The 463,914-nt window shown below is 44.4% G+C and overlaps 5 protein-coding genes, 3 long non-coding RNA genes and 1 pseudogene across 23 annotated transcripts; 4 read left to right on the forward strand and 5 right to left on the reverse strand.

Annotated features, from left to right (window-relative positions):
- Window positions 1-10,399: 10,399 nt before the first annotated feature.
- Window positions 10,400-16,633, reverse strand: BSX (brain specific homeobox; the record flags this gene model as incomplete). The annotated part of the gene is made up of 3 exons (XM_081171487.1): window positions 16,316-16,633; window positions 12,502-12,698; window positions 10,400-10,684 (listed from the first exon to the last, which is right to left on the reverse strand). The coding sequence occupies exons 1-3, from the start codon at window positions 16,581-16,583 to the stop codon at window positions 10,400-10,402; spliced, it is 750 nt and encodes a 249-aa protein (XP_081027613.1). The 5' UTR covers window positions 16,584-16,633.
- Window positions 16,634-63,208: 46,575 nt separating this feature from the next.
- Window positions 63,209-69,869, reverse strand: HSPA8 (heat shock protein family A (Hsp70) member 8). The gene is made up of 9 exons (XM_081171566.1): window positions 69,718-69,869; window positions 67,708-67,917; window positions 66,655-66,860; window positions 66,412-66,564; window positions 65,756-66,311; window positions 65,241-65,443; window positions 64,610-64,808; window positions 64,150-64,382; window positions 63,209-63,579 (listed from the first exon to the last, which is right to left on the reverse strand). Exons 2-9 carry the CDS (start codon window positions 67,910-67,912, stop codon window positions 63,394-63,396), a joined length of 1,941 nt encoding a protein of 646 aa, XP_081027692.1. The 5' UTR covers window positions 67,913-67,917; window positions 69,718-69,869; the 3' UTR covers window positions 63,209-63,393.
- A 145-nt stretch (window positions 69,870-70,014) lies between these two features.
- Window positions 70,015-117,835, forward strand: LOC308574104. 6 transcript variants are annotated; one of them, XR_014002342.1, is made up of 6 exons: window positions 70,015-70,776; window positions 111,592-112,652; window positions 113,360-113,446; window positions 113,767-113,857; window positions 114,658-114,815; window positions 116,206-117,835. It is a non-coding gene; the product is annotated as an uncharacterized lncRNA (long non-coding RNA). The 6 variants fall into 6 exon arrangements; XR_014002343.1 differs by lacking the exon at window positions 113,767-113,857; XR_014002344.1 differs by lacking the exon at window positions 113,767-113,857 and having other exon boundaries at window positions 114,670-114,815.
- On the reverse strand, window positions 90,727-147,603 carry CLMP (CXADR like cell adhesion molecule). The gene is made up of 7 exons (XM_081171567.1): window positions 147,204-147,603; window positions 101,347-101,504; window positions 98,660-98,861; window positions 98,381-98,545; window positions 97,833-97,955; window positions 96,486-96,627; window positions 90,727-91,558 (listed from the first exon to the last, which is right to left on the reverse strand). Exons 1-7 carry the CDS (start codon window positions 147,229-147,231, stop codon window positions 91,264-91,266), a joined length of 1,113 nt encoding a protein of 370 aa, XP_081027693.1. The 5' UTR covers window positions 147,232-147,603; the 3' UTR covers window positions 90,727-91,263.
- A 13,160-nt stretch (window positions 147,604-160,763) lies between these two features.
- Window positions 160,764-165,160, forward strand: LOC308574951 (large ribosomal subunit protein eL31 pseudogene; annotated as a pseudogene). Its single transcript has 2 exons — window positions 160,764-160,883; window positions 164,710-165,160. The product of its transcript is annotated as a large ribosomal subunit protein eL31 pseudogene (transcript).
- Window positions 165,161-194,478: 29,318 nt separating this feature from the next.
- Window positions 194,479-198,499, forward strand: LOC308574034. The gene is made up of 3 exons (XR_014002315.1): window positions 194,479-195,680; window positions 196,104-196,214; window positions 196,998-198,499. It is a non-coding gene; the product is annotated as an uncharacterized lncRNA (long non-coding RNA).
- Window positions 198,500-204,503: 6,004 nt separating this feature from the next.
- Window positions 204,504-422,909, forward strand: GRAMD1B (GRAM domain containing 1B). 9 transcript variants are annotated; one of them, XM_081172500.1, is made up of 22 exons: window positions 204,504-204,870; window positions 269,798-270,642; window positions 296,749-296,826; window positions 360,191-360,401; window positions 370,747-370,767; window positions 374,693-374,716; window positions 388,507-388,591; window positions 396,197-396,300; window positions 396,419-396,514; window positions 397,820-397,900; window positions 399,192-399,307; window positions 400,227-400,386; window positions 402,065-402,251; window positions 403,580-403,723; window positions 406,034-406,152; window positions 407,168-407,310; window positions 408,701-408,804; window positions 410,488-410,691; window positions 411,918-412,008; window positions 416,527-416,634; window positions 417,377-417,494; window positions 419,219-422,909. In XM_081172500.1, the coding sequence occupies exons 2-22, from the start codon at window positions 270,299-270,301 to the stop codon at window positions 419,306-419,308; spliced, it is 2,628 nt and encodes an 875-aa protein (XP_081028626.1). In that variant the 5' UTR covers window positions 204,504-204,870; window positions 269,798-270,298; the 3' UTR covers window positions 419,309-422,909. The 9 variants fall into 9 exon arrangements, with proteins under 9 accessions (XP_081028626.1, XP_081028625.1, XP_081028628.1 ...); XM_081172499.1 differs by lacking the exon at window positions 204,504-204,870 and having other exon boundaries at window positions 269,609-270,642; XM_081172503.1 differs by lacking the exons at window positions 204,504-204,870; window positions 269,798-270,642 and adding an exon at window positions 294,821-294,947.
- A 2,421-nt stretch (window positions 422,910-425,330) lies between these two features.
- SCN3B (sodium voltage-gated channel beta subunit 3) lies at window positions 425,331-447,590 on the reverse strand. Of its 2 annotated transcripts, XM_081172776.1 has the most exons (7): window positions 447,189-447,590; window positions 434,748-436,531; window positions 432,248-432,411; window positions 431,013-431,238; window positions 428,263-428,401; window positions 427,360-427,463; window positions 425,331-426,847 (listed from the first exon to the last, which is right to left on the reverse strand). In XM_081172776.1, exons 2-6 carry the CDS (start codon window positions 434,803-434,805, stop codon window positions 427,397-427,399), a joined length of 654 nt encoding a protein of 217 aa, XP_081028902.1. In that variant the 5' UTR covers window positions 434,806-436,531; window positions 447,189-447,590; the 3' UTR covers window positions 425,331-426,847; window positions 427,360-427,396. The 2 variants fall into 2 exon arrangements, with proteins under 2 accessions (XP_081028902.1, XP_081028903.1); XM_081172777.1 differs by lacking the exon at window positions 434,748-436,531 and having other exon boundaries at window positions 425,331-426,844; window positions 427,359-427,463; window positions 447,189-447,571.
- Window positions 447,591-455,128: 7,538 nt separating this feature from the next.
- LOC308574705 lies at window positions 455,129-459,469 on the reverse strand. The gene is made up of 3 exons (XR_014002556.1): window positions 459,203-459,469; window positions 458,510-458,594; window positions 455,129-455,525 (listed from the first exon to the last, which is right to left on the reverse strand). It is a non-coding gene; the product is annotated as an uncharacterized lncRNA (long non-coding RNA).
- Between the last annotated feature and the right edge of the window lie 4,445 nt (window positions 459,470-463,914).

Genomic DNA, 463,914 nt, shown 5'->3' on the forward strand with positions numbered 1-463,914 from the left:
AGCCAGCGATCGACCACACATTCACTCCATAAGACGCACAGACATTTCCCCTTACTTTTTAGGAGGAAAAAAGTGCATCTTATGGAGCGAAAAATACGGTACAGCTTCTTCCCCTAGATTCCCTGCAGAGCTGCTTCTGCAGGGCACAAAGCGACATTGCAATGGTGTGCATGTGAGGTGGGCCTTTCTCAAAGAATTGCCTTCACCAGAAAAAAACACACCAAACCACGTGATCAGCCCTGCCCACATGTGCAGTCACACACTTGCTGTGACAATGTGGCATTGCACCATGCTGAAGTGGCCCACACTCAGTGGTGGAGTTCTCTTTCTTTCTGGGTCTACTCCAGTTTAGGCTCTGTCTCCCAGCTCCCCTCCTTTATATTCACTTAGGTGACAGGGAGATGCATGAGCACCCATGTCCAAATTTGCTATAATAATAATAATTTATTATTTATACCCCGCCCATCGGGCTGGGTTTCCCCAGCCACTCCCAACAGAACATTAAAAACACGATAAAAGATCAGACATAAAAAACTTCCCTGAACAGGGCTGCTTTCAGATGTCTTCTAAAGTCAGATAGTTGTTTGTTTCCTTGACATCTGGTGGGAGGGAGTTCCACAGGGCAGGCGCCACTACTGAGAAGGCCCTCTGCCTGGTTCAGCTCTCCCCCAGAGTGCCACTGAGGCAGCTGCCTCAGCAAGCCTCATTATAGCGCTGGCCCTGCCTTAGGTCTCCCAGATATTGCCTGCAATCCTGCAACAGAGTAACATTTCCATACTGCATAAGAACTGCTTATCTATAGATAATAATCATCCCACCCCAAAATGGTAACACTTTGAAGCATCTCTTAGTAGGGCCCAAAACTTGTTTCTCTGATTAGATGTGATAATCCCCCTAAATACAAAGCTTGAGAACCTATTTTTTAATGAAAGCTTCAGAGGGATATCAAAGAACTATTTACTCGCATCTAATATTTTAATTAGATTATATTCTCAATTTAACCCATTACACACACACACTGCTTTGATGAGCTGCACGCCTAGTGTTTGGCCCCAGATGCTGGAGGTAATGAATGCTGGACCTCTTTGATTTAATAAGCATTTCTGCCTTTCCAGTCTGACTCTCTTTGTATCTATTTTTTATTAGTATTATTATTTTTTTCCTGAGCCCATAGAATTTGGTTAATTGAAGGAGTCTCTTACCACCACACATTAAGGGCTCTAAATTAGCATTCCCTTTTCCGATTAGAAAATGCAAGCGGGCATTTTTGCTTTGATCCAAGGATTTAGCTGAAGTAGCCCATGCTCCCTTGAAAATGAGCTGATGGCCTTGTTATTAGGATAAAATGCAAATGAGGCCATGTGTTAGGAAATGCTTAATGTCTTAATTGATCACCTTCTGTACTGTCTGTGCCTTCCTTACATCTTCCACATCACCTGGAAATGAGGACGCCATTGAAAAAGGCAGGTACAACCTCAGCTTTTAGGGACATTCAAATTGTGCCCATTAAACCCCTAAATTGTACCCATTAATCCCCTAAACACACTCACAGCACTTTAACTTTTAACAATGCCCTGTCGCTTCTTTTAACAGTGAACTTGGGCAATCAATGAAGATATTTATACTTTCATTTTCAATTCCTTGAAGAACTCCATCTCAGTCTTAGGACATTTAGCTTATTCTCTTTGCAGAGTGGTATTTCAATTATTGTTGGCTGAGATAGTTGGAAAGGGGGAGAGAGCCATTGCTGGGTGGTGGAGCATAGAGTAGTCTATGCAAATAGTTTTCTGTGTCTCTAGGTAGAGCTGTCGGAAACCCTGGAAAGCTGCTGCCAGGCAGTGTTGACCTACTGAGCTGTATGGACCCAGGTGGTCTGACTTGGTGGTAGTTTCATTGTTGTGAATGTCCTCTAAAGGTTGAGTGGCTAAAACTTACCAAAGGGTCATTGAAAGTGCTGACTTCTCTTTTTTTAATCCTTTGAGGCCAGACATTTAGAGGCTGTTGCTTTTTTTTCTTTACAGCAGTGATTAAAAGACAGGGAGGCCTTGCAATACCTTTGCCAGTCAATGCATGTCTGTAATGTCTTCCTTGTATGGGGTTGCTTTGAAATTCCAGGAGTTCTTGGGAAGTAACCATGCCCCCAGCTTGAGAAAGATGCACAGTGCATGTAAGTCCCATGGTGATCAATGGGGCTTACTCTCTAGTAAGCATGCTTGGGCTCTAAGCCTCCAGGGTTTCTCAAACTTGGGTCTCCAGATGTTTTTGGACTACAGTTCCCAGCATCCCGGACCGCTGGTCCTGCTAAGCTAGGGATGATAGGAGTTGTGTTCCAACAACAGCTGGAGACCCAAGTTTGGGAAACAGTGCATTAGAGCAAGGGTAGGGAGTCTGTGGTCTTCCAGATGTTTCTGGATGCCAGCTCACATCATCACTGACCACTGGCTGTGCTGTCTGGGGCTGATGGGAGTTGGAGTATGGCAACATCTGGAGGGCCAAAGGTTCCCCACTGATCCCTGTATTACAGGAATATTAGTCAGGCTGGCATGAGAAAAACAAAATTAATAAGTAGAAGGTCACAGCACTGATCCCTGTCTTACAGGAATATTAGCCAGGCTGGCATGAGAAAAATAAAATTAATAAGTAAATGGTCGCAAGAAGAGGACAAGCAGAAGTGATTTAATTGAAATGCTAGCAAGTAAGGGGATATGTTTGTTTTTACTTAGGTTGTCAACCACTTTGAGGATTTTGATTTTTAAAGAGGGTTGTAAAATTAGAAATAAAGTGTTGTCTTTGTGTCAAGAGGTAGACTACTCTGGAATACAAATATTTTACCTTCCTAACCATGTTTAATGACTGTGTTTTTATTATATCCTAGACAACATGATCCCCCGTTTCGGAATGATAGCTTTTTGCTATCCTATCATTAGAATGAAATGTGGAGGGCGCGCAATTTAGCTTGTTATCCAAAAGAACAGGTCAGACTGCCCTTTTAAACTTCCAGATCAACAATATTTTCTTTCTGTGCAGTCAGGAAAAGGAGTTTCCCTTGGTTAAAAGGCACAGTCTTTATGGTTTAACCTTCAAGCTTGCATTAATCAGCAGACGTTGTTTTTCAAACTGTGCTCCAGAGAACCTTGAGGGGTTCCTCAGAAACAGATCTTGAGTAACTCAGTGAAATTATCCATCACAGCACACAAGCGACCATGTCAGACCAATGGAATAGCTGCAGAGAAATGCATATCATGTTCTACATTATGTACAGCACTTGACGGATGGAGTCAATGTGGAAATGCACCCACTGCTGTGTGTTCAAATGTACAATCACCAGTCCTCTTGTGGATCAAGCTTGAGGAGAGACATTTATGCATGTTTTCAGCAGAACCTGTCTGTACACAGCATCAGTTGGCTAGAACCAGTGATGCAATGAACTCACCGCAAGCCCTTTTTGAACGTTCATACCAGTGTGACTTTTTTTTGTACCAACAAGCAGTTTTTCAGCTTTTAGACAACATTGTTGTACTCTTATTAAGGATTAAGAGACCCGTGCATGTTTGATTGGATACAGATGCATTCAGTCCTTGGAAATATTTCTTTAAAGGCAGGCAGTTTGTCTGAAGCACAGGGACAAGTGCAGATCAGATGAACAAGATCTACATTCAAATGGCTGGCCAGTACATCTGTCAAATATAGGGCAAAGATGTGAGGGGGGGGGGAGATCCAGACTCAGAAGTGGGGGAAACCATAGAGTTAATCAAAACACTGGTTGTGTGCACATCGTACATTCAAACCACCTGACTTCCCCCAAAGAATCCTGGGAGTTGTAGTTTAAGGGTGCTGGGAATTGTACCCCTGTGAAGGGCAAACTAGAGTTCCCAGGATTCTTTAGGCAAACCCAAGTGCCATAAATGCATTATATATATGAAGCTTTAGGCTGCGATCCTAACTCTGCTTACCTGGGAGTAAGCCTCATTGAATTAGATAGGGCTTGTTTTCTGAGCAGACACGGTTATGGGTACAGCCCTAGTCATACTGTACTTGTTAGGGTTCCATTGATCTAAATGAGCCAAAGGATGACTAAGACTGGAACGAACCCACAATTCTAATTTGTGGGTCATTTGTATGTAGCCTCAGTTCAAACAGAGTTTTGGCCAGAACTGTTTATGAACTGAGTGTATGCACTAGGCTATCAGCAGTGTTCCTGCAGCATGTGACCGGGTGTGTGTGTCCCTGTGCAAACTGAGTTTGTTCCATGACGACAGAAAGCTTGAAATCCACCATCATTTATCTTTATAGCAAGTTCATCAGCCCATTTACAAGGGGGTTGAAATGAGGCTCAAATGAAAATTGGATTTCTGTCGAGGGGGTGGGTTGTTTCTCCTCAGAGAGAAAAGGGGTAGCCAATGTGTGATCACTTCACCACACAGCCGGAGCCCCCGGTCTTTCAGCATTTGGTTGCATCTAACAGTGTCAGCCTTGAGCCCATTTCAATAGGTACAAATCAAGAACTGTGCTCAGGGGTGAAGTGATTTGGAGAAGTGGGGCCTACCCTCAACCCATCTTAGTGGTATGAGATGTGATCCATGAGAGGCAGTCAAGTACAACATTCTTTGTAATGCTAGAGAAGACATGCAAGGAAATGTTTGGTCCAGCCAGTCAAAACTTCCTGTTCCTCTTGGCTGGTGCATCCTTCCTTTTGCGTGTGATAGAAGGTGGGTGTGACAAAACCTGTCCAGGTAACAAAAGGACGAGTCTCACAGCACACCTCCCTTTTTGACCTCCTCCTTCGTCTGACCAGCTTCTAGCTAGGACTGCTCTGCTAGCTCTCAGCTAGCAGAAACACTGGGATTATTCCCCCATATGGGGTAGATCCACATGTACATATTTGAAACTGCCTTCAGGATTCCAACTGTGAACTAATGTAAGTAAACTTCTTTTATTAACTTTGAATAAGATTGTTGCATCTTTATTCTTTTAAGAGGGATTCAAGGGAACTTACCAGGAACACACAATTCAATCTGAGACAGACTGAATTGTATAATAGTGAAAAGCTCACACGAGCCTGCAACCAGTTATCTGCTGTGCATGTAAAAGGGGAATGTAAACTCTGCTAAGTAAAGAAACTTGCTAGCGCAAGTTAGGAAGGATATTAATAAACAATATATCCTCTCCTGTGATCCTGAACATTCCCACAAGTGGACCCGCTAAAAGGACCTGTCAGTGGCACAGCACTATAAGCAGAAGTCTCTGACGCAAAGCCCAGCCCTGCTGTTTATGCAATACTTGCAAAATAAGTGCACACAAACATACACCACCTGTAATATGGGGACAAACGTACTGGCCTACCTTACAGGGTCATTTTAGAAATTCCTAAGATGTTGTATGTTTAACATCTTCTTGGGCGATCACTCGTAGCTGAGTAAGATTGTCTTCCACAAACACGGTCTTAACAGTGAGTCTGTAAGTGACTGTGGAGGCCAATTCTGGATCCACACATCCTTCCACAGTGGGGACAAAGTTTTCTGGGCAGGAGCTAATCACGGTGAGGGTTTACCAAGAGTGCCTTCCTCTTAGCACGTTTCTCCCTAGCGTCCTGAATTCAAGTGTCTTCAAAGTCCATAACACCTTTGATAAAGGCTGTTCTCCACTTGGAGTGCTCGCAGGCCAGTGTTTCCCAATTGTTGGTGTTTATACTACATTTTTTAAGATTTGCCTTAATCAGGTGCCTTCAGTGTATTGGTTTTGGTCTCTGCAAAACACTTCGTTCTAGCCACAGAATTTTGGCACGTAATTTTGTCAACATGGTTTTAAGAAGTGTAAGTGTTTTAAAATTGTCGTACTGATTTCATTTCATGTTTTCAAATGCTTATGTAACTTGTTTCTAATGTTTTTCCTTTTTATTGGAATTTTAATGACTATTTTAGACTGCTGTTCTAGAGTCAGTGGCATATAAATTTTGGAAAATAAATAAATACATAGTGCTTTGGGGACATTCCACTCTGATTCATTCAGAGTGTGTGATTTTAATCCCCTCTACCCCCACAAACATCCATCTATCTATGCATCCCTATGTTCCTTTGACTGAAGTAGGGCAGGCCCCCCCCCTCGCTGCCACTTCAAGTTATGTCCGTCAATTATAGGTAATCATGTGGGTTTAATTTGATTAGTTGATCAAGCTGCTGATTACATTTGCTTACACTTTCATATGAGTAAACACAGTAGTTCTGAATCAAGAAACATACAGTGGTACCTTGGGTTAAGTACTTAATGTATTCCGAAGGTCCGTTCTTAACCTGAAACTGTACTTAACCTGAAGCACCACTTTAGCTAATGGGGCCTCCTGCTGGAGCACGATTTCTGTTCTCATCCTGAAGCAAAGTTCTTAACCTGAAGCACTATTTCTGGGTTAGCGGAGTCTGTAACCTGAAGCGTATGTAACCCGAGGCACCACTGTACTTTGCTCGTTTTCAGATGGTACACATCTGTATTGCTGCAGGCACATAGGACTCTAGCTCCCATCAGCCTCAGCCAGCATGGCCAATGGGCAGAGTTGATGGTGGTTGTAGTCTAAGAACATACAGCAAGCCACAGGTCCCCCATAAAGGAAATATTCCCATCCTGGGTGTGAGAAGTGGCTGGTGCCTCTGCCAAGACGGTGCTGACTATCCTCTCTTTCCCCATGTATTGGTATTAAAATACATTTAAAAAATAAATAAATCTGGTCAATATATCAGGTCCCCATTTTAGTCAAGTAAGGTTGTACTCCTGTGCCCCTTTACAAGAGAGTGGGTCCCTTTGAACTCTGTGAGATTTAGTTCTGAATACTGTAGACATATATAGGATTACACGGTGAATGTTTGTAATCAATTGATTGGGTTGCAGTCCTTAAATGAGGAAAGGGGAATGCCCGGTTGAATTACTGACTTTGTCATAAGATTAGCATAGCTGTTAAAGTGACTGAGATGTTTCCTTCCTTCCTTCCTTCCTTCCTTCCTTCCTTCCTTCCAACTTTTCTCTTGTCCTTTCCTTCCAAAAGAGCAGGGTTATTTCTCTGGAACTATCTAACTATAGGTTTTTTTAAAGGCTGATTTGAATCAGCAGCACGAATCAGCAAAGGCAGGCTGCCTATTAGGTCTTGCAAATGGTTACACTACTCCTTTTGACGTGATACAAATATTTTGAGAAACACTACCCCACTTTTCTTTTAATTAAAAAACAAAACCCTTTCTTTTCTGAATGCCACATCTGCAAACTGATCCTTTGCCCAGAAGCAAGACCCAGTGATTTCAGTGGGGCATTCAGTCAAGTCTTGCATGATTCGACGGCAGCCTCAGAGCAGAAGGAGCCTGTGCATTTGCTCCCATTTCACTCTATGGGGTGAAGTAAGAGGAAATGGCCCGTTTTGCTGTGGCGGGAACAGTTCTGCAAGATCCTGGCGGGGAGCTAACTTTGAAGAGGACGGAGGGATAGGGAAAATAAACCCCATCCTTCCTTACACATAAACCCATTAAGGCTGTTGCAACCACTTACTTGGGAGTAAGATTGTCTCCTCGAATGTAGCACGAGGGTCTTACTTCGGAGTAAATATGCATGGCTGAATCTTTTGTCTGAGTTGGTTTCGTTACCGCAAGAGAGTCGCAAGATGACAATCACCCATTCTTCGAATGTTTATTTTGTTTCCCTACGTGCGATTTGTAAAAATTATATTTTTAGTAGTAGTATATTTTCGCTAATATTCTCCAAACCCACAAAAACGGGGGAAACATACATTATTTCAAGCATTTAACTTTTGTATACATGAGTGAACAAGTCCGATGTTGGCTGGGAAAACTCGAGAAAGGATCAGACCGTGGGGATGAAAAATCGGGACCTCGAAAGGCCAAAGGGACAAGGAAACAGTGGCGAGCGAAGCACAGGATCAAAGCTGTAATCTGGCCACAGGCTCCGAGGGGCGGGAAGTTTGGCTTTAGGGGTCCTTCCACACAGCAAAGTAGACAAGGGTTGTGTCTCTCTTCCAAACGCACCCCGAAATGCTCCCGTTCTGCAGAAGGCTTAGGCAAGATCTAAGTAAACTAGACCCGAAGGGAATTTTATTCCTACAGTGTAATTGAACGTGAAAATCCTTTCCTTGCAGGCAGCAGACATCCATCACCAGGGTCTTTTTTAAGGGTTTAATTCTAGCGAGGTTTTCTTTTCTAACATGGTATGAGGAATGTGTGGCTTGCTCAAATGGCGGTGGGAGAAAGCTTAGTGGAAGAGAATAAGCAGGAAATTAACTGGAATTTGGACACGGTTATAGGGGATAGCAAGATGAAATTAAGAGAAGGAGTGTCTCTCTGTCTCTCTCACACATACTTCCTTACTCTTGCCAATTGGTCAATTACGCGCGCCCCCCAAAAAAGTTTTCTTGGAAGGCGCTGCGCTCTGCTCTGTCCTTGCAACCAGGCTTCTTTTCTAACCACCCTAAAAGCTGTTTATTGGGGGGGGGGAGGCGTTTAATAAGGACAGGAAAACAACAATGTCATGCGCTTGAGAGCTTTTGCGTTACACAGGGTGAGTTTTCTTCTTCTTCAAGAGGTGAGATTCTTCTGAGAGGGCTCTCAGGCACTTTACAAAGAACAACAGGGTTTGTAGCTTCAGTCCTGCGCGCACTCATTGGGTGGGTAACATGGATGCCACAGGCCTTACTTCTGGACAATGAGCACGCACCGAATTGCGCGATTCTGTGCAGACTGGCCTGAAATCAGTAGGACTTACTTCTGAGTAGACATACCCACGACTGTCTGCTCTTTTAAGGACACGCATCTCCCGGCCGTCCTGTGCGTGTTTGCTCAGAAGTCCCTCCCGTTGAACTCAGCGGCGCTTCCTCCCAAGTAACAGTGTCCCAAGGAAGTGGGCATAGCACTGCAGTCTTTAAAGACCCGTCAGACTGTTGTTTTGCAACAGCAGAAGGCGAGAGGGTAGAATTTCCACACAGCCAGACGCTTAAATAGCTTGAGAATCTTTGCAGGTTCATCTGTCTTCCCCCTCTTTGGAACGGATTTTATTTATTGGCTTCTTCAAGCCATCAAACCTCCTGGATACTTTGGGAGGGTATTATTTTTCATTAGGATCTCAGAGCTGGAGAAGACCTCAGAGGTCATTTAGTCCAGCCTCCTTGCCCTTGCAGAATGTCCACAGCGACGACAACTTTCCAGAGGTCATCCAGCCTAGCAAAGTGCAAATCTTACCTTTTTTCAAGTAGGAAAACGCCTTACCTTTCTGTAGAGGTAACTTTCCCCGTCTCCACGCCTTTCAGTACAGCGTTTGAAGGCAAATGCCTAATTCTGACTTTTGTCTCTTAAAATTTCCAGTGCTAAATTTGTCCACATTTTTTTAAAAAAATCCATAGCTATATTTGTATTATAGCAATCTTTTTGAGAGCAGACGCCCAACTTTCTAGAGAAAATGACTTTTTAAAAAAATCCTATGTACAGCATGGTATAAATTTCAGACACAATCCCTTTATAATTAAGCACCCTAAGAGTCCATTTATCCCAAGGAGAAAGATCTAAGCGCGCGCTTTAACTCCCATTTTGAAACTAATGGGACTGCAAAGTGCTCCTAACTTTGCTTGGATCGTGGCCTTTACTTGCAGCGGTCTTACTAAGTTTGCAACCCTGTGTGCGCTCACTCGGGAGCAAGTCTTAGTGAAGGCGGAGAGGTTTACTTCTGAGCAAACAGGCGCCATAGGATCGGGCTGTTTGGGGATAGAATCTCAAGCATTCTGAGAATTAAATTTCCTAGAAATGATGTTTTTCACGCGTATTATTAAATGGCCTTACTGACGTTACCTTCTTTGCATCTTCCACATAACAGAGATCGAAGAGTTCATGGTTTATATTTGCATTCAGAGAAACTGCCATTCATTCCCCCGACTTCAATTTAATTTCTGCATTTACCGTAGGAATTGGGGGCGGGGGCGGGGACGGGGGCGGGGGATGGAATCCACTCAGCCCCGCGCGCAAAAATACAGCTGTTTAAAAATGCCATGGTCCAAATCCCTCCTCCAGCTGAGATCACCTGCATGGATCTGATCCGGATTCTGAGCCTCGCTCAGTTTCCTCCGCCCTGTTCCCACAACCTTTGCCTAACTCGACGGGGCGGGAAAATGTTGGTGGAGATTCCCAGTCCTAAAAAGGAGCAGGGAGGAGGAGGATGGATGAATGGGTCAGAGGGGTTCTCTCACATCTGTCCGGGGTTTGGTCTTCTCGGATCAGAGTCTGGGGTCAGATCCATCGGCCACCTGTCCTCAAGTGGACCCAGGAGTCTTTTAGCAGCGGACCGCCCATCCCACTCCTCCCCGCGTCAGGCCAGTCCCACCCCAACCCATCTTGGCTGAGTCCCGGAGTCCGAGCTCGCCCTAGATGAGGTGCTGGGGACCGCACAGCTCCGCCCCTTCGATTATGTCCACCTCGTCCTCGGTCTCCTCTAGCAGGAAGGGCGGCGGGTGGCCGCCCTTGCGGGGCTCGGCCGAGGAGGAGGCCGAAGAAGCACCGGGCGCCGTTTGGTCTGGCTGCGCCTGCTCCGGCTCGCTGCTGGCCCCCTGCTCTGCGCTGTCCTCCGCGCCGGGGGCCTTGGGGTCGTCCTGGCTCTTCCTCAGCTGCTTTTTGTGCTTCATCCGACGGTTCTGGAACCACGTTTTCACCTGCAAGGAGAAGCGGCGAGGTTGGCTCGGGCGCACGTCAGAAGGGAGAGATATTCGGAACTCCTTCCTCCCAAACGCCATCCCTGCGGAGTGGGTGGGATGGCACTGGAAAAGGGTGGAAGGGAGGGGACCGAATGGGAAAGGCACATTTGCCAAGTGGACAAACAAAAGTTCCCTTGTTTGAAAGAAAAGGAAAGCGGGGAAATGATGATCCGGATTCGGAACCGGTTTACATTTTCTAGGGCAAGTGGAAAGTCCGGGGAGGACTTGAAATGCCTCCGTGTGTCCACATCTGCCTTGCGAACACGTTGGACAACTATTTAGGAGCCCAGTTTTCTTTGGGTTTCTTAGACTGTTTCACGGGGATCCTAGCGCACACCTGCCATTAAACACAGCATGTGGCCGCTCCAAGGTTCACGGAAGCTTGCAAAGTGTTCTGCCCATAACTCCCGAGAAGAAGCGGGCGCCTTAGACAGGTGGGAAACTGAGTTTGTGTAAGGGGGGCTTGTTCAACACCCCGCAATGTCAGCTCATCCTTCTCTTACCCTTGCACACACAGACAGAGAGAGACATACACACGGGCGGGCGCGCGCGCGCGCGATTTCGCAATGGGGAGAGAAAAACTGCCCTCCCCATTCACCGTAGGTTTCAGATTGGCTTCAAGCCAGATGCCTCATTCTTTATTCGCAAATAAATTCAGCGGGGTTTTACTCCCAGGTAAAGCGTGCATGGAGTTGCGCAAGGGAAAGGAAACCTAAGGCTGCAATCCTACGTAGGCTTAATTTGCTAGTAAACCCTACTGGGATTCTTAAGGCTTACTTCCGAGTAAACATGCACAAGCTAGCTTCATTGCACGACTTTGTAGCAAAACTTCATCGGCTCATCTGCATGCCCCACTAGCTTCACCGTTGCCCTCCCATTATTGGCATGCAAACTGTAGGGTCCTCAGGGCAGGTCTTTTGAGCTTCTGTGTTAATTCTGGGTCACTTCACTTCACCACAGACTAAGCTCCATTTGCTCCTCGGAGTGGCAGATTTGAGAACCGACATCTCTCTGGTGAACTTATGGGAGGGCTGATTTATGATTTTAAATTCTGTCCCAATTGCATCATAATATTATTATTATTATTATTATTATTATTATTATTATTATTATTATTATTATTATTCCTGCATTGTAGGGGGTTGGACTAGATGACCCTCTGGATCCCTTCCAACTCTACAATATATTATTATTATTATTATTATTATTATTATTATTATTATTATTATTATTATTAATTCTTCTACTACTACCACCACTACTACTATTTTACTGTTCTGGTTTTACTGAAATATCATAAACTGCCCCGTGGGCCGGGGCTGTTACTCAAAGGACGAGAACTCAAATCAATTAAAAGTAATTCGACACGACCATTTTGCTTTACTGTTACTGTTTAAATTCGTTCTGTGCCGCCTGAATTCCTCCTTTCGCCTCCACCACACAGAAAGGCTCTCAACACACTGAGCCAGGACTTATGACAGCTGCAAGCAACATCCTGCGCATGTTTCCTGAGAAGTAAGCCCCCCGTGTCCTCCATGGGACCGACTCTCGAGTAAGGCCGTAGGCAGGAGGACCGCAGCCTCGGTCACCTGGCATCCCAAGGCTCTCGAGGGAGGGAGGAAAACGTTCCGGGGCTCACTCCCCTTTAAGACAGTTGCTTTCTCCTCCCCCCCATTGGGGGCCGGGGTCTTTTGTGGGGTGTCTGACTGCACCCAATCACCCACCCAACCACCCACCGCGCTTCGTTCCTCCGCATCCTTCCAGCCCGGCCCTACCTGGGTCTCAGAGAGGCTGAGCGCTGTGGCCAGTTCGACGCGCTCAGGAGTGGAAAGGTAGCGCTGGATCTCGAAGCGCTTCTCCAGGCCGGAGAGCTGCGAGTCCGAGAAGACGGTGCGGGCCTTCCGACGGCGGCAGTGCTTGCCCGGCAGCTCGGCGTGCGGGTGAGGCTGGAAGAGAGCGGGCACCGGCATCCCTGCAAGGAAGACACGAGCGGATCCGTGGCGGGCCTGCCAAGCGCCCCACCGACAACCCACAGCCCACCTTTAGGAGAGATCGATATATATGGATTCTTGCTTGGTGGGAGGGGGGAGATAAAGGTCCGTGGAGTCCCAGGCTAATGCTCTCTAAGAGGTCCAGGCACTGGGAGTGGAGGCGCCATGGTCTCCGCCAAACAGAGGTAGACTGCCCCTGCCCGCGGAAGCTCCATGTAGCCATCGCAGCGCCTATTCGCCGAGAGGCCTCAACAGTAAATCGACTGCAAACCACCGTGCGGCCTCCTTTCTGTGAACGCAGCCGGGGATGGGGAAGCCGCGGCCACAAAGGTAGCATTGCAACCGCCAGAGTAGGGTTGTTGTTGTTGTTGTTGTTGTTGTTGTTGTTGTTGTTGTTTTGCCATTCCCAACACCTAGCACCACCACACTGCCTCTTAGGAGTAACACTGAGCTCCCGAATTCTTATATTCCCCGCTTAATCTATGGACAGGGGCTATTTACCTATTATTTTCCCTATTCACTAAACTTCGTTTTAATACGTGTCATTTCCCACCCAGTCCTGGGCCTCATCTCCCTCCCACCCCCGCGCTCCACTTTCTTTGAATTCAGATCATGAGGCAGCCACCCGAAAGGGTAGAAAATCCTCTGCCGTTTGGCCCGGGTTAATTAAAACGGATTAAACGCGAGGTCTGCTTTTCTGTTCCCAAACCCTTCTTTTACGCACGTGAGTGAGCACAGTTCAAAATTGGGGCGGGTTTCCAAGAGAAACAAACGGTGGTTGAAGAGCCTCGGAGCACCTCATTCCGTGGTCTGGAGTGCTTGGAGTGTGGACGCTGCGGGGCGCTTTTTCAAGGAACTGGGAGGTGGTTTGTTCTTAGCTCAGCACCTGAGCCAGTTCCTGCGTCCCGGTCCAAAATCTCCCCCGTCGATCATGACAGAAGTGGGACGTTCTTCTTCCAGCCCCCCCCCTTCCCCCAGTTCCCTGGAAGACACAAAGCTCCCCTCCCCTTTCTTCCAGGGTAAAGGAACGAACAGTCTCTGCTAAAAGTCTACCGACAAAACAGCTCAGTGTAGTGGTGGCTTCAGAGGCAGAGCTAAAAGACTACAATCTCACACATTTACACGCTTTCGTAGATTGAAGTCAATAGGATCGACTTCTGAGTGGACAAGCAGAAGGTTGCGTTAGAAGCAAATTGCGTGCGTGTCCCTGCGAGGATCCTGCCAGCAGTCCTAACCCTCACCCCGCAAGCTAGAATTTGAACTCAGGACTTCTTCGCTGTCAGCGACTACATCAGTTGGGGTGGGGGGAGAGGATTACAGGAGGACTTTTCTTTAGCCATGGCAGAGCTCCTGTGACTTTGCTGCGTAACAGGCAGAAAATCTGACGGTGAACCTTTCCGCACCCCCAACACAGCGACGGGGAGAGCTTTTCCTGCTGAATTTCTGCCTTCCTAGAAAAATAAAGGGAGCCTGCAAGTCCGGAGGCCATTAAGGGCAGCATCAATCGCTTCCTCTGACATCTTTCATTGCTAAGGTTTCCTAGAGTTGATCTACCCTCCACCTAATCTCCCAAATGCAAATGTGACTCCAAATGGGTCATTAAGTATTTGTGACCAACTCCGCAGCTATTGCCCCTTTCCGCTTCCATCCTCGTTTTTCTCCTTTGTTTTCTGGCTTTTGAGACTCTGCAAAAGTTCTTCATTTAAAAAGAAACCCTCTGGGCGTGCGACTGTAATTCCACGTCCCAGAGTGGATGCATTGCGGACGACTCTTTTTACCGGGTGTCAGTTCACCCTGGTGGCCGGCAAAACAGGGTTATTTCCCTATCATCTTGCTGAGTCCTAAGGAGGATTTTATTTGATCACCTATCAGGTGGATCTGCGGGTGGGAGCAGAATGTGGAAGAGCGACCTTCTGCACCCGCCAGCCTGACTTCACATCTGATTAGGAATGCCAGCTTGGCCACGACCGTGGGTGCCCGGGGTCGTCGGTGCCCTGCAGCGTGCATGGCCCTGGCGCCAAAATTTGTTGGCGCGCGGCCCCTTCATGGGGAATTTTGTGGGTGCTCGGGCACCCAGGGCCGCAGGGAGTCGACACCTATGCATCTGATTACATTGCAGCCTTTAAAAACACGCGCTCACTGCGGCTCCTTATTTCTATATGCGATACTCTATACGGGTTACCTTCCCCGTTTTAAATCGTATAACCGTTAAGTGTCGTTTACATTCTGCATAGGCAAGCTGCAAGGTTCGTGTGTTTCCTTTCACGACTACTGTTTTCGTATTTCTAAGATGTTTTCCTTTATCGACTTAAAAAAAATTTTTTTGTTTGATTTTGCATTTTCATGACTGGAAAAACGGGATTGAATAAAACCACCTCAAGGAAACATTCTTGTGCGCTTGGCAACTCTTGAAAAGCTTCCCAGTCTTTTGGGTTGCAATCCTGTGCTATTTCAAGCAACGTTCCCTTATATTACTTATAATTTCTAATTAAATAAATTTGAAGGAAATAAATTTTAAGTTTTCGTCTGACATCTTGCCTTTTCTTCCCTTTCCTTTTCTATCCCTTTGTAAATATGTAAGTCTTATACATTCTAAAAGGTAACGGGTTTATGCTTTTTTTGTCAAAAAGACGGTTCCGTCTCTATTTTAAATCAATTAGCGTCCTGTTGTTAACAGATTCTAAATACTGGAGTCTAAATTGTGGGATGAATTCGGTTCGAAGATAAATCCAATATTCGTTTTCGTTTATAAACTGAGAATGATTCATGGTTAAATTATAATTTCAACCACTGGTCGCTCCACAAAATATTAATCTGTCTTCTCTTCCTCTTCAAGAGAAGCCCCTTTAAAAGCCTGAAGGAAAACAGCAACAGCGTGAGTTCATTTATTTATTTGTATTCAGTGAGAAAGAAGTTCCATACCGCGTTTTATTTTATAATTTCAGATTCAGTCGTGACATTGCTGAAAAGTTATTAAGGTTTGGCTTGATTTATTTTTGAGCATCGGAAGTCAGAAACCTTGGAAGTTAGAGACCAAGATGACTTTACTTCCAAGGGCTTCCGATTCTTTTAAGGACGAACTGAAACTCATATAGACCGAGGGGTTTTCGTGCCCGCGACGCAAGCGGAGGATCTCTGCGTCAAGGGGCTGATTCCCAAACTTCCAGCGCCCTTTCCCCGCTTCTTTGATTAAACCTCTCCTCTCTTTCATCAAAGAGAGCAGGGACGGAAGATGCCCTCGCTGCTCTGAATTTTTTTAAAGCCTCAACCCGCGTCTTGTCATTTTGTGCGTAAAGAAGAAAGTTTGGCAACCACCTGGATGAAATCGGATTTGGGGAGTTCTCGACTAAACCGTTCGCATCAGCAGCGCGGCTAGACTTGACTGGACAGCTTTGCCTTTTCTTGGACAGCAAAGCGGGCAGCTTCCTCTCCTTTTTAAAGCCTCCCCTCCCCGAAAAAAGCCCACCCACCAACAATAGCCAACCTGTGGCACCGGACACACACCGGCAAGAGTTTGGGTACCAGGCAACGCACACGACAGAGACTCGCGCGGTTCCTCAAGCCAAAGGCAGAGAGGCGACGGCGAAGGAGCGCTTACCCGAAGTGGTCAAGAAATAAGGGTGGTGATGATCCGGTTTATGGAGCGGGTGGTGCGGGTGAGGCGCCAGGATGGTCGGCGGGGGCATCAGGGGGTACCCATAGTCCAGCAGAGGGACCCGAGAGGCCAGGGGGCTGTGGAAGTGCTCGGGGGCCACTTCCCGAAGGGGCTTGGGCTTGTGGAGCAGGATGTCCTCGATGAAGAAGGAAGTTGGCCTGTGGGAAGACACCGAGTGGGCCACCGCGTGCGAGGTGAAATTGAGGTTCATCTCCCCGCTTCTGGAGACGCGGATTCGGGCTGGGGGGCGCCGAAGGAACTCCCTGGCTCTTGTCCTCTGTCTCTCCGGGTCTTTTTGTTGCTTTTGAAGCCAACCAGGAGTAGGGTTCTCTCTCCGTCGCCCTCTTCTTCTTCTTCTTCCTCCTCCTCCCTTCACGGTTTGGAGGGAGCCAAGAGAGAAGAGCAAGGTGGATCTTTCAAGGGCTTTCGGAAGCTGGGGGTGGGGGGAAGGGAGAGGATTTGCGCCTTTGAGGGCCGCTCCGAAGGGGGATCTCTAGCGAACCAATCGCGGGTTAGCAGGGCGGAGGGAAAAACCGGCTTTGCCCGATGTCACCCACAGGAGTGGCGAATGTAGGCGACGGGGGGGGAGACGCTGTCCGTGGTGCTGAAAAGAGCGCAGGCGAAGCTGCTTGCGGGGCAGTGAGCAGGAGCGCCAAGGGATGGCGTGGGAAGGGATTGGTGTCCACTTTGGGACAGGGGATACAGAGGGATAGGCCCCTCCTACCACCTGCGCCACCACAACTTCCCATGGAAAATGCAGGCACCGTGTACTTTCTAGACTGCCAGGAATGTTTTCTTCCTGGGTGCAACAAGAAGCCACAATTGGCCATAGCTGCCCCCTGCTGTGGCCACATCATGAGCACATGCACTGCAATCGAGGCATGTGTGATCATCATGCAAGACAACACATACTCTTTTTCTCAGACACAGAAGTACTTTCAGTGTCAAATTCAAAGTGGTTATTTGTGCATCCCTGGGCGACCGCGTGGCTCTGTGGTTTAGAGGGATGGCTTGGGAAAATAGGAGGTGGAATGATAGCTCAGCTGCAGAGCCTGAGGGGGGTGGCCCTACAATCTCCCAGTCTCAGTTCTCCATCTGTGAGAGCCAGAACCAACAAGTTGAGGACCGCAATATGCTTTGTACATTTTAAAAGTGAGCCTTGGAAAGTATGACACGAAGCAGTATATAGATGCTTGAAACAAATAAAGTGTGGTAGAAATGATCAGAAATCACAACTGAGAGAATCCTTCTGTGTGGAAAAGAAGTGCAGGTTGTCTGAGATACAGTTGCATGTTTGCATTGGCACAGAGAGGGATTATATGATGGTTTAAGTTAGGACAATGTCCCAAGCCACTAACAGCCCAATCCTATGCACATTTGCCCATGAATGCAATAGGACTTGCTTCCTACTAAGGATGCTTAAGAAGTGTTGGTAGCAGCAGAAGAGACCTGTTTGGCCAAAGTCAAATATTCCTAAGGCCTAAAACTGTGATCCCATGCATAGTTCCTCAGGAGCAAACCTTGCTAAATCCAGTGGGGATCACTTCTGACTTCACTTACCCAGAATCAGGTTCTATGTTCCATTGGTTTCAACAGGAGTAACCTAACTGCACCTTAATCTCCCAGAAAAAACCAAGAAGTCATACAAGTGGTGATGTATCTAACAACAGAAATGTCCAAATGGCATCTGATGGAAACTGGAAATGAGTTTAAAGGAGTGGCTTTCAGCTAATGATGTTCAAACAGCCTTTGACTGCATGCACATTTAGGAGGTCTTTAAGTCTTAACTTTGTTTCTCCACTTTATTCTGCACTAGTCAGGGCTCATCTGGAACACTGTATCCAGTTCCAGGTTCCAAAATGTAGAGAAACTGAGAATGGGTCAAAGGAAAGCATCGAAAATGCTCAGGGATATTGGGGATAGTGAGTGGGGAGGGAACCTAGAAGGAAAGGTTGAAGGAACTGGGTGTATTTAGCAAAGAGAAGATGATATCATGTGGGGACATGACAGCACTCTCAGAACACCTGAAGGGCTGCCACACAGAAGAGGGCAAAGATTGGTTCTCTGATGCCCTAGTGGGAAGGACTCAATCTATTGGGCTTAAGTTCTAAGTCAGTAAATTTTAAGAACATAAGAAGGACCTGCTGGATCAGGCCAATGGCACATCTAGTTCAGCATCCTGTTCTCCCAGTGACCTAACAGATCTCTGCGGGAAGCCTGCAAGCAGGACATCATGAGCACAAGAGAGCACTCTCCCCTCCTGTGGTTTCCATTAACTGGCATTCCGAAGCATCTTGCCTGTGACGGTGGAGGTAGAACATAGCTATCAAGGTTAGAAGCCACTGACATAGCCCTATCTCCTCCATGATGGAACCTTAGTAGAATCTTCTTGATGGTAAGAAGAATTTGACAATTGACAATGGAATCAATTCCCTTGGAGGGGGTGGGGCTGAGCTCTCCCTTGCATGGGTGTAGCCAGGATTTACGTTGGGGAGGTGGGACACCCACCTCTCATCATCCTCTGTCTGGCTCTGTCTACCACATTCAGAATGAAATGTCTCAAGAACAGTTGTTTTAAATCACTTTATTTTGACTCCAAGTCAAAATCTTCAGTTGTTTGAAAGCTAGGAAGATAATTTTTTAAAAAGCATCGGGGAGTACCTTTCATGTGGTTAACAAGTTTATTTTGCAAAATTATAAAGAACAATTTTTGCAAAATTATAAAGAACACACCTTTTCCCATCTTATTTTTTTTTTAAAAAAATCTAAGCTAAAACAAGTTTTCCTGGATTTGCTGGATGCACTTTTTTTCTGCATACTCAATAAGCATAGTCCATTGATAGCTTTTGAGCATTTCAGTTTCAAATATTCTGATTATTTCTACTTTTAGTTAAATATGTTTTATTTATTTGCTTGATTGTGGGGTCAGCTGCCCCCCTTGTGGCTACACCCATGCTCCCTTGCTGAAGGTTTTCTTTTTTAAAAATAATTTTTATTGGTTTTTCACCTTTTATGAATACATAACAGACACAGAAAAGGCAAAAAACAAAAACATGTATAATTTCAGAAAATCCTACTTTCTTAACCTTGTTCCTTAACTTCCCCCCACCCCCCTTCATGCATCCCCATTCCCATAATTATGTCAGCAAATTGGTATTTCTCCTCTTAACCATCTTAATATTACCTTTTTTATTAAAGAAAAAAAAAGTTTTTCTAAGTTGGACTCAGATTCCCTTCCGTCGATTTCCCATTTTGTCTTAGGTAAAAGTCAAATTAACTAAACCCAAAAGTCCTGAGTGTTTTTAACGTTCTATTCTTCCCTCCCTCCCATCCCCGGTTTTCGTCCCTTCCCCAATACATGTCCAAAATAACAGTTCTTAGCCTGGATTCCTCACGTCCGAGGCTTTCAAGTCTCTTTCAGTCCCTCTCCGCCGGTCTTGTTGGTAGTCCTTTATATTGGTCGTCGAATCTCGAAGGAGTTCTGTCCCCATCAAACCAGGTTCTCTTCCCACAAGGACATTTGAAAACAACTGCTGCAAAAGTTCCTCAAGCCATGCATCTTCAGAGTCAGTGTGGAGGCCCCAAACATATTTATTCTTTATTTTGAGTTCCTGTATTCCATATACTCCCGGGGCCTCCTCCTTCGTCTTTTGCATCTTTTGCAGATTTGTAGTGAATGTAATCCAAAAGTCTCCTTGCTTATATTCCACTGGTGTAAGCTTCTGGTTGGTACTTTCCATCTTTGCTTTCAGTTCTCCTTGTTTAGTCTCCTCCACTTCTTGAGTTATCATTTCCGATTCAGCTGCAGATTCTTTCTCATTCAGGTCCTCAATACATTCAGCAGAGCTGCTTGTTCCAGAAGTCAAGGTCATGAGTTGTTTATTCATAGCCAGACTCTGCTCTTGTAAGATTCCCACCAAATGAAACATTCTTTCGATTTCCACAAGTAACTTTCCATCCACAGCCATTGTAATGTCACAGAGTTCCCCCTAGAGGGAATCTGGTTACTTAATAATCTTTCTCCAATAATCCTCTGACTTGTTGTTATTACTTTGTTTCCAACAATTTTCTTCGTGGGTCGGGGGGCGCTTAAGGCACCCACGGAGTCTTCTAGTCCGCAGGCTTCAGCGCCTGCGGTTTTTAAGGGTCCCCGCGTCGCCGGCGCGGCAAGACCCGTCCTCAGTTGAGCCGATTCCCTCCGCAGCTCGGAGGGAATCCGCCATTTCCAGATCGCGCCAACCCGGAAGTCCTTGCTGAAGGTTTTCAAGCAGAGACCTGACGGTCATATTTTGGAGATGCTTACTTGAGAGACTGCCTTGCCCCTTATAAACCCAATAGATCACTGTGGTCTGTGGGAGAGTTTCTCCTATGAGTTCCAAAGATCTAAGAAGTCCGCTCCACAGTCACTCAGAGCAGGGCTTTAAGGACGGCTGCCCCTGTTCTGTAGGAAACCATTTCTGTCAAGATCCGACAAGCTACCTACACTTTCTAGAAACAATTGAAGTTTTCTTTTTGTTCTGACAGGATTTCCCAGCTGGATAAATGGGTCTTTACCATGAGTACCCCCATGTTCACATTTTAGTCTTGTTTTTAATGTACCATAATTTTCCATGTATAAGATGCCCCCGTGTATTTTGGGGGACACAAATTCCCAAATCCCCCCCCCTTCATTCACTATCTGTGTATAAGATGAGCCATGTTTTTAAACATTATTTTTGAGTAAAAATAACCTGGTCTTATACATGGAAAAGTACGCTTTTTGCTGTTTTTAACTGTTTTTAATTCTCTTGTGTATAAATCACCCTGAGATAGTGATTTAGCAGTCAGTCAGTCAGTCAGTCAGTCAGTCAATCAATCAATCAATCAATCAATCAATCAGTGGTGATTCTGATAACCACCATAATTTAAATCTCTTTGCACAGCAGCTCTGTGAGGTAGGCAAGACCAATATAATTTGCTTGGGGGCAGCATAACTAAGCAGGGAGGTAAACTTTGATGTCTACTCTGCTGTGCTCCATTAGTTCTACTGCCCTGATGTGTTCTAACAATGGTTGTGAGCAATAGGTGTTTTTTAAGCCAAAAATGTTCAGAGCAAAACAAGGAACTTGCAGCTGAAGCTTCCCTCCCCTCTTCTCCTTCCCCGCAAAGTTGAATTATTGCAGGGCCACCAATTTTTTCCCCATCACATCTTTCTTTCTGACTTCTTCCTTCTGCCCCTCCCAGACATTATCCTGTTGGGATTTTCCTCCAGCTCATTTGCCTTCTAATCTTATGTCTCACCCCTTATTACCTTCCCCTGCTTTTCCTCGCCTCTCCCTCTGCTTGTTATGTTGTTTTTTACCCCCTCCTTATCCGTAACATTCATTTCCCCAGAGTCAATTTGCTAAAATTAGGGTGATACACCACATCATAGCCGAGATAATTTCGGCTCGCATCTCAGAAAATTGCTCTAATTATTGATGTTAAATTTGGGGAAATTAAAAGAAGGCACTCCTCCTTCATCTCCTGATTTTAAGCTCTAATTTGTCAAAATCGAGTTGTCATCACAATTCCAGTCAGGGGCTGTTAATAGTCAAAATGTTTTAATAGAGCCAGAATTCTCGCAACCCATGCTATTAGATAATTAGGAGGGATGTTAGAAAGACAAGTGGTAATCCTTGGGCGCACAGACAGCAGCTCCATCTGATCTAGCAGGTAGAACAAATTAATTACCAGAATCAATTAGGCTGAAAAGTACAGTTCTCCAGGAAGTGTAAACCATGCCATACATATGGATGAGCTTGTAAATGGTAAATAAATGGCAAAACCCCGAAAATAATAGAAACGGCAATCATGATAGTTTAATGAACCTGCAACTCAGAGAACATGAGTTAATGTTACCCTAACTCCCACATGTTTGTCTGCTGGATAATGAAAATGGCCTCAGGAAGATAACGGCCACAGCATGTCTCGGTGTTCCAGAGATCACTTCATCACTCTGCTTTATTGGATTGTTAATGTTCCTTTTGCTGCAACGAAAACTAAAGAAAAACAAGAGGGCCCAGAAGCTTGTGCGGAAGTCAGTCTCCCCTGGTCCAACAAGTGAGAGCTGCTGTTTGTGGAAGATGATGCAGTAGAAAATCATCTGGTTTTGTGTGTCCTTCCTGGGATGCTCATCACAGCTCCACCGAACTGGCTAGGTGCATCTTTTCATTGTAGATGGGTTCACTGGTGGCTGGTGCCCATTGGAACAGGTAGAGCACAACCAGGGAGCCCAACACGAGGGAGAGACAGAGCAGAGCTGACAAATTCCTGTTACACACCCACCCGCTCCCTGCTGAGTTCCACAAGAGGAAACACTTGAGGCCAAAGAGGAGGAACCTGTTAGGCTTGGCTACTCCTTGGTCTGGTTGTAAGTCAGAAGACAGGCAGATGGGGGGTGGCTGAGGGCAGGCTGAGGTTGGTGGGGCAGTACCCCATTTGTCCTAATGGACTACCCTCCACTGAAAGGGGTTGCATATAGGTTTGTCTGCTGTTCAGCAGGTGAAGAAAACCCCACTGGGCATGTTCAAGTCATTTTGGAGGAAGGACTTGATATCTATCTGTAAAATAAATACAACAAAACACACCCTTTGGAGACACCTAAAGTAGCTCTTTTTGGATTTCAGCTCCAGAAGATATATTGGTCTTAGTCTCCAGGCCAAGTGTGGGGGAACTTTGGTACACCAGATGCTGCTTAACTACAGCTCCCATCATCCCCAGCCATTGGACATGCTTGCTGGGGTTGATGGGATTTCTGGTTCAGCAACATATGGAGGGTGAACAGTTCCCCTAGTCAAGGCATCCCCAAACTCAGCTTTGGGACTACAACTCCCATCATCCCTAGCTAACAGGACCAGTGGTCTGGGATGATGGGAATTGTAGTCCCAAAACATCTGGAGGGCCAGGTTTAGGGGTGCCTGCCCTAGTCAGACCTAGTTGTAATACTCCCCTTGGTTTTAATAGTAGTTGCCTCTTCCATGTTTATCATTGGGGCAATGGGTTCCTCTGTACACATATACAGACCTAGAACAATCTGTCCAGTTCTCAGACCACCTTTTGAGAAGGGTGTTTACAAACTGGAGCACGTACAGAGAACAGCCAGGCTGGTGAGGGGTCAGGAAACCAAGTCCCATGAAAAAGGATTGGGGGGGGGGAGTGTACATGTTTCACCTGGCAAAGAGAAGTTTAAGGGGAGACACGATGACAACCTTCAAGTATCTGAAGGGCTGACTAACAGAAAAGTGAGCAAACTTGTTCTCTGTTTCTCTAGAACTAATGAGCAGATATTGTGAGGAAGCAAATGTTGGCTAAACGATAAGAAGACCCTCCTAATGGTAACAGCTGTTTACATACATAGAAAGCTGCCTTAAACTGAGCCAGACCATTGGTCCACTGTCCTCTGCATGGACTGGAAGGAGCTGTCCAGGATTTCAGGCAGGGTTTTCTTCCAGCCCTACTTGGAGATGATGAGGTTGGACCTTACCTGGGACCTTCTGCATGCAAAGCAGATGCTCTTCCACCCAATGGGGAAGCTCCAACCCTCCCTCACTGTTTGTCAGTGGAGCAGACTATGTCAGGAGATGAAGGACCTCCAACGGAGGCATTTCAGGAGACAATGGACAGCCATCTTTGACAGGTGTGGTGGTTGTACTGAGCAGAGGTTGAATGAGATGAACTCTTAAGGTTCCCTTCCTGCTCTGGTATTATATGAATCCATGTATCAGTGAGTTTTATGACTATGGGTGATATCTCCTCTTGAGATATAAGAACTCACTTTGACTTAATATTATTTAATCGAGCACAACACCTTGCAATTGGATACAGTTACATTTAGTTAACCCTTCTTGGGAACAAAGAAGCTGACATAGATTTTTTTTTGGGGGGGTACATTTTACTGTCCTAAGGCAAATCCAATGCATCTTGGAGTAGTAAAATGTCCCAAATGACATGTGTGTTGTGTCCAAATAAGGCCACATATGTTTGCTTCTCTGATTCATTTTTTGTTTGTTTGACAAACCACATGGGATTTCCCCCCCACCCCAATATATTAACATTGATTGGGGCAAAAATCAATAGATTTCTTAGGGATTTTTGGTCACAGGTGCTTTAAGTGTACTGAAAGGAAATTATAAGTGGTAAGTAGCTGAAATCTGGGGACAGGGTTTAGTAGTGTGCAGGTGACAGTGTCCTAGACAGATTATGGGTTCTATCAAGTATAGAGCTAAGCTAACATCACTTAGCAGCATACTTTCTCTGCTGGTGAAATGTTTTGTGCCAATCAAACATTATTATGCAAGCGATGAATAAGCAGGTTACTGGTAACTTGTTGTGCAATTGATTCTGCATACTGTAACAACAACAACAACAACAATTTATACCCTGCCCATCTGGCTGGGTTTCCCCAGCCACTCTGGGCAGCTCCCAAAAGAATATTAAAAACACGATAAAACAGAATGAAATATCAAACATTAAAACAGAGTTGCCTTCAGATGTCTTCTAAAAGTTAGATAGTTGTTTATTTCCTTGACATCTGATGCAAGAGCCTTCCACAGGGCAGGTGCCACTACTGAGAAGGCCCTCTGCCTGGTTCCCTGTAACCTCACTTCTCACAATGAGGGAACTGCCAGAAGGTCCTCAGAGGGGGACCTCAGTGTCCTGGCTGAACAATGGGAGTGGAGACGCTGTTGCACTGGATTCCACAAACTGCACATTAAAACCCACTCACCTACTAGTGAAAGAGTCGCTGCACTAGTGGACAGAGAGTGTTGGATACAGCCATACATTATGGGTCTACTTCTGAGCAAATTCTGCAGTGAAAAGTGCCACCGATAAACCAGACGCACAAACTATAATGGATAATGGTTATAAAAAAGACCCTGCATGAATCCCCCCCCCTTATTTTTCAGAAAACAACAAACACCAGCAAACAACTTGGGTACCATCACAGTATCTAAGCCCATAAAATCCAAAAGTAAATACATTGCAGTACAATAGGATGAAGGCACCAATATTTTGAATATTACAAATGGTTAAGTATTTTATCCACCCAGCCATGCATAGAGAGTTGGTCTCATTTGGGGTGGAATTCTATAGGCATCTGTGCCCACATAACAAATAGGAGAGGAGTTCTTCCATGCTTTGCCCCTTCCTTGAAAAACTAGCTCCTCCATCACTTTAGGATTTGGGCTCAATGTGTTAGAAAGCCAACAGGCTAACAAGTGTTCTCTTAGGAGCAAACGGGGGAGGCAAATGAATTAATAGTGATGGAACAGGCTTACAAACCCAACTTATTAATGGAGCCAGCCATGGTAGGGAGAGAGAGCTAAGCGGCTTGCCTCCCCATTTCATCTAATGCAATTACTTCTCAGGGAGGGAGGGAGCTCCTCTTTTAGCTATCAGCGATATTTCTTTTTCAAAGAAGATTCGAAGATTAAAGAAATGGGACTTCAGCAAATCCTAGAGGGTTGCAGGAGAGAAGCTGGAGGGGAGGGGAGGGGAGGGGAGGGGGTGGGGCAGGAGAAAGCATGTACAGCAGAAGGACTAAGGTTAAAAGGAACAAGGCAGAGTGCTCAAAGATCAATCCCCTGTCCAGAAAAGGGGGAAAGGAAAGGAAGAGCTTCCTTTTTTGTAGCCTGGGAAGCAGAAAAGAGAAGGCACTGGGAGAACAGGAAAGAGCTTGTATCACAGGCCTGTTGATTTTTAAAGTAAGCCTTTGTAGCACTGTTGTGTCAATATCCCCCTCCCACCTGAGAATCACACTTTCCCTTTAAATAAGAATCATGTTTCTGGTCCTCCTTGTGAAGGTTAGTTCAAGAAGACAATAATAATATATGGGGAGATGCTCAGAACTTCTTTTTTCAGATTATAAAACACTCGCACACTGCTCTGTAGATCCTCCATCCAGGCAAGAAAGCAAGAAGTATCAGAGACTTTAAGGACACATTTCTCCCAGGCAAAAGCACTCAGCAAAGCAGGGGTGGGAAGGGGCATGTCCTAGGTCAAGGGGGTGTGGCTACTGTGGGGTGTGGCCAGGGGAGAATCCTAAGGGCCAGATAAGGGCACCCAGACCTGAGGTTCTCCATACCAGCCTTAAACCTGAGGATCCCCAGTCCTGTAATAAAGAAACTGGGATTTTTCAAATTGAAGTGATTCATTGACCTTTTGCTACTCACGCTCATGCAGAGCTCATTCTACCAGCTTGGCCAAAAGATCAGCTCCACCAGCCACCTCCTGCTTTTGAACTGCAGCAGCTGGTTTTTATAAGAACAGCTGTTCAAGAACCAGTGCCTGAGTTTGTTTTTCCCCTCTTCCCTCCCTGTCTCTTTCCCCTTGTGTGTCATGACCTTTTTTCTTTTCCTTTTTACGTTTGTTAGCCTTTGGGAAGGAACTGCCTTGTTTTACTTGATTGCATGCCAGGTACTCTGGGAGATTTTTTTAGCTGAAAAGTGGAGCACAAATGCTCTAAATCAGGCTTCCTCAAACTCTGCCCTCCAGATGTTTTCACCTACAACTCCCATGATCCTTAGCTAGCAGGACCGGTGTTCAGGGATGATGTGAACTGTAGTCTCAAAACATCTGGAGGGCTGAGTTTGAGGAAGCCTGCTCTAAATTAAATAAGTGATAAATAATGGAACCAATCTCTTCCTGTGCTTAGCTTATTTGGTGGTGATGGTGGAGAAGTTTGTTTCACATGCAGAGGGTTGGGAAATAGAGCCAGTTTGCTGTAGTGGCTAGAGCATTCAACTAGGACAGGCGTAGGCAAACTTGCCCCTCCAGATGTTTTGGGACTACAACTCCCATAATCCCTAGCTAACAGGACCAGTGATCAGGGATGATGGGAATTGTAGTCTCAAAACCCCTGGAGGGTTTGCCTATGCCTGGACTAGGACCTGTTTGCCTAGTTTGCCTAAGCCTGGACTAGGACCTGGGAGACCAGGGTTCAAATCCCCACTGGGTCATGAAGCTCACTTTGAGCCGGCCACTCACTCTTAGCCTGACTTACCTCACAGGGAGAGCCAGTGTGGTGTAGTGGTTAAGAGCGGTAGTCTCGTAATCTGATGAACCGGGTTCGCGTCTCCACTCCTCCACATGCAGCTACTGAGTGACCTTGGGCCAGTCACACTTCTTTGAAGTCTCTCAGCCCCACTCACCTCACAGAGTGTTTGTTGTGGGGGAGGAAGGGAAAGGAGAATGTTAGCCGCTTTGAGACTCCTGAAGGGGAGTGAAAGGCGGGATATCAAATCCAAATCCAAACAGGGTTGTTGTGAAGATATATTGAGGAGGTGGAGAACCACTGGCACCACCTTGAGCTTCTGGGAACAAAAATGGGATATAAGTGGAATCAGTAAGTCAATAAATAACTAAAAGTGTGTCAGGATCAGTGAAATAAGTGGTGGCACTTGCCTTTCCTGCTCAACTACACTAATTGTCCTTTGCCATTGATGCCACTTGGCCAATCCTTAATTATACTTTTCCTTTCCTTGGAGGGGGGCTAACGTCCACATTATCAGGAATATTGTCTGGTGGTGCTTCATGGAAAATCAGATGGTGAGGAAGGCAGAGCTCTTTCAAGGCTTTCTAAGAAAGGGAACTGTCCATACCAAATGCTTGCTGTTGCGGCAAGATCACCTGGCCACACTCACTGTGTCACACGTGCCCCATTGTTCACCCCAGACAGGATGCTGGTCGAGGCAGAATCTCAGAAGCTCAGATGTTTCCCTGGAATCCTGTTTTTCAATTAAGTTTCTTCTTCACTTGGTCACATACTAATTATCCAGGAGCAACCATGGTATGCATGTGGGTCTCAGTTGTACCCTGGAGACCAATGTAATTATTAAACCAAACCCCATCTGTGTGCACTGAGATCCTGGTTAATCCCCCCTTCTCTTATAGATCCATTCTATTGTTGCCATAGCCCATTAACTTGGTTAATTTTCCTTCATTCAGGTCATCTTGCCATCATCCCGCATCTTCATTCACATCTCGGGGCTTTTTGTTTGCACCCTCCCAGCTTCCATTCAGTGATGTACAGAATCATGTCATTGTTCGCAACTTCGGTAGCTGATTGCAACTCTTCTCCAGGTTTTCTCCAGCTTTTGTTCTCTGCTTTCATTCGGCATTGTGCCCTGCATCTGTGCTGAGATGGGTTACATGCTGGTGCAATGAAAGATATACATATTTTTTAAAGTCATTCATTGCAACTCCAAAGGTCTAAACCAGTGGATATCTACCTGCACTTTCTTTAGAATAGGGATGGGGAACATGTGGTCCTCCCAAAGCTTTTGGAGTACAAACTCTAACAATTGAACATGATGTCTGGGGCTGATGGGACCACAGGATCCTCATTCATACTTTAGAACAGGGGTGTCCAACAGGTCAATCACAATCTACCTGTTGATCACTGGATGTTCCTGGTTGATCTTCATCAATTGTGGGATGCTGATTCCCCCCCCCTTTTGGCTGATCGTCTCCCAAAAATAAACTCAACAACTCTGGTCAATCCAATGGGTAGATCACTGTCAGTTTAATTATAGCGGGAGTAGATCACAGTCTCTTGGAAGCTGGACACCCCTGCTTTAGAATATATGATCTGGGACCAGAATACCTGAAAGATTTTTCCAGCCCATATATACCCAGTTGATCACTGTGCTCTGCAGGTGGGTTCCTCCTGCAGATGATGATGATGATGATGATGATTTTATCATCATCATCATTTTATTTATACCCAGCCACTCTGGGCGGCTCCCAACAGAAAACTAAAAACAGAATGAAACTTCAAACATTAAAAAACTTCCCTAATCAGGGCTGCCTTCAGATGTCTTCTAAAAGTCAGATAGTTGTTTATTTCCTTGCCATCTGATGGGAGAGTGTTCCACAGGGCGGGTGCCACTACCAAGAAGGCCCTCTGCCTAGTTCCCTGTAACTTCGCTTCTCGCAGTGAGGGAACCGCTACAAGGCCCTTGGCGCTGGACCTCAGTGTCCGGGCAGAACGATGGGGGTGGAGACACTCCTTCAGGTATACAGGACAGAGGCCGTTTAGGGCTTTAAAGGTCATCACCAACACTTTGAATTGTGCTTGGAAACGTACTGGGAGCCAATGTAGGTCTTAAAGGACCGGTGTAATATGATGTTGGCGGCCACTTCCAGTCACCAGTCTGGTTGCCACATTCTGGATTAGTTGTAGTTTCCAGATCACCTTCAAAGGTAGCCTCACGTAGAGCGCACTTCAGTAGTCCAAGTGGGAGATAACTAGAGCATGCACCACACTGGTGAGACAGTCTGCAGGCAGGTAGGGTCTCAGCCTGCATACCAGATGGAGATACTGCCTTATCAGGACGTCTGGTACGCACAATATAGGATTTGGGTCTTTAGTGTTGTGGCACCTGCCCTTTGGAATCCTCCCTCCCATTACATCTTAGACAGGTGTCTTTTCTTTTGACTCTTTGGTTTCTACTTTGGAAGGAATATTTTCTGAGACCTTTTGTGGGTGCCATGAGAAGTACCAGATGGGCACATTGGCACCTGTGGGTGCTCTGTTGCTGACCTGTGCCTTAAAGACTGCTGTGGTCACTAACAACACCTGGTCACTAACAACACCTCTAACCTCATTCACAGCTGCTAGCTGCAGGGATCTTCTCTCTGCCTTCCAGCTGCACACTCTGACAGCACTCGATAGCCCCCTAGTGTCCCATGTCGCTCTTCCAGGCCTCATGCACACCATATGTTTAAAGCACAATGACACCGCTTCAAAGAGAGTTGTTAGGAGACCCTGTTTTCTCCCCTCCAAAAGAGGTTTAACAATCAATCCTTCATCACCAGGAACACTGAAAATGGGAGCTCTGACAGAGGAATTGGGGTCTCCTAGCAACTTTCAGCACCCTTAACAAACTACAGCTCCCAGAATTCTTTGGGGGAAGCCATGACTATTTAAAGTAAGAGCATGGTGCTTTAAATGAGCCAGAATGAGGAATTTGGGGTACAGGGGCTATATTAGGCCTTGGAAGTTTGAACCTGAAGTCTTTTGCACTGGCTCCAGATCTCCTCACCCATTATTAAAACAAAGTTTTATTTATCTTACAGAGCTGCAAAGCACAGGACCTGTGAGGCACTAAACACCCACTGTCCTAATTTGCTCAGAGACCCAACTATGCATTTATTAGCATATGCAAATGCTATGCAAATTTGTGCTGTGGTCTTGAGCCTCAAGTCCTTAAGGAACTGAACATTAGCCCAGGTTTTGATAAGATGTCTGTTTCTTGGGAAGGAGTGTCTGACGTTTTGTCTGTGCCAGAGTCATTGACCCTCCATTTTCTAATCTCTGCCTGGGTGACCCTAAGTCAGTAACTATCCCTCAGTTTAGCCTACCTTACAGGATTGTTGTCAATATAAAATGGAGACTAAATTAAGTGATTCATTCAACAGTTCATCATAAAGAGATCTAACAATAAGATACCAGGAGCAGAAAAAAGAGTGAAAGGTTAAATAATGCAACCACAAGATACTTTATATACCTTCAAGCCAGCAATACCTAGCAGTCCTCTGTGACTGCAGTGGAGCTGGCCATGGTACTGACCCAGGGCATAGTAGACAGACTCCCCCCAACCCAACAACTAGAATCCAAACATCTGAACCCCCTGAGGAACTACAGTACTGCAGCTTCCGCAGAGAGTCCTGCGATCTCCTGTCTGTGCTCATCAAAGATGCCAATGAACCCATCTGGAAACACCAGGAGGGTGATAAGGTGCAAGTGACCAGGAGAGATTGCTCCCTTTTTTTAAAGTTCTCTGCACCTCAAAGGTGGATAGGTGGAAGGAGAATCTGATAGGCTCAGCTGGATTTTGGAACTTGCTGGAGCAAGATGTTAGCCTTTGGGTCTCTGCTTGGTCCTATATGACTGGTCCACGGCAACTCCATCACAACCCAGATTGGGTGGGATGCTTCATGTGGGATGTAACATCACTGAAACAGTCAAATACAACATTTCCTGTTTGCCCAGAGTGGACACACAGGGGAATGTTGCTCCAGCCAGGAGGACTTCCTGTCACACCTGGTCTGGAGCATCCTCCCACTTTGTGTGACCAGGTAGATGGGCGTAACCCTAGCAGACCCTATAAAGGGGCTAGTTAGGCAGCCATCTTCCTCTCTTTTGCTGTCTGTTGGCTCTCAGCCAGCAGCACATGGGCTCATCCCTCACAGAGGATGAACCCACACTTTTCTCTGTAACTGTAACTACAAGCTAAAGCCTGCCTTCAGGAGCATACTGTGAACTGAATGTAAGTAAAACTTGTCATTCCTTTTAAAAGAAGACTGTTGTGTCATTATTGTTTCCAAGAGGGAACTAAAGGGGATTTACCAGGAACAATCCAATCTGGACAAGCCAGACTAGACTGCTTAATTGAAATGATTCTAACGAATCCATCCACTAGCTTCCAACAAGGGAATGTGTTCTGCTACTACCTCACTAGCATGAGTGAGGAAGTATAATATTTAATCAATATATCTTTCTCCTGCTATCCTCAACATTCCCACACTTCAGAGACCAAATATGATATTGGACAATGGCACACTGTTTGGGGGGAGACTTGCCAATTCACCACATCAGATAGTTTAAGTAGTACTGCTGTAGAAATTGGACTAGGACCTGGGAGACCAAGGTCCAAATTCCCACTTGCCAGGAAGTTTGCTGGGCGATGCTTGGGCCAGTCACAGTCTTACAGCCTGACCGACCTCACAGGGTTGTTGTGAGGATGAAAGGGAGGGGAGAACCATGCACACCACCCTGAGGTCCTTGGAGAAAGGTGAGGTTGAAATGTAATAATAAACAAAACAAAACTTTAAAAATCTTCCCTTACCAGTTCCACTTGTGGTCAGGACATGACATCAGAAGCTCTAGAAGTGCATTATAAGCCAATTGATTCCTTTCTAATCCTCAATGCAAAGAGTGGGGGACAAAAATCCTTTCTTTTCTTTCTGACATTTTTCTGTATCAGAGCATTGCCAAATCTTTAATCTACTTTGCACAACAAGTTCCTCTGCACTTCCCTCAAGTGATTAGCCATATTGGACCTGGCTATCTTCATAGGTTGCTGCTGGGGACTGCAATGCCTTTCAGGATCAGGAACCCAGTAAGTACCATATTTCTCGCTCTATAAGATGCACCAGACCAAAAGACACACCTAGTTTTTGGAGGAGGAAAGCAAGAAAAAAAATATTCTGAATTTCAGAAGCCAGAACAGCAAGAGGGATCGCTGCGCAGTGAAAGCAGCAATCCCTCTTGCTGTTCTGGCTTCTGGGATAGCTGCACAGCCTGCATTCGCTTCATAAGACGCACACACATTTCCCCTTACTTTTTAGGAGGGAAAAAGTGAGTCTTATAGAGAAAAAAATATGGTAATTAATAAGCCTCTGTGAATCTAGCAGACATTTTACATTCACATGTTGCAGGTTGGGGGAACATTCCCAAGGCATTTCAGCCATATCCACAACATGTAATGTGCAAATGTAACTCACATAAAACACATTTCCTAATCATTCCAATTCACTTCTTCAGGCACTCATTATGAGCATCGCATGAGCACTCAGAGCACTCATGAGGTTCTAGTTTGTGTGCAGAAGCAAACTCAGGCTTAGTAATATGCAATGTGTGAAAGAGCGATCGCTTTCAACCTTCGTGTCAACACAATAATTCAGGTCTTCTTACATTTCCACATATCTCCCCCCGTCACTGCTGCTCAATTTGTACTCTGAGTAAAAGAAACATTAGACGTTGTCCACAAACAGGGTGATGTAATAAATCAATGCACTCAAGATCTCAAAATGCTTTTCAAATGAGAGGAAGAAATTGAATTATCCTCCTCCCTCATATAATGGAAGAAATGAAAGCACACAGAGAGTTCAAGTGGTTTGACCAAGTTCACCAACAGCCAAGTATTTGCTCTATTACCGAAGTTTCTGGGTGTGATGTTAGAACTAGAGAGGACATGCTCTCTCTACTCCATCCACTGCCCAAACAACAACACCAAAAAGGTCCAGTTTCTTTTAAAATATAAGAAAAAATCCACAATCCCATCTCCTGCTAAAAAAAAGGGATTCAGAATGTTATCTCTGAATGACTTAAATTCCAAGTATTTTGATGAGTGGAACAACAAAACAGTTACCCATACAGTGGTACCTCGGGTTACATACGCTTCAGGTTACAGACTTTGCTAACCCAGAAATAGTACCTTGGGTTAAGAACGTTGCTTCAGGATGAGAACAGAAATTGTGCTCCGGCGGCGTGGCAGCAGCAGGAGGCCCCATTAGCTAAAGTGGTGCTTCAGGTTAAGAACAGTTTCAGGTTAAGAATGGACCTCCGGAATGAATTAAGTACTTAACCTGAGGTACCACTGTAATTCTATGCACACATTAGATATCCGTGCACAGTTATATCAAAGTTGGGACAGACTATCCCTTCTGTCACATTTACCCTGGGTTGCAGATATGCAACAGATAAGCCAATGGAACATCTGAAAGCCAGGGTGGTGTAATGGTTAGTGTTTTGGACTAAGACCTGGGAGACCAGGGTTCAGATCCCCACACAGCCATGAATCTCCCTAGGTGACCCTGGGCCAGCCACAGTCTCTCAGACCAACCTACCTCACAGGGTTGTTGTGAGGATAAAATGGGGAGGAAGAGAAGCACATAAGCCATGTTGAGCTCCTTGGAGGAAATGCAGTTTTAAAAACCCACAAAAAGGTAAAGGGACCCCTGACCATTAAGTCCAGTCGTGGACGACTCTGGGGTTGAGGCGCTCATCTCGCTTTACTGGCTGAGGGAGCCAGCGTTTGTCAGCAGACAGCTTCCGGGTCATGTGGCCAGCATGACTAAGCTGCTTCTGGCGAACCAGAGCAGCGCACAGAAATGCTATTTACCTTCCCACCAGAGTGGTACCTATTTATCTAAATGGTACTAAAAGGCTATGCAGGAAAACAAACCCAAATAAATAAGGAACCATGATGGGGTGAATGTGGAAGTCTTTTGACATGAGATAAGCAAAAGAAACTGCAAGGTGTATATATTAAGTCTGTGAAAATGAATAAATAAAAACCCATAAACAACTGCTTCATCCTGCCTACTCAACTGGCATGGGCTGAACTGTGGACTAAGACTGTGCCATTAGCATCTTTTCCCACATAGGAGACTTTCAAAAAACAGTTTATTCTATGGCATGATGGCTGGCTGTTCAAGACAGAGGAGGCAGAACTCCTACTGGGCATGCCCAGCCCCTTTGGATCATGGCTCTCCTCTCCTTTATGTGGTTTTTCAAGGGCATTAAACTGTTTTGCAATCTATCCATCATAATGCACAGTCACAAAGAACTGGTCAAGGCTTTATGCAATTTTAACCAATTTATTCCCCACCAAAATGGGAAAGGGATGCTCTTTTATCAGCAAACAAACAATTAAAGCTCACTTTGGTATCTGGTTTTCTCCATCTAGGCTGCACCAAGGCTACTTTTAAAAAGAAAAAGAGTGAGCTTTATTTTGAGGATCAAAGCAAAATATAGGTTCCATTAGCTGGACTTTTCTGTACCATGACCTTCAGAATGAAATGGGGGGGGGGCAGGCTACAGGAGGCATGTATTTTAGAAAGATCTAAGTAACCTGCATTACCCACATGGCTTTTTGTTTTTGTTTTTGTTTTTCAGATTGCTTCTTGACTGTTTCAACTTGCTCCATATCTGGGCACTCAGTTTTAAGCACTCCAGAAGTGGATGACAGGTCTTCGGGGTGGAAAGGCAGGTTTCTCCTCTGCATCAGGTAAATGGATCTTCAAATGCTGCTTTTAAACTGGAGATTACATTTGGCAAATGCCATTTTGTACATTTCCAAAGAGGAGGTACTCCAGATGGGGAGGAAGGCGGGAATATTACCTTGCATGACATTTAAAAAAATGGCCTCTGATCTAAGCCAATATCACTTCAACATACTCCATATGTTAAACTGAGAGACTCTCTCTGCCCAAGTCTCAGCAAACAATGAGATTGAAGCGTTTTTTTAAGAGAGTTGTAAAAGAAAAGGGGGAGGGAACTGTTGCTTGTCTTGATTTGGGGCAGTGACCCATGTTTGACCCAGGAGATGCATCACTAAAGCAGCCACAGGTGGGAAGTCACACCTTGAATAGGGAAGTGTCTTTGAGTTAACACTTTCCCCTCCAAAATTTCCCCAGATTGAAATGGCATCCTCTCAAAGGTTCTACTTAATGCCAGGGTCAGGTCGAGAAAGTGGACCCCCCCCAAAAAAACCCCCACTAATGGTTCTCCTCTGACACCAGCAGATCAGCCCCCAGCTGAAAGCTGCCTTGTTGGTCAGGTCATTGGTCCTAGTTCAGTGTCATCTACCCTGACTGGCAGTGGGTCTCTAAGGAGTCAGGCTGCGGTCTCATCCAGTCCTAACTGAAGATGCCAGGGGTTGAATCACGAGCCTTCTGCAAGCAAGGAACATGCTCTACCACTGAACTATGGTCCTTCCACGGGACATTGGAAGTTGCCATATAATGAGTCAGATCATTTAACTCAATGTGGTCCCCCCCCCCCCTCTGAAGGGTAGCCTAAAAACTCTATTGGAATACTAAATTAAAAGCCCTTTTACTGCTTTTGATTGATCGATTGGCTGAGCGAGTGTAAAAAGTAGAACCTGCGAAACATGTGTACCAAAGGATTTTTCACACAAAACTGATCTTGGATTTAATTCACACACTGGAACACGTTTCCCCTGCCAGGTTGAACATACAGGCCCACCTTGCCTGGATTTTATTTTTCTGCATGCGCACCTCCCAAAAACACAGCTCTGATTTAGAAATGCATATCGTATCGTCTCCAAATGAGCTTTGCCCATGTGCTCCTCAATAACTCCCCCCCTCCTTCCCAACCCGCACATTAAATTCATTTAGCCTAGTGCATTTTAATAGTCATTATTCATCTATTACCTTAATGAGCGTGTGGTGAAAGCATATTGCAGGGGTTGCTTCAACAAAAGAATACTAAATGTTACTGTGGCTCTTCAACTGCGCCCCCCACCCCAGCTCCCCGCCGGCTTCCAAATCAAGCAAACACAGAGGGGAAAGTGTGTGTGTGTGTGTGTGTGTGTGTGGAGAGAGAGAGAGAGAGAGAAGGAGGGAGAGAGAAAAGCAGCCAGCCCCAGAGGCGGATAAGGGCTTTATTTCGTGTGACAACACTACATTAAGAATAAAACCTTCCACTTAAACACTTAAATGAAAGCATCGAGAAACTAATTTATCATTTGTAGCCCCATGATTTAAGTAGGAGCAGCTTTAATTTCTTTCCCATTTCCCTCATATTCAGTGTCAGCCCACATTAGATTTCTCTGGCTCCAATCACAACACTTAAAGGCGCTTCCATTTTCCTTCTGATTAAATAATTGAAATTCCTCTCACTGCCTGCACTTTGCTGGCGCACAAATTTTGTGTAAAGATAAATACTCCTTCCCTTCCCCCTCCCTGCTTTCCACTTTCCTTCCATCTCCTCCCCCCACCCCCACCCCCGGCAACACACACTTTACCCATGTCTCTTTTTGGCTTAATCTTAAAAGCAGGCAAGGTTTCGCTTATTGATGGCCCATAAAATGGATCAGTACGCCATTCGCCTATTTCATGGAATAATGCGGCTCCCATTAAGTGATTGTTTGGGGGAATTAAGGGCGACCATCTTTTCTAATTTAGCTGTTGTGATTGGAAAGTGCAGGGGGGGGGGCGATCGCTGTGACTATCTAATGCAGTAGACAAGAGAGGACGCCTGAGTTTACTTACGCGCTGTTCAGCCCTTCCTTGCATCTGTCCATTAAGGCCCACAGCCTTCGTTCTGTTTTTATTTATTTCATATTTAAGTATTTATTCCAATCAGGGTAACAACTTTTTAATAACACCTCCAAATAACTGACCTCTGGCAGAATGCAAAGACCCTTTTGAGTGCATCAAAACAAAACGTCAATATGCATTTCCAGTAATGGACTGTGGAACACAAATGTTTCCTTCTAGCGTTAAGAGTTGCATGTGGCACTTTCTTCTGACACTTTTCAATCTACTCTGCTTCGCCCACAACACACATATCAGACTTAAAGGCTCTTCTGAGAGGACCTTGTTCCCTCCCCAGTAGTCCTCACCCTGGTGGGCAGTTCATTTTTCTGTTTAAACCCAAACCCACAAATCAATTGTGTTGATATTTATGGTCTCACTGAAGTCTATTATTATTATTCACCATTTCTACAGCACTTTTAACCATATTGTCCTTCCAAGTCTTATCTTGTTTCATCTTCCCAGTATACCTGAAGGAGCGTCTCCAGGGAATCTATTCAAAGACAATTATGAAAAATGCTGGGCTGAAGTGAAAAAAGATTTAGAAATTTGGTCAAATTTGAAGCTTTCACTGCTAGGCCGTATTGCTGCAATAAAAATGAATGTATTGCCTAGAATGTTGTTTCTGTTTCAAACATTGCAAATTTTGGACAAAATGGATTGCTTCAAGAAGTGGCAGAGAGATATCTCTAGATTTGTCTGGCAGGGCAAGAAGCCTAGAATAAAATTTAAAATACTAACTGATGCAAAGGAAAGAGGTGGATTTGCCCTGCCAGACCTTAAACTTTATTATGAATCAGCAGCTTTTTGCTGGCTGAAAGAATGGCTGCTTCTTGAAAACACAGACATTTTGGATTTAGAAGGTTTTAATAATGTATTTGGATGGCATGCATATTTGTGGTATGATAAGGTCAAAGCACACAAAGCATTTAAAAATCATATTGTTAGGAGAGTATTGTTTAATGTCTGGATAAGATATAAGGATCTATTGGAAAACAAAACCCCAAGGTGGCTGTCACCGATGGAAGCGAAAGCTCAGAAAAAGCTCAATATGGAGGCCAAATGGCCGAAATATTGGGAAATTCTGGAACAAGAGGGAGATAGACTGAAACTGCAGAGTTTTGAGAAACTAAAAAATAAAGTGCGAGACTGGCTTCATTATTATCAGATAATGGAGGCATACAATTTGGACAAGAAAATTGGCTTCCAGGTGGAAAAATCAAAATTAGAAACAGAACTGCTAGAACCCAAAACTAAGATTTTGTCAAAGATGTATAACTTGCTGTTGAAATGGAATACTCAGGATGAAATGGTGAAATCTGCTATGATTAAATGGGCAGGCACAAGATGTTGGACATAACATAATGATGGCTGACTGGGAACAGTTATGGACCACAGGTATGAAGTTTACGGCATGTAATGCCTTAAGAGAGAATATTATGAAAATGATATACAGGTGGTACATGACACCAGTCAAGCTTGCAAAAATCTATCATTTGCCAGATAATAAATGTTGGAAATGTAAAGAAACTGAAGGTACATTCTTTCACCTTTGGTGGACATGCCCAAGGATTAAGGCTTTCTGGGAGATGATCTATAATGAAATGAAAAAGGTATATAAATATACCTTCCTGAAGAAACCAGAGGCCTTTCTCCTGGGCATGGTCAGCCAATCGGTGCCAAAGAAGGACAGAACTTTTTTTATGTATGCTACAACAGCAGCAAGAATACTTATTGCAAAGTATTGGAAGACACAAGATTTACCCACTCTGGAAGAATGGCAGATGAAGGTGATGGACTATATGGAATTGGCGGAAATGACTGGCAGAATCCGAGACCAGGGAGAAGAGTCGGTGGAAGAAGATTGGAAGAAATTTAAAGACTATTTACAGAAATATTGCAAAATTAATGAATGTTAGAATGATGTCTGAATGAAGTTAAGTGGTTTTAGCAGCAATGTTATTAAGGTGTATGTAAAAATGGATTGTTAACAGATGAAAATCCAAAGTCATAATTTATTAAGTTAAAGGATTAAGATAAAAACAAAGAGGGAAAGGAATTGCTGAATTAATTAATAGAACTAGAATACAAAAAAGGGAGGTGTGAGGAGGTCAGGGAAGTAAGGAAATGAAATGTAAGGTACGGAAAGATTGATGTGTTTTTTAAAAAATGTTTATTATCTTTTTTCTGTATTTTGTATTTTTTTTATTTCTTTCTTTTATTTTTTCTCTTTTTATTTATGTAATCTTTTCTTTGAAATTTTAATAAACATCATATATATATATATAAAAGGAGTGTCTCCACCCCCATCATTCAGCCCGGACACTGAGGTCCAGCGCCAAAGGCCTTCTGGCGGTTCCCTCACTGCGAGAAGTGAGGTTACAGGGAGACAGACAGAGGGCCTTCTTGGTAGTGGTGCCCGCCCTGTGGAACGCCCTCCCACCAGATGTCAAAGAGAACAACAACTACCAGACCTTTAGAAGACATCTGAAGGCAGCCCTGTTTAGGGAAGCTTTTAATGTTTGATGGATTACTGTAGTATTTTGTTGGAAGCCACCCAGAGTGGCTGGGGAAGCCCAGCCAGATGGGCGGGGTATAAATATTATTATTATTATTATTATTATTATTATTATTATTATTATTATTATTATTATTGCAACTATGGCATAGAGACTTGAGCAGAAGACAAGAGATGGGACGGGTGCCAAATTTTGGCCTCGCACAGGGCACTGCTGAATTTTGAAAGACCAACGCCCACCCCTGACCACTTTCCCCCTCTTAGTTTCTTTTATTCAAACGTCTTCCGTTGTTTGTGCCTGCCATTTTAAAACCTGTCTTCTCTTTTGTGCCCTTTCCCCACCCTGACTTCATGCAAATCCAAGATTGTGAGGAGGCACTGAAGATCCATCAATGGGGGCTGTGCAGTGATAGGGGTGTGTGTGTGTGTGTGTGTGTGTGTGTGTGTGTGTGTGTGTGTGTGTGTGTGTGATATGGAAGCACAGTAAGGGGTGATTGTACTGCTTCACTTTCTATTAGTAATCAGCAAAGTCAGGGAATTATTTTCTTTCTCCTCTATCTTGGATTTGATTAAAAACATAAAAACAAAAATTAAGTGCAGTATTTCTGAGTCACAAATAATGCTAAATGAAAATATATCACTGCAATGAATGAATTCCAGTCAGAAATGCAGAATACAGCTCTAAATAATGCAATATTATAAAATGGCTTAATAACTAAGCAAGGTGATTGATCGATCCATATTCCAGGCATGCAAATATTTGGCAACTAAGTGATACAGAAAATCATCTCCTTAATTGCCCTATTAACATTCCTGCATCCAGTCTAGAAAATTGAAATGCTGAGTCACACTTTCACTCTTTTAAAAAGAAAACATATGATTTTTCAAACTAGAAGCAAATATTTTGCTAAGTTTATACAACCTTTCTTTTACAAAACATAATGACCAGCTTCTTCATGCAAATTAAACAATATTTTTCAAATCCCTGAGATATGTTTAACTGAAATGTAAATACTGCAGTCTGTTCAGTGCACCCAAGAGCTATCTGAACTTGCACAATTGACTCACGGAACTCACTGTCACAAGACCCAGCAACAATTTATAAGGCTTTCTGAACAGTATGAAATACAGTCAATGGAGGATATTAATGTCTATTACTGATAACAAATATCTCTGCAGAGACAGGGTGCCTCTAAGTTAGGAATGGAGAACCTTAGGACTGGGGACCAAATGCAGCTGTCCAAGCCTTTCTATCTCCCCAGGTCACCCCCCTCACTGGCTCTGCTTCAAAAATGTTGGAATGTTCATGGTGGGAGGAGATGATATATTGTTTATTAATATCCTTCCTAACTTGCGCTAGCAAGTTTCTTTACTTAGCAGAGTTTACATTCCCCTTTTTACATGCACAGCAGATAATTGATTGCAGGCTCGTGTGAGCCTCTGACTATTATACAATTCAGTCTGTCTCAGATTGAATTGTACATTCCTGGTAAGTTCCCTTGAATCCCTCTTAAAATAATAAAGACGCCACAATCTTATTCAAAGTCAATAAAATAACTTTACTTACATCAGTTCACAGATGGACCACTGAAGGCAGACTTCGTTACAAATATGTACATGTGGATCTACCCCATATGGGGGAATAATCCCAGTGCTTCTGCTAGCTGAGAGCTAGCAGAGCAGTCCTAGCTGGAAGCTGGTCAAACGAAGAAGGAAGCAAAAAAGAGAGAGGGGTGCTGCGTGACTCATCCTTTTGTAACCTGGACATTCAAAAGGAAGGATGCTCCAACCAGGAGGAACAGGTGCTTTTGACTGGCTGGACCAAACATTCCCTCGCATGTCTTCTCTAGCATTACAAGGAATGTTGTACTTGACTGCTCCCAGTGGAATACATCCCACAAATGTTTTTGGAATGTGCCCCTGAACTCTCAAGATGCCTCCTGCTTGCCTAGGAAGGTGATACAGAGGAGTGTGCTAGTGTGCATAGAAGGCAGCCTACTGTACTAAGATACATTTCACATTTGCTGTTCTACCTACTTTTGTCTCTGACCACTGCCACCACTGGCAAGTGGTCCTCAGAAGGTTACCTAGAAGGGAATGCACCCTCATTCTGAAACTCATTCTGAAGAGAGTTTCTAACTCAGGGCTCAGGGCTTTCTTGCGTTTTTAAGGTTTATTTCTTCCTGAATGTAGAGAAGTTTTAAAATTCTGGGAAATGATATATAATGAATTGAAAAAATGTTTAAAATGACATTTGTAAAAACAACAACCCAGAAGCATTTTTGTTAGGGGTTGTAGGACAAGACCTACCAAGATAAACAAAGAATTTATTTATGTATGCTACAACAGCTGCAAGAGTCTTGATAGCACAAGGATGGAAGAATGAGGAAACCCCAACGAAAGAACAGTGGCAAGAAAAATCGATGAGTTATGCAGAACTGGCTAAATTGACATACAAACTGTGGGACAAGGACAACTGTGACTTTAAGGAAGAAAGAGAACTTTTTACAAATTATCTAAAAAGACAACAAATTGAGCTGGACTCCTTGGCAGGTTTTGAATAAACATACACAAATTTATTGGTTGATAACATGATAGATGCAAGGATATGTATAATTTTATAACACGCAGAGAATAATATGTGCAGAGAAATCAGAGAGAGGAGCTGAGGGAAGTCCCTGGTTGGGGGAGGAGGGAGGGATGGAAGGGGGCGGGGAAAAGGGGGGAGAAATAATGTATGTGATTATATGATTTGATAATTTGTTATGTTGAAATTGCTTAATAAAAATATTTTATTATTTCTTCCTTGCTGGATAGCAGAAGATATTTGCATTTGGAGTCAGAAAGACTGTGGATTATTATTATTATTATTATTATTATTTTAAATAATAATAGATTTCTAAAACCAATGCCTATTAAATCATCATCTGGAGTGATCTCTACCCATTTTTGCATGTGGAGGAACAGACCTAGCTAGTGTTATCTTCCTATATAACACATACAGAGCCAAATTATGCGGGCGTCTTACTGAAACAGACAGATCATGGAAACATTATAAAGGAAAAGAAATGGTCAATATGTGACTAGTGGATCTATTTCTTTCTTTCTTTCTTTCTTTCTTTCTTTCTTTCTTTCTTTCTTTCTTTCTTTCTTTCCCACCCATCTGGCTGGGTTTCCCCAGCCACTCTGGGCAGCTTCCAACAAAACACTAAAATACAATAACCTATTAAACATTAAAAGCTTCCCTAAATATGAGAAGAAAAGAAGAATAGATTAGAAGCATTATGTATTCCGGGGGGAATTTCCGAATAGCAGAGCTTTGTCCTGGATCTTTCTTGTAAAAAGAAGTTTAGCAACTTTTGAGTTTGATTTTGTCTAAAAAAAGCTCAACAATTTTGGAGTGTCCTGGTTTTTACCTTTTGAAATATGGCAACCCTATGGTAGGAATCTATTTATTAACCACTGAAATATGTATTTTGTATAATTTAGGTTGCATCCAACTGAGTTCTATTTAGAGTAGAGCCACTGAAAATAACATATCCCAAATTAATCATGCCAATCAATTTCAATAAATTTGTTCTGAGTAGGACAGACATTGGATATGACACGTGATAATTTTGTGTGTGGAGTATTACTTGTATTTCTGAAAGAAAGTCATTTTTTATTATTTAAAAACCCCACATTTGCAGTCTGCTTGTTACTACGGAATCTCATTGGAGTGAGGACAAACTGTGGGAATATGCCCCAAATAAAGAGAGTATTGAGAGACACCCTCTTTCCCCCTTTTTGATGGAATTCACCCCAACAGGCAATGTTAACCTATTAAAAGTGCCAATGTTTGAATTAATTAGGCACTCATAATAAAACAGATGCCACTATTGTCAGAACAATGGAGCAAAAGTATTGGCTTAGGTGGCTCGTGGTTCAAACCAGGCTAAGCAGAATATGAGGTTAATTGAGTTCTTGCTGGTAATTTTTCACCCCTAAATGAACAAGAAAGAAGAGGATCAGAGGGTCTTGTCTGTTGCCGCTTACATGCAGGCCAAATGTTTCCAACCTTAGCAAATGAGCAGTCTAATCCGTGAGGATTTTAAGAAAGAAAGAAAGAAAGAAAGAAAGAAAGAAAGAAAGAAAGAAAGAAAGAAAGAAAGAAAGAAAGAAAGAAAGAAAGCTCAAAAATGTCATTGTCCAGAAACGTGACTGCTTCACGTCAGCAGCAGTTGGTTGCCACTAAACTCAAATCAAGCAACTTTTCTCGTTTCTTTTGCAAATACTGGGAACAAATGCTGATGTGGAGGGGTTTATCACAGCCAGGAGGTTGCTAGGCACTTGAAGGACTCAGGGACATAGGCCTGTGAAGAAAATCAGCATGACATTTGCATATGCTAATTTATATGTATTGATGTCTCTGGACAAATTCAGCTGGAGGGAGACTGGGATCTCATAGCCATGGTGCTCAGCAGTGTGCCTTGTGGGCAAAAAAAGACATACATACATACATACATACATACATACATACATACATACATATGGTTTTTTTAAGGTTTGTTTTAAGGAGATCAAAAGGGCAGGAAATTTCCTTCCACTTTCCTTCCACACAAACAGCTCTTCCAGGTATATGATGGGCTATGAAAGCTGTTTAACTACAGATAGGAAGCATAAGGATTAAAAAAAACCAACCCAAAATTCTGACTACAGCCGTACCTCGGGTTAAGAACTTAATTCATTCTGGAGGTCTGTTCTTAACCTGAAACTGTTCTTAACCTGAAGCACCACTTTAGCTAATGGGGCTTCCCGCTGCTGCTGCGCCGCTGGAGCACAATTTCTGTTCTCATCCTGAAGCAAAGTTCTTAACCCGAGGTAATATTTCTGGGTTAGCAGAGTCTGTAACCTGAAGCATATGTAACCTGAAGTGTATGTAACCTGAGGTACCACTGTATATACATTACTCTACAGGCAATAATAACTGTATCGCCACCTTCGATTCTTGGGTTCGGTGGGGAAAGATCCTACACTGAAAGGGTCCCTAGCCTAAGTTTCCACAATTTAGGTTAGCGATAGGTGGCTGGAAGTGACCAGGGTCTGAAGCAGACTCTCAAAGGTTACCTGATTGCAAGCACATTCAACATACAAATATTGAACTCTGGTACTGGGTGATGATGTTTGCATAGTCAAAATGGCACTATTTAGAAAGAAGAGGCAGATCTCAGCAATCTCAGGTTTCCAGAAGTAGAGAGAGAGAGAGAGAGAGAGAGAGAGAGAGAGAGAGAGAGAGAGCAGAAAACAGGGGAAATGAAGGGGTAAACTCTTCCCTCCCAACAGCCCAGTGTTTTTCCTAAGGATGCTGGAAAAAGCTGAGTGTCTGTTGGGAGATGGATAGGAAACCAGTTGGGAGGGGTAAATGGAGTGTCCTGGGAAAGGATGCAGGACCCTTGACTTTCAGCCACAGATTCAAGTTTTCTTTAGCCAACATGGGAGTTATGTGTGCACAGCTCAAAATAGCAGAAATGCTTTGAAATCATGGATGTGGTACGTGTTTGGCTCCATTGTGCACAATTGTACTGTAGCATTCACTGAGATGGAAACGTCATCAGAGGAGAACTTGGGGGGCTGGATGAGGGTGCAAGAGAATCAAACCATTTCACCCCTGTAGTTTAAGGTGTGTGCCCAGCGGTCTGTATGTCTCAGGCCTTTCACAGCTTAGCTAACACTTGCAACCACAATCAAAATAAAGCCATTCCAATCTTTTAAAAGCTTTTCTTTCTCTTTTTTCTTTTCTTTTTTCTTTGCAACTCACTAAAAATATCTGTTGCTGACAGATGCAAGCTATCAATAAGGAATTTAAAACTCAGTATGAAAAGTGGTAAGTGTGGAAGTCTTGATCAACATCTCAAATAGGATTTTACCCAGCAGGTACCGACTAGTTTGTGGTGGTAATTGTAAAGGGCATTTTACATGGGAATCAATTAAATGAAAATCTTTTAAACCCTTTTTAAAAGGGACTTTTTAAAGTTAACAGGTGATTTTAATTGGAACCAGGGGAGTTGCATTTTCCCCCCTCGTCTTCCTTTCTTTCTGAAACATTCAATATGGGGACAAAAATCAATACATTTCCATCAGCAGCTGAACTCCCAGCGTTTTCACGAGCCAAATGCTGAAACTTGACAAATACTATGAAGCGTGGTCCATTTTATGTTTAATTTTTTGGGTGACATGGTAAGTCATTAAATATAATTGATGCGAGAATGGTAGATCCCAGAAAGGTCCCTTAAGCAGTTTGAATACTGAGCAAGTTTCAGAGAGAGAGAGACAGAGACAGAGAGAAAGAGAAATAGACTGACTTTGAAGGCTAGTGGACTTTTGACTGGGGTCTTTGTTAGTCATCAGTGGCTCCAAAAAGCCCAAAGTTCCTTTTCCCAAGGCAGCAGCAAAACTGAGGCTTCTACCTGCTTCACTGCCTACATTCAAATCACCAAACTAATTAGATGGCTAGTAGCCACTAGCCACTGGATGCCATTAAGCAATCACCTTCAGCTAGCAAATTGTTGTTGTTGTTGTTGTTGTTGTTGTTGTTGTTGTTGTTGTTGTTGTAAACTTGCATGCCGCCCTTCATCTGAAGATGACAGGGCAGTTCACAACATAAAAACACAAAATGAGAACAAAAAATACATATGAAACAAAAACAAACCAGTAACTTCCTCTCCCACAAGCACATTTAAAAGGCCTGGTTATAGAGAAATGTTTTCACCTGGCACCTAAAGATATGCAATGCAGGCAGGGCTGTCTTAAGTATATGTGGTGCTGGGGTGCAAAGTTCCACCTGGCGCACACACCCCCCCCCCGGTTGCCCAGTCCCAGGCACGTAGGAGGGCGGAGCCGGCTGGCAGCCTCAGCGTCTCGCTGGCTCGGTCGCCCCCAAACTCATGGCACAGAGCCACCCTCAGCAGAAGAGCCTGCCGCAGCACTCCAACCGATATTCGGGCTCTTCCCCAGACTCAACTCTTGGGCCCCAGACTCTTTGCCTGGCACCCCTGAGAGTCCGGCGCCCAGGTTCCCTGCACCCCTAGTGCCTAGGGATAAGATGGCCCTGAATGCAGGCAATGCAATGCAGGCACTAGGCAAGCTTCTTGTGCTGGCCCCGGGGGGGGGGGAGGTACTAATACCGTAGCATAAGTTCAGTCCAGAGTCACTAGCAGGGTAGACAAACACTGGATGAGACACGAGGTCCGAAACAGGGAGCCAGGCAGGGGAACAGGAACACTGGTGGGTCAGCAGCGGGCAGCCGGGCGAGGAACAGGAACACCGGAGAGTCAGGAGCAGGAATCCGGGCGAGGAACAGGCACACTGGGAGTGCAGATCTAGGTCTGGGTAAAGCAGGTACTCCACAACGACGTTGCTCCCGCAACCTGGGCCCGGGCTGCCTGGCCTTTATCTTCTTCTAAGGCCGGGGGCAGTCCCGGCCCCCAGGAGCCCCGCCTCTCCTGGCCTTAAGGCGAGCACTCCTCCTGGGAGAAACCAGTTCCCTTCGCCTCTCTGCCCTAAGCCTCTGCAGTTCAGGAGAGGCCGAAGGGTTACTGGGCCCCGGGGGAGGCTCACCTGTGGCCACTGAGTCCTCCAGCACCTCTGGGGCCAGAATGGTTTCACCTGGTGCCTGCCCCTGAGGATCTGGCACAGGTGCAGGCTCCTCAGCATCTAGGCCTTGCCCCAGTTCAGCCGGCCCTGGAGGCGGGGACTCCTGTGCCCGCTGGGATTCCTCCGGTTCACTCTCAGACTTGGAATCCGAGGCCATCACACTTCTCTAGGGACAGCCATTCCACAAATGGGGAGCCATTCTTGTGTTGCCTCCCACTGAAACTCTCATGGAGGTGGCACACAAAGAAGGGCTTCAGGTGATGATTGCAGGGTCCGCATTGGTTCATATGTGGAGAGGTGGGCCTTGAAGTACTGCGGCCCCGAGTTTCTTAAGGCTTTATAGGTCAAAACCAGCACTTTGAATTGGGCCCAGAAACTAACTGGCAGCTAGTGTGCAACGTGCATTGGGTGGATGACATACTGGGCAGCCCTATAGTCATCATGGCAGCCATGAAGTCCTGAGCCACACCACAGCCAGTTGCCTTGGCATGGATGTTGCAGACCCTCCAAGTGTCCCTATTTTCCAGGGACGTCCCTGATTTAGAGAAGCCATCCCAGTTTCCAATTTGATCCCAGAATGACCCACTTTTCCTTAAGACGTCCCTTTTTTCATTGGAGAAATGTTGGAGGGTATGGAGTTATCTGACCCCCGGGCCATTTGAAGGCAATGCTGTATAGGGAAGGTTTTTTTCATGCTTAAGGTTTTATTATGTTTTTTATAAATATTGGTAGCCGCCCAGAGTGGCTGGGCAACCCAGTAAGATGTGTGGGGTATAAATAGTAAAATTAGCATTATAGAATGGGATGTCCCTATTTTCATCGGAGAAATGTGGGAGGATATGGATGTTGAAGTCTCCCAAAGCTTGCAGTCTGGGAGTCCTCAACACAGCCTCCAAGACCAGCTCTGTCAGCTCAGGCAATGAAACGGCTGGGCAGTGAGGTAGGCAGTAAACCAGCAGAAGCCCTGATTTGTCCCGATTGCCCAATGCCAGGAATACACACTCAGGACCCTCACTCAACTGGCCTGGGATAGAGAGGGGAGGAAGGGGGGGATTTTTTTCTTCTTCTATAGACCACAGCAACTTCTTCTCCCAGTGTCAGGGACTGGGCAGAGGAGGAATGGTGGAAAATGCCTTCCCAGCCTGACCCTTCCAGAGAAGAAAGAGACAGTTCAGAATTACAACAGGGGTTTGAGGGAGATCACAGCTCAGAGGCAGATGAGGGGAAAATAATGGGAAATAATAGGAGAGGAGGAGGAGAAAGAAGAAGAAGCAGCACCAGGGGGAAAACAGTTGACAGACACAGTGTCTTTAGAAAGCATTCCAGACCCCCTCTCCCAGAACCCGGCAAGCATTGAAAGTAGGAGAGCAAAGCACTCAAAGGCACTTTTCAGCGCCTGTAGCTGTTATACATGAGACTCACTCGCCCTAATTCCAAAGGCAGCATTTCCAAGCCTCTCTCTATGAATATTGAATAAAGAACAGTTGGTAAGAACTTTTCCTTGTCATATCCATTCCTGGTGCCCTGCCGTGGGGGTTGGATCCTCTGCTGCCTGACACCTGGACCCTCGTCTGTCCTGATGCTTTACTGAGTACCCAGGTGGGCACAGCTAGAGACCAACTCTGTCGTGCTTCCCCACCCAAGACTCAGTAATACAAACCCAATCAGCCTCCTCATCCATAAACAGATCATGGATGAGGGAGGTGTTACTCAGAGCCAACCTGGCATTTAGCAACAGCAGCCACAGACCTGGGGGCTGGCTGATAGGACAGCTGCAATCCCCCCAGTTGGAGGAGGGCCTGGCACATGACACAGTCACTAATGGCCTGTGCCATGTGCCCCTTTCCCTGCCTGCTCTTAGGATATAGCTCAGTTCCACCTTAAAAGGAACAAGCATGACTGTTGTATGTCACATGCCTGTTTACTTCCAGCACAGGCTTGCTGGGAACTTCCGTTTGTATATTGCTTTTGAAATATTGCTGTTTTGCTGGACACGAAGGGAAGCAGACATGTTTTTCCTTTGTTCCTGAACTATGCTGAATAAACGCCTGTAAATAATGCTTACACATGATTCTGTCCGCCACTTCTGTCGTGAGGATTTATTCACTCTGCTGATAAGAGCGTGCACAGCTTCTGAACGTTTCGGAGGTTCGTGTTGATGCTGTTCCAGGAACCGAAGTTTGCCCGGCTGCTGGCTGGTGGCTGGAGCCAGCTGGGGGGCTGCCAAATGCCCCCATCTCCTCAGACGCATCCCACCCCCACAGCAAATCTCTCCTTGCCCATTACCACTGTGATCGGGGTCCTCCCTGCTCAACCCATCTCCTCTCTTCCCTCTCTCAATCCCTGGCATATCTTACATCCCATACCAAGAGTAGGTTCAGCTGCCTCAACTTTTGTAGCTGAAGTCAGTCAGGCCAGGTGGGAAAAGGCCAGCAAGGCAGGAAGCAGGTCTTCTAGGACTCACAACCAGGATGGCCTCTGACCTCCTCAGCAGCATCAGCCCTTTTTATTTAGAAGTTATATGAGAGCCTCGAGAGTGAGTCATTTTGCCACATCATGGGAGCCTTCAGTGCACTTCTTATAATGTCAGTCATAAAAATAAGCCTTCAGTAATTCCATAGCTACCAAATTATGATCTTGACCTCTGTGCTGGTCTCCAGTAACTGGCTAAATGTCCAGGTGGGCCTTGCCTTTGGTCGATAGTGATAACACTGGAGGGGAACTGCCCTCTTATTGATTTTATGCATAGAGCCACTTGCCCAGTTGTTTAACAGGATTGATCAGCCTCGAGCATTTATTCGTTATCACTTCATTTAAGCAACATGAACAAAGGGTCTGGGAACCTATGCTGGTATCATCACTGAATCCCATGACTTGTGCAGAATCTTGAGGTCCTAATCTTTTTCTTTTTAAGAGCATGCTCCCAGGCCTCAAGACTGCTCAGGTAGGGGGAACCCTGTTAGGCTCTGCTGAGGGCTTTAAAATGGCACGTACCTTGAGATGAGGATTGTAGCAGTCATCTGGTTCATTCAGCACAGCTCCCTTTCAATAAATCCCCAGTAAATTCGATCTCTGGTCATCTGTCTTTATGTCGCATCAAATATTAACATTTTCTTGAGTTCCCACAGGTCCTCTCAGAGGTCAAGACAGGCCCAGGCTAGTTCCAACTTTAGAGGTCCCTAGCCAAAATTAGAGGTCCCTAATTAGAGGTCCCAAAATTAGAGGTCCCTAGCCAAAAGGGACGCGGGTGGCGCTGTGGGTAAAACCTCAGCGCCTAGGACTTGCCGATCACATGGTCGGCGGTTTGAATCCCCGCGGCGGGGTGCGCTCCCGCTGCTCGGTCCCAGCGGCTGCCAACCTAGCAGTTCGAAAGCACCCCCGGGTGCAAGTAGATAAATAGGGACCGCTTACCAGCGGGAAGGTAAACGGTGTTTCCGTGTGCGGCTCTGGCTCGCCAGAGTAGCTTCGTCACGCTGGCCACGTGACCCAGAAGTGTCTGCGGACAGCGCTGGCTCCCGGCCTCTAGAGTGAGATGAGCGCACAACCCTAGAGTCTGTCAAGACTGGCCCGTACGGGCAGGGGTACCTTTACCTTTAGCCAAAATTTTTAAAAATGGTGACACAAGAAAACAAAATATAGCACACACATACAAAAAGAAGGAGACAGAATTTGATTTTTGTTTAAACAAAAGCTTCTCTTGCCTTTTGTCTCTTACAAATCACATCTCTTACTTGCTTAAAACTGCAGGGCTAAGTTAAGAGCCTGCGTCACATTTTAGTCTGATGCACCTTAAAAACAGGTTGCGAAACCAAGGTTGCCAGGTCAAGAGCATCCCGAACTCTGATATTTCAGGGTGCAAGCCTGAGACTCAGGGGCAGCCCTGGTGGTATCACAGGGAAGTGAGCATGGAGACAAAAGTTATGTGGGAGAAGGGAGTGGAGGAGGGCAGAGCACCCCCACAGTGTCTAAGCTATGGTTTGCAGATGCCTCCTGCTGGGTTAAAGCTTGCAGCTCAGTTGGTTAGAGCATGGTGCTGATAATGCCAAGGTTGCAGGTTCGATCCTAATTGCAGAGGGTTGGACTAAATGATCCTCAGGGTCCCTTCCAACTCTACCATTCTATGACTTTATAAGCTGCACATTTATATACACTAAGCGTGTGTGTGTGTGTGTGTGTGTGTGTGTGTGTGTGTAAACAGACGCAGTGCACATTCACAACATGCATTTAAAGCACTATGATGCCACATTAGACATTCATGGCTTCACCCAAATAATCCTGGGAGCAGGGGTGGAGGAAGGGGGTTCAGTGGGTGCAGGCCACCCCGGGTATCACCACTGAGGGGGTGACAAAATGCCGGGCGGCACTCACCACGGGGCCTGCAGTGCGCCCGAGCCACACGTCTCTCCTGGGAGAGACACGGTGGTTTGGGTGCATGTAGAGTCTATGCTGCCAAACGGTTCGCCCGCTGCTCCCCCCCTCCCAGCTGTAGGGCAGCTGAGTGGGAGGAGGCAGGCAGATTCCAGAGGCCCTGCGGTGCACCCTGCCCCATGGGCGGCTCGCCCCGCCCTCGCCCCACCCCTATAGGTGGCTCACCCCACCCCAGGCGCCTGAGCAGCTTCATCCGCTGCTGCCTGGTAGGGTAGTTTGTGAATGGTGATGAGAGTTCTTAGGAAACCCCCATCCCTCATTCCCCAGAGCTACAATTCTCAGAGTGGTTTAACAATCAATCCCTCTTTCCAGGGAACTCTGGGAGAGCCAGTGTGGTGTAGTGGTTAACAACGGTAGACTCGTAATCTGGTGAACTGGGTTCACGTCTCCACTCCTCCACATGCAGCTGCTGGGTGACCTTGGGCTAGTCACACTTCTTTGAAGTCTCTCAGCTCCTCTCACCTCACAGAGTGTTTGTTGTGGGGGAGGAAGGAAAAGGAGATTCTTAGCCGCTTTGAGACTCCTTCGGGTAGTGATAAAGTGGGATATCAAATCCAAACTCTTCTTCTTCTTGTAGCACAGTGAAGGGAATGGGGGCCTCCTCACAACTCTAAGGACCCTTAATAAACTCCAGCTCCCCGCATTCTTTGGGGGAATCTATGACTGTTTAAAGTGGCACCGCAGTGCTTTAAATGTATGTTGTGAATGTGACCTTAGCAGCAACCATCTTAAAAGGGGGGGGGGTTGATGAGGTGAGGGGATTCGAGAGGAAACTGAGAAAACCCGAGAAGACTCTGTAACAACTGCATTGTGTATGTGCTTTCCCACTGAGCCACAGTCCCTCCCCCCTCCAGAAAGGTAGACTTTCCACACTTTGGGATTAATGCTAAAGCATCAAAACAGGAGCATGTGCAGACTTTGGCCTTTACCCTCGTTGCTCAGATGGGAGGCACAGCAAGCTGCCTGCCCCCTCCCCTCCCAAAACCAGGACCTCTGAGGCTGCATATTCAGCAAGGGAATCGCATTTCCATCTCTGGGATTGTGACATGCTTCTGCTGCACACTAAGTGATTAGGACTTTGCGCGTAAGAGTACAGCCCTATCAGAGTGTAAGTGCTTGGCGGGTTTCTGCGGGGTTTTATTTATTTATTTATTTATTCCTTCCCCCCCCTCCCCCCTCCTTTTCCTACGCCTTTGACAATCTCGACAAATAGGCTTTTAAATTAGGAAGTGATTTGGAATATAAGTGAGTGCATTTAAGCTGATAAGAGACGGAAAGATCCTAATGGCTGAAATATTTGTCGCCTCACAAATAAACGGAGTGTATCAGGAGCCACTAATATAACTAATTTTGACCATCTCCTTGGCTGCTCTGCGACAGAAAATGAGGTCAGCGTGGGTTGAGGCAACAGAAAATGAGCATCTGTTGGAAGGCAGTTGAGAATACTGATAAAGGAGTCTACTGAGCTGCATTACCTAGCCAGGGGAAAAAACTAGGAATCAGGTTGTTAAAATTAGGGGCTGAGCCTTCCTGAAGTGTCCGGGGTTTTAAAAACATAAAGGTGAAAATGAATACATTGGCTTCCAAACAAAGCTTGAATACAAATGCCGCCCGCGCCATCTGAACATGGGATGCTGTGCAGTGTTGATGTGATATAACCTGGGTGTTTGTGGACATGGAAAGTTTTCTGGATTCACTTGGGGGAGGGGGAATGAAGACTTAGTCCAGAATGTAAACGTGTTCATCATACATCATTATTGTGTATACGGATTGCTTCTTTGGCTCCATCCAAGGGCTGCCTTGGAAACAAACCAAGCTATTTCCTAAGGCCTAGTAGCTCTCCAGATTCTATATGCAAATAAAACTAAATTTGAGAGCCACCCCGTAATCAAAAGTGGTAGGTTCTTGTAACCCACCCTGTTGCTGTTGTAACCTGGCCTGGGACATAAAGGTAAAGGACAGGTAAATTAATAATAATAATAATAATAATAATAATAATAATAATAATAATAATAAATAATAGGTAGGGTGGAAGGCAGGGAGGCCAACTGTAAGTGATGCAGAAAATAAATAAAGCATTGTTTTGTCCCTACCTGCCTCCCTGCAGAGTTCTGCAAGGGCAAATCTGAGACTGAGGAGGAAGAAGCTGAGAGGCAGGATTATCCCCCTGGTTGTAAGAAGACAGGCATGTAGGTGGGAGCTAGCTGAAGGCAGAGAGAGGTTAGCAGGGCAGTGCCCCCCTTGCCCCAATGAAAACAGCCTTCACTGCATAGAGCCCAGGGACATGTTTGTCCCCTCATCTGCTGTTTGTGATAAGGAAGCCAGGAAGCTCTGTTTTGACTGGGAAATTATTATAAATAAGGCTGACTACATTTACAGGCTGCAGGGCTGGCCAGTGGCGTAGCGTGGGGGGTGCAGGGGGGGGGCCGGCCGCACCGGGCGCAACATCTGGGGGTTAGGGTTAGGGGGCGCAAATCCACGGGTTAGGGGGCGCAAATTACTTGCCTTGCCCCGGGTGCTGACAACCCACGCTACGCCACTGGGGCTGGCCCTGCTATTAGACAGAATGAGGCAATTGCCTTGAGCAGTATATGTAGGAAGTGGGGAATGGCAGTGAAGCGTTGAAGGGCAACACTGGGTGTGCCCCCTATATCCTCCTAACCCAGCTTGCTGCCCTTAGGAGTGGTGGAAGATGCAATACCATCTTCAGCCCTAAAGGAAGACCTGATCTGCTTCAGTGCATGGAATGGAAAGACACCATTTTGTCCTTTGCCTCAGGTGGAATAATGTCTTGGACTGGCCTTGACTGGTTTCATGACAAACAGCTTCTAGGACTTGGCAGGTAGCTTGTACTAAAGTCCTGGCAGGTGTGTGTTTGCTTGTTTGTTTTGAAAGGGTGTTGATTTCCCTGTTGTACATCTTAAGGGGCTCTCAGACTGCAGGCAGAGAACCTGAGGAGAAAGAGAAGGGACAAAGCAGGCAGAGAGCTGAGACACAGGAACATGAGGATAAGGTGGGTGACATGGGAGGTAACATGAGACAGGCTGTGGCCCACAAAAAAAAAAAAGAACAGGAAAGGAATGAGGCTGTGTTTGGAAGCAGGTCCAAGGGGCAGGTGTGTGGTGGCAAAAAGTGAATGGTCAGGCAGGAGAGCTTTGGAAGCCAGACCTTCCAAAGAGACAACTGTGTTGGGCTGGTGCAACAACATTTCTGTGCATAGGTTTCCATGGAGTAGATGTGCTGGTCTTCAGCTGGTGGGTCAGGACATGAAGGAGCATCACCACCCCCATCGTTCAACCTGGACACTAAGGTCCAGTGCCGAGGGCCTTCTGGCGGTTCCCTCACTGTGAGATGTGAAGCTACAGGGAACCAGGCAGAGGGCCTTCTTGGTAGTGGCACCCGCCCTTTGGAACACCCTCCTATCAGATGCCAAACAGATAAGCAACTCCTTGACTTTTAGAAGACATCTGAAGGCAGCCCTGTTCAGGGAAGCTTTTGATGTTTGATGCCTTACTGTGCTTTTAATATTTTGTTGGGAGCCGCCAAGAATGAGTGGGGCACGCAGTCAGATGGGAGGAAGGCTGATGATGATGATAATGTCATGGCCTGATCCAAAGTGGGTTGCAATAGGAGCACTACTGCCATGCAGATGTATGGTAAAGGATTAAGAGATCTTGGGTCCCCCCGATGCATGTTTGGGTTAAAAGTAGGTCCTTTGGGTTAAAAGTGAAAAGGTCAAAGATAATTGGAGTAAAGTAAGGATGCCCATGAGAAGACAAGACTCCCTGGAAAAGACCCTGGTGCTGGGAAAGATTGAGGGCACAAGGAGAAGGGGACAATGGAGGACAAGATGGTTGGACAGTGTTCTCGAAGCTACCAGCATGAGTTTGACCAAACCGCGGGAGGCAGTGGAAGACAGAAGTGCCTGGTGTGCTCTGGTCCATGGGGTCATGAAGAGTCGGACACGACTAAACGACTAAATAACAAAGGATTCCCAAACTGTGGTCCATGAGCTTCGTTCAGGTGGTGGTTCACAATGTGCCTGCATAAATACAATTAAAAATCACACAACATCTAGCACAGTGCATTGCAATCAGCACAACGGGCAGAGAAATTGTTAGGTGGACCACCAATACTGTCAGTAGTTTTCGAGGGGTCTGTGGGAGAAAAGGTTTGGGAACCACTGGACTAGAACCATTTCATCGAATGCATGCAGTGCTAGTCTCAGTGGGTTCACGTGCAATACAGACGCATAGACATAAATGAAAGTAAACAATGGGACCCAAAAGCCATAAGATACAAAAGGTACAGTATGTAGCACTTCAGCGGGAAACTCAGAACATAAACGAGAGAAGCACTGTGGCGATTCTCAAAAATGGTAATAAACAGATCTCTTTCTGGCATTGCAGCTGCAATTTTAACACCTGATAGTGGGAGAAAAAACCCTTGGCTCAACTGAGTCCTAAATGAATATTTTATTTATAAAAATATTTGTATACTGCTGTGTCCTAATATATATATCTCAAGGTGGTTTTCAGCAATAAAAGCATACAATATAAACCATTTAAAAATTAAAAACAGGCATCAATTAACCATTATAGAAAAGTTTTCTGCAGGCATTTTATTATTATTATTATTATTATTATTATTATTATTATTATTATTATTATTATTTTATTTATACCCCATTCATCTGGCCCCGCCACTCTGACCGGCTTACAGCATATATAAAAACATAGTAAAACATCAAACATTAAAAAGTTCCTGATACAGGGCTGCCTTCAGACGTCTTCTAAAAGTTATGTACTGTAGTTCTTTATCTCCTTGACATCTGAAGGGAGGGCTGTTCCACAGGGAGCGCGCAGAAGGCTCCCACTGAATCTCTATTGGTTGTACTTCTTATAGGCCAGAATTTTACACTGATACAGTGATGATGGGGAAACAGACTGGCATGATGATTCCAGTATGTTATTGGGTGTGATGGGAAGAGAATACAGCACTTTTGGTTTTGCTTTGGGCTGATCCCTGCAAAATATTATTTTTTTCTACTTTTTTAGGAGGGAACAAGATGCTTTGCAAGCATCTGACAGTTTCCTAAAACGAGATCCCCCTGAATTAGTGAGGAAACCTCAACTCCCTACGTTTCCTCAGCAGAGCTATGGAAGGGTTCATATTTGATAACCATTAAGCAGCTTAATGAAATAATTATAACTCAGGCTCCTGAGCCCCGAGCGATCGATAGCCATGAGCTCTGAAGCGGCCACACACTCTGAGCTCTGCCGTTTGCCCAGCGCTACCCAGCAGGCAGGCCATCGGCCTGCAAATGCAATTGATGCTAAAGTTGCATTAAAACATTCCCATCAAGGGCAATCGTAGATTAAAGGCTACCAAGGCACTGCGGTTTGCCGGTCAATATTCTTTATTTGCTGCATCAATCCACCCCAGCTCCAGCTTCCCCCCCCCTCCAAGTGCCTTGTCCCCTCCTGCACTCTATTAGCAGAAGTCAATTTGCTGTCAATGGGCAGCCGAGTCAAAGACACATTAATGCATGCTCACAAAAGCAGTGCACATGGCATTATCACTTCACTCGCTTTCAAATTACACTCTAACGCCAACTCCGGGTAGCTTGTGACTTGTTAGCACGATATGCGATTTGTTGCTACTAGGCGTAATATTTCATGCCTAAAGATTTCATCAGATATTTGATGACAGAAATAAACTGCCGCCCGCGGGGAAATCACTTTGAATAATAGAATTAGGTATTGTTGGGAAATCAATCAGGAAAAAGCGCAGACAAGGAAAGCGAGGAACATATTCCGCCCCCCTTTGCCTTCTTAGAACCCATTTGTCTGCTAATTAAAGGGCTTATTATTAATAAATCATACTTAAGCAGCAGAAATTCGAAAGCAACCTCTTCCCTCTCTCAAGAGCAGGGAAAAGTTGATCTGTCAGGGTCTTTTTTCCACCCTTTAAAGCAAGGAGGAAAATACAGTTAGTACAAACATCTCAACGCGAACAGCTAGCGAGCAATTTGCCTGGGTATCTCAGGGTTTTTCTTACAGGTGTCCAGTTTCATTTTAGAATCAATTACTTTATATACAGTACGTTTATATGCATTCTCCCATCGGCTGTTTTGCTTTCAAGAAATAGGTTGCCTCTTGGCCATGGATGGGGAGCTCTGAAGCATCCATTCTTCCACAGGTAAACCTTCTCCCTTTCCAGCAAGGCAGTCCACATCCCAGAGGACCTCATTTATACTGGATGAAGAAAAAAGGGAAAGGAAAGCATTTCACTGTGCATGGGAAATGATCCCAGCAGGCCTGGTGGTTCTTGCGCCATTTCACAGAGACCTGTATTTTGGGAACCAGCAAAGCAGAGTCAACCTTACTGAATATGTGTATATGTGTGTGTTGTGTTTTGCGTTGTCTGACTTCCATTCACAGCGAGTGGCTCGTCATAACTTTTCCCTCAACAGGCCCTCCTTAAGGAGTACTTACATATTCTTTTAATTTTCTGATTTGTATGCTGCATTTTCTTCTTTGTAGAAACACACACACTTCATCTGAACAAAGCCCATGTGATGTCGTGGTTATCAGGACAAAGGTGCATTAACAATCGGGACCAGAAGCCAGAGGAAGTGTGGGGTCATGGTGGTCAGAATGTTGGAACAGAACTGGAGATGTCTGAGTTCAAATTTGTGCGCGCACACACTACCTTTCAGAACTCAAAGTGTACTCGAGTGCGCTCAAGACTAGTGCACTTCAGCAGACTAGTTGCATCTCATGACGCAGGCACAAATAACAGCTCTTCCTTCCATTGAAGTGAAATGGGGAAGTCCTTTGAGATGCTGGTGGAGAAACGCAGCAATGGCGATAGCCCATTGGTTAGGATGTTTTCCCTGCCGGTGAAGGCAATCGAGTTATAGCTTGGTGGCTCTCCAAGGGCAGGGAGTTCCAGAGTTTAGGAATCACAGTAGAAAAAATATTTAACTGTGCTGCCTACCCCGCTCATTTCATATCAGTAAAAGGAAAAAAAGCAATACATAGCAAGGATTTTTCTTCTGATCTGATGGGGCAACAGGCTAGGTATTGACTGCATTAAGCATCTAATTCATTCCCCGATAAATGAGCAGCGGAAGGGTAGGGGCTGTAATTAGAAATTGTACGAGAAAGCTCCCAAGGGACATATTTTGCATTTGTCCCTAGGCATCATGGACAGTCCATTTTATTTAATTCATCTTTCTTCTAAGGAGCTCAAGGCAGGGTACATGATTATTCACCATGTCATTTATATCCTCCCAAATGTCTCCCGCTAGCAGCCATTACACCAGGGCTGCAAAACAGGGTGGAAGAGAAGCAACACAAAACCATCACCTACCCAGCTGGGAAGCCAGGCTCTTCCCTCTGTTAACTGACACCTGGCAACATAGCAGAGGAGGGAAGGGAAGGGAAGCAAGGTCACTGTATTGGCACAACTGAGGCACAACGGAGACAGGGCTATCAATGGCTAGAAGCCACAATGGCGATGTTGTGCCTCTGTTGTGGAAGCCATATATCTCTGAATACGTGTTGCAGAGAATCACAAGTGGGGAGAGCGCTGTTGCCCTCAAATCTTGCTTGTGGACTCCCCACAATTGTGAGGACTGAATGCAAGACTAGATGGGCCTTTGGCCAGATCCAGATGTGCTCTCCTTACATTGCTGGGTCTTCTTGCCTGTACAAGGCAACCTGCAATAAAACTGCAGTTCAGATTGCTCTGTTTAAGGTTTCATCCAGCCATGTCCTTCTCTGGGATTTTTTATTTCACCCTCTGCTCAACAAATTCCTGCATTATAGGGATTTGGTCTAGATGACCGTTTGGGTCCCTTGCAATTCTGCAATTCCATCAATGCAACCGTCTCAGTTTATTGGGCGTTTCCCTCAACTGAGGGTTTTCCCCTCAAAAGTTCTTTTGCACTTCTGCAAATTCCCCGCCCCCCAAAGTTTGTATGGTTGGTGGTGCTTTGACTGCAGAAGGATCTGCAATGGTGAAGGAGGTTGCTTTTAGCATATGTGATGACTGCCCATGCACATTAATTAGTCACCAGTCAGCCCAATCTAAGATGTTATTTTCCTCTTGCCTTTTGTCCTCTCCAGTTGGATGCTGTTGCGCCTGTAATCTAAAATTAATGGCCATAATCCTAATATAGGGATGGGAGGAAGGGGGGTGGAGAGAGAGAGACCTAGCGGCTGCTCCAAAGTGGTTGCAAAACACAAAAGGGAAGGAGCCAGGCTCAGTTTGCGCATTGTTCCAAGTTTCGTGAAGATTATGACGCAACTAAAGGGGCCTAAATAGCTTCAGATCAAACAGGCGGCTCGGTCCTCGAGGCGCCTGGCTGGGAATTATCCTCCTGAAAGGGGAACCAATGCAGAGATGGCCGAGACAGGAGTTAAAATCTATGAGACTTTCCAGTCAGATGTGATGAGATAACTTCTCGACCCTCCAATAAGCAAGGAATTAGCTTCCTGCCTTCTTTTAATCAGGCAGGAACTGAAGCTGATGATATAAAGACAGCCTCTCTCAGAGAAAGCTGGGGAGGGAGATAATCAGCTGGTTCTGGTGGAGGGCGTATGCACTGCGCCAGGCCTTTCCACACTTCATGCAGCAGCAAAGGCAGGGTGGTGTACTGGTTATAGTGCCAGACTTGGACCTGGAAGGGACGAAGGTTCAAATCCCATGAGCTTGGGAGGGGGGAAAATATATATATATATTCTGTTTATTTATTGTAGATATATTCCATCTTTTTCTCCAAGGAGCTCAAAGTGGTGTACGTAGTTTCCCTCATTTAATCTCCTGCAACACCCCTGTGAGGTAGGTTAGGCTGAAAGGCACTGATTGGCCCAGGATCACCCAGTGAGCTTCATGCCCCACTTCCAAATATGCTAAAATTTCCTTGTTGACCTTTCATCACTGCGGCAATTGCATTCAACCTTTTATAACGTCTCCTCTTAGAATCTGTGCAGGTGTCTTGATTTGGGATGCTCCCGCCAACTAGGGATGCATTGATTGGAGCACCTCACCCGAATATGCAAGTGATGAGAAAAATTCATGCTCTGAAGTGCAACTGCTGTGTGACTGTCTGCCATCCTCTCTTGACATTCGAACTCATCCAGTAACACCAAAAAACAAAGCTAGCTGAGCTCCACATCCCCAAGTAGCCAAACTCCAAATCCTCAACACACAGCTTTTATAAATTAGTGACTGCTGACATCTGGTGGACAGAACAAGAATTTTGGCTTTTAACTATACGGCCTCAAAAAAGGCCTAAAACCAGGCATGCCACTTCAGGTCACAAATTCTGGGAGCTCACTGGGCGATCAAGCAATTAAATGGGGCATCTATACAGCAGCTATGCATGTGACAGGTATGTATCCTGGCTTAAATAATTTTGGGAGTTCAAAAGCTTTATTAGTCTTGCTTTTATTACACTTATATCCCACCCTTTTCTCCGAGCTCCCCCATCCTCATTTAATCCCTGCAACAGCCCTGTTGTGGCTGATCCAAGGTCACTAAGTGAGCTTCATGGCCAAGTGGAGATTAGAACACTGGTGCCCCAGATCCTAGTATGACACACTAACCCAGGGTTTCCCAAACTTGGATCTCCAGTTGTTTTTGGACTACAATCCCCATCATCCCTGACTACCGGTTCTGCTAGCTAGGGATGATGGGAGTTGTGGTCCAACAGCAGCTGGAGACAAAGTTTGGGAAACACTGCTCTAACTAGTAGACAACACCGGCACTCAAAGATATTTGAAGACATGACACAGCTGCAAATTCTGAATCCCTCCCCCAAAACTAACACCAGCTTCCTCTAGGGAAGTGGGTCATAGCTCAGTGGGAAAGGACATGCTTCCATGCAGAATGTATGAGGTTCGGTTTCAATTAGATAGGAAGAGCTTTTGTCTGAAACCCTGGAGCAACACTGCTAGCCGGTGCTGACAATTCAGAGGTAAATTAACAGATTTAGACTGTTTAAAAGCAGCTGCTTTACTGGTCATAGCAGCACCTTTATCAACATGGATATTAAGGAAAACAGGACTTATATGGGGGCAAGAGGCTGCCCTGATCAAAGCCAAAGACTGCTATCCTAAAGCCACTTGGGAGTAGGCCCTACTGAGTTCAGTGGGATCTACATTAATCCTAACCATATACTCAGAAACTTTGTTGTCACAATAGAGAATTGGATACAGCAAACTTAAATTCATTAATACGCTCTACTAGAGTGCAAAGACCTTCCTTTGCTGTTCTAACTCCCCCTACAAAAACAGAGGGGGTACTTCACCAACCAGATCTTGCTCCAGTGTGTAAACATATGGGTGGCTGATTAACTGAACAACTAGCACTATTAAGTGTATTCGGTGGGGGGAATCATGCTAGAATACTTGTAGAATCTGAGTATAACTTCCTTTTGAATGTATCCAAGAACAGACCTTTCAATCTCATGAAACCCTTGCAACTTCCATTTTGTATGATGCTTCACTGTCACTTCTCTAAAATAAATATGGAGGACTGATTTTTAGGGGGCTGCCTTTCTATGGCTTCATCTAGGTTCAAATACTCTCCCTTATTGTGGGCCGTAGTTTCTCTTTTCCCCCATTAAACCTTGGGAAGGAAACAGATGCATACAAAACATTTTAGAAAGCAAATTTGCATTCAGGTGGGATTGCTGGTTTTAAGGTTCTGGCTAGTTAATACAGTATTTAGCCCTCTCTGGCAATGTATTTCATGTGTGTTTTGAAGCATGTTAAGTGTTAGGTTGCTATCCACTAAAGTACTTAAGATACATCACAAAAGATTTCTGTCACTTAACAGATACATTGTAATTTAGTGCTCAATTCCCCACTGCTGTGGATCTCATTTAGTAGCGTTAGAAACATACTGTATGGTAAATGTACAAAACCTCCATGTGGACTGTTGTGTAGCAATCCTATGCCTCCCAGCTGAGTGGATTAATAATGGGTAGGATGCTCCAGAAGTGTTTAAACCCCCACAGTATTACAAACCTGGGGAGAGGCTATAATAACCCATTTGTGGGAGCTTGCAGGGTTTTACGCAAAGCAAGTCTCCCCTCCTCCCTTGTCAAAAGGTGGTAAGAGGACAATTCTGCTAATATAGGAGCTATGCAAAAGCAGTGAATAGCCTTGAATTTTAAAAGTTCCAGCTTGCTTGCTGTGGAATAATTTGGCATTCTTCCAGGCATACAAATACAACCTTATAACAAGGATGCTGTGTAGTAGAAATCTGGAAACAGCACCAGGAAGATTAATGTAAAGTAGCTAAACGTGAATGCTGATGCCTTGCTCCTGGCATCACGAGTCTGCCTACTAAGGAAGCACCACAAGTAAATCTTTCATGTTGCCAATTAAATAAGTTTATTGGGACTCAAGTTGCATTTCTACTTTTATACAGTACTGGTAAAGTGCAGTGTTTGCCTTCCCCTCCCTGTGCACATGTTCAAAGTATCAAGAATGCCCTTTGTAATTTGAGTCCTTCAGTTCTGAAGGTGGTCCACAGAAATGTCCTCTCTAGAGCTTTAATCCACCTCCTCAATGGTTGGTCCAGAAGATGCTCCTCCAGAGGGGGGTGCTCCACCACCAGGGAAGCCACCAGGCATGCCTCCGGGCATCCCACCTGCACTCTGGTACAGCTTGGTTATGATGGGATTGCAAACTTTTTCCAGCTCCTTCTGTTGGTGCTCAAATTCTTCCTTCTCAGCAGTCTAAAAATATACATGAAGAAAGCATCCGTGTTAGTTGTTCCTCTGTACACTTGTATACAAAGGAAGGCTTGGCTAAACCCAGTTACCACTCAAACACTAGCACTCCTGAACTGCATCTTAAGATTTATACAAGCCATTCTAAGTGAACTTTTGCCTAGTTTTGTATGATGCATAAAGCGTCTTTACTGGGCAATTGGGGATTGCACCGCCCAACAGATGTATTACCAAGTGGTCGCTCAGACATCCAAGGAAGGTACTTGGAGCCAACATAGGTCTTTCAACCTCTGGTGGAAACTACGAATGGTTTTGGAAACTCTTTCATCATTGCGAACCACTGGCTACTACTCCACCTTTTTTTAGCGTCAAGGACAGACCCACTGTTCAAAGATTTGTAGTGCCCCTCTAGGCACTTGCTAGCTTTTTAAAGTGTAGGCTGCTTTCTTCCATACAGAACAGCTTTGTGGACAAGCAAAGTGCTTAAATGCTTTCTGCCAGTACTATTTGAAGTGTACTGCTTGAAGTGTAAAAAACCCTTCCTTTAGATATCTAGGTTGGGGTAGAGCTACAAACCTGGTTTTTATCCAGCCAGTTGATGATCTCATTACACTTGTCCATGATCTTCTGCTTGTCTTCATCACTAATTTTGCCTTGAAGTTTCTCATCTTCCACAGTAGCTTTCATATTGAAAGCATAGGATTCTAGGGAGTTCTTGGATGACACCTTGTCACGCTGCTTTTCATCTTCAGCCTTGTATTTCTCAGCTTCCTGGACCATGCGTTCGATGTCTTCCTTACTGAGGCGGCCTTTGAAGAATAAAATATTTTTTAAGTTTTATGTTTTGCCAGTCAAACCACTATTTGCTGCATAGTTGGTGTTTTTTTTTTTTTAAAAAAAGGTAAAGGGCCCCTGGTATCTGGATTACCACCTTATTCTCACCTGAAACCTGAACATTAGGCCAATTAGTTTTGGCTAATCTATACTGAGTTACCTACTTCCATTTCATAAGCTTCTTCGCATATCAGCAACTTACCTTTGTCATTTGTTATTGTGATCTTGTTCTCTTTGCCAGTGCTCTTATCCACGGCCGACACATTGAGGATACCATTGGCATCAATGTCAAATGTTACTTCAATTTGAGGTACGCCCCTTGGAGCTGGAGGGATGCCAGTTAATTCAAACTTGCCCAGCAAGTTATTGTCTTTTGTCATTGCTCTCTCGCCCTCGTAAACCTATAAAAGAATAGGAAGTGTCTATAATCAGCCTCTTTTACAAGTGCAAAGGCTCCATTTATAGGGTTAGAATGCATTTTAAAATAAATTTTCTTTAATAGGAAACTAAGCAGCTATGAGTAAGTTGGTCGCTCAGACATCCAAGGAAGGTACTTGGAGCCAACATAGGTCTTTCAACCTCTGGTGGAAACTACGAATGGTTTTGGAATCTCTTTCATCATTGCAACCAGACACCAGCTTGCTATCCTTACATAGCAGAGTAAATAATTCATGTGATGTCCTCCAGAAGTTGATACTCCCATAAACTAAAACCAACACTGTTAAATGCCAGGTTAGCCAGAATATCAGCACATCTGGAGGGCACCATATGGGTAGTCCTAGATTAAATGGCAGTATTTTTAGCTAAACTCCCATGGAACATTTTTACCATACCTGAATCAGCACACCTGGCTGGTTATCAGAGTATGTGGTGAAGGTCTGAGTCTGTTTTGTGGGGATTGTGGTGTTTCTTTTAATCAAGACCGTCATGACACCACCAGCTGTTTCAATACCCAACGACAGAGGAGTGACATCCAGCAACAGCAGGTCTTGCACGTTTTCAGACTTGTCCCCGGACAAGATTGCAGCTTGAACAGCTGTAAAGTGGAAAAAAGAGGTTATGCATAAACAAAAGTACACACTATGCCCCTTTACTACTCAAATAATTCTACTCGCTCAGACATCCAAGGAAGGTTTGGACCATCATTATCAGCTTCTGGTGGAAACCGCGAATGGATTTGGAACCAGTCATCAATGCAAGAAATCAAGTTTATAGGAAGGAATCTGGATTCTAGGCTTGCGTGTAAACACCTGCTTAATCTACAGGTATATTGCCCAAAATTTTGGTGTAACTGCAAGGAACGCATTGCTGATAAGCTTTCAGGCTATTACTACATCTTAGTACTGACCTGCACCATAAGCCACAGCTTCATCAGGGTTGATGCTCTTGTTCAGTTCCTTGCCGTTGAAGAAATCCTGAAGGAGTTTCTGGATCTTGGGGATGCGAGTGGAGCCACCAACAAGTACAATATCATGCACCTGAGATTTATCTAGCTTGGCATCCCGCAAGGCTTTCTCCACAGGGTCAAGAGTGCCACGGAACAAGTCAGCATTCAGCTCCTCAAAGCGAGCTCTGGTAATTGAGGTGTAGAAGTCAATACCCTCATACAGGGAATCTATTTCAATACTGGCCTGAGTGCTGGAGGAGAGAGTACGCTTCGCACGCTCACAGGCAGTGCGGAGCCTTCGAACAGCTCGCTTGTTTTCACTGATGTCCTTCTTGTGTTTGCGCTTGAATTCGGCAATGAAATGGTTGACCATTCTGTTGTCAAAGTCTTCCCCGCCCAAGTGGGTGTCACCTGCAGTTGACTTTACTTCAAAGATGCCATCCTCAATGGTGAGGATTGAGACATCAAAGGTGCCACCACCAAGGTCGAAGATCAACACGTTTCTCTCAGCACCGACCTAGGATACATGATAAAAAGTACACATTAGTGGAAATGAAGACAAATTAGTAATACCCAGATATTCCTCACCATGGACTGGGATGCCTTTTACCACTCACTTTTTTGTCCAAGCCATAAGCAATAGCAGCTGCAGTTGGCTCATTGATGATCCGGAGCACATTGAGACCTGCAATGGTTCCAGCATCTTTTGTAGCCTGGCGTTGGGAGTCATTAAAGTAAGCTGGGACTGTGACGACAGCATTTGTAACAGTCTGCAAAAGGTAAAAAGAAACATGTGTTAAAGTATGGAAACAATAAAGCATACAATTTGCAATCACAATGCTGTCATTTTAAAGCCTCACCTTTCCCAAGTACGCCTCTGCAATTTCCTTCATCTTAGTTAGCACCATGGAAGAAATCTCCTCTGGATAAAAGCTTTTTGCTTCTCCTTTGTATTCCACTTGGACTTTTGGTCTGCCAGCATCATTCACCACAGTGAAAGGCCAGTGCTTCATATCAGACTGGACAACAGCATCATCAAATCTACGGCCGATCAGACGCTTTGCATCTATAAAAAGATTTTAGTTACTGGTTAGTAATGCTTCACTGGTGACTTCCTGTGTCATTTTAATAATGGCACACTGCCCTTTCTAGTTTTCAGAAAAGTAGCTATTTTAAATTGAATGCAGCAAAAAAAGGGTCTTTCAGATTGAATTATATCAACTTTCAAAGAAGCATACGTGCACTGAGCAGAAAATGCTGCAGCTTAAAGGAAAAAAGGCTGAATTTATTGGTAATTGAATTTGTACACAAAATGTATACAAAATAAAATGTACATTTGTGTTATAAAATTATACATTCTACTAAAGGAGCATTTTATATCCCCACATATATAAGTGCATGTACTTATCTCTGCCTACTAAGAATTAAGTTAAACAGATCCATAAAAGCTGATGTTGCAACAAAACATGCTGGCCTTTAAGGTGCCACAAGGCTTATTTCCAATTTGAAGAGAGCACATACAAAGGTTATACAACTCAATAAAACACCAAATCTTCCCAGAGGTGGAGAAACTACCAAAACTCCAGGTGGACATACTAAGCCTTCTCCACAGCTCTCTGGTATTCTTGCCACTAATGCAGCTATTCGTATGGGGCATGTGGTAAGGTCAGGGAAGTGTCTCCCTTAAGGAAGTGGTTTTAAATATAACTCAAGAGTGGTGTTGAGAAACTTCAACCCTGCTGGCTTTTGAAATGGAAAAGTGAATTAGATGTGCCCTGCTACTAGAATACTTTGTTATTACGCAATTGTGTTATTACAGTATAGTTGCATGACAAAACACCTTAAGCAAGCCTTAATCTAAATGGCCATTGTGCAAGACAAATGCTTCCAGGGAGTCTTAATGTTATCCTTACCGAAGACAGTGTTGGTGGGGTTCATTGCCACCTGGTTCTTTGCAGCATCACCAATAAGCCTCTCTGTGTCAGTGAAGGCAACATAGCTGGGAGTGGTCCTGTTACCCTGGTCATTGGCAATGATTTCCACCTTGCCATGTTGGAAGACACCCACGCAGGAATAGGTGGTGCCAAGATCAATTCCAACAGATGGTCCCTTAGACATTGTAGCTGTGAACAAAGTAACATTTAGATATCAACAATTCATGCCTGTAATGTTTAAGCACGAGAAGCAACATATTCGAAGCAAAAACTGTCAGCCGATCCGCATTAAGAACGATCATTAAGAACCATTTAGTAAAACATTTATCCTAGAGCCAGCCTAGTGAAGTTTCAGAAATGCCCATGAAGACCATACACTTAAATCCCCATTTGGCCATAAAACTAACTAGATTAACTCTCTGAAACAATCTGGAATTTTTCCTTGCCTTGAAATCAAAGCATTACTTGTGCAGGACTAGGCCTCTTGCTTAGAACCCCACTGCCCAGATGTAAAATTATGGATGCTTGTATGCATTCAATTTTCATATTCCACGAGGCTCTCGGACCCGCAAATCTGAACCCTCGGAAACCCTTCTGTTCTAACGCCAATAGAATGGGGATTGAAGGCGGTGCAGCGACTTTGGAGAAGCCACCACATGGCCGAGGCGGAAGCGCCGACGTTCCAGCCACGAGGGGCACCGGAAGGATTAAATTACTTTTCCCGGCATGCCCTAAGAGCGTTCCACCCGCGCGGGAAGGAGGCGGGGCTTCGCGATGGATTCTGGGAACCTCCTCTTACCCCCCTCCCTCCGCAGCCTGCATTTGGAACACGAGGCCTCGCTGGATGGGAGGAGCGATACCAGACCACGTGCAAAGATGCCGGCCGGAACCGGCCGAGGGCGCTGCTGAGCACGTGGCGGGGAGGGGGAGAGGAGGAAGGAAAGAAGGGCGATTAGGTAAGCTTTCTGCACCACTAACCAAGAGAGACGACAGAAGAGATTCCTCCACACCACCCTAAAAAGGAACTGGACCTTTCGCCAGCAGTTACTTAAGAACTTCTGCTTTTAAAGCAAGACTCCAGTGATCTAAGGTCGAGGGAGGCAGCAATCCTGCCCCCCCCCGTGCCATCTGCGGCTCATTTCCTCGCCTCGATATTTCAAGGTCATCAACGACCGCCCCCATTTTCTAAGCCTTAGCGCCTGCGCTCCGTATCCTAAGAATTAAGACGCCCCCGCCGATTTCGTTAATCTGCCCCCATCCAAGTAAAACTGGATTAGCGGCCCACGATACATAAACGTGGGGGGGGGGGAGAAAGAGAAAGGTTGTTCCCGTTTATAACCGGGGTTGCCCCCACCTAATTTTCCCGCATTAAATCAACGGGCAATCCTATAGCCGGGTTTAACGGGGCATAGACTGAACATATGGGTAGCAGAATGGAGTCTGCCTTCATCCTTCCTTTTCACTCCCCCGTTCAAAGAAAAGGCCAATGCAGCTGCTTTATTAAAGGAGGGCGGCCCGCCCACGTGTACTTTAATCGCCTTAGCAGATTTAGCCTGGTTTTTCCAAAGGCGATCCAAACCATTATCCACCCTCCCCCCGCGCTCGTTTCCTCCTTTTCTTTGGTACGAAGCGTTTCGCCGAGCCTCTCCTTACATTTACTTCCTTTTATCGGTTTCCCTAAAGGAACACCGTTTCAGACGCCATTGTCACCCCCCTCCCCCCCCCGACTCAGGCAGAGACCCCTACGCTAGAGAAAGTGAGGGCGAAGAGAAATAGGCTTGAAAGACGTTTTGTAGAGCTGAAAGGAAATGGGACAAAAGGAATGGGAAGCCTGCGAAATGAAGGAGCGACACGGTTTTTTTCATTTAGCAAATTCTCTACTTTCCTCCACCCCAACCACAGAAGGAAAAGAAATCAATGAAGCAGATGCAATTAGCGCATATATAGGCACCCACTCTGCATTACTGCCCCCCCCTTCAAAGAAATTACCTGCTTCGGTTTCCTTCAAAAACCAGGAAACGAATAGCTTCTTCGAGTAGCTCTGGAGAAAAAGCGGCTTTCTCGGCCCAGCCACAAGTCATTATATACTACTGAAGAACCTTCCAGAAGGGCCACGCCTCTTTCCGGCCGACGGGCCAATCCCGCCGCGTCTGTCGCCCGCCTTCCCCGCCCACTTCAGCCAATGGCCGTAGAGGTATTGCGTGAGGCGTATGTGACGCAACAAAGGAAAGCGAAGGGGGCGGGCGAAACGGGTGAATCAACGGGTGCCGGCCGGCTTTCTCGCTCTCTTTCCTTATTCTGGTTCTAGAACTTTCATCGCTCCCCGCGCGGCAAGACAGTGTATGTGGGTGGGAGGGAGAGAAAATGTTCGAGCTCCACGACGTGGCCCTGGGCCAATGAAATTTCTCCCCCGGCCGCCTTTATTTGCATAACCGGAGAGCTGTTAGGCGTAGATAGGGCCTGTTCTTTTTCTGTCTTTTGTGTTCTGGGGTGGAGCCAGTCCCTCGCAGAATCGGGTCGCCCCCCCTCCCTCAATATTTATATAATATTCGACGCGAGGGATTGGGCGGAGAAATGAGACGGGGAGGGGGAAGGGGAGCCGGACTGAGTGCAGAGTGAAGATTCGGACGGGCGTGGGGAGTGACAAATGAGATGGGCGTACGGGAGGAAGGGGTGAGAAACTGGCCAATCGGGTCGCTGGTTACCTCAGAGCGGGAAGGCAGTGGGCGGGCCGAGAGCAGCCGCATTTTTGGAAGTGAAGGAGAGAGTTTGGCACAAAATGGCGGATTAGCGAGGCCCGTTTGCCGCAGGGCGCTGGCTGATGGCCAAGGCCGGGATCAGTTGGGGACGGGCGTTTCATGCTCGGGCGCCAAGGGGCGGACAATGCCGACCTATCTCGAGAGAAAGTAAATCGACTCAACACACTTAGGATTATTGTGGCTCTCCCCCCCCCCCCATTTTCATTTATTGCATTTATATCCCACCTTTTCCTCCAAGATGGAGCACGTGGTTCTTCCCCTCATTTAATCTCCGCAGCAACCCTGTGAGGTAGGTTAGGCCTAGAGGCAGTAACTGGCTTCTTTCCAAGGTCACATGCGGTGAGCTCCCAGGTCCTAGTCGTGACCTTTTTTATCAACTATGCCACACTGGTTGTGAAATGAGAGCGTTTCTGAAAGGCATTCTGAAGCCGGTACCCTTAACCTTTCTCCCTTTGCCGACCTGCTGTGCGAGGGAATTGCCTTACAGAATTCTGCACATGCTCAAGGGCACGTTGCACACACCCCTGTCATAACCTGAAAGCTGCATAAGAGCCATGGGGAAAGGCCAGGGCTGGCCCAAAAAATTTTGGTACCTAAGGCGAACCACAAAATGGTATCTGCCTACCCCTGTCCAGCCAGGGAAGAAAGGGTGAGTGAAGAACCACTATCTGGAAGGGCGGGGTGTTTGTGTGAATAAAATCTTCACTGGGTACAGGGCAGAGAAACCAACCAACCTGCCTGGTGGTTGAAGTGGGAATCAAAGGCAGTTCGGGGGGTGGAGGAAGGGGTCTGCTCTGAATCCCACCTGGAAGGTGCAGAGTCTAGAGGGGGATTTATTGAGATCATTGCAGACTTTGTGGCTGTTAGATTTCATTACTGTATTTTGTATGATTTACGTACCTGTTGATGGTTCAAGGGTCTGCATAAAAGGCGGATCTACACGGATCCTCATGGATCCTCCACTTTTTAAAAAATAATTCCAACAAATGCAGTGTCAAATCACACCTAGAAGGCACGCCTACAAACTGGACTATAAAAATCGTGGATCCAACACTTTGCCGCGCTGCAGTACCATAAAAACATGGATCCGAGGCACGGATCCTCATGAATTCATATGATTTTTATATTGAAACAAAATAAAAACACCATGCTACTGTAGACCACATCTTAGTCTGTAGGAGGAACCAAAAAAATCACGCATCCACTGTTTCGTGGTGCCGCAATGGCGCAAAAACATGGTTAAAAAACACGGATCCTCATGAATCCTCATGGTTTTTGCACTAGATCAGCCCAAACTCACTTTCAAATTACACATCATGTCCAGGGGCACAACATCCACCACAGAAATCACGGATCCATGGCTTCCTGGCCATACCATGGCCCAAAAAAGTGGTTTTCAAGAACAGATCCTCATGGATCCTCACACTTTCTGCATCGGGCCAACCCAAACTCACCGTCAAATCACACATCATAGCCAGGGGCACAACCTACACCACAAAAAACTCAGATCCACGCCTGCCTGACCACGCCCTGGCCCAAAAACGTGTTTCCGAAGCACGGATCCTCATGAATCCTTATGATTTTTGCACTAGATCAACCCAAAGTCACCATCAGATCAAACATCATGGCCATGGGCACAGCATCCACCACAAAAATCACGGATCCACGGCTTCCTGGCGAAACCGTGGCCCAAAAACGTGGTTTTCAAGAACGGATCTTCATGGATCCTCATGCTTTTTGCATCGGGCCACCCCAAACTCACCATCAAATCACACATCATGTCCAGGGGCACAGCCTGCACCACAAAAATCACGGATCCACGGCTTCCTGACCATACCGTGGCCCAAAAACGTGGTTTTGAAGCACGGATCCTCATGGGTCCTCATGCTTTTTGCATTGGGCCAACCCAAACTCACCGTCAAATCACACATCATGTCCAGGGGCACTGCCTGCACCACAAAAAACTTGGATCCACTGCTTCCTGGCAATGCCATGGCCCAAAAACGTGGTTTTGAAGCACGGATCCTCATGGATCCTCACGCTTTTTGCATTGGGCCACCCCAAACTCACCGTCAAATCACACATCATTCCCAGGGGCACAGCCTGCACCACAAAAAACTTGGATCCACTGCTTCCTGGCCACTCCATGGCCTAAAAATGTGGTTTTGAAGCACGGATCCTCATGGATCCTCACGCTTTTTGAATTGGGCCAACCCAAACTCACTGTCAAATCACACGTCATAGCCAGGAGCAGAGCCTGCACCATAAAAATTATGGCTCCACGGCTTCCTGGCAGCGCCATGGCCCAAAAAGGTAGTTTTGAAGCACGGATCCTCAAGGATCCTCACTCTTTTCGCATTGGGGCTCCCCAAACTCACCATCAAATCACACATCATAGCCACGGGCACAACTCACAAATCATGAGTTGCACTACAAAAATCACAAAAATCCCCTTACCTGCACTGTTAATGTCACCACTGCAATATTATTATTAGAGCCGATAGGAGAATATATGACTACCGTATTTTTCGCTCTATAGGACAACTTTTTACCCTCCAAAAATTAAGGGGAAATGTGTGTGCGTCCTATGGTGTGAATGCAGGCTCCTTGGCTTCAGCGATAGCAACACGAAGCCTCCGAAGCGCAGAGGGAGCGCTCCCTCCACGCTCCAGAGGCTACGCGTTGCTTTCGCTGAAGCCTGGAGAGCGAGAGGGGTCGGTGCGCACCGACCCTTCTCGCTGTCCAGGCTTCAGGGATAGCCGCCTGAAGCCTTTGGAGCACAGCGCAAGTTCCTGCTGATCTCCGAAGGCTTGTGGTAAGCCGCCTGAAGCCTGGAGAACGAGAGGGGTCGGTGCACACCGATCCCTCTTGCTCTCCAGGCTTTGCTTCTCTGGAGAGGCACTGCACAATGTTTCCTCTCTGCGCAGCGCCCCTTCAGTGAAGCTGGAGGAGAAATGGAAGGGGCTCCGTTTCTCATCCCGCTTCGCTGAAGGGGCGCTGAGCGGAGAGGGGGAGATTTTTTTTTCCCTTGTTCTCCCCCTCCTATGGTTCGGTGCGTCCTATAGAGTGAAAAATACGGTATATATTGTACCAAGATATGGTTCATCTTCAACAACAGATCAAATACATGCCAAAGTATTAAAGAGGAGAAAAAATATGAAACTGCTTACATACTGTCAACTAATATCCAGATTCAAGAAAGACTGTATGGCAAACATACAGTGAAAATCAGTGAAAAGATAGAATCTGAGTCCATCATAACAGAGTTCTACCTTCTGGGTAAAATTTATAAACTATTACTCAAATATGACACCAAGCCCGAACAAGCAAAACCTTATATGACAAAATGGATGCAAAAATTTTAAGAGCAGTTCACAGTAGAACAGTGAGAACAATTATGAATAAAGGAATAAAATTTACTGCAAATTAAGCCCTAAAACAAAATTGGTACAGTGGAACCTCGGGTTGCAGACATAACCCATGACTGAAGCACGTCCGCAACCCACAGCATTCGCATCCTGAAGCGCCACGTCTGCACAGGCACTGGTGCAATTTGGCGCTTCTGCGCATATGAAAGACCCAGTTCTCTGAGTGCATGTTCTGGAAGCTGGGCAATAGGGGCAGTACAGGATTCCTTTTGGTGTACTGACCTCCCCGCTGCACCAAGGATTCCCTGCCCGAGCTGCTTCAGGTCATCGCGGATGTTCTCCTGGAGATACCTAGTTTGGTTGTCCTAGGGGATTTTAACATCCATGCCAACATGACCTTACAAGGGGCTGCTTGGGACTTCGTGGAAAGCATGGCCTCCATGGGGCTGTCCCTGAATAAGTTTGGCCCAACTCATAGTCACGGACATGCCTTAGACCTAGTGTTCACCAATAGTGACATGGGTGATATGACACTAGGTAAAAGTGAAACAAAAGAAGTGCCATGGTCAGATCACTTCCTGGTGCAACTGGACTTCTCCGTGACCCTTCTCCTCTGCAGGGAGGTGGGACCAATGCGGATGGTCTGCCCCCGCCACTTAATGAATCCAAATGGTTTCCAGAGAGTGGTAGGGCATGCTTTATCCCATGTTGATGGCCTTTCAGCTGATTCCCTGATGGCCCGCTGGAATGTGGAGTTAACCAGGGCTATTGACTGTCTGGCTCCGAAGCGCCCTCTCCGATTGCATGGAGCCCGGACAGCCCCGTGGTTTTCTTTGGAGCTGCGGGTGAGGAAACAATCGCTGAGACGGCTCGAGTGCCAGTGGCAGAAAACTCATTCTGAATCAGACCGGACACAGGTTAGAGCTCAATGTCGAGCCTACCAAGTGGCGATAGCAATGGCGAAGAAGACTTTCTTCACCGCCTCTATAGCATCTACAGAAAATAGTAGCAGGAGACTCTTTCAGGTGGTTTGCAATTTAATGGAACCACCTTTACCACCGGGGCCTTGTAAAGACCCCAAGACCTCCTGCAACAATTTTTCAAATTTTTATGCAGATAAAGTTGCTCATATTCGGAAGGAGGTAGACACCACCATGGGAGCAGGGTCGGGGCGAGAGAGTGCTAGAGCCCTGTCTGGTCAAGTTGCATGGAATCAATTTCAATCTGTTACCCCCGAGAATGTGGACAGGCTGCTTGGATGCGTGAAACCAACCACCTGTCTCCTTGATCCTTGCCCATCCTGGCTAATAAAAGCAAGCCGGGAAGGGCTGGGCAATGGGCTCTGCGGGGTGGTGAATGCTTCCCTCTGTGAGGGGGCATTCCCAGACCAGCTGAAAGAGGCGGTCATTAAACCACTTCTTAAAAAAACATCTTCAGACCCGGCCAGTATGGCCAACTATCGCCCAGCCTCAAATCTTCCATTCTTGGGCAAGGTGGTGGGTGGGTGGTTGCTGAACAACTCCAGGCACGCCTGGAGGATGCAGACCATTTGGATCCCTTCCAGTCGGGATTCAGGTCTCCTCATGGGACTGAAACTGCCTTGGTCGCGACAATCGATCATAACATCCTTCTGGACCGTCTAGAGGAGCTGGGAGCTGAGGGCACTGTTATACAGTGGTTCTGCTCCTTCCTCCTGGGCTGTGTCCAGAAAGTTGTGGTGGGGGATGAGTGTTCAGACTTACTTGTGGGGTGCCTCGGGGTTCCGTCCTCCCCTCCATGCTTTTTAACATCTACAGGAAGCTGCTGGGAGAGATCATCAGGGGGTTTGGGCTTGGTGTCCATCAATATGCGGATGATACCCAACTCTACCTCTCTTTCAACTCAGAACCAGTGAAGGTGGTGAAGGTCCTGTGTGAGTGCTTGGAGGCGGTTGGAGGATGGATGGCAGCTAGTGGATTGAGGTTGAATCCTGACAATAATGAAGTTCTGTTCTTGGGGGACAGGGGGTGGGCTGGTGTGAAGGACTCCCTGGTCCAGAATGGGGTAACTGTGCCCCTGAAGGGCCAGGTGCACAGCCTGGGAGTCATTTTGGACTCACAGCTGTCCATGGACGCACAGGTCAATTCTGTATCCAGGGCAGCTGTCTACCAGCTCCATCTGGTACGCAGGCTGAGACCCTACCTGCCCGGAGACTGCCTCACTAGAGTGGTGCATGCTCTTGTTATCTTCCGCTTGGACTACTGCAATGTCCTCTACGTGGGGCTACCTTTGAAGGTGACCCAGAAACTACAACTAATCCAGAACGCAGCAGCTAGTCTGGTGACTGGGAGTGGCCACCAAGACCATATAACACATGTCCTGAAAGACTTACATTGGCTCCCAGTACATTTCTGAGCACAATTCAAAGTGTTGGTGCTGACCTTTAAAGCCCTAAACGGCCTTGATGCAGTATACCTGAAGGAGCATCTCCACGTCCATCATTCTGCCCAGACACTGATGTCCAGCACCAAGGGCCTTCTGGTGGTTCCCTCACTGTGAGAAGCAAAGTGACAAGGAACCAGGCAGAGGGCCTTCTTGGTTGTGGCGCCCACCCTGTGGAATGTCCTCCCATTAGATGTCAAAGAGATAAACAACTACCTGACATTTAGAAGACATCTGACGACAGCCCTGTTTAGGGACGTTTTTAATGTGTGACTTTTTAATGTATTTTTATTTCATTTTTTGGGAAGCCACCCAGAGTGGCTGGGGAAACCCAGCCAGATGGGTAGGGTACAAATATATTTGTAGTAGTAGTAGTAGTAGTAGTAGTAGTAGTAGTATTAGTACTTTGTAGGATTTGATAATCTTTATAGGTCTTTTAAATTTCTAATCTATCTATCTATCTATCTATCTATCCCCTCCCCCGTTTCCCTTTCTGTACTTCCTTATCCTTATAAAATTGAATATATATATATTTTTAAAATTTACGGCTCCACAGTTTTCTGGGTCGCCCCATATTCATTACCCAACCACCTATGCTGCTCATGGCCAGATCACTTTGGGGCACTGCCATGCTGTAAAAAGATTCTCATGAAGCACAGATCCCCATGGATCCTTAGGTTTTTTTATGTTTGGTCAGCCTGAAATACACTATCAAACCACACATGATGTATATGACCACAGAACGAACCACAAAAACCACAGAGCACAGCCAAGGAACAAACACTATATTAAATACTTTAATCCTCATGGATCGGCATGATTGTTAAATGGACTCCACCAAATTATATTGTAAGATCACACCAATGTCCATGGAATGACCGAAATACAAACGCTATCTGAAATGGTTCTGCATTAGCAAGAACATTGAAATAAAATGACATTCATATTCATAGCTTCCACTGTGAAGAACTGCACCTGGAAATTTTTGACACTGCTAAACCTCAAGAATGTCCAAGGCAGAGATTGTGATGATCTTACCTGTGAATGTAAATTATCAAACCAACTAGATGGAGACCACCAAAGTAACCATGAAAAACAATCACCTGTCTTGCGTCAATTCAGCTACAAATGGTTTTGGGACAAAAGTTGGTTGCTTTGCAGGGGTAGTAATTATAAATGGAGGTTTAACTGCAAGTTTTTTTGAGAACAGATTTTGTCAGTGCAAACTTTGAAATAGGGGGTTTCCAACGTGGTGCCCATGGGAATCATGTTGCCTGCTGACAGCTTTCCTGGAGTCCACCACGTGTTTTTAGAAAAAGAACAGGATTAGTGGTGAATTGTGCCCAGCATGACTTCAGATTGTTCATAGTACATTTGATTGACTACAGGGGCATATGAAGGGGCAGCGGGGTGATGGTGCCCCAGGGTGCCATGCTGGGGGGAGAGTGACAGTAAGGTCGCTGTACTGGCTGCCGCTCTTGCGGCAACTGTACAGGCAGCCCCTCTCGCAGCGACCGTATGGGCCATACGGGCAGCTGCTCTCGCGGCGACTGTACAGGCTGCTGCTCGCGTAGCGTCCGTACAGGCAGCTCCTCTCACGGCGGCCGTACAGGCTGTATGGGCAGCCGCTCTCCTGGCGACCATACGGGCAGCCATGCATGCACAGTCCGAACAGGACATCATCCAGGACTTGTTACCATATTATAGCTGCCACAAAATCTATCGGCATGCCACCAGAACCAGGGAAGCCTTGCCAGTCGCAGCTCACACAGTTGAAGTGAAATAAAAGACAGAAGAGTAGATCGGGAAGAAAGTTCCCCAGACTGCAGGAAAAGATAACAGTAGCTCCAGCAGCTGATTCAGTGCAGGCTGCTGAGGGGTTTGACTCCTTAAGATCACCAACTGACTATGAGACACCTGGAAAGCACTCAGCCTCAGATGACCTCCACTCCAAAAGGTGGGAAAGAGGATTTGACAGTGACCGATATTGATTATTTTGATAGCAGCCCCATATTCTCAACACAAAGTGAGAAGTGTTTGTACAAATCACTGATTTGTACATCAGTTCCCCCATGGCACAACTGTACCTTCCCCACACTCAGTCTACAAACCATGGGACTTTGGTTCAGTTGGCAACATCTGTGTGTATGACTATGACATAAACACACTGAAAGGATCAAACTGGATAAATGATCGCATAATAGATGCCTTTCTTGCCTCCAGGGTGATCATGGCCAAAGAGCTAGGTCACAATGGAACAATTTTCCCACTTACCGTACTTGCCACTTCATGCAGATATGTCAAAGATTGCCAGTGCAAGCTCTGAAGAACTGTTTGAGATTTGGAGTGCTAAAGAAAGATGTTTTGATTATTCCAGTAAATGACAGAGAAGTCCACTGGAAACTGATAGTAATCATTTTTAAAAGGAAGACCATGCTCTATCTAGATTCCAAACATGGATTGAACCACTCTGTGACTGATGCAATAACATCCTTCTTAGCATGTCTGTATGAGATGGATTCAAAATATCCCTATAGTTTTGCGGCTGATCATTTTTTGCACCAACTGATATACCCAGGCAAGGTACCGTAATTCCAGTGACTACAGTCCTTTCACATGTACCATTGCCCATCTGATTGCTTCTGCTGCCCAATTACAGTTCATACAAAAGGATATGGCTGCCATTAGACCCTGGATTGCAAAAGAAATAATACAGTACTGTGGGAAAACCTATTTTGAAGGACAAGACAAATATTTTCAAGTGGAAATTGATGCTGTTCCTCCCAAGAAGAGACAAATCTTGAACGAGAGTTACATTACTGTGTCTCGATCATGCCCAGAGGGATGGAAGGATACACTAACCTATTGCTCAGATATCCTTGTTTGAAGGCTGCTGGTCACTATGTTTCTTGAAGGAAGGGTGCAGGAGGCCCAGTGGTGACCTAACTATGGCTTACTGTGAAGGAAACTGCAAGGACTGGTACCACTGCTTTCGCATAGGCATTGATTCAAAAGATCTTCCAGAGGTTTTTGTGTGTCCAGACTGTCAATCCACTGTGGCCAAATAGATTTTGAAACTGCGAACTGTCATATTCCACAGGTTGGTATAATACAGCAAAATCCAAACATATAGTTTTCATCATCATGGCAGGGATGGTCCTTTTCCATAGAATTCTTATTTACGGAGTTAGTTTTTATATCCTGCTTTTCTCTACTTGAAGGAGTCTCAAAGTGGCTAAAAATCTCCTTTCCCTTCCACCCCCACAACAGACACCTTGTGAGGTAGGTGGGGCTGAGAGAGTTCAGAGAGAAGTGTGACTAGCCCAAGGTTACCCAGCGAACCCAGCTCACCAGATTAGAGTCCACCGCTCTTAACCACTACACCACAGAAACTTCTCTCTTAAAACTCTGGAGCAAGCTGTTCAGTTCAGCCTCATAGTGATACTGATTTGTGGAGGGAAGGTTGGTGATGAGCAAGATCTGTTCCCATTTCCCAACACAGAGACCATAGAGCAGTTTCTTTTGGGGGCTGAACCTGCAGAGTGTTTCTGTTCAGAATTTCCGTGGCAGAAATTGGCTAAGTGCCTTTATAAACATTCAGCTTCTCAAATTGGAGGTGGAGGGCAGAGAAGGTGCTAGTCCTTACCTCCCTCCTCCCAGCCTATCATTGCCCAATGGGCTGAATTTCAGGGCTTTTGCATGCAAAGGGCAAGCTTGTTCTTTACTTGTTTAGATCTTTAAACTTGGAAACAGATATTTGGCTCCATGACCACAATGACCAAAAGGGTCAGCTTCTAGAGGACTGGAAAGATCATGATTGTACTTCCCCTACCCTCAGCCCTAAACCCGTTGAGTATTTTTTGTTATGAGACTGAGTGTTTGGGGCTGATGCTGTAGCATTCTTGTCTGGGGGCTTGATGGAAAAACAGAAAAGTGACCCTCACCTAACTCTCCAATGCCCTTCAACAAGAATGCTGTAGGAAATATTGCTAAGCCCAAAGGGAGGCAAGAATTTGCTTCAGCTCACCTTGTTAATGGCAGAGCAAAAGCTATGCGTGTGTCATTCTCAACCAGTCTACTTTCAGGACTGATTTTAGAACCCTCTTATATCAGGCCACATGGTCACTGGAGGTGGCCCCATCATGCAAACATGACTATCCACACAGGGACCATCTATTTTTGTTTTTTTTCCTGATACTGGATTTTAAGTTACAGTTACCGGTACATCTTTTAAAACAGCTGTCAGTATATCACACTGTATTCCACTTGCCTTCCAAAGGAACACGTGGCTCTCCCCACATAGCGGGTTAGGTTGAGACTGCTGATCCAAAGTAATCAGTAATTTTTACGGTAATTACAATCCTGCTTTCCCTTGTACCAGCTTACCTTGACTTCAGTAAGGCCTTTGAAAAGGTCCCCCATGATATTATTGCAAAACAACTAGTAATATGTGGGCTAGACAAAGCTACTGTTAGGTGGATTTGTAATTGGTTGATGGGCTGAACCCAAAGAGTGCTCATCAGTGGCTCACCTTCATCCTGGAAAAAAATGACTACTGGGGTTCCACAAGGTTCTGTCCTGGGCCTGGTGCTATTCAATATTTTTATAAATGATTTGGATGATGGAATAGAGGGTGTGCTAATCAAATTTGCAAATGACTGCAAACTGGGAGGGGTTGCTAATACACCAGAGGACAGGGTCAGAATTCAAAATGACCTGAATAGCCTAGAGAGCTGGGCCAAAACCAACAATATGGAGTTCAATAGGGAGAAATGTAAGGTACTGCACCTGGATAGAAAAAATGAAATGCACAGGTGGGGGACACTTGGCTTGACAACAGTACCTGTGAAAGGGATCTGGGAGTCTTAGTCGACCACAAGCTGAATATGAGTCAACAGTGTGATGTGGCAGCTAAGAATGCCAATGCAATTCTGGGCTGCATCAATAGGAGTATAGTGTCTAGATCAAGTGAAGGAATGCTACCACACTATTCTGGTTGGTTGGTCAGACCACACCTGAAATACTGTGTCCAGTTGAAGAAGGATATTGTCAAGTTGGAGCATGTCCAGAGGAGGGTGACCAAAATGTAAAAGGTCTGGAATTCAAGCCCTATGAGGAGAGACTTAGGGAGCTGGATTTGTTTAATCTAGAGAAGAGAAGATTAAGGAGTGATATGATAGCCATGTTTAAATATTTGATGGGATGTCATGTTGAAGAGGGAGCAAGCTTGTTTTCTGCTGTTCTAGAGACTAGGATGCAGAATAATGGATTCAAACTATAGGAAAAGAGATTCCACCTGGGCGTGGTAATCCAGTCAGGGGAAAAGGGAGGCATACTATGTTTAGGGCACCGTTTCCAGCCCCTTCCCCTTTTCGGGGTGAGCATAGTGGATCCTAAAAAGGGCTGCTCAGTCATGGATACAGCTGCTGAGCTGCTCAACGGCCTCATTCCTTGAGTCAGAACGACTGACCGCCCATGTGTCGGTTTATGACTAGGGGCTTCACATTCCTACCACAGTAGACATTTAGTGATGGCCATGGGGGGAGGGTTTGGGGGGTTGGGTTGGGTTTTTGGAAGACGCCTGTGCGTGAATTTGTTTTATGTGTGTAGATTAGTGCACGCTGACCAACACACAGTCTTCGCAGTAGGGCTCTGTTCTGATGGCATGAGTAGTCACGACGAACTGGTGGATCCTATCTGCTGCAGCCTTCATCCGCCTTCAGAGCCGTTGTAACACACTGCTTGTTATCACCCGCCTGTTCTGCCGTTGAGGACTTCTTGGATCATTCTTTGTCTAACTCCTTCCCTGTTATGTACTAAGCTTGGATCCTAGAACAATAGGCAAGTAGGATCCTAGAATGCATAACTGATTGGCTTGCAGGAAAAGACCATTCAGGCTCCAGGAGGGAAGCAGAATCAGCTAGTCAGATGGGACTCATTGTGTAAATAATGTATATAAAAGCCTGAGGTTTGGGGGGGAATTCAATCACTGTTTTACAAGCTGCAATAAAGAGCATGAAATCACTACAGGACTCTGAGCATATTTAATTTTCTTTGACCTTACCACCTTGGGTGACCCTGCTGGGAGTACGAGATTCCCAATGGCTTCACTCACAAGGGTCATAGGAATGTGCAAGCCCACTCACCATGACAAGTGAGAGAACTGAGATAGATTGCACTGAGCCCTGGTTCTCATTAGACAAAGCGTTCCACCAAAAAGGCTCTGGCTCTGGTTGAGGACAGCTGGATATGTTTTGGGCCAGGGACCACCAGTAGGTTGCTGTTAGATGAGCGTCACACTCATGGGGGGTGTATTGGAAGATAATTCCCACAGATAAGAAAGGTCACAGACTGTTTAGGGCTTTAAAGATTAGCACCAAAACATTGAACCTGATTCGATACTCCACCTGGAGCCAATTCAGCTGATGAACAACCAACTGAATGTGGGCTCTCCACAAAGTCCAAGTAAGAACTCATGCATCTGCATTTTAGACCATTTGGAGTTTCTGGAGCAGTCTCAAGGGTAGCCCTGCATATCTATCTCTCTCACTCACTCTCTCTCTATCACATTTATACCCTGCACTCCCGGCTCAGGTGTACAGCAAGTTAAAGTAGTCTAGTCTGCAGGTGACTACTGCATGGATCACCATGGCTAGGTTGGAAAAGGACAGGTACGGTACCAATCTCCTAACCTGACATAGATTCAAAAATTCCAGTTTGGCTACATTTGTGACCAATGCCTCCATAGAGACAGAAGCATCCAGGATCACACCGGGACTCCTGATAGCGGCTACAGGTGACTATTCCGCCCCATTAAGAGCTGGGAGCTGGCAAACCAAACTGAAATTATACTGGCCCAGCCATTGGACGCCCATCTTTAATGGACAGAGATTCAGCCGACTCCGTTTCCTCCATCCCTGCACACCCACCTAAAAATTGGCCAATATATCCAGGGTAGCATCTGGCAGTAGATCCATGATGTTTGTGGTCAGATCTGTGGTTATGTACAAGATATTTGAATAAAGGGTGAATTTGGGGTTCCCCAATGCAAAAAGTGTGATGATCCATGAGGATCCGTGCTTCAAAACCACGTTTTTGAGCCATGGAGTGGCCAGGAAGCTGTGGATCCGTGTTTTTTGTGGTGCAGGCTGTGCCCATGGCCATGATGTGTGATTTGACGGTGAGTTTGGGTTGGCCAATGGAAAATGCGTGAGGATCCATAAGGATCCATGCTTTGAAATCACGTTTTTGGGCCACGGTATGGCCAGGAACCCGCGGATCCGAGTTTTTTGTGGTGCAAGCTGTGTCCCATGGCATGAAGTGTGATTTGACAGTAATTTAGGGGTGGCCCAGTGCAAAAAGTGTGAGGATCCACGAGGATCCGTGCTTCAAAACTACATTTTTGGGCTACGGTGTCGCCAGGAAGCCATGGATCCGTGACTTTTGTGGTGCAGGTTGTGCCCCTGGCCATGATATGTGATTTGATGGTGAGTTTGGGCTGATCTAGTGCAAAAAGTGTGAGGATCCATGAGGATCCGTGCTTCAAAACCACGTTTTTGGGCAGTGGTATAAACAGGGAGCTGTGGATCCTAGATTTCTTTGGTGCAAGTTGTATCCCTGGACATGATGTGTGATTTGACAGTGAGTTTGGGCTGGCCCAATGCAAAAAGTGTGAGGATCCATGAGGATCCGTGGTTCGGAACCACGTTTTTGGGCCACAGTATGGCCAGGAAGCCGTGGATCCATGATTTTTGTGGTGGATGCTGTGCCCCTGGCCATGAAGTTTGATCTGATGATGACTTTGGGCTGATCTTGTGCAAAAATCATGAAGATCCATGGGAATCCATGCTTCAAAACCACGTTTTTGGGCCACGGTATGGCCAGGCAGGCATGCATCCGAGTTTTTTGTGGTGGATGTTGTGCCCCTGGCCATGATATGTGATTTGACGGTGAGTTTGGGTTGGCCCAATGCAAAAGGAGCCAGGATCCATGAGGATCCGTGCTTCAAAACCACGTTTTTGGGCCACGGAGTGGCCAGGAAGCCGTGGATCCGAGTTTTTTGTGGTGTTAGCTGTGCCCCTGGGAATGATGTGTGATTTGACGGTGAGTTTGGGGTGGCCCAATGCAAAAAGCGTGAGGATCCATGAGGATCCGTGCTTCGGAACCACGTTTTTGGGCCATGGAGTGGCCAGGAAGCCGTGGATCCGAGTTTTCTGTGGTGCAGGCGCTGCCCCTGGACATGATGTGTGATTTGACAGTGAGTTTGGGTTGGCCCAATGCAAAAAGCGTGAGGATCCATGAGGATCCGTGCTTCAAAACCACGTTTTTGGGCCACGGTATGGCCAGGAAGCCGTGGATCCGTGATTTTTGTGGTGCAGGCTGTGCCCCTGGACATGATGTGTGATTTGATGGTGAGTTTGGGGTGGCCCAATGCAAAAAGCGTGAGGATCCATGAGGATCCGTGCTTCGGAACCACGTTTTTGGGACTTGGAGTGGCCAGGAAGCCGTGGATCCGAGTTTTCTGTGGTGCAGGCTCTGCCCCAGGACATGATGTGTGATTTGACGTTGAGTTTGGGTTGGCCCAATGCAAAAAGCGTGAGGATCCATGAGGATCCGTGCTTCAAAACCACGTTTTTGGGCCACGGTATGGTCAGTAAGCCGTGGATCCGTGATTTTTGTGGTGCAGGCTGTGCCTCTGGACATGATGTGTGATTTGACGGTGAGTTTGGGGTGGCCCGATGCAAAAAGCGTGAGGATCCATGAGGATCCGTGCTTCAAAACCACGTTTTTGGGCCTTGGAGTGGCCAGGAAGCCGTGGATCTCGGTTTTTGTGGTGCAGGCTGTGCCCCTTGGTATGATATGTGATTTGACAGTGGGTTTGGTTTGGCCCAATGCAAAAAGCGTGAGGATCCATGAGGATCCGTGCTTCAAAACCACGTTTTTGGGCCACGGTATGGCCAGGAAGCCGTGGATCCTATTTTTTTGTGGTGCAAGTTGTATCCCTGGCCATGATGTGTGATTTGATGGCGAGTTTCGGGTGGCCCAATGCAAAAAGCGTGCGGATCCATGAGGATCCGTGCTTCGGAACCACGTTTTTGGGCCATGGAGTGGCCAGGCAGCCGTGGATCCGAGTTTTTTGTGGTGCAGGCAGTGCCCCTGGACATGATGTGTGATTTGATGGTGAGTTTGGGGTGGCCCAATGCAAAAAGCGTGCGGATCCATGAGGATCCATGCTTCAGAACCACGTTTTTTGGCCTTGGAGTGGCCAGGAAGCCGTGGATCCGAGTTTTCTGTGGTGCAGGCTCTGCCCCTGGACATGATGTGTGATTTGACGTTGAGTTTGGGTTGGCCCAATGCAAAAAGCGTGAGGATCCATGAGGATCTGTGCTTCAAAACCACGTTTTTGGGCCACGGTATGGTCAGTAAGCCGTGGATCCATGATTTCTGTGGTGCAGGCTCTGCCCCTGGACATGATGTGTGATTTGACGTTGAGTTTGGGTTGGCCCAATGCAAAAAGCGTGAGGATCCATGAGGATCCGTGCTTCAAAACCACGTTTTTGGGCCACGGTATGGTCAGGAAGCCGTGGATCCGTGATTTTTGTGGTGCAGGCTGTGCCCCTGGACATGATGTGTGATTTGATGGTGAGTTTGGGGTGGCCCGATGCAAAAAGCGTGAGGATCCATGAAGATCCGTTCTTGAAAACCACGTTTTTGGGCCACGGTTTCGCCAGGAAGTCGTGGATCTGTGATTTTTGTGTTGCATGCTGTGCCCATGGCCATGATGTTTGATTTGATGGTGACTTTGGGCTGATCTAGTGCAAAAATCATGAGGATTCATGAGGATCCGTGCTTCGGAACCACGTTTTTGGGCCAGGGCGTGGCCAGGCAGGTGTGGATCCGAGTTTTTTGTGGTGTAGGCTGTGCCCCTTACTATGATATGTGATTTGACGGTGAGTTTGGGTTGGCCCGATGCAGAAAGCGTGTGGATCCATGAAGATCCGTTCTTGAAAACCACGTTTTTGGGCCACGGTTTCGCCAGGAAGCCGTGGATCTGTGATTTTTGTGGTGGATGCTGTGCCCATGGCCATGATCTTTGATCTGATGGTGACTTTGGGCTGATCTAGTGGAAAAATCATGAGGATCCATGAGGATCCGTGTTTTTTAACCATGTTTTTGCGCCCCTGCGCCCCCCCGAAACAGTGGATGCGTGATTTTTTTGATGCTTTCTACAGAGTAAGACATGGTCTACAATATCATGGTGGTTTTATTTAATTTGAATGAAAAAATCATATGAATTCATGAGGATCCGTGTAGATCCGCCTTTTACCTTTTTCCATGGTTCAACAACAACCCTCCAAAGGGTTTACCAAACAACAACAACCCCAAGCTGTTCCTCCCCCCCAGGTCTCTTCCGCCCCCCTCCTAGTTACCACACAGCCTGTTGGAGAGTAATGGAGAAGCTGAAAGTTTGCTTCCTGTTGTGTTCCATTTTTGTTGGCCTAATAAAGATCTTGTTTCTGATCCCCCCCTTTAATGTTTTTCCCTCTTAAAGGGGTTTGTATAATTTAAAACTGCCCGTGTACTAAAATCAGGTAACAGATTAGCTGAGCCCCTGTCAGCCTTGTTTGCAGTTAGCTCCACATCTCTCCTCAACAACTTGTGATGCTGAGATGGACGGTGGTTGGTTTCATTCTGCCACAGAGTTATGTATTTCAGGCTTTGGAAGCTCTTCTAATTTAGATGTCTGGTGACCAGCAGACAGTTGTACAAAAGGAAGCAAATGAATTATTCACGTTTTTTGATGGTTTAGTTCTGAGAAGGAATGCTTGGTTCTGGGATTAAAGGTGTAGGCCTAATGTGCAAGGGGAAGGGCTGAAGCTCAGTGGTAGAGCACATGCTTTTTTAGGAAATATTTTTTGGAAATATTGTCTGAAACAGTTGCCACAGTGTAAATAATGAGTTAGATGGATTTATAGTCTTGACATGGTTTAAGGCAGCAGTGTCCTATGTCCCCCGTGTAGAAAGTCCCATTTCACAGTGGAGTTTGTTTTTTAGTAATATGCATAAGATTGCTGGCAGATAGAAGCATGCTTACTGGGAAGTAAAACCCATTAAATTTAGTAGGATGCTGTTGAGTAAATGTATTTTTGATTGCATTGACCTGGTTTGCATGCCCCTTTAAATGGTTGTTAAAATAAACTTATGGATTAAATTTGAGTGTGCATTGTGCTAGTGCTTTTCCTTCCCCATTCCTGCTATGCTGCCAGGAAACAAAAAGTGGTCTGATTTAATTCAGACCCAGGCCCATAATTTCCTCTCCAAACGAACCACAAATAGTAATCTAGTTTTGTTCATATTAAAACCAGAATCTATTTTAACTGTGGTTTACAGTGGCATGTGAATTGGGCCATTGTAAACCATGGTTAATTCTGGCTCCAATTAATTCCTCACATGAAAGGAAATCCTTTTTTTGCCATCCTCTGCCTATTGATGTGGAAATTCCACTGCCTACCTTTTGGGTGAAAACTGAAACTTGTGTGCAATTTATTTCCCTATCAATCTCAATATTTTGGGGCACTTATTCCTACACAAATTTCTCTTTCCCCCAATTGTTACCTAATTAAGAATCTCTTTGGTTTGGGGCAAAATTAGTATGTCCTTGTATTAGTCTGTTAAAAGTTTTCTTTTTCAAGTAGGCTCTTGGAAGTTGAAGAAATTTCTCCCACCTCTAATCCTGATACTGATGAATCTGAGATTGTCAGAGGGAAGCTTTGTCCCTATCATCTTATGTCAAAATGTGCTTGCTACGGTTGTTGGTTCTGAAGGGTGACTAAACTACTGTGGATCGGATCTATTTATATCTTCAAATAAGGTCTTTTGGGATATGTTGCTAGAATGATTCCCCCCAGTGGAATTGTATGTTCATTGGTTATATAATCCATAGGGCATTCTAGTTATATGTGTATACAAAAGCTTGAAATTTCCATTTTGTTGTAGGATTTCTTGGAATTTATGTTTTTTCTGAAATAAGGCCTATTGATGCTCTAATACAATTTAGCCTAATTAGCACCGTACAAGTAACAGCAAGTATGAATAGCTTACTCTGTTTACATAGAAATGTGGCAGGCTTGCATCTCATGACCATTAGGTCCCACTGCATTTTGTAAAGTGGGATCAGCAAAAAAACATAGGTCACAAGAAAGCCATCAGACCCTTCATTGTTTATGTATAGTGTAGACTCCCAAGTCCTAGATTTCCTGCTAGCCAGGATATGGAAGCCTACTACTATCCCCTTCTCTAATCTCTTTCCTCTAAACACTTAGTAGGTAAGAGGAAGTTCCTCTCCTTTTCCCTCTCCTTGATGCAGTTTGAAATAATTAATTGGACCATAAAGTTAGTTAAATAACAAAATTGTGACACTTTTCCAGGTTTGGTTGAACTACAGCATTTATACTGCAGCCTCTTTTATTTAAAAACAACAACAAAACAACCTTACTAAATTGTTGATTCAAAGGAATCTATAATAAATGTTTGTTTCATTTTGTGTTGCTCATTCTGAGCACAAGTACACCAATAATAGCAGGTAGACGTAATCTCAGTTTACCAATTAAGAATTAAAACAAAACTAGAGAAGATTTATGCACCCACACTAAGTAGCAATTGGTATACAGAATAACAGTAAATACTTTAAATAGAATATTTTACAAAATAAAGTTTGGTTTCTCATAACATGAGCGTGATTTCCCTTATGAAATAGTGTTTAGTACCATGTCTACTTCAAAAGCCATTGCACTTAACATTCTCTTTAAATATGAAATATTTGATGATCTGAAAGAATATATTCCACCTTTATTTAGATCTTATCTCCCTTAATACCTGTGTAATTCACTTGGGTTAATTTTAACCTATAATGCCACTGACGATGTGCTAAACTAGTAGAATCCATAGTTTGTACTTCACCTTTAAAGAAATGGCAGGTGTTGGTTTGGAAATTTAATAGCATCTGAAGGCTCAAAGTACACACGTAACATATATTTACAACTTAGCCAATTTGAATACAATGATGTAGATTTTCCTTTGTAAATTAGAGTAATTTGTATGGGATAATTTAAATGGGTGTGGGGATTCAAGTTTGCAGTGGAAAATAATTTGGTGCCCTAGAGAGTGATCTGATTTAGCATGTTTATTTTACTTGTATTTAGTAAACAAAACTAAAAACTTTGAAATTGCCAAACTTGCCTAGTATTTTATTTGCAGTTAGCATTGCCTAGTATTTTATTTGCAGTCCACTCATTGTTACTACTGAGCTTCCTGAGTGGAAAAATTTCCAGAGGGAAAACAAAGTGTTGAAAAAAATCTGCCACATATCACTGTTTCAGTGTCCTCTTTTTTGTGATACAGACCATTAATCCATTTCTGTACTTGGGTCAGATCCTGAGTAAAGTGATCTAAATAGCTTCCTAGTTAAAAGTTTGAAAAGTGAAGTTTACAATAAATCATAAACAGTTGACCACCTTGCAATCTTCTCTATGGTGATTCAGATCAGTGCAGTGATAAAACTGTTCAGTGGTCCATAAAACTTATATTTTAATTTATTCATGTTAAGGATGTGCATAATATGAATTCAGTATGACCTGCAAACAGGAGTCATTGGCACTGTATTAGGTTTATTTTGAAGAAGGGGAAAGTAGGTTCCTTAGTTGGGGATAATAAACTTAAAGTACTACTCTATGAACGTTAGGAATACGTTCTTCAGCACAGTAGAATTCTGAATAAATGTGGGGTACTGTTAGGGCTGCATCCAGCTAGCTATACTTACAGTAGACCCATTGAAGTGAATTGACCTAAATAATTCATGTCCATTATTTTCAGTGGGACTACTCTGAGTAGGACTAATTGGATAGAACCATTAGTATTCCTAGATACCTGATTTTAATCATACTGGAACATGCTTCAAATATTTCCAAACATTTTGTTACAGAGACTCTCCAAGTAAAGGCCTTTCTCTCTTAGGAAGAAAATTCACCACTGATTTCCTTTGAGAAACCTTTATTGAAACCCCTTGTGTTGTATCTAACGTTAATGAATTGCCAATACAGTACATGATCCACTGGTACTTTCTAAGCAACCATTTGGGAATCATTCTTGTACTATGTCAGGCTAGTGGTTCCACTCTGAATGTGATAAAATGTCAGAATTTAGGCTTTAAAACAATCAGCTGCAGTATGAACATTTTAAATTAGCTTAGTTATAAATTTATATTTTCAGTAACAAATAGTATTAATGGAAGTGTTTTTGTACTTTGGAAAATTTGAGGAATTCTTAAAATCAGCTATGGACTTCTACAGTTCTGGTCGCATTGTGTAAACAAACTTTCATTGGCTTTTTCCTTTAAATTTTGAGTGTTTCTTTCACAAATATATTTACAACAAGATTTCCCAAACCATTAATTAGAAGTTTTACTCATCACACTTTCCATTTTATTCTGGCCTTTTTAAAAGCAACAACATAGTAACTTTGGCAATATTCATCCTAAAAATGGATGGTGTTATTTCCAGTACTGAGAAGAGAAGTACACTGTCCATCGTCCCCCCGACACACTTCAGTATTGCTTCTTGTATACATTTCATGAAAACTACCAAATAAATTTCCACTTCAGAGATCTATTGGGATTTTTTGTGTCTCTTTTTTATTTTTTAAAAAATGGTTCAAGACTCCAGCATTTGACACCTGCCACTTCAGTGTTCCCTTTTCTTCCTTTAAGAATTAATCACAAAAAGCATTAAAAATAATAATAAAAAAACCAGCATGAGTTCACTTTTCAAGGCTACCTGTAGCAGAGAATACTGAGTGATGAGTTTTATTATGTAGTGGTTGAGTGTGTGTGGTGGGGGAGCTCCCTTGGAAGGTAAACAATCTAATATAGTGCTGGTGGTTTGTGTGTGTGTGTTATGGGCATAGCTGGAGCCTGAATAGATGCAGAATAATCAAACTGACTGGAAAACCCGACTCTGAGCAGGCATCATGGTTGGTGTGGCTTCTGTTTTCATAAAGTTGGTGTGGTTTATTTTCTTTGGCTCAGTTTCCCTGCCATCTATCTCAACCTGGTTGTGTTGCGTTGGAGTAATATGAGGAGTGGCCTCTGTTGATAATGTCTGCTGGCTTCGGGAGGCACTGTTTGCTGTTGATCTTGTTGAGGAGGATCCAGAATGTGAACTTCTGGAGCCAGAAGAGGAAGAGCCAGGCTTGACTAATCGGGCTTTTGGTGCCTCTGCGTCTTCTCTGTAATCAAGAGATGGTATGATTAAATGTAGAAAATAATGAAGACCAGACATAGTCATTTCATTAATTTTAAGATGCTTTAGAAGTTCAACAAGGTTTCGAATTAAGTGCTGATCTTTTCACCTGTATTACATATGTATATCATTCACAATGCGTGAAAAGAATAAAAATGCTTACTTCCATGTTATCCAAATCATCCTAATACCATTCTAAATAATTCAGGGTTTAAATGCAAAATATAAATCCTAGAGGATTAAAAAAATGACCAGTTATCTACTGATAGGAAAGTTGCAGACGTTAGTTAGCAGGAATATTGTGTATTGCATTGTGGGTGGGGGCAGTCTCTGAAACCAAAGGCTCATATGGAGTGATATGCTGACATGAATCTAAACTCTAAACTAAGGCTTTTACAAAACCTATTCTATTAATTTGTATAATACAGTATAAGGATTACCACAGCAAGACTGGCTTGAATCCCTCCCCTTACACTATTGATTGTGTTGGTGTGAGGGGACACATTCTGCCTTCATGCAGCCAGGTATGACATACATGTCACTTCTGGCTCCATGCACTGTGAAGATAATTAAGAATATAAGAAGAACCTGCTGGATCAGGCAAATGAGCCATCTAGTCCTGTATCCTGTTCTCACAATGGCCAACCAGATGTTCTTTCAGGAATCCTTTGTAATTTTTCTGCTGTGATCGCTTAAATAAAACTCATTCGTGTTTCACACAGCTGTGATGTGTCATTACTGCATTGGGTCAATCCTATATTGTGCAACAACTGCCATGCCGTGCCCAAAAAACAAATCCAAAAGAACTACCACACTGAGTCAGATCAGTAATTAATTGAGTCCATAGTCATTTCCCAATAAGACCAACACTGGAAGTTTGGAATGAGGTTGAGCAGCAACACAACTGAACAATCTAGTCTCCTGAGTATTTGCTTCTAGCAGCCAAAAGTTTAGGGGTTCCTTAATGATGTGTTTGTATTCCCTATCTTAATCATAGAATTGTAGAGTTGGAAGGCACCCTGAGTACCATCTAGTCCAACCCCCTGCAGTGCAGGACTATGAAGCTGTCCTGACATTCGATTGAAAAAACACACAATTGCACTTCTAGGCTGCTGTTGCTAAAATAACACATTCTGTCATAGTCTGCTAAAACAGTTGCTTCTCAAGTTATCTGATGTGGTGGATTGGCAGCCCCGCACAGTGTGCCAAGAATTGACACCATATTTGGTCTCTAAAACATCCTACCCAACTTGGACCATGGTGGAAGCTGATGACTCGTGGACTGGCACATGTCCACGGACCACCATTTGAGTAAAGGTAAAGGGACCCCTGACCATTAGGTCCAGTCGTGACCGACTGGGGTTGCAGTGCTCATCTCGCTTTATTGGCCAAGGGAGCCAGCGTACAGCTTCCGGGTCATGTGGCCAGCATGACTAAGCCGCTTCTGGCGAACCAGAGCAGCGCACGGAAACGCCGTTTACCTTCCCACTGGAGCGGTACCGATTTATCTACTTGCACTTTGATGTGCTTTCGAACTGCTAGGTTGGTAGGAGCAGGGACCGAGCAACGGGAGCTCACACCGTCATGGGGATTCGAACCGCCAACCTTCTGATCGGCAAGTCCTAGGTTCTGTGGTTTAACCCACAGCGCCACCCATGTCCCTTACCACTTTGAGTAGCATTGCATTAAAATGTGATTGGGTAGAATTATTTTGTCTCTGGTTTGAAGCATCTTCTTGAAGTGCTTTAAAACATGGTTTAAAGTTTCAGGGTAATAAAACCTTTGAGAATTTTTCACCCTTGACCAAGGTTGCAGTTCTAGGGCAAAGTGCTGAGGCAGACTGTGTTAATAAGTCATTCCTTTGTGTGTGATCTAACCCATATTAATATAGAGGAGTCAGCTGATGAACCTGAACTACTTGTTGCAGCTTGAAAGTGGGTCACAGAGTGCTTTCAGGACTTAGGACACTCTGTACATAAGTTGGATAAATCTAGTGTGTGTTACATTCCTGATATACAATTCAGTTAACTAGAATTTGTTTTTTACATTTGTATCTCATCTCCCAAGTATGGTAACTAGGTAGGCTGTGCAAGTGTGAGTTGCCTGGGGTCATCCAAGTGAACTTCATAGGTGAATGGGTATTTGAGCCTGGGTTTCCCCACAGCCAAACCCAGTGCTGTAGAACTGTACTATACTATTTCCTGTATCTTGAGAGACGTTCCTCTCTCTCAATCATTAATGTTATTTTTGGTATATATTCCTGTCCTATATAAAATACTCAAGGTAGTTTGTGCACTTTATTGTATCCCATGGCTTCCAATTTCTTCCTGCATCATTCTTGTTGCCCTGTGTATAGAAAAGGGCAGTGAAGTGAAATAGATGCTAAGGTTGAAAGCAAGGGACAGGAAAAAGTCCAGGTAAGTGTCACATAGGCAAATACCTATAATCTGTACTAATGGTTTCTCTTACAAAATTCCAACCCTAATATACAATCGAAGAGATGCAGAGGTTTTTTTGAAAAAAAAATCTGTGAAAGAGCACAGATATCAGTTTAATGGCTGGATTATAAAGAAATTGGATATTGTGAGTCATGAGGGCTGGGCAGTCTTAAAGGATGACTGTTTCATTTTCTCTCCTAAGGGTGTAGGCTGAATCATGTAGTTCAGACTTGTTTTAAACATCCCACAAATAAAGTTAAGGAAAGTTCTGGTAAGGGTAATGTGCTAGAATAGAGAGAGCTACATACCGGTACACTAAGTTGTCATTTGTCAGTTCTTGAAAGTATGTGCTCTTTCAAGAATTCATATGAATTAGTACTTCACAATAGTGACAGAAATCATTGTTACACCTATTAAATAATAATATACAGCTTCAAACTAAAGTATCTAAAAAGATCACTTAAAACAATAAATATACAAAATACTATTACAAATTCAATTGACAAGCATAAGTATATAGCTGGGTGAATCTTGTATGGAATCAACGTGGTATCAGCTCTGGGAAATGGCAGATAAAAGCTCTATATATATAAAGAGAAGAAGAAGAAGAGTTTGGATTTGATATCCTGCTCTATCACTACCCTAAGGTGTCTCAAATCAGTTAACAATCTCCTTTCCCTTTCTCCCTCACAACAAACATTCTGGGAGGTGAGTGAGGCTGAGAGACTTCAGAGAAGTGTGACTAGCCCAAGGTCACCCAGCATCTGTATGTGGAGTCTGTATTTAAATGGGGGGGGGGACGATGAAAAGGAACTGTCTGTCACAAGGGAAATGCTTTGGCAAAGAATTTAGCTATTTCTGAAGAGGGAATAGATGTCAATAGACAATGACTTTAATCGTCAGCTGATTATGCCAAACTCCACCTCCATCTGCCACTATTTTGTGGCTGACTGCCCTGCACTACTGTTTTGTGACTGGTGAGTCTCAGTAATTTCCAGCCATCGCAAGTAACCTTAGGAATAGAAAGTTTGAGAACCTCTAGTCTACATGTTCATTAGCACTGACAAGTTAAAGTAACACACAAATGAGTATTTAATACCTCTTCAAAGGAACACAAGGTGCACAGTATTTTTGTTAAGGATCTCAGCATTCATGGGTTAATGAGAATGAATATTTTTGAAATAGCATGTAACTAACTTGTTCACAATTATCTCAAACTAAACTGCATTGTTGTCCATACGCTTTCCCTACTGCAGGAGTGGGAAACCTGTGGCCTTCCAGGTGTTTAATTAGACTCCAGTTACCATCAGTTCCAGCTGGCACGGCCAATGAATATGGATGATGGGAGTTGTCATCCAGCAACATCTGAAGAGACACAAGTCTCCCACAATAGAATAACACATATTTAGCCTTGAAACTTCAGTCTTGACTCATTTATTCACTCCACTTGCCCCAGGCTTGCACATTGTAATGCAGCTAGATTCATACTGCATTTCCCTTTTAAATAGGTAGGAACAAACTTTAATAGACAGTAATATAATTTATCTGTGCAATGACATAAATAAAAAACTGGGCAGGTGAGTGATATGATAGCCAGTCTTTTTCCCGGCCCACATGTCTTGTGCCTGATAACAAAAGACAGTGGCTGGTATACAGGCAGCAACCATTTTAAGTGTGTCCGATATGTGCGTGACTGCACACCTGATTCTCAATGAACCTAGAAGTGACCCAAAAAGTCACAAAATGGGGTGGAATGGGGTGTGTGCAGGCCTTTTCAGTGGTGTTTCAACTATATGCAATTTCACTTAAATGTGTGGCGCCTTTGGAACTTAAGCCTCTTGTAAATTGGGAGTTGCCTGTATGTATATAAAGCTGCCATTTTCTGCCTATGTTTAAGCTTCAGCAGAGTTGTCAAAGACTATTTTTCAATCTCATTTTGATGTTGTTTACATTTTTTCACTACATCCACATAATACCTGCCCCCTGAGGATAACATTTCATGTTTGAAGCAGACTTTAGTCCAGGAAGGCTTATCCTGTAATACTTTTGTAAATGTTTTAAGGACCATAAAACTATTCGCTTTTGTCAGATCATTAATCCAGTTGGTGTAGTACTATCTCTTGCTGCCTGTAGCAGCTCTCCAAGGTATTGGCAGAGATCTTTCCCAGCTCTGTTACTTGGGGGCCTTTTAAATTGGGGTGCCAGTGATTCAGTCTGGGATCCCGTGTAAATCATGTGCTTAGAATCATAGACTTGTACAGTTGGAAGGGGTTCTGAGGGTCATCTAGTCCACCCCCTGCAGCGGAGGAATCTCGACACATAGTCCCCCCCATCCTATTAGAAACTTCATCACTGAGTGATAACCTCCTCCTCCCCCGTCTACCAGTTCTGAGACCTTCTGTGACACAGGAAGGTAATGTTGTGTTAATTTGGTCCTTGGAGAGTTGTAAATAGAAATACTTTAGAGGCAATTACTTGATTTCATTTGGGGTCTCTTCTTCTTCATATTTCTTCTTCTCTTTTTTCTTGATTGTCAGCCACACTGCCAAGAGAACCAGGGCAGGGCCCCCCATTGCTCCACACACTGCTCCAGCAACTATGCCAAAATTTTGTGCATCTGTTGATTCATAAATGCATACAGTGTTACGTTTGCCAAAGAACAAAACATTTTGCCACAGTATGTTGTGTCTGTTTCAGTGAGTTTCCATGCAACTTAATCCTCTTGTATAGGAGTTCCTAAAGAAGTTCTAATACTGCGTCCGAAAGAAAAAATAACAGCATACTCAAATTGCTATAGTGATCTGCATAAACACTGTAGTCCAGGTTAAGCCCTTTTTACCTCTTCTCTGTTGAATGTCCCTTTATTTATATTTACATTTATTTTAGGAAAAATAAAGCCTCTGTCTACTTCTGCTTTAAAAAGGTGAAATTTAAGTCAGATCACTTTCACAAAGTGCTGTGAATGTTTTTAATTATTTTTATGTATTTGTATTACTGTTATTTTTTGTTGTAAATCACTTTGGGGGGTTTTGTTGTGAGAAGCAATTGATACATTTAATAAATTTAAAGTAACTATAACAAGACTGGCTGGTTGAAAAATTCCTTTTAGTGACTTCAAGTTTCCACCTTAAACATGCTCTCTGATACACATTCATTTAGTCTACAAATATTTTTAAATGTATCCATAATGTACATTTTATGTTTGTTACAGTAAATGTTATGAAATGTATAATATAGTATCCAAATGTATTATTGCTGTTTATTTATATTATTTATATTTTTGTTGCCTAATCTGTTGGATACTATATTATTTATATTATTTATATTTTTGTTGCCTAATCTGTTGTTGCTCACAGATTCTTTTAACCTTGGTGTGCCATTATTTTGGCATTGTGACCCATGTATAATGCTTGTCCAACCTCCTGCAATGCAGGAATCTCTTGCCCGACCTGAGATGCAAGACCTGAGATTAAGAGCCTCATGCTTGGCCAAAGGTGAGCAGAGGCCACCTGAGATTGATAAAGGAGAAAGAGGGGTGCAACTTCTAGACCCAATGGCTGACTGCAGGGTCTTGGTTACTGTGCCTTGGGAGCAAAGCTTCGTTGTGTAAACTGACAGCTATTGTGTGGAGAGAATGGGAGATGGAGAGTGATGAGGCCAAGATCTGAACAGTGGCCTTCTAGTTCTTCTACTTTTCTACAATGTTCACGAACTGTCTTTTTTTGGTACAACTGACATTTCTTGTGAATTTAATGTTTAATTTAATATTGGACTACTTTTCCATCCAACCTTAGAAACACTTGGGATTCCCTGTATACTTACACTGCACAGTCACTTTTACAACACAACTTTCCTGCCCTACTTCATTAGAGGCAGTACACTGGTATAACCCTGTTGCCATCCATGTGAGGTTCTTCAGCAGAAATTGTGCAGGATTCGAAAAATCTGGGGGGAAATCAAGATTTCATGAATTAGGACAAGGATACATTGTTTAGACCATGAAATTTGTTATGACAAATGTGTTGATGGCCGCCAACTTTGAGGCTTTACATTTTATTCTTTGCATTTTTTGTAATATTGTATATAGATTTTTCTTTTTTGTATTGATCGTGCAGATCTTACACTGTTTTATGTAAACCACTTTGGGATTTTGCATATTAATATATAAATATAATACCTAAATAAATAACGTAGAACCTTCTAGATCTCTTGCAGGGAGTAAAGGTACTCTATATGTCAAGACTTTCAGCTTTTTATACTTGTGGTGAGCAGAAGACCCAGAAACATTCCCTGCTTTTGATAGCTGCCATAATGAGCAGCCACAAGAGAACCTTTGCTTAAAGGTGGTTTTGGGACAACAGTGGACTTACTGATATGTGCCATGGCTGGCAGGGACCCAGCTTTTCCATCCTCTTCTATACGCTCCCATTTGTACATTATGGGTGCAGTGCCAGAGACAGTATTGCACTGTAAACTGATTTCTTTCCCTTCTATCATCTCTCCTTCTTTCCAGCATTTGGGTTTAGAAGGTTTTTCTGGGAATAGGAAAAAATATATCAGATTTCTACTCTTAATTGTAAGCCAGAATAACATGATACTCAATAGATAAACTAAGTGCTTATCTTGGAACAACTTCATAAGAGCCTTACCCAGAACCTTCAGGGTTATGTGGGTCCATTCATACTGCCCGGCATTTTTAACTTTGCATGTGTATTGGCCAGCGTCGCTTGGCTGCAGGAAAGAAATCTCCAAAGAGGCATCTCCAGTCCGGTTGTTGGAGGCAAATGAAACACGACCCTTTTGTTCATCATTAAAGTAAGTGTAGGTGTTGCTTCCTGCATAATTTATCACCTGAGAGGCAGAGAGAGTCCACTCATTAGTTACTTTGTTCTTCATTTCACCATTGCTAGTTTAATAAAAACAAAATCACTAGGATTTATTCTTATTCCAAGGGCTTTTCCACACTTGAACATTGTCCATCTGCTAATCCACTAGCATGACAACCTCTCGGGAGAGTTTTATTTCTGTCTTTCATAATTTGTCCTTGTAGTTAAGGGTTAACTTTCAACATTCTCTGAATGAAAATTGGACAAGAGTAACTTGTTCTAGATGTGTTGTCCTCAATGCTGTGATTCCTTCATTGCAGGGGGCTTCACTAGATGACCTTTGGACAATGCCTTTTTTCCTTCTGCAGCTATACTTCATAAGATTTACATTTTGTTTAAAATCATGCTTATGATTCATTTCCTTTAATTTGTGTCTGGGGAAGAATATGTATTTTTATACACAGTAACATTGTTACTTGAGACAAAAGTCTTCTGATTCAAGCTTTAGCCTAGGCTTTTAGAGGTACAAAATCGCCTTCTTGTATGACAACAGATGTGTTTAATCTTTTCACTTGAGATATTTATTTATACTCCATCTTTTTCCCTGACGGGATTCAAGGTGGCTTACAGATAAAAATAAGAACTGCTATAAATTTCTTTTAGAAAATCATTGTAAAAAACCAATTATAGAATTAAAACTATATACAGTATATATATAAAATATATTAAAACCACACAAATAATTACAAGAAAAACAGCATGGCACCAGCCCTTTCATTTAAACCAGTCAGTTCCCCAAAGCTTGTTGGAACCAGAAAGTCTTCACCTGCTGGCAAAGGGACAACAAGGAGGGCATTCCAGAGTCTGGGAGCAGCCACCAAGAAGGCTCACTCCTATGTCCCCACCAAGTGCCTGTAAGGGTGGCCTCTCCCGAAGATCACAAAAGCCAGGCAGGTTCATGTGAGGGAGTACAGTCTTTCAGATAGCTTGGACCTAAGCTGTGTAGGGCTTTATAGGTCATAAATGGACTGGTAGCCAGTGGAGCTGTTTTAACAAGGGAGTTGTATGTTCCCTATAACCAGCCCAAGTCAACAATCTGGCTGCAGCTCTTTGAACCAGTTTAAGTTTCTGAGCAGCTTTCGAAGGCAGCCCCACGTAGAGTGTTACACTACGTAATCCAAACATAACATAACTAAGGCATGTATATCCCTTTATGGAATAGCTTGGTGTTTCTTACAGTGTTGTTGGCATCCATCTGTCTCACAGTGTGACTAATGCTTAACAGAAAACATTTACAGCCAAAAAATATTTTCATGTCTAAGGCTGCAGTTGTATATACCCTTACCCTGGAGTAAGCCCACTCAAACTTAATGGGGCATACTACTTAGTTAGACATGTTCAAGACTGCACTCCAATTCTTCTAAAAGTTACCCTTTTCACCAGAAATCTGCCGTCCAATGTGGGAGCTCTTTTAAAATATAGAATGACTGGTTTGCCATGCAGGCTCCTTGTATGCTTTTAAAATGTGTAGTGCTTAGTAATCGATGGTAACTAGTTTTGCTATCTTGGTGTGACCAAAGGTGTGGCTGGTGTTTCCCAGTTTGCATTGTAACAAAAGCCTCTTCATAGGACTCTGAAATCTCATATTGTTCTGAGCCAACTTTATATATTAGCATACATGCAGGGACGAACAAAGGCTAACCGACACCCAGGGCGGGGCAAACCACCGGCTGCGCAAGCGTTGTGTCACTACGTACGACGCATGTGTGGCATTGCTACGTAGGGCGCATGTGCAGCGTCACTATGTACAGCGCATGCGTGTGACACCATGCATGCGTTGTACGTAGCAGTTTGCCGCCGGCGGTGCCCGAAAACCATACGGACGGTGAGATCCTCTGCTCACGGCTGCAGTGGCGGTGGAGGGATCCCACCACCGTCTGTAAGGTGCTTGGGCGGCGCCGGCAGCAAACCACAATGTACAGCACATGTGTGGCGTCGCTACATTCAGCGCATGCATTTGACACTGTGCATGCGTTGTACGTAGGAGTTTGCCACTGGCACCGCTCAAATGCTGTACGGACGATGATGGGATCCTCTGCTCGCGGCTGCAACTGCAAACAGAGGATCCTCCATATGTGGCTGTGGCAGCGCAATGGCTGCTTGCGCCGCTGCGCCCAGGGGTGGCGGGGCGAGCACCCCGCGGGGTGCCACCTTGTCACCCCCTCAGACATGGCACCCGGGGCGCACTGCCACACCTTGTGACACCACTGCATACATGAGGGCAGGGTTATTTTTCAAGAAAAAGAGGTGCCTGATCTCACCATGAACTTCTCCCCTGTTCTCTTAGAATGGCAATGACGCCCACCTGAGAGGTGCTGGATCTGAGCTCCAATGAGCTCCAGCTCATAAAATCCCTGGGTGAGGGCAAGGTTGTTTTATTCCTTTAATCCCAGAATCTATGTGGGGATAGTGTGAACTAAGGAACTTTGAATTTCAGGGGATAGACATACCACTTTTGGTTCAGCATCGGAATTCTTTAGCAGCCATTCTATGTCTAGGCTTGTTTGCCCCAGGCGGTACAGTCGATGGTGACAGGGCAGAGTAATGTTTGCTTCGGCCACTTTCTTAAATTCTATCTGAGCCAGTGACAGCCAAGTGGAACAGGATGCTGAAAGAGAAAGATCAAGTCAGATGCTTCCAGTAATCCTAGACCAATAAATTGCTGCTTTGGCATTTCATGTCATGTTCTAGTGAGAGTTGTGTTCTGTGGGGTAAGCTGCTTTGAATTGATCAAGAAGACCAGATATGAATATTTAAAGCAATATTATTCCTATTAACAAATGCAACCGAAATGGAGAGGGAGAGAGTGACTTGCCAAGATGATGAGGCTACACTGAGGTGGAATCTGAACACATCCATCACTCTGTCAAGAGGATCATAGTGACTTTTACGTATCATCTTTGTGTTGTCATGGGATGTTGGGCGTCTTGTTCTGTGTTGCAGATCAGTTGCTTGGTAGGCATGTCACAAGTGCAGCCTCACTAAAACAGAGTTTGGTTATCTCTTGCTTTACAAAATAGAAGTTAATTTGTATCTATTTCAGATTAGCTGGCTGGTAGATTATTGACTGGTTTACTGCTAATCTAGATACTGTTTACATGCTTTTCTTTTTGAAAAAATATTCTGATGCTGGCAAACACCAGTGGTAAAAACTGGTGTTGCCATGTGCACCAAACAGATGGTAAACATAGAATTATTTTAACTGTTGGAGTTGATAAAAGGAACATAGGAAGCTGCCTTATATAGAGTCAGACCTTGGTTGGTTGATTTCTGCACTGTCTACACCAGGCATGTCCAAAGTTCGGCCCAGGGGCCTAATCTGGCCCTCTGGTCAATTTAATTTGGATCCCCTAGCAGTTTATTTACTGGAGCAAAACCCAGTTTGGACATCCCTGGTCTACACCAACTAGCTGTGGTTTCAGGCAGGGGTGTTTATCCCTGCGCTGTGGCTCATAGTGTATAACAGTTGCTAAAATAGTGATAGGTTTGGTTGAGCCCAAAGGTATTTATAGTGAATGAGTGTATGAGTAGTGTATGATTTAAAGCAGCAATCAAAACACTGAACTCCCTTTTCTTGAATAGTGAGTTGATTTTCGGCTGTCTGAGTACTGTGAGTATTCATCAGAACAGTACTGGTTGTAGCTTCCCTCAAACTATATATTAAAAAAGTAGAGCTTGAACTACTGGTTTTTAGATTCACGCATTCTTGGCAGAAGCCCTGCCCAGAGCAAGGGATTTAATTTATGTGGGCTATGCGTAAAGAACCTGTAGCTGAATATAGGCAGGGCTAACCTGGCAGCGATTGTCCTGGAACTATTGGCAGCATTTCCACCCATATTGTGTTGTTGTGGATTGAGGGGCTGTGAAATGACATGGACGCCAATTCCCTCTCCTCAAACTCCATTCATTGAGCTATGCTACTTTGTAGTGCGATTAGGAACAAAATTTTATGACTTGTGATTGATAAAGCTTTTGCTTACAGTTTGTTAATAAGAAACATATTATTTTTAACTTAAAACCCTCCTAACAAAAGAAAACCAAGTACTGTACTGTAATCAATGGCAAAATTGTATACAGCTGACAATGCTATATTGATGCTTCCAGAGTTGACCGCTAGAGGGACTCTGATACGCATGTGAAATTTGGGCTGAGAATGTAATGTAGACAAAACAAATAGTTATGGAGTGTCTTTTTTTATCATGTGTGCTGTTTTTGAGATCCTTTTTTTTTTAATTAAAAAAGGGAGAGTAGACACCCCAGTGACAGCTTGTTTTAATTGTTTTTTTTTAATTGACCAGCTTTAGAGCAGCCAGAAAAGAGAAGCAACAGAAAACTAATAATAAAATGTCATCCCAGTTCAATTTATATTATTTTACTGTGAAATGTTGGTATGCTCATGATGAGTTAATTCATTTGTGCTTGTATTTCAAAAAGCTGTTTGGCTTTATCTAGTTTTTGGCTCTGCTGGTGTTATAAGAAAAAATACCTCTAATTCCCTTATGGGGTATCCAGAGCCTGTATGGAGTCCCTCAGGAGATTTCTATCGGTCAGAGAAAGCAGAGGCCAAGCAGAGTATATTGAAAGGAAAGCGGCTAGTAAGCCTGATCTTTATTAAAGGAAATAAACTGTTGCAACAGGGTCCCCACTCACCACACACAGGAGGGAGGAGAACCCCGAACAATGGTGCACAAGCCCCTATAAAGACTTTTGAAATTGCCCACCCTGTAGCCCAAGACCACCCACAAAACATCACACATACATCACAGAAGGAGGCAGTCTCCAGCAGAAATTTGAGGGTGTTGCTTCTCTCCTGTCTGCCATGATACCTGTTAATGCCTTACTTGATTGCATTTTCTGGGTTGCCTGGCCATTCCTTTGAGATGGTAAATGCTTTAGTTCCAGAATCTCTTACACATATTGATTGTTTGCTCAGCTTAACAGATACTTGCCAGACTGTATTTGAAAAGGGAGGTGTAAGCCCCTACAGTCCAAAGACAATTAGAAAGCTTTTCCCATTTCCTTCCTCCTTGCAGAGAAATATTTGAGGACAATTTGGGAGAGTCAAAATGGCTTCAGGGTTGTTCTCCTGCACTATTTTAGACACAAGGTTTATATACTTATGTATGTGTTTGCCTTGGACATTTATGAACATTTATTCTATATTTGAGACCTAAGAATTCTTATAACACTAGTTTGAGGAAACAGGAACAATGAGAGTGACACACACACACACACACACTCTTGCATTAAACTTTTCAGGATAAACCCCAGACTCCCAGGTATGCAGAAAATTTCTGCTGAATTCACTGTTTGCAAAGTAGCAACAAAGACCTTAGTCGTGTATAGACAATTTATTTTAATAAAAAACGGGGGGGGGGGGGTGACCCTTAGATACCTTAAGCCAATGACAGGGTGATAAGATTACATTCAAAATGTTCAGGCCTTGCGTGTTACCTTTTTTTCTTGTGACTGAAGTGTGTCAGAATGCACATTAGGATTACTTATTTGAAAATTAATTACTATGACTTAACACAGGAGTCGCTTAAGTGAGAATCTAATATTCTGGGATGAGAAAGAAGACTGTTGTTTTGAATGATCACAATCTTAGCAGCTTTTTCTATTCCCACCCCGAACATACTTGTACATTTTGCAAACTATGCTGGGTATATAGAAAATAGAAAGCGCACATAACTACACAGAATTTGTTCGTTGGCAGGCATCCTTTGTTTGTTTTTTCCAAAATACTGCGAGAAGTTTCACAGAATCGGTGAAATTGTGTGAAAACAGTGTTCCATTTTTACACACAACACAGTGCATATTGATGTATATGCTCCCCCTCTCCCCAGTTATAGCTAACACTTCTGGTAGTTAAACAGCCCAGGAACCAGGTCCATATTCCCCACTGAGCTAGACTTTGTCATTGCAATCTGAAATCAAAGCATATGGCAGTGAATCTGCTCAGATTTGGCTTCATGAATGGCATTGAGGTGGAGAAAATTAAAATGAATGGTATGGATAAAATACACATTTTTAATAGTACTTTGTGTTTCTAAGAGTTGTACCACAAGAGGGCAGAATTCACCCAAAGGCCACGGGCGTTTGAGCTTGTTATCTCTCTCTCCCTCCCTCTCCCCCCCTTTTCTTGATCACGTGATAAATCATAATCTAGTGTACAGTATATGTGTTCTCAGAATTCAACCAGGTCAGTGCAAATGTATGTAAGTTTCTATTTGTAAGCTACATTTATAATTTGGTAAACTTAAAATCTGGGGAAGAAATAGCATGTATTTTTGTATTTAGTGTCAGTGATTCTGAAGAAAGTGCTACCTAACTTAAGACCTGAAAATCTAACGGCAATGAACTTTCAGATTTCTCAAAATAGTTTGGGGGAGCCTAACCATCAAGTTTGAGCATGAGTTTGACCAAACTGCGGGAGGCAGTGGAAGACAGGAGTGCCTGGCGTACTCTGGTCCATGGGGTCTTGAAGAGTCGGACATGACTAAATGACTAAACAACAACAAAAGCCTTTCCTGAAAACAACAAACAAACCATCAAACTGTTCCTATTCCCTAGCTAAGTCTGTATTGAAAGACTTTGATTAATTGAGCCTACAGTTTATGCTTGAAAGGGTTAACTAAGAAGGCACGGAGGTAGGAGATAAAATGTATTGTGATACACACTGTAAGCTTCTTCACTATGCAATTTGGATTCACCTTTGAACCCTAGGCACCTTGAAAATCCTTTTTATGTACAGGGAGTTTGATTCCATAAAATCCTATGTGAAATAATTGGCCTTTTAAAGAGGCAGGGCTTTCACATGTAATGTATGGTGTTCACATCTGTCCTACCTTGCATCCATTGAAAAACTCAGTCTTAAGCAATTTTGCAATGGAGTGTTCATCACACATAAGAAATACATGTGTATCCTTCAGCTTGTGTCATAAGGAATTTCAAAAATACATCTAAAACTGGAAATGTAAAAAATTGACTCTAGTGAAGGGTGATGGTGGAGAAAGATGCGGTTTAGAAGCTGGTTTTTTACTTTTTACTTCTCTTTTTTGACAATAATAGTTATTAATTTGTTAAAGATGGATAAAGAGAGACACTGACAGGCTGCTGTACAGCCATAGAAGAAACTGATGTTTGATTCCCAGTTTAGCAAAACATTGCATACGCTCAAGAAATGCTTTTCCTTGAAATGCTGCTCCTTTTGGGTCTTGCTTCTGCATTGGTCCTGATGCTATCAACTATATTTTTATTAGATCAGGTGGTATCTTAACCACTCTCCTGCTGCTTCCTTGGGACGAATTTTCACTGCCATGTTATGATGCCTACAAACACCATGGGCTGTGACAATAATAAAATATTGTGTAGATTAACCTGGAGAAGATTTTTTTTCAAGAGATCTGTAAATCTAATTCTATACTAACAAAAAATGATACATTTAAAACTGAGTTGTGGCCAAGTAAGTTCTACTCAGAGTAGACCCATTGAAATTAATGCAGATTAATTTCTTAGGGCTACTAAGTATAACTAACATTGGCTGCAATTCTGTTTTCAGGCTTCCTTTTCTTCACTTAAACTTTAATTTTGCTATCCTTAGTAACTTCAAAAGTTGAGCCAATGTGCAAGTGGTGCCTTTTTGCAGATTTTTTCTTGCAGAGGAGGGGAAAGTTGGAAACGAGTTGGAACATTCTGTGGGATAATCACTCAGTTATGCCCAGACGATATACGTACTGGGACATCTGCTCTTTGTATTCTTTGGCTAGCAATGGAAGAGAGGCTATAGGTCACCTTCTCCCGAGAGTGTGAGCGCTCAGAATAAGTGAGACCCGGCCCCACATGCATGATGCTTGCAGCCTGCTTTCCTAGTCTGATCTGTGGTTTCAGGAATTTGGTAGAGAGTCAGAAGTGTCTGGTTAAAAAAAATATTTTATTGCAGTCAGCTCCCAGAGGGAGCAGCTAGCTAGGCTCAAAACAAAGAGGACAGAGAGGCCCGTCAATATAAAACATGGTGCTCAGAGGCCCTGCCTAATTTGAATCACATGTGCTTGAAGTTTCAAGTGACACAAAGATAAAATGAAAGTAAATTTCTTTGCTCTTTTAAGCATTGTGAGGCATTTGAGGTCTGAAGCTAAAGAAATTAGGAAGGATCAAATCAAACTATAAAGAACAAATTGTAGATTTAAAGATTAAATACCTCCCGCCCACACACATACCAATCAGAAGCAGTTATAAGGTGGAAATATGATGGGTACTGTGCAGATATATATATATATACCTGTTGAATCATGGGTGGTCAGCAGCTGTGTAGGTGGGGAAGTGACCATTGTTTTCCTGGCTCCTTCACAAAAGTTGCTGTACTAGGACAGAATGTACAATGAAATTTTGAGAGAGTATTAAAGTGGAATTGCTGAGGGAAAAGTGGACTGGAGATTGCTGCTGTTCTGTTGTTGGCAGAATGCCATAAATAAAAGGATATTACCTTTAAATGTGGCCGAACAGCCATCATAATCAAGCTTCTTGGGGTAGAAGCTGAAGAAAGCATTATGTGTCAGACCAGCCTACTTGAGAAATCACACTGAAAATTGGAAAGAGTTTTGGAATGACAACTGTTTTTTTCTCATACTTTATGTCAATATGTATTGCTAGTAAAATATGAGAAATCTAATAACATGGGGGTCAACAGCTGATAATGTCTGCTTTGAGCAATGTCTTCCAATTTTAACTGTTTACAAAATATTTATCTTATGAGCATTGCAAAGTCTTGTTTCTTGTTGCCTGACAGGCTAGGTGCCCTCTCAACAGACAAAACAGTTTTTTTCCTGATTATTGTAACATACCAAACAGCAGGTAAATTATAGCCTCTGATGTTCAGACCTTCACAGAGAACTTGACAGTACGGTACAAGAAAATTGTCTGCAGTTATTACAGCTGCAGCTGGAGACAGGAATACCTGAGGCATTTATCCAATTTGTTTCAGTTGCAGGTACAAACTCCTAGGGAAGGGGAGAGAGATGGAGGGCAGATGGGTGCATGTAGTTGCTTGTCAGATGTTCAGCTTAAGATGATAGTTAACAGAAAGCCCAACATATTTGGGTTGCTAAACCTTGCTCTGAATCTCAATATTGCACATACCAAACCTAATAATGCTGGTTGAAGGGAGACTATGATGAATGACTAGATGGGAAAGACTATTAAGAATAGGCTGATGGGTAAACCCTACAAGAATCTGGAGTAGAGTCCCTAAGACGTTTAGATGGCATCTTGTATGCCTCCTTCCTGCCAACAAAGGTCCGTATAGTAAAAGCTATGGTTTTCCCAGTAGTGATGTATGGAAGTGAGAGCTGGACCATAAAGAAGGCTGATCGCCAAAGAATTGATGCTTTTGAATTATGGTGCTGGAAGAGACTCTTGAGAGTCCCATGGACTGCAAGAAGATCAAACGCATCCATTCTGTAGGAAATCAGCCCTGAGTGCTCACTGGAAGGACAGATTGTGAAGCTGAGGCTCCAATACTTTGGCCACCTCATGAGAAGAGAAGACTCCCTGGAAAAGACCCTGATGTTGGGAAAGATGGAGGGCACAAGGAGAAGGGGACGACAGAGGACGAGATGGTTGGATAGTGTTCTCGAAGCTACCAGCATGAGTTTGACCAAACTGTGGGAGGCAGTGGAAGACAGAAGTGCCTGGCGTGCTCTGGTCCATGGGGTCACGAATAGAGTCGGACCTGACTAAACAAATAAACAACAACAACAAATGCCTCCTTCCAGTCAAGCTGGTGCCAGATGTATTGCTCTGCTTTCCTTTGGACCCATCAGCGAGGGGCTTGCCGTCCGGGCAGCCCAGGACCTTCATACACACTGCCCAGGATTGTGCCACGGAGAGATCACTTTGGTGCTACTAACACAACAAAAACAATGCAGTAGGCAGCAGATACGAGTTACTGGTCTGTGTAGTAATAGCAGGCATTGATTCTCCAGGGTTTGACGTCACTCCCAGAAGCGCACTCCATTGTCTTTTGAGACAGATGGATTCAAAGAGCAGTATACGTGTACAGTGTATTCTGCATCATCATCATGATTTGGGATTGTGACTGATCTTAACAGTGATTTTGTCTGCTAAGGAAGTTGTTTTATAAAGGATCAAATTAGCCCTTAGTTCAATCAACTGCTGGTTCAAGTCCCTAAGCCAGAAAACTAAACTTTTACCTATTCTATGACAAATACATAACTCTCCCACAAGGATGCCCTGAGCCACCTATCTTATAATTGTTGGACTATGTAAACATGATTAGATTTAATTATAATTTGTCCTTCTGTAGGCCATCATAAGATTGTCACCCTTCTGCACTACAGAAGGCAAAGATCTACGAATGACAAATAGCCTCAACATGTATGCAGAAGTTTTCTTACTTATTGCTATTTAATACTTTCAAACATGTTTACCTCATGGCAAGGTACTTGTCCAACAACCTGTCTGGTTCCAGTAAAATTATATACTTGCTTGAGTTGAGTCAGCTGTTCAGGTGACCTCTAGATATAATGGTACTAGTATGATATCTGAACACCAAACATTTCTTGTATAGCAATAGACAAGTGAAGAGGGGGGAATAGGTGTTCAGAAGCACATGTCGCTAAAAGTTTACCACACAGCAAAAGGCAACGTGAGGCAAGATGTGGATATTTCCAAGACCAATGTCTGTGCAGGATAACACTAGCAAAAAGTGTGATGCAGAAGGCAGCAGATGCTGTTGCCCATCAGAGACAAAACAGTATGTAAAGTTTGTGCATAGAGGCAAGTGAAGATACACATGCCGTTCTGTTACTGAGTGATGGCATTTATCCCTTCTATTCAGCTGTGTTTTGAGAACTCTGTTGTTCCTACACCAATGGGGCATGTAAGATCAAAAAGTTACATTTATTCCAAGACAGCTACCCAGTTCTTGACATAGAACTTAGCATATTTATGTTGACCTGACTATAAGTGGCCAATTCAAAAGAAAGTACATTAGGATTGTAGTGGCCAGTAAGTCATCAAGCAGATTGTTGCCACCAGAGACCCAAACAATCTCCGAAGGAGAGATGAAGGGGCCAGCTGTAAATCTTCTAGTCTGGGGAGAAGATCCCACCCCCACCCCACCCCGCCATGAAAGGCTGCTGAAGTTCCTTGACAGTGCAGTAAGACCAGCATCAGCAACTGGAACTTTATTGGCTGTTGACTTCCTTTTTGCTCTTATGTCTTTTAAGTCTAGAGTACCGTATTTTTCGCTCTATAACACGCACCCGACCATAACACGCACATAGCTTTTAGAGGAGGAAAATCCGTAGGCATGCCACCCGTAGGCATTCCCTCCATAACACGCACAGACATTTCCCCTTACTTTTTAGGAGGAAAAAAGTGAGTGTTATGGTGCAAAAAATACGGTATTTCTTTCGTAATATTGAATCTATTCTGCATTTTGTTGAATTGTTGATTTTGCCCTGTTTGAATTTATTTATATCTTTTGCAGACTGGCTCCTGCCCACCCCCCTTTTTTGTATTTTGATAATAAATAGGTGTTTGTTGTAAACTGCTTTGGGCACAGCTCACTGTGGACAGGAAGCATATAACTAAATTAAGTCAACACTGGAGCTACACACTGCGATCACTTGTATCTGAAGCAGCTCCTGAAGGCTGGCTGAAGTGTGGCTGGATCTGCTAATTTTTGGTGGGATTGAAGGTTTGCCTGACTCCGCCATGGATCCGGCCTCATACTAAAGACTGGGGCCCGTGTGATTTGAACTCTTACTGCTGGCACTGGGTCTGGTTTAGTTCTGTTTAAAATCCAGGTCCAGCTGGTAGTTTGCATGACATTTGCAGTGATCTTCTTTGAAAGGGGAAGATTTGAATTTTTTTGAAGTCATCAAAATTAATTTCTAGACGAGTCATATTTATATCAAGACATTTGACGATAAAATGATAATGCTAGATATAAACCTTGCCAAATTCTTACAGGGTGAGTTTGCATTTAGGAAAAAGCTTTATTTTGAAACACATGCACGTTGGATCTTAAGAAGTAACCTTGGTGTACCTCCCATCACAATCAATGAAAGTCATTTTTCAGGTACAAGCTTCATTCCCTGTTAGCCATTTTTAAGTTACAGTAGTGAAGTGCTCAGTTATGTTCCAATACTTGCTCATAACAAGATATGACAGTTCACGTACCCACTACAAGTGTTGCTAATATGAGACAAAAATGAATGCCTAATGTTCTGTGTCACTTTTCATATTCCCACCTATTCCAAAACATGCATGGATGACCACAGATTTCCTCTGGGCAAAAATATGAATGACAACAACGGCCACTCCCCCACGTTCCTTACGCTGTAGACTAGAGAATGTGAGTCTGTATCCTTAAGATATTTTTATTTTCAGTAAGCGTGGATTTATATATTGCTTACTTTCACCCTTGTGGTGTGCATATCTATGAATGAAGTTCCTCCTGCAAAAGTCACCTAGCATAAAAAGTATTGTGGGATTCTCAGTACCTCCAGACAGGTCATTCCAAAGTTCTTCCTAGCCTATCCAAACCAGAAAGAGAAGTATATTTTAGGTTCTCCAAGTTGAATATGTTTGTTACTGAAGGGCGACTGGGCTGGGGGTGGTGTGGTTTTTTTTTTAAGTGCCTCTAGTACGTTTTTTTTCCACCACAGGTATTCTGTGTCAGTGGTTCCACTAAACTGATATCTTTGAAGCAGTGGTAAGTCAGGTGTTCAGGAGCTAGGCCACGGTGAATCTACTTAACCATCTAATCTACATATCATACCAGAAGGCATTTTGCTGGGATCAGAAAATAAATAATATCATGTATCCTATGCTGAGGCTCTCTTCAGGCATAAAAGGTAAAGGGACCCCTGACCATTAGGTCCAGTCGTGACCGACTCTGGGGTTGCGGTGCTCATCTCACTTTATTGGCCGAGGGAGCCGGCGTACAGCTTCTGGGTCATGTGGCCAGCATGACTAAGCCGCTTCTGGCGAATCAGAGCAGTGCATGGCAACGCCGTTTACCTTCCTGCTGGAGTGGTACCTATTTATCTACTTGCACTTTGACGTACTTTTGAACTGCTAGGTTGGCAGGAGCAGTGACTGAACAACGGGAGCTCACCCCATCGCGGGGATTCAAACCGTCGACCTTCTGATCGGCAAGTCCTAGGCTCTGTGTTTTAACCTACAGCGCCACCTGCGTCCCTCCCCTCTTCAGGCATATATAGTAATAAATTGATTGGATTATCATGTCTCTGGGCTATGCTGGTGTCTATTATATTCACATTCCTCACAACACTGCTTTTCCTTCTGAAGTGAACCTGCTTATTGCTGCCTTATTCTTAACAGCCCCACCCCTGCCTAGTTTTTATAGGTTTTGTCCCAAGTCACTATTTTTTCTCATTCTATTTGTGTGTCTACGTGCGCGCGCGCGCACACACACACACACACAGAGATCCTCTGATGTTTGCTCCTCTAGCTAAGGCCAAAGAGCCTAGGGATGTTGTCTGAGGAAAGCCCTGAACAAGAATAAACTTGTACTGTGTCCCAACAAGCATTCCTGTGACCTTTGCAGCTTCCATTGGGCACTTGTCCCAGTTTCAGAGTGAAGATGCCCTAGGTCTGGCTGAAGCTGCAAAGACCTTTTGCATAAGCAACCATCTTGCTATCAGTGACCTGAACAGAAAGATGCTTCAGCTGAGAGCTATGAGATGTCATTGAGCTTGGGTGAGTGAGTGAGCAGAATGTTTCTAACATGCTGAACCAGAACAAATGTTGCTTCACGTGGGCTGCTGCAGAGCATATCTACTAATTAGATGTGAAAAGGCCAGCCATGTTACCAAGGAGCACATTCTATGAAGGTCAGAGGAAGTATATGTACCTTAGCCTAGGAAAAAGGGGTAGAGGGGTAGTTTTCCTTTGCGCCTAGGGAGCCGACTATTGCAAGAAGTTCTTTTGAGTTACAACACCTCTTAGTTGCAGATGGATTGTGGATCAGGTTTGCAGGATCCCCCCCCCACCCCCCAAAAAGAAAAGCATTACAAATAACACCAGCAGAATGTTTTTAGAAGTTCCATTTGATACAATGTTAGTTAGATCTTTCATTTGTACCTGATAAAGATTCTTGGAGGCCTCATAGGCTTCATAGTTAGCTAAAAAACGTATTTTAGAAATTACTTATTGTAACTGTTAAGAGTGGATTTCTGTTTAATTTGAAATGCTGATATTTAATATTTCTGTATTCTATATTATTTTAATGAATGCTGAATGTTATTTTATTTGCATATTGTATATTGTATTATGCATATTGTCTTATTTATAAGATGTTATCCGCTCTGAGCCTGGCTTTGGCCGGGGAGGGCAGGATACAAATAAAATTTATTATTGTTATTATTATTATTATTATTATTATTATTATTATTATTATTGAATGGGGAGGAAAGGAAATGCTCCGTTTTGAAATCATCTTAAACTTTAATTTGATAAAATTGTGAAACACTGACATTAATGAGCATTTTTGCAAAGGTATCGTATGCACAGTGGCGTAGCGTGGGGGTGCAGGGGGGCGGGCTGCACTGGGCACAACATCTGGGGGTTAGGGTTAGGGGGCACAAATCCACGGGTTAGGGGGTGCAAATCCACAGGTTAGGGGGCGCAAATTACTTGCATTGCCCCGGGTGCTGACAACCCACGCTAAGCCACTGCGTATACATACATTATGTGATTTGGGGGGGGGGGGAGAGAAATGAGTAGTTTTGAAACAATGCCTGCCTTATTCATTTTAACTTCAGTGCAAACATTTAAATCAACTCATTTTGTCTCATTGGTGGCTCTTCTTTTCATAGCACATAGAACAGTGACTCTCAGCCTCAGGAAATAACAGTTCTCTACAGTGAGGGGGGACAACAAAGAACAGCAGCCAGAGGTTGCACAAAGGTAGCTCTCAAAATTGGTGAAAACAGTCTAATGCTTATGATTATTTTTTTCTGTGGCATTCCCCCCACCCCCCAAGATAAGCTCTCTTGGGAATTGGTGATTGTTTTGATAAATCATACAGTGATCTATCCTGTTTGGATTAACACAAAAGCAAATACACATGTGAAATTGAGATCAGTATTTGATGGTATTAGAAAAATAAATACAATTTTTTGCATCTGAGAAAACAAAGCTTATTTGAGATCTTGTTTTATTTGTACCACCTGTGTTCCTAGCTAATGTAGGATAGAATGGGACAGAGAAACCTAATCATTTGTAGGCTTAGAGATGAGTTTAAGCCAAATGCGTAGTAATTCTCAGGTACCTTAATGCTAGTAGCAGATAGAACAAGAGTATTTAGATATAAGCTGATACCCATTCACTAGAGTCAGGAAGACAAGACAGAGTGCACTGATGGGCAAGAATCAAGTATCCAAGTCCAAAATTTTAAGTCAGGAGATCTGATATGTGTCAGGATGCAGAAAATATTAGGCAAGCGGGGTTAATGCTGAATAAGATTTTCACAGTTAAGGCAGTTTGGGTCCTTATATTGACAGAATGAACCTTGGATATCTATTTTAGACATTATCAGATAGATGACAGTGAAGTGCAACTGAGAGCTATTGTAGGGTTTTTAGTTAGATGAAAGGCAGTTTAGAATACCTATATATATATGAGTAAGGGCAAACCCTCAGGAAGCCCATGGCTGACAACAGGGTTGTCTCATATGTTTGTCTTCTTAAGTCTTTATACCTTCCTAGGTTTTGTTTCAGAATTACCCATTCTTCAAAGTAGGGCATCTTGACTTTGCAGACACAGATCTGTCCACGACCATTCCTGGATATTTAAGTATAGACTTCCTTGGTCAGCTTCCTGTTAAATCAGCTTCACCCCGTCTTGACCTGGGCAAACTCCCTTGGTAAGCTGTTTCCTAAATAATGTCTGGTTTGAGTCACATGCCCCTGTGGACCCACTGTCCTGAAAGTCCATTGTGGCTTGTATTGGGTCCTGGTATTGTATGAACTAGCCATATTTTTCCAGCTTTGTTTTTGTTTGGTTGTGCAAACAAATTATAGAGTTGGGTCAGGCTGCTTTCCAATGATGCCACTGCAAGGAGGAAATGAGGAAGTGTCATATGATAGAAGAAAAGGGGGATATTTAATATTTTTAGCTACTACTGTTTTCTTGTGGTATTGAAATTGCTTAGGTGGTGGAACTAGCTCAGATGTAAGCCTGTAGATGGCTTTGGATTTTTGTAAGATACTTTATTTCTCTCAGCCAAATCCACATATTCCTCAGAGAGCAGAAATGCACACAAAAACTGTTATACTGAAAATAAAGAAAATATTGACTGAGCCAAGAACACTCACCTGTTAAACACAGGCTTGCACTATGATTCCTAGATGTGAAATAGAAATGGGTATGTTTGTGGCTGATTTAGGGCTGATTTTCCTCACATAAGCACGTAACCTAAGATAATGTTTATGCTCTCACAAAAACTTTTTTTTAAAAAAAGAAGAAAGTTATAACTCTTCCATTTTTCAGTTTTGAAAACTGGAGGATTTACAGTGAGTGGCATGGAAATTTGAGCACCTGCCTGCAAAAGGTGTGTTCAGAGAGATCTGTGCAGTTAATATGTGTTGGACTTCTTATTTAATGGCAATTCAAAGAAACTGTTGGGCCAGGAATAGAAATTCAGACACAGATGCTTTCTTGAGGAAATAATACAAATGCAAGCAGCCAAACAAAACCGAAGCTTTCCTGCAGGAATGAGAATCTCCTTGAATAAAGGGCAAAGTGAGGCACATCTCACTAAGAGTGTGAGCTTCCATCATTGTCTATGGTGGCTTTTTGTTTTTATGTACGCTATAGTTTATATTGTAACATGTTAAACAATTGGGTGGTGGTGAACTATTTTGACATCAGTGGTTGGCTGAGTTCTGTTACAGAGAGGAACAGGGTGGGCAGAAGGACTTGGACAAGGGGAATGAAGGAAGCACATCATAGAAAAGGAGAGGGTGGCAGGATATCAAGGGAGAAAAGGGGCTCTACTATAGGAGGGTTTTGTTTAATTTATTAAAATTTATAAAGCATGCTTTCTTATAAAATATCACAAGGCAGAGGGTAAAGGCTAGTGGAGTGATCAGAACAGGAAAGCTGGAAAGAACACGGAGAGAGGAAAGGTACATATATCATAAAAAGCAGATATAAGGAAGGTTGCCTATGTATTTAAAATAAGCTGCAAAATCTAGTTTTAATTGTAAATACTGAAACCAGTATTTGTAATTCTAATTCCCTTTATCCTTCAGATAGTGCTGGAAGACAGTCCCTATTATGCCTGACCTTTGGCCATGCTGAGCCACTGCCATTTGGAAGAATTCGGTGACAACTAGGCAGAAAGAAGACACTTTTATGTATTGGGTGGCAGATGTGTGTAGAAAACAGGCTGCATTATTGTAACAAGATACATGTAGTTTCAGTACTTGCCTTTATGTAGCACAAAATTATAATTTGATAAGGAAAAGTGTTAGGCGTGAGAATCACATGGATAGCAGAAGACAACCCACCCACCCCAAACTTTCGCTTATTCTCCTTTCGTCCCGAACACTAGATTGCACCCATATAGATAATGGAAAAGCATCAACCCCACCATAGGCGCCGAGTGTGAGGGACTGGGGGTGCTCCAGCCCCCACAACATTCCCCATGAAGGGGGAGGGCACCCACAAATTTTTGCGTGGGGCTGCGCACACCGTGGGGGTGTGTGCACCTGATGTCAGCACGCCCAGCGGTGGAAGATATTCTCCCTTTTTTTGCAATTCATTTTTATTAGTTTCTTTAAACATACATACATTCATCACATCACATTGTCATAACTTGGTTTTCCTGGAGGTTAAACATATATTTATAGAACAAAATATAGGGGAAAAGAAACACAAAAATACATACTTATTTGTTTGATTCAATTGTAATCCATTTGCATTTGACTTCCCTCCCTTTCTTACTTGGGTTCTCAGTTTTACTGCCCCTCCTGACACACCTTTTTATTTGGTAACCTAATTCCATTATATTTTACTATTTTTTCCTTACAGGAGTTATTCTAAACCGGTTAAAAAAAATTAATTCTCCATAATGGTCTTTCAAATACTGTTTAAATATATTCCAACCATTTTTAAATTTTTGCTTTGTTTGATCTCTTATCTGACCTGTCAGCTTGTCCAACTCCGCATACGCCATCAATTTGATCAACCAGTCTCTCTTTGTCGGTAAGGTCTCTATTTTCCAGATCTGGGCAACCAAGACTCTTGCTGCCGTGGTGGCATACATAAAGATTTTCTCAAAATCTATTGGGATTTCATTCCCAATGATTCCTAAGAGGAATGCTTTGGGGGGGGGGGACGAGACTTTAAACATCTTTTTTTTAATTTGTTATAACTTTCCTCCCAAAATTCCCACATCTTTTTGCATGTCCATCAAACATGATATGGGAGCCCACTGCGCCCAGCCATGCAAGGTGTGCTGCCCAGCTGTGAAAAGGAGTGACACTGCTTCTGCAACTTTCCTTCCTCTCTCTGCCTCCCGAGTCAGACCCGACCCAGGAGGCTGGGTGTGAGAGAGCAGGCTGCACACACATGGCCCCAGATATCCACTGTCCAGGGGGGGCCAAGCCGGTGGGCTTGAACCCTACAACCTTGCCTTGTTTTTATGTTTCTTTCCTCCTGAAGACCGGATTGTGTCCACAAAGGGAATTGTGGCATTATCAATGAAACAGGAACAAAATCCCCTTGACATTTCTCATCAAAGTTCATTCTGAGAATTTAATCCAGCAATGAAACCTAAACTCTGCGGCTTTACAAAATACGTCCTCTATCTTGAAATAGGCTTATACAGAATACCCACACGTTCATAGTGCCCCATTACAGGGAGAGAATCAAAAGTAGGGGGGAAAAAGTGTAACAGGCAAGAAGTAAGGGAAAGACTAAATGTCTGAATGTGCTGAAGCTTGAAGCCCGGAGTCTTAATAGATTCCACCTCAAGCATGTATCAAACGTAATTAATGTTAATGTCATAGCCATCTTAATGTCAATTACTTTTTAATGTCATCGCCTTCTCTTTGCTGGTGACAGCAATGTTGTACTGCTGGGAATAAATTCCACTCACTAATTTAGAAGTTATAAAGAGATCGAGAGAAACGCATAGCTGGTGTCAGGGAACTGCCATCAGAGCATCAGGTGGTGGAGGGACTCAGGCAGGATGAAAGAGACTCAACTGCTGAAGCAGGGACCAGCAGGGGGAGGAGTGATTCTCTGAGGGAATGTGAGCAGGAGGGAGGGCTCAGGGACGCTTCCAGCGAAAATAGTGGGGAGGTATCTGAGTCTCACATAGGGAGACCCATACCTCGCAGGAAACTGTCACGCCGTGAGTCCAGGAGACGCGTTTCCGTTAAGGAACTTCTTTGCTGGAAACGCTTCCGCAGGCAGCCACTGTCGGACTCTACTAGTGACTAGAGCAGACATGTCTGAGGAGCTCCGTCACACACGGAGGTTTGTGGGGGCACACAAACTCTGAGGGAGCACGTTTTCACGCACAAGCAGCTAATCAAACCCTCACAGCAGTCCGACAGTCTTTGTACGCTGCCTGTGCAAGAGAAGGCATCATGAGCGAACCAACCGGAACCGGAGGAGCAGGGGCTGGAGCTGGTCCAAGCTTGGAAGATAGATACCGAGCGTTGGAGGTTCAACTGGCCCTGCAGACGGCGAGGCTGGAGGAGAGAAGGGCTCAGGATGCAGACAAGAAGGGGAGAGCCACTCAATTCCCCAGAAAGGTACCAGGATTGGTGCAGAAATTTGGGGGGGACCCCAAGGACTACCATGCTTTTAGGACAGAGATGCAATATGCCCTTAATGTGCAGTTCGATGAGTTCCCTGATGAGGAATCGCGAGTTGCTTTTGTAATTGGGCATCTTGAGAAAGGGGCTAGAGACTGGGTTCGACCCCTAATGGCAACGCACAATGACATACTAAAGGACACAATGAAGTTCTTTCGTGCAATGGATATCATGTTTTCCAGCGATATTGAGGAAGGGGTGGTGCGCAGACAGCTAATGGCTTGTAAGCAGGGGAGTCGATCTGTCCGTGAATATTGGACTGAGTTTACCATGCTGATTCACAGACTGAGTTGGGATTTATCGGCGGCACCCGTTCAAATGCTATTTGAAGAAGGTCTTTCTTCGGGGGTGAAAGACGAGCTGGCACGGAGCCCCAGGGCGGAGTCTATGGATCAGCTGACCAAATCTGCGCTGACCATAGGAGCGCGGCAGGAGGCAAGAGCCTTGGAGAGGCGGGAAGGGAGAGGGGAACGTTGGAAGGAGTTCCGCATTCCAGACATTCCTGAGCCAGCTTTCCCGCCGGCAGAGCCGATGGAAATCGGAACAGCGCGCGCGCGCGCATTTTCAAAAACCAGCGAGGGAGCTAAGAAGGAGGGAAAGGGCCCCCGGAAATGCTATCTCTGCCAACAGCCAGGCCACTTTGCCAGAGTCTGCCCCCAGAGGAAGGAATGGCAAGGGATGGTGGGAGCTGTTGAGGGGGGAGAAGAAGGGGGAGAGGAGCAGGTAAAAGCCAACGCCTGGTTGCCACAATTGGGGCACTGCAGCCAGGCCAAAGAGCAGTGAAAGTGCCCGTGCCAGAAGCTCCTCGACCTGCTCTAGTGATTGAAGTGTCGCTAGAGCTGCAGAATGGGCACCCCCTAAAAATAAAGGCGCTATTGGACTCAGGCAGCTCCTGCAATTTTATGAGCAAGGAGTTTGCTGCTGAACACCAGATACAGACCATCCCTTTAAGCAACCCCCTGCAGGTGACCACGATTGATGGCAGGGAGTTGTTGGGAGGAGGAGTCCGCTTGCAGACTGTCCCAATGATAATGAGGGTGGCAAGGCACACAGAACTGATAGCGTTTAATGTGGCCACCCTGGGAGGCGCTCCCATTATTTTGGGAATGAGCTGGCTAGCTCTACATGATCCGCTGGTTGGCTGGCATCAAAGAGTGGTGTCCTTTGGTTCAGCACATTGCCTAGAACACTGCAAAGGGGAGAAGGGTTCAGTAGGGGCCCAAGCCACCCTAGCAGGGACTGAAGTAATGGGGAAGGTGAAGGTACCACCACAGTATGCAGATCTCAGCGACGTGTTCAGTGAGAAGGAAGCTGACCAACTACCACCTCATAGACCCTTTGATTGTCAGATCAATTTACTCCCTGGAGCACAGCTTCCCGTGGGCAAGGTGTATGCCATGTCAGACAGGGAAATGCAGGAGTTGCGAGGGTTCATTGACAAGAACCTGAAGAGAGGCTTCATCAGAGAGTCCAAAGCAGCAGGGGGGAGCCCAGTGTTCTTTGTGGACAAAAAAAATGCGGACAAGCCGAGACTTGTATGTGATTTTAGGCGGCTGAATGCAGTGACTGAACCGGTGGCGTTCCCTATGCCCAGAATTGATGATATTTTGAACATGGTGAGGAAGGGAAAGATTTTCACAAAGCTGGATCTAAGGGGGGCGTACAACCTGATACGCATAAGGAAAGGGGATGAATGGAAAACCACCATGTTTACCCCTTTGGGGGCGTTTGAATACCTCGTTATGCCATTTGGATTACAAGCAGGCTCCGCGTGTTTTCAATCTTTTATGAACCACGTGCTGGGCCCTTTGCTCTACAAGAATTGCGTTGCCTTTCTAGATGATGTGTTGGTGTATTCTGAGAATGAGGAGCAACATGTGAGAGACGTCAGAGAAGTGTTGAGCAGACTGCAAGCCAACAGGCTGTGGGTCAAACTGGAGAAGTGTCGGTTCCATACCAAGGAGGTGGAATTCCTGGGGTACCGCCTGTCAGACAAGGGATTGGCCATGGATCCCGGCAAGGTACAGGCAGTGCTGGAATGGAAAACACCCAAAACCAAGAAGGATGTGCAGAGGTTCCTAGGGTTTGGAAACTTTTATCGTAAGTTCATCCGCAACTTCGCCCATCTGACGGCGCCCATCACTGACTGTCTCAGCAGTAAGAAGAAGTTTGTATGGACGGCGGAGGCGGAGCGAGCGTTTGAGGAACTGAAAAGGGCCTTCGCCTCTGAAGAACAACTTCTGCATGTGGATTTACGAAAGAAGCTAAGGGTGGAAACAGACGCATCTGACAGAGCCATAGGGGCGGTGCTTCTTCTGCAGCCGGGGAAGGAGGAGTCGGAGTGGCGTCCGTGTGCCTTCTTCTCGCGGAAGCTGAACAAATCCGAGAGGAACTACACGGTGTACGACCGAGAACTGCTTGCTATTCATGAGGCGTTCCGGAGATGGAGGCATCTGCTAGTTGGTGCACAACATAAAGTGCAAGTGTGCACGGACCATAAAAATCTAGAGTACTGGAGAACGGCGCGAGTGCTCAACCAAAGGCAGTTGAGATGGGCCCAAGAGTTCTCCAAATTTAACTTTGAGATTTGTTATGTGCCAGGCCCAGAGAATGTTAGGGCGGACGCTCTCTCACGCAAACCTGAATATTTGGAGGGGGAGGGAGCACCCGAAGAAACCCATATCATTCCAGAGGACCGCTGGGTGTGTGGGGCGACTTTGGTGGGGCAAAGGGAATTGGTAGAGGGTACGGTGCAGGATGCATACGCCCAGGGGAAACTCAGGGATCTCAGAGGGGAGGAAGACAAACCCGGTGGTTTTGAGGAGAGAAATGGGGCATTGTATTATAAGGGAGCGTTATATATACCTGAAGGGGAATTGAGGGAGAAAGTACTCAAGCAGCTGCACGATAGCCCCACAGCAGGGCACTTTGGGCAACACAAAACCATGTGGCTGGTTACCAGGGAATTTTGGTGGCCCAAGGTCAGGGAAGATGTGCGGGAGTATGTGAGAGGGTGTGAACAATGCCAAAGAGCCAAGGGGGAGAGGCAGGCGCCGGCTGGTTTATTAGAACCACTGCCCACACCTGAGAGACCGTGGGAAGCAGTGGCAATAGATTTCATGACTGATCTGCCAAGGTCTAGAGGGAAAACAGCCATCATGGTTGTAGTAGACCTGTTAACTAAAATGGCCCACTTCATAGCCTGCTCACATGCGGTTACAGCAGAAGAAACCGCCAAATTGTTTGTAGAGAATGTGTTTAGGTTGCATGGCGCCCCCTTGAGGGTGGTTTCAGACCGAGGGAAACAATTTACTTCCAGGTTCTGGAGGAAGCTCATGAGCTTACTGCATGTAGAGGTTAATTTCTCGACGGCCCGTCATCCTGAAACCAACGGGCAGGCGGAAAGAGCAAATGGGGTTCTCCAACAATATTTGAGGTGTTATGTTAATGACAGGGAGAATGATTGGGTGGAGAAGCTGGCGTTGGCAGAATTTGCCTACAACAATGCAGAGAACGTGTCCACGGGGATGAGCCCCTTTTTGGCCAATCACGGGTGCCATCCCAGAGCCTTCCCAGGGGGGGAGGGGGAGAACTGGAGCGTTCCAGCTGCAGAACAGTTCGTGGAAGAAATGGAAGCGATCCATCGCCAGCTCCAACTCAACTTAAACAGGGCTAAGGAGGAATATAAGAGGCAAGCAGACAAAAACAGAAGGGAAGGTGAAAGCATCAGGGTGGGGGACCAGGTGTGGCTGTCTACCCAAGGGTTGCCATTCAAAGGAGGTTGTAAGAAATTAAGACCCAAAAGGCTGGGTCCGTTTGAAGTCATACAGCAGGTCAATCCAGTGGCTTTCAGGCTCCGGTTACCGAACCACATGAAGCTGCACCCAGTTTTTCACAGGTCGTTGCTGTCACCGTATAGAGGAGACAGTGAGGGGAGGGTCACTAGGGGACCAGCAATGGAGGAGAAGGAACACAGCTACCATGTAGCGGAGATCCTCGATTCCAGGTGGAAGGGAGATCAAGTAGAGTATTTGGTAATGTGGGAAGGGGAACCGGAGTCGGAAAACACCTGGGTTAGGGCAGAGGATGTCAATGACGAGGTTTTAATAGAGACTTTTCATCAGAGGTTCCCACGTAAACCTCAGCCTGTAGCGAGGTTCCGAAGGGAATACTTTGCCACCACCGACGAGGAAGAGGAGTTGGAGGGGTTCCCAGATTCTGAAGAGGAGGAGGATTCAGCTGGCCAGGACGACGATCGATGGAGAGAATTGTTCGAGACGTCAGAAGATGAGGAAGATTCGTTTCGGGGTTTTAGCCCTTCACCTCCCAGGGGGGAGGAATTGGGAGGGGGTGAGGGGGGCCCTGGAGGGGAAGTGGATGTCAGGGAACTGCCATCAGAGCATCAGGTGGTGGAGGGACTCAGGCAGGATGAAAGAGACTCAACTGCTGAAGCAGGGACCAGCAGGGGGAGGAGTGATTCTCTGAGGGAATGTGAGCAGGAGGGAGGGCTCAGGGACGCTTCCAGCGAAAATAGTGGGGAGGTATCTGAGTCTCACATAGGGAGACCCATACCTCGCAGGAAACTGTCACGCCGTGAGTCCAGGAGACGCGTTTCCGTTAAGGAACTTCTTTGCTGGAAACGCTTCCGCAGGCAGCCACTGTCGGACTCTACTAGTGACTAGAGCAGACATGTCTGAGGAGCTCCGTCACACACGGAGGTTTGTGGGGGCACACAAACTCTGAGGGAGCACGTTTTCACGCACAAGCAGCTAATCAAACCCTCACAGCTGGCTTATGGTTCTTTGCTGTAGCTTCCTGATCTATGAGGAAGCTATGAGTTCAATTGCATTTCAAAGGGCATTGATTATTAGAGCAAAATGTAAAGCAGTCTGTCTCCTGCAGTGAAGGGTTTAGGATTTCTGTTTTCTGAAACATGGTTTTTTAGGTTGTACTAAATCTTTTGTGGTAGTCCTGCTGACCGCTGTTGAATTTCATTGGGACTTCCCCAGTACAAGGAAAATGTAGATGGCACGACAGGGATGGGAGAGGGAGGAGAAAAACTTGTCCACCACATTTGAATAGAAGCAATTTATTCTGATGCTCTTATGCTAGAGTTGTACAACAAGAAACATGCAACGTTCAAATAATTAAAAATAAAACTGATATTAAATAAAAAATCATTAATTTTAAGGAGGGATTCATTGTAGTGCTAAGGTGATTGTTTCATCAGCGCAAACATTTCAGTTTGTCAAATGGAATAATCTCCTCTCTCCTCTCTCCCCTCCCCCACCTCTTCTGGTGGTTTTCCTAACCCCCTGGCCAATTTAGAGGGTTGGAGAAGAGGATTGAAGCCCTTTGTGTGGGCTTCCTCTGGTGGGTCTGGTTGGTTGAATCTGATTTTGAAATAAGATAGAAGTTCAAAATACTTTGCAGCTATGTGGGTTGTTTAAGAGTTGTGTTACTTATGATTCATCAGGTCAGCTCCTTTGATGCTCATTTACATTTTCCAGGTATAAAACATTGTGGTGTAAGTGCTGTGGAAATGTAATATATCTGTTAACAGAAGCCTGTCTTCCAGAGCTGCAGGTCAGTTTCACACTAAGCATGAAATTCTAGGTTCTTTCAGCTGTCTTTGCTCCACTTTCCAAACATGAATACTTTCTTAGGTAAAGTGATGTGAAGCACTAAAACTTTAACATGGACATGGAAAGGTCATGTGGCTAAGGTCATGTTGCACATAGGTAAGCTTCCAAGAGAGTGGGAAGGAGAATCATGCATATAACCAGCACAGGGAGAAATGAAGACTCCTACATGACTTGGAAGTTAAGTGTATTCAACCTAGGTTAGTCAAGGTTTTTGGGACTAAATTGGCTTTTGTACATTTTGTACAGACTGCGACCCACACACTTAGACAATTTTGAACCCCAGCCAGTTGAAGAAGAAAAATATAGGGAGTTTGCAAAATCTCAAGCCCACAAGGCCCCTAAAAACAGAGCAGGGTCATCAAAATAAAGTCTTGACCTTCTGCTACATTTTTCCACAACCACGAGAGCTAGAAATGTATTTTATGTTCTTTCATAAGCCATGCACAGAATGATGTTGTGCCAGATTTCAAATCTGAATTGGCCGCAGCTCTTTTTGTTGTTCTGCATACAGAATATCTTGTTCAGTGTCCAAAGCAGAATTATTTCAACCTCTTAAAAAATAGGCATTGGGGATTTCTTTGTATCCAAATACATCCTCAAAGTAGTCCCATGCTAAGGTAATGCTGTGGGCACGATCAGGGGTGAAACTAGGCTTTATTTCACTCTGGTCAAAGATCCGGTTTGGCACCCCTCATGCGCATTTCTGTACACACCAACACAGGCTGGCAGCCTCAACGGTGCCCCTCTGGAGGCTTAACCCGGGCACACACAAAAAGGCATCTAGCCCACCCTCAGCCCCCACTCCATAGCATAGCTGTCAACGTTTCCCTTTTTTAAAGGGAAATTCCCGTATTCCGAATAGGATTCCTTGCAAGAAAAAGGAAAAGTTGACAACTATGCCCCATAGCAACGGCATGATCCAAGTAAAGTCAAGCAGTTAGTGCATGTGGATTTAAGCAGGAGAGTAGGAGAGTTATGCACATGATCAAATCGATAGGGCACAAAAATATTTAACTTTGGCTGGATCCTGTCACATATAAATAGCATCCCATTTTCCTACGAAGTACTTGAGGTGTTTGTCATTTAAGTGTACATAACTACAACAGCTAACTGCCTTCTTTACACGCTGTGCTTGGTTGACCTTTGATGGCCTCCTCTGCCAGTGGCAGGGAATGTCCTGATCTTCGCTCCTTTTGGATGGGGAGCAAGTTACATCATGGGCCATGCCTTAACTGTCGCTGGCCATTAGGATCTGTGGCTCATTCAGAATTTTAAACAGTAAGAGGAGGAGCCCTCGCTACTTTATGAGCTGTCTGTAATTCTTCAAGCAAGCAGAATTTTGCCCCGTGTGCCTTGCAATCTTGGGCTGTTTCCCATCTTGCCTCTTCGTCATTGCAGGCCCAGACACATCAGGCCTCATTAAAAAACATTTACTATAAATGGTAATCAGGTGAAATAAGCACAACTGCCAAAAGAAATAAGGCATATCGTTCTGATATGGCTTGTGTACATACATCTGACAGCTACCATAGCCCAGAGAAACCTCCCATTTCAAACAGCTCACATTCCTTCCCCCCAAGCTAAACTCCACACAAGCCTGTTGTTTAAACAAGCTGAAATGAAATCCATGCCAGAGTTTTAATCCGGGGACCTCCTTCCATAACGCCAGTGCTCCCCAGGCGCAAGGCTCCCTAGCAAAACGCCACACGCCAGCCTCCCTTGTTTACACATTTCTGCATTATGAGACAGCCAGGAGGAGGTCATAAAATCTACTCGACTCCAGGGAGAGTGATGAATTCAACCAATCAGGGTGTAACCCAGAGATTACATGAAGTCAAAACTTGGCCCATGTGTTCTACCCATTCTGCCTACCTCACACACTTGGTGTGCAACTTGTTTGATGCTAAGAACAGCTTTAGAATCCTATCGTGAACCCAAAGCATCCTCCACAAGTTTTATAGGTTTTTAGTTAGGGCTGAAATGAAATGGGAGAGGAGGAATAACCGATGCATAAATATTTTAATACATACCACAGTATGAGCCCCGCCCTTTAAACAATATTCTTACTTTTTTTGTAGAAGTTTATAACGTTTAGTAAGAGGGTGGTTGCCGGGACACTCTGAAGATGTTGCTGAATCGAGAGGGGCCGACATTTCTTCACATGCAGCTACACATTAAAATGCATCCTAGGAAAGTAGTTCAATTGCAAAGGAACAACACCCACACTTGAATGTTATGGCTTTTGATAAAAAGCGGGGGGGGGGGGGGGGGCGTGTCTCAGTGTAATAATCTTGGGTTAGACAAGTGGTTCTCAAAGGGTCTGGCACACCACACAGGTGTAGCAGCAGAGGATGGCAAGTGTGGTGGGAAGATTCAAGGACAAATCAATATAATATTTTTGGAATGATTTGTGCTCTTATGTAGCTGCATGTTTTATAATTTCTGGATGTCCCATGATCATATTAAAAAGTAGTTGTGTTCTATGTTATAATATAAATCAAGCACTGTTAAGTGTTGTTTCTTTTTGTTTTCCAATGTATTTCTTGTCAATAACATTTTTGGTGTGGCACGAGCAAATTTTTATTCTGAAAGCGTGGCCCAAATAAAGTTTGAGAAGAGTTTGATATTCCGCTTTATCACTACCCTAAGGAGTCTCAAAGCGGCTAGCATTCTCCTTTCCCTTCCTCCCCCACAAGAAACACTCTGAGGTGAGAACCACTGGGTTAGACTAAATGAATTTTGAGGTCCTCTCCAAGCTGTGATTTTAAAGCTGCAAGAACGGGACTACCAAAAAAGAGAAAGAGAGAGAGAGAGAGAGAGAGAGAGAGAGAGAAGAAAAAAAGCTCAAACCAGATTCATTGTTAGGAAATCTGGCTAGACAATTTACTTAACTATTTGCTTTGTTATGTAAATGTACTCCAGAGTGAAACTAAATAGCTGCAGACACTTCTGGAAGGTAAACTGAAGAGGGTGCATCCCTCCCACCCCTACAGTAGTAGAGAAAAAATAGCAAGGCCATACTGGGCTTGGAACAATGCAAAAGGTGATTTCTCTTTCTCTGAGAAACTGCTGCTATGGTTTTGGGAAACCCACCCTAAGACAGAACCTATCAGGGGAGGAGATCTCCTCCCATAAAATGTATTTATATGCCACTATATCATTTAAGGGACGCGGGTGGTGCTGTGGGTTAAACCACTGAGCCTTGGGTTTGCCGATCGGAAGATCAGCGGATCGAATCCCCATGATGGGGTGAGCTCCCTTTGCTCGGTCCCTGCTCCTGCCAACCTAGCAGTTTGAAAGCACATCAAAGTGCAAGTAGATAAATAGATACCGCTCCGGCGGGAAGGTAAATGGCGTTTCCGTGCGCTGCTCTGGTTCGCCAGAAGCGGCTTAGTCATGCTGACCACATGACCCGAAAGCTGTACACCGGCTCCTTCGGCCAGTAAAGCGAGATGAGCGCTGCAACCCCAGAGTCGGTCATGACTGGACCTAATGGTCTGGGGTCCCTTTACCTTTACCTTTATATCATTTAAAAATCAACATGGTTTTGACAATATCTGTCTATCATCTATATACCAGGGGTGCTCAAACTTGGGTCTCCAGTTGTTTTTGGACTACAACTCCCATCACCCCTAGCTAGCAGGACCAGTGGTGAGGGATGGTGAGAATTGTAGTCCAAAAACAGCTGGAGACCCAAGTTTGGGAAAAACTGATCAATACACACATGCATACATATTACAAACAATGACCATCAACTAACCATTATCCCAAGACATTATCTGAAGGTGCCTGCTATTTAATCCATGAATTAGTTAATTTTTTAACAAGCTAAAAACAAAGTGATTTGCAGCTATTTATAATAAGAGGGTTTTATCCAACATTCCTTCAGTAAATTTTAGATCTGGCCTTTGGCCTTGTTATTACATCTTTTTCAGCAGGGCGTCAATGGAATAAGTTTAATTCTAGCCAAAGTGACTTGGATAACATTTCACCTTAAGGAACACAGTGGGATTGTGATGTTATGTGGAAAGAGTCATGATTTTCTGGAATAAGGACTAGTTCACAATGTCTTAACTATTAATCTACATGTTTTACTTGCCATTTTTATATTTTTTGCTGCACATGATATCTGCTTGCATGGGATGGGAAGGTGGAAGTGAGGCAACAACCTTCAGCGTTCTGTTCAGATCCCATTTGACCCTTGTAGCTACAAATTAACATCCTAATGTCACACCTAGATCAGGAAACAGTTCTCCTAAGAGCAACTTATATTAAATGCAAATTAGTATTGCATAAGATTCATTGTTTTCCACACTGTTTTAATGGCTCAAGAGTGTTACAGAGGAGCTTCAGATAGAAGAGATTATTACTGGAAAAACTTGCTTTGCATGATATGTGTTTTGTTCCTGGTGGGGCTCTTTCAATCTGTAGGGTTCCAAAATTGGTGGCACACACACACACACACGCATGCGCGCACACGTGCACACACACACACAGATTTGTGCTGCAGTTCAGGCCATTTCACTCAAAACAACATTTTTATTCCAGATTGCAACATCTGGATTCTGTTCTTGCGGATTTAGAAATGCCTTCCGGAAGGAAGGATGAACAAATCTCTCTTACTCAAGGTTCCAGAAAAGCAAATGAAGATATTTGGCTGAGGGAGCTAGAGATATTTTGTTTTGCAAGAAAGTGTTTGTTTCTTTGCAATGAGATTTTAAAAACATCGTATTATTTTCCTTGGGTTGTGTTCAGCTAAGTTTCATTCATAACAGACCCATTAAAATAAATGACCATGATGAATTCCAATGGCTCTCTCTACACTGAGTAAAAGGTCACTGAATACATTCCATTGAGCTCTTACTTTTTTCTAAAGAAGTTTTCTTATTGGCAAAACTACATTTCATGGAACATTGTATTGCACACTTAATACACTGTTGCTCCTTTGCAGATTGTTCTACAAACACATTATGTTGCATTTAGAATTGACACCAGTTCTTACATTATTAGGTATGGATTGTCTCAGTGCACACTAAGCACAAAGATCATCAAAAGCAAGTGCTTATAATACATGGTAACAATTGCCTTCCTGTTTACAGGAGTTATAACACAGGAGTGGTTAGAAACGAATGCTCACTGAGTAAGCTTTTGAAGCAGGAAAATAATAATAGAATTATAGAATTGTGGAGTTGGAATGACACCAGGGCTCATCTAGTTCAAGCCCCCGCAATGCAGGAATCTTAACTAGATCATCCATGACAGATGACCAGCCTCTGCTTAGAAACCTCCAATGAAGGAGAGTCTGCCACCTCTGGTGGAGACCTGTTCCACTGTTGAACAGCTTTTACTGTCAGAAAGTTATTCCTGATCTTTAGTCTGAATCTCATTTCTTGTAACTTGAATCCATTGGTTGGTTCCTAGCCTCCGGAGTGGGAGAAAACAAACTTGCTCCATCCTGCATGTGACAGCCCATTAGATATTTTAAGATGGCTATCATATCTCTTCTCAGTCTCCTCTTTACCAGGCTAAACATACCCATTTCCCTCAAGCGTTCCTCATAAGGCTTAGTTTTTAGGCCAGGCATCCCCTACCTGTGGCCCTCCAGATGATTTGGCCTACAACTCCCATGATCCCTAGCTAACAGGACCAGTAGTCAGGGATGATGGGAATTGTAGTCCAAAACATCTGGAGGGCCGAAGGTTTGGGATGCCTGCTTTAGGCCCTTTATCATCTTCATTACCAGTAGTACATGTAAAAGGGATCTAGGGGTCTTAATAGACCACAAACATCACATAAATCCACAGTATGGTAGAGCAGCAAAAAAAAAGAAAAAAAGCTAATGCTATTCTAGGCTTTTCTGGTACTGGGCCAAAACTAACATTTGTCCCTATTGAAATTCATTTTGTTAGCTTTGGCCCAGTACTTGAATCTATTACGCTTATCTTGAATCAGCGGTGTTGGCTGCCCCTCCCAGTTTGGTGTCATATGCAAATTTGATGAGCATCGCTCAGTACCTTCATCCAAATTGTTTATAAAACCGTACATTAGGATCTAGATTTGTTTGCTGGTCTTGTCCTATAACAGTACCTGTGTCGCAGATGAAATCAAGGCAATAGTGGTATCTAAGATTCCCATATTTCAATAACACGAGGCATTCCAGAGCTGTTGTGTGTTCAGTGCAGGATGTTTGTCATGTTATGCAGTTTATGTAGCGATGACAGTGGTATGTGGCAATGACCACAGCATCCTGTGTTGGTGGACCTGATTTTTTATTGCATCTTATCCCAGGATTTCCCCCCTCCATCCATCACTTTGTCCCTCATATAAACAGATGAGTCTGCTCGCCACATCCTTGCTGAAGGGGATTCCTCACTTTCAACCCCCCCCCCCACTTGCTAGGGTAGGATGGCCTCTTTTAGTTGAGGCTTATAGGCACTGGCAGTGATGACACAGAAAAATAAAACCGAGAGTGATTTAAAGCAACAGGGAGGGCTCTCCTTTCAACATGCAGAGCATGCAACTAATGTAAATTTATTGTTTTTATGGTTCAGCTGAACTTGGCCACTTTGGAAGTATTTCCAAGTATTGACTGAAAGCCTTCTGTTAGTTCTCAATTTGGATGTGGATTTCAGCACATATGAACAGAAGTTTCTTTGCTACATAATATTTGCTACATAAAATTTTTCACAAATGGTGGAAATGAAGAAGTGATTGTAGGAGCATCATTTCAAGTTTTGGGGGAGCAAAGAGATTTAAGTGTGGGTGTAGAGAGAAACTTTTTACAATCAGTTTCAAATTGCAGGGGGAAAACCCCATTAGGAACATTTGTTGTGTTTAACATCATAAGCAGAGTTTAAGGCACTTAGTGAACGTTTCAGACCTGATACAATTACTTTTCCTAAGTGTCACACTTGATGAGAAGGCTGAGCTGCACTAAACGTTAAATTTATTTTTACTTCAAAGCCCACATGCATAAAATGTGCTAATTTGGGGAGATAATTTAGAGGAAGATGTAAATTGGTAGCCCTGGTTAGTGCTAGGAAGTGTAAACTTGTTACATTGCAGTTATATTACTCTTGCCCTAATTTATCTGCTGGGAAATAAGAACATAAAAGTCCAATAAACCCTTGTAAGTGGTATTGTAGAAGGCAAATTAGGTAGAACATTCTCCTTCAGTTCAAGAACCTCCTTAGGGCTTCCTACATGTCATCAAAAGATGGTATTGTGATGTTATGTAGAAAGAGGCATGCTTTTCTGGAAGAAGAACTGGTTCTTGTTCATGATTATTTCTTACATGCCATCAACTGGGAAGCAAAAGGATCTTTCTCTTTACACACACACACACACACACACACACACACACACACACACACACACACAGCACACCACACTTGCATAGCCATACTGCAAATTCCTATAGCTTGATATTAATCCTCTAGAGATACCGGTAATTGCATGCCAGGCTTTTCCAGATGTGGGCAGATCCTTTTTCTTCTTAGTTACATGATGCAGCTGGAATCTGGAAATAGACATTTGAAGGGAATATTCTGCCTTTAAGCAGGGATATTTTCTAGGATGGAACGCCACAAGAGAATATATTGAATAAAGGGCCGGGGAACGCACCCCCTACATTTCTGGAAGAGATCTCTGTTCCCAAATAGGCTGGCATTTGTCCTCCTCCCCAATGTCACTCCTCTCTTGTTCCTACCCCATCAAATGGCAATGATAAAGCCAGATTTTCCATCTGAGGGGAGCGCAGCTCTCTCATTTGGCACAGAATTATGGCACTATGGTAACCATGTGTGGATTTCTACTGAAGTACGTACTGAAGTTGAAGGCTAGGTTGGACTGAATGGAGGGTTATGGCTTGCCATATCTGACCCCTTGAGTTACTTAGTAGTTAAAGTATTGAAATAGGAGCAGGGGGTGGAGCAACTTTGCTAAAGGGCATCAGGTGTCAATCTGTCAAAGGCCTGGTTGAAGAGGAACATTTTGCCTGTTGCCTAAAGGTGTATGATGAAGGTGCCTGCTGAACCTCCTTGGGGAGAGCATTATAAAATTATTCATGGCATGATGAAAGGAGAGGGCTACCGATGGTGACTAGCTATGATGGCTATGCTCTGCCCCATAGTCAAAGGCAGTAATGCTTCTGAATACCAGTTGCTGAAAACTGCAGAAGTGGGGAATGCTTTTGTGCTTGGGTCCTGCTCAAGGGTTTCGCATTAGGACACCTAGTTGGCTACTGTGAGAACAGGATGCTAGACTAGATGGGTCATTGGCCTGATCCATATTCCAGCAGGCTCTTCTTAAAGGTAAAGGGACCCCTGACCATTAGGTCCAGTCGTGACCGACTCTGGGGTTGCAACGCTCATCTCACTTTACTGGCCGAGCATGACTAAGCCACTTCTGGCGAACCAGAGCAGCACATGGAAACGCCATTTACCTTCCCGCCAGAGCGGTACCTATTTATCTACTTGAACTTTGACATGCTTTCGAACTGCTAGGTTGGCAGGAGCAGGGACCGAGCAACGGGAGCTCACACCGTCGTGGGGAGGCTCTTCTTACCTAGGTTCTAATCCTCATTCAGTCTTGAAGCTTATTGATAAACTTGGGCTCATTCTGTCTCAGCCTCACCTTCTATCACAGGATTATTGCAAGTTTGAAATGGGGAAGGGAGAGTTTTGCCTTCCATCCTACCGACTTGGAAGAAGGGCAGAGTAATAATACTAACCTGCAATAAAATAATAATAATAATCAGCACTGCAGGGTATTCACTCACTATAGTTCCTAAAAGTTAGTGAACAAGTAATTGGTTCAGTTGGAGATTACAATTGTACAAAAGAGAATTTAGGCTGTTTGGCATTCTGGGTGTATCTCTCCTTCCCCCCCCCCAATTCTTTCCCTCTGATCTTTTCTCTGGTCAAACAGGTTTTGTGGGATTTTGTAGCAGGACAATCCCCTCCCCCCAAATTGAACAAACTGGAATGTGTTCATTGTGGACAATGATGCCACTATATCAAAGTACCTTCAACTAAGGGGTGCAAACCCAAAACTTTTCCTTGGATCTGCAGTATGGAAGGAGATCACCACTGCAATATTTCCTATTGAGGAAGGCTCCTGTGCCTTTAATAGACAACTTGAATAGCTTTGGGAAGAGTCGAGTGTCTTGTTTGCCTCGCCATTAGAGAAGACAGACAATATTGGCATCTCAAGTAATTTATTTAACGGGCCACTTAAATAAATCCTTCCTCATGCATGAATGTTATCAACCCTCTTTCTCTTACATTTGTCTCCTATCAGAAATTTTCCATGGGAGGATTATCCAGAGAGGGAAAGGAGACCATTAATGCAGCTTCAGTTAGCTTATTTCAGTTGGAAAAAAAGCATTAATATTCTTGCAAATGTGAGTGGGAGGGGGCTGCTGTGGGGGATGGAGGAGCAAATAAATCACAAGCAGATTAGGCCTGGAAAGTATATTTTTGCAAAATTACTAGGGACACCATTGCTGTGCCAAGTCAAATGCACAAATTATTCCAAGTTCACAGGAATGAAGAATGAATTACGTTAATTTCAGAAGTTCTGGTGCCACTCCCTGCTGACTGTTGTGCTATTGGTCTGCATACAGTTCCAGCTCTTGACAGGGAAGTGCATGATTAAATAGGAACCCCGGTGCCTCATTTTCTGCTGTTTTGTGCGGGTCAGGTTAGGACATAAGAAAAGGCTTAGAAATGAACAGTCCATGGAAATGCTGCTACCTTCTCATTTTGGTGCTGGAAAGATGGCAGTTTGATGGCTGTCTTTACTGATGAGTTTAATAACTGTTGATGATTTGCAATTCTGCATGATCGCTTATACACCACCCACACCCCATCCCTTTCATATAAATTCCAAGGCAATTTACAACCATACAACAAAAACAACAGTTAAAGGTTGGGTGAAACAATACAAATAAGCACCCAAAGCAGAGACTTAAAGAATGTCAGCTTTATTAACTATGAACCCTGGAATTTTGGATCACCTCCAAACCGGTGCCAAAGCTTTGTAGTCATTTTGGAGGGTTTTGTAGTGTGAACCCGCATTTTGTAGCATCCCCCCCCCAAACTGTGTAACTGATAATCTACCTGGGGGTCATATTCTAGGTATCACCCAGAAATCCAACACTGTCCAATTCAAATTGGATGGCTGCCTCAGGTTGCTGACTTTGGATTATATGAAAGGGGCAGCAAGTTGCAAAATATTTTAATGTATTATTGTGGTATTTTTTATGGACAAGGAGCAGGAGAGGCACTTTTGGGGTTTTCTGCCTCAGGCGCTAGAAGAAACTGGCCATCCTTTGCTATCATGCACCTTGATTTGGGATGTGGGGGTCACTGGTCACCCCTCCTTGTGCTGCAAAATATCTCAGGTCAGCTCTGGATAATTATGTGAAAATACATTACTTAGAAGTAAGTCAACTGAATTCCATGGGGATTACTTCCTGATAAGTATGTACAGGAGTGGAGCCTGAACTGGTTAATCTTAAAAATTCAACACAGTTGGGATAGACTGTTCTTATTCAGTTAGAACTGAGAACCCCTTGCTAATTGTATTTTTTGTGGGTTTTTGTTTTCTTACGAATACTGCACAATTAATTATACTCCATTTGTTTAGTCACTACTTCTAGACCAGATTAAAACAGCAAACCTAAAATTATAGACTAGATCCAGTTGATTTCACATTGGATTTACTTACGGGTAAACATGTTTAAAGATTGCAACCCTGCAGCAATTTACTACAGAGTAGACTTGCTATGGATTATGCTGTGCTAGTATACTTATATTGATCTAAATTGCAATGAACTCACTGGGATTTACTTAGGTGTTTAGGTTCTGGGTGGCAGTACACAGTGTTTGAAAATCAGTTGCTCAGTTTGGGGGGCACTAAAAATGTGGGGTTTGTGCTACAAACCCTAGAAAACTACTCCAAAACTTTGGCACCAGTTTGACGTGAATCAGACAGGGTTGGATTTCTGGGTGGTACCTATGAATCCTGGTTAGTATGAATTACTCAGCTTAGGGGAGCCAACAAAAGGAAGAGTTTGGGTCACAAAACCCGACAAAATGACTTCAAAAACTTTGGCACTTTGGGGTTTGTAGCTAATGAAGCTAAGAATGTTGTCCATTGTTAGGTGCCCACACTGGAATGCTGTTTCACAAAACAGGAACAGCCATGCTGAAAGTCCTGCTCTGAATTGTTTTGGATCAGGCTTCTAATATTTTAAAACTGCAAGGAGAGATTCTCCTGAACAACACAATGACCTACTGCATGAAGAGAGGGTAAGGCAGCCTCCCGATTCCCTAAACCTTCAATGCCAGTGCAGATTATACAGTCAAGGGGTGTTATAAACTGGCCGTAGTTTGCCTCACAAGCAGCCTAGGTGCCATATTCTGCATTAGGGGCAGCCTCCAGACAAACTGTGTGGGTACCCCACCTTGAATGCATTGCAGTAAATGTGAGATCCAACATAATGTCATTCTGGGCAAAGAAATGCTTTAAGGATGGCCAGGTACCATTCAGGAAGGGTTAGGTTAGTTTGGCAGGTGTGAGAGACAGGACCTTTTCAGTGGTGGTCCCAGCAGAACACTCATTCTTGGGAAATGTGCAATACCCTTTGTCTTTCAGGCAGATCCTAATGACATTATTTCTTTCAGACGGCTTTTGATTGTGGGTGCAGTAGCCTATTTTAGTTTCTGTTGACTGGCTTGCTGAAATAGATTTGGTTTTATTGTCTCTGCTTATCGAGGTGTGCCGTTTTTATTGTGCATGTTTTCAGCTGATTTTATCAGACAATGTGACATTGAGAAAATACTTCAGTTTCAAAGATGACTTAACAAGCCTCTCAAAAAATCATTTAAAAATGCAGCTAACCTGTTTTTGTCTCTATGTTGTGAACTACCAGTGCAGATAGTGTCCAATGATGTTTTCTTTCTGGCACTGCTACACCTATATCTAGAATGATAGATTCTAGATAGGTTTTTTTTAGTCTATTCTCCACATATGGTTAAAAAAGGAAGCTACAATAGCATGGTGGGGGGAACCATGAAAAACCAAGAAATTGATGCACCCTGTTTCTTTCAGTAGGTTCATTTACTAATGGATGTGCATTCACTAGCCTAGAATTGCAGCAGCATGCCCAGGGCATTGCTAAATTGGAGAATGAGTTAAAGTAATTAGTGTATTACTGTGTATTACAGGATCATTAGCTTCAAAGCAAATGACCTTGGAATCCTCAAACTTTCTCATACTCTGTCATTGTATTTCCACGACTAGTATTTTCTGTACCACCTCATGTAATGGGCTTCTCTTTTTACGCTTGGAACCTCCTTTGAACTCTCTCTGATTGCTGCAAATCTAGTTAAAAAGCATCTGTAATAACAAAGAATCTTGCAGCACCTTAAAGACTAGCAAATTTATCGTGGTGTTAGCTTTCATGCACAAGAGTCGATTTTTATCAGATGCATCTGATGAAGTGGGCTATACTCCACAAAAGCTTATGCCAAAATAAATCTGTTAGTCTTAGATGTCACAAGACTCTTTGTTCTTACTAATGCCCTAGGCATGCTGCTGCTATCCTATGTTTCATTGAAGTTCAGGTCACTGATGGGGAAACTGGCTTTCAGAGGCTCAGTACTTTTTCTTGTGATAGTATTCGCCAGTACTGTTCTGAGTACTGTCACCTCTTTTGTTCTGCCCCTAGCAGCCATTTTGTGCTGACGCCTGCAGCAGTTTTGCCAAGATATCAGTACCACAACTAATTTAAAAAATAATAATAAATTAGAAGCAACAGCAATGAAAGCATTGAGGAGGTTGAAGCTTATTTTCTCTCCCCCCCCACCCCCAACCATAAACGTGTTTAACAAAAATAAGAGCCTAGTCTATAATACATTGAAATTAGATGACCTTAGATGGAGTTTTGGGGGCATTTTAAAATGTGATTCTAAAACTGATGTTTGAATTTTCAACATATTAACATGTAATTAAAGAACCGCATAAAGACACTGAACAAAAGGTATACTTTTTAAAAAAGCTCTTTTCCTATTGCATTAATAGCATTTGGAGGTGACCTGTTATAGGCTAAAATATGTTCCTTCTTTCACTTTTGAAAGTGCACTTGGGACCTGATTTGAACATTCTGTGCCTTTAGCGCTCAGCAGTTCCATGATCCATCTTCCACAAATAATGCTGTAGCTATATGATAAATAGTATAACCTTTTGAAAAAAAGTTTTAATTCAGCAATCTAATATCTTATACAGTGGTACCTCGGGTTACAGACGCTTCAGGTTACAGACGCTTCAGGTTACAGACTCCACTAACCCAAAAATAGTACCTCGGGTTAAGAACTTTGCTTCAGGATGAGAACAGAAATTGTGCGGTGGCAGCAGGAAGCCCCATTAACTAAAGTGGTACCTCAGGTTAAGAACAGTTTCAGGTTAAGAATGGACCTCCAGAACAAATTAAGTTCTTAACCCGAGATACCACTGTATAATGTTTCAATATAATCCATTTATATTAACAAACCTGATGAATTCCATTCAAGCAAGTATATATTGTTATAAGGTTCGGGGAGGCAAGGCCCCCCAAACCTCTAGATTCAGTAAAAGGTTAGAATTTGAGCAAACTCATAATTTCAAAAATTTAGTAATAGCTAGAAATAATACCAGTTAGTTTCTTCGTGAAGCCAACTTGGTGATAGCTCATTGGGGGTGGGTGGATAATGGTTTGGTTTGTTTGATAATGGTAAGCCAGATGCAAAACATAAGACTCTGACCAGTATGGGATAGTTTGTCCACCTTTGGTCTCCACCCTGCACTCAGCTCTCACCTATGGCTCCTAGAAGCTGTTAGCACACCCCATGAACAGCTTCAACTGGCTGGCTAAACCAAGTGAGGGTTGCTGCTGAGTCTCAAACCCTCAGTGAGTTAGGGACTTCCCCTGCATGCAAAGACAGGCTCTGGCGGATTGAGTGGATGAGACCAATAGTGGGTCCAACGGTCAAGAAGGAGGTTTCTGCATGTGCTATAGAGGGAAGTGAGGGGCAGATGGGGCTCGTGAACCTGAGAAATTAGCCCATCTCAGAGAAGGAAAACTTCACTTCTTCTCTTTGGGAGAAGAAAGGCTAAAGAGTATACCGCACACAATTCTGGAGTGGAGTCCCTAAGACAGTTGGATGGTGCCTAGTACACCTCCTCCTGGCAATTCCTGCAGCCAAGCTGGTGCTAAATGCATTGTTCTGCTTTCCTTGAACCACATCGGCGAGCCTGGGGTGTGTGTGTCTTGCCCTATGGGCAGCCCAAGACCTCCATACACACTGCTCAGGCGTGTGCCGTGGGGAGATCACTTCAGCACTAAAGTGGCTTGACTTCACCCCTGGAGGCACACTCCATTGTCTCTCAAGATGCCAACAACAACTTTTAAAGTTGCAGATAGGTAGCCGTGTTGGTCTGCCATAGTCAAAATAAAAAAATTCCTTCCAGTAGCACCTTAAAGACCAAGTTAGTTGGTCTTTAAGGTGCTACTGGAAGGAATTTTTTTATTTTAACAACTTTTAAAGCCATCCAAGTTATTGGCCACCACTGCCTCCTGTGGGAGTGAGCTGCATAGTTTCACTATGAGCTGTGTGAAGAAGTCATTTCCTTCAACTGTCCTGAAATCTTCCAACACTCAGCTTCTTTGGATGTTCACAAATTATAGTTTATGAGTCAAGATAGGCAAAACAGCTGTTTTCAATGGATTCCTTTGTTGAATTTGTGACTTACGGATTTATGGATCAGCCACTCAAAAGGCAAGGAGTGAGTTCCTCTGGAAACTTTACTCCACAGAAATCAAGACTGAACTTTACTTAACCTGTCAGCCACTGTCCACTGAGCAGCCTTTTCTGGTTTATTTGGCACACACCACAAAGGGCATTTTCACACCCTGAACTAAGAAAAACCTATCAACATGTCTCATATACTATTTATACCATATGAGTAAGGTTCATAGGATGCAGAATTAGACCTAAAACTAAAACAAGGGGTACAATCCTCCCACCTGTTTTGATTAATTTGATGCTTTTTAGAAACAAGAAAAGTTTGGGTATAAGGAGAGAGCTGAGAAATAGGCAAGAGTTCTAGTGTTGTTCCTTCAGTTTGTATCTTTGAATTCCCTGTACACTAATTCTCATCTCAAGCTCTTCTGACAGGTTTCAGCTTGCTTCAGACACAACCTGATGAAGCACCTAAGAGCGTCAGGAGCCAAGTCACAGTTATTGTTCCTTTTATGGTTGAAGAGATTAAAACTAATGAAATTTGCAAGCCGTGGCTATGATCTCCTCTTAACTGATTTTAATCTCCCCTAAACTGCTTTTGAAGTAGTTCTACTTTCTGGTATTGTGAAAACTGTTCCAACGCTAGCTGTGCCCCAGTCTTATGAAGGACATCTGAGCGCATCTGTTGAAGGAGGCCCTCGCTTACTTCAGCCTTGATTGGTTGGTTGGTTGGCTGATTGATATTGTTCACCAGTGTCTTGTTTAATTTACAGAGGATCCTACACAGGATTCTTAACACATATTCGTTATGCTTTCAGCTTTAAGTGATTATACACTCCGAGTATACACTCTTCCTGAAGAATACAGTCATACTCGGGTTGAATACGCTTTGAGTTGAGCGCGTTCGAGTTGCACTCTGTGGCAACCCAGAATTAACGGAGCGCGTTACTTCCGGGTTTCGCCGCTTGCGCATGCGCAGATGCTCAAAATGACGTCACGCGCATGTACAGAAGTGGTGAAAAGTGACGCGCGCATGCGCAGATGTGCCATCACTAGTTACATTTGCTTCTAGATGCGAACGGGGCTCCGGAACAGATCCCGTTCATATCTAGAGGTACCACTGTACCAGCATAAGGCCCACTCAGTCTAGCATTGTTTGGATAATCCCAGCTCCATTGTAATTTTCCCAGGCCAGTAGTCCACTGGTGGATTACTCGTCCTGAGACACTGAGAGCTGATTCCCACATTGTAGTAAGAAGATATGAAACCCCCTCATAGAAACCAAATGATATTGTCACTCATTGAAATGGTCCTAGTGTCACTGGGGTGGGGGGGAGTGAAAATGAAGCAAATTGCTGCTACAGTATCACATGAGTTCATTGCTCATGCAGTGTGAGCTGTTAAAAGTCACAAATAAGCAGCCAATCTTAATTTTCAAGATATCCATAGCTTATTAACTATACATCACCGTTTTCTAATAGAGTACATGGTAATATCCTGTGACACGCACAAAAACTGAACATTTTGTTGAAAGGGGAGTTCAAATTTGCCAGCACTGGAATATTGTTCAGATTTCAGTTGAGAGCTTATTTTAGGGGCCAGCAAACTTTTTCAGCAGGGGGCCGGTCCACTGTCCCTTAGACCTTGTGGGGGTCCGGACTATATTTTGAAGGGGGAAAATGAACGAATTCCTAAGCCCCACAAATAACCCAGAGATGCATTTTAAATAAAAACACACATTCTACACGTGTAAAAACAACAGGCAGGCCCCACAAATAACCCAGAGATGCATTTTAAATAAAACTGCACATTCTACTCATGTAAAAACACACTGACCATCCGCGGGCCGGATTTAGAAGGCGATTGGGCCAGATCTGGCCCCCAGGCCTTAGTTTGCCTACCCATGGCTTATTTCATACAAAAGACTCCAAAGTCTACAGCACTTTGATCACAGTTCCTGTTTGGTTCAGTCTGCCTTGGCGGGATTTGCTCTGCGGGATTTCCCCACAACGGAATCTACTCTCGATACCCCCCTTTGGTCCATCTTGGCAGCACTTTGGTAAATTGTCCTTTTGTTCAGGAGGTGGGTTGGGCGGGAAGCATGATGATGAAGAATCTGGCTCAATTTCCCTCCTGTCTCAAGAATGGTGATTGGAAATAATTGGAAGTGGCACTGGAAGTAATCGGAAGTGACAGCCCCTGTGCTCTGAGGCTTTTGCTTGAAGTCTAACAATCCCCCACAAAACAGAACCTAAATTTAAACAATGAAGTCACAAAGCGATTTGCCTTCAAGGTTGAAAGCCCTGTAATTTTAATTAATTAATCAATTTTTAAAAAAATAAAAATAAAAATAAATTGCAGCTTGAATGGGTTGGAGAGGAAAATGTTCTTGGCTATACATTTCTGCTTGGTTTCTCAAAGCTCTATTCAATACTTCCTGGTGTTCCTCTGCTTCTTTGCTCTGAAGGAGAGTTCAGTTCTATATTAAACATTTCCATAGCCCTTAAAATTTTTATCAAGGCTCATTTTTTTAAAAAATATACTCGGCAGACTCAACTGTACAAAGCATCCAGCGCATGTCTCATAAATATGTACAGAATGGAGGAGTGCCGCCCTGCTCTCCTGATGCTTGTCCTAGGAAACAGCCTGGGGAAGGAATTGAGCTTTCTTTTCTTTTCCTTTTTTTAAATTTGTGCTTGATCCAGAGACCCAATTGGAATCAGGGATGTCATAGACATGCATACACTATGCATATATAATAATAGTACCTGGGACTTAACACAAGATGTGAGAAGAGATTGCCAGTTTACAAAGCCCTGAGGGGAAGGTGAAAGATAGGGACACTTGCACAAATGGCACCAAGAACACTTCTTAGTTTAAGATGAATAATGGATGGGTGGTGTTTATGCACTATTAAAAAAAGTGCAAGAGAACCTGTTTAGAAATCAAATATACCGGTACTTTCTAGTCGATGTAGCGCTTTGACCCGATTTACAGAGACGGGGGAAAACAAAAACCGAAAAAGAGTCGCTTGTTGAAACAGCCTCCAAATTAGGCCTTTCGAGATCCTGTCATGGACTGTATCACCTTACGGTAAGTGTGAAGCACAATGTCCTATCTTTTTGAGTGTCCCATTAACAATGGTTTCTAACAATGACTTTTTGGATTTGCACCTCTAAACTGCTATATAAATGGGGTCTGTAAGTGGGCCTCTTTCAAACTTAGCACACAAACGAACAGGTGTGGTGTTGAAGAGTCAGTGTTGTGTAGTGGTTAGAGTTTTGAACCAGGATGTGGGCAGTCAGGGTTCAAATCCCCACTTGGCCACAAAGCTCACTCCATGACTGTCACTGCCTCTCAGCCTAATTTACTTCGCTTGCTTGTTGTTGGGATTAAATGTGGAGAGGGAGGCCTACGTAAACCACCTTGAGCTTCTTGGAGAAAAGGATGAGATATAACTGCAAACAAACAAATAAATAAAAGCCCTAAATAGGGGCAAATGAAATCTTTCTGTAGCCCAGAGTGCTATGCTTTTTTTTTTTTAGAGAGAGAGAGGCTGTTGCTTTCTCTCTCACACACACCCTCCATCTGGAATATATAATAATCCAACTGCCATTGATGATGATAGAATACAGCAAGTGCCAGCAAATCTTCCACCACAGATAATCCAATTAACACCTTCATTTGAAATGCCATGTGTAGGATATACCCTGCAGGAGCATTGCTTAGCAGCTTCAGCATTGAGGGCAAGGGAATCTGGTTCTCACTATTGCTTGTAGGATTTAGGATTCCTTTTCCACAAGTCTCTTGTCAACCCTCCCCCCCCCCATCTTATCTGACCATGCTTTGTTTTACAAAACCTAATAAAGCTACATGCCTGTCCTCAAATGGCTACAAGCATATACTGCTGGCTATAGAGCAAGCCCTAATCCATTAGCTGTGTAAACAATTGAATGCACAAGGAAACATCAGCGAATAAAACAGCCTTATTCCACACCCCCATGCCCCAACGAATAGCTGATTTTAGCTCGTTATATACATTACTAGATTGATGGAACATGGGAAATTAACAATGCAATGTGTGTATGTCTCTGTGTGGGATTGTGCTATGTAAGTCCAAGTTCTACAGCCAGAAAAGACATCTCCTGTGGCTGGAATAAATTATGCAGATTTGTATAATGGGCCAGATTATCAAACATGCCAAATACAATCAGTGACGCCCTGTTTCAGACCTTACAGCTCCAGGGTATCTCTATGCCCAGATCTAGGTACGCATTGGAGCATTCATAAGACTTGTTCAGCATACCAGAATCTAAAGAAAACAAGGAGGTGCTTTGAGAACTTCAGCTTGGAAGTGTCTTGAAAATGTTGGGTGGTATCAAACGAAACAGTTTCTCTACTGCAAGAACTATTATCAGCTACCAATTTTTTGTCCTCCATCATTCCTCATGCTTCCATCCTCTGTACCAGGCATAGGCAAACTCCAGCCCTCCAGATGTTTGGGACTACAATTCCCATCATCCCTGACCACTGGTCCTGTTAGCTAGGGATGATGGGAATTGTAGTCCCAAACCTCTGGAGGGCTGGAGTTTGCCTAGGCCTGCTCTGTATTCTCTATGGGTAACCTGCCCTCTCCTCTATGTATGTGATCTGCCCTGCCTTCATAAATCTGCAGGAGTTTGCGGAACCCTAATGTCTGGAGCAGATTTACTGAGGGCACAGTGGCACACAGGGAGAATAGTGGGCAGGGAAATGCCATTGCACAGCTAAAAGTCCTTGTCCCTGTGAAACTCTTCATTTGGCTATGACCCATTGTTGTTAGTAATAATAATAGGGACTGAAATAATTGGAACTTCTTTTTGTGCCAACACTACTGGATACTGGGACTCCTAACTTCAGCAAATTTTGTACACGTAGGACCATGTTGAGTGTGTTGACTTATCATCTTCTAAGTTTTACTAGTATGGGACAGAACTTGCATAGTGAAGTCTCCTGCAGCATTTTCAGAATAGTAGCGCAGCACAGCTCTTGGAACTCCTTTATTTTTGTTCCTTTGCCCAACTGTGCAATACACCTGAAAACGTACATCTTAAAAGGCATTCTTTTCTACCAAAGAAATGTACAATTTGGTTATAGCCTTTAACCTTGCACAAAGTGGAAATGAAATACAAGCATAAATTTCTTCAGCAGGAGCGACATGGGCATAGTTAAATTGTTGCAAAGAAATATGAGGATGGGTGTGTACTGTGCTAAAAGTGAATGTATGGAAAATTTGCATTTCTGGTAATATTTGCCCACAAATTTATACGTTGCGCTGTCCTGTTGTAATTTCCATCCTCTTGCCTTTGAGATACGTATATGAACAAAACTACAACTCTTCATACTCTGCTTGTGTTCCTGCTAGTGAACTGGCCTTCTATCTTGAAAGCTGGCCATTGCTCAGTTTATCCATTATTGGGCATAGAATGGTTACAAATCCCTGATATTATCCCAGAGGCGGGGGAAAACTCCCTGGTATTGTGATTCCATTCAAATGGTCACAAAATGTGAAAACTAGGGGACAAACACTGCGTACAGAAGAAACCTCATATTATGAGCTCTGTTGGATCATGCCAAAAACCCATTTACTCCAGCATCCTCCTTCCCACAGCAGCGGGCCAAATTGCCTTCAGGTATCCTACAAACAGAGCCTGAACCCAACAACCTTAATATGGAGTGTCTCCATTAGTCTTTTGGGTGGGTCATAAAGCAGTTTTTACCCATTTGTACTTAATTTGTTCCCATTGTATTCCATCAGTGCATATCACATTTCCTGCGAGTAAGCTGCATTTGAATTGCTGTAGATTTTGGCAAAAAAAGTTTGTGTCGTGTTGGGGCTAAAACAAGTGCAAGATATTGGTTGCCAATCTTCTGTTTAAGTCTGATGTGCCCAGAAGGTTGGGAAATGTGAAATACTCCCGTTCCCAACCTACTCTGTATTGGGACTTGGCACCAAGGCTAATGAGAGAGGGCACATGCATCAGCTAGCAAAACCTTGTACTCTGTCCTTCCTCATGTTTCCATCCTCAGTACCCTCTCTGGGTGGTAATGCTTCTGAATACTAGTTACTGGAAAACCATGGGGAGGAGGTTGCTCTTGTGTTTGAGTTGTCACCGTCGCACAGGCATCTGGGTGGCCACTCTGAAAGCAGGATCCTGGACCAAATGGGCCTTTGGCTTGATCCAGCAAGCTCTTGCTATTTTCTTATGTCCATCAGCTTTCCTAAAAGAGGAGTCGTCTCTGAATCTTCTCTGGGTCTTCCAGACTGGTGAGGAGGGATGAAGGCATAGCAGCCCTTTGCGATGCGCTGATACGGGATTTTTCACAGAGCTGCCTGCTTGTCAATCCAATGTGGAAAGTGGAATTGAGGGGAAAGCTTGTTCTCCACACTTTGATGTCTCTGGAGAGGTGGAGAAGGAGGCTGCCGCTGACTCAGTCACAAGGGAGGCCAGCCTTCGTCTCATTTTACTCAAGCCTGCCTTTCTTAATCATTTCCTCCATCTTTTTACCTCCTCCATTTTACAGAGAATCTTTTATATGGGACGTATCGGTACTAACTTAGTTTGCCTGCTATGCAGATGACACAACAGTCAGCAGCTTTTTGGTGTTGTGGTTTTTTTGCCATCTATGGCAAATAATTATCAATCTTTTGTTGTAGTATAAGTAGCTGACGGTGATAACATGTATTATAAAAAAGCATTTTAAATAGACTATTGAATAATTTTCCGTGCTTCACTGATTCCCCTGGATTTCTCTCCCTGCCTTTCTGGTCCTTTCGCACACTGGACACAATCCAGCTCAAGTTAAACACTTAGAAGTTCCATTGATTTCAATGGAAGAGATTTAAGAACATGCATAACCATGTAATTCTGTTCATGTCTGCTCAGAGGAAAGTCCCATTGAGTTTGGTGGGGCTTACTCCCAGGTAAGTGGACAAGCTCCCTCTACTTAAATAAATGGTTTCCCAAGGTAGCTTAAAGTCAGCTGAAATGCCAGATATAATTTAGTTATGCAGCTAAAAATGGAAAGCGTGAAGGTGTAAGCAACACATTTGGGAAAATTTGAATCTTACAGGTACACTCATCAGCAAGCCATTATTAGCTGCTGTTCCCTGTTGACTTTGTGGCAAACCTGATTCTCCTCTCTGTAATGTGTTAAATTACTTTCCTTTTCTTCCACTGTCTTTCTGTTGTTTCCTCCCCTTTGATTTCCCCTATCTTCAGCCCATTCTTATTTTCTCTCTTTTGTTGGCTCCCCACTTCAGTTTGTCTATCTTTTCTTCTCCCGTGCATCCCCGCTCCCTCTTTCTCCCTTCTTCACCTCCCTCCCATGTACTTTTAACACATCTGTTTCTAATTTTGGGCTGTCTATGGTATCAGTTGGAAACAATGGGCTCCTTTAAAATATCAGAAATAAATTTCTGAGCAGAACGACATACACAAAAGTGAGCAGATTGGCCACTGATCTTGAAACAATGCTTTGTTGTTCAAATGTGTGGATGGCAAAGTTGTCTAAGGCTTTGTATCCTAAAAACCTCAGCATTTTTATGTGTGTGTGTGAGCTCTGCAGGCAGCATTTAAGATTTCTCCAAGAGACGTATTTAACATTAAACAGCTTCAACAGCTTTTTGTGTAAAACAACAACAACCCATACCTTTAGGAGAAGAGAACCTCATGCTTTAAACGCTATTCATTCCGATATGCGAATTGAATTTTAACTGCCCCCCCTATTTTTGTTCTCCATAAAAATAATAAAAATGCCAAGAAATTGAAAACAGATGATCTCCATGCTCAACAAACTTTGATGCCAGCCCCCCGCTTTAAATCATAAAAAGTAACTTATTTTTCCAAGAGCCCCTCCCTTGCTAGTTACTGTTCTGGTTGCAACTCCTCTTTTGTTAGGATTTTTTTTTCCCTTTTAGAAAAGACTAAAACAAAAACCTCCAACTTACCTAGAAACAGGATAGAAAGTGCAGACATTCCGTCTCTGTGAGAGAGACTTTTCTTCCCCCTTTTTTTTTACTTCTCTCCACTCAGGAATGGCAGGCAGACCTGCTCAGAATTCAAAGTAACGCCTCTGGAATGTGCTCCATGTAATTGCATCCATGTGCCAGAAAAATAACCAACTTTGCTCCTTCTTCCCTTCTGCTATTCATTCCCCCCATCCAGTTTCCATGCAGATACGAGGAGAGCCTGTTTCTCTCTGTCCGCTGGTTCGGAGCCTGTCAGCATCTGGAAGAGGGAAGACAAGAGGCGGTGCAGCTGAGAGACACATCTATGGCTGCAGAGAGTAATTTCTCATGTCTGGAAAGAAAGAGAGAAAAGAGGAGGGAAAATACACAGCGCACAATTTTAACCATATGGCTGGATCCCAGAACAGCCCCTCCCTACCATCAGCCAGGATTAACAGTGAAGGCTGGTCATGTGGTGAGCTCTTACTTACTCCTGGTAAAAGAGCAACTGTACGTTCTGTGGCAAAGCAAGTAGATTGCACTGGTGTCAAAATGGTTAAGTAGATTAAATTTGGAAAATAATTGTCCCTCGAGTAGGGGGGACCCTGTGGCTTTCCAGGTGTTGCTGAACTTCAACAGCATGTTTTAAATATGTTTTTATTGCTTTGTCAGTTGTTTGCCAGTCCGGGCACCTTTGAAACGAGGGGCAGGATATAAATTTAATAAATATTAATAACAATAACAATAACAGCAGCAGCTCCCATCATCCCTGCCCCTTGGCCATCCTGTTGAGGCTGATAGAAAGTGAAGTCCAATGACATGGAAAAGAACAGTAATACTCTCTCTCCTAATGCTAGAACGTGTGGACATCGAGCGAAGCTGAATGTTGGAAGATTCAGGATAGATAAAACATTCATACAGCACATAGTTGAACTATGGAACTCACTCCCACAGGAGGCAGCAATGGCCACCGACCTGGAGGACTTTAAAAGAGGATTGGACAAATGCATGGAAGAGAAGGCTATCAGTGGCTACTAGCCATGATACTTATGCCCTGCGTTCATGATCTGAGACAGTAATGCTTCTGAATGTTGCTGGAAACAACAGGAGGGGAGAATGCTTTTATGGCTGTGTTACACACAGGGGCGGAACCAAAGGGGGCAGAGGCACTAGGCGCCACACTTATCGCAGGGCCTGCAGCGTGCCCAAGCCATGCGTCTCTCCTGGGAGTGACATGGTGGCTCGGGTGCCTGCAGGCTCCACCCTGCCCGCAGGGTGCACCCGCCACCCTGGGAGCCCGAGCGGCTAGCTACACCGCTGGTTACAGTCTTACATGTGGAAAAGCCTAGGTGATGCCTAGTGGTTTGAGGATTAGTGAAGTTAGACTCCTTTTTCCTCTTGTCTAGATTTTCCCCATACAAATCCCTGTTGGCCAACATCATCAGTTGAACTAGTCAGAGGGAAGAGCAACAGGTAGCTGTTATCAGGTCACAGTACTGATTTTCTTTTTGTCTGGGTGTGGAGCCTTGCCCCCCCTCCCCCAATTCCATCACATATATTACATTATCTAGCAGCTGTGGTATCATGTAGAACAGGGGTAGGCAACCTTTTTCAGCAGGGGGCCGGTCCACTGTCCCTTAGACCTTGTGGGGGGCCGGACTATGTTTTGAAGGGGGGGGAAATGAACGAATTCCTATGCCTCACAAATAACCCAGAGATGTATTTTAAATAAAAGCACACATTCGACTCACGTAAAAACACGTGATTCCCGGACTGTCCACAGGCCAGATTTAGAAGGCAATTGGGCCGGATCTGGCCCCCGGGCCTTAGTTTGCCTACCCCTGATGTAGAAGGTCAGCCAAATCAGTTTCATTCACCCAACCAGAGTACAAGCTAGCCTGTGGTATTTCTGTACTTCAGCTTATTCTTACCCTACTGTTACTGGTATTTGAAACCCTCCTGGGTTTGGCAGGATCTCTCTCTCACACACACACACCTCCTTGTTTGTTGCAACTTTTAGTCCCACTCAAGTGGGGACAAAGAATGGATGGGCTTTTTAAAAAAGATCTGCCTTCCTGCTCCTTTCAGAGTGCTGCCTTCCTTTCAAACTCCAGTAGCCTCAAATATCACTCAGCTCAGCAGTGGAAAGACCAATGGGTGGCTGCTAACACTGGCAATTTTTGGTTTGGATGTTTAGGCTGGTCCTTGATTTAGGGGCAGTGTGTGTGTTGTGTGGACACTACAACTCGGCTCAGATGCCTGCATCTCCCTGTCTCCAGGTTGCAGAAAGCTGAGTAATCGATCTATCGCCTTCCACACAAGTCGCTGAAGGAGACGTGAAAAATACAACAAAAGCAGTCAAAAACAATACAACACAGCAGTTAGGCGGCAGGCCTCACTCATGGGATGAGCAAGTTAATACCAAACAGCAGATATCCTATGATTCTCTTTTCACAATTGCCCCTTTGGATTAGCCTTATTTGGCTGCGATCTCAGATTCACTTAGGAACCTTTTAATCACTCTTTTATTTCCACAGTCTGGTTTCCTAAAATTTGGTGAGGGGGGGGGGAATAACCCCTCCAAACAAACCCCATGTCCCCTGCTTCCCCCCGCACAGATTAATGGACACTTTTTCTTAGTTCTGCATGGTAATGCTACGTATTATTTGAGTTGATTATATCTTCATACAACTTACACATACCAACATTTGTTTATAATAATTGCTTCACATCCTATTTGAACGGTTGAAAACTGGCCGTCCACCCCTATTTATTTATACCACTTTTCAGGCAAACCTCACAAAGCAATTCACAAAAGCCCATTAAAAAGACAAAATTGACGCTTATTGTTGTAAGTTACAATAAAGGGGAAATGCACCTGTTTGCTTAGAATGAGCAAAACTGCTGCTTCTCCACTCTCAGGGAAAGATGGTCCTTCAACTGGGGTGGGGCTAAGACATAGGACCCAAATATCTGAGAGACTGCCTTCTTACCGGATTTCCATGGAGAGAGACCATAGAACTCTCTTCATCATAATACAGTGGTACCTCGGGTTGAGAACTTAATTTGTTCTGGAGGTCTGTTCTTAACCTGAAACTGTTCTTAACCTGAAGCACCACTTTAGCTAATGGGGCCTCCTGCTGCTGCTGCGCCACCGCTGCACGATTTCTGTTCTCATCCTGAAGCAAAGTTCTTAACCTGAAGCACTATATCTGGGTTAGCGGAGTCTGTAACCTGAAGCGTATGTAACCCGAGGTACCACTGTACAGACTTCCCTTGTCTAAATGCAACACATCTCAGTTGCTTAGAGCATGGGTACCACTGTATAGTGCACAGGCTTTGAATGTAGAAGGTCCCAGGACCAATCTCAGGCTTCTCTAGTTCGGAAAGGATGAGCTAGCAAGTGAGGAGCAAGAGATCTTTCTGAGTTCTTGGAGAGCCACTACCAATCAGAGCAGGTGATACTAGCTAGATGTACCAATCCTTTGACCTGGTTCTAGTTGTGTGCCTACAAGATGTTTAAAATCAAAATGAAAAGGACGTCTGATGATCTAAGCGGAAAGCCACTGGGTGCTTTGCCAGATATATAACAGTCACCCTGACTGATAGATGAAAGGTATTGTATGAAAGCTATTGCTAGGTCTTGAATGAAGTAGGAAAATAGAATTTCTAATAGACTGGTGGATCACAAGCTTCCTTCCTGTATCCTCCCCTCTTCAAAGATAGCTGGACTAAATAGATGCAAAGGATCAGAAGCAATTGTAAAGCTGAAATTGCTTATGAGCTTTTGTTGTCGCTATTAACTGATCCTTGTGGAAGAGAACTCAGAGGAGCATTTGTAATGTAAATGAGCATTCTGGCAAATGTAGGCTTTATATTTGCATTACAGACTATTGAAGCAAAAGGCTCCTCAAGTCTCCTGTGAAAAAAATGTCCATGGGCTTGGCCTTGCTCTTTCCATTTCCCCTCTATATGAGCTTCATATAAGAAGTGCCCAGCTTCTGGATCAAGCCAAAGACCCATATAGGCTATCATTCTGTCCTCCCTGTGGCTAACCAGAGGCCTGTGAAAAGCTTGCAAGTGAGACATGGGTGCAGCAGCTTGTGCTCCCAGTTTCTAATTGGTATTGAGATAAATACCACCTCTAATATGGAGGTAGGATACAGTCATCAGGACTAGCAGCTATTGATAGCCTTATTTGTCTAAATGCCCTTTAAAGCTGCCCAAGTTGGTGTCAATTACTAAACCTTGTGGTAGGAAACTCCATAGTTAATCTAATAAATGCTTCCTTTTGTCTTTCCTGAATCTTCCAACATGACTCTGGATTCTGGTATTATGAGAAAGGGAGAAAAACATGTCTCTGACAACTTTCTCCAGACCATGCATAATCTTAAATGCCTCTATCCTGTCACCTTCTAGACACGTTTCTCTAAAATAAAAAGGCTCAAGTGTTGCAATTCTTCCTTTTAGGGGAGTTGTTCCAGCTCAGTTATAATTTTGATTGCCCTTTTGCTGAATTTTTTCCACCATATTCTTTCTGAAGTGTAGCAAGCAGAACTGTATGGCGTATTCCAAATGTAATCATGCCATAGATTTGTATACTGGCATTATGAACTTGTTGGTTTTATTCTTAATTGTTTTCCCAGTGACATGGAACTCACCCTTTTCATAGCTGCCACATACTTCCAAGGTAATTTGCTCCAATGTGCAGTGCTTTGAACTGCATTTGCCAGTTTAATGTCTATTCCTCCAAATTGGCAAGATCCTTTTGGAACTTCTCACAATCCCTTTTTGTCCTTACCAGCCTGGGCAACTTGGTGTCATAAATAAAACTTAGCATATCTGTGTCATTTTTGAAAATGCACAAGTCCTTATACTAATCCTTGTAGAATTGTGCTTTCCTACCAGTGGCGTAGCGTGGGGGGTGCAGGGGGGGCGGCCGCACCGGGCGCAACATCTGGGGGTTAGGGTTAGGGGCGCAAATCCACGGGTTAGGGGGCGCAAATCCACGGGTTAGGGGGCGCAAATTACTTGCCTTGCCCCGGGTGCTGACAACCCACGCTACACCACTGTTTCCTAGATCTCTCCATTGGAAGAACTATCCATTTATTCCCATTCTTTGCTACTGGTTCTTTAATGAGTTACTGATCCATATGGGGACCTGCTCTCTTATCCTTTTGACTGCTAAGCTTACACAGGAGGGACTAAATCATTGCCTAAGTAGATAATTTTGACTGGATCACTTCTATCCATATACTTATCAAAACTACCAGAGAACTCTAAAAATTCAGAAAGAACTTACTGTTGTGGGAGCCATGCTGATTCTTTACACACTAGAAAGACTTGTTCTTCTGTTGGTAATTCTATATTTAATTAATAATACTTTCCACCCATTTTCCACCCAGATGTTAAACTAACTGGCCTTTGTATCCTACATATGAGTGTAGAGAGGAGGACGGATAGTAAGATAGAACAACAGTTTCTAAAAAAATTGCTTGGGAGAAGCCACACCAGTGGGGTCCCTTGCTTCCCATATGAATTATGTGAGTGTTAATTTAGGCTTATGAACTTTCATTACCTCCTCCAGAAATAAACCACTTAGAAATGGGAAAATTAGTTTTCTTATATAATCCAGTCTCATGATCACTAAATAGCTGTGGAATATGTAGTCTTCCTAGGGACCCAGGTGGCGCTGTGGGTCAAGCCTAGGACTTGCCAATCAGAAGGTCAGCGGTTCGAATCCCCACGACGGAGTGAGCTCCCATTCCTCGGTCCCTGCTCCTGCCAACCTAGCAGTTCGAAAGCATGTCAAAGTGCAAGTAGATAAATAGGTACCGCTCTGGCAGGAAGGTAAACAGCGTTTTCCATGCACTGCTCTGGTTTCGCCAAAAGCTGCTTAGTCATGCTGGCCACATGACCCGGAAGCTGTACGCCAGCTCCCTCGGCCAATAAAGTGAGATGAGTGCCACAACCCCAGAATCGGTCACGACTGGACCTAATGGTCAGGGGTCCCTTTATGTAGTCTTCCTAGAACAGCCATAGGAAAGGAATAACTTAAAATACTGTCTTGACTAAATGCTTTATTAAAAGCAAGCCCACCCAAAGGCAGCAAAATTCATCATTAACAAATAAGCACAACCTTTGCTAAAAGGGAGCAGCATTTGCATATTTTGCCTACAAAATAAGAGGTTGGTTTCCTTCTGAACTTCTGTACTTGCCTGACTGAACAGGCTGCTGGTTTCTAAGCACTGGAGCCAGGAGCATGGCTGAATTTTCAGCATAGGACACAAATCAATGGAGAAAAGTGCATTCCCCCCCATCCCCCACTCTCCCAGATTCAAGAAGCACTGAGCTTGTCACTCCACATTACAGCTCAGATAGACGACATCCCAAGCTACGCCATGAATGCTACCCAAAATGTTTCATCGTTTTAATAGAATCAATGCATCAGGAGTCGAGAGAGAAAGACGCATCATTCCTTGTGCTTATTCCCCAGCGTCCATGGAAATCATCAGAGGAATGTGAGAAGCAAAACCTGCAATTCTAGACCCATTCTAGCTCAATGAAACTTACTTTTGAGAAAACCTGCATAGCAATGCACTGTAAGGCAATGATGGAAGCAAACGTGTTTCAAATCCCATGCTACCAAGAGGAGAGAGTATGTGTGTGGAAGTAGTGGAATATCTTTGCTTCCATGTCTCTTGCAAATATTCTTTTAAGTAGCATTGACTGGAGCCCACAACAAATGCATGATAAAAATTAACAAAGTAGGTGTGGGATGCTAGGAGAGAAGAGACTGATGGATTCAGGTGATAAGAAGCACCTTTCAATAAACTTTGATATTGTAATATAAAAAAATAAGAAGTCAAAAATAAGAAGCACCTTTCCCGTTCTAGTTACGTTTGAGAGCTCAAAGGCTGAAAGCATAGTTTACAGTTTCTTCAATAATAATAATAATAATAATAATAATAATAATAATTCATATACCACCCTATACCCAGAGGTCTCAGGGCGGTTCACAGAGAAGATCAACATAAAAACCACATTATATATAATAAAAATAAAAACAACCCAATAACCCCCCCCCCCAAATAGCCACATTTTAAATGGGCAAAGGGTGTCAATCAGATCAACCAAAGGCCTGGTTAAAAAGGAACTGGATTACTGGATGGATGGGCCAGAGAAGAACCAGAATGAAAAGGTATTCTCTCAGGAGGTGGTGTTCAGATTTCATTTTTCCAGTGTGGCTTTATTCCATGGAGCCTCCCACATCTGCTTGGGTATTTGTTCTTTATTTGGGTCAGCTGTAGATATGTGCTTCCAATGCTGGGCAATGAATTGTGACATTTGGAAGTACATAGACTTAGTCTCTCATTGCTGAGGAGATGTGCTCTGGAGTGTGTTTAGGTTAGCTTTGTTAGCTGTATGCATTTCTTTATACAAAAGGAGTCCCAAAATGGTTTACAGGAACAATAGTATATAATGCCCCCCATTATGCTTAAAGTGTCAACAGTAATCATCCAACAACATATAATAATCACCCCACCCAAAAATAAATGACCCAAACCAGACCATTAGCGTTGTCCAAATGCCCAGGAGAATAAAAACGTATTTGCTTGGCACCAGAAGGACGACGATTTCAGTACTCGGCGAGCCTCTGTGAGGAAGGTATTCAACAACTGGGTCCACTACAGAAAGAACCCCATTTTATGTCACCCTCTCAGGGGACACACGTAAATAATCCTAAGATGTTGATCTCAGGGTCCAGGTGGGTTCATATAGGGACAAGTGGTCCTTGAGTTATGTTGTGTGGTCCTGAGCCATGCAAGGCTTTATAGGTCAAAACCAGCATTTTGAATTGGGCTCCAAAACAAACTGGCAGCCAAGCAGTTGGGAGTAAGCAAGATACGCAATAAGTGCAGGTGAGCCAGAACTGGAGTTATATATGTTCCGGTCACCTAGTTCCAATCAGTAGTCTGATCACTATTCTGCTCTGGCTGCTGTTTCCAAACAGCCTTCAAAGCCAGCCTGACACACATTGTAGAGGTCTAATCTAGATATTACCAAAGCATAGACCACTGAAGTCCAGCTATTCCCATCCACATAAGGTCATAAACTGCTGAAACTGGTGGAAGACACTCTGTGTACCTGGGTATCTAAGACAAGCAAGGTGGCATGAGTGAAAACCTTACACATCTAATGTATGTTTCCCCCCTTTTTTAACCCCACACAAAGTATATCAACCTTACATGCCAGATAACAGCTTTCTTGCAATACAGGTGAATAGAACTTGATTCAGAGTTCACAGGCTGTTCAAGATGTCTTTTCAATACCCATACACCTTAAGCAGCTTTGAGAAACATATCAAGCTAACAAAAGCACATGCAGAATTCAGGGCTTGCAAACAAAAATACACCCTCTGCCTCATGCAGATAGCTTAGCACATATTACTGAGTGTGAAAGCTTTGGTTAGCAAACAGGATTTTTGTTTTAAGCTTACAAGGGTCTTTCCCCCAACACTCAGTTGAAATGAAGCAGTTGAGGTTCTGTTTCCCCCTTTCTCCACAAAAAATAAAACACACTTAAGAGGTTCCTTTTGTTATATTTATGGATGCCTAGCAGTGAACTGGAAATAGCTTGGGCTGTGGCATTGAAGTGGTTCAGCAATACCCAGCTAGGGATAGATGGCTCTGACTCCCAAGTTACTGTGGTCTCTCGTACTTTTCATTTATTCAAGCTCAGCTGGGGGGGGAAGCCATTTCTATGTGGAAACAGTCAGGCTGCATTACTTCTGCATCCCTGCAGCTCATATCTTCCTCTCTGAAGGTGGCACCAGTTTGTCGGCCGTCGTGGGTGTTTCATGAATTTGCTTTCCATGAGAACGCTGTGTTGCGTGACCCTTAAAAAGAAGAGGATAAACTTACCACTGAGCTGTAGCTGGAAAGACGGTGGCCACAAACTAGGTGGCTTTTCTCTGTTCGAACTCAAGTATCGCTATATGAGCACTCTCTTTCTATAAAGAATTAAGCAGTTGGTGTGCTTAGGAACTGGCAAATGAGATTGCCTGTTTGACTTTTCGGCATTGTGCCTTGGTTGGAAAAACATGTTGCCGTTTAATGGTTCCCTTGTGGCTTTTGCAAAATGAGTTTGGTGGCTGTAGGCCAGGATTTTCTTAAGCAACAATTCAGTATCTTACAGACACTGTGAAATCAGAGGTTACAATTTGGAGTCCATTGTGCAATAAACCAATTGCCTGGAAAGGCGCATTGTCTGCTTTCAATGAAATCCTGTCATACCCCAGTCCCGTCATTCCCATAGAACTGGAGGTATGGTCAGCCTCTTCAAGTTATATTCATGAAATGAGTGGCAATAGATTAAACAAGAACTGGAGCCTTCTAAAGGATGTCAAGGTGGTCTTGGGAAGAAGAGCCAATTAGTTGCTGCTAGAGGCAGGACAGAAGGCAGAGAGTTACCAGGCTGGGATTACAAGGCAGGGATGAGAGAGGGATCACCATTTAAGTGGAAGAGTAGAGTGCATGCTTTGCAAGCGAAAGGGGCCAATTCAGTCCACCGCATCTCAAACTGTGGAGGATAAGGCCATCGTTGGCTACTAGACATGATGGCTGTGTGTCCTATCTCTAGTGAAAGATGGAGGCAGCATGTCTCTGAGTTCCCATTGCTGGGGAAGCTTTGTGGGGAGAGGGCTGCGGCACTCATGTCCCGCTTGCGATTTTCCCATAGGCATGTGGTTGGCTGCTGTGAGAACAAGACGCTGGATTAGAGGACCTTTGGTCTGATCTAGCAGAGCTCTTCATGTGGTTTAAAGCTTAATCAGGCAAACTGGGTAAGTACTCTTATCTATATGCTTAAAGAGCAATTGCCAATCAATTTGTAACTGGACCAAAGTCTAGTGCAGTGCTGGACTAGATGAGTCAATGGCCTGCCTGACAGTATAAATAAGGCAGTTCCTTATATCCCATGAAAGACAGACTGGAAGCACAAATGATAGGCTAGATTCTTGTCAAAGATTGAGTTGGTTGGAAATTATCTGGATAAATGGCTGAGACAAGGGAAATGGGGTGAGACAAGATATGCAGGGCTCCACTTTTTGGCAACAGTGCTAATGCGTCACTGAGATTTCATTACATGCAGCAATTCTAGATGTGTGCAGCCTTGGTGAATCCCAATGTAACTAAACCAACTACTTCCATGTCATTCTTGCTTCCTCTTGGATTTGCACAGTCTAGTGGTTACAGCAGCTAGAGCACTTTGTTAAGTGTCCAGTATTGCAGAAAGAAAACATGGACAAGGTTATTTGGACAAATTCCTTCCCCCCCCCCCAGTGTCACATGGAGCACAATATCTTTCATGGGGGACCCCCTCTCTCCATATGACCCTATATGTGAGCATCACAGTGGCTTCCCATTTGTGGAATGTTCTCCCCTGGAAGATTCAGCCAGAGGTGTAGCATGGGGGGTGCCGTGGCCCCTGGTGCAATTTTGAGAGGCGGCACAAACAGGTGCCCCCACAGCAGGCTCCTTTGTTGGAGTCTGGCTCCGTGCCAGAAGGAGCTGTGCCTTGGCTGCAGCGCTTGTTCCTGTGGTAGTTCCACCCACCCGGCAGTGGAGAACATCCCTCCTCGGCTGAAGTGAGGCATGTCTGGCTGCAGCGGCTCTGTCACCACGACAGGTCTGACCCAGCAGCAATACTGACGCCCACCCTCCTTGGCTCTGAGGCGCTTTGCACCTGGCTCCGGTAGCTATACCGCTGGGTCATGTCTGACCCGGTGGCAGAGAAGATCCCACCTTGGCTGCATCAAGGTGCGCCTGGCCACAGTAGCTCTGCCTCCGCCACCAAGTCATGCCTGTCTCAGAAGCAGAGAGCAGGAGGAGAGCTTCCCTGCCCCTCTCCAACCCTGAACTCTGGTGAACAGGCAGACATACGCTCCTGAGAGCCAGTGTAGTGTAGTGGTTAAGAGCGGTAGACTTGTAATCTGGTGAACTGGGTTCGCATCTCCGCTCCTCCACATGCAGCTGCTGGGTGACCTTGGGCTAGTCACACTTCTTTGAAGTCTCTCAGCCTCACTCACCTCACAGAGTGTTTGTTGTGGGGGAGGAAGGGAAAGGAGAATGTTAGCCGCTTTGAGGCTCCTTCAGGTAGTGATAAAGTGGGATATCAAATCCAAACTCTTCTTCTGGGTTCAGCTGGCACCTTCATTATACATCTTTAGGCGCCAGGCAAAAAAGTTCCTCTTCAACCAGGCTTTGGGCTGACTAACATCCTCTATCTGTTTAAAGGTGTTTTGGGGTATGGGGGACTATTGTTTGTTTTGTTCCTTGTTTTTATTATACATTTTGTGATTCTATCTTTTATTCTTCTGCTGTGAACCATGCTGAGAGCTAAGGATGAAGGGTGGTATACAAATGTAATAAATAATAATAATTATAGTTGATAAATCTAGAACAGTATGTGGATGGACTCTGGGTAGAAGAAGTAAGAATTCTGACATTGATGAGTCCTAGTACTGTGTAGGAATGCATCTAACCGCAATTGGAGGAAAGCAGTGACTGGATTTTATCTTCACACAGAGATGCACACACTGATCAGGACTGACAAGAGGAGTAGAGCATTCATGGTGTGGTGTTCGCTTGTAAATTCATTGAAGAAATGCATACCTAATTATAGCAATGTGACACAGTTGCCCATTGATTCCAGCTCTGTGTTGGTTCTGGCCCTGGTGTATCTTGGCTGATGAGCATTAATGTAGCTTTGCAACATTCCATTTTCTCTAGAGAGTTGCCCAACCTTGGACAACCTTTGGAAACAGGGGAAAAAACAAAACACCAAAATGATGGACCAGCATTTCAGTAGTACGAATTAACAAGAATCAGAAATATATTCTCAGCTGCCATTTTATATTTTACATCTACAAATCTGTTTTGAAGGTTGTGTTTCTCTCCTGTAGCTTGCAGGTCAGGATAGTCTACAAATATTAACTCCTCTTCATTTAATATACAGTCACCTTGAGGAATATGTCTTGTGGCATTCACTTCAAATCATTCTGTCCAAAGGAATGCTTTAAAAAGTGTGTTGCTAATTTGACCTAAGCTGTAAAAAGGAGGAAGTAACAAGATAGATTCTTTCAGATCCTATAAAATGCCCATCTCATTGTTGATGTCTTGGTGGTTTTCTCTTCACAGTCCAGAGAAACTCTACAGTGTTGATAAAAATAAGTTAAGGATTTGCTGAAATAATTTTGGAAATTGGGATGTAGAAAGGGGAGGTTTGGGGGAGTCGGAGAAGTGAGGTTTATGAAAAAAGGATACGAAATTATACATGTTTGTTTGTTTCTTTATTTGTTTGTATTGTCTATAAATTTTTTTGTAAAACCAATAAAAAATATTTTTTTTTTTTTTAAAGAGAAACTCTACAGTGGTTACCGTTTGGTACCCAAGCTGTTTTCTGACAGTTTTTTAGTTGCTGAAAACAATTTAAACTCAGTGGATTAGGAAGGCTGTGATGGATGTGCAATCATTTTGTTTGTTTCAGAATTTATAAGCTCACCTGCATTCCGAGAATACCGAAAAATATAAAATGGATTTTAAAACAGTATTACAATATAAAGACCAACAAGAATTGCAAATTGCAGAAATGAAATAAATTGATTTTGGAAGATGTAAGAGGAAATTTTCCATTGAACATTGAAAACATAAACTATGTTGTGGCTTGCTTCACTTCTTAAGGAAGAGAATCCTAGAGAACTGGTGTCACAGTGCTAAACACATGTGCTTGAGTTGCATCATGCTTAGTTTCAGAGGAGATGTAGAGGGAGCTTCCAAGATTCTCTGCACTAGAACCATGTAAGGCTTTATACATCAGTAGTCTCCAGCAGAAATGCATCGCAGGGGGCGGTCTACCACAGAAATCCTGTTTGTCAGGATACCTAACAATGGTCACTGATTGCTCCACCTGGACAGCCCGACCATTCCTTTTGAGATGCTAAATACTTAGTTCCTGAATCCAGGTCACAGGCTCACCCTATTCAAACACAAATACACCCTTAAGTCAGGATTTGAGCAAAGAGACAATGAGGAGGAGGCTTTCCCATTTCCTTCCTCACTGCGGAGAATATTTGAGGTCACTGGAAGAGTCAAAATGGCTTCAGGATTGCTCTCCTGTACCATTTCAGACCTTGTAAATTTATGAACATTTAATATATATATATAGAGAGAGAGAGAGAGAGAGAGAGAGAGAGAGAGAGAGAGCGCGAGCGCGCTTGGAATTCCTATAACAGTATGATGGAGAGAAGTGGAATGGTGTACTCAAAAGGAGAGCAAGCGTTTACTGCACCTGGATGAATAGATAGCCATTTATTCAGCATACACTTTAGGACGAGAGGTTCAGTGGAGATAAAGAGGCATTATCATAGCCATGTGCCTAGCAGCATTTTGCTTTCCCTGTCCCAAATCTACCCGTATCCTGTCTCTTCCCATAGGAAGAAAAAACAGAAAGAACTATTCTGTCCTCCCTACCCCCCGCCCCCATCCCTAGTGCATTAACATGGTATGGCACAGATACGTCAAGCTCAGCTATCTAGCTGTCCACCAACCATCTCTTCCTAGACCGTCTTTCCACAGGACCCCAGATCTAGGCAAATTAGGGTTCGTTTGTGATGCTGCAGTAAGTCATGCAGTAACCCCAGAGGAAATCAGCTCTCTGTCTGATGAAATTAACATTAGCAGCCTAATTCCATCCCTCTGTGGAATGATTGATGAAACGAGGAGCTCTGGTGTTTTAAAAGGTTGTGCTTGGCCTTCAGCTAATTGCAGCTATGAAAAGCTTATTTGAGGCCCCCAAGAAAAGAGGTGGGGGGGGTTAGGGAATTCCTTTAAATATCTACAGCCACAGAGTCCTTTGGGGGTGAAGATGAAACATAGCTGCTTGGCAGCAACTGAAGCATAGCAGCTCGTGAAAGGTCTCTGGTGGGGGGGGGTGAGAGAGAGGGAGAGGGTGGAGGATGAAGATAAAAGCACAATTGAGTCCACAGACCCCAAGTGGAGGGCAACTATTGAAACTGATAATGGCCATCCAACCCCAACCCCCTGCCTTCACCCCTGCACACACACACGCATTCAACAGTTGCAACTGTTGGAGCTGTCTTCTACTACTAGAGCAGGGGTCAGCAAACTTGGCGGGCCGGAGGGCAGGGGAGTGCGTGCCGATACGCGTGCGCACACGCTATTTCCGCCACACTTCTGGGTCGGAGGAGCACCGGAAATAGCTTGTGCGCATGTGCACGGGCCTCCTTCAACCCGGATGTGCACCGTAAATAATGCTTAAAAGGTAAAGGGACCCCTGATCATTAGGTCCAGTTGTGACCGACTTTGGGGTTGTGGTGCTCATCTCGCTTTATTGGCCGAGGGAGCCGGCGTACAGGTTCTGGGTCATGTGGCCAGCATGACTAAGCCACTTCTGTCGAACCAGAGCAGCGCACGGAAATGCTGTTTACCTTCCCGCTGGAGCGGTACCTATTTATCTACTTGCACTTTGATGTGCTTTCGAACTGCTAGGTTGGCAGGAGCAGAGGTTGGCAAAGGGAGCTCACCCCGTCATGGGGACTTGAAACACCAACCTTCTGATCAGCAAGTCCTAGGGTCTGTGGTTTAATCCACAGCGCCACCCGCGTCCCTTAAATAACGCTTATGCATGCGCAAATAATGCTTGCGCATGCGCACAAGCTATTTCCGGTGCTCCTCCAACCTGGAAGTTGGCAGCCACGCAGCGCAGCGCCAGTAAGAGTGGGCGGTGGCAGCGAGCATTGCCGCGGGCTGGATAAATGAGTCCCTTGGGCCTTATCCGGCCCGCGGGCCTTAGTTTGGGGACCCCTGTACTAGAGGTACCTGTAACAATTCATAGAAGTTCATAGAAGAGGCAAGAAGCAAGGAAGAAACAGTCAAGAATGATATGTTTTACTATGAGAAGGTAGTGGTGTTGCCTCTGGCTAGATTTCCATATTACTCCCTTTTCTGTGGTCATTTGATCTGTTATCTCCTGCTCCTCCAGGTATGCAAAAAACAAAACAAAACCCTTTTAAAGTATTTTCTCCCATTCTAAACTTATAAAAGAATGAAATGGGGTGGGGGTGGGGAGACACACCTTGGATGAATTGATGTGCAAGGAATAACCTGAGGCACTTCAGAAACATGTGGATAATTGTTCTTACCATTCTCCACCCCTTCCCTGTTTTGTGAAGAGATTTCCCTAGCAATAGTGGTCTGTGATTTATAGCCTGCTCCTTGTTACAGCCCGGGTAAGTTCACCATAGGATGTGTGATGTTGGCAAGAGTTCCAATCAGAAGACATTAACTTCCTTTCAGGTTTGTCTGATAGATATGGCAAATAACAAAAGGGGGCACATAAAATGAGAATAATGCTCAAAGGGTCTATCACCTCAGGTTGCCTGTCACCTTGGGTTGCCTTTCTGGGTCCCTCCACAAAATCCCAAATTTTTGAGTGGCAGGCATAAAAGCTGAAAAATGAACAGTAGGGAACTCAATTTAATTCAGTCAGTTAAGACAAGATGACTGCCAAGGGAAAGAATCTGTGAGGAAATATTTATGCAACGGCATCTTGTGTTTCACTGTCGTATGTGAAAGATCATCCTAAAATGTTGCTGCAGTGGTCTAGAGTTGTTACTGCAAAGATCCCATGGTGAAGAGAGGTACAAGGTGCTACTACGTACAGTAGTTCATTTCTGTGTATGGTAAGCCTTCAAATCTCACAGAACTCTTAACCAAATAGTTAAGATAAAGCAAAGTGATACAGATATTAGTTTTTTATGTTGCTGGATAGAAGACTAGTTGCAAAAGTATTTTAGACAGACACATAATTGCTTAGTAGGGTTGTTTGTTTTGTTTTGACAAATCACCTGCAGAAGAACCTAAGGTCTCTTTGTAACTGGACTCTGCCCATGTATTTAGCAAGGCTCCCTGCAGAGCTGTGCCTACTATGCAGTTAAGAAGGACAAGGTAATTTGAATTCTGCAGTCATTGTACAAAAGGCCAATTTGTAACCTTATTGCCAAAATAAAATAAGATTTCTAAATCCTGATACTTGAGAAGTCCGTTTTGATTTTGTTTTTTGTCATTCAGTTCTGTAGAAGTTTTGATCCACATAAGGCCCAATAAAACACGACTCTTGATGGAGCCTGGGTCCCATGCTAAATAGTTTGAATGCCCAAAATTAAAGTAGGGATTTTGAAGATTGCCACTCCCCAGCTGGTTTTTAAATTTGATTGGAAAATCCAACTCTAATAGTATTTTTTTAAAAAAAAGATTAAACATAGATTATAAAGGAGGACAGTGGCTTATCAGTAAAACTTCGCATTTATATATTTATCATCTAAAGTTGTGATTCTTCATGTTTGCACTTTGCTTTCCCTTAGAACAGTGGTCTTTGACTGATTGAGACCCAAGACCGACCTCTGACTCCCAGGCTGCAACGTGGGATCCACTTTTGCTTTATACTTAACAGTGCTGTTAGTGTTCGTTATTAATCCTAAAATGGCAATATACCCAGTGCTTCCCACCCCCGAAAATAGGTGGCAGTACTCATCATGAAGTTGGATGAGTGTGGATAAGCGCCACACTTTTTAACAACAAAAAGAGGTGCCATTAGTGCGTACCCTGGATTACCCCCTGAAAACTCCCCACTGAATATACCTACTATTACCTTAGCATTACAGCCATACCTCGGGTTACAGCTGCTTCAGGTTGTGTTTTTTTGGGTTACGGATCGCCGAAACCCAGAAGTACCGGAATGGGTTACTTCTGGGTTTTGGCGGTCGCGCATGCGCAGAAGCGCTAAATCGCGCTTTGCGCATGCGCAGAAGCACCGAATCGCAACCCGCACGGGTGCAGATACAGGTTAAGAATGCTGCGGGTTGCGAACGTGCATCCCGCACAGATACTTCTAAGGTTTTCACGGTACTACTAAGTGAAAACCATTCTTGCAGTGTCAGGAGAAAGGCACGAGCATGTGGTTAACCAGCAATATGTATCATATTAAAAATAATAATAATAAAGCCTTGTGCATCTTTCTCCTACCACACTGCAGCATTTGTGGAAATTGATAAAATGAGGATCTCATCAGAAGAACATGTCATAATCCAGACATGCGTGTAGTGCTTCTTTGCTCTGGTCAGCCTAAACTGAAATCCGACGTGGCAACAACAGCTTTGCTGAGACTCACCTGGTGTGGCCTCGACCCACCTGCTGGTTGAAGACCTGTACCTTAGAAGGCCTTGCCTTTCAAGCCACAATGCAGGAGAACCTATGATGTGCCACTTTTAGACAATGAAGCTCATCTCTCTGAAAGATCAAGGGTGGGGCGGAATTCCTTTAGCAGCTGAGAAGGAAAATCCAGAAGAAATATTTCTTCAAGAAAGGGATAGCTTCAAGTACGTTACTTAGTATGGTCAATGAGAGAACCTAAATTGAATTGATAGACAGAAAGCCTTAAGAGTGTTTTCCAAAGTCTTTCTGGTCTGATCCTGAGCAGGACAGCTCCTGCAAAGAAAGGTGGTGAAAAGAAGAAAGGACGATCATCCATCAATGAGGTGGTTACTCGGGAATATACTATAAACATTCACAAACGGATCCATGGCGTGGGCTTCAAGAAGCGGGCTCCTCGTGCTCTCAAGGAGATCCATAAATTTGCAATGAAGGAGATGGGAACTCCTGATGTATGCACTGACACCCGCTTGTACAAGGCTGTCCGGGCAAAAGGAGTAAGGAATGTTCCTTACCGTATCCGTGTGCGTTTATCCAGAAAACGCAATGAAGATGAGGATTCGCCTAATAAACTGTCACATATGTGCCAGTTACCACCTTCAAAAGCCTACAGACTGTTAATGTGGATGAAAACTAATCTTTCCTTATAATAAAAATGTTATGACACTTTTTTTTAAAAAAAAAGTTTTTTTCCAAAAAGTGAAAAAGACATTGCCACAGAAGGTTCAAGTGGCACCACAATATGAATGTTTTGCACATGCCATTACCATATATTCTCCGTATTAATGTAAGCTATGTACAGTGGTACCTCGGGTTAAGTACTTAATTCGTTCCAGAGGTCCGTACTTAACCTGAAACTGTTCTTAACCTGAAGCACCACTTTAGCTAATGGGGAACTCCTGATGCTGCCGCGCTGCTGGAGAACGATTTCTGTTCTCATCCTGAAGCAAAGTTCTTAACCTGAAGCACTATATCTGGGTTAGCGGAGTCTGTAACCTGAAGCGTATGTAAGCCGAGGTACCACTGTATATATGGGGTTCCATATTTACTAGGCCTCTGGCTCATTATGCTCTTCCAAGGTGGCCACCAGTGTGAAGTCTCCCTGTGATGATTAGCCATGGAAGATGATGTCTCAAAAGCCCAACAGTTTTGGGGGAAGCTAAAGCATGGTTTTCGGAAAGATCAGCTCCTTTGCCTTGTTGTTTTGGGAGAGGTGGCCTTTCTGCTTTCTCATCTTTCCAGTTGTTAACAAATCTCCTTGGAACAGAGAGCGTGTCTAGCATTGTTTTCAGGAAGCAATCGCTGCCATTCCTTGTTGGGAGAGCTATCCATTGCAATAACCAAATGAAAGCTTGACATTTTAGTGTCTAAAAATATAGGAGTTTCACAGCCTGGATCCACATTAAGGAAATGCCGACAGTTCTGGGTCATCCTGCAAGGCTTAGAAGATAAAGTTCCATCATTCCTTAATGTGAAAAGGATTAACTTGAATGGTGACAGTCATTAGGGGGCCACAAAAGGCTTTTTGTGTGTGCATCACACTGTACAATATGTAGGTAATATTTTCACAGATACAATGGCTGATGCAATAACAGCTACATTTGCAGCCCAATTCAACTTTGCCTTCCTTTTCCCAGGAAGACAAATGTTAAACCAAATACTTTCAGGCCTCCTTGTCAAAGATATCTGGCTTACGTTGCATCAACATTTTCTGACCTCCTGTAATTTGGTTATTACAAAGAGAGAGACTGACTTGTCATGCATTCTCCCAGTAAATTAAACAGCTGTTAGGTGGGGGGAGTTGAATTAGATCTTTGGGAACAGGCATATCCAATCTGGTCTTTGTGTGCTTCATGTGTATGGGAAAGATTAGGAAGAACTTCCTGACAGTAAGAGCTGTTCGACAGTGGAATTTGCTGCCAAGGAGTGTGGTGGAGTCTCCTCCTTTGGAGGTCTTTAAGCAGAGGCTTGACAACCATATGTCAGGAGTGCTCTGATGGTGTTTCCTGCTTGGCAGGGGGTTGGACTCGATGGCCCTTGTGGTCTCTTCCAACTCTATGATTCTATGATTCTATGATTCTAAGAGTCCCTGAGCAACTTATAACAGACTGCAGCCAGGTTTAACCAGAATGGCATCCCAAATGGTACACGTTATACCTTTTGGGGTATACCTCTTGGGAGATCTGCTTCTGCAAAAAGGAAGGTCACAGCATCATGTCAGAGTTGGAATCATGGTGGACAAAAAGTGGCAAATCCCCGGGACCAGATGAATTGACGGCAAAATATTATGAAAAACTAAGTGAACAATTGGTAAATCCATTGAAAGATGTGATGAATGAGATTTTAAAAACAGGTGAAATCCCAGAAACATGGAAAGAAGCCTATATTACAGTAATTCCAAAACAAGATTCTGATTTCCTGCAAATAAAAAATTATAGGCCTATTTATCTATTAAATAACGATTATAAATTATTTGCAAATATTTTAGCTACCAGAATGAAAAAAATATTAAGTGAGTATATACATCAAAATCAGGTAGGATTCTTTTCCCTTAAGGGGTATTCCAGAGCCTGTAAAAAGTCTTTCTAAAGTTCCCTATCGGTAGGAGGTCAACCAGAGTATACTGAGAAACAAAGTGTCTAGTAAGCCTGATCTTTATTAAAGGAATTATTGCAACAGGGTCCCCACTCACCACACGCAGGAGGGAGGAGAGAACCCTGAACAATGGTGCGCAAGCCCTTATACAGACTTTTGAAATTGCCCACCCTGTAGCCCAAGACCACCCGCCTGAAACAACATACATACATCACAGCAGGAGGCAGTCTAGAGCAGAGGAGGTGGCCAACAGCAGAAATCCTGTTTTCCATGTAGCCATGTTGGTCTGCCATAGTCGAAACAAAATAAAAAAATTCCTTCCAGTAGCACCTTAGAGACCAACTAAGTTTGTTACTGGTATGAGCTTTCGTGTGCATGAAAGCTCATACCAATAACATACTTAGTTGGTCTCTAAGGTGCTACTAGAAGGAATTTTTTTATTTTGTTCTGTTTTCCAAGACACCTGATAATGGTCACTGATTGCATTACCTGGGCAGTCTGGCCATTCTTTTGTGATAATTAATACTTTAGTTCCTGAATCCAGGTCACAGGCTTACCCTATCCACACACAAATACAGCCTTAAGACAGGATTTGAAAGCCAAAAGACAATGGGAAGGCTTTCCCCATTTGGCTCCCTTACTGCAGAAGAATATTTGAGGTCATTGGGAGAGTCAAAATGGCTTCAGGATTGCTCTCCCATATTATTTCAGACACATGGTTCATATATTTAGATATGTGTGCATTTATGAATATTCATTCTATATTTGAGACCTTAAAATTCTAAAAACACTGTTTTTGATATTGATTTGTTTGATATACTTCAATATAGACAAACACCCTAGTATTTGGGGTGGGGGATATCTTATTACCCTCCTTAAATAAGCAGGACTGTCCAGGAGGGAGAGGAGTGGAACACAATAGAGTTGGATAATGGTTCTGATAATATGCTGGAAAACTTGACAAAAGGAGTTGAGAGATGAGAATATTTTGCAGAGAGCTAAGGAGAGCTCTGCTGCTGAGTTTTGGCTCCAGGCAACGACATAAATATCCCTTATTCTACATAAAGGGATAAGTGCTGGTGTGTGGAAGGCAGATTAATTTAAAGCAGCGCCTTTGTGATGGCAGCTGAAGGCAAAAGATCTCTCTTAACAATATGCTTGAACTGTTTCATGCTGTAACCTGGAATGCATTGATAGGAGGTGGAAGGGACTTGAGGAAATATTCTCTTGAAATGTTTTACATTGTTTCCACACCAGGAGTACTGTAAGCCTTCTCTCCTCAAATTCTGCATTAGTCAAAACAGGATTTTGAATCTAAGAACATAAGAGCCTGCTGAATCAGGCCAGTAACCCATCTAGTCCAGCTTCCTGTTCTCACAGTGGCCACCCAGATGCCTGTGGAAAACCAGTAAAAAGGACCTGAGCACATAATCACTCTCCCCTCCCATGGCTTCCAGCAAACTGGTAATCAGAAGAATTATTGCCTCCGGTTGTGGAAGCAAAGCATAACCATCATAGCTAGTAGTCATTGATAGCCTTCTCCATAAATTTGTCTAATCCTCATCTAAAGCCATCCAAGGTGGTGGCCATCACTGCCCCTTGTGGAAGTGAGTTCCACAGTTGAACTGTCTCTTCAGTGTCAGCTGAGACCAGACAAAGAGAGCAGCAGTTGTGGGGATTCTTATTGGGTTTTATTTATTATTATTAGAACTCTTTTAGCAATACAAAGTGCTTTTTTTGTTCTCACATTAACTTACTGATTGATTTTGATAATGAATTTATAAATAGTATAAGATTACTGAAGCAGTGCAGAATTTAAAATAATTCATATGAAATCAAATAAAACTCAAAACAGTTTAAAATTGTGGGAGCAGTGCTTCAAAATACGTAGGTGGCTATTCCCACTTTGCAGATGATGAACTGAGGTTGACGTAATAGGTTGTAAAGGTCACACAAACGGAATTAACGTCTGAGGTGAAATTTGAGCGTGGGCTGTCCAGCATTGTTCAATGTGCTGCAATGAAATGTGGAGGAACCTTCATTTTCTGCATCCCTTTACCTAAGTACAGCCATCTCTGGTATATATATATAAAGGTTCAAAATCAAACGCAAAATTGTAGGTAGATGGTCCAATTCTGTAGGCACCACAGATAATGCAGAGCCTCTTCTGCCACAGTTTCTTGTTGGTTATCCTCATTCTCTGGTTGAGGAGGGTGCTCTGGGAATTTTAATCAGCTGCCAATTGTACTGGGCAGTGCATAGAAAAATGCGGGTGAGGGTGCACTTTGAGATAGATTAGGCTGCGGGTAAGTGACTTGCCCAAGGCATGGGTGTAGCCATTATTTACTTTACAAGGCGCAGGCTTTATGTTGGGGGGGGGCAGAACAGAGTTATCTGTGATGCAATTGGCCAGTTAGTTAAGTATTTTTAGTCATTTACTTGATTTTTACTTATTTACTTATTTTTACTTAATTTCTGCTGCTCCCCCCCCCCATGGCTACACCCATGGCCTCACCCTCACCCAATGAGTTTCATGGCTGAGGAGGATTTGAACCCTGGTTTCCCAGGTCCTAGTCCAACACCCTAACCACTACACCGCTCTGGCTCTCATTAGGATCCTTTGTTCTGTCCCCTTCTTGCCAGCTTGCTAAACAGGCTCACTCTTCCCTTACGAAAGACAGAACCTGTGAGTTAGGGATTCTGTGTGCTATTTTCAGAAAAGTGGGCATGTTTTTGTGCGTATGTCTAATGGCTTGGTGTCTTTTGAGAAACTGCTTTCCTGGGTCCCAGTGGGGAGGGGATGGTGATGGAAGGATTCTCTCCCCCCTCACAGATGTAAATATTCATGAAGCTGCTGAGGCTACCAGGTGGGAATGAGATGGCCTCATCCATAAGTAAAGAGCATCAGTATCTTACGGCATTAGTGAGAAGAGACTGACATCACTTTGCTTTTATTTCTTTCTATTTTAAAACATCCTGGTTATAATACTCAGCTCTGGCGCATCCAGCAAATTTCTGAAGATTTTATTTAAAAGGAAACAAAAAACACACACAAACAAGCCCACTCTGTACTGCCCTAAAGGAATATAATAAACTCAGCAGTGGTAGTTATGCATGCTAAGATGTACAAATGTCCCTTCGTGTGCATGCACACGAAAGCTCATACCAATAACAAACTTAGTTGGTCTCTAAGGTGCTACTGGAAGGAATTTTTTAATTTTGTTTCGACAACGGCAGACCAACACGCCTACCTACCTGTCCCTTCCATGTTAGGTTGGGTATCTTGGAATTCTTTTACATGATTGGATTTTGAGGAGGGAGAAAGGTTGTTTTCTGCTGCTCCAGAGAAGCGGACACGGAGCAATGGATCCAAACTACAAGAAAGAAGATTCCACCTAAACATTAGGAAGAACTTCCTGACAGTAAGAGCTGTTCGACAGTGGAATTTGCTGCCAAGGAGTGTGGTGGAGTCTCCTACTTTGGAGGTCTTTAAGCAGAGGCTTGACAACCATATGTCAGGAGTGCTCTGATGGTGTTTCCTGCTTGGCAGGGGGTTGGACTCGATGGCCCTTGTGGTCTCTTCCAACTCTATGATTCTATGATTCTATGATTCTATGATTCTATGATTTTGTGTGTCCTATCTTCTCCCAGCTTAGGGTTTCAAAGCAGGCCATATTGATCCCAGGACACTCACTGATAGAGCAGAGGCTGTGCCCTGAAGGGCAAGGCTGAGGATTGGCAGTAGTTCAGGCATATCTGATGATCTGGTCAAGATCTCAGTTGGGGCAGCAGGCCCAGGCAGGACAGGGCAAGATCTCACTTGGGGCAGCAGGCCCAGGCAGGACAGGACAAGTAAGGGCACAATAAAGGCTTCAAATACGCTAGAGAGCTCACAGTTGTCCAGTGGTGTCCAGGGCTCACCAACACTTTAGCTTGACCTGTATTTTGATTGTATTGATTGTATTGATTAAGTCCCCTGGGTCTTGTTCCACAGCTGTGCCTTGGGGAAATGTAATGTTACCTGCTGAATCAGAAGCTCAGTAAACCAAATCTCTCTCTGATTTTCCACACATCTGATCAGATCCAATTCAGTGGGTAATATCGAATTTTCGCAAGGCACAGCTGCAGAACAGACGAATTCTCAGACCTGGGAGAATTACTTTGTATGCAATACAATCAAAATCCTAGCAAAAGTATTAAAGAACACTAGGACTCGCTCAGAAAGAGCTCCCCCCCCCAACCTATGACAAATGATGATCCTATGACATGAAATCATAGAATCACAATTGTAAGTTGTAAGGTATCCCAAAGGTCATCTTCTTCAATACCCTGCAATACAGGAAGTACAGCTCAATAATCCTGATGGATGGCCATCCAACCTCTGTTTAAAAACCTTCAGTGAAGAAGAGTCCATCATGTTCCAGGGTAGTTTGCTCCACTGTCAAATAGCTTTACCACCTGAAAGTTCTTCCTAATGTTTAGTCAGAATCTCCTTTCTTGTCATTTGAATCCATTAGTTTGGGTCCGGGATCAGCAGAAGACAAGCTTGCTCCATCTTCCATGTGACAACCCTTGTGATTGCAAGTTGTTTAAAACTGCTTTTAATATTGTATTTCACTGTTTCAACTTGCCCTGGGACCTTAGAGTGAAGGGTGGGTATTTGACAATGATGGTGATTATAATTTCATACCAGAAATTGGTATGCAAAGAAAATTGCTGCTGTTCTTGATCAAGCATTGCATTTGGCATAGTGACGGCAACCTGAACAGACATTGTGGCTTTTAATCTATCAACAGATGATTTGGGATCAGGTCTCAGTTGAACATCTGTGCTGAGCGGCAGTGAAATCCATGGCCCTTTTTTTCTGGCACAGCAGCTTCGCAAAGGAGAAGGAAGAACTTCGCCATTGTGAGCTCCTGTTATGAATGACTTTACCTGGAGGTGATATCTTCCGCCAGGCTGACTTTGACATTAAAAATGGAAGAGGCCAGGGACGTTTTCCACCCAAAGCTCAATGGAAAGTGGCAGGTGTCAGATTTTTGCAAATTTCTAAATGTAATCTACAGGCTTCTGTTGACAGGGACATGAAGGCTGCAGCCTGGAAAGGAGCCAGCCTAAACTGCCACAACCTAGAAATACAAATAATTCTAAAACCAGGAAAGAAAGAGAAGTTTAAAGCTTTCATTTTAACTCAAAAGGCCACAAGGTGAAGACCTAGCAAGTCTAACATATGCTGCCTATGTCCATGGCTGTAAAATTTCACAGCTTTGCTATGGTCAAGACTCGAGGGGAAATGAGGGGTGGTTGACCCAAGGTTTGTCAGATAGATGCATAGATACTTGAAAGATACTTGAAAGTCACAAGTAGCTTTCCCTTGCAGCCTTACATAATTTTGGAGGCCTGAAAAAATGGATGAGGTGCTTTGATAAGTGGCAGTCAATCAGCTGTTGCCCCTCTTGGCTTATTACATCAAGCAAGGAGGGAGTGGCTGGATCCAGAATGTCATAAAGGCTTCCTTAAGAGAGGAGGCAGCCCATCTGCTGTTCAACAGTTCCTGCAGAACCCTAGTCTGGACCTTAAGAATTATTTATTATTAAATTCATATCCTACCTGTTTTATTATTAAATTCATTTCCTACCTGTTTAGGGAAGCTTTTAATGTTTGATGTATTACAGTATTTTAATATTTTTTTGGAAGCTGCCCAGAGTGGCTGGGGAAGCCCAGCCAGATGGGCGGGGTATAAATAATAAATTATTATTATTATTATTATTATTATTATTATTACCATTTCTCCAAGGAGCTCACGATGATGTGCCTGGTTCTCCCATTTTTATTTTCACAATAATCCAGCAAAGTAGGTTAGTCTGAGGGTTGGTGACAAGGTCACCCAGTGAGCTTCACACCTGAGTGGGGATTTGAACCCTGTTCTCCCAGGTCCTGATCCAACACACTAATCACTGCACCACACTATCTCTCTTGCTATTAAGAATGTAAGAGCCTGTTGGATCAGGCCAGTGAGATATTGAATCCAGCATCCTGTTCTCACCCAGATGCCTGTGGGAAACCTGCAAGCAGGACCGGAGTGCAAGAACCCTCTCCCTTCCTGTGGTTTCCAGCAACCACAGAAACATTACTTCCTCTGGCTATAGCAGGTGAGCATAGCCATCATGGCTAGTAGTCATTGATAGCCTTCTCCTCCATGAATTTGACCAACCTTCTTCTAAAGCCATCCAGGTTGGTGGCCATTGCTTTCTCTTGTGGGAGTGAGTTCTATAGTTCAGTGGTGTCCAAACTTTTTTCAAAGAGGGCCAGATTTAATGAAGTGAAGGGCCATGGGGGGGTGCCCAAAGGGCCAACCAAAGTTGTTGGGTTTTTTAAAAGGATTTTACCCCGAAGTTGTTGAGGTTATTTTTAGGGTTGAAGTTGTTGAGTTTTTTTTAGGATTTAACCAGGAAGTAAACCGTCACAGGGGCTGGATGAAATCTGACCAGCGGGCCAGATTAGGGCTCCGAAACAGACTTTTACATGCCTGCTATAGTTTAACTCTGTGCTGTGTGAAGAAGGATTTTCTTTTATCTGCCTTGAATCTTCCAACGTTCAGTGTCCCTGTATCTCCATGAGTTCTAGTGTTATGAGAGAGGGAGGTCCGTTCTTAACCTGAAACTGTTCTTAACCTGAAGCACCACTTTAGCTAATAGGGACTCCCGCTGCTGCCGTGCCGCCAGAGCACGATTTCTGTTCTCATCCTGAAGCAAAGTTCTTAGCCTGAAGCACTATTTCTGGGTTAGCGGAGTCTGTAACCTGAAGTGTTTGTAACCTGAAGCATATGTAACTCGAGGTACCACTGTAATTTTATAAACTTGCCTCATGTCACCTCTTACTTGCCTTTCCTTTAAATTAAAAAGTCCTGAATGTTGTAACCTTTCCTCATATCTCCATCCCCTTGTTCACTTTGGTTGCTCTTTTCTAGACTGTTCGTTTTCTCAACTCTGCAATATGCTTTTTGAGGTGTAATTCGCTTCTGTATTATCCCCTTCCTGGCCAAGGCACTTGAGTGGGTGGTTTCTGTGCAACTCCTGGTACTACTGGATGAACTGATGTTACTATATGTCATCATCTACATGTATATAATATACACACTTAAAATAAAATCACACGTGTTGAAATATAGAGTCATGGTGCTCCCCAGCAGAAACGGGAGAGATTCCCAAGAGACAGAATTAGCAAAACATAAACAAGCCAGAGTGCAGAATGCTCAAATAGATGATTTATTACAAAATAGAAACAAGGACATAGTATTCAGATGGAACCAGCAATTGTTTGGTTAAATCTACAGAGGAGGTAGGAGATGGAGAAGTCAGAGAGAGGCGGACAGTGTGGGAATGATAGAGAAAGGCTACATAGGGAAACTAATGCCAAATAAGGAGATTAGTGGGCGATCTAAGGGGAGCCACATCAAGATGCAGAAAGGAGTGAAAATGTAAACAGCAGGTTGCTAAGGCACCATGAGTAGAAGAGACAGAGTTAAGGAGGGAAAGGAGATCGGATTTTTAAGTCTGGAGTCATTCTCTTGTTCCCACAGTGTATAGTGAGTGCAACAGTTTGTGGGGGGGATTGAAAAGGGTTCCATACACATCTTTCTGGGTATGGCTTTCTGACCTTAGCACTGGGTTTCACAGTGCTTATTTTGTATGGCCTTTTCCCTCTTCGGGGCCCTAAGAAGCCATTCGGCAGGTATGCAATGGTACCTTGGTTCTCAAACTTAATCCGTTCCGGAAGTCCGTTCCAAAACCAAAGCGTTCCAAAACCAAGGCACACTTTCCCATAGAAAGTAATGCAAAATGGATTAATCCGTTCCAGACTTTTAAAAACAACCTCTAAAACAGGAATTTTACATGAATTTTACTGTCTAACAAGACAATTGATCCATAAAATGAAAGCAATAAACAATGTACTGCAGTCATACAGTCAATCAATCAGTAGCTGAACTGGGTTCCACACAGTCGCAAAAGCAAAACAAAAAGAGCCACAAAAACACAAAATAAATAGCAAAAACAGCATAACACTCAAAATGGAAGTGTGGCACTCAAACTGGAGGCGTAACATGCAAAACAGCATGTTCAGCTTTCAAAAAAAGTTCTCAAACCAGAACACTTACTTCTGGGTTTGCAGTGTTTGGGTTCCAAGTTGTTTGAGAACCAAGGCATTTGAGAACCAAGGTACCACTGTATTATGAAGCTTGGTTAGTTTGGACTCTGGTTGTAGTGGTTGGGGCATATATGTACTCTGGAGTCCCCTGCAGCACAGCAAGGGAGCTGTCCCTTTTCACATCAGTGGAAGAAAGCTAATAAGGTACTTTAACCCTTTGTGACCAGGAAAGATGAAGACTTCTTGAGTCAAGGTGCTGGGGGGAAAACAATATGGCGAAAAATGTGCTCCCTTCGAAACTATGATTCATTTTAGTTGGAATTCAGGCATGTTTATCACTGCTTTGATCATCCTCACAGATGACCAGGAGAACGGTGGGGAAGATACACCCTGCTGACCCGAGGGTCACCTAGTTCAACCCTCTGTGATGCTCCTGTTGGTGCTTGCAGAGACATAGCAGGGCTTGCAAACACCAACAACCTTCTGATAGTCATTGCCTGCAAAGGCACAGGACTTTAGGCTTTTCAAAAGGGGGCTCTGTATTCCTGCAACACCTCATGGTTCACCTGGGCATGCTGAGATTTATCTTTTGTTTCTTAGTAGCCGCATCTCAGTTCCATTTCTGTTGGCACTCACCGCCTGAGTTCTGCATTAAGCAAGAGTCATTGGATTAATTTACACAATACTTTGAAATGGTACAATTTGGCTTTCTGGGTATAGAATGTAATCTTTTTATTTTTGATGGCCATTTTATTGTCGTTGCCCTCTGCCTGTAAAAGGAGAGACCTTAGTTAAACAGCCACCTGGTTTATGTTGAGATCTCCATGGAATACAGTGAAGCGCAATAAACAAGAGCCCCAATTTATTTTGTAACCGGTGACATTGCGCTCTGTACAGTATCATAGTTGTTATTCCTCTCAGTCCTTGACTGCACCTGGCCAGGAACTGGAAGAAATGTGTTTGTTTATTTACTTACTTCAGCTGGATTAAGACTTCCAGCCCTAGTTTAAAAAATAAAATACTGGAAGGAAACATTCTGAATCATTTCATCTTGCGTATTTAGATGTTAATAAACATCATTGGCTTTAATGAACGTCATTCTCTGTGAATGCACATTCTTGAGGCTTGACAGCAGTTTATAGCATTTACATTAGGCAGCTAAGAGGAATTTTGTGATTGAGGATTTATTTAGCCATTACACTGAACATGGGCATGAGGGACTTGTGTATCCATTTTTGGTGCTTCTGGTGTCCAAAAGGGAAAGTTGTGCATCTTCTCTATACTGAGATGTGTAGGCACCAGACATAAGAACAATTTACTGTGAAGCAGATCAAGAACACCCTGCTTTGGATGTTGGAAGGGCAATCAGGGCAACCACCCCAGGACCTGTGCCCTTGGGAGACCCACAGCTTGCACCGGTGGCCACAACTGGCAGATCCATTTCATGGGTTGCCCTGCCGCCTCCTGGCCACCAGGCTGGGCTCGCCACCTCTTCCTATCCTTGAGTTATGCAGGGAAGGATAAATTGGAGGCAGGGAGTATGTGGACAGGAGAGGGGCTGCAAAAGAAGGAAAGGAAGTAAGGTTGGGAGGAGGAATGGCCGCCATGTTTTAAAGGAGGGCAAAGGACAGAGGCAAGGGGGACGAGATGGCAAGGGGGTCCCACACAGTGTGATCTGCCGCACATCCAACAAACCCCAGGGATGGCCCTGCATGGAAATGGGCTACTTCCCTTACTCTTACATGACACCCAAAACCACGCTTATTGCCAGGGGTGGGGGTAGGGCAGGGGAGAACCTTATTTGAAACTGGAATCAATGACAGCATTTGATCGTTTGGAACCAAGTCCCCCATGGGGACTTGAAAACACGGGGCTTTGTTGCAATAATTAGAAGTCCGTGTGTTATGACCACATTATAAAAATATTGTGTGTGTGTTAAATGGCAGGTGCTACTCCTTCGTTTTGATTGTGAATATACAAGCTAGTCAGATTTTTGTGTGTTGTCCAAGTCTTGTCAGAGTATTTATGCCACCGCCAGCCTGCCCACTGGACGCTTCACCTTACATAAACAGTTCTAATGTTCATAATAATCAGCAATTGTATTACTATTTGGGGATTCATATACAGTGGTACCTCGGGTTAAGAACTTAATTCATTCCGGAGGTCCGTTCTTAACCTGAAACTGTTCTTAACCTGAAGCACCACTTTAGCTAATGGGGCCTCCTGCTGCTTACGCACTGCCGGAGCACAATTTCTGTTCTCATCCTGAAGCAAAGTTGTTAACCCAAGGTACTATTTCTGGGTTAGCAGAATCTGTAACATGAAGCGTCTGTAACCTGAAGCGTCTGTAACCCGAGGTACCACTGTACAGGGTTGTTCCTGCTTTTATTTTGCTTCCATATTACAGCTTTCTTCTCTATTTGAGCCTTTTGCCCCACTCCACTCTCTCCCTGTCTCTTTTCCCCTTCCCCTTCCCTAAGGCACTCATCCATCCCAGCCTAAGGACACTGGCATTTTGTGAGAACTCAGGTCCTCTTTTGTTGCTGGTAGTAGGGCCATGTTCCTTCCCATCCCCTTCCCCCATCCCCTTTTGGTTATAAATGTTTTAGTGATCTTTAAACAGGTTGTCACAATGTGTTACTGTGAGAATTAACAAGGATCTCCATAAACAGATTGTAAAGTGATAGCCATGTGAGTTGCTGCCTGTTACTCTAGCAACAGCTCAACAGAAAAAAGGCTTTAAATTATGGACTCCTTCAGTCATGGCTAAAAGGGACAACTGCTGCCAGCTGATTTACAAGGCAGTCCAGAGCTTCCAGGTGGACAGTCTTGGTGGCTACACAAGAGGTGATGAGGCTTGGCTTGCGGCAGTCTCGGGGGGCTATCGGCTTTTCATGCTGATGCAAAACAACCCTGTTCCAAAAAGGCAACTCCCATCCCAACCAGCTTGCAAGCAAATCCTAAATGCATTGACTTGGAAGCAATCCATGCTGAAATTTGGAGGGCTTCCAAATATATGTGCATGGAAATGGGCTGTGATAAATGAAAGCCATGGCTGTCCTGGGCTTTCCTCTCTCCCCAGATCTCAGAATGCGATTGTTTTGAGGTTCCTCTTTCCAGAGTACTAAAGAGTCAAGGGTAGTATTTGTCAAGTTGGTTTCCTATAGAGGAGGAAGCACTGGCAATGTGGGACATCTTTATACCTAATAATCCCTTTGGGTTGCTCCTCAAGGATCCTATGCTTTGGAATAAGTACCTTCCTCCCTTTAAGTGCAACCTCCTTTTGAATAAATATTTAAGTTGAGAAGTTTTCTCAGATCACAGAATCATACAATTGTAGAGTTGGAAATGACTCCAAGGGTCATCTAGTCCAACCCACAGCAATGCAAGAATCTCAGCTAAAGCATCCATGACAGGTGGCCATCCAACTTCTGCTTAAGAACCTCCAAGGAAGGAGGGAGGAGTTGCAGCAGCAAGTGGCTAGTCAATATGAAGTCTCACACAACATCAGTTTCCTCGTCAGCTGCTGTGCCATGGCTGAAGATCAAACAAATGTAGGGAAGCAGATGGTGGCCAACATGAAGACTGATAGTGGGAACAAGAGAGTATAGCATGTTTTTTTCCGAAATGTTATAAAGAATTAAGTAAAAATGGATTGTTAATGGGCCAAAGTGTAAAATTTAAGGTCAGATTGGGTTAAGGTAAATCATAGAAAAAAAATTGAGTAAGATGGAAAGGATTTGCTGAAATAGCTAAATTGAATTAGAATACAAAAAAGGGAGGTGTGAGGAGGTCGATGAAACAAGTAAATGAAAGGTAAAGATATGGAATATTGAATGTGTGTTTTTGTTTCTTTTTGCTGTATTGTTATATTGTTATATTATTTTTTGTTTTTTATGTTTTCTTTTTATGTATTGTATTGTAATGTATGTTTTGTTAATTTTTCTATTGATGTTCTTTTTTCTTTTTTCTGTAATCTTTAAACTTTTAATAAATATCATTAAAAAAAGAGAGAGAGTATAGCATGCCCCATGCTGCATAAGATGTCCTCCTTACCAAAGAATTAGAAGAGCGGAAGGGAGGTGCCAAAGAGGGAGACAACATGGGCGTAACCAGGATTTAGGGGGGCAGGCAGAACACCCACCTGTCCTGTACCAGAACCAAGCTATCTGTGACATGATTGGTCAGTTCGCAGAAGCCACGCTTATTACTCAGTTGGGTTGCTAAAATGTGCCACAAAATCAACCAAGTGACCTCAGCGAGCGTTTCTAGTTCAAATATTCTGATTATTTCTACTTTTAGTTAAGTGTTTTTATTGATTTACTTGATTTCGAGAGGGGGGCAGCTGCTGCGCACATGGGAAGCAAACTTGTAACAGGGAACCCACAAGGAATTTGACCACCTCCATTCACTAGGACAAAGGTTTGCTGGGGACTCCTCTTTGCTGGACATTCCAACTAAAGGAAAGAAAACCTCAGCTTCCTGATCTTGAAGGCACAGTGATGTGAAACTCCTCACGCCTAAAGCAGAGCTGGAAAAAAATTCTTTAGTCCAGTGTCTCCTTACTGGATGAATGAAGGAACTCATTCATCCAGTGGTTTTGGGAGGCCTCCCATCTTTTTGAATTCCCTTTATAAAGCAACCAGAGACCCCAAAAGGTCCATGGCGCCTTAAGGGATGGGACGTTAGAAAAGTGAGCACTGCAGGAGCACCAGACTGCCTCATATTAATTGTCCTCTACCTTTGAAGCAGGTGTTTCAGAAGGCTCTGGCAATACAGTGGTTACGAAGCTGGCTTGTTTCACCAAACCATAGTTAAGGTTAACCACAGTTTATGGTTTGGGCGTCACATTAAGCTGTGATTATTCAAAAATGGAAGAGAACACTTCAGATTGCAGAGTCCTACCAGATGGGGAGGAGGGAGCTAAAGCTTGCTCCCATCAGATAAAAAACCCCTATGGTTTAATGTGCTGTCCGAATGCAGGCAATGTGTGTGTAAATTTGTATGAGTAGATGGTTGCTTTTGTGTCCATAAATGTTTGTGCCTGCCAGTCTTGTCTCTCCCTGTTTCTCCTTCAGTGAATAGTATTGCTGCTACCTTTGAATTATTCACCGCTGACCTTTAAAGGGGTGGAAAAGTTGCAAGTTAACCAGGATTCCCTGTGAAAGATGCAAATATGCATCATCGGCACACAGCGCCTTTTCATTTGGGATTGAAAACAAAATAACATGGCTGGAAGATAAGCGAGGAAAAGCCCTCTGAACCATAACAAATCCGAGAAGCCTGAACCTCAATCTCTGCATGGGGGGGGGGGAGCAGGGCAGGTACTGGGTGGTCTCTGGGCTATAGCTATTGCAAACAAACAGTGATACTTCACTCTTTATGGCAGAAATTCCCATTCTGTTAAGAAAAATATATATATGAGAGGGGGCTACTTCAGGTTTGGGGTGTGAGGAAGTGATAGGCATGGAGGTCTGAAAAGTAATAATTCCATTTTGAATTGTTTCTTCCATCTATATCCCACATTTTTCTCCAAGGAGCTCAAGGTCGTTTACATGGTGTGTGCCCCCCCCCTATTTAATCCCCACAACAACCGTGTGAAGTAGGTTATGTACCACTAATGGTAAAACAAAACAAAGTCTTCAAAGTGGTTTGCGAAAAGAAAAAAACAACAGAATTATCAGTAAAAACAGTTAAAAACAGCTATTTAAAACGTTTATTTTTTCAAAAAAATCAACAGTAGGCTAATAGCCAGACTAAAACACATGCCGGCATTCCACATGTATGGATAGGCTTTGCCTAAACAGAAATGTTTTTAGAAGGCACCGGAAAAAATAGAGTGAAAGTGCCTGCAGGGAGTTCCAAAATGTGGGTGCTGCCACATTGAAAGACCAATTTCTTACACATATGGAACGAGTATTATGTGGCACCTGTAACAGTGCCAGTTTCGCAGAATGAAGTGGTTGAATGGGCATATGTGGGCTAAGGAAATCATGCAGACATTATTCTACTACTGACATACTTTACCCTAAAGTGCTAGGGTGGGTTGCAACATCAAAGCACATTAAAACAGTTTAAAACAACTTACGAAGGCAATCATACTGGCCTGTCTTATTGGGCTGTTGTAAGAATTGCCATGTTAATGCATCTGGGTCATTTTGAATGCTTAAAATGCACTGTATAGCTCCATCGCTCTTGTTTACCAAAAGGATGATTCTTCAGTCAAGACACCTTTGTGATTTCGTCTTGACTGAAGAAGGGCTGTCTCTCCCCACCTCCCTGGCAATCTTACCTGTTTTTCTTTCGTAATGTGGCACTGGATTATGAGGTACAGGGGTTGCATTCCAAGACCCTCAAGCCAAACCCCCATTAGCATAAAGAAATTCACACAGACACAGAATTTTTTTTAAGGTTATTGGGCAAATATTTTGGCCACAACTTTATTGATTACAGGAAATGAGAGCAGTATCAGCTTAGGCGTTGGCAAAAGACTATATCTGACTCCTGCCCGCTTTGCAGGAAGTCTGTAAGGGTAAACCACCCAAAGGGAAATTGCTTCGGGGGAAACCGCCTGCATCTTCCCTGGTGTTCCCAGAGGCCTGGCATGGCCCTAGCCCCTCAAGCGGACTTCGGACAAAATCCAGGCCCTGGATTCCTTTAATGGAACAAGGGAGGGGCAGGCGATGGCCAACCTCCCCTCCCCCACTCATCAATAAGCCAATGCCTAACCGCCAAACCTTACAAAGTTGTGACGATTGCTAAGAAGTAGGCTAAAACCAAGTGGCCCATGCCAGTTTGCCAAATGGAAAAATTCCTACCTGGTCCCCGACCCAAGACGGGCAACCAACCGAAGTCCAAAACAAGGCCAAAGGACACTTAAATTATGGTAAAGGGAGGGTGAGCGGGTGTTCGGCAGCGCGAAGTAGGTGCTTGGCACACGTCACACTGCCGCTTTTATACATTCCCCACGATCACCCATTCAAATTGATTGGGCAATAGCCCTGGGTGATCATGGTGCCACCCTGGCATGAGGGTGATGGCTCCACCCACGCCAGGGTGGGAGGAAGCGGGTTGAGGGCCTGCCCATAACCAGGACCATCTATTAAGATGATCCCACTTATGAGCTGAGGTAATGAGACTCGGAGCCTCATTGAGCCTGGCATTTTGACTGCAGGATAAAACCTAGTACAGCCTCAGAATGGGGAGATGTGTTTGGTAACATCAAAAAACAAACAGCAGCAAACAATGGATTCCCCCCCTTCCCTAAATTAAATAACAGGGATTTCTCAGGAGAAATAGGAGCCTGTGCACACTTTCAAACATATCTTCACATCCAAAAGGACTAGGAAACAATTTTTTATATATACAGTGGTACCTCAGGTTAAGAACTTAATTTGTTCTGGAGGTCTGTTCTTAACCTGAAACTGTTCTTAACCTGAAGCAACACTTTAGCTAATGGGGCCTCTTGCTGCCACTGCACTGCCGCTGCCCGATTTCTGTTCTCATCCTGAAGCAAAGTTCTTAACCCGAGGTAATATTTCTGGGTTAGCGGAGTCTGTAACCTGAAGCGTATGTAACCTGAAGTGTATGTAACCCGAGGTACCACTGTGTTTAAATGAAAGCTGAGTTTCTCAGGGAGTTACATTCTGCACTTTGTTCTAAGTTTTGCACAATTTCAGGCCATGGAATTGCAACATACACATATACTCCCGGTTGTTTTACTGACCCAGTAGCAGTACAGTTGGTACAGGATAAGCTGTAACTCTTTCCTGGTGAGGAATCTCCAGACCCACCAAGCTCACCTTCCTATACCTGCTGACTGGCCATAACAGTTGTCTGAGTCCAATGCTGCTCTGAGAGGAAAAGAATTTTCTCTTTGGTTCTCTTCAAGCAATAGCCTTCCTCTCGCAGGCCAGTTGAAACTCATTGCTCTTGACCGGGCTATTATTATGTGGGCTTTATGGGACGCACTGAGTGCTTACGGAGGCAAAACCTGCTCTGCAGAGCTTTTTGGAAACTGTCAATTAACATCACAGCTGCCTGAACCTCATAGCCAGGCACATCCTGTTGGGGATATCTTTAGAAGCCTTCAGAAGACAAGTAGAAAGGGCCGCAGAGTCTTTCAAGTTTCTGATGGATAATGAGGCAGATGCTTGCAGCATATTGTGGTTTTCAGAGGCAACCACAAAAGAAAATGCGACGGCATGAATAATTTACACCTCCTGCTCTGCCTCCAACGCCTCCATGTTGGATCTCTGTATGTGTCAGAACTTCTTAATTCCTGTACATTTGTGAGTGTGTATGTATGTGTGTGTGTTCAGTGTGAATATGTGACTCTCACAATGTGAACAGGAGGACTCAAATTTCTCATTAGGTGGCAAAATTGGTCTCTCACCTCATAATGGAAATCCAGGTGGAAATTCAGGGAGCGGAGAGGGATGTGTAGCAAAACTGCCAACATTTTGCAAGCGCTGACCCAGCTCCCTCTTTAGGTTTTGGTGACTTCAGGGCAGGTGGAGGTGGCTGTTAAAGCCTTTTGGCCTTGTGCTTATTCTCAAGCACAGAGGCACATGTGGGCTCCTTTGTGCCCTTGGCAAGGAGCTGCATTGGCACCCCCTATCCCTTGTGCCCTTGGCAGAGGAGCCCCCTGCACCCTTGGCAAGGAGCTGTTTCAGTGACTCCCAGCACTTGCACCCTGGGCAGAGGAGTCTGCATGCTTTGCCTGGCCCATCCAGAGCAGTGGAGGAGCAGCCTGGGGAGCAGCACAGATGGGCAGACAGGCTCCTGGCCTCTCCAAGACAGAGGGGAGAGGCATGATTTTTGCATCCCCCTGGGCCTGCATCCTTGGCAGGGGCAACCTGGCCAGCTCCTAGGTACAAGTGTACATCTGCACTACTAACATTCCCATCTGGGTTTTAAGATCTACGTGGGCCCTTGAAGCTGTCCCAGAAACTCCAGCAGGTGCAGAATGCTGCAGAGAGGCTCCTCACGGGTCTCTGCCATGGGAGCATATTCACCCAGTGCTTTTCCAGCTGCACTGGCTCCAAGTGGAGTACAGGGTCAGATTTAAGGTGTTGGTTTTGACCTTTAAAGCCCTTCACGGCCTAGGACCCTTGTACCTACGGGACCGCTTCTCCCAGTATGCCCCACGGAGGACCTTAAGGTCCATAAACAGCAACATCATAGAGGTTCCGGGCCCTAAGAGAGAGGAGCTGAGGGAAGTCTCTGGGGGAGGGTTAGAAGGGGGGTGGGAGGAAAGGGGGGAAATAGTAATGAATCTGATATGTTTTGACAGTTTGTTTGTTGTTAATAAAAATATTAAGAAAGAAAGAAAGAAAGAAAGAAAGAAAGAAAGAAAGAAAGAAAGAAAGAAACCTCCAGTGAAGGAGAGACCACCACTTTCCAAGGTAGGTTGTTCCACTGTCAAATAGCTCTTACCTTCAGAAAGTTCTTCCGAATGTTTCGTTGGAATCTCCTTTCTTGCCCTTTGAATCCATTGCTTTGGGTCTTCCCTTCTTGAACAGCAGAAAACAATGTGACAGCCCTTCAGATATTTGAGATGCCAGGGAGCTCTCCTGCATGCAAGGCATGTGTGTTACCACTGAGACACCACAAGCCTTCACAATTTTATTGCTGCAGTTTTAACAAAGGTAAAGATAAAGGGACCCCTGACCATTAGGTCCAGTCATGACCGACTCTGGGGTTGCGGCATTCATCTCGCTTTATTGGCCGAGGGAGCCGGCGTACAGCTTCCGGGTCATGTGGCCAGCATGACCAAGCCGCTTCTGGCGAACCAGAGCAGCGCACGGAAACGCCGTTTACCTTCCCGCCAGAGAGGCACCTATTTATCTACTTGCACTTTGACATGCTTTCGAACTGCTAGGTTGGCAGGAGCAGGGACCGAGCAACAGGAGCTCACCCCGTCGCGGGGATTTGAACCGCCGACCTTCTGATCGGCAAGTCCTAGACTCTGTGGTTTAACCCACAGTGCCACCCAACCCTGTTAACTCTTCCAACATTTTGTATCACGCTTAGGAGAAATTGTAATAACAGCTAGTTGATGTGAATAGCCCCACCTCCTTGGTTTCAAGATCAAAACATTCTTAAGCAGTTTATCTAGTTCAATAGGTTACAAAGCTATTAGGACATGCATGATGTCAAACTTGATTCTGCAATGAATAAGGATTAAGAAATCTGTTCTTTAAGCATAAGCTAGGGTGCCCTCTGGAGGCTCTTAAGAATAAGCTTTGATTAAGACCTGGGCTTGTTCATATCTATTAACACCCTTCAGCTTCTTAAAACAGAGGTTTTCAACCTTTTTGACCAACTACATTCTTTCTGAGGCACCCCTGTGGGGCTCAGGAGCCCAGTGATGTCACCCCTTGCTTGCAGAGCTGGTAGCCTCTCACCCTTTTTCAAACGCCTTCCCTTGTGGAGTGTTCCCTCAGCCCCCTCTCCTCTTCCTTCACCTCGGGAGTCCTCTGGGCAGCTTACAAGTCCTTGAGTCTGTACTCTGAATAGTGACACCAGGGACCTAGAAGGTGCAGGGCTTGTCAGTCCAACCCCTGCACAGTCTCATTGGGGCTGGGCACTGGGGAGAGGGCAGGCTGGTGAGGCCCCCTAGATTTAGAGGCCTGAGTCGTCCTGCCCTCACATGAAGTCTTGGGTTTGCAATTTTGGGAGAGGGGAGACTACCTGCTGGGGAGTGGGAGGGCTGGTGAGGCCCCCTAGATTTAGAGTTCTGAGTTGCCCTGCTCTCGCATGAAGTCTTGGGTTTGCAATTTTGAGAGAGGCGAGACTACCTGCTGGGGAGTGGGAGGGCTGGTGAGGCCCCCTAGATTTAGAGGCCCTAGGCTTCAGCCTACTTAGCCTATACATTAATCTGGCACTGGAAGCAGATCCTGGCCAGACCCAGAGGCTCCATTTGCCCGAAGAGCTTGTAGCCAGGGCTGCTGCAACAAACAGCTGTGCAAGCCTTTGGGAGGCAGAGACCCGGGAGGGCATCAGAGGAGGGAGGGAAGGAAAGAGGGACTCACTTCTTAGGAGGTATGACCCACACAAGGACAGTGGGCACAGACTGAGAGGGAAAGGGGCAAGGCACTGAGGTAAAATGATGGGAAGGTGATTGGGACCACATTCACTCTGCATATTTAAAGTGCTATGATGCTGCTTTAAACAGTCATTGCTTCCCCCCAATGAGTTCTGGGAGCTGTTGTTGTTGTTCAGTTGTTGTTCAGTTGTTTAGTCGTGACCCCAGGGACCAGAGCACACCAGGCACTCCTTTCTCAGAGTTCCTTGTGAAGAGGGATTGATTACTAAACTACTCTGGGAACTGTAGCTCTGGGAGCGAAGTAGGGGACACCACAGAGCTCTCAGCACCCTTTACAAACCCCAGCTCCCAGGATTCTTTGGGAGAAACCGTGAATCATAGTGCTTCAAATGTATGGTGTGAATGTGACCTAGGTCCCAAGAGAAGGGAGGTGACATTGATGACTGTTACGGCTAAAATCTGGGTGCGGGGTTACTCTGCCACCCAGCTCATCGGACTAAGTCCGTGGGTCCCTGCGGAAGAAAATGAGCTCAGCCGGACGCAGGAGCAAACTGCAGAAGATCCAAGTTTATTGCGCAACAGGTTCAAGGCGAGATTGAACCCCGAGAAAGGGGTGACATGAACTTTTGAAATTTCCCTCCATATCCCAGAATACAGTGCATGAAACGTCACGAATACATTATGGGAAGGTTGGGTTTCACAAGTTACATCATGAATATACTTTACACGTCATGAATACATTATGAAAAGGTGGGATTACATTAATTAGCATTTTCGGATGAGGGAGGGGGGATATGCGGAGCGGGAAATATACATAGATACACATTTATTGAGTACCGGTGGTGGCAAGACAATGGGTCAGAGATATGCATCGTCTGCCACCTAATATTGCCTAGAGGAAAGGTTTGGCAAATTAAGAAGTTCCTGCATACGTGACCTGCCGCTTTGGGGATTATGGAAGTAGGGATAGCATCATGGAGTCCACGGGGAACTGAGTTGAATGACACCGAGAGCGAAGAAATTGGAGTTACGGTTGATTTTATATCAATTTCTAAAGATTTCAATGATTTCAAACCCATTCTGTACTATAGGGCAAAAGCAGAAACAGAATGGATACATTGTAACAGGAGGTCCCTGGTTTCGGATCCATTGTTCTCGCCGTGGGGGGGGGGGCGTCAGCAGCTTGCCAGGGGTGAAATGAGGCGTGCAGGAGCTCCCTGAGCTAGCTTCTGCAGGACGAATGCATGGCTGTGATTGGCTAAAGCGGGGCCATAGGAATAAGCGGGGCCTAGGATGTTCCTAGAAGGAAGGGGGAAAGGAGCCCCCCCCTTCAGTTCCGTATCAATGACCCAATTTATATAAACACCACAAGTGGTGAGGAAAAGAGGAAGAAGACAACAAAACAATAAAGGAACAGCAGCAAACTCAAACCTTCCTTCGAAGGAAAAATATCCTTCATCCTCAACTTCAAACAGAAATTCACAGTAAGGGAAATTTCCATTTTTTAACCCGTGTCTTCCAAGTTCATACCACACAATCCGCTTTTGGATCACACAGGGTTTAAGCTACTTCAGAAAAGGTGTTAAAAACTACCTCCTCTACAGGCCTGCTCTTTCTATGGTGACTTTTCTTTTTCTTTACCAAGACATGTTTGGGTGTTTCTATTTAAAATATAAAAAATGTATCTATTGTGCTAGGAATTTGGAGGACCTTTCTGCTATATTTTAGTTTCTACACCAAAGTGGAAAATGTGTTTTCATTTCAGATTCTATTCTGTCACATCAGCTTTACAAGCCTTTTGCAAAGGGACAAGATGATCCTGGGCAGCAGAAAGCTCCTTTGTTTCCTGTTGTGCGATCCTAAGCAAAAGAAAATATATATTTCAGTGTGGAGCTTAAGTCTACATAGAGATGGCATTAAATCAGAAGTTCCAGAGCCACATCAAATACTGGAGATTGAAAGCCAAGAACACATCTAATGCTGCTCAAAATCTGGTTGGCAGTTCATAATATTTCCTTCTGTACTATTTAAATGTGTAAGGTGTAGATTATCCTCAAGTAAATACGCATTTTTAGACATAACTCAGGGAAGATACCTCAGCATGATAATTTAAGGATGGAATCTTAAACTCACTTCTTAGGGAGTAAGTTCCGTGAAACGTAGTGGAGCTTCTGAGCAAACATGGGATTGGTTACATTTTGAGATCATAGAATCATAAAATTATAGAGCTGGAAGGGACCCTGAGGATCATCTAGTCCAACCCCCTGCAGTGCTGGAATATGCAGGTATCCCATACCAGGATCAAACCTGCAGCCTTGGCATTATCAGCACCATGCTCTAAGCAACTGAGATGTGTTGCATTTAGACAAGGGAAGTCTGTGCAGTGGTACCTCGGGTTCCATACACTTCAGGTTACAGACTCCGCTAACCCAGAAATAGTACCTCAGGTTAAGAACTTTGCTTCAGGATGAGAACAGAATGGCGCGGCGGCAGTGGGAGGCCCTATTAGCTAAAGTGGTGCTTCAGGTTAAGAACAGTTTCAGGTTAAGAACAAACCTCTAGAACAAATTAAGTACTTAACCCAAGGTACCACTGTATATGTTTTTAGACTTTTGTAAAATTATGCCATAAGCAAAAAGATTCCTGCATTGCAGGGGGTTGAACTAGATGACCCTTGTGGTTCCTTCCAGCCCTGTGATTCTATGATTCCAACACACTCCCTTAACTTGGTTCTTTTAGCAATATTACCACCTAGTGGTCTTGAATCTCTAAAGTAACAGCACAATCGTGTTCATATTTACTTGGAAATAAATCCCACTGTGTTTGCTAGGACTCCATAGTAAGTATCCTTAGACTGTAGCCTGACAGCCAGGGAACTGTTTCTGATAGTAGGAACTATTCCAAGCCTTAAAGGATAGGATAGGAACTCTTCCCAGCAGTTCTCCTCTGTGTTAGCATTCTGCCTTGCTTAATTACGTATCTGTGCTCTGGTTCTACATACTTCACCTTTCTTTTTCTGCAGTTTGGGCATCATTATGCCCAAATCAAGTGACCTTTAAACTATGCCTCAGGCTTCAGTAAGGGCTTTGTATTACATTTCTTGATGTACTGCACAGCTCCTAAGAGGGAGTTTGATAGAAGTCAGTAGAGAAGGCAACAGTAATAATGAGAAGCATCAGCAGGTAGCTTTGGATTTAGAAAGATGAAAGATAGTCAAGTATGCTACAGTAGCCAGAAGACTAGACAGAATTGACTTCATTGTGACTTGTAGTGGCTACATCCAGCTTGTCTGTCTGCTGCTGACTGGAGCCAGCTAATCTGCATTGTGTTTTGTTTCTTCTGGGCAGGGAGGAGAGCACATTTATGTATCAAGGAACTGTTGTCATATCCAAAGAGGTTATGAGCCGATATGAAGCCCGCTCTGTGCCTGCAACCCTTTGCTACAATGCCTCATATTCAAGGTTTTGCATTTGAAATACAATGGACGCTCAGGTTGCGAACGTGATCCGTGCACATGCGCAAAGTGCAATTTAGCGCTTCTGCGCATGCGTGACCGCCAAAACCCGGAAGTAACCCATTCTAGTACTTCCGGGTTTCGCTGGTCCGCAACCCGAAAAAACGCAACCTGAAGCATCTGTAACCTGAAGTATGACTGTAGACCACGTTTGTGAACCTCTGGAGCATATTGGGCCACCAAAGCAGACTCTGATATTTTCCTACTCAAGACAATGAGCACAAACATATGAAACACCTTATACTGTGGCTGCATTCACATTGCAGCTTATTCCATTTATCTGATGTTTCCCAAACTGTTAATTTACATCTTATATTTGAGCTTGCACATGACATAAAAGCCATTTCCCGAAACTGGGAGCTCATTTCTAAGGTTTTGTTTTATTTCAGAAGAAATCTGTTTGCAGCCCCCTTTGCCTAGAAAATAATGGTATTGAAGTGACAGTGGTATACTGGCATACGGTTTGGTGTGGTATACTGGCATACAGTTCTTTCCTGGGGGAATCAAAGGGAAACAGAAGCACGCATATTCAGAAAGTGTGTGACGTAGTGGCATTGTCCAGTGATGTTCGTTGTGTCACACCTGAGGGATAGCTCAGTTGGTAGAGCATGAGACTCTTAATCTCAGGGTCATGGGTTTGAGCCCCATGTTGGGTGAAAATTTCCTGCATTGCAGGGGGTTGGACTAGATGGCCCTTGTGGTCCCTTCCAACAGTTCTATAAATCTATGGTTTTACCACCCACACTGATAAGAACGAAATTTTAGTGTGATGGGCTGGTATATCAATGAAAAAGCCACAGTTCCATAATGCAACAGGCACTGCAAGGTGAAAGGAACATTAGAAAACAGGACAGATGTACTAGTATTGTTATTTGGAAAACTAATACAAAATTCCCCATGTCTTAATGCACCCTCAATCAAACCAATGTTTCCCCTAGCCAAGCCTTGCTTTTAGATATAGATTCTAAAAACTGAACTTGGATCTGAATGTAAACCACACGCCTTACCACTGAGCAATGTCCCTCATCTCCCTTTTATAGGAGATACGCTGTTCAAGGTGGGAGGGAAATGAAATAATTTTCCTCCATGGGGGATATTGTTCAGAGCCCCACAACTGTACTTTGCTGTTTGGGGCCCTGAGTTTATTCTTCCTTTTACCTTCCTTTTGCCTCATGAGGTTGTTACTGTCTTTTCTCTATTTTCCATTCATTTATGGGCAGAGCTGCCAGCTGCAGTTTAATTGTTTTGAGACTTGGTGGGTTAGAGTGTGTGGCAGGGACAGGGATTCCTGATTCAGTAACTCTTGTAAACACCCTATTCTCTTGTGGATCTTTATACTATGCAACACAAAGGATGAAGCTGGAGCATTATAGTGGGTGTGTAAAAGGGGTGAACTTCTTCCACAATCAGATGAGAAGTTTTGTGATGAGCCAGCAGATGGTGCAGTTGCCAAGATTTATTATGTAATTTCATATTTTTAAAGCAGACCTTTCCCTGTAGACTCCGGTGTGGAGGTATTGCTATTTCAGATAGGAAGGATCTTGGATGAAGTTACAAAGATTGAAACTGCAAGGTCAGTAACTTGCCCTTCTATTCTTTCTTAGCCCTCAGCTTAAGCAGGTGATGAAACAGATTGAGTGAGTGAATATCAGATTGTCAGGGTTTTGATATCTGTGGTATGTTTTCAGAGCATGTATGAAAGTACAAAAGTTGGTGAATATAGAAACATAGACTTACAATATTGTTTTAACAGCAACCAAGGGGAAGAGCAAAGAATAAGGGCTACCACCAGTCAGTAATGGAAATGAATTACACATTTCTCCAGAATTTCTTTGATGTTAGAATTAGGCAGTTCTGTGCCTCAGGATGAAAGTGAATGAAGCATTAGTAGGAGCAGCCATCTCTAACTCATTTTTATTCCCTACTTTGGTAAATACAAAAGCAACTTGTATTTAAATGAGCAAACAGGCCCTTAGTTCCCAACCTCACCATTTAACATTTTACTTTACCTCATTAATTGAAGTTGGTGATCATTGATTAGTTAGCTAAAACTTGGCTGCTGCCACACAAGAACTGATGGTGCAACCCTAGAAGACACACATTGTAGCTGCGTAATGACGAGGAAGAATTGTAATGGCAGGCAAACACTTTTGCAAGGAAGTTGGTTTGCTGTTGCTTATTTCCTCAGGAGGAACCCTGATAATCTCCTGAGGGATCTTCGATTTCCTCAGAACGTTTGCAACACCCTGTTTTGGATATCCAGGAGCTGTAGTCATCCTTTTGGTGTGTGTGTGTTTTGTGTTCCTCCCACAGCTTTCCCATGGAAATCACACTCTTTACTGCTGAATTGGACCGTGGAAAATTTGATAGCCATTTGGTCCAATTCAGTGGTAAACCAGTGTTTTCCTGGGGGCAAGTGGTGGGGCAAATGGAGGTGCACACATGCCCTAAAACACAATCTATCTGCTAAAAAGAGTGGGACAATTAATAACAATTTAAAAACCACCAGTTCATAACAAAATAACAGCCCAGTCAGAAGTAAAACATGGCCAGAATTGCAACGTAAAAAGCAGACCTAATAGTTGAAAACTCTTAAAGTTCTAAGAAAATAAGATGCCTCATCTACTGGACCTCCCTGGGGTTTGGGTTCCATCAAGGAAATGGCCCTCTCCCTTAATCAATAAGCACCCACAAACAGAGAATGCAGGAGCTAAAAGTATGTGGTATTTGAAATTGGTAAACCGAATCAAGATGTTTTGCTCAAGACAAGCTGTATCTAAACACGACCTTGCCTCACCCCCAGTCTAGGTACCAAGAGCTTATCACGAGGCCAGTTTATGGGCTAGATTAGAGCATTTTTAAGCTATCAAGTGACTCTCCTTTTGTGAAGCAGTAATCAAGATTACTCCTTCCTTATCTTACTAACATGATAAGAAAGAGCAAGAAAGAACAGAAAAATTAAACTGAAAAACAGTTCGCATAAACTAGCATCACAATTGATCACATTGAAAATGGAAGCTCATGTTGATGTAAACTGATTGTGTAAGTCAACCCTAATTTCCTTAGGACTGTAAACTGCAGATCCAGCAGACTTTATGAACAGGCTTTGAATATTTGTTTCCATGTTGATTTAGAGAAGGTGCAACAAAACAGACTAAATAAAGTTAGTAACTTTTCCTTATGAACAACTTACTGGTGGGGAGCCGTCACTCATTGATAAAGGAGCCTGCTACATTTGTTCCCATAGTTGCTCTGTAGGCGATGCTTTACATACTCTGTGCTTTAAATACATGAATGCAAAGTCTGCATCAAGGCAATCCAAGTTATGGACCAAGGATATTATGCAAAGTGTCATAGAATTATTTTGCTTCATTTTACCATCCTTCTTCTGGTCAAGTGGTGGGGTGGCAGATTGCAAGAAACACGAAAACTCTACTCCCTGACCTTGGGCAATTCTATTAGTTCTCTTGACCCTGAGATTTCATTTGGCATTGCCCACATTTGCACTCATGAGGACCAGAAACTTGCTTTTTGAAAATGAAACAAAAGCAGAGATGCTGTATGTCAAATTATGTGCCCAATGCAAAATTATGAACTATGTAAAAGACACACCAGCTCCCCGTGTTTTGTGTTGCTTTGTCTCTAAGCATCATCTGCTCATTTTGCAGAATATTTTAGGAAATCTCTGTGCTTCTGCTACTACATGCGAATTCATACTGTTGATATTTATGCCCCAGATTGCCATTCTGTGCAAGAGTCTGTTCATTTGGAAGGATAATATGCTTGATTGTCTAGCATCTGCTTCTCACCCTTTAAATCCTGGAATGCAACCAGAATTGTTTTTGTCCACTGCACTTCCAAGTTCAATACTATGCAATGTGGTGTGTGTGTGTGTGTGTGTGTGTGTCCTCTCCTATACACACCCAAAGCTTTTCTGTCCAGGGAAACAGAATTAGGTTTTTGAAGCCTATTCTTATTGCAATGATAGTGAAATAGGAAGAAACCAAGTCACATAAACTGGCAAGCTTAGGACGAGATGTAAGTTGCGCAAACTAGTTCTTGTAGAAAATATTTTGCGGGTTGTTCGAGGACAGGCACGGAGTGTGTTCCCCCCCACCTACCCTTGGATTTAAAAAAATAAAACATCAAGGACACAGAAGAATAAAAACACCCAAATTGTGGACTTTATCTTCAAGACTTCTTAGAAATGCGGCTGCGATAAGGAAGGAGGTAGGGCAAATGACAACCTCAACCCTGAACAACAGAACTAAATAATTTGTACTACTGTTTCAGGCATTGTCTGTGAAATGTTGGTGGGTTCCCACGAGGCAAGACACAGAGATAACAGCAAGAACCTTTATTGAACTACATAACTGGGAAACAGAAGCAAAGCAACTACTTATATACATTTCTGAAAGCCTGGGCCACTCCCACTCCCAATGCGATTGGCTGTCTAAACTTCCAATCTGCGAATCACGACTCAGAGTTCAAGGGCCAATGGCAGTGACCAAAATCCTGAAATGTTCTGTGATTGGACATGTATCGAATCAGCACACAGGAGCTCAGAATCCATAGTCCAGACTCAAGCTCAGGCAAACACAGACCACTGAATACATAACAGTCTGCATGTTTTTATACCTGCTGTGGTAACAAAAGAAGTAGCTCTGCACTAGAGGAGGGTGGCCCCCTTCCCTTAACTGCCTGTTGTCTAGAGTGGAGTTGAGATGGTGTGAGAGCTAAAAGCTAGAAGCAGAGGAGGCTACAGGCTGAGCAGCTGGGAGACAGAGTCATGCCTGTTTTCTGCTTGAATCCAAGGCTGCAGCTTTGGGAGAAGCAAGACCTTATGGGGTGTTGATGCTGTGAGCCCCTTCATTGTAGGATCAGATTGTATATATGTGTAAATAAACCATATATCCTAAAGACGCCACAGTCTCCACCATCCCTCATTCTAAGGAAGCTGAACTCTGAGTAGGTAACTGCGTGGAACCCCTGGAGTTTTGCACTGCTCGGAGATTGGAGGGGTGTGTAACAATACTATACAGTGGTACCTCGGGTTACATACGCTTCAGGTTACACACTCCGCTAACCCAGAAATATTGCTTCAGGTTAAGAACTTTGCTTCAGGATAAGAACAGAAATTGTGCTCCGGCGGTGCAGCTGCAGCAGGAGGCCCCATTAGCTAAAGTGGTGCTTCAGGTTAAGAACAGTTTCAGGTTAAGAACGGACCTCCGGAACAAATTAAGTACTTAACTCGAGGTACCACTGTATATAGCAACATCAGTTATATGTTGCATCAGTTCACAAGAACCCCAGCTGCAACACACACACACACCCTGCAAGATTCTGAATTGCAACAAGCTGTGAGAAAAGACAATAAATTATTGTTTAGAGAAAAGCATTTGGAAGAAGTGTTGGAATAAATATGTGGTTTTGGGGCTGGCGGGCAAGGCAAAGTTGAAATGAACAGTTTTTAAACGGCATTGCATTTTCCACATGGTATTCAGATCACAATCTCTCCTTGCCAAGTGGATTCCCATCACGAATATGTGGTCTTGCCTGTCACTTGTCACACGAAATGTCTCACATTCCTCCAGCGATTTGCCATAGCCTGTCAATCATCTCAGGTTCCAAGGCAAGAATCCCCCTCAACACATCCATCCTGCTGCTATTGCCTCTATTTTTAGCTCTCCAGCTGCCTCGGTGGAAGAAAGTTACAAAGGAGAAATGTGGTCATTTCTCAAGTGGTAACCTCTTCTCCCTTCCTTCTGCCAAGGAAAATAGGAAGGCTGTATCACTGTCTCTCTTCTGATTTTTTACCCAGGTGCTGAGTTATTTGCATCCAACAGCAAAGGCAGGAGAAAGAAAAGAGGTTAAAGCAGGTAACTGGTAACTCTGCAACTTTCTGGCCAGAATTGACAGATTTATTCAGCTCTTTGCAGGGCAGTTAATAAATTTAGACTATAATCAAAGTATATCTTTGAGGCCCAGTCAAGCCACCTTCGGAATTTGGGCATGCCATCCTGTTTGTTAAGGACCCAGTGTACTGAATGTCTGCTCTCTGTCTCCTGGGTTGGAGTCAATGATACAGTTGCAGGAAACCACAGAGGGTGAAAGTGCTCCTTTGTTCAGGTCCTGCTTGGGGTTTTTGCACAGGCTCTGTTCATTAGAGCATGCTGCTGGCAGTGGCAAGGTTGCAAGTTCGATCCCCGTATGGGACAGCTGCTTATTCCTGCTTTGTAGGGGGTTGGACTAGATGATCGTTGGGGTTCCTTCCAGCTCTACAATTCTGTGATTCTATCTAGGTGGCCATTGTTGAGAAGAGGAGACTGGACTAGATGGACCTTCGGCCTGAACCAGTGATGCTCTTTTCATGCTCTCATGCCTTCCTGTTTTCCCATCCCTGTAGAGGAAAGGTGAGAGTTTGTTTACTGCTGTTGCCCCTTGAGCAATTGTTTTCCTTTACAGAGTACAGCTTGTTCCTCTGAAACAGTAATCTGCCTGGGTTCTTATTTTCTTATATGACACAGTCTTTGGAAGCAGCTGGTGTTACTCTAAGTATGCTAAATGGCCATGCTGCTCCATAATTGTTTCCAAAGGGATGGCATATTGATGTCTGATAATAACAACAACATCATCAAGAAGCCGTGCTCCATTTTTTTGTTTCCAAAGGGGTGATATGTTGATGTCAGATAACAGTGTCATCAAGAAGCTGAACTAAGTCAAGCTGCCATGCTAAAAAGCTGCCTTGCTGTGTGACTGCATTAAGGTAGGGGAGCGGGTGGGTGTAGCATAGAATGTCTGTATTGATCTTGTTTTCATTTCCCGGCTATATCTACATACTAAATATGACATATTTCTGTCTCAGGTGATTATATAATAAAAGCTCATAAAACATATCCCTTAGCAGAAATGTTGGTCCTAGTGGAAGACACCCTTACATGTAACCTGCCCCAGAACCCAATGCCATTTCTCATCCTTACATGTAACCCATTTCAAATGGCCTTCTGAGTAGAAAGTCTCATGCACAAAAACCCTTTCTACAGCATCATGAGAGAAAAGGGTTGGCCAAAAGGTTTTCAAGGTTTTCAATAAAATATACTAATTTGGATGGCCACTCCAGAAGGATACCATGGTGAATGCCACTGAAAGGTTGAGGAGAATTACGGTAACAACACATTTTCCCTGTCTCTCTCCAGACAGAGGTCAACATCCAGGGTGACCAAAGCAGTTTATGTGCCAAAACCCCAATTGAAATGGATCTAGGAAATCAGCTTCTTCCAAGAGCACCTGGATCTGGTCCAAAATAAACGTACAGGGATTGTCTGGGAAGCTGGAGCCCCCTTATTCTATCTGTCTTAACCTCTCTCAGCAAGCACCCAAACTTCCAACAGAAATGACCTGAGATGACATTGCAGGGGAAATTGAATAACTCATCACTGCAACATTTTGCCCAACCTTTTCTATTCTGCAGTTCTTAAAAACACAGTTTTGCTAAATGTTGCCTGGCATGACTGAGAACCCCATTCCATGTAGAATTATGGATTTGTGAATGTGTGCTTTTAGAGAATGGAGACCTCACCTAACTCATGCACCAAGAGTAGTACTATGTTGAACTTCCAAGCAGTGCTCATGAGAATTTATTTTGAAATGTATCCAATTCATCCCTGCTGCATCTACCTCAAATTACTGTACCATATAACAAGCACTTTGCAGTTTTAGCAACAAAAGCTTATTGTTGGTTCAAATGATGACCCTTAGCATAATAAAATGACTTCTAAAAAAATGAAGCCCTAAGTACCTAAATGAGCGATACTGTTTGTGTTGTCCAGAACCCATTTATACCACTGGAGGCCTTTTGGCAACTGCCACCGCTTGCAGTTATTGACAGATAAACCTTCCTACTTAGAACAACTTCCAAATTAGGAGGGTAATTTCATATCTACATGGGATAATGAAATAAGAGTCATATTGTCTGCATAAAGTGGCACTGGAATGCTTTGATTACCAACTAGGGAGGAGAAGACAGCTCCTGCAACATTTATGTGGTCATTAAGTAATAGCAAGGCCAAAATGCAACCTTGTTTTACAGCCCATGATGCAAAAAGGGAAAAAAATAATATGAAAGAAAGGATGCAAATTCATTTGGAATCTTAACATCAGTATTAGAATAGAGCTGTTGTAGAAGTAGCAGCAGTCCTTTATCCAACCAAGTAACTGCTTGTTCTCCCCCGCCCTCCCCTTAGACACTGCTTGTGAACAGAATTACAGGCAGATGAGAGATGGACAAACGTGCAGCTTTTTTGCTGGGCGGCTAATATAGTTCTGAATAAGATAATTCAAAATGAAACACTGCTCAATTGTACTAACATCCATTGAAAAAGCCAGTCTGCATTGGGGCCACAGCCTAGTTTGCTTTGACCTATTGTGAGGAATTTATGCGGATTACTAGCACATCAGTTTGTGGAAACCTGGTCACTATTCTTCACACATATAAATAAAGCCCAATTTCCACCACTGCCACCTCCTCTTCCTATTCTACATGCCTTTTGTCATAATGTACTTAAATTGATTTCTGATGTAACTATTTCGTTAATGTTTTAAAGACAAGTTTCTTTGTTTGGTGTGGTTTTACAAACTGAACTCTAGTATTTTTAAACTGTTTACACAATGCACTGTTACAGAGACACATTATTTTTTAAAAAACAAAAACCTAAGACAGAAAAAAATGTGTCTGCGGCAAAGCAAAACAACGAACTTCAGAGATTACCCTGGGCCCCTCCAGATTGGTGCTTTATTGTAGGGATATGCTGCAAAATATTATTGGCACAATAAAAGCAGGCAAGTGGTGGGTTTATTCCGCTTTAGTTTGTTCTGTGATGCTCCCCAGTTATGCTACTACATTATTTCTGTGTGCTAGGAAACCAGGAACAGTGTAACCAACCAAAACCTTTGCAGGCTGAAACAGTATTGAAAGCAACAACATGTGTGACTGCTGTCATAGCATCATGAGCAGAAATAATCAGGAATGCGCCATATAAAGGGCATAAGGAGGGGCCCCATATTATATGTATCCCAAGATAGTTGCCAACAGGACAAAGCAAAATGATGTATGAAAAGATAACTGCTTCATATTTAGCCCTTTACTGCTTCTACCAGTGACCCCAAAGTTGTCTGCATTGTTGAACTGACAGTAGTCATAAGATGCCACCTAAAAAAGCTGCAATTAGGAGTGCTGTATATTTATTCAGGTCTTGAATCTCTTTATTCTCCACTGTGGAGGATGACAGACCCTGAAGATATTCTCACAACTGGTGATAAGATTGTCATTTGGAGTCAATTAGCACTTCATAGGGATGTCATGCTTTGTTTCCTGCAGCCATAAACTATATTGGTGGCAAGGAATGTGTTTTCAAGCACCCAGTTAGCACCCAGTCAATCACACCTCCCTGGAACATCTCCACCATACATTCCCAATTGTTTGTTGCTATACTTCTTCCTTTCACTCTTGTATAAGTGGCAGTGTAGCCTCTGCAACTGTGAGTGCCACTTAAAAGTCTGAATTGGCTCTTAAAATGGAATCAATGTTTCCTGATGAGACACAGTTAAAACTGGGCAGAAGCCATTTTTCATTCAAATGCACCTTGTGGTCAATATCTTCTTTTTGTTCAAGCTACCTCAATAAAAGATTTCTCCCTGTATTTAATCTCACTTTATTATGAGAGTCTGTGGAATAATAATAATAATAGGTAAATATTAAACATAAATTAATTAAGCACTCTCTTCTTGTCTTGAATAGAACTGACGTCTGCTAAACAGTGGTGGAATATGTGTATCTGCTGTTGACCCCTTGCTGTTAGAATTGGCTCCGGTTTAGCATTATTGAATACAAGTGCCTTTTGACAATCTCTTGTTATCATGTTAGGTGACTCTTACCGCTATGTGATTTTCACCCACTGTTAAACGGAAAATCCTTTTAAAAGGTGAAACAAGAAGGATATCCCAGTCAAGGGAAGAAGGCCAGCCTGACCCCATTCATCAGCAAGAGATGAAGCAGCTCCAGGAGTCTCTTGCTTCTCCCCAGGGCCATCTTTACCCAGGGGTGCAAGGGGTGGGGGGCACATTCAGAGGTGGGGAACGTTGCATTAGTTTTCCTGATTATAATGCTGGCATTTTTGTCCTGTTTTCTAACGTTCCTGTCACACTGCAGCAGCTGTTGAGTTATGGAAATGTGGCTTTTTGACTGATATAGCAGCAAGTTGTGCTAAATATCATCCACACCAGTGGGTGTGGCATCACACAACAACGAATGTCATTGGGCAGCGTTGCTACTCCCCTACCATTTTGGCACATGCATGCTTCTGTTCCCTTCATGATTCCCCCATGAAAATGGCAGGAAAATAACTGTATGCTGGTACTCTGCCCCAATTTTTGTCACTTTGCTCCCACAATTTTACAAGCCAAAAGGGGCTGCAAATGGATTTTTGCCTGAAGCAAATAAAATGTAAATGAGTATCAAGCATGTGCCATATTCCATTAGTTTTCAGGAAGGGGCATTTACGTCATGTAAAATCTCAGATATAATGCAGAAATGAACAGTTAAAGAAATATCAAATAAATAGAGTAAACAGCAATGTCAATGCAGCCTCACCTCCAACAGCCAATTGCCTGGGGACTGCAGGTGTGAGAGGAAGCACACTTTTTACCTCTCACACCAGCCGGAGGAAAAAGGGTTGATAGGAAGTGGCATCCCCTGCCTCTTAGGATAAAGATCACAAGACCTACCTGGTTCCATCCATGGGCCAAAGAAAGAGCAGATGTTTAACCAGTCACTGCCATAAGGAGCATTTGTCAACTATGTCTGTTGCCTTAGGACTGAATAAGTGAAATGAAGAACATTCTGGTCTCTGCCACCTACCAAATAGACAAGGACTTCTGGGTCCATGGCAGCACCTCTGTCCAAGCAAGACCAGCCTGGTCTCAACCAGATATAAGTGCCTGGTTGTAACCCATCTTTTTGATAACCATAATATGCAGGGGTTAACGCAGGCATAGGCAAACTCAGCCCTCCAGATGTTTTAGGGACTACAACTCCCATCATCCCTAGCTGACAGGACCAGTTGTCAGGGATGATGGGAGTTGTAGTCCCAAAACATCTGGTGGGCTGAGTTTGCTTATGTCTGGATTAAAGTGTCCAACTAGGAATTTGGAAATCAGGGTGCAAATCCCGTCAGCCATGAAGCCCACTGGGTGTGATCTTGGGCCAATCTCTCTCTCAGCCTAACCTATCTCACAAGGTTGTTGTGAGGGTATAAGGGAGGAGGGGAGATGTGTATATGCTACCTTGAACTCCTTGCAGAAAAGGTGGGACATAAATGTAATAATAAGTAATAATAATAATAAATCTTAAAAATTAAAAAATTAAAAAGCAGAGACATCACCTTGCCAACAAAGGTCCGTATAGTTAAAGCTATGGTTTTCCCAGTAGTGATGTATGGAAGTGAGAGCTGGACCATAAAGAAGGCTGATCGCCAAAGAATTGATGCTTTTGAATTATGGTGCTGGAGGAGACTCTTGAGAGTCCCATGGACTGCAACAAGATCAAACCTATCCATTCTGAAGGAAATCAGCCCTGAGTGCTCACTGGAAGGACAGATCCTGAGCTGAGACTCCAATACTTTGGCCACCTCATGAGAAGGAAAGGCTCCCTGGAAAAGACCCTGATGTTGGAAAAGATGGAGGGCACAAGGAGAAGGGGATGACAGAGGACAAGATGGTTGGACAGTGTTCTCGAAGCTACAAACATGAGTCTGACCAAACTGCGGGAGGCAGCGGAAGACAGGAGTGCCTGGCATGCTCTGGTCCATGGGGTCACGAAGAGTCGGACATGACGAAATGACTAAACAACAACAACAACAAATCTAGAATTGTCCAATTAACATATTTCTTCTCTTTTATTTTTTGTTTGAGCCTGTCTCTCATTTTTAAAAAATTGGTGTAAGCTACTTTTGAAAACAATATTTATCTGAATAGTGAGACAAAGATACAGGAAATATTTTCATGCTTCTCATTCCGTGAGCCAAACACTACAATGGCTGCATCCTGAATAACAATACATGAAAGCAGGAGAGACTGGGCTCAACTAGAGGGCTCTGTGTTCTTGTTGGTGACACAGCATTCCATTGCACCCATCAGCCCACATTTTGCCACTTCCCACAAACCCTCAAATGCGGGTGGTGCTGTGGGTTAAACCACAGGGCCTAGGGCTTGCTGATCAGAAGGTCGGCGGTTCGAATCCCCGCGACAGGGTGAGCTCCCATTGCTCGGTCCCTGCTCCTGCCAACCTAGCAGTTTGAAAGCACGTCAAAATGCAAGTAGATAAATAGGTACCGCTCTGGCGGGAAGGTAAACAGCGTTCCTTATGCTGCTCTAGTTCGCCAGAAGCGGCTTAGACATGCTGGCCACATGACCTGGAAGCTGTACACTGTCTCCCTCGGCCAATAAAGCAAGATGAGTGCCACAACCCCAGAATCGCTCACAACTGGACCTAATGGTCAGGGGTCCCTTTACCTTTACCTTACAAACCCTATCTCACCAGAAGTTGTGTGCACCTGGGACTATGTAGTGGCAGAACGGTGCAGAAATGTTACAAGATGATCAGATTCTGGCTCTGGGGAGCCATCCCAAGATGATGAAATGTCTCACTTGGATGGTAGATATATGCTGCATCATACACCTCTCCAGACTCTTTGGAATAAAGTGCCACAGTTTAAACAATCTCCTTTCCCCCTGTAAAAATCATCCACCATTGGTGCAGAACCAGAGGCAATTACTTTTCTTCCGTGACCACAGTCAATATGTGGTACTCTGTTTCCAAAAGTAAATGTTACTGAACTAATGTGAGGAGCTTTTTTTAGTTCCAAGGTGGCAGCATTAAAGCTCTCAGATCTGGAACTGCTGAAGAACAAGGCATGGTTTTGTATATATTTGTAAATGTGAAAGAAAGGGCAATCTGTTTTTTTAAAATGCAACTCCTTCTCATGCCAGTTACTATGTGGTCAGGGAGGCAAAATGTGACTTCTCAGTTGTACATCTTCTGGAAGAGAAGAAATACTCTGCTCTCTTTTGGATTGGGCTGTATTTACTTTCAGGAAACTGGGAAGCCAGTGCCATTTTAGCTGAAAAGGAATGCTCACATCATTATACTGGAGTCTCCAAAGGAAAGAATCTAAACTACACGTGTGACGATCTCTGGAAATAAAAGAAAGTGCTTCACACAGCACATAGTCAAACTATGGAATTTACTCTCACAGGAGGCAGCAATGGCCAACAACTTGAATGGCTTTAAAGGAGGATTGGACCAATTATAGGCACAATAGCTATGCTCTGCCTCTATGGTTGAGTCTTCTGTTGGATTATTTTGAAATAACCTGCTTGAAGGAATGCATATGACAAACAGTGCATCAGATTAAAAAATGAAAATGGACATTGCAGGCAAAATCAGTGAGCAGAATACTAGATTTCTGTTCAGTCCTACAAATGCTACATGATTCTCCCCTCCTGGCTCTAATATCATTAACTGCACTAGGAGTAAGGTAACCTATTTTGTGCATTTGCTTTTACAAAGACACCAAAGCCATTCAGCAAGGGAGTTCTGCCTGGTGTTCATGGAGCTGCTGGACAGGCTTTCTTCTATGTACTGACCAGATACCAACCTGCTTAGCTTCAAAAATGGAGCTACACCAGGCATAACAACAATTTATTATTTATACCCCGCCCATCTAACTGGGTTTCACCTGCCACTCTGGGTGGCTTCCAACTGAATATTAAAAACAATACAGCATCAGACATTAAAAACTTCCCTAAACAGTTGTCTTTTAAAAGTAAAATACCGGTAATTGTTTATTGCCTTGACATCTGCTGGGAGGGTGTTCCACAGGGCAGGCGCCACTATTGAGAAGGCCCTCTGCCTGGTTCCCTGTAACCTCACTTCTCGCAATGAGGAAACCGCCAAAAGGCCCTCGGTGCTGGACCTCAGTGTCCGGGCTGGATGATGGGGGTGGAGATGCTCCTTTGGGTATACAGGCACCTTCAGATCTTCCTCAGCCTACTGAGCTCATGCCTAACCATTCTGCTGCATGGCCAAACTGCAAACTCATAAGCACGGCAGCTCAGAAAGGTCAATAGAAACAGAAAGAGCAGGGTGGGGAACCAGCCTTATTTCTGCATGTGTCTAGAGATCTAATCAACATTGCCCCCACCCCAATGCCACCCACATGCTGAGGTTAGTAAACACCTGAGCCATCATGATCCTTAAACAAACTGTTCACAGAAGAGCTTGTTCCAGATGCACTGTTCCCACCCACTCATTCCAGGATTGCACGCAGCCACCTCCTCTTTCCTTCTTCCTCTCCTCAAGCCTGATAGATTAAAAGAAAAAGAAAAAAAGATGAGGATTTTGGTTGTTAGCTTGCACCTTTCTAATAATAGCCTTCTAGCCAGACCTTATCAGTCACAGCTTGGTAGGTCTGTTCAGCAGGGCTGCCTCTGTTCTCTGCCAGATCCCTTTTAAATCTCTCTTTATTGTTGCCATTTTTCTCAGATCACATTACTTAAAAGCTGCAGCATCCTGGGGAGAGGATATCGAGGGAGACGAGTTGAATGTGTTTGTGCTGGGAAACATGGGGAGACTCACACTCACAGGCACGCTGTATCCTTCAGCCAGCCGAGAGTTAACAAAATGAAGAGCTCTCATGGAGGCAGAGGGTGTTCTCGGCAGTGAAAGGTGGATGTGTTACTGGATGTTCAGAGAAACGGTTCACTCAGCTGTCCACCAGGAGCCTGTGGTTTGAGCTTTCCACATTTGAAGATCCAGGCTTACATACAGCAAAACTTCCTTTCGCAAGCCTTATCTGTGCATCCAGCTGGGGAATCTTCTGCTCTCTTCACACATGGCTGGGATTTAACTGAGGAGTGGGGGATGCTGCTGTGAGGAGTTCCCCTTTAGATGGATTTTTGACAGGACTCCCTCAGGTTGTCTGGATGAATGAGTGCCTTTCAGAGCCGAAGAAGGTAAGCCTTCCCACTGTTACTATAAGCATTCCAGTTAGCATCCCTAGGGACCACATACACAAGCCTGGCATTGTGCCTCTTTCACACTGGGGAGATTGGAACCGGTTCTCTCTCCACGCCCTGGCTGTGGAACCAGGTATATAACTTAATTGTTTTTAGTGTTTTTTTGCTATAAAAACAACAACAATCCAAAAAGCATTCATCATTTTGACAAGATATAATATTTTCTTTGCATGGTTTAATCTGAGAGGTGCCCGTGTGGTAGTTCAAATGCCTTATCTAACATGTTTGTCTATTCCTGGAACCTCAAAGTTATTGTCAGATGTTGTGGTAAAGCTATTAACATGGACTTACTGCCAAAAAATAAATAAAAGGTGTAGGACGACTGACTTTTATGTGTTTGCTGATGATGGTCTTGTAGGAAGCAGGTGTAACCAAATGTCTGGTCCTCAGGTAAACTGCTAGGAAACAAACATATTTGCATTTAATGTTTAAGTAAATAGTGCAAAAGACTTGCTCCCACTAATGTCCTGACTTGAGAAACCAAGCTTTCCATAGTCTAGTTAATATTTCAGCTGTGCCTTTAAAGAAAAGGGCAAAAGACAGTTTATGGAGTTTCATGTTTTATACTTTATAGTGTTGCACCCCAAAATGGATAGGATGTCCCTATCTTTTTTTCAGGTAATTAAAGCAATCAACATAATAAGCCACACGTTAAGGCAAATACTGCTTAGTTTGCATACAACAGTGAAAGGTTTGGATAAAAAAGTGAAGTTTTTTTTGAGAATAGCAGCTTTCATCCTGCGGTGCTCTGAAAACATAGCAAAAATATCCATAATGAAGTGTTCCTCTTGTGCAACTCAAAGGTGATTCTGGCAGCGAAAGGTGGGTCTGTAAATGGATGTCAGAAAACAACTCCCTCTTCCGTCCACCACCAGCTTGTGGTCAGAGCTTCTGTATTTTGAGGATCTATGTCAGGCTGCATATAGAAAACTATTTGCAAATACATGAGCCTCAGCTATATCCAGCGTCATCTGCAAGATATATTTTGGTTAAAGGGGTCAAGAGGCTAATTTTTGAGTGGAGGTTGGGTGACTCAGAAAACAAGAAAGCAGTATCTGCTGAAGTCTCAGTTCTTAAATCAAGATAGGATTTCCAGTAGTTGTTGTCTGGGGGAGTTAGAGAGCTAAGCCATACACCTACATCTTTCCTTCCCTAGTTCCTGTCTCCTCCACTGTCAACTCATTTAACCCAGTTTTTTTTTTTTTTTTTAAAGGCAAGCCATGCAATAGAGCAGTGTTCACAAAATTCAACTGAGCAAATATTTGGTGAAATTTTCAAGGTTTCTTTCCATGCAGAAAAATCTATCAAATATATGTTTTACTGTGAGCTACATGCTCATTTGCAGTACAGTGAATTTTTTTTTTTAATAAAGAGTATGTACAGTTGGAATTTGCAAACCTGAACAGATGGATCTTCTTAGCTGAAACAAACATTTTAATGAATTTAGTAATGGTTTTTTTGCATGGTTTTCCCCCCCCTTCCTTGTTCCTATTTCAACTAGAGTCGGGTAAAAATGTTTTGCAAATTCAGCAGCACACTTTGTTGGGATTCCTGGAAGAGATGCAGTCTCTATGAATATATAAAACACTTTCCCTTTTTGAGGTCTGAGGCAAACCCGTCAGTAATATATTTTTGCATGCAGAACATGCTGCTTGCTCCATACTGTTCATTTATCCTGCAAGCTGGGGATAGTTTCCCCCTTATTAGCATTGGGTGGTCAGATCACTCTGTTCCAGACTGCTCAGAGTTCAGCTGGGGGCAAGCAATGATAATTCGTATGCAAGCTCTGAAAGGAAGCACAAAGCAAAGAGTGGGTGCTTCACAATGGAAATACGGGTTACTTGTAAACACCTGGGCCCAGCATCCTTTTCTGAATGTATTTGGCAAGCTGCCACAGGTGGGATATGATTCAATCCTAAAACAAGTGGACCTGTCCTGTACAGTCAGGTCAAAGTCTATGTGTCCATGAGAAGACGTATCACAGTGTGATGCATACTCATTTGATCCTTCTGGTCCGAGCTGCTTTGCTAATGGCACTGAGTAAATGAATGACAGAAGTAGGAAAAAAGCTTACATACATGGAAGAAAGAAGCTGAGGGGAGTTGGCTGTGTAGGGAAAGAGCACACTATTGCCACATTCACACTGTACATTTGAAGTCCTATAATATCACTTTAAACAGCCATGGTTTTTCCTGAAGAGTTATGGGAGCTGTAGTTTGTTCAGGGAGCTGAATGTTGCTAGAAGGTCCCTATTCCCCTCCCAGAGCTATGGACCAGTGCAGTGGCGTAGCGTGGGGGGTGCCAAGGGTGCCGACCGCACCGGGCGCAACATCTGGGGGGGCGTGAGTCCAGAGGGAAGGGACAAGTTCCTTCCTCCGCCGGGCTCCCCGCCACCACCGCCAGCCTTGCGCCCTAGCGCGCGCGCGCCCCCCGCCGTTGCTGTGGCTGCGCTCCGCTCACTGCTCGCAGGAGGAGCAGCCGCTGCAGCAGCGCCGACGCCGCCACCGACGCCTGGCCGGGCACGGGCAGCCTCTGCACCCTGCCGCTGCCGCCATCCCCTCGGCCCAGCCACAGGCGGCGGCTGCTTCTGCCTCCATCCTCCTCCGGGCAAGCAGCGTTGTTTGCGCGGCAGCGCCAGCGGCAACTCGCAGGTTAGGGGTTGGGGGGTGCAAATTACTTGCCTTGCCCCGGGTTAGGGGGCGCAAATTACTTGCGTTGCCCCGGGTGCTGACAACTCATGCTACGCCGCTGGACCAGTGCTTTCTAGGCACGGGACAAGCAGAGGTGTGGACGAGCCCTTTGTATGTTATCAATGAAATTTTAAAAGAGAGGCCCACTGGTCAGTTCCCAGGCTGTCTAAAGTAGTATCATGACCTTGCCAACTGATGCTGAGCAAAATGTTGGACCTTCGGCCCACAACTCTGAGAAGAAGCCAAATAAGGTTTCTCCTGACAGATCGGGGCAAAAATATGACTGCTTTAGTAGCTTCCTTTTTAGCCACAATTTTATCCAAAAGTGTTCCCAACGAACTATCCTTACAGGAAATAGACAAGGCGTAGCAGAATATCCAAATGCACACGACCATAGTGTGAGCTTATAACCCTTGATAGCTTCACCCTTGTCTTTTTAATTATTCCAATTACTTGAAACATTTTATACTGTGATGCCAATAAAGGTATTTGATTGATTGATTGATTGATTGATTGATTGATTGAAAAAAATGGTATCATGGTGTTTTAAATGTATGGTGTAAATGTGGCCTAAATCAGTACAAGGAGCTGAAAAAAAATACTGTAAAACTTAACAGAGGGGAATATTTACTAACTTCTAAAATAGACAGACTTACCTGTTTTTTTTTCCATAGAAAAGGGTATGGCAGCCAAGCAGCCAGGCTATTTGGCTGCCAAGCTGAAGTCTGTGGCTTTGTGTTCAATGGCTGGGCTTTGTGTTCAATGGCTGCTTCCAGACCATTCAGCCTTTTACCAAGGCCCTGGTCTGTTTGCTTGGGAAAGCCTGAAGAGACCAGACTTGATGCTGGCAACATTGCTCTTTTGTGCTGAAAGCCGTAAAACTGGTGGATTAGATCTTCAGTGTGAATTTGAACTGTGCTTTCTGCAGACCAGTGGCCAGCCAGGCACCCATGGGAGGCCTGCAAACAGGACCTGAGTGCAGAAGCACTCTTTGCTTTTGTGGTTTCCAGCAACTGGTATGCCGAAGGATCCTGCCTCCAACTGTAGAGGCAGAGCTAGTAGCCTTTCATAGCGTTATCTTCAATGAGTTTGTGCAATCTTCTTTTACAGCCATCCAAGTTGGTGGCCATCACTGCGTCCTGTGGGAGTGAGTTCCATAGGTGAACCATGTGCTGTGTTGAAGACCCTCTTGGTGGTGGCCCTGGGGAGGGTCTTCTCTGTGGTGCCCCCTAAGCTGTGGAACTCTCCACAGAGGAGCCTCTGGTACCTTCTTTATTGATGCACATCCTGACCCTGGCTTTTGACACCTGAGATATACATTTTTAGGACACACCTTAATTACATGATTATAAGTTGCATTAAACTGTTTTTAACATTGTGTTTTAATTGTAACCTACCCTGGGACCTTAGCAGCAAGGATGGGCCGTTGTTGTTGTTATTATTATTGCTATTTATGAGGATGGTGATGTGTGCCATAATATATATGTGGACTTTGTAAAAAGGTAAAGGTAAAGGACCCCTGACAGTTAAGTCCAGTTGCGAATGACTCTGGGGTTGCGGCGCTCATCTCGCTTTACTGGCTGAGGGAGCTGACGTTTGTCCACAGACAGTTTTTCCGAGTCATGTGGCCAGCATGACTAAGCCACTTCTGGTGAAACCAGAGCAGTGCATGGAAACACCATTTACCTTCCTGCAGGAAGTGTACCTATTTATCTACTTGCACTTGACGTGCTTTTGAACTGCTAGGTTGACAGGAGCTGGGACCGCGCGGGGATTCGAACCGTTGACCTTCCGATTGGCAAGCCTCAGGCTCAGTGGTTTACACCTCAGTGCCACCCGCGTTCCCAGTACCCCACTAATGGGTGTCATTTGCAGAGTCTGCAAAAACAGACAGCAGTAAGTGTAGTAGAGACAAGGAATAATGGAGGCTTGACCCACACTATACCCAGGCCAGTGGATGTTCTAATCTGTACGCAGGTTTGTTGCCCCCCACCCCAGCTTCTGTGGGCTGTGGAATAACCACCTACTTGCTCCTACCTACCTTATTTTTTGCTCTATAAGACTCACTTTTTCCCTCCTAAAAAGTAAGGGAAAATGTGTGTGCGTCTGATGGAGCGAATGCAGGCTGCACAGCTATCCCAAAATCCAGAACAGCAAGAGGGATTGCTGCTTTCACTGTGCAGCGATCCCTCTTGCTGTTCTGGCTTCTGAGATTCAGAATATTTTTTTCTTGTTTTCCTCCTCCAAAAACTAGGTGCATCTTGTGATCTGGTGCGTCTTATAGAGTGAAAAATACGGTGCTTGCTCCCTCCTCTGCTGCCACCACACATTGTGCTGCATCTGTTACTGGCAGAGAAGCAGCACTGCCATTGGTGCTGATTTGGAGCAAAATCAAACCAATTTGGGGTGAAATTTCACCCCAAACAGATGCAATCTTGCCCAAAATCGGTGCCAATGGTGGAGAAACCTCTCCGCAAGCAGTGAATGTGGCAGAGCAGGTGGGGTACCCATGGGTGTGCTGCCTGGGAGGCTTCTGCCACCTGAAGCAATTACCTCACCCTGCCTAATGGCTGGGCCGGCTCTGGGCACTATCCTACAGAGCAGTGCTATGGACTTAATTTGTGGCACATTTACCAACAATGGTTGACCCATAGCTGCTGTACGTATTCCAGCCGTGGGGAAAGAAGATGTATGGGGGGGGATATATTTTGTGCATACTTCTGCACGCCTGCCACCTTCACACACACATACACATGCACCCCACAAAAAATACCTGCTGTTTTAATGCCAACATTTCCGGACTCCTGATGTCTGTCCACAATAAGCACCATACCCTCAATCCTGGGCGGACAGCGCTTTGACTCAAAGGCATTTGCTGCCAACACAATGCAGCATGCAATCACCTCGCCCACAAAATGGTTCCAGCAAGGTGCTTCGCTGTGCCACTTCTTCCATACATATTAGCCTGACACCAGGACAGCCTTGCTTCATGATTGTCCTTGCTACACATACTTTCTGCAACGCTAAACACGATAAATGCATCACAGTTATCCTCTTCCCACGCTGTACCTGTGTTCTTCTGATTTTCACCTTGCTGCTGAGCCATGTGAAATCACGGTGTGTGAATTCATTGTAATTCTATTACCATGTTGGAGATGACTCATAATATATTAAGAGTTAGAAGGGCCCTGCAGGGTATCAAGTGTAACCTGTTGCGCCGGAAGGCTTAAGTCATCCCTGATTGGTTTTTATCCAGCCTCTTCTTTAACATCTCCACAGTGCTACAAGTTCTGTTGCCAAATCAACAGCCCAATCTTCTGAGTGCTTGCCAAGGGGTTCTGCCACCCTACGACTTACATTGCTTCAAATCAGTTGGCACCCTGCGGAAGAGGGGATTTTAATGTTGCAGAGTGCCTTGGAGGTGTGGAAAATCTGTTTGGTAATTTCCTTGTAGCTCCTGTTTGTTTTAACGGGGCTTGCACAAGAGAACATCCCTCTGGACTGCATCCAATGTTAATTAGTGCTCCATGCTAATAAGTGGGAGGGAGGAAGCCATTTGCATTTTCTGCTTCTGGATGCAAAATGGGTTTTGCAACCTTGCTTGCTGCTGTTGTATTTTCTTTGTCAGTTGGGGAAAAATAGGTGGGGGGTTGGAAATGCCACTCTGTGACATTCATTAAGGTGCACATCTGGGGTGACTGTGACCATCTTCCTCCCTCTGAATGAATGAAAAGCAGAGGCTAATGCAAAAGAACAGTCTGTCATCTCTCCTTTTGGTTTGACACTCATGGTTGTGACATGCAGCACGTTGGAAAATCCAGAGGCTCTCTAGCTGAGACAACCTCCCTGCCCTCTTTCCCCTTTCAGCAAGCAGAATCCCAAAGGAACAATCCACTAGATATGACAGGCTTGATTTCCGAGCAGAACTCATATTTAAAATGTGGGACAGGATGTACGTTGGAGGGAAAAACAGAAGGGCATTCTGATCCTAAATAAACACGTTTGCTGAAAATAAGTCAAAACTGATTTCAGTGGAGCTTCCCATCTTATTTCTTTTATTCTGTTTCTTAACTGGCCTTCACCATAAAGTCTCAGGTTCACAATATACAATTAGGGTCAGTGGAGGGGAGGGGAACCAAGTAAAACTGTTCCAAACAAAACAGAATAGTTTAGATTGAACCAAAGAGCTGGGTCCTGCAAAACACCTTAGCTGTCAGTAGCTACGGCAAAGAGGTATGTCTTCAAAGAAAGTTATACTATGAAGACTGCACCTTTGTGTGACAGCTCTGTGGGGATGGAATTTCACAATTTAGGGGCTGCTATGTGGAAGGCCAGGGACGCGGGTGGCACTGTGGGTTAAACCACAGAGCCTAGGACTTGCTGATCAGAAGGTTGGCGGTTCGAATCCCCGCGACGGGGTGAGCTCCCGTTGTTTGGTCCCTGCTCCTGCCAACCTAGCAGTTCAAAAGCATGTCAAAGTGAAAGTAAATAAATAGGTACCGCTCCGGCAGGAAGGTAAACAGTGTTTCCGTGCGCTGTTCTGGTTCACCAGAAGCGGCTTAGTCATGCTGACCACATGACCCGGAAGCTGTACGCCGGCTCCCTCGGCCAATAAAGCGAGATGAGCGTCGCAACCCCAGAGTCAGTCAAGACTGGACCTAATGGTCAGGGGTCCCTTTACCTTTATCTTTATGTGGAAGGCCACCATTTTTGGCCACCATTTCCTACACTTCTGAAGGTGATGGAATGACTAAGAGAGCCCCCTCTGATGATAGTGCTGGGATAACTCAGGTGGTAGAGCACAAGACTCTTAATCTCAGGGTTGTGGGTTCAAGCCCTACATTGGGGAGCGGGGTTTCTTGCATTGGAGGGAGGTGGACTAGATGACCTTTGTGGCCCCTTCCAACTCCACGGTTCTATGATTCTATCTCTTTTCCCCAAACCAAAATATGCCCATGACTTCTTCATGGGCTCATGACAAGCAGAGTGGGTTGGTTTCCTGCTTTACAGAGGATAGGCTTCTATTTGAAGAGCTATCATAGGATAGCTCTCCAAAGGGGATGCCTGTTTGTAAGGCTTTGTGGTCTAACTCTGGTTTAAAGATAAAGAAGCATCAGAAATGAGAGCAAGAAGAGCCTTGAAGTTGTCCCATCAGCAGTTACCTGAACTGCAGACAGGTCACTAGCTGTGATGGCTTGGGACTCAGGCTCGGACTCGGAACCAGAGAGGTCTCAGTGTGCACCGGATCCTTTGCCTCAGGCATCATCTGAACCAAGTCTGGGGCCTGATCCTGAAGAGTCCCAGTCTGCACAGGTGCCTCAGGGGCCTGAGACTGTCCTGCCTCCAGATGCAGCTGGGCCATCACTTACAGCTGCTTCACTATCGGTTTGGTCAGGGGAGGCTGAGGCAGCCCCTGGGTCTAGTAACCCACCGATGTCTCCCGAGCTGCAGAAACTAAGGTCTGGGAGAAGGAGAGACCTGAGTACTCGCAGGAGGAGTCTCGCCTTCAGGCGAAACAGGGAGGTGAGTCACCGGGGGATCAGGACTGGCTGTTACCCCAACAAAGATAAAAGGCTGTCAGACCCCGCCCCAGGTTGCAGGAGCAACATTGCTATATGCCAGGTCCTCCCTGAGATCCTGTACCTGTCCTTGCCTGGTTTCCTGCCTCGTGTCCTGCCTTGGCCCCGTCAGACTGACTCCTAGTGGAACCTTCGGATTCTGGACCGGACCTGGACTGTGTGTCTTAGGTCACCCCTGGGGCCAGGACACTAGTCACCATGTACCTCATCATGGAAAGGTATTTCTATTTAAATGATAGTAATGATATCTGATTTTGTATCTGTGGTGTTGTGAGTTGGGAGGAGGTACCCCCTAAACCCTATGAATTAGCAAATGGTGGGATTTTGATAAATTGGAGTATTGGAGGGAAGTTTGCAGGCCAGTGGAAAGATACAGGCTAAGGTTCCATCCCAAGCCAGGGCCTCATCTGGGACAGAGGTGTTAACATGACAAAAGGTGTTGAAGGCTAATCTGAGAGGAGTTATTGAGCCTGGGAAGACAGAGGCTGCCAAGGGAAGTGAGTGTGAGGTGACAGGAAAAGAGTGTCTTTAGCAAGATGTGCTGGGAAAAAGGAGGGAGAGAACAAAGACTGAGATCCATCTTGGGCAGGCTGTTTGGAGCCTGGTTGGGAGAGATGCCTTTGACTCCAGTGCTGCACTGCTGTGGGGAACAAGCCCCCCTGAGAGGACCTTGCTGGAATACCTGGACTCCCTCCATGCAAACTGAAGGAGTAAATATGTGAATGAATCATATTTCTTAGAGCTATGACAGTCTGCTGCATCTTCAATTCTCCAAAGGTGCACAAACCCTGGGTGAACACCTGGAACCCCCTATAATCTAGCTGCTGCGAGCAGAGAGTGAGGGTGGCAGCTAACTTTTCTAACAGTGCATACAAATATTGAAGTATGTCCTCTTTTGTCCTCCTTTTTGCTGATGCCTTTCCTCTTTTTGGGTGATGGGTAAGTGGCCATTCAATTTTTCCTTAATCTGTTCCCCTCAGTTTTATATCACTTTCTTGTGGGCAGAATTATTTCTACGAAATATACATCAAAGTCTTACAAAATATTATGCAGGCAAAGCACGCAGGAATAAAAAGCTTCAAAATGACAAAAAAGAGAGGAGAAAGAGCCGCAAAGTGAAATGGGCTCACTAATTCTCAAAAACAAAACCCTATAATGAAATGAGATTATATCTGTAGTGGCCACTCAACTACAGTTCCTTTTGGGACTCTGAAACCCTCTAAGAGGGTCTCAATAAACATATTTTACAGGTGATTTTTCAGGTTTTGTGGCACTGACACAGCAGCACTGCTTTCCCCTGTCCTTGCTCCCCCGCGAAAAGGTTGATTTTGAGCTAGATCATTGCCAATATCCAGATCCATCTTGCTAAGCAGATAAACAAGGCTTAACGAAACACCCCATTCTTCCCAGCTCCTTTCCTCACCAGGTTCCTTTTCTCTGCTGAGTGAAACAATAATAAAATCTCTACAAACCCAGGATGTGAGCTTTCGTTAGATGCTGGCATGGAACAACTCGCCGCTGAGATGGTTTTGTTAGCTTTTTTAAAATTGACCCTCATTGTGCTCATCCAGGAAATGAAGAGAAAAATAATCTCCAACTCTTTTTTTGGACAGCCCACTTCAAAATTAAAAATTAATCATCCTTTGTATCTCTAGTTTGTGAGGATTCACATATAGAAATGTTCCAAGGCCAGCTATTTGCTCTGCAATCGCCTTCTGTGAGTAATATCCCCTTTCACCTAATTGGGTTTTTAAAAAAATCTTCCTTTATTGATTTGCTTGTTCTCCCAAGTAAACTGAGTGTGGGGGGGGGGAGGAAGTGGGTAGAATTGGAATAAAGAAACAGAGCAAGTGAAGCAGTAGCTTTCACTACGCCAATCAATATTAAAAAGCAAAATGTTTCACAAAATGATATTTTGAGGTGACAGATGATGCTCACCTGATAAAGATGAGAGATTCTTAAAGACTGAGTTGGAAGATTTGAAGAAAGTTTATAAACTGCTTGTAATGTTGAGACACTCCCATGTGAATGATTACAGTTTTGCCGAATATAGTGTGGCATGCACCACAATCTCTGAGCACAATCCTCTGCTTACTCCAAGTTTGGTTTCCTTGGAACGAAGAGACTGTGGTGTCTTTAGCACATGTGGTTTATTTGCACATATATTCAACTTGGAGGAGACTCTTGAGAGTCCCATGGACTGCAAGAAGATCAAACCTATCCATTCTGAAGGAAGTCAGCCCTGAGTGCTCACTGGAAGGACAGATTGTGAAGCTGAGGCTCCAATACTTTGGCCACCTCAAGAGAAGAGAAGACTCCCTGAAAAAGACCCTGATGTTGGGAAAGATGGAGGGCACAAGGAGAAGGGGACGACAGAGGACGAGATGATTGGACAGTGTTCTCGAAGCTACCAGCATGAGTTTGACCAAACTGCAGGAGGCAGTGGAAGACAGGAGTGCCTGGCGTGCTCTGGTCCATGGGGTCATGAAGAGTCGGACATGACTAAACGACTAAACAACAACAACCACAACCTGAGTGTAGGGTGGAGGGGTTTACTGCACTAATGCCCAACAGATCTTTCTTCTCCATTGGGTTCCCAGGGAAGTCCCAAATCACAGCATGGGTTCAGAACAGAGAAAGACATGTCTCTATCTCTGCAATTGTGTGGTGAGGCCCTGGACCTCCCCCCCCCCAGCTTCCCCCCCCCAAAATACACAAACACAAGTACAGAAGAAAAGGAGGCTGCTTCCTGGCTGCACCACAATTTAAGCAGGCGTAGCCACGCCCTCAGGCCAACCCGATTGGTTGGGGGGCGTGACGCGGCTGGGGATCCCTTGACGTTGGCAGCATTACTCTGCCCCACTCCTGGATTGCAGGGAGACCCCGGATTCCTGCCCACAAAGCAGCCCTCCAAAAAGGGAGAGCTGACAGCTTAAACTCACACCCACCCAGGTCTATTGTTCTCCATTTTATGGCCCTATTGCATCCAGCCAGGTGTGGTGGGAAAAGGCCCACTCATTTATCTCCATGGCAACAGGGGGTCACTCTTTGGTACTTAACTGACCTGCTGAGGCCATTATCTTACAAATAAACTTTTCTGACTCGCCTCTTCTACCAGATTCTAAACCTCACATACACAGGATCACAGGTTTGGAAGGGAACCACAGTTTCATCCAGACTCCCCTCAGCTTTCTGATAGTATTTATCCCTTCCATTCTCATTCAGCAAAGGACGGGTAGTCAGACATGTGAGACAGTATTGCTGTGTGTTTTTTTTGTTCTGCTGGGACCAGTGTAAGACTGATGTTTTATAGATACAGCTGTGGACAAAGTTGCATTTCAAGAAAAGGTGGGAAAGGGGAGAGAATACAAGGAGACAGAGGCAGATGGAAGCGGGAGGAATTGTGGAGAAAATAGGAAGGAAGAAAAGCAAGACCCAGAGGAACAGCAGATTAGAGAGATGATATGACCTTGTCTTTGCCATCCTTGTTTTAACATCCTTTATGTCATAAATGGTCATGGCTAAGATTAAGCTGGTGCCAGAGCAGATAGGACACTTCCACCTTATCTCCAAGCTGTCTCTCATTTAAATGACTGAGCATCTCCCCCCTCCACCAGTGTAACTAGATATAGTTCTCAGGATTTAATTTAAACAAACATCAGGGTCTCTCCATCAAGGCTGCACATACCAAGGCTGAGTCCTCTCAGCAAGATAAACAGATTTTTACAAAATGCACACGGTTGCAGGGGTGTTTTCAGGGCAGAAACCAGCTTGGTTGGCTGGCTAGGCAAGGCAACTGTAGCGGCTCAACCAGGCCGTTGTCAGCAGTTATATTTTCCGGCCTCCTGATCCTGCCATGTTGAAATGATTTAGTACTCCCTTCAGCGATCCATAGCACAGATTAGGCCACTTGCCTGGTGGTTTAAGAGGTAAAGTTTCCGCTACAACAGCAGCAAGAATACTCATTGCAAGGTATTGGAAGACACAAGATTTACCCACCTTGGAAGAGTGGCAGATGAAGGTGATGGACTACATGGAATTGGCAGAAATGACCGGCAGAATCCGAGACCAGGGAGAAGAGTCGGTGGAAGAAGATTGGAAGAAATTTAAAGACTATTTACAGAAATATTGTAAAATTAATGAAGGATAGAATGATGTTGGATAGTAATTAAGGGGTTTCCAGCTGTAATGCTTTAAGAGAATATGAAAAAAGGGTTGTAAATGGGTTAAAATCTAATGGTAAGGATTTGCTGAACCAATAATTTGAAGTGGAATACAAAAAAGGGAGGTATGAGGAGGTCCGGGAAATAAGTTAAAGGAAAATAAGTAATAGAAAATATGTGTGTTTTTAACTGTTTTTATTTTGTATTTTTCTTTTTTCTTTTTCATTTTTACTGTATTATTTTAAAAAACCCTTAATAAATATTTTACAAAAAAAGAGAGGTAAAGTTTCTAGGCTGTACTTGCCACCAGTTGGAGACCCCTGGTTCCTTAAAGTTTGCGCACTTGTTACGATTAGTGTGACAACTCTCATTTTTGACGATATCTCAAACGCTTATGAGATTTGTGCTGAAATACGGTTGCTACAAGGCACAGTGTTGTCCAGTTGAAAAGCAGAGGACAGTTAAGATGGATTCAGTTCTCAGTTTAATAATGCAATAGAGCTGGCCACACCTGCACCATACATATAAAATACTGCCATACCACTTTGAACAGTCATAGCTTCCCACAAAGAATCTTGGGAGTCTTCGTTAGGGGTACCAAGAATTGTTAGGAGACCACCCCTAATTTCCCTCACAAAGCTACGATTCCCAGAGTGGTTTAACAATCAATTCCTCTTCCCAGAGAACTCAGAATTGTAGCTCTGGGCAGGGAATAGGGGCCTCCTAACAGTTCTGAGCACTCTTGACAAACTACCATACTTTCCCATGTATAAGACTGTGCTTTTTTCTTTAAAAAATCATGCTAAAAAGTGGGGGTCGTCTTATACATGGGTAGTGCATAGGGTGGACGTTTGATTGGTTGCTGCCGTGGCTGTCTGCGGCTATTGTGTGTGTTATTGGTTGCTGCGTCAGTGGGTGGTGTTGATTGGCTGACACTCCGGCAGTTGGGTGGGCGATAGGCAACTTGTGCCGGCGATGGGACAGACGGGAGGTGGATTTTGTGATGGTTGCGGGTGTGCGATTTTCGGCTATCGCCCCTAAAAAAAGCTCAACAACTCTGAGCAATCTCTCCCCATTTTCTTAAATTTGAGTCCCCCAAAATAGGGGGCGTCCTATACATGGGGGCACCTTATAGACGGAAAAGTATGGTACATTTTCCATGATTATATGGAGGAAGCCATGGTGGTTTAAAGTGGCATGATACCACTTCAAATGTGTAGTGTAAATGGGGCCAAAACCTTGCCACTCTAGTTCCCTGTTTGCAACATAAAAGATATAATGATAAAAAAACTGCTTCTATCCGCCATTGTTTCTTAAACTTAACTTTGGGGAACTTTTCTAGTATTCTTGCGTTTCTGCAGTTGCACCCCAAGGAGGTTTGAACTACCCGCTTTAAAATATGTAAGCATCTTTAACAAAAGTGTTAAGTGAAAGAAATAGATTTCCCCCCCTTTTTGTAAAGAATGGTTTGCTGTGAATATTATACAGTGATACCTCTGGTTAAGTACTTAATTCGTTCTGGAGGTCCATTCTTAACCCGAAGCACCACTTTAGCTAATGAGGCCTCTTGCTGCCGCCGCACTGCCAGAGCACGATTTCTGTTCTCATCCTGAAGCAAAGTTCTTAACCTGAAACACTATTTCTGGGTTAGCGGAGTCTGTAACCTGAAGCGTATGTAACCCGAGGTACCACTGTATATTAATATTAACACAGTTAATTAATGGAACAGAAACTTATTTAAATTTCCACTTTGAATAAATGATACTTTGAAGTTAATGAAAAGAATGGACATGGCCACTCCAGGATTTCAAAAAAGAAAGAAGGGGGGAAAAGAACAAAACAGCTTTCTCCATTCCAATGGTACAGCTTCTTTCTGAGTGATATGGGGAAAGTCTTTACTTCATTGACCTTATCTGTAAAGGGAACAATTAATAGGCTGCTCATATAGGAACCTGTTATAGTTTCTGCAGCAGCTGAACTTTCTCTGATCTCCCAACCACAGAAAGGACACTCTGATGGAAATAATGAGAAGGAGACCGGCACCAATCATATCCAAAGGTATTTCTGGAGAATATGAAGATTGCTCATTTGTTTTGCATGTCAGATATCAATAAGACGCACATCATTACTGTCACTTTCCCCCTGATCTGGGAAGAAGGGCAGCTAAAATTAGTAGCTCTCTGCCCAGCTATCAGTAAATTGCCGGCAGAAAAGCACTTGCTCAGTCTGGGTGAATTGAAATGGAGTACATGTTTTCTTCATTAATGAGGCTTAAAGGGATTTTTATTTTTAGTACAAGCACACACATGGACTTAAGAAGATTTGGGCTTCAGTTCCATACCTGGTGCCTCAAGGAGCATTTGGGTATGGCTGGATATGCAGCCTTTGGGGTTATTTTGCTATTGTTCCTCCCTGTTGAAACACAGTGTTCCAGAGCTTTCTCTCCACTAAATTGTAGTTTGAGGAGCTTTGCGCATCTTCTTTCCCTACGAAAGTCCCCCTGCAGCTTTTGTTCTACATGGTGCACCTCATTATGCTAAGGATTACCTGCATGAAGTGTTTTCTTCCATTTACACATTTAAGGCAACCTGACAAGAAAACTCCATTTCCTTTTTTTATAGATATAATTTTTATTAGTTTTTTTAACATATCATTTTCAACAGTAATTAAACATACTTTTACATCTTATTCAATTTTTTTGACTGCCATCAGTCCTGTCTGAAAATTTTCCAATCTAATCTCTTCATATGCATGTCTTATTTTCCCTTTTACATTTCAAACTCATAACCAATATCTCTATCTTTTTCTACTTTGTAACACTTCATATATTTCTCCTTACAAAACTTCTTGCAGTCCTACTAGCGTAATTTGTTGATTACAGTTGCTCTTCAAATAACTCATATACTTCTTCCAATCTTCTGTAAATCTCTGGTCCCGCAGGTTTCCCTTCCTGTCATTTTGTCCAATTCTGCATAGTCCATTAATTTCGTCTGCCATTCTTCTTTCGTCGGAATTTCTTCTTGCTTCCATTTCTGGGCTAACAATACTCTTACCGCTGTTGTTGCATATAAGAACAGTTTGACATCTTGTCTATTAATGTCTTAGGCCTATAATACCAAGTAAAAATGCTTCTGGTTTTTTTTAAGAATGTATATTTCAACATCTTTTTCATCTCATTATATATCATTTCCCAGAAGTTCTTTACTTTCTTACATTCCCACCACTATCCATTTCCATTTCTCTTTGCTGTCAGTCTCTCCTCTGATCTCAGGGCCAGCCCATCTGTGAGATAAGGTAAGGCAGTCGCCTCAGGCAGCAGATCAGGCTTCTTCTGTTGCTTCTCATCAACTCTATGGCCACTTGCCAGCATCTGACTCCTCCATGCCTGGCCATGCCAGGCAGGGGCAGGAAGCAGAGGAGGGGGCAGGTGCAGCAGTGGGTTTGGAGAAAAAGGCAGTGGGTGGGGGCACTGAAGCAGCTGTCGTAAACAAAATCTGTTCTTTTCCCCTTATGGGGTATCCAAGAGCCCGTATAGAGTCCTTAAGCGGGTTCCCTATTGGTAGGAGAAAATAACAAAGGCCAACCAGAGGATATTGAGAAGCAAAGCAGCTAGTAAGCCTGATCTTTATTAAACTGTTGCAACAGGGTCCCCCGCTCACCACATGCAGGAGGGAGGAGGAGCCCAGAACAATGGTGTGCAAGCCCTTATATAGACTCTTTGAAATTGCCACCTGCAAGCTTAAGGCCAATCCCCAATCCATCATACAGTGGTACCTCAGGTTACAGGAGCTTCAGGTTACAGACGCTTCAGGTTACAGACTCTGCTAACCCAGAAATAGTACCTCGGGTTAAGAACTTTGCTTCAGGGTGAGAACAGAAAACGTGCTCTGGCAGCGCGGCAGCAGTAGGAGGCCCCATTAGCTAAAGTGGTGCTTCAGGTTAAGAACAGTTTCAGGTTAAGAACAGACCTCTGGAACGAATTAAGTACTTAACCTGAGGTACCACTGTACATACATCACTGAAGGGGCAGTCTATAGCAGAAATACATCATACATTCCTGTCTGGCAGGAAACCCGTTAATGGTCACTGATTGGATTACCTGGGCACCCTGGCTATTCTTTTGTGATGATAAATACTTAATTCCTGAGTCCAGGTCACAGGCTCACCCTATTCATATCTTAAATGTGCCCTTAAGACAGGATTTGTAAGCACATAGACAATGGGGAGGGTTTTCCCATTTCCATCCAAACTGCAGAGGAATATTTGTGGTCACTGGGAGAGTCAAAATGGTTTCTGGCTTGTTCTCCTGTACCGTTTCAGACACATGGTTTATATACAGTGGTACCTCGGATTATGTATGCTTCAGGTTACATACACTTCAGGTTACAGACTCCGCTAACCCAGAAATAGTACCTCGGGTTAATAACTTTGCTTCAGGATGAGAACAGAAATCGTGCTCCGGCAGCACAGCGGCAGCAGGAGGCCCCATTAGCTAAAGTGGTGCTTCAGGTTAAGAACAGTTTCAGGTTAAGTACGGACCTCCGAAACGAATTAAGTACTTAACCCAAGGTACCACTGTACGTATGTATGTGTTTGCCTTGTACATTTATGAACATTGAATTTATATATTTGAGGCCTTTATAACACAGCAAAACACCACTGGCCAGCCCTATTTGGTCTGCATAGCCAGAATTGTTTTCTTGGCTGAACACTCCATTTTATTACTACTATTTAATGATTTCCACCTATCCCTTCAAGTCCCCCCCCCCCTTTAATCAGCCATAGTTCACTGTAGAGCTTTGTAGAACTATGCATGGAAGAGGCTCCACATTCAATTTCTGGCGCATCCAAGTAGAAAAACTGGGAAAGACTTAAAAAAAAATAAAATCTAGGAGAGCCACTACCCACCCCTTTCTCCCTCCCCCATATTAATTGATTGGTTTCCTTCCACATCTTTGTACTAAGCTGATGTGCACAATATAGTACAAAGAGCTAAACAACAACAACACCAGTTAAAAACACCACAGAAAATAACAGCGAATTGATGGGTAAACAATAAAATGGTGCACCCACAGCACAGTCCTATTAGTTCAGCTGGAAAATAGGTATTTTGGCTCGATGGCTTCTCTGTGTAAAGAGGCTGGATGGCAAAGGATGAAATTTGCTAAGCTGAAACAAAATGTTGGAGCCAAAATGAATGCCAGGAGTAGGAAAGGAACTAATGATAGCTATCTCAGAGGTAGCGCTGCAGAGAAGTAGTTCAGCACTAATTAGTGGCTAAGACACACTGCACAGGCTGAACAGCCTACAGTTTTAATTAGCAGGTAGCAGTGGATCAGTTAAGCAGAAACTTTTAATTTCATTTCTTGTTTATAACCGAAGGTGGTTGGGGTGTGTGGGTGTGCAATTTCAAAGTACTGCCTAGAATGTCCACAAGATGTCATTGTCACATTTAGGCTCTAACTCAGTTGCTGGCAATTTGATGGGTTTTGGTGGTGTTTTTGGCAGCACTGCAGGACTGTTTGCTTCTCCAGTGAGAAGCAAAATTGGCTCTGCTGTAAGGATTACCACTAGAGAATGCTTGTCAAAGAATTTTGGACACTTGAAAGCGTCCCACAAAAGCTAAGTATTCTTACATGTGCCCCAAAGTTCTGAGTAGTTACTTCCTCTAAGAAGCAACGTGTTTGGTATTCGCATAACGTTTAAGTGTTTGGAGGCAGAAACTTTTATTGTGAGGTTTGATCTTTGCATTTGAACGTGGTCCCGACCACAGGCATGACACAAGCAAAGTTTTCAAGGAGTCGGGACCATGGGCATAGCCAGGATTTTTGTTAAGGGGGCAGGCCCTTTGTTGGGGTGGGGAGGGGGGCAAACACTCAGTTAGCTATGTATTTTTATTGATTTTTATTAATTTATTAATTTAGGGAGCAGCTGACCCTCCCTCTCCCCCCTTGGCTATGCCCATGGTCTGAGCTGAGCAAAATACAGTGGTACCTTGGGTTACAGACGCTTCAGGTTACAGACTCCGCTAACCCAGAAATAGTACCTCAGGTTAAGAACTTTGCTTCAGGATAAGAACAGAAATCGTGCAGCGGCGGTGTGGCGGCAGCGGGAGGCCCCATTAGCTAAAGTGGTACCTCAGGTTAAGAACAGTTTCAGGTTAAGAACAGACCTCCAGAATGAAGTAAGTTCTTAACTCAAGGTACCACTGTATTGGGGAACAATAAATAGTGGGGTGCCTTCTGACCCTCAGTATGAGAATTGGACACAAACTTTCATCATCTTTTCCCAGGAGGCATGCTCACATCACCGAGAGAAAATCACTCGCTGTAGCTTGTTTAGTCTTATTTGATCAACTAACTCCCGCTGCTTGATAAAACGGCTCTCATAATTACACTTTATGATCTTGAACTTTTTGTGGTTGTTTCTTCATGGACTGCCAAATGAACGGATGACCTCAACTTCAGTCAGAGGCAGACACAGCATAACCTCTGAGTCGGATCAAATGAGCAGCTTATACTTTCTTTTTCATGAGAGCCACCCTAGGGAATCAGTGGCAGAGCACAGAAGGAAGCTTAGCTGTCCTCTTAATTGCAAGTCCCCTGCTTTCTAAAATGGGCAATTCATAATCAACAATGTTCTCTTATGACAGACTTCTTCTTTTTCAATTTATTATCTGCTTTTCACTGGCTGGTCCCATTTCTGCCTCTGACCTTGGTGGCAGAGCACAGCCATCATGACTAGTAGTGATTGATAGCCATAAACTCAATGAATTTGTCTTCTTTTAAAGACCTCCCACTTGGTGGCCACCATTGCTTCCTGTGAGTGTGAGTTCCATAGTTAACCTATGCACTACATGAAGAAGTCCTTTCTTATATCTGTGCTGCATCTTCCGAAGTTCAGCTTCATTGGATTTCCACGAGTTCTTGTGTTATGAGAGCAGGGAAGACTCTTTATCTACTTTTATAAACTTCTATCATGTCACTTCTTACTTGCCTTTTCTCTATATTAAATGTCTCAAATGCTGCAGCCTTCCCTCATAGGTGGGTTACTCAACCTGCTTGATCACTTTTGTTATGTACTGAAGTTCTCACCCTGGGCCAGCAGGGGGATACTGTAGATAGTTATGCAAATAAGGGATCGAAAGTGACGTTCAGTGATTGGATAGTTTTAGAAAGTTGATACAGTTACGTTGTACGGGAGCTCTATATAAGCAGTCTGACTGAACCCTTCAGTTCAGTTCTGTCCTGGCCTGTGAATAAACAAGAGCTGTTTGAAGAATCGCTGTGTGATATGTTCACCCACAACTTAACAACTATGGTTGCCCTTTCCATAACCTTTTCCAACTCCACAATATGCTTTTTGAGGTGAGCTAAAAGGCAAACTTTGAGTATTTTTCATAGAGGCAGTTTTTACAGCCTATACATAGTCCTTCATTCAACATAGCCCACTTGATAAAAGTTTTATTCTTAGCCTTAATGACTTTGCATCCCATGTCATCCAAAGTGCATTTCAGTCCCACATTGGTTCTTACAGTGTGTTTGTGGAAGCTTTGGCTGCTGTTGCCTTAAATCAGGTCTTCCATTTTGGAGCTCTGACTGCTTTTGATAGTTATTGCAGCTCATTCACACTTTTGCTTGCCCCTTATTTTGATGTATTTTGATTGCATTGTGTGCTGATTAATTCCCCTTGGTCCAAGAGCTTTTCTTGTTGTCCCACAGCTGTGCCTTGGGAAAATCCAATCTTAACTGGCTGAATCAGAAGCTCACTAGCAAAATATCTCTTCGGATTTCCCTCACATCTGGCGAGATCCAATTCCATGGGTAAGATTGGATTTTCCGAAGGCATAGCCATGGAACGAAGCTGCTGAACCCAGGGGAAATAATATATAATGCGATCGTAATATGGGGACGAGCCCTTAGTCTATAAGAAGTACAAATACAGAGGCAAAATTGCAATGTTCAACAGTGCTCTTCAGAAGAAAAAGAATTGGGCCCAAATTGCAGGGGATTGGACTAGTTGGCCCTTGAAGTGCCTTCCAACTCAGCAATCCTATGATTCTGTGAAATGTCTGCTTGGGTTTCGTGATCTGCTTGACACATACACACCATTCACGAGGCCTGCTTCTCTAAGCCTCTCTTCTTCTTTGGCGATCACTCGCAGCCGAGTAAGATTGTCTTCCATAAACACGGTTTTTAACAATGAATCCGTAGGTGACTGTGGAGGCCAATTCTGGATCCACACGTCCTTCCACAGTGGGGACATTGCTTTCCGGATGGGAGTTGATCATGCTGTGGATTTGCCAAGCGTGCCTTCTTCTTAGCACATTTCTCCCTAGTGTCCTGAGTTTGAGGGTCTTCAAAGCCCATGACACCTTTGGCAAAGGCTGTTATCCAATTGGAGCGCCCGCAGGCAAGTGTTTCCCCACTTGTTGCTGTTTATACTACATTTTTAAAAAAATTGCCTTGAGAGAGTCTTTAAACCTCTTTTGTTGACCACCAGCATGCTTTCCATTTTTAAGTTCGGAATAGAGTCATTGCTTTGGAAGACGATCATCAGGCATTCACACAACATATAACATGCAACATGGGTGTCTTCTCCATGCGATGGCTGACTGAGGATTCATGTTTTGTTCACATACTGCAGCTGCATGGAAGAGCACTACCAAGAAACAGCTCCCTGCACAGGTTGACATGTGCTTCTCTGTGTGAGAGAAGGTGGCTTTTATCTGGTCCTTTCCTGCATGGGAGATTTATTAACACATTTATCTCCCACCTTTCCTCCCAGTAGGTCCAGGTGCTGTATGTATACTGTTCTCTCCCTCCTCATTTTATCTCATGACAACCCTGTCAGGTAGGCTAGGCGAAGAGACTGCATCTAGCCCAGGGCACCCCTGTGAACTTCATGGCTGAGCGGGGATTCAAACTCTGGTTTCCTGAGTCCTAGTCTGACGCTCTAACCCAGGGGTCAACAAACTTTTTCAGCAGGGGGCCGGTCCACTGTCCCCCAGACCTTGTGGGGGGCTGGGCTATATTTTTTGTGGGGATGAACGAATTCCTATGCCCCACAAATAACTCAGAGATGCATTTTAAATAAAAGCGCACATTCTACTCATGTGAAAACACACTGATTCCCGGACCGCCCACAGGCCGGATTTAGAAGACGATTGGGCTGGATCCGGCCCCCAGGCATTAGTTTGCCTACCCATGCTCTAACCCCTACCCCGCACTGGCTGATAGTTACACAGCACTGTCCAAAGCTGCCTATAGTAACAAACTCCACACTTCTTATTTGCAGGCACAATGGGGGAAGTAAAAATTGTGCATTTTGCAACAGGCTCTCCAACAGGCTTTTTAAAGGTGCAAACCAGCTGGGAATGGCAATGGGTTAAGATTGCCTCTGACAGCTTGTCATTCTTCCCAGCAGCATGTTTTCTTGCTCTTTTCTGATTGTTATTATTGTAGAAGCCTAAATGAAATTATCCTGGGTTATAATTTAAATGTCAAATGTAATTACCATAGCAATGATCTACTTGGCAGTGCCCTTCCAATACACAGAGACATTGCCTCATTCTCTGGGGAGCAGGAGAATTGGAGACGAGGTCTCTGAGGACAGGACCTGTGAACCCTGCGGATGACAAAGCAACGTGTCTTGGGAATAAATATTGTCTAAAGTAGAATCAGTTTAGAATCAAAAGCAGAGGAACACTGGGTCTTCTTGTTGCTCCACTGATAAACAAATGGATTGCATCCAGATACAAATCCTCGTATGTGTGAGCTGCATCAGTATCCCTGGTCTCATTTTATTTTATTTTAAATAAATTTATTATTAAACAATAAAACAGACAGTGCAAATGAGAAAAGGGACAGACATTAACAACCAAAAAGGTATTATGATTTAAATGCAAGGAGCTTGGGAAAATACAATCAAATAGTAAAAAAATCAGGAGTAAATAGAATACAGTACATTGGGTTTTCTTACACTGAACAATAAAGACAAAAAGAGGAAAATGTATTGTCTATTTACAGACGCCGCCAAACAAAATCATATTTCAAAGGGATTTGCCACCCATGTGGTTGTATTGTCATATAGTTAATAAATAACTTCCAAACAGAGGTCAAGTCAGAAATATCAGCATCATCCCTAGCTGCACAAATCGTATAGATCAATTTCTCTGAGACAGCAAGGAACATATGTAACATTTATGAGCCTGTTATCTAGGGTATAACATAAGGCATCTCCTCAACCCTGAGCGATTACTAATTGAGCAGCTACCAGGAGCTATATAATTAATTGTTTACATATAAGACCTGCATTACCTTTATCAATGACAGACAAAATACATCATTTAGGATCCAAGATAATTTTTTAAAAACCTATTAAGTCCACTGGTTTCTGTAGTCACTTGTTTCCAAAATTTATAAAATTTAGCATGACTCCACCACATATGCCAGTATGGTCGCTGCTCCTCACAGCCCCATGAGCACCAGGAACAGCCTGATCTTGTAATACGAGTCAGACACAGTGTGGTAACATACCACCAATGAATGACTTTTAAAGAATTATTCTGTATGCTGGCAGAAACCAATCCAAAAAGGTGGGTGGATAAGAGCTTTGTCCATTGAGATACTTGAAGTTTTCCCTTAAGATATAATTGCCATACCAACCTAGGTGAACCCTGGGGTGAAAATTACAATTGCAGAAGTAGGGAGCATATAATTGACACCACCCCCTTCTGGGGAAAGATAGAGAGTGCCAACACTTATGAGTTCCTGTGTTTAATGGAAAACCCACGTATTCCAGCAGGCCTTTATTGGAGGGCGGGGGGTGGCGTTGAATGTTTGACTGGATTTTGATTATTATTGCTATTAATGCTTTTGTTCTAGTTTTAACTGTACCTTTTCTTCTTTTTTTAATATATGCCAGCCTGTCGAGAGATTTTATCTGTTGGTTTTAATTTATGAAATTGCATCCTGTCCTGCTATTGCATTGTAATGAAGGGCGAGTTCTATAGGTGAACCTGGGACAATGGAATATGAAATGTATACATGACTGAGGGAAAGAGTATGTGGATATGTGGGAATGGGAGGGGGCTATGGGTAGACAGATGCATGCCGATGAGGTGACCTCACCCACTTTTTGGGGTTGCCCCAAACCACTGTTGGTACATGCCCCCACTATTTATCCCTAAGGGAATGAGGTTGTTGACTTTATTTACTTAATTTTATTCATTATTACATTTATATCCCACCTTTCCTTCAAGCTGCTCAGCTTGGCATGCACATTTCTTTGCTACCTTCCATTTTGTCACTGCAAGAACCCTGTGAGATAGGCTAGGCTGAGAGACAGTGACTGGCCCAAGGACACACAGTGGCTTCATGGCTGAGTTCAGGGATCTGAACCCTGATCTCCAAGGTCCCAGGCCAGCTCAGGGGTTAGGAATCATGCTTTGTATTCATAAAGCCGCAATCTCCAGAATCTCCAGTTAAAGGATCATTGGATAGCAGGACTTGAGAAAACTCCTGGGGAGTTGCTTTCAAACAGAATTGACAGCGATGGGCTGTATAGACCAGTGGGCTGACTCAGTACTGGACAACTTCAATACTTGATCCTGTGGTCAAGGTGTGAAGCACTGCTCTCTTGAACCAGCGGCTGTGATGGTTTTCAAATAGTAGTTTGGGGATATTTCTTTAAAAGGTGACCTTGAATCCTAAAAGGAGCATGACTTTAATAAAGCTCCTAATTACCACTTTCTAGAAATAGAGCACCAGCACTGCAACCATGTGACCAGAGAGCTGCCATTATTCTTGGCAGGCTTATTTTCCGGCCTGAGAAATGAGACCTCATCTCCTTAGTATTTCGAGAGCTCCCCTTCTTTGAAGCGATGGGAGGGTCTTAGAGTTGGAAAGTGAGCCTGTTGCTCAGAGACTCTGCAAGAAAAGGTTTTGTTATGCATAAGAGTCAGCCCGGCTATTATATTATCCCTAGTGAGACTAATTGTCAGCGATATAATCCCTTTTTCTTTTATATAACTTTTTTAAAAAACCAAGTACAGTGGTACCTCAGGTTAAGAAGTTAATTCGTTCTGGAGGTCCGTTCATAACCTGAAACTGTTCTTAACCTGAAGCACCACTTTAGCTAATGGGGCCTCCTGCTGCTGCCATGCCGCCGCCACACAACTTCTGTTCTCATCCTGAAGCAAAGTTCTTAACCTGAGGTACTGTTTCTGGGTTAGCGGAGTCTGTAACCTGAAGCGTCTGTAACCTGAAGCATCTGTAACCCGAGGCACCACTGTATCTTACATTGCAGCCTTCCTAAAGCGCAGCTCAGTTGGGCTTTGCATGTTTGTATGGTAGAGGAACAGACTCAAGATTTGGGATTGTGAAAGATGACCTTCAGTTCTTCACACAATGGGCAAACCCAGTTCCCCTAATTTGGTTTAGGAGGGATCCAGGATTGTTTTCAGCTTCAGGCCAAACTGACTTGTACTGTACATTGGCATCAAAAGCACAGGGCTGGCCTACCATTAGCCAGAGTGAGACAATTGCCTCAGGCAGCAGGTGCTGTAGGGTGCTGAGTACATAAGTCTATGTGTGCCACACGATTTGCCCTGCATCCCCTAAGCCAACTCCGATGCAGTGGAGGATACTGCCACACTGTCGGTGTTGAAGTTAAGGGTCAGGTACCCTCTGTCAGGTTTACCTCTGCACATGGAATGAGGAGAGTGTCATCTTTTCCATTGCCTGGCAACAATCCATTTTGGTCCAACCCTACTAAAGCATCCCTGAGGTATTCTTCAAATATTTCACTCCAAGGATTGACCTAAGTAGGGTTTAACCCCAAGTATACATATTTAGGATTCCACTTTGAGCACAGAAACATTGTATAAAGAAGTGTAGGGAGAACATTGGGAAAGCTTGGTTTTCTTGGTCCTTTGCAGTTGTGGGAAGATTCATATGATGAAAGAAGTCCTCCCTTCTCACTATCTTTGATTAGCACACTGGCCAGAAACTGAGAGGTTTCAGTCTCTATCTCTCTTTTGGATATTATTTCCTCCCTGGACATCAAACACATGAAGATACTTGTTCAGAGCAACCCAGAAAATCCATGTTAATAGTTTTACTATGAGTGTATTCATAGCTCATGCTGCTGTTTTTTTAATTGAAAAGTGGTTCCAGGTTCTCTTCTTGTTACCATAACTTTTTTTCTGGATCAACTGCTCAGTCTACTAAGAATTCAATATAGCTGCTTCCAAAATGTCATTCGACATACTTATGTATTCTCTCTTGTGTTTCTGTGCTTTCTGGTCTTCTGTGATTTGCTGGTTGTGTTTGTCTTGCCTGTCTCTAAATTTTTAAAAAAGAATAGGCTATGTTTACATTTAAAGAGTGAAAGGGAAGCCTCTCATACTGAAATTTATGGATCTGCTTAAAGAACTTTTGGGGTTTTTTTTGTTTTTTTTTAAAGGAAGTAGTTCAACCTAGATTAAGGATATTTCATAGAAACTGTAATACCTACAACCATCAGTTAACAGCCTGCCTGTGGATGGAATTTAATATACATAAAATAGATAATAATAAAAAATGGAAGCAGGATGAATTAAGAGGTCGGGCAAGGCTTCAACTTAAATGTCAATGCATTTTAGGTGAGCTTTTACATTTGTTAAACCTTTTGTTATTCAATCAGTTTGCCCCAATCAGGGTTCAGAGCCCTAATGCATGAATTTCTAAATTACTTCTTCACAAAGTCTAATGGCCTCTAATCTTACAATCAACGTAACAAAATGATAGCAAGCTTGCAAAGTGGACTCCCCTCCAACTGAGCATGACATCCTCTGTAAATTTTGATACATTTTTTAACTTTTAGCAATGCGGTTTTACTGTTTGAAGGTTTTTGTTATTTATACTGATAGTTTGAATCATTGGGAGGTTTTGTTTTTTAAACCTTAAAAAAAATGTTGTTATAAGGGAAAAAGAACTGCTCATATGTTTATAAATATTTTAACATAAATAAATATAGGGAAAGGCAGGGTATTGTAATAAGAGCTCCATTGTGGAGATTTTGGCATGGTGTTGCATCACCTAGTTGTTGACCCTTTTTTAGTATTGAAGTTGTTGAGCTTTCTTAGGATTTCACCCCTGAAATCGACTTTGGACATGCCTGACCTAGGCAGATGCTCTGTTGATGAGTACCAAAGAAGAGGAGCTGTGGGTAAGGATTCAGGGCTTATCCGCACAAGGGTTTACTGTGTGTTTGCATTTGCAAGGTGGGGCCCCGAGCCCCACCCCATTTCTTAGAGAATGAAACACTTGGACATCAATATTTTGGGTTAATGGGATAACTAAGGCCCCAACTTTACTGGTTACAGATGTGAGCGGTATTGGCTTAGGCATTGGAACTGAACCAACTATATCTGACTCCTGCCCGTTATGCAGTTAGTCTAGTAAGGGTCAACCACCAGTAGGGGGAGCTCTGTTGATGTACATCAACTGTGAGCTCCCTCAGGGTCACCGATGGGGTCGTGGCATGGCCCTAGCCCATACCCGGGCTTCAGACAGGATCCACACCCCAGATCCCTTTAACGGAATACCCTTAAAGAGGAGGGGCAGGTGAAGGCCACAACCTCCCTTCCCGTAAACCTGGCCTAACCGCCAAACCTTACAAAGTTGTGATGATTGCTACAAGGCAGGCGAAAACCATATGGCTGGTGCCTATTTGCCAAGTGGGAAAATTCCTACCTGTCCCCCTCAACAGGCGACCAACCGTAGTCCATAGCAAGGCCAAGATGGTGAATGCATGAAAATAGGGTGGGATGGCAGGAGATCTGATGCAGGAGGAGAAAAGGAGACTGAGCCCCCGACCGCATGGATGTTTAAATCAGGTAAGCCATGCCTCCCGGTCGACCAGATTGGTCAGCTGTGGGGTGTGACATGGCTGGGACTCCCAATGATGTGGGTGGCATCGCCACACCCCTGGCTAGTAGCCATCAGTAGCATTTTCCTCCATTAATTTGTCTAATCCTGTTTTACAGCCACCTAGAAAACTGTACAAGGAAACCGCATTTCAAAACCCAACACCAGATATTGTGCAGAAATCTGAGAAATGTTGGCTGAAAATTTACAGCTGCTTTCATTTCATTTCCTTTTATTTTATTTATTTACTTCTTGAATTTATATACCGCCCTATACCCGGGGGTCTATTTGTTCACAGAACAAATAGGAACAAATTTGGGCTGTGCTAATGTTTATTTCTGGCACAATAATAGATCCAATCTGGCTTTATAGATACAACCCCTCATATTTTATCTGTTGGATTTGCACAAAACGAATTTACAATTGTCTGATTTTGTGCTTTTGCACCCTTCCTGAATAGGAATTTTATTTTTTAAAGGATGCATACAGCTATCTGCACTCATACCCTGTTGGTACTTAATTGGTAGAATGGAATCAACAAATGAAAAGGTACAGAAAAACACAAAGGGTATGAAGAGGAACAAGCCAAATTGCTCCTCGAAAACTGATTCAGCTACCTGTGGGTGTGGACTACTCAGACAAATTTAAGTTTGCAACTTCTTGGGTTAAATTAAACAATTTGCAACTTGGTGGGAGGCTAGAATTTCTTTGCTCTAGCATTTCAAAGCATTCTACATTTCCCCCTCTTAAGCTGCTGTATTTTAATGAGTCCCTGTACTTGTGATGTACATAAAAAAACTGAGTAGAGGAAGAAGCTGATTCTCATTGGTAGAACACTTGCCTTGGCTGTGTGGGTTCCTAAATTTAACCTGGCATCTTAAGTTAAAAGATTAACACGAGGGTTTAAACATTCTCTACAAAGCATTCTCTAGTCAACATTGCAGCAGTAATTTCATAGCATGTTCAGTAGAAATAGCTAACCATTAATTATGGGAGACAGCGTGTAGTTAAGGGATGCAAACTGGTAGATTCAGCAGCCAACTGGTTCTGTTGCTATCTGTGCTGATGCTGTTAGGCACGTTGTGATTTCCAGCTCGTTTTTGGAACGTAAGTACATATGCATGCTTGTGTGTAAATAAAAGGCCTTGGGGAACATGTGAAATTCAACTTGTCACTTGTGACAGGAAGTATTGCCCGGTGGAAATTTGAAACCACAATATGTGGGGGAACACACACTCGGCCTTAAAAACCTGCCTACACCTGTTCTGGGAAATCAGACTGTGAGAACGCTGTGGATGTCTGGCCACCACAGGAAGTGACAGTTCAGAGCAATTTGTCACAAAGGCTAACCCAAAAACAAGCCTGCGGAGACCTACAGTTTCTTTTCAATAATGAATGCAGCCATTTCCTTTACCACATGCGTAGCCCAGCTGCTAGGGCAGCTCAGAAATAAAATGTTTTGTTCCTGAGTCCATCTGCAGTTCATTCATGGTCCCTGCACAAAAACGGTAACAATGTGAACTTGCCCCTTTGAGGTTAGGCAGGAGCATGAATTATGCACTGTGGTGAGTGTCACTGGCACATTTTGCACCTCAATTAGGGATTGCTGAGTCTAGTCACATTGACACAGCTTCCTTGGCGCTTCTGTTTCCAGTTGTAGTGCTGTGTTGAATCAGTTTGCCTTGCATTGTCGGAATACATTTATTCCTCGGTCCAACAAAGACCAAATCACAAAACCGTATTCAGCGGGCATGATGGTTTCAATATGTCTTTGCAGCACAACTAGCTTTGTCTTCATCCAACCTATTTTTGGAAGAGTTGTGTTGAGATTGATTTGGGGATGAATTGAAACCATCCTAAGATGGATTTACTCCACTGGAAACTTGGAACTAGTATAAATCATCTGGATGCAGCAGGATAGAGGACTGGGCTATTTGGTTGGTTTTGTTTGTTTGTTTTTTGCCAGACAAACATCATTATCATCAAATTAAAAGAGCCTTTTTCTAATATTTTATTTAGTTCAAATCTGAATACCCTATTTTTCGCTCCATAAGACACACTTTTTCCCTCCTAAAAAGTAAGGGGAAATGTGTGTGTGTCTTATGGAGCGAATGCAGGCTCCGCAGCTATCCCAGAAGCCAAAACAGCAAGAGGGATCGCGAAAGCAGCGATCCCTCTTGCTGTTCTGACTTTGCTTCACTGGAGAGGCGCTGCGCAGAGAGGGAGAACTGCGCAGCGCCCCTTCAGCAAAGCAGGATGAGAAACGGAGCCCCTTCCATTTCTCCTCCCGCGCTGCTGGAGAGGCGCTACACAGAGAGGGAGAGATTATTTTTTTCTTGTACTCCTCTAAAACTAGGTGCGTCTTATGGTTGGGTGCATCTTATAGAGTGAAAAATACGGTATATTTCTTTAATGGGCATTGTTTGCCATAATATGTTTGCTTAAAGACCACTGGTGGCTTTTGTGGGCTAGTTGTGCATGCAGGTACAGGAGGGATGAATTTGTTCCTATGGAAGGGAACTATGGCCACAAACATGGATGGCCTTAAAAGACAACTAGACCAATTCATGGAGGTAAAGGCTATTAATAGCTACTAGCCAAGATGGCTACACTCTTCCTCCATGGTCAGAGGCAGCAGTGCTTCTGAATAGCAGCTGCTGGATACAACAGGTCCTGCTTGTGGGTTTCCCATTGGGGAATTCAGCTGGCCTCTATGAGAACAAGATGCTGAACTAGATGGACCATTGGCCAGATCTAGCAGGCTCTTCTTATGATCTTATCAACATGTCCAAAGAAACTAATGTATGTACAGTATAAAGAGTGAGGAGAAAGATTCCAAGTGCCCATTAAGTTGCAGAAGCATCACAAAAGCACCCAACAAACAGCTGATTTACTTGTGGAGAAAGTACTGTATGTGCCTTGCTTCATATCAGGGCAGATCAGGTTCTACTGAATGAATCTGATGAAAGTTGGAGGCTGTGGAGGCCAAGGGAAGGGAGGCCGTTTGAATATGTATGCCAAGGACTGAACATGGGGTCTTCTTTACTCTGCCCCTGCTTTTGTGTGGCTTTGCCCATGATTCATTGACCCACCACCAAATTGCATTGAACAAGCTCCCACGAATCGTTAAAAATTGAATCAATGCCTTACAGATGCGTGTGCAGGCAGGTTGCTCAACATCACCCCTTCCTTTGCAGGAGTTTTGAATCATCAGCAATCATTTAACTGTCCCCTTCAGAGCACATCTAGTACTACTGGGTCTTTTGAAGCTTTTTGTGAAGCACTGGCTGTGTTTCATGAGTGACAACCAGCCCCAGTACTGTGTGGCACTAATTTCACAGATCAAGATAATTAGCATCTCAATTTCTGCCTACACAAACTCCTTTCCTCCACCGCCTCTGACAGTAAGGACTGGTTTCCATGGAGCTCCTCCATCCATACCTTAGGAAATCTCTGCCCCGCCCCACTCCCAGTCCCAAACACATACACCCAACTTCTCCCTATAGGCAGAATTTATGAGGTTTCCATGGAAACATTGAGAAGAGATGGACTGAGATATCTTCAGCACGTGCCGGTGGCTTCACAGAAGCCTTGTGGATTTGGTGGTTGGTCTTGTATGACTTCCTCTGTTGGTTATTTCTGGGATGTGTCCAATATAGTTGACCAAGAAAACCAGTTTATGTCTGGTTAAGAAGTCACACCGAAAATATAAAAAGAGCAGTTAAGCATCAAAATTCTGTGAAACAGGGGAAATTAAATTTAACAGGCAGTTTTGAATTATCTAGGCTGCTCTTCCTTGGCATGTAGCTTAGAGAAGCTGTGGATTCTGCCCCTGGATCGTGTGTTCCTGAACCCCTGTTACCATGCTTGTTAAAATTTTAGCTGCACTTGTGAAACTTTATAATTGGCAGATCAGCCTTGAGTCCTGCGGGGCTCAGGCCAACCAATTTCTATTCCATTCTGGTATCATACCACGCAGCTGAACAAGCATTCATTAGTATGTATTCATTATATTCCATTTGTTTTCCAGAAGTCACTTTTATGTTGTGTGACATCTCAAATATAACACAGAAATTAGCAGTTAGGGAAACACTGAGGAAATGCAATAAACTGTTGTGTGAATGAAGCCTAAGGCAGGTTATGAAGCTGGGTTTGCTCTCCAAGTTTTGACTTTACCCTACAAGACCTCACATCATTGCTGCTGCTAACCTGCTCTTCGCCCATCCCAGAGTGGGTTACAACAAGTAAAGCACAATATTAAAAACAGTTTAAACAACCTGCCACACCTGTACTTTATCTCTTTGTTCTGGGTGTGTCAGACTGAAATAGCACCCCATCAATTCCAAAAACTCTCAATAAATTTGATTCCAGAATTGCTCCAGCAAAAGATGTACCAGTATGTACGTGTCATATTGGGTGGAATCATGACAAATACAGCCCCAAGTAGCTTGTGGAGGCAGGATGTCTGTGTGAGCAAACATTTTTATTGGGGGGGGGGGAATGATGGGTGCAGCTTCTGGGATTTATTTTTTTTAAGGTACCACACATCTTCATTGCTAAACCTCATGAGAAAAAGGTTCTATAAGGGGACACTCAATATGCATCTTCCTGTGACATGTTGACAAATAGGGTCTGCTTCTTAAGAGTGGAGAAGTAGGAAGGTAAGTGAGTCATAATTGGAGTTAGGAGGTGGATTAATTTTTGAGTCCAGCTGATACATTATGGGGGAGAGTGGCAAGAAGATAAGACATGTCATTGGAAAAAACTGAAATGTAGAAACACATTGTTGAAATTATCTGCACTTATAAAAACTTTAAAAAAATAAAAATCTAATCTTCCATCTTCTCTTGGTGAGTGCTTGGTTTCAAGAAGGCTAAGGTTGCTTAGGATAATCCCAGGGGAAAAAATCATTTTCATTTCATGGTGGTATTCTGTATTCATATACACTAATTCTTTCTATGAAACAGATAAGGACGCAATGATACTGTCCATGCTGAACCCCCCACAACCTATAAAGCTAGGTGTCACACATTGGGGGGGGGACCCCCCCTAAACCCTAGAAATTAATAAATAGTAGGAGTTTGAGTACTTGGAGTATTGAAGGGAAGATTGCAGGCCAGTGGAAAAAATACAGGCTAAGCAGCTTCTTTTCCAAGACAGGGCTTGGGATACAGGCATTAACAGACAAAAGGTGTTGATGGCCCAACTGAGAGGAATTATTCGGCCTGGGAAGACAGAGGTTGCCATGGTGATGGGTGTGTATGTTTGAGGTAATAGGAAAAGAGATTCTTCAGAGCAAGGTGAACTGGGAAGAAGGGGAGAACAAAAGGGAGAGATGCATCTTGAGCAGGTGTCGGCAAAATTATTTAACCACGGACCGGTCCACTGTCCCTCAGACCTTGTGGCGGACTGGAGAAGTGGCACCGGGGGGGGGGGGATTGGAAGAAGAGGTGAGGGGGGGGCCAAGTAGTCCTCCTCCCCACCCCCCAGCCCCAGCCGCTGCGCTTACCTTCCCAGGGGCTGCTGCTACCATCACCGCCACTGCTTCTTCTCATGCGTAGGCAAAGGGAGCTCATCCACTCTGCTCTCTGGCCCACAGGAGCACCAGGGCGGTGGCGGCGGCAGTGGAGGGAAGATGAGTGGCGCAAAAGGGCTGGCTCCGGAGAGGGGCTGCTTAAAATGACGCTCAGTCAGCTCAGCCCAGACCCCTTCCTCCTCTAGGCAGGGCAGGGAGAAGCCAGGAGGAGGGAGGGAGGGGGCGCCACCATGGTGTGTGTGAGGGAGAAGGGGGGAAATGGAACGGCGCAGGGGGGAAATGGTGCAGCCTGAACGAACAGAATCCCCATGCCGATCCACGGACAGTCTGCCGGCTAGATTCTGAAGGCCATTGGGCCTGATCCGGCTCACTGGCCTTAGTTTGCTGACCCCTGATCTTGAGCAGGTTGGCTGGGAGAAATGCTCTTTACTCCGGTGCTGCACTGTTGTGGGGAACATGTTCTCTTGTGACGGCCATGCCGTAAGACCTGGACTCCCTCCATGTAGACTGAAGGTATAAATATGTGAATAAATCATTTTTTTAAAGCTATGACCCTCTCTGCTGTGTCTTCAGTTCTTCAAAGGAGCACAAACCATGGGTGGGCGCCTGGAAGCCCCTGGCATCTTTCTACCATTTGGCAAAGAGTTGGGGGTGGCACCCAACTTCTGTAACACTAGGTTTCACCAGACCAGATCATAGAACAATGAAATGACCAATATTACACAGGGGAAAGAGCTAAATCTGAAATTGCAGTTTTCAGTTCTGTGAAGCCATATATTTTTAATGTTGTGAAACATTAAAAGTCAGGGGTGGGCAACCTAAGGTCTGTGGGCCAGATGCGGCCCAATCGCCTTCTCAATCTGGCCCACAGACGGTCTGGGAATCAGCATGGTTTTTACATGAGTAGAACGTGTCCTTTTATTTAAAATGCATCTCTGGGTTATTTGTGGGGCATAGGAATTCATTTTTTCCTTTTCCCTTTTTTTCAAAATATAGTCCAGCCCACCACATGGTCTGAGGGATGGTGGACCGGCCCATGGCTGAAAAAGGTTGCTGACCCCTGCTCTAAGTGGTGAAACTTGAATATAAATGCCTCCTAATAAACCTTATTTGACAACACCGCCTCCCCTATCCCCCCCCCATTTGCTGAGGAATGGGAACCAGTAGTGTAACAACTTGACTACAGCTCTTTTTGACAAATATAGGACTTGCTTAAATTGGGGGTCTCTTTATTCCAGAGACTTGTTTCTTCTAGCTCCCTCTTGACACCAATGAGGGCTGTGATTGATCAGTCAGCCCGGAAATCAAACTCTAGCTAGGCACGTGCAGCTTATAAATGACAGAGACAGAGCGCTGAAATAAGCATTCCTCCAGGATCTAGCCTCAGAATAGATTTGTGTGTTTTTTTCCTGTCAAAGAAATGGGTTGATGGATTATATTTTCACAGAACCTTCATTTGAAAAGGTACTGTCAGAAGCTGGTGGCTGGCTGTTTAGTTTTCCATAAACATATGAATGTCTAGGCAGGCAGGCATGTATGCCTCTGAGTTCTGCTTGCTCGTACGGATGCATGGGTTGGTTTGGCTCTCGAGAAAGCTTTATAGAGGCCCTAAGAGCTAGCAAGAATCTCTGGCACAACTGGATGAGCAGGTGAGCTAGGTGATCCAATAGGTGACATGCCCCCTGGGCTCCTATTATAAAGGAAAGGGGCAAGCAGTTTTAGCATGGCAAGTGGGATGCAAATGAGAACTCTGCCTTGGGGGTTGGGGCTGGACTGCCTGTTTGTGCTGGTGCTGGTTATCTCTGTGTCTTGGAGGAGGTGACAGTGATGGCTTGAAAGCAGATAGGGCACTGAATGCCTCCTGAGCAGGCAGGGACTTGTGAGCAGAGGCTGGCAAGGGCAGAAATTGAACCCGATGACAGCAGGGTACAGTGGCATGAAGCATGGGATTGGGCTCACATCTTTATCACCATCTTACCATGAAGCTCACATGACTTGTGTTTGCAATACCCGGGGAATGAGCCTTACAGCTTTGGAAAGAGTAACCGACAATGAGAAAACTCTTCCTCCTAAGTCAGTGTATGTTCACATTGGAACAAATGTTAAGGGAACTGCGATCTCTGAAATAAGGCACTTTATTTGTGCTCTGTGCTCTTTAAAAGAAGGGCCACCTGTTTGAACGGTTTGGTGGCCCTGTTGCATGTGTATATTTCCTTGCAGGCCTGAGGTCTTCCGAATTTTCGTCCGGTTCCCCCTTTTGCTGCTGCCGCTGCCGCTGCTAGAACTACTGCAGTACAGTAGTTGCTGCTGCTCGGAGTCTCCTCTTGTGCCTCTTGAAACGCCGCAGTGAGCTGTGAACTGCTGCAGTTTCCAGACAGATTAGGGACAGTTTTATTAATGTGAACGGCAGAGTTTTTACAGCCTGGTTTGGTCTCTCTCTTCCTGTTGCTTTGACATCAAGAGCTTGGGTCGAGGGGTAGGAAAGGGTGGGTGTGAGAAGGCCACCAGAAGATTTTTACCTGTACCTATTACTTTCTTTTCTTTTCTTTTTTAAGAAGAGCCTCCAACAATCTGGTGATTTCCTTATGTCACCCACCCGGTTCTCTCTCCCCGCACTCCCCTCGCCTGCAGATAGTATTTGCTATCTGTGCGTCTCCCCCTTTGGTTATTCCCTGTAGCTTCTCCTCCAAGGGGATGGGATGAATCCAATGCTGTGCTTTAGAGGCTTCCCAGATGAAGACAGCCACAGAAGACTGCCTATGCTTTCGGCTGTTAATTTAACCCCGTAAGTGCTGAGCTATTTGCTTTTGGGGAGGGGGGGGAAGCCTTTCATGAAATGCAGGTGCTGAGCTTTAGAGGTATAGATGGGGTGTTGTGGGACTCTGGTTAGCACTGCCTTTCGTTATCACAAAAGATGCAAGACTGCAGAAGTTGAACTTTGATGCGGATTGGGTCCTGTCTTTGAGCATGTGCCATTTGGGATGTCATCCTCAAGTTTGTTGAATGTGTGTGTGTGGCAGTCAAGGGCCTATTAGAAATACACATTTCTGTGTATTCCAGTGGCGTAGCGTGGGTTGTCAGCACCCGGGGCAAGGCAAGTAATTTGCGCCCCCTAACCCGTGGATTTGCGCCCCCTAACCCTAACCCCCAGATGTTGCGCCCGGTGCGGCCGGCCCCCCCTGCACCCCCCACACTACGCCACTGGTGTATTCTGTTCATTTCTGGTGAATCTGGACTAGGGAGTTTAACATGTGTGGGTCATGGTTGTACTACAAGTTGTTCTTTCAAAAGTGATGTTCCGGTATGTTGGCACTATTGATAGTGTCTGTGCCATGAAGCAGTATTGACATTAAGTACTAAACCAGCTAGATGTTTGAATAGCAACCTAGCTGGGAAATCTGTGACATAGGAATGACGGGTTTAGGGCTTCACTAGAAATTTAGAAAAGAAAGTCGTTTTTGAACATTTGTTGCATGGGAGGTGGTGAAATGAAATTCTCTTGAAAAATAATGGTGTCAAAAAAGATATTCTGAAATTTTTGAAATGGCGTTGCTGCTTATCTTACTTAACCTTAGAAAAGGGACTGACTTTGGCAATATGGTGCCCTGAGCCAAGACAAAATTTGGTGCCCCCTCCCAAATATTTCTCATTTTCACCCCAAAAATCCTTTTGGTACAGATGCTTTTTGGTGGATCTTTTCTGCAGGTACCCATATAAATATAGGATTACTACTACTATTACAACTATGCTATTATCATCATTATTATTTTGCACCCCCTCAGCAAACTTTTTCATCAGGGGGCTGGTCCACTGTCCCTCAGACCTTGTGGGGGGCCAGACTATATTTTTTTTTTTTGGGGGGGGGAAATGAACGAATTCCTATGCCCCACAAAGAACCCAGAGATGCATTTTAAATAAAAGGACACATTCTACTCATGTTAAAACACGCTGATTCCCGGACCATCCACGGGCTGGATTTAGAAGGCAATTGGGCCGGATCCGGCCCCTGGGCCTTAGTTTGCCTACCCATGACTTAGAAGGTAGTCAGAGGTTTCTACTTGTTTCTTTTACTCTGAAGGAAGCAGCCTCACATCACTCCCAAGACATTCTGGAAAGTGTGGTTGGTGGGAATCAGCACAAAGCTGTCTCCATCACTTCTCACCAGCCACACTTCCTGGCAAGACACAGAAAGGTAAATGAAAAACCACTCCCAAACTATTTGGGCAGTTCCTTCCCTACCGCTGTCAATAAAGCAGCAGGAAATTGACCTCCCCTCCATTTTTTTGCAGGGAGATAACAAGGGGATGCATTTGGGCACAGCCTTTGATGAGATAGCATGGCTCTGTTGGTTGTAGACCTTCAGGTTGACTGGATTTGATTTGTTTACCCTGGGCTCAGCACCATTTCCAGGAATAGGCCTGGAAGCTGGGCCTGAAGCTGTTGGTGAAGTTTGGGTCTTGTGAGAAATCTTGTGTTTGACGATGTTTGCTACGATTTAAGGAAACCGTCATCCAGTTTAAATCAGTGCCATCTTTCTGTATAAACTGTTGCCAAACATTAGTTTTCCCTGCAATAGTATTGTGGAAATATGATCAGGTTTATGCTAATAGAAAGAGGAGGTGCAGAATCGAAATTCTCAACCAAAGAAACCTGTGTTTTTTTTTCATTTAGGTGTAGCTCCACTTTCAGCAGTGAATTTACCCATTCAGTTAAGAGGCTTTCTGGATTATTAGTTCATAGTGCGACAGATGCACAGTTATTGCTCTCTCTGTGCCTGGGACCAAGATGTCTTCTTCCATTAATGCAGGGGTCAGCAAACTTTTTCAGCAGGGGGCCGGTCCACTGTCCCTCAGACCTTGTGGGGGGCCAGACTATATATATATATTGGGGGGGGGGAATGAATTCTTATGCCCCACAAATAACCAAGAGATTCGTTTTAAATAAAAGGACACATTCTACTCATGTAAAAACACGGTGATTCCCACACCGTCCGCGGGCCAGATTCATAAGGCGATTGGGCCGGATTCGGCCCCTGGGCCTTAGTTTGCCTACCCATGCATTAATGTATCAATTTAGGTGAGTTTGCATTTCATAGGCATGTACAACTTTGACCTGCCATGCTAGATAAAGTCTACCAACCATGCATTGCAGCCTGCCAGGTGCTTGGTGATTCCCCCTCTCTGATTTTGCAGTTCTGGGCCATCAGCCAAAACAGGAAGTATGCAGAGGCCCTGGCAGGCCACTATACGGTATACAACTGATGGACTGCATCTGGGGGTAGATCTGCAATCAGGGAAAGACAGCCCTTACTCGCTTAACCTACAGCTATGGCACAGTACTGGTGCAGGAACTGAAGCCGAAAATAAAAGTATTCCTATTTTTTAACAGTTGCTTGCCTGTTTTATGCCAGCTGGGCCAATCTTCAGACTTCAGCTGGGCTGCCCTTCTCCCTCAGGATGAACTGCAGAAGGAAATTCTCTGGACCAGAGGTTCCTAAACCGTGGTCCGTGTGAACCACCAGTGAGTGGTCTGCAAGCTTCATCATGCTCCGTGGCATTTCTGTGTTAAATAGTCATACTGATTTTAATTGTATTTTATTGCTTCTTTTTTCTGATATTGCATTTAATTGTATTACAATCAAATACATAGGAAATAAAAGAAGCAATAAAATAAAAATCCAATTAGAAACCACACAGCACATTACAGTTGGTACGGAAGGCAGGGAAAAAATAATTAAGTGGTTCACCAAAACCTTCATCAATTTTCAAGCTTGTTTGGGAGCAACAGCTCTCAATTTCACCTTAAGACTTGTCAGTCTCAGATTTAGCGCAAGTCTCCACTTTGCAAGTTGGCTGTTTCGCTCATGTTTAGGAGCATGAATGACATCATTCAACCTGTTATGTAGTGTAGTTTCACCCTGGGCCAGCAGGGGGATACTGTATATAGTTTTCACTCAGGTCTGTAGGTAGTTTTCACTCAGGTCCGCGGCAGTTAGTTTAGGCGGGAACTCTGAGCTGTTGTGGTTACAATGTTGACAGCCGGCTGCCTATAAATACAGGCCGGCTGAGCTGTTCGCAGTCAGTTCTATTCCAGCTTATCTTAATAAAAGAGCTACTTGAAGAAATCGCTGTGCCGGCTACTATGTCAACCCACTACTTAATACAACCTTAGCTTGTTCTCTCTCTCTCTCTCTCTCTCTCTCTCTCTCTCTCTCTCTCTCTCTCTCACACACACACACACACACACGCAGAAAACAGTTATTTTCTTCACCCCTCTACACATGGGGTGAATAAAATACTTGTTGCATTTGAAGCAGAACTTGCTAGACTATCCCACGAAGGTAAAACTCTGGGCTGCAACATGCTTTGCGTTGAGGATCTGTGTAAAGTTCTGGTTTCTTCATCTTTAGATTCATTCAAGTTTTTCCAAGTATCCTTCAAATGATATCACCATCTTGTGCCAAGATTTTTGTTGGGGGGGGGGGGAGGACTTTTGTTAGGGGCACAGAACCGATGTGATTTGGCAGTTAGTTAAGTATTTCTGTTGTTTTGCTTGATGGGGGGGGGCAGTTGCCCCCTGCCCCCCCCGGCTATGCCCATGGCATCTTGAATTCAAACTGGTTATAGTAAAAATAAGATGATATGCAAACGTGTCTCTTTGATATTATCTTGGTGAAATGTTTAGCAGTGTGTCAGGTCGAAATCTGAACTTGTTTTATGGTTGGATTGTTATGTTGTGGTTTGGCATTTTGGAAAATCGGTAACCAGGCGGAAAGTAGAAACCCAATGTGGAAGCACCAGTGAATATTTGAATGGAATAATGAAACAATGGGTGGCGGGAATGTTGACACGGCAGGTTTTTTGTTTAAACTGTTGTTGCATTTTGGCATTTGAAATGTTGATGATGTAGGATGTGCAACTGTGGCTGCTGTGGTAACATTTCAGCAGATGACTGGGTCTGCTACTAAAGGGATGCATTCTCCAGAGATCAGTATCTTTCGGATGCACCTGAAGCATGTAAATTAAGATGAAGGTGATAAAAGAGAGCCTTATTTGCTGCTGTGGCAAATATGCTGTCCCTCACAAATCACTGCCCTAGGTTGCCATCTAGCTGTGCCTAGTAGCTAGAGCCACACTGGATGAGTGCCACTGCTTCAATGTACCAAGCTGAGCATTTCTTTGACTTCCTTTAAACTTTAACCTATGTCCTCCTGTTTGTGCCTGTTTTGTTTTCAGACCTGATGATATTATAGGCAGAGAAGAGGAGTTGTAGGAATTTGGCATTTTCCTCCATAATCGATCACAGTAATTGTGGGAGTAGAAAGAGATATCAGTGTGAGCGAGAATGTCCTTACAGAAAACTTTGCTGTCTGGATTTCAGTGGAACATTTCAGCTGTTATTATTATTAATGTATTAAAACGCTATACTGCCCTTCATCCAAGGATCACAGGGCATTTTACAATACAAAAACACAAAAATATACAACATAGTAATAAACTAAACATCTCCCATATTTCAGTGTAATATCTAGTGTTGTGTGGATGCTGATGTTCTCTTAGAATGCAGGAGATTCAAACATAGCAATCTTAAATAATTCAACAGTTCTGTACTATATATAAAGAACATCAGATACATAATTCATCCCAAAGCCTTTACATTTTCTTGAGACTTGCATATGAAAGATTGCTCTGTGCATCACCGCTCTTGGAATGTAAACCAAATGCTCGTTGTCTGACTTTTATGGGGCTGCAATGGTTAATTGCAGGAGAGCATTGTTGCAGATCTGCTGGTTCTTGTTTTCAAGCCGTTCTGCTTTGTCAAATTATTCTGTAAAAGTGGAGTCGGGGGGGGGGGGGGGAGAGCAACACGTGTGCAGGTACCTGAACAGCTTGGTCAACAATTTGCTAATAGGCTTCTCTGGGAGATGTGAAATCCAACGTGCTTTGAATCTCTGAAATCCCTTGTGCTGATGATCAGAGCCAGAAACTGGCTAGGAAGGAAGATGGACAAGGAAGTCCAAGGTTGGCTAAAGGAGGAAAAGGTGATCGCAGAGAAGCTGAACGGATTCTTTGCATCTGTCTACACAGCAGAAGAGGTACAGAAGATCTTTATGATGAGTTTCTCAGGACAGGAGCCAGGAACTGTGACAAGTAGTGGTTTCAAGTGTTGAAGTTCTAGGCTGTATTGACAAATTGACAACAGGCAAATTGCTGGATTTGGATGGGATCCACCTGTAAGTTATTAAATAACTCAAATGTGGCATTGCTGATCTTTTAACAAAAATAGGTAAGTGGTACCTAAGATCTGTACCTGAGAACTGGAAAGTGCCCAGTGTAACACTCATTTTTTAAAAGTGAAATTACAGGCTCATTAGCTTAACGTATATTTTGAGAAAACTGACAGAAAGCATTGTTAGAGATAGAATTACCAAGCATATAGGACAGAGATGGGGAAGCCCCTTTCAGTCCGAGGGCTTGTGGGCAACCTTTGGGACTTGCAGACCAGGCAGGACCAGATGCAAACATGAGCAGAGCAATTGATGGCACTCCTGCCTTGGCCATGCAAAAAGTTTATATACACAAACCACACATCTCTCCATCCTCTATCCAGGCAAGCAGGAGGCATCATTGCAGTTCAAGGGCACATTCCAGTCAGGCAAAAAGAATGTCTGGTCTGTTGTTTTCTGTTCCTTTTCCAGTCTGCAGTGTCCTTTAGAAAATGAAAAAACACAACCATGAGAACTGTACATAGTCTTCTAAATGCAGCCAAGCTATAGATTCACACGAAGGCATTATGAGGAGGGCAGATTTATTTTCAGTCTGTTCCTAATGATTCACAACATGAAATTTGCTATTTTCTCTTCTGCTGCACACTGAACTGCCCACCACGGCCCTCTCTTTCCCGGATTAGGGATTTGGCTCAAAGTGCATCTCTGTGTACTTGCTTACAGTGAATTGTTTCACCATTGATCCTTTTGTATGCTCCCCGCCTCCCAGTCTGTTTTGGATTTTAGCATCCTCAATTAATTGGGTTCCATTTGCTGCTTAACTGTTTGCTCCAATTCCAGGTGGCTTGTGAATCTTAAATAGCACTTTTTCATCCCAGTACAGCTTACTCCCCACCAGTATCACCAGTACGTTGATGAGCTCCAACTCTGTCTCTCTGTTCCATCAGTACCAGGAGAAAGAATGCAAGTACGGAACCAGTTGGATGTGTAATAGGCTGGATGTGGACCAAGAATCTGAAGCTGAGTTCTGACAATATAGAATTGCTATGGGTGGGTGGTTCCCATGTCAGGAAAGTGGCAGAATGACCTGTTCTTAATGGGGCTGCATTCCCCTTGAAGGAGCAGGTGTGTCGTTTGGGGGTGCTTCTGGAACCCAGATGACCTCAGTGGCTAAGATTGCCTTTCCCCTTGCTTTAATATGCGTGCCAACTATGGCTATTTCTAGACAGGGAGAGCTGGCCATGATTACCCACGCTCTGGTAACCTCCAGCCTGGACTATTCAATCAGTCAAATATTCATTACTGTCAACTAGCCATTCAAAAAAGGACAAAGTATAAAAAGTACATAATCACAGCCTCAGAAGAACAGAGGTGACAGGTTCAGAGCTAAGAATTATAGCAAGTCTAAGAGACATTCAGTTATTTTGTGACCTGTTCAGTAATGGATTTATTAGGGAACCCTCCCCCCCAAGGAAGATACTCAAATAGGTCTCTAAGAATTGACCAGAAAACTGTCTACCCCCGGCGTGGTGGTAGTGGTGGAAACAATGTGTTCTCTGATGCCTTGATACAGGGTTTGGCAAACTTTTTCAGCAGGGGGCCGGTCCACTGTCCCTCAGACCTTGTCGGGGGCTGGACTATATTTTGGGAAAAAATAATAATGAACGAATTCCTATGTGCACTATGCACACCAGGCAGGCCCCACAAATAACCCACAGATGCATTTTAAAAGGACACATTCCATGCAAGAGCACCAGGCAGGCCAGACAGTATTGTGGATGATGATGATGATGATGATGATGATGATGATGATAATAATAATAATATCTGCCCTGATGAGAGTCATTGTTTGGATGGGGAGTCCTCACCTGGGTTTGGTGCTGTGTTGCAACCTGCTGGGCCTCCTGCTGCCAGCACCTCTTCCACGCTTTGGGGGTGGGATGGGGGCCCTCCTGCTGGCAGTGGAGGCTGAATTGCCACTGTGCCAGTGGTGGGGTGAACTCCGGACTGCAGGAAGGTCTCCAGAGGCCTTCCGGCACTTCGGAGCCTTCCTGCTGGCAGTGGAGGCTAGATCGCCGCCGCGCAGCCAGCGGGGAGAGCTCCAGACTGCCCACAGGAGCACCAGGGCGGCGGCGCAAAAGGGCTGACTAGCTCCGGAGGCGCTGCTCAAAATGGCGCTCAGCCAGCTCAGCCCAGCCCCTTCCTCCACTACACAGGGTGGGGAGAAGGGCGGGGAGAAGCCAGGAGGGAGGAGGCGCCATGGTGTGTGTGTGTGGTGGGGGGGGGGAATGGCAGCGCCCCCCAAAATTAACAGAAAAAATAACAAAGAGAATCACCAATCCATAGACCATCCCTGGGCCGGATCCTGAGGGCTATTGGGCCAGATCCAGCCCGCAGTCCGTAGCTTGCCAGCCCCTGCCTTGATAGAATTTACAGCAGAAAAACATACCGTATTTTTCGCTCTATAAGACGCACCAGACCACAAGACGTACCTAGTTTTTGGAGGAGGAAAACAAGAAAAAAAATATTCTGAATCTCAGAAGCCAGAACAGCAAGAGGGATTGCTGCGCAGTGAAAGCAGCAATCCCTCTTGCTGTTCTGGCTTCTGGGATAGCTATGCAGCCTGCATTCGCTCCATAAGACGCACACACATTTCCCCTTAATTTTTAGGATGGAAAAAGTGAGTCTGATAGAGCAAAAAATACGGTATATCGTCTAGTCCAGCCCCCTGCATTGCAGGAATCACAGCTAAAGAATCCAACCTCTGCTAAAAACAAATCCAACCCCTGCTTGAAAACTTCCAATGAAAGATGGAAACTTCCACCATCACTTCCACTGTTGATGAGTCACTTCCACTGTCGAACTTTTACCACCAGAAAGTTCTTCCTAATGCTTTATCAGAATCTACTTTCTTGTAATTTGAATCCATTGGTTTGGGTCCAACTCTCTGGAGCGGCACAAAACAAGCTTGTTCCATCTAAAACAAGAAGCTTGCTCCATTTTGAATTTTTAGAAATGGTTCCTAGCCTTAATCTAGGTCTCTAGATGACTGTACCATCACAAGTTATATATGAAGTAGTAGGAAAACAAGGCACAAGAGAATTCCAGTCATGGCAGAATATAAAAAGAGAGGCAAGCTATTTATGGTATCAGTTAAAGGCAACCATGAAAAGAAAGCTCTTCAGAGTCCATCACCTAAATGCTAGAATCGAAGGGTCAGGCATGTCAGTTGGAAGGTAATTCCATAGATTTGGTGCTAGAACCATGAAGGCCCTATTTCTTGTAATTAGTTAATATACAGACAAGACACTTGAGAAGACCCCATGAGCTTAGAGGCAGGGGTATTTGGGTAAAAGCAGTCCTTTAAGTAAACAGGACCCAAACCATTTACAGCCTTAAATGTTAATCTCAGAACTTTGAATCAGACCTGGAAACCTATTGGTAGCCAGTGCACAAGTGGTGCAAAATTGGAGTAATGTGTTTGGATTTTCTGGGTTCCCCATCAGTACCAGTGTTTTGAACCAGCTGTAGCTCCTAGACCATCTTCATAAGCAGCCCCATGCAAAGTGCATTCCAGTAGTCTAGCTGATACTATTTCACAGGTTTCTTGCTCTTTTTCTTCTTTGCTTTCTCTACCAGCTCAATTCCTATCCCCCCCCAAAAAAGAAAAGTGCTGCAATCAGAATTATGTAAATTTGGCACATATATGCAAATATTTTCAATCTGCATAACTTCTTGATACAGAATTAGATTCCTTGATGCAGGCGTCTCTTTGTCGAGAAAACGAGCATGCAATAACCCTTTGATGACTCATGTGTATGTTTTCATCTGTGTTCCCAAACTCCTTTCTCATCTTCCTCTCCTTGGTACGCTCTAAGATAATCAAGTCTTTTCAAGTGAGTCACACGTTTCTGGCTCCGTCTGACAGTGAGCGGTGCTTGGGTTCCCATTCAGAAAGTTGCAGCTGTCCAAGGAGCGGAATGTTTCTGCAAAGCAGAAATGGTTATTTTCTTCTGCTTTAATTACTGCAATTACCCCAAAGCACGCTTTGTGCAGAAGATGGCAGTCAGAGCTGACACCACGGTTGGATTTCCCCACCTCATGGGAAATGCCGGCGGCCACAGCTGTGATACTTTGTCATCTCAGGGCACGAGTCACATTCCAGATTTGAGTACTAATTTCACTGCTTCTGTTGTTTTTCATTTCTGGGTTTTGATTAGGTTCTTCAGTGCTTCTGGAGTTGATTAATGTCTCTTTTTATTTGCATGATGGAAGCCTTGTGGAACTCCGAAGCAGATGCTCCTGAGGCCACAACCACACAAAATATTTAAAGCACTGTGATGCCATTTTAAACAGTCATGGCTTTCCCGCCTTCCTCCCCCCTCCTTGGTGAGCGGCACCGGCAGTGTCCTTCTCCTCCCTCTTCTCAGCCCCCACAACGAAGAGAATGGGGCACCACTGCCTCCCCAGCCCTGAAGGCCTGGCATGAGCATGGCTTACTTTTCCCCAGCTCTGGCCTTGATGAGGGAGCCTGTCGTGAGGCCCCTCAGAAATTTGCGCCCGTGAAGAAAGAACCCCACCCAAAGAAAAATGGATAATGAAGATGATGGACTATGCTGAAATGGCAAGGCTGACCGGGAAGATCAGGCACCGAGAGGATAACAAATTCAACAAAGAATGGCATAACTTTATAGAATATATTAAAGAACACTGTAAAAATTCTAAAAACGTTAGCAGGGTTGATATAGAGCACTTGCAACTTAAAATGACAAAGGATAAAATTGAAGTATAATAATTTAGATAAATGTAATTAGATGCAGTTTAAAAAGGAAGATAATTTTTGGAAGCCAAGGGAGGGGTAGGGGGAAGTCTGGGGGTTCAGGGAACCCCATAAAGGTACTGATATGGACTATGGTTTAATATGAACAAGTGTGTGTGTAAAAAATTTTTTTTTGAAACTTTGAAAATATATATATATATATATGAAATTTGCGCCCAGGACCATGGCCCAGGGGCAAAACTAGGCTTTATTTCACCCAAGTCAAGACCCAGTTTGGAACCCCCAAGCGCATTTTCTCACACACACACACACACACACACACACACACAGGCTGAAAGCCTCATTGGCTCCCCTCTGGTCTGGAGGCTTCACCCAGGGCAAAACCCTTGGCAAGTCCCCCATCCCGTCCCCCCCCCCGCCAGCTATGGCTCTGCCTTGGCCCCCCTATGCTGTGCCACTGGCTGTGAGGGGGTGTGGCTGTGAATTTGCCAATACACTACTGGCAAACAGCTTTAACAGAGAGGGCTGGCCCCTTAGCTGTTATCCTTGAGCTTGTACTGATGTTACTTCCTTGTACAGTGGTACCTCAGGTTACAGACGCTTCAGGTTACAGACTTTGCTAACCTGGAAGTAGTACCTCGGGTTAAGAACTTTGCTTCAGGATGAGAACAGAAATCGTGTTCTGGCAGCGCGGCGGCAGCAGGAGGCCCCATTAGCTAAAGTGGTACCTCAGGTTAAGAACAGTTTCAGGTTAAGAACGGATCTCCAGAACGAATTAAGTTCTTAACCCGAGGTACCACTGTATGCCTGGAAGACAACATGCTATAAAGTTTTATCTGCATAAAATGACCTTCAATAAGATCTTTTTCTGATCAGACTAAAGTATGAGATATCCTCTCCCGAACCGTAATTAAAACCTTGTCCCCTCCTCAGTCCTCTATGCACATGGCTGATTGTATCTCAAGCTCCTCTGCATGTGCTGTCTGCTAACACCTACTCATAAACCTTCGTCCCCTTCAGATGCATCTGATATAGTCTCAGAACACCCAGTACTGCCGTAAGAAAGAATATGACTGGTCTCTTTCTACCATGATTAAACCACATAGTTGAAGGAACGTCATCAAGATACGGATGAATAGCTGCTATGTGGTTGATTAGAAATCCAAGATAAATTGCTGAGAAATATATGAAAGGGATGCACACTCCCCAGGTAGAGGTTAAAGCAAAAAGGAGAGGAATAATGGAAAATCTGTATCAGGTGGAGGAGCTTTTCTTGACCTTCCTCTCTTGAATGTGCGTCAAGCATGGCGAGGTTACAGCACACTGCAAGAGAACAGTAACGATTCTCTACATCTGTAACCTGGAGGCTTGAAGCTGAGAGCCTTCCAGAGGCAAGATAAGAGCCTGCTTCTAGACTTCATATTAGCACATGGTTGGAAACAAATGTTTGTGTTTACAGGGCGGGATTTATGTTTGATGAGGCCCTAAACTACTGAAGGTAATGGGGCCCTTTATATGTCCAGCTGTCCTTTGTCAACAACAAATTGTCGCTATTTTTTGTGTTGAATATATGCTATATGGTAATTTATGGACCTAATAGGTCCGTACACAATACAAAACACTGTTGCTGTATGTAGGTTTTATTTTATCTGTTTTTTTATCTTATATTTTGGAAATGTACATCCACTTTTTCCCCTTTAAATTTTTTGGCAGCCCCCAAGAGAGTGTGGCCCTAAGCTATAGCTTGTTTAGTTTACACGTAAATCTGGCACTGTTTAGAAACATGGATCAAAACATTCATCCCTGTGCTGGTCGTTTTGATAGATTAAAATAGTGAGATGGTTATAACACTCCTATGCTCATTATGAAGGTCATTTTGAGAGTACCCCAGCAACTACTATTATGTATGGTTGAAGGTTGGACTTCAGGAATGGGGAAGCCTGTGTTCCCCCACACCCAAATGCTGTTAGACTCCAACTTCCCTTAGTCCCCATCAGCATAGCCAGCACCAAGGCTGATGGGGGAGAAAGTTCAGCGATGCTGGAGGACAACACATAAAGTATTCGTTTACTCAGAAATCTTCCTCTCTTCCACTGATTAAAAAGCTAACAGGGCAATTGCTCTTTTGGTTAAAGATATACAGTGGTGCCCCGCAAGACGAATGCCTCGCAAGACGAAAAACTCGCTAGACGAAAGGGTTTTCCGTTTTTGCGTTGCTTCGCTAGACGAATTTCCCTATGGGCTTGCTTTGCAAGACGAAAACGTCTTGCACTTTTTTTAAAAAGCCACTTGAAGAGGCGCAGTTGCGACGGACCGTGTTTCGCAAGACGAAAAACATCGCAAGACGAAAAGACTCGCGGAACGAATTCTTTTCGTCTTGTGAGGCACCACTGTACTAGAGAAGCATGACGGTTCTACATACAATGTGTTATCAACTTGTCAAAATGTACTGTTGCTAACACCTACTTATTTAAAGTCCTGATTTTAACCTCTGAAACCTCGAACAGTTACCAGTAGTTGAAGGCACATCTAACTGCCCACACATCAAAATCAACGACAGAGGTCCTTCTCTTTTGCCTGCCACCAAGATCAATGAAATTGTCTTCCATGAGCAAAAGGGCCTTTTCAGTGGTATCCCCCATGCCTTTGGAATTCATCACCAGCTGACTTCTGAAAGGCTAGCACACACACCAGTCCTTCAGAAGGGCTTTGAAGACCTATTTGTTTTGTGAGGCCTACGCAACAAATGGCATTTTGGGTTTTACATTCTGGGATGTGTGTCTTTTTAGCGTTGCTGGTTTATTACTGTTGTCAGTGCACTGCAGAATTTATTTTTTATCACATTTTTATTCTGTTATCGCTAAAACTATAATTGCAGTGATGTAAACCACCCCGAGAGAATTTTACAAAATGCATGCATTCCAGTCAGCAATTTGGAATCTGAAACTTAAAAAATCTGTAATCTAGAAAGGCATCTGCTAGCAACGGATAATTTAGCCCAAGGGGAATGTTGGCAGTATATTCATTTTTTAAAAAAGTATTAGTAATTTTATTATAATTCCCCATGCCTTTTAGTATAGCTCAACCTAAACAGGAACATAGGAACACAGGAAGCTGCCTTATATTGAATCAGACCATTAATTCATCTTGCTGGCAATGGTTCTCCAGGGTTTCAGACATTTCTCACCTGAAGATGCCAGGGATTGAATTTGGGGCCTGCTGCATACAAGGCAGATACCCTTACCCCTAAGCTGCGACCCTTTCCTGAATAAATGCAGGAATGATAAAGGGGTCTGTTGCAATCTAGATTGTATAATAGTCTGACTTAAGGCTACAGGACATTTGTGAGAACAGGAGGAAGATGTGCAATCATTTAAGAATACACCAAGGGCCTTTGTCTTCAGTTTACTTATTTGTCTAAAGCAATATTGATGCTCCCCCCCCCCTTTTGCTTCAGTCTTGGACTAGAGCTCATCCTGTCACACTTTTAAATTATACCGAAAACGTAAGGATCACCAGCTCTTTGCGGAGCAGGGTAGAAGAGCCATGTGCAAAGTGAAGGGCTGCTCTCTTCAAATGCAATAACTGTACTGTCTGCAATAACTGAGCCACCAGAGAGCAGCAGTAGGGAGGTCTGGACATACTCTGGGCAAGGACAAAAATAGCAAAACCAGGAAAAGTTAAATGAGGCGACTTGTGTACATCATACAAATTAAGTAACTTTACATATGCTGTCTTCTTTTGCATACTGTTCTCATCCACTTGTTACCTGCTGTTTTTAATGCTTTATAAAATAAATATTTGCCTTCCATTGGGAAATGCAAATAGATCTATGGGCACACACTGAAGCCCCATCTCCTAGCTACGGGAAAGCTACGGGAAAGACACAATGCCTGTGTCAGGCATTGCCTAGTTAAACGATGGAACTTGCTCCCGCAGGAGTCAGTGATGCCATACAACTTAGATGGCTTTAAAAGAGGATTAGACAAAATCATGGAAGAGAAGTCTACTGATGGCTACTAGCCTTGCTGGCTAGGCTGTGACCCTATGGTCAGTGGTAGTAATGTTCCTGAATGCCAGTTACTGGAAACCTTAGGAGAGAATGCTCTTCTGCTTGGTCCCTGCTTGTGGGTTTCCCGCATCTGGGTGGCCACTGTGAGAGCAGGATACAGTGGTAAGTTCTTAATTTGTTCTGGAAGTCTCTTCTTAACCTGAAACTGTTCTTAACCTGAAGCACCACTTTAGCTAATGGGGCCTCCTGCCACCGCGCCGCCGGAGCATGATTTCTGTTCTTATCCTGAAACAAAGTTTTTAACCCGAGGTACAGTGGTGCCTCACAAGACGAAATTAATTCGTTCCGCAAGTTTTTTCTTCTTGCGAGTTTTTCTTCTTGCGAAGCACGGTTTCCCATAGGAATGCATTGAAAATCAATCAATGCGTTCCTATGGAGACCGTCCGGGGACAGAGGGGAAGCGCCGCGCGCCTTCCCCTCTGTCCCCGGACCTGTTTTAAAGCAAGGGAAGGGGCAGCGGGGAGAATCGCTTCTCCCCGTTGCCGCCCCTTGGTTCAAAAGGGGTCCGGGGAGAGAGGGGAAGGCGCGCGCACCTTCCCCTCTGTCCCCGGAGATTGCGGGGCTGGCAAAGGGGAGAAGCAATCTTCTCCCTGCCACCCCTTGCTTCAAAAGAGGTCCGGGGACAGCGGGGAAGATGCGCTGCGCTTCCCCGCTATCCCCGGAGCTTGCAGGGCAAGCTTCGTTTTGCAAAGCAAGCCCATAGGGAAATGCGTCTTGCGAAGCGGCTAAGAAAACGAAAAACTCCTTCGTCTAGCAAGTTTTTCGTCTTCCAAGGCATTCGTCTTGCGGGGCACCACTGTACTATTTCTGGATTAGCGGAGTCTGTAACCTGAAGCATATGTAACTCGAAGTGTATGTAACCCAAAGTACCGCTGTACTGGACTACCCGAAGTGTATGTAACCCAAGGTACCACTGTACTGGACAACAATAGGCCACTGGCTTTTCTTATGCTCTTTTGTGCTTAATCACACTAGTGGCAAAATAAATATTTTTGCAAGAGTTTTCCAGAACCATATACAGTGTCAGCAACAGAATTGAGATGCCACTACAATAAATTCAGCTTGACTTTTATGTTTTTAATTTTAAGATGAAATTTGTTGACTATACAGAAAAGGCCACTGCATAATCCAGAATGTGGCAGCCAAACTGGTGACTGGAAGTGGCCGCTGAGACCATATAACACCGGTCTTGAAAGACCTACATTGGCTCCCAGTACGTTTGTGAGAACAATTCAAAGTGTTGGTGCTGACCTTTAAAGCCCTAAATGGCCTTGGCCCAGTATACCTGAAGGAGCGTCTCCACCTCCATTGTTCAGCCCGGACACTGAGGTCCAGCGCCGAAGGCCTTCTGGCAATTCCCTCACTGTGAGAAGTGAGGTTGCAGGGAACCAGGCAGAGGGCCTTCCCAGTAGTGGCACCCGCCCTGCGGAACTCCCTCTCATCAGATGTCAACAATCTTACTTTTCTAAAAGACACCTGAAGGCAGCCCTGTTTAGGGAAGTTTTTAATGTCTGATGTTTTATCATGTTTTTAATATTCTGTTGGGAGTCACCCAAAATTGCTGGGGAAATCCAGTCAGATGGGTGGGGTATAACTAACTAACTAACTAAATAAATAAATACATAAATAAATAATTATACCATCCAACTTTTTCGGACCCAGGAAACGCATCTTCTGGGATGTGCTTCCAGGCAAGTCACATGATCCGTGCCTTGCTCTCACCCCCAAAATGTGCTTCTTTCGGGGTGAGAACACAGCACAAAAGTGCAGAATGCAAAGTGGCTGCCGCGATCTTGCACAAAAAATGGGATGTCCTGTTTTTTCCTGGGCACTTGATAGGTATGCCACTGTTAATTATACTATTCATCTTCAGCACATTAAATGTTTATGATATAAGATTTGCCTTTCTGTCCTTTCCTCCGTCGCAGCCACACAAATAGACCATATTTCCATTATACAGGCACCCACATAGACACTCTCCCCTATCCCTGTGGCAATGTCTGAGGAATAACTTATTGGTCTTCGTGAAATCAACTTTTGAGATGAATATTTGCCTCTTTGCTTTCAATTTTAAAGTGTATTAATACTCACGGCAGCCAAGAGAACCCAAGGCACAGCTTAAATAAAATATCAGAAATCCAAAGTGTGAAAAATGATGCTTGGCAGCACTTAATATCCTTTAAGTGTCATCCATTTTATTTGCCAGCACTGCTTGGGATCCTGCTTTCTTTTATATCAACAGGCAAAAGTGGAAGGGGGAAATGAAGTGAGTATTGCATATGAGGGTTAGGACTGATTCTAAGACATGAATCTGGATGTCAGATAGGTCAGGTGCAGCACAGAGGCCCGGTTATGTAAGCTACGACAGGCACAACATCACGTTTGTTCTTGACATACAGCCTTAGAAAAATCTATGACCTTGTTTAGCCAAGGCTGACAGCCAGCATAATAATCAGTGGTTATTAATTGCCATAGTATTCGCCTATGAATGTAAACTGGGAACGAGGCAGAAAATGCCATAATGTTCCTGAGTAAATCACATGTCTGCACAGTTAATACTTCAAAAAGTTATGGCCAGCCTCCCCAAAAGCATCTACTGTGGTCTGTGGATAAGGGAACACTAGATATTAGGGTGTTTCATATTTATGCTATGGCTCAATACCAAGAGGGTTAAAAGAACATCACCTCTATCCCAGATAGTAAAGGTAAAGGGACCCCTGACCATTAGGTCCAGTCGCGGACGACTCTGGGGTTGCCGCGCTCATCTCGCTTTATTGGCCGAGGGAGCCAGCGTACAGCTTCCGGGTCATGTGCCCAGCATGACTAAGCCGCTTCTGGCAAACCAGAGCAGTGCATGGAAACGTCGTTTACCTTCTTGCCAGAACGGTATCTATTTATCTACTTGCACTGGTGTGCTTTTGAACTGCTAGGTTGGCAGGAGCAGGGACCGAGCAACGGGAGCTCACCCTGTCATGGAGGTTCAAACCACTGACCTTCTGATCAGCAAACCCTAGGCTCTGTGGTTTAACCCACAGCGCCACCTGCGTCCCTCTATCCCAGATACTGTACCCTTATTTTAGCTCCTGTGATATACACACCTGTACATTCTCTAGAGGTGATCGCATAGCGTGAAGACTGACTGAATGAGGGCTGGCGAGTAACAATGTTTCTACCCAGAATTTGTGAAACAGAGAGAACAGTCCTATGTACTGTACAGTGGTACCTTGGGTTAAGAACTTAATTTGTTCTGGAGGTCTGTTCTTAACCTGAAACTGTTCTTAACCTGAGGAACCACTTTAGCTAATGGGGCCTCCCGCTGCCGCCGCACGATTTCTGTTCTCATCCTGAAGCAAAGTTCTTAACCCGAGGTACTATTTCTGCATTAGCGGAGTCTGTAACCTGAAGCGTCTGTAACCTGAAGCACCTGTAACCTGAGGTACCACTGTACAAGAAACTGGTGTAAGTTAAGAAAGTGTAAAGTTATGCCAGATCTAAACCCTGTTCAGCAGTGAGGCTGCTGCTGCACTGACTAATGCTGCCAGCTGGAAAACAAGCCTTTAAAATAGTAATCTGTGCTGGGTTGCTAGGCCACCTGACCAAGCTAAATGAGTTTAGGGTCATGTCCACATTCTGCTCCCGCCACCCTGCCAATACATCCCTTTTGTGGACTTATACCAGTCTTGGCTCACCCACCTTAAGCCTGGCTCAACCAGGGTGAGCTAGTTACTCCAGGGGACTTAGGGCCGGGGACTTAGCACAGAACTGCCCCTAATTCAAATAGAAACTTATTTGTGAATTTATCAGATCTAATTTCTGTTTCATTTAGAGTATTTCTTGCTGATGTCACTGATTCTACTCAGCAAAAATGTAGAAGAAAGCGCACTAAAGAGTAATTGCTTAGTAAAAGTACTAAAGTACTAAAGGGTAATCAGGCATTGGCTGATAAGGAATGGAAAGATGCTAGCTTGCTTAGCTAGCAGCTTACTTTATCTGGTTGCCTCGGCAACACAGGAGGAGGTTGCTCTTTGCTATCCATGGTTGTGCAACTGTTTCCGTCTACATACTGCAGCCAGGCAAAGGGTCAGCAATGGGCTTGTTCACATTTGAGCATTATTTAGCTGTTAATCCACTCCCCCCCCCATTCGAATTAGACTGGAGTAGTCCACAGTCATGCATACAGTATTGAGATTTGTACATGAGATGCAACTGGGGTCTTTCTCATTCCCATCAGTGGGTCTTCCTTCTTGTGTTTGTCCCTTTCTTCTGATGTGTTGATTATGCTGTGCTGATGGGGCATGCACACAGATAACTGTGCATGTACCATTATTATTATTATTATTATTTGAAAATCTACCCAGGAAGTGCACAAAAGCGATAGTCAGCCATCTGTCTGTCTGTCTGTCTATCTTATCATCTATCTATCATCTATCTATCTATCTATCTATCTATCTATCTATCTATCTATCTATCTATCTATCTATCTATCTACATTCAGGAGCATGCCAGGAATACTTACCACCACATCGGTAAAACAAATAAAAGCGATTGTAAATTCTCAGCACACACTTTTCAGATAAATTTGCTGCTCAGTATCTGGTGTTGACTTTTAAATGTGGTTTGTGCAGTTTCCTGGTTTTGTGCAAATCTGAGGGATCCAGGGAGAGAGAGAAAGAGGGGGAGAATGGCTTGGAAGAGAAATGAAAGCCTAAGAAAGTAGTGGGTATGGCAAGGGGAGTATAGCAGAAAGTGACGTTTGATCCACCCATCCAAAAACATAGAAACAAATTGTCTGTGGACCCAAGTGGATTGGTTTGGAGCTTGTTTTCCTCCCAATTTATCCCTGTATTCATAACTCATCCTTGTCAAGTGAGTTTCCTCTTTGCTTAAGGACATGAGATCTGCCTTGCTAAATCAGACCAGCAAGTCTGCTTCTTCAGCAAAGTTCACAAGAATCATAGAACTGCATTCAACTACCATTTGAAATTAATGGAACTAAATTAGTCATGTCTGTTAATTTCAGCAGGGCTACTCTTGAGGATGACTAACATTGGGTGCAATTCATGGCAGCTAGCAGTTGCAAGATGGTCCTCTGGAAACTGGCCAGTGCTCCACCAGTAGACCACAGTCTACCATCACCACATCCATTGGGTCTTTTGGCCCTTGAAATCACCCTTAATGTTTATAATAGGTAAAACATGGGCACACAGTACATGCAATTAATCTTGTTATGTTTTTAGAAGTTGTTTGCTCACCCTGAACTTGGATTATCTGTGTCATAATAACAAAATACACAAATTTCCCATATACTTCCCATTTTGAAACTATTTCCCATTCTTTCAAGAGTCTGCATGGTGTAGTGGTTACAGTACCACACTAGGACAAAAGTTTCAGTTCTCTCTTAGCCATGAAGCTCACTGGGCGAAGCTTGGACTAGTAACTATCTCTCACCCTAATTTACTTCTTGGGGTTCCTGTTAGGATAACACATAGTAGGGTTTCACCCATTAAATGATCAGAGCAGCTTGATAAACTGTTAAGCAGGATAAATTATATTGATATAGGGCTGCCTAACCTGTGCCAAGTAACTAAAGACGGAGAAAGGGATTGTGGATTCAGAGAACAGTGATGCTGGAATATTGGAGGACCAGGTGATGGGAACTCTGCCACATTCCTATACCAGGGACGTGCCCTTGGCCCTACTGTACCACATTGGCTACGCTTCTGCAATATAGCTTGTAGGTGGCTTCCTTGGCTGTTCTGTGGGGTGGGTCCCCCCCCCCCCACATTTAAACAAGTGAGTGCAAGAGGATTTTTATTTTTCACTTGTCTGTAAAATATTTCCCAAGCAGCTCCCTTCTGAAGGAAGAGCTGGAAGAGAAAATGCCTTCTCTGCCACCCAGGCACTTAACTCATTTCGGAAATTTCCTCTAATGGTCCCTCTGCTGAGATTGTGGGTAACAGGGAGATGATGGATAGAAGTGGAATTTAGGAAGCAATTTCTACATGCTTATTACAAAATGAGTTTACCCGTTGGGAGGCAGGGACTGTCTGGCTCCTTCCCTGGCTCTGTGGCTCATGGGAGTTCAGATCAAGTTTTAAACATTTCTGCTTATTAGCTCTGTGCAGAGGGGAAATGAGAGCAATGGCTCCCTTATGGACAAGGCGTTTGGTGCCTCGCATGTTACTTGGCACACCTCCCATCTTTGCAAAGGAAAAGCCCCGGCAGTTGGGAGTTCAGCTAAAGGGAGATGCTTAGGATTGATTCACAGCCATCCCTTTTGTTAACATCTGCTTAGCAAAATGCTCATCACTTGAAAACTGTGGCTGCACTTGATGTGTAAAAGGAAACTCGCAGTTGCGGAAGGGAGAACTTCCCAGACTTCACTGCTAGGGAAGCAGCCTGGCAAGATTGCTAGAAAACTCCCCAAGCCCAGATTAAGTAAGGCCCTCCTTTTTGCACAAGCATTTTGGGTGGAATTTGAGTCAGAGCAGCCTTTTCCGCCCCTTAGTGCTTTGTTCTGTTTAGTTGTTTGCTTGCTTGTTTGTTCCTGTTGTTAAATATTTTGTTCATGCGCTGTGCGAATTATTTTCACACTTTTGAACACCACACCATGACCTTCTGAATAAGAGGAGTTAAGGAATATTTTTAAATAAAGTAAAAATCTGAGCAGAATGGTCATATACAGTGGCTCCAAATGGCCTTGCATTTAGCCATAGGTGACCAGGAATTGCATGCACATGTTTAAGTGGGATGATGGAGGGGGGTGGATTTAGTGGGGGGGGCATCCCATTTTGCCACCTGAGGCAAAATGGGTATGTGCTCTCTCCTGCCCCTGACCCTGCTGGAATGCCTTGCCTGCCCCACCATTTCTGCCACTGCCAGAACCCCATTCTCACTGAGTTTCAGCAAGGGTTTTGCAAGGCCTTGCCACTCAACTTCTCCACCCTAGGGGCAGGGAAAATGATCAGCAACGTGGCACACAGGAATGTCTCCCTCTTACTGAAACCTGGTGAGGGGGGCTGTTCCAGCAGCAGCAGAGTGAGTGGGGTGCTGCCTCTGTGCTTCTGCCACCTAACAGGTGGGCCGGCTCTGTGGAGGAGGGAGAAAGCGTATTGTCCATCCTTCCACCCAGTATAAAAATGTAGTGAAGTTTATGCAGCAGGGACAAATTCTCTCTGCTCCTCTATCTATCAGAACAACAACACCATAATTATATTATGGGAAACGACTTGCAGAAGTGTGTATATTTACAAAATGGCATGGAAAAATGTGTATATTAGGAGAAATTTGCACTGAAATGCAGAATTGTTTTTTTAAAAAAACCACACAACACAAATTGCTGCAGAAATATGAAGAACAATGGTAAATTTAAGACCAGAAAAAGCAGAAACAGGTCCATCCATTCCTAGGTACAAGTTATAAGATTTGTGTGTTCTTTGCGTGGGCAACTGGCTTCTCTACAGAAGGCTCCACTGACCAGAGCTACTAGAGCATGAATTTTCACAGAACAGGAGCAAAATATGTGCTGCTCAAAGACCTTTTGTACTTGCAAGCTGGTTCCCCTGTGATTAATGGTGTGTGCTATGAGCTGTGACCCAAGATGAAAGTACTATGCAGGTATGAGAGATCTACTGAGTGCTCAAAGGAAGGGCAACCTCTCCTCTCTTTGGAAAGCACCAGAGTGATACAGAAACCCAGGAAGCAAATGTCACCTCTTAATAACTGGGACTGTAATACACCCAACAGCAAAAGATGCTGTTCCGAGTTGTACAGAGACTCTGATTTATTGCAGGCTACGAAGCAAAATGCACACATCGTGTGAGCAGGACACAGGACTTGCACAGATTCCTTTTGTTCTTCCTCTTAGTTTGTGCTCACTGAGTGTTTCCACAAGCAAGGCTTAAACTGCACAGCTGCCTCCCTCTTGCTGCTTTGCAAGAACATTCCATCACTTTTTAATGTAGAAGAGAAGGCCAAACTGGGCATTGGTCATGTGACTGAGAATTCTGGCCAACAAGTTTTACGTAGTGTTCACAGGACAGCCAATTTTCTGGGTTTTTTAAATAATAATTTTTATTAAAGATTTCGTAGTTTACAAAAATACATGCATGCTCTCTTTTTACAAGTTGTTTTTTCTACGGATCTGTTGCGAGACATTAGTGTTGCATGCAGTATAAGGTTGGGAAGAAAGGGGGGAGGGGGGATGGTGCGTGGGGTGGGTGTAATGCTTCTATTATTCTACATAGTGTATGTATGGGGTCAGCATCACTTGTATGGGTTCTCTTTCTATTTGCTTGTTATATTTCCTTGGTGGTGAGAGAGGTTGGGGTGGCCTAGGGTGTGGTTGGTTGTCTTTGGTTGGCTGTAGTGAGATTCGTTTATATGTGTGAGGGCATGGATTTTTGGATCAGGTTAGCCATATGGATTCGTATTCTCTCGGTGGATTCTTGTAATTGTCTTGTTGGGCTATGTATGTGATAAAGGGGAACCATACCAGAGTGAAGGCGTCGTCTTCTATTTGTCCCCCATTTGTTTCAGTTTATTGGCTAGCTTTTTTAGTAGTAGTAGTAGTAATAATATTAATAATATAATAATAATAATAATATTTTTTATTTATACCCCACCTTCCTCAGCCAAGGCCGGGCTCAGGGCAACTAACAACCAATAATAAAAACAAGTTGAATGAATGCAACTTAAAAACAAGGTTAAGATGCAACATTAAAACATTAAAATGCAGCCTCATCACAGGAGGAGAAAAGAAAAAAGAAAAAGGGGGAGGGAATTAAATTGACTCCAAGCCAAAGGCCAGGCGGAACAACTCTGTACGCTGTTTCCCATACAATTTGATACCATTGATCCATGTTTACTCCTAACAGGTCTCTCCAGTGTCTGGCTATGATGCTTCTGGCTGCTGAGAGTAGGTGGGTTTTGAGCACTTTATAATGTTAGTGGGCGTTATTATCTTGGCAGATGTTCAGTAGGGCCAGTTCTGGGGTGACTTCTAATACCTGCTTAGTTATTTTGCATGCTTCTTGCATGACTGATGTCCAGAAGGGTTGGATTTGGGGACATTCCCACCGCATGTGGAGGTATGTGCCTGTGGAGGTGCAGCTTCTCCAGCATTTTGGTGATGCTCCTGGGCGTATCAGCACTAGTTTCCATGATGTTAGGTACCATCTGTAAGTTATCAATATATCGCTAAAGGCCTTTACATAGTAAAAGGGAATAAAAGGAAACTTTCATCTAAAATCCTACAGCGTAACCTGTAGCAGTTTACAGCATAAAAAGAAATTTACGACATTAAAATTTAAGATTGGAATGCATTCACCTAGCTGGGATGGAGCTTCTTGGCTGCCAGGTAGCCAAATTCCATGCTTTAGGCATGGACTGTGTGAACCTGTTTAGCACTGTGAGGATTTTCCTCAGTATGGGAGTAATGGGTATGCTGTGGTGGGGATATTTTCAATTATGTCTCTAATTTTCTGTTTTAACAACAACATTCAAAATAGCTGGGTGAAAAAAGAGCATCTTTAAAGGACATTTTTTACACATAAGACGAAAGCAGCTCTTGACCCAGTTAGTTTTTAAAATATATAGTTTATGGGAGTGTTCACTTTTTTTTTTTACTTACACTGAAACTGTTCAGAGTTCCTGTTCTTCTCCCCTGCCTCTCTTTTTAGTCTCCCTCCCCAAATCATTAACCCCTTTTGGCATTGACTTGTTCTCTCAATAACAGCTGTAGTAAATTGAGGGTATGTCCCCACCCATACATTTAAAGCACATCCAATTCCTATTAAAAGCACAAGGCTTCCCCCAGAGAATTCTGGGAAAGATGGTTTGTTAACCCTAGTGGGAATCATAGGATTGTTATGGGAAAACTACAGTTACCTGGATTCTTTTTGGGGGTTATAAAGGTAAAGGGACCCCTGACCTTTAGGTCCAGTCGTGACCGACTCTGGGGTTGCAGCGCTCATCTTGCTTTACTGGCCAAGGGAGCCGGCGTACAGCTTCCGGGTCATGTGGCCAGCATGACTAAGCTGCTTCTGGCGAACCAGAGCAGCGCACGGAAACGCCGTTTACCTTCCCACCAGAGTGGTACCTATTTATCTACTTGCACTTTGACGTGCTTTCGAACTGTTAGGTTGGCAGGAGCAGGGACTGAGCAACGGGAGCTCATCCCGTTGCGGGGATTCAAACCGCCGACCTTCTGATCGGCAAGTCCTAGGCTCTGTGGTTTAACCCACAGCGCCACCTGCGTCCCTTTGGGGGTTATAGTGTGCTTTAAATGTGCACTGAATGCACTTTAAATGTATGGAGTGGAGCTGCATATATGTGGAGGGGCAGGCTAGCTCCTCACAGAGACAGGGCTCACTATAATGAGAGTTCAGTACTACTGTCAGTGTTTGGTGCCACAGTGGCTGTGCTGCAGAGGCTGATTTGCACATGCAAATATATGTCAGGAAGCCCCCTCTGTTTTTGCTGCTGTCTTTTTTCCCTTCTCCTTAAGTAATGGGAAGTTCAAAGCTGTCTTTCATGGTACGCTCTCCATAAGAGACATGAGCACTCTGCAAAAATCTTACTTGGCATTCATAATCAGTGAAAGCAGAATCAGTGTAGCCTCCAGAGTCCACAAAGACACATCTCTGTTTCAGTTACCCAAAACTACCAGCTCTAAGGTAAATGCATTTTAGATCCAGTGTGTTTCTCAGAAACCATGTGCATCTCACATGGCTGCCCAGGCAAACAGGTGTAGAAGGTTTCTTGCCCAGATTAGCTAGCTATTTAATCACTTTGTGGTTGCTTTCATAAATTAGGGGTGTAGGGTGGGTCTTGTCTCAAACAATCTAGATCTCTAAAGGGAAGTGATAGTCCCATTCCATCGCTGGCAGGTTAAAACTAGCCATTTGAAGAGCAAGAGAAACTGTTTTCTTGTGAGATTAAAGGTAAAGGTATCCCTGCCCATACGGGCCAGTCTTGTCAGACTCTAGGGTTGTGCGCTCATCTCACTCTAGAGGCCCAGGAGCCGGCGCCATCCGCAGACACTTCCGGGTCACGTGGCCAGTGTGACATCGCTGCTCTGGTGAGCCTGCACCAGCGCAGCACACGGAACACCGTTTACCTTCCCGCTATAAAGTGGTACCTATTTATCTACTTGCACTTAAGGGTGCTTTTGCACTGCTAGGTGGGCAGGAGCTGGGACCGAAAGACGGGAGCTCACCCCGCTGTGGGGATTCGAACCGCCGACCATACGATCGGCAAGTCCTAGGCACTGTGGTTTTACGCACAGCGCCACCCGCGTCCCGCTCTTGTGAGATTACTACTGCTTAAAATGCTGAAAGCAAGCTTTTGAGACATGCAGGACTCATAATCATCTACTACTACTACTACTACTACTACTACTACTACTAATAATAATAATAATAACAATTGTACCCCACCCATCTGGTTTCCCCAGCCACTACAGCTGAAAGCAAGCTTTTGAGACATGCAGGACTAATAATAATAATAATAATAATAATAATAATAATAATAATGCCCCACCCATAGATGCTCAGAAAAGAAGATATGACTGTCCCAGGCAGCAGATTTACACACCCAAGTTTCTGGACTCTATTGTCTCAATATGGAACAAACTTGCTCCGTCTTGGTGCTGAAAAATCTGCAACTATAGTTAAAGAGCACAATCCAGTACTATAATGTTTTCCCCTTCTCCTGCCTATTTCAGCTGACAAAGACTCCAGTATGATTCGCAAGCTGGTTGCATTCAGTGTTTTAAATGCTAGTTGCTTCAAATAAAAGTGCTGTGTGCCCTGCTCTGTGGGACCAGTGCTTACAAGCAAGACTTTGCTTTAGCTTTATACTTTAAAGAATAAATAAATTACTAATCTTTGCAGTAGCACCAGTCTTTTCCCCCTTAAAAAGCAAGAACTCTCTGCCCTGCCCTCCCTCAGCGCTTGTCACTGGTATTTTTCACGCCATATCATGAGGAAGGTTGTACTGTCTCTCTTGTTACACAGCTCCTGGATTTCAAAGAGCATCAGACAGGTGTCCAGTGTCCTCTATCCAAAATTAAAAAGTGACACCGAATGTTATGGCATAAGTAAGCGTTGCCTAGTAATGACAAAATCTGCTTAGAAAACTTCTAGTAGTAAGAACACCTTGTACTGTTTTGGGAATAAGAATCAAAGCAAGAAATGGAAGAATCCACTTGGGGGCAGGGGAGACATGCCTATTAATTTATTCTTTCATTTAATTTTTCATTGATTCCCTGTCTTTCAGCCTGCTAGAAGTCCTCAAACCATCTTTTCATCAAAATGATAAAACTAAAAAATTACCTATTGACCATAAAACAGCATGGTGGTTTTGTTATGTACCCACCCGTCCAATGATTGCAGCAAATTTTGGGTTGCTGTGATTCACTGCTTATTTCTAAGGCTGTATCCTCAGTATGGATCTAGATATGTTTCAGAGCCATTTAACTCTCCAAGCTCCCAACCAAGGAACCTGGGAAGTGGGTGTTCCATGATGGACTTAGCGATTTTTCACAGAAACTCCTAGCATTCTCTCAAAACCACAACTTCTTTCTTGTACTTTTGACACTTAAGAACATACTGTAAGAAGAGCCTGCTGGATCAGGCCAGTGGCCCATCTAGTCCAGCATTCTGTTCTCACTGTGGCCAACCAGATGCTTGGGGAAAACCCACTAGCAGGACCTGCAAGCATTACTCCTCCTGCCATGGATGCAGAGCAAAGCTATCGTGGCTAGGAGTCACTTGCAAGTGGTGAGTGTCATACAAAACCCAGTGTGCAAATGAGAAGCTGGGGACTTGCAACATCGGTGTGAGGGGCACAGACCCAAACTGTGCTTGCAGTATAAAAATACCCCACTAGTTAGTAATTTGAGCACAATACTTTCTTTCCCCTCCATTTCTTTTAGGACTGCGTTCAAACACCCATGATGGAAGCTACAGTGGAACCTTGTGTTAGGTACCACCCTCCTTACGAATGCTTTGGGTTACGAGCTCCGCTAACCCGGAAGTAGATGCCTCTTGTTGCGAACTTTGCCCTGGGATGCGAGCGGAAGTGGCGTGCCGGCGGCGCCATTAGCGAAAGCGTGCCTCGTGTTCAGAACAGTTTTGGGTTACAAACGGACTTCCGGAACGAATTAAGTTCGTAACTGGAGGTACCACTGTACTGTTTTGACATGCTCTTGGAGGACCAAATCCACCTCCAACCTCTGCAGATCTGTTTGTTCAGCGTAACACTGTCATGTCTTGTTCCTTTTGTTGACTTTTCTGCAAGGCTGGATTCCTTAGGAGTTCCTACCTGCTCGTGAAATGCATCTAGTTCTATTGTTTTCGACATTTGCCTCTCCAGGAGGCCTCCTTACAAACTCCTGACTTGATGCTCAGATGCCCTGTTCTGTTCGTCATAATGAGCATTCCGCAAATAAACATTGGTCAGGAGCAAGTGACACAGGTGGCCACTGACCACAGAGAAGCAATTAGGAAAGTGAAAACAGCATCTGCAAGGAGCAAGAGTGCATCAGCTGCTAGGCAGCATGTGTCGGGGCCCCACAAGGGTTAGGTTTGACGGCTTAAAATTACTCACAGCTCCTTACAAGGAGGAAATTGCTCAAATGAATTTTTGTGAAGCACTAAGATAATGCATACTACTCTCTTTCCCTTTACTTGAGTCAACCCAGTCACAAAGGGAGTCTGAGAATGCAAATATTATCTCCTTACGTACTTGCCTTCCATTGAATGACAGATTAATGTATTTGTCTGAGAAAGAGTTTCATCTGTGCTGGGAGATCTGTGATGGACTAGAACTAAACTAGGCTGCAGCTATCAAGGGAGAACCGTGGCTGTGGATCTCTTGAGTTTTTCAGCATCTTTGTATTTGTTTCTTTCACTACCATCTGAAGTTATGCTTGGAAGAGATCCATTTCTCTTTTGCACTGCTTTATAGTATCTAGGGCTTTTGTCGTGACGTTTCCCACTGTCCCGTCTTATGTGCTTAGATGTCTTTGCATGTCATCTGCCAGTCTTTCTGAAATGCTGTCAGCATAGCATGTCATTTTGGAAGCAGCCCTTCACCCTGAAACCTCTCTTTCTGTCTTTCACATTATTTGGACACTTCTGCAGGAATATGTGATGTGTACATACGCAATAATGGCCCCCAGGCTCACTGAAACTCTTTTGCCTCCCCTGCAGTCCCTCGGGGACCTCTTTAATTTTGTGTTAGACAAAACTCGGCCAATTTTACCTTGTACAGATCTCATCCAGGAATTTCCCGGCTCATCTTCTGGCTTTCTTCCAGATTCTAGGAGTTTTATTGGAGACTTTGCTTTTGCTTTTTCCCTTTAGGTTGCTTCAAATTTCAAAAAGGAAAGCCATTTAGTGCTGCAGCCTGTTAGCTTCTCCTTGGCTTTTGCCCGCCCCCCTTCTCCTACCTCCCTTGACTTCAAACAAGGCACACACAAAAAACTATTTAGCAACAGCTGAAGGCTTACGCTGGAGGTCACCAACTTTCCCCTCCTTCGGCAGGGTGGGACATCTGGCCTGAAAGGGGGAGATGGAGGGAGAGAGCAGCCAACCGCCTGGTAGGAAAGGTTTGTTTTCATTCCTCCTCTGTCATGTGCCGCAGTGTGGCTGATCGGAGCAGCACATTTGGTAACAGAGCCCTTGTCCCTTGAGGTTAAGTGTATGGTTACACTTGCAGCGGCAGCAGCTGCCTGAGCGTATCAGCAACAGGGGGAGAAGACAAATCCCCCCTCCCACCTCTTCTTCTCCTTTGCCAGTTTTATCATATATCACTGCTTCCTTCCTTCCTTCCTTCCTTCCTCCCTTCCTTCCTCCCCCGCTCTCTCTTTCTCTTTCTCTTTTCTCTGACCTCCTCACAGCTTCCCACCTGGTCACTCCAGAGTGCACACAGCGGAGAGTTTTGTCAGCCCAGCTCCGGAGGAGAATCCTTCAGCCACTGAGCAAAAGGAGAGCCAAGCAAGGACTGCTGGAAGCCAGAGCAGAGCGGAGGGAAGCTGGTTGGTGCCAGCTCGGCTTCCATGTGTGCCTGCCCCCCGATGCTAAACCGGCTGCTGCAGCTCTGAAGGAGGCTGACTGAGCATGCGGGACAAAGTTGCTCTCGGGAGTTGAAGGACTTGGGCTAGGAAGTCAAGAGCAACTTTCAGCGAGCTGGCTCCCTCCGGGCTCCCGTTAAATGAAACCACCTGAGGAACATGAGATTTCCTACTGGAGAGGGAGGGAGGATGCCAAGCCCGGTAAGGAGGGAGAAAGGCGCATTTTAAGTCTTCAGTGTTGTTTGCATTGAGTGGGGTGGGAGAGAGAGAGAAGGAGAGAGTGTCAAGAGTAAATGAGGGAGGGAGGAGAACTGATACGGGCACCTGATGCCAGCTGCAAAGATGACAGAGACCCTCCAGCTCCCGGCACTGCAAGTCCCGGAGCAGCAGGTGGCAGAGTGCGGCCACGCCTGGTCCAGTTCGTCCACACCGACCCTGCGCCGAAGGCGGTTCAGGATGCGGCGCGCAAGGAATGTCCAGGATCCGAGCCTAGAGACTGCGCCCTCCAGCAAGGAGTTCCTACAGCTCCCCTCCATTGAAATCACCCCTTCCAGCGATGAGGACACACCTTGGTCTAACTGTTCCACTCCCAGCGCCTCTCCACGGCGCAAGCGCTTCCTTCTCCGCAAGTGGTTGAATGTGAGGGAGAAGAAGGAATGCAGTGAGAGCAGGTATGTTGCCTCCTTTCCCCTCTTCCCTTTCCACCTTTCCATCTATGAAGAAGAATCCTTCGAGAACTGGGGACATGGGCTTTTCTGTCATTTGACGTGGCCCATGTTCCACGATGTCTCCCTCTACTGGCTAAACTAGTTGAAGTGGCATGCAGATTTGATACTTGTTGGGCATGGTTTTCTTAGTCCTTTATTTCAGACAGCAACGGAACGCTAAACAAAACACGTGGAGCAGTTTACAAATCAGGGATTCGTTGTAGTGCTTAGATGGGCTAATGATGGGCTTGCTTCCACCATGATGCTGATACCCTCATATTTAAACTATAGCCATGTGTTAAGTGTGTGTGTGATTCAGATATCAAAAGGGGGAAATTGCACATCAGTAAACTCTACCAGATTAGGGTCCCCTGCCCACAGATCACATCTTCAGGTAACTGGTAGCTGCATCTGTGGATGATGGTTCATATAGGCCTTTGTTCCTTGGACTAGAAATTTCTAATGCAAGCATGTAATCATTAGAGGACCCTGAGAGTTCTGCATAGCATAAGTCTCTGAGACATTTCTGGATTAAATATATGATAAAAGGTAAAGGACAGTTAAGTCCAGTCGTGGACGACTCTGGGGTTGTGGCGCTCATCTCGCTTTACTGGCCGAGGGAGCTGACATTTGTCTGCAGACAGTTTTTCTGGGTCATGTGGCCAGCATTACTAAGCTGCTTCTGGCGAAACCAGAGCAGCACATGGAAACGCCGTTTACCTTCCTGCCAGAGCGGTACCTATTTATCTACTTGCACTTTGACGTGCTTTTGAACAGCTAGGTTGGCAGGAGCTGGGACTGAGCAATGGGAGCTCACCCCGTCGCAGGGATTCAAACCGCCAACCTTCCAATCGGCAAGCCCTAGGCTCAGTGGTTTAGACCACAGCGCCACCCATGTCCCGTATTAAATATAAGCGTTTACCTCAATTCCTCTTATTTTTCACAATTTGGCAAGTAATTATTAAAAGTACCAGTAGCTAGTGAAAGCTGATGATCAAACAGTTTGAAACTCATTATGTTTACTTGGAAGTAAATCCTATCTATTGAAATCAGATTTAATTCCAAAGAATTATGTGTAGGATCACAGCCTTCAAGAGATGCCTTATCTGAAAAGCAAATTCCTTTTTCTGCTGTAACGAAGCTGTCAGTAACGAACTGTCCTTTGTTAATTAATCATCTTCCTTTATCACTTAATTAACATTAAAATATCACAGTATCCATAACTAGGCAATATCTGAGGATGCTTAATGAAGACAACACAGCATCCCTTGATAGCTGCTATTAAATTCCAAATCAAATTCCACAATTTGTAATTAAATAGTTGATCAATTAATCCCATGTTACTCAATTGACTTTAATTCCCCCCGCTGCCCTTGTATAATTGTTTTGCATCAGCCACTTTTCTCTAACCATCAGAACTAGCAGCTTTTAAAAATAAATAAAGTGGAGATTGTTGTGCCCTTGCATCAGCTGTAAGAATAAACATTCTATCAGATACAAAAGACAACTTGGTACTCCAAATACCTTGAGTGACTGATGAAGGGTGGAAATGGTTGTAAAGTGAAACACAGCAATGCATGAAGTGTGGAAGTATATTTATGGCAGGAGAGGATGCAATATGTTTGATGAAGAGTAGTTTATAACATCTTAATAAATATTAGAAAATTAAAAATGCACACAAACATTGTCTTACTGGATCAAACCAAAGGGCCATCAAGTCAAGTGTTCTCTCCAACAGCGGCTAGCCAGATGTTTTTAGTTACCCTCAGAGCAGGGAATGAAGGCAACAGCTGCTTTTGCATGGCAGTTGATTTCATTTCCCCAAAATTTCCCTAGCTGTTAATATCTGCATTACGTTTCAGCTTTTAGGTGACGAAAAAAGCATTTTCTGGAACTATACCAGAATATAGTGCAAGTTTAGTCCTCATTTCCATGTTGTTTGCTTCAACCAAAAAATACATTTACAAATAGTATTAAAATGAGTGCTAAACTTGTGCTATATTCCAGTATAATTTCATTGTAGTTCTGTAAGTGGCTTTTGCATTGTGCGGAAGCTTAAAAATCATGTTAGGGAAAAGTCAGGAAAACGGAATGAATGGCTGTGTGTATGTAACCTTGCGGTGCAGTCTGCCTAGAAGTGGCTTTTATATTATGTGAAATCTCAGCTACAATGCAGAAATGAACAGTTAGGGGAATGGGGAAGATGAATGCAGTCAAGGTCTTTTGCCTGTCAACCGCATCACATCTCCAGTGGTCCCCTGCCTCTACACAACCACAAGTATCTGAGAGTGTGGAGCTGTGCAAATGGCTGTGCGCTGATTAACAACTGCTCAAGTCGTTGTTCACCACAGTGCCCAAAAACATTTTTGAAATGGCGTTTGGAAAAAGGCTAGTACATGGATTAGGAGTATTAACATACCAAGACCAGCACGACAACTTGGCTCTTCCTATATTGCAGATTCCAAATCCATCCTGTTGTTGCCATGGAAAATACGTTTGGCTTTTCGCATGAAATTCCTTCTCTGTCCAACAATGATCTCTTCTGTAGAGGTTGAAACCTTAAGAAATGGGAAGAGGATAACAGGAGTTCTCAGGGATGGAGAAGGAAGAAACAGCAGAGACTGTTGGTCTGGCTGCGGAGTATTATCTCAGCGGAGATAACATCGGAGATATCTTGTGGACATGCCCGATTTCATGAGTTAAAGGAGTCTTAAGTTAGCTATTGGTTAAATCTTCGTAATTTTGCACAGGAAGAAAACAGTTTTCAAGAAAGTTATGCACTTTGTTTTTTATATCACTCATGCATAGCTCATAGCAGATACCATCTTAAGAAGAGGCATTCCCTCCTTGTGTAGGAAAATTAACTATCCCTCTCTAACACAGGGTTAGTTAATTATGGCAAACTTAACAGCCCTGGTCTCCTGGAATGGTGCACAAACCACTTGCATCCCCAGGTGTCTTCTTCATTGTAGTTTCCTCAGCTCTTGCCATGGGGCATCAGACACACCATTTGGGGGAGTGTATGCCACGAAGGGTGCATACAAAACTAACAGAAGTTTGAGTGTGACAGATTTTCAGGGCTTAAGTACTGACACCATTCATGCAGAGCAGAATACAGCAGGTGGAATGGTGCCTCTTAGTCACCCATCGCTGGCTGGCAGTTGGAATCCCTTGAACACTTAGCTGCTCTGGGAATGGGATTTCAGAATTTATGCAGCAATGGTTTGTCCGTCATTCCATCATTTATTCAATTGTGTAGTTCTGATGTTAAAATATTTCTTTTTATTATTAGTTTATTTCTTTTATTTATTACATTTGTATACTGCCCTTCATCTGGAGACCTCAGGGTGGTTCACAAACGTGGTTTTTATAGCACTTCCTGGGCATGCAGTTCTGTAGGAACAGGAAATGGGTCACTATGGGAAATGAATAGTCAAGTCATTTTCTTACCCATCTTCACCAAATTTGCCTTTATAAATAATACACTGACCAGCTTCTGTCAAATGAGTGGTGATGGTAGTCAAGGCAACTGGATAGCTGAAGTGAGGTAAAGGTGACATCCCACAGGGGAAAAAATAAAGCAGCTGTTTAAGGAGAACAGTATACAAGATGTAGTATTTTCCATACCATGTTTTTGTGACTTAAAAAAAAAGTTAATTTATCTCTCTCTTGTGAGCCTGTGATCTGGAAACTTTTATAGAGCCAAGGAAGACCACATGACACATTCTGACCAATAGTTGCTGAGGCTCTGTTGCTGGTCTGTCTCCTTTCTTTCCTTTTGGCTAGAGTAAGGTTACCAGATTTTTTTCAATGAATCCGGGGACACTTTTCAACTTCCTACTAAATAGATGGATTTGGTCAGGGGACTGATTTGTAAATCCAGGGACTGTCCCTAGAAACAGGGACACCTGGTAACCTCAGGCTAGAGTTCTTTCCTTTTGGCTAGAGTTGGGTGGTGACAAACAGGAAGAATCTTTTCCCAGCATTCACCAGCTCCCCAGTACAGAATGACTGGATAGTGCTCTCCAGTTTTCTCTCTGAGGAGGGCAGCTGTTTGGAGCTATTGTTGGGGTGAGACTCTGCATTTCCTGACAAAGCTGTTGGTACACATGAACCTGCGAGTACATTATTTACTGCTGGGAAATTTAAATGGCTGCTATATTGTCAGAAGGGACGCGGGTGGCACTGTGGTCTAAACCACTGAGCCACTTGGGCTTGCTGATCAGAAAGTCGTCAATTCAAATCCCCACGACGGGGTGAGCTCCCGTTGCTCGGTCCCTGCTCCTGCCAACCTAGCAGTTTGAGAGCACGTCAAAGTGCAAGTAGATAAATAGGTACTGCTCCGGCGGGAAGGTAAACGGTGTTTCCATGCGCTGCTCTGGTTTCGCCAGAAGCAGCTTAGTCATGCTGGCCACATGACTCAGAAAAACTGTCTGCGGACAAATGTCAGCTCCCTTGGCCAGTAAAGCGAGATGAGCGCCGCAACCCCAGAGTCGTCAGGGGTCCTTTACCTTTTTTATATTGCCAGAAGGCAGAAGTGAAAACCATGAGATTTAGAACAGCCAATCAGATTTTGAATGCTTATGGCCAATGGACATCACAATATAACACACAAAACAATCAAGACAAATAATTCAGCAGGAAGTTAACATACATTTTCAGAAATGTAAATTAGTTTTAGAACAGGCCAGGGTACCATTGTGAATAATCAGTGAGAAACCTTCTGAAGCAAACATTGGTGGTCTGAACATCTTAAAGGACATGTCTTTGTATTTTTAAATCCTAGCATTAAATGCATTGGGAAACCTTGACACGCAGCTACCTCCCTCTTCCAGAAGCCCAAATGTGCCAAATGAAACCCAATTGATTCTTTTTTGGCATCACGACATGTCGGGGGATGCTAATGAAGCAGATGAATTGGCAGCTCTGGATAATGACATTTTAAAGCCAATAGCCACATGACAGAGACAGTGGAGGAACAAGAGTTTCATTTCTTGTTCCCACAGTGACCTCTGTCTCTGGTTTGGGAAGATGAGAAAAGAAGATTTGGCCCTTTGATGCTTTCAGTTCTGCAGAAAACGAAGACCAAGCTATATGTGAGTGGCTTGTAGTTCCTCCTCTGAGGCTTTTACAAAATGCAGCTGCAGAAGCCACAGTCGAAAAACCTATGGGGAGTGTGGGGCAGAAGGGGGCTTCTTAACATTGTCACATTTTCTGCTCAAAATTCCCAGCCCCCTGATTGAAATCTTGGGGAAAGGACATAGTGGTTGCTCATTAGTGTCAGATGCAGAAGAAGGTTGCATAGCATGTAAGAAATCTGTGAGGACCTGGATTGATGTTGCAGACGTTTTGATCATGATTAATGATTGTACATGGACTACTTGTACTTTTTTCTCAGGCAGACTAAGCTATAAAAGAGAAAACAAGGTAATGAGCAAATCTGGCTTTTAGTAAAAGGAAATATTTAAGTGACTTAAAAAGCAAGTATGGGCTATGCTGAGGATGTTCTTTGAGGCTGATCTGAAGTATGGGCTATTTGACAAGAGCTGAGATTTCTGTCTCAGTCTGAGCAGCTCTAGCCATGAGGAGGTCACAAAGTAAACTAACTGTACTGATGAATTCAAGGTCAGCTAATGAGTTACTGTACTTCACGTTATGAACCTCCATAAAACTCCTGCCCCCAGTTGTCACATGAGTTGGATGTATGGCCCATTACAGAGCAGTCGCTAACTAAAGGGTGTGAGGACTGAGATCACAGACAACATTTTCCATCTCTCAACTTCATAATTCCATCTCTCAGCTTCATAAACTGTTCTAATGGATCAGTTGCCACGGATCTCTGTTATATATCAACTCATCTGCAATGAGAGATGAAATTGGGAAGTCGAGAAGCTGTTGTAAGTCTGACCTGTGCTACAACTGTGGTTTAAAATGACTATGTTAGCCAACATTTAATAGTGAGATTGTGCTCCCTTCCCTGTTACTGGGAAGAAGAAGAAGAAGAGTTTGGATTTGATATCCCGCCTTTCACTCCCCTTCAGGAGTCTCAAAGCGGCTAACATTCTCCTTTCCCTTCCTCCCCCACAACAAACACTCTGTGAGGTGAGTGGGGCTGAGAGACTTCAAAGAAGTGTGACTAGCCTAAGGTCACCCAGCAGCTGCAGGTGGAGGAGCGGGGAATCGAACCCGGTTCACCAGATTATGAGTCCACCGCTCTTAACCACTACACCACACTGGCTCTCTCACACTGGGAGCTGTTCCTTTAGAAAAGGTTTATGCAGTTTAGGAACTACCAAGCTAATCAGCCCTCCATGAATGGCAACTTAGGAAGAACATGGCAAGACTCCAGTTTTTTGCTGCCTGGGGATGGCAAAAAATGGACTGGGTGTGTCTTTCAAGCACCTGACAAGCCATCACTCATGGTTGGTGGGCTGTGCAATGTTCTGTGCATCAGAGATTGCAGGATCCTATGCTAGACTCTGAGGGAAAGCTGCAGATATCTCATCTTTCACTGCTGAGGAGTTTTTAAAGAGCCATGTTTGCCCTCCAGGTTGCAACTTGGCAACCTTACTTAGATATGTCAGCTTGTTTTCCTACTAGGATGTCTGAGTGCCAAGTAGAAATTCAGAAAGTGATTTAAAAAAACAAAACAAAAAAACATTCAGTTCTAGATGAAGTTTCACTAGCTGGATCGACTATTAGAGTTGGCAGTGCTGGTGTGTCAGTCATATCTATGCAGAACTAATGACTTCTTACTACATAAGGTAGGTCTTCTCCCCAATCAGTTCTGACACTTAACAATGGATGAGCATGAGCCGTGTATCACAAGCCAATTAATTTCATATTTCTGTGTTGTTTTCACAGACTCCTATACTCTTGGCACATTCTTGATGATGTATTTGTGTGTTTAATAAAAACTGTAGTTAGCCATGCTGGCCCATTAGAAAAGCAAAACATAAAAAAGCCAAAGTATGTTAATAACTTTATCACGCCCAGCCAAAATGTCACAGGATCATGAGCAAGTTTTTAAACTTACAGCATGTTGAATGTTTCAGTCAGTGAAATACTTGAAGGTGCTGGTTTTATCTCCAGGTGGAATTGTTAGAGACTGAGTGTAGCAGAAATTCATTGAAGCCAACACAGGTCAAAGGCAGAGCTGGGATAGCAGATTGCATTTCCAGTAATCAGATGTACAGAGACCATTTTATCCTCCCCCCCTTGTCTATCAAACCTGTGTACGAACATAGCAGAAGAAGATACCCTTAGTTAATCTAATTTAAATCTGTAAATTGGCACCAGACTCTGGGTTGTCTGACATTTGAATCAGATCCTTAACCTCTCTCCTTGCCCCTTAGCAGCTTTAACTGGCACCAGACTCATTCGAAAAAGAGGCAACACTGGTCTTTGAAATTCAGGTGACAACATTAATTCAATCTATGTTACATTCCTTCCTATCAGGTGTTCCAGTGCCATCTTCAGGTTGCCTCCTACATTGCTTTAGAGCAGTGAACAAATATGAGCCGCTGAACACGACAGTATCTTTTTCGTTGTTCAGCAAATCTGATACTGATTTGTTGCCATCCATTTAGAAGACGTATGCTTCTGCACAGTGGCGAAGCTGCCTGCTCCGGCACCGGGAGTGGCGTACATCCGGGGGCATGGCTGGCGTGCGTTCTGGGGACGTGGTGCACTGCCCCGGGGGGCGAGGCACGCATCAGTGTGTGTGTGTGGCAAGTAGTGTGCATCCTGGGGTGTGTGTGGCATGCGTCAAGTGTCCTGGGGGTGTGCAGCGAGCACCAAGCATCCCAGGGATGTGCGGCGAGCACTGGGCGTCCCGGGGGCAGCCGCGATGTCACCCTCCCGGATGGCACCTGGGGTGACCACCCCCGCACCCTAACCTTTGTCCGCCAGTGCTTCTGCAGCTGCTTTAGACTTTGGAGGTGGGGGCAAGAAATGGCAGGCAGGAAAGGAAGTTCTGTGCTAAGGAGGATGCTTTTCCTTGCACACCTGTGGACTTCGTGAAGGTACCTTGGAGGTGCCACAGCTAACCTGCTGCAAGACTATTTCAAACCCAGCCCTGCATTTCATTGTCCTTTAGAGTTTGAGTGAATGGCTTTTCCCTCACTCCCCATTTGATCTCTGATCATTCTTGCAGCCCAAGCCTAAGCATATTTTCTGAGAAGTCCAAATGAATTCAACTGTACTTACTTCTCTAGGACCGCAGCTGTTTTTGCTTCAAGTACTTTTCTCTGTCCTGCATCCTCCAACATTCAGCTTCGTTGGATGCCCACGAGTTCTAATGTTATAAGAGAGGGAGAAAAACTTTCTTCTATCCACTTTCTCCATGCCACACATAATTTTGTGAACTTCTGTCATGCTGTCTCTTGCTCACTAAACTAAAAATTTCCAAATGCTGTGACTTTTCCTCATTTTGGCTGCCCTTTTCTGAACCTTTTCCAGCTCTACAACATCCTTTTGGAGGTGAGGCAGCCAGAAGTGTACACGGTATTCCGGATGTGGTTGCCCCATATATTTTGATATTGGCAGTTTTACTTTCAGTTCTTTTTCTAATGATCCTTAGCATAGAGTTTGCCTTTTTCACAACTGCTGCACACTGAGTCATCTGAGGTGAGACTGAGATATTTAACCTGTAACTCACAAAACCTGTTTACGGAGTATCTGTCTTCACAGAGGTAGTGCTTGTAAAAACAACAACAAAAAATAGCATGGTGCCTCATAGTGAGCATAGAATTGTAGAGTTGGAAGGAACCATGAGGGCAATCTAGTCCAACCCCCTGCAATGTGGGAATCTTTTGCCTAGCGTGGCGCTTGAAGCCACAACCCTGAAGTTAAGAGCCTCCTGTCTACTGACTGAGCTATCCCAGCTTCATAAAAACAAAACAAGCTCACATAATTTGAAAGATGGAGAGACTGAAAGCATCTAGAAATTCAGGCTTGACTCTGAATGATGACAGGGTGCTAATGAAAGGAAGGTTTTATGCAAGAGTTTGATTTATTTATGAAGGCAAATGGATTAAACTCCAAGGAAGATGCCCCAAAGGTGGCAATAGTTCTAAGCGCTGCAGACAATGAAGCTGCTTCATTATTTAACAGCTCTAAACTGCCAGGCTGAGATCACAGCAAATGTAATTTAATAATTCAAATTGTTTTTGTTTTCGGGACTTTCTTAAAAGTAACCCCAGCCTTGCAGGTAAGCCCAAGGTTGTTTTTGTTGTCTTCCATGAAACATGCATCTATTTAGCACAGGGGTAGGGAACATTAGGCCAGGGTGCTGAATGTGGCCCTCCAGATCTCCCTATCTGGCCCTCGGGACTCTGTCCAGTCCATGCCCCTCCAGATCACAAGCCTTGCTGGTCCTGCTCTGCGCCCAGAGTTTTCTGGGAAGAGGGAATGGTTGTTGAACCACTCTGGGAATTACAGCACTGGGAAGGGAGTAGGGGCCTCTTAACTAACCACCACCCTTAGCAAACTGCAGCCCCCAAGATCCAAGACTGTTTAAAGGGGTACCCTAGTGCTTTAAATGTATGCTGTGATTGTGGCTGTAGTGAGAGATGCTCGCATTGGTGATCTGCAGCCATTGACACATAACACACATAATTCTATTCTCTTTCTCTCTTTCCTGTCAAAGTTAGTTGGCCCCAGGCCTGTAGAAAAAGAAATTTTATAGCAAATGTCACACAATAGTATTATCCACAGATTTCCAGCCTCAAAAACTCCCCTGGAATATGGGTGAAATTTTTCATCTCATGTGAATTAACATTTTGTGCATCTGTAACTGAATTGCGGTATGGAAACTGCAGTCATCATCTCATCTTTTCTCATTTCCCGGCCAGGAGATGGAATTTGTGTGCAAAAGAAGCAAGTGATGTATGAGCCTATTGGTCTATATATTCCAGTGCTGGGAAGCCATTATTCTCTAGAATTACTAGGTGATATCCAGTAAGTTATACTCATACTGAATAAATTACTCAGTTCCATTCATTTCATTGGGTCTATACTGGATACCAACCATTTACCATTGAAGTAGGGATGTAAAAAAAACCACACAACTAGCTTGCTTGAAGAAATCTGGATGCATTAAAAGCCTTATACTGCCAATAAAAACATAGTTTTACCAAACACTTGAAAGAATGCATACTCTTTTATAATCTTCATTTTTCCTAAGGCTTTGTGAACCAGGATTCACAGACTTTGGAACTCCCTTCCTAGAGATGCTAAACTGGCTCCCTCTTTGTTGTCCTTCTGCCGCAGGTGATTGTGCCTTGAGTCTTCTTTCTGGCCTATTTTTGAAACTATCCTCAAGGAAATAGCTGTCAATCAAGTGTACATCATGCAGGACGAAAGAGTCTCCCGTGCATATCATACTTATATGCAAGATTTATTTAGCAGCCTTTCACCCAGTCTGCTGAGAGACCTTTGCCATGTGCATGATCCTTGACTGTCACCAACTCAAGACCGAGAAAGAAGTTGATGTTTGGAAGGTTTAATCGTTAAATTGAGTTGGTTAATTTTTATTTACACTCTCTGCAACTTGGGAGTCTCTTAAAATGTGCAGAAGGTGAATTGCATTTGGCTTGTGCCCACGCAGAGAGATGTTGGATCAACTTGTTACCAAACTGAGCTTGAGTTAGGGAGCAAATCATGAGCCCATTGGGTAGAGTCTAAGCCTCTGCTGGACTTCTGGTCGCCAAGATATTAGGTGGTTGCATGACATTCATGGCACTGAGCTCTGGAGTAATAAGGTAAGACTCCTATTGATTGGTAGCTCTTTACAGCCTGCACCTTGCAATCATATCAGTTCTGCTTCAGGTCATTTTGGCCCTTCAGAGAATGACATAAAGCAGGAATTCTACAGATCATTATTTGCCTGGGTGCAGTTATGAGCTGTGTGAAAGCTAATAAACTTGAGTCTGAATCCGAACAAGATGGAGACCTTGCCACCAAGTGGTTCCCAGGTCCAGGAATTGAAACATTTATCTGTTCCAGATGGGGTTGCAACCCTTTGAAGGAGCAGATGCTGCTGGGTACATCTTGGTTGCTTGGGGTGCCCATTACCAGCATCAGTTGATAGTGCATTTGTGTCATTTGCTGGTTAGGCATAGCTCGATTACTGCGGTCCATTCATTGGTAACCTTGCAGTTAGACTGCTGTAATGCACTGTGTGTGAGGCTACCCTTGTCAGGTAGCTACAGCTAGTGAGTGGGGTGTCTAGCTATACTCAGATTTCACCTGTGCTAAAACAATGGCACTGTTTGTGTGTTAGTTTTAGAACCATGTTGAATCTTTTGTTGAGTCTTTTTTATTATTATTATTTATTTTTATTAAAGATTTTCTTGTTTTACAGAAGTAAGTGTAATGTCTCTCATATTTTTTCCATGTATGTAACATTTTTACAAATCCGTTTCATTTGTTGAGACATTAGGGGGAGAAAGAAAAATAAAGAAGAAGGGGTGGAGGGAGGGAAGATGGGTGGGGTTGGGATTGGGTGGCGATGTTTCTGTTATGCTTAATGTATGTAGGGTTTGGTGTCAGCGTTGCTTGTGCTGTTCGCTTGTGTTCCTTTGGTGGTGAGAAAGGCTGGGGTTGGCCTAGGGTGTGGTTGTTTGTATGTGATTGGCTGTAGTGATCTTTGTTTTCATGTGTGAGTGGGGTGGGTGGGTGTTTTGTTTTTTTTTTTTTAATTTTTTATTAGTTTTACAAAATTATAGAAAACAAACAAACACTTAAAAAGACAAACATACACGTATAATTTCATAACATATTTTCATAAACCTCTTTTCTGGGACTTCCCCATACCCCCCCTCTCTGCATCCCAAGGTCCATAATTTTATAGCAACTCCCAATTGTTACTTTCCCACCTCTGTCATCTTAGTTATCTCTGTATTCTGACCTTATTTCACTGCATCCCTTTGTTCCTGAAAACCACAACACTCTAACATTCATTAAGTTTATAATAGTCCTTAAGATAACTTTTGAATTTTCTCCATTCTTCTTCCGCCGTCTCTTTTCCTTGGTCGCGGATTCTGCCTGTCATCTCGGCCAACGTCATATAGTCCATCACTTTCATCTGCCATTCTTCCAGAGTGGGTAGATCTTGTGTCTTCCAATATTTTGCGATGAGTATTCTTGCTGCTGTTGTAGCGTACATAAAAAAAGTTCTGTCCTTCTTTGGCACCAATTGGCCGACAATGCCCAAGAGAAAGGCCTCTGGTTTTTTAGGAAAAGTACATTTAAGTACCTTTTTCATTTCATTATAGATCATTTCCCAGAAAGCCTTAATCTTCGGGCATGTCCACCAAAGGTGATAGAAAGTACCTTCAGTCTCTTTACATTTCCAACATTTGTTGTCGGGTTCTAACAATTCAGTTTCTAATTTTGATTTGTCCATCCATTATTTGATGATATTGAAACCAATTTTGTACCTTGTGCTTCAGTTTCTCATAACTTTGCAATTTGAACTTATCTCCATCTTGTTCCAAGATTTCCCAATACTTCGGCCATCCGACCTCCATATTGAGTTTCTTCACTGCCTTGGCCTCCACTGGTGAGACCCATCTAGGGGTTTTGTTTTCCAACAGATCTTTGTATCTTATCCAAACATTAAACAATGCTTTCCTAACAATGTGATTCTTAAAGGCACTATTGACTTTATCATACCATAGATATGCATGCCAACCAAAAGCGTTATTAAAACCTTCCAGATCTAAGATGTCCGTATTTTCAAGGAGCATCCATTCTTTCAGCCAGCAAAATGCTGCTGCCTCATAGTACAATTTCAAGTCCGGCAGGGCAAAACCCCCTCTTTCTTTAGCATCAGTCAATATTTTAAATTTAATTCTGGGCTTTTTGCCCTGCCAGACAAATTTCGAAATATCTTTCTGCCACCTCTTAAAACATTCCATCTTATCCAGAATCTGCAAGGTCTGGAACAAAAATAACATTCTAGGCAATACATTCATTTTAATCACAGCAATTCGGCCTAACATTGACAGTTTCAAACTTGACCATATTTCTAGATCTTTTTTGATTTCTGACCAACATTTTTCATAATTGTCTTTATACAAATTCACATTTTTAGATGTCAAATAAACCCCTAGGTATTTCACCTTCTTAACCAGTGTCAACCCTGTCTCCTCTTGAAACTTCTCCTTTTCTGTATCTGTTAAGTTTTTTCCTAAAACTTTGGTTTTTTGTTTATTCAACTTAAATCCAGCTACCTGGCCAAACTGTTGTATTATTTCTAAAACCTTTTTCGTACTAGTGTTTGGCTCTTGCAAAGTCAATACTAGGTCATCTGCAAACGCTCTTAACTTGTAATGTTTAGCTCCGACCTGCACTCCTTTAACCTGCTGGTCTTCCCTTATCATGTTCAGCAACACCTCCAGAACTGAAATAAAAAGTAATGGGGAAATTGGGCACCCCTGTCGTGTTCCTTTTTCTATCTTAAGTTCCTCCGTCACTACATTATTTACAATCAATTTAGCTTTTTGTTCAGAGTATATTGCAGCCATACCATTCTCAAAACCTTGACCTACCCCCATCCCATGGAGATTCTTTATCATAAAACTCCAAGAAATATTGTCAAAGGCTTTCTCCGCGTCCACAAAGATCAATACTGCTTTAGTGTTTATATTCACCTCTAACTTTTCTAAGATGTCTATCACATTCCTTACATTGTCTGCTAGGTGTCTTTTAGGGAGAAAGCCTGCTTGGTCCCTATGAATCTTCTCCATCAACACTTTTTTAAATCTTTTTGCCAAAATGTCTGCAAAGATTTTGTAATCCACATTAAGTAGTGATATTGGGCGGTAGTTCTTCAGTTGAGTCTTTTCAGTCTCTGTCTTTGGTATGAGTGAAATATATGCTTCTTTCCACGATTCAGGTGCCTTTTTTCCCTCAAGGATCTCATTACAGACTTCTTTTAGTGGTTGAGTCAACCATTCCTTCAGCGATTTGTAGTATCTTGAAGTCAATCCATCTGGTCCTGGAGATTTGCCCAGTTGCATATTCTGAATGGCAGCCTCTATCTCTTGTTCTGTTATTCTCTGGTTCAGATCGATCTTACTTTGATGAGAGATTTTTTGTAATCCATATTTATCAAGAAATTTGTCTATATCTTCTTCATTTTGCAGGCCTTGAGTATAAAGTTTTTTAAAATAACTCAGAAAGCAATTTCTAATCTCATTGGGTTTAGATATATTCTTTCCATCCACTTCTAGGCTTGTAACTGTATTTAGTTTCTGTCTTTTCTTCAATTGCCATGCCAGAAGTTTGCCACATTTATTTGCTGATTCAAATGTCTTTTGCTTCATCTGCTTTATCTTCCATTCAATCTCTAGGTTCATCAATTCCATATATTGTGTCTGATATAACTTGATCTCTCTTAAAATCTCCTGGGACTTTGGTTTTACTCTTAATTTTTTCTCTCCTTCCTTTATCTTTTCCAAAATCTTTTCTTTTTTCTCATTTTGTTTTTTCCTCTTTATTGAGTTTTGTTGAATCAAAAAGCCTCGCATCACCGCTTTGCTTGCGTCCCAGATCACTCTTTTCTCGACGTCAGCCCTCAAATTTATTTCAAAATAGTCTTTTAAAGTTTTTTGGGCCTTCATAAGGATCTCCTTGTCTCGAAAGAGGGTGTCATTCATTCTCCATCTGAATTGACCAGTTGTTGTAAGTTTCATTTCCATCTTCACGGCGTTATGGTCGGAGCAAGTTTTTGGGCAGATTTCTACCTTCTTAATCTTTGGAGCCATGCCACTAGTAATCCAAATTTGATCAATTCTGGTCCAGGTCATCATTGCTTGGGAGAAAAAGGTTCCCTCTCTCTCCAGAGGGTTCCTTGTTCTCCATATATCTATCAAGTCCATATTTTCAGTCATTTCAAAGAAAGTCTTAGGAAGTCTCCCTTCCTTACTTATTGTTAGTCTTTGTGCCTTGTCCATATTAGTGGAGACCACGCCATTCATGTCTCCCATAATTATCATATTGTAATCCAGATAGTCCGTCAAGGTTTCATGAAGTCTCTTAAAGAAGTCAGATTTGCCTTCATTTGGTGCATAGATTCCAACAACTAAGAGTTTTTCTCCTTGTACTTGTATCTCCACTGCCAGATATCTCCCTTGTTCATCTTTAAATATCATTTTTGGAGCCCATTTCTCTTTCACATATATTACAACTCCTCTTTTCTTAACTTTATCTGAAGAAACAAATTCTTGTCCTAGTCTTTTGTTTGTAAGTAGTCTCCTGTGGGCTCTAGTTATATGAGTTTCTTGTAGGCATATCAAATCCAACTGTTCTCTATTCAATATATGAAATACTTGTCTTCTCTTCAAAGGCCCATTGAGCCCATTGCAATTCCAACTGAGGAATTGCAGAGCCATCTTGTTATTTTCCTAGAGCTCCTCCAACGGCTCCAAGTTGCTGCTCTTCTTCTGATGGTGGTAGTTTTGGTCCAATCGAAAGATTCAGAATATCTAGTGCTCTCCTCTGTTCTGCAAGTACGTCCACAGTTCCCTTCTGCAAGTCCTCCTGATTTCTTGCCAAGAATTTGTCTTTATCTTGAATTGTCTTTATTTTCACCTTCTTTGCCTTGTAGTCGAATGACAATCCTTGTGGAAATTCCCACCTAAAGCGGATGGAATTTTTCTTTAACAAAAGAACCAGGTCCTTGTAAAAGTTTCTCAGATCCAGAATGTATTTTGGGATATCTTTGAAGATCTGTACAGTTGAGTTGCCAATTTGCAGGGCCTTTTCAAAATGTAGTCCTAATATTTTGTCTCTTTCCTCCTTTGATCTAAATGTAATCAGGCAGTCTCTCGGAGTCTTTCTGTCCTGCTTTTTACCCAGTCTGAAGGCTGTTGTAATTTTAAATTCGTCTTCCTCCAGATCCCAACAGTCCACAAACTCCCGTGTCAAATATTCCGCAAGGTTGTCCCTCTCATTCTCCGGAATCGATCTTAATTTCAAATTTCTCTCTTTTCTCTGTAGCTCCCACAAGGCCAAAGTTGCGTCATGCTCATAAACCTTCTTAGCAATCGGCTCTAATTTCTCTTGCGTCTCTCCAGCAACAGCTTTAGCATCTTCGGCAATTTGCCGTGTAGTAGCGTTTTCCTCCACCAATTTATTTATAGATTCTGTGTTCTGGTTTAGTCTTACTGATATTTCTGTTAATTTTTGTGTATTTTCTGAAGTCTGTTTTGTCAAAGACTCCAGAGTTTGATTTATCTTGAGCAGAGCGTCTGTCACAGCTTCCATAGAAGCAGCTGCTCCTTTTTCTTGTTCTGTTGTTCCTGCTGGTCCTGGAGTTGCAGCTGAAATTGAGCCTCTTTTCTTTGTCTGTTGCTGTTGCAGCTGTTGTTGTTGTTGCCTAATTTTGGCTCTTGTGACAATCTCTTCTTGTGCGCCACTCATGTCAAGGTCACTTCCCACGGGAGCTATTTCCCGTTGGAAAATTCCTCTGTCCTAGGCCGTGCCGAACTTTACTTTACCCTCTAGGGGGAGCAAATCAAAATGGCCATAAAATGAAGTATCCAAGTACAAGAACAAAGGAGAATGTCCAAAGATATATAAAGGAGAAATTAACACAGTCAAAGTCAATGTTACTAAAAGCTTGTAGCTGTAGCTGCAAATTGCCACAGTTTCCCAGTTTATGCTGTTTGTTCTTGTAACTGTAGCCAGTCACTAAGTAAACTTTGTATCACAATATCACTCTGCAGGCAAAAGTCAGTTCAGTGACCTATTGTTCTAAAGAGGCAGACCGTTTCGTACTTTCAATAGATGAGACAGCGGGGGATTTTTACTTCAGATGGATCGTGCAGTTATTAAAGTCCCATTCACCTCCCCTCTGCCCTGCTAGCTGGAGGGGAGATCTAAGGTCTAAGTGCCCGGTTTGGTTAATTAAAGAGCGGGTTTCAGCGGATGCGAGTTTAAAGTTCCGTTGCTTTCACTTTCATGCAGTCGGGGGGAGGCAGACTTCCTTGATTTAATCTCCCCGCTTTTAGCTCACTTTCCAAAATTTAAAGGGTCCCGATTGTTTTTCAGCTCCTACTCACGGGAATTCCGTCCGAATTTTCTTTTCAGGAAGGAATCGGCGCTCTCCGCTTATGGCGACGCGGCTTCACTTCGCACGCTGGGTAACGACTCTCAGCACCGCGCTCACTCCCGATGTCGATCCGTAGCCTTTAAAAAGGCTCTTTCACGGTACCGGGGGGCGCAAAGGTGCCCACCGAGTCTCCTTGTTCTCAGGCTTCAGCGCCTGAGATTTTAGGGGTCCCCCGCTCGCCGTAGCGGGTAAGACCCGAACTTGCGAAGCAGTCCTTCTCCGGAGCTCGGAGGCAGGACCGCCATTAAGCGCTGGCACCGACCGGAAGCTTTTTTTCGGGGTGGGTGGGTGTTTTGGATCAGGTTAGCCATATTGATTTGTATGCTGTTGGTGGATTATTGTCGTTGTCTTGTTGGGCTGTGTATGTGATAAAGGGGAGCCATACCAGGGTAAAGGCATCTTCTTCTGTTTGTTGCCATGTCAGTTTCAGTTTATTGGTTAATTTTTCTAGTAGGGCTGTTTCCCATACTATTTGGTACCATTGGTCCATGCTTACTCCTGACAGGTCTCTCCAGTGTCTAGTTATGGTGTTTCTGGCTGCTTAAAGTATGTGGGTTATGAGTTCTTTGTGGTGTAAATGGGCATTGTTATATGGGAAGATGTTTAGTAGGGCCAATTCTGGGGTGATGTCTAATTTTTGTTGAGTCTTTTGAATCTTTCTAGGACCCTCGTACCTATGGGACCGCCTCTCCTGGTATGTCCCATGGAGGACCTTACGGTCTTCAAACAAAAACATCTTGGAGGTCCCGGGCCACAGAGAGGTTAGGTTGGCCTCAACCAGAGCCAGGGCTTTTCGGCTGTGGCTCCAATCTAGTGGAACGCTCTGTCACAAGAGACTAGGGCCCTGCAGGACTTGACATCTTTCCACAGGGCTTGCAAGACAGAGCTGTTCCACCAGGCCTTTGGCCAAGGCACAGTCTGAGCCCCTCCTTTGGCAATCCTCACAGAACTCTAGCCCAATGGTTGCCATTAATTTGATTTGAATTGATTTTATAATGAAATGATTTTAGAATGTTGTATCATTTTACTGTTGTTAGCCACACTGAGCCTGGCTTCGGCTGGGGAGGGCGGGATATAAATAAATAAATTGTTGTTGTTGTTGTTCTTGTTACTGAATTATGAAGTTCTAAACAACCTGAAATTCAGGTTTACTACGATCTTCAGAAAAGGCCTTGCTGGCTACACTGTGGTTGATGGGTTGTCATTTATCATGAAAATGAGCCTTCTGTGTAGTGGGACTGATTATCGGGAACATCTTCCCTCATGCAATTTGGTGGGCACCCACTGTGGTGGGCTTCAAAAACTTACTGAAAACTTACTTGTTCCATCAGACTTTCCCTTGCTTTTAATTATCTGATACACTGCCTGCATTTTTCTGTTTCCATGTTTTGCTGGACACTTTTTATTCAACAAGCCTAATTTTATTGGATTTTTTATTGCATTTTGATATTGCATATTTCCTTTTCGCTTGCGATTTTATGATTGCAATTGACACAAATCTCGTAAGAGATTTTGTTATATTAAGCGGTATATAAACTACATTAATCTGTGCAGTACAATCCTTTGCAAGCCTACCCAGAAGTGAGTCCCACTGTGTTCAATGAGGCTTTCTCTCAAGTAGGTTTACAAGAAGGCATTGTTTTCCATTCTGCCCAATATTGGTCGCATGCAGAGCACTGTTTCTGTTCCACTGCCCTTCATCTCCTGCCGAAAGCTACGTTATTTGTCTCACTGTCTGCTGAAGCAAAATGACATAATTTGCATAATTAATTATGTAAATCACCTTGCCATTACGTTACTTCAGCTCATTCATTTCAATGCAAAGGAGACACAATGCAGACATGGTCGGGGCTAGGGGAAACCAGAACCAATTACTTATTGTTTGCCAGCTCAAAGCAATAACGATGCCAATGAATACCAATCATATTGACTGGATTTTCTGCTCCTGTTTCCGTCAGAATTTTCTGACCCCTCCTCTCAAGTAAATGTGCATAGGATTGTAGCCTTAGCATTTTAGCAATTTAGGAAATCCAGTGTTCTATCTTCCTTTTAAGATACAAAAGATGGTGTTGGATGGGAGAAATATAAAGAAATATAACTCTGTGGCATGGTGTCTGTGCATTGCGTGAAGCTGGGATGCCTTCCTTTGTCTGCCTGTGATTGTCTGCATGTTGTTGTAATGCAAACATTAGCAGCCGTATTCTTCAGAACAGCCTTTGCCAACTTGCTGGCAGGGGCTGATAGAGGACACTCAATTGGTGAAGTCTGCTCTTCAATATGTGTTGTTGTTGCATTTATATCTAATCTTTTTCTCTAAGGAGCATACATGGTACTCCTTTTCCTCATTAATCCCCATAATAAGCCTGTGAGGTAGGTTATGCCAAGAGAGGTAGTGACTGGTCCAAAGTGAGTTTCATGGCCAAGTGGGGATTTGAACCCTGGTCTCCCAGGTCCTAACACTCTAACCAGGACACCACACTGATTCTCTATATGTTGACGTGTTGCTGTTCCTCTTAAATTTCCTCCATGACTCACTGCAAACTCATTTATCTATTCACTAGAAGGGTGAAGGAGGACACAGTCAGGAAATGAGGAATCTCATTATCAGTAGAGTAGGTGGCAAGAGACAGAACTTTGACCTTATCTGGAGGGTGGAATGACAGCTCCCCCACCCACTCTGCCTAAGACTGGGAGGTAGTCTCAGGTCTTTGGTTTTCAGACCCATTTTCGTGTGTTCCTTCTGTTGCTGCCCGGAATTGAGATTTTAAATGGTAGGATAATGCCTGTGTCCAACTCTTCTACATTTTTTTTCTGGAGTATTCCTGCATCAGAACATATCTGAGGCCCTTATATTTGGCTTTCAGCTGACCACTGAGATTTGGAGTGAAGGATGTTCCATATTTAAAATATAGTTAACACAAAATGGAAGGAGAAAGCACAGGCCCTGATTTGCAAGACCTTAACCAGTACTTTGTAGGGCTTCTATTCGCTGACCCAAAATCCCATTAACAAAGTACATTGTTTTGTTGATACAAAGGAATATAGCCTATCTGTTTCTGAGACCCTCTTCTTGCATAGAAACAAAGGGAATTAGATGAAAGCACAGTTAGTTTCAAAATGCAGAATGTGTGATCTTGAGCGCTGCATGATGTTTGAATCCTCCTGACACAATATCTGTATATTTATCTCTGGAGAAGATACAGGGAACTTTAGTTGTTGATTGATATTTGGTGTCGAGATTTAAACCCTTGGAAGTGGGGGGTTAAGAAATAAAGAAGAACATGCACACAAAATACCTTGTTACAGTGCAGGCCCACCCGTGAGGCAAGGTGAGGCGACTGCCTCAGGCAGCAGGATCTGCAGAGGAAGCAGATTAGGCTCCCAAGGAATGCATTGCCCCCACTGCAGCAGTTGCAGCCACAGCTGTGGCATGCTCCTTGGAGGACAGATCTGCCTCCTTCTCAGTAGGCGCCACCAGGGCCGCCCTAAGCATATCTGGCACCGTGGTGCAAAGCTCCCTCTGGCGCCCCCCCTTTTTTAGGGAGGATGGTGCTGCTGCTGGGGCTGGAGGAGGCGGGCAGCAGCTGGAGGGCGGCTCCTTTGGTGGGGAAGAGGCAGAGGGTAGACGCGGTGCCTCCTGGCCCAGCTGGCCACTGCAGACGGAGGCTCTGGGTGTGGCATGCTGCTTTGGTGCGGCATGGCAGAGGTGGGCGAGGTTAGCGAGCTGATGCCAGTAAGCGCCATGTCCAGCCTCCACCTCTTCCCTGGTGCCCTCCAGAACTTGGCGCCCTGGCACCCTGCGCCGCTAGCCTCTATGGGTAAGACGTCCCTGGCCCCCACCATGCTGCCTCTACAACCCCCTCCACCCCCGTTCCTGATGTATGGTAGATCTTCACTCACCCCTTCTTCCCTGATTGGGGCGGGGAGTGCCATTTTGTGGTTTGCTTCAGGTGCCAAATTGTCTTGGGCCGGCCCTGCCTTGTTGACTTTTGGGTAGCTCTTTTGCTGAGGAATGTTGGTTGATAGAGGCTTCATTCCTCAAAACTGGGGGCGCCATGTGACACTGTTTTTTTCTCTGTCACAGATGTGCTTATCACCCCTTCTGTCTCACCCATGCTTTTCCTGGGTGTAGACTTCTTGGGATATTGAAGGCCCTACTGTAGTTTTGAGGTCGCAGATTGAGCAATTCATTCCTGATGTCAGCTTGCACACCAACTATGCAAACTGGGCAAAGTTTAAGTACTTTTGCAAATAACTGGCATACTACAGGTGCAGTGTGCAACTAAATGTTGTGGCGCATCATTCTTTACACCCAGTGAGGTGTGTTCCTGTTCAGGATATCAGCCAGCCACCCACCCTGAGGAGGTGATTTGCAAAGAAAGGAGGCAAGATGTTGAAGAGAGTGGTCATAGAATTGTAGCACTGGAACGGACCCCAGGTGTTATCTGGCCCAAACCCCAGCCTAAGACTAGTGGTTAGAAAGATACTAGAAATTCAAAGATAGCTGGGAGTTTTAATGTACCTCAGAAATTCCAGACGGAAGCTAAATATAATGCTTGTAGGAAATATATATATATAGTAGGAAATGAGCAGTGTTGGCCAGCTGGTCCTGAGAGCAATACTGTGTGAAACAGGAACAGCAAGGAACTTCAAACCACTTTCCTTTTGCCTCCAGTGAAGGTTCCGTACAAGATTTCAGCAGCTGGAAAGCAAAGTATGACATCTTGTGGTCAGAGTCTATAATTCTCCAGCAAAAATATCACCTATTGATCCTTAGCTCACTTATTTTTTGTTATTTATGCTGCATACTTCTTGTGTGGTTCTGTTGTTTTAAAATATTGTTCGTTGCTTTGATACATTTTGCAAAAAAGGTAAAATACTGTAGAGCAATTTTAAGAAAAGAAAAGAGAAGAGAAAAGGGTTTTGTTGTTAGGTTGCTAGACTTAAGTTCAGGGAGACCTGGGTTCAAATCCATGCCTAGTCATGAAGCTCGCTCGTGGCAATTCACAATCTCTCAGCTTAGCCTACCTCACAGGATTACTGTGATGATAAAATGTTGTGAGCGGGGAGATCTATGTATGTTGCCTTGAGGTCCTTGGATTCAAGGTGGGATATAAATGCAGTTAATGAGACTACAGTGGTACCCCGGGTTAAGTACTTAATTCGTTCTGGAGGTCTGTTCTTTATTATTATTATTATTTAAAGTTTTTATTTATACAACAAGAAAAACAAACAAACAAAAAACACAAATACCAAATTATACACAGATTACAAAAATAACCATAGACACATAATATTCTTAGCAAACAATAAAACATCTATTGGTCTTAACACTAAAGACCCAACCTCCCGTCTATTCCATACTTCAAATTCATATTACTTATTGCCAATACACTTTTTTCCCATAATTAAACTTATTCTCATTAAATCTAATTTCTTATATCTACCTTACAACTATTACTGAAGTTCCTCGAATGCTGCAACAGAATTTAAACTACTATATTTATTTTTCAGATATTCTTTAAAAACCTCCCATTTGGAAACAAATTCCTGTTTTGATTTATTCTTTATTTTTTCTGATAAACCATCTAATTCAGCATATTCTGTCAGCTTTTGGATCCAATCTTGAATAGAGGGGATTTCATTACTCTTCCATTTTGCTGCGATCAAAACTCTTGCTGCCGCCGTCGCATATAAAAAGATACCCTTCCTCTTTTGTGGAATATCCAAATCTGTTATTCCCAGGAGGTAGGCCTCTGTTTTTTTATTGAAAGAGATCTTTAGCATTTTTTGCAGTTCTGCATGTATACTCTCCCAGAATACCTGTATTTTCCTACATATCCACCATATATGGAAGAATGTTCCTGAGTCTCCGCATCTCCAACAATTACTTGATACATTTTTATACATTTTTGAAAGCTTCCATGGTGTTAGATACCATCAATGTTGCATTTTTTGAAAGTTCTCTCTAATCGTGTAACAATTTGTGAATTTCCAATTGATCTTCCATAAATTTTCCCATTGGGCCATGGTTATTGAGTGGCCAAAATCCTGGGACCACCTCACCATTGCCACTGTTACCTCCTCCTCCTTTACTGTCCAGTCAAGGAGGAGTCGGTTAGTTTTGGAAAGAGTTTTTCTTTTAGAATTTACAAGATCAGATTCGAATCGGGAAATTTCTGTTGAGAACCCCTTTTGTTTGTCAGATTTAAATTTTTCAAATAACTGATGGTATTGGAACCAGTCTGAAATGTGGTCTCTTATTTCCTCAAAGTTTTTTAATTTTATTTGGTTATCTTCACTTTTTAGAAGTATTTTATATGTTGGCCAGCTTTCCTGAGTATTTTTCCGTTTTACTGCTATGGCTTCTACTGGAGAAGTCCACCACGGGACTTTAGGCTCCATCAGGTCTTTATATTTTTCTTTATATATTCTGGAGGTCTGTTCTTAACCTGAAACTGTTCTTAACCTGAAGCACCACTTTAGCTAATGGGGCCTCCTGCTGCCGCTGTGCCTCCGGCGCGCGATTTCTGTTCTCATCCTGAAGCAAAGTTCTTAACCCGAGGTAATATTTCTGCGTTAGCAGAGTCTGTAACCTGAAGCGTATGTAACCTGAAGCGTATGTAACCCGAGGTACCACTGTAATAGCAAGAATAAGCTGTAAGTTTTCCATCTCCTTAGATGGTGTCCAGTCATACGGTGCCTATGCCATACAGACAGTGATGGATTTGGGACAAAGTGATATGCAGAAAACAGTGGTTGTTCAACACAGGGTTGATGCCTTTTTTGGTCTGTCACTTCAGAAATGTTTGTTCTGGAACTAGGAGGTAGCCTGAGTAAGGTGTCAGCAAGAGAAATGCCGTGCCATTGCCAAATTGTACTTCAAAACATTATTTATTATTCAACCAGGAAATTGCTTCTGAGTGCTTACTGGGGCCACTACCAGTCTATGCTCACTTGTGCTTTGTGATTGCAGTGAAATATTGCTGAAGGATAAGTGCATGCAGTGGTGGATGTGAATGTGCTGAACAGATCCTAGAGATCTTGGTACATCTGGTTTGGGGTTTCAGCTACTGGCTTCATTTGCACCTAATACTGAACTTAAACCATGCCTGAGCAAGAGACAAACAACCATGCATGTACCCAGGTAGAATTTTTGTATTATTTATTGCATTTGTTTCCCACCATCTTCTCCAAGGAGCTCATAGTGGCGTGCACAGTTCCTCCCCTCGTCATTTAATAGCCATAACAACCCTGAGAGGTAGGTTAGACTAAGAGGCAGTGACTACCCCAGGGCACCCCTAGTGAGCTTCACATGGCTGAGTGGGGATTCGAACCCTGGTCTCCCAGGTCCTAGTCTGACACTCTAACCCAGGGGTCAGCAAACTTTTTCAGCAGGGGGCCGGTCCACTGTCCCTCAGACCTTGTGGGGGGCCAGACTATATTTTGAGGGGGGAAATGAACGAATTCCTATTCCCCACAAATAACCCAGAGATGCGTTTTAAATAAAAGGACACATTCTACTCATGTAAAAGCACGCTGATTTCCAGACCGTCCGCGGGCCAGATTTAGAAGGCAATTGGGCCGGATCCGGCCTTAGTTTGCCTACCCATGCTCTATCCACTACACCACACAGGCTCTCAATATATCAGCTGTTTCACCTCTCCCTTGGTCCTGCTGCCACCCCCAAAACCTGGAGCTAAACCATGGTTTGACTTAGTATTACATGCAAACCCAGGCTTGTGGTTTACCTCCCCGAGAAAACCATGTGTAGTAAACCAAGAACAAAAACCTTGATGGCAGCTCTTGCTTTGCTGGCAACAAGGGAAACCACAAGCCCAGGTTCACATGTAACTGTGTAGTGTGGTAGCAGTATGACCTAGGGAGGTGTGAATCAGCCGTTCTTTTAAGTCTCATTATCTGCATGCTTGTTCATTCTCACTGAGATATACTTTGGTTTACTGTTGCATATGAACCAGACAAATACTGTACCTCAGAGCTGAGGAGCTAGTGAATGATGCTCTGTCATTCATGCCACCACATGAACCGAGTACAGAGTTGTTATCATTGGAATGAAACTAATTTGGATGGACCAGTGGAGTAAATCCTGGTAAGGGCCATTTTACAGGATTGGCTTTGTGATGGCTTTGGCCATTATTTCAGTATTTATTCTGGAGCCAAGCACTGAATTCAAGCTTATTTTGAAACTCAGATAACAAAACTGAAATTAATAGTTCAGAACTGAAACCCAACCCAGTCCAATAAAATTCAGCTGGCACTATTTAAAATCCTGGAGTTGAAGGTGAGAGTTGAAGGATATTTTGGGAGCAGAATATTTGAGCCTTCTCTTCCACCAGTTTCATAATTTCTCATTGGCCTTGTGATTACTTACAAACATACTGCCCTAAAATGAAATGTCGGGGCTGTGATTTCTTTGTAAAAATACATCACAGGCACATGAGGATTCTAATAAAAGATTTGGGAAAGCACACTGAAGGCGTAATGGGATGGGATGCTGGAAATTGCCCACCCCTTTTGCAGTTGATGGTCCTTATTCCTTCTAAAGCTCTTATCAACTAGGTTAGACATTTTTAAAAAAATTAAAAACAAGAGTTATGCAGATTTATTTATTATTGGTTATTAGAATGGAAATTGGATTGACTTAATGAAAAAAGTTTTTTACATGTATTTTTTTTATAAGCTTAATCCCTCTAGAATAATTTTACTTTTGACTGAGATCATCAGTCCCATTGCAAAACCCACTTGCTTACTGAGATGTGTGTTTTCAGGCCACACCCTATTCTTGGGAGCATAATACACTTCAGCTGTTTTGAAACTCTGTATTTTAAATTGTTGTAACCCACCCTGGGGCCTGCTACTGAAGGGTGGGTAATAAATTTAATAATAATCAACAATATGTGTGCCTCATATTGTGCTTGTTTCTCCAGCAGCCAGCAGAGCAGCCAGCAGAGCAGTCATGATGATGACCCATCCCGGTTCCTGAGCCCCCGAATGCGTGACGACGGGTAAGTTACTGGAGAAAATGACAATACCCAGCTCTACCTCTCTTTTAAATCGTAACCAGTGAAGGTCCTGTGTGAGTGCCTGGAGGTGATTGGAGGATGGATGGCGGCTAATGGATTGAGGTTGTGAGACCAGAGGGTGGCAGCGGCAGCTCCTGTTCAGGAAACCCAAAGCCTCCTTGAGCATGTGGAACTGGTTGTCGAATGATTTGAATTTGGAGCACGCTTTCCAAGTCCAGATAATAAAGCCTTCCTTTTGCTTACTGTGTGTGTATGGGTTTATTTCCATCTTTTACTTCATTCTAATTTCCCAATGGCAAAAGCTGAGATATGCTTAGGTATGTTCCCAGCTTCGTCTCTAGCAAAAGCTATAGTTGTAATTACTGCTTGAACAAATCTAAGGCATTTGCAATGCAATCCTATGCATGTCTGCTCAGAAGTAAGTCCCAATTAAGTTCAGCAAGGCTGAGTCCCAGGGAATATGGGAATATGCAACTTTAGACTTTTAAATTTCATAGAAGATAAAAAGAGTAAAATTTCAATCCACCAAATCAGGGCAGGTTAATGGCAGTTTGTGAGCTTCATTTTGGTGGTCTGCGGTGTGTCTGTAAAGATAGGATTAAAAATCACACAGCGTCTAGCATTGGAAACTACTATTGCTACAGCAGGCAGAAAAATCATGAAGTCGCCCACCAAAACCCTCAGCAGTTTTAAAATGGTCCATGGGGGGTGGTGAGGTTTGGAAAGCACTGTGCTAAGTTATGTACAATGCATTTCATGTTCTCAAAGTAGTAAAGGAGTTTAGCTTTGATAAGAAAGTAAATATTGCATGTATTTCAAAGTTTATTGAAATTTCCATGCCCCCCCCCATTAAAAATACTGGTTCCCCAGATTTTCAGATTTCCCCGGAAATTCTGCATCTCTCCTGTGTGTGCTGCCCATTCTTCTTTCAGTAATGGAATGTCCTTGTATTCATTGTACAAAGTCAGTTACCCATGCAAAGACAATTATCATTGTGGGGGGTGTTTTGGTATATATTTTATTTAGCATAAATCTGAAAATGTCAACCCTAGCTAAAGGAGGCGGGGGAGCAGCTGCAGACTGAAACCATTGTATAGATGTCAAGTGCCTGTGAAATATTGTTAACTGTGCAAATATAGCAACATCACGCCCGGTTATATTCTGACAAACATACAAGATGTACTGGTAACTGGCTGTGCATTCACATAAACACTACTCTTCTATATATTCTTATCACAATATCAAAGGTTTATCTTTCACATAAACAACACATAAATGCAATAATATAGATGGAAGTCCCAATAGATCAGATCATTCATAAAGACCAAATGTCTGCTAGTTTCTGTTCCACATATGTTCATAAAGTCCAAATTGGTCTTTGGTTTTTATGAATGATCTGATCTATTGGGACTTCCGTCTATATTATTGCACTTTATGTGTTGTTTATGTGCAAGATAAACATTTGATATTGTGATAAGAATATTTAGAAGAGTATTGTTTATGTGAATGCACAGCCAGTTCGTCTTGTGTGTTTGTCAAATGTATTTCACGTAACACAAAGTTTGAAGTTGTTTGGCTGGTTATATTCTGAGACATGTAATTTTTGAAGGTACCCAGGATAAATCTGAAACATGGTGCAAACTCATTTTGTCCTGTGAAAAAGAACGGACAATTTCAAGGAGTTGTCTGTGGTAATGCTGTCTGATAATGGAAACAACTGGTTCTGTACATGTGTGACACAAACATGTGTGTGTGTGTGTGTGTGTGTGTATGTGTGTGTGTGTACATTAGGGATGTGGACTGCAGTCCGGTATGGTATAAAGAGGATGTGTGGTTGTGTTGGAACTGCAGCTTGGCTGACCTCACTGTTTGCTGAAAGAGTGACCTGGGAAGGAGGTCAAACGATCTGGCGGCTGCAACCTTTGTCACATACAGTCACTTGATCTGTGTCAGCCCATGACATATCTGACTCTGCGAAAGGAAAGACGTCGTCAAAATAATTAAAAAACAAAGCAAAATAGGATGGAGGATTTGTCTGTCTTGATAGTTTTGTTGATGTGTAGGAGCACAGGCCACAACAGGAAAATGTTTGTTTAATTGCCTAGATGGACCATTGGCCTGACCTAGCAGAATGAAGAACCTAAGTTCCTCATTCTGTCCTGCTAATGCATCTACTGCAGTTAGGCGAGATCTATGGCACCAGCTTGTAGGAGCAGAAATGCCGCTGAGTGAACTCCGCTTCTGCATGTATTGTGCAAGTTGAAATTCTGTATTCTACACTACTATTCTCCTGATTGATCTGGCTTCTTTGGTCCTCACAAATTCTGTGCTCCTCACCTACAGTCAGTTGGTCCATAGGGAGCCTCGGGCACCAGTACTTAACTTACTTTTCTTTTCCTGTACACTTCCTGCTGCTAGGTACACCATCACGCTTCAGGCAGCCTTGTGATGAAAACATATTTCCTGATGGATTTCTGCATGCCATGCAGCTGCTGAAGGCACAGTGCATCTATGCGCCTTCTCCTTGGACCAGAGCCTACAAATCCTAAGGCTCTTTTTCTGTTGCATGATGTCTTCTGTTCACTTTCCCAGAACCTATTGCTTGTGCGTTTGTTCAGCTTTGGTCGGAATCCTCCAAGCTTTTCAGTCTTTGCAGTAATGGAGCAGCTGGCACATAGATTCCTGGCACAGGTGTTGCTTTTTCAGGCAGGGGGGAACACACTCCCTGCTTTTCATATACTTTGCAAGGGAAAGTTATGGAGGAGTTTCCCTTTATTTTTAGCCTTTGGGGCCTTTAGTCAGCCTAGACATCACTTCAGCTGCCGCTTCATCTCTGCTGTCGGATGTTAATCAGTTGTTCATCTTGCCTTGGTTCCAAATCAAACTTTTAGGTGGTCTTCGTTCCTGGCTGAAGAAGGAGCAGGGAGGATAAGAAAGAAAATGCAATATGAGGACAAATTTGGATTCATATGTTTCTGGCTCTTTGTGGTTGATTTATTACAACTCCAAACTGCAGCCTTGGCACAAAAGATGGGGGAGGATGGGGGGGGGGGAGAGAGGACGAAACTGTGAAAGTGGCACATGTGACTCCTTCTTTGTGTGTTTTTTGGCGAGACCAGCAAAATGTATTGTATTTCCACTTCCCTCTCCTTTCTGTTGGTAGGTGTTCTTAATTGGTTGCACAGAAATGGCCGACACTCTGTAATCACAGCCTTCAGAATCAGAGTTTTAAACCTTACTCGGGTTGTAGGTTCAGGGTCAAAGCCAACTAGAGTTTGCTGTGACACTAATTTTAGAAAATACTAAAACAGGCCAGAAGTTGGGACTTAAAGGGGCAGTAGGAAAGAGATTCACTTTTAGGTCAAAGGAAATGTATGATGGTGGAATAGGAAATGAAACTCATTATGTTTTCTTCCTCTAAGTCTCCACCCCCTTTTTGAACTCTAGTCTCTCTGGGGAGCTGTCATCAGATGCTCTGGTTGGGAGTCTCGGAATATTCCTTGTTTAAGGTCTTCTTAGGGTTTGCTTTCTTGGGCATGTGTTGAACCTCCAGTTCCTTTCTCTGTCATATCCTCTGCTTTCTTTCCACCTTTCCTCACCCTCTCCAGTTTTTGAACTCTCAGGCTCACACTCAGCTTTGAGCACGCACACTCAGAATATTGTAAGGTGGCCACTTGCCCCATTTATTTAACTTTCATCGAGGCAAGTGTGGGGAACTTTTGGTCCTCCGGATGTTGCTAAACAACAACTCCCCATCAGCCCTAGCAAGCATGGCCAATGGCCAGGGATGATGGGAGCTGTCGTTAAGCAACATTTGGAGTGCCAAAGGTTCCCCATACCTGATGTCTAAAGACTTGAAATGCACGTCTTCTATGATTACCTTTTACCTATGGGAGTCATCACAGTATGTGCTTCTTTGGTGATCCTGGAAGATCACATTGCCAGAAACATTACCAGTTTCTGCAAGGGGATCTTGACATGGAAGAAGCCCTGCTGTAGGTTCTCCTCCTGCCCCATGGCCCAGCTCCATTTGATGACAGTACAGTGTAGTTGGTGGAGGACATTTTCATGCAACTCTCATCTCCTAAAGGTTACAGAGGAAAGTGCCTTTGATTTAACTAATGGGTTATTTCCCAACACAGTGAAGCCATGTGGAAAACCATTGTATAGCACACACTAATATGTAATTCTATCCACCACTAGGTTATATCCAGCTCTGTCTGAAGGTTGCATTCTCTATTGTGTCACTTGAATGAAAAACCTGGCTAACAACTTCAGAACATGTGGGTAGATAATATTCATCCCACAGTCACCTGCTGGTGAAAATCAGTGGTGGTGATGCCTCATTTTCTTTTTTAATCAACGGAAGAGGGTGTGTTCCCACCTTGTTTTCTTAACATGGGGTCTTCGTTCCCTTGTCTCCTTCAGATGCAGAACATTTCTATTAATGCCTCACTTGTAGTGAGATGATGGAAGCAAAAGCTGGAGAGGCCTTGTCATGTTCTAAACATAATAATTTATCCCCCTGAGGGCCAATTAATAACCCAGGAGAGGGCATGGATGAGAATTACCTTTTGGTAGCTTAGTACAGCTTAACATTTTCCTCCATATGTTTCTCTGCAGTCATTCAAGCCTCCATAGTAATGTTGATCCTGGAGGTGATAAAAAAGAACACGGCAGAGGAGAAGTTGCCTTCTGCACTTGAAATTCCACAGCTAACTCCACAAAAGGGCCTCCGTGCCTCAACTTACCCTCCTGCAGAAAGCTGCCCAATCCATTTTGATGGAACTGTAGGCCAACATGATGCTTCCCGCTGTCTCAAACAAGCAATGGTATGTCCCAACAAGGAAGTCCTGTAGGGCAGGATCAGGAGAAAGCCCTGAGAAAGGGACAATTGCCAGTTGAGAGGAAAGGCACTGTGATCCCAAAAACTATGGAACTCGTTCCCACAGGAGACAGCAATAGCCACTAACTTGGGTGGCTTTAAAAGAGGATTGGACAAATTAAGGCTACCAATGACTACTAGCACCAATGGCTAGGATCTGCCTTCATGTTTGGAGGCACTGATGTTTCTGAGTACCAGGAGAAGAGAGTGCTCTTCTGCTCAGGTCCCACTTGGAGGTTTCTCATAGGCATCTGGGTGGCTACTGTAAATATAGGATGCTGGACTAGATGGGCCACTAGCCGGATCAAACAGGCTTTTCTGAAATTACTATGTCCTTATGCAAAAACAGACAATTGCCATTCACTTCTAGATATGGTAGCAACTCCTTTCTACCATACCCAATTTGTCAGAGGGACATCTTGCTTTCCTCCAGCCTCACTGAATAGAAAGAGAGTGGGAGAGAGCAAGCCAGGTTGCCCAGATAGATGAGTCATGGCTAAGAAGGATAGGAACAGAATGAGGGAGCGAAAGCTATGGCAAGTCCCTTTTGGGGTGGCATCTATTATGTGTGCATATATAGATCTAGCTCACTTTCACAATTCTAAAATCATTAGCTCCATTTATAGCCTGACCTTCCTCAAGGAGTTTGGAGTAATGCCTGTGAGATTCCCATGTGGCAATACCTTTCAAGTATTGATCAGAACCAGCCCCCCCCCCCTTAGCACCAGGAGGTCTTTAAGCAGAGGCTTGACAACCATATGTCAGGAGTGCTCTGATGGTGTTTCCTGCTTGGCAGGGGGTTGGACTCAATGGCCCTTGTGGTCTATTCCAACTCTATGATTCTATGATCAGAGCATTAGAGTAATAATATCAGTTGCCTTCAGTCTGTTCTTGGACTCTAGGGCTGAAAAACCTAATAATCTTATCAGATTTAAAGGAAACATGAGAGCTGAAAGTGTTTGGAGGGGAGTGAGTGGCAACCAGCTATTTCCTAAAAAACAAAGTGAATTGGATTTTTTTAAAAAAACACAGATTGCAAGGTGCGCTTAAAATGAAATCTGCTCAGTTCTGGGAATCAATGTGGTACCAAAGAGTATCTGAAGAAGTGTGCATGCACACGAAAGCTCATACCAATAACAAATTTAGTTGGTCTCTAAGGTGCTACTCAGGGACGCGGGTGGCGCTGTGGGTTAAAGCCTCAGCGCCTAGGGCTTGCCGATCGAAAGGTCGGCGGTTCGAATCCCCGCGGCGGGGTGCGCTCCCGCTGCTCGGTCCCAGCGCCTGCCAACCTAGCAGTTCGAAAGCACCCCCGGGTGCAAGTAGATAAATAGGTACCGCTTACCAGCGGGAAGGTAAACGGCGTTCCGTGTGCTGCGCTGGCTCGCCAGATGCAGCTTTGTCACGCTGGCCACGTGACCCGGAAGTGTCTCCGGACAGCGCTGGCCCCCGGCCAATAGATGTGAGATGGGCGCACAAACCCCAGAGTCTGGCAAGACTGGCCCGTTCGGGCAGGGGTACCTTTACCTTTACCTTTAAGGTGCTACTCGAAGGAATTTTTTTAAATTTTGTTTCACCTATGGCAGACCAACACCTACCTGTAAAGAGTGGATGGTCATCCCTGAGATGCTCCTGGATCTTTCTTACCTAGGCTGTTATCATGCATGTTTGCACGTGCACCCACATTCTTGGCAGGGCCTTGGTGCTTTCAAAGACACCTGCGCGTGCTGCTCAGGTGCTTGCACTGCTACTTTTGTTTGCTGATGGTAGCAAGAGGGAAAAGTTTATGCCCCTCGGGGGAATCAATTTTCTCAGGTGCTGTGCTGGGATTTGAGAAGCGAAAACTTTGCCCCTCCCTGCAGCACATCTGACATCAATTACAGGTGGAGCTGTGCAGGCAAGGCTGTTTTTGTTTCTTGAGAATTGGGACAGAGAGGACCTGCCCACATCTAGATAGCCGCACAGAGCCAGGAAGCTGGTGAGGACCAAATCAAAGGCACTCCAGCAGGGATCAGAGGAGGAACGGAAGCAACGAGAGGCTGAATGTAAATATTCAAGCAAGGTTTTCAGCCACTGGCAGTTGAAATGGCGTTTCAGGCATGACAGCAAAGTGGAGGTTATTTTGGGAAGTGGTTGAGCTTGCAAAGTCCGGTGACATCTTCCTTCTCCTGCTCGTCCTCGATGCAAGGAGCCCAAAATGATGTTGCGGTCCGAGTTGACTTGTTAGAAACGCGACATAGCAGAGAGAACAGACAAATACATGCTTGCTCCAAGCTTTGAATCTACGCACTCCTTTTTTGGACCAGCCTCTTTGGGCTGGACTCTGGACCCACTCCTCCATCGGGACTAGAAGCTTTGCTGGGCTGTTGGCTCCAGTTCTTCTATGGGCTGCAGGCACCTGAGTTGGCTGTTGCACCGCAAAGCACAGCCATGGTCCAGAACCTGCATCCCAAGGAGGTCGCCTCCAGTATAGCTGTGAGGCAGGCCTGCCATTTCCGTATAACTTTCCTGAGGAAAAAGCTCTCCTTCCTCAGAGTCATGTAAGTATCTGGGGATGGGGGTGGGAGGCGGGGGTGAGAGATGGGGTTGTGTTTAAATGTGCGTGTACCTTTGTTCACCTGCATGCCTGCATGGGCAGTGTGTGGCTGTGTGAGTGTGAGCACCTGAAAAGAGCCCTGCTGGATCAGACTGAGGGTCCTTCTCTACCAGTTGCCTCTAGGAAGCCCATCTAATCATAGGATCATATGGAAGGGATCCTGAGGGTCATCTCGTCCAACCCCCTGCAGTGTAGGCCACAAAACAAGTGTCTTTCCTGTTGCAACTCCCCAACATCTGGTATTTGGAGGTGCCCTGCTTTTTAGCGTGGAGGCTCCATGTAGCAAATAGCTGTTCACCACAAATTTAGCACTTTTGAAAAAGCCATCTAAGCTAGTAGTCCTCAGCACCATCCTGTGGCAGTCAATTCCGTAAATTGTGCATCTGGGTTCAATGTCCCAGGGGGTCAAAACGAAGGAGCAGCCAGTGGAACCCAGCTGCAACAAAACATTGTAGTGTGGAATATACCACCAAGCTTTATCGGTCCTTGTTGGGCCATTTTTTTTGGGGGGGGGGTTGCTTCCTTCATTTCCCACACCCATTAAGATTTGCTTTTTTCACTTCTGCAAAATTTGGGGCCTCAAGACCTTGTTGATACTCCCTCTTCTCCATGTGACTGGTGCCATTTGGCTTCATAATGATCAGCCCTCAGAGAAGGAATGAGTTTTCTATTAGTATAAGATGATAATTCCTCTTAAATGGAAAATGCTAGGCTGGAACTCAGCAGTCTAGCTTGTTGTCCCAGTTCAAGCATATTTGTGTGATCTTTCTCAGGGCCCGTACTATATGCAAAATAGAAATAAGTACCTTCTCTTACACGATAGCAGGGGCGCCAATAAAGCAAGGACCCATGGCAGGTTTTCCAGGTAGACCAGAAGCAGGAATGAGATGAAAAACCAATATGTTGTTGTGGAGCATAAGTGTTTGCAGACCCACTCACAGAGCAAGGCTCCTGGGATTTAAAATTGGCCACAGCCTTACTGATTCCAGATTTGCAAATAGATGGTGTGATTATCATGTAGATACCGCTGAAATCGTTGTGCTTGGTTTCACATGCATGCATCTCCCCCAAGTAACTTTGCTCCACCAAGCCAGAAATTGAGATTAGGGAGAAATATATGCATGGAAAAGTGGAGAAATAGAGAGAATGGAGGATGAGGAAAACTGGATTTGTGGGATAGGAAAAGTGTAAGGCGCTAGAAGTGAATGAAAGGTGATGGGGAGTTGATCAGTGTATGTCACAAAAAGGGAGAAAATGCTGATCTTGAAGGTGGGTGGCTTAAAAAGAATTTTTACTCTCTCTTTTTAAAGAAAGAATATTTGTAGTATCAGCTTAATAGTCCCCCGTGATTTACGTGAACCACTCAGTGGCACAGCTCACTTGCTTTTCATCCAGTCTATTTTAAGTCGGTGGACACTTTACAAATAGTGCAGGATCTAAGTATGCCTTGACTCCCCAGTTCCTGTTTACTTGCAGGAAGATAAGCACTTGTGCTTCCTTTTGTAGATATTGTTGGATAAGGTTTTCCTACTCAGGTATCTCCTCCATATATATCTTGTTTGATTTTATTTATATGCTGCCTTTCATTCCCCCCCCCCCCAAGATGCTCAAGGTGACTCAAGAAGAGTAAACAAATCAATGTAAATATAAAATAATACAAATGCAAGCGATACAAATGATTAGAATTCAAAGCAAAATCATAATATTTCAAAAGTATTAAAAACCAAATGCATTCCTGTTCCTGCCAAGAAAGCAAAGAGCATTCCCTGCAAAAATGTTTAGAGAGGGTAAAAGTAAATAAATGAGCTGCCGCTCTGCGGAAGAGCTTTTTTTAATGTGGAAAAAAGTAACATATGAAATGATCCTGTCTTTCATTGCTTGAAAGCGCTGCTCCTCTTCTGTATTCATACATGCATTCAATGTCTTAACTCAGAGGTTTTCAACCAGTGTGCCGTGGCACACTGGGGTGCCTTGAATGATAGGGGTGCCACGGGCAACACTGGCCTCTGTCCCTCTTTCCTTCCCTCCCTCTTCTGATGCCCTCTTGCATCTCTGCCTCCCAAAGTCCTGCACAGCTGTTTGTTGCAGCAGCCCTGACTACAAGCTCCCCAAATGAATGGTGCCTTTGGGGCTAGCCAGGGGGTTCTTCCCTGGCCCCTGTGGGGCAGTGTGAGCAGGCACCTCTATTTTGGGCAGGGGGTGCAGCTCAGAGACCGGGGTGGCAGCAGCGGCTGCCCAGAATACTCCCAAGGAGAGAGGAGAGGAGAGGAGGCTGAGGGAACACTCCACAAGGGAGGGTGTTAAAAAATGGGTGAGAGGCTGCCAGCTCTGCAAGCAAGGGGTGACATCACTGGGCTCCTAAACCCCACAGGGGCGCCACAGAAAGAAAGTGGAGCTGTGGGCTTCAAAAAAAGTTGAAAACCTCTGTCCTAACTCCTTGGATTGCTAATGCAATTCTTTCTGCAAATGGGGACATTATCCAGCACTGACATATCTAAAAGACAAGTGCAGCGGGTGTTGAGTCACTCAGAAGTGGAATGTGGGCTGCAGATTATCTTTCTTCTCATATCTGAAAATGTTAGAATTCACCTTATTAGCTCCATATCTTGTTCTGTGGTGATCCTTACGTCTTCCTTCCTTTGAGGCTGAGTGATGTGGCAGCATTCGTCCTGCTCATGAAGGCCACATTCACGCCATCCATTTAAAGCACTATGGTGCCAGTTTAAACCGCCATAGCTTTTCCCAAAAGATTCTGGGAGCTGTAGTTTGTTAAGGGTGCTGAGAGTTGTTAGGAGGCCTTTCTCTTTCCCTCCCATAGCTACAATTCTCAGAGTGGTTTAATGGTCAGTGCCACTTCCCAGGAAACTCTAGGAATTATAGCTCTGTGAGGGAAACAGTGGTCTCCAAACAACTCTCAGCATGCTGAACAAGCAACAGCTCCCAGGATTCTTTGGAGGAAGCCCTGGCGGTTTAAAGGGGTATCATAGAGCTTTAAAGGTGCAGAGTGAGTGTGGGCACTTTCTAACACTTGAGTGAAGGAGTCACAGGGCCACTGTCGCTTACTTGGACTCTTACAGGTCAATAAATCAGGATTTGCTTGTGTGGACTGCGGACAGTATCCAACTTGAGGCCAAGAAAGAGTTCGATGCTAGTGTTAGGACTGTGGGTGGGGGTCATAGGTTTGAGTTTTTTAGGTTATTGGCTGTAGGGATCAGAATTGTGTGAGCAAAGCCTGAAGCCCATGTTGTGTCCACCTCCCGAGGAGCAACTTTTCCCAAAGTCCTTGTTTTGCTGTCCTCAGCACACCTGGTACAGTTGTGAGATCATCTGCTCCTTGTTCTTCTGACGCCAGCATTGTTCCTCCTCCAAGGCAGCAGAGGTGGGATGTTAATTATAGTAGGAAGCCTCAGAAGCCTGTTGCAGACATCGTGGAGGAATGCAGGGTTTCTGACAAGAGGTCAGAAAAAGATGAATGCCTCCTTTTCTCTTCCTAGCTCTGAGCGTTCTACACCTGGCATCCCATCCTCAATAGCCACCTGATAGCCCTTGAAAATCTCTCCAACCCAAGAGAAAAGGACTATTGTCCTAGCATCATGAAGAAGAAAGTTCTCTGGAACTTTGGCCTCCCAAAGAATTAGGCCATGCCACCTCTGTATTATCTCATCACAAATTATCCCATATCCCTGCTTGCCTTTCTTCTTCTTCTTCCTCTTCCTCCTCCTCCTCCTCCTCCTCCTCCTCCTCCTCCTCCTCCTCCTCTTCTTCTTCTTCTTCTTCTTCTTCTTCTTCTTCTTCTTCTTCTTCTTCTTCTTCTTCTTCCCTACCCTTACACCAGACCTGGTGACAGAAGATAGAAGCATAAGGGAAGTATGAGAAGAGCCTACTGGATCAGGCTGGTGGTCTGTCTAGTCCAGCATCCTGTTCTCAAATGGCCAACCAGATGTCACTGGAGAAACCACAAGCAGAACCCAAACATTAGAGCAACTCCTGTTATTCCAGCAACTGGTATTGCTGCCTCCAACCACGGAAGCAGATTATGGTTAGTAACCATTGATAGCCTTGAAATGAATTTGTCTAATTTGCATTTAAAGCCATCCAAGTTGGTGGCCATCACTGCTTCCTGTGGTTTAACTATGCACTGCATGAATAAGTCCCTTCTTTTTTCTGTCCTGAATCTCCCTACAAGTGGCTATGGTGATCCTTAGTGTTATAAGAGAGGGAGAAAAACATTTCCTTGTCCGTTTACCCTATGCGATGCATAATCTTCACACTTCTGTCATGTCTCCTCTTAGCTTTTCTACGTGCTGCATGAAAACATACCGTAGCTTTCTGTGTTTTATTCCCTCAATTTAGAAGTCTCTCTGTTCAGATCTCCAGACTAAAAGATCTGTTTTCCTCTCCTTTCAGAGTTCAGAAGTTCTCCAAACTATCTTTCTCTTCTTCAAATGCTTATAAAGGACCCATTTCCCCTTACTGTCATTTCCTACCTTCTCTACAGCTTCTCTTTCTCTGTTTTTAAATTTGCTCCATATTACTTTTTTGTTATCTTGTATTATTTTATTGTGATGTGCCCTAAGCATCATTTTCTTTTCATGGGTGGTGGTGCAGGCTATATAAATGAAATTAATACTGTTCCCATCTCTGGGTCTGATAAGTGGGAATGTGATTAAGTGGAATGCGATTAAACATCTCATCAAAGAACAGGCACGGACTGGGCCTTTGCTGCTGTTCCCTGCAGATTTGTCTTCCTAAGTAGAGTTCCTGATGGCTCATTAACAATTTGCCATGCTGACTGGGGCTGATGGGAGTTGGACTGAATCAACATCTGGGGAACCATGGCTTTGGCACCCCTGCTTTGTTAATTATCTTATTCAGGACTCTCCTCCCTTGCAGGACACTTCTGACTGTAGGAGGGCTGATGTAGTTCAGCCAGGAAGGAAAACTGGTCCTAAAAGTTAAACTAATAGCGTAAGAAGTGTCTGCTGGGTCAAGTTAATGGCCCATCTAGTGCAGCAACCTGGTTTCACAGTGGCCACCCAGATGCCTGTTGGACCTGAGTGGGACCTGAGCACAAAAGCATTATCACCTCCTGTGGTTTCCAGCAACTAATGTTCAGAAGCCTTGCTGCCTCAAACTGTGGGGGCAGAGTAGTCATCAACAGCCCTCTCCTCCATTAATTAGTCTAATATTCTTTTAAAGCCATTTAGCTTGGTGGACATCACTGCTCCCTGCTGGAGCAAGTTCCATAGTTTAACTGCTAACGTCAAGTATCAAAATCTGTTCTAAACTCATTACATGGCCTTGAGCAATCCACTGCCATCCCCCGTTCTCCCTCAAATGATAAGTGATTGACAGAATTTGTTAGGGCAAGCACAACAGAGGATGTAAAGCAGGTTATGAAAGGAGAAGGCATTTCTTTTTGAAAACGTTAAAGGCAAAGAGTGGGAGAATTTCTCTTCCTTGAGGGGGGGATGACCCCTAATAGGCTCCCTAGCATAGCTGTCACATTTTTAAGGTGTACCAGTGAAACTTACGCCCCACTGAATGCCAGAATGTAATGAGCGTGGAAGATAAGTGTATGTCTTCATCCATGAGTGCACATGCCAGAAGGTCCTATAGATGTTGTTGGAGGAAGGGATTAGCACTGCCATTTTTCAACTTTCCGTGATGAACACGTCGTGAATCCTTTTGGAAGCCCTTTGAGAAGGGCAGAGAGTCAAGCCTCTGCCTGCTTGTTCAGAGGCATGTAACAGACCATTGTGTCATTTCAGTCCACCTGTTGATTTTACCTAACCACCACTTCCTTGAATAACTTAGTGAATTTTCGGAATGTTAAGGTCACACTCTTGCCATGGGAAAGAGAAGTTGTGAAAGTCGATGGGATTTAGGCCACATTTGTACCATACATCAAAAGCACTATGCTACCACTTTAAACAGTCATGGGTTCCCCCCAAAGAATTCTGGGAGCTGTCGTTTGGAGACCCCCTCCCCCCATCTACAGTTCCCAAAGTGATTTAACAGCCAATCCCTCTCTATGGGGAGCTCTGAGAATTGTAGCTCTGGGAGGGGAACGGGGGTCTTTTAACAACTCTCAGTACCCTTAACAAACTACAGTTCCCAGAATTCTTTGTGGAATGCCATGATTAGTTAAAATGGCATAATAGTGCTTTGAATGGATTGTATGAATGTGGCCTTAGTTAATTGCACCCCTTCTGACATTAAAGGAGTGTGTGGGTGGAGGAGCAAGAGAAAGGGTTTCTGATTATTTTATTGGCAGCATTTATGTGGCATATCCTCAGCTGCTAGGGTCCCTTGAAAGTCTCTGAACCCCTGAAAAAAGGGTCAGTCAGGAAGGTAAAACTGCGGTTTACATATATTCTGAATATGCCCTTTGCAAAAGGAACGAGTGATGTATTCGGGTGCGCATCCCAGCCAATGAACACTTGCTGTCTCTCCTCTCCAGTTATAAATGTGGTCATCATTTTGCCACTCACCGCCATGTCTGCCTTCTTATCTGTTTATTTTTATTTAACATTATTCATATACTGTTGAATCAGCAAAAACCTCCAAGTGGTTGACAATAAAAGGCAATAAGACAATAAAAGACATACACAGGAAAATACCAATGAAACCAAACCTTAAGAACAACTAGACATAGAATTTATGAAAACATAGTTTGAAATGAGCAGTTCAAAAAGCAGATGCGCAGAATAAAAATGGTTAGGGGACCACCATGCTCCTTTTCTGGGAGTTTATCTCCATTTGCCATGATTCAGTTGCGGATGCCAGAAAAGGGTGTAATAATGGAGAGATGATGTCCCTTCTAATGCCGCAGTGCATGCTGGGAGTAGCATGGAGAACTAAAAATAAAATAGAATTATAGGGCGAGTTCACATATGCAGTTGACCACACAGTAATTCTCCTCAGCTGCAGCTGCAATAGGCAAGAAACCCACACACAAAGTGGGCATGAAGACACTGAAATTGGGGGAGGTAAATGTGTAAACAAGTATTGGGAAGAGGTGAGGAAGGATTTTTTTAAAAAAAGAATAATAATAGGTGTACTGGTGACTTTAGACCCCAAATTTTGTATTTTATCAGTTTTTGATGGGTTGAATATGGACTGAATATCTAAGCCACTTGCAATTATATTATTTACAGCTTCTTCTTTGACCATATCATACTAGAAGGACTAGACTAGAAGGAGTCATTTTTTCTTCTTTTAATATTAGGTTTAATGAAGTGATATCTGTTCTGAAAAACAGCCTTTGACACAAGCTTTTGTAAATAAAAGTAGGGAATGGGTGAGGTTGCTTTAAGCCACCACAGCTGTATTCCCAGGTAGCTATTTTCTAGCACATTGAATTGGGCAGTTTATAAAAAGGTTTCAAAACTTTTTGCATTTTCTTTAAGCAGCAAATTCCTCTGCGCAGCTTTCCTCCCTAGGAAACGTATTAAACCTCCTTTCGAGATACCTTGCTGAGTAATTGTCTGGGAGGGACATCTCTTGAACACAGGAGCTACCCCATAGTCCTGTCCTGGGCAGTGGGGTGGGGAAATAGCCAACTTTGTGCTGATTGGCTGATTGGAGTGGAAGAGAAGCCCGTCTCCTGAATGAGTCAGCAAGCAGGAGGCGATGAGTGAGCAGCAAAAGAGGCACCTGGCTGGTCTGTGACATGTCTCATCCCCCCACTTATTTGCTGGAGGGGAAAAGAAAAATCCCAGGAATGGCACAGGAATTGATGGCTGAAGCAGGGGGCTCGGAATAACGTGCCCCCCCCCCATGGACCAGTAGCCTTCCGGCTGTTCTTTCCACCCTCTCTAAAACTTTGACCAGAGTGTTCATCTCATCTCCCCAGCATCCTCATTCCTGCTTTAAAGGAAACCCTTCTGGATTAGCCTTCCTGATGGTCAAGATGGTCCTTAGCTTTGGTCCCTGGATGCCTGGAAGGAGGTGATGAGAGGGGCAGGAAAGCACTTTAGATGAGAGCAGCATGCATCGTTCGGGGATTGGGGAGGGGGAGTCAGCTGGAAGAAACTCTTAATGTTGTTTAATCCCGGTCATGAGAATTTGATTCTGATTATTATTAACTCCCAAATCCTTTTGGGCTTGGTCCAGAATTCTTCCTTAATCTCTCCGGCTTTCTGTTTTTTCCATTTGCATCTTATCCTTTGGTAGCGTGCGCAACAGCAGCAGCAGCAGCAGCAGCAAGTTCGCTGGAGAAACCTGGAGGCAGCTGTGCCTTTAAAATTGGTCCTCCCATGAGAAAGGAAATGAATGAGGAGGGGAAGAAGGCAGTCTCCTTTCCCGTACAGACTCCTCCTGGAGCTTTTTCACTTGTCTCATGGTGTAGGGCAGAAGTCCAGTGCCTTATTTCAAACGCAAAGTGGCTCTGTTTGCTTTTTGAGGAAAGAAAACCAACCCGCAATTTATGATTCAGCACAGCAGTGACTTTGCATCGGTAATAGGAGCTGAGGTGCCCTCTCTGGGCATCTCAGAAGTGTGGTGTAGGGAGGGAGGGAGGGAGAGAGGCTGATCCTCAATTTTCTCTTTATTGTGGATTTGACAACCTTTTCCCCCTCCCTCTCCCCCCTCCCCTTCTTCAGAAAAGGGAGGTTCCTTCCCATTGCTGTGTACGTCTAAAGGCGAGTCAGGTTTCTGCAGGGGTTGTTTTGTTTTGTTTAGGCAGCCTGGACCATATTCTTACAGATTCCTGCAACTGACATTGCCTGCCTGAGTTTCATCATAAGCTGTGTGCGCTACTTCTGCTGCTTTCTTCTTTTTCGCTACACTCGCTTCCTGGTCCCTTTGGAAGTCTGTTTCTGTGAGTTCTGGGGGTAATAAGATGGCAGCATGTGTAACCCCAACACACCATGCACCATAACAAGGTCAGCCTTTCCAAACACTACTAATCAGCTCCCTCCTTCCTCTGCCACCTCCCATTTCTCTCCAACTGCTGGCTGTACCCTCCCTGCTTGCTGATGACTTTGCCCTGTAAGCCTCTATGGACTTCTTGCTGTTCTTGCACCCCTCCTCTTTCTCTCCTCTGGTCTAAATCCTTCTGCTGTAACCCTTTGCTGCTGCACCACCCCTCCCTCCCACCCATATACTATATCGTCTGCTTTTTATTGCTCCTTTGGATGAATCGAGGGTCATCAGAGATCTCTGTGTTTTTAAAAGTGCATGCTCCATCTTCTTTGAAAACGATGCCCAGGCTGAGATGCCCTAAGAAAAGGGGTGACCCAAATATGTGGAATCTAGGTCTGCTTGTGTGTCCTGGATGCTGGTATAGGTTCTTTAGCTCTCCCAGGAGTTGCCTTTTAGCCCTGACCTGGCTGGCTATTTTTACACATACATACAGGGAGGTGAGAGAAAGCATGCCTTGCATTTACCTTATGTCTTTGCTGACCCAGTACAGTGGTCAGTCCAGTGAGGGGTGAGTTAGGGGCATCACTTAGGAGGGTGAAGGGGGGATAATTTGTATTGCTTGCTCAGATCAGCACTTATGGGAAATTAGTGTTCACACAGTTTTGGTCAATTGGCCGATCAAGTATTGTCATGTATAACTGCAGATTATTTAAAAGCACCTGGCTTTTATAATTATTATCAGAAAACAAAGATACTTTAATCTTCAACAGGTGTGATACCTAAATATAACAACAGATTTGTTAATAGTGTGAATAATGAAATTAACTTTAGGGGAAAAAACTTGTAATGAATTGCTGAGTTGTAGTCAAGTAACCTTTACTCAGAACAGACCCACTTAAATTAATAGCCACGGCTAACAGGCCTGTTCATTTCAATGAGCCTACTCCGAATAAAGGTAAGCTGACTACACCCCATCAGAACTTCAGCAGAATTTGTTATTGTTTCTATAAATGAGAACAATTCACTGAGTGTGTCTTCCCCCTGGTTTTTATTCTATGACATCAAAGTCAACCTTCAGCTGCAAGTGAGAAAACTAAAAATAAATTTAAAACAAAACAAGTAGCTAATGGCAACAATTAACAAATAAAGTTTGAATGGCAGCTGTGCTTAGGAGTCAAGAAGCCAATTGTTCAAGCAATACCAGCTTTGCAGAGGAAACTCTGAGGTCACAGGGAGGAAGGTATTCCTTGCTTCCCGTAGCAAGCAAGGTGGAGTCATAGACAGTGTCAGGTTGTGAGCTTCATCACTGATAACTGCTTGAAATCCTGTTCTTCTTTGAAGACATCTACATTTGCAGCAGCTGGTCCATGGGGGAATCTTTGCTATGTTGGTGTGTTTGCTCCTGACTGCAGGGCAGGCAACCTTTCTTTGCTCATGTCAAATGGCACCATGATGTAGTTTTAAAAAGGATTAAACTGGCAACAATACCAGTTGACATTCTTGGCTTTGTAAATTATTTGACCACAATCAAGGAGTAGGTGGTCAGCTGACAGTATTTGACTGGTTACCTGACTGGTGTGCCATACATTTGAGACCTTTAAAGCAGGCATAGGCAAACTCCGGCCCTCCAGATGTTTTGGACTATAATTCCCATCATCCCTGACCACTGGTCCTGTTAGCTAGAGATGATGGGAATTGTAGTCCCAAACATCTGGAGGGCCGGAGTTTGCCTATGTCTGCTTTAAAGGAAAAGAGTTGGAAATTGAAGTCTTTTTGCCTACAGGAGTAAGTAGGTTTGTCAAAACTTAGATGAGGGAAGGCAGACATGGCCTATATCCAAAACACAAAAAAGGTAATCCAATACAATATGGGGGCAAACACAAAATGTGAATGCATGCAGATCTGTCAAATGGTCAGTAATATAATATTCAGGATTATTTGCAATGAAGTCCAGTAAGAAGGCAAAGCTATTATCCTTCTGGAGTGCATACCGTCCTTGATTTGCTATTCTGATTCCTGGAACTACAGCTCCCATCATGCACTGCTGATGAAAGCATCATGTAATTTCTCAGCTGCTGCAGCACCACACAGAATCCTCCTTTCTTACCAGACATCTCCCATCTCAAAGATGCTGTGGTTGCATGTGTGTTCTTGTAGGCACAGAAATTCTAGGACTGCAATACACTGATTTCAGAGAACAGCACTTTTATCCTCTAGGCATTCCTCCACTTCCAGCAATTTATGAAACATGCCTTCCTGTCTTTTACCTATATTGGTCCCTTTTAAGGCTCTTTTTACTTTGCCTTATCAATGCTGTTTTCTTCTTCTCGTTATCTCCCTCCCATTTCAAGCCTCTCAGTTCTTTTCTTTTCTTTCCTTCTCTAGCTATCAAATTGTTTTGCGTTGCAAAGCATCTTAGCCTGTTCTTGTTTTCCACAGATTATTAGGCTTCATTCACACAGCAGTTCATTCTGTTTCCCCTGATGTTTCACTGACTGTTGATTTCTGCATTACACTTGAGCTTTCACACAATGCAAAAAAACAGCTCCTGGAAATCTAATGGAAGTTTAGCACTCATTTTTTGTGTTAATTGGTTCCAGAAATAATGTGATTGCAGCACCATCAACCTGGAAAATCACAGGAGTAAACGTACAAAATTTGGGGTGATACACTGGCATATGGTTCTTTCCTGCAATTTCCATGAGGGGATGATTTGGGGGGGGGGGACAGAAGCAGGCATGTGTGAAAAATGTGGGGGAGTAGCAACCTCCATTGATGGGGGGTGATGTGCTATACCACACCCACTGAAATTTAGCATGACATGTTGATGTCAGAAAGTCGCAGTGCCATAATGCAACAGGTCTTGAAGCATGAGAGGAACATTAGAAAATTGGACAGAAGCACTAGCATCATTGTCAGGAAAACTAACACAGTATTCCCCAAGTCTAAATGCACTCTTAAGTATTTTTGCAGACTTCTGCTGTGACTGAATAGGCAGGACTCATACCTATGGTGTACGGCAGTGGTCTTCGCAACTGCACATAGAAAGAGCATGGTGTAGTGGTTAGAGTGTTGGGACTAGGATCCCTACTTACCAAGGAAGCTCATTGGGTGGCCTTGGGCCAGGGACAAGGTGGTTGTTGTTGTAGAGATTCATTGAGGAGAGGGAGAGAACCATGTTTGCCATCTTGAGTGCCTTGCAGACAAAGATGGGAAATAAATGCAATAATAAAGCAGACTGGAGGTGGTACTTCATCTAGTTAAAGGCACCTTTTGTGAGTGTAGGATTTGGGGTATCTGCCTGCTGATGATTACACCACCAATGTACTGGTACTATAGCGAAAAGTCAGGTTGCTGCCCGAAAGCGCTTACAATCTAGACAATGTGAGACACTAAGAGGGAGGTGAAGAGAGAAACCAACTTGGTTACAGGTGTGCAGCTTTTGTTGTCATTGGTGAGGGGGACTAATGAGGTTTCCTGGAAGAGATGTGAAGAGGGATTTAAGGGAGGGAGAGACAGAGATGCTAGAACCTTTATGCAGTGTGTGTGTGTGTGTGTGTGTGTGTGTGTGAGAGAGAGAGAGAGAGAGAGAGAGAGAGAGAGAGAGAGAGACAGAGAGTACATCAGCATCTTCCAGCAGTGGCTCCTTCAGTGATCAGACCCCCCCCCCTGCCATCTCCCCCTCTAGGCGCTGTCCATTCTTTGGGTCTGTGCTTACCCTTCCGGTCAGTCAGACTCATCCATTCCCGCAGCTGGCGGGTATCAGAGAAACCCACATTGATTCGCTATAGTAAAGTAGGGCAGGAAGGAGAATCACAGTCCCCATGAATGGGAGAGGAGCTCTGTCCCTGCTGGGCAGGAATCCTCGAATGATGAATGAGGCTGTGTGAAGTCATCTTTGCTCGTCCAATCGTCAGGCCTGATGGACTGCGAAAGGCAGGGCCTCCGCTGCAGATGCAGAAGCCTCTCAATACTCTGAATTGGCACACTTTCCCCTTAGAATGATGACTTGATGTTTTCAAGGCCAGGGCAGACTGGGTGAGGCGAGACTCCCAGGGAAGGACCAGTCTTTTTCCAAGTGGGCTTTTTTTTTTCTTAAGGGAGGTGGGTGGTGGTGAGGTGAGTGTATTTTGTTTTATTTTCTCCCCCTGAGAGTATGGTATGATCAAAACCTCACCTCCTTCCTCCTTGCACTGGATCCTTTTGTTAAGAGCATCTCTGAACATGCACCCACAGCCGAGTCCTTTGCACCTTTCTGGCTTTCCTGGCACTCCTCCCTTTTGTCCCCCGCCCCACTCCCTTGCTACCTGCCTCTCCCCAGAACCTCCCTTTCACATGCCTCCTGGTTACTCTCCTATCCCGCTCTCTTCTCCACATCCCTCCCCGCTTTTCTGAAGTTCATAGCTGAGGAACGCTTGGCCTTTATATTCCTTTCCTTTGCAATGAGAGGCAAAAGCAGGTCATATGCCCACTCCTCAGAGGGGACAGGGCATGTGGAGGGGAAAGGAGGGGGCCTCTGTTCTTCCGACAACAGGCCAAACCTTTTCTTCCTACAAGGGAAGCTCTGAGAAATTGCTCAAACAGCTTTTCTGACTCCAGCTGGCCATCTCTGTCGACAGCTTACCACAGGAGCTTATGTGTCCCCTGTGTGATTCCTGCACTGCAGGTGGTTAGATTAGATGACCCTTTGGGGTCTCTCTCCCCCCCCCCCAGCTCTACAATTTTATGATTTATTATGGCATTGGCGTGTCCTCCATTCCCCTCGCTGGGAGTTGCCTCAGAGATCAGGGGAGAGCCGCTTTCTTGCCTCACCACCCCCTTCTCCATTCCCCCACCCCCCTATAGAACTGTGTGTCGTCTCCTCTACCACGTCCTCATGTTTTATTTTCCCTTCTTTCCTCCCCTGCCCCCCACCTCCTTCTGAATGATCTTGTTGACTGATAGGCCAAGCAGAAAATATGGAGGCGTCTGATATGGCGACAGCAAAGGTAGGATGGAAATGCTGCCGGCCTCCTTGTGCGTAAGTTGCTTCGCTTGGCAAATTCTTATTTTATTTCTTACATTAATCTTCACGTTCTTTACGTCCTTCTCTTCCACCCCCCCCCCCCAGGGAGGGGAAAAAAATATCTATGTTTGGTTCAGAGGTTGTGGCATTATACAGTCAAGATCTGAGAGAGTCGCTCTTCTCTCCATTTCAGAGGAATGCATTCTCCACCACTGCCCCCATTTCCCCTTCCTGCGCCCAGTTTATGCATAATGCGCTAAGGATCTTGGATGCTTCTCTCTTGTCTCCATGTAAGAGCATATCACACTGATGAGAAGGTGACCCAGGAGAAGGAAGGTCCCTTTGCTGACTCTCCCAACCACCCCTAAAGGTCTTCAATTGCTTCCCTGCATCCAGAGAAGCAGGGCTTTCACTAGGACTTTTTGGGTCCTTGGCAAGCTTGGCTGCTGTCTAGCAGCAGAACACTAGAGGGTGTGCTTGAAGTAAAATTCCGAGGAAATTAATGTGCAAATTTGAAATTGCTCGGGGAAGAATTCCTAAGCGTGCCTTGCCTTCCCTGAAGTTAGATGGTGTACTGGAAGAGGCAGAACTGCCCCACCGGCATGTTAACCTGCAGGCCATAGAAGGGCAGCTGTGGGAACTGGTATGGGCAAAGTTGAGACCAAGGGAAAACAGCTACCTGGATGGTAGTAGTGATTACAGACTTAGAGGCATCTGACCCAATATTGCTCTCTCGTTTTGATGAGGCCTGTGTCCTCCATGACAGCATCATCCTCGCAGAATCTTTTCAGTCTAGATGAGGCTGGATTGTTCTGATCTGCACAATGCAGATGCATGTCTCTCCAGCACTTCAGGACACAGAATCATAAGTCAAGAGCAGTTGGTGTTTATATGCAGCAGTTGCCAGCTTGCTTTACTGCCACTGATCCTGTGCCTTTAAGTGCCCTGTGGCACATAGAAAGCTAACTGGTGAAGGTTTTCCCGTCAGCCATCCAAATATCACAGGAATATTGTTTTATTTCTATATGGTTTAAGATGCAGGACCAGTTCAGTAGCTGGGAACCTTATTTAAATGCAGTTTTGTATAGCAAGAATCCTAGGGAGGGAGAGAAAAAAGAGGTGCCCATAATTCTTAGTTGCCCACTAGCTGTTGGCATGTGTATGAAAGTATCTAAACCAAGCCTTTTTCTAGGAAGTTCTCAGACAGATAGTTCTCCTAATGGAACGATGTAGTAAGCGGAGTCCCCAAGGATTGGTACTGGGACCTGTGCTTTTTAACTTCTACATAAATTATCTAGCATTAGTGGTGAACAGTGTGGTAGCTCATGATACCGAACTTTCCATGGTGGTTAAAACAAAAAGAATTGTGAGGAGCTTCGAAAGGATCTCTCCAGGCTTGGTGAATGGGTAGTAACAAGTGCAAGCAAATGTAACGTGTATTCGAAAAACAAAACAAAAAAATCATAATTCACATACACACTCATTGGGGTGGTAATGGTCTGAACTGGTGGTGAATGACCAGGAATGAGACAATAGGGTCATAGAATTATAGAACTGTAGAGCTGGGAGGGATCTTGAGGGTCATCTAGTTCAACTCCTTGCAGTGTAGGAATCTCCACTAAAACATCCATGACAGATGGCCATCCAACCTTGGCTTCAAATCCTCTAATGTGAAGGAGAGCCCACCACCTTCCAAGGTAGTCTGAAGTGAATAGCTTGATGGGCCTGCCAATATAATAATGTTGCTGTGCAAATCCATGTTAAGACCACATGCTGGAAGAGATTCAGAAAAGGAAAAAATGGTTAAGGATCCTGGTGCAGCAATTTCCCTATAAGGAAAGCTTACAACATTTGGGGCTTTTCAGTTTAGAAAAAAAGAGAGTAAGGGTGAATATGACAGTGGTGCGTAAGATTATGCATGGAGAGAGTGGAGAGGAGAGGTTTTTCTACCACTCTCATAATACTAGGACCCAGAGAGACTATTTCAGGACAAAGGTGGTGTTCTTCATGCAGCACAATTAATTCATGAAACTTTCTCCCACAAGAAGTAATGATGGCCCGGTACTGACTTGGAAGTCTTTAAAAAGGGATTAGGCAAATTTATGGAGGATAAGACCACCAGTGGCTATATTTTACCAGTTGCTGGGAATTGCAAGTTGGAAGAATACTGTGGCATTCAGTTCTTGCTTGCGTTCTTCCCATAGGTGCTTGGTCACTCTGACAACAGGATGCTGGGCTAGGTGGGCCTTTCGTCTGAAGAAGACTTGAGAAGACCATGTTCTGAGGACTAGCTCTAGCCTGAAACACAGTTTAAATTCTGCGTATATTGTTGTTTAGCATTTATATACCCAGTTTTATAAGTGTTCAAAACATGCAACCTTATAAGGTCGGACAATATTCTGGCCATGCTGCAGAGGGGTAGAGGAAAGCGAGAGAACAGATTGCCTATAGCCACCGAGCGACTTCATGGCTAAGGTGGAATTTGCGCTTCCTAGCTCACAATTCGAGTGTTTTGGCCACTGTTCTGTACTAAGCGTCTGGTGTGTTCCACAAACACCATTGAGAATCTCCATAAATTCTGGCCCAGTATGTGAGACAGCTCCTGCGGATGTGCCATAAATAAACAGGAGAAAATATATTCCCATGACTGGGCTTTGAGTGCTGCTCTCCCCTTCCTTCCCTTCCCTGCTTCCTTTATAAATATTTTGTAGCATCTCACCCAGCATGCCTTGGGAGCAGAGGTTGCCACTTGGATAAACTGCCTCCTCCCTTCACCTCGTTTTTCCTTACTCCATCTCTCCTGGCAATCTCCTTGACCTCCAAAGTGTTCTTGGCTGCATGCTCAGTGCCTGACATCTCCCTTTCCTTTTTTAAAAAAATATAAACCCTTATACATTGCTGAATGTGATTCTGCAGTACTGCTTTGTCCCAGATTTCACCAGGTTTGCAGGTCTCCTGACCCATTTTGCAGCCAAAAGGGCTCAGCATCCCAGGAAGGTGTGCAGGTTAGAAAGCAGCTCAGAGCAAGAAGTGTGGGTTTAAAATTAAAAGAACTCCCGAGGTTAGACACTGCCACACAACTGATTTGCAGCTTGATGTACTGTGCTGAGAAAACACTGCCTGCCCCTTACCAATCAGGATTTGGTTCAGAATCAATTCCACTTTAGTGAAGTAATTGATTGCAGATAATTTCTCAATCAGAGAACAACCTCAGTGATTATTAATATTGATGGTGATTATAATAAATATAGTGCAGCATCAATGTGCATGGTGCTTTCAAGAGCCAAATAAGTGCTTGCCCCAATGAGGTTACATTCAATATATTTGATCCTGCATTAGCCAATAACATGTGAGCCATCAAATGTGTGTGTGTAAACCTATGCATAAGCTCCAGTTTGATCTGTTGTAATTTTCATTAACCAGCTGTAATTCATGAAATCTTGCCACTTTCAAATTTTAAGTGGTGAACGTCCATACAAGCACACCAATACATGTGCCTTTAAGGTGGCACAATACTCTTTTGCATCAGAAGCCTGCTCCACAGCAAATCAGAGCAGGGCCTTCAGTGGGACAGCCCATTTTACGGAACAGCATCTCTGTTTTCTGGCTGGATGAAGATTGAGTATTACTGTATTTGTATTGCTTTTAAATCTGTTTTTAGTTGTTTGGCTTGCATGATTGTCATTCATAATGAAACTGATAAAAATGGTGATTCAAATGATGATGGAGGTGGTGGTGATGATGATGATATTCTAAAGATAACAAGAAATGGTCACTTGGTAGTATTCCATGCCCAGGACCAACTGGCCAAGCTGCTCCATTATTATCAGTGAACTCTAGCTCAGGGCGGATTTGGGTTTAGCCAGGAGGTTGATAATGGGTTTGATCTTGTGATATCAGTTAGTGGCCTCGCATAAAATGCAGTGAAATTGTTGTTGCACGCTTTGAATTTGTTAAACGGTGAGCTGAGTTTGTTAAATGTTGAGTTGCTCTAGCTCTTCAGTTATGGCAATGGGTGAGGTGGGTCTTGACTATTTCCATGCTGGTTTTTGTTTTTGAGAGTCCAGAGCAAGTGTTCTTTCAAGCCACTTTATCTCCCACATGTTTTCATTACCAGTCCTAGGGGCGAGCGTCAGACTGGTGTGGATCTGCTAGAACCACCAAGATCCACTAACTATCACCAGGTACAAGAGGCACATTTAGAGCTAACAAATTATGATCCCAGGGATTTGTTCTGAGTATCAAAACTGAACTGAGTTCGCAGTCCTTCTACACAAAAGTAGACTCCTGTTGCCACTCACCACCACCACTTCTCTTCATTTCAACAGTATAATTTGAGGAGGAGCATACTGTTGTTGCCATTGTTAAGCAATGGTGAGCCAGAAAGCCTTGCCAAACTTCTTCAAATCTCACCCAGAGATTTATTTATTTACTGCATTTATATCCCACCTTTTTCCTCAAAGGAGCTCAAGGTGTGGTCCATGGTTCTCTCATTTAATCCCCATGACTATCCTGTGAGGTAGGTTAGGCTGAGAGACTGGTCCATAGTTGCCTAGTGAATTTCATGGCGGGATTTGAACCCTGGTCTCCCAGGCCCTAATTTGACACACTAACCACTACACCATGTTGGCTCTCCAACAGTAGATTTTGCTCTGCCTTCTCCCTGTCTCTGGGGACAGCAGGGACAACCTTGGCCCTTGCAGCTAATCTTCCTGGTTTTTCAGGTGGCCTACAGAAGCCCAATTCTCCCCTCCTCTTTGTTTAATTGTGTGTGTTGGGGGCGGGGGGGGCGGGAAGAGCTATGAACCAAACCTATCATAACAGTGTCTTGGGTCAGAACCTACTAGAGCCAAGTTAGAGCATCTGTGCGCTGAATTGCCTGCTGGGGTCTCCACTGCACTACTCCAGACTTAGGTATTGTTATAAAGCTAGCATTTATGATATCTTAAAAAAAAGGAGGGTGGGAAAATACCCCCCCTCCATATTTATTTTGTTTAAACCAGGATTTCCCAAACTTGGGTCTCCAGCTGGTTTTGGACTACAATTCCCATCATCCCTGACCACTGGTCCTGCTAGCTAGGGATGATGGGAGTTGTAGTCCAACAATAGCTGGAGACCCAAGTTTGGGAAACTCCGGTTTAAAACCTGCCTTTCCTCAGCTTTATGAACCCCTAAACTCAGCCCAAGGGCCTGTTTTCAATGTAGGGGTTTGGCCTGGAACACTTGAAGTGTTAGAAGGGCAAGAGCTTCTCTACCCGGTGCAGAGTGCCTCCCTTCCCCATTTTGGAAATCACCACCTAATTTCCAAATAGAGGACCAGGGTGCCCCATGTATGAGAGAGGGGGGGGGGGTTTCGGGCAAGTGCCCTCATTACCTAGGAGGCTGATCTACTGATTTACTCGGGAGCTTAATAAGCATGGCTAGAACTGAAGCCTCGGAGACTTCAGAGAAGCTCGATTTCTTGACAGCCGAACTCCCCGGCCCCTGAGTGCAACCGGACTTGCTCCCTAGTAACGATGCGCAGTACTCGCACCCCGCTCCTGTGCATTCCTGCTTATGGACGCCAGCCCTGCCGAGACCGCGGGGTTCCTCGGCAAGGAAACAAGGTCCAGCCTAAGCGAGGAGGCGCTCTGGGGAGTCCCCGGGCGAAGGCTGGCCCGCCCCGCGCGCCCTCCCCTTCCCTCGGCCGCTTCCATCCGCGGGACCGCGCGGCGGGCATCCTCCTCCCTCCGCAGGCTGGCCCAGCTTGGCCGGCTTTCCCTTTGGCAGGCGGCGGGCGCCTTTAAAGGGCGGGCGCAGCCGCTCGGGCCGGGCAAGTGGGCAGGCGAGGCGCGCTGCGCCGGGGTCGCATCGCATCGAGGACCCGGGAGGAGGAGGAAGGGGAGAGATTAGCTGGAGAGGGACGACCAGCAGCAGCAGTAGCAGCAGCAGCAAGGGTTGGATCCGGAACCCCGGCGGGGCTTGGCGCTGCGCCGCCCCTGGGTGCCTCCCCAGCATCTGGGAGCTCGCCGCGGGCGCCTGGGCCGTTGGCGGCGGCGCGGGGAGGCCATGGCATGATCTCCGCCTCGCTGGCGTGCCCGGGCTGCCCGCGCTCCGCAGAGCCGGCCCCCGGCAGCAGCAGCGAGAGCGGCGGTGGAGTAGCGAGAGCAGCGGCAGCAGCAGCCTGGGGCGGCGGGGCGGCGCTGCCCTCCTCCTGCCGCCCGCCCGCCTTCCATGCCGGGACGGTGCGCTTCCCCGGCAGCCTGCGCCTGCCCGGCCTCTTCCACTATGTCTTGGGAGCCGCTCCGGCGTCGTCAGTGGCCAGCCAAGGACACGACGGGCACCGGCTGATCGTGACTGTACTAATGAAAGGCTTCAAGCTTGCCTGGTAAAGGAAGGAAGGAAGCAAAGGAAGCGGGTGGGCCGGGCGGTGGGTGGGCGGCGCCGGGTCGGGGGGGGAGGTCGGGGATCGGGCTCCTCGGCTGGCCTTCCAGTCCACCCTCGTCCTCATCCACCCCCTGGTGCGCTTTTTTCTGCATCACCGGAGAGGTGCTGGGAGGAGCGCACGGGAGCTGAGCATCACTGCAGGGTGTGAATGCATCCCGGGGAAGGAGGGAGAGGATCATGCAAAAGGGCTTCTCTCTGAGCAGCGGCAGCGCCTCTGCATCAACGATGCTGGTGCAGTGGCGGCTCTTGGCTCTCTCTCCAGCCTCTCCCCTTTCCTTGCCACACCTCTCTCCCCTGCCTGCCGCCTAGGTGTGCAGTTGCAGGCAGGCCGCTCGTTTCTCTGCTGAGGGAGAGCAGTGCGGTATATTTGGAAGTGCCCTCTCCTCCACCTTAAGAAGATAAACGGGACGCTTCCGAACTTTTCTTCCTTCTATTATATTTTGTCGATTAGTAGTTTGGTGCATAGACGGCTCCTTCCCAGCCTGATCCCGGAGATGCAGGCAAGGACCGACTCCTGTGGGCGTAGCAACTTGCAGGCTTTTGAGTTACATAAAACTCTTTGTCAAGGAGAATGGAGAGAGATTGCACCGTCCTTAAGTGTACAGTAGGCGAGAGAGGTGGTGGTTAAAATTGCAGCATTTGTAACTCGCCTTGATCTCTCTCTCTCTCTCTCTCTCTCTCTCTCTCTCTCTCTCTCCCCCCCGTAATGCCTGAGATGTAGCCACGTCTCTCTATTTTCCTGGAGAGGAAAGATTATGTGTGGCTTGAAGCTTTGAATGCTTCTGTCCTGCACACAGGGTATGTGGGTTCTCTTTCCCTGTCCCATGTCCTTTTTTGAATATAGTTCAAAAATACGGAGCCGGCATAATAATTTCCATGATTGTTTCAACTTGGGCACTAAGGACATAGTCTCACTGCCATGCTTTCCCAGGAATTTCTTGAAGTGTTGCCAAAGGTGATGGGGTACTGTGCTTGCATTACAGACGCCCCCTAAGAACTTGTGACTTAAAGCCATTGTTTCGGTTTGTTGTTATTATTGTTGTTATTGCATTTACATCCCACCTTTCCTCTAAGGAGCTCAAGGTGGCATTCACAATTTTAAACCCCCCCCCCATTTTATCCTCACAACAACACTGAGAGGTAGGTTAGGCAGAAAGATGGTGAGTGGCCCAAGGTCATAAGTTTTGCTAGAAGAGATTCCATTATAAAGGTGCATTGAGATAATACTTAAAATTGTCTTGTGAACTAGCCTGGAATCTATGGATGAAGGGCGGTGTACAAATTTTAATAATAATAATAATAATAATAATAATAATAATAATAATAATAATAATAATAATAAATAGAAACTTATTATTTGGAGGTTGGGCGAAAGTCAGCATAGTTTGTGTGTGTTTATGCACTCCAAATCCTCTTTATAAAAGGTAAAGGGCATTTATTGTGGTGCTTTCTTCAATATAGGTAATTGGTACTTGTGTAGGAGAGATGTTCACATACTCCACTGAAATATGAATTGTTCCTTCTTCCAATAAGCAGTCATTATAGTAAGGTGGTGGCTGAAATATTGATTATCCATTTTATTGTGCTTAATAGTAATGCCTACTTGCATAAATAGTTAGAAAGCTGTTGTAGAGTGAGATACTTCCATTAGTAGGTGAGAGGGGAAAAAAGTAAATTGCTTAAAATTACTTGCAGTGGTTGTTTTTTAGAATAAACTTTAGGTTTGTATTAGTGGATCAGTCAGATTTATGTTATAGAAACCATCTTGAATTGAGCTGGGGGGGGCGCTGGCTTACTAGGCCTTTAAGATATTTCACATTTTAAATTATGTGTGTGTGTACAAATACAGCTTGAGAAAGCTTAGTATACAGCTGGAGTGGCACTTGCAATAACATAATGCAGACAACGGGTAGATGATATTCCAATTACCTCTCAAACTTCCTCTTTTAAAAAACCCCCACACAATTTCAGCACCGTGCTGATATGTTCTTGAATGAATGAAGTGTTGGATGGGGCTGGAGTATTGCATAATAGCTTAGCAATGCTTCCTGGCAATGCTTCCGTGCTACAGTCTGTGAATAGTAAAACTGTAGTGTTTGCATCAGGCTTGCCTGCCCACTCATAAAAAATAATTTCTTCTTAATTATGTAACAGCGTGATTTGCTCACATTGAAACATATATTTAAAGTAATTGATGCTGCAGAATGGCTACAATCTCTCTCTCTCTCTCTCTCTCTCTCTCTCTCTCTCTCTCTCTCTCTCTCCTCCATCCCCCGCTAGATCAGAGGCTAAGAAGGATTGGGCAGGAACAGTACGTGCATGGCAGACTTTATACATTCACACTCCGCATTCAGAAAAGAGAGAGATGCTGGTTGTATGTTTAGGGCAACTCTTACATCTAGTGATAAGTATGCTCAGAAGATGCTAGAGGGCGCTGCCTCACTGCCGATGCCTACTCTCTAGCAAGCATTATAATTTTTGTCCTACTTGATGTTTATGTTAGGAAGGAAAAGTTGCTCTTTCTTTCTTTCTTTCTTTCTTTCTTTCTTTCTTTCTTTCTTCATTTTTAGTGTTTTCTGCCTCCTTGCTTTTTCCACTTTGCAGTAGAAGAAGCCATTTTTATGATCTTATTCAGTAAGGAGGCTCAATTGTCACTCTGATTTCAGAGGATGGGAAATAGGTGATGATGGAATGCAATGCACTGGGGAGTTTTCTGCACAACCTTAATGGAAAAATATATACTTTCCATGCTTGTGTTGTTTTCCAGCAACTTGGGGGGGGGGAGGGGCTTCATTTTTGCTGAACGCTTTGAGTTATCTGAAAGTGTTATAGTCCAGCATTGATTTTTCCAGGGAGTATGCATTTTAAACTAGACTGAAAAGTTTTTGTTTTTTGCTTTAAAAAACAACGATAAACAGATTGAGCTTGGTGGGTATATATTATGAAAACAGAAGTGAATTTCTGCTCAACTATGAAACTGAATGATCTTGGGACAAAGTAGTGACTTAACCTTCGTTGGAGGGTTGCTGTGAAGATCAAACAAGAAAACCCTTTTTATATGATACTTTCAGCACTGAGGCAGCATGGAACTTGCAGGTGGTAATTAAGCAGAGTCTTTCCATTTTTTTTGTTTTAAAAATAGCTTTTACTCATTCTGTAATTCTTCTCTTGATTGAAAAGTATAAATCAGGATTGTAAAACAATGCTCCTTGCTCTGGTTTATGTAAGCTTTTTTAAAATAAAAAAGTATTTTATCCTGCTTGTATTTGCAACTCATACTGTCCGTAGTGATAGCAAACATCGCAGCCAAGCAAAAAGGGTTTTGAAAGTGCCTTCTGAGACTTCTCAGCACAGAAACACTCTGACACCGCCTTTAAGTGCAGTAAAGTAGTCCACCTTTTGTAGAAGAGGAACGATCCACTTTCCATCTTTAGAATCATAGAATCGTAGACTTGGAAGGGACCACAAGGGTCATCTAGTCCAACCCCCTGCAATGCAGGAATCTTGGTCTTGTTATCCATGGTGGCCATTTGATTCTTATTCCTGGTTCTTTGTACATGTGGGAATGTCGAAGCTGAACATTGGAAGATTCAAGTCAGAACAATAATGCTTCTGAATACCAGATTCTGGGAGCCACAGAAGGGGAGAGTGCTCTGGTGCCCAAATCCTGCTTGTAGGTGTCCAACTGGCTGGCCATTGTGAGAACAGGGTGTTGGACTAGATGGGCCATTGGCCTGATCCAGCAGGCTATTCTTACGTGTGGGGTGGGTTACTACATGGGACTGTTAAAACAATTTACTAAATCTTCACAGCATTTTTTCTCTCACGGTATTAGAAATCTGCTATTGGTTATATTCCTTGTAATGTTGGTTGTTCATTTGACTGCATAGGATTTTTTGAATGGTAAATATTGTGAACCACCCTGATATCTAAGGGTATTGGGTGGTATGCAGATTTCATCATCATCATCATCATCATCATCATCATCATCATCATCATCGAACTCCCAAGTTCCTGCTTGAAAATAATAGCAATAGATTTGGAATTTGATGGATTGCGCTGTTGAGGTATCTACAGATAGTAATCATCCTTTTATCCACAAGGAACTTGGATTCCAGCTACCAGCTAGTTTTATTTATTTAAAATGCTTATTCCACAACTGTTTTATATTAAAGTATACTCCAAGTTTTGTTTGATCATTTGAAAACCGTTGGTACAAATCTTTAGAGACAGGAATCTCATGGGAAGAATCCCTTTGGTTTTGCATAGTTGGGAAAGGGTTAAACTAAATATTAGATTTCAGGTCTCTTCTGCTAGTCACAATGCTAACTCCTGGCTTTCTTTAGCACAACTGATGTGTGTGAATCATGATTCAGTATCCAGAATGTAATTAGATCTTTTATATTTATACATAGTTTTAATTCTATTAATGTTTAATTGTTTCTTAGTGGTCCTTCCCTACATTTTCAGCTGTTCTTGTTTTATCTGTAAGCCTCCTTGAAACCCCGTCAATAGTAATAATCATAGAATTTTGGGAGAAAAGGTTGAGGAGCTCATATTGAAATTAGACCTTAACTCTCTGTAATTAGATCACTGCTGGCAGGTGTTTGTGTTTGAGTGTTTTGGGTAAGCATTATTAGCAGCAAGGGTAAATTGTACTGTACACTGGGTAACAATGACCTTCTTGGGGGAGGCAGTGAATTCCTCCTTGAGAAAACTGACAGCTCAGCTTTTCGGTTATTTGACGGATGTGATTGACCTTTCCTGTGCAAGGAATCTTGTGGAAAGTGTAGCCCAAGTGGCTGCTGAGGGTTCCTTTCTGTTTGTGGGGAGTGAGGCTCCTTTCAGTTGGACTGTGGCAGTTGGAGCTCAGGTAAGGCTCTCCTTTCAGCCGTGAGGTTTCACTTTCCATCACCTTTTAAACAAAACAGTGACCAATGTCGTTGATTGTCCCCCAAACACTTCTTGATGCCATGTCCGTGATGTAAAGAGGCTGAAGGTTATCCAGTTGCCAAACTTGCTTGATGTACTGAGCTCATATTATCCAAGATAATCTTTTGAGGGTCTTTTGTGGAGCCCTTACTTAACACAGGTGGGTAAGTACCTGGGGGAAAGATCCTTTCTGTATGTGGAATGCCTTGGGCCATCACTATAAGCGATCAGGTGCCAGGTAAGGCATTTGAAATCCGGACATTGACTCTGCTTCTTCTTACATAGTTCCTTTATTGCTGTGACGGACCTCAAAAGCAGAAAGCTGAAAAGTGGCATGTCAAGCTTTAAACCGAATGAACACTGTGTTAATTCAGTAGTTCTCAACTTATTTCAGGCCACATAGCCTGCTTGGTTCCATACGCTCATCTCCTGTGCCCCCCTACTGTATAAAAAGCATTATTCGGGATAGTTGTTTGAACGATCCACTAAGGAAGATAATAGCATAATAAAATTCAGAACTGTAACAATTAATTGTATATTTATTCAAAATTCAATTAAAACTATTTACAAAAATTAATTCCACAAAACTGATGAACTTTATCCAGTGAAACCAGCTTTTCAAAGTCCAATAGTCATTTATACGACCAGCAGCCAACTGCCACCCATTTGCCTCTTAGCTCCCCCTAGGTAATCCCATTACACACACACCCCACCCTGGGCAGTGTTTGAAATTAGCCAAGTGCCAGGAACATTTTGCACCTATTGGCAAGGCTGGTACCCGACATCTCCACCATCTAGAGATGCATGCATAGGCATCATTGGAACCTGAATGTTTTCACACACTAATACCACATCCTGTAGAATTTTATCAGTTATACCTGTATTTTATCTGCACAAACAAAATGAATTTCAGGAACCAAAATGCTTTTTCTGTGCAGGAGCAATGAACAACGCTATAGCTAATTGTTGAAGCTTGTCTTCACTTACCCAACCCTACTGTCCTGCTCACAGTTGTGAAGAATAGTCTTAAATTATTATGAATGATCCGTATCACCATTAAGAAAAAGAGGTAAAGGTAAAGGTAAAAGGACCCCTGACCGTTAGGTCCAGTCGTGACCGACTCTGGGGTTGCGGCGCTCATCTCGCTTTATTGGCCCAGGAAGCCGGCGTACAGCTTCCGGGTCATGTGGCCAGCATGACTAAGCCGCTTCTGGCGAACCAGAGCAGCGCACGGAAACGCCGTTTACCTTCCTGCTGGAGCGGTACCTATTTATCTACTTGCACTTTGACGTGCTTTCGAACTGCTAGGTTGGCAGGAGCAGGGACCGAACAACAGGCGCTCACCCCGTCGTGGGGATTCGAACCGCCAACCTTCTGATCGGCAAGTCCTAGGCTCTGTGGTTTAACCCACAGCGCCACCCGCGTCCCTTCAAGAAAAAGAGGTAGGAATAGGCTAATATATATGTGGACTGTTCCTGGAGGAAGTGACTTTTCTTCTTTAACTTCTCAAAGTCCTTAACCTAGCTCAAGGTTGTCATATGAACTAGGCAGATGTGTAACTGATAATCAGTTAGTGCATCGTTTGAAAAATAGAACTTCAGAGCTGTTTTGCCCCAAAATGGCAACTAGACATTCCGTTTTGGCAACTGTAACCTTGGTTAAAGGAGACAGTTGGCCCCTAGCTTATACAGTTGTACCTTGGAAGTCAAACGAAATCCATTCTGGAAGTCCGTTCAACTTCCAGAGCATTTGAAAACCAAAGCACAGCTTATGATTGGCTGCAGGAAGCTCCTGCAGCCAATCGGAAGCCACGGAAGCCTCATCAAACGTTCGGCTTCCAAAATAACGTTCGAAAACCGGAACAGTCAGTTCTGGGTTTCGATCATTCGGGAGCCGAAACGTTCGAGAACTAGGCTGTTCGAAAACCAAGGTACGACTGTATATCTGAGTTTCTAACTGCCCCCAGGGAGTGGTTAACATCTTCTTTGAGAACCACTTTGTGTTAATTTGAGAGTCTGGGAAAACACTTAGGAACATGAGTGGACATCAGGTGACTCTTCAGATGTTGAACTGCAACTCCCATCATTGACACTGGTCAAGCTGGTGAGGGATGATGGGAGCTAGAGCCACAGGTTCCTCATCCCTGATTTCCAGTGGGGTTGAGGAAGGGTTTAGTAGGCAAAAAAGCACCATAGAAAGCACCAAGCAAGGAACTTACTTCAGTACTAGCTGGAGGTGGACTTGAGGCCTTATGGGTCCTTCCAACCACTTAAAGCTCCACCTCCCATATGAACAGGGGCAAACTAGACATGGGGGAAGGTGCTTTGACTCAGCTCCCAAAGGCTCCAGGACTGCTAGGTTTAGGATCAGTAATAGGATCTGGGCCTTATTCTTCAGCACAGTAATCCCAGTCTCAACCAGCTAATGCTCTTCTGAACTTGGAGTTTGGGACTTGGACCTTGACATGCTAACTCTTCTAGGAATACATATTTCTTATGAAGTTGCATTTTCTCGAAGGGAGATTTAAGAAAATTGCCAGAGATTGGCCCTTTTGGCATATGCGGTAGCCCCTGGGTAGAGGACGCCGTACATTATATGCAAACTGTACAAAACAGATATTTAGACAAATCTTCAGCAGTGGTTGCTGACCTCAATTATTCACATAATATTAAGTATCTGTTGTTTGGTTCGGACAGGTCTGCAATGTTTATTACACTGAAATTTGCAGTGAAGTCTGCTCAACTTAGACAAGGCCATATGGCTTCTCTCGAGATTTTAGAGACATAAACATGCTTTATTTGCTGTATGGGATGAGTTTTTATTTTTATGCATAATCCTTGCATACGGTTTATGTCCATATGGTTCTGTTTGGCTGCAATTAGCATTTGGTTGCCCTGTTAATAAATTTGGTTTGAATTTGATGTTTGTCATGTGTGCTAAGGTGGCATCCCAAGAGAATAAAATCTCTTCTGTTTTGGATTCTGAAGGGCCAGATTTAGTGAGTGTGGCATCCTTTTATAAAAGGATGATAATGTATGCAGAGCCTGAAGTGTGTGTGATGTGCGTGTAATATATGCATATTAGAGGTCAGCTCTGAGATATAAATCTGCACCATCAGGTTCCCAGTCACAGGGAAGAAGCTACAGGAATCTGCATGTGCATAGATGCTCCTTTCATCCTTCATGGAAGGTGTGAGGAGGTTGAGGTCATGGACAAGGTCCATAGGCATGATCCCAGCCTCTTCTCCACTCCTTCAGTAGACACATGATTGAAGGTACAGAAGGGGATTCTTGCACCCCACCCCTCTTCTTCCCTCATGGTATGTTTTAAAGTAGCCCATTCATATAGCTCAGGCATAGGCAAACTCAGCCCTCCAGATGTTTTGAGACTACAATTCCCATCATCCCTGACCACTGGTCCTGTCAGCTAGGGATGATGGGAGTTGTAGTCCCAAAACATCTGGAGGGCTGAGTTTGCCTATGCTTGATATAGTTTATTTTATTTATTGCATTTATAAACCACCTTTTCTCCAAGGCGCTCAAGGTGGTGAGTATGGTTCTTCCCCTCATGTAATCCACACAACAACCCTGTCAGGCAGGTTAGACCGAGAGGCAGTGACTGGTCCAAAGTCACATAGTGAGCTTTTTGGTTGAGTGTGAATCTGAACTCTGGTTTCTCAGGTCACTCTAACCCAGTGCTTTTCAAACTATCCCTGACCACTGGTCCTGCTAGCTAGGAATGATGGGAGTTGTAGTCCAACAACAGCTGGGGACCCAAGTTTGAGAAACACTGCTGTTATCAATACACCACAATGACTTAACTAATGCACTTCAAAGTTCTTTAGCACTTGTTAGTTCCTATGCCGGTCCTAGTTCCTGAAGAGCTGAAATGGGAAAGGTAGAGGAATATGGTGGTTTGTGTTTTTTTTTAAATATATATATCAATAGTAACATCCCAGTTCTTGTCCTGTTTGACTGTATGCTACAGGAATGAGTTCCGCTGTTCTCTTCCCTAGGGAACCTTTTGCCACTGCATATAGACTGCTTGCTTGTACTTTAAGAAATAGTGCCCAAGAGCTATTATGGTATCCCCACTTGGCATATTTAGGGAACTAATATGCTCCCTTTTTGCCAAGGCAGCTTACAGTTTTACAGTTCTCTCATCTGCTCACTAGCAGATTAAAAATAAAAGACAAACGACCCACTCTCCCAGCCCCCCCCCATCTTCCTTCTGACAGGGCAGGTGGTGTCCGTTGGCCCTGTGGGGGAAGGACAGGACAGTCTGACAGGCCCAGGCCCTGATGGTGTCTCTTCCTGCCCCCTTGCACTCTTCCTTCACTGGGCATGAACCTCTGCTGTGTATGGGGTGGGGAAGCAAGATATGTACCCCTACTCATCAACCATTTGTGAAATGAGTCTTAATCTAGCACTGCTAGTCTTTGCTTATGTTTCAGTCAATGAGCACTGAAAAGGCCTTGCTACCCCGGCAAATCAATAATGTAGGATAATTATTAGTGTTGCGTTCCAGCGATGCTGGTGTGCTGCAAGCGTCGTAATATTCTGGTGTTTGGGGCTGATAGGGCAACCCCTAAACATGAACTGGTGTGTCTGCTAGCAGTTTTATGGTGACTTTGCAGCAGTGCTTGAGCTTTGCGTCGTTTCCAGGTATCAAATTGGTTCAGTGAAAGTGTAGCGGATATTGGCAGAGAGTTTCCCTCCAGTTCAGGCCCCTTGCTTTCCCTTCTGTCCACTTTTCATACATGTGAGCATTATTTCAGCTGATGAGTGAATTCTCACCGCTTGCAGCTGTTTAAAACTGCACCACAAGCTTTGATCGAATGGCGCTCTCAAAGCTGTTCAGTCATGCAGCGGGCAGCCCCAAGGAATTCTTGCAGCTTCTCATGCAAGTGGCCCTTAAACAAAGATGTCACAGGACTTGTAGTTAGGAAGACTGTGTTATCGCCTACTTCCTGATGCAGTGAATGGTCAATATGCTTAGCTTGTGTACATTTTCAGCTTTGCGCAGAACTGTACCTCTTGCAGTTCATGGCCATTCAGTCCTGCTGTATCCATAGACACACAAACTTGGTGGAGCAAGTTCTGGTGGTCCAAGATAAGTGTAAAAGAGGTATAAATCCTCTCCTACGGGGAATTGGTGGTGGAACAAATAAGAACATAAGAAGAGCCTGCTAGATCAGGCCAGTGGCCCATCTAGTCCAGCATCCTGTTCTCACAGTGGCCACCCAGATGTCTTTGGGAACCCCCCAAGTAGGACCCAAACACAAGAACATTCTCCCCTTCTGTGGTTTGCAAGTGATATTCAGAAGCATTAATGGATGGATGGCGGCTAACAGATTGAGGTTGAATCCTGACAAGACAGAAGTACTGTTTTTGGGGGACAGGAGGCCGGCGGGTGTGGAGGACTCCCTGGTCCTGAATGGGGTAACTGTGCCCCTGAAGGACCAGGTGCGCAGCCTGGGAGTCATTTTGGACTCACAGCTGTCCATGGAGGCGCAGGTCAATTCTGTGTCCAGGGCAGCTGTTTACCAGTTCCATTTGGTATGCAGGCTGAGACGCTACCTGCCCATGGACTGTCTCGCCAGAGTGATGCATGGTCTGGTTATCTTCCGCTTGGACTACCGCAGTGCGCTCTGCGGGGGGCTACCTTTGAAGGTGACCTGGAAACTACAACTAATCCAGAATGCGGCAGCTAGACTGGTGACTGGGAGCGGCTGCCGAGACCACATAACACTGGTCTTGAAAGACCTACATTGGTTCCAGTACGTTTCCGAGCACAATTCAAAGTGTTGGTACTGACCTTTAAAGCCCTAAATGGGCTCGGCCCAGTATACCTGAAGGAGCGTCTCCACCCCCATCGTTCTGCCCGGACACTGAGGTCCAGCGCCGAGGGCCTTCTAGCAGTTCCCTCGCTTCGAGAAGCCAAGTTACAGGGATCCAGGCAGAGGGCCTTGTCAGTAGTGGCGCCCTCCCTGTGGAACATCCTCCTACCAGATGTCAAAGAGAAAAACAACTACCAGACTTTTAGAAGACATCTGAAGGCAGCCCTGTTCAGGGAAGCTTTTAATGTTTGATGTATTATGGTATTTTAATATTTTGTTGGCAGCCGCCCAGAGTGGCTGGGGAAGCCCAGCCAGATGGGCGAGGTATAAATAAATTATTATTATTATTATTATTATTATTATTATTATTATTATTATTGTTGTTGTTGTTGTTGTTGTTGTTGTTGTTGTTGTTGTTGTGTTTGCTGTTGTTGTTTATTATTATTATTAATGCCTCTGACTCTGGAGGCAGAGCATAGCCACCATGGCTCTTTGCCATTAATAGCCTTCTCCATAAATTTGTGCAATCCTCTTTTAAACCCACCCATGTTGGTGGCCAGCATTGCCTCCTGTGGGTGTGAGTTCCATAGTTCAACTATGTGCTGTGTGCATAAGGACTTTCATTTACTTTTCGCAAACCTCCCAACATTCAGCTTCACTGGATGCCCAGGAGTTCTGGTGTTACTAGAGAGGGAGAGGTGGTTTCGTCTGCTCTCTTTTGCCGTACCATGCATAATTTCGGTCATGTCACCCCTCAAGTCACCTTTAATTTTTTTAATGATTTTTATTAAATTTTCCACTTTTATCATAATCACATTTTGTTACACAATTCTATAACTTAATACATTACTCTATAAGAGCATCGACCTCCTTCCCTCCCTCTTTCTGACTTCCACACACCTTTCTATATTCTCCGCATTTCTATAATCACATGTTTACCTTCTATCTTATTATAATATCTTACCTTGTTATCGGTAAATCAGTTCCTTATGTTTACATTGCAAAACATTTCAGTTCAAACCTACAAACGCTTTCAGATGTTTACAATTTTCTTTCATATAAAGTATAAATTTGTTCCAGTCCTTTTGAAACAGTTCGTCACACTGATTCCGGATCTTCCCCGTCAACTTGGCCATCTCTACATACTCCACCATCTTAACCTGCCAATCTTCCAGTGTTGGGAGCTCCTGCTGTTTCCATTTTTGAGCCAGGAGTATCCTTGCAGCCTTTAATCTAAAAATCCCACATGCTGCAACCTTTCCTCATAGGAAAAAATAGGAGGGAAAATGTTTATATCCATGGTGAAAATGTTTGAGGATCGGCAACAATTCAGGACGGATCTTTGCTGCCGGTGCCTAGATTTTTGGTGCTCGTGAGAAGAGAGGCCAACGTTTTTTTTACTAGGCCCGCTGAATTTGTGCAGCCACATGCAGCTTTGTCCCCAGAGGAGAAAACAAATAAACATGGTCTTGCAGTGTAAAGGCTGCTGAACCAGAAAATGCTGAGCAAATAACTCGCAGCGCACCCCTAGAATGGTCCAAGTGGAAATCGGAAGCTCAAAACAAGCAGAGAGAACACTCAGCTTTCATTAGAACAGTTCAGGGCTCGCTTAAATGTTGCATCAGCAATCTGCCACCACTTTGGCCCCATCTATGCACAGATTTTTCCCATGCAGTGACCACAAAGTGATTTGTTAAGTTCACATGGCAGTGCTGTTTGCCTGATTATGCCCCCTTGTGGTGAGATGAATGGCAAGCAGGCACATTTTCTACATCCTGTGAGTTGTGCCTGAGCATGGAATAAACAAATGTGAATTGAAATTGAAAGGGCAGAGCTTTAGTAGGAGGAGATTCCCCACTAGTCCGACCATTAAATCCAAGCTTCCCTCCCACGGAAAGGTCCTTTCCACTTCGCACTGCTTTTTTCTTCATCATGATGGCATGAGTCCCTTTGCCATCACGTGCGCCTTCTCAGTAATTGCATTACCACCACCCCTCCCTGCATGTATTGTCCAGGGAACCGCAGAGCGGACATGCTAAAACAAAGTGCAAGAATTCCCATTGAAAACAATGAGACCTTATCTGAAATAATGGGAGCTGTGAAGGTCAGCTCAGATGACAAGGCTCTATTGAAACAAATGCAATGCTTGAATGTTAAATGTGATGAAAAGTTGGTGAGATATTAACTGCCCACTTGAATAACTTTCCGTCTTGGAATAGAAAGTGGAGAGAAAAGTGTCTGAAAAATATTCTCATGGCCAGGCTTTTGCATTGTTCATGGAGCTTGATGGGATTTATTTATATTTTTTGTAGTGGGGTAGGTGGGAGAATGAGGGATGCGGATGGCGCAGTGGTCTAAACCACTGAGCCTAGGGCTTGCTGATCAGAAGGTCTGCGGTTCGAATCCCCACAACGGGGTGAGCTCCTGTTGCTTGGTCTCTGCTCCTGCCAACCTAGCAGTTCGAAAGCACGTCAAAGTGCAAATAGATAAATAGGTACTGCTCTGGTGGGAAGGTAAACGGCGTTTTCATGTGCTTCTCTGGTTTGCCAGAGCGGCTTTGTCATGCTGGCCACATGACCCGGAAGCTGTACGCTGGCTCCCTCAGCCAACAAAGCGAGATGAGTGCCGCAATCCCAGAGTCATCCGTGACTGGACCTAATGGTCAGGGGTCCTACTTTACCGTTACCTTTAGGTGGGAGAATGATGGCAATGAATAGGGGAGTGCTTTGAAGATAAAGGTGATGAGAAGGATGACCATGCTCACGCCATACATTTAAAGTACTGTGATACCACTTTGAGCAGCCATGGTTTCCCCCAAAGAATCCTGGGAACTGTAGTTTGTTAAGGGTGCAGAGAGTTGTTAGGAGGCTCTTATTCCTCTCCCAGAGCTACAGAGCGGTTTGACAGTCAATCCGTCTTAATAGGGAACTCTGGGAATTGCAGCTGTGTGAGGGGATTAAGGGGACTCTGCTAGATTGGTGTAGAAAAAGCAATTTATATGTGTTGTGTATGCGATATAACATTGTGCCACCAGATGGCACTGTGGAATCCCGTTTTCCCCTACTGGATTTCCCTGTTTAAATTTACAACGGGCTTAACTGAAACACTTATTTGATGTGTCTAGATCCAGCCAGGGTCTCCTAACAGCCCACAGCACCCTTAACAAACTGCGGCTCCCATAATTCTTTGGGGGAAGCCATGGCCGTTTAAAGTAGTATCATAGGGCTTTAAACGTATGGTGTGAATGTGCCCTAAGCTGACTTTCTTCGGTTTTGGGGATCTGCAGGTTGGGGTGCATTCCTCAAATCCTTTGCCAGCCCCCTTGTGTCCTAGCCTACCAGTTATGAAGCGGTCCAGAACGTCTGCAACTTCCTGCCCTCCTGCAAACAGCTCTTCTTGCAGTGTGATGAAATGTCAGCAGCAATGAGATTTGCCTTCAATGCAACACTCAGTCAGAGTGCAAGAAGCCTGCACCTTTGTGCACTCTTCTTGTATAGAAGAGGCAGGGAGACCTAGGCTTCAGTCTGAGGCCACAACCTCCCCATGCATGTAAAGTGCTGTGGTGCCACATTCCTGATTTCCCCCAAAGAATTCTGGGAGCTGTCATTTGCTAAGGATGCTGAGAGTTCTTGGGGACCCTTATTCCTCTTCCAGAGCTGCCGCTTCCAGAGTGGTTTGGCAATCTGTGCCTCTTCACAGAGAATTTTTGCAAGCTTTCGCCCATCTTCAGTGTGGGTAGCAGCAAGGGTAATGAAGGCATCAAATCCCACACAGGACTTGGCTTTTATAACAAAGCTGACGAGCTGCAAATGCAGTGTAGACATTCAAGGCTTCGTGATTCTTTTTCTTCTTCTTCTCCTTCCTTGGGAGTGAAGATTGGGCAAACAGAATGTCATGGGGAGAGTCCTCTGAGCCACTGAAGAGCAGAAATTTGCTCGCTAACATTCATGAGTGGATAGAAGAAAGCATGGTTGGCTTGCATGCAGTGATTGAGCTTACTGCTTTTAGCAGGATGCAAATCTAGCCATCAAGAATTTGGCTGAACACTTATGCTCAACTTTGGGGGTGAGTGGGGAGGCCCTTGCACTTGTTGTGTACATTACAGCAGCATCAATTTAGACCAGTGCCTTAATCGCTTTCCTCGTGGAGTAGAAATACACTTGCCTTCAGAGTGCTGTGCTTGCTCAGCACAGATCTACCTTAGATCTACCTCTGTTGCTGGTAATCTACAGAGATTCCTGCCTGTGAATCTGTGGTGGTGGTTGGTACCCCTTGGGGCTGTTAGGGTGAAGGCCAGGGCAATGAATTGGGAGTTAGAGAGTCAGGAGTGGCAGGGCTAACCTGTGACAGGACCTTTTTAATTGTGGTTCCCTGGTTGTTGAATACCCTCCCTGGTTAGGTACACCTGTCTCCATCCTTGTTAGCCTCCAGGAGGAATTTGAAAAAACCCCTCTTTACCCAGGCATTTGGTAGCTGAAGGATACTGTTCCTGGCAATCCCGTGCTCACTGGACGGAAGATAGTTTTAATTGCAATTGTGTTTTGATGCTTTTTATGGTATTTTTGTTTTTTTAGAGTGTCTATTTTAGAATGCTTTGTTTTTAAATTGTGTATCCATTTGCCACCCTAGGCACCTTGGAGAGGAAGGAAGGCCTATAAATAAATAAAATAAATAACAATAGGCAGAGCAATAAATTGACCTAAACTAGACAGTTTCATTAACCATGTCAGCACTTACCAGCTTGCATCTCTCAATTCTGAGATCCCTCAGTGTGGAGAGCCAGTGTGGTGTAGTGGTTAAGAGCAGTAGTCTCGTAATCTGGGGAACCGGGTTCACTTCCCCGCTCCTCCACATGCAGCTGCTGGGTGACCTTGGGCCAGTCACACTTCTTTGAAGTCTCTCACCCCCACTCACCTCACAGAGTGTTTGTTGTGGGGGAGGAAGGGAAAGGAGAATGTTAGCCGCTTTGAGACTCCTGAAGGGGAGTGAAAGGTGGGGTATCAAATCCAAACTACTACTACTACTACTCCTCCTCCTCCTCCTCCTCCTCCTCCTCCTCCTCCTCCTCCTCCTCTTCTTCTTCTTCTTCTTCTTCTTCTTCTTCTTCTTCCACCTTCTTCCTTTTCCTATGTCCTTTCTTCTCATCTAGCTCTTTCTCTTCCCTGTTTCGCTCAGCTACAGTGCCCAGAGTTCCCTGCGAAGAGAGGAATTGGTTGTTATACCATTCTGGGAATTGTAGCTCTGGGAAGGGAGTTCTCTGCACACTTCTCAGCAACTCAGCACACTTAACAAACTACAGGTCCCAGGATTCTTTGGGGTGGGGGTGGGATAATGACTATTGACAGTGTTATCATAGTGCTTGGGGTGCATAATATAAATGTAGCCTAAGTCCTTATTTAGAAGCTGGAAAAGGGTAATGGGGAGTTATGAATTGTAGCCAACTCAATTCCACTCAGAGTAGATCCATCGAAATTAGTATGAGTAATGCCCATGGGCCTAAGCACTGGTTGCAACCCTCTCAAGTGCATCACTGAAAGGTGGATTCTGTTCAGTATCCAAAATACTTCAAGAGGCCAAGTCTGAGCTGACTGAAGGAACGACAGGATGTCTACTGTTTCTTGTGATTATCGCTGGACAAATAGCAAGGGTTAATGAAAAGCCCAGATTGTGTGGAATCAACTGTGTTTTAAAGGGGCTGTTGGTGCATTTTCTCCCCTTCATTGGGCGGCCAGTTTGGATGCTAGAAAAGGCAGCATGATCTAAAGAGACAATTGCCATATAGCCCTGCAGAGCCGTTATCAGACTGAGAAATCTTCCCATCTCCTTACTTTTCAGAATACAAATGAGGCAACAAAGCAATATATTTTAGGCTGGATTGATAATCTGTATGTATTTGTTTCTCCTTTATGGGGTCAGAAGAATTAGGCAGAGGGAAATAGTACTACTTCAGTTTTCTGGGAAATACCTATAGCCTGACAGAGAAAGCACCATGCATGCATTTGCAGCAGTTTTTCAGCAGTGCCAGAAACACTTGTTGTGCTTGCCAGGAGCACAGATACAAAAAAATTGGATATTTGTGTTCATCCAGTGAATATTCTCCACCAGCACAGAAAACAGAAATGTGTGAAGCAGCTCTGGGTGTCATCTTTTGGTGAGAAACATATTGGTGAGGAAACAAATGGGGGAAGACATTAGCATTTGCTCCAATGTTCAATGTACCCTGTTCTCTGGTACTTCAAAGCCCCCTTTTCTTATTTTGGACAGATTGGGAGGCAGGGTCAACTTTTAACATCTCCTGAATGTGCACAGCTATCCTGTCAGTTTCAGATACCATCCCCATAACTCTTAAAACCAAATCTCTCTGTGCCATGGTTGGAAAAGCATGACTGTAAATGCACACACATGGACCCACTGTTCCAACACTCTGCTTTCATTATGTTCTCTCGACCTCCTCAGTTAGCAGCATCTGCTCTGAGCAGAGGAATGTAGGCTATTCCCAAGTGTTTTTCATATATTTTATAAGATCAGCAACCAGCACACCCTCTTTCGGAAGCCTTTGCTGGTCTTACTTTTGACAGGATGGTCTTACTTTTGACAGGATGAAAGAATATATCGTTCTGCAGCACAGGCATAGGCAGGAATTTTGTTGAGGGGGCAGGCTTTTGTTAGGGGGCGGGGCAGAAATTCAGATTTGTATTGGTTTTGATTGGTTTTGATTGATTCAGGGGGCCAGTCGCCTCCACCCTCTTGACTACTCCCATATTCTGCAGTTGAAGAAGAACTTATAGCGGTGCTTGGTGGGAGAATAGAGGAATAAGGGTGGAGGCAGGCAAAATATTTTCAGAGAATTTGCAGCGGGTTCTCCATCTCTCCTATAAGGCTGGCTTCCTTGTATCTGTCCAGTTTGCATTTATTCCTTTATTCCTTAAATTTATATACCGCTTTATTATTTTAAAAAACCCTCAAAGTGGTTTGCAAAAAGAAGAAAGCAATAAAATTATTACCCCCCAAATCTATTGAAAACATTAAAAAAAATCAATGATAAGCAAAAAAAGCAGATTAAAATATTTGTCGCTAGAGAAAGGTCACACTCAATGATCTTTATGGCCAAGCGGGGATTTGAACCCTTGTCTCCCAGGTCCTAGTTGGACCATCTAACTACCACACCACACTGGCATAGAACAGTGCATGAATCAGCATGATTCAGTCCGTGGAACAGAACATGAATCAGCAGCGTTCCTGACAAGATAACGGGAAAATAGCTGGCAGGGTGGTGGGGGTGTAAAATCAGTGAGGTGAGGCTAAGGAGATTCTGAGGTGGTGTTAAACTGAAAATAAAGCTCTCCATTGAACCTATAATTTGAAAGTGCTCTTTCTTCCCCATCCCACATACTTAATTGCTGTTGCTATTTCTCTTCGTTTGCACTTGCCTTGCTGTCGTCTTCCTTGTAATGTCAATGTGGGGCTGGCATCCTGCATTTTTAGAGACACTTCTGTAGTCTTGCAGCCCTCTCTCTTCATCTTCAAGTCAAGTCATCTGGGGTCCCCTTTAAAACAGCATCACAAAAAATGCTTCTTGAGCACAAAACATGGTAATGTCTCTGCCCTGGTTCAGGGAAGTGTTTGAAACCTGTTCCTCCAACACTGAAATACATTTCCTTTAAAGAAAAGGTGCAATCGCATCCTAATCAAAAGGGCCTGTCAGGATTGATGTTGCTCCTCCCTGTCTCTGCTGGGCTTGAAACGGTTTGCTGGTGGTGGTTCAGAATGACTTTCTGGGATGTCCCTGTGTGCCATGTTGACTTAGGATTTTGTGCAGGGAGCCTTATCCATTCTCCTCCTCCTTTTATTCATTTATACCCTGCTTTTTCTTCCAAAACTGGGACTTAATGCCGAAATTAAATCAAAGCAAACACAGATAAAACACAGAAAGCAAAAAATGTATAGAAACAATAGTTTAAAAGTAATTAAACCACAGTGGAATCAAAATGATGTATTCTTGTTTCAATTTCTGTGATTTTTAAATCCATATTACTGAGACTTTTGAAGACTGCAAGTGTTGTTTTTCGCCTTGACAGCTAATTGTTTGGGAATAAGAGTTTGCAGGCTGTAAGTGTCTGGAATGTGCAAGATGAATAAATAAGCAGTGCATAATGTGAGATTTAAACTTGCTAACTACCCATGACCCTCTTTTCTGTATCTTCCCATAATTTGGGAAACGGTGATCTAGATCATTAAAGCTTCTTATCTGGGACTTCAGGTAGACATCTGTGTTTTAGGAATGGGGGTGTTGCTTGATATGCTTGTGTTGTACGCATTGCTCTGTTAAGGAGAGCTAATTAGTTCCTTTTAGCGCAGTCTCCTTGCAGAGGTAGCTGACCTCTTGTTAATCCTAGATTAAGTTCTTAACTGAGAACTGGCTCTTTGTGTGTCCCACTTAAAGTTGTTGACACTCTGCTCTCGAAAGATCTTTTTGCTGCCTCTCCTTACTTCCCTTCCAGCACTGGTGAGTGCAGTTGTACAGTATCTACTCTGTTCCTGCTGCTGTGCCGTGTGAAGCCGAGTTTGCCAGCCACAGCCTCTCCTGCTACAAAGCGATAGCAAACATTGGCTTTATTTTACTTGTGAAAGAGCAAACTGAGGGAAGTGACCGGGAGGGATGCTAATTGTATGAAGCTGCCTTGCATTGAGTCACTTCATTGGTCCACCAGCATCTTCTGCTCTGGTAGCAACCCTCCATGTCTCAGACAAGCCCGATACCCAAGTGAGATTTCAGGGGTTCCAGGCATTTTGCTCTGGTAGCAACCCTCCATGTCTCAGACAAGCCCGATACCCGAGTGAGATTCCAGGGGTTCCAGGCATTTTAGCCAGGGTTCATGTTCCCTTTTGGAAACGAGGCACAGCAGAGACTGTGGTGTCTTTATGGTCTATGGTTTATTTACACACATATACAACCTGAGCTGAGGGAAGTGACCGGGAGGGATGCTAATCGTATGAAGCTGCCTTGCATTGAGTCACTTCATTGGTCCACCAGCATCTTCTGCTCTGGTAGCAACCCTCCATGTCTCAGACAAGCCTGATACCCAAGTGAGATTCCAGGGGTTCCAGGCATTTTGCTCTGGTAGCAACCCTCCATGTCTCAGACAAGCCCGATACCCGAGTGAGATTCCAGGGGTTCCAGGCATTTTAGCCAGGGTTCATGTTCCCTTTTGGAAACGAGGCACAGCAGAGACTGTGGTGTCTTTATGGTCTATGGTTTATTTACACACATATACAACCTGAGCCTACGCTGGAGGGGTTCACAGCATTGAGGGGGTCTTGCTTCTCCCATAGCGGCAGCTGTGGATTCAAACAGAAATCAACCACCATGCTTTTACCCTCTCTCCAGCTTTGCTGACTTTACCATCCTGCCACCTTTTCCCTCCCAGGCCACATCGCAGCCAACTCTCCTTCAAACTCTGCCTGAGCTGAAGGTTACTTTTGGGTACAATTCTAAGTAACATTTCTCAATTATCTTCTTCCCCACTCGCTTTTCTTGTGAAACCTCAGAAATCCTTTCACTTAGAGACAAGGGGTTGGGTGAGAGGTTGACAAGCTTTTCTCTTTCGACAGAGATGTTGCTTCCGTGGAGGATCTGGTTGGGGTCAGGGAGGAGATTTTACTCAAGGCTCACCTGCTAGCAAATCCTGCAGAGTTTTTGTTTGCATTTTCTTCCAGCAGTTCTGAAGCATCATGGTTCCTTTACCTGTGGCTGCAAATTCATTCATAGTAACGAGCTGGAATTTTCATGCATTTCCTATGCAGCCCACCTCACCCCAAGACGTCAAGGTGGGTGTCATATTCTGCAGGTGGCTTCCTGTTCCAAAGGCTTGCTTGCCACTTGAGGCTGTCTTTTGGACCAACCTTGAGAATGCCCTCGGCAAAGTGAGACACCAAGCAACATTTCAGACCTCAGTAGAAGAAAATGTACTCAAAGATAAACCTTTGAGTACAACACCCTATGCATCAGGTCTAGCATCCCACTCCATCAGGCCTCCTCTCTCATCTGTCACCTGGGGTCAGCCATTCCATCAGACTGCTTCAGTGAGAGAGATAGGAAGCAGGGCTCATTTCACCATCTTTGCTGGCGGCTCAGCTCTATTGGGCCCTCCCAGTGTTAGAAATTAGCCAGGCGCCAGGTGCATTTTGTGGACTAGTGTGGCTCCCACTGCAACCTTGTGAAAATCTTTGGATGCCAGGATGGCGACTGGGGAAAGCAAAATGTCACTTTAGAGAAGGATCTGAAATATTATCTTTGAAGCCTGAATTTGTTTTATTTTGGATTGTTTTATTTGATGTTTTAATGTGTTGTAAATCATTTTCAGATTTGTTCTTTAAAATATAAAGTGGTATAGAAATGAATGAATAATCACAATATTCATCGGGGGGGGGGGAATGGTGCCCAGGTATTCCATTATGCTGACCGTAGACTAGGTTTAAGGCGTGATTTGGTAATTAGCTTATATATCTGACTTTGTAACACTGGGCACTCCTGCCCCAGAACTGTGCCAGCTGCATTATGGGAACAATTGTTTAGAAATTATTGCCTGAGTTTTTGTTTTTATTTTCCTCTTCTGTCCCTCTGAGCCTGTGGGTAGGGACTGTCTTGTTTTGAAGCTCTGGGAGCAGTGGCAGACCCTGGGACCTCAATTTTCAGCTTCACCCTGTGAGATGGCAAAATTCTGTGGTCCCAGTCCCCACTCCCCGCCTCTTGCTTTCTATTCTACATCATAGCTGCAGTGACCCTGAGGCTCTGCACCCAGTGCGACTGAACAGGTTGTGCTCCCCTAAATCTGCCTTCTGGGAGCCCTTTTGGATGAAGCGCAGTGTACAAATGCTCCAAATAAATAAATATTGTAAGGAACTATCCTTTAGAAATGTGATCAACTTAGAAAAAGGGAAAATAAGGCTAAAGTACAAAGCTATGGCCTGTTTAAAATTGGAGGAATTCAGAAGATTTCATCTCTAATGGAGTTTTATCGGGTGGACTTCTTTTATGATCTAAAGTCCATGGTTTGGTTTACGAGGCCACCAGAAAACACTCTCAGTTGATGCATTAAATTTTCCTCTACTGAGGCAGGATCTTTACAATCCTGACTGCTGAGTGACTGGACTGCCTCTCACGCTTTCCTCATCAGCCTCGGGCTTTAATTACCTGGACAGGCGAGTCATTTCCCATCACCTGAGAGATGTAATATTAATGGAGGAGATGGGGTTACGGCTGAGGCAGCTAAACAGAAGCCTTGGCAAAATTGGGGGGGGGGGAGGGATTGTGCTAAAGTATCTGTGGCCTCAGTTTCTGCTACCAGGCAAAAAGTGCCTTTCCCTCGTCCACATGCTTTGAAATTTCTTCTGTGTGTGGTAATAATTTCATTTCCATGTGAATTCCCACAAGATGAGTTGCTTGATAATTGTAAAACAACAACAACTGACAGACAGGGCATGGAAACCTCTTGTTAAAGAATCTGATTCCAACACGTTTTGATGATGATGTTGATGAATAGTCAAAGAACACAGAAAACAGAGAAGCTTTTCAACAAAGATAATGACTGGACATGGCCATGGTCCCTTATTACGATACTGAATGAATCCGATGCATTTTCTTCCCCAAACTTGTCTGCTCTATAAAAAATGCCTGTATTGTGGGGGGATGGGGGGGTAGTACTTAAGATTAGAGCTGAGGACTTAACATGCCTGAGAACACTTTGTGAGTTTATGGCAGAGGTAAGATTTGAACCAGAATCTTGCAGGTTCCTAAATCAGTTCCTAAACAGATACATTTCTATAGAAATAATTACCAAAAATAAAAATCCCTATGCATCAGACAAGTTTTCTGCAATTTGGTTTATTTTTTAATATTGCCCCCCCCCCCATAATTTTTATTCTTTTGCAGGTAAATACAAGAACAACCTATAACTACAGTAACTTGTCCTGTGGTACATTCTTATTAAGTTTCATATGCAGTACACAGCATCCATCTTCCCTTAAGTCACAGGGATATATTGAAAGATCCTTTGGGATGAACAATCTGAATCTCCTTTAAAGCGATATCCTTGTATACATTTCCGATGCTCCTCCAAGTTGCTTTGTATTCTAATGAAACTAATAAGAATCGTTTTTGTAACAACATGGATAGTCGCCAAACTCCAAACAGTTACTGTAACACCCCCCAGAGAACTTGTAACTGTCTGCTACTTATGCTTTAACACCCTCCTCCAAAAACCAGCCTCTTGGCTTTTATTCCTGCTTTTTATGTTTGTCTCAAAACATGCAACACTCTGCAATCAAAGTGCCAAAGAGAGCAGAGAGTAATAAACAATTCTTAAAAGTGAGCAAAATTCTTCATATACAGAGCTTGCAGTTCATGTGTGGCGGTTTAAGTATTTATGGTTAAGCAAAGACCTGAAGGTTTCTGAAAGTATGTATTATTCTGCCATGGCAGCAATTTGCTGTTCGCTGCAGTTCTTAAGTGCTGCCTCTTCTATTATTAACGTTCCTTCCATCGTTGTCTCCAGCATTTATAGGATGCATTCTCTGCTAGGACTGGCACTCAAAAGTGGGATGTAAGATAACTTGCTGTCTGGGTTTGTCTTGCCATTGGTAGAGTGAAGCAAGCGGCTGGCGCATTTTCTTTTGTTTCTCAGCGCAGTGGGCTGGACTGCTTTTACAGCTAAGCACTGGTCCAGATGTATGCTAGAAGGGTTTGAGAGCATGTCATGCAATTGTGTTTCCCTGTCCTGCTGGTCTCGGAAATTTTTGGGTTACAATAAGCTGTGTGGAACTCAGAAGCTTTGTCTTTCCGATAACAGTAATCTGCTCAGGGCTGCTGCTGACTTCTAATCTTTAAACGTCCTTCAAACTTCTTCACAGATTTGAGGGTTATAAATGATCCCTAAAACTATATATATTAAAGAGCTGCTGCTTGAATGTTTTAAGTTTTAAATCCCACAGTAAATGGAACCCCTGAAATCCTACTTAACATGCATGTGCCATCGGAACGCTAAGGCAGAGGGATCTTAATTTATGAGTCCATCATGAAAGAGAAGTTGTCATAAAGCTTTTGCTGTAGACTTGGTGGAGTGCCTCTTGTCACAATCCACCTTCAGCCGCTTCTCTCTAGCCTAGCTGAGATCTGTGTTTGCCATGAATTCTGTGTGGTGGGCTGGTTAAGAACGTTTGACTAGGACCTCGGATTCTGGGATTCGAATCCCCATTCAGTCACACATTGGGTGTCCTTGGGCCAGCCATTGCATCTCAACCTTACCTACCTCACAGGATTGTTGTGAGGAAGAATTGGGAGGGAACCATGTACCCCACCCTGAGCCATAGGCGCCGACTCCATGGGGCTTGAGGGGGCTCGAGCCCCCTCAAAAATTTTTTTTGGGGGGGCTCAGCCCCCCCAATAATCTCGGGCGCCGGGGGCGGGGGCTCCTGCCTCGCTGCTTCGCAGCACCACCGCCACTGCCAAGGCACTGCCGGGGGGAATTTCCTTCCTCCTGGCGGTTTCAGCCCCCGCGAGAACAGGGGAATCCCGACTGGCCACACCTCCCAGCCAGCCAATCGGCTGGCTGGGGGGCGTGGCTTGCCCTATTTAGGGACGGAGCCACTTTATTTGCATATTCATGAGCTTATTTATTATTCATGAGCTTTCCCGGGCCCCCCCAATATTTTTTATAAGTCCGTGTCCCTGCCCTGAGCTCCTTGGAGGAAAGATGAGATGGAAAATGGAACCAGCATCTTCAGGGCTGTCATTGCTTGTCCTCCTGCAGGGTTTGCTAGTTCTTCCCTGTAGTCCAGAATCACACCGAACTTGTAACTGTGAATTTGGCACATGGTGCTGCTATAATTTCACTTAATGTCTCCTGCTACGGCTGGTGGTTTCCTGCTAACCAGACAACAAACGTGTGTCAGGACATCTCTCTGCAGGGTAGATAGCAAGAACTGAGCACTGCCCAGGTCTGGAAAGAGATAGATGGTAGCCCTATCTTTAAAATATTGCATCTGGAGGTAGTGATGGTTAGGATTTATTTGTCGCTCACAATGTACAGTGGTACCTCAGGTTACATATGCTTCAGGTTACAGACTCCGCTAACCCAGAAATAGTACCTCAGGTTAAGAACTTTGCTTCAGGTTGAGAACAGAAATCTGTTTGTTCCGGCTTGTTCTGCTTGTTCCGGCGGCGCGGCAGCAGCAGGAGGCCCCATTAGCTAAAGTGGTGCTTCAGGTTAAGAACAGTTTCAGGTTAAGAACGTACCTCCGGAACGAATTAAGTACGTAACCAGAGGTACTGTAATGCCTTTTGAACTCAAGACATTTCCATTAGTATTCTTCAGATTCTGGTTCCCGGTGTGAGTGTGTAACATGTTTTTATTCTGTAGGTGTACATGTTAAGAGTTCCTCCATGCGTTCCACAGCAGTTATGTTTGTTGTGGTTAGAATGATGTTATCAGTGAGTAAGCAAGCAAAGTGCAAATGGATGACAACCATCCTTATATTGGCCACATTCACACCATACTTTTAAAGCACAATGAAGCCACTTGAAAAAGTCATGGCTTCCCCAAAGAATCCTGGGAAGAGTAGCTTGTTAAGGATCCTGAACTTTCCCCCCTATTCTCCTCACAGCGCTACAATTCCCAGAGTTCCCCAAGGGACTGATTTCTAAATCACTCGGAGAATTGTAGCTTTACAAGGGAAACAAGTGTCTCCTAACAATTCTCAGCACCCGTAACAAACCACAGCTCCCAGAATTCTTTAGGGGAATCAATAGCTGATTGAAGTGTATCACAGTGCTTTAAATGTTTGGCGTGAAAGTGGCCATCCTCAGGTATTTGAGGACATGTTGTGTTTACGGTTTAAATGGCAGTCATTGCTTATATGCTGGTGTTACACTTGTGTTGTTCACACAAAGCATGGCACCGCTCATCAATTTAAGGTCGGAGAGCACAGAAGGTGCTTGGGAAGCCCTTAGCGTTTGAAGTAGAGCATTTCCCCCCCCCCCTTACTGAATTTTTTAAAAGGAGAGTTCTGCTGGCCAGGGTAAGAGCTTATTTATCCCCTGGTGAAATATACCACTGCTGGGATGCAGGATTCCGAGAAAAATTATCCTGTACCACTTTTGAATTCCCTACCCTGCTGCAAGTGAACGGCAAGATCTTGCAACGGTTGTGCTGAAATGCGCATGGTGCTGAAGTCGTCCTCTCGTTTGCCGCCGCCCCCGCCCGGTTTAACTCCTCCGGACCCGAGAGGGAACCGCTAAAACCGGAACCCCTGGCCAGCCCCGTGCAGAGCAGGCGTGCATAATTGAGGACGGCGCGACTGCACCATAGGGTTGCATTATGTAAACAGGCAGCGAGCAAGCGCTCCCTGTGCGCGCCAGTGTGTGCGCGCCTGTGCTGCTGCCTGTGTATGTGTGTGTGTGTGTGCGCGCGTGCGTGCGTGTGTGTGCGAGAGAGAGAGAGAAGGGAACAGGCAGGAGGGAGACGGCGGCACAAGCTGGCAAAAGTCTTGAGGGGGGTGCAAAGGGGCGGCCGTAGGCGAGGACCGGCTATGGCTGGGCACACGCAGCTCTGGCGCGCTGCAGAGAGAGGGGGCTCCCTTCTGGAGTAAGCCCCCCCTTCCTTGAGGGGGGGTGAGGAAGAAGGGCTTTCAAGATGGTCCGGGAGGGGCACGGCCCTTTCACCTCCTCACTGGCCCACCCCCCTCTCTGCCCCCAACCCCCACCGCCCAACTGCATGAATGAATGAACTCCCAGCTGCTCCACTGTATACTACTAGTCCCTAATGGCTACCAGGTTAGTGGCGCGCTCTGCTCTTTCCTCCAGTCGCTCTCTGCCTGCCTCTCTCTCTGTCCGTCCGTCTCTCTTTCTTGCCCTCTGAGCGATGTAGTTGCCCATGTGCGCCACTGCGGCTCATTTTTGTACATGTTTATGTCGGGGACTTTCTGTGCGGAGGGAGAGAGAAAGAGAGAGAGAAAGATTGGTGCCAGAGGCATACGGTTCCCTGCTTGAATAAATCCGGAGTCCATGTTGGTGGCGCCGGCTGCTGCTTCTGTTCTCTGCTGGGGATGGGGGGGAGTGTGCGGCGGAAGGCTGAGCATGAAAGCAGCCAGTGTGACATCATGTTGCAGAGATGCCTCTTCTCTCCCCCCCCCCATCTCTTCTTTGGTTGGGGTGGTAGGGTTCAGTCCCCCCCCCCTCCATCCATCCTCTGCAGCACACTCTCTTTGCAATTGAAGAGTGAAGCAGTGATTTCTGTGGTCTTTCTGCCTCCCTGCTTTGCTTCTGGGAAGAAGAGACAGGCAATATGCTCCTGGTGTTTTGCAGCCTTTTGAACAGAGGAGAAAGAGAGAAAAGGGGGTTGAAGGTGGAGATTTGGTTGATTTCTCAGTGCGTCATGCAGCAGCAGTTGGGTCTGCTCTGTGTGCGCTTGTGTGCCCATGTGCTCCCTGGCTGTGAGCTCCCTGTTGTCCACCCACCCCCAATCCTGCTCTCTCTCACACACACCACTTTCCCCCTTTTTGCCTAGGGTATATTTCTTCCAAAGATGACAGGAGGAGACAAAGGGGGCTGGCTATGAGAGTCTGACACACCATCTCCTTTCACGGCTTGCAGTGCTGGAGGCGGATGTTAGTGATGATGATGAAGGGGACTGTCTGAGATGGTTAAGGACAGAGAGGAAGATGGGCGGTGAAGGTGTGTGCCTGTGTCATTCCGCCCCCTCCGCTCTCGTTTCATCTGCTTGCCTTTTTTTTGTCGTTGTCATCTTCTTCCTAGAAATGAGCACATGCGGGAAAGACTTTGCTGCACACACCCCTTTCTGCAATTGTAGCTGCACCAGGAGTAAATAATAAATCTCTGCTCGAGGGAGATGGGAGTGTCTTCTGGGGATGTGGTTTCAGCCCTGTGGGAGGAAATTAAGAGTCCCAGTATTTCATGTTAAATCTCAGGATAACTTTTTGTTTTGTTGTTTTCTATTAATAGAGAGATCCTTAGGCTGTAAAGGCAGTCTAGAAAAGCCTCCTTTTGTACTTTATGTACTTATTAATTGCATTTCTAATCCACCTGCAATGCAAGGGTTTGGACTTGATGACCCTCCCACCTCTATGATTCTATGACCTTTTCCTCCAAGGAGCTTGAGGTGGCATACATGGCTTTCCACCTCATTTAATCCCCACAACAACCCTGTGAGGTAAGTTAGACTGAGAGGCAGTGACTGGCTCAAGGACACCCAGGAAACTTCATGGCTGAGTGGGGGTGTGAGCCCTGGCAGGTTCTAGTTTGACACTCCAACCAGTATACTCAGCTGGGAACCACCACCACGACTGCATGAGGGTGAGAATATGCCATGATGCAAGTGGGACATACTTTGCGCCTGCATCGCTCCTTGCCGACCTTCAATAGCCTGAAACATAATTTGTATTTACAGTCGTATTAGTTTAAGTGTTATGTAGGTTTGGTTTGGTGAATGCAGAGCAATAGCAAAGGCTGCAGAGACTGGAGGGACAGGCAGGGGAGTGAGGTGGGAGAGAAGCAGGATAGCAGTGGCGTAGCGTGGGGGTGCAGGGGGGGCCGGCCGCACCGGGCGCAACATCTGGGGGGGGGGCGCTCGCACTCGCAGCTCTCTGCCCCTACCTGGCTCACTCACTCTCTCTCACTGCAGTGCTGGCTGTGCGAATCCGATCCGAGCCGCTGGGTCGCCGCCCACTGTGGAGGGGGTGGGTGCCAGGCATGCGGTGTGGAGAGAGAGCGAGGGACTATCTGGGGGAGGGACAGTGCAGCGGCCGCCCAGCGCAGCGCTGAGCACGGGAGAGAACCACACCAGACCAGCCCAGGCAGCAGCAAGAAGAAGCTGGCAGCGGCGGCAGGTTAGGGGTTAGGGGGCGCAAATTACTTGCCTTGCCCCGGGTTAGGGGGCGCAAATTACTTGCCTTGCCCCGGGTGCTGACAACCCACGCTACGCCGCTGCAGGATAGTAAATGAAAGGAGTGTCGGATAACCCCTGCAAAGTAAATGGAGTTGACCCCGCTTGCTCAACACTGAAGATCACCATGTCTTCTTTTAGCCTGTGAAAGTTGATCCCGGTTGAACTGCAGGTAGATGTTGTCAGATGCTTGCTGCGTCTCCCTGCTCCGGGAAAGACAATCTCTCTCCTGCCACCCACACCCTATCCCTAGCAGGATGTAACACCCTCCAACATACATGAGAGTGTCCTCAGGAAACTCATAAACATTACATGCTGCAAAAAGAAAAAAGGATTTGGCTGTCTGTTCCATTGCTGTCTGTACAAGCTGTCACCACTGCGTAGCTGTCATGGCAAGCTGGCTCAAAGGCAGGCCAGTTCCCCAAGAAATGGAGAGCTGTTGGAGGCAATAAAACTAGGCTGTTGTTTTACACAGATATTTTGAAATATAGTTTTGAGTTCTGATGAGTTGTGAGTCAAATTATCTCAAGCTGCAGCGGGATTCCACCTCTGGCTAATATTTTAAAGCTCCGCCCCCACTCCCCAGCTTGGCAATGTCTTCAAATATCCCAGCTGATGCTGTTAGGTATATGCTATTGTTGTGAATCCAAGACCCCATGTTAATGTATTGAAAATTGCAAAAGAGGAAATTACGTACAAAGTGCAAGCTAGTTTTACCAGGAGTTGCAGAACATGAAATGCAGAGCTTTCTTGATATGTAGAAATAGGGGTGATTTTGGGTTGCACCGTTCATTAAGAACTGATGCCAGTGTTTGAAACTCCCATTGTTCTAGGCGCATTTTGCGACTGGGAATTTCATTAGCGCAATCAGTTTCTGAGCTCTGGCCCAAGACTTCAGATTAAAACTGCAGAGTGTAAGGAAAGGAAGACCTTTTTCTGCCCTCCCCACTTCCAGCTACTCTTTGAAGACTGGAGAAGAAACCCTCTTAAGAATATTGGGGGGGGGGGAGGCAGGTGAAGGACTACAGCACGTGAAAAATGAACATAATATTTTAGCTGTAGTTCATTCATTTTCAGCTTTGTACTGTATTCTTGTTATAAAAAACCTGTGCCTAGACATTCCGTTGTTGCAGCCATAACCTAGGTTTAAAGTACCATTTAGTTCCTAGTTTTCATATCTCAGTTTCTAACACTGGTGCTTAGGAAGTGATATCAGTTTGCATGTTCTTTATGCCAACAGTCATTAGTCTAACAAGACTTATTTCCTTACTAATTTTGAGTTACCTTCTTGGATCACTATAGTGCACCTGGAAACAGAGAGCTATTGCTGTATTGATCATAGATGCACTAACTGTTGCAGCAAGAAAGGAGGATATTCTGAGAGAGTTTACATACAGATGTGTGTGGTTTTCAATTTGGAATAATTAACTTCCTGTCCTTTTGAAGAGGCAAGAAGTATGTGCTGCAGAAATAACAGCTTGTAAAGATCCCTCTTATTTTCAATACTGTAGCTACGAATTGCTATCGTATTTTCAGAGACCCTTTCAGCAGACTCCACATTCTTATTGGGAAGTTTCTACCACTGTATCTAAAGCAGGGTTTCCCATACTTGGGTCTCCACTTTTTTTGGACTACAATTCCCATCATCTTTGACTACTGGTCTTGCTAGCTAGAGATGATGGGAGTTGTAGTCCAGCAACAGCTGGAGACCCAAGTTTGGGAAACTCTGATCTAAAGCCAAAGAAATCATTTTATTGTTTTTAACATCTTTGCAAGCCTGAGCTCATTCTGAGCTTTAGCCGCCTTGACATTCGCCCTGCAACTGTTGGCTACTCTTGTATACTCCTTTGTGATTTTCCATTTCTTGCATTTCTTATAGATGCCCTTATTAAATCTCAGCTCATCTGTAAGCTCCTTTTGCAGCCATACTGGTTTCTTGAGATGCCTCTTATTTTTCTTTCTTGTCTGCATTTGGGCCTTCAGTATCGCACCTTAAAAGAAAACCCTGTCTTGGACTCCTTTCTCTTTTAGTATTTCTGACTCTGGGATCTCACCCAGTTGTTCCTTAAGCTGTTTGAACTTGGCCTTAATGTCCAGAGTGCATGTCTGACTACACTCAGCTTTCCCTTGCCTCTGTATCCTGAAACCCAGGAAGACATGATTACTTGCTCCCAAGTTTCCCAGTACTTCCACTTCATCAATAAATTCCTCCCTGTTTGTGAGGACCATGTCCAAGATAGATGATCCCCTAGTTGCTTCTTCCACCTTCTGGGAAATGAAATTGTCAGTGAGGCAATTGAAGAATTTGTTGGAGGATTTGAATGTGAAATGAAATTTGGCTGTGTCACCTGCCATAATTTAGAGGAAAGGCAAGTGAGAGGCGACATGATAGAAGTTTATAAAGTTAAAGTACGACATGGATCAAGTGGCTGGAGAAGACCTTTTTTCCTGATGAAGCTGAATGTTGGAATATTCAGCAGAGACAACAGAAAGTCCTTCTTTGTACAACTATGAAACGTATTCCCACAGGAGGCTGTGGTGGCTACCAGTATCCCTGAAGGAGCGTCTCCACCCCCATCATTCAGCCTGGACACTGAGGTCCATCTCCGAGGGCCTTCTGGAGGTTCCCTCACTGCAAGAAGTGAGGTTACAGGGAAGTAGGCAAAGGGCCTTCTCGGTAGTAGCGCCCACCCTGTGGACCACCCTCCCATCAGATGTCAAGGAAATAAACAATTATCTGACTTTCAGAAGACATCTGAAGGCAGCCCTGTTTAGGGAAGTTTTTAAATGTTTGATGTTTATTGTGTTTTAATATTCTGTTGGGAGCTGCCCAGAGTGGCTGGGGAAACCTAGCCAGATGGGCAGGGTATAAATAATAAATTATTATTATTATACCAAGTTGGAGGATTGGACCAATTCATGAAGGGCAAGGCTATCAGTGGCTACAATGGCTGTGTTCTATGTCAACTGTCAGAGGCGTAATGTCTCTGAATGCCAGTTTCTGGAAGCCACAGGACATGAGAGTACCGCTGCACATATGACCAGTTTGCAGGCTTATACCAGGCATCTGGTTGGGCACTGTGAGAACAGGATGCTGGACTAGATGAGCCGTCGCCCTGATCCAGCAGGGCTATTCTTATATTCTTCAGGACTGCTTGATGCCTTGCAGGTATAGCAGGTAGACCGTGGGAGAAGCTTTGCTATGCTGCAAGGATTGCCTCTTACCGCTGCAGGGCTCATGAGCAAGCTGCCCTCTTTCCCTGGCTAATGAGTGGCACCCTAATGAACTGGTAAAAAGTAGGCTGTCCTCCATACAGCACTCTTGGAAATATTTAACAATATCTGATGGTCAAATAGTAAGCAGTTGATTGATTAGTCTGCTAGTATTAGAGAAGAGAGTCCAGGTTATTTAAACTCACCAGTGGGCCTTCTGGGAAATGATCTACAATGAGTTAAAAAAGGTATTTAAATATACGTTTACTAAGAAACCAGAGGCCTTCCTCTTGGGCATTGTTGGCCAGAAAGTGGTAAAGAAGGATAGAACTTTTTTTATGTATGCAACTACAGCAGCAAGAATACTCATCGCAAAATACTGGAAGACACAAGATTTGCCCACACTGGAAGAGTGGCAGACGCAATTGATGGACTATATGGAACTGGCTGAAATGACTGGCAGAATCCGAGATTTGGGAGAAGAAACAACGGAAGAGGACTGGAAAAAATTTAAGGACTATCTACAAAAACAATATAAGTTGTATGAATGTTAAGAATTTGCACGAGTTGGAAACTCTAGCTTCAGCAATTAGACTCTGTGAGACAGGAAACTAGGTTATAAGTAAGAAAAGGTTGAAATTTAAAGTAATACTATGTTTAATTTAAGGTATAAGTAATTGATAAAAAGTACTTTAAATTCGGAAACACAACATCTGAAAAGTACAAAATAAGTAATGAAACAAGGTAATAATTTGCTGATATTTTTATTATAAAGAATGCAGGGTAAGGGAGATGTGAGGAAGTCCAGTTAGTTATATAAAAATGGCTGAAAAGTTGGATTTTTTCTTTTTTCTATTTTTTTTCTTTCTTTTCTTTCTTTTTTGTATTTCTTCTTCTCTGTATATTCTTAATGTTGTATCTGAAAAACTTAATAAAATATGATTAAAAAATAAAATAAACTCACCAGTGGGAATACAATTGGGATTTAAATTTAGTGAATCGTCATTGAGATGAATCGACATTGGGATTTAAATTTAGTGAATCGTCACAGGAACCCTACTGTCTTCTGACTTTGTTTGAGTGGCTGCTATTTACTTACTACTGGTGTATATCCACCAAATGTATATTCCTGGCTGGTGGAACAATATATTGTGATATTCAGTATTACCAGCCTTGCTTAGAAACCTTTTGAAATCCTGAAGACAAATGTTTCAAACATTATACGTACTGTTAATAGCCTCATTCCCTTATTCCCTGGCAGAACTGTAGCATTTGAATGGAAACTATATTCATGCAGCAGTAGAAGACAAAAGGCTCTAAAACTCTTGCAGTTTCCAAGCTTTCTACTGCAATCGTGATGTCCAGGATCACACACACACAAGTTGCAATCATTCGTTTTTGCCACTAGTCCTGCAGCCTAAAGTTGTTCTCGTAAACTTGTATGTTGTGTATCCGTTGCAGTGTTGTGTTTCCAACAAACTTATCCAGATTGCTTAGGGGGTGGGTCATCTGGGGTTTTCAACAGCCTTTGGCCAGTTAGTTTAATAAAGTTTTATTATATATATATATTTTCTAAAGTGGGTCAAGCTGTTTTGTCATTTCAAGCGTGGATTCCTGGTTCCTTTGCAAACCCTGGTTACTATGGGAACAACAGAAGGCATTTGTCATGGCTGTTCTTGGGCCAGATTCAAAACTCTGGGATTGAACAGGAACAGCAAAGGTTTTTGAAAGATTTGGGGTGGGGATTGAGAAAGAAGGCAAATCAGAATTGTCACACATGCCAAAGAGTGTTCTTGCTCTCTTCTGTTGTCCAGCAGAAAACTTGATATTCATGTGTCATAAACGGCTGCGAAACTTTTCCACTGAAGGGTAAGAATATTAGATCATTTGTCAGAAAATCATGAATTTTGTGTTGCTTCCAGCAACCTTACTACTGATATATAGTGGGAAAACACTGCCTCTAAAAATGTGGAGGTTCCATAGAATCATAGAATTGTAGAGTTGGAAGGGACCATAAGGGACATCTAGTCCAGCCCCTGCAATGCAGGAATCTTTTGCCACAAGCACCTTGTTGGCCACTATGAGAACAGGATGCTGGACTAGATGGGCCATTGGCCTAATCCAGGCTCTTCTTATGTTCCTAAATCTCTCTTCCTTCCTACCTTCATCAAAACAGGGAATACTACTTGTCAGGGCACACCGGCTTCTTAGAGCAGCAGTTATGTTTTCCAGTTGTCTGGTTGGTCTCCACTCTGCAGGACACGATATCTGTAATGACTGTGCCACGCACAACCTTTGGAGAGTTTGTATTGAAGGGCAAATCTCTGTTAATTCATTGATGAAAATACCAAATACTGCAGCAGATGGTGTTCAATAAGATCCCTGAAAACCAGAATAGTATAGCATTGCAGGAGATGTGGGTTTTAATACATACTTGGACATGGAGGAAACCATATGGCATTGTTAAAGTCGATCTTTCAGCCTCTACCTTACAGGACTAGCATGAGGATGAAAGAAGACAAGGGAGGGTGTATATTAGGGGAGGGAAAGAAAGCTAAGGAACCTTTAAGGAACTGCATAGGGCTGCAATGGAAGTACCACATGCCATGTAGAAATGTCTCACGCTGAAGTCCTGTCTTTGGTATAACATGAGCAATCACCCATTCACACTATAACCTTCAGTTAATGAGCAGCAATGTAAACCAGCTCAGTTTCGTGGGACTGTGACTGTTTTCAGTGAGGCTTCCTACCATAAAGTAGCCAGAAGATTCATGCAAAAAGTGATTTGCCAAAGGATTTCTGTCATTTCCCAGACCTGCATTTGGTTGGTCAGATTTCAAACATGTGCCTGGAGAATGAAATGATGAGTGAGAATGCCAAGAAGAGCACCCCCCAACACTGAAGTAAAATGAAGTAAATAATTGCAGATATTCCAACTGAAAATATGTCCATAAAATACATTAAAAAACATTTATAACTGCCACTTGGTTGCATTTGTATTTACAAAGAGCAATTTCGTAAACTTACAATACATCTTGCCAGTTGCAAAAAAAGTAATAGAAGTCATATATATATATATATATATATATATATATATATATATCACACACACACACCCATCACTAAAGTGAGTTTGCACATCACTAATGTCACACAAAAGTGATTAAGTACATAGCTGCTGAATGTGGTCTGACCACCCTTAAGTGGTGATGTTGATAACTGCAACTTCTCACCACCACCTCCCCTTTTTTTACTTCTTGGACTCATGTGGTTAGACACCCTACTTTAGGAAACCCTGAGGGTGTTTTTTTTGGGGGGGGAGGAGCAGTTGTAGACTAGAGGTGGGGAACCCGTGGCCCTCTATATGTTGCTGAACTCCAGTTCCCACGAGCCTCTGTGAGCATGGCCGATGGTCAAGGAAGATGGAGTTGTTGTACTACAATTTATGGAGGCCCACAGTTCTTCTGCCTCTGAGGAAGAGGATGGAGCCTCTCCTTCCAGAAGCCACATCTGATAGCTCCTGTCTCTGTGTTCCTTTTAGAGCCCCCAGGTGGCACGTTGCAGACACCATGCTTATACCTGTGCTTTGTCATGTTATTGACTTGGCTCTCCTTTCCTCCCCCTTCAGCACTGCCAGTAACTCAAATCGCAGCAGTCCTGCTTGCTCCCCTATCCTGCGCAAACGCTCCCGGTCTCCAACGCCACAGGACCCCCAAGGAGACACCATGGTGGAGAAAGGCTCAGACCACTCTTCAGACAAATCCCCTTCCACACCAGAACAAGGCGTGCAACGTAGCTGTTCCTCTCAGTCGGGTCGTAGCGGGGCCAAGAATTCCAAGGTGAGTCTGTTCACAAATAGTTTGCATTCTCTCTCTCTCTCTCTCTCTCTCTCTCTCTCTCTCTCTCTCTCTCTCTCTCTGTTGTGTACTCATATTGTATAGTATGGGGAGAATGACCACTTGCATCCTTCCTCTTTACACCTGCTTCCCAATTATTTTTGTTGACTCACTTCAACTAGATCCTAACTTTGCCCTCTAATAGAAACCAAACCAAACTGGTTGGCGCTTGAGTAGGGCTCATTTGACAGTTTTCTTAGTTGTCTTCCTACTATCGAATATCCATGCGCACACACACAGAAATTTGTGGCCCTGACAAACTTTTAATAGTAGTCATGGACTAATGTTTTAAAACTACTAAGGTCCCCAATATAGATGTGAGTTCCAGGACTTCTGAATATGGGAATCATTAGGTTTGTTAGCTAGATTGCACAGCTTTTCTGAACCACAAATTCAAAAGGGTCAAAGGACATTATAGTGAATGATACTCGCCTAGCCTGGCCAGCAGTTTGTGTGAACTTGGTTGTGAGTCCTAGAAACATTTGCAATATGTAGAGGTTCTCTTTGCAAAAAAAAGAGTGCATTTTGAAAGGGTTCTTTGAACGTTAAGAGCATAAGAAGTGCCCTGTTGGATCTATCCAATTCAACGTCCTATGTCTCATAGTGGTCAGCCAGATGGCTATGTGAAACCCCAAATCAGAAATGAAAGAAATAGCCCTTTCTCACTGATGTTCTTCTGTAACGAGTATTCAGAGGCAGAGTGCCTCTGTTCTTGGATGTAACATACAGTCATCATAACTAGAAGCCTTACCCTCCATGAATTTGTCTTAATTCCTGTTAAAACACATTTAAGTTGGTGGCTACACCTTTTGCTAGTGAGTTCTATAAGCTAGCTACGCACTGTAGAAAGTTTGGAAGTCTGTGGAGGTGTCATTTCTGAAAATCAAGTCTCCACCAAGAAGTCACAGCATAGCTCAAGAACTAAGACCACACTGCTCTTCCCTGGACTCTTCTGCAGTCTGGTAGTCAGATTCACATCATGGTCATTCCAAATTCATATCCAAATGCAGCTTCTGTAGGCTGCAAACACCACACTGGTTCTGGATTGCCTGGCCCACACTCTGCATAAAAAGCTCATTTTCTGTCACCCGAAGACAGATATTCAATCAAGAATGTGGCAGGATTTATAAGACAGCTACTGCTCCTGAGAGGTGTTCTTTTTATTATAAGCAACATGTGTGAAAAGAACAGATACCTATCTTAAGGTTCCAGCTGCTGAGCCCCCCTCCCTCCCCAAACACATACCTTAATTTTAATTATTTCTAGCTCTTTATTGCTTCAGTCAGTGAGGCCTTATAAAAACCCAGATCGGCATGCCTTGAATGAACAGAGCAGGATATTGCAGTAGGTAGTTGAAAGTTCCTGCTGGAGGAAAATATGCCTGTGGGGATTTAATTTGCAAAGATGAAGTGCCAGACAGCTGTCTGTTTTTCGAGTGTCGGGCTGTGTGAAACAAGCTAGCCGTTTGTTCATAGCGGAGTCATCAGTTTCTAAAGAAGCCCACCTTCCTCCATTATCCTTGATGGCTGCTGTTGGGGGTTCATTGGTTTGCCCAGAACCCAAATTCCTTTCCCCTCCAAATGGAGAACTTTCAAGGGAGGGAGAAAACTTTGTTGTCTGCGGAAGCTGGCTTTCCTGCTGCTGCTCTGTTGTGCCTGATCATAGCGAAGGGACCCACCGGTCAGAAAACACGACATAAAAAGAGCTCTGCTGGATCAGGCCAGTGACCCAGATGCCGCAAAGGGGAAACCTGTAAGCAGGACCCAAGCACAAGAACAGTCTCCCTTCCTGCAGTTTCCAGCAACTGGTATCCAAAAGCATCGTTTCCTCCAACTGCAGAAGCAGATCTTAGCCGTTGTGGTTGGTAGCCATCAATAGCCCTTTCCTCCATGAATTTGTCTTGATACTCTTTTAAAGGCACCCAAGTTGGTGGCCATTTCTGCCTCCTGCAGGAGCGAGTTCCATAGTTTAAATATGACCCATAGTTTAAATATGTCTTTCTGAACTCTGAAAGGGAAGGGGGTGCATGTCTTGTTTGTTTTGAGTTTGCTTCTCCTGAATTGTGTGTATAACTTCATTTATTTCCTTTCCTGCATGCTTTTTTTCTGCATCTTTCTTTTTTTCTCTTTCCTTTTAAGTCACACAAGCGCCTCTCCAAAGTAAGCCTTCTTTCTAATCTCTGCTACCCTGCTATAGAATTGATCTTTGGTTCTTGGGAACCACCTGTGTGCTGTTGTGAAATCCTTCCCCCCTTAAGACATCCTCCAAGTATCTCTGTGGGAATGTCGGTAGCTGCTTTCTTCCCCCACCTACACCCCTTTGCTTTTGAGCCTTTCAGCTGGGTTTTCCTTGAAGTTCCTGGCAGTTCATGGAGACTCATACAAAAAATAATTTTTCAGAGGTTGGCCTGTGATGTTGTGGTGGCCACTGGTTATGAAGGCTCATTTACCCAGGCACTTCTATGTAGCCACCTTGATACCCGTGAGCTGTTTTTAAAAATCCAATGGAACCCTGAGATTCCCATACATCCCAGCAAGACACTTAAACTGACCTATCAGCTCTTGTATGTTTTTCAAATATTCTGGGTCCCTATGGCATAGCTCACCATATTTGGAACCAGGGGTGGAACTTGAACCCTCTACTTACGCCCCCCTCCTCCTGCCAATTGCTGGACTCAATATTGAGCATTGAGTGTTATTTTTCATTCAGAGATCTTAACATGTGGGCCATAGCTTGCCCACCTAGAAAAATACTTTGCCTCTTCTGTGCCACCCTGGATCCCCCCCCCCCGATGCTGCCACTGCTTGAAATTAAGATTCATGCCCAGTGACTTCAAAGAAATCCAGCTTTTACCCACACAACCACCTCCCTGCCCAAGTGATATGCTAATTGTGTGCCCCTATGCAATCCTGGGAATTCATGGGCTGCATTCATGTGACAGTTTCTTCTATTTTCATGATTTTTCTCTGTGTTAATTTCCACATTATATTTGAGCTTTTAGATACTTCATAGATCATGAGTTGGAAGGGACCCTGCAATACAGATATGCAGCTGTCCCATACAGGGATCAAACTTGCAACAATCCACGTCCAGAACTATGGTGGAATTTAGCGCACGTGTAGCAAAATTCCGTATTGTTTGCAAATGGATTCTCACCCCCTCCCAGAAGCAAATAACATGGAAACGAGCCCTAAACTTGCAGAATATAGTTCTTGAAATGGCCTTTAGCTCACGTGAAAGCTCAAATGCAGTGTGGAACTTAACAGTTAGGGAAAAGTTGTGAAAAGGGAATAAACTGCCGTGTGAATGCAGCCTACGAAAAATAATTTTCAAGTTTATGTTTTCTTTTGGAGTTGTTATTCCACAGAGGGGTGCCAGAGAAGTTTCTGGGTGGATTTTTTTTTTGGGGGGGGGGGACAGGACAGCGGCTAGAACCATATCTTGTGGAGCCTGCTATAATGTTCCAATCTTTGTCAATCTCAACCTTGCTCAGCTGTTGACCCTTTCTCGTGTGCAGTGGAGCAACAGGGGTGCTTGTCTGTTCCATCCCCTATACAGGAAAATAAGCTACTGGTTTCAGGACCTCAGGTGTGCTGCTATAGGTTTGCTTCACCCAATCCTCCTCTATTTCACCCAATCCTCCACTATTTTTTGAGGACGTATAGCACGAAATGGGCCTATGTGCATATAACTGTATGAGTCAGATCTGCACATTGCTTCACGTATGACGGAGGCGTGGGGGTTCCCACATCAATAAGCGGTCGAGGGGCATGCATGAACCAGAACTTTGACTTCAGTGACAAGTAGGCTGCGTACCAATTGGTGGGTTTAGCAAAAGTGGGTGTGGCCAGACAGACCACTCCCCATTCAGGCAAGAAAGGGGTATCATCAGAACACACTCCAGCCCCTTAAAAGCTCTAGAGGAGGTCACAGGCAGTGTCGGAAATTAGCCAAGTGCCAGCTGTATTTTGTACCTGGCTTTCAACCACTTGAGACCAAGTGAAGATGCCTGGGTACCAGGATGGCACTTGAAATTTCCATCATCTTGAGGTGCATGCCTGGGGATCATTAGATTTGGACTTACGGTAATACCACATCCTGCAGAATTCTATCAGTTATATTTTATCTGCTCAATCAGAATGAATTTCAGGAACCAAAATGCTTTTTCTGTGCAGCCTGAGCAGGAGCAGGCACCATTGAGAAAAAGAGGTCAGAGGACACCAATATATTTGTGAACTGTCCCTGGATAAAATGACATTTCTTCTTTAAGTTCTCAAAGTTCTTAACCTAGCTCAAGGTTGTCATCTGAACTAGCCAGATCTTTAACTGAGAAGGGTCCAAGGTTGACAATAAGAACATTACCCTCCCCCAAGTCCTGCTGTGCATCTCTTCTGCCTCTTTCCTTTCACATCTTAGACATTCTCTGCTTTCTCAAAGATACGGGTTTAGGTTCAGATGAGACTTTTGAACTTGTAACTTTTTGACGTTTGTGGGTCCTGCCTTTCTGCAACCTTTGCCCTTTTATTTCATCTGCTGCTATGACACAGTTTTGCCGTTAGAGGGAGCTGCCCCCCCCCCCGCTGTAATTCCTCAGCACATGTCGTCAAGGCAAAATGTGTACAGTACTGTACTCACTTGGAAATCGCAGACTGCTCGCACACCATCCATTTACAACATTTAAAGCACATTAGTTCTCCCAAAGAATATTGTAGTTTGCTACAGGTGCTGGGAACTGAAGCTATGTGAGAGGCAAACTACCCTTCCTAAGATTCTTTGCAGAAGTCCATGTGCTTTTAAATGGATTGTGTTTATGCAGCCACCCAAGGCAGTTTGCTTCTTATTTCCTATATGTTTGAAGAAAAAGTGTTTTTTGAGTCAACTCCAAGGAATATATCTTTTGAGAGGGTTAGGTCAGATGCCTAAATGTGCATCTAAGACGCAACTACAAATCACATCTCCCAATCTGGCTGCAATTTTTTAAGGCACACGTGCTTGTTGCCTTGCTCTTAGAGCAGAGAATTCTTGCTTTCCTAGCACAGGAAAAGGATTGGCTCTTTTTCTTCAAACTATAGAGAACCTTCTTACTCCAAAAAACAAAAACATACAAACACAATCATAACAATGCAGAGTGGTGTTTATTTCAAGGGCAATTTTTCCCCCCAGTGTTCAAAATAATTTAGGTTGTGGGGGAGAGGTAATGGTCCCTTACGGTGCAGAAACAGAATCTTGCATCCTCATGCGGCAACTTTGAGCTGTGTTTCTCAATTTGAATTGTTGGGCACCAAACGTGTCGCCCTGGAAAGTGCCACCTGATCCTTTTGTGTCCAGATCTCCCAATGCCTTTGCCTCAGCCCGTGTGCTTTACTCATTATACTGCTCATATCACTACTAAACTTTGTTTGTTGTGCCCTGTCAAAGCACTATGCAATTGGTTATTATTGATCAGGAAAGCTGCTACTTTTTATTATTTTAGAGCTGGAACTGAGAAATAGGTGTTTGGCCAAGTTGCTAGGATTTGAGAATAGTTCTTCTGGGTCCAAGTAATCTGTTGGGTGCAGGACTGGCCCTAACCATAGGGGCTTCCTAGGAGCTTTCCCACCTTTCCCTTTGCCCCCTTTCTTTCCACTATCATGTCTGGCTGACCCACCCAACCCATTTTGCCAGCCCAGAATGATAGGCTGGGGTTGCTACAAGCCTTAGAAGATAGTTATGAAATTGCCTCTGGGTTAATCCTCTGCCTCTTCCACCCTCTCTCTGTGACAGCACAATGGTTCTGGTAGGATAAAGGGTAACTGGAATCAGCAGCTGTGCGTAGTAGAGGGGAGAGTAAGAAACCTGCATTGGCTATTTCTTACATGCCCTTTCTGTTGCCAGGAATAATGTCTGGTCCTGAAGACTGTCCTAGTAAATGAAAGGAGTGCTCTCTGGCTCTTTGGCCAAAAGTATCCAACAGGCAGGGTGGGTCTATTGCAACCTCATCAGAAGTGGGCTTCTGTTTTGGCTATAATTGAGCAATGAGGGCAATATCATGGCTAACAGATAAAAGTGTCTATGCTAAGCAAATGAACTAGTGCGCAGAATTAGGCATGGCTTAACTTGGGGGCTTGTTTACACGATCAGAAATACCTAAAGATGTCTCAGCGGTTTAAGCCAGGTTAGTTATTATGAATCAGTGCCACCTGCTGTCGTGGGAGAGCAATACTGGCACAATACTACACCTGTTCTTCTGGAGCAAAGCACTTGATCTGGCAGCGCCAACAGCGATGTCCACATGAAGTCATTTGCTGCTGAAGTTGCTGTGAGGGTACACTGCTGCTGTGTGAGAACACAGATGCCAGCCCATCTCTATATTTTTGAGATCACTGAGCACTATGCTTTCCTATGTCTATTAGAGATGGCAACTTTCCTACTTGTTATTGTACGATGAAAGGGAAGCAATACACAGGAACCATGGATCTTGCCAGCCTTGCTGACTCCCTTCTCACCAATCTCCAATTTGCCACTCAAAGTGGTACACAAATGAAGCATGTTAATGGAGGAGATATCTCTGCATCACACAGCAAAACTGTAGAGGACACCCACTGTGGCTCTACCCAATGCAGAGCTCGCCTGTCCTTTACAGTCTGCTCAGTTACAGGCAGTTGGGTTGAGGTTCTGCAGCTTGTGGCCATGATAGCCGCTTCTACCTTCCCCTTGGGAGGCCTAGTTGTAGACCTGTGTGGAGTGGCATAGCTTTGCATTGTTACCGCAATATGCCAGCATAGCTTTGTAGGTGACTTGTTTGCATCCCCTCCTTTTGCCCTGTGTGCTGGTATTATCCCTCTAAAATCCCTTATATATTTCTGTTTCCTTTTCTTTCCGTTCTAATGTTTCATGATTTTCTTTTTCCAGTATGACAGATTAAACCTGATCAAAGTAAGAACTTGACTCTCTCTCTGTCTTGTTTTCTTTCTTACCTACCTACCTGCTGGTTCTCTGCTATTTCTTCCTTTAGCCTGTCACTTTGTCACCCTTTGTGATGATGATGATGTAAAACAAGGGGTCTGGAATCGAATTAGAAAGCCACATAACTGTGTGGAAGGGGAGTAGTATGGTAGGTTCTCTGAGTGAGATTCAACAAAGTTGTGTGTGCAGAATGAGGTCCGCTCATGCTATGGGTCTTTTTCTCCTTCTCCTCCCCTTGCATGCCCCCCAACATCTTCTAAATTTGCTCTGGGTATTTGGAGGATAAACCAAAACAGGTTTAGGGGGTGCACAGGGGAAGGAGAGGAGGAGAAAAGTCCTCTTTCATAAGTGGACCTCATTCTGCACATGCATACACTGCTTTGCCCTATGTTGAGTTCCATCTTCTGTGTCCAAAAGTAATTCTGGCAGGTGTTTCCAAGAACTTCCCTGGGACTCAGGGACTGCTAAACTCTTTTGGATTTTACTCTTCTCCCCTTCACATGTTTTTGCTTCCACTCTCAGGACAGAGAGATAGCTGCGTGGTTTTCCTTGTAGTGAACCCATTTCAACCTCCATTATCATTTTAGTTGCCCCTTTCTCTTCCTTCCCCAACTTTACAGGTTTATTTGTTTTTTGGTCAGCACTATATGTGGCATTCTAACAGTAGGCATACCATAAAATCTTATTACTTAAATAAATAAATAAATAAATACTGAGAACATTTATATCCCACCCTTTCCCCAGAAGAAGGCAACTACAAACAAAGTCCTTCAAACTACAACTTAGTGTGTGTGTGTGTTTGTGTGTGTGTGTGTGTGAGAGAGAGAGAGAGAGAGTGCAACTGCAAAAACATCCAATTAAAGTCTGCCAGCTAAAAAGGAAAGGTTCCTGTTTCCCTACACACACACACACACACACACACACACACACACACACACACACACAGACCCTTGGGGTCATGTCAGTAAAGAGAAAGCATGGGAAAGCTCCCAAAGGAAGAAATTCAGAGTTAAGGTGCAGCCACTAAAAAAGCCCTAGGTGCCAATGAGATCTTAAATACCTAAGCAGATGGTCTTTCAAGTGTCCCAGTCCTATATAATTTAGAGGAGGGGTCAGCAAACTTTTTCAGCAGAGGGCTGGTCCGCTGTCCCTCAGATCTTGTGGGGGGGGGCAGACTATAATTTTTTTTTTGGGGGATGAACGAATTCCTATGCCCCACAAATAATCCCTAGATCCATTTTAAATAAAAGGACACATTCTACTCATGTAAAAACACGCTGATTCCCGGACCATCTGTGGCCTGGATTTAGAAGGCGATTGGGCCGGATCTGGACCCCTGCCCTTAGTTTGCCTACCCATGATTTAGGGCTTTAAAAGTCAAACCACCAATTTGAACTACCATAGAAAGTGAGTGGAGGCCAGTATATGAAAGTGACTGGAGGCCAGTATTCACTGGAATGAGAGAGTCACATGCTCCCTCTAACCTTCTCCCATCAAGCTTCGGCATTTTGGACCAGCTGCAGTTTGGGAACGCCTTTTAATGGCGGCTCCGTCTAGAGCAGCTCACAACACTTCACGGGATAAGAAGCCAAAGCATCTTTCGTTGTGACCCCCTCTTGTATCCCAAGGAAATAATGCAGTTGGTGCACCAGCAGGAGCTGTGTGAGCCCACTCCTGGCAACCGCTGTTGCTTTTGCATTTGCATTTGGGCTCAGATCCAAGTTCACAAGTGCTTCCAAACTGTAGCCTAATGTATTTTCATTCCCTTTCCTAATAATTCCTAGCACTGAATGTGCCTTTTCCACGGTTGCATCACCTTGTGAGCTTTTCACTATGCTTCCTCCCGATTGCTTATGGCAGGAAAAAAATAATAATTGTGGCTCCAGGATGGTATATTTTAACTCAATAGAGACTCATTCTAATGTTCACATGAAACTAATGTAATGTCATATTTCAGTTAGAGCAGGCTAATCTTCATGTGGATGCAAATTACCTGAACCACATAGGGTCCATGCTTTATGCAAGCAGACTACCATGAAAATTGTGACCTTCATGGTCTATTCTTCTGCAGCAGCTGAAAGTAAACTATGAATCGGTCTGGTTGGCCTTTCTGTTGCAGCTGAGGAACCTATAAAAGGACACAATCAAGTCATGAATGAATGAATGAATGAATGGTGAAAAATTCAGTGCTGAAGGTCCTGCCATTTAAGCTGGCAAAAGTGCAGACTCTGTGTATTTGTTGAGGACCAAAATGCAACAAAACAATGACACTACAAACTGGCTTATAACAAAGCCTGCAGATACTGTAAACATGGAGTGGATAAATGTACAACTTTATCCACTCCATGTACATTTATCGACTCCATGTTTACAGTATCTCCAGGCTTTGTTTTGCACATGGCACCTTAGTATGTTTGTTGCTTGAATGGTTACAGGTCTATCTCTATTCTAGTTATTATTCTAGTAAATTTGGTTTTAAATTTATAAGCCAGTTTGTGGTGTTGTTGTTTTGTTGCATTATTATTACTGTCACCACATTCGATACTTTGTGTATATACTTTGTTGAGGACCAAACAGGTGTGGGTGGTGTCTGTAGGGGCATTTAAAAGTGTGAATGTTCTGTCCAGCTTCTTGTATACTCCCTAGCCCCATCTTCCACAGCTCGAACCTGCTTATACAGATGTAGTTAATGTAAGGGATTACAGGATCAGGCCTGTTAAAAAAAGTGTGCATCATAAGGTTTGCATCCAGCTAATTTCTGCTCAGAGCAGACCCACTGAAATCAACAAATCTCTTAATGTCTATTAATTCCGGTGGGTTTACTCTTGAGTATGACTAGCGTTGGGTGCAGCCCTAAGTGTCCTCTTAAGGAAGAACCCACCATTGCTTTATTTTGCTGATGAGAAAAATAAAACGGAGAGAAGTGTCCAAACTTTACCTAGATGAGTATTTATATTACAGCAGCAATTCTAGCTTTACAGGCTTGATTTTCCCTTACATCCCCATGTCTTCCATTGTACAGTTTTGAATTTGATGTGAAAGTCCCAGGAGGATTGCTAATCAATCATTGCTTGGCATTTCCAGGTTAGAAGTGACATACCAAGTATGAATGAGGACGCACATTTCCTGCTTGTTACAATTTGGCCATTTTGGGATAAGTGCCCAAAATTGTGTTCTGGGACCCTTCACATTCCATGTCGTCTCTAACATTTCCCTCGTCTGGTTTTAGTGGTCATTACCAAAATTTGGTATAATCCTTTCTTTTTAATTCCCCCTTTCTTCACCTAGTGCCAGAACCTCCATACTAACTGATTCTTTTTTTATTTTTATTTTGTCCTTACAGAAAAGCCAGAGTTGGTACAATGTAAGTATCTCAGCTTCCTTTATCCCTTGATGCATGCATGGAAGGAGGGTGGGAAGGAGATAGAGGTGGGATGGGTGAGAAGAGGTCTTAGAGTTACATCGGACATTTGAATTCTGAAATGGGGATGTGGGGCAGATAGATATTGGAGCCAGTAAGAGCATTGGCTTGATAAAGAAAGATTTTTTAGTGGATGGGCAGGTACGTGTGCTGGCCTGCACATCATGGATTTCCTCCTGGCCTTCATTGTAACTTCTGCTGGATCCTAGAAGAGGGTGTGTTTTTTTGGTACCAGAGCAGCCAGATGGCAGAGATGAAAATGGTTTGAGGAATTTGAGGCTGGGGGGAAAAAAAGACCTCTTCCTTTAGAATTTGCAGTACCCTGTTTCACTTCCTGCTGGATGTTCTGCCTCCCTCACACTTTGCACAGCAGAACTGATTCCATGCTCCTCTTCCTTGTTTGCACTTGCCATAAGAAGAATCTTCTGATTCTTCCTCTCTCCTCAGGTTGAGCTCTGTGTGGACATGCCCCAAAGTTATTAGATAGGCATCACTAAAGACATCAATTCCTTTGTACCATGAGCGCTTGATTTGTTTTTCTGGAGAACTCTGGCTGTAAATTAGCCAGAAGCATTTCTGTGCTTCTTTTTCTTTTTGTGGGTTTCCAGGCCATATTCCTGGATTGTGGTCTGATCCCTTGCTGGACAGATTCTCTGATGGGAATACTCCCTTGTATGCTTCCATCTGGAGCTTGTATATGCTTTTAAGACAGGGTTGACTAACGGCAACCTGTGACCTTCTAGATGTTGCTAGACTACATTTCCCATAATCTCTGACCATTGACTAGAGTTGATGAGAGCGGAAGTCCAGTGATACGTGCAGGGCTTCAGATTTGGCACCCCTGTTTTAAGGGCCCAGAGGCAGGCTTCCTCCGCATATATGCCAAGCTAATAACATTTGACATGCTCTTTCCTCATCCTCTTGAGAATCTAGATGCCCCATTTTGGTTTTCTGATATCTGATTTTAGGGATGTACGGTATTTCAGCTTCCTTCCACCTTTAACGTCCTTGGAGTGGGGAGTGGAGAATGTGTGACCCTCCAGACACTTCTGAGCTATAGCTCCTATCATCCTTAACCATTAGCTTTGCAGACTGGGGCTGGGGAAGTTGGTCCAACATAAGGAAGGCCTCACTTAATTCCTTCCCATCCATTATCACCATAGAATCTCTGATGCAGGGAAAGAAATGCAGACATTCAGTATTGGTTCCTCCCACCATAAAAACCAGATGCTCTCTTTTTCCAGTCCTCTTTCCAGCGCCCTTGACTAAAGACCATGCAATGCTGACACAGAGTGATGTGAATGATGCAAAGATGCCTTAGGTCTGCAGCAGGGGCAGCCTTGAAAATATGTCAGTATAGTCTCAGCTCTCTGAAACGCATAATCCCTTATGCCAAACCAGAGGAAGCTACTGAACGCAGACACTCAATGTTCTGTGTGGACACAAGTGCCATATTGGGAAGAAATCTATGCCCCAAGGCTTTGGCTACGAACGTTATCTGCCTAAGTTCATGTTTTGAGTCCCAGAAAATGTCTGCTAAATTGCAGATGGGTTGATCTATTGATTACAGGCAAATATGTATAAGGCAGGCTATTTTTAACAACTTGCCAGATAGCCATAGGCAACCAGGAACCCCAAGCAAGCTGAGAGGGCTGGAGGAGGAGAGACGATTCACTCCAGTTTGCTTGGTAGAAGGCTTTGTTTGTTTACTAGCCTGTCAAGAGACTAGAAGTCTGTGTTTCCATGCCAGCCATGAAGAATGGGGCTTCTCTTTTGCAGCTGCCATTGTGGAAACAGGCTACTAGCCCAACTGGCTGGTAAACACTTTTTGCAGGCTAGTAGCTTTTATGGGCTTATTTACAAGGTCGATATGTGAATGTGTGCACAGTTTCTGAAAAATGTTTTGAAATTTGAGATAGTGGTTCCAGTGGAACGGGGGTACAGTACCACGCAACAAACTCCTAAAGCTTGTTACCTGTCTCCTGAGGGAAGAAGGTGTACAGGAGGTAGTCTCAGCAGAAGCAAATCCAAGGAATATTTGTCTTTGGATCTTTCAGCCTTAGAATTTAGTTTAATACTGAGATCTGTTGGTGTCTACAGAACCTAAACTTTGTCTAAAATTAGAGCCCCACCTTTGTAATAGAGGGCTGCTGGATAGGAAGGAGGGGTGACCCCCCCCAATTATATGGGCTTTAAAAAAAAGCCCTAAACCCTTTAAGATCTGATGTAGCATGCTTCTTTGATTTATATTTGGTTAGCAAAACTGGGAGGAAAAATGACATGTTGATTTTACATACTGAAAACATATTCCATGTGTTTTCTAGTAGCATGTTGCCAGTGCGGTTAAAAAAATTAAGTGGAATAAGGAAGACATGAAAAAACTGTTAACATACTGATTTTAGTATTCCACAAGAACTCTGTGTGCACATATAGCATGCACACACTTCTTGGGTATAGTCACCTGAAAATAGTTTATTACTGCACAGTTTGACTGTATGGTATACATTCATTACATTACCAAGTAATGTTACGAAATAATGTACTGCTAGAAATAGAACAATATTTCATGGAGGAGGGTGGGAATCACTGCAGAACATCTTCCATTACAGAAAGTATCACTGGTCTGGTCCCAAATGATGTGACCACTTGTGGTCTCCCTAGTTTATTTTGCCTTCTGCTGCAGGATGACAGCTTTGATCTCAAATATGAGCACAACCAAGAACTGTGTTGACATGGGCTCCTTCAAGCTTCTCCTGTCTCTAGCAGTCAACTTCAAGTACTATGGCTGGTCCTGATTAATGCTTCTTGCTCCATCTCCTTCCCTGATCAAGCCAACCAGGAATAACCTGCTGCAGGCAACCGTGTCCCTTTAATGGGCAAACAAATGAGGAGCTACAGGCTTCCTTTCTCTACATGTGCTGCTCAGGGAGGGGGTATATATGAGCCCCACCAGGAGCAGTCATTGGCCATGGTCTGTCCATGGAAGCATACAATGCTAAGGGGAAGGAATCCTTGTTGCAATACTTGCAAATGCCCTTATTTCCAAGTCAACTGGTGCAAACTCGCCACCCTGCTTTCCACAATCATAAATTAAATGGTACATTTGTCAAGCTTCCGGAGTTTATTCCTTTAACAGGGTTTTGGCTTTCAGGTAGATATAATTGACGTTTTTAGCCACAAAAGCTAGACCCCAGGCTATACATTTTAAATTATATGCAGAGGGAGGGGAGTCCTAGATGAAAACGACCGTGCCATCTCCAGACTTTCTGAAACCGGGATTGTCTCTAGTTTGCACCGACACAGGAGACTTTAGCAGAAACTGGGAAGCCATTTTGAAGAAGCATGGCAGCATGGCTGGTTCTCAAGAGGTCCCGTTTTCATGGAAAATGGGAGGAGCAATGAAAGCCAATTGGAGTTAGATGGGGAATCCCCTCAAGTCTTAAGATCATTTTTTTTGCTTTGTGGAGGAATGCAACTGACACAAATATTGCAGCTGCATGAAGTTGTTCAGAAATAGAATCCAATCTCCCATTTGCAAATCTTTCCCGAAACACCCTTGTGGAGGACGGGTTAGGTGTCAAAGTGTTCCAGATTCCAGAATCACTATTTTGGAAAGAAATATCACATTTGGAACCTGGCTATGTGAATAGCAAGTAATGTGGCTAGACGCATACAGAGAGATCTGAGTTCTTAAGAGGACGGGCATAATAGTAAGAGCTTGATGGTGAAAGGTAGAAGGTGACACTTTCCCCCTTGCCGCATAGCTCTCTATGTTTCTGTGGTTTGTGTGTGCATGCAAGTGTCTTACTGTTGGCATGTCCTCTTTATTTTATTTCTGTTCTCTTGTTTCTTCTCCATGTATTTGCAGCATGAACGACAGCACATCCGCAGAGTAAGCACTGGCTGTGTACTTCTGGGTTATTTTATCCTAGTTCTACTTTCCCCTTTCACCAGGTAAAAACAAGCAGTGCTGAAATAGGGCCAGTCCCCCAACTGAAGTTTGCAAATTCGGCTGTTTTGCTGTGCCAGTGACACCTATTGTTTGTTACACTTTAGGTTAGCTGGTCCTGAATACTTAGGAAGCTCTGCCTAAAATTAGACAGAAGTTAGCCCTCTTTAGCATTCCTTTATCCATGCAGTTAACAGTCTGCAGCAGTGATTCTGCTGTTCTTATTGTATAGGCTTCCCATGCATTTGAGGACCTTGGCTCCCCAATGCTTGCTGGGAACCTACAGAAGTTAAGAGCGGGTAAAATTATCAATAAAACACAACTGGAAACCCCAAAATATGTACATGACAAGAAGTGTACATAAAATAATATTATCAATTAAACACAGGGGGGGACAGTAAGAGGTGTTAAAACACAGCACATGTAACTAAATTTGTGTGTCTGGTTAGGATTGTGGAAATGAGAAAGAATCCATACTTTGGTTTTTAGTCATGCAAATGATGGAATATCTAGCAAGGGCTGTTCTTCACCAACCATCCTCTGAATTGTGCCTTAGGATAGGTGCAAGTCGTCTCTTAAGAGCTCCAGTTTCTTGTTGGTACCATTGGAAGCACTGGCCCTATTCCTGCTGTTTTTTTTACTGGCGTTCTTATCTCTGTCGAGCCTCCTGTGCTGATATTATCCTTTCTTTACTAGGCTGCTTTGCCCTGCATTATCCTTTTTGGTCCACAGAGGCCGCTCCTTCCCACATTCCTGTTTCATTCTTTTCCGTGGCAATAGCAAGTCCCACCTGTGTGTTTCTGTATAATCCCAAGTCTGTGTTTGCTTAGCCTCCCAAATGATTTTCAACATACGTTTCATTTGCATGCAGAATGCATGGAGGAGGCCGTTCAGTTCCAGGGTCTAATCCTGATTATTAAGAGGGTGCATATTTTTCCTTGCATGGCGAAGGAGCTGCCTTCCTCCTTAGCTGCCTACCTCCCCAACCCCCTGGATCCCTTGAGCACTGATAATAATAATAATAATAATAATAATAATAATAATAATAATAATAATAATAATAATTAATTTGTAACCCGCCCTCCCTGGCCGGAGCCGGGCTCAGGGAGGCTAACATCATGAAACTAAGACAGTATACAAAGAACATAAGAACATAAAAACAGGCAATCAATTAGTTAAAGTACATCTTAAAATTAGTTCAGAGCAAATTAAAATCTGGACCGATGACAGTCCACAGGTAAAATTGAGAGTGGTTAATATTCTCCAGGGCCAACTGTTACCACTGGTCTTATAAAGGACCTGTGTGCAGGCTAGGAGACCTATATAATGCTTGTTCTTATACAGAAAGAAAAGAATCAGACTGAACCCTGACCAAAGGCCTGGCGGAACAGCTCCGTCTTGCAGGCCCTGCGGAAAGATGTCAAATCCTGCAGGGCCCCAGTTTCTTGTGAGAGAGCATTCCACCAGGCTGGGGCCACGGCCGAAAAGGCCTTGGCTCTCGTCAAGGCCAGTCTAATCTTCCTGGGGCCTATGATCTTCAGGGTGTTATTATTTGCAGACCTTAAGATACTTCGTGGGGCATACCAGGAAAAGCGGTTCCATAGGTACAAGAGTCCTAGGCCGTATATGGCTTTAAATGTTAAAACCAGAACCTTAAACCTGATCCTGTACTCCCGCCAGGAGCCAGTGTAGCTGGTATAGCACTATATGAATGTGCTCCCGCAGTGAGGACCCCGTGAAGAGTCTCGCCGTGGCTTTCTGCACCCGCTGGAGTTTCTGGGTCAGTCTCAAGGGCAGCCCCACGTAGAGTGAGTTACAATAATCAAGCCTGGAGGTGACCGTCGCGTGGATCACAGTGGCGAAGTCAGGGCTAGAGAGATAAGGGACCAACTGCTTAGCTCGGCAGAGATAAAAAAATGCTGCCTTTGTTGTAGCTCTAACCTGCGCCACCATAGAAAGGAAGGCGTCGAAGATTACACTTGACGGAAGGCGCTGGCGCTAATTGCGCCCTGCAAAGGATGGGAGGTTATAAGATGATGAGGTTTATAAGATGCCATGATGTCATCTTATGGTGGAATTGGCAGAACTGCAAGCGTAGTTTTGAGAGGTCTACATGGTATGCCCAACAGAGCAGAAATGGGACAAAGGCAGAGCAGGTGAAAGGCAGAGCAAAGACTTTCTGCATGAGCTGGGAAAAATGGCTTTGTGAGTCATAGGCCACCTCTGTATAATGCACAGCACTGCAGGACCTGGCTTAAATCGGCCATTCTTTGGTTTCACAATACCTTCAGTAGGCTTTATTGCCTGGTGCAGAAGCAGGTATTGTGAGTTTTGTCTGTTTGGTTTGTTCTTTTTTTTTTTTAAGGAAAAAAGTAAGGTAAGGCTGGGGGAGACTTGGGAAAGTTTATACTCCCCTCTCATTTCTTCCTCTTGCTGGTTCCATCCTCTTTCCTTTGTTTTTCTTCTTCTTCTCTCTCTCTTTCTTCTTATAAATTTGCAAAAACAAAGCAGAACTTTAAAAAAACACAACTTTTGTATTTAAGCAGGGACACACATTTCAATAACATGCAAGAATGCAGAAATAAGCAGTACAATTAAATTACAATTAACCAATACAATGAAACAAATTAAAAGAATAAATATTAAAATCACACACAATTAAAATTCAACAGTAGAATTAAATTACAATTAACCAGTCAAAATTAATACAATACAATTAAAATTACAGTGAGAGGGAGCTTAAGTTTGGGTCATTTTGTTCACATTCTCTAGAAAAAATAATTATTATTGGCGGGCAGGGGGCTAAACATGGGTTTTTTTCTTTCTTTCTAAATATCAGGTTATTGTCCTTGAAGTCTTAGGCTTTTTCACTTTACAAAAGTTAGTACATCATTTTTTTAAAAAATGAAGTTATCACAGAAGGTAAAGGTTAACTTAGTTCCTCCCCACATACCCCCCCTCCCACTCCCCAGGGCTGTAGCCTCCTTCTTGTTGCCAAGTTCTTTTTATTGGGATTAAACATTGAGAGAAAACCTACCTCTGCAAAAATGCTCTGAGCACACCGGAACATTCTCAGTCATGCCTGCAAAGCACATGCGAGGCTGCTTTTCTCTGCTGCGCAGTAAAGGGATTTGAGCACTCAGCTTCTGGTTCTCTCTCTCTTTCTCTCTCTCTCTCTCTCTCTCTCTCACACACACACACACACACACACACACACACAGAGAGAGAGAGAGAGAGAGAGAGAGAGAGAGAGAGAGAGAGAGAGAGAGAGAGAAAAGCAGGCCACAACTTTCCTCCAGTTAGACATATTTTAAAAGGTCAGCTGCAACATACAGGCATAAACACTTGCTCTGGGGCAATAAATACCTGCTCTGGCAGGCAGCCTTTGAAACATACCAATCACTAGCAGTTGTTTGGCTCGTGAATGCTCAAAGCAGTCCGTGTGCGTCATTACGATCACCTTTCCAACAAATCTGTAACGTAGGTCAGTCAGTACTGTGACCTCCCCAACACCATCATTATCGGCCCCTTATTGTGAGCCTGGAAGAAGGTTGCATCTGCGGTGAGATTTGAACCGTAGGGAGCCGTCCTGCACCGAATCATATGATTTGGTCTGCCTAGCTCAGCACTGCCCACTCCCTGGCCAGATGGACAGCTGCTCTCCAGGCACCTTCTGCATGCCCTCTCCACCACCAAGCTACAGCCCTGCTCTCATGCTCTCTGCCTATGTGCTACATCAGGTCCACCTGTGTTTGTGCCTAAAAGAGTTTCAGTCTAGGGTTGCATATGAAACGCCTGACTAAAACAGGCAGTGGCAAATTGTTGTTTGAACCTGTGTGAAATCCAAGGGCTCGTGCATGCATGTGTGTGTCTGTTCAATCTACTATTGTGAGAACAGAGCACCTTTGCAGGTACCTTTTGACTTTATAGGTCAACACTGGAAAACTTTAAAAGTTTGCTGTGTGAAATTTAACCCATGTGAATCAACTGGCCTCTAAACTTCTGTTTGATATCCTCTGCTCGAAAAAGACCAGAACTGGCTGGCCAGCATGCCCCTGGTGGGACGGACGCAGGGGGCACTGTGGTCTCAACCGCTGAGCCTCTTGGGCTTGCTGATTGCAAGGTTGGCAGTTTGAATCTGCGTGATGGGGTGAGCTCCCGTTGCTCTGTCCCTGCTCCCACCAACCTAGCAGTTCGAAAGTATACCAGTGTGAGTAGATAAATAGGTACCGCTGCGGCGGGAAGGTAAATGGCGTTTCCTTGTGTGCTGGCTTTCGTAACAGTGTCTCGTTGCACCAGAAGCGGTTTAGCCATACTGGCCACATGACCCGGAAAGCTGTCTGTGGACAAACACTGTCCCCCTCGGCATGAAAGCGGAGATGAGCACCGCACCCTATAATTGAACTTGACTGGACTTAACCATCCATGAGTCCTTTACCTTTTTTACCTTTTACCATAGTAGCATGAGCTAGGAATTTGCTGAGTCAGATCTCCTCTCAATTGCAGACTCTTAGCTAGGTGGCTCTCTCAGGCTCAGAGCCCCTTCTCTCTCTTCTGGAAAACTGAAATTGATTGGAGGTGCCACCTTAAATGTGTGTTTTAGGGTTGTGGGTTTTTTTTTTGGAAAGCTTACTGAAATAAGCGTGAGAGATAAGTGCAAGTTCAACCTCCCTTTAACTAATTTCTGATTCTCTGACTTCTCAGTGTGAAGCCCTCAGGAAGGGTGCTCCACCCTACCACTGACATTAACAGGACCCACTGCTTGGGGGGGGGGGGATTCCCAGAGATAGTGGGGTCTACAGCAGCCAGCCTATGGAACCAGTGTGATGCATATTCATCTGCTCCCCCTGCTGGTTGCAATACACAATGCAGCCTGTGCAAAAAATGTTGAAGCTGCAATCCTGTGCCTTATTACCGCGGGGAGCAAATCCCAGTGGAGTTAATTGGACTTTTTCTGAGTTGGATCAGGCTGCCGGGGTAATTTTATTCTCTCAAATATATAAGACTCTAATCTGCTTAACTCCTGTCCTTTGAGATTGGCATGGCAGACACCCCATACTGCAGGCATAGGCGAACTCCAGCCCTCCAGATGTTTGGGACTACAATTCCCATCATCTCTAGCTAACAGGACCAGTGGTCAGGGATGATGGGAATTGTTGTCCCAAACATCTGGAGGGCCGGAGTTTGCCTATGCCTGCCCTACTGGCTCCCACTGCGAACCTTTTAGATTGTATCTTACCACAACCCTTGAATTAGAACGGAGTGTGCATCTGTGGCCATGTTTGCAACGTACACTTCAGAGAGCCAGTGTGGTGCAGTGGTTAGAATGTTGGACTAGGACTTGGGAGGCCTGGGTTCAAATCCCAATTCCGATCCATGCCATGGGTGCAGGAGTTTAGGATCGAGTCAATTGATCTAATGTTGTGGTGTCATGGTTATAATTCCAAGCTAAGACTTGGGAGACCAAAATAACCATGGAGAGGGGGAGAACCCATGTACAGCATCTTGAGCTCCTTGGTGGGGAAAGGTTGGATTAAATGCAATAAATAAATAAAGTGTAGTTCCTTAAGGGTGCTGAGAGTTGTTAGGAGATCCCTCTTCTCCTCACAGACCTGCAATTCCCAGAGTGGTTTAACAACCAGTCCCTCTCCACGGGAAACTCTGAAAATTGTAGCTCTTTGAGGGGGGGAAAAGGCTAACCCCTCTCAGCACCTTTAACACACTACAACTCCCATAATTCCTGGGGGGAGCCATTCCTGTTTAAAATAGCACCATAGCACTTTAAATGCAAGGCAGTGTGTGTCCTTCCTTGTTTCTCCTTTTCCTATCCACCCCCTGCTGATGTTTCAAGGCCTCCCAGTTTCTTCTCTGCAGTCAGCTTGGATTTCCTGTCCAGAGATTTTTCAGGGTGTTTTTTTCTCTCTCTCAAAAACAAACAGCTGGAGCCTATGAAACAGTTATTCCCCTGTGAAATCTGCCTCGCCCACCCACCCTCTTCCCAGTGCCATCCTGTCCCAGCTCCCTGTGTTTGCTGTAGAGTTAATGTTTACCACCCCGCCTCCGCATCTTTGGAGAGCTGCTCCTTTTTCTTCAGGGGTGGAGCTGGGCATCCGGAGATAGGAGACAACATCTTCCTTATCGGTATCTAATAGGTTTTCTCATCATCCAGGAACCAGAGATAAGGGGGTACTCCTTTAAATCAGCACAGGGGAGACACAGGCATTGACTCTAAACCAGCCAGCCTGCAGCTGGGGGCCAAATTATAAACCAGGTGTTGCCATGTAGGTGTTGCATGCAGCCAGCATCATAGCTTAAAAGGCAGGTGCTCCATCTCTCCCTTTGCAGCCACTGTACATACATACAGCATTTTGCACACCCGTGATTTGTGTCCTTGGTGGGCATAACTGCTGTCTCTCATAGCTGTCAACTTTCAGATTTGAAAACAAGGGATCAGCAGCCTCGAAAATAAGGAATCAGCAGCCTCACCTGTCCCGGGGACAGTCTACGGGATATCTAACAATCCGGGATAGCAGCGGGAAACGGCGCTGGAATAAGGAAATTTCCCACAAAAAAAGGGAAGGTTGACAGCTATGCTGCCTCTGTATGTGGACAAATACACGGGGTTAAGCACCATTTTTATACATGGTCTACTTTGTACCATCAGTCCTTATGGAATCCCAACAGCGTGGGGAGGGTGCAGAGAAACCACAAGTTGGGAAAAGGCTTTATTCCTCACTTCCAAATTCTCTGGCCTAAATTGCCCTCTCCTTAAGCTTCCTTCCTTCCTTCCTTCCTTCCTTCCTTCCTTCCTTCCTTCCTTCCTTCCTTCCTTTTATATCCCACCTTTCCAAGAAGGAGCTCAAAGTGCCATACCCAGTTCTCTGCCTCCTTGTTTTATCCTCAGAACAACCCTGTGAGGTAGGCTAGGCTGAGGCACAGAGACTGGCCCAAGGCCACCCAGTGGACTTCATGACTGGGTGAGGACTAGAACCCCAGCTTCTCAGATCTTAGTCTAACAAAGACCACTATGCTTGGATTAAGCTCTTGCCTTCTCAAATTTGTGCAGTTCTGAATGTGCACGAGTGACGTGAGTTTGGAAGTGTAGTCCATGTTCCCCAGCCCAAAGGCCCATTGATTTCTCCAGAAGTAGAAGGTCTTCGTTTGTGCTCTCTCATTTATGGAATAGAAGCCCACTACATATGGTTGAAATTGTGCAAGACTCTGCATGTTTGTTGTGGGGGTTTTTTGGGGGGGAAGGGGGCTTCCCCTCTTTTATTTTCAGGAAGTGGCAATAATAATAATAATAATAATAATAATAATAATAATAATAATGTGTTTCCCCAGCAACTCTGGGCGGCTTCCAGCAGAATATTAAAATACAATGATTTATCAAATATTAAAAGCTTCCCTAAACAGGGCTGCCTTCAGATGTCTTCTAAAAGTCAGCTAATTGTTTATTTCCTTGACATCTGATGGGAGGGCGTTCCACAGGGCGGGCGCCACTACTGAGAAGATCCTCTGCCTGGTTCCCTGTAACCTCACTTCTCACAATGAGGGAACCGCTAGAAGGCCCTCGGCGCTGGACCTCAGTGTCCGGGCAAAATGATGGGGGTGGAGACACTCCTTCAGGTATCCTGGGCCGAGGCCATTTAGGGCTTTAAAGGTTGTGCTCAGAAACATACTGGGAGCCAATGTAGGTCTTTCAGGACCACTCCCAGTCACCAGTCTAGCTGCTGCATTCTGGATTAGTTGTAGTCTCCGGGTCACCTTCAAAGGTAGCCCCACGTAGAGCGCATTGCAGTAGTCCAAGCTGGAGATAACCAGAGCATGCACCACTTAAGCCTTGTTTGGTAGCTAAAACATTTGCAAATCAAACATGAAATAAACATTCCCTTTAACAAACTTTTTTCATGATAACACTAATATTCATTGGTATGAATCCTGGCTATATTTAGCTGTTAACCTGGTAAACAAGGTTGAAACAAGCTTCTCATGCTAAGCAAGATTCAGCTGAATGTTGGCAGAAGAAAATTGGAACATGAGCTTCAGAATACATTTTTAAAAGCAAAGTATAATTTATCAACGGGAGTATAATGTTCTTCCTGCTTTCTGAAGGAGAATGGACAATGCCACTATTGAGTTAGTTCAACCAATGGTGATACTGGATGATGATGAATCTACATCTCCAGGATTAACAGCAACACCCATAAATGCAAAAACCAACTAACAACACATTATGACTGTTTAATTGTAGTGTTGTGCTTTCTATTGCTTAAAACTTGCTGGTCACCTCCCTGGAAATCTATTGAATGTAAGGTGGTGTTAGAAATGTTCTAAATTAAATAAGTAAATAAATTCGAGTTTGCATTTAACATTTTGTTTCATTTTTTTCAAAATGTTCCTAGTTCTTAAGTTCTGTCTATCATTTGCAGCTCATGTCAAGAGACGTATTCACCCAACCTACCTTGAACTGTTCACTTTTGGAGATTATTATGGTCACACCTGCACCATGCATTTAAAGCACGCGGCTTCCTGCAAAGGATCCTGAGAACTGTACTTGGTTAAGGGTGCTGGGGATCGTAACTTTATGAGGGGCAAATTTGTGACAGACAAATGTTGTCCATTCATTCAATCATCTGTGAACATATTGTGGAATATCTAGATTCCTCTTTATTCGGAGCATGTAACAGAACTTGGATAAGGGAGGTTATCTTGTAGCCTGCTCTTTTGTCGTCTTGTAACCCCCAAACAGATCTTGCTGCCCACTTTCTTTCCTGGCCATGCACCTAACTGCACTGTCCAGTCTCTTTCCACATATCCACTTTTCTTGTTTCAAGCTTTGCAAAGTGAAACACCTTATCCCTTATTTTTGAGTCCCACATAATGTGTGTGTATGCATCCATATTAAGAGCGTAATACCCACACTTGTTGGTAAGTATCTGTTCAATGAATTATTTTCTCTTATTAGGTTGCAGGAAAGCGGGTCTTCTACAGTCTAGGGCAGGGATTCCCAGACTTGAGTCTCCAGCTGTTGGATTACAACACCCATCATCATCCCTGAGAGAGAGCCAATGTGGTGTAATAGTTAAGAGCGGTAGACTTGTAATCTGGTGAACCGGGTTCGCATCTCCGCTCCTCCACATGCAGCTGCTGGGTGACCTTGGGCTAGTCACACTTCTTTGAAGTCTCTTAGCCCCACTCACCTCACAGAGTATTTGTTGTGGGGGAGGAAGGGAAAGGAAAATGTCAGCCGCTTTGAGACTCCTTTGGGTAGTGATAAAGCAGGATATCAAATCCAAACTCTTCTTATTCTCGTCTTCCCTAGATAGGAAGAACAGTGGTCAGGGACGATAAGAATTACAGTCAGAAAACAGCTGGAGACCCAAGTTTAGGAAACACTGGTCTTAAGAACCAGTATTTTCTGAACCTATACCCAGGTCCATTTGCCTACCTAAACAGCATCTACATATATTTGCATATCTTCCTGTGCAGCACTCATGTTACAGTAATTCTCATGCCACAGTTTACACCCCAGCTTTCAGAACGTACCTTATATATCCTATTTTAGATTCTTTCATTACATTTTGGCCACATTCACACCATCCATTTAAAGCAGTGGCATGACACTTTAAACAGTCATAGTTCCCCCCCTTCCCCGAATTCTGGGAGGTGCAGCTTGCTAAGGATGCTAAAAGTTGTTAGGCAACCCCTATTCTCCTTGTTGAGCTACTGTTCTCAGGGTTCCCTGTGAAAAATAAGTTATTGTAAACCACTCTGGGAATTGCAGGTCTGGGAAGGAAATAGGGGCCTCCTAACAACTCTCAGCACCATTAACGAACTACAGCTCCCATAATTCTTTGGGGGAAGTCATGACTGTTTAGACTGGTATCATAGTGCTGCTAAGGTATAGGCTAAATGTGGTCGAAATCTTGTTTGCTGTTAGTGAAAACTGAGACTATGTAATGCAGAAAGCGAAGAGGACTGGAAACCACACAGTCTCCAGAAATTATTGATTCAAATAAAACCTGGGGTGGTGGGTTGGCAGAACTTCAACTTCTTTTTCTTGCACACAATAAAAGTTGCAGATTAAAAACAAAACCTTTGCTGTTGAATATTTCTATGAAGAGAGCAGAATGAGGCAAGAGGGTCACCGAGTGACAAAACAGAGCAGTCTGGCTTTCTTGGGGCTGATTTCATCATCTCTGCTTCTGCAGATTGGCCTCTCTGCCTTCTTCTCCCCCCCCCCACCGCAACCCCAGCCCCAACACAAACGCTGTCCAGCCACTTTTGCAGTACAGGAAACATCTGCTGGAAGGGAGGACTGAGGCTGGGTTACTTCAGGGCATTGGCCCACAGAACAACCCTGAAACTTAAAGCGCGTGCAAGTCATTTCGATATCTTTTCCCCACCCGCTGCTCCCACAAGAAAAGTTAACAAGAGAGCAGAGCTGCCTTTTTGGAGAGAAGAGCCTGAATGAGGAGTGTCTGGGGCAGGCCCTGGACAGGGTTCAGAAACTGCTGTTTTGTGCACGCCTTCTGGGAGGGAAAAGGCTGAAACCAGCTCTCACTGCTCCAGAGATGCCAGCAGACTCTTGAGAATCAGTAGAAGATTGGAACCTGGAACTGGACGTCTTAGGTGATGTGGAAATCATTGCTGCCATGCCAGAGCCCAAGACGATTTGGACAGTGCCTACATGCTGAGATGCAAATCCTGCCAAGAGTCCTGCAGACTGGATGCCTGTGAGTGTGATATTGCTGTGGTCTGCTGCGAGCAACATTGTTGGGATTTCTCCAGCTGAAGGCACCACTGCAAAAGCAACTGGGCAACAGGAAGGCAAGGCAATATGTCAGCGAATAAACTTTTCTGAATGAACTTGTTTCTCCCAAAGCATCCTGCTGGAAGATTGATTATTCTTTTCTCTTCCCCTCCCCCTTTCCCTCCGACATGTGAGGTGGGAGTGGATAGTATTAATGCGCTTTTAAAGCAAGCATCTACTATTATTAATAATTTTGCTGAGTCCCGAAGGGAAAGTTTCGTTTTGTTCCCGAAATCCATGTACCCCTAAAGACTGAGAGTGAAAGGTAGCAAATAACAGCATGGATTCTCTGTCGGAATGCGGAGCAGTTTGGAGTCTTCTTCTTGACCTGGAGGACAAGAGGCTTCTATGGTACCTGGAACGCCTACATGAATTCTCCGAAGATTATGGCAGCTCTGGATGGGAAGAGATTCCAGCTGTGAGTGTCTTCTTGCCAAAGCCATGCCTCCCTCTCACATGGATGTTCTTGTGCTAACTTCCCTCCGCTCACTTAGGTTTTGCTGGCATGCAGAATCTGCCTTTGCCAAATTTATTTCCCCTTTTCAATTCCACGTGTTTTAATGTGTATTTTGTATTGCCTTGTGTGTCGCCTAGAGGCATCGTTGCATGCAGTGATTGATGAATGTAATGAATAAATTTTAGAACTGCTTATCCTAATCCATCACAAACATAGGGAAGGTTTGGAATCCAGTAGTAACAGCCTTTATCACCCCCTTATGCGCCTCAGTCAAGTCACACTGAAAATGAAATCCCGGTTCCTTTAGCTTTCTCTGGGTTTTTGCAAAACTTTGGGTCTAGATTCCTCCATCTAGTTTACTTAGCCTTCATCTAAAGTTAGCGTCAACTAAAAACCCATTCTTGGCCTTTTGATAATTTTTTACCAAGCAACAACTTCAGGACATTTGTAGTTGTCTAGCGTATATTACTATGAAAGCATAATGCGTGTGCACATGAAAACACACACACACATATGGAACACAGTTGTCATGCATGCAGCCTTTCCAAAACAAGAGATACAGCAATTAAATCCTTAAGGGCTTGACAGTTTCAGGAGGAGGGGGGCTCCTGTGTGATTATGTGGCTGTTTTTATTTTAGCTGAGACCTCAGAAATTTTTGTAATGCGTGAGAAAGTGTGTAGCCAGCTGGAATTCCTGTTCCTACAGGATTCCTATGTAACTTTATCAAAAATAAGAGAGATGCAGCAGGAATAATTCAAGTTCTAGCTGGGTTCAGGATGCGTTGCTGCTTAGGACTACAGCATCACGACAAAGTTGCAGTATCCTCACTATCTTGAAACTTGCAAATTGGGTTCCGTACTGACACACGGGAGCCGTGTCCCTTGTACATTCTTCCCAACAAAAGAACAGTCAGGATACAAAAACAATTACAGATTGCTTTCGAACTTCCAGCAGCAGCCCAGTTTTGAGCAAATGAGCTATTTTCCTTTTCTTTTCTTTTTGAAACCAGTCATTGTCCTGTAACAATTCATGACTGCTTCTTGGGTCTGTTAATCCATTCACAATCGTGCATTTCCTCCTGGCTGAACCAGAACTGATCTGGGCTACCCCTAGCCATAAAAATGGTTTCTTCATTGGATTGATAGTGAGGATACATCTGGTCCCACCAAGACTCAAGCTGTTAGATTTCAGCTCTAGTTACACCAGCCTGAGTTGCCACCAGTGTTGTGGATGTCCCTTCAAGTTTTCAGTTTTTGAGCATGTGTTTGTATATACTATATACAGCCGTACCTTAGTTGTTGAACGGAATCCGTTCCGAAACTCCGTTCGACTTCCAAAGACATTTGACAATCAAGGCATGGCTTCTGATTGGCTGCAGGAGCTTCCTGCATGCAATTGGAAGCCACGTCGGATGTTCAGCTTCCAAAGAACGTCTGCAAACTTGAACACTCACTTCCGGGTTTGCGGCATTCAGGAGCCAAAACGGACGAGTACCAAGGCGTTCAGCATCCAAGGTACAACTGTATGTGGGTTGCCAAATAGCTTCCATTTCCCCAGAACATTCCAGATTAAGCTATCCATTTGCCATGATTCTAGTGCGACTACTTATTTATTTGATGGGAAATCCTATCCTATAATGTCGCCTTACTCCATAACTTAAGACTCCATCAATTCAAAATTTGTCTCCTGAGGATGCTATAAATGGGAACGTCCCGTCACATTTTCCATTATTTTATCCCTTATTTTATTATCCCTCCTTAACATGAAGCTTTATAGAACACCTATTGTGACTCTTGGTTCAAAATAAAACCTGTGGCCACAACTATATCCATTTATCATATGAATACTGTCCAGTGTTCCACCCACAGATCTGATTAAATAAATCGCCTTGATAATATAAAGTAAGCCTAGGGCAAGACTATGATCTCCCCCACACCTTCTGCTGCCCTGTCCTCCTCTCTTGCCTTCTTGGTCCATGCCAAAACAAACAAATTTTGAACCCTCGATAAAATAGCATAAGGTCCTGATTAAATGTCAAAAAACAGTACCTTCATTTTTAATTGTTGCGTGAAAAATGTGGATTCCTTTGATTAAAATGTTTGGGAGGCTTTTGATGCAGACTATGTCCTACCCTCTCCTATGGTGTTGGGACTCTGTTGTGATCCAGACGCAATGAAAAACCCCCCTTTTCTTCTTCTACTCCTACAAGTTGTCACTCTCTCCCATATCTCCTATTGTTCCCCACCATTATCAACCCTCTCCCAGCTAGCTTTCTTCTTCCCTGCTTCCTTTCTGCAGCGTTTTGTAGTGGGATAATATCTTCCTTCACCACCCACTGCCTTCCCCAACACTTAGTTAGAGATGTTAATGTATCCTTTTATAGTGTACCCTTCTTGCCGCTTTCCCTCTGATCTTCTTTACCTCCCTTTCTTTCTAATGAACTCTCCGCCGTTCGCAGGTGCTGAGCCCAACCTACAAACAGCGGAACGAAGACTTCAGGAAACTCTTCAAGCAGCTCCCCGACTCAGAGCGCCTCATAGTTGGTGAGTCCCCCCTCAAGTATTTCCCCCCGTTGGTGAGAGCAGAGGTTTCGGTCGTGTTGTAAATGTCAGCCTTTCTAATTCGGGATGCAGAAAGTTTCATCCTTGGCAAAGGTTAAGTATCTCTGAAAGAAAGAGAGGCCAGACCCTGGGTACCTGCTTCCCTTGTAGTAGAAGTTAAGACTTTTGGGGACATCACTGAACTTGGTACTCGTTTTCCTACCTGTCTGACTAATTGTAGTCCTTGGAATATATCTGGCATCAGTTTCATGGTGGTTCGGGGGCAGATGGTATGGAAGCCAACAGGTATTGAAGAAAGTAGCTATTCAAATTTTAAAATTCGTCCTTTGCGCTCTTTTCACTATACTTTGGGTAGCTTTCTGTTGAACAAGTTATCTGCACCTACAGAGATGTTAGGAAGGGCGATTATTAGCAACTGTAAGAAACAGTCTATCTTAAATCGCTTGAAAACCTTGTAGTGTCATTTTTCTTATGTAGATTTCAGTTGGGTTGGTTATCGAACATTTGGTGGTTACTACTGCAACAGAGATGAAAACAAAACCTAGTATAATTTTTCCTATATGTTTGAATTTTCTATATGGCAAACTGTTTTTCAATAATTGAAGATGGGAACTATCATAATGGAGAAGTGTATTTGCATCAGAAGGCTTTCTATGTGCAGATCCTCTTAGTCAACACGTAATAAATAATATAATATCTCAGATCTTTTAATTCTGAGGCAGAGATAATAACTATCAGCAAGTAGTAGTGAAAATTAAGTACTTCTTGTATTCATGGATTGATATTTTCTCTTGTGGGACCATTTTCCTTTTCAACTTGTTTTATTCCTTGCTATCAACCTACAAAGTGTCTCTCCCTCACAAGGGACAATCTTGATACATTACTGCAAATAAAGAAGAGTTTGTGAAATTTCCAAAAAATCATGCTAGATGTACCCAATTCCCTTTTTAAAGAATCATTGCAGAATTGCTGTGCATCCCAACAGTCAATAAATTAATAAGGAACCCAGGGGCATTCAGAGTAGATGGTGTCTGATAAGTGCTCCTTGTATTTAATTATTTTGATTGACATTTCACCCAAAAAAATCAGGCTTGAAAGTGATAATGGACAGGGAGATAAACCTGTTTGCAGAAGTACTGGAGATCAAAAGAAACTGGGTTGAAAAGTGATCAGAACTGGAAACTGAATTAAAGGAATTTAATGTGAAAGTAAAAGAACAGAAATCAGCTAAGATGAAAGTGTCCTAAATAATCTTGGTTATGTAAGGATCTGCTTCCAAAATGTTTTAATTTGTGGATTTGAATGTGACTTGCATATGACTGATTATTGCTGTCATCACCCAATTGTTCACAAAGGCAGATGCAATAGTAAATATATTGCAGCATTTTAAGGACTTGAATCAGTGATCTTTTCACTCGAAGAAGAAGCTTACATCCTGGGGAATGGGAAAGAAACGATAGAAATTAAGTAGATAACTTCATAGTTGATAACTATTAGACAGATTGTATGTGGGGACGCATGCCGTAATAGAGGGTTATCTTTTGTTCCTACTCTGAAACATCATCCAGAACAAACAAGAGTAGATCTTTATCAATTTATTAGTATTCTTAGGACCCAAACCCGATGGAAAAGTCCCCTTTCCTTGTGCTTCTCTGATAAGTCTCCCATATCTCCTGCCGTTTCCCACCACCATAAGTGCTCTCCAAACTAGCTTTCCTCTTTCATTCTTTCCTGTTTACACATTTAGCAACTGCGTGAATAACTTTTAAAAAGGAAATAGCAGCCATGGAAGCGTAATTTGAATCAAGAGCCTGGTGTGAGGATTGGGGGGGGGAGGGCTTTAATCCATTGTCCCATTGGAGCTAATCCAAATGATGATTATTACATTTATATACACCATTTCTCCATGCAACTCAAGGTAGCACAGATGGTTCTCTCCCCTCCCCATTTTCTCCTTACAACAATCCTGTGAGGTAGGCCAATGACTGGCCCAAGGTCACCCAGTGATCTTCATGACCAAATGGGGATTTGAACCCTGCTCTCCCAGCATCTCTAACTTTGCTGGCTCTCATGCTGGATTGAGGCACCTGCTAGTTGCTTCAGGAGAAAAGTTTCCAGTCACACTAATAGTGTCTTGTCCAGTTTGGCCTTTAGGTCGAACACACCATATTTTGAAAGCATAGAAGAAGACTTTGATCCTTGAGCCAGCCCTTTGAGGATGAGGTCATCTTTTGTTCCACTAGGTTAGGACCTGTTTATCCTGCCATCCAACTATTTCAGGAATTAGTTTTCAAAGTTCTTGAGGAAATGGAACAGAACCCTCCCCAGGGTAGGGAAAAACAAGATGGTTTTGAAAGGGATATCTTACATTAGGACAGGGGTCAGCAACCTTTTTCAGCCATGGGCCAGTCCACCGTCCCTCAGACCACGTGGTGGGCCGGACTATATTTTGAAAAAAATAATAAAAATGAACGAATTCCTATGCCCCACAAATAACCCAGAGATGCATTTTAAATAAAAGGACACATTCTACTCATGTAAAAACACTAGGCAGGCCCCACAAATAACCCAGAGATCCATTTTAAATAAAAGGACACATTCTAGTCATGCAAAAACATGCTGATTCCTGGACTGTCCGTGGGCTGGATTGAGAAGGCGGTTGGGCCACATCCAGTCCCCGCGCCTTAGGTTGCCTACCCCTGCATTAGGATCTATCTAGGAGGCTGGTTAGGGTTGGATTAGTATAAGTATGGATAGTAGTAACTGCAAGTTAGAACAACCAAGAGCACTTTTGCTGCCTCCGTTGGACACCAAACAAGATGAATTGAACAGAAATTAGAGCTTTTCTTTGAGAAAGGAGAACAGTGGGATAGGTAGTACTGAATACCAGGTTTTGAATAACATCTCTTCCCAGGAACTTCTATTTTCTGAGTTGCCTCGTACAAGAACGTTCTACCCTCACCAGGAAGAGCCTTTGTTTCAGTCAATAACTTCACATTAGAGCCATTCATCCTGACGTGTGGGCCTTTTGATTTAAGTCATTACATCTCAAGCAAAGAGTATTTATAGGCTTCTGGAGACTTCATTGAGAAGTTACAGTTGGTTAATTGAATGGAAGGAAATGCTGTATTCAAGTCTATTGGCATTGGAGTCTTCTACACAAGTATTCTACAAAGGGATACACCGTGTCTGTGTATTGCACTTCTTTATAACCCTTGCTGAAATACTTTTGACCAAGTATTACTTTAATCAGCTAACACACAAATACACACATTCTCTCTCTATTTTCTTTTGGTAGGTGAGCAATGTCAACATGGGATTTTGCACGGCCCTTAGATGGCAGAATTTAAGCATACATTTGCATCATTCACATTTTATTAGGATCGGCCACCACAAGCTCTCGCGAAGATTTAACATGCCAGGGGAACAGAGTGCATACTCTCTAACCAGTGAATGAAAACTATGAATTCACATCCCGTAATTCCCACAATCATTACATGCTAATAAATCAAAATTTCATTTCTGCATGATCTTGTTATGTAGTGACAAAATAATTCGGGGCTTGTTTACAATATTGGGTGATGGTGGGGACAATTCTAAACATGTTGATTTCAAATCTGAAAGTATATTTCTAAGGAAGGAAGGTTAATTTCCTGTTTTAATGAAGAAAAAGTGATGCAGACTAACACCCATCTTTGAAAGCTCAATGGAATCATGCAGTCATAGAACTATGGAGTTGGAAGGGACCCCAGTGGCAATCTAGTCCAACCCCTGCAATGCAGGAATTAGAACTAAAGACTCCCAGACAGCTTGGACGGGCAGCCAGACAATTCAAAAGGCACAAGCTCCCTTTGTTCTCTCTCTTCCACCAATCCCGTGCAAACGTCCCTGTTTACTTGCCCTGTTCACACTCCTGATCGCGATAAGAATACACTGCTTCTGTTATGACAGTTTCCCATCCCATTCTCAAATGCACTCTTTTTGGCGCTTGCTTAAAACATTTTTGTTTTGCCAAGCCTACCCAGAAGTACAGAACGTTTGCGTGTGTTTTGATTTTAGTTATTATTTGAATGTCTTAAATAACTGCGCATAACTGTCTTTACTGATAGTTTTATTCTTTTTATAAACTTGCTTTGAGGTTGTTTCTACAATATATAAATTTAATGAGGAAAATATATAAAAATAATGTATAAAAATAATTTATCATACCGGCAGTTTTTATGTATCAGAAGGAAATAATGCTTACATCTCATATTTTAATTCTAAGGCAGAGGTGCAAAGTCAGTAATTTGTTCATCATGATCTATTTGGAAAGTACTGTATAGTAAGAACAGTACAAGAGAAGTTTTTGTGTTTTTTTTTAAACTTCTCTACCTCATTTTGAGCATTTTTTCTTGGGGTGTGCTGTTTTCTTTTATCTGTTGCTGGCTTCATTACTCAGGAGGCCTGCACCTCATTCCTGATATCTTTTAGGGTCATCCATAAAGTACACCCCACATCAAGAGGAATAAGGCAGAGGAGCAAAATAATGAAAGAGGAGGTACAGTGGTACCTTGGTTCCCGAACAGCTTAGTTGCTGAACAAATTGGCCACAAACCTGGAAGTAAGTGTTCTGGTTTGTGAAAGTTTTTAGTAAGCCAAATGTCGGATGTGGCTTTTGCAGCTTCCAGTTGAGGGCAGGAAGCTCCTGCAGCCGATCGGAAGCCGCGCCTTGGTTTTCTAACGGTTCCAGGAGTCGAAAGGACTTCCGGAACAGATTAAGTTTGACAACCAAGGTACCACTGTATAGACCATCGAGAGGAGGGTGCAAAATGTGGCTGGGTAACATTTTTGAAAGGCAATGTGTTTCATCTCTCTCTCTCCCCCCCCCCCATTAAGCAGCATCCCCAAATATACAGTGGTACCTCGGGTTACAGATGCTTCAGGTTACAGACTCTGCTAACCCAGAAATAGTACCTCGGGTTAAGAACTTTGCTTCAGGATGATAACAGAAATGGTGCGGTGGCAGCGGGAGGCCCATTAGCTAAAGTGGTACCTCAGGTTAAGGATAATTTCAGGTTAAGAACATACCTCCAGGATAACAACAACAACAACAACAACAACAACAACAACAATAATTTATTATTTATACCCTGCCCATCTGGCTGGGTTTCCCCAGCCACTCTGGGCGGCTTCCAACTGAATATTGAAAACAGTACAGCATCAAACATTAAAAACTTCCCTAAAGAGGGCTGCCTTCAGATGACTTTTAAAAGTAAAATAGTTGTTTATTGCTTTGACATCAGCTGGGAGGGCATTCCACAGGGCAGGTGCCACTACCGAGAAGGCCCTCTGCCTGGTTCCCTGTAACCTTACTTCTCGCAATGAGGGAACCGCCAGAAGGCCCTCGGCACTGGATCTCAGTGTCCGGGCTGAACGATGGGGGTGGAGACACTCCTTCAGGTATACTGGACCGAGGCCGTTTAGGGCTTTAAAGGTCAGCACCAACACTTTTAATTGTGCTCGGAAACGTACTGGGAGCCAATGCAGATCTCTCAGAACCGGTGTTATGTGGTCCCGGCAGCCACTCCCAGTCACCAGTCTAGCTGCCGCATTCTGGATTAATTGCAGTTTCCGGGTCACCTTCAAAGGTAGCCCCACGTAGAGCGCATTGCAGTAGTCCAAGCGGGAGATAACTAGAGCATGCACCACTCTGGCAAGACAGTCCGCGGGCAGGTAGGGTCTTAGCCTGCGTACCAGGTGGAGCTGGTAGACAGCTGCCCTGGACACAGAATTAACCTGTGCTTCCATGGACAGCTGAGAGTCCAAAATGACTAACAGGCTGCGCACCTGGTCCTTCAGGGGCACAGTTACCCCATTCAGGACCAGGGAATCCCCCACACCCGCCTGCCCCCTGTCCCCCAAAAACAGTACTTCTGTCTTCTCCGGATTCAACCTCAATCTGTTAGCCGCCATCCATCCTCCAACAGCCTCCAGGCACCCACACAGGACCTTCACCGCCTTCACTAGTTCTGATTTAAAGGAGAGGTAGAGCTGGGTGTCATCTGCATACTGATGAACACCCAGCCCAAACCCCCTGATGATCTCTCCCAGCGGCTTCATATAGATAATAAAAAGCATGGGGGAGAGGACGGAACCCTGAGGCACCCCACAAGTGAGAGCCCAGGGGTCTGAACACTCATCTCCCACCACCACTTTCTGGACACGGCCCAGGAGAAAGGAGCGGAACCACCGTATAACAGTGCTCCCAGCTCCAAGCCCCTCTAGATGGTCCAGAAGGATGTTATGGTCAATGGTGTCAAAGGCCGCTGAGAGATCCTGCAGAACTAGGAAACAGCTCTCACCTTTGTCCCTAGCCCGCCGGAGATCATCAACCAGCACGACCAAGGCAGTTTCAGTCCCATGATGAGGCCTGAATCCCGATTGGAAGGGACCCAAATGGTCCGCATCCTCCAGGCGTGCTTGGAGTTGTCTGGCAACCACCCGCTCAATCACCTTGCCCAAGAATGGCAGATTTGAGACTGGGTGATAGTTGGCCAAATTGGCTGGGTCTAAAGATGTTTTTTTAAGAAGCGGTTTAATGACCGCCTCTTTCAGCGGGTCTGGGAAGGCTCCCTCACCGAGGGAAGCATTCACCACCCTGCAGAGCCCATCGCCCAGCCCTTCCCGGCTCGCTTTTATCAGCCAGGATGGGCAAGGATCAAGGAGACAGGTGGTCGGTTTCACTTGTCGAAGCAGCCTGTCCACATCCTCGGAGGTAACAGATTGAAATTGATCCCATGTAACAGGACTAGACAGAACTCTAGTACTCTCCCACCCTGGCCCTGCTCCCACGGTGGAGTCTACCTCCTTCTGAATCTAAGCGACTTTATCTGCAAAAAACTTTGCAAAAGCATTGCAGGAGATCTTGGGGTCCCTACCAGGCCCCGGTGGTGCAGGTGGTTCCGATAGATTGCGAACCACCTGAAAAAGTCTCCTGCTGCTGTTTTCTGCAGATGCAATGGAGGCGGCGAAGAAGGCCCTCTTTGCCATCGCCATTGCCACTTGGTAGGCTCGACGTTGAGCTCTAGCCTGTGTCCGGTCTTATTCAGAATGAGTTTTCTGCCACCGGCGCTCTAGCCATCTCAACGATTGTTTCATTACCCTCAGCTCCGGGGAAAACCACAGGGCTGTCCGGGCTCCATGCAATCGGAGAGGGCGCTTCGGAGCCAGACAGTCAATAGCCCTGGTTAACTCCGCATGAATGAATTAAGTTCTTAACCCGAGGAACCACTGTACTCATTTTTCACTTTATTCTGACAAATCTCCCAGGCGCCTTTCCTTTCAGTGGCTTCCCTTCACTATTTATCACATTTATTAGTCACCCCATGCCCAGGAGGATCCCCTGGGCAGCAAACAGTTGAAACAATTTAAAAACACAAGTCCAATAAAGCGGATGAGTTTTCATGTTGCCATTATTTAGACTGTAGCCTTGCTGGCTGTGCTGTGCTTATTTTATACCATGTGTGACTCCCAGCTGTTTTTAGATTCCTAAGAAATATGCATTGTTTCTGTTGGTGATGGCAACACCCTCTTACCTCTCTGCAGATTACTCCTGTGCACTTCAAAGAGACATTCTCCTGCAGGGCCGACTCTACCTCTCTGAAAACTGGATATGCTTCTATAGCAACATTTTCCGCTGGGAAACACTGGTGGGTGCCTTCCTTAGCCCCTCTACCAATGGGCTTATTTCAGGACCATTCTGAAAACGCTGCACTCAGTCGGTTTGCTAACACTTTCCTTCATCTCCTTTATTTTGTTTTTGCACAGTTGACTGTCCGTTTGAAGGACATCTGCTCTATGACCAAGGAAAAAACTGCACGGCTCATTCCTAACGCTATCCAAGTTTGCACTGACACTGAAAAGGTGCGTGCCGGAATCGTCAGTTCTTGACACATCCGAAGAATCGAGTGCAGAGGGCTCTGCTGGTAGACAGGGAACCTGCTCTGAACTCTTGAGTTGAGACAGACAAGAGTTGGCCCCAGGAATTGACTGACACGGTGCAGAATTCCTTGGGGTGCATTTGACAGCTGCAAAAAGAAAATTTACTAGTAAAATGAGCATAAAGGTAGCCTGGTGGATCAGGTCAATGGCCCATTTAGTCCAGCATCCTGTTCTCAGTTTGGAGTGAGACAGTAAAGTTTAAGGATGCTTCCATTTGAGGCCTTATGTCACAAATGGGTCATTCAGACCCAGTTGTCCTGTATATACATTTGGCACATTCACTTTCTCTCATTCCTGGTTTCTCAGTTCAGGCTGGCATTTTTGAGACAATGACAAAGTGTGGGTGCTACGAAAAACACATGTTCTTAAGTGGCACCAATTCCACAGTAAAGCTCCCATCTGGAAGAGAGTTGAAAGTGCCAGGGTATTTATATTTGTCTTGTTGTTCCTTGAACCAAGCAAGTTTTTGCAGAGTTTTGAGACAATGCAAAGCACTGCAGGATGTGTTTACTGTAGGTAAATTTGGGGTGTATTATATACAAACAATGAGCAGTGATCCTTCACTCAGTTCTACAAAAACCATCTAGGCTCATTTGCCCCTATGAAGCCTTTAGCAAGTTCCCCTTGGACCCAATTCTTGGTCCTTGAAATGGCGACTGAGAGTGCAGTCCTACAACCATGTACCTGGGAGTAAGTCCCATTGAATTCAGTGGGCTATATGTCTGAGTAGACATGTATAAGAATGCGCCTGTGCCTTTGCTCATTCTCCATCACTTGTTCCTCTCTTACTGTTGACATTTCAATTGTAGATTCCTTGGGTAGAGGCTTGTTTCTCTTGCTGATAAAAACTCTCAAAAGTTTCACTTATGGCGCTGAATACCTTAATCATAATTTAATGATGTGTGCTGAGGGTGGTGTATCACAGGCTGTCGGTTTGGCAGAAACAGTTAAATGCAGAGGTCAACAGGTGAAAAGAACACTTGGACCAGCTCTGTGACATGCATACTGTTCCCTGGACCACCCTAGCTGTGGAAAAATAAATTCAAGGCTATGAAACGGATAGTGTAACAAAGGGGTGTTATGTAAGTAGCTTACTGAGTCTAAGTTGCATAAGTAATGCATTTGCTCGTTTTGCCTTACTACCACCAAGCTTCTCAGTTCTCATATAATTTGATCGGAAAATAGCAAGCTCTCTGCTTCACTTTGCCAAATCTCTGTTCTCCACAGCACTTTTTCACTTCCTTCGGCGCCCGAGACAGGACATACATGATGATGTTCAGGCTCTGGCAGAATGCCCTCCTTGAAAAGGTAAATGGAGATGTGGGGACGCTCCTCACATAGATATGAATCTGTTTATTTATATGAAAGGTACAAACTCTTCCCTTTTGCAATACTTTGTCAAAGAAGCTGACAAACAGTCAAACTCACATACTATAACGGAAAAGCAATTAGAACAGTACAGGTAAAAAGGACACTAACCACACGTCAGCATTCTGAACGTGAGGTACCACAGCAGAAAAGGCCCCAATATTTTGAGTTTACAATTTTTGAGTGCTCCAAATACTGTGTCTTAGTGATGCTTACAGCACTCTTATAAAGTTCACCCGTATTGCCGGGTGTGATGTATGAGAAGCGGTAAGTTGATTAAGAGAACCCATTGATGATAATTGAACTGGGTACATCCTTGCTCATGGCTCTTTGGTTTTTTTAAAAATAAAAAGGCTACACTGCACCACCTCTTTAATTAAACTTTTCCCATCTGAGGTTTGCTTTGTCCTGGACTATGAGCTTTGTCAAGCCTCACCAGAAGTTCATCTTGTTCAGGAAGACAGAAGTTCATCTTGTTCAGGAAGAATGCACCGGGTTTTTATTTTTTAACAAATGGTTTCTTTTTATCACCCTCTTTACACAATCTCGCCTTTCCTAGCCTCATGGTTTACAAACCGCAAGCTTCTTTCTGAATTCCAACATTGGTTAGAAATTTTAAGGCCCTGTTTTGATGATGTGATTATGACATGCCTGCCTGCGCACATCCCAACAGCTGTTTGGCTTGGCTTTCAAGGACGTCTTTCTCTTTTCCATCTCCCCTTTTTAGGGCTACCAGTGCATTTGACCCTTTCACATATTAACTTTTGAGAATCCAGCTCTTCGTGTACAAGGCTTCCATTGTTTCAGTCTAAAAGCCTCAAGGGAAATATATATACATGCATATATGCATAGATAGCTACCAGAGACTGTAGCCTGCTTCAGATCACTTTTTCTTTAAAGTATTGTTGGTGACGTGCAGTTGGTTTGTTTTTTTAAATAAACTCAAATCATGATGTTATTGACAATGGCTACCTATTCTACATTTGTCAACATAGGAATTCTCTGCACTGTGGCTTCCAAACCAAGGCATTGGTCGCAAGAGCCTTGCATGATTTTCACATGTGATGACACATACAGTTTTTTGTTGGTGCATTTAGTACAGATCTTGTGGTGGAAAAAAATAGGTAGATGTCATAATTAGGTTTGGAGCCATAAGCAAGCGTAGTTCGTCTGCTTGGGTTTTGTCACCTTCCTATGGAGAGGTCCCAATCCACAGTGTTTCTCTCCACAGCCCCTGTGTCCAAAGGAGCTCTGGCACTTTGTGCATCAGTGTTATGGCAGTGAACTAGGGCTGACGAGCGATGATGAAGACTACGTGCCTCCTGACGATGATTTCAACACGATGGGGTACGTTGAGCTAAAGCGTGCGGAGACGTGTCAAACAAACTTTAGCGCACAAGGGTCAGAAGCTGGATCTGCCTCAGGCACTCGCGTGGGCCAGGAATGCTGGATCAGGCCAGGGTGGGAAATATGCTTCATTTCCTTCTGACCTTACTATGTGCAATTTGCCACCCCCACCATGTATGCCTGTAACTTCATGTATCTGAGGAAGTAGATGGTAGTCCCCAAAAACGTATTCCATAATGCATCTGTTAGTCCTTAAGATCATGGAATCATAGGATTGTAGGGTTGGAAGACATCATCTTCCCCAAGCCCCTCCAGTGCAGAGATCACAGCTAAATAATCCTTGACAGATGGCCATCCAGCCTCTCTTTAAAAACCTCCAATGAAGTAGAGTCCCCACCTTCCAAGGTAGTCCGGTCCACTGTCAAACACATCTTGCAGTCAGAAAGTTATTATCTCCTTTCTTGTAATGTGAATCCTTTGCTTCAGATCCTACCCTCTGGAGCAGCGGGGGGAGGGGGGAAGCTTGCTCCATCTTCCACGTGACAGCCCTTCAGATATTTGAAGACGGCTATCGTATCACCTCTCAGTCTTCTCTTCCCCAGGCTAAATGTGCCCAACTCCCCCAGCCGTTCCTCATAAGGCTCGGTTTCCAAACCCTTGATCATCCCGGTCACCCTCCTCGACGAACATTTCAGCCTGGAAATGTCCTCCTTAAACTGTGGTGCCCAGAACTGGACACGGTACTCCAGGTGGGGACAATGATGTCACAAGGTTTCTTTCTTGTCCTGGCTGCAACAGACTGCCTGAGCTCCCCTACGGGATTTTTTTTACTCCTTTGGTTTCACTCTCCGGTGCTTTTAGCAGCTGACTGATGTGAGGGCTGGCGAAACTCAACGTTCGTTTCTGCTTGTTCTTTTAGCTACTGTGAAGAGATCCCTGTGGAAGAAATTGAGGTGAACGACAGCTCCTCGAAAAGCAGCATGGAGGCCAAACTGGAGGCGAGCCCTCAGTTTCCTAAGAAGTCTGTCACCAATAGTAGCACATTGACACCAACAGGAAGCAGCGAAGCTCCAGTCCCAGTAGGCATTTTTTCCTCTTGCAGAGTTGCATCTTTGATCTGACCCAATGCATTGGTAGGCAGGGGACTGCTATTTAACATAGCTTCCCCAAATTAATTTTTGTCTTTCAATATTGGTTTTTAGCTTCTAAATGCAGGGAAAGCAGTAACCGCCATGGTTCTCTTCCCTAAATAGAGAAGGAATCTGGATTGTAATTAATCTAAATATTCAAGTTCCCAATGGATTTGGGTTGGGACACTGATGGTGGCTCTCTTGTAATCAACCTGGTGTGTGTATTTTGTTTTTAAAGCTGTAGATGGTTTTCTTTGTAGATAGTCCTTAATTGGTTTATAGTGGTGGATTTGGTTTTTTTAAGTGTATTTACTTTTTAAGCATCGGTCTTACTATCTTCCACATACAAGTTCTGCAGCTGGGCAGATCGCCACTCTCATTCTAAAGCTGGGTGCTGAAACATTTTCTCACAAAGACCTGCCCACATCCTCAGAGCGCATTCCTCAAACGGCATGGCCAGTTCCTTCTCACTCAGTTGCCTTCTCAGCGCCATAGTCTCAGTGTCGTTCAGAACAATGTCCTCTCCCTAGACAGTCTTTTCCTTTCCTATTGTAAATTCAGGGCAGGTAAAATAAAGTCCTTCTTCCCGCAGCGTATAGTTAAACTATGGAACTCGCTCCCACAGGATGCAGTAAAGGCCACCAACTTTGATGGCTTTAAAAGAGGATTGGACAAATTCATGGAGGGCAAGGCTATCAACATCTACCAGCCACGTGGCTATGCTCTAACTCCACTGCCTTCTGCCAGGGCCCGGCTTGCCAGTTTCCCATGGGCAACTTGGTGGCTACTGTGGACTGGATGAGCCACTGCAGGGCTCTTTGTAGGTTTTTATGATCTTACTGCTTACTTTTCTAATTTTATTTTTAAGAAATATTCCTCTCTTCTCTCATTCCCCCCTTCTTTTTTCAGTTTTGCATGGAAAACTTGTGCTTCCTCAATGCTTCCATGTACATTGGCCAGTATGGCCAAAACATCTAGGGGGCTCCACATTTTCCCCATCCCTACCATAAGTATACAAAAGGAAGGTGCCCCAATATAAATGGATGTAATAAGAACATCTTGCATATAGTGTGATGGTTGCATATGTTTGTAGCCCAGTGTGCATAAGAGCACCAGAAGAGTTCCAGCTGAAGGTCTGCCTGGTCCACCAACCTTCTTCCCACAATGGCTGATCAGATGCCTCTAGGAATCCCATCAGCAGGCCATGGAAGTCAACAACTCCCCTCTCCTGTTTTTGCTTTCCAACAGCTGGTATTCAGTGTCATACGGCCTCTGAGCATTGAAGCTCCAATTATCCCTTTTTGCTAATATCCATTGATGGACCTTCCTTGAAGGATTTATCTAATCCCTTTCTAAGGACACAGGTCAATATAAGTAAGAATTGCATTTGGCCCCAGGCTCTTTGAAACTCGCGCTGTAGTCCCACAGGTTGCAAAACCATCTTAGTCCACACGGAAAGGGAATCGTGCCGCTTTTTATGGAGCAAGCCTAGGTCTTTCCGTTTCCACAGGGAACAATGGGAAATCGCTCACCTTGACCCCATAGAGTTTCAGCCATGCCTGACAAGCCTCAGCATGACCCCCCTTAAGGCAGCAGTAACACCCTGATCTTTCTTGCACCCTTCCAGTATGAAGGAGTAGTTCCCGAGGAAGAGGAGGTCATTGACGTCCCCTCAGAGAAGGAGCTGACAATCGCAAACCTTATTGGAGACAAGATTGAGATCATTGCCCCCATTAATTCCCCCTCCCTGGACTTCAATGACAATGAGGACATTCCAACTGAACTCAGCGATTCCTCAGAAACTCACGATGAAGGTGTGTGACTGGCGGCTGCAGGTATTGTGGTGGGTTTAACACAGGCATCCCCAAACTCGGCCCTCCAGATGTTTTGGGACTACAATTCCCATCATCCCTGACCACTGGTCCTGTTAGCTAGGGATGATGGGAGTTGTAGTCCCAAAACATCTGGAGACCCAAGTTTGGGGGTGCCTGGTTTAACAGCTCCTGTAAGTGTCCTCCGCCCCCCATCTTAAATACTACAGTGGTACCTCGTGTTACAGACACTTCAGGTTACAGACACTTCAGGTTACAGACTCCGCTAACCCAGAAATAGTACCTCGGGTTAAGAACTTTACTTCAGGATGAGAACAGAAATCGCGTGGCAGCGGGAGGCCCTGTTAGCTAAAGTGGTACCTCAGGTTAAGAACAGTTTCAGGTTAAGAACAGACCTCCATAACTAATTAAGTTCTTAACCCTAGGTACCACTGTATGAAAACTAATTTGGAAGGCTCAGGACTTCCAAGCTCAAAGTCCATCTGCTGGATTTCCAATGATGTTTAATATTCCTTTGTTCTTCTCTAGGTCGCATGTATTGCTTGATTACTTTTAGAGTTTGCATCATCATTAGGTTAATGGTTAGACAGTCTCAGCACTGTCCGCCAAAAGCAACTCCCAGACAAGTCTTCATTGATTTCATTAAGGCTTGTGCAGGAGATGTTCCTAGATTAGTAGGGGGTGGGATTCACATGAGACTTTTTAAATTGATTTCATAGTATAACCAGATAAGTAATAACATAAAGTCAACTTAGTGTATAAAAGCAAGGCAAGGCATACAAAGTTATAAGCATGAGGAATAATTACACCCAGAAGTAACTCAATACAGCCATATTTCTCTAGATGATGCAGGGAGATGTTGTTGCATATCCAGATCTGAAACGTAAGAAATAAAACACCACCAAACAGAATAGAAATGTTCAGGGTCAGCCTTCTCTTTGGAGACATGTAGTTCACATGAGACTTTTGACTACTCAGGAACCAGATCAAATGGCAGAGATGTTAGAGTTCATTGAGTCCTCCTGAAGATCTCCTCTCACCTTTTGCATTCATGCATTCATGGATCACTTTCTGAAGGGATCCCACATGGAAATGTGACATCAGGTTTACTTAACTGTTTCAGGGATGAATCTGTGAGCAGGATCAGAGTTCCCTTTGGGGTCCTGCTTGCGGGATCATCTCTGGAACTGACAATCTCAAAATCAGCGTCATGTTTGCAGGCATCGTTAAGTGATCCCCTGAGCCCAGGTGTGCATCCAGGTGTGTCAGGTGAAAGACTGCAACGTTAAGCTCTCTGCTTCTTTATACAGGGGAAGTTCAGGCCTTTTACGATGATCTGAATGGACGGCAGTACATGAACGAAGTCTTCAATTTTAGTGTGGATAAGCTGTATGACCTGCTCTTCACAGACTCTCCATTCTTGAGGGACTTTATGGAGCAGCGGCGGTTTTCTGGTAAGCTTGGGAACTCCTTGCCTTTTACATCAGTCAGTAGTACTCTTTGGCACCGGCTAACATCATTTTTCTTTAGTCAAGCCCATCCAGGTATGTGAAATGTTGACACTTGTCTCAACCTGTTTTTAGCTTCCTGTTGATTTTTTTTGTTTCATTTTAATCTAACTGTTTCTAACTGTTTTTACTGATGATTTCATCATTTTAGACTTTCTGTAAACTGCTTTGTGGTTGTTGTTTTTTACAATCAAGGGCTATATAAATTTTAATAAATAAAATAAAATGTTGCACATCCGTACTACAAATCTGAATCAGTTTGAAATGTCAGAATGGCATGCCACACAACCAAAGGTTTTTGGGGATTTGTAGTTCTACAGCAGTTGCTCAAGATCACCAGCAAACCATTCTCTATGCCTCTCACAACATCGTAGTTCCCAAAATTTGGGTCAGAAAATGTGGTGGGGAGGGTGATCTTCCTGAATTCATTTTGTAACCTTAACCCTCAGCCAAAGTAACAATGAGGGTTTTTGTCCTATTGCCTGAGTTCTGTATAATGGTTTTTATTTTTTATGACAATGGAAAACCAAGAAGAAGAAAATGTTCTTGCTGGTGGGAAAAGGACAAAACTCCCACAATTCTTCCACCCCACCCTGCCCAGCACCTAATTTGTATTTTATTTGGAGCATTGATATCACACATTTTCCTCCAAGTAGCTCAGATTGGGATATTGACTCGGAAGGGACATTGCCACACCTTCAGCAGAGATGCTCGTGATTAGTGGGGTTCTCTGGAGTTGTTCAGCTCCCCTGGGCAACTCCACCAGACTTTATCAAAACTCCTCCTAAGTTCTGCCAAACCCCTGTGAGAACATGTGCAAGTCTAATTGAAAACCTCCCTGAAAACATTTCCTATAGAGCTTCACCAAAACCTCCCCAAATTCCCTTTAAAATTTCACTTAGATAAACTACAGGTACCTGAAACCCACCTGAGGACCATCCGGCCGATCTCATCAGATTGCATCACCTCGCAAATTAGAGGGGCCTCAGTGTGAATCCAGCCGTGGTTTGGCTCAAGTAATGTGAACTTTGGGCCTGAAAGCCCTGAGATGAAATCCCACCCACCCCTCCTCTCTTTGTGGCCTTGGGTAAATTACTATTTTTCGCCCTCAGTTTCCTGTTTTGAAAATGGGAACTTTTAATGGCCCACTTGATCAATGAAAGGGAGAACAGGATTTAGGATAAAAGGCACCACATCGGAGGCATACCAAACAATAAGCCTTCTGTGTCCACCCTGCTGAGTCTGCCAGCTGGGGTGGAGGTGGGGCTGTGGCTTGACTTTGGTCATGGGAGTAATTTTTATTTTCCCCTGGGAACTGCGTTGTGCTTTGCATTCTCACCCATTGGCCTTTGTTTTGAACATAAGAGGAGCCTGCGGGATCAGTCCATTGGCCCATCTAGTTGCACGTCCTGCTCTCACAGTGGCCAGCCAGATGTTGTGATGGGAAACCCACAAGCAAGACTTGAGCACAGAAGCCCTCTCCCCTCCTGTGGTTTTCAGTAGCTGGTATTCAGAAGCACTGCTGCCTCCAGGTCATAGCTGTCAACCGTCCCTTATTTGGCGGGAAACTCCCTTATCCCAGGGCCCTGTCCCGCTGCTGTCCCTTATTGATTACGTCCCTTAAATTTCCTGGGTTTCAAAGGAAGCAGCTCCTCTCCCTCCCTCCCTGCTGGCCAGGGAGGAGGGAGGCTCCAACTGTGTTGCTTGGCTGTGTTGCTTGCCCAATGAGGAGTCTGAGAACGACTGTGGGGTGGAGCTTGTATGCCTTGTGCCGATCAAATTGGCCGCATTGCCTGGGAACTCGCCTTTGCTCAGCGCTTCCCAGAGGAGAGGTGGCGGTGGTTTTCCTTGCTGCATCCCCTTGGCCAGGTTGCTGCGCTGTGGGAACCACCGCTTGAGGCTTCGTTTGGCTGCTGGCTGGGCTTTCTGCCTTTGGCTTGGAGGGGCTCAGAAGCTGAACATACCTGTGCCTGAAAAATCCCTTATTTTGGCTGCTGATCCCTTATTTTCGAGGCTGCTGGTCCCTTATTTTCAAATCTGTAAGTTGATAGCTATGCTCCAGCTGTGAAGGAAGAGTATGTCCATCCTGGCTGGTAGACATCAGTTGCCTCCTCCTCCATGAATTTATCTAATCCTCTTTCAAAGCCATCCAAGTTGGTGGCCATGAGCTCCTCTTGTGGCAGAGAGTCCCAGTGTTTAACTGTGCGCTGTGTGAAGAAGCACTCTTCTTTCATCTGTTCCTCTCTCTTTTCCCAGACATTGTCTTTCATCCCTGGAAGAAGGAAGAAACTGGCAATCAGAGCAGAGTTATCCTTTATACTATCACCCTCACCAACCCTCTAGCCCCCAAAACTGCCACTGTCACTGAGACTCAGGTGAGAAGCCCGAGGCCTACACTGGGCTGTTCAGCTTGAAGTAAGGATGGTTCAGTTAAGGCCGCAGAGGCCCCATTCACATTATACATTTAAAGCATTACGACATCACTTTAAACAGTCATGGCTTCCCCCAAAGAATTCTGGGAGCTGTAGTTTGCTAAAGATTCTGTGAGTTGTTAGGAGACCCCAATTCCCCTCCCAGAGCTGCAATTCCCACAGTGGTTTTATCAGTCAGTCACTCTAAACTACAGGGAACTCTAAGCTACAGGTCCAGAATTATTTGGAGGAAACCATGACTGTTTAAAGTGGTGTCATAGTGCTTTAAATGTTTGTCGTAAATGTGGACATAGCCTCTGAGTTCATTCAGACATGGTGTATATTGTATTAATTTTCCTGATAATGTTAGCACTCCTGTCTCATTTTCTAACGTTCCTTTCCTGCTGCAGTACCTGTTGCATTATGGAACTATGGCTTTTTTACCGATATACCAGCACATCACGCTAAATTTCAATCACACGTGGTGTTGCACAGCAACTAATGTCATTGGACAGCATTGCTACTCTCCCGCCCTGTCCACACATGCCTGCTTCTGTTCCCCCATGTTTCCCCCATGAAAATGTCAGGAAAGAACTGTGTGCTAGTATAGCATCATTTTATGAAATAAATTATGAAATAAATATATTGCCCCAAATTCTGACACTTTACTCCCATGATTTTCCAGGTTAAAGGGGTTGCAACCCGATTTCCCCCCCTAGAATCAAGTAACACTAAAATGAGCATCAAACCCATGCTATACCCCACTAGTTTTCCGAAAGCGACTCTTACATCATGTGAAAGATCAGATCATAGAACCATAGAGTTGGGGTCATCTAGTCCAAAGGCTCTGCAGTGCAGGGATATTTTACCCGACGTGGGGCTCAAACCCACAACCCTAAGAGTAAGAGTCTTATGCTGTATAGACTGAGCTATTCCGTGTGATCACAACCTCTGTCTGTTCTCTCTCTGCTTTCTCCAGACAATGTACAAAGCAAGCCAAGAGAGCGAGTGCTACGTGATAGATGCAGAGGTGCTAACTCACGATGTCCCCTACCATGATTATTTCTACACAATTAATCGTTACACATTGACGCGCGTTGCCAGAAACAAATGCCGACTCAGGTGAGTACAGCAGGGCTATAGCTTTGCGATATTAGCAAGGACTGTGATAAATGGAGTTGAATGACACCTGCCCAGATAGGTTGCTGCTGCTCATATTTCTAAGCTTGGAAATACAAGTCTCAGAGGCTAGTGACACTCAGTTTACTCTAAGCCAGGAGGGCAGGAGATGTTTTTCAGCCAGAGGACTATGTGGTCTCGAGAACTTCCCAAGAGCTGCATGCCAGTGGAGGGTGAAACCAGAGGCAAAAGCAGATAGAGCGACAGATTTAGGATTAAGATGATTATATCGTCACCATCATTGATTTATTCATTGCCTTCTAAACCATTGTCTCAAGGCAATTTACACTTAAGAAAATTGAGAAAGCCACTCCCGACATCGGGGGGGTGGGTGGGTTGCGGGCTCACGCCCACTAACATCCGCGCGGGGCAGGCTGCAGCCCCGTGCGATCAGGGGAATCCTCGGGCCGCATCATACCCTGGGCCAGCCAATCGGCTGGCTGCAGGGGCGGAGCTAGCTGGGGTCATTTAAGGACGGCGCGGCCCGAGAACCCCCCTTTTCCTCTTCATTTCAGCTGCGGTTTCCCACCCACCCTCCCTCTAGGTTTCCCTCTGACTTTGCTATGGACCTCGGTTGGTCACCGCAAGGGGCCTGGTAGGAGTTTTTCCACTTAGCTAATTGGCATTGTTTTTTAAAGCCATTTGGTTTTTCTGCCTACCTCGTAGCAAAGCGTCACAACTCCTTGGTTTTGGCGGTTAGGCATTGGTAGGGGTATTATTATGCTGATGAGTCGGGGAGGGAGGAGCGCCATCACCTCCCCCAAATATTTAGGGGTAGTCCGATAAAGGATTCCGGGGGGCGTTGCCTCGTCCGAAACCTATGGAGGCTAGGGCCTAAAGCGTGCTCCCGAGTGGTGACCCCTCGGGGAGCGCCTAGGGATGTGCATCTCAGGGGCTCCCCCTGTTGGTGTTAACCCCTTCCGGTTTTATCCTGCATAGTCTGATAGGACCAATGCCTAAAGCCAATACTGCTCTTACCTGTAACCAATAAAGTTGTGGCCATTTGTTGCCCATTAACCTTAAATTCTGGTGTCCAGTGTCTTTATTTTATTCCAACTGGTGGGGGACGGGAATCACCATGCAACAGCTGAAAACAAAAGACAGCAATTTAATACACTGCTGAAAATGGTGCAAGACCTCTTAAGAAAGACAGACAGAAAGAAAATTCCTTGAATTTGGAGCAAGGAGAGTTTTAACTGTAGTTTCAGAGGTATACCATGTTTGGAAAACGTTTCATGTTGCAAATCCAAAAGCAGGTAATTGGTTGTAACAAATGCTCATGAGGCCAAAGTTAGGGCTCTTGGAAGTGACCTCTTCTTTCTTTCTTTTTCAGGGTTTCTACAGAGCTACGATACAGGAAACAGCCATGGGGGCTGGTGAAATCTTTCATTGAGAAGAACTTCTGGAGTGGCCTAGATGATTATTTCCGCCATTTAGGTGAGATCTCGCTAGAGCAAGGGTTGCGGAATCTTTGGCCCTCCAGATGTTGTTGCAGGCCAACTCCCATCAGCTTCAGCCAGCCTGGTCCAATGATCAGAAATGATGGGAGTCATAAAACAACAGCATTTGGACTGCAGACCACAGATTCCCTGACCCTGAGGTAAAGCATCTAGTTACGTTTCCATTTGTTTGCTGTGATGGCATATGACGGAACTCCATAAAACTCAACCAATGGAGTAGATAAAACCGAGCCTTTGAAACATTTGGGATTGTCAAAAGGTTTCCTTTTAGTATTTTAGCCCTGCATGCTAATACTAAAGGTCTCCATTATTATCCTAATATTATTATATTATTATACCTGAAGGAGAGTCTCCACCCCCATCATTCATCCCAGACACTGAGGTCCAGTGCCGAGGGCCTTTTGGCGGTTCCCTCGCTGCGAGAAGTGAGGTTACAGGGAACCAGGCAGAGGGCCTTCTTGGTAGTGGCGCCTGCCCTTTGGAACACCCTCCCAGCAGCTGTCAAGGCAATAAACAACTATTTTACTTTTAAAAGACAACTGAAGGCGGTCCTGTTTAGGGAAGTTTTTAAATGCCTGATGCTGTATTGTTTTTAATATTCAGTTGAAAGCCGCCCAGAGTAACTGAGGAAACCCAGCCAGATGGGCGGGGTATAAAATTGTTGTTGTTGTTGTTGTTGTTGTTGTTGTTGTTGTTGTTGTTGTTGTTGTTATCACCACCAGTATTATTAAAAATTGGTATACTGCAGATCTCAGGGAATTTCCAACATAAAATTACAATATAAAAACCACAAAATACATAATAAAAATAAGAACAAAAGCAAATCAATAACCCCCCCTCTCCCACAACATATTTAAAAGAGCACCAGATGTCAAACAGCCAAAGGCCTGGTTAAAGCGGAAATGTTTTCACCTGCCACCTAAAGGTGAATCTCCCTGGGGAGAGCTTTCCACAAATGGTGAACCAATGCAGAAAAGGCCTGTTCTGATATCGCCTCCCTCTGGACCTCTCGTGTATTAATAATAGTATTGGTATTATTAAATGTATTACCCACCCTTCAGCAGCAGGTCCCAGAGCATGTTATGCTGATTTAAAATTCAGAACTAAAAACAGTTTAACAGATTACAATTGAAGAAGTAAGAGTTGGCCCCTGAAAACACACATCTTAGGTGTCAACGAGGTATGTTCTCATCATTCCCCAAAAGCTATATAGTGAGGGTTTGGGGCACACCTCTGCTGGGAGCGAGTTCCACAACTCAGGGGCTACCACAGAGAATGCCCTGTCCTGGGCCATCGCCACCCCAAATTTCTGAGGGAGTGAGGGGGTTTCTATGGAAGGAGGTAGTGTCTCAGATATTTGGGGACTGTGTTATTTAGAGCTTTAAACACTTTAAACACCTCAGATTGGGCCCTGAAATGAACTGGCAGTGTATATGTACAGAAAAACAGCAAATGGCAGTTCTTCGGGTTCATTATATGTAAATGTATTTCTGTCCCTTGAAGCTACTGGCTCAATGGGGTGGGGTTGGGGAGGCTGAAAACAGGTGCTGTTGTGATGATGCCTGTGCCCCTGACTGTAACCCCTGTTGTGGCTGAAGTGAAAGCGGTGCCTTCTCTCCATGACCGATACCTGCCCCCTCCCCCCGGCTTTCCCTGGCAGAGAGTGAACTGACCAAAACAGAGAGCACATATCTAGCCGAGCTCCATCGAGAATCCCCCAAAGTGAAGGCAAGCAAGCAATCCACAGTGCGCCGGAGGAAGCGGCCCCATACTCACCTGAGGGGGCCTCACCTGGAGGAAGTGCTGAGCCCTGTAACCACCCCCACAGACGAGGAAGCTGTAGGTCGAATCAAGCGTGTGGCAGGTAAGGAGCACCATGTGCAAATGGGGGTGTGCGGGGGGGACATGCTTAGGCTTGGGGGGACATGCTTGAGATGGACAGAGGCCCCAGATCCCTCTGAGGTAGTTTCGTTGAGGGTGTGGAATAGGGGTCCCTGAGGGGAAATGGTTTTCCTAGAGTAAGGTAAAGGTAAAGGGACCCCTGACCATTAGGTCCATCCGTGGCCGACTCTGGGGTCATGGCGCTCATCTTGCTTTATTGGCTGAGGGAGCTGGCGTACAGCTGCCGGATCATGTGGCCAGCATGACTAAGCCGCTTCTGGCGAACCAGAGCAGCACACAGAAACACCGTTTGCCTTCCCGCCGGAGCGGTACCTTTCTATCTACTTGCACTTTGACGTGCTTTCGAAGTGCTAGGTTGGCAGGAGCAGGGACTGAGCAATGGGAGCTCACCCCATTGCGGGGATTCGAATCACTGGCCTTCTGATCGGCAAGCCCTAGGCTCTGTGGTTTAACCCACAGCACCACCTGCATCCCTTTTTCCTAGAGTAGCACTTCCCAAATTGTGGCGCAGGGTACGCGAAAGGGTTTCAAAGGGTAAATGGCAGACTTTTTCACTTGACTGTATCATAGATGAAATAGTATTATTAAAACTACCCCGAAATTATCTTTGCCTGAGAAGGGGTACCCCAATAAGACTAAGCTCTAAAATGGGGCATGTGGTTATTGTAAGTTTGGGAAACACTGTCGTACAGCGTTGTTGATATTAAATCATAGCGTGGTTGATATGTATTTATTTTATGGAATGCATAGACCACTTGATTGTAAGGGGGAGGGGGGAACCATGAAATAAAACTATGAAGTTATCAGTAAAAACAAAACAAAACCACACTTAAAATGGCTATTCAAAACATTTTTAAAAAATTTAAATCAGTGAGAAGCTAAAAACAGATTTAAACAAGTCTCAGTGTTCTACATTTCTGGATAGGGACTGCCTTAAGCAAAAAATGTGTTTAGCAGGCCCCGAAAAGAGTACAGGGAAGAAGCCAGCTAGGCATCAATAGGCAGGGAGTTCCGAACTGTGGTTGCTGCCACGTCAAAATATTGATTTATTACAAATGCAGAATGAGTATTATGTGGCATCTGTAACGATGCCAGTTCTGCAGATCGAATATATGGGACATATGCTTTTGGGTGTGTTTAAGGGAAGGGACTTGACCTCTTCAGTGTAAAACGAACGCTGCTTTCCAGGTTCCACTCAAACACGGCATATCCCTGAGGAAAGTCCCAGCGGCTTCCACCTGCAGAGCGTCTCCAAATTGCTGCTCATTATCAGTTGTGTGTAAGTGATTCTTCGACCTGGTTTGTCAGTTTCCTTGTTCTGTTACTGCGCTCTGTCTCTCCCTCTCTCTCCCCCTCCCTCCCTCCATTTTAGTCTGCAGTCTAGTAGGATTATAATAGTGTTAAGATTTTTATTTTTTATTTTTTGGTAAATTGATCCCTCCCACCCAGATTTTGAGGTATCCCAAGTCCATTCCCCTCACCCTGAATCAGGTCCGCATTCCTGGGGATCCTAGGAGGTGTTTTGGTATTAATAGATGCTGAAGAGGGAGTGGTTGTTTATGTGGGCAGGGGAAGAGCTGGGGCAGGGCAGATGGGGAGGGAGAGAAAGCCAAGAAGCAGCTGTGGAGAGGATTGCAGAATGAACTGCTTCTTTGCCAAGTATCAATTGGGGAAAGACCCAGCATGTTTGGGAAAGAGGAATTCAAGGATTGAGAGGGTTCAGGCTTCTGCGGAGCTTGCTTATGGTTGGTGATGTGATTGTGTGCCCCCCTCCTCCTCTCCAGAGAAAAATGCTGTGGCCCGTTTTTGCACAGGAAGCAGAGGAGTATAACTCTGCAACACATAAGCATTTAAAGTTGTTGTGACGATAATATGCTTTGCTCTGTGGCGTTTCCTGTTTTTTGTTAAGTTTGGGGACCTTTTAGCCACAGACTGGTCCAACTTTGGAGGCAATAAGTTGTACCAGCTGAATTACAAGCAAGGGAAACCCCACCATCCATCACCTCCCAAGCTTCAAATTCACCCATCCAGCATTTTAAAATGCTGCACCTGTTGGTTGGTCTGGAAGAATGTTTACATTCTTTTTTAAGCAGAACTGTGTTTTTTTAATAAAATAAAATAATGCCAGATAAATTGAACTCTACAGAGTTTTGGAATGACTTGACCATTTGCTGAATAAGACTCTGAATGAACACACACAAATGTGTGAATCTAGGAACTCATCTGCACCATACATTTAAAGCAGTGTCCTACCACATTAGAATGAATCTTTATTTGCGTCAGCCATCGGCCATAGCAATAAAACAACAATACAATATACAAAGAATAGAAATAAAAGGTCAGTTTTATAAAATACATTTTGGGGTTTTGAATCAATAGTTAATGGTGGATCTTATTCTGATTGCCCCAGCTAAAAACCTTGCAACCTTTGCTGTCACCTGCTTATCTTGATCTGCCAAGACAAAGGACACTGTGGCAGTGGTTGGGTGACCCGGAATGGACAATAAAAGAGGGGTGATAACCTCATTCCTCAAGTCTTTATAAAGAGTGCAAGCCCAAAGGGCATGCACCACCGATTTGAGACTGCCATCTCCATAGGGACATAAGCATTTTTCTTGTGGAATCTGTTAGAATCGTCCCTCAAGTACAACCAAGGGCAATACATTCAATCTTGTGAGCGTAAAAGCACATCTATATTTTAGAATTGCTAGGTTATGCAGATAGGTTGCCAGAGAGTTGAAATGGGAAGATGGAAAATAGTCATACCATGGGCAAAATTTCCTTATTGTGGCCAAGTTGTTCTGATGCTCAATATCATTTAGGCATCAACAAATTAGACTGTTTGCTTTCCTAAAACCCAAAGTGAGTAGCTGTTGTGGCGATAAACTACAAGAGTGAAGTTTTTGATAGACAATTTTAGTCCAGGCACTCTTAATTTTTTGTGGCTTCCTCCAAACAATCCTGGGAACTGTAGTTCAAAGACCCCTACCTCTACTCTCCTCCTGCAGCTACAATTTCCAGAGTGGCCTAACTATCAACCCCTCTTTAAAGAGATAATTGGGAATTGTAGCTCTGGGAAGGGAATCGAGACCCCCTAATAACTCACAGTGCCCTTAAAAAATGACAGCTCCCAAGGAGTAATAGTACCACTCTTATTCTGCCTTGGTCAGACCACACCTGGAATACTGTGTCCAGTTCTTGTTGCCACCATTTAAGAGGGATGTTGACAAAGTGGAATGAGTGCAGAAGAAGGCAACGAAGATGGTCAGGGGTCTGGAAACTAAGCCTTATGAGGAACAGTTGAGGGAGCTGGTTATGTTTTGCCTGGAAAAGGAGACTGAAAGGAGATATGATAGCCATCTTCAAATATCTCAAGAGTTGTCACATGGGAGATGGAGCAAGCTTGTTTTCTCCTGCTCTGGTAGATAGGTCTCAAACCAATGGCTAGCTGAAAGTCTAGCAACAAGACTAATTTGACTGGTATGCCGTACAGCCTTAGGTACAGTGGTGCCCCGCAAGACGAATGCCTCGCAAGACGAAAAACCCGCTAGACGAAAGGGTTTTCCGTTTTTTGATGCGCTTCGCAAGACGAATTTCCCTATGGGCTTGCTTCGCAAAATGAAAAAGTCTTGCAAGTCTTGCGATTTTTTTCGCCCCCCCCTTTTTCTAAGCCGCTAAGCCGCTAATAGCCTTTTAGCCGCTAAGCTTTTAATAGCCGCTAAACCGCTAATAGCGCTAATCCGCTGAGCCGCTAATAGGGTTGCTTCGCAAGACGAAAAAACCGCTAGACGAAGAGACTCGCGGAACGGATTAATTTCGTCTTGCGAGGCACCACTGTACTTTGTTTGGTTCAGTTGCAGGCTGTCTCTACAAGCTGATGTCTCAAACAGTGCCACCTGCTGGTGGAAATCACAACCATCAGAGGCTCTGCCATCTAAGTCCACATACATAGCCTTGGGGGGGGGGGCAGGTTCTGCAAATGAGATAAATCAGATATATATCCTTAACTTGCATACCAGGTTTTGATTGACACAAAGGCTTTGTTTCTGTACGTGCAAGCGGTTGTTGTTTACTGGTTCTGTTTGTTTTTGTTTTTTTATGGTGCTCAGGAATTGGGCAAGAGAGTATTTATTTTCATTTACCTATTATCTTTCTACCCCACCTTTTCTCCCAAGGGGCTCATGGTGAAGGCATACATGGTTCCCCCTTGCATTTTATCCACACAACAGCCCCATGAGGTAGGCTAGGCTAAGAGTGTGGCCCAAGGAAACCCAATGAGCTTCGTGACTTTAGTATAGATTCAAATGCTGGTCTCTCCCAGGTCCCTGTTCCAACATGCTAGCTACTACGACACATGGAAACCATGTCCTTGTTGTTGAAGGGTAGACCAGTGACCATGCAGGGGAAAGGGTCCTTAGGCTCCTGGATAGCAGCCGGAAACTGCTCCTCAAAGATGTCTTAGTCTCACCCTTGCCCCCTCTTGTAAAAAGACCCCCTTCCCCACTCCACGTGCCTAGTTTTTCTTCTCATTTTGCATCAACTCCCCAAGGAACTCTGTGGTTTTGCCTCTTGACACTGAGTGCTGGTTACATCCTGCCTTTGCTATCCTAAGCTTCTCAGGATTTGGAGTTAGCCGTGCCCTCTGGTACATGGCATGACGAGTGCTGTGCACCTCCCTGCCCCTTGCCCCACTGCCGCATCACCAATGTTGGGTGTCTTCTTCTTCTCTCCTCTTCGCATGCTCTGCAACCCCTCTCCCCAATATGTGTCTGTTCTGTGTCCTTTAGAAGAACTACCCCCCCTTGCGGTTTTCTCCTCTCTCAACTCTAGTTGTGTTTCTAACCTTCGCCTCCTCCATCTTTTCTCTTCCCTGCTCCCATTAGGATTTGTTTCAGGTACCGTCTCCTCCTACTTCTTCTTCACCTTGATTTCCTCTCACCTGTCTCCTTCCTCCTCCCAGCCTGCTGGACTTTTGCTTTTTTTTTTTTAACGCTGTCTGTCTGTTTGATCTCTGCTCAGATCCTCCTGGGCTGTGCTTCTTTCTCTTCCCTTTTCCGTGTCATTTTGTTGCTGCTCCCCAAAACTTAACAAAGAAGCCCTCTTTTCCATTCAGCTCTCAGGTGAGGGTGGCTCTAGCTGTGCTGCGTTATTTCTGTCCTGCTTTAGAAAGCTCGTGCAGCTTTCTCCACCTGGGCTGAAAGATGCCTCCAGAAGATGAGACGAGGGGGCAGCAAAAGAGGAGGGGGGCCTCCTTTTCTGGCTCCTGATCCATCTGATCAGTTTCAGAAAGGAGGGTGGAGGGGAGCAAGTCACTCCAACAAGGGGGCAGGTTCAGCCCAGGGACTCTTGACTTGCCGAGCTCCCAATACTGTTATGCATGTTGTGTCAGAAGGGTGGGGACTGTGGGCTCAGCATCTCCTACAAGGTGGGCTTATCCTCACCTTGCCCCCAAATCTGCTTTACCCACAAAGGCTCAAGGTGGCTTACAATAAATGCTGGGGTGTCAGGCAGACTAGATGTTTCTATAGTAAGTGAATACTTTGAAGCTCTTCTGCTCAGGGTGTTGAAACTGGGGCATGTCTGATCATGAATAAGATCTCCACAGTGCATCCATAGAATGGGTTCAGCATGCACAAATGCACAGGGCTTCATTTCATCACATAAAAAGGACAGTGCGTATCTGTCTGAGGCTTTTCAGAAAAGGGGTCCTCCTGGTTGTTGGGGCTTTGTGTGTGAGTTGGAAGAAGGGCCCCAGTCCAGGTTGCATGTATTTCATTTTTCTTCTTTCCCTCTCCAGCCTGGTGCTTTTGGTAATCCTCAACATGATGCTGTTCTACAAACTCTGGATGTTGGAATACACTACTCAAACCCTCACAGCATGGCAGGGTCTACGGTTACAGGAAAGGTAACACACCCTACAAGCAAAATTTCTTTTTTCTTTTTATAATAATTTTTATTAATTTTAACATATAAATTATAATCCATACCTCAAAACTTCACCACTTATACAATCTTTTTTTGGACTTCCATCAGCACCTCTGATCATCCCCCGTTTTAACCACTTCTTGTGCATTTCTTAAATTCATATTGCCTTTAATTATCTTAACTAACCATCCTCCCCTTTATCTATTTTTGCAATAGTTCCAATAATTCACCTCACAAAACTTCTTGCAAACCTACAAATGTAGTCTGATCATCACAATTACTTTTCAAATAATCTGTAAATTTACACCAGTCTTCTGTGAATTTCTGCTCCCGCAGATTTCGAATCCTTCCTGTTGATTTATCTAGTTCTGCATAGTCCATTAATTTCATTCTCCATTCTTCTTTCATCGGTAATTCTTCTTGCTTCCATTTTTGTGCCAATAATATTCTTGCTGCCGTTGTTGCATATAAAAACAGCTTGCATTCTTTTCTATTTATATCACTTCCTACGATGCCCAGTAAAAATGCTTCTGGTTTCTTTATAAATGTATATGTCAACATTTTTTTCATCTCATTATATATCATTTCCCAGAAGCTTTTCACTTTTTTACATTCCCACCCCTACGAGCACCCCTCTTGTGGCCAAACCACCATCGAAACCCAATAATATAAAAAATATGCACTGCCTTCCAGGGCTCATCTTTCCTTCTCTGCCCTGACAGGTTACCCCAGTCCCAGACTGAATGGGCCCAGTTATTAGAGTCCCAGCAGAAGTATCATGACACAGAGCTTCAGAAGTGGCGGGAGATCATCAAATCATCCGTGATTCTCCTAGATCAGGTGAGAACTTGCTTCTAGAACCCTGGTATGGATGTGACTGACCTTTTCCCCTGCATAACACCAATTGAAATCACAAACCATTTTCCAGAGGCACAGGGGGATAATTACTCATGGAAGGGAGATTTGAACAGAAAATAAAATGCTCCAGAATCAAGAAGATGGGAAATCATTATTTTTGAACTTCAGTTAACTTGGCTGCTGATCTTGAAGCACAGATTTCCCTTCACCCTCCCCAAGAGAACCTTGCACACTTTTTTAAACCGAAAGTGCTATCCCGGGGCTTCTAGCTTTTGCCTTGGGGGTTGTTAATTGCATATCCTTTCTCCAGCAAATTAGAATACATTTGTGTGGCTGCAGACTCCCCCCCCCCCCGGGCACCCATATGTCTTTCTGTGTGCTGTAACTTAATGGTGAAGTGTTACTCCGCTCGCGCACTAAATGCACATAGCCAGTGGCTCTGATCCACCAATTTGCTTTCTCTGTGTGTAGAGCATATCCCAGTGTGTGGTGACTTGGAGAGCCATATAAAGGCATCATTCACCTCAGAGCAATCAGCAAACAGATGTTCAGCCATCATGCTGGACGCATGTGAGATGACTGGACCCATGTGCGTGCGTGAGGGAGACAGCTATTGTTTTTAAGACAACTAAACTGTGTAGTACCCTCACTTGGCAAGCTATAAGGAAATGGGGTCTTGCCATCAGGAAAGGAAAGCCCTCGGAAAAGTGGGCACTTCAGGGAACCTCTGCCTACAGAGCTACGTCAGCTGCAGGAGCTATTCAATTTCAGTTGCATCTCCCTTTGCTTGTGTGGCGTTTCCTCCATTAAAATGAACAGGGAAGTCTATATATGCAAGTATTTATTTATTTATTTATTTATACATACATACATACATACATACATACATACATACATAGATACATACATACCCCACTTTTCCCCAGAACCGGGACCTGAGGCAGCTTGTGAAAATTAAAACGGAATGCTAAAAAATCATGCAAAAGATGATAGTTAGAAAGTAACTGAACTATAATTGAATTAAAACAATGTCAAAAGCAAATCTGTTAAAATATGGATTGCAAAAACAGCACAGCAGTATTTGAAAGCTTCCTGTCAGGGGTTTAGGAGCAGAGGCACGGGCAAGGGAGGAGACAGAGAGCGAAGGGGAGGAGGCAGAAGAAAAGATGAGTGATGACGACGACCCGAGATCTCCCAGTCTTTCCAGTGAATCAGAGGATTCACAGAAAGGAGCACCAGTGGCCAGGGCAAGGGGGGAGTCTAGGGGGGCACCCCAGGAAGATAGAGCCAGAGGGGACTCAGGGGGGAGCAGCTGGAAATTGGGACCAGCGTCACCGCCAGGAAGCAGGGAAGAGTAAGGGAACCAGGTCCTAAAGCCCGGCGCAAGGAGGCAGGAGGGTCCGGGTCAGCGTCAGAAGAATCCCGGAAGGAAGAAGCCCCGGGGGGTAGAGGGACCCAGAGGAGGACAGTCAGGCGGAAAAGGTGGAGCAAGGCTAGGATATTAAGTTGGTGCACACGGGGCGGAGACTCAGACGGAGCTTCGCCGATCTAGCTACTAGACGTAGAGTTTGCGCGCAGCAGCGTGAGAATGGAAACTGTAATTCAATAAAGACTTTTACTTAATGATCGCTGGCTAGCGTGATCCTCTGTGAGCTAGGATCTTCAAGCAGCTCTGACACTTCCCTTCCCATTTTTTGGTCTTGCAGATGAAGGACTCACTAGTTAACCTCCAGAATGGAATCGGGTCCCGTGAATATCGGCCGGAGCCAGACGAGAAACGGAAACGGTTCCACTAGCAGACAGGAACCCAAGAGCGGCCAGAGGACTGTGTGCAATACATGTACATAGAATATATAAATATATATATATACAGAATATAAATATATATATATTATATACAGATTTTAAAAGAGAGAGCGAGAGAAAAATGAAGCCTACGTACTGAGAAGAGAGAGTGGTGTGTTGATCCGACCTCCAGCACTGGATGAAATGGAGCGTCATCTGGGATAGGGGCAGGATGCGGCCGGGTTGTGCTCTCCCGGCACTGAGGCATTGTGGGAAAGTGCAGCCCGTGCCATCCTGGGGCCCTCCCCCACACCTCTCTTAGTATCTGTTTGTCCGTCCGTCTGTCTGTCTCCCTCTCTCTCCATCTGGGGTGTGTGTGTCGGGGGGTATTTCACCCAAAGGGAAGAATCAGAAGGCGTGAGATCCCACCCACTCACCCTCTCCTCCACATTTTACTGAACTCAAGAAGCTGCTTATAGGAGATACCATCTACTCTGGCTCTCAGGATAGTCGCTGAGGCTGGCAGGATGAACCCTCTTAACTGCTGCTATCACTTTTTTTCCTGGCAAGCTCTGTTGGAACGGCTCTGGGTAGCCCATCAACCAAGTGTTTGCTTCACAGCCTCCTTTTTACAGGGTTATCCTTTTAATGCTGACCTGGCTTGGTGCATGCTTCCCGTACCCCTTTCTGCAACTCCAGTGGAAAATATGTGCCCCCCAGGAGGGCGTAGCAACCTCATTGTGTCCTGGAGTGAGTTTTGCAATACAGGTAGCCAGGGACTGCTTCTTGAACACTCCCAGGTTTAGCTCAGTCCTTGACGCTCATTCTCTTCCATGGGAGGAGTTAGGTGAATGTATACCCCCCTCGTTTTAGTTTGACAGTGTCCCCTTTTGGTGTCGGAGACCCCTCTGATCATTGTGCATTTGCATTTCCATCTATGTATATCGTAGGAAACTGCTGCTTCACTGAAAGGGCTATACACATATATCCTTACCGGACTGGGGGGTGGGTCCCAAAGCAAGTTTCACATAAAGAAAAACCATTCCCCGATTTCCCTCTTCCCGAAAACAAATGAGTTGATGGTACCGAGCTTGGATGCTTGGAAGTCCTCGTCCCGGTTCACGAGCTCCTTTTGCATGGGTTAATTGCATCTTTTGTGTCCCGCTGCATCCAGGAGAAGTGTAGAAAGAAAATCAGCCCCTTACTACTAAATGAGGAAATTGCTACTGCCTAAGCAGAAAAATGGATCTTTTTGGCAGACGCAGCTGCCTCTCAAATGCATGACTGTCTCTAGGATAAGTTATAGGGACTAAGAATAGTCTTGGGGTGATGTTTCAGGGTGGGCAGGTTGGTAGGCTGCTGACGACTCTTTTTAATCAAGTGAAGCCCTCAAACACCCTTTGGTAGCAGAATCAAGGCCAGTGTTGGTGACCTAAAGCAAAACAAACAAACCAACCCTGATAACTCTGGAGAAATACAGAGTTTAGACCATTTCCTGGCCACTGCTTTTGGGAAATGACATGCAAAACATCCAATTTTAAGATGCTGGGAACTTTTCAAACAACAAATTAGAATGATCTGGAATAAGTTGAAGTCAAATGACAGTTCTATATTTTAAAAGCTTTCTTTTCTTTTTAAGTGGCAATTATATAAGTCGGGGCCCCAGAAGATTAAGCTCCTGTAGGGTTTACTTTGTTTTGCAAGAAGAGGAGGAGGGAAGATTGTTTTTCCACCAGTATAAGCTTCACAAGAAAGTGTGGTTCACTGGTTTTTCTAACATATCCTTGTCAGCAAGAATCATTCCTGGTGGTTTGAAGGACAGGTTGGAAAGGCACCCCCGTCCCACTTTACAGGCTAGGTCCTAGTTCAAGGGCTGTTTCCCCCCACAACTGAGAACTGACCCAAAATGGCTGCCTCCTTATTCCAGTGAGCAACATGTCAAACTCTTTAAGAGGGTCATGGTTGTTCTTTAAAGATCCTGCCACTGCCCCCATGGTTGGACTGTGTGTTTTGTGAACAAAGTAAGGCACACGGAAGGTGGGAGGAGGTGAGTTTTACTTTCCCCCTCTCTCTGAAGTAATGTCCACATTGACCCCATAGAGTTTTCCCATGGCTGGGGAGCTTTGACTTACCGACTGTACAGGAAGGCAATAGATATCCCTGTCAAAGAGCCCTGAACCTGCATGCATAGCTCCTGTGTTCAGAACCACCCTGTTAAGTTTTGCAGAGCAAGCAGATTTGCAAGGACAAAGGAATATCCCTGTGTCTCTGCATGGCGCTGTCCTTGCAGGTGGAGGAAAGGCTTCTGCTGCTCTGGGGAGACAGGATTAAGATCCTAATTCGGTCTTACTGAGGCACATTTAATTTGGTTTTTTTTTTTTAGGGATGGGGGCCCAGTTACTCTCTAGGCATTGTTGGGACCTCATCTCTCATCAGCTCCGGCCAGCATGACCAGGGATGATGGGAGTTGCAGCCTGACAATATCTGGAGGGTCGCAGGTTTCCCCATCAGAGACAGGAAAGATGATGTTTTCTCCCTTTGAACTGAGTTAGAGCATATAACTACCCTCCCTGCTGGATTGGTCATTGATGTTGCAAGGTAAAGATGTGCTGCCTTCTCCGTATTCTTAAGGATGCTACACTCTGGTTATCATTTGATGAGTTAAAGGTGCAATGAGGATGCAGGATCTGTTGTACCTGTGCTCTTCCTGCATCCCACCCACCTCCTGGCAAACCATTCCTTTGAGGAAGGACATCCTTAGAGGACACTTGCTTTGCGACCGATTAGTTGCATTCTCCTGCCCCCAGTTGATACTGAGATTTCATCTCCACTGAGTTCAGCATAGCTGCAAAGGATGCCAGCAGACCTATAAAGGAATCACCCTTGGGGCACAGATCAATTTGTTGTTCTTTTCTCAGGCCCATTGTCACCTTCTCACTTTCATTAATTGGACTGACTCAAATACTTTTCTTTTTTTTAAAAAAAGCCTAACAAGTTATTGTGGAGGAAATGCTAGAGCTGAACACCCAGCCTGCACAATGGCCTTTCTGTTGCACAAATTGGGGGGGGGGGTTCTCAGATTTTGTTCTCCATGCCCCCCCCTCCTAATTTCTTCTCTCATTCTCTGGCATCTCCCTCATGCTTACCAAAAGCACAGGTGACTCTTGTTTTTGTGCCATAACACCCCCTTCCTAACCCCTCCAGATGTGCTAATCAGCCAAATTGGAGTGTTACCACTCACCCTGACTTGCTGAGCTTCAGCTACACACCTTGTTGAGAAAGAGAGAGAGAGTGACCATTTCATCTCTAGCAGATTCTGCTAGGATATATTCTCCCCTCACCACTGGAAAAGAGGCGAAACCTGGTAGCAATTCACCTTTCTATGCATTCTGCCCTTCTTCCACTTCCTTCCCTTTCCCTCGAGTTCCCAGGCTTTTGGCACCCTCTAGGGCTGGCCTGGCGCTGCCCCATACTTTTCTTTCCTCCCCACGTCAGCAGTGTCTTCTAAAATGAATGCGGCGAGGGAGGCAGACTCCCTTCCGAAGGAATCACATTCGCACATGGCTCAGAGTATCTTCTCTCTCTGACCCATCTTTATTATTATTATTATTATTAATTACCTCACTTTATTTTGGCCAGTTTTTGTTGCTAAGGTTTGAAGGACTGGCTTCCCAACCTGAGCTTTGCATTGGATTTTTTTTTTGGGGGGGGGAATATGGTGGCATAATGTAGCAAAGGATTGGAAGCTGCTTGGGTGGTTTCCCCATTGTTCAATCTCCTCTGGAGTTTGGGAGAGTGATTTCTGTGACTGCTTCCTTGAGAAATGAGCAGCCACTTCATTATAATGTTCCCTGTGTGGTGGTGATGATGACCTTAAACCCACCTCTCCCCCCCCCACCTTAAGCATGAACATCTGGCTTAGTTACTGACAATTGTTTCTCAGATGTGCAAGTTTTCCTGACTACATTTCAACACCTTTATTGGTGGAGGGGTGGGGGGGTTGGGGGGAGTGGGGGGGGGGAGAGACATAAAGGGAACAGACCAGAGGCCCCAGCCCTTCCGCACCTCCCAAATATTTCCCACAGCTGGAAGGGTCTGTGGTAGGAAGACAAAATTCTGGCATTGGGCTGATGTGCAGAAGGACACCCCTGGTTGTGTCTGTAGGAGTTGTCTGGCTGTGTCTGTGTGTCTGATTCTGTAACTATAATAAAAAACTTTGCGCTGTGCGCAAAGTCTAGTATACAAATTGATTTAAAAGGAGGAAAAAAACAACAACCACAAACTTGACTGCTAGAAACTAGGAGTTTAAAAAAGGCTACAAAGCCAAAATCTTAATGTAAAGTAGCTAGGGGGAGAAATGGAATAAGAGTATGAATAAAATATAATGAACAAAAGAGAGAGAGAAAGCATCATGTGGGTTCTTTTGCTTTTTATTTTGCTGTCTGTTTTCTACATCTCCTGTGCCTTTTCCACACACATCACAGACAGAAGACACAGTCTACCTTTTGAGTTGAAGACATCGTACACGGTTACCTTTGTGTGCCCATGTAAGGCATCCCACCAAGGGAGGTTGTATTCACTGTCAGAAATCCCATATGAACTACTGCCTTAGAAGGCAGGCGAAAGAAAGTGTTATTTCTTAAAGAATTATGGAAGTAGTTGTGGTATGGGAGAGAAAACGTTAAAGGGTTTATCTTTACCATTCATTCTTCTGAAGCTTTCCTGGTTCCAGAACTGCTACTTAATTGCTCCACCTCAAGAGCTGAGGGTGTTACCAGATTCTATTATATCGGGTAACGAATGCAGAGGCTGGATTTAGACGCAACTGGATTAGGGTCAGATAACTTCCCAAGGGTTAAATGGCAAATCACGGGCAAAATCAAGAAGGAGGCCTTAGTGCGAAGAAAGCTCCTCCATTGTTACTTTCTGCAGGATGTGATGGAGTGTGCTTAAATTGGACATGACAGCTGGACCCTTCACCATGTGGAATTATGGGTGCTGCTTTGGTTCACAATTTGAGTAACTCCACAAAGCATGACATGTTGAAGAAGGTGAGTTACAGCTCTAAGCTTCAGATATAAGCTTCATAAATAAGATTAATGAATTAGTACAGGTATATGCTTGCTGAGTAGCATCAGCATTGCTATATTTGGAGGGGGGGAGAGTAAAAAAAAAAAAAAAAGCTTACAGTGTTGCTCCAAAAATTACTGAGACAGGGACCTGGTTCACACACAACACTAAGCTAAACCATGATGTGGTTTGAATGAACCATTGTGGGCTCCTAGAGAGGAATCGTAGACTCATCGAATTTTAGAGCTGGAAGGTCCCCCACAGGTCATTTAGTCCAACCCGTAATGAAACCCTGGCACATGGCCACGCAACCTCTGTTCAGAAACTTCCAATTGCAGCCCCGCTCGTTCTGCTGCTGTTTTGATCTGGGCTCATGGATTAGCTCTCCCCAGAGAAATCGGAAGCATGGCAGAGGGAGGGAAGGAGGCCTAACCCTGCCACTCATATTTGTAGCAACAAACCCTGGTTTGCCATTAAGTCTACAATGAGGCTTAGTGGTGGATTGTGGTCTTTAACTACAGCAAAGTACTTTGCTATTCATGCTTTTTCTAATACTATCATTTGCTGTGAAAGAAAATAATGCAAGTCTAGGCAATACAGTGGTACCTCGGGTTAAGTACTTAATTCATTCCGGAGGTCCATACTTAACCTGAAACTGTTCTTAACCTGAAGCACCACTTTAGCTAATGGGGCCTCCTGCCGCTGCCACGCCGCCGGAGCACGATTTCTGTTCTCATCCTGAAGCAAAGTTCTTAACCTGAAGCACTATTTCTGGGTTAGCAGAGTCTGTAACCTGAAGCATATGTAACCTGAAGCGTATGTAACCCGAGGTACCACTATAATCTGATCCTACCAAACAGCTAGGCTTAATATTTGCCCCCCTGCACAGTCTTCAGATTCCTTTGCTGAAAAGAAAAATTGTGCTCAGTGTTCTACCCCACCATAAAACAAACCATTACCAGATAGAAGTTTAGATTTTATTTATGCAGACCTTCTAATGGGTGGGTGGCCTTTTTACTGGCCCAGAGGGACAAACCCACCTTGGCCCAACCCTCCAAGGACAACTTGTGGCTGTGACCACCCCATGCTGTCTTATGCACATAGGCAGACAGCCTTCCTCTTCAGCTGATCTGTTCAGATCAGTTAAGGGTGATGGCAGTGGGCTTTGCTTCCTCTTTCTTCATTGAAGTTGGTCTGATGACCGGGAAGTGAGAGATTTGCATCCCTATCTGGGTGTTATTTCCCATCTTTGCTGCTGCCAAAATTGGTTGGGTCTTGGAAGAGGGGGCAGCAAAATATGATAGTGGGGGCAGATCAGGCCTGTGAACCTGGAATTACACCACCCCTGCCTGATAATAGTATATGGCAATTGGAGGGCATAACATGCTCCTGGCAGTGGCAGGCTTTGTTTGAGATTGGAATAGCTGAATAATTTTTTTCAGTGCCGTGCAGTTATTAAAAGCACAGTGCTCCTCTTTGAAATGGAAGGTTCACGTTGCCATCTTCCTCTGATCCTTCAGTTAGAATTGTCCATCCTGCTTCAGTCTCTCAAGTACATGAAAGGACACCTGACCCGACTTAAAGCCCCTACAATTCTGGGCATCTCGGTCACTGCGTCAAACACTAAGGAGAATTTAAACTTTCATCACAACATCATGTTTTGCAAAGTGGTTATTTGCCACTGCCCTCTGAATCCTGCTGGAAATTATTTTAGAAGTTTGCTGCTTGGGTTTCACTAAATCACAGAATGCCCAAATTAATGACTCTTGTCCTATTTACACACAGTATATGACATACTATGGAGTGTTGCAACATGGAAATCACATACGATGCAAAGAGAGGGTGCTTCATGGCCACACTCTTACCCCAGGGCTCAATCTAGTATCTATAATATCGCCACTCTTTTAGCAGTGCACTTTCCTCGGAAACATCTCTCACTCGAGCATTTCCTCCTGTGCCACAGGTTCATGAAAAACTAAACAGTACAATTACTGTATTGCTTCTGCCTGGCTTTCCATTTGCTCCTGGAGGTATTGGCCAAAACAGACCCACTGTTATCTGCTTCCCTAGGAAAATCTGGGGCATGTTCTGTGACATCACTGGGGCATCATACTCAAATTAACACCAAAAGCAATGATGACTAAATGAATGCCACTTAATGCTGAGGAAGCTGTGATGTCTGAATGCACCCAAAGGAAAGTCTGTGTTAGCGAGAGATGAGTGAGTATTTACAGAGTCGTTGAGGCAATGGGCAACAGATGAGGTAATGCACCTCTTACCCCCCCCCCTTGACTTTGCATGCCTCAAAGGAAAGTCTTTAACAAATGGGCTGATCGCTCAAGGAATGAGAGCCATGAAGTCAAAGCAGTGCGATGTTCCAGACAAACGGAAACAAATTTACACTTCCTCGTGGTTCCTGGTCTTGGGCTCCTGCAAAACTTGGCTGCAGTGACTTACTCCTTGTGTCTGCCTAGTCCCTGAAAACAAGGAAAAAGAGCCAGACTGTGATTCACCTTCCACTTTCAGAAGATTAGATGAAAACCTGCATGAGCAAAACACACCACCTGCTTGTAGAAGTCACACATAGGAGAGGAGTTTTAGTGCATCACCAATTACCTACCTTTTGGACCACCTAATCTTGTTTTATGTCTCTTGTACTTTGAATTCTCTATCAGGAAGACTGCTTTGGACTCTTACCTTCAGCAAAATACATACAAGGGGGGAAATCTCAAGATGGCACCATGTCTTCTACTCCATAATCCCTGGAAGAGTTCTTGCTGTTGGAGTCACTTGGAACCATTGCAGACCTGTCTATGGCAATCCACATTCCATCCACAGATCATATCTGAACATTTTCAAATATGCTCAGTAGCTTCCTTGAGCCTGGAGATCATGAATGACCCCCATGGTGGTGCCTGCACACAGATTTGGATTTGCTAGGCAGCCAATGCCCTCCCCCGCTGCCATGTGATTTGCACAGAGCTTTTTCACCTTTTTTTGCACACTGTACGCCTACGTGGTTTCATCTTCTACTCCTCCTCCACTGGCACAGCACAATTCTCCTTGTTTTCTGAAGGGATGGCGAGGTAGTCAGTCCTGGAGAGCAAGGTGAAAAGTGTACTTCAAGGAGAAAGTCCTGAACTGGCAATTTTAAAAAGAGGTTTACATGGGGAAGGACACAACAAAACACCAAACATTAAAATCTTCCTGAAACAGATGTGATGTTGATAATGTAGCTCACTTTTGCTTAGCTGTTTGTTGTTGTTTTTAAGCCAGCATGGGAGGTGGGGAGTCAGATTTGGACCGTGGTGTGTATGTGTCTGGGGTTAACCATTCACCTCTACCATCCGATAGAAATCCTTACAGCTGCTACACCTGCTGTTTGAATGAGAGAAAATGGCTTTCCTCCCATTGCAAGTAGCTGGGCACTAGGATGTGTGACTGGATTCAGATTCTGATTTGGCAGGGGCAAAGTTTAAAGCTCCCCCCCCCCCAAGTTCTAGTTCAAGGTACCTGTATCAGCTCCTGGATTCATCTTCTTTTGGACAGAGATGATTTTGCCACCGTTTTAAAATTGTGGTTTTATGAACTCCGATATGGAATCTTAGCCAATCATCTGCCTGCTGCTTGTTGGACCAGCTGCAGTTTGTGAGCATCACGGAGCAGAAGGCTATCAATGGCTGCTAGCCACAACCCTATGCTCTCCCTCCACAACTGGAGGCAGCAATGCTTCTGAATACCAAGTGTTGGAAACCACAGAAGGAGAAAGTGCTGTTGCACTGAGGTCCTTCTTGCATGCTTCCCTTGGGGGGCTCTGGATGTCAACTGTGAGAGCAGAACGCCGGACTAGATGGGCTCTTAGCAGGGCTATTCTTATATTCTTATGTTCACTTACGCATTTTCCTGAGCAACCTCCTCTGCCTTGGCAACTTTCCTGTAGCAGTAGATCATTTCTACCAGCAGCCACAAAGTGAGGAAGACTAAGAGAATATACATCATTATTTCAGAGATGACAGATGTGAAGTCTTCTCCAGCTGTGTAGGGGACAAGAAAGGGAAAGATCCACGTGAGCAAAGCCACCTTTGTGGGGCACAGAGCATGGTGTCCTGCTTTGCAGCCATCTTTTGGAAACCTGTGAGCTTGTGTGGTTTTCTATATCTTCCTATATGGAAATAATTTGTCATGCAGAAACTGAGCGGTTCTCTTTTCTGGCTCGGACTGTAAGCTCTGTGCCAGCTCAGTAGGCAGTTGCATGCCTATTGGCTCTTATGGAATGGATTGGGCCAACTGGAAAATTACTGGTATCCTGCAGCCAGGAACCTAAACACACACAGTTCCCATTCACCAGCTGGTGGCTGCAAACTGAGCAAGGATCCCACTGTACCACACCTCAGTAGAACAGTACAACCTCAGGCTATTTGCAGAGCAATGTATAGAATTTCTTTTCCATAGACCATAGTGCCCCCATATCATTCTTTACAATCTGGATGAAATACTCATGCAGAACATGATAATCAAACACTCCCAAGTGTTGGGAGGATCAGAGCTTTTGAATAAGCAAAAATGTTGAGAGGCTAAATGAGGTGAAAGCAGGATTACCACTAGAACTGGGTGAGACAACTGAGGTTCTACCATCTCTTAGAAGACTTTGTGGTGCCACCCACTACACCATTGGCAATAAGGCTGACATTTGCACATGCACTTTAGGTGCAATTGAGGGGGTTGGGCTAGATGACCCCTGGGGTCCCTTCCAACCCTATTAGTCTATGATTCTATATGTTCTCCTTAGCGCATGCGCAGACGTGCAGAGTTGCTCAGATGACATACTTTGCTTGGGACAAACAGAGCTACGTCTGTGCCCATCCTGGAACCCTGACAGGCTCTCCTTTTGTTTCCTGTTTCTTTACTTCCCCATTTGCAGATGTTCTATATTGTGCTGAAGACAAGGAAACAGAACCACCAAGAAACTCAGGGAGGGATCTTCAGCAAGGGAAGGAGACAGAGGGAAAAAAGGACACAGAGAAAGGGGTACACAGCTGTTGGCAGAGGGGGAGAGAGAGAGAAAACAATATAGACACAGCGTAAGGAATGAGATGCAACAGGAGGGAGCCATATTTAGTTCAACAATCATTTGGCGCTGCTTCTGTTGAAACTGACAGTCTCAGCAATCCATTAGAGAACAGCCTACGGACAACCCTTTCCCCTCAATGAGCCCAGTTTTGACGACTCATTGAAATAAACTAAATGATGATGTGATTCCCTACAAGGACTTGGGACTTTTTAGTTCAGAGAAAAGACAAATAAGAGGTGAGATAGTGGGCATTTATAAAATTATGCTTGGCATGGAGAAAGAAGAGGTTTTCTCCCTCATAACACTAGAATTAATAGTCATCCTGAATGTTGAAAGATTCAGGATAGATTTGAGAGAGAGAGAGAGAGTGGGTGGGGGGGAGAGAGAGAGAGAGAGAGAGAGAGAGAGAGAGAGAGAAACTTCCTCCAACAAGAGGCAGTGATGGTCACCAATTGGAATGACTTTAAAAGAGGATTGAGCAAATTCATGGAAGAGGAGGTTTTCAATGGCCACTAGTGACCTTCATGGGTGGAAGCTGTAATACTTATTATGCATATAAGTTGCTGGAAGAGGAGAGCGCTCCTGCACTTGAGGGTTTTCCACAAGCATCTGTGAGCACAGGATGCTGGAGTAGGTGGGCCACAGGCTCTTCTTACATTCTTATGATAAACATTGTGGTGAACTGAGTTTAAATCTGGGGTGACTGGAGGTGGGAAAGAACCTCTACTATTTTTGCAGGTAAACAAACTCTGAACTAAAACTATAGTGCCATATGGAAGACATGAGTTTCCTAATGACCCAAAAGTTTTGTGGGAGTGGGAGGGTTCTGTTTTAGAGGGTAGACAGAAGCAAAAGTCTATAGTTTTTGAATTAAGGGACTATTTTAACATTTGGCCTAAAACATGGCCAGTGTGGAATACAATGCCATATACATATTATTACACCAAGTCCATCACAAGCCCCATTTCATTACATTCTGCCTCGGCTCCTCAATAGTCCCTTGTGGGGAATGGTGATAAAAGGATGGTGACATAAAACTCCAAAATAAGCTTTGGAACCAAGTTTTCTGAAGGCAAAACTGTACACATGCAAATATTGCTGCTCGTTTGTTCATGGAGTGAAAATCATTCAAAAAGATTTCAGGCCTAATTCTGCCACTAAATGTATACCTTGTATTTAAAAGGAAGTAAGAAATGAACAGGCCCTTGCAAGTTTGAACTGGGTGTCCCTTCTACGGATCAGAGCAAATGTCCACCCCCCCCCATATAGTGGTCAGAGTAGTTTAAGGGTTATTTGGCATGAAGGCTATAAAACGCCATCTGTGTTTAACCAGCCCCAAAGCAAGTGTCTCTGGACCACCTAGGAAGTCATCCTTAATTTGTCCCTTGACAAACCCTTCAGCCTGCTTTACGGAATGCAAATGTGGGAGAAACTGCTTGAAACTTGAGGAGTCTCTCCCCCCCCCCTTCCTTACACAAAATACCAACTTCTGCATCACCATCTTGTGTGTGACTGCAAGAGACCCACTGCCAAGAGGCACCAGAATTAAGGGACATGCCCGTCACCCTTCATACCCTCCTCCACCACCGTGAGACGGATCAGTGTAGAGCGCGTGACAACTGGTCGATGAACCTCGAAGTTGAATTCCCGAGTGACATTGCAGGTGTAGATCCCCGAATCATTCAAAGAGATGTTGAGCACGGAGATGGACACATCCTGCATGTCTATGCTCCCGTCCCATTGGAGCCGACCACGGAAGCGGCTCCCAAGTTCCTGCTTCTCATTTTCGTACTTGTAGATCTGTAGGGAGCAGAATAAGGAAGGATGCTGTCATTTTCAGACCTTTGTGCTGTCTTCTGTTGCAAGGAACAAAACCAGACTGTTTAAAATGTTTCTTTGGAAAAGTCTTCTTTTAAAGATCTTCTTCAGAGCCCTCCCTATTCTTAAACTCTTCTTCCCTGCTCCAATGGATATAGAATACAAAAAACAACAAGTGACAAATGCATGTGTGGATTGGCATTTAATACGCTCCCTTTGAACAAGAAAATAAGGTGGCAATAGTGCAGAGCAGGAGAGAATGACACATGATCCCCAAGAATAAAAATGGACAGATAGTCTCTTTGGATTATGCTACAGGGGCATCTCAACAGTAGTGTGGCCAACACTGGGTGCTTTGCCAGGTGTCATAACTGAGGTCTAAAAACAGCTGTGGAACAGCTGTCCTTGTGTGTCAGAACAGAAAAAGAGGAAGCAATGCAAAAGCATTTATCACACCAATATGTTTTCTTCAGCTGCTCTGTGAATAAACTGGAGTTTAGCACTTTGCTTTGCCAGGATGATGACTTCCCAGACCAGTAAATATTTTGGAGAGCTTCTGAAAAGATGTGTGAACAGCATTTAAGCTCTCAGGACATTTAACTTTTCTGATCTAGCCTGCCTGAAGCTGATGGTTGGTAAGATTCCTGCTCAGTCCTTGCAACTCTTTTAGGAAAGCAGATCTGACCTCCTCGCAGCAAAGCCCCCTGTGCAGATCACCTAATAGGGTTTGAGGACCCAGATGAGAATCTTGTTGGGAATAGCACCCTCATCAAAACATCTATTAATAAATGTCTAGTTATAGGCGAAGACCTATACATTTGCAAATGATCCTCATTTTGCTGGTTTTCCCTGACACCCATTACCTGAGATTGATCCTTTTCACCTTATTTCCTCCCACCCTTTATCAAGGAAGAGAATAACGTCTCCTGGTCCCTTTTTCCATTTCTCATCTCACAGGCTCATAGCTAGAGGCACCCAGTGTAATACTTACAGGCTCATCTATGCCCCCTTCGGTCTTATAGTACCACTGAACCAGAGTGTTGGCAGAAACCTCCTCTCGCTTCATGCAGGAGATACACAGCAGCTTCATGCGCGACCCTTGGACTGCCTCTGTCTCTGACGGTACTTCAACGCAGACTGAAGAGCAGACACCCACTGGAAAGCCATGGATCAGCAGCCCAGTTTGGATATGTGAGCATATAGTGCAATTGGGAGAGGGACCCATTTCCAAGAAGGGAAAAAGGCAGAGGAAGACACAAACACATGGAGAGGGGGTGGAGCGACACAGAGAACAATCTGTTATTCAAGACGCTTGTGATTCTCAGTGAAAATAAATCTCTTAATTCAACACTGGCATTCATTGAGAATGGATTAAATATCAGGATTTGCAAAAAACCTTCCATCCTATGCTGATCTCAACCAATAATCCACATTAAATAATAACTTGGTGCTGAATTTACTAGTGCTTTGCAGATTTATGCAGTGTCCCATCTAATTCCTCCAACACAGAAATCTGAATTGTGAGATTTCAATGTTGCTTTGATTATTTCGGCTACAATTGAAGCACATGTGACATACAGTCAACCAACCAGAAGTTATATAATCCAGAACTGCAAGTTATTTTTTGAATCAGAAAGGCAAATGTCACTTCCCCACTCCCTCCCAGGTTCTTTTTTTTAATATTATGTTTGTTCTTTACATTTCCCCAGAGACCCTGCAAAACACATTATGAAAACCTGTATTTCTATACACACACGGCATCTGTAAAAGGCTACTTCATCCTAAAAGCTCACAGCATTTAAAAAAGGCAGAAGCATAAAATATGAATGATAAAATGCCCCCCTCAAAAGTCCTATCCCCAACACAGTATTGCAGTCTACCAGGCTCGACAGAGCTTTTCATCACCATTCTTATGTGAGAATTAGGATGCCAGAATTAGTATCATTCTGGTTCTCTTATACATAGCACAGTTTGCGCAAGTCCATGTGAACAGCTGGCACCAAGTCAGATTCTACTCAACAGTTTGAATGTTTCCCTCTTAAGTGCTACTAGCCAAGCATGTAGATAATGCTTACTGTACCCTTTCTAACTGACACTGAACAACGACAGCTTCTTTTTGCTAAGCAAACAGTGCCAGTGTTTCCCCAAGAGACATGGGGTTCAGGAAAAACATCTCCGACTTCCTTGAGCCAAGAAGCCTGCACATTGCTCTGGGGTTTCATTTACTCTGAAGAGCATTTTTGCACAGAACTCTGAAAGCATTTCTGAATCTCCTCATGTACCATTTCTGTACACATGTGAGAATGTTGTTCAGGGAATGTAGAAAAGAGAAGACAGCCATTTTAAAACTGAATGCACATTTTAGCCAAACTAGGGAATTGCAGATGTGGGGGGAGGGGGAGAGAGAACCAATGCACCCCAAACAAACTGTTAAGTATGGCATGTGAAAATGCTTTCAACTCTCAAAAGTGCACAGAATTGACTGAAGAGCAAGGATGTAATTGTCTGTGCATTCTGCCCTCCCACAATGCTTTAAATAAAAGTTGGCACAAAAAATTGCACTTTCACAAACATGTTCTCCTTCAATGAGGCACAACCCTTTCCCTGTGACACTTCCAACACCTGTTTATCCATTTTTACAGGCTTCATTCCCAGCTGTTCCTCTGTTGCCTTGGGATCCACAGTTTAACTGGGCGGTCTGACAAGGGACAAATCCACAGTCTAAGGGGTTGTTTCTCTGTAAGGCTTCCCAGCCAAACTGCTGTGTTCTAAGATACAGCATGGAATCCAAAGTCTTGCCTGAATACTGCTGGATTCACTATTGCAGCTGTATTTTGGAGGTAAAATGTAAAAAGAAGAAGAAATGGTTGGAAGCCCCTTGAAAACATCTTTGAAACTCAGTTTTGACATGGGAATTTAAAGGTACTTGGGCTGTTGCCTCCTTTTCTAAACACTCCCTAGAGAGAAAGCAAGCTCCAAGTTTAATTCCTAGCATCTCCACCAGCCAAGCAGAGCTGGAAGAAACTCCTTGCCTGAAATCTTGGGACAATATTGATTTACATAGACCAGCGATCTGACTGGTAGAAGGCAGCTCCCTAAGGCCCTCCTTGAGGTGGAGTGGGGTGGGGGGAAGGAAAGTTAATATGAAAGTCATTGCAATTCGCAGCCAATTTTCCTCCGGCTTCTCTTGATATCGTGCACGTGCAGATCCAAGTGCACGAGGCCCATGGTTGCGCTTTGACTCTGTCCAACCGGGAAACAACCACAACCCTCCCCTTACTTAATTAAAGTGGTGCACAATAGCTCGCCATGGCAACCCTTCTCTCTCTCTCGAGGAGCTGCTCAGGCCCCCGGGGCAACTCGGCAACTAATGACTTCATAGAGGACCTTCTCAGGGATCCTTCCCACTGAAACGGAACCCCTCTCTCTGGCTGTCTCACAAATACACACGTTTCACATGGTTTCCTGGACCACAGGCGGGAAGCACCTACCGCAAAGGACCACCACCAGCAGGGAAGAGGCGGCGGCCACCTTCGTTAGCGCAGCCATGGCTCCTGGAAAGGCAGACTCGGCTGGGTCTCCTTTCTCCACCAGATCTAGTAGCTTAGTCGCCGCGCAACTGGATCCGGGCGGGAGGAGGAGGAGGCGCTGGGTTGGAACCGACCGATGGGAGCAGCCGGACCAGGAGGAGGCAGGGATCAGGGAGGGCAAAGGTGCACCGTTCAAAGTCCCTTCCTGGCACTCCTCCTCTCGCAAGGGTTTTCAGCACCAGGGAGAGAGCCCGCGGGTCGCCGCCGTCTTTGGACAGCTCCGCGCTGGAGTAGGCGCTGGGCTGGAACTCGCCGATGGGAGCAGATGGGGTTCCCGTAGGGCAGCGGTGCACTTTTAACTGACGTGGCTCCCGCGTAGCGGGTTTCAGCACCACGGACAGCTCCTGCGGGTCGCCGCCCTCTTTGGACAGCTCCGCGACGGGCGGGCAGGGTCGGGGTTACCTGGCGAGGGCGACAGCGCCGGCTGTCCCTTCCCAGCTGTGGGCATCACCAGCCCCTTGGAGGCGCCTGCGCTGCGCTGCCCTGCCCCCGCCTGTGCTCAGTCCAACGGTTCGGGGGAAGGGAGGCGAGCGACAGAGGACAGCAGGGGTCTTTGGAGAGCCGCTGGGCCCGCTTCCTACAGCCCTGCGGCGCGAAGGGAGACGGGGAGAGGCCGGAGATGGAGGGGCTCCGCAGCCACCAACCCTCGCCGTCGCCACCCTCGCCGCCACCTCCAGCTCCGAGCCTCCCCACAGGAACAATGCATCTCAAGCCGTGTGCTGGAGCCCAGCCTCCTGCGCCGGCTCTGCGTGGCTGGGAAGGCTTGTGCCCGCCTTACGAGAGCGCGAGGGTGGGTGGTGGAGGAGGAGGAGTGCCGCCGCCTCCCTTCTCCGAGCCGTGCCTGGATTGGGAACAGCCCCTCAGGACAAGCATGCGCAGACCTCTCTTTGGCAGAAGCAGGCGTCCCCCTCCCATCAGGAGAGCGAGACTCCCTTTTCCCGATGAATTGGGGGTGGGTGGGGCGTTTCCTGCCTCTTTCCAAGCCAGCTGCTCCCAGAGCCTCTTCACATCTACACCAACCCTTCAGGGTTGTGCACGGGGGCGGGGAAGGAACCATGTGCCACCTTTATTTCCTTGGATAAAAGGTGGGATATAAATCCAGCCAATCCATCACTAATTTAAATGTGCTTTGAATGTATGGTGTGGATGTAGCCAAATCCACGGTTCACTTTCTCTGCTGAAATCTTTCATAAGCAAACAGCAGCAGGCAAAATGGAAAAAAGACCCTTTTCTGGAACAAAATGAGTCTGGCATGGAGAGGAAAAGAGAAAGAGAGGGAGGCTGAAGGGACTGCTGCCTCCATAGCCCCCAAAGTGCCCATCATCCTAAATGATTTCCATGCAATCTGATGGGATGTTCTTCAGTGTTTGAGTGCACAGCAATGCCTGGCATCCTGCCAGTGTTCCCTGGCAGGGGAGCCATGCTTTTCTGCTGTGGTCTCCTAAAGGTGGTAGCTAGTCGGGAGTGGCAGCAGTGGCCTGTAACAAGTCCATGTGACTGCCATTGGGAAAGCTCCAAAGGTCACTCTTGCAGCTGGAAAGGCTGAGAAAGCCTCTGTTCTCATAGATCCGGCTTGTGCCCAAAGGGTTTAGTGGCAGGAGCTGGCTGGGTCTCTTCCATCTGGAGAGGAGCCACGATTCCCATCACACGCATCTCCAACTCTGCAGGGCAGTCTATGGTCAAACCTGAATGGATTTAGGAGGAGGGGATGCTCATTAGATCAAGCCAGGGTAGACGGGGATATACTGACAGATTGCTGGTTGATTTGCAGTAAATTGGCAAGAATTGCAGACTCTCAGTTGTTTAACAGCAACAGGAACTAAATGACCTGCTCGCACCCAGTTGCATTGCTGGAATGAAGAAATATGTTGATGCTGCTTGTGGTTATGAAAGTGGCAAAAGTGGAGTGGGCATTTTGTGTGCTCAGTTCTGTTTTAGTACCCAAATCATATTCCTGGGCTCAGAACTATTTAATTTGTTAATAAGTGTTTATCTTTTGCATCCAGCTTCAGCTGATGGATTTGGCTTGGGGGGGGGGGGTCCTAGTAAAACACACACACACAAAAAACCAACCAAATTGAGCAAAACTCTCCATTAGATGATTTTGCAACCATGTATTTCAACCTCTCTCTCTCTTCTGCTTTCATAGAAGTAGAAAGTTCCCACCACCTTGTCTCTGGCAACAATAAAGTGCAGGAAGGGCCACTGGATGGCTGGCCTCCAAACTAGACCTGGCCAAGAGAGAGGGCTATTCTCAGAAACCCTAAGCATACCCAGCTGTCGTGTCTCTTTAAGCCAAGCCTACACATCAAAAGCAGTTCTCAGAATAAATGTATTACGCCGTAAATGTTACTCCCTTCCCTGGAAAGCAGTTGCTGCTATCTGAAGCAAGCAGGCTAGAAAACAGAGTTATATCCCTGCCTGGGGTTGGCTTTTAGAAGGCATCAATCAGCTCTACATGCCTGTCCTCAATGCAATTTCCATGTCTTTCGTACCTGGTTGTGTTTGTGGGCTTCATTGCATCTCAAGGCACATATTTACATAAGAGCAGATATGTGCCAAATACAAGGGATCATGTTTGCTTAAACAACACATTTTGAATTAATGTTACATGGCACCCTGTTCTTCGGTTATGTAAGATAAAACGCACATCTCCCTGAACATCTGCCAGGGGTGCCATAATTACTTGGTTGAATGCTGCCTGCTGATCCTGAATTCACTGTCCATGATGGCTGGGACTGATGGGAGTTGTATTCCTCAAGAACTTGGAGGGCTGCAGGTTCCTCATCTTCTTAAGCCCTTTCAGCTCTGTCATTCTATTAGTATTATTTACAAATTCTTAATCATTTTATGCATACCAATTACATTTATTTAAAAAAAAACTTCCATTTTTTTCTTCCCTTGGAGATATCATCAAAACTAAATAAAGCCTGGGAAACATGTGATCATCTATTTATTTGTTTTTTCTCTTGGAGTCATCTGCATTTTGTCTGCAGTTCACCTCATATAATCTATCCTGGGCCTAGTGGGTGGATATTGCTCAGCACTGCTTTATATAGATCTTCAGAATCTGTTAAATCAGGTGGCTTGCACTCTTGTCTGACAGCCATATGCTCACAGAAGCACTGTGAAATCATGTCTGTTTGCAGCAGGCCAGGTTCCTGTCAGGAAATGCAAGCCCCTGGATGTGAGAGGGGATGTGGGCCAGCAGAGAGCATTCATCACAGAGCAGAAGCAGTGAAGAAAAGACAGGATGTTTTCACCTGTGATTAAGAAAGAACCTGGATGGAACACTCTGACTCAACTCCTATAAATGGCCTACTTTCACTCCCAGGAACATGGCAAATTTTGGCTCTCTGGAGTAAACTGTTCTGTCCCCAAGTCCAAGGCATGGTGAGTCTGTGGGTGCCAGGCAAGAATATATTTCCTGTTCAAGTTGTTCATGGCAAACGAAGTCCAGTAGGAGTTGTTTGTCTTACACCACCCTTTCAAAAGGTGCCCAGTCATTGTGAACAAGCAGTGATGTTTTGGAGGGTCCTTTGACAAAAAACTTATTCATGATCCACCTTCAGTGAGTCCACCTTCTGACCACCATTATAATCAGCTCCACCTCTTCCTGGCCACCACAGTTTTCTGGGCCTGAGGAAGAGGCAGGGCAACAAGCAGCCATTTATTTATGTACAGCATTTATCATTACATATCTACCCTTCTTTCATCTTAGAAGGCATACATGGCTCTCCCCCCCCCTCCATTTTATCATCATGACTGCCCTGTGAGGTAGGGTTAGGATGCTGGACTAGATAGGCTGCTGGTTTTCTTATGTTTTTATGTGCAGATTTTTTTGTTGGCTGATTCTCACTGTTTTAATACAGTGATCACACTTGTTTTCATTCCATCCGACTGACATTCTGTGAAGAAAGAGCCAGAAGCTGTCATTAAAGTCATTGCTATCCACTCCCCATTTCCTCCAGCCTTCTGTATGCTCATTAAGCAAGTGCTCTTTTGCAGGAGAAAGTTTTCCCCCCACCCCACCAAAGGGCAAGAGGTCCCTGTAAGGCTGGTGAAGGCTCAGCCCTCTTTGGTCTTTCAGCCAGAGATAGCGTGTGTGCGCGCGCACACACACACACACAGTGTGCACTGGAAACATTGATGAATATGAATTGTGAATGCTACAGAGAGCGGAACCGCTCTTTGTCAGGGGTTGCTATGGGAACACCATCCCAGCCAGGGCAACACAGGCACACAACACACACACACACACACACGGTCTGACACTTCTGTAGCAGAATGGGGGGGGGGATGATCAAAGATGCCCAACATTTCTGCCTTCAACAATTCCTCTGATTTCTCTGTGATGCCTTATTATAGGCTGGAATCAAGAAAGAAAACCTGAGCAGGGATGCCTGGGCCTCATGCAGTTACTGGCAGATGGCTTCCCTGTCAACCATTAGAACAATTGCAGAAATGCCTTTCATTGTGCAAAGAGAAATATTAGCCATGCCTTGCACTCCTGGCTGCCAGGGGGTTGAGAGAGACCCAGATCTATCAGCAGCTGCTCACCATTCATCATGTACTGGTGGGTTACTCTTTCAGCTGCTTAAATCTGGGGATAGGACTGTCCTGAATAGAGTCTGCCTTCTTCAGCAGAGGTCTCTAGGGCACACAAAAAGTACAAGGGCTCCAGCAGCAGAAGGGACCCATTTCAGTGGTGGAGGATCTGCCTTAGCATGTGAAAGCTTAGTCCCTGACAGCAACTCTAGGTAGGGCTGGGAAGAGACCCCTGCCTCAAGCCTTCTACTGGTCTGACTCAGTAGAAGGCACCTCCTTATGCTGCTCCGTACTAGACCAGGGCAAGAGCCCAGTGAGAAGGGCAAAGAATAAAGGGGAGGCTACTGTGCCCCACCTTCTTGTTCTTTCCTATATCTTTCCAACAAAAAAAAATTTGCAGATCATTTCCACAAAATAGTGAGGGTGCTTTCACACTGTAGCTGTTTTCAGGTGGTATTTGGCCACACAGTAGCAAATTCAGGGCACTCTTTTAAGTTGATTTGTGCAATAAATCAGCATCCCCAAAAGATGGGACTTCTTGTGAGATGATTTGTTTCATGTCACCTCTCACTCGCCCTTTCTCTAAACTAAAAAGTCCCAAATGCTGTAACTGTTCCTCATATGGAAGTCACTCCATCATTTTAATTGCCCTTTTCTGAACCTTTTCCAACTCTACAACCAGAACTGTACACAGTATTCTTTCATGACCCCTGGCCTCAGGAAGTTGTGGGTGTTATTTGGAGGCACTCGCTGCCAAAAGAAAGGAAGAGAACTCCATGTTTCTTGTCTGTGTGTCTCTAGACAGATGGACCACCGGGACTTTCTCAGAAATATACAGAGAACAAACACCACATCCCATGCTTTGAGGAACAGTTCCATATGAAGCCATCTGTTAGCATGGCTGATATTAGCCCATTCTTCCACCTATGGAGACTACAGGTGCTGGAAGAACCTAGTGGTGCTTATCATAAAAAGAACGATCACCTCTGTTGTGCTTTATCAGTGCAGCTCTGCATCTCCATCCATAGAGGGTGCATGAAGACTCAGCAGGTGGCGCTGTCTCTTCCCTGAAGCTTCCTTTGTCTGGCAGGATGGCTACAAAGTTATGTAGTGAGCCTGATGTGAGTCATCAATAGTGCTCAGGTCAGGGCAGGTCTTATACCTTTCAAATTTCAGTGGTGCCCTGTGCAAGGCCAAAATTCAATACACACACCCCACTTCTTGCATTTTCTTCTGTGCATGCTCTACAGCACCCCTCTCAGTGTGATGCCCAGTGTGCAGAAACTGCCCTAAATCTGCCTCTGCACAGGTAGCCATCAGCATCATGTGAAAATATGCCTGAAGGTTGCCAGGCAAAGTTGAAATCCCAGGTACAATGAAACATACAAACAGAAAGCCACTGCCTCACCAAATTAAAAAAACATCACTTTCCAGCTCACTTACCAACAACCAGTCTGAACAGAAATACCTTTCAGAGCCACAGTCTCTGCACTAATCCGGGAATTTGCCTTCCAAGCACAATATTTTCTTTCCACAAATAGCCAGTGCAGGTCCTCTGATTCATAACAGGAGGAGCCTGTCCTCAGGGGGGGTCAGGGACTGTAATTCTCCCCCCCATGCAGTGGACCCTTGTGTTGCCATCTCCATGGGGAGAAGCAGCTCCTATTGAAGCAAATTGGGGCTCCCCCCAAGGCCAATAGCAGGAGTAGAGGAGGGGAAATCTGGAAATCTGGAAATCTGGGGGTCTAGATTCAGAACTGGGGCCCCCAGATAGGCTATTTTTGGAAGAATGAAAGAAAACCTTACATTCAAGAGAATACCAAAAAGTTCCAAAATGCTGTTACATTTCCTTGCAGGGGAGCTGCTGCAGTCCCTTGGTCATTTTGGTTGTGCTTGACTGATTTAACCCATCGGCTTCTATATACCCTACTGTACCAAAAAAGGTGAGTTTTTCTTAACCCGGCATCTAAAAGGTTGGATTGAGACACACTTCAGTGAAGAGGTAATTTCACAGGCATGGAGGAGACATCCCCTAAAAAGATCATACATTGACAATTCCAGGAATTCAGAACTGCCAGATCTCCTATCGATGAAGAAATGCCACTTATTTTTTCTAAATATTGTGTGAGAAATGTGCTTCATTGGTTCCTTAGAAATATTAAATTTAATAAAAGATGGGAACAGAGAGATGGCAAGAGAAATGATAGCAGAAGGCAGTGTGTGAGAGAGATCATAGGCTGAATTTGTGCTTCAGGTAAAGAAAGTGATGGGGACTGGGGATCAGAGATAAATTGGGCTCTTCAAAAACATGAAAGATTCAGATTCCAACATGGGATGAAATCCGCCCATAAGTATTATGGTAAACAGAAAAGACAAGAGGAGGCAATAACAGCAAACCCAAAATCAATGTTCATGGTTAACTAACAATTTCTAACAGCCTAATACAACCTGGAAATGCTTCGATGCAAGTGAAATTCAGCATTTAGCCACACAGAGGCAGCAAGGAGCAGCATGAAAGGATTCCTACGGGCAACCATGGGTCTCATGCCATTGTCAGGAAGAATGCGGCAACAAAAGGACAACCTCTGGTCTTTTAGCAACAATTCTCAAAGTTTTATGCTATCCTTCTTCTGGGCATGTTTTTTAATGAGACTGGACTAATAAGACAAGCATTTCCTGATAGCAGCAAAAGTTTGTGCATCTCATGAGTGCTGAAACGAGTTTTTTTAAAGTGATCCCTCTTTGGGAAACTCTAACCTGAGAATGTGAAGTGCTTTTGCAGCACCGACTTCTAAACATGTTTATAAAGGTTACAGCAGCTATTATGAGAGCTAGTCTGGAAGATTCATGCGTGCAAGGAGGGAGGGGCTCATGGCTTACTTACCATTTGGCTCAAGCAGATTTTTAACGACTCCAGAGTGCTTAAAATCCCACCAAACAGCTGGTTTGAAACACTTATTAAGAACTTAAGAGCCACCTGCTGGATCAGACCAAAGGCCCATCTAGTCCAGCAAGATGTCCTCACAGTGGCCAACTAGATGCCTGTGGGAAGCATGCGAACAGGACCTGAGTGCAACACAACTTTCTCCCCACCTCTGATTCCCAGCCACTGGCCTTCAGAGATATGCTGCCTCCAACAGTGGTGGGAGAACACAGCCCTTGTGGCTGGTCGCCACAGATCAGTGCACCCTCCACAAACTTGTCTAAACCCAGTAGTGGGCAGTGGGATGGGGTGACACTAACCCCACAGCAGCTGACCCGGGCGACACTGGGGCAAGGCAGGAGTGAGACCAGGATTGTGCAGGTGCACAAGTGGAGCCCATGTGGCACACTTGCCGGTGTGTCTTCACAGCCACACCCATGTCAGAGCCCTCCCATGTCCCCGTGAAGTGCAGTGTTGGGAGCGGGTCTCAGCAGATCTGCCCCATCATACTGACTGCTGCTGGATATTAAAGCAGTCCTGGTTGGTGGCCATCACTGCATCCCAAGTGACTAAATTCCAAAGGTTAACTGTGAGGTGTGTGAAGAAGTCCATCCTTTGGTCTTTCCTGGATCTCCCAAGAGTCAGCTCATACAGAGACTACAAAGGAAGTCCACCCAAGCTGGTCACTGCAAGTATGAAATAGGCTGAAATCATAGAATCATGGGATGGTAGAGTTGGAAGGGACCAGAGGATGATCTAGTTCAACTCCCTGCAATGCAGGAATCTTTCAACCAACAAGGGGGTTGAACCCATGACCCTGAGATTAAGAGTCTCATGCTTTACTGACTGAGCTATCCCTCCACCCAGCTGTTAGGATTCTTGCTCCGTGTTTGCAGTCATGGGATTGTTGTCTATCACATGATGGTGTATGTTTTCATTCCACAGAGTGGGAAGTGAAGGAGACAGGATGTTTTGGTATTACTGTGTTCTGTGAAGTGGGACTATTTTCCTTTGTTCTTTCTCTTTGCTGTATGATGAGAAAGAGGAAGGAGCTAAAACAGAATGCTCCCAGTGTATTAGCCAAATGCTATGCTACTGAGTTCTGTTACGCAAACTGCGAATACTCTGTGGATCCCTAAGTGTGCTGATGCTTCTTGGTATCAGTCGCTATGATGTTTGGGCTGAAGAAAGCTTTTGAAGCTCCCGAATGAAAGACCAGGAGGGAGAGAACATGCCAGTTGGGCATGTGTCTCTACCAGGGTTCTACACAAGTGTAGGATGATCCTAACACCATTGACCCCTTCCACAGCTGACAATGGACTCTGCTCATATTTCCTTCAGTTTGGGTAGCTGTTTTCTTCCTCTTCCCCCTCCCCAAACTCTACATTAATCCAGGGCTTCAGAACATCTGCTGCTTCACCAGCTCCAAGGAGTCCCAAGGATCCGAAAAACCCTCTCATAGGAGTGTTGAAGTCATGGTTGGGAGAGGGGAGACCAGCTCCTACTTACTGCTGCCATGATCTCAGTTCTCTCCTGACTCTAACAATTGCTGACCACATTTTCAACTGGCCTATTGACCACTGGGCCCTCTCTCTAATACACAGTCATTATATTCTGCTAAAGGTGATGCGTTACAAATAGGCAGATCACAGATTCTACACACACTGACTATTGCTGGAGTGTTATGTGTCGGGGTTGGAAAAAATGACTGTAAAACAGATAAGTGGGATATGGTCAGAAAAATCTGGGAGCGGTTAAATTTGGTTCAGTGAAGAGAGATGCTGAAGAGCAGAGAGAATCATCAGGTGCAATTAGATAATTGGTGCCTGTTAACAGCTTATGGAAAAAGAGAACTGGAAATAGTGTTGGAATGGGTGACCTATTTTTTTCAAAGATATAATTTGCAAAGTGGGGAAATCTCATAGGTATAAAAAGGGAAAAAAATGCTTCCTTCCCCTTCTTAGCTGTTTTGATGTTAAAACAAAGGTATGTGTGGAATTGTTAATATTTGGTAATGTTATAAGCAAATCTATTTTTGTTTGTTTGTATGTATTTTTTCTGAAGAACAAGTCTGAATGTGTATATATATATATGTATATATATATCTCCAATATATATATATATCTCCAATATATATATATATCTCCACATTAACATTAACTTAACCATACAATGCACAACAGCTTAAAAAGGTAAAGGGACCCTGACCATTAGGTCCAGTCGTTGCTGACTCTGGGGTTGCGGCGCTCATCTCGCTTTATTGGCCGAGGGAGCTGGCGTACAGCTTCCGGGTCATGTGGCCAGCATGACTAAGCCGCTTTTGGCGAACCAGAGCAGCGCACGGAAACGCCGTTAACCTTCCCACCGGAGCGGTACCTATTTATCTACTTGCACTTTGATGTGCTTTCGAACTGCTAGGTTGGCAGGAGCAGGGACCGAGCAACGGGAACTCACCCCATCGTGGGGATTCGAACCGCCAACCTTCTGATCGGCAAGTCCTAGGCTGTGTGGTTTAACTCACAGTGCCACCCGCGTCCCTCTATCACAACAGCTTACTACATTGTTAAATGAGAAAATACACAAACAGGCTAAATACATCCATTTAGCAACCACCATCAGGGGCTGCAGATACCCGAGACGCCTTCTTGCATTATGTGGCTGATCAGCTTGCTGTAATACAACTGCAAATTCTACATAATTTTTTTTTTTTTTTTGGGGGGGGGGGTTAGATTTATGGTGCAATGAAATTATTTTTTCAAAATAAATTTAAATGCCACTGTTTGGGATAGCTTAGTCAGTAGAGCATGAGACTCTTAATCTCAGAGTTGTGGGTTCAAGCCCTACGCTGGGAAAAAGATCCCTGCATTGTAGGGGGTTGAACCTGTAGATGACCCTCACGGTCCCTTCCATCTCTATGATTCCCTGATTACACAGACATACAAATACCAATACCCATTTGCCTCTCTTCTCCACTGCCCTCTCACACCACCCCAGCCCTTTCTGCAGCCTCTCACCTTTCACTGCTCTTGTGTCTCCCTTTGTTATCACCTTCCCACCCCCCACTGCCTTTTATCTCTCCCTGCCATTGCTCAGGTCCCCCTCCCTTTTCCCTCTGGACTCTGACCTGTAGTGATTCTCTCTACCTTCCCTTCTTCCATTATCCCACAGTCCCAATGCCTTAGTCTCTCTCCCACCCTTCTCTTACTGCCCTCACTCACCTCCAGCCACACCCCTCACTTTCTTCTTTCGTTTACAGTCATACTTCGGGTTACAGATGCTTCAGGTTGCATTTTTTTCAGGTTACAGGACTGCTGAAACCCGGAAGTACCGGAACGGGTTACTTCCGGGTTTTGGGGGTTGTGCATGCGCAGAAGCGCTAAATCGTGCTTTGCGCATGTGCAGAAGCACCGAATCACAAACCATGCATGTGCAGATGCGCCGCTGCGAGTTGCGAATGCTGCAGGTTGAGAACATGCATCCTGCATGGATCACATTCACAAACTGAGTGTCCACTGTATTTGTTTGTTTTTGAATATTTGCACCCCTCTCTCCAGCCAAAAAGGCTTCCAGAGCAGCTTACAATCAAAACAAGACAGCCTCTACCCTCAGGCTTACAAGCTGAAAAAAGACAACACACAAGGGAAAAGGAACTGGGAGGGAAGAGGAAAATCAAAGCACCAATTTCTAAACAGTTGTCTAAACAGCTTTCTAAAGAGTTGTTTCAGGTGCAGGCAGTAGCAGGTGGAGCAGGGCTTCTGGCAAAGCTGATGGAATGAGTCTTCTGCTTCCCATCTTTCCCACTGAGGCAGTCTGAGGGAATGGCTGTTCCCAGGTGATGGTAGAGGGAGAGTTGATTACTTATCAGTAACCAAGGGGAAAAGAACTCCCATTTTCACAAAAAAGCACACTTCATAGTCCCCCTGATGACTCTAGTAGGCAATATACAAATCCATTTGGACTTAAATATGACAAGCTCAGTCTAGAGCTGGAAGAAGCCAGGGGGGAAAAAGAGGCACATCTAACAAATACTGGAATAGCTGGGGATGGGGGAGGAACTTGATTCAGATTGCATTTAAAGGTGAATCTATCAAATTCACTTTTGCAAAACAACATGAGAACCAAAAAACTGTTGTTCTTCAAAATTCACACTTCTCTGACTAATGTTCACACACACACACACACACACACACACATATATATTCATATACTAATATATATGAATATATTAGGGTGTGCATAGAAATGACTATATTAGTGAAAACAATATGCACAAAATTGCACTATATTAAAAGCAATTGCTTGCAAAAAAAAAAAAATGTGTACACTGGTGACCACTGCAATTAGGTGAAATTTGCAGTAAAATCCTAGTGAATTTTCATAAGGATTCTCCTCCTCCCATCTCCAAAAAAACCAAATTGCTGCAGAACTGTGGAAAACTTTAGATTGGAGAAATAATGAGAAAGTGAGAAAAGCAAAATTGACAGAGCCTCCCACTCTTGACAAAACATTCCATCCCTAACAGCACAGGATAAAAAGGGACATCATATCTCTTTCCAACACCCTCATAGCAAACCAGCCCCAGAGGCGAATTTAGGGGAGCACAACCAGCTTGGGTGCACTGGGCGCAGAGCCTTGGGGGTGTTGCAGAAGACTCTGCAACTATTAGGTAGAATTGAGTGCGAGAGGTGGGGGGAAGCTGAATTTTGGTGTTGCACAGGGCACCACTGAAATTTGAGGCCCCAAGGACTCCCACTGCCAGCTGGCTACTGCAAAGTCAGAAAAGAGAAGCCCATGCCTACTGGTGGCTGCATACAAGCAGCAGGCAAGGGCAGAGGCCCGAGGTGGGCAAAGCAAATGGATATGGCTCTTACCTTTGTATGGTAGGTGATGTCCCAGCCATGCAAAAGGCAATGAGGCTCCTCCATGCAAATCTCTCCATCCACACAAGCAAGAGGCACCACCCTGGTGAAAGGACACCTTCTAGATATGCAAAAGCACTCGAGGAGGGAGCCACTGAGAGGCGTGGCTTAGGGAGACGGGGGTGTGGCCTGGGGAAGAGTGGGCGTGGCCTGGGGTAGGTCCTGAGGGTCAGTCAGAGAAGGCTGGAGGGCCAATTTCAGGCCCCTTCCTGAAACTGAGGATTCCCACCTGTAGGCTAGATGGGCAAATATCTCACCTAGCCAGCTTACAAATGCACAGTGAGAAGCATATCTATACCTATATAATTTCAGGCTTAGTATCATTACCCTCTTCCTGTCTCCCAGTTGTTCTTTTCGCAACCTGCATTTGCTAGGAAGATGCTTGGTCTCCTGTCCCACTGCCTGGGGAGGATGCTTTGTAATTGCATTAAAAATAGATTGCAGGCTGCGTACATTTACCGAGCAGCACGAGCCACACCTTTCAACATCGAGGCAGGCCAGCCATGTGAAACATTGTCTTTGGCTACAGTTAGGCAACTTGACGCGCTGTAGGGAGTGAATCATTCACTGCTGATATCCAAAAGCTCTTTGTTTCCTTGAATGAAATTATCCACTTTTCTCTCTCCACACCCACCCTTCCCCTGGTCTCATGCACAACATTTATTTAGGGCTGATAGTAGGGCAAGATCTGCCTCTGTGGCAGATAAGTGGAATTCAGACGTGACGCTGCTTCCAGCATTCGTAAGGTATAAACAGGATGGAGATTTTTAAAGTGACTCATGACTGGCAGCCATCGATTTTGGAGGGCACAGGCAGGACAGTCAACGGTATTTAGGTCGTTAGTCCAGATCAAATGCATTTAGCAGGAATAGACGACCGTTCTTATTTGTTGGCATTATGTGGCCTACATTGTTTTGGGTCAGTAGGTTCTGCTGGGGCAAGGAAGCATTTGCCATTTACCCTCAGTGAAGCAAGGAGTTAGGGAGACTTATTCAAGCCAAGGGCTGCAGTCTCTCAGGGAGAACCTTCTGGAGGGTCACACGACAGCATAGGCAGGGCTAGAGGAAAAATGGGTGAAATAATGGGTGTGAGGGGATGCTGGTGGCGCTGTGGGTTAAACCACTGGGCTTGCTGATCAGAAGGTCTGAGGTTCGAATCCCCGCGACGGGGTGAGCTCCCATTGTTTGGTTCCTGCTCCTGCCAACCTAGCAGTTTGAAAGTACGTCAAAGTGCAAGTAGATAAATAGGTACTGCTTCGGCGGGAAGGTAAGCGGCATTTCCATGCACTGCTCTGGTTCGCCAGAAGCGGCTTAGTCATGCTGGCCACATGACCCGGAAGCTGTACACCGGCTCCCTTGGCCAATAAAGCGAGATGAGCGCCATGACCCCAGAGTCGGCCACGACTGGACCAAATGGTCAGGGGTCCCTTTACCTTTACCTAATGGGTGTGAATTTCCCCCTCCTCCTCCTCCTTCTCATTCTTAGCCAAGTAAGATTGTCTTCCATAAACATAGTCTTAGTGAGTACATAAGTGACTGTGAAGGCCAATCCTGGATCCACACGTCCTTCCACATTGGGGACATAGGTTTCCAGGTGGGAGTTGATCATTGTGAGGGTTTGCTGAGCGTGCCTTCCTCTTAGCATGTCCTGAGTTTGAGCGTCTTCAAAGCCCATGACACCTTTGGTAAAGGCTGCTCTCCAATTGGAGTGCTCGCTGCATGTGAATTTCCTCTGTATGCTTCTGTTTACACACCTCCATCCAAGTAAACATTAGGCCGTTTAACTGCTTAGACACATTTCAGCAGATCTAGTGAGGGGGCATGACCTAGGAAGACTTCTGAGGGTCAGCTATAGGGGCCCTGGAGAGCTGCAATTGGCCCACAGAGGGGAATTTCCCCACCTCTAAGCTACAGCAATGAATCAAGGTTACATGGAATTCCCTTGTTGCAGTAAAACCCTTACTATGCTTTGATTAACTTTTGCAAATGACAAAACAGTTATTATAATTGAATAAGTTAATATAAAGAAATGAGAAACATCTAAAGAAGGCAGTTAAGGAAAGAATAACTCAAATTGAGGTGGTGGACAGAAGTCAACACAAAAGGCTAGAGTGCTTAGGTCTGATAATTCAGAATAATAATCATGGGTTATTGGTGGAGGGAAAGATATTTAGTTATTATGCATTTTTAATTCTTAGTTTTAGTTTGAATTTTGGATGGAATTTATCTGTGTATGTATGTAAAGCAAAACTCAATATTAATTATTTTAAAAAAAGAAAAAAGAATTCCCCTGGGAAATTTCACTCCATGCTCTTGACTTATCTTGAAATTCTGAAGATGTTTTCCTTGAATGGCAACCATTAAAATTGGTCCTACTTTTGACCAAACCTGGGTGGTGCTTTCCTGGTCTGTTTTACAGCTGGCACTGCAGTGGCTAACTTGAGCAGATCAATGATGCTGGGCTAACTATCAGAACTAATATAATCTTGAAGGGCTTTGCCTGATGCACCTCAGCGAAAACTCTTAAATAGATGGAACACATTTTATTCAGTGTCGAGAGAAAGAAAGACCAGAAAATGTGGGGATGACACAAAGCAGTCAGTTGCAATGCTCCCATGAAGGACATTGTTTGCTGAGGCACAGCCGTGGCCTTACATAAGGTGCAAGGCAAGCTATCAGTCTAATGGGATCAAGGCACGGGCATGTCTGCCTGTCAGTACCTGCTCCTTTAAGTGGCATTGGCTTCCTGTAATTCATTCATTGCCAGATGCTCAAACAATATTCCTACACAGGTCTTTCCCCTCTTGCTAAACACATAATCGAGGAAGGAGAATGATTAGGAAACCTAAAAAAATTCACGGGAGGAACGAACAAGCATTGAGATCACCTTCTGAGGCCCTCCTTCATGTGCCCCCTCCTTGAGAGGTCCGAAGGGTGGCAAGATGAGAATGGGCCTTCTCTGCAGTGGCTCCCCATCTGTGGAATGCTCTCCTCAGGGAAGTTTGCCTGGCACCTTCATTATACACCTTTAGGCGCCAGGCAAAAATGTTCCTTTTCAGCCAGGTCTTTGGTACATCCTATGCCCTTTTAAAATGTGGGGGTTTTTTTTGGGGGGGGGCTATTGAGTTGTTTTTATTTTTATTATGTGGTCTTATATCTGGATTTTTGTTCTATGGGCTGCCCTGGGACCCCCAGGTATGGGGCAGTGTATAAATTAAACAAACAAACAAACAAACAAATAAATAAATAGAGAACTTGTATTAGTTATTATATATTCATATATTTTCTGTATTTTGGAAAGTGAGGACAGTTTGGCTGTTGCTGTTGTTGTTTTTTTACCCACCCTTTACTCCAAGGTCCCAGGGCAGGTTACAATGATTTAAAATGCAACATTAAGAAAAATTATTAAAACAACTGAGGGCTCAGCCACACTTTTTTGCTTGATCCGCATTTTGATCATAGCGTGTATCAATTGGTTTCTTATTGTTCCATGTAAAAATCCAAAAATCAGTGAATATGCTCAATTGGTTCTTTATCAGAAAAGCAGAAAATCTGAGAAAAGATTTTGCTTAACCAACCTTCAATTCAGCGGGTAAGATCGTATTTTTTTTTGCAGCGTACGGCTGCAAAACTAGGAGAAAAGCCCTTGTATCCAGTAGAATTAACTGATACACAATCTGATCAAAATATGGTTTGTAAGATGAGTACCTACAATCACAGAAATAAGATGGGTGCTGAAAATATGCACCTCCCCTTCAAAAGCAGGGGGCTGAGCCAGTAGAAGCAATCACTGAATTGCTTTTCATAGAATTGCACCACACACTAGGACCCTCGTACCTAAGGGACCGCCACTCTTGGTATGCCCCACGGAGGACCTTAAGGTCCACAAATAACAACACTTTGGAGGTCCCAAGCCACAAGGTGGTTAGATGGTCTCAACTAGGGCCAGGGCTTTTTCAGTACTGGCCCCGACTTGGTGGAACACTCTGTCACAAGAGACCAGGGCCCTGCGGGACTTGACGTCTTTCCGCAGGGCCTGCAAGACAGAGCTGTTCCACCTGGTCTTTGGTTTGGACTCAGACTGGCCCTTATGTTTCCCTCGCCTTGTGGTTTTGATTTATGGACTACTATTCAAATGAGGCTGCATTTTAAATTGTATTTTAACCTGTATTTTAATAAACTGGGGTTTTTTTGTCTGTCTGTTTGTTTGCCCCCCCATTATGTTTTATTGTAATTTTATTGGTGTTAGCCACCCTGAGCCTGGCTCTGTCCGGGGAGGGCAGGGTATAAATAAATTTATTATTATTATTATTATTATTATTATTATTATTATTATTATTATGTAATAGAAACGTAGCCTTACAAGGGACCCAAGGGTCATCTAGTCCAGTGTTTCCCAACCACTGTTCCGCGGCACACTAGTGTGCCGCGAGATGTTGCCTGGTGTGCCGCGAGATGTTGCCTGGAGGGAGGCGGGCGAATCGGGCGGCGAGAGGCGGGGCGGCGAGGAGAGGCCGCCCAGCGCGGGGCTCTCGCCGTCTGCCTGCCTGGCTGCCTGTGAGCTTGGCGGGCAGCGCCTCCGTCCGCAGCACCCGCCTCGCGGCTCTCATTCCCTGCCCCTGCCAAAGCTCTCCCAGCCAAGCCGCGCTCTCCTTCCTGCCTCGCTTTGCTGCCTCCTCCCACCCCCACAGCTTGGAGGTTCCCCGGCAAGGGGGAGGGGAAAAAATTGAAACTTACACTTTCGTGTGTCCCTCCCGGCGTGACGCTGCGTGCTGACGTCACAGGGCTGTAATGGTGGTGTGCCTCAAGATTTTTTTCATCAAACAAGTGTGCCTTTGCCCAAAAAAGGTTGGGAAACACTGATCTAGTCCAACCCAAATCAGTGGTCCAGTAGTGAGCATCTCTTTTTGGCTGGTGCCTGGGTGATGGACTCCTGCTTTGTTCATCCCATCTGGAGGCAACCAGATGCAAAGGAGGAGGTCAGGGCACCTGCACCTCGAGGGTTGTCCTGCAGGGAGGATGCTGGCAAATGCAGCATGCCAGGTGAGTGTTGCTGAAACTCCCTTTGCTGAAACTCCCTGGGCCTGTCTTCCTCTGCACCTCCACCACCCTGATTCACAGTTCAAGGAGCAGCAGCAGCCTGGAAGCCTGGGAGGAAAGTGTAGGCTGTGCTGAGAATAAGGCCAGGATGGCCGGGACACTGCAAAGCAGGAAGGGAGATCAGCTGCTCCCCTTTGTCCCACTAGCAGCAGATCCCACTATTAGCCTTGGCACAGGAAAGGGAGGCTTGGAAAAGAGGAATGCTTTTTCCTGCCGAAAGGAGGCCAATCTGGGCCTGGTTTCAGCTGGCATTTCCGATTGCAGCAGCAGCAGCAGCCCCGAATGCAATGTTCCAAGCCCAGCCCTGCAGCGATCAAGTTCTTGCCTCACGTGTGACCTCCTTTTCTTTTTTCCAGGGTGAAGATCTCTCTAGGGAGGGGCAAGAATGGTAAGCCGGCACACACAGCTCCCCTGATCAGCTTCCCAGCACTTTGCAATTAGGTGATTGCAGCCGGCAGGCTGGATCATGCGCCTTTCACGTGCCTCACAGCAGCCCTCTTGGAATGGGAAAACAGGCACTAAGTGGGCCACCCACTTGAGGCGAGAGGTGGAGGAAGAGGAGAGGGCAAGGAATGTATCATTATTGGGATATATTGTTTTCCTGCTCACATCCCTCTCTCAGGTGGAGAATGCTCACTTCCCCAATCAGTTCCCTCTCCTGATTTTGCAATTAGCACCAGAGGGGAAAGGGACAGGATGGGAACAGTACAGTGGTACCTCGGGTTAAGTACTTATGGTAATTCGTTCCGGAGGTCCGTTCTTAACCTGAAACTGTTCTTAACCTGAAGCACCACTTCAGCTACTGGGGCCTCCTGCTGCTGCCACGCTGCTGGAGCACGATTTCTGTTCTCATCCTGAAGCAAAGTTCTTAACCTGAAGCACTATTTCTGAGTTAGTGGAGTCTGTAACCTGAAGTGTATGTAACCTGAAGCGTATGTAACCCAAGGTACCACTGTATTGCAGATGGGTCCCAGAATAGCAGAAGCAGGCAGAGCTTCTGCTAGCGTTGGGTGGAAGCATGCAGCTTGTGAGCGAGCCATCAGTGGTGGCCAAACTGGGGCCCCCCAGCTGTTTTTGGACTACAACCCCCGTCACCCCTAGCTAACAGGACCAGTGGTCAGGATGATGGGAATTGTAGTCCCAAAACAGCTGGAGGGCCCAGTTTGGCCACCACTGCTCTAGGTGGATGGGTGGACAGCATTGGTGGAAGGATATGCCTGGGGAGAGTCCTGACTCCATAGAGCCTGGCTAAAAGGTTTATATTTGCCTCATGGGGAGAAGTCAGTACATTGAATTCAGGGGAACTCCAGTGTTGGCTACCCATCTTGGGCTGCAAGAAATGTGACACCTTGTGATTTTCTGAGGGTTATAACCCTAGGTTTACTTTCAAAAATATGCCAAGGACTAATGCTGCAGGCATTAATTCTATTATACATTCTTATGGAGGTTTTTTTGTTTTGTTTTAAATGCTATGGTCAGTTTACTAACTGACTGAAGCTGTGGAAGGACAAGGTCTTGTGAAGTACAGTCGTACCTTATTGGTTGAATAAGGTACGACTGTACTTACGTTTTGGCTCCTGGACGCCGCAAACCCAGAAGTGAGTGTTCCAGTTTGCGAACATTCTTTGTAACCCGAATGTCCCACACTGCTTCCGAGGCTTCCGATTGGCTGCAGGAAGCTCCTGCAGCCAATCGGAAGCTGCGCCTTGGTTTTCGAATGTTTCTGTAAGTCGAACGGACTTCTGGAACAGATTCCGTTCGAGAACCAAGGTACGACTGTAAAAGACTTCACTTCCAAGGCAGCAAAGACAAGCCTTTTGCAATGTGCAGTGAAGGAAGGCAAGGCAGTGGTCCTTAAATGCCCACCCAGTCTACAATTGGCTCCTCATTTTCACCCGTGAAGTGTTGGATCCCCCTTGTAGCTTTACAGTGACCTGGCGTTGTTCTGGGTCTGTTCAAAGGAGGGCATGCCTCATCCATCCTTTCCCCTCATGTATAGATTTATGGAGGCTGGCATTTGCTATTTATGAACATGCTGACACCAAAGAACTTTAAATATAGGCCAACTAGTCATGCTATTGTGATAAGAAAGCAGCATGCATTCACACTCTCCCTTCCCTTCCTGAAACACACACAATGCTTGGCTGCATGGACATGACAATGGTAACAAAGATGCAAACCTCCATCCTTGCCCACTTCAGAAATTCCCTTAGACAGTCCCATGGCATTTGTTGCCCCATCAGATTGTTCAAGGATGTGCACAGCCTTCACCTCCCTCCCGAGTGACCTACATATCAGACCCAAACAAATTAAGAGCTGACTAATAGTCTTGTTGACCGTAGGAGGTTGACTTGGTTATTTTGGGCTTAAGAAATTGTCCTTGTCTGCTTCCTGATGGGTGAACCTAAATGAGCTGCAGGCAATATAGGCTCAGTAAGAAATACATACAGCACTTGAAATGAGTGCTGTAGTCCATGGCAATATAGAAATGGATTGTCAGGGAATGGGGTGGTGTCTCTCACATATTCTGACTTTTTTCCCAGGCTTTTGCCTGTGGGGTGACATCACGCTCCTTGTTTGTTTCAATCGAGCCAGGGCTTTCTCATCAAACAAAAATTAAAAAAGAAAAACTTGGAAAAAAAGAAAAAGAAAAGGGAGAAGAAAAACAGGTTTGTTGAGTTACAGTCATGGAAGTTGAATCAGCCGCATTTGTGTGGAGCCTTAGAAGTGCGCGAGGGTTTTTGACATTCTGCAAACTCATTTAAAAAGTCAAGTTTATTTCTACAAAACAATACAATATAAAACATAAAAAGGAGGGAGAAATAAATGACAAGAGCAATGCAATATACAGGGAACACTGAGACTTCCTCAAAGAATAAAAAGTTCCAGAATTCATGCTACATACATTGCCAAATATCTATAACTGCCAGTGCTCTCTGGTTCTGTAAGTCTTTGTTGAGTGCATATGTAATAAAGTTTTGCCAGGCAGTATGAAATGATTGTGGGTTCTTTTTTCCTTGCACAACTCAGATTTTCTGTACCATTTCTTCTGCTTTTGCTGTCCAAATCATTCTGTACCATGCTGTTAAGTTTAGGCTATCCAGATTTTTCCACTGCCAAGTGATGGCTTGCTTGGCCAGAATAGCAACTGTGAAATCACTTCCTTCGAACTGATATCCTTTTTAATGTCCTGTAAACAGAGGAAGCAAAAATAATTCTGCAGTAAATTCAATATCATAGCCTGTCATACTAATCAGTTTCTTACGTACATAGGACCAAAACTTTCATTTCGGAGTGCATTCGCACTGGAAAGGGACATTCTGGAAGTTCATTAAAAACAAAACAAAAGCCAAGACCATCATTTGATAATCTAACTGGGAAATGCTATAGAAAGATAACATTTAAATCAGGGATGACTAACCTTTGCCAGCCATGTTTAAGGTTAGGCAACTCTCTGAGGGCTACAGATCATGCACATACTCTTACACACCACGCACAGACACTCACCAAACGTATAGCAAGCACAAACCCACACACAGGAACATAAGAAGCTGAGTCAGGCTACTGGCCTATCTTGCTCAAGGCTGTCAACACAGACTGGCATTAGCTTTACATTCCTAGCCCTACCATGAGATCCAAGGACTGAATCTGGGACCTTCTCCATGTAGCTCAAATGCTCAACCACTGAGTTACAACATACACATACATACAGGAACATTCTCTCTCACCTCCTCCACCCTGACCTTCATCCTAGCAGAGAGCTAAGAAGTTTAAACCTCTCTTCCGCTCAGTGCTGGGATTCAAACACAGGTCCTCCCCCCCCCCCCATTCAACAGATGATGGATCTGGCGATCATGCAGTGGATCGATTTCTGTCTTCACAAGGCCAGGATCTCATACTGTACAAAATAAATAAATAGTGTGCACTCCCATGAAAAAGACGCATAAGACAAAACACAGCATTTGATCGCCCCAAGGTCATGTGGCTCAACTGGTAATATGAGAATCATACAATCACAAAATTGTCAAGTTGGAAGGGACCCCAAGGGTCATCTAGTCCAACCCCCTCTAGCACCACCTGAGTTTCCTGTGCATCAATGAAGCTAATTAGTTTAATTTGAGCTTCTGGCTTGGTTTTCCTGACCTGGTATATTAATTTTATTTCCTGGTTGTGATGTGCAAGGGTTGCATTTGCTTTTGTTTCCTGGGTAGACCCTTGACCTCGGGATGGTGCATAATAACAGTACATTTCTTGTGGGGGGCGGGGACGAGGAATGTCAGAGAATTCTAATGAAAACGGAAGTGGAAATTGCTATTGTTCACTTACTGTATTTGTCCCCATGTCCAGAATGGAAATCAGTCCAGCAAATATGATCTGTATTTGCTGCTGCTGCTTTCAGTCTGCAAGCAGTGCACAATCTGTCACATCCACCCACCCTGCCATTTGAATAGCATTTCCTTTGAACTGAAATGAGTGGGGTGGAACAATGTAACAGCAATATAACTTACATAATTTATGTAATCACGCAAGAGGGGTAATTTCCACCACAGTTGACAGAGAGACGAACGACGTGGTTTTGGCAAAAGGAGAACTGCAGCGGAACGGAAACCTCGCTGCATGCAGCTCATGTGGGGCAGAATGGAAAGTGATGCCTCCTTACATCCCTAGGAGGGACTGGCTTCTCCAGCTGTGGGAAGAAGGGGATAGCTGAAAAATGATGGAGCTCAGATCCGAGGCCCGAAGATGACTATGATGGGTAGGCTCAGCCTGGCCCCATTCTGAAGGTGCACACGGGAAAGACCAAGGCTCAGTGGCAGACCATCTGCTTTGCAGGTGGGATCTGGTCCCAAGTCTTATCTCCAATGGCATCTCTAGGTAGGGCTGGGAGAAATCTCCCCCAGGAAACAATAGAGAGCCTCTGGCAGTCAGGGTAGACAGTTCTGAGTTAGATGGACCAATTGATCTGACTTGGTATAAAAGCTAATACTTCCTGTATTCCCATGCCATGTTTGAAAATGATGGGGGAATGCATGTACAATTGTACCTCGGGTTACATATGCTTCAGGTTACAGACTCCGCTAACCCAGAAATAGTACCTCAGGTTAAGAACTTTGCTTCAGGATGAGAACAGAAATCGTGCTCCGCCAGCGCAGCAGCAGCAGGAGGCCCTATTAGCTAAAGTGGTGCTTCAGGTTAAGAACAGTTTCAGGTTAAGTATGGACCTCCGGAACGAATTAAGTACAGTGGTGCCTCACAAGACGAAATTAATCCGTTCCGCGAGTCTCTTCGTCTTGCGGTTTTTTCGTCTTGCGAAGCACGGCTATTAGCGGCTTAGCAGCTTAGCGGCTATTAACGGCTTAGCGACTTAGCGGCTATTAATGGCTTAGCGGCTTAGCAGCTTTTAACGGCTTAGCGGCTTTAAGAAAAAGGAAACAAACTCACAAGAACTCGCAAGACGTTTCGTCTTGCGAAGCAAGCCCATAGGGAACGACTCAAAAAATGGAAAACTCTTTCGTCTTGCGCGTTTTTCGTCTTGCGAGGCATTCGTCTTGTGAGGTACCACTGTACTTAACCCGAGATACCACTGTATATACCACAGTCATTCAAATGAATACAACAACTACATTTGAGCTGGTGTGGTGTAGCAGTTAGAGCAGGGGTCAGCAACCTTTTTCAGCCGTGGGTCGGTCCACTGTCCCTCAGACCATGTAGTGGGCCGGACTATATTTTGAAAAAAAATATGAATGAATTCCTATGTCCCACAAATAACTCAGAGATGCATTTTAAATAAAAGCACACATTTTACTCATTTAAAAACACACTGATTCCCGGACCATCTGCGGGCTGGATTGAGAAGGCGATTGGGCCGCGTCTGGCCCACGGGCCTTAGGTTGCCTACCCCTGAGTTAGAGCATGGGACTAGGACTTAGGAATCCAGGGTTCTGGCCCTTACTCAGCCATGAAGCTCACTGAGCGACCTTGGGCCAGCCACCGCCTCTCACCCTAACCTACTTTGCAGGGTTGTTGTGGGGATTAAATTGGGGGAGGGAGAGCCACGTATGCCAGCTCGAGCTCCTTGGAGGAAAAGGTAGGATGTAATTCAGATAGATAGATAGATCAAGCAAAACAAACAAACAAAACAATAAACTTAGCAAAACATTGCAGCTTTTTTACCCTGTCCATTGCCTGCGAAGACCAGCCACCCACAGGAAATCCTTGCAGTGCTTCCAGGAGACGTCTAGCTTTGGAGAGGGATTACCTTCATGGAAGAGGAACACAGAACAATGTCTATAGACATTCTCTCAACTTCAGCGAGCCAGGATTTAATCCATGATAATCTGAATCTTTCAAAGAGTATAATCCAATGATTATATACTGCGCGCGTGCACACACACACATGATTCTTATGTCACCTTATAAAACTGACTATTAGGACATGGCACTGGTCAAACAGTATTCCAATCAATACACAAGGCACGAGGTGGGAAGGCAAACAATGCTGGGTGGAGTGAGGAAATGACCAGACAAAGCATCTTCCAAGGATAGGAGGGTGGATGAGCATAACGCAAGGGGAAATCCTAAGCGCAAAGCCTGACCCCATTATAAGGTCAGAGAACATTTTGAAATCTCATGCTGGAAGATCAAGGCTGAGGCTCTGCCTTTAAATGAAGGACTGATTTATTATTTAAATGTACCCAGTCACTTTCCCTGGAGAAATCTGCCTTGAAGTTCTGGATCAGACCTCCGTGCTCATCCATGCACCGGTGATTGCTAGCCATCTTCAGCATGTTTACATCAGCTGTGGATCACATCCCTACACCATCACCACTGTAGATGCAAATCGTGAGTTCCAGGAACCAAGCTCACCCTTCCCATCTTGCTGGATGGGGCTGATGGGAATTGGTGTCCAACAACACTTGGAGGGCTGCAGGTTCCCCACCCTGGTTTACAGGAAGCACTTAGGAATTCTCTGAAGGATCTGACCTCCTTCTGGCTCTGTTCTGCCACTCTGCGGAGGATGAATTCATGAGCCTGATTCCTGGAGCTAACAATTGGCACCTGCACTGGGAATGCCACAGTGACGCAATCCATAACTAATAACTTCATCATACAGGTTTCTGTGTCAGTAAGAAAACCAGTGCCCATGTTTATATAGTACTCTGGGCACCTAGTTTTATTCTGAGACTGTTGTTCCAGAGAGAGAGAGAGAGAATGAATTTGCCATATACTGAGACAGACAACCATTGGTTTCCAGGAGGATCACATGGTCTCACCTTCTCGGCTCCACCAGGTTCTAGCCAATGGTTCACAGTGTTAAAGTCTTCCACCCTGCTATGTTTATCTCCAGTTTCAATGCACAGCATGTGGGTTGCCTACAACAATTGCTGGAACAGCTCCTGAGCCAACGAGCCAGATGAAGCAAAACAGAAGGGCTTCCAGCCAAGGAACTACACATGACCCAACCTGCACACCATGCCTGCTATCCAGCAGAAACAAAGCACCAAGATAAAGCTCTCATTTAACACACACTTTCATGGCTATTTTTTTGGAATGATGGGCAGCCCCATAGTAGCAAGTCCATCTGTTCTGGAGTAGGTAGGTGGGTGGGTGATGTCTTCTAGAAACACATACACCCCACGGAGCTGTAGTTTCCATGGAGGGACAGATGGGTTTCTGCCAGGCTTGATAAGGCTGAGCGTGACCTCAGAAGGTCAAGATTTGGGCTGCAGCACTGTGGCTGCCAGTTAGCTACCAGGTTCAAGGTTGTGGTTCTAGTCTATAAAGCTCTATACAGCCTGGATACTCCAAAATCAGTGTCATGAAGTCAGTGGATTAGAAGGACTAGGCTACTACCCTAAATGTTCCCCTAGTGCAGCCTTTCTCAACCTGTGGGTCCCCAGATGTTGTTGAACTACAAGTCCCATCACCCCTAGCCAGCAAGGCCAGAGCTCAGGGATGATGGGAGTTGTAGTCCAACAACATCTGGGGACCCACAGGTTGAGAACTGCTGCCTTAGTGCCTTCTCCTCAAACCCAGGAAGCTTCTGCCCATCTTAGGGAGGGAAGTGTGTGCTCTGATGGGTTCCAGAGACCTCCCACCACCTTCCCAAAGTCTGTCCAGCTTTGAGAAGGAGGCAAGAGGGTGCCAGCATCCTGTTAGAGCCTTGACACCACCTTCCCAAAGTCTGGGAAGCTTCTGTCTGGCTTAGAGAGGAAGCACGATGCTCACATGTACAACTTCAGTCCCCCACCCCCAATCTCCCTAACTGTTCCCCTATGAAAAATGTCACCACACGTCACTGCCAAAAATATGGTCTCTCCATGGGGTAGAAGTAGGAAGTAAGCTGGGTTGCTGTTATTTCTTTAAAGTCTGGCACCAGGGCATTAGCAGATGGAAACATCAGGAAATACAGCTGAACATAAGAGGAGCCTGGTGGATCAGGCCAATGGCCCATCTGGTCCAGCATCCTGTTCTCACAGAGACTGGCCAGTTGCCTCTCATGAAATATCAGGGTGATATATGACAATATAAAAACATAAGACAATCACGAAGATGACTTACTTCTCAAGAAAATTTAAAATGACAGTTGGCATCCGTGTGCATGAACAATTTCACCAGAACATGAACTACTAATTTATGATTCTTCAGTGGAATATCAGGAGGGATAAAATCATCCCCTGATCCCCACCTAGGGTGGTGGCGTTATGACACGGTTGCCATATTTCGAAGCGCAAAAAAGAGGACAACTTCTTGGCAACTTCTACTTTTAACTACGGATTGCTATGACGACTCTCATTTCACATACTCATGAAAAAGAGGATGTTTCCTGGAAAAACAGGACATGTTTGACCCATGGATTTGAAATGGCAACATTTCAGTTGCAATTAAAACTAAAACGCTAACAAGTTATGTAACGTGTTATTTCACATAGCTGGATAATCAGTTATGACTCTTAACAAGTGTGAGTGCAAAAAGAGATTTACTGGTCCATATTTTTTTTGTTCTTGTTTTTATCATGTGTTTTGTGTTTTTATGGATGAAGAGCAGTATACAAATTAATTAATTAATTAATTAATTAAAAGTTTTTTAAAAATGCTGTACCAATACTGATTTATTCCACACACTTGGAACTTTGATGCAAGGAAAGCAGAATTGCTGTTTCCATTTAGCAGGTTAGGCAACTGAGGCAGGCCGAGGGAAAGGATTACTTGAGTTTCCTTCCTGCTGTTAAACCAATGGTTTAACAGTCCTATGAATAATCTAAATCTCTTGCAAATAGTTGTTAGGCAACCATGAAAGCAATAGGAGAGTATGATGCTGAGGCTGTAGATGTGGTCAACCTTACATCCTTCGAAGTCTGACCGACTGAGCATCCCAGAAATGACTTTCTGGAGAATTCAGAATTCAGTGTAGGGATGGTCAGCATTCTAAGCCAGGGGTCAGCAAACGTTTTCAGCAGGGGGCCAGTCCACTGTCCCTCAGACCTTGTGGGGGGCCAGACTATATTTTGAAAAAAAATATGAATGAATTCCTATGCCCCACAAATAACCCAGAGATGCATTTAAATAAAAGCACACATTCTACTCATGTAAAAACACCAGGCAGGCCCCACAAATAACCCAGAGATGCATTTTAAATAAAAGAACACATTCTACTCATGTAAAAACATGCTGATTCCCGGACCGTCCATGGGACAGATTTAGAAGGCGATTGGGCCGGATCCGGTCCCTGGGCCTTAGTTTGCCTATCCATGTTCTAAGCAAACTGAATCCACACCTCTCTGACTGCTCTATGGCTTGGAAGTAGGGCTGCCAAAAAATAAAAACCAGGACACGCCAAAAGTTCTTGAACTTTTTTTTAGGAAAGTCCCAAAATTGATGAGCTTTTTTAAGGGAAAAACACACAGATTGATGTGGAAATGGGGCAGAACAGACTCTTGTCTTGAATGAACATGTGGAATGGACACAGACCAGAAATAGACTGATGATCTACAATTCAGAGTGATACTCCTCTGTATGTCACAGATAGGTGAATGATAAGCCTTGCCATTGGGAGAGAGCCATTTTACCATCCACTTTTACAAAAAAGAAAGGGAAAAAATCTGATGTGTTGTGCACTCTCACCCAAAGGCTATACAACAGCAATGGTACCTTAAGATACATTCCCTTAAAGAGGCAGCAATGAAGCCACTGTTATAAAAAAACAAATTTAGATCCAGTGGTTTGGGAGACCTACCTCCCACTTTCAAATATTCCGTTATTGAGCAACGTAATGTAGTGGGAGGTGAAAGAACGGCTCCAAGCCGTGTTGAATGATACTGGTTGTTTGGCTCCATTCCAATTTGGATGCAGGCCCAGTTCTGGGATCATAACCTGATGACTTACATTGAAGAATGGATTGGGAGAGTGCAACCCTACTGATTCTCTTGGCCCTCCCAGTGGCTTTCAATACCAACCACCATGTCCTAACAACACTCAGCTCCCTTAACAAACTACAGTCCTCAGAGGGAAGCCATGACTGCTTAAAGTGCTATCATACTTTTATTTTTATTCCACAATGTAATGATTATTTTGTTATATTTGCCAAGTTAAACTAACTGAAAGCAGCTTGCAGATACTTAATGGGCTTAGGATTTTATTTATGTTAAGTGATGAATTAATATGTTTAATTCCATAAGGTGAAGGATGTTAATGTTTAAGTTAAATTTCATAAAAATTGGAAAACCGTTAAAAGTTAACGCAATGAAATTCAACCAAGGGGAAGTGAGGAAGTCACTTAACAAAGTTAATAACTGTAATTTTCAATAAGGCTACGATTTTTGTTCGTTTGTTTTGTTTGTTTGTTTGTTTATAATGTGAAAACTAATACTTTTTTTGAGAAAAAAATGAAATAAAGTGCTATCAAACTGCTTTATGTGAATGTGGTCTTGCTTTTGCTCATCTGATGTTGTCTTAAACTTTAAGAGTTCCATCAGGTAGCTTACAACGGGACTGTTAAATGACCATGTGAAACTACTCTTCTTCCTTTTGGCATGGAGTTATCATCACATAAAAACAAATTAATTGCCATGTTAAAAGAACCCTGGTCTGAACTTTGCCCTACTTCCCCCAGTGACTTGAAAGAGCCATTTCAGTTGTGGCGGCACCTGAGTGCTTTGGGCTAGGATGTTGAAGTGCTCTTCTCACCTGCAACCCAAATATGTATTGTTACATGCCATGCCAATCTCTGAATGGTGTGAAATCCCAGGGGTACCAGGAAGCAGAATACCAGCATTACACTCTAAGAGGGCCCTCTGCTTCTCTTATAGGTGCAGTGTGCTTGGGTCAACAAGCTGAGAAATCAGCCATGTCCTCTTGTTAGCCTTTGTTCCAGCCGTCCCACATGGTGCTTAGACCCCAGCTTCCTTTGCTTGCCAAACCAATTGCAAAACTGACACCTTTCTCCTGTTTGCTTCTGAGATCCTAAACACCAACACACAGCTGGAGGAGGGTCTTCACCCCTCCTTGTCCAGTACATCTTTGCCCTCTTGATGGCTTCCTGGAAGGGTTAATCCCTTCCATCATCAGGCTTTGTTCTTC

The sequence above is a fragment of the Podarcis bocagei genome (genome assembly GCF_964188305.1).
Source record: "Podarcis bocagei genome assembly, chromosome: 15".
NCBI classification, from domain to species: domain Eukaryota; kingdom Metazoa; phylum Chordata; class Lepidosauria; order Squamata; family Lacertidae; genus Podarcis; species Podarcis bocagei.

Coding starts and splice junctions, on each gene's coding strand:
- HSPA8 (XM_081171566.1), bottom strand. CDS start 67,912: ATGTCTAAGGGACCATCTGTTGGAATTGATCTTGGCACCACCTATTCC. Junction 66,565..66,654: donor CAGAGGCGTACTTGGGAAAG/GTGAGGCTTTAA, acceptor TACCTTTTGCAG/ACTGTTACAAATGCTGTCGT. Junction 65,444..65,755: donor AGCTGTGGCTTATGGTGCAG/GTCAGTACTAAG, acceptor TCCACTTTACAG/CTGTTCAAGCTGCAATCTTG.
- CLMP (XM_081171567.1), bottom strand. CDS start 147,231: ATGTCTGCACTTTCTATCCTGTTTCTAG. Junction 101,505..147,203: donor ACTTTCTATCCTGTTTCTAG/GTAAGTTGGAGG, acceptor TTTCTCTTTCAG/CATCCTGTTCCACTTGGCTG. Junction 98,546..98,659: donor CATAACCCTGAAGGTTCTGG/GTAAGGCTCTTA, acceptor TCCTATTCCCAG/AAAAACCTTCTAAACCCAAA.
- GRAMD1B (XM_081172500.1), top strand. CDS start 270,299: ATGCCAGCTGCAAAGATGACAGAGACCCTCCAGCTCCCGGCACTGCAA. Junction 374,717..388,506: donor AACGACAGCACATCCGCAGA/GTAAGCACTGGC, acceptor CGCCGTTCGCAG/GTGCTGAGCCCAACCTACAA. Junction 408,805..410,487: donor TGATTATTTCCGCCATTTAG/GTGAGATCTCGC, acceptor TTTCCCTGGCAG/AGAGTGAACTGACCAAAACA.
- SCN3B (XM_081172776.1), bottom strand. CDS start 434,805: ATGGCTGCGCTAACGAAGGTGGCCGCCGCCTCTTCCCTGCTGGTGGTG. Junction 431,239..432,247: donor AAGGGGGCATAGATGAGCCT/GTAAGTATTACA, acceptor TGCTCCCTACAG/ATCTACAAGTACGAAAATGA. Junction 428,402..431,012: donor TCTCACGGTGGTGGAGGAGG/GTATGAAGGGTG, acceptor TCCCCTACACAG/CTGGAGAAGACTTCACATCT.